The 514,206-nt window shown below is 40.9% G+C and overlaps 2 protein-coding genes across 4 annotated transcripts; one reads left to right on the forward strand and one right to left on the reverse strand.

The window, feature by feature from the left end:
• The first annotated feature begins 11,855 nt into the window (after positions 1–11,855).
• NAV2 (neuron navigator 2) lies at positions 11,856–447,190 on the forward strand. 3 transcript variants are annotated; one of them, XM_072865147.1, is made up of 36 exons: positions 11,856–12,455; positions 276,921–277,038; positions 284,607–284,659; positions 300,710–300,782; positions 308,230–308,497; positions 313,339–313,496; positions 332,169–333,267; positions 336,020–336,132; positions 339,660–339,768; positions 341,718–342,107; positions 356,084–356,206; positions 390,003–390,141; positions 395,401–395,692; positions 396,586–397,288; positions 401,157–401,624; positions 406,220–406,380; positions 408,503–408,691; positions 414,113–414,165; positions 416,256–416,279; positions 416,399–416,473; positions 420,966–421,049; positions 421,664–421,775; positions 422,334–422,479; positions 425,097–425,269; positions 428,024–428,177; positions 428,723–428,882; positions 429,378–429,478; positions 431,273–431,368; positions 431,527–431,695; positions 433,732–433,967; positions 435,215–435,369; positions 435,857–435,928; positions 436,399–436,595; positions 437,029–437,147; positions 442,155–442,358; positions 443,463–447,190. In XM_072865147.1, exons 1-36 carry the CDS (start codon positions 12,381–12,383, stop codon positions 443,586–443,588), a joined length of 6,987 nt encoding a protein of 2,328 aa, XP_072721248.1. In that variant the 5' UTR covers positions 11,856–12,380; the 3' UTR covers positions 443,589–447,190. The 3 variants fall into 3 exon arrangements, with proteins under 3 accessions (XP_072721248.1, XP_072721246.1, XP_072721247.1); XM_072865145.1 differs by lacking the exon at positions 11,856–12,455 and adding an exon at positions 208,420–208,768; XM_072865146.1 differs by lacking the exon at positions 11,856–12,455 and adding an exon at positions 208,420–208,768 and having other exon boundaries at positions 442,155–442,331.
• Positions 447,191–457,568: 10,378 nt separating this feature from the next.
• On the reverse strand, positions 457,569–461,140 carry DBX1 (developing brain homeobox 1). Its single transcript, XM_072866007.1, has 4 exons — positions 460,786–461,140; positions 460,213–460,314; positions 458,331–458,533; positions 457,569–457,946 (listed from the first exon to the last, which is right to left on the reverse strand). Exons 1-4 carry the CDS (start codon positions 461,138–461,140, stop codon positions 457,569–457,571), a joined length of 1,038 nt encoding a protein of 345 aa, XP_072722108.1.
• Positions 461,141–514,206: the final 53,066 nt, after the last annotated feature.

The raw sequence follows: 514,206 nt of genomic DNA on the forward strand, positions 1-514,206 counted from the left end.
GTTGTCATTGTATCCAAACTGTCTGCATGTAAGCAGCTGTAAACACTTCTTAACAATTTTTCCAGTACTGTGAATTGCCTTGAAGGCACATAGGATATAAATGAAGAGGAAAATAGCGGATTTTCCATATGGTCTAAGTACTATATGAAATTTTAGGAATGCTATTTCCCATTTATATCCATTCGTCTCTTTGAATTTCAATCTTTAAATCATTACCTTTTCTCTCAGGACTGCTGTGAGGCTTAATTCATTAATGTCCGTAGAGTGCTTTGAAATCCTTAGATGAAAGAGATTATAGAAGTGCAAAATAGTAATATTAAAACAAAAATGTGAACCCACAACCCCTCTCCTTCTCTCCCTTAGCTCACCTGTTTATAAAGATCTTTGTAATCATATAAACTTGCCTTAGAATCGAGGCAAATACTTTTTCCTTTGATGTACAGAGGCTGCAAATGCCCATTTTTTTAAGAATCTTTTTCATATTGACAAAGTGAATGTAAAAACTTTTTAGCAATGTTTCTTATCTTCTATTCACAGTCTTTGTGCTTCCCCAATTAAAATGTGGTCCTGGTTAAATCCAGCTGAATCTTGTAGGACTGCATCAGTGTTGAAAGATTCATACTGCTCTCTCCATAGGCTTATATTAGGGAAACAGAAGTTCCTCTATCAGGTGTACGTAACTTCAGACTGTAAAATAACTGGCATAACGCAATCTTTTCAAAATGCATCATTTGTTTTCTAGATGGGAACAGTCGTCTTTGTCCTAATATCTGCATTGGTTTCTGTAAAGTATATTCTCTATTTTCATAGGATGATAGGATAATTCAGGTTAGAATTACCTCAGGAGATCTCTAGTCCAACCTTCTGCTCAAAGCAAGGTCAGCGATGAGATCAGACCAGGTTTCTTAGGGCTTTATCCAGTTGGAGTTTATCTTAGCCTACCAACTTCTATCTGGAGCTGCTAGATCATCCGTGAACCCAGCTGCTTCTGTTGCCATTACAATCTAAAACCTATGGAAGCCTTTAGTAATATTACTGAAATTAATACCCCAAAATCCAACACCCTAGAATAACATTCACAAAAACTGATGCAGATGTTACTATTGGGACACAAGGAATTTTTTTTTTTCCATCTTAACAATTTATCTCTGGAGCTGCAAGAGTGTCCATGGACCTTCCCAGTAACTTCTTTTTTGCCTGCAAAGAAAATCAGAGAGAGGGTAAGAACTGTTAGTGAGCCTGTGGGAAATAAGCCGACAGCCTTTTCAAGACATTGGAGTACTGCATATTTAAGGACAGAGTTAGAGTCAGGAAATAAGGGCTGCCTTCTCAGCTTCTTGGTTTGGATATTGGAATTACCATTCTTCTGGCCTGCTAAGATGAGAAATTCCTTCTCTGCTGTAACCACTAATTAAAATCTGCAGAAAGTTGCTTTTCTCAGGCATTCGTGATCACCCTCTTAATCCATACTGGGCATCCCATACTGTCTTTCACTGTTTCCAAGAGGAAAGGCTCAGTTTCCTGTCTTCTGAGTCAGTGTGAAAAGACTGACCTTCTGCAGAAGGTTTCAGTTTTCTCTCCAGTGCTGGTCTTATGGCTCCCAGCTGGGTAATGCTTTGTGTTATTGCAATCTGACAAGTAGGATGGAGAACTCTTATCAGCAGGGAAAAACCCCCACCAAACCTGTATTCAAAGCTCAGTTACAGCATTCATGATGTTCAGACCGTCCAAGACAGAGCAGCTAGTCATGTTTTTAAAAAGATACCATTGTAGTGTCTCTCATCATCCCACTGGAGTTCATATGAACCTTTCTGACAACAGCCGATTTATTTCAAAATTAGTCCTTTCTGCTCTTGCTGTGCCATTATCCTGCTCTTCCAGTTCAGTTGAAGTCAGTAGAAAACTCTAGTGATCTCTTTATTTGCAGGCAGAGCAGATATCTCCAAGCCAATTGTGGAGAGTAGCTAGTTTGAATCTGTATTTAAATACTCAAATAAGCATGTTTATTCAGATTTCTCTTTAAAGTTTAGGCTCTGAAAGTTTTTCCTATAGTACATATGCATGTGTTGATACAATCTGGAATTTTGAGTTGATTGTGGTATTGCTACTAGATATTAGACTAGAGTTGTTTTACCACCACTTCTTCCTCAAAGGAGAATTAATCATTGACTTAACTAGAATGCTAATATGAATGATTGTGGTGTTATGCATATTTTGATTTATTTCATTTTTTCAGCCTTCTAGGTCCCTTTTGAAAACAGGCTTAGCCAACCAAACTTAACAAGCTTTTACTTGAGTGTGTATAAATATTAAGTAAACAAAATATTTTTGCTGCTTATGCTTGCAGTATTCAGCTTCATTAAGCATGTTTATATGCAGTCTATAACCTTTTACAGTATACATGACTAACTCGTAAGACAGATTCCGTTCAGATAAAAGAAGATATGGAAAATGTGTTTTGGAGAACTTGTTTGAATGTAGATCTCCTGAGACACTCTCAAGGTGTCCTGTTCAAGCAAAACAACGATCTCAAATTTTGAAAATGGTGAGGTGTGTAACAGGTCATGTTGGCTTCTCTTAGACGGACTTTGCACCGAATAATGATTAATAACCGTTTTGCACTGTGAAGTTGTCCATGGTTAACAGTGTCCCTACTGCCAAGTAGGAATCCTCCGGTTACACAGCAGTTGCAGGCTGAGGCGAGCATGGTGTGAGGGTTAGTACGTTCCACTTCCTCTGGCAGCCTGAGAACGGGTTTGTTTCCAATTAGGCGGCCAGGCTTCAGAGGCCAAGGAGACACTAACAGCGGAGAGAATTTTAGGAATGCCACCACATCTGTCAGATGTTCAGGGAAGACCTTGGGAATGCAGACAAACAACTGAGGTCTGCTCTTAGCCTCACCTGCCAAAGCAAGGATTCAACAAATGTGATCAAATTGCTTCTTCCTACCTCTGTTTTATCTTAAAGCACATAAGCCAATACCAAGATTTTGATGCCATAATGCAAGGTAAGTACTTGCTTGTTCTGAGGATAACGCCATTGATAGCGATGGAATCATAGTGTAGCAAGATGCCACTTACTAAAAAATTCTGATATCCCGAGAGAACATACATACTAGTTAAAGGAAGAGAGCAGGTTGTTTTGGCAGTATGGAGTACTGGTAAAATCTCGAGGCAATGGCTCACTGCAATCCTAACCCTTGCAAAGGTTTTTTATTGTAATAATGAGTGACCGTGGAAGATGCTGGCTGTCCATGGATACAAGCCATGGATGAAGCTAGCTGCTTTGAGGAGACGTGTATTCTAGCCACGGAAATACACAGAGTGACAACCCTGAGGATGAAAGAGATGCTAGCCAACAACAACAATAGTTGATAGAGGGTTGTCTTAGAATATTTACACTGTGAAGCAAATTCTCAGTTCAGGTAAACTGCTGTAGAGAGATGGTTTTGTGACATTTTACTCCGTCTCAGCAGCCGTCCTTATGAGCCATGAGTGAGGGATCTATGTATTTCTTACCAAAGAGGTAGGGGTACCCCTTTTAACAAGTACAGGGTGGACATAATTCTTAGAGGACAGCTGTCCCTTTTCTTTCGGAACTGTCATTTCAATTTAGCTTTCTCTTTAGCTTTCAGTTGAACTTTCTCTTTAGTCTAATGGTTTTCAGATCACAGGAGAGGTAAATGGGTGAAGCAGCTTCTAAGAGATTATATATGTGTCTTGTTCCATTGATTAAATGAGCAGTAGATGTCATCTTCCAAAACCAAATTTTATTTAAACTCTTCAATATTTAAAAAACAAAACAATCCCCCCCCCAATAATACAACAAAGAATGACAGCATCTGGCTGTCCTAGAGGAAACCTATTAGCTATCGCAAGAGTTAATCTTTCAAAGATTATATTGGATTTCATAGAGGTAAATAGATTCTCAAGATGCATTCTATCCCCAAAAGCAACAACTATTCTTAATGTACATGCATTACACAATAACATCTTAAAAATGCAAAATAAGACATTTTTAAGAATTCATTGCCTTAAGTCAGAACTTATATGAACATTCAATTTGATTAGCTACAGCCAAAAGCTAAAAGGTACGTAACAGAGCCTGAAAAATTAATGAAAGCTTTGCTATTTTAGTTTAACATCCCTGTTTTTCTGCTCTCTAAACACTCCTACCATTGCAGCCATCAGTTTCATAACTGAATATTTTACCAGGCCCTGCAGCAGACACACAGACAAATGAACTCAAGATTGTCCTGAAAAGTCTGTGAAAACACCTCAGGAAATGTTGACTCTTACAGTCCAAGGATCAAAGCTGAATTATCTGAAGCTAAATGATTTCAATTCTTTAGATGACGAATTGCATGCAGCTGTTTATGAATGTTTTGTTTTCTAATTATGAAACTGATTTTTCACTTACTATAAAATCTAGTTCTTTAAGAATATGAATAATATTCAGTATTTTTAGGCATCTTTTACTGTTTCAGACCTGAACTTTCTGTGACATTTTGTAGTGTCATAAAACAGGCACTTGCAAAGGAAGCCTCATATTTTCAAATGCCTATGGCGAAGAGTGTGATTATGGCATCGCGGCTTTCACAGCACTTAAGTAGCCTTGTATTGCAGTGGTAATTAAAATGCATCGGGCCAGATTCTGCTGTCCTTGCTGAGATCACATCTCCAAAACGCGTTCAGTATTAGTGTGCACTTAATTATCGTGGACTTGGTACCTAGAACTTCCAGCTAAGATCAAGGGCTCATTTTGTTATAATTTCTATGGAATTTGTGGTAAAAGGCAATCTTTGATTTAAAGCATTTACAGCGCATGGCTGGCATTTAGATTTTATCTTGTGGGAACCCAGTGTGCTTCCACAGTACCCGGCGGCGGCTTAGACGACAGACAGCTGACAGATTCAGGAGTCCTGAGTCCCAGGCTGGTGCTCATACCCCAGCATCGTTTCATTTCTCTGAACATATTAAATGGCTTTTTCATAGGAATTTTGTTGGGATTTGAATGACATTATCCTTAGACTAAAGGTGTGCATTTAAAGTGTTTTGTTACTGATTTTTATAGGACAATGACTGTTACCTGTTGTTCCGTAAGGACTCTTAAATAGGAGAATTATTACTGTGTTAATGTCCAATGAAGTCATCAAATGGCTCCTGGTGTCAGTTCTCATCCCTGAGATGAGAACTTGGGCTCTGATAGTTACCTTTTTAGAGTCCAAGCCTGTAACTTAACACACGATTACTTTTACCTATCTAACAGGCTGGAACACATTAAAAGGATAAGAACCCACAAGAAGGGGAAGAGCTTGTGGTTAAGATGCTGGTGCTAGTTGGGAGACCTGATTTTAGCAAATTCCTCTCATCAGCTCTGTGCCATAGCTTTCTGTTTCTAAAGTAGAGGTGAAAACGTTGGGTTTTTTCCTCTTGCCTTCTATCTGTCTAGACTGTAAGCACTGGCGAGGGTACCTAAGTGCAACACCTCGTACGTTAGTGCTTCTTGCTACAACCGTAACATTTAATCAATAAAAATATGCCTTATGCTTCTTTGATTCATAAAATGCTGAATGTCTCGCTAATCTGAACTAGAGAGGAACAGGTATTTGCAGATGACCTTTAACTGGAAAGAGTAGAGGATCACTGTTCTTGCCTTTCAGGTGAGGAGTGTGAAACCAGTAATGCAAATTTTCAGGCTCTCGGCATGCAAATTAACAAAAGAGGTGGCAGTACACCTGGCTTTTCAAAGCTCGAAGCATCACACATGCACAGGAAAAAAATAAAAAAGGTTACACTTCTGTAGTTCTCTACAGTCAAGCATTCTTTCAAAGGGAAAATCCATCACTTTGAAGAACTTACAGAAGAAAACCTCCACAGCAACCGAAGCCGCGGGCAAGCGAGTGAAAGGCAAAATGCAACTGCTGAGAAAAATAAATAAGGGCCTTTACAGCAGTCCCATTGAATTGAGATTTTCCTTTATCACAGACTAGGCTATTATAATCTTCTTTTCTACCTCTAGCCGCACCTTTTAAAAGAAGATTTTCTAAATATAAAAATGTTACCATAGAAGCAGAGTTTCTTACTAATGTCTTATAAACCATCTCCTTCTGTACTAAAATGCCACCTGAATTTGCCAAAGAACCAATTTGGCTTAATTTCTCATTCCTGTTGTCTGCATGTGAAACATTGATCAGATACGAAAAATGACAGTTGAGTTACGGAGCGACAGAAATATGATTTTCTGCAGGAGCCAGCATTCAGCGAGCGCACCGAATGCTTGCAAAGGCCTTCGAGCACAGGCGAGACTGAGCGTCACAGCGAAGCCTTCTGCAAGCCACGACGTCCTTAAAGGTCCCAAGAGCCACAGCAGCCCAGGCGTTCGTGGCATCTTCTTTTTCCAGATAAGTTTAAACAAAACCTCAGGCAACCTAAGTTCATAGGCTTCTTTTTACAGAGACCACATACTTTAACAGTTAAATTAAAGAAATGGTCTAAATGAGATGTAAATTTTATTCACTGGTGTTCCATGTTAGCAGATGTCCTGAACACCGGGCTGAAAGCTGTAGCTCTGCTGAATCAACAACCTTGAGGATAAAGCTAAAAGCAAGGTGAGACTGTAGTCATAATTTTATCTGGGGGGACACAATTTTCTTTCCCCAAGAATGATGTGCCAAAGAAAGAGTCACATACAGGACTCGCTAAAGTTTAGACACAAAATGAAGAAAACGCCTTGAAATCCTCGGCTGGTGCCGGGACAGGAAGGGTAAAGGCTGATGCTGCTCCTGGATATATCCTCCCAAGGAACAGGGACCATTTCTCTTCACGCTGGCCTCTCTTGAAAGGTGGTAGGCAGCAGCCATCCTGGGTTTCTTGAGCAGGCAGTGAGCCATGACCAGCTGATTGCCTTCAGAAATCCACAGTCCCTCGACACTACCTACTTCTGTGGCCTCCAGCCAGCCTTGACTTCGATGGTGATGTTCTGCTCTAAGCAGAGTGTGTTACAGCACTGTCTCTCACTATAAAAAGCATATTTCAGTTTGAGGCTAAATCTTTCAATGTAAACCCCACATATTTTGCATCTGTGGTGATATTTGGTGGAGTTTTCTTTTGCTTCCCCACAGAAGTTGTGTGGGTCAGGCAGGGCTGGCTCAGATACAGGATGACCAAGGGAATACCTTGCTGCTTGAGGTCTGCTGGGGCCCAGGCGCCTGCTAGCACGACTACTGGCACAGGCCACTAAGTCGCGTTGGACCGGAGCTGGCTTCTGCCGAGCCGTCTGGAGCGTATCCACACTTCCATTTCCAGAACCGGTGCTGAGCTGCCTAAGTGGCTCTGCAAGGAGTGAGCTTACATCCAGCCTGCCTTATTAGTGCTGACTTGTTAAAGCTTGCGAGGCTCCGGAGCAGGCTGGCTCTGCTCCAAGTAATTCAAGCATCTGCACTAATAAGAAGCTGACACCATGTTTATATAGTTTTTTTGGAATACGTACCTCATCGAGATGTGTTTGGTACCAACGATATATTGCATTAATAGTGCTGTACGAGCAACGCTGCCTTGTGGCATCTCTTGAGCGGCATCCCCCGGACCGGTGTGCCCGTTTCCCTTTACCGGTCCTGCACCACCAAGGCGGGACCACCCCAAGGCACGCTCTGCCCCGACGGGCTGGGCAGGGCGGGTACGTGACACGCTCTGTCCGAACACCTACCGCTATCGCTCCACCGCCGACTTTGTGGCCTCGGAGGGTTTCGTAGGGTGGGCGATGCGGGACAGCCGAAGGGTGCCGGTGGCGGCTTGTCTGGGGATCACCCGCCTTGGCGGGCAGCCCGGGCCGGAGCCCAGCGCTTGGCCTGGCCTGGCCTGGCCTGGCCGCCGCGCACCGTCCCGCCGCAGGCAGGTGGCCGGGGGCCGCCCAGCGCCATCTTCCGCCGCGGGGCCGTGAGCCGGGCGGGGCGGGGCGCTGCCCGGCCGCCGCCTCCCCGCTGAGGGCCGCTTCCCGCCGGGGCGGGGCGGGGCGGGGCGGGACCGCCGGGGAGCGGCCGCGCCCCCGGGCCGCGCCCTCCCGCCGCCCCTCCCGCCCCGCTCCCGCCTGGAGAGCGGCTCCTCATTGCCTTCGCCGGCCGCAGCCCCCGCCTGCCATTGGCCTCCCGGCCCCACGTGGGCACGGCGGGCGCCCTCGTGGTTGGCCGGCGAGGGCGGTGTTGTGAGAAGGGAGGGGGCAAGGCGAGGGGGCGGGAGGCAGTTGCCCGGGCAACGGGAGAGTGAGTAGTGGCGGCGGCGGCGGCAGCGCGGAGCGGCGGAGCCGGAGCCGGGCGTGCAGGGCGGCCCCTCGCCCTGCCCCGGGCGCATGGGCCGCCGGCCCGCGGGAGGAGCAGCGCGCCCAGCCGCCCGCCCCGCCGCCGCAGCAGCAGCAGCAGCAGCACCAGGTACCGGCGGGGACCTGCCGCCGCGCGGGGAGCCCGCCCGGCTCGCGGGGGGGATGCGAAAGTTTGTCCCGGCGGGCTGCTCCGGCGGCGGGAGAGCCGCGGCCCCCGGGCGGGCGGGGCGGGCGGGGAGGGGCGGCGGGACCCCGCGCCCTGCCGGCGGTGAGGGGCCGGCAGCGAGCCGTGGGGAGCGGCTCACTGCCGCCGGGCGAGGGGCGGGGGGCGTCCCGGCGGGGCCGTGCCCCATCCGCACCGCGGCTCGGCGGGGCCGGCGCCGCCCGCCTTACCGCTGCCCGCCGCGCCGCGCTGCGCTGAGGCGGGAGCGGCTCCTCCGCGCGCTCCCTCACCGGTCGCCGGCGCGGGCGGGCGAGGAGCCGGGGCGGGCGGCGGGGGGCGGCCGGTGGCGGGGCCGCAACTTCTGCGGGGGCCGCGGCGGTGTGGAGCCGGGGAGCGGAGGGGATGTGTGCGTGTGTGGGGTGCGGGGCGTGTGCGTGGGGCCGCGGGTCTCCAGCCCCTCGCCCCCAGCGGCGGGGCTGGGCGGTCTGGCGGGCTGCGCCCCCGGCGGGAGCGGGAGAGGGAGCGGGAGCGGGAGCCTCCCCGTGCTCCGAGCGTGCGGCATGCCGCCGGGTGGGGGGTGCTGCTGCCGGTATTATTATTATTATTATTATTAATTTTTTATTGTCTGCTGGAGTAGAGGGGTGCTCGCCCCTCCCGGGGAGCCCACGCCAGCCGCGGGTGGAGGTGTCCCCGCAGGGTTTTGTCTTGCAGCTGCGGCTGTTTTACAGACCGGGGAAACTTGCTGCTGCTGTGATTTTATTTTCCGTGTGAAAAAAAAAAAACAACCAAAAACTTGTGGAGAAAGACCCGCGAGTATATTTTGGTTTGCTTGTTCTGAAACGTAGTCAATTGCGGGAATGAAAAATTTCTGATGCTGTGTGCGGTTCCTTATTTTTTTTTAGGAAAAAAAAAAAGTTGTGTTTATCTGTTTTGCTTTTACTGGAAGAATAGCAACCAGGAGGCGTTGTTGGGGATCTGGTTATGTAGCGAGATTATTTCAGAATGACTCTTGGTGCAGGTGTGGGTCCTTTCGGGGCTGCGTGTGGGGAGGGACCCTGGTAGGACACCTCCAGTTACAGCCCTTAAGGCTTAAAGCTAAGAATATGAATTTGTCTGAGGTTCCTTGAGATCGGTCATATGCTTCAGCCATGGTCAGGTTGAGGCTCTGAGCTCTGAAAGCTGTTTTCTCCTGGAGGTTTTTCAGTATGTAGCCCAGCGGGGTCCAGAGCCTGGCTGGGGCCTCTGGATGGTGCAGTGGTAGGAAAATGAGAGAACAGAGATTTCTGGTCACTTGGCATTTTGTTGGTTTTAGTGTCTCTGATGGCTATGTGGTGATTTCCCCAGCAAACCTTAGGTTTTTTTCTTCTTATCGTTTCTATTTTGTTTTTAATGGTAATTTACTGTTAACAAATCTATCTCTGCAATTAGGAATGCACAGAGGTAAAAAGTGGAACTTCTTTTTGTTGGAGGGAATAAGAATAAATTCCATCTAGACACTTAAAATGTTTTGTTTTGTGGCTGATTTGAATTAAATGGTTCTTCAAGCTTCAGGATAAATTTTTTTTCTTGTTAATTTTTTTTATATGAAGCTTAACATAGCTAACTCATGCAGTGGCACTAAATATCCAGTAATGCATGTGTGCTCTAAGGTTAGAGGCATATACTAAGTACTAGATACAAATAGGAATTTGCATGTTTCCCCAGAGAGTCTGTCTGGTTCCAGGGTGGTTAAAGCCATAACATTGAATACATAGGAACTTCCAGAGAGATTGCACTTCTTAGTCTTTTTTTTTTTTTTTTTTTTCCCTGGTTCAGGGGACCTTTCGTGCAGAGAGACGTTGTCCTTAGTTGCACTGGTTATGTCATGCTATTCCAGCACGGCATTACACGATGTGACTGATGCAGTCTCATGTGTCACATCACAGTGAAATCACTGGAGGGAAAAAGTTTTCGTCAGTAGGACTTAAGAATATTTATAAAAGTTGGGGTTTTTTTTTTGCGTGATATTTGTTGCTAAGGTCAAAGGCCCTTTGCTGCCTTCAAGCTACCTGTATGATTTCCGTGGATAGCGGCAGGTGTGAAAGTACAGATCAGGAGGAGATTGTGGTTCAAAACAAAATTTGAAACCTCTTGTTTCTCTATAAAATGGGTTAGAAGTGTTTTTTAGATTATTTTCAAATGGCAAAGCGTAGCAGCATCACTGCAGTCAGTCATATTCCTTCCTGTACTCGGCAGAAGAAAGAACTGGATTAATGACCTACTGCTTCATGGTGAAGAGCAATGAAAGAGCATTTGAAGTGATAGGCAAAAGCAGTATTTCTATCTGTTCTCTTGTGATTTTTGCCTTGGAATAACAACGGACCTCAGCACATAGAACAAACCTGTTCATGCATTTGACCAAAAATCTGCCTTATATTGAACTTGGGTATTTGATTCAGGTGTTCAGTTCAGGTAGTGCTGAAGCTTTGTAGAAAAATGCGAGTTTCTACTATGTCTATGGAAAATCTATTTTTCATGCTACCCATCCTTTAGTGATGGGAGAATATCTGATTACTAGGATGATTTTCTTTTGTTTACATAGGACACTTAAGTTTGGATTTTTTTGGTGCTTGTCTCATGACCAGAGCTTGTATAAGACAACATATTTAGCTGCATGTTGTTGATACTATGCTCAGCTAAGGCCGCTAAAATTAATTTAATATTTAGCCTTTTTAGATATGGAATCCAGCTTAATAAAAGTGCTTTTCCTGGTGCCTGCGTATTGAAGCCTGCTGATATTGATCCCCCCTTACAAATTAACTCAGGAAGCGGTTTGTTTCTGTTGTAGTAAACCTGTGCTTCTCAGTACAAAAATAACAATATTATAAGGTGGTTGAGTTGCTAACCTGTGGTTTCAGGTGCCACTTAATCTCCCAAGTAATAATGTAACCTGTTCATTCACATGTTCTTGTGTCCAGGATTTTGGGAGGTGGCACACAACAACCTTATAAACTGTGGAGAAAGATCCCTGGGTAAGAGACCCCAGAGGAATAATGATTTTGGCTTTAGATCCAGAACTTGAACCCTGGAAGACTGAATTTTGAGTTGATCCTTGCAGGCTTCAGTCGGCATAGCAGTAGGCTCGACTGTGATGTACAGTGCTGTCATTCTGGGGAGTTTTTATGCAAGAAGCCCCAAATACAAGGTAACACGCTAAATAGGCATCGAAGCATTTTGAGAGGCTTGGATGAAGAGTGTAGTATGTACAAAATATGTAATTATTGTACTGGTTTTGGCTTGCGGCTCCTGGTGGTGGGCGAAGAATATCAGCAGCTAAGTTTTCTTTCAAGCTGGTAAAAACTGCTTTTTTTTCCCCCCCTTTTAGGTGTTTGTCTGAATACATAGAAGAAGATGACAAGCGTGCATGGATGATTTTACGTAATTAACACCTGCTAGATTTGCAAAAGGCAATTATCGCTGTGAAGTGTTTACATTGATTTATGGGAGGAAGGTGGCCCAAGAGAGGGATGCTGATAATATCAACACAGCGGATTAAATGCACATTTACACCTTTATTGACATATAAATTATCCGTGCCAGGAATGCACTGAAAAGGCTGCTGATGGAGCAATAATGTGGCACAAACTACTGGGTTTGGATTCAGTTCTGTCATCCTTCTGTAAGGCACGTAAATGGAAACCTTCATCTGAGCTAAAATAGGATATAGACGCTCACAGAATGGCTTCTTGTTAAGATAATGAGCCGTGATGGCAAACCAGAATTTAGAAGGATGATAAAAAACATGGACGAGGTTTGAAGGAATTATCTTGCCTTTTTTAAATTATTTTTAGATTTTTGTTGTGCGTACTATGGATTTTTAGGGAAAGCTTAAAGAGTCCGGAACAGTCTTTGTAGCTGGGAAATGGAACCTGGCTCTGAATCTAGCCAACATCAGAAAAGAAAGCCTGTGACACATGGACTGGAAGATCAAAAAAGGGTAAGTGACAAAAGGTGGAAGCACTTTCTGCTTAAATTGCTGCATGAGATACAAGTGGCAGAAGAGCTCTTTAACTCTTTTATCAATTGCAGTTGCTGCTTGCTACGCTTGGCTAGCTGTAGATCTCTTCACCTGATTATATATTTAAAAAAAATGTTTGTCTTTCTCTTCAGGCTTGTTCCAATGTATGGAGCAAAGAGCTAAGGGAAGGGAAAATTGTAATATGAGTGAAATAAGGGAAGAATCTCCAGAGTTCTGGGTAGTTGTTGATGAAGAGGCTTACAGTGTAAATGAGGTATACTGACCGTTACTAAGTCCAGTCAGATTATTGATTTATTGTAACTTTAACTTTTTTCATTGATATCATTAGAGAGGTTAAAAAATTGCTTTCTTGAGATTTGGTGATTAAATTTGCTGAAGTTGTTGTACACTTGTCAGTATCCTCATTGTCCTGATGGTAGCATTCCCATTTTACTGTAGTTTCCAGATGTGACTTTGACTTGAAACAAAACAAAATGCACAGTGGAACGTGCTTAATGTCAGCTGGTGGACCTTATTTTGCACAAGTGCTTTGTGGAAGCTCTGTGTGTCAAGGTAGTATTGTATTATTTAATACTAATGCATTGGCGCGTTAAGTTGACCTAAATGAAGATGCTGTCTCAGACGAACTGTAGCTTGTGAACAATTGGGACTTTAAAGTTGTTTTCTTGGCACCAGTCAAGGAAACTGTGAAACTTGACATGTTTCTACTGTATAAATCATTTATATCGTTTTCCACGCAGATTTGATGGGTGATAGAAAACACTCTGTGTTCAGCTTTGTGTGGAGAGCCCCTTTTTCCTGTAGCTTTTACATATGAATTTTTTTTCAGTTGAAAAGTGAGTTGGAAAAAAAATTGTCCATCACCTATTGCTTTGGTGTTCAACAGCGCTGTCTGATTTCGGAGAGAGGGAGGTTTGTGTCAAAATTTCATCAAGTTTCCTGAAGAATAAAAGTGGTTTCCCTGTTACACCATTAGAAATCTAAGCAGCCTGGAAAACTTTCAGAAATTGGATAAAATGCAGCTGTTTCGTTAGAGAGAAATGACATTTAGGGAACATTTATTTGGGGAACCACATAGAAGTCCTAAATGTCTTTTAATTGCACTGAGCATGATCTATTAACTGATAAGCTGCCAAGGTCTTCCTTTTACTTTTTTCAAGGAAGCATTTTGGGACTGAAGTAAATCAATAAGGGTTGAAACAAAATCCTTCCATTGACTTAATTTCTGGAGGCTGCTAGTACACTTTTTTCCTCCTTAAGTATACAACATTATACTGCATCTCGGGTATGATGGGAAAAACATTTGGGACCTACGACACCCAAGTATACTATAATTGTTCTGGTGGGCCAAAATTCATATGCAATTATGTTTGTCTCTCCTTGCTGATAGGTATAGAAGCCTACATCTCCCATCTGCTCCTGGCTCTGGGTATTTGGTGCACATGTAGTATGGGGCCTCTGAAGGTATAATATAACCCCAAGTGAGGCTCAGTGGCAGCTGGGATAACATCAATTGGTCATGCTTTGCTGACATTCATTTTAACTTGAACTCTAGCCGTCATGGAGATTATTAAATTTATAATGATATATGTAAGATCCATTTTAATGACTCTGCATGCTTGGGTGATCTCTCTCACTTCTGTTTGCAAAACAAGTCTTAATAGAGTATTACATTTCACTTCCTATTGAATTTTCCAGGGAAAGGTTCCTGACGAGAGCTTTGCTTAGGCTTATGTTTACTGGGAAAAATTAGTTTGGAATAAAAATGTTGATGCAACTCGGTTATTGTGGACTTTAGTGTTCTTAAGCTTAACATTCTGAGATTTTTGATTGGGAAAAGTGGATATGTGATCAAGGGCCATTAAAATTAATCATCAGTAGACACTTTTGTTATTGGAAATGAGGCTTGTGCTGGAAGAAATAAGACCAAGCTCATTTTAAATCGGGCAAGTGCATTCTCCTTTTTATAACGATATATTTTATGGACATAAAATCAACTGTTGTTTAGTGTTTCGAAAGCAATAAGAAATCAGTGTGTATATGGACATCAATCAATGATGCACCTGGCATGTCTTGCCCAAGTAAAATAATAGAAAGCTAGGTTTTTGCATTTGTGGTGTAGAAATCTTAATTTGCCTTTTTTTTTTTTCCTTTGGTAAGTGTATTTCTAGGTATCTACTTAGTAGCTATATTGATTAAAGCAAGACAAGATTTAGTATTTGTGCTTGTTTTTTTAGCGGTATGAGGTTTTGCTTTTTGTATTTTGGCTGATCTTCAAGAACTAGAAACTAGGCTGCATCTGACATTGCTGAAATCAGTAGAAGTGGGTTCTTTTTACTCATCGCTGTGTTAGCTTTCCAGGCTGAATTTAAGAGGAGTCTAATATTAGTGTTCGGGATAGCATCGCATCTATCTATGTAACTTTTATGTTGTCTCTAGTGGGAATTACATAGCCAAATTCCATGCAACTTGTAATATACGAGTGAAGAATTTGATGGGGTTTAACAACCATGTAAGTAGACCAGCTGAAGGTAGTAGGATTGCTAACATGAATACTAATGTGAATGAAGTGAGCAAGCTTTATGCCAATATATGACCTTGGCAATCAATTCCTTAAATAAGAGTAAGATAAGTGAAACTATAGACTTGTTGAGTTTGTGTGTAGGTTATTGTTTTGATACCAAAAATGGATGATTGCTCATGACTCATAAATTAACAGATTTTTCTTGAAGAGGAGACTTGAGGGAATCACTGTAAAGCAGGTAAAAACTGCTGCTAAAATAATCTAGTTGGGTATATTTCAGTTGTCCTGTGGCATGAAAAATTTAATACTGCCCTGTGTTCAGGTTAAATGCATTTTCTGTTGAGTGGGTGAAATGCAGTATTTTTTCAACTGGTTTCCATCCTTCATTCCCATTCTTCCTGATTTCTCATTTAGAGTAGTAGCTCTAAGTTAGTGCGACATGGTAAGGAACTGTGTAATAGTGACAGAAGCGTCTTCTGCTGTGCCTGAATGAGCCATCTTTGATTGAACGACGAGTAAAATGTAATTGTGAAATTAATTTAGACTTTGGAAGGATGTCTGTAAATGGCTCTTTTATATGCTTATATGTGCTCTGTTGTCCAACTAAACTTTTGGCTCTAAAAATGGAAAATCACAAGATAAGCAGTGATTTATTTCTGCCTACCTAGCATATTAGGCTAGTCGGTTTTAGGAAGGACTGTCTTTGTCGGCGCCGCAGAAAGCAGCATGCTAATATTGCACCTCATAGGCTTATAGGTGGTTGGTTGCTTTTGTGTGGGGGTTTTTGGGTTTTTTGGACTGCAGAAAAATTGTCATCCTGGACTTTGAAGTGTCAGTTCAAGCTACCTGGACATGCTACCGCAGATGCATAGTGGATCTGACACTGGACCTTGTAAAGCCGAACTGGTGGTGGTCTTCCAGTAGTGGGGGTTTTTTTTTTGGTTTATTTTTTTCCCTCTTTCTACTTGATAGAAAACTTCCTTGTTCCTTTTTTTGAATGAAGAATGTGCGAGTTGCAGTTTTATGGTGTTAAAAGCAGACTAACGCTTTTTCGTGGGGCATCTTCTCTCTTGACTTGTTTTTATTGAAACAGTCGTCATGATACACGTGACTGAAGCCATATGCTATAGCTTTCCCTTTGGTTTGTGTTATGTTTTTCCTGGGTTGTTATTGATACACTTCAGATTTGCTTGAGGATACTTTGCTGCTACCTCTCTATCAAAGTCAGTTTAAAGAGCATAAGTGGTCTCGCATGTATTGACCTTCTCATATTGAGAACTTGTTTAAAGTGGGGTAACGTTGGCTGAGTACCATATTTATTAGTAGGTTTTTGTGCTGAGACATTAATGCAGTTGATGGGTGCTGTGCTGTTGAGCCAGTGTGAAAGCACTCGAGTATAACCACTTATAAATTGCAGCAAGGCTTACCTTATGAAATTACAGCAAGCTGCTATGTGGTGTTTTGATAATGTAACTAACTGGGCTTTTATAGAAAAAGAAATGCAATAAAAAATCCACTGAGCAAGAGAGCTGAGAAAATGACATAACCTCTCCTTCATTTTACAAATATCTAAAACCTTCTGTAAGCATAGCAATCTCTGTAAGATTTTAGTTCCTGGCTATGTGGTTTATGTTTTTGATTCTTGTAATTAAGATTGTTAATAAATCTACTTGAAACCTGACTTTCACAGAATCAGATTTGGGAGACTTAGTTACATGGATGGGCCTTGGTGATCTGTCCAAAGCTTGGCTTCTGCTTTGAGGTCGTAAGTTTTCTGCTTTTAGGATGCTTCTGGAACCCATTTTGTAGGTGTGCTGACTGTGACTATTTTAAACCACTCTTTGTTAAGAAATTGGCTCAAAGAAGCAGGTAGTTATCTTCATTTCAGTGATGCAGATTTGAACCTGGATGATTGTTTCAAGGTATTCTGTTCTTATTTTTCTTCTATTTTCTGTTAAAAGTTCTTTCTGTAATGGTTTTAATGAGAGACTTGTATGATGAGAGAGTGTGATTTCATTATTGCCAGTCCTCTCCCAGTCAGGCTCTGATCTTAAAGAACTTTCCTGGATGAAGAAGCAGGGCTAGCTAGGGTTGTCCAAAATATTTATGTAAGGTAAACAGTGAATCTTGCCTGTTGAGCTGATATCTGTTGTTAAATTTGTCTAGTTAAAGGAGTTTTGCAAGCTTTTAAAAAATTAGGGGTTGATTCCCCCCCCCAACTTGTGTAAGTTTTCATTAGGATGTGATACAAAGGGTCTGTGGTGACATAGACCAATTGAAGATTAGACTGTGAGCAGTGAACTTCATGCGCTTGAGGTCTCCGTGGTATAGTCTGATCTAGAAATCACTCGAGTGTGATACTGAATTTTTAATCTTTTTGCCCTGTCCTTTTTCCCCAAGTCTGTGTTACTGTAGAATGAAAAAAGCTCATGTGTGATTTCTTGAGGTCTTATACTTGCACAAATTGTTGGGTTTTACTTCTGTTTTGCTGCATGGAAGTGAGTAAATGGTATACAGCATATGTACATGTGCTATGACTTGTTAAGCATTTATATATATGGCTCCGAAAACAAACAGATGGAATATGTGTGGATGGGATTTGTAAGGGAGGTGTCCTGGATTATTTCTGTTCCTAGTGGTGGTCAGCTTAACATTAAGACTTCTAAGTTGAGCGCTTCTGTGGCTGTGCAGGTAGCTTTTTGTATCTGGTGTTCAGTGATCCAAGTGAAAAATGAAAAGCAAACTTCACTTCAAGTTGAACTGAAGCAGATCTGTTCATGTTTCTGGGATTAGGAGTGTTGGCATACAAAGCCTGAAAATAAGACTAAGTTTACAACACTACTTCAGAACTGAAGGGGACAGCAGCGACTTCCACTTGTGTCTTAGTGATGTAGGTGTCTGCGTGGGATATGTGAAGTATAACCTTGATTTAAATAAAGTTTTGATCTGCATTCTCCCGTCTCATAGAGGAGTATCCAGATTGGACTAATCCCTGCATATTTTGTCCTAGTCACTGCTTGTGAACCTGATTAATTTAAAAATATATATTTTTTTCTTTATCTGTGATTTGGAATTAAGCTTCCTGGTAAATATTTGATATGAAACTGTTTTTTTTTCTCCCAGTGAGTGAGGCTACTTTTGCAACAATGTCAGAACCTATTCAATCTTCTATACTGGGTATGTTTTTTTTTTTTCCCAGTTGTTCATGTTTTGGAGCCTCCTTCCAAGCGATTGTTCCTGAAGGAGTCCATCCCAAGGTATCCTAGATGATGTTAATTATGTGATATAATTGGAAGGGGAGACCTCGGTGTAGATAACGAAGTTCAAATCCAGATTTTTGCCTGGTCAGGAATGGCTATTGTATCGGTCAGTTGTTCATGTTGCTAGGTTATGCGGTTTCTGTTGAATGACATGTAAATCAGAGTAAATCTAGCTTTAAAAAGTTTCTCCAGGTTGGATTATTCCAGAGTAGTTGTACTGGCACATTTCTATCCTCTCTTGGACTGAGAATGTTAAATTCAAATCTAAGTCATTTTGGTTGATCCAACACAACACTTTTTTTTTTTTTCATTGGGCAAGAATAAAATAATGAACAAAAAGTCCTGTAGTCACTGAGTCACCTATATCTTTTCCTCCTCTCAAGTGAAGTTGGTTATCTTGGAAATAAACTCTATAGTCAAGACAGTTATCTGCAGTTCTGAGGATGCGAAAAATACCCATGGATAAGCACAGTGGCATTGCAAGACAATGTAGCATACCTTTCTAAATCACTTGGGTGTGCTTTGAAAAGTCTGATCTTACAGATGGGTTAGGTGATGAAGGACAATACTGGCTTTCCTCATGAACAGCAATTTAAAGCCTCTGTTAGAGGGAAGAAGTAAAGTTGATCAGGAGATGCAGCCAAGTAGGTGATAAGATTCATAAACAGCTGCTACTTGTGTCATGGCTATGTATTAATGGAATAATTATGAGTGAAGCATTACATTGTAAAGGATAGGACTCTGGAATTCCTTGTAAAAAATGTTTATAACACCTTTTACAAACTTGCAGATGGCACTGTTTTAGCAGAGTGCACCGTTCTGGATCTTTATCTTAACCAAAAATAGAGCATGGGGATGAATTACATCATGTTCAAAAGAGCCTGACACCACCCCCCACTCCCCAACACACACGCAAAAAAGCAGAAAAATTCTTCTTAATTATTCTTCTAGGTTTATTCTAGAATCCTGGAAAGCATGCCTCTGAAAATGCTTGTATGGAAGAGTATTTACCCAGTAGATAAGCACAGATGTAATTTAAAATGGAACTGTACAAAACCAGGCAGAAATGGTTTCTGTATGCTGAAACTGTGTTGAACAATATGGAAGAGTTGATTATTTCCAGTCCCAAGGGGGTGAGGGTTAATACTGATGAGTACTTCATATAAGATGCCCCTAATGCTGCTCTTGCCTGCAAGAGCTTCCCTGCTTGCATATGTGTGTGTCTACATAGCTTCTAGTTGTAAACTGATTTTATTCCCCCCCCCCCCTTCTCTGATGGTAGATTAAGAATACATTGGTGTGATCCGCTTGGACAAATCCTACAACAGTCTGTCTGGTATGCTGTACTGCCTGTGGCACTGATCAATATCTGATGTTTCAGAGCTGGAGAGAAACCCAACAATATGATGCATCAGCTGGTTGCCTTGTGTTTAGGGAAGAAATCCAGCCCTTCCGCTGCTGCTGACGATGGGCTTTAAACCCTAAGGCATTAGATATGATGGTCATTCTTATCTTGGATGGCTACAAGTATTAATGGTCATAAATTAGCTGGGATATTTTAAGATTCAGCCAGGCACCTTGATTCTGTGGAAAATCTTCAGTCAGCAGGGGATTGTACGGAGAGGTGGTATTCTGCAGTGAATGCTGTCTTCTCTAGTTGGCTTTGGGGTTCCTTGTTTGGGGCTGGTGAGCGTGGGCTGAAGAGTGAAAGCTCCCGGACTGGACTCGGTGCTGCAGCTGTGTCTCAGGGCATTAGTGAGCCTGTTACTCGAGTTTTGCACATCCTGTGGTATAAATGAGGATTTGATAGCTAAGATTCTAACAGCTTCATCAATCTAATTTCAAAGGTAATGAAACCAAAAGGCTCAAGCAGTAAATACAGGTAAGTGCTATGTAGTTTAGTATGTCTTCCTTATAGTATGTTCCAAAATAAAGTGAATTTCTAATGTTGCAAAGGAAAAGCCTGCTACATTTGTATCAAACATAGGCTATAGGATGCTACAGAGACACCCTGCCTAATAAGAAATTTTATTCTGTTACTGGTTAGATTGTAAAAAAATTTACTTTTGACTTGTCAGATTCCAACGTGTTCTTGGAAATGTTTCTCCAGCTGTGAAATGCACCTCATCTATCCTTCCCTTCTTTTACGGTGAGAAATGTAAAGCAGAAATGGCTGTGTTTCCCTCGTTCTTTCTGTGACTGAGATGTAGCAAACCTGTGTTTCTGTGCCATAGGATGCGTTTGCCCTGATGCACAGCTTCAGAAGCCAGCCCCCTCCTGCAGTCCTTATACATGTGAACAGTCCAATGTAAATTACTGAATTTCTTCAAGTGACTCAGTATTGCAAAAATTAGTCCTGTGTGCTTTTGTTCATTTAATAGGACAGGTGTTTCTCACAGTCTGTTACATAAAATGTACAAGTAGGTAAACATTAGAGGTTGGGTTTTTCATTATTTTTATAAAGCAAGTGTGACTTTCAGATAATATACACTAGAACTCATTAGCATGTAGTTTCCTGTACACCTCTTTAGAAAAATGTTCATTATTATGCAAATGGCTAGCCTCTGGCTTTGGAGTAATTGTCATATGGAATAAAGTGTGGGCCATGATATTAAATTCTTCAAAACCTAAATAGCTGGGAAATTCATATTGGACAGTCAGATACTGCCTCTCATGATGTCTGTGCCTGGAAGCAAATTTGATATCCCTGAGGTCCGCTATCTATTTTGATATTCCTGGTGAAAGGAGTGGTAGGGAAAGGAAAGGGAAAAAGGGGGAAGGAGTGTAAAGGAAATAGTCTCTGTGATAATTCTGACTTATTTCCTAATTTTTAGGGCATATTGCAAAGCTAAGAGTACCTCAAGGGTCTTTCAGGAAGGGAGGCATTAGGGACAGACAGACGTGCATTTGTCAGTACTTATTTTTAGGCACTGAGCGTTAGGGTTTTTCCTGGTTGATTATAGTCTAGTTTGACAGATGTGGTATAGATTTATTTATGCTTGCATACTATAATAGGTTTCAGTGCAGATGAAGGAGCTTTTAGTGAGTGTGAGAAATGTGTGTGTTTCCTAGCTACGTATTTCTCTTTGAAAAGCATCGTATGTCTGTGTATGCTTTCAAGTTCATATATTATTTTCAAAGGATTGCTAAAAGGAATATTTATAATGTAACAGAACCTGGTAGCAAAACAGATGTGTTACAGATGAAAGCTGATAATTTCTTTCTTCTAAAATTGTTCAAGGTTACATTGGTCTAACTCTAAAATAAGTGGTAGGAGACTGCTGGACTAAGTTATCTTAACTTATTCTCCCAACCTGAAATCCCCTTGTAGTGCAGTATCTTACTATTCTTTATGTTTTCCAGACAGAGTCATAATTTCCCTTTTCTTTGCAGACAAAAACTGGAAGGGATATTACATCTATGAGTTTCTTGCCTGTTCTTGCACTGAGCTTTTTGCCCCTTGGACAGTTCACTCTATTTCTGCTCTTTTTCTGGCACTGCCAAGTAACCCAGAGGTAGGATATGACAAAGAACCATAGCCTGAGGTGGAAATGGCATGTGTGTAGCATTACAAGGGAGACGGAGCCAGTGTAGATACCTAGACCCTTCTGCTGTTCCTCAGGAGCTTACTGCAGCTTCTGACGGGAAGCAGACCTGTCTCTAGGAGTCTACCGAGAGGCTCCTGCAACATTCACGTGTCAGTAAAAGTTGCGGAGAGGATGGTCTTTGGTTTTTTCCTTTACAGAAGACTGTCATTCATTCTTTAGAGAGGAACGATCTGGCTTACAAATTAGCTTGTCCTTGCAGCATTAGGAAAAAATAGCACGGTATTGAAGACTGTGATTCCTTTTCTTGCTAACAGAATATGATGCGTGGATGTCTCTTGAGGCATCGCGCACTGATCGTAATAAATATGTACTCAGGCTTGTGTAGCTATTTTTCAAGTGTTCTGCACTAAAAAGGAGTTGTATTCAAGGGAGCTGAGGGGTGGGGGAGTAGCCTCTGAGATCTGATAATAGAGTAAGTTGAGAAATCGATAGAGACAAGGTAAGCTTGTTATGAAAAAACCTCATTTATAGGTGGAAAATTAGAACTCTGCATGCTGCAAGCATTCAGCTTGCAGTTTATTTTCTAAAGTCTTTCAGTTCTTCATTGTGATGACAGCAGTGACTATCAGATCTTCAGTAACTTGGAGGATTTGTTTTGGATAAACAACATGCATCTGATATGATTACTCCAAAAATGTAACAAGGCAGATGGAATTGCCTATGTTACTTGAGTGTCTCTCTTTGAATTTTTCTAATTTGAATGACTCGCTTTCTTAATTGTTTTTTTTTTGCTGTATCATGTCAAACAAGGCAATGAATTTTTAAAATGTCTTGAATGTAGTACTGTGATATTGAAAATTTCCCAGCAAATCCTGTGAACACAGTAGAAATAAGAGAGGTTAGAAACTAGACAGATCACAGAATTGCTAGACTTTGGGTAAGAAAAGTTGGATGGCTGTTAAATTTTCTGTGAGATGGGAAGGAACTGGGCTTCAGTTCTGTTGTTGTTCCATTGGTCCACCACATGAATGTTAAAACAAACAAACAAAACCTAGACAGTGCTAGTTCAGTTATCGAAAGAACAGTGTCCTTTCCCTATCAGCCTTGATGAAAATCAATATATTAGAAATGACTGAAAGTTGCATCGGCTATCTGTTAGTTGCATAAAATAGTGCTTTAATGTTATTTAGGCTGATAGCTCACATCCGAGTGGATGGGAAAACCATCACCAAACACCAGAAGAGATCTTCCTTTCAAACATTTAATTTTTGCAGGTTTTAAGTACCTACTGCACTGCATTGTTGAGAAATTCATGTTAATCTCGTGTGCTGGGTTTTTTTGTTGTTGTTGGTTGGCTTTTTTAACTTGCCTTCCAAACCTGCATCATTTCACTTAATACGCTGACTTCTGGAGCTCAAGCTCAGCAGTAGGAGTAGCCTGTCTTCAAACTCCTTTTCCTTTAAGATGCTTGACTAAATAAAAGGAAGATTAGTTATACTATGTAAGTGTTAGGACTGGAATAAAACCTTCATAAATATTTATTAGTTGGGAAAAATAAATACATGGATGCATCCTTTTAAAACTCAATTGATATGACAAAATAGACCAGTTGGCAGAGGTTGAAAGTTGAGTATGGGGGAGATTTTTCACCTTGTATAAACTACATACAAACTTCGAGTGCACTACAGCACATTGAAGCGCTAAAATAGATGGAAGCATGTACAGACAAGGATGTTCCTAGATAGGCAGATGATGGCTTTTGTAAGAGGCTGGAACTTTAAATCTTGATGGTGGGTGGTCTAATGTCATTCATTGTATTTACAGTTGTATACAACTGTATAGAGTTGTATATTGTTGTCAGTAGCTGAATCTGAAGTGAAGGTGTTTAATGCTTTGACAGAATCAAAATGAGCCACAAGATACGTACTGCATAATGATAGTCATAACTGTTGCTTCTGTAATTGGGGAGGCAATACTGTTGAAAATAAGGTGTCAAATACAAATCTACATAGTTCTCCTCACTCTCCTAGCCCGCAACATGTTTTTGTGGGGGGAGTTCATAAGATAATGCGAGAGACTTCTGCCTCTGGGTCTTTCCTATCTATAACACGGGGTAAATGTCCGCTTTACAAAGCATTTTGGGACCTCCAAATGACAGAGTTGAGTGATGTTAGCAGAAAATCCAGGTTTCTTAAGGTACATCGTAATCGATAATGGCATGAAGACAATGTCTTGTTGATAGTCTTCTGTACTTATCTGCCTTTTATCTGACTTGCAGGTAATATATTTTCAGCTTGTAGATGTAGCTATTAGATTCTTCTGTGTGTGTAAGCATATCTCTATAGAGTAGAATATTAGTTTCTGGTATTCGGAAATAATAGGAGGAAAGACGTAACTCTGGTTCAGGAGCAGTATGTAAAGTGCAGAGGCGTAAAAGCAAAACCTAGCTCCCTTGTTCACTGTGGTGTTATTGCAGGATCTGAATTTCAAGCGCTGCAGTCAGATAGTAGTAATTGGCCCAACCCATGTATGTTCCAATAGCAAGAGGCATCTCTGGAGCCTTACTAAAAATTTCAAACAGACCAAAAAACCCTGTAAGAATTTGAGTGTGTGTAACATGGGTTGGACTGCTCAGTCTGCTGCTGCCTTGCTGCTACAGATTTGCATTTCAAGGGCTAGCATGTCCTTTGGATGACTCCTTTGGTGTTGCCCTACATGGATGAGAGTCTGACACGCACACCCCCCAGTACTGGATTCCCCTTGGTTTAAGATAATTTTTTTTTTTGGAGGGGAGCATTATTTTGAAATGATTCCACCTTGCAGCGTGGCCCCTTGGGGCTTTTAGGGCTCCAAGGTCCTCAGTTGATCTCGGGATCAGGGAGAATGGGAAGGTGATGGAGGATGGGAAGGTGGAGGAGAACTGTGGCTTGTTCTTGCTTTTCCTCTTGTTTCTGCAAATTCTTGCAGTGCTGGTTTTGGTTTTTGTTTGTGTGTTTTGTTGCTATAAGTAAAATAGAAGTTAGAAATGGATAATCTTTATGAATGATGAGAAATACTTGTTCTAATCTTGCAGACTAGAACACAAGGTAAGCAACACAAAAGCAAATATAATGCAAGCATTCACCTCATATGAGGAAATCTGCTTAAAAATTGAAGTATATGCTTGTCCTTTTTTCTAAAAAATACCCCAAATACTCTCTATATAGTCTGTAAATGACTGTTACTTTTCCACAGGTGGCTTTTCATTTGTGTATGGAAGTACAGATAGTTCCCGTCTGTACAAAGTTTTGATGCGTTCTGAAAATATTGACTGGGCGATGGATGTGTTGAGAGAAATGTCACGCGGAACCAGAGGTCTGTGCAGAAACGGAGGCGAGCCGGCTCTCGCGCTGCCCTGTGCTCTTGGGGAGCAAGGACAGCCGAATAGCTTTCTCATCTGCATCAGTTGTATGTGTTGCCAAAGATGATTAAACAGTAACTGCTCTTCCTCCCTCCTCCTCTCTTCCCTTTAATTTCTTCCGCCTTAAGGTGATGTATCATTACTAATAACACTTGCTGTGGGATAAAAGCTAGTGACTATGAAGTGCAGAAGGACTTCTTTATGATCAAGGCTTTGGCCTGAGATGTTTTGAATGTCTCTTCAGAGGTGCATGTATAAACCAATTAAACATGCTAATTAGCTTATCTTACTAGGTGTCTTCAAAGTTAACCTCTAATTTATTTCATAATTTCATGTTTTTTGATGGGGGAGTAGTGTAAAGGTCTCTTGTGTCCTGCTTCGATGAACTACAGTAGCGGTTACAATTGCAACTTCTATAGGAGGCCTTTTCACTAGGTGTACTTCAAATATTCAGAATCTTGTCTGAGTGGGAGAGCATTTCTTTTCCCCTTGAGCCGGTCGAAGGTCTTTTCCACCCCCTCAGCAAACCTCTCGCTCCATCCCTGTCGGTGTTGGCGAGGCCCCAACATCCGTCGAGGAGCCGCTTCGCTCTCCAAGGGCTTTTCGTAGCCGTGGGAGACAAAACCGGGCGTCCCCACGCGCCCGCGGTCTGTACAAATCCCTTCAAGAAACACAGTTTCCAAGCTAGGGAATGGTTAGAGGAGGGCAGAGCTTATTCTTTCTCAGCCCTGGCAAGTACTGTGTCTGCCACAGTTAATGCCGGTAGATGTGTTACTTCACTTACCTAGCAGTTTACCAGGCTTGCATCTGCTTCTGGGGTCCTGGGAAACCAGTCAAGACTTGGCAACTTCCCTAAACAGAGGACAAGGGAAATAGTCCCTTTGTCCTTGCCACAATGCATGCCGAATTCAGGAAGACGACCCCCCCATCCCTGATGAAGCTCAATATATACTATTAACAACCTCCTGCTGCGTGCAGTACTCCAGAGTGTATTGTAACTGCTGCCCTAGCTGACCAGTTGGGATGTGCCTTTTGAAGAGAGGTAATGCAAAGACTGTTAGCCTGGTCCTTGGAGGATATAACAGGATGTAGTTATGTTTCCTTAAAGCTTGCATGTGTTTTTAGCAAACTTAAAGGGTTTCCAAATTCTTTCGGGAGTTTGGAATGACTGATTTTCTTCTGAAAGAGAATAGTATGCTGGAGTTATTCTATTGCAAGTCAATTCCTAAAATGAACTTTAATGATGTCTTTTGTTGCCAACTAAGATTACGAATCTAGAGTGCTTTTTACATTATTACAGTTAACTTCTATTCTTGTATCCTTTCTTACTAGACTAGAATATGGATTCCAATTTAGGATTTTTGCGGCATCGAAATAATGAAAACAGTCGATCTTGATTTTCATTGAATGGCTGGATGAAGACTGCTTGTTTGGTTTTATTTGTAATATAGTGTCTTCTCCTTTGCAGATAATGTCAAAGATAATGTAAAACATCATCATCGTGACTGTTTAATAGCTTAGTTTCATCCTTAACACCTGAGAGGAAAATGTGACCGTGCACCTCAGCAAATTGTTCAAAATCAGGTCTTAGACTCCAATATCTTAACTATTGTGTGTCTACAATCCAAGCACGTTGTCAGTCATAATGCATTGCCAAATATGCTCTGTTAACGGAGAACATCGTACAGCGAAACCCTTTTGAAACCAAGGCTTTCATGATCTAGGCAGTATGTCAGATGTTTGAGTGTTGAACTTAGGAAGCCAACAACTATTCATAACCATTGATGATAACTTAATATCCATGGGTTTTTTCTTTTTGGCCACCTGCCCAGATTCTATAATGATGAGTAGTTATCTTTGCAACCTTTCACATTGTTGACAGTGATTAATAATGTGTTGTGCACACTTCCATTGCATCAAATACCAATTTTTGGGTAATGGGAAAAGAATATCTAATTAGGGAACCAATGTAATTCACTTCACACGTTATAATTTGAGTATTGCTTTTGGAAAAGCAAGGACATGAGTAGTAGTTTACAGTATGATTTTATGTAGTTATGGGAGTAGAGTATTAGATAGTTAGGTTCATTTCTATCAGTTTCCCAGTGTATAGTGACTGAAACATGATAATATGAACATAGAAGCATATTTTTAAAAGATTTTACTGTGAGGAAGAAAATCTTTTAAATCGCCAGATGCCTCATATACCCTTTTTAATGTTAAATCATAAAGTGATAAAGATGCCAAATGCTTGTAAAAACAAGATGACTACAGTTCTGAAATCTTGTTTTTGTAGGTAAAACTGCTTGAAATTGCCAGCGTGTGCCCTGATAAGCACCCAATACTAGATACTGATCTCTCAGGCATTGTGTAAAAAGTGTAAAACTGATGATTGGAAGTTAAAGGATGGGTACTATTCTCATACTTGGGTACCTTTCATGTCATTACACTTCCTTCAGTTGCTGTTATTTTTTTTTTATTGATGGCAGTTAACCTGAAGCTTAACTCTTTTTCTTTCTGATAGTACTGAAGTAGATTGCACCTCAGCATATCTACTCAACATCAAGTGAATGGCAAGGTAGGTCACCTATGCCGATTTTCCACACCAGTTTTTTTCCTGAACTGAAGTTAACAGTAGCTGTTCTACTGCTTGTGTAATTGTCTGCTACACTTCTTTACCTTTCAGGATCCAAGGTTTTTTATGTGTTGTTACAGCTGCACTATTTACTAATGCAGAGCCTGTAGTTGTTTCATGATTTTGATAATATCTGTGTGTATATATTAATTTCTATTCATGTGGCTAAGGCCTGACATATTTAACTGGTATTCTTTCTGGTTTGTGTCACGGTTACTTCATTAACCACGTTGAATTATGCTATAAATGTTTGCAGGAGCCCAGTCTTTGTAGTCATTCTCTGTGGGGAATTTGCATTGAAATTGATGGGGGATCTGAGCGTAGAAAAGCTGCTTGAGTGGGCATCATCTGCTCTTTCAGGCAGGAAAGCTTAAGTGGTAGAATATATATATTTTTAACTGCTAATGTACTGTTAGGGCAATCAAGGGGATGATTCCTTCGGTGATGTAAGTGGTTAGGTGGGAGGGGGATATCTGTTCATTGAGGAACAGCGGAGATTTTTATCCAGAAAAGCTCTCGATAAAAGCAGGGGCCAACAGAGAAAATGTAGGAATATTTTAGTAAAACAAAATAACGTGGGATGATGATGGCAGGTATGCAAATGCAATGAAACAGGATTGTGGCTGCGTAAAAACCTTTCATTTGCTCCTTTCTCTTAAATTTTTTGAGCCTATTATGAAAATGGTACTGAAGTCGACACGTTCTAAAAGTTTGCTCTAGAGTCGCTGTATGCTGGGATATATGCTTAAGTAGAGCTACAGGAACAGTGGAAATGATTTTTGAAAACGATTTTAAACAAAATTCACACCACAGCGAAAACCTGTATACAAAGAAATGCAGACAAGGAAGAATGATGTGAATTTTCTCCCTTTTCTCACTGTGCCTAGGAAAGGAAAGCTTGTTAAATCACAAATCTTGTGCCATGTGGAGAGAAAATGCAGTTGGAGCAAATCAGTTTTGCAGATACACAGTAACAGCAGAGAAATAATACAGCGGTCTCATAAAAAAGGATACAAATCGTTATTTACTCTGACTATTTGGCTCTGACCTGTGTTTCAAAAGTATACACACAAGGAGAATGAAAACCTGTATGCAGTTGTTGAACAGTCAACCTAACAGCTTGCGTCTTTGCATTTTGTTACATCCCACAACCTTCATCCTTACTTTTGTCTACAGAGATGGTAACATCTCTGGGACAGGAGTTCCATTACTTCTTTGTGGAAAGGTACATAGCAAACTTAAACCATAAATAAAAGGCGGTGGTTTTGCCTGGATCTTTCTGTCCATAAAGATGCAGTAACTTTTTTTTATGACGGTAATTGTTTCAGTTCCTTTGCCATTGAGGCTATGAAAATGGAGAAGCAAGAAGCTTGGCACAGAACAGCTTTGTGATGGCTTATTGTATTTGTGGGTCTACTCTTTCCAGTTTTTGGATGAGGTAGATGAGCTGTGTTTATACTGCGCTACCTCAGTGGTCCATCCAAGACTGAACAATGAAGCATAGTAACTAGTGAAATAAATGGAAAAAGCTGAGGCATTGTTTTAGTTGGTTTTCAGTGGAGGGAAGGGGTTTGTAGTATATTCCCACCCCCCAATCTAGTTTGCATTTTACTGGAGACTGCCAGTGGTGATATTAAGGCCCGTGTTATTTTCCTGGCCACTTGGAATTCATATGTCCAAGTTGGACTCTTCCTGTTCTGCCGTGAGTTTCCCTGTGTAAGCAATAGAAGAATTTTCTGATTAACAAAAGTAAGGTCATGTGATTATGGTAATACACTCTAAAGAAAAATGGATTTTCTCATTTGAGGCCTTGCATAAGGGGCTTTATTTTGCTCTTTGTTCCTTTTAAACTTGTACTTGAAGTATCCTTGCCACTTTAGACCCAGGGTAAGATCCTAAAATATATGTAGAGAATACTGAGGAAGGCGATGCACAGTAATCTGTGCACATGCTTGTTGAAGACCAGCTAGTATGCAAATAGGAAAAATATTTTCCATAAAACACTAGGGTTTTCCAGTCTTGTATTTCCAGAGATGTACTTTCCCCAGCAGTACTGTCATTTGCAATTAAGAGCTTGGAGGCAAGGAATGAAATGCAGAATAACATGAGAAGTCCTATCAATATCGGCCACAAAACTGTGCACGTATTTTCAATCAGAAATACTCAGATTTTCATTAAAGTGCTTAGAGATGAGGACTGTTGTGCACGGGAACAAGTCTGAAAGTGATTTGGAAACCAGAACTGGCCTATTGCACTGTATTAGCAGATTGCACGATGGTCACATTGCTTTGAATGCGATACCAGGAGGCTTGATATTCTTAGCCTTTTCAAGTTAATAGCTTAGTCTGAAATACTCGTACTCGGCTGAAAAGATTCCCTATCAGATAGACAGGGAATTGCAAATTTGTGATATTGATTCTGACAGGGTTTTTTTAAATAAATCTTTGATTTCTTAGTGAATTTAAGGAGTGGTGTGAGGCCACTGGAAAATGAGCAGTGTCTATTGCCAATTTGAGCATTCAAATGGTTGTGCTAGAGGCAACTTTCCTAGTAGAGAAACTTATGTGCATTATTGTTCATATTATTTAACTGCATAAAGGAATCCCTTTTAGTACTATGAGTTAATTTAAAATATACACTGGTGAGAGAGTAATGGAAAACCCAGTAGATGGAGAGAAAGAAGTGTGGTTTTTTCTCCTTGCTTAACCTGTATGATTGGTAGCTGAAATACCTGTCTTGGGCAAGAACAACCTGTATGACTTGTCCTTGAACATGCATTTTGAAAGTTAGCCTAAAAGTTTAATCAATTAATGTATGTTTTGATCATGTACTGTCATCAGGTTCCCCATCAGATTCTTGCGGCTAATCTCTCCTGCTTTAACACGCAGTCCTTACACCCTTGTTGTTGAGTGATAAGGTCTAGTGTAGGCATAGGGCCAGGGGTTGTGGGCTGCTAGGAGAATGCCAGAAAAAGTAGTTTCTGGGCCATCTGCTTTACTGCTTGATGCAAACATTGGATATTTTGAGATAAGATTAAAACCTTTACCCCTGAAATTCTTTCTTAATTGTATTTTGGTTTTATTGGATCCTCGTTCTAGACCTTTGAGTGATGAGAGAGAGTATTTGACGAAGTAGCATTGAAAATACTGGGATGATGTACATAAACATATAGGACCATATCTAGAATCGCTTCATCTGTGATTGTTGCTACTCAGGTTCACAGTGTAACCATTACTACAAGGTTTGAGCCTGTAAATAGTCTGAAATAAGGCTTTTTGAGGTACCTCTGAATTCCATGGCTCAGTTGATAACTGTAATTCCATGGCTAGGTAATGGCAAGGAGGAACAACATCAGACCTCAAATAGTGCTCGTCTTTCTATATCCTTTCATTTAAGCCGGGTAGATGATTTGTATTTGTCAGGGTCCTGTGTTCAAGAGGACAGGCTTGTAAGTGCATTTAGCCTGGTTTCACAGTGAAAGTAAGGTTTGTGCATTTGTGGACTGATGGACAGCATTCCCTTAATCTTTGCATCAAGTAATTTCAGCAGAATTTGAAAGTGTTCACAGATAAGTTGTCTTCTAGATAGAAAGAAAAAGTACCTTGCCTATGCAGAAGCCTTCAGCTAGAGGTGTACCTTTTAAACACTAAAAATGTCAACCACAAAATATGAATGAGTGGGAAACTGTATGACTGTAGTGCCTCTGCTCATGAATGTTAATAAAAAGAAAGTTTCAGTACGTTGTGAAAACATTGAGGCCTAAGGCTCAGCTTCTGAGAACGAGGGGGTGGGGTTGGAAGCAGCTCTCCTGACCAGCATTTTGTGCCAATCTAAGTCTTCTCTGACCTTCAGTCTGATCTGAACCCAGCTTGGCATAATTTAGTGCCACCTGAAGGAAAGTCCTGGCCTCCTCAAGAAACATCTGTAAAGCTATTTGGAGTGCTATAATGGGAGTCATTATTTTCAGAGATGACTTAGTGCTTCCAGCTGAAGTGAAAATGGTTGGCTTGTTTGGACGAGTTAATGTCAGGTCAAGTTCAAAGTTCTGAAGATGAATTTACTTAAAATAGGTCATAACCCACTTAACATTTTTGTCTTTGAAATGCTTCTTTTCAAAACTGGATGTTTGCAGGGAATTATTTATTTTCCATCTAAGTAGGGGTAAGAATTATTTGGACTTTGGGGAGAGAGATATCTTTTATCGGTAAGGTTGTTAATCTCCATTTTCTCCAGTTTTGCTATTTACAGAAAGCGGGGGCAAAAAACTGAATGAGTAGAGAAGCGGCGCAAGTGAAGGAGGGAACCCAACTAACTGTTCCAAAATCTTGTGTTGTAAGACCAAGTTGAAAAACAGAGCAGTACTTCAGAAAAGAAAGTGCAACAGTCAGCTTTTGAGCTCTTGGGAATGTACTCAACATCTTCAGCTTGTCAGGTTTCATCAGAAACACCAATACTTACAAAAACAAGAGATCCTTGTCTTGTGAGCAGCAGTACTTGGAGAGGCTGTGTGCTTTTCATGGCCTATCCTACTGTCCCCCAGCTCTTTTCCACGTCCTGTAACAATGTGAGCTCTGTTCTGGACAATCTCTGGGATGACTGGCCAAGCAGCACAAACTGCTACTGCCTTCTGTTGGGATCTTTCCTAGGTCTTTGTTGTGGTAGTGAAACTCAAGGCTGTTGTCTTTTGAGATATTTGTTCTTCTTTTTAGTTAAAATTGAACTGAATGGCTTAGGAACTTATTAAGGGAAGGAAAGGGTAACAAGCTAGGCTGAGTACATGGTTACAGAAGTAATCTTTCCGCAAGAAATAATCTGAAAAGTTTTGTTCAGTGGTGCATCCACGCCAGTCAAACTTTTTTAATGCTCATCTGAACTAATGAGACAAGACTGGGAGCTCCAAAATGAACATTGTGTCATTAGGAATACTGTGTTTTCCTTGACTGGTGTGACAAGGATGTATTCCTGGAGAGAATGTTGTTGAAGAAATATCTTTTTCAATGGACTTCTAAGAGTACGAAAACGTTTTACTTGTAACCTTCCACTGAAGTATGAGTTGATTCACAGTCTAGTGATGTTCATTCAGGTACAAGTAGAAGCCTAAAATTTTGTTGTTGAAAGTTTGGATAAATTTGCAATAGTGCAGAAAAAAGAAAACCTTAGCAACAAATGTCAAATGTCTCTTGGGCTGGAACACCTCATTCTCAGTGGAAGATCTGGCCCCTTGTCTATCCTGGTTGAAAGTGATTGAAAAGATTGTCCTGAGACAACTTTGCCAATAACTTCAGGCTTCCCAGGCTCCTTGCAGTGTGTTTGATGCCAGGTGTCGCTCAGGAGCCGAAATGGTGGCTGTCGTGGCAATGGCCTAATGCAAAACAGGGTGGTGCCGAAGTGACTAAACTCAGTTTTCCCATCTGAATGCTCAGAGCGTCTTGCCAAGCAGCTGTAGTTGATGTTCTCCTTACACTGGGTCCTGCAAGGGTCTCTGTCAGTAATGCAAATGATACTTACCTCCAAGTACCCCACTTTGTCTGTGTTTGCTAGTGCAGTTGAATGAAGAGCGCGTCCAGGCGTTGCAGTAATTCCTCCTATGTGTGGTTTCAACTCTATCTTCCAAAGTGGTTAATGACTTCGGGTGAAACTTCTATCATGTTTTCCCTCTTATTACAAAGCAGTGTATTGTCCCTGTGCACCATAAATCGTTTGGCCTGTGTAAACTGATTTCCCAGACGAAATTAAAATGGTGGCTTTCTAGGAGGAAAAAAATGCTGAATTTTCACTTGATTTACATGACTTTATGAAGTGTTTCAAACAATAAAACCAGGTCTTGAAAGCTGTCCATATCTGCATGGACATAGGAGCATAACAATCGCATTGGGTGGTACATGTGGTGTGTACATCAGGGCTTTCTCAAACAAATATAGAAGATCAATGTGTTACTCGCTGAGGAGATCTGGGTGGTAGGTAATGTGTGGTTTACTGACACAGAGAATAACGAGCAACTAATTTGGATATTATACAGAACTGTATTGTGTGTCCTGGGCATTTCAGTTCATATCTAAGGCATAACTGTAATATGCCTCCGCAGCAGGGTTGGTGCTGGTCTGGGTGGGAGTTTGGAGTTGAGAGACTGTAGAACGGTGCGGGGAGTGCGGGTACCTGCAGACGTGGCTGGCAGGCTGTACGCTGAAAGGCAGCTTTGCCTGGGCGCGACAGTGGAAACATGCACGGGTCATGAAGATGGATCATAGGATCATAGAATGGTTTGGGTTGGAAGGGACCTTTACAAGTCATCTAGTCCAACCCCCTGCAATGAGCAGGGACATCTTCAACTAGATCAGGTTGCTCAGAGGTAAATAGTGGAGTGAAGGGGATATGTTTACAGCACACTGAACTGGTGTGTGTGTGTGTGTATACATAAATACATATTTATTGCACAATTTGGAAGTATAAAACCCGCTGTTCTTTTATAAATATTTGTATGTTTCAGCCTTTCATTTTGGTTTAAAGGATGTAATCTACCATAGCAAATACTCTTATTTATTTTTTTAGCCCTTGACAGACCTTGCCAAATGATTACTTTTACCAGCTGTTCCAAATACTGGAAGAAATAATGAGCTTTAAAAAAAAAAAAATAAATAAAATCATAGCCTGTTGCTTCCTCATTCAAGTGTCACTAGGAGATTTGGACAGTTGCTCTGTAATTAAGTACCTACTTATTTCAAAGGTTATAGTTGCAGTGAAAATAACACATTTGCCATTTAAGTTTGTACTTCAAAATCTCTTGCATTTCTCTTTTGAGGGAAGACAGTCATCTCCAGTCATGTAAACCAGTTAAGAGACAAATATTATGTCTTAAAAATAGAAAAAGGCTCAAATGGCTCCCATTCCCCCAAGACTTTAAGAAAATCTAGTATCCCTAATTCTAGTTTTCATAGGTTTCTGCTGTGCAGTTGGTTTCTTGAGGCTTTGTTTCCATTAATTTTATTTAAGATCTAAGGATCGATCCTAAAAGCATATGTGCAATAGAGCCCACTGAAGAAAAGCAGTGATGTTGGGCCATGACCTTTTCTTGGCTTGTACTTGTAATATAGAGACTATGGTGGGGTGTTTGGCTTGTGGCTTCGCAAAAGTCTGTGGCTTTTTGAAACTTTTTTCCATACTAAATTAACCCCTTATTTTAAATATTAACACCAGGTGTATTAGTGTTAATTGAGAACATGACTGAGTGTAATTGGAAGCTTAGGGTTAATAGTCACTTTTCTAAGCTTCAAATTAAGCTCAGTCATGTTCTCAATGATGAAGAGTTAACCCAAAGTTGAAAAGGTTAAAATAAGTCTTATTATAGTGGTCATAGACATTTAATAAAAATGGGAAGTTTGTTTATATAAATGCACTTAGTTGAAGTGACTAAGTTGGAGAAGTCTCTCTAGAGCAGGTCTTTCGTGCTATAGGCAGTTCCAGGTAAAGAATATTATTTCAGTAAGTATTTCTTATTTTCAAGCAGTTAAATCTAGTCCTGCTGATACTGGGTTTTTTTTTGAGGTTGTTCAGGGTTTGCCGGGTGCTTCTTTTCCCGAGTGTTGTCCTTGCTTGTATTGGCAAAAGCATAAAGGCTGGCTGCATTACTTGGTCGTCTGCTTTCGGTGTTAGCCTGTGGTCTGAGCACAAGATCATTAGCTGTCGAAGCAAACTAACAGTGTCATTGATAGTTTTGCTAACGGGGTGTATGTGTGCTCTTCCTGTAAATGGAAAAGTATGTGGATGCCCATTTGAAGACATGGGACAACCTGGAAGATAACAGCAATGATCACTATTTAATAGAAGTCTAGGCGACTTGTTTTGGCATGCGTTCTCCTCTGAAGTTTCTTGTGCTGTACCATTGATTTACTGTTTATATAAGGGTTTGTCTGATACTTAAGGGAGGTCCAGAGGCTGTTTGGATTTTTTTTGTTGGTCTGCATGAGTAATTTATTTGGCTACCACAATGTATGTTTTCTGGTTGCAGTTACATGCATGCGTTTGCAGTGTCTTTATTTGTAGTTCCTTTTTTTATGGTTTATGTCTTAAATACCTGTAGTAGCTTACACTTATTTCAGCCCCCAGCGAGGAGTAAGACTTCGTCTTGCCCCTTCTGTGAAGAATTTCCTGTTCCTAGAGGAAAATAAGACATGTATTCCTGCCTGGATGTCTCTCAAATGAAACTGGTACTCTTTTGATAACTAACCGTATAATTGGGATTGTGGAACAGGGACTGGCCTTGAAGATAACTAAAAGATTCAAGTCTTATCTAAAATGTTTCTTCTGAGAGAGAGACTCCTAGTCAGAACAGGACTGGTAAACTTGTGCATTTTTTCTTCTCTTTCCAATATGGGCTGAATTATGAATTTGGAGCAGCTTTAGTATTCCTCTTTGCAGAACAGTGATGTAAAGCAGGGTAAGTGCCCTACTTTTCTCTTTTTATACTTACTTAAGATAAATTGTGCTTCTGTCTGGCATAACTGTGGACTCGAAGATCAAATGCACAGATTCAAGAAACCTCTGCAACTGCTCTTAAACTTTGTAACTGTAGTCATTCCAACTGTCAAGCTAAAATAGTTATTTCTCCTCACAGGAGTTAAAATAGCTTTGCTGGTGAAAAAACTACGAGTAAGAGCAATATAATTGGTTTGGCACCCTGAGGTCTTCTATTTAGTGAGCTTTTCCAGTTATGCCTCTGCAGTAAGGCTTATCTGCATGTTAGATCCTGAATGTGAAATGAATAGTCCTTTGTGTAAACACAAATAGATAAAATTTTATCATGGAGTACAGCTGTTTTCATGTAGCGAGTTGCATCTGAAATCCAGAACGACTGATTAAGGACAAGATAATTTTGAGGATGTTAGCAATAGCTTATGAGTAAAAATGTTAGCAGAGCACTGTAGTAGTCAAGGAAGGACTGTAAATAATAAGGGTATTCAGAGCTAAAGATTAAGGTAAAAAGAAATGGGGGGAAAAAAGGGACCTGGCAATAATATTGGAAACACGTAGTCCTGCTGCATTCTGTTATGTTTTGGCCTGGCCCTCTTCCTGACTGATTCTTTGCTTGTGTGTGTAATAGGACCCTGGTAGTCCTGGTTTTCCCATCCAATGTACACCTTGTGTGAAGTTGCTGTCCTTGACTTTCTTTTCATGGAGTTTGAACCTATCACACTTGCAATTTTAAGATGTGGTCTCCACGTTTGACTTGTCTCCCCTCTGTTGTGGAGTGGTAATGTACTTTTAAGAGGGAAGTGGTGTGATCTCCTCCACTGTGGAGAGGCTTGTATGGTTTACCATCGTTAGAAGATCCTGCCTGTTGGTATGAAGGACAGAGTATGATCAATCACAGTATAGCCCTGGATCACTATGATTCTGCTGGCAGCCAGTGGAAGATGTATGTCCTGGGGGAAGAGGCAGCATGAGGTGGGACTATCAATGTTCTTTGAATATCTAACTATTTACCCCAGGACAGAAATGCACTGCTGCTGATACTGATGCTAGGGGGTAGATGGTCACTGCTGTGAGATGATGTTCAAGGGCATGTGGTGCTGATAGTTCACAAAACTGGATGAAGGGACCCCTTTCTCACCATGGAACAACTTCTCCCAGTCTTTTTTCTAGCCTTCCCCCCAATCACCCACAAATAACCTTAAAGCACAGGCATTTTAGTAAAAGTGTAAATAAGCATTAGTTTGAGAAACACATTTCTTAAAGCTATTTCATGCTTTTTTGGTTCTGTCTTGGCTGTGATGAGGCAGGTAGATGGACGAGTGCAGGTCCTCCAAATGCTGGTACTTTTCCTTGGCCTTTACCGTGGTCCTTCCTAACCTGGCCCCTCATTCTTGACTGGCTGCTGAGAAAGGAAGAATCCTAGAACGTCTCAGCATTTAAAAAAACTCAAGTGTTTCGAGGCATTTTGAAGCTGGTGCCAAGTTGTTGATGAGGATATGTGACCAGAAGCTGGACTTGGCATTGGGGATACTCTATATGAATTAAGTTAGTGCTAGTGCCTAGTAGTATCTACTACCTAGTTGTGCAAAGTAGATGCATAATGGACACCTGAGCTAGCATTTGAGCCAGAGGCACTTCTGGGTAACACAGGTAGCTTTTTCTCCTATGTACTGCTGTGTTAGCTTCTGTATTTCAGATGTGTACATAGGTATTCCCCACTGAACTGGGTATTTACAGCCCTGCAGAAATATTTATAAAGCACTTGAATTCACTGCTCTCTTAACAGCTTGGCACAAGCTCTAGGGAAGCACTGCTGCTTGGAGCAGTAGGCTGCCTCCTTTCTCAGATTTAAAGTGATTCACTAAATGTCTCAAACTTGTCAATTATATTAATAGAAATGGAAATAGCAATACTACCTGGCTTCAAAATTGTTTTTTCCTCTCCTGTTGGCTTCATAAATACCACGCCCTGCTTCCTGTGGGTCAAGCAAAGAAATGGCCTGGCTCTGTACAAGAAATTCTCAAACTCGTCTGTCTTGTTTCTGTCTAGATGCTTACTGATTTATTGGAAAGTCTGTGGGTCTTCCTAATCTTTTAGACAAAAAACGCCTGATTTTTTTTTTCCTTAGAAAACAATGCTTTGCACTTTCAGAGCATTTAAAAGTTTGAAGGTGACAGTTTTACCCAATATTTCAGATGTCCCAAGCTTCCCTATTATACACTAGTGTAAAACCAGCACCTTGTCCTTCTGAAGGAAGAAATTAATAAAGAGCTGGGTAAGTCCAATGGTACTAATTATATCTGAGGCTGCATGAGAATGGAGGTTAGACCAGTGATGAATTTGTCTCTGGTTTCTGAGCTCTGATTGCTTAATTGAATTGTACGTGTGTGTGTGTATATATATAAATAATAATATATATATAATTCTCAATTATAATCAACAAGGATATACATGCTTTTAAAAACTAAACCCCAGACTTGTCTCTTTCCTCCCAGATGGTACTTGTGGATGACTTCTCCCTCTGCAGAGGAAGAGGGCCTCAAGCCTATTTATCTCTCCAGACTTTCTCTACCTGACCTTTCCTTCCCTGTTGCGTGCCGTCTCTCCACTTCACGCTGACCTTGCTTTGAAGGAAAAGCCCTGTCTGAGTAGCTTTGCAGCAGTATTAGAGCAACTGATTTGACTTGTGTTTTCCTGATAGCTTGGATAATTCAATACGCTCCTCAGGAAGACACAGAAACCTCTTGGTTTGAGTTGCAAAGGTTAGAACAACAGACCTGTCACTTTTAACCACTGGCACTACTTAAGCTGAAATTCAGTCCTACTCTGAGGTCTTGCTGTAGGTGGAAGTGTACTCATGGTTAGATTTCTGCCTTGTTTAATGAGAAGGGGACATAATCTCTGAAGAGAAATAGTGGAGTCTTAGTAAGAAAAACATCTTGCAAGACACGGAGCTTTGAAGTGATGGATATGCCTTATGCTAAATTATTTGAAGGCAGGACTTGATAAGGGTAGCTTAATGGAAACGTTTTAGCCTAAACTTGGGATGAGGAGGCAGGAATGTGTTCAACTTCTGGGCTGTAGTGATGCAACAAAAAAAATGCTTGTCTGTACATCTTATGCGTGTGTGTTTTGTGTTAAAAGTCCCTACAGTGTGGCTCTACTGCAGATGTGGAGCATGAAGTCTTAGAATGACTTAGAGCGAGATGTTTTGAGGTTTGCGTAGTGCTTATGGGTCATAGATTGGGTAGTTGTACTCTGGCAGATAAACTGATAGTCAGCGCTATTCCAAGCTGCTCAGACCTGGGAGATTGAAAATGTTATCAATATAGTTGTTAACAGTTCTTTTTAGAGGGTTGTTTTTTCTTTATTTTCCTAAAAATCTCTTTTCCCTCAATTTACCTTGGTACACTTGCATGAGGACAGAATCCTTTTGCCTTGTACCTTGTATTGCCACTGAAGCCCTGATGTTTGAGTAGCTCTGTGTCAGTCACATTCCTGGTAGCTGGTTATAGTATTGCAAATATAGTTTTTGAGAGAAGCAAAACCAGATGAAATGATGCCCACTAGTAATCTGGAGATCTCCCATACAGAATACAAGAAAATGTACAGATTTTCAGTGCCTGATACACTTTTTCTTTGACTTTGTGATCACAAAAGCTTATGAGAGTTTTCAATGTGATGGATGGCTTCTGCTTTGCAAAGGGAGGCTTTCTTCAGCAGCATTTGGTAATTTAATAGTGTAGGAAGTGTCATAACTGAAGGAGAATGAAATGGCGGAGGGAGGCTTTTCCACCTCTAGGCCAAGAGATCGCTCTTGGAGCAGCGCAGCAGGAAGGCTTTCTCTGCTGTAGGTGAAGAGCAGCGGTTACACTGCAAACCATCTTTAACAAGTTGTTATAACTTCTTTGACTCGCGTAGAGGGCGGGGGAAAAAAGCTTCATTCTCATAGGAACGGTAATGCTTATGTCTGCACTGTATGTCCACTATGTGTTTCCTACAGGGGAGTCAAAAGAGAACAAGCAACGGAGGGTCAAAGAATGCAGCTTTATATGAGCCTGGAAATCCCATCTCCATCAGGGTGCCTAAACAGTGCAGTAAAACCAAAATGTAGTAAAAACCAAGCTTATGCACCTGGATACAGATGCCTTTCATTGTAACTCAACACAAATGCAATTCGAATGCCTGAAAAGTTTGAAAATAAATGTTTAGAGCAGCTAGTGTAATTATCTTGAAATCATGGGCTTCAGTGCTTTGTGCAGTACTTTATGGGCTTTCAGAATTGGACAACTCTGATTATGCGGGAAATGAGTATTTTGAAAAGGAGCAATTTAAAAAGGAGTAAACTGGGTTGACACTGGATTTTGGTAATGTGATTGCATGACACGTTCCCTATTTCTAACTCATGACTAACTGTAGATCTGCTGTTAAAGCATGTTATAGTAGTCACCAGTGACAACATAAAGATAATCTCTGGATTACTTGGTAATTACTTGCAGTGTTGAATCAAAGTCACATTTCTTAGGTACTTCACTTTAAGCAGGTGGTTAGATTTCATTAAAGTTAAGTGTGAGCTTAACTACCTGAGCAGATCTATTTTTCTGGTTAGAGATCTCAAGAGAAGGCGTTTTGAGGCACACAAAGCTTTTGTGTAATGATGGGCATCATCCTCTATGCTTTTTGTAAGCAGAGTCAGTTTCTTGATTAATATTTCTGCCCTTTCCATAAAAACTGGGAATGAATGTTGGCAGTCAAATAACAGTGTAGACAAGGTGAAAGCCTAGGTAGCAATCTCATTAGCAGTTACTATAGTCTTTTTCATCTTTCTCAGTACTACGCACGACTCTATAAATTCTGGGTGCATTAAATGCAATTGGGCTTCCTATGTCACCTTCTCAAAGTGATTTCTCAAGACGGCTTTTTTTTTTTTTTCAACATTTTTATATGGACTAGTAGCTCAATTTGTTCTTGTTTGTTTGTTTGTTTCCCTGTCAAACACTCCTGACTTGGAGCAGATGGGCTTGTGTTGGGATTTCTTCTGAGCCAGCCGGTCCTGTTAAAATGTCGAAAGGGGAAACCGATGGCAGTGCAGCGCTGGGACTCCGGTGCTGCCATTGACCTAGGGTGGAGTGAAGATCATCTTGCTAGGCAGGACTCTGAAAGAGATGAGCATTAGGAGCTGAAGTCTAACCACACCTTTTAGGCACTTAAAGAAATGATTGTATATCATAGGAGAGCACTACAGAATCACAGAATTGTATAGGTTGGAAAAGACCTTTAAGATCGAGTCCAACTGTAAACCTAACACTACGAAGCCCACCACTACACCATGTCCCTAAGCACCTCATCCAAACGTCTTTCAAATACTTCCAGGGATGGCGACTCAACCACTTCCCTGGGCAGCCTGTTCCAATGCTGGACAACCCTTTCAGTGAAGTAAAATTTCCTAATATCCAGTCTAAACCTCCCCTCGCGCAACTTGAGGCCATTTCCTCTTGTCCTGTCACTTGTTACATGGGAGAAGGCCAACCCCCACCTCTCTACACCCTCCTTTCAGGTAGTTGTAGAGAGGGATAAGGTCTCCCCTCAGCCTCCTTTTCTCCAGGCTAAACAACCCCAGTTCCCTCAGCCGCTCCCCATCAGCCTTGTGCTCCAGACCCTTCCCCAGCTTCGTTGCCCTTCTCTGGACACGCTCCAGCCCCTCAATGTCTCTCTTGTAGTGAGGGGCCCAAAACTGAACACAGTATTCGAGGTGGGGCCTCACCAGTGCCGAGTACAGGGGCACGATCGCTGCCCTAGTCCTGCTGGCCACAAATTTCTGATACAAGCTGGGATGCTATTGGCTTTCTTGGCCACCTGGGCACACTGCTGGCTCATACTGAGCCGGCTGTCAACCAACACTCCCAGGTCCTTCTCTGCCAGGCAGCTTTCCAGCCACTCTTCCCCAAGCCTGTAGCGTTGCATGGGGTTGCTGTGGCCCAAGTGCAGGACCTGGCACTTGGCCTTGTTGAACCTCATACAATTGGCCCCGGCCCATGGATCCAGCCTGTCCAGATCCCTCTGCAGAGCCTTCCTCCCCTTGAGCAGATCAACACTCCCTCCCAATGTGGTGTCATCTGCAAACTTACTGAGGGTGCACTTGATCCCTTTGTCCAGATCATTGATAAAGATATTAAACAGAACTGGCCCCAACACTGAGCCCTGGGGAACACTGCTTGTGACCAGCTGCCAACTGGATTTAACTCCATTCACCACCACTCTTTGGGCCCGGCCATCCAGCCAGTTCTTTACCCAGCGAAGAGTACGCCCATCCAAGCCATGAGCAGGCAGTTTCTCCAGGAGAATGCTGTGGGGAACAGTGTCAAAGGCTTTACTGAAGTCTAGATAGACAACATCCACAGCCTTTCCCTCATCCACTAGGCGGGTCACCTTGTTGTAGAAGGAGATTGGGTTGGTCAAGCAGGACCTGCCTTTCATGAATGCATGCTGGCTGGGCCTGATCCCTTGGTTATCCTATAGATTATTAAATAGAAACCTTCTGTGTTGAGCAGCTGCAGTTAAGATGTAGCGGATAGCATTTTCAACAGATTCTGTGTTTAAAAATTTATTAAACCTACTTGGTGTCAACTCAATGTTTTTACTCCACCTTAAGGCTAGCAAAAAAATCCCCTTTCATGTCCTTGTTTCTAACCTTATAAACAATATTTTTCCTGGGGCTTAGTGGGTATTTTATTTTGCATTAGATAACTCAATTTTTAATAAGTCCTAAGCAAAAGGAGACTCCGAGTCATTGTCAGCCTCACAGTACAGCGCAATCATTGAGGTTAATCAGCTGTGAGCAGGACACGTGCAAACAGGTGTTCTGAAAGGTAATTTTGAAGCAAAAATTGAGACTCTTTTATGTGTACAGATGCAACAGGTGAAAGTAGTGCTGTGTTAATATTTTCCCTGTAGAATCTGAGACAGCTCAAAGCTGGGTGAGGAAAAAGAAAAATGCAACTGCTCCTTGTTATGGAGGCAACTGCTAGACCTCTAGGGTTTTTTGGCTAGTAAGCATATTATCTGCTTTTTGGGTTGAAGGTTTTGAAGTTCGTATTGTTTGCAATACGTACACTTTGCAAATGTGTTTGGAATATATATTGTGCTGTGATTAAACCAATCCTCAACTCTGGAGGGACAAATCAAGGCATTTTTGTAACCTGGTATGGAAGTAGGTGATGTTAGACTTATTTTGCTATGGTAATACACTGCTTTTTCTTGCTTTACTGTGATAAAGGGTGACTATGAATTTAAAGTAACTTGTTTCGATACCTCTTGGATATTAATCTTATAAAGATATCTACTGCTTACTATCAGTTCACTGTATTGCATAAAACAAACCAAATCTAGTTGTACCAGATTGTCTTATGGGTAATTTGGAGCAAGCAATTTTGTCTGTGGCTTTGAGTTTTTTTGGTTTTGTGTGGGGTTGTTCTTGTTGTGCATGTGCTTTGGTTTGGTTTTTTTTTAATGGTGGTGTGAGGTTAGCATCCTCTCCTTGCACTGTGTTGCAGAGTTCTCCTCTGCCTTTCAGTGAGACAAACTGAGCAACTGTAGGCGAGATCCTTCACATCAAAGTATTTCTAACCCATTTTTTGTGTTTTGGGTTTTTTGCAATCCTAGACTGATTTCATTAATAATGACTTCTTCAGGCTGTCTTTTTTGTAGGGAAATCGCTCATTCCTGTTTCCCATGTTTGTGATTGCAGGTCCTCATTCGTAGGGACCAGTAATCAATTAGCTATAGATCAGATACATAGCAATAAGGGCACACAGACTGCACTGCTCAAAGTAATGCAAGTTAATTTTTTTTCCTAGTTACTTTGTAGTAGTCCTTTACCTTCAGAATAATTCTTGTCTCTGGAAGAAAGGTGTGGGGTTTTTTCTTTGTGGTTTGGGTTTTTATTTGTGTGGGTTTTTTTTCCTTACTTCAATATATTTTCACTCAGATTATTTTTTTTTTTTGCCTTCAGAAGACTATTTTGGGACGTACACCCTCTTGATTTAATTCCATGTACAATATACAATCTTCTACGGCTAAGAAAAAAGGCTGTATAGAGAAAAAAATCTAGCTCCTCAGGTACATGTGCTTACCTTAATGTTTTATAAAGAGAAATAAGGGAAGGACTTCAACAGAATTATTGTTACAGAGATGCTCGACTGCACTGAAGGTTTGAGGGAACGAAACACTGATGACTTCATGTGGCTCCCAATAAGGCAGGTTGCAAACTTTCTGTTCTTTTAGTTAGTTTTAGTTTGCACCCCTGGCTTGTTTCTTATATCATGTTTTTAAAAAACCAAACCACAGAACCCCAAACAAACAAAAAACCCCAGACCACCAAATCTGTGTTAATATCTCTTTGCTCTTCAAGCACTTTGTTTTGGCCATGCAAAAAGAGGGGTTTTTCATATATTATCTGTAGGACTAAATACTTACCAGGTCAAAGCACGGATAACAATTGCTGCCTTCATTTTCTCCAAGGCATAGAACAAAAGTTATTTTGCATTCAGAGTATTTCAAAGAACAAGTTTCATGCATATACCATATCTTCTCCTGAATTGAAGGTTGGAGTGAATATGAAAGTGTCCGTGTAAATTGCACATCTTCAGTGTATTCTTTGAATTAATGCTATTTTAATTTTTTCGAAAAAGTTTGGTGTTGATGATTCTTTGTTCACTAGGTGGAAATGGAGTAATTGTTTCCTCCTATTAAAAGTAAATATTGGAGAATTGGTAGACAAAATATAGTTAGTGAGCTACTGCCTCTTTCTTGATCCCAGCTGTGCTATGATCTGGTTTTGCTGCTGGAAGCAAACTTTACGTCCGATCTTCAGCAGCATTTGAAAGAAAGTAAGCAGAAATGTGTCAGTAAGAAAACTCATGCCATAAACTTCATGGTCGTCTTTTGGTCTGTACTCCTGGTAAGAACTGGTCTCAAACATGTTTAAATCAGAAAAAAAGGAAATACAAGATAAACCACAATCTTCTGGATAAAACTGCCCTAGCAGCTATTGTTTCCTGATCAGCAGCTTCTAAAATGCAAACTTCTTTATCGGTAACGATAACTGCTGAAAATTGCTTGCTCTCAAAATAACTTCGCTTAGCTTGAATCTCTTTGCAGATATCTTTAGCTATTTAAGCTCAAAATAGCACTTAATGGGTTTAAGTAATCAATAGTCCCAAAGACTTCTGAAGATCTTGGCACATAAAATATTAATAGTTTATATTTGTCTTTTAAGAACCTACTCAGCATTGTTAACACATTACAAAGTGCTAAGATTGCAAAGTGCTTCTATTGAATGATGTTAAAATGCTTACGACAAGCACAAGTTGCTTGTTTTATGTATCGATGTAAATAAATGCTATTTCCTTTCTGTTGAAGTACACAGTTACTTTGAAGTTCAGCGTTGAGTTTGATTTTCCGACAGGTTCGTTTTACTACAGGATGGAAAGGTACCTCTTCAAAACTGTCATTTTTCTGCAGTCCTTATATTTGAAACTACATAACATTTCTCACCTAAAAGAAATTCTTTACACTTTGTGGACAAGTTTACAGAACAATATCTGTTCAACTCAATTTTATTTAATCTGGGAGCATGAGTAAGGCATATGGTTAAAACCCATAGGTGGTTAAGGCACTATGAGCCGAGCAGGAGGAGAAGTGTTAACTGGACTGCAGGTTGATGGATATCAGGGTATGCTTCTGAAATCCCACACAACTCAGAACTAATAACCTGTTCCAGCTATCAAACATTTTAATAGAAATCGGAATTCTAAGTGGAATTTAGAAAAGGAGACTATGGTAGATATTCAGTGGTGATGTGTCTGCCCCTGCATCGTAGGACCGTGGTGCCCATCGTAGGACCGTGGTGCCCATCGTAGGACCGTGGTGCCCATCGTAGGACCGTGGTGCCCGTGCAGTAACTTAACTGCTGGCAGACAGGGATGCAGAGACAACTTCTTAGAGTTATTTGGAATGGTTAACAGTCTGCTGTTCCCGCTTCTTTTGCTGTATTCTGTTGTTATTTAACTTAAGCTGAAAGATATGTGCCTGGCATGTAAGTTAACAGAAGTAAGAAACAAATAGTTCTGAAATTTCGTGTCTCTCTGTATGAAAAGAAAACCGATGAGATGTATAGAATTTCTACAGAAGAACGGGCAAAAGTTAACAACAGCAAGGAGATTTTTAAGAAACAAATGTAGATTGGCGTGTGTTACAGTTCAAGTGTATTTGTTAGTTTTCATTTGGAAAGGTAGATCCCCAAATGTATTTAAGGGGAGAAAAAAGAAACTAAGGACTTGAGCTTCCAAGGAATATGCGTGGGTCTCGACCTAACTGTGTTATGGAGTCAAGGTGACTGGTCTTCTCAGATCTTACTACAACAAACTCAAACACTTTCCAGTTCCCTTGTAGCATCCCATGTCTAGTAAATGAGACTGTTTACACCCTACTGAAATGGAGTGGTCTGTTTTCTCTACTGGAGACTGAGCATCTCAAAGGAGGTTTTTTTTCTTTAAAAACATGCGTGCATAAACATTCAAGGGGAAATTGCTATTGATCAAAAGAGAAAGATGTTTCTATCTGGTCGGCTTTCTGCATTAGTGTAACAGCTATTTTAGTCACATTGGCAATTTTTATTTAGTGGCCTCTCAATCTTCACGCTATGTACAGTAAACAAAAGCGATAATGATATATTTTTTTCATTGATGTTCAACTGCTTTCAAGGTGGAAGTAAGGATGGAGGGGAAAAAAAAAAAAGAAAATTCACAGCTCCTGCCAGACATGTCTTGACTGCGGGAGTATTTGAAGACCTTTACTTGGAACATATGGTATGAAATTGCTGCTGATCTGGATGTCTTGGGTTTAAGTATAGAAACAATCAGATACCATCAGTCAGTACCTGCCAAAAATTGAAATGTAACGAAGTGAGCTTTAACTTGCATACCTAGTGAATACCTGTCTCTGAAATGTCACCTGCATACAAGATGAAAGATTTTTGTTCTAGTGGCAGATGTGTACTGAAATCCAACAGACCCTTTAAGCTTTACCTTTTTTTCCTCTTAAGCAATTGCATAATATTATTTATATTGAATTGCATTTGGATGGGAAGAATAGGAGAGGGGAGCTGAGAGACTGTCCCATGCATCTTTCGAGGGTAGTAAATTTTGAAAGGCAGTCTGATGTTTTAAAACATCGCTTGGTTATGCAGCAGTCATGATGCCGAGTTGCTTCTGAACAGCTGTTTCTAGGAAACTTTAAGGGCACCAGACAATTTTTGTTTTATCTGTTCTCTCTCCCCACCCCTTAATAAGGCAAAAAAAGCAGTTACAGTCTGCCAGCTGAATTTCTCTCTGCCGTAACGCTTCCCTCGCTGCTCTGGATTGTAAGCACCAGGGTTCTTGTTATCTCCCTCCTGCTGGCAGTGCCATTAGAGAGGTTTTAAATAGTACCAGCGCGATGCTGGCTGCTGTCGAGATTCAGAATCCTGTTATGACTGTAAACTGTGAACCGTGAAATATTGGAGGACAGAGGTTGAGAGAGTATTCTGCTTATCTACCTTAGATCTGGCTTTACTTTTGCTTTGGAAGAAAAAGGCTGGCTCTCTTAGTTTAAAAAGAAAAAAAAAAAAGAAAAGGTAGAGGAAAAGCCCTGCATGTGTGTGATACAGAAGTGGATTAAATAAAGCCTCCAATACGTTTCCTTTCTTGTGTATTAGCTTATTTCTGACTGATGTGTAGAGAAAACATCACTTTTGGAGTGTAGTAGTAAGCACTGCAATCTGTTCTCTTGGTGTCCAAAAGCAGTACTTGTATAAACCAGTTACAAAATATAAACTCCCCCATCTTCCTGTTTTATGTTATCACAGGAGGTCCCTTCCTTCCTAGCTGTTGTAGTTTGCCTATCTGTACCTGTAAGGAGATATTAAATAACGCTTGGTGAAGGCCTTAGCTCTTACTTCTGCTGAGAATCCTCTGTTCTCTTTTAGGAGGGTCTGTGCAAAAGGCTTGGGTTTGTCTTACTAAATATTTTTATTTTTAAACTCTGTGGTTTAGCTGGATAACTGTACATCCCCAATTGTGTAAATTGTTAAAAAAATGCTTGAGCTTTTCTTGATAGTGCTGTGTATTTCACTTCTGCTGCTTTTCTTGTGTTTCCTAATGCAGATATATAAGCAGTCGCTTGAGCCTCTGCTCTGCTGTCAAGTCTTTCTGCCAACCTGTCTGGCTGATGACAATCTCCTTCGGACCAGTTTAGTGTTTGTAAATAGGCTTGATGTAAGTCATGTCACAGTAAAAATAATGAAAAACCCTGTATTAAGTGTTATGCTAGTCCAACGATCCTGATAAGATCGCTTCATCCCTACATCAATGCAATTTAGAGAAATAGCTGTGGTGTGAATGGAATTTAAACAAGAAGTCCCCACGGAAAAAGGGTAGTTAAATTAAAATGATGTTTAAATCAGAATAGCTGATACTGAATATAAATCAACTACATTAGTGGAAACAAAGCTAATTTTGGGAAGCATGGTGTAAGTGAGAAGGTCCTGCTTTGGTTTTGTTTGTACCTATGCATTTATAATATGTTGATATTTTAATTTTTTCCCCATATGCACTTGATGTCAAGATGAATAACAGCACATAGTTTTAAATGTCAAAAGTCAGTTTAACCACAAAACTTAAACTTAAGAACTACTATAGTGCAGACAGAGGAGGGAAAAAATCTCTATACAAAGAATTAGGCATTAATAAACTATGGAATCTTTAATTCTGTAATATTTTTATTTCTTGTTTTTTCTTATTTTTATTCAGATATTCTTATCTGAGCAGAGAGGTGGCATGAATTGTTTGGGTTGTGAAATAAGCTGGGGCTGTTGAGGATAATATGATTCCCCCTCTGCCCTGATAAGAAATAGGGGACACAGATTTGTCTTGGTGGTTCTGAAGCCAAGTGAGACAGAGGGACTGTGAAAGATACGTGGAAAATATCTGCAGCAAGAGGAAGTGTCCCTCATGTCTGCTGGGATAGACAGCTTGCAGCTGGTCGTCGTATACACGAGCTATCTGCACATCACTGGTGAAGAAGGATGTGACTAAGGACCGCTTTGATAGTGCGTACCCTTCTGCTTGTCCCTCTGCAGTCCTGGTCATAGCTGCTAATTTTATCTGAGACTCTCACTGTCACCACACATCAATTCCTGCCTCTGCTACTTTCATGGAAAGCTTCCTTTCCACTCGCTGGTTGAAATGGCTTGAGCCAAACAACATACGTTAACCAGCAAAACTCGACATTGACATTTTTGGCCTGGTTGTTTTAAGCACAATGTTCAAGCCAAGCAGTTGGAGCTCCAGCTCATTCCTGATCAAGTCTTGTCTTGGAAGAGTCTAGAAATGCTGGGCTGCTGCTCCTGTTGTGTTGGAGAAAGGAGACTGCTTGTGCACAGCTGGGGGGGGTCTCTGGGGTGCCACAGGAGGTTCTCAACTTGTCTTATGAGCCTTTACTATGCTGACTTGCAAAAAAAAGTCATTAGGACTAGTCTTTAGACTTCATCTTGCAAGTAATAGAGGATCAACACCTCTATCAACACTTAGGATAGAAGACATGACAGATTGTACACTGAGGGAACAGGGTGTTTTGTTCCTTTATTCTTTCCCCTGCATATTTCTTGCTCAATGGCACGAGTTATTAGATTTACAATATCTTATTGACCAGGGGGAGGAAGGGAAAGTACTATCACGATGTAGGTATAATTACAAATGGTAAAATTAATAATCTACGTGTAATCAATACCTAACTCTCCCATGGTTGATTAGATATCCAAATGCCGAGTTGGAATTTTACACATACTTTATCTACTATAGAAATGCGACGCAATTGGCTCCAAAATAGGAATGAACTGTAATTGCAGCTGAAGAGCTCTGAACTTGGAGACTGAATTTACCATCTTGAGTCCTTTCTCACAAGGTGAGAGTTGGAGGTTTCTTTGTTTACCAGTCGGGTGACATTTTGCTTTGTAAACCGTGCTCTAGACTTGGTATGCTCAAGCATCTAGGTTTAATAGTGCATCAAGTTAATATTTTGTACTGTGACCGATCAGAAGCATAACTTCTCAGCTGGATATCAGTATTTCAGTGAATAACAGTTTAAGACACCCCAGGAATCTTTTGGTATCCTGTTGGCTCAAAAGGTTTTCTATCTAGTCTGCTTTAACAGAAGCTTTTTTTTTTCGTAATGAGTTTTTGGTAGAAAGTTTAGTTAGAAATATTTGTGCCTTTAAAAATTAAAATCTTAAAAGCAAACAACTGTCGGGGGACTCTCTTCAGTGTCCTTCAAGCCTGTTGCCAATTTCTGTATATCAGTGCATTCGCTGCTTTTTTGTCCTTGCTTCCTTGTCACTTGTTTCTGTGCTCCTGTCTTCTCCTGGCTTCATATGGTCATCAGTACCTTCCTGTAAGGAGAACTTGCTCTGTTGGTGCCAGCCTCTAGCTGGTCAGAGGTGCTGCTAAGTACTGTTGAAAAACACCTTCCCAGGGACTCCAGTTCTACTTCTGCTTGAACCTCTGCGTGCAGAAGGCTTTACCGTGAGGTTACATCTGAAAGTCTGTGGAAAGTTTTGATGCTATTAGGGGAGAAATTAAGGAATAAATACTTGTCAAATACACCTTTTTGCAAATTTAATCTGAAACTTGTGCATGATGAGTAGCATAGTAGCTACAGGAAAGACTGTGTGATATGGGACAAGGCAGCAGAATGACCTGAACTACCAGTAGGAGGCTCTGATGGATTTCACTACTCTTCCTTCAGTACAGCATTTAAATTGAACGCAATTTAAGAATCCGAATCTGCCTCATCTGAGTGGGAAGGATCCTAAAAGCCTTAATTGCCAAGGGCGAGAGTGGGCACTGTGGCTGACAAGCTGATGGCAACCGACAATTTTTAGAAGGGCATTGGCAGCTTGTAGTATCTGTCTCTTCATTTCTCTTTGGACACTTTCCCGGTTTCTCTGGTGAAGGAGAGATGTGGCTGCAGAGGATATTTATAATCATCAGCCTGTCAGAGTTCTTCATGCCACCCTGCACAGAGGTTAAAATCTGTCTGCTAGCAGCTTGCTGCCCTGAGAACAAATAAGTAATGAAATAGCTGGTCCTGCATTTCTGTTTAGGTGTCTTGTTCATTCATGAAGACTTCATTTCTTGCTTCAAACTGCATCTAGGGAATGAATCCCAAATGCCCAGTCTCTGGTGAAACAGCTAAGGTGGCCCTGTTCTGGGTGAGGAGAGATTTCTGTACCAGTCTTTGGATGTTTAGTCCACTTTAGTTTAAATGAAATCTAGTGACATCTTCCCTAGCGTGCCTCGTGGTGCACTCCTGAGCCTAAATATACGAGTTTCTGGGGAAAGTGTACTATATTTTGCTGGGCATTCCTCTATGATGTATTCCCCATGGATATGCTCTTTCAGGTAGCAACATATGGGAATATTTTTTGGTTATCTTAACCATTTGCAAGACTGAAAATATTATGGATATCAATACCATTCATTATTCACTCAAACTGTAAAAGTCACTGCAGTAAGTTTGAATGCTTGCTCTTGGACCTTCATTTATTCCTTTTTGGAGCTCTCTACAATTTTTCTGATGCTAACTTTGAATTTTTAAAGCCTTACCAGCATCTTTTATGTTCTTGAATACTTACTTGACTATGGTTTTCAATGGATCCAATCTATGGATTTTTTTTTTTAAGGTAAGAGAATGCTTAAATTCATTAAAGCTATTAAGACAAGAAAAAATTGCAAAAGTGGTAAAAACATAAACAAAAAGCACCTTATGCAATCCAGGATCCCAGGATGTTCTTCACTGAGGCTGTGGTGTGGCTGGTGTTCAAAATCCCACAAGTAGCTTTTTTAAGGAGCAATCGCTGGAGTTCGGCCTTGCCGTGATATACATGATTTCTAGAAGCTAGTGTTGAATAAGCTTTTCCTGATCATTTTTATGCATAGTGGAACATATATTTGAAAAAATGAGTAGTGTAACTCTCTAGAGCTGTCACACAAACTTGCTGTCCCGAATAAGCTGATAAAGTAGTACGAGAGGTGGGAAACTAAATAGGGGAGTTGTGTGAGTATTTGCGCTCATGTTTTGTAGCCCTTACTGCAACTCCTCCTTTTTCATTTTTGGGAATTCACTGTTGTTTATAAACAGTCTGGTGGGGTGTGCTGCCTTTTTTTTTTTCCCTCCAGGCACTGGGGAGTAGGGACTATATCGTGGCAGAAATTGTCAGGACCTGTTGTTGGACATCGGAGTTAGGCTTTAAACTCCTTTCTGGCTGCAAAGATATCTGCTCTTGGTGTGGACACTGTTTTGAGCCTACATATTCCTGAAAAGCTCTAACCAAGCTTTCCCAAAGTAATGCAGCAGGATTTTCACTTTATCTCCGCAATGCGTGCTAAAGGAGCACTTGGGAGTGGAATTTAGGGAGAAATAAAATGTATTAAATTTACTAAATGTGCTTCAGTTTAGACTTTATTTAATCACAGTTGCTTCTGCCTTTTTCTTCCATTTAATTTCTGAAAGTTTGGAGGAGAAAAGGTCAAGTAGTCAAGAATATGACTCAATCATTGAATGTTCCAAGGCTTTTAAACTTAGGTGTATTGAATTTGGGATGTTTGAGCCTGGGTCAAATATTCTCTTCCTCAGACTATGACAGCATGAAAACCTTCCTTATATTGCTTTGTTCTACTTTAAGGGAGATTTTAAATTTCTGTTATAGTCACGAGAGTTTAGAGACAGGGATTTTAAGAGAAAAGTCAAATAATTCCTTAAACAAAACCCTGAGATTTGGGGAGAAACTGGGTGCACTAAATTTCATAAAAATCTTTCTCAGGTGACTACAATACAGGTGCAATTGAATACTATCCTGATGTTAATTTGAAGCTTTTCTTTTGGATTATTTATCATTTTCTTTGGCAAAATTCCTGGCTTAGGAGTAAGACAAGTTCTGGTACAGCAGCAGCGAGAGCTTATGCTGGCTGACAGAGCAGTGTGGGAGAGGATGCAGGCAGCTAACATAACTTATGCCAATCTAGATTCTCAGGGGATAAATCCTCAGCTGGTATGAATTATCATAGCTTCATTAGTGCAAGTGAGGGATGTCAGGCAGTACCCAGCTGACGATCCAGCCCTGTGGCTGTAAAACCTCTGGCGGACAATATGGCTCCGTGTTTGTGTGCGCGCTCACGCGTATGCATGTGTAAGGTATTAAACATGGGAGTTTAGTCTTTGCGTGATTGTACCATCGCAGGAGGGCAGTCCAAGGGTTTTTGTGAGCGGGGCATTAAGGCAGAGCAGAAAGGATGCTGCATGTGCCTTTTTTTTTTTGAAGCTCTAGGCTGGCTGGTGCACTTCTGCTCTTCCCTCTTGCAGCGCTGGACCTTTTGAAGAAGAGCCTAACGTTATAGTGCTTCCTGAAGCCTACATTTCAGGCTGAACGCTATAGGAATTGTTATGTATGCCTACTCTCTGACAGGACCCTGTGCATACTTTTTACTTGCTGTTGTAGTGAACTGCTAATGGCTTTGACTATCACCTCAAAAATTCAAAGTTAGGCTGTGGGGTGGCTTCAGCTGTCCCAAATGGGACGTGCCTTCCGTGGTCTTGCTACATGCCGGTGGATACTGCTGAAGGAGAAGCAGGCTGAGATCTAATCTGTCTGGAGCTGAACTGCTTTGATGAACCATTTCCCTAGAGATGACAAGCTAATGGTTTGTCCACAAAGCCACGCAGCTTTTCCCATTTCTTTTGGAAATGAATAGAGCTGGAACAGAATCATATGCTGCATTGTGATAGCCTAATGCTCTTACAGAGCTGTGTGTTACTGCCCAAGCTGCTTTAGTGGACAAATTAGACATGCAGCACTTCCAGATTTTACCTTATTCAGATTTTAATTAACTCGGTGTAATAAGCTGTAAGCACATTAATATCAACAAAATACTTTATACTATATCTGTTAATATTCAGATAATAAAGCCAGCAGTATTGTTTTCATACAAAGACCAGTGAAGCTAGAAATAATGGGGATCTTTTTTAGGAACTTGGAACATGTTTTTGAAATCCTGCATTTTCAATGGTAGATCTCAAATAACAGCTGTGCAGCGGAAGGTGCTTGTATGGGACTTTTAATATCACATGCATAATTTTTTAAGTTTATATTTTAAAAATTGATAGATTCATTTGCATTCACAAGCTTGGACAGATGGCGTGATCCGTAGCAAAATACTCAACAGCATACTAAAAAGGATCATTTCAGCACCTATCCCCTGCAAGCGGCTTTCGTTCAAATAATGAGGGAAAGCTTTCAGAATACAACATCCTCACAGAAGCCTTTCTAAGGTCAAAGCGTTACCTGAGCACCCGCAGGTGGACATTTGCAGCAGTTCTGCATCAGCTGGAGTTCAGGCTGCAGCCACCCACCCCTGTCCCTGCCCTCCGCCATCAGCAGATGCATATTTGCAACTGCTTGGGCATCTATAGTGGGAAAGGGTAGAAAATACTAGCTGAAAAAAAGCTGGCTCCTGCGTTCGTTTAACAATCTTTTCTTGGGAATAGGCAGTTCCTCACCTGCTGCCAAGATTATTTCCAGATGTGGTTAACCCTGTGGCAGGAGATGCTCCAGTGCACCGCTCTGCACAGAAATGAGTAACCGAGAGGGATCAGGGCTTCCTAAACTGCTTCAAGGCACTGGGTACAAATGTGGGTAGTTATGCTCTGCCTTGTATCCCGACAGGAATGTGGCCATCCTTTGATTAGCTATTTTGGCTGTGTGTACAAAACTAATTCTATGGAAATGTTATAAAAGTCCAGCTTATTTTTTATTTGAAAAAAACCCCTACCTTTATTTTCTGATCAAAAGATAAACCAAAAAAAAGTAGTTATTACATTTTCCACCATCTATTTACTCTAGCATGGTTTAGTGGTTTTTGCCATCTGGAGACCTTGGAATGACTATACATTTGGAACTGGTCTCAGTAACCTCAGTTCTGTGTCACTTGTATTGTGTCTTCATCTTACATGGAGACCAGGAAAAGCCTGATCATCAGAGGACTTTGGAAGAAAATTCTTTGGAGGGACAATTATTTTAGTAATAATTGGGACTTAATTTAGTAAAAATACCACTGGAATTCTACTAAAGGGGACATCTGTGGTTGCAAATCAGGGAAAAAAAAATGTTTCAGATACTGCCAATTGAGCAAAGCTGCAATATGTTCTGAAAGTCAAGCTGTGTTTTCTCATTTTTGCACATCATAACCAGTAATAAAAGTCTTTGGGGCTAAATTAGGTTCTCTGTTTCACTGCTGAAACCTCAATTGCTTTTCTATTGTCAGCAGCAGCAGCACCAGTGCAAACCACGCTAGAGAAAATAAGATTTCATCAAGGTTCAGTGCAGGGATAATTACAGAATCACTTGGAAAAGTCCCAACTGGTACAGCAGCATTTCTTAAGGGTAATTTTACTCCCCCCAAAATGCTTCTCAGTACATTGCAAGCAGTAAAGAAAAGACCCTTAAAGTCTCAAAGTGTTGTCTTAAAGAAATGGGTTGTTATTTTCAAGGTGTGTACCACCCCTGGAAAACTGCATGCTCACACAAATGTTTATTTTAGCATTAGTCTCTTTTTTAGTTTTATTTTTTGTGAGGACCAGTGGGTTAATCCCCAAATATTTATTTTGTGCCACTATTTGAGGAGAATTGGAAGCTGTTGCTCATCTTCCAGTTCAGCCTGGTGTTTATGCTGCTAAACAAAGCATGTTATAACATACATCCTGAAGTTTTGTATGGTGCTAGATCCATATGCAGCGAGGGTTATATAGGTGAGCTGCCCAATTCAGCTGGAGCAGCCTACGGTGCATGTGTTTGAATGGAGAGATAATGGCCAGGTTGCTGCTGCTAGGGCTTGGGTGGGTTTTTTTGGACTACAGGATTCTAAAAATAATGGTGAGTTCTGTGTTTTCCAGATAAGCAACACTAAGCAAAGATGAAGGCTGCCGTTGCACAGATCCTGGGGGGCCTTTCCTATTGTAAAATTACAGGATCATTAAATAGGGTGGTTGTTTAAGTTCCGTAGTTACCAGAACCAGGATTTCTTACTGGTAGGTTGAGATCAGAAATGTTTTACTTCATTAGAAAGGAATTGCCTTGGTGCAGGAATAAATACTGGATAGTTAATAACAGTAGTTATTAACCCACCAATTTAGCTTGCGTGGATAACTGCTAATGGGGATGTAACTGCCTGAAGTTTTGAGCGGAAATGTTTAGGGTTGGGAAACAATTGTTCTACAGATGTACGGTTCTGGAATAAACCAAAGCATTTATGTTTAGGAGGAAAATCTGGAGACATAGATTTTTTATTTGCAGGAATGGGGGTGCAAATACTGAGGAAGAAGCTGTCTGTTACATTGAGCAGTGATTTGGGATTGTATTTGAAAAGTAGTTCTGCATGCACGGAGGTATGACACTTAACGATTGGTTTGAATGATATAATTTTGGAGTTTTAATTCTGGTTCTGAAATGGATTCTGTCTGTAGCATGGGCATTTCATAGATCTGAGAACTTAATGGGATTGTATCCTAACAAGGACATGATGATTTCTGCCATTCTGCAGGCTTGTGCTCTATATCTGTCTTGCTTTCTCCAATTGTAAGTTGGAGATTGAGCCACTCGACTGATCCCCAGGTTCCTGCTTGTATGCTTTGATTTTAATGAAGTCCTTTGGCAACTGAAACACTTAAGTCAGTGCTAGGTACTAATTTATTATACAGATGTCATCAGCTTGCTGTATGTGCAAATATAAAAATTAATCTTGCCCTTGCTGTGCAAAGACCAAAATCCACGAATTGTCCCATAGCAGCCACACAGCATTGAATATCCTGGGACTTGTTGATGCTTCCCGAATATAGACCAAAAGCCAGTCTTGATCGCAGTAGTCTAGATTCAGATTAACACCACCAAAACACTTTTGTAACTATTCTAAATCTTTATCCAGAGAAGTCAGATCTTCTTAACATCTCTTTCAAATACCTGTGAAAAACTCATCTTGAGAGTGGCATTGGCTCGTATTTCTTGTCGCGAGATGTCAGTGTTGACAGTGAAGGGCTGATGAGAGGGTCACACTACCGCTGTACTGCAGGTGGCTTCATGCTCATCACCTGGCCATTCTTGAGCCTGTTAAATGTAGTTGGAATTTCTTCATTTGTGACATGGTGTTCATAAACTGTTACAATGCTAGTAGGGATTCTCCTTTCTCCAATTTTTTTTTTTTTACAAGAAAGGATGTTTTTGTAAATGAGAATGATAAAAGTTATCTCTTGAGTCTCCACTGGCTGGCCCTGGTATGTAGGGACCACTGAAGTCTCATGCACTTATGGATTTGTTTATAGGGTTCCTATACTTTGTCAAATTGCCTTTTATATAGGAAAAATACACTTTTGTGACATTCTCACATTGAAGTATCATTATAATAAGTTACAGAATATGAAGTGATGCAGTTTTTGCTGAGTTCTGAGTCTTCAGCTTCAGTTCAGCTGAAGCAGTTTCTGTAAACACGCACTACTTTCACGTCTGATGCCAAGCACTGCTCTTCAGGCTTTTAGACTGCGACCAAAACTCGGAGTAGAAATTGCACCTAAAAATAAACTTTTTTAGAAACGTGTAACCTTGAATTAAAGATTACAGCTATATTAATGATATTCCATGAAGATGAAAAATGGACATCAGTCATGCTCTTTAAACTAGATTGTATTAAGCATTTGGACGGTTCAGTTCATTAATCCTTTGGTCAATGAATCCTTTGATTTAATCCCTCAATTGCTGACTTCAGTTGAGTTGCCTAAGCTATAAGGATGTTTGTTTTAAATGAAAATATCTAATTTTTCCTTTCCAAATCTTATACTTGTTTCCAGTTCGATGTAAGAAACTGGAGAACTCCACATCTGTCCCAGTGTTTTTTCAGTGTTAGGGTTTGGCCCGTGGACACGGGTTCAGGGTATCTGGGTGCATTTCTTCCTTCTGTCGTAGACTTGTTCTGTGACTGAATAAAGTGCTTTACCCTTCTGCACTTCAGTTCTCAGTAAGCAAGCTACATACCATAACACTGACTTCCCTGTGCTTCTATGTACTGTGACATATTGAGAGATGTTTAGCTGGGGTATATTTTGTCACCGTTTGATTATCAGTGCCTGATCCCTTCTGGCCCCAATCTGGATTGGCTTTGCTCCCGGCCTTTAATGTGGCCGGTAGTAGGAAACAAACATGAAAAAACAGTAATCTGCAATCTTCCTGTCTAGAGTGCTTGGGCATTGGCTATTCCTGGTGCTTACATACCCTGTCCGTGGGGAAGTACATAGCTTTTCTTTTTCTTTTTTTTTTTTCTTTCTCAGAAGTTGCATTTTTCACTGTTGCTTTTACCTGTTTGATGTTGCTGATACACTCTTTCTTTGTGTTTGACACAATTCTGGCTCACAATGTAGACCAGCCTATTGAATATTGCTTTTTCAGAGTATCCTCTTGGTAATAGATTTGATAATCATTTGGTGGTACGTTTCTGGATGAACATATTGAACAGCCCTTAATTTGAAAGCCCATCTAGGTCATCTGTCATCTACTGCTGACACCCACATCAATCTTTTTTGTTTGGTCCTTTTGATAGCGGCAACTGCAGCTCCTGAGAAGCAGGAGGACTGAAGTGGACTGAAGGTTTTAGTGTTTCCTCATGCCACCCAAGAGAAATAATTTCAGATTGGTACAGCAAGCCATAGAAGAGCCTCCCTGCTAGGGAAGCAGAGGCTTAAAATTGAACTTAGTCTAATATAAAGGCAGAACAACTTAGAATCATAGAATGCTTTGGATTGGAAGGGACCTTTACAGGTCATCTAGTCCAACCCCCCTGCAAGAGCAGGGACATCTTTAACTAGATCAGGTTGCTCAGAGCCTCAGAAAAGCTGAGAAAAACTTCTCAGCTTTTGAAACAACGCATCTACCGATGAAAGGATAAAAGTATGGACCATAACTTTGTTCTTTAGTAGTTGAGCTGGCTTTACGTTGAAGTGGTAGATGCTTTATATATTCCTGAGTGGGTTGGTGAATGTCGGATGTGGCGATCTCCTGCTGGTTATCATCCTGGCTCTGCCCTGGAGAGGCAGGCAGCTCAGCCCTGCCTGCTCCCAAGTTGGTGGCAAGGCTACCGCTGAGCCATAATTTCATTTACTGTGCCTGACTGTGACTAAGGTGACACCAGCTTATTACTGTAGTGTATTATTAAAGGAATAATAACCTCACGATTCTGCCATTGAACGTTGTGGGATTAGTACTTTCTGTGAAGAGGGGCTATCATGTTAACATAGTATTATAAAGTCATGATTAGGCTTACAGTTTTCTCTCCTGAAGGGAAGGAGGCAACTGTCCTGTAGCCTGGAAGCATGTGAAAACCTGTAACTCCCACCCAAGTACATGTAGATTAATTATGCTGTCCTATTACGATTTGGAAATAAGAATCCTGTATGCATTGACTAAGCAACATGTCAAAGATGGGACTGGCTTCTTGCCTTTTCACACTGTAAGTCACTGATTTTCCCTGGTTTCTGTGTTAAATGCCCATTATTTCCTGCTTTCTGTGTTAAATTTCTTGTCCGCGAGCACTCTGCAAGGTAGTCTGTCATGTATGTTGACTTTATTCCTGGCTTCTCTACGAAATGCATTGTGAGAAGTAAGAGATGCTCAGTGCCCCAGAAAGCATGCCAGGGTCAAAAATCGATGTTAATAAATTATCAATTGATTTAACGGATCTACCGGTCAGGCAAATTGGGATCTTTAACTTTTAATTAGTGACCTTGATCCGAAAGAGAAGGCTTAGGTTAAAAAAAACACAAAACATTTGTGTCTCAACCAGACGGAGGCTGTGCTTTTCCTTTCGTAAGGTAGGCAGAGCTTGTTCCTGCCCTCGTTCAGCGATACAGAAAATGTACATGTCAGGCTGAAATGCCTTCAAAGGAGCTGGGATGAATACAGTATTATACTTGCTAGTAGCAGCAGAGCATAAAGACTGATTCAAGGTGGATTCATATTATTAAGTAATATACGGAACAAACATCAACAAAAATAAGATGAATACCTATAGGAATGTCTTGACAGTGATTTATTAGACCTTCAAGTGTAGTAGACTGCTAATAATCTCCCACGGGGTAGTGGACTGATCCCCCTCTAGAACATTTACAGGTGGTTCAGTGACAGTGTCAGTAAATGTGCTGGAGACCTCATGGGCCTTATGTCTGCTTGCCACCAGTCCTTAACTCTTAAGTATCATCTTGATGCTAAATGGGGTAATAATAAAGAATATTTTAACTATTTTTTCCATAAATGTTGTCATCAACATGACAGTAGCCCTGCAGATGGCACAGGTGATACAACCACAGTACTTAGTTTGTTTCTCGAAGAGATCTAAAAGATGCTTAAAACATAATCTCTGAACCTTGCAGTAAAAATTAAGCATAACTTCAATAACTTTAACATTTAAACAGTGCGTTCACTTTAATTCTCACTGGCCTTTTATTTAAGACTTTAAAAATTATAGTTGAAAATGATGATTTTTATTGAAATCTTCAAAGAGAGCGAGACCTCCCGGTTTGGATTGTAGTAATGCTTCTGAATTGTAACCACAGCAGGGATTTTTGTTTTGTTTTTAAATATTTACTTTTACAATTTTTTTAAAGAAAAGACTTAAAACATGAAAGGTGTTTTCACTGTGGTCTGTATCGTAAGTATCGCTGTCTGTGCAAGCATAAGAGTATCCTGTGTTGTTTCTCCATGGTAGTTAACTCTTTGTGGACTAAACCTTTCAAGATCTTGGTGTTTGTGGAATGCAGCATTTGGGTTGTCAGAAGAAAAGTAAGAAATACATCCTGTTCTTGAAGAAACAACAATATATTCTCCGAATCCTAAGCTCTTCTTGATATCGGTGAGGCCCTTCTGTAGTTTGAAGCCTAGTAACTAGTGTTGGTGTTCCTTCTATAGAGGATGTTTTGGGAATCTAAAAGCACCTGCTTAAAAAGAACAAAACCCCTTCTAAACCTCCCTCACTCCCACATGTATTAGCAAGGAATAAAGCGGGGAGATGGACTAATAAATGGATATTCAAAGTTGGGCATAAGTCTTACTTGTGAATTAGTCATTCTTGTGATACTGTAGAAGGTGTTTTTAGCAAGCTTTGGGCTGTCCGTGGGTTTAGGAAAGCTGAAGTATCTCTAAACTGGAGCATTGGGTGCATGAGCTAGTCTGTGTGTGGGTACCACAGCCTGCTGGTGGGAGGTTTTGAAGATATTAGCATGTGAGAGACCTCTGTCATGACTGACCCTGAGGAGATGGTCTCAAGAGGCTGATAGGCTTCACGTTCAGCTCTGTTTTGGAAGGCATGGTTGACCTTGTCTCATCAGTGCTCACGGTAAGCTCTGTTCATCAAACTCGGACGCAGCCATGGGTGCTACAGCCGCAAAGTGTTGGGTTGTTTTTTTCCCAGGAGAAGGTTTGTGGTTTCAGGCTGGGGTTGTTGCAAAAAAGAATTAGTGAAATCAAGCTTTAACAAATGCTGAATCTTGGAATATAATACAGTTTTTCTTGTGCTGCTGCTTGTCTGTCAGGGACCTTCTAGTAGTGAGTATGGTATTTGGTTTTGCGGGGTTTTTTGCCTGCAATGCATGTGTCAATTAGGGAGAATTTTCCTATCTAGCCCTTACTTTCCCAAGTGCCCCATTTGAACCTACTTTCATTGGACTCTGCTGTAGTCTTGAGGCCTCAAAGTCCTCTGTAGCTACTAGTGAGAGAAATGCCATTGCTTTCAGTAACGCGGTGTTTTACATGTAGTTTTGCTGACTCGTAACAATTTCTGTAAACTAGATTATAGCTAGTTATTGTATTTAATATACGTCTCAGCTTTCAGTAATTAAAAAACCAAAACAAACAAAACCAAGAAACCAAACCAAATCCAAACACAAAAGACTTATTATGTTTTCGTTCATGAAACGTTGTGGCCTAATTCAGAGGCAGATACTTGCTGTGTTGCATGCTGTATTTATTGCTAATTCAACCCATCCAGGAAACCAACATGAGGTGCAGGGTCCGATTCCAGTTATCTTAATTTTAATGTCACCGTTGGGTATGTGGTTACTTCTGTGGCTAAATATAACCCCTCGGAAGACAGAACGTCCATGTTTTCTGATGGCCCCGTGTGGGCGAATGGCGAAAGCTGTGCTTTAGTGTTGCTGTAATTAGTTGGGGGTGAGTGAATTCCTGAAGTGAATCATTTTTCAGAGGGAGAAAAGCAAAATAAGTCATCTGTCTTGTACAGAAGAGTATGGCCCATCTACCCACAGGGCTGCCTAGAGCTGGGGAGGAACCTGGACCTGCCAAAGTTCTCTATTACCAATACCAGAAGTTGACAGCCTCTAACCTGTAATTCCCCCCCCGTCTCCTGTAATGTGCTTTTACTCTCTTCCTGCTGGCAATGTAGATTTTTTTATTTTTTAGCTAAATCTTTCTTGCAAAACATGATGGTTGGGTAAGATGCAATTTTGCTTTAATTATGATTAAATTACTTTATGAATTAACCAGAGGATCTCATGAGACTGGAATCTTTTGACACATGAGAAAATTGCCTTTCTTTAACAAGCTGCTTCAAGCATGCAAGGTAGTATTAGCATTTTTCAGTTATAGCTTCAGGGGATTAAATAATAAGGGGAAGTATTGTACCTACAATTATATGGTGTGCATGTGTGTGTAAAAGTCTTAAAACCAAGTAGACACTGAAGAAATCAGTTGAACTGCTGAACCTGTGACATTTTGCAGTGCGAGTGTGAGTAGAGAGGTTTTTTTCTTTATGAAATGGCTTTTTAAGATGGATTTTTAAGAAAACCTGCACGTGTCTGAAGAATTTAATTTCATAGACTTGCAAAGGTTGGTTGTCATTTGAATACATTTGGCAAAAAAGCATCCGAAGCTTGATACACCTGTTTAACCTTAAGGATAATGACCTGAATGCAACTTTAAAGGGAGGGAATGGTAATTTTTGTATGTATTACTTTGTTTTACTTAGTAGAGGTAGCAATTGTAGTAAAACCAGTAATTTGATGTTAAAAGATGTATTGCATGATTAAGCGTCTTGTGAAGTACATGCTATCCCTCCAGGTCTATAAACATATATGATGCATGTGATATAGTCTCCAAGCTGTGATATTCTTACGTTTTAATGCCTCTAAATGCATGCTTAGCCAAGCATTTTTTTAGATATGCTATGTCTGATGAGTTGAAATTGTTCAAGACTCTGCAGAAAATGAAGGTGTCAATTTTTTAAAAAATAGGGGCAAGAAATAGTACAACAGCTTGTGTCAAATGGAGAAGGAATGGGACAAGTTAAGTTGTATGACCTCTGCATATGTTGTATTCAGTCGGGGCTTGCACCTGCATGACCCTGTCTGGTTTCAGAGGGTTGCCACTGGCTTGTGGTATCAAATCCAATGAAGTGGAAAGTTGACAATAAGGGATTTAAGCTATTGTTGTCATTGCCCCAGCTGCTTGGTGGTTGTTTTGATGACAGGATTCATTCATGTTCTACGCAAATCCATAAGGTAACAGTAATTAGTGGGACCCATAGAAGTTGGAGGGGAATATAAAATGATATGAAACCATGTAACAAACAAATCGCTTAAGTGTTGCAGCAGTCCTGTTCTAAAAGGAAGGTATATGCATAATAAATACTTTATAGATTAATAAATGTACACTAGAAAAGGCAAAGCATTTGACTTAAAAACTGTCAATGACAGAAACCCAACACCTTCATCTCTAGATTTATTTGAGACAAAGCTGCGCCTGTGCAATAACAACCAAAAGTAATGCCTGTGTGCAAATGCTCTCAGGGCAGAAATTTTTCTCACATATATTTGTCATGCCTTATTTTAATCTGAGATTAAACGCACACTAGCCATTACAACTATTGTACCATAATATAACTGGTCTCTCTACGTTCACTGTCCAAAGACTAAATGAGGTGGGTAATTTTAAACCCAAACCTATTCTGTGCTGGCAGACTAGTACAGTAGGTAATGCTCACAAGATAAACAGCATAAATTACAACCTTATGCAGGCAAGGTCAGTTCAGTATTGATAGTCTCCGGATTTCATGTGGCTGGACTTTATCAGAAAATTTGAGAAATTGTTTAGAAGAAAGGCATGTTGTCTGATTCTTTTAATTTTTTTATGATAACTGTAGAGATTACTGAGAGAATTCATATGGAGGAAGAACAAAGCCCTGTACTACGGTTGTGCTGTAAAACGATTATTTCACTTTCTTGTTCAGTTCTTTTCTTTATAGTTCTGAATTTCCTTCCATTTGTTGGTTGCCACCAAAGATTTGCTTGATGCTAAAGGGAGCTTTATGCTATGTACAGATTCAACCCAGGGCTCCAGAAGCTTGCAATCAACAAAGTAAATCATCTGTTACCTTGAATAAATATTAGCTCTGACAAATTAAAAATGCATTTTTCTGGTATGCATTACACTCCATCTCACAAAATGGTAATTGTTACTGTTATTGCTCTTGCTTGTAGTGAGGCATCTGTTTCTTGTCTAATTGCTATCATTCAAATCCCAGTTTAAAATAACTTTTCAGGACTTTAAGATAGCGTATCCAAAACATCACAGGCATTCCTGATTCATACCTTTGCAGTTTTCTTTTTCGATGCATTTGCATCAAAAAAAAAAAAAAAAGGCAGCGGTCAGGTTGAGATTGGTTGTGTCTTGTGCTGTAGTCAAAGGCAGTACTCCCCAGAAACAAGAAATATGCCAAGGTGGTTCAGCCGCATTTCACCATCAGTTGACTATTCAACCTCCGAGCCTGGCTATAGATTATGGAGCCTGGAATCCACCACTGCCTCTTGCATAGTCACTTGAAGCTAGAAATGTGTTAAATGACTTTGTACACTCTGACAGGGCCTTGCATGAGTTACAAGTGACAAACTATTTTTTTTCCTCTTTGACAGTTAATCTTTATTTTTTTCAAGCTGGAATAATCATCTTCTTTGGTACTTGTCCCCTGCAGCTGGTCCTGCTGCTTGCTTCTCCATGTCCCTTGGCTGTTGTTTTCAAAATCCTCTTTAGGGTGTCAGGATTCTGTACAACCAGTTGGGAGCTTTATCTTTTCTCAGTCCTCCTTGAAGAGCAAATTCTCACACCTACTGAGAGTATAATGATGATACAAACACCAAGGCGCCAATTTTCCTGGATTCTCTGGAGTCAGCGTGGGGATTTTTAAACTTCCATTACTGCCGTCTCCTTTCCCCTCATCTCCCATCAATAAAACAAGAAAATGCAAACCATAAATAATAATAAATAATTCCCCATTAGAAGGGATGAAAGCATTTCTAATACCCAGATGAGAAACGCTGGGGAGCTGTTGCGGGGGGCTGGGAGAGGCCTGTCCAGAATGAAGGGTTTGTGTCTTTGTTTAGAAATTTCCCAGCGATACTGTACTGACTGTAGTGAAACTGCTCCTCAGTCTTATCTCCAGGGGATGGAGGATCACGTTTAGAGGTGGTCCCTACATAGCTTCTGGAGGACATCCTGTGGTCTCTGCCGTTCTGGCTTGAATCTGCAGCTTGACTGCTGGGCAGTTGCCTTGCTTGCTGTGAACCCTTGGGGTTGCCTGTCACCAGCAGCAGTCCTGATGCTCTGACTTTATTCTCATGCTGCCATGTGCTCTTGTTCACATTCGCCTGCTTCTTTTGCATGAGTACAAGGCCAGTTATAATCCCTTATACTCGTGTGTTTATTCATTAAGTACTTCACATGAGTTCTGGTCCAGCTCTGGCTGTTTCCTTGGGAGGGGCAGGCATGGCCGCATGGTCTCGCTTAAAAGAAAAATGCTTTCAAAATGCCACATCGAGCATAGGTTCTCTTAATATGCACTCCTCTGAGTAGTATGCACTCTTGTGCAGCAGAACAGTCTTCTGGTTGGCAGGTTATTGCGATGATTCCTTGAGCAGTTTTCTGTAGTAATTGCTTGAGCTGTATGTTGTTATGGCTTTAGGATGAGTTTTTTCTTAGAGATACAATAAGAACTCTTACATGACCTAACGGGAAAACTTTTAGACGTATTCAAATTTATATGGAAAATATGACTATCTTAGAGCATGTGTGTGCAGGAAGGCATGCGTACATGTGCATTTGTTTTTGTTGATGATGCGTTGTGAGAGAGAAAGAATAGCAGTGGATTGCCAGGCCTTGAGAGCAAGGGTTTCTGCGGTAGCTGGCTTTTCAGTGCTGGTGAAAGCCTGTTAGTGTGAGCGTACGTACATCGTGACTCGGTGCGAGTTTTCTTTAACAGGTGGAAAGTAATGTGCTCTCTCTAAATGTGTATTCCTTGTCCACTGCAGTAAGGCTGCCCACCAGGATGCTGGAGAAAAATAAAGATTAACTCTTTGGTAATGACTGCTCTGAAAGCACGCACCCACATCACTCATGTTTACCCTACAGAACTTTTAGCTATTGCAAAACCTTTTCCCTCCTTGAACAGTCCTTTGTTAACATTTTTGTGCTACTGCTGACTTAATTGGAACTATTAACACAAAACATTTCATTAAGTTTTCAGTAGGAATTTTACAGTTAGGGGAAAAACCAAAGGAATTAAGGGTTAAGACTTCACTTCTAGTTCATGCTGAGAACTTCTGAACCTCTTTTGTTTGGAGTTACGTAGGAAATCTGAAACAGCTCTTAGCGTCTTCATATGCAACATCCAGCAACACGTGGAGTATATCGAATGGGGGTCTCTGCAAGTGTCAGGACCAGCTGTAATGGCCAACGTAATCCTTCAATAGATCTTGTTCCTCCCTTCCCTCGATACCGCTTTGAGCAGCAGGGATTATGCACCTCAGCAGAGAAGTTTTAAGGATTTGGTAAGCACATTCCTGAGTTAATAGTTGATAAAAATGTAAGCAGTGATTTATTTCATAACAGGAGTAAAAATTGGTTTTGATCTGAATAAAATGGGGACTGTTCTCTCCTTAGCTGCATGCTGTATGATGGTAGCTTATTGAAGAGTTTTAACATTTACATCTCCCCTAGTGGAAGCTAAGAAATAAAAATGAAATGTGCTGTATATTAGCTCTCTGAATATGAAACAGAAGATGGCTTGTCTATCAGCACTAAGACATTAGCCAGTGATAGCTGTAAATACTCATCCAAAGTTCGCTGGATGCTGCAGCTGAGCTCTGTTGGCTTTAGATCAGGTCAGAGGGGATAAATCACTTCTTCTGCAGCAATTATTTTCCTGGCTGTGAAGTGTACAGGCAGGATGGTAAATCTATGTATGGAGTGACACATTGCCAGGAAGTACTAGGAACCTTTTACTAGCCAATGTGTGTTTCCAATGTGATGGAAATTGGCTTACTTGGCAAACAGCCGCTTGAAATCAGGGCTGGACAACTCTCAGATGTCAGATGTAACATGACTTAGTTTCTTCTTCCATCAGTTTCTTATGCTTCTGGAAGGAACCGTGAAATTTCATATATACTCTAAACTCACATAAACATAGAACTAACCTTCCTTACCCTCAAAATGTTTTTACCCTGGGTGAATTCACCCATCCAATTCACTGTTCAGCCATGTAACCCAGAAAAAGATGAGGTGTGAGGGTAGCAACGAACACACCACGGTATTTGCAAGGGTAGGCTGCTTCCTTTGACAGCTACGCTAGCTTTTGCTGCCTTAAATTTAAAGGAATGTATGGCAATACTCACACGGCTTGTTGTTTGTGTTGGACCATATTCTATAAGATGCAGCTTTGAAGACTGGGCATCAGACAAAATGTAAAGTAAAATGGGTCCTGGCACTGTGGAAGCTGTCTTTTGTATGGATATTGAGCATTTTTATGGTAATTCCGTGGGGGATCAAGGATAAAAAAGGCTCGAAAGGTAGCATGATGTATACAACTGTCTGCAAAGAGCCCTTGCCATCAGTATTTGCAACAAAACTGGCCTAGGTCAGAGCAGTGTTTGGTGTACAGTTGTGACTCGGGTGTTGTGTCCACTTTCTAGTGTTTGACAAATTAACAGATGGTTTTAGTGACAGTAGAGCCTTGGTTTCTGGTGGTCAGAGAAAGACTGCCTAGAGCTGCTGTCCTAGCATGTAATAATTTGTGTGTTTCTATTTTAGACTTAGTCCAAACCTTCCAACAAACCACAACTTGCATTTTCAAACTAATCACCGTCACTGCCAAGTAGTGACTCATGTGCTATTTTACCTGTGCCTAAAGGAGCTCTTCCCTCCTTGGGTTAATCATCAAATTAGATTAATTATGGTGATTAGACACCAACCCTGACTCATGTAACTCATCACTTCCATCATAACTGTCCAGAATGGGATGATTAAACCCTTTCCAAATTCAGCTGGAACGAGTTGTGGTAGTGACTGGTGCTGCAAGACCTCACTTTAGAACTGCCTGGAACAGTAAACTTTCGATGTAGAAAAACATAATACACGTAAGCCTTGTGTATTTCTTTTCCAAATTATGTCTCTCCTACTGCCACTTTTCTCTATTAAACCAGCTTAATCAAATTGCTTTCTTCCTACCTGGTTGTGGATATGGTGGTCGGTCCTGGTCAGGCTTTGATGTTTCTGGCCCGACGTTGACTTTGAATCCCTATTCAAGACAGACACCTGCAAGCCCACTTGGACAAACAGGATGTTCTTTTGCCCAGCCTATGCACGGAAGTATTTTTCAGTATGACTCTGTGTAAATGGAGGCTGTACAAGATGGCTCTTGAAAACCGATGCCTGAATTTCCAAGTAGGAATCCCCAAGATACGGTGAAACATGTGCTGTTGTTGCGGCTGGCACTGGTGGAGGTGCTTCTGCTCTGTCCTGCTGCTGGGCTCTTCGTGGCTGATGCTGGGCTGGCTGCCATCTCCCTTGCGCGGGCACAAGCCACCCTTTGGGGACATATGGAGAACTGGTCTTTGTTCGCAGCCTGTCTGCGTGAACATTGGTGTTCAAAGGATGGGAGGAGCAGGAATGAGCAGCTGAGGGCTTCTGTAGCTCCCTGTGGCTTTTGCACCCTCGGTGGACTTTGTGCCAAAAAAGGTATTGCTGATGCCAGGTTTTTGAAAACGACTGTTCATAGCATGCGGTATATCTCACTATTTTCAAGACTACCACATGATACTGTAATGTTATTTAAAAAAACCATCACCAACAACAACAAAAAAACCAAAAAACACTGAAGCATCCAGAGCTCTTTCTGTTTGCCTTCTGAATTGTGAATCACAGGAGTCCTGTGTGTGCCTTCAGGGTCTGAACTGATGCCAGAAGGCCTGTGAGCCTGGCTCCTAGCTCTGCCCCTGGGTGAAATCTGCTGTGTTCTCAGGATTTCTGCTTTAAAAATAAAAAACTAAATAATAAAAAAAAGAAGGGATTTTGTGAAACCTCTAAATATGACAAGACTTGCACCTAAAATCAGGAGACTCAATGCTAAAGTAACCAAATAGGAAATCGGGCATATTCCTTACATCTTTCTGTGGATTTTCTTCCTTTCCATAGACACATTTCTTCTACAACTAAAAATCCTTGGCTAAAAAGGAAAACCAATATATGTTTCAAAAATCAGGTCTTTACATATATCAAGCTTTACATATGTAATATCTAAACTGGATTCAGGTTGTATTATAAAGCTTTCATATCTAAATCACTTTAGGAAGAAAACAAGGAGTAACTGTGAAATAGCCATACTTTCACAGATGAATAGATTTCCGAAGTGCAGTTTGGTGTCTGTTTTGTTTTGGTTTTCTTTAGCTTGTGTGGAGACTTTATTTATTCCAATTCGTACCCGATCATCTGTTTCAGCCTCTTGCCGAATTAGGTTTTGATAGTCTTGTATCTTGTCATCTTACTCTCGTTTTAAAAGTCTGGAGGAATGGGACCCTAATAAAAGCTACCTTGGAATAACAGAGTTCTGTGTGTTTGTCCTAATTATTCACAGTAAAACATATGCCAGATTTCTCTTGGTAAATGTGCCAGACAGGCACAGACTGTTGTTATTTGCGCACAGGATAGTATCGGGGTGTAGCAGGCTGCGTGACTGCTGATCTGTTCCTTGTCCAAAAAAGGTTACTCTTCCCTTTGTGTCTGTGCCTGGCTGCCCTGGGAAGCGTAATTAATCCAACTTGAATTATCTGCCTTGCTGTAAGCTAATATTCCTTAAAGTCAAGTAACGAACGGTAGCCGTTCATCTAATGGATGCAGTAGATCTGGGGGAATGGTTTAAGCTTGGAGTGCGCGCATAAATAAGGAGTAGTGGGAAGAAGTGGGAGATGTTTCTGCTCAGAAAATGTCACCTGCTTATGGGGACCACCTTAGGAACTGCTGATAAGACAGATGTCGCAGCTTTTCTCAGAGGTTTTGGATAGTAATTCCCCACCTCCCATAAGAGATGCTAAAACCACAAGCCCCTCACTCTGTTCCACAAATGTGAGGCATAAGTAATATTTATATTCTTCAAAATGATGCAGCAGTGTGTGTCTTCATTTACTTCAAGTGCGTGTATTGGATTCAAGTTAGATTTATTGCTCTAGACTAGTTTTACTTTTTGATTTCCTGCTAGATTATTCTTTTTTTTCCACTCATGTTCCGCTTTCTAAAATCTCTAATTTCTAATCTGTGGTGGTTTTACTGCTGTGTGGCAGACCGATGTTTATTTCTTCAGTAGCTAACGGTATTGTGTTTTTACAGTTCGTAGTCTTTTGCTATTCGAGTCCATGAAGCAGAGGAACAGCAGAAAGCATCCATCTAGCCTGATGCCAAAGGCTGGTGTCCAAAGATTGGCATCCTCGCTTGGGAACACATGGAATAAGAGCACGTTTGCTCCACAGCCTTGGAAAACGCTGCCAAGAGAGCAGCGGTAATGTGGCTGGCAAAATCTGATTTACCAGTTGAGGGCAGCTACACGGGCTGGAGCAGTGGTATCGCTGGGAATCGAGTATCAGTATCGGCATATACCATATGCTGTAGTTCAGCTGCAAGGGGAAGGAGTGTAGGAAAGGTATTGCTTGCAAGGGAGTGGAACAGTTTAAGCAGATAAGCCTTGTTTCCTTTGGCGATGCTTATGTGACTGACTACATAAGAATGTGTCGTTTAAGTTGTGGAAGGACTTTTGTGTCAAGTTTGGTACAACATGAAACAGCACATAAACTTGAATTCTCATCCTGCCTCTTGCTCTTTTACTCCATGCTGTAGGGTGTGATTTTTGGTTTTGGTCTGGTTTAGATTAGGAGGCCTTACCTAAAGTAAGGATAACCTTAGATGCTGTAGACACTGTTGCTCTATAGCACTTGATGAGTGACGGATGCAAAATATATTTTCTTTTTCTTAAAAAAAAAAAGAAAAAAAAATGGAACAAAAAGCCAGCAATGAGGTTTTTTCCTTCTCGGCGTTTCTTTCAGTACAAGCATGGCTTCAAGGCTGTAAGCTTCCCTTAATATCTGTGGGGAAATTATCACCTGACAACTAGATATCACACTGGTCAAATATAATAAATTCTTACTTTCAGATGGTTTATCTATTAAGGGGAAAAGAGTGAGGGGAAATGGTTAGCTGTGGTCCTTCAAAAAACAAACCAACCACCAACTCTGTAGCACTTGTAACTAATGTCCTATAACCCCACCGTTCAGTAATCCATAGCATCCTATTTAAACATTCACTGCTGGTACTCAGAGTATCTATTTTGAGCCCTTGCTTGGTAGGTAGTGAGGTAGGTGCTCACTGCCATGTGTTAATGGCATAGACCTTGGAACTGCAGTGATCCAAAGTAGGTTGTTTGGGGTTTTTTCTCCCCTATTTTGGGGCTGGTACGGTATTCTGTATTGAGTTGTTTTGTTTTGTGATCAAGATGCTTTCAGTAAAGTCCAAAAGGTAGAGACAGATGACTAATCGCTAAACATGTATGTACAAGAATCATCAATCAAGACTCAGCCGTGTAGAAGAGCACAAAGAATGGGTGTTACTATTATATTGAAATATTGTAACAAAAGGAAGGGCAAATAAGATGGTTGCTGTGAACTGTAAACACAGTTTCTGCATACTCATTACATCCTTCTTTTTGCCTTCTGCAGTGCTTCACAGCCTTCTGCTGCTGTGTACGTGGATCCTACCTAATTCTGTGATAGCCGGTCCTGGTAGCTTGATATTAATCCAAGAATTGAACATGTTTGTTTATAAAACACTAAAACATGTTTTTCTTTATGGAAAATAGTTATTTTAGATTCCTAAGAAAAGAAATTATCTTTTAGGGCCACTGCTCGTAGGTCTGAAAGGCAGTCCTGCAGCTCAAGGACTGAGTATTTCTGGTATTTCCCCCTCCATCATTGTTTTGCTTTTTGTCTTTGGTTCTTAACTGCCTGGTCCTCTCATTTACTTTGGTATAAATCAAGAGCAAGTCTTTTGAAATTGGCAGACTGAGGCTGGTGTAAGACTTGGGTAGGAAACGTTTTAATCAGGGTAGGATATGTTGCCTCTAATGGGAGCCCTGATAGTAATAGGGGAGGAGCAGTTGGGACCTCAGGGAATCTGGTGGCCTGCTCTTCTGCCAGCTGAGCCATTAATCTGGCAGCTCAAAATCTGTCTATTGGAAATGTCTGTGAAAGAGGGTAAAGGAGGGTGATGAGCAAGCCAGATATGTTTCCAAAGGTCTGCATTGAATTTTTCGTGTCAAATTATTCCTTTCTCCTTTAACATCTAAAATATTTGGATTTTGCATAGGAATAGTACTGGACCCATACTTAAGAGATGGACAATAACTGATGAAGACGATTTGGAATAAGGATCGGTAGTAAGGGCTGAGGTTTCTAGGATAGTTGTAGCTGGAGACTGAGTGACGCTACTGTGCCTGGTCAGGAAGAGAAGCGCTGCCCTGACTGAAGCCGCTTGTAGACACGACAGGGACCAGCTCCTCTTTCCTGTTTGCGGCACAAGAGCCAGAGGAGAAATATTCTGTAAGATTCAGCTTAACTTCCTCCACCACCTCTCTAACTCAAGCTCTAAACCCCACCTGTGCACATATTCCTGCTGCTTCAGCACCTGATTTCATACATGGATAATTCTGTGCTTTCTCCTTTCTCTTCCACTCCATTTCTGCACTGGCTGGATGTCTGTCCTACAGCACATCTTACCCTTACTCCTGCACTGCCCTTATATTCTCATCCTTACACCCCCGGCTCCTACAGTCATAGCTCCTTTTCCCATGTACGTCTCCTTGCTCCTCCCTGTCGTGTGCTCTCCTGCATCCCTTCTGCCCTTTGGCAGAAGTGGCATCTCTTATCCCTGTAGTCTCAGGGAAGATATGAGAAGGCTGTTCTGGGAATGACACTTCTGTCTTCATTGTAGTGTAGTCTGGAAGGCGAGAATGCAAACTTCCACTTTAGTCACCGAAGAAACCACTTCTAGTCCTTTTGCCTGGAGTGGTGGAGCAGAAGGCTTGTGTCAACAGCCAGGAGCAGACGAGGGGCTGGATGAAGCCCTGGCTGGCTGTGTCACCTGTCTTGGGTCCTCCAGCCCTGACATATGAGATCTGCTACCTTGATCAAGAGCAGTGTGATGCTGCAATTGCTCCTTTCAATCTCAGTCTTTAGAGCTGTAGGCCAAATAATTAAGGACACTTTTTGTGTGCTTTTTTGGCCTTAAAAAAAAGAAAGAAGCAACTGATCTCCTTCTTGTGTGAGTTCTTCTTGCTGTGTTATGTTGCAGTGATCTTGTGTTCAAGACACATGGGCTCTGAACTTCCAAAATGTGAGCAAAGTATGGATATTGCCTTTGGCTTTCTAAGTGCATACTTTAGAGACATGCTTCCTGTATGTGGAGTGTTTGGTCTTACATGTTTGAATGTTGAGACCCAAAGCCATTTCTACAGGCTTTCGAAAATAGTTCAGCCTCTTTTAAAAAAACCCTTCATAATAGCTTAGTTATACCTTTTCTTCTAATCCCCCTTGAGTGGCCTTTGTGGGCTTTGTTCAGAGTTTGCCGCTCTGGTGATGTGACATCAGCTTATCCAGGAGGTCCCAAACCCAGCTGGTCTTTAGATGAAGCAGTAGCAATACCACATGGATACGGAGGACATAGTAAAACCGGTCATTCTTACCTGCTTTCCTTTGCTTTTAAGTCAGCTTGACTTTCTGACTTTGAAGACTGAAGATAAAGCCCCACAGAGAACTCTTCTGCTGGGGTAGTGGCTCAGATGAGGTTTGGCAGAGCGCTGGTCCTCACATGAGAGAGGGAGTGGGAGTGTGCAGCTGCGAAGTGGGGAGGCAGTGGGACCTGACCCTTTTGATGGCAGCAAGATAGTGGATCTAAGACCACTCGTAATACCAAAGAGGGCAGTTGAGCCTTCTCCTCTTCAACTACATTATCCCATGGTCTTCCTTGTGCCACAGCTAGAACCTATGTGCTGTTAAAATCCATGTGGGATCTTAGAGTGACTTCAGGTGCTTAAGAATCAACTCTTAGCTTTGTTTTTAAAGTACAGCTGAATTGACCTAGTGGCAGGCTGCTGCCAAAAATGCTGGTATTGATCTATTCCCCCTGGCTAGTGACTCCTCATGAGGTTTTTTTGCCCCTGAGTAAAAATCTGAAGCCTTGGGCTGGTTTAGTTTCTTACGCGTGGCTCCCATAAGGGTGAGGTGAGTGCCTGTGCTGGCACAGGGGAGGATGTGAAGCTGTGGCCGGGGTTATGGGAACAGGACCACCTCTTCTGGCAGCACCCACCTGTTTGTTGATATAAGAATTTGATTTCCTACCCCGTTAGCCAGGTGCCTTAATTTGACTTGGTGGGACAGTTTCATCAAAAGTGGTTGGCTTGTCTCTTTTTCCCTTTCAGATCTGGCTCCTGCCAGGGAGTTGCCTTGCGAGAGCATTAAGGTTAGGGGCCTTTGTCCTGTAGCCTTCCTTGCACACAGAGTAGGGGATAGATGGGGAGGTTTTTCATTCTGTGGTTGCCTTGCTGCTCTTCGAGGCATTTGTGATAGAGCATGTGCGTGAAATTAGGAAGAATTCAGAAACTGTACATATGCAAATTCCCTCAATCACTTATCTGTGATTTTATTGTTTTAGTGTTGTGATCTCGGGGCTGAAAATCCATTTTCGCCCGTCAGTATCATTTGTTTCCTCCATGTCAAATGCCACTTATGTGTGGCAGAAGGCCACTAATGCATGTTAGATGTACTGAACCTGCGAAGAGATAGTATTTCAGGCAAAGCAGCTTACAATTGATTGGCTTTGTTCTTTTTAGAAACCTTACTATTATTTTTCTCTAGAGCTGTCGAAGAGAAGGTGAAAGATTCTGCGCAGCTTCCACGAGTGCGGTCATGCTGAGAGCAGATGGTCCCTTCTTGGAACCGGTCCCAAACGATGGATTACTCATCTGATGCAGAATGATGCACCAGAAAATTGCAGATTCATTGGGACCACTCTTTGACTCCTTTAAAGCTTTGATTCTTTTAACGTTTTGGTTTTACTTGTCTGCCTGTTCCGTTGCTCAAAAAAAAGTCAATAAAATAAGCTCAGCCAGAGCCAGAAAGGCATTTATAATTTAAAAGGAAAACTAGTACGATGCATCTGAATTGAGGGGAGGGAAGACTTTGCAAGTACAGTTTCTTGTATTGTGCGGTTTAAAACAAACAAACAAACCCCAACAATTTTCATTAGAGTTGCCAGTGGAAAAGAAGCAGTGCACAAGTATAATAAACTTCCTTTGCATTCGTCAGTAGTATCATTTACTGATATTTCACTTACTCAAACCTACCATCGGGATCATTTCTTCTGTATGCATTATGTCATGTTTGCATGTGATCCTCACTTCAAAGCCATGTTAACAGAAAAACATGTGTTTGATGAATTCTGATACAGGATTAAGGAATAAAAAAAAAGTCATAAGAAGCTGAGAAGTTGATTATTATTCGTTGTAAATGTATTCAGCCAATTGTTTTGGAAGCTGGTGGCTCAGGGCGTTGCAGAAACTAATCTGGCAGGAGCGTTTCTAGCTAAGTCCCTGGCTGATGGTGAAGGATATATATTATTTTTTTTCCTTCCTGTCTATTGCTCTGATTTGTCACATTGTTTCGCAGTATTTCCTTCTCTGGAGACAGCCCTGTACCTACACACCTACTGTGCAGCTGCCAGTAAAATGTCCCCTGATCCATCTCGGAGAGCGAAGAGCTCCCTTTGTCAGCTGCTCTGGTGTCACAAAGCCATGTAAATGGGTGTTTTCAGCCAGGTAGAATTATTCCTCCAGAATATATTGAGTTTCCACTGGCCTAGAAGGGCAGGAATCGGGAGCAGGTTTTTATGAAAATCTGATGAAATCACCTAGGCGGTGGAAGAAGCAGACGTGTAACTTCATATTCTCTAAAGTCCAGCCCTTGCTGTCCTGTGGTTTGATTGTGCTACTAATAGCACTGTGGAGTTCTTAAACAAAGGTGGTGTTCTCCTTCATGTGCTTAGCCGTGGATGGGAATAGGGTCCTGCGCCCTGCTTAAACGCCCTCCGTGCAAGAGGGGTCTCGGCTGTCGTCCGGGGGTCCCCGCAGGGGACCATGGTGTGAGCGGAACAAGAGTTGGTGAGGTTTTGGTCCCACCTTCTTCATACCTGTCTGCTGACAACATTTTCATTTTACAGATCAAAGGTATGAAAAGAGTAATGGCGATCTAGAATTGTTCAGTGTTGGTTTTCTTTTTCTTCTTTCCCCATTCACTTAATGGCTCTCACCTTCATCTTTGGAGACTGATTTACAAGAGAGATGTCACTGGCTTTCCTGAAAACATCTAATTTTCCCAGGAGCAAGGCCCTTGAATAGTTTCTGTTAGTGTTGGGGTGACGTAGGCTTTGTTGTGCCTGCACAAACACAAGCAAATGGGCTTCATTTTGCTTTCATTTACCCCAATTTAGCTCCATTAACTACAAGAGAAGTGACTCTTTCTTCCCTCTAGTTTGTCAGAAGCAGATTTAACTACTTTTTTTAATCTAGTGAGAATTTAACTCTTTGGGGCAATGTATTAATATTGTTCTTAAAAATAAGACCCAAGAGCAGAATTGGTTGAAATGAGTTAATTATCTTTAGCTATAAATTTTCACAAACACTTTTTTTGTCAGCTATATGATGAGCTATAATGCTATTTGAAGCTGTAGCTTCATGTTAATCTGCACCGTTCTTTTTAATATACTACAGGAGAGGTTGAGGCATGTGTGTTCATATGTTGTATGCATATATTTTAAAATTCTATATATGAAGGAAAGAGATTTTCCAGTCTCTTATGGGTTCTTGCTGTTAGTATCTTGGTTGGCTGTGGCATAGAAGGGGATTACTCTCATTTAATTGAGTTCCCAAATGTTTATGTAGTGCAAATTTTATAAATGGCTTTGAAGTCTTAAAGTTGATTTCTCGAAAGAGCACAGTTTCCAGCTAACAGACTAGTCACAGGAAAGAGCTGTGACAACTAAGCGTCCTGCAAACCATGAGGTTTGTATTGCAGTGCCTCCACTCATTTATTCTAAAATAATTCTTGTTATTATTATCTAACTCTTGTTAATTCACAGGAGGTAGGGTGTTGGGGAAGTTATCTGGGCTGTATCTTAATAGCCACTCTACTTAGAATCATCAGTTTAAATGTCACGAACAGAAGTGGGCATATATGTGAAAAAACATTATAATAATTTTGATTTTTTTATTAGGTTTTTATGAGAATTTTTTCCTCTATTTGAGTTTTTGCTATATGCATTCTTAATTACACATCCAGAAATCGTCCTATTATAATGAAGCACGTGCTTATGCCCTTGGCAAGAATGAAGGATGGTGAAGGCAAGAATATTTTTCAGGAGTAGAGTATGAACAAATTTCATCATTAATGTTTGAATCTGTACTGTATGAGATGATGCATATTGCATGAGGTTATATTATACTCTGTTCATACCATGTTAGATGCAGAATAAAAAACCTATAGGACTATCAGAGGAAGGTAAAGCTGTGCTGATACCCGCCAGTGCAGTTTACTCATCGGCGTGACTTACTAAAACCATGGCTCGCCATCTCCCAGACCAGCCCTGCCCCCTTTGCAAACCTGATCAAATATTTTTACCTTTTTCTCTTTCACCTTTAGTAACTTTAAGGTAAGTCAGATCCACTATATAGCCGTTGTTCTTCAGTTAATTTTCAGTTTCTTAATTAGTTGGATGAGGAAGCTGACCTGACTTGGGGACTTGGGTGCATATGAGCACTATAGAGGGAAGGGTAATGGTGTAGCTGACTTGGAGGAAAGGCCAAACTTTTTTTTTTTGTGGCAGCACAGTATTAATTGTCTTAAAATAAAAAATGATTATGTACTCTAAAGGTTTAAGTCATCCAACCAGGGAGGGGGGGGCAACTGTGCAATGTTCCAATTGAAATAACAAACTTGGTTGAATTTTTGTTACTCTTAATAATCAGTATTTGAAATTTAGAAAATGATAATAGTTCAGATAAGATCTGTAGTGGTGTTATCTACAAACTGTGGATCAACTAAAATCCATTCCTGGTAACTTTGAAATTTATCCTATAAATTATTCATCCCACATTATTAATCCAGCTTCTCTGAACAAAAAAAGTCATCTCTATATTTAATTCCTTTTGTTCAGATGGATTTACTCATCCCCATATTTTAATGAAATTAGAAATGTTGTTTTTCATTTATTGTAGCCAATATAAGTGCAAATAAAATGAGTAGTATTTCATGTTTCCTCTTACGGCCTTGTAATTGTTTGGTTGAGACGTAGTGGGATGCTTCTCTCCTGTACCATCCACCTCAGTGCTGGGACCTGCCGGGCTCTTTTATCTAAAAAAGAAAAAGTGAATAAGCAAGATCACCAAAGCAGAAGGATCTGAATTTATGAAACGTGTATTCCAAGCTGCTTTTGAATCAGTTGAAACACAGGGCGACATAGTTATGTTAGCACATTACCCAAATTTTAGGCCTTGTATTTATGGAATTTTTGTTTATTTAAAACAAACAAACAAGATAAAATCTTTGTATGTTACCACCCAGTTTTCTGAGGGATAATTTAGTGAAGGTTTATTTCTGCACAGGCACTATTAAAAGCGAAGTGGTAAAGCACAGTCCTTTTTGTTCAGAACCATCTCATGCCTGGACTCTTTGATCCATAAACTGGGCTCAGTGCCCTGCTACTGACACTGGTTTGTTCTTGGGGCTTTTTGCCTCCTCATTGTTAAACCCAGAAGATTTGTTTCCTTTCACACTAGAGCAAGAGAGATTGTGACAGCTGAATGCTGTAAAGAAATGAGATGGCAAAACATGATAGGATATTTATAAATGTATAATTTCACTTCAGGGAGCAAATGTCACTTACATCTCTACGAGTTGGTTACAAAAACTAATGTATTAATATTAATGTAAGTCTGCTGCCCGTTGAAGGAAATGTGATAGGTCAGGTTTGGACATGGACAGGTTTTAGAGCAGATATAAGGAAAAAATGTTTCACGATGAGGGTGGTGAAACACTGGCACAGGTTGCTCAGAGAGGTGGTAGATGCCCCATCCCTGGAAACATTCAAGGTCGGGTTGGACGGGGCTCTGAGCAACCTGATCGAGTTGAAGATGTCCCTTCTCACTGCAGAGGGGTTGGACTAGATGACCTGTAAAGGTCCCTTCTATGATTGAAGTGGTTCTTCTTTATAGAACCATTCTATGATTCTATGTCTGTGTCTGGGATCTGTAGTATATGCATGGCAGGTAGTAAACGGAAGCGTTTTTCAGGGCAGATTTCGGAGGATGTGCGAGGACAGGGTGGTACCTGCCCGTTCCCCTCGATGACTGTAAGGCAAGAGAGGGATGCTGCTCCTCTGCAAACACAACTGAGAGCGCCCCGTCTTCTCCAGCTTCCCTCCAGCACCCTTTAGGACATCCTCAAAACCAGGAGCATCAAGGGTCTGCCTTTCTTTGCACGCTGTGGAGGCAGATTGCTATCTTTTTGAGTCCAAGGACAACACTGGTGTATAGACCAGTGGAAGTGTTTAGTATTCAAGGAGGCACCAGGTGAAGCTTCTGGCTCTTCTGTGTATTGCAGGGAAATCTATGTGTTGAAAGTGGGACTGAGGGGTTCTCTTTCAGCTGGTAACAAAGTCAAAAGATTTGGCATTGCCAAGATTCAGATGTGTTTACTATCCAGTTCTAGTGCTGTGCAGAACAAGATTCAGTGACATAAGCAATATTGGCTGAGTTTTTCTTTAGTCTTTGTCCCTAATATGCATGATGACACGCACTGTAGTTAAAAAAAAAAAAAACCCACAAAAAATGCATTTAAAGGGTGGGGTTTTTTTAACTTGAAAATAATTATTTATTGTAGCAAATTCCTTTGTTAAAAGTAACATGGACGTTTTGGCACCCCTAACTTGGTGGGTTTTTTTCTTTACAATTACCTTTTGCTTAGATGCAGGCAGCAACATCACTGGTAGGTACTTTTTTTTTCATGTGCTGGATGTACTTCCCTTGTCAGACCAGTAATTCTCATTTAGCTGTAATATCGTCTTTGAAAATGAGATTATTAAATCAGATAATGACACTGGTGACCGAGGAAGGGGAGGAGGATTTTGTTTGAGTTAAAAAGAATTGTTTTTAATTGGAGACAAATGTCCGTTCTCAGAAAATTTTCATATTAAACCCAGTAGAGATTGTGAGGGTTATTAAATTCAACGGCAAGTCAACATTGACAGTCAAATCTCTAAATAAGTGGGAAGGAAGTCAGAGATATAATGTTAGCTGATTATTTTAAACTAAGCCATAAATAAAACCTAATACTTCCTTTCAGCTATACTATTTACTTCTCTCCTGATGGGTATAAATTAAAGTCTCTGAATGCCTGCCTGAGCCCAAGCGAGCGTGCTTCTTTGTAACATGCTAAAATGGCTAGTCCTAATATTTTCTAGGGCTGTTACTCCTAATGTATGTGGACTTAATGTTGTTTTCTTCCACGGCGAAGTACGTTTCCATTTGTGTAAGACAACTGCATCTTCATATGGCTCAGTTGTTTCCACGTCCTAAGTGGAAGGGGAAGAATAATAATAATAATAATAAAAAAAGTGTCAGTTTTAATCACTATCATCAGACATTATGGGAATTGAATTCTACCTTGCTGCTAATATATTAGGTATATTTTGCTTTATCTTCTCTTGCAGAATTGATTTGCCACTATTCAGTTCGCTTGGCTGTTGTCATGCAAATTGTGGCATTTCTCCCCCATTGACTGCACAAACCAAGATTAGATTTGAAAATCGAGTCTCACTGACCAGCTGCTGTGTTATTTTTCATTTAATTTCTCCCTCCTTCCCTTCCCAGTCCCATTCCCTTGTTTTCACCTTCTCGGCTGGCAAGGCGCTGATAATGCAGTCTCCGGGGAGCGGGGTGGGAATTGGCTGTGTGCAGCTGGGGCTGAAGCCCGAGAGCAAGCCTGGGCGGATGCCGGGATGCGCTGCTCTTTTGAAGTAACTCTTGCTCATGGCCCTCCAAAGTTTGAGGGGAGAGGAGAGGAGAAAGTATAAATCATTCTTCATATTGCAGTGGGGTGTAGAGGATATTCAGGATGATAGGCTGGGCGGTGAGCGGTGGGTTTTATTTTGTCTCTGTCCATGGAGGTAGAGCGAGGACTTGGGGAAGAGCTTGCTGTCTTCCCTGTGTGACCTGGCATGTCAAGCAAATAATTTTAAATTGGGTATATATTAAGTTGTGGATGTCCCCTCCCTGGAAGTCTTTGAGGCCACATTGGATGAGGCTTTGAGCAACCTGATCTAGTGGAAGGTGTCCCTGCCCATGGCAAGGCGGGGTGGACTAGATGATCTTTAAGGTGCCTTCCAACCCAAACCATTCTATGATTCTGAATTAAGACAGGGATAGCTGAATGCAAAACAAGCATCAGAACAGGGTTCTTGCTTATAAGCTTTATTGTATATTGACTGCTTTTTCAGAGTGCTGATGGCAGTGTTTACTATCAGTGTTCTCATGTAGAGGTTACCAGCGTTCAGGGCAGAAGGTAGATAAAATACTTGGCCTAGGAGCAACAATTACCACAGACTGAGTGTGCCATGATCTAAGCTTTCATCAGCCCTAAAAAGCAGAGGTCAGTGGTTTGGTGGCACGTGATGGTAGATCTTGTTTCCCATACTTGAGGCCAGGGAAGGGAGGGAAACCAGGTGGGTTTCTTTAATTATATTCATATTATTGAGCCTGTTGCATCAAGAAAAATGTTAAAATAAAGTAACTTGAGGGAAGGAGCAGGGAGGAAGAGAGTTTTAAAAAGAAAGAGGAAAAAAAAGGGCAGACAAGAAGAGCGAGCCGGACAGAACTTCTCGTTGTGCTGGTGAATTCTTCCTTTTCACCTTAGCTCTGCTTGGTCACTTACTGTAACATCTGAACACTGCAGAACCCTTCGTATATTTTATCCTCGGTGTTTCTGCAAGACAGGGAAAGAAATACTTTTTTTTTTTTTTAACAGAGGGACACTAAGATCTGTGCGAACTGGGGCCAAAGTATTTGCTTTTCCCAAAAATTAATACAAATATTGTAGGTCTGTCATGATTCTAGACCTCATGATACTTATTTTAATATCAAATCCTAGTGGAGACAACGCATGAATGGTTTGTGCTTGAATTGTAGCTAGTATAGTCATAGCTGCTTGTAATATTATCGTTGGGCAACTTAGTAAAAGTATAATATATCTTGTATCCTCGTGGGTTTTAGTGCAAAGTAGCAAAGTCAAATCAGTTGTTTCTGTGCAGTGTGCTTTCTGGCATTGAAGGTACGAGTGTACCTTCTAAATAACTTCTAAATGACTTGACTAAAGCCTGAAGGCAAGAATAGCAGGCAGAAGCATATCGGCATCTCGGGGTGCTCCCCGTTGCTGGCACAGCCTTCAGGCAAGGCTGGCTGGGGACACCCACTTCACGTAGAAGAGCTGGATGCAGCGATAGCTGCAACAGCCCTTTGCTCCCCTTTTTGTAGCTCCCTTTCTGCTTCCCAGGTGAACTGGGACTCCTGTGGCAATGTATTGACTCAAATCTGATGGAGGAGGACAGTAAGACCTGGTCCTTACTCTGGCGATTGCCTGACCCCACCAATTTCAGCAATAGCTGCTTGAGGAGTTAGGGTCTTGCCTTGAACACTCTTCATCAGCATGGGTCTTTGCCTTGGTATTTCACTGTCTTGCACTACTTGTTCTTTGCCTGTAATATTGTAGTCTCAAAATTCAGCTAATATTCAAACCACTATTTTTTTTACTTCTTTATGGCATAGCTGTCAGCATGACCAATATGTAAGATATGATTAACTTTATAGGAATACCTTGAAGATTTTGCTTTCACTGGTGAAAACATTTCACGTGGGAACAGATTTGAGATCTAATACTGAATTTCATAGAAGACTTTTCCTAAAATGCTGTTAATCATGAGTTTCTTTATAAATTAAAAGAAAACATACTCACTACCTACATGGTAAATGCTGTAATTTAGACTAGAGGAGAGTATATATTTTTTCTTATATAAAAAATAGATTGGATCTCTGCATAAAGTACAGTGTAATTCATTCTTACTGAGGGCAGAGCAACCCATGCTTTTTGTAAGGTGAATAATACCGTATGTAATGTGTTACTACTGTATATCCACTTTCAAAGAAGTCGTGTCCCTTGGCTCATTCTTGGATTCCCTTCCAGCAAGTAGGTACCTGCGGTGCCACACAGGAATTAAATGCATGAACAAGTCTTTGTGGGTGCGGGCTGTGCGAACCCCCGTGACCCAGTAGGAAGGAGTCGTCTTGACCTGGAGAGGCTGATGCCCTGCTTGCAGCATCTGCAACTACTTGGCTTAAAAAAACCTGGACTCCAGTCAGTCTTAAACCAGTGTTTGTTTACCCTTCGTTCTCCCCAGGAAAGGGTCACCCTTTAGATGTTGAAGGCAAAGTGACTGGCACCATCCTCTCGCCTGGACTCTCTGCTCCTGAATTAACAGTCCAGAAGTTGCTTTTCACTTAAAAGATGCTCATTCAGGTTTCTAGGCAACCGAGCCCATTTTCACTTCCCCCCACTGAGAGATAAGAGCTGACTCCTCATGCAGGGAGGCAAGACCATGATGGATTTCAGCAGCCTTTAATTTGAGCTGAAAATAAAATGTAGCCCTTAACTGTCAGGGCAAGTCAGCTTTTTTTTTTAAAAAAAAAACCCAACCAAACAAAAAACCAACCTAAAAAACAAAAACCAAAAAAACCCCCAAACCAAACAACAACAAAACCCAACCCAACAGTGCACTGGGAATGATAAGGAGCAAATTGCTGCTGCTAATGAAGCAGTGGTAAGGGGCGTCTGCAGGACTGGTGCCTGCGAGCAGGAGCCACGTGCTCCTCAGCCCTGCTGAGAAGGGCTGTTGTGTCTTAGCCCAGGTGTCCAAGGGAGGTCGGAAGAGAGTAATTTCTTTCCAGTTGGACTCTTCTCAGCTGATGCTTGGATCAAACAAAGGTGACTTTCCTTCTCATTGCTGCAGTCTGGTGGCGAGCTGCTGGCGCTCCCTCATTTCCCATCCACCCATGCAGAAGATGCTAAGATCCGGCCCGCCACGGCATTGCAGATCAAATGGGGGATGCTTTATAAACGCAACAAAAACTTGCTTACGGCAGGATGAAAGAGGGGTTTGAGAAGACCTGGACATCTCTCAGCAGTGTTTGGGCAGTGGCGTGATAGATGTTTAACTAGCTTCTAATAGTCATGTTTGGAAGAAGAGATTTGGCAGTGTCCCTTCCTCAGGGAGTTTTGCAGGCCAAATGGTTAGTATAATGGATGTTGGAGGTGTTAGCAATTTTACTCTTGGGGATGTTAAGGCAATTCAAAACTTAACTGAACTTTTCCCTGTTCTGGACTCGGTTCCGTGTACTGATGCTTCACCCTTAATTCCCGTCAACCTGAGAATTTCCTTCTAATATTGTGGTCTTTGTACTTGTTCCAAATTGCGCAAATTCTGCTGTGTCTCCGTTGACAAAGCGAAGGGAAATGGGACTGATTCTCTGGCCTGCCTTCTACCCAGCAATTGTTTCTAGGTAAATGAATTTATAATCTCAAGCTAGTAGCCGCGTATGTTCAGTTAATGTCCTGCATATTTTATAAATCCTTCCTTAACAAGGAATTTATTTTATCCGTGACAACCGCTGTGTAATACAGCTGCAGCGGTGACAGATATTGGCTTGGTGCTAGCAGACAGATTTTATTTTATTTTTTTTAAAGTGCAGTGACCTGCAGGGCTGCTGCGTAGGGAGAGCGGATGAGCTGCTGCTGCAGGTGCAGGTGGCTCTGCCTGCTTTAACTCTTCCCCGGCAGCTTTCGCCTGCGGCTTAAAGACTTCTGATTCTGTGGCTTCTCCTGTAATCGGGAAGACAAAGAGGGATGGATGCTGTTAGGGGCAGGGGTTTTGTTGTTCGGTCTGGGCTTGTGTTTGTCCTGGTTTATTGACATATTGGTATTCATTTAATGTCTTAGAGAGTCTAAATTGAGGGCAGAGGGTTAAATGTTATCACAAATTGTAGCTGTGTTCCAGTATTCATCACCCTTCTGAGGTCCTCCTCCACCCTCCCTCTTCAGCTCCTGCCGTTGCGTGCATCCCTTCGGTAGTATTCCTCTGGATGCGTCTTGTTTTATTTGTCTGGGCTCAATGTTCTTCCCTCCAATTGGAAAACTGTATTTTGGATGATGTCCAAAATACACAGTTTAAATTCACTTTGGCAGTGCAAGAAGCAAGACACAAATAGCTGTAAATAGTGTTAATGTTAACTTAGTGTATTTGTAAGTCTTGCACTCCCTTGTACCTGCAGTCGAAGGAATAGCTGATATTCTCGTGTAATTGAATTTTTATTGACAAGTGTTTTAGTTATTGTAGCTTTGGAATTAAGTCCGCTACCTTTTCATTGTATATCCTCATATATTTATGGTTTTGGTGCTGTGTTGCCAGTGTAATTGGCAAAACATTCTCAGGAACATAAGCTATCTTTGTTAAAGTTGTTTTTCCTGTGATGTCTCTTCTTGGCTTTAATGTGAACTATATAATAGTTTTCGAAGCTAAACAAAGCCACTCTTTTTCCCCTCTATCAGTCAGTATTTCATTATGTCTCAGTTTAAAAAATACTTTCCTGTTATAGCCTTCGCCCTAACTTTTATTAACTTGAAATGTACTTCCTACATAACTTTGTTTTTCGAAGGATACATTGAATAACTGAGTGAAAAGCATTGCATCCGATACAGTAATTGTATCTTAAATAAGATCTTAAAAATAAAATTCTCTTGTTAGCAGAGATAGAGAAGCCTATTAGTTTATTTGAATTTTCACAGCAGGAACGCAAATGGAGTTAGGAAGTAGATTGTGTAGAAAGACTAGTAGACAAAATCGGGCAATTAAACACTATGTGTGGGAATTGCTTTTTACTTACCTGTTTTGTAGGTAAAGTTTTGTTCGTATCACTGTGAAACTGGAAAAAAGTAATGCAGAGGGAACCAGTGTGAGATAGCTCAATGATATTTTAAATTACACCATTTGATATGCAAGATCAGACTCTATGAACAAATAATTTTTCTTTTATTTCAGTACTGTTTTATAACTGTTGTCAGTGGTTTTGGTATTAGATATTGAATGAACTTGAAATCGTGTGTTTGGTGGCAGTTGGAGTGACTTTCAGACCTGTATTTCAGATTGGTGGGTTTAATTATTTATACTTACATCTCCGGTATGTATACTAAATCATTATGATGGCTGAGCTCTTGCTTTCCAGTATTATTTTATTAATCTTACAGGAAGAATGCATGAAGTAAGACTTACTGAGATGCAAAACTTAAGAAATAGCCCTAACATCTTGCATTTGGAGTTGTGGGCAGATGTCAGCCCAAGATGCTCCACCAAATGCAACGTTTGCAGAAAAAGACAGACTGCTGGGTTTTGTGACAGATATGTGGCAAGGAAGATTAAAAAAATATCCACCCATAACTCATTATGACAGAAATTGTTGATTTCTCAGAATTGCAGGGTTCTTGTTGAAGCTGTTTGATTGCAGTAAAGATCTGATGACACCCCGGCACAAGGCTGAAAAGGTCTCAGCTGCCTGCCTGGTACCTGTTGGCTTCTCAGATTCCCGACCCTGGCGTTTAAGTTGCTCCCAGGTTTTTTTTCTTAGTTGCAAAATAGGGCAAGTAGTCACGTGGAAGACTTCGGAGTCCTTTTGGGCGGCATCCCAGGGGGACTGCACTGAAGCCGCAGCTCCACTGACTTTTACAGGAATACTCAAGTTTTGCAGTTGTGCAGGTTGAGCAAGCTCAAATAGTTGTGCTACAATATGTCTATGAAATAGAATTAGAATTTTCTGCCAGTCTAACATGCATATACAATCACGGTGAAAACTGCTTGTTCTTTCAGTTTCTCTCTTCTGCAACAGATGCAGCTCTCCCAGTGCTTGTGTTTTGTCGCCTAACTTAAGCATCGGTCAAGTTACTGCCCACGCTGTTGATGCTGTGCGTATATATAGGCGTTTTGCTTGTTCATATGTACATATGATAAACATATGAACACGTATACATATAAATACCAATTTAATATCATTTCATACTGTATGTGTGGGTATATAAAAACCATAGACACCGATGTTGCACTGGTGATGTGATCATAGGCCTTTATGAGAAAGACTGAGATGCCATTTGATCCAACAGAGTACGCAGTACTGAATGTGATAGGCAGTTCTGTTTTATCAGGCGTGCAAACTATATTAGTATTTTAAAATTCTGTTGGTGTTCACACTTTCTACAGTTTGTACCTTCTATCAGTACCTTTTCCCATTCCCTGGTCACAGCTATGAAATGATGGGAATTGGAGGTAATATATCAATATCCTAGAATTGCTTCCTTACTCCTCCCCTCTTCAAGTAAACAGAGTGGAATAATACTGAGACAGGGTTTCTTGTGTTCTATCCCCTTCCTTAAGGTTTTTTTTCTCTCCAGGAGTGGTAAACATACACTGGTGCTTTGCTGTTTTAGATCTCAGACCTACTTTTCAAAACGTTGCCTGAAGGTAAGCACCAAGTCCAATTTTCATACACTTGCTGCTGCTAGTGACAAGATTGGCAACAAGACTCCTGCAAATTATCCATTTTTATTTACAGGTACAAATACCTATCGTTGTGGTGAAAAATTTTATGCTGTGTTTCTTTCATGTGGGATTCGAGTCACGTTCACGAGAGCACAATTTCAAAGGCAGTGGCCGAAAAATGAGTGGGTGGAAGTTTGTACTTTCTCCTGCCATTATATTAGTGTTGGGGAAAATTTGCTTTCGGCATCTATTATGCTTCAATTTTCCCTGGCTTTATTAGGTAGGGGGTGATAATTTAAGGCTTTTCTTCTTTCAACGAAAAGCTGGAGTATATTCTCTGCTTACATGATGCAAATGCCTTTTTTTTTTTTTTTTTCTCTGGGCAGAGAACAGCGAGTGGGTTGGTAACACAACGCATTCAGCAAAGACTGCAAATCCTATCTGCACACAATGATAAAACATATCCCTAAAAATGTAAATTAGCCCTCTTAGTCTCTAAGCTAATTTTCATGTGTATAGTGGAAACAAAAACATAATAAGGAAAGATGTAGCTGTTTAACCAGATTATCTTTAAAAAGTGACAGAGATATATGCTGGCTAATAGCCAGCTCCTGGTGAAATGTCTGCCTTACAAAGCACATTAAGGCCTTTGGTTCTCAGAACAGCGCTGTGCTTTGTAATCAGGGAAAGACAAAGAGTTTAATTCTGTTTTGTTATGCTGTGGTAAACTGGACTGCCTGATTTAGCCACCCTGTTTTTCAGATGCCTCCAGGGGCCATTTGGCTGCTTGAATAGGAGCTAGAAGAGGTCTTACTGTGTCAGGACCTCCACTTACAGTCGTGTTAACAAAGGTTATGATTGACTGCTCTTCTTTTTGGACAACAATTTCCCTTCATTCCCTGTTAATCAAGGTATTTCTAGACTTTTGAAATTTAAAAAGGAACTAAGAGTTCACCTTGGCTGTGGGCTTTATTGACTGGAAAGATCACTTAATATTTTTTTTGTTAATGAGGCTGAGACAACTTCGAAGGCAATTTTGCTTGGATAGATATAGTTATATTGCTTCTGGTGGAGACCATGGAGGGATGCTCTGTTGACGAGAAGGAAGGAGTCTCCTCCTTGTTGTAGTGCCTTCTGCTTACAGCTAAAGCTTCATGCTCCGAAATGGTACTGGGGATAGGTCCTATCTAGTCCAGACTGACTCCAGCAAGCAGTTGTGCACCACTGTGGTGGGGAACAGCTTTCCTCTGACTTGGTTGCTTTCTGACAGAGACATCGCTGTACGGAGTGAACACGGAGCGAATAAGCTCAATTGACTGATAATTCGGTACGTGCGTTGCCTTACGCATGTGTCCTGGTTTCGGCTGGGATAGAGTTAATTTTCTTCCTAGTAGCTGGTATAGTGCAGTGCTTTGGATTTTAGTATGAGAATGATATTGATAACATGCTGATGTTTTGGCTGTCGCTAAGCGGTATTTACATTGGTCAAGGACCTTTTTTTTTTTTCCCAGCTTCTCATGCTCTGCCAGGTGCCCAAGAAATGGGAGGGGGCACATCCAGGATAGTTGATCCAAACTGACCAAAGGGCTATTCCATACCATATGATGTCATGCCCAGTATATAAACTGGGGGAGTTGGCCGGGGGGTTGCGATCGCCGCTCGGGGACTGGCTGGGCGTCGGTCGGCGGGTGGTGAACGGTTGTATAATTTTATTTTATTTTATTATTTTTTTTTCCCTTTCCCTTTTCTTTCCCTCCCTTGGGTTTTGTTCCTCTTTCTCTCTCATTGTATTCCTTCTCATTATAATTCATTATTATTATTATTATTATTATTTTGTTCCAATTATTAAACTGTTCTTGTCTCAACCCACGAGTTTTCTTACTTTTGCTCTTCCGATTCTCTCCCCCATCCCACTGGGGGGGGAGTGAGAGAGCGGCTGTGTGGTGCTTAGTTGCCAGCTGGGGCTAAACCACGACAGCATGCCATGTGCTATTTAAGTATAGCATGCAGGTATTTGTAATTAACTTATGCTAATCAGACTTATCTAAGAGTAAGTGTGTAGGGGTATTTTGTCCCACCAGAAGACAGTCTTTACTTAGAGATGCCGTTATCATGGCGCTTGCTTACAGCCAGCTACATGTATTGGCTAGTGTCTGCTCCAGAACATTAGTGGTCACCCTACAGCTATTTTATGTAAGGGGAGGCAGATCCTGATTTACGTTATGCAGAGTATATGCAGAGTAGGGACCGGGACCAGATTCTGCCTGTTATAGTTGTTAGCTGTGAGGCTCTGACCAAGAGTATTTAATTGCTCTGGCAGGTGGATAATGTATTTTGGATCATGTACATTTTAATGAGGCTGGAATGGGAAAAGTACAGGTATGGAAAACAGTTGATATGAAGAGACAGTGATGGAAATAATTAACACCTAGTAGAGGTTTGGTCCAAACTGTAGGGAATTACATGAAATCACTTGTATCTGAAGATGTCTACTTCTGTCAGGCTTTGCTGCTACTGGTATTAATGCGCTGCTGGTTATCTTTCCTCCACATCTTTCCTACCCATCTTACAGAGGGTAGAGGACTGAGCTATCAGGATCCTAATGCCTTAATTGCACACAACTGTCAGAAGTGTGCTAGATGGGGAAAAGCTCAGTTTCACATTTTATCTCCCTTTATTTGTTACTTTTCAACACAACCAATGCTTTACCTAGTTTTTTTTTTTAGCAAATCAGATTGGTTAAAATGTATTTTTGGTATCGTGTTTGTTCAGATGAATTGTTAGTTGGTTTGGTAGTTTCTGGATATTTGTGGGCTGGTTTCATTTTGGTAACTCCTAGTTTGGGTGTCTTCATGTAGTACGGCATGCCAGAATGACAAACCTAGTTAAATTGAAGAGGGGCTGGAAAGCCCCCAAAGACTTCATACTCTCAGTCCTCTGAATCTGACGTATCTGTATCTTGCTTATTTTGACTTGAGCGCCCTTACATTGATTTCTGTGTTTCCAAATCAAACTGACCGCACTTTAGATGTATTTTTCGAACTTTGTTATTGTAGATGATTTTTGAACTAAAAGTGGAAGAAAGGTGTTGGAAGAGTATTCAGAAGAATGTTGATCCACAACAGTGAGAAAGTACTATTAATGCTAACTTATATAGAAAGTATTTCAAATGCTTGTTACATTTTGCAGATTTTGCACTGTCTGCAAATTCTGCTCCTTTGAAGGTATCCATAATACCTTTCTTGCAAAGCAGACCCTACCTGACTCTAATCGTCTCTGTAGATCATGAATTAGTGACTTGACACTGCTTAAAAAAAAGGTCTAAGCTATTAATGTGCATGTAGATTACCCACATTTATAAACTGGGAAGTGTAATTCTTTTAGCATTTGATAGGTTCTGCTTATAGGTTTGCGTAAAAATAGAAAAATTAATGTACTGGAACAATTTTGAAAGGCCCATAAATAATGAGCTGAGGACCAAAAGCTTGAAACATATCTAAGGTTATGTTAATTATGATAAATTGCTGTGAGAGGTTTGTTAGAAGCCTTTTAGCAACTATGAACCATAATTATTGCACATCAGTGAAAGCACAGATACTACAACCGATATATCTCTTCCTGGCTGAAGGTTTATCCTTCCAACTTTCGTTGTAAAGTGTCTTAAATACAGTACATATAAGCTTAGTTCCTGGCTGTATTGCGTGATTGGGCTTACAAACTCTAATGGGAAAGCTTTCATAATTGACTATGTGAAGGGGATCCAGCTGTGTCTTACATGTAGTGGTAGACGTACATGACAGCTGATAGTCAAAGACCTTGCAGCCCAAAGACCAAATCCAGCCTGGTGATGTTTCACTCTGATCTGTTGTTGTCTTCTCAGAGTAAACTGAAAGTAGTTTGTTTTTTTTTTTAAAGCAATTACTGTGCATCTTTCATGTGTATGTGGTTAAACAGGATGCAGAACCTGTGACCCCAGGGGAAAGCTACAGAATATCAAAACCTAGACTGGGTCCCCATGATTATGGATGTTAGGGTGGTCTTGAATAGGAGAGGAAGAATAATCTGTTTTTTTCCTGAGTTGTGTGCCAGCACACCCTGCAGCCGTTGGAGCGACCGGGCTCATGTTCAGGCAGCTCGGGTTGAGGAAAGCCAGCTTTTCATAGCCGGCTTCATCTTTGCAGAGACTTCCCTTCCCCAAGCTGTGCTATTCTCTTCTTAACTAAAGACAAGGCACTGTGCCAGAGACCATCAGGAAGAAATACAAGAAAAAAGATTCAGAGCTGTCATTCATTATGTAAATAGCGGTAATGCCAATCTACATGTATGAAGAGCAAGAGGTGTTGGGTTTTTTTCCCTTTTACACCAGTATTGTTTAATCTGGATCTTCACCAGGGAGTTGTTCTCACTTAACTGAATTGGTTCTTTTAAACCTATGGAGTTAAATTGGTGCAAACCTGTTTATTGTTAAGTCCTCTTTACATCGCTGAAGAAACAGAAAGGAGCCTTATAGAAACTGATAAGAAGGGAGATTAGATTGCATGTAATTTACAGTGGTGCAGGAATTGTGTAGTGTAAAAATGCTAAATTGTACCTGAAAAGCAGATTACCGGAGTCTTAAAATTCACCGCCACTAAAAATGTAATTTCTGCACGTAAAACGTTCAGCTAGGGATTCAAGTAATCCCACTACCAGCCCATGAAATGCTGTCTCCACTGTGCCAGTGCACCTTTCAGGGATGAGCCTGCAGATGGTATCAAGGAATCGGAGAAGTTCGGCTCGGAGCACGGACCTGCAAACACCTTCTGCTCTCCCAGCTGAGGGGTGGTGAACTATGTGATCTGGTGGAGGAAAAAGGGGTGGATGAAGGTGGCTCAGATATACTGGTATTACTGCTAAGCTCTTTGTGATGTGAACCTGTGGCTTAACATGCAGTTTTGGGTGTAGTTTTACTGTAACTGAGTTCAAAATAAATGCTGCTATTGCATACTTGGCACAAACAAGATGGTTATAAATCAGCCCTATGGTGAAATTATATTAAACCCTATTTCTGCTCAAAGAAAAGCACGAATATTATTATGTCTTGTTGCATTAAAGCTTCTGTTTAGAGGTACCTATAATGAAATAAGCAAATAAGATGTGAAGTTGCGGGAGGTGGAATAGTGCAGTTAGTGTTTCATGGGCTGTTGTGTGGATGGGTGGTGAAGCGTCGTCTGAAGTTGGATGCCAGTTATTGCACATCTCTTGGAAAACAGCTAGAAGGAGTAAAGAAAAGTTGAAGACAATAATCAAAGACATGGAAAAATCTTTTCAAGAGGACACTGGTGAAGGCTGGGATGCTTCTGTTTGCAAAGCTGGAAATGAGAGGGTCTGGGAAAGGTCTGTGAGGCACTGAAGCCTATAGAGAAAGTAAATTATAGCAACTCTGGTTCTCCCTCTCACAACACAGGTCCAAAGAAGGAGATGATGAAATAAAATGGTCGGATCTTCAAAACAAATACAGAGGGGAAGTTCTTTTTTTGCAGCCAGTTATGAGGTTTGAGGAATTCATTGTGAAGCTCAGAAAATAACACTACAAGAGATGATCTGCCCCGGGAGGTTTTTCTATCGGGCACGTTGCCCTGAGTAATTCAGAATGGCCATTCAATTCCAGTTCAGACAATAAAATACTCCTAGGCTGCTGCTTTCTGTGTCCAGATAGAGGGACTTTGGTCTCTTTCTCTTTCTAGAAAGATGGGGAAAACTAATATAGAAGAACGATATAGAATATCAGAAAACATTTTCACATTCTTTTTATCAGGCTAATATTAGGGCATCTACTATAGCATTTTCTTCTTTAGTTTGAACAGGATTGTATACTCAAATATTTGAACAGTATTTGAGCATACTATATTCTGTTCATGTTAAACCGCTGGTGAAGGTAGTGAATTTGATTAAAAGTGACTTACAACAGAATTTAGAAAATGATGAAACTAAAAATTGTTTATTTTTCTTAAGAATGTCATACTGTAGGATTTTTTTGACACTATGAAAAAAAGGCTAAAAAAAGTCAGAAAATGTGACTTCATAAATGAGAAATAATGGAAAGCTTAAACTTCTCAAAGTACACTGTTGCAGACTCCTGGTCTGTTATCGGAAATGTCGTGCATAGATATTAATGTTTTCCCTCAGTCTAGTGGGGTAATGGGGGGCAGGAAGGAAAACAAGCTTCCATTTAAGCTTGGCTGTGTATTTAAACACTGGACTGAATGCAAAATAAAGTATACAGCATAGATCAGAAGGGGAAAAAAAGAAACTGCTAAAGGAGATTTTCAACCACAGCTGTTGTGCTTTTCGTGAGGTGGCCCAGAAATTGTCTCTTGGTGACTGTGGCAAAATTCCGCTTGTCCACAAGCGAGTTGGGATGCCTGGATTCATTAGTGTTGTGAGGACTAATAAACTAGTATTTATAAAATACTTTGACCTGTTCCAGAGAAATAGATCATAGCAGAAAAAAGGAGGAAAAGAAAAAAAGGCAGTATTTTCTGTTGAGAAGTAAAGACTAAGATGCCAGATATTCAATTTTCAGAATTAACCTTTTGAGCTTTTGTTTCTATAAAAATAGATTAGTGTATTTAACTGAGTTGGGATCCAACCTTTTTTCCACTCAAAATAATGGCAAACTTTTAATTTTTGCTTCCGACGGTGGATTCGCTCTTACAAGCTTGTTTCACTCCGACGTCTTTGTGCTCTGCGCGTAATTCCCATTAACGTTAATGGGACTTAAATGGGCGAATCCCTTGGGAACCGATGCGGTTACAGCGTGCGACTAGATCACCTATTTGCTAGCCTGTGATATGACGGCGTTTCTGGCAGTATTTGGCAGTCTCTTTAAATTAGTGCACCAAATGATGACTACATCCCTGTTTGACAAGGTGCCTTCTCGCCTGTGGACAAGCAGAAAGCAGAGGTGGCTAGCGGTGGCCCGTGCCGCCTTCGCAGCTTGGCTTGGCAAGGGCTGCTCTGCCAGACACCCGGCAGCAGTGGCTTTACGTGACAGCAGAAGCCTCTAGGCAACACATCTGAGTCCGGGGAGGGGGGGGAAATCCCCTAAAACTTGCTTTTGTTGGCACCATGAGAGAGAATGTGATATTTTTCAATACCGTGAGGTTAGGAGATTGCTGGGTGAAGGAGGCTATGGAGGAGATCATCTGCAGCGTTATCCACTGCCGCTCCGGGATGTGCTAAGCTTAAACTGGGTTCGTTTGGCAAAAGGAGGAGGAAGCTCATTGTCGTCAAAATGAAAATTCCTTGAACTATGTTACGAGTAATTTATTATCATCGCCTCTGCGTGTGTGTGTGTATGTGTGTGTACATATATATATATATATTCTCCTGTTGAACCAAATCCGGTGTAGTTACAGTAGTGTTGCTATGGTGACCCGAAGTGACAGCTGTTATTTTGTGCTTCTCAGAGGACTGCGTGATAATGATGGTCATTTTCCCAAGGGGAACGGGTTGGTATTAAAAATACATCCAAAAAGAAATGAACAGGTAGTATGTAAAAATCCAGTCTCATTAGCAGTAATTAAACAAGCCCTATGGGATTCTAATGGGGGAAAAAAAGCCAATTTTAGAGGAAAATATCTTGTACTCCATGACTCTAAATGAGCATTGTATTTGTGGCGAGGAGGATGCAAAAACCTTCATGTTTCATTATGGTAATTTTCTGCTTACACTTGACTGCCCAGTCCCAGTGTAGGGAATGTTTCTCCCTGGGCTGAATCCTGAGGCATTCAAAAGAAAACATTGTCCTCCTTTCCGATGAGGTTGATTGAAAGAAAGATATTTTTTTTTTAACATACCTACCATTTTTGAGCCATAAATGCTCATTTGAGCCAAATGAGCCATACTTGCAAACTTCTCTCTGCTTCTCAGATATTGCTGAAACTGGAATTTAAGCGTAGAAAATCCTCAAACATCACAAGATCGATGACTGAAAGCGCTGTCACTAGTTGCTGTGATTGTCTGATGTCCTTCTGAAGGAAACCTAAGTATTCCTGTTGGCTGGTTCTTGGTCTTCCTGCTTTTGATTAAGCATGTACGAACTTTTGAGTTGAGAAGAATCTCTTAACTGGTGTCGGTAGCAAGGGAACGTTTGATGCTGTAAGTAGCTGTAATTTCAACAGAAAACCCCGTCGTGTTGCCTGCCTGTGCTGTCATCTCATCACGCGCTGTTGTTCTGCAGCATTTGCTTGTGGGTTGTCTTGCCTTGTACTACTGCTGCATCCCCCAGGTAGCACAAGCACAGTTACAGAAGTACCTGGTTTGCTGGCTCTGCCTTAATTTTGCGGCTATATCCAGCTCTAGCCTTGCCTACAGGCTTTAACTTTTTCCTTGCTGCATGATTCAGGCAATAGGATTGTCCCTTCTTTATTTCTCTTGGCAAAATAAACTCCTGCAGGCCAGAGGCCACCCTGGCTAATCTGGCCCTCCTCTCCCTTCCTTGGTGGTCACCATTCGACTTGGGGAGGGGATGTAAATGAAAGGTGTGTAGGAGCTGAAAATAGCTTTTCATAGAATCATAGAATGGTTTGGAAGGGACCTTAAAGATCATCTAGTTCCAACCCCCCTGCCATGGGAGGGGACACCTTCCACTAGACCAGGTTACCCAAAGCCCTGTCCAACCTGGCCTTGAGCACTTCCAGGGATGGGGCATCCACAGCTTCTCTGGGCAACCCGTTCCAGTGCCTCACCACCCTCACAGTAAAGAATTTCTTCCTAATATCGAATCTAAACCTAAATTTTCCTTCCCTACTGATACTTGTAGAAGAGTCAACGGGGTTGGGGAAGGAGGTAAGTGACCGAGATCTGCAGGTGGACATTTCATTGCACTTTTGCAATGCGAGTTGGTTTATTGTCCCCTGTTGTTTTTTTCCTTGCTGCAGTTTCAGGCAAGTAATTTATATGGTGTTTCAGTTTTCCTTGTGTTTTGGAGCTTTTCTGCCCATAGGTCAGCTACTTTGGGTGTGTTTTGCTGTATCAGAGAACTTTAATTACCTGTAACTGAAGCCTGCACTGTGAATTGGCTTATTATAAAAAGCTGCCATGCAAATGTGGCTGTAATTGAATTACCTGTTGAAAGCTTGCAACCAAAGCTTTGAGGAAACATTTGAAACTGCCTGGCAGCTGCTGTATATAGATACAAACTGAACAAAACAGTTACAGCTAAACAAAACCAAAGAGATCTTTTGGAAGGAGAGTAAATGGAGGAATTATGCCTTTACCTTGCAAGAATTAAACTCCTGTTACACGCAGAGTTAAAATTCAATTTGCAGTTAGTTCTCAATGACTATCAGCACATTTTTTTGTATTAAAGTGCTAACAGATTTTTGAATTCTCGTTATAAAAGGTATAAAACTAATTTAGCTGTAATGCAGGTGCCACATAAGCACCTTTATGTATCCTAAAGCAGAACTGGTTTGTCATGGTCGTAGCTTGCATCCAGGGAAAGTTTTGTCCCCGTCAGGTGAGATTAGGGTCAACTAGGCAGGATTTAAGCATTATACCTTATTCTGTCAGTGACTCTTCTGAATCACCTAGGTGGTAAGGCAATTCTCACTCTTCATAGTGTTCAGGTAAGGAAAAGATTCAATTTGGTCCACGTTGCGACTCTCTGCGTAGATACGCTACTGTTTTATAGAGGTGGGCTGACGTCCTATTTTGTGTAAGCCATAACAATGTTGCTGTAGCTCTCGCTTCAGTGTTTCTGGATGCAGAGATTGCCACTAAGATACCTGTCTATCAGATATCCTCAGTGCTACCGACTAAAGCGCTAAAATCTGCCGACTAAAGCCCTGGGGACTCGGGACTCGAGTGTAACCCAGAGATCTGTGGTGGTGCTTATTGATAAGTTTTGGTCATCACTGTCCCATCAACAGAAACACCAGATCCCTACTCCTATCTTGCCTGTGCTTTAATTCATGAACAGCATCATCTAAGGGTGAGAGGAGCAGTTAAGCTTTCCTGTCCCAGCCAGCATTTAATGTTTAAAGTGATTAGTTCATTTATGAAATCTAGACTTGCAGGACAGGCTAAACCAATAAACAGATTACTGTCATATCTACTTGTCATCTCAGCAGTATTTCTTTCTAGCTGTTTAGTTTCTGTTTTATGAAGTTTGTTATGTATTGTGGCATGGCTTCTTGGCTATTACAGTGCGTGGAAGTCCTGAGTGACTTCTTAGCCAAGTGCTGCTTAGCAAGTACAGCCAAGTACATAGCAGTACTATGGCTGCTTAGGCTTCAGGATAAAATAAGGTCATGTACCTTGTTTGATGTGTTAAGAGGCATCCAGAAGCAGTGCCGCAAGAGGTAGATCGGTTACTTTGTGTGATTAATGAGGGAGGTGAACAGCTAATAGATGTTCCTCTGGGACTCCCTGGGTGAGGAGTTCACCCGTGGAATGGGGGCCTTACATGTCATGATTTCCTACATAACCTGTGTTAGTGAGGCTGCTGACCAGGAGAGGAGGTCAATGGGATCATAGAATGGTTTGAGTTGGACGGGACTTTTAGAGGTCACGTAGTCCAACCCCCCTGCAATGAGCAGGGACATCTTCAACTCGATCAGGTTGCTCAGAGCCCCGTCCAGCCTGACCTTGAATGTTTCCAGGGATGGGGCATCTACCACCTCTCTGGGCAACCTGTGCCAGTGTCTCACCACTTTCACCTTAAAAAAATGTCTTCCTTATATCTAGTCTGAATCTACCCTCTTTCAGTTTAAAACCATTTCCTTGTGTCCTATCGGTACAGTCACTATTAAAAAGTCTGCCCCCATCTTTCTTACAAGCCCCCTTTAAGTATTGACAGGCTGCTATAAGGTCTCCCCGGAGCCCTCTCTTCTTCAGGCTGACCAACCCCAACTCTCTCAGCCTGTCCTCACAGGAGAGGTGTTCCATCCCTCTGATCATCTTCGTGACCCTCCTCTGGACCCGCTCCAAGAGGTCCATGTCTGTCTGGTACTGATCTCGTCACCTTTGCACATTATCCTGATGTTAGGTGGCTTGGTGCAATTTTAGTCTCCTACCCTGCTGTGTGAGTGGAAGCATTGCTTGGAGCTGCTGTCGTGCTGTGATCCCACCAGCAGCATTGCCATTGCTCTCCCAGGGTTTTCCCACCCGTGCCTGGGATGAAGAAATGTTCCCACGAATGTGGTCTTGGTAGCTCCATCCGACTCCTTGGAGTCTGAGACATTTGATATGTCACCTTGTATAAATGGGCAATAAAAAGACAAAGATCTATATTTATATTTATCCTAACTGGAGCCAGGAAGCTTACAGGTTTAATAAAATATTACTGTTCCCAGTTCTTGTCCCATACAGCTTGCGTTCCTGTGCAGTCCAAGGTGTGAATGAACACTTATACCATCGTGATCCATTTACCCTTCATTACCATTATGAGTATTGTTAAATATTTTATGTAAACAGCAATATCAGAGATACTGGTTTACAAAGGAGGTGGTAAAAACTTCACTGTGATGACAGTAAAAAAGGAAAAGTGAATTTTAGGCCAAAATATTTAGACCTTCAGATTTGAGGTATGCAAATAACACGGAGGTTATCTCTGTTGTGTGAGAGAAGATAAAAATCTATTCTTCCCTGTCTAACCTATGAAGTTTTCAATCAATGCTGGGGGTGAACTGATGGTTGTAGATTGTTTTGTCAGATAGATTTGATGTTCTGCCTATCAAAAGGAATAAATAAAGGTGGCTTGATTACAATATATTAATAACTTCACTGTGAGAAAATACTGAATAGCAGAAAAGCTGTAACAAAAATCAACCCCTGGAAGCTGAAGCCAGGTAATCTGAGTGTGAAATTAAGAATATTTTCAAAAATGAGTGTTAAACCTTTGCAAAAGTTTTATCAAGACTTGCAGCACTTCTCTTGGTGCTTTTAATTCAATACTTGGATGGTTTTGAGAGTGTTAGCTTTAATCAATTACAAGTTACTGGTCTCAGCTTGAAACTTAATGGCCAACATTTGAGAGAGAAAACAGAAGGGCCAGCGATCCCTTCTGTCTTTTAACTCAGAGAAGCCCCCTCTCCTCACTTTGATTTTATGCCCTGTACTGAGAGTCATAGCGTGTTTTTGAGCTTTAGGTTTTTGTTCAGTACTGTGGACATGCTTTCTACTAGAAATTCATGCTTTCTGCATCTGCTGGCATCCTGTTCCTAAACGATGGAGGGAAACTGTGCTGAGCTTGGTTCTGTTCAGAAAGGGGAGCAACTACTCACGGGAGGTTGTGGCTCAACTGATATGCTGTAACGACAGTGTTCACTACCCGCTTGTGAAATGGGAAGTACTTTGTGCTATTTAAAAAGAAAAAACAAACAAAGCCCCAAACCCCTCTATTCAAGCCTATGAAAAGGAGCAAAATAATCATGCTACGAATGTTCAGGCGAAAATCCGATGGGAGGAGTTACTGTCATCTCATGGGGTGCAACTGCTTGCAGTTGGTGATGCTCTTGATAATGTATTTACACCCTGACTTGTGTTTATTAGGCTGGAGTGGGGTTTTTTTTGCCTCAAAAAGTACATTTGTTTGAGGTTGTAACTTCTTGATATCTGTTATGGCACTAAAGGAATTTTGAGGTAACACAACTGTTCATGAAACATATGTTTGAGACACAAGCTGTAACGCAGAGTTCTAACTTTATTTTGGTAAGGGAGAAGAAAAGCTAAAATAACTGATTTTTTGTTGTTGTTGTTTTTTTGCTATTCTTTCGTGGATTAATTTTGTTGGGACCACTCAACAAGTTTCAGTATTAAATGCCTTCTATTGAGATAGGGAATAATGTTTCAATAAAATAAAAATCACAATCAGCTGTCAAGTCTGTAAATTAATGTAGCTTCATCAGTGTATAGCACTGTCTTAAATTTTTTGTGATGGATGACTGACACCACCATAGAGTGTTTTCTTTTGAGTATAACCCAGAGCTCACAGAGAAAATGGGGGTTCCTTATGGCTGAGGAGCAAGCCCGTTTGATCGCAGGTGGGGTTCCTGCAGCAGCAGTCTGTTTATGTGGCATTCTCATCAACTCGAATTTCTGAACAAGAAGTTGACAAATGCCTTGCTTAACTACTTACCAGCACCTCTGTAAAACGCTTTGCTCAGGATTTTTTTTAATACCATGAATAATGTCAAACCACAACCAAAAAATCATTCATTTGGTATTTTAGAAGCAATAAAACATTGTCATAATACTTCTTAAGGAGAAATGCTTCTGCTTGGCAGTGTGTGTGTTTTCAGGTTTGGTTCCATGTATTACAGCCTTTTGACTTTGGAGAATTTTCATCCCTTTACAGCGTTTGCAGTTCCACTGTAATCTTAATTAGATGTTGTCCCTGTTGATTTTTCAGTTACCCGGGGGCACCAGTTTCTCCAGCTGAGAGACAATTTACCCAGGCAGCCAAAAACCTTTTTAAACATGTGGAATTTGCCTGTTATGCAGCAGCTGCCTGCGAGTAGCTATCCTGAAATCTGTAGGTGGCAACTTTACAAGTAACCATTTTATGCTTTATTACAATTCAACTTTATTGAGCAATTTAAACTACCTATTTGGTGTTTTGTTTGGTTTCACACTGAAGGGTTTGCATCTAATGGGCAGAGTTAAAATATAAAGTAAAAAATAAAATTTCACCCTTGTCTCAATGTCCAGAATCAGTCACTGGAAACATAAGAGAGTTTCCTTCACCGAGGATGGATGGTTAATTCATATATGAATTTAAAAAAGCCTTTGTGATTTTTTTTTTTAAATAATGACTAATTAGGCACTTTGGGAATGAATATGTACAAAATTTTCTTTAAGATGAAATAAACAGAGTTTAAAAAGGCTGACTTGCAGTGAATAGCTTTTGATTTAAGAACTAAATGGTTCCTCAGTGCCAAAGAGGGTTTTTGTATATTTTATTTGTATAGAAAAAAGGAAATTAACTGCAATGTACACTGGTGGAAAAACTTAACATGAAAATACCAAGAACTGCAAAGCTCATGAGATACAAGGGCTCCTCTAGCAAGTGTTATCACTGGCTAGGTTGCATACACATTCAGGAATTTATGGGAATATTCAAAGTTGCATGCTACATCGCATGAGATGTAATATAGGCATGATTAAAGTTCCTCTAGGAGCTTCACAGTTCTAATGTTTTAACTTCTCTGTGCCTAATTTCTTCATGCTAATGTTGACTAATGTACATTTTTTGTAAATATCTGTGACTAGAGGTTTTTATCAATCATCTTTCTCTTCAAGTAATATGCTCAGTAAAGCCTGCGTGGTAAATGCTGAAATTGTTTATAATGCTTTACTGATTTACAGTTATTAAGTTATATTGCCACAGGAGGAAAAGGTTTTTATTCTTCCTAGCATCTGACTTTAGTAAATGTGTAATTGTGTATGGAGCGGAGCACTTCATCCTTTGCCCAGGGAATACCTTGAATTTTCAGAGATTTAAAGGGACTGTGCAGCATTTAGGATGCTGAGAATATTTCAGAATGCATTGCATGAGTAAAAGTATTTTCTGGAAAAACACAAAATAACTGTTACTGCTAGTTTTCCCAGATATAATTTGATGTGTTATTTTTTTGAAGAGTAGCTAAACCTCCTTCTACATCAGTCTTAATTGAAGATTCTGTCAAAATGTTTTGGCTCTTTCTGCTTGGCCATGGATAGTATGAAAATATTTTTTTTTAATGTGCCAGCTTTTCATGGTTAAATAAACACATATCTTCAAACAGTGAATAACGATCTAATTTTTTGAGAATTGTAATATATGGTAGTCATACCTCCCCTATCTCTTAGTATTGGCAGAATTAAGCCCTAAAGTTGTCCAGCTGCGCTCTGCTTATGAAGATAAGGCAATTCTTTAAGAGAAAAAAGCCAGTTGACCAAGATAGGTACAGTGTTCCCGGTCAGTCACGGACTACGTCTGGCTGCTCACTACAGGGGTGGGTGGCTGAACTGGCAGCGGCTGCGGTCTCTCTCTTTCATTGCTCATCTGTTAATTGTGGTAAATGACAATTTCATAGATCCCAGGGCACCTGCTCTATGAAGTGCCAGCACTTAGAGGAAAAATAGAAGATCTGAAGAAATGTCTTGCGTGTTGGGAGAGAGGAATAGGTACGCCCCAACTTTTTAGGAAAAACCCTACTCCTTTCTTTGAGTCACAAATGCTGTTGAGCATGACGGTGATCGCTGCCTACTCTTTGACTGGATGGCTGGCAGATAGCACGAGGACGGGGCTCACATGCAAAGCCAAGCCATGCTGTATTCCTGTATTCATCTCAGAAGAGAGAGAAGGCAAGGGCTGCAAGCTACTGCACTGATTTAAAATGAACATGGGATTTTTCTTTTCAAGTAGTGTTGAGACAATATTGTGGAGAGAGCAAACAAGGCTCAGTTTTTTGTGGTGTGGGGTTTTTTGGGTTTTGTTTTTTTTTTTTTTTTTTTTTTTTTTAAATAGAAGAGGCAGAAAATGTCCACAGGAACATCCATGTTTCTATGGTTACAGGATTGTGTCCTCTTGTGGACTGTAAGGATGATGATAAATGAATATGATGATCCTGTACTACACCTGAAATGCCATAAGGGAAGCAGGAACATGTCACGGGTTTACAAAATCCTTGGTGTCTTGGACCAGGGAGTGCCTTTAGACCTCCCTGCTGTTCCTGGACTACATTAAAGGAGGAGCTTTTTCTAAAGAATATTAATAACTCGAAAAAGTAGCACATAAATATAAAAAGCTAATAAATGCATTCTTTTTTAAAAGGTCACATTTTTAGTAACTAAAAAAGTTGAAGTTATTTTGTTTGCTATTATCTTAAGTGAAATGAAGAAAAATCATTAGAAGAAATTATGAAAACTTGATCAAAACCTTGGAAAACTTAAGTTTACCTCTTTCATAGATCTTGTAGTGGTTTATTAGCCCTTCAAAGATGAATGTATTAGTTACAGTCTACTTAATGACTTTTTTTCTTCTTAGTCTGACAGTGGCAGAAGGAATTAGCAGTTAAAGCTTTTTTTTTTTTTTAATTTCTGTTTGGTGGCTGCGATGTTTCAGGGCTTGGGAATACACTGTTGGCTGTTCCAATCAGGTACAGTCCATCAATTAGCTCTGCATAATACATTAGTTAATTTATCATGCCTGAAATTCGAAAGTTATTTGTTAAGTTTCCAGTTAATGAAGTCTGGCAGACAAGAGAGTTCACTGCTTGAATATATTGTTTTTCCATTTGGCTTGAAACAACAGGATTAGAGCTGGGACACTTAGGTGTTATAAGACAGAGCCACAAAGGGCGTACCGCTGTGTGTGGGTACCCGGTCCTGTAATGCTCTCAGGGAAGGCTGGTTGGATGGCAGCCCGGTGCAGATGAAAATGTTAGTCATGTAACCTAGTTCAGGAGGGTTTGGGTAGTTGCTGTGTCCACGTAGCAGAAATGCAAAGAATCTGGTGTCGTGCCTGCTTAAAGCTGTGCCTTGCCCTGCCCAAGCGTGTTTCAGGTGAAGACGACAACCTCAGCAGCACAAATCGATAGATTACCTCCTTCAGAACAGCCAGGAGTATACACAAACAGTAGTAATACGTAATCAGCTGTGTAGCCCCCAAAATGTACATGGGGTGCTTGCTTTATGGGCTATTTACTACTTCCATAAAAATAGGAGGTGGAGGAGGAGGAAAAAGAAAAATAGCTATGAAAAGGAACCCAATTGCAGGACTCTGGCCTCTGGGCAGTATCTTTACAGTTTACTCCATGATAACCCAACTGAATTTTATTTTTCCAGCTAAATTAGAGGTGTAGACCAAACCAAATTACTGTCTGAATTATGCTAGGTATACTATTTTCTTAGAAATAGCGGGAGAAGTTTAATTTTTCTTTTTACCCCATGTAAGATGAAGATATGCGGAAGATACGGTTGGTCTTTCTAATGTGGTTACGGCAATTGAAGATGAATCCGGAACAAAGCTGGGTCAAGGGTAGGAATTAAAATGTTTCTGGAAATGGGAAGTAGAGCCGCTCTTTCCCAGAATGAAATATTACAGGGTTACAGTGTTGACAGAGGGAGCTGACATGATGCTGCCGAGGTTGATTGGATTATAAAGGGATTAAGTAGTAATGGGATTGGAAGATACTTCTTGAATGAAAAGACAGCTGTAGAGGATTTTGAAAGGAAGATTTATAGGGTTGAGCCAGTTCAGCCTTGTGGTCATAGCCTTGCCTTGAATCAGGGGGCTGTACGGAGGCAGGCAGCTCAAAGCTTGTGAAGCCTGAGAAGTAGAAATACAGGCAAAATCAGAACCTGAGCCCTTCATTCAGGGGGTCACATTGACCTTAACAGAAACATTTTCATATAAATGCTTAATTAAAAAAAAAATCAGCGTGCTCCATGATGTTTTGTTTTCTAAGCAAGGGTGAGAATGTGAAATGTCATACAGTAACATGTTGGAGAAGGTCTGTGTTAATGATGTATTATCCCGCTTTCACCTTTATCATTGCTAAACGTTTGTAGTAATATTAAAAAAAAAAGTTTATTCCTGCAACTAGACCATAACTAAAAGGAGTTAACAGAGAAACATTTAAACAGTGAAATACACGCACCATGTACCTGCTCTTTCTCTCTGGAAAGACTTGTGTGGGGCAGAAATATCCTTGAAAGTCAGAGGTAAAACTCTTTGTAATCTTACCCTGTACTTGCAGTCATCCCAAATGTGTTTGACTGGATTGAATTTTAAGAGAAAAGGAGAAAATGGTGTAGGGGCTAGGTGTATGGGGCAAGCGCCATAAGGGATTAAAAAGCTCATGGTTTCCGAACACGGTCCAGATGGTGGGATGTGGAAGAAGCAGTGGACTTTTGATAGTCTGGATAGACACCTTTAATTGTGCCTGGAACTGAACAGCATCAGCCAGGTGATAAAACACGTGTGAGACGATACGTCTTAACCCAGGGGAAAGATGGACAACTGCAGCATGGAAGAGACCTTGTGAAGGGACGTAGCTGTCTCCTTCTGCACTTCGCAATGATCAACTTTATGGCCAGGAGGAGGAAAAAGAAAGTATTTTTGAATATTTTTAGCTGTTTGAGGCCTCAGAGGCCAATGAAAATGTGAACACTTAGCAGATATGTGGATGCGTGCCTTTATTTCTGTTAACAGCTGGTAACTTTCCTCATTCCTTTCTATTTTCTTCTTCAGACCATCTTGCATGGACTGAGTTTGTAACTGGCCAGTACCCTTGTTGGTCGGTACTGTAAGCTTAGCAGATACTAAAATACCAGGGATATTCTCATTCAGGGAGGTGCATACATGGTTTTGAAGGAACCTGGCACTGTCAGTTCTCTTTTGGTAACCAGTGATGTGAGGTTCATTTCTTCAAGTCATTTATGGCATTCAAGTCGAATCATAGCTTGAAATCATGTGCGATGTTGTCCACCAGAGACAAGATATCTGCTTTCCAAGGTTTTTAAAATTTAAAATTTAATTTAAAAATTTTAAAATTGCTCTTTTTAAAATTGCTCCAGATTGGACTGATTTCTCAATATCAAATAGGAGATCACACCAGAATGGGAAAAGTGCTCATCTTCCACATCAGTTGGAGACTGTGGTAACCAAAGTAGCATTCTGTAAAGAAAACTCTGCTGAACAGGCACCTAGATTACTGCATGATAAATCTCTGAAAACCTGTGTTTCCGCTGCTTATGTACTTTCTTACACCGGTGTTACCAGAACTTGATAATCCAAAATACTTGACGATCCTAATTTTCAGTGGTAAATGACCTACTAAGCACAATTCAAGGAATTTTGTCCTATAGTATTCCTACTAGTTCAAGTTAGCTAATTAATTATTGGCCATAAATGTTTTTGTTTTTTGGTTTTTTTTTCTTAGTAGAGGTAAAGCCTATAGCTGGGAGATGATCAAATTTAGCACTGTATATCAAGTTTTTGATCTCAGTGACCCCCTGTGGAGATGACTACTATAGGTGGAATCTGTTGTTTAAAATCTCAGGTCAGTTTTGAATTTTACAGTCTTTGAACTTTACTAAATGTCCCTCTGTATATTATAAGAGGGTGAATGGTGGCACTATGTTCTGTACACAAGCTGCTGTGTGTGTTCTCATTGTTCCCTTTATTTTCTGTTTTGCATTAAGAAGTTCACTCTTTCAGAAACATTTTTTGAAAATTGACTTTACACGTACAATGCTATGATAAGTTAGAGAAAACATCGTATCAGGAGTAGGCACCCAAATGGGATGTATAACCAGGGTTTTGGAGTGATCAGGACTGGAATTCCTACCACTGAACCACAGCTATAGCTCGGAAATCGTTGCCCACATACTCCGGGACTTATTTTTGGCTTTGATGTGCCGACATTTTGAAAAATAAAAATACTTTGACCACATCCATTAGTAATTCTTCAGTGATATGTCCTTATATTACAGAAGAAAAGGTTGCGGGGGTGTGATTTAGGATTACCTAACCATAGCAGAGGAGGTGTCTGTACCTGGCAGTCATTGCTGCTGTTATTTTGAGGAACCAAAACAATATAATGTCCTGTGGTTATTTAATTGACAGTTGAATCTTTGCCAGTGCTGGCAAAATGGCGATGAAACAAAAGGAGAGAATTGCTAAAGCTCCCTGGTAAATGCAAGATTTAAGTAATAGAATTGGTAAATCAAATACAGTTTTATCAGTGTTTCTGTTCCCTTTTAATCTGAATTATATCCTTCTCTGAATATATCCTTCACCTCATTAGTGTGTGGGGTTTTTTTGGGGTTTTTTTTGTTTTTTTTTTTTAAAAAGGCCGTAGCCTTATACAAAATGACATTTAAGAATCTTTTGCGTATACTCCCCCTGCTCCCCATGCGTGCGTTGTGGGTTTTTTTTTATTTTAACAAATATATTCAATATTTGGAACAGAGGGTTGCAGGCTAATTATGATTTAATGGAGGGCTTCGAAATGATGATTATTCTTGTACAAATACAGAATGTGCGGATAGAAAAGGGATGAAAAAATGTTTGCCACCTTTCTGACAGATTGATGCATGTCTCAGGTAACCTTTAGGCCAGACAGCTTGGAAGCCTAATGAACCTGAATTATTCAGAAGCCAGTGAAGATTAGTTTGATAGTGGGAGTATGTATTGATCTGCCAGCATTCTTTCAGCAGTGTTGAGCTTCCAAAATATTTAATAACTTCAAAAATAGGTTTTTATTTTGACAAAAAAAATATTGGCTAGCATTTTTGTAGAAAAATTGCAGTTTTTCATAAATCTTTGCTAGATGCTAATCTAAAAAAACCCAAACAAACAACCCCCCCCAAACAAAAAAAACCAGCCCCCCCCCAAAAAAAAAAAAAACCAAAAACAACCAACCCCAAAAAACAACCCAACAAAACCACCACCAAAAAACCACAAAAGCATCAGTTATCAGAGTGGCTAACAATACATCTGCCACTGTCTTATATCCTTCCGCAACGAGATCCATTTCTTTCAGGCAATTACCGGCTTCTCTTTCAGATAAGATATAGGTTTATTGAGTTTCCCACTGTGCAATTACAGTTCTCAAGAACAGATTACTACGTACAAGCAGCCTGCGTGATGGAGTTCATTGCAGTGGAAAGCAGGAGAAAGATGCTGCAGTGTGGTGGGGTTTTTTTGGGTGGTGATCTGGAATATATAGGGAGAAACTTAAGTGTTGTTACTGATCGATTTTGCTTCACGGCCAGACAGAGCCAACCTAATTGTTGCACAAACTAGTGATGTGTGGAGCTGCAAAATGAATTTCTCTCTTTAATATGGAAAATACTAAGACCCACCATTAGCTTAAAATACATTTTCAAATTTCCAGTCTGTAATGAGAAAGACAAATAATACTCATTTTTACAGTGCTTTTTGCAGTATAAATTTTTGTTGTTTAAACTGCTGACGCTTGAGAAAACATGTTTCAGATTTCAGCAGCGTTGGATAAAATGCTTCTGCTCATTGCATTTATCAAAGATTATTAAATGTTAGGGACCCAAAGAGGGGCTCATTCATATGCAGACACTGTGCTTCCAGGATTAGCATTCCATTCCCAACACCAACTGCACTGGGATTGCCTTGTGGGATTGTTGCTTTTGGAAGGTGAAGACTATTATTTTAAAACATGTAGCAGGCGTATGCATTTTTTTAAACTATATCAGCTTAAATGACTTCTCAGGACATGTATCTTCTTTTTACAATTAATAGGTAGCTTTGTGTTTTAGAATAACTGTGTCTCGGTGAAAACTGCTTTGTATTCCCATGCTTCACCCATATTATGCTTGCTCAAGTTACACGCTTATGCAAATATTTTTCATTCTGTCATTACTTTGCAAGGCTGAAGATTCAGGCAGGCTTTGGAAGCCCAGCTTAGCTGTTTGTGCGGGAGGTATGCCTCTGCTGTGGGTAACTGTGCAAATTCCAGGGCACAACACATTTTTATAGACAACTTTTTTTGTAATTGCAGTTTATGCTCCTTATTTACTTGATGGAGTGTAGTTCTAAGTGCTATCTTCATAGCAAGAAAGAAAAAGGTGTCTCTCCCTGCAAAAGGGTGCTGCAAAAGGAGTCTAATGCCATTACGTTATCTAAGATGAATCTGTTAGAGCCAAGTGGCCTTAAATTAATGGGCATTTTTGCTGGTAAAATAAGCAAGTCTGGACAGTCGCGGAAGATGGATATTGTTCCACAGAAGTCATCCGTACTGTGATTTAATTAAAAATAAGGCAGTTGAACAATTTTATCGTATGTTGGCACACTTAGTATTTCTCTGTTGTTGAAGCGTTAAATATGTACAAAATCGCTGCTTACCTCTACTACAGGGTAGGCAATAGTGCCAATAACGTTGTAAACGTGACTCTAGTCAATTATAAATGTCAAATATAATGACATTTATGATATTTCAGGCATTTTAAAAATGAAGCATAAATGTTAAATTTATATAGCTTGTTCAATATTAATAAAGCAGGGTTTTTTTTCCGTTGATTATGTTTTGATGTCTGCAGTTCTAGTTGAGTCCAGTGGGATGTTGATGCCTACGAAAACAAGCATGCTGTACTGCCTGTGGTGGGTTTGACCCCGGCTGGATGCCAGGCGCCCACCAAAGCTGCTCTATCGCTCCCCTCCTCTGCTGGACAGGAGAGAAAATATAACAAAAGGCTCGTGGGTCGAGATAAGGGCAGGGAGAGATCACTCACCAGTTACCCTCACGGGCAAAACAGACTCGACTTGGGGAAATTAGTTCAATTGATTACCAATCACAACAGAGTAAGGTAATGAGAAAATAAAAACTAAATCGTAGAACATCTTCCCCCCCACCCCTCCCTTCTTTCCAGCCTTAACTTCACTCCCAAATTCTCTACCTCCTCTCCCACCAGCAGCACAGGGGGACAGGAATGGGGGTTGTGGTCAGTTCATCACACGTTGTCTCTGCCGCTCCTTCCTCCTCAGGGGGAGGACTCCTCACGCTCCTCCCCTGCTCCAGTGTGGGGTCCCTCCCATGGAGACAGTCCTCCACGAACTGCTCCAACGTGAGTCCTTCCCATGGGCGGCAGTTCTTCACGAACTGCTCCAGCGTGGGTCCCTTCCACGGGGTGCAGTCCTTCAGGAGCGGACTGCTCCAGCGTGGGTCCCCCACGGGGTCACAAGTCCTGCCAGCAAACCTGCTCCAGCCTGGGCTCCTCTCTCCATGGGTCCACAGGTCCTGCCAGGAGCCTGCTCCAGCGCAGGCTTCCCACAGGGTCACAGCCTCCTTCGGGCATCCCCCTGCTCCGGCGTGGGGTCCTCCATGGGCTGCAGGTGGAGATCTGCTCCACCGTGGACCTCCGTGGGCTGCAGGGGGACAGCCTGCCTCACCATGGTCTTCACCACAGGCTCCTGCTCCAGCGCCTGGAGCACCTCCTCCCCCTCCTTCACTAACCTTGGTGTCTGCAGAATTGTTTCTCATATTCTCACTCCTCTCTTCTGACTGCTCCTGGTGTTGTGCAGGTTTTTTTCTCCCTTCTTAAATATGTTACCCTAGAGGTGTTACCACCATTGCTGATGGGCTCAGCCTTGGCCAGCGGTGGGTCCGTCTTGCAGCCCGCTGGCATTGGCTCTGTCAGACATAGGGGAAGCTTCTAGCAGCTTCTCACAGAAGCCACCCCTGTACCCCCCCCCGCTACCAAAACCTTGCCACGCAAACCCAATACATGTCTTAAAGTAACTTTTCTCTGCAAGGCAAAACTTATAGACATGGACATGACATGTCATGATTATTGCAGCTGTATGTAGTAACTGGGTACGGTGTCGCCAGTCTTGGCTTTCTCATCTTATTTGAAAAAAAGTCTTGTTTTCCATCATTTCCAAATCTTGCGCTGTCATGAGGTCCTGGCGATCAGCGGTGGTCGCAGTGCAGGTCTCTTCCACTTCCAGCCGCATCTTACAGCTACCCCACGGGCATGGCCACACCTCCCATTAGCCTGTCGGATCCTTGCCAAGCATAATGGTATGTTTCCCGTCCATCACCCATTGGACTCCCTTTATTTTGCCCCTCAGTAGCGTTGTTGTGTGTCCCTCACCTCTGTCCCTCACCTCCTCCCTACTGTTGTCCATTGGTTTGAAGAGGAAAACTCTTTCAAGTGGTTTGCACAGCTGATTCCATGTCAGCCACATGAAAAATGTGAGTGGCAAGTTTCTTTTCTTGAAAATGAAGCCTATACATGTCGCTGGTATTTGGTTGAGTATGAAGTCAGTGTTGAAATGTGGTCGTAACCTCACGTATTACTGCATTTTTCACAGAAGAGAATAAATTCTCTCAAGTACGGGAGGTTACCCTTATCTCTCCTCACTCTCCGGCCCAATTGCTCTACTCAATAGTAAGAGAACTGATAAAAACTGTAAGTCTGAATCTTGGTATAATTCAGTTCAACTTGAATACTACTTAAACACTAATCAGTCAATTTATCATCTTGTTGATGTCAGGGCTGGCACTTCTATAGAGACAGCTGTTGTGTGTTGTAACCCTGAAGATCCCCATCATCATTTTGTAAATAATAATTCAGTGAACAGTTTTAAAAGCTAGTAAATACTGTTTGTGTTTCCACTAAAAATCCGTTTGAAGATTTTTTTTTTACATGTATCCTTTGTATACAGTCTAATACTTGCAGTCTGGCAAATGATTCTGTGCCCCTCGGCTAAGAAATAGTAGCATCTATATAAGCCGTAGCGCTTTCAGTATGTGCTGCGAAGAGGTGCAGCAGTCAAGGCAAAGCCTCTTGGGGAGCTAGTGTTTTTGCTAAAAGCAAAGGGAATTTCTGAATTTTGGGTTCTGATCTTTTGTTGTGTATTGATCATTTTTTCCCCATCTTTGTTCTGTACTGTTGGGTCCAGTAGTAATACCTTAGCATGAGAGGAACGTACAAGATGCCCATCTTTGTTTCTGTAGATATGTGCTAAGCCTGACCGGATGAGGAATTGGCTTTATGAAATAGTATAGTGCTTAAAATTAGACGCAGGCCTTAATATCTCATTCAGTCAATACCTGGTTGGTGGAATTCAAATCAATAAAAATATTTTTTCCTGAATTAGGCAGTATATGTGGTTGAACTTGTTTTCCCTCACAGTACTATGCTTCAGTGAATGTTGAGAGAGATCTGCTGCTGCTCTGAATGCACGTAGTGCCTTTGTTAATCACTGACAAACGCTGCTGAAATTGGAGGGATTTATTCTGTAAAACTAGGCGCCTAACTACAACCTGTACTGAACTGGCACTCTGGATGCCACAAAAATGGAGAGAAGACTTCAGTGGGTCTTAGCAGGTTTGCAGCAGTTAAAGAGCTGGCTCAGTGAACCTTTCTACTTAAAGATGGAAAAATTAGAGTTGTGGAAATCTCTAACGTAAATCACTTCTACATTGCCCCTTGTAGGTAAACCTTTCTCCTACGCGTAGACAACACAGCGACGTGGTCTTCTGACCATTTAGCACTGCTGGCATTCTCTAAGTGTGCAGTTCATCGACTTGTGAGAAATGTTTCCATTTTCTGTAATGATAAAACATAATTATTTGAAATAATTTTGCTGCTTCTCGAAGCAGATTCTTTCATGAATTCGTGAACTTTTGATCATAAGTAGAAGATGTGAGTGCAGAGAAAATAATTATCTAATCTATCAAGAAGGATAGAAGTGATACAGCTGAAAAATGGACTTGAGGCACCATCGTGTGGGATCCACGCAGAACCCGCGGGAAAGAACTTTGTGCGTGTGCAAGGGCAGCGTGTCAAATGGGCTCTGTTAGTATCCTCCATGGATAGTATGGAATTGTCTAAACTGCTTTAGATGCTTTGTATTTTTAGGCTCAGCACATGCCACCTGACTCCCGTGCTGCTGAGAAATGAAGCATGCGGGAGGTCTGTATTTTAAATGTTAACTGCACTGAAGTTGGCTATCAGGCCATTTGTATTTGGCTATGTGTTCCTAATTATATGGATAATCATTTGAACATTGCTTAAAGTTTTACTTGGGGAATTTGCCTCTTACAAGCCCCATTTTATAATTAGTTTATTTGCATTCTCTTTATTCCTTATTAATAAATTATGGTTCAGCAGTTTCAGCCGACTACTTTGATCGCAGTGTCTGGTGATTCACAAACAGTTTCATTCCCTCTTGGCATTTAAAATGCAGCGTTGTGGCAATGCAAACAAGCACGCATGGCTACAGTTTGAAGAATTAGCAATTCTGCGTATCGTAACATCCTAATGAATGACTCGCTCCTGTTCATATGTGGTTGTTCATTAAGTGAGCGAGGTGAGGTCATTAGCTGGAGAATCCCTCGTGGCATGACCTCATGGTGGAACTCCTGGCAGTGGGTATCAGTGCTTTATGGCATCTGTTACCATTGATTTTTTTTTTTAATTATTTCTTTAATTATTTATTTTTTAAACTCCAGGAAAGATGTTTCAAGCAAGGAAGGAGGAAACAAACATTTTGCTTCCAGGAAACTGCAATCTGGGAAACATTCTTCTAATGAGGGAAAAATAAAAAGAACAAATAAACAGAATTCATGGGAATCGAAGAACTTAATGAGAAACACTGATTGCTGTTGACTAATTTGACATTTGCTTTGACTTGTTCTAGGTAGGTATGTATCGGAGCACTGAAATTTCAGCCTCCTCTTTTGGACCCATCTTCTTTCCTTAAGGTTAGCTAGTCTGAGGTGCTTCTCATTGCCTGCAATATGTAGGATTGAAATCTCCTCCGAAGAAAACTGGTTGTAGTGGAAATAGAATGCCATATACTGCTGGAAGATTCTTTGCTATCCCTTTTGGTCCCACGGTACGTGATTGAAACATCCCTCCCTTTTGCTGTAGACAGAGGGGCCCATCTTCTCAGTACGCATTGTACGATAATAGAAGTAGAAATCAGTTCTGTTCTTTTCCTTAGATTCAAATACCACCACTTCTAGTGAAAGAAATCACTCCAGTCAAAAGGTCTCTGTAGCTTGAAATAGCTTAAGGCCTGTAAATCCTTTAGACATCAGGCTCGTTTACCTGAATATACTCCATACTTAATAGGAATTGCTTCATAAGACTTCTTGCACTTGAGGCAAGAGGAACACGTAGGACTTTTTCAGCTACATCAATGAACTTCTGTCTGACCTTTGATGTAATCTTTCTTTGCTATAGGTTCATTGTATATGGAATGGGGAAAAATATCAAATGCTGCATCTCATTCACAGAAGCACTTTGAAGTTAAATTCCCCATTATAAAACATTTTTAGGTCCCTGGAGGGAAGACAGTAGAACTGCAGGCTGCTAGTCACTTATATATTGCATATATGAAGGAGAAGGAAAGTTACATATACATCATAATATACTTTATCCAATGGACTGAGTCTAAATAAAATAGCTGAAGAAAAATGTGTTAGCTTATTATGGTTCAATGGTATAAAACTGGGTTGGACGTAGGTATTTTTCTGAAAGAGTTTGAAATAAAAATACTTCTGAAAGAGATGCTGATCAAAGAAAAGACCTGAAACAAATGCAGGATGGTTTGCCTGTGTGGACACAAAGGACATGCCTTTCTTCCTACGTGTTCTATGTTAAACTTATTTTCTGCAAAGAAGTTTACAAACACTGTAGCTGTATCCAGGTGCCTAGAACCCTAGGTACAAATAGTCTCAACGTGCGGGGGCTACATTTCACATTTTCCATGTGACAGTTAAGGTTTATCAAGGGATTAGGACAGTAAGCAGTCATGAAGGCTGCCTCTTCCTTATTCTGCATCTGTGCTGTCTGATTTTTGGGAAAATTGGGTAACCTGAAAGCCAAGAGAATTATCTGTATAGTAGTGTCTCCCATACAGTTATTGCAAGGCACCGTTGCCTGACTTCTGCAGTAGAATGTAGGCAGTTGTGCTTACCATCCGTCTTAACGTCTGCATCCCCCTTAGCCAATCGTAGCCATAACTGGAAGGGTAGGAGAAACTTCAAAATTCTATTAAGTTTATGCAAGTTCTGTACATCAGTGGCTTGGTAGAAGAAATAGACCCAAATCAGCCCCTTTGTTGAAGAAAGGCAGGGAGCTGCCATTCATTTTGTCTGTTCCGACAGAGCAGAAATCAAGGGTACGGGCTCGCCTGTAATGACGTGTGTGTCCGTGGCTACAGATGATGGTGCCTGTTCGAGGACACAAGGAAGACGAGGAGAAAAGGCAAGGGCACGTATAGCACAAATCCATACGCAAGCAGGTACTGCTATTTGTACAGTTCATCAAATTCACATTTCAGATCATTGAATAGCACATTCTGTGCAAGGAGCAGGTTTTGTAATATCTGTAGCTAAGCAGGAAGAAAAGAAATAGTGCAGCCTTGTTGTAATCCCCTTGCCTCATTGCTGCGTGTGTTTTAATGGCTTTGAGCAGCTTCATATGTTAATGCTAAAATGAGCAACGGAACACTATGCCCAACTTAAATTTAAATCACTTAAATGATTAATGTTTAATTTGTTCTTGCAATTAACTCATTCCCAGTGGCTGTGGCAATGGTTCTGAGATAAGACTTGTTTGTATCATTGAACTGTTGGTGTTCGTTGCCTTAAAGTGCAGTAAGAACACATAAATGTGTTCTTGAGTAAAAAAAGATTAGCTTGACTCTGCATACTGAGCAAGTTCAGTATAATTGCAGTATTGCTTTCTAAACAGGAACTGGTTCACAGAACTGTTAGCTATTTAATGGATTTATTTATTGTCGGGGAATAAAAAACCTGAAGTACTGACAAATGTGCAATCACCGAATAATGATTTTTATTTTTAAATAGCAATTGATTCTGTTTTTTTTTTTCTCAGTCTGATTTCACTGGGACTACTTAGGAATCAAATTATCTAGTGATAGAAATTTCCCCTTTGGAGACAGTGTGAGTCCCTGGTAGAACTAAGATACTGAAATTTGCTACAAACCAGGCTTTGCTGCCCTGCCAGGTACCAAGAGGAATCTCTTTCTGTACTGATTTAATGATTGTTTTAACTTAAGGAGTGGGACTGCTTTTTTTCATCTTTATATCGAATTCTAGATCTGTTCTTTCCAGTCTGTATAGGGGAAATCTAACTAGTGCCAGTGGCCATTAGCTACGCCAGTGATGAGCTGAGTTGACACAAAGGTGTGGGTGTGGTACCCTGATCCTTAGCTCTGATTCTTTCCTCACCTGATTTTCAATCAACTTCTACCAAACCTTAAAATTTCTGCTAAGGCCTTTTAAGGCCCTTTCCATTTAGTTTATTTGTGCTGCACCTTGGCATGAATTCTTCAATTTGTAGATAAGCATGAAATTTTTCGGGCTATTTGAGCAACTGCCCATCCCTTTATAGCATAGACACATAAAACTTTGAAGCATTTCATATTATGTGTCTGCAGCAAACAGGGATTTCATAGCCGCAGAAGCAAGAGAGAACCACATTATTGAAGGATCATCTACTTTCCTGGAAAGTAAGAGGGACAAACTGTGAAATGTGCCTGTACCATTTAACTATCTTGGGAATTTAAGCACCTGATGTATATATTGTATCACCAAGAATTTCAGCAGATACAGAGAAATGCAGGGGAGTTGTCAGTTTTTTTCATATTTGTAAATGACATTAAAAAGCAGACATGCTGTAATAGTAAAAGTAATATATTAAACCTCTAATTTGGTCATTTGTTTGGAGGTGGTGAAAAGAAATCATAACGAATATGCATAATATGCTTACTCACGAATTTGTAGGTGCTTTCAGCAGATGAGTATCATCTGTTCTGGTGCAGGCACAGGATGGCAGGTTCATAGTAACATTTATAGGGACTTAAAATGCAGAACATGCCAGAAGAAAACATGTCCCTCTGATTTGTGGTGCCCATGGGAGCCATTTTCTTCAGTGGGTCATTTTATTTTGTCATAATTGGATGCTATCATTGATTTGAGCTGCAAGCCACCTGGTATCTTACTTAAGGACCATGTTTACTGTCTTAGATGACACAATCTTTCCCATTTGGGCTGACTCCTGAAAATCAGCTGGCTAGCTTATACGAGAAAGCACTGCTTATATAAAATGCCTATGCAGCTTAGTCTTCTCCTAAGAAAACTGTCTTTATATAAAAAATATAAATTGTATGGCTTTAGTAATTCTCGGAATGTTTTCCCTCTACACAGAAATACTACTCTTGTTCTAATATAATATTAAAAAAAAATATGTCCATCTTGAAGATCCATGAGAAATTATATGTTTTACCTTGGTTAAACAGTTTCTCCACTGACATCAGGCCTCTTCAGTTTGTCCTTGCCCTTTTCTGAAAAAGGGTAGCAATAAAGAATTTAAAGAAATGCTGAAATCAGTGGACTTTGTCATGGAATCAAATGTATATTGCCTGACTGGATTTGGTCTGTAGACCAATAAATGACTTGCTCTTTGAAACTATGATGATAGATGTGGAAGATGATTAGCCAGGTAATTAACAAGCCATCTTACTTATTAATCACAGAAAGACTTAGTAAGTCACCAAAAGGTTGGCTTCATGCTGCTTATGAAAAACGGCATGATACATTTTTTTAAAACATTTTTTTAATTGATGAAGAGTAGGATTAATGTATGCAGGCTGAAGCAGCGGACAGCCACAGATATCTCTCTCTCTCTCTCACACAGCTGAGTAGTTAGATAGCTGTAGTGGCAATCAAGTCCCCAGATTTATGTGGATCTAAACAATTTCAGATATGGCCAAATGAAAACTTAATAATAAAAGGGAATTCAGCTGTGAAATGAACTTCCAGAAATGAGCTAAGCCACAGTTTCCCTGCCTTCAGTCCATGCTGCAGCAACCGCTGCTTTCTCTTTGTCTTATAAATCCTTATTTATGGATTTAAAAGATAGAGGCAAGCATAGATGACCGAAACGTGCACATGGATTAGAGGATTTTCTCTTTTATTTCCGCTCTTGCAATAATTTCAGGAAATACAAAGAAATAATTTTTAAAAGGCAATAAACAGACATACATTCCTTTTACAGGTATTCTCTCCTAATGCGTGTATGGCACGAAGCAGCATTCAGTCATTGAAGTAGAAACCCCTGTGAGTAAAACTAGAAGGAATTACTGGTTTTGTCTTATGTAGCACAAACCAAAAGCTTTGTCACTTCTGGTGTGCTACAAAGTAAAAGAAATAGAATTATAAAATTGCCTAGGTGTTTTGCTGAGCTGAGACATAGCATTTACCCAATCTTATACTTAAAGTGACTCTTTTGTGTGGCTCCTGCAGGCTCTCAAGGTCAGCTGCATTCATTTGATGTTAATGGACTTTGGAAACCAATGCAATCAATATTAGTTCACATGTTTATCTCCTGCCAAGGAGTTCCCTATGCAATTTCCATTGCATTTTACTTTTCTTGAGCTGGTTGAATGCGAAAACAATGCATCTTGTGGGAAAACGGATGCGTAAAGAAACAATGACTGACTAATTTTGTAATTATCTGTCTATTATTTCCCATTCTGATAGTAATCATCTGTTTAACAATATACACAGCACCACTCTATACCAGGAACAAAACCAGGCAGTTGATACTGCCAGACTAATTTATATTGGTAATGTTAATTTTTCAAGTTACCTGGAAACTGCTGAAGACAGGCTTAATTAAAAGTACCTTCCATCTCTTTAAAAATACATATTTAATGACCTCAAATACTCAATGCCAAGATCATTCTCTTGGCCTGATACTCAGCTGACAGGAAAGGACTAATGAATTTAAAACCTCCAAGGGAGTGTTTTACCTGGTTCCTTAGAGAGGGAGGCCCTTCAGGACAAGTCAGGCCTGAATATTTTGCAGGGAGACTGAAGATCCAGAGTCTGGCTAGTAAAATGCCTGAGAGACTGGCCAACTCAGAGTAAGGCTTTCCCGGTAGGTGTGTCCTGCTATGGTCAGGAAGATGCAGTTCCCACCGGAGGGTTTTTGGGTTTTGTCTGCATACAGAATTTCCTAACTCTTTGTGGTCCTTTGCAAAGGGAAGGATGAAGTGACACCAGCAGCGGGTGCTTATCTCTGCCCACCCCTGCCTCCTCTGCTTGGGGCAAATGTGGGTGTCCTTGATTGGGATGCTCACCAGACTGAGTCAGGGGACTAAAGAGCTGCTTACCACTCTTAGGTCCTTGTGCAGATTACCTTCATAAAGATCTCCATCCTCAGCCTGTCTGTTTTGCTATCCACAGCAGAGTGAATTAATTATCCATGCTGAAGAGTCAAGTTGGACTGGGTTCCTTATAAAAGGAACAAAAAATGATCAGGGGGCTGGAACACCTCTCCTACGAGGACAGGCTGAGAGAGCTGGGGTTGTTCAACCTGGAGAAGAGAAGGCTCCGGGGACATCTTATTGCGGCCTTTCAATACTTAAAGGGGGCCTATAAGAAAGTTGGGGAGAGACTTTTTAATAGTGACGGTAGTGATAGGACACGAGGAAATGGTTTTAAACTGAAAGAGGGTAGATTCAGACTAGATATAAGGAAGACATTTTTTAAGGTGAGGGTGGTGAGACACTGGCACAGGTTGCCCAGAGAGGTGGTAGATGCCCCATCCCTGGAAACATTCAAGGTCAGGCTGGACGGGGCTCTGAGCAACCTGATCGAGTTGAAGATGTCCCTGCTCATTGCAGGGGGGTTGGACTAGATGACCTTTAAAGGTTCCTTCCAACCCAAACCACTCTATGGTTCTATTAAAAGCTGTGTGACCAAAGGCTGACAGTGGATGTGTCTGGCATGAATCCCTTGGCTGGAGAAGGTAATGTGTGAAATCTGGTACTGCTACCAAAGGTATTTTAGATCTATATACTGTGGATGTTTTATTGCAGTACAATTTTTAAATCCTAAATCCGTTAAAATCCTGAAGGGCAAGTGTTGACTACTTGACTGATTGGAGGGTGTTGTGAGGAACATCTCGTTGCAGTACCATGCTGACTGTCTTGTCTGTCTTCCAACATGGGCTATTTCAGAAAGCTGTCTAACCTCTCGAAAGACCTAGGTAGTAAGGAATCTGAAAGAATATCTGTTTCCATCCGTGCCATCCGTAAAGAGGCGTTTTCGAGGATATTACATTCCTACATGGTAGGGACAGATTTTGGCTTCATCAAATAAAATCTAACTGAGTATACGTTTGGTTGTCTGTCAGTTTTACGCAACGTTGCTCTTTTGCAGCAAGCCATTTCCTATGGAAAACTGCTTCTGGACCAAATTAGTTTTATCTGCAAGAGCTGAAAGATCTGCCTGCTGTGGAGGTTAGAGGATAATTTCCGCTTGAAGGACTTGCTGGTATGTCTGTATGAATAGACTACTGTAAAAACTTCCTTATAGCTCTTCGTAATTTGTGTCTTGAAGGTGTTTGACTCAAGGATGCAACACTTACTAACATCATGTGTGGACATTTGGTCACTGCTCGGAGGGAAATGTGCCATCTGCTGAAGCAAAAACAATCCCTCCAGGTTTCCTTGATGGTCTCTCATGCACGTAATAGTTGAGTCCAACTCTACTTAGTACAGCAGATCTAATGGGATCTGCCTGTAGCAATCTTCCAAACCCATGTAATTAAAAACTAAACATTTGTGTTGTCTGTAGTTTCTAGTTGGAACTGAGGTGTCACATTTTCCCTTTCCCTGGTCTGTCATCTCTGGCAGTTTGTAAGAACCTCCTAGCCAGCCTAATTAAATAATCAAAACTGCTGCTTTCCTCTCCATGGCTTCTTCTCATTTCTTTTTCCAGTGTTTTCCAGAACTTAACAAAGCAGTAAAAACAGTAATTAGTGCTCTAATTGGTTATAAATAATAATATAACAGACTTACTGTCAAAATAACAACCACAAAGCAATCTGCTCTTTGTGAATCTTTCAAATTCCCAGCACTAAGGTATTCGAAGTGGTAAATTATATTACAGTCATTTGCTTAAAAAAAAAATACACCCTGTAAATTTATTTTATCCTGACAGCTGTGACAAGCTGCACTCCTAAGTACGTATCTGTTTCAGGTCTGGTTGCTCATCTCTGTTCTCCTGATCTATAGTGCCGATTAAATGATTGTGTCAACTCTTAATTTTGTATTTTTATGATTTGCTATGTACTGAATTCATAAGCTCTGTGGTTTTTGGGTTGGTGGTTTTGTTTTTTTTTTTTTTTTCTCGGCTTCGCAATCCTGGCAAATGTCAGCCCCAACGTAGTGTTACTAGACTGTTTTCTTTGTCTCTTGCAGCTGGTAAATTATTAATGAAGCCGCTAAAGGGGAGCGGGGTGGTCAGGCGGAGCGGGTGGGGTTGCTGGTAGGAGAAGATGGGCAGGGGGAAGGTGGGGGAGCCCCAGGCAGCTGAGGGGGTGCAGATGGTAGGGACGCACAGTTCGGTGACCGCCAGGTTTCCCCACGTTGATTTTTTTTCTGCCTGAGGGCAGGACAAAAGGGTACTTTCCAACAGCAATGACAGAAAGAAAACAGATGGATGGAGTATGTGAGAAGAGCTTGTGGCAGTGAGAATTCACACTTTATAGATATTGATAGTTTAGCATTCTTAATCTTTTTATTCTTACTCAAGCTCCTGAAAATTGATTAAAATGTAATTTGAAATCTCCCCTTACAAAATGAATAAAAAAAGCAGCGGGGAAACACATCTAATGTTTAATACTTACATGCTGGTTTAGATGCTGTGTAGTGCTAATGTCTTTTATTGACATACAGCATTCTCTGTGATTCATGAGTAATGATGAGGTAATCTAGAGACGGGTCTCTTTCCACCCACACAAAAGTGATAAATACAACCTTTGGCAGAATCCTCAGCTTGCTCATTTGCCATAAAACCCTCTAGAAATCTCTCATGTATGAGAGACACAGCTGCAACAAACAGCAATATTCACTGCATTTTTTTAATTTTCTTTTTTTTTAGAGAAAGGGTGATAGTGCTTACTGAATTATTTAATGCTATAGGGATCTTATAAATGTATAGACCTTTTTGGTAAGCTGATAAGAGTTGATAATATGTTTGAAGGGTGGTGTTAGTCTAAAAGTATTATAGTTTATTGCGCAGTCTACTAGGAAAGGGGAGGGAGGCTTTTTTCCCCCCTCATCACTCTTCTAGGTGCTAGCACTGAATCTGTAGTCATTTTGGCGATTACATGGGGAAGGGAATAAAAAGTCATCAGTAAGTCATAGCTAAAAGGCATAGTCTCAGGTTAGAGCTGTTTCTTTTTCTGAAATATGCTGATTCAGGAGGAAATGTGCCCAGGAAGGTTGACTCAGCTCTTCTTTCTTCCAAGGCAAGACAGCCCAGAGGGTATCCCACCACAATAGGATTTTATTCTCAGTATTGAAACTAAGATTTTTGTTGCTCAACATAATTATTGCGACTTTCTTGGCATGCTTCCCAAGGCTTCTCGAAGCCGGAGTCAAAATGTTCTGACTTGTCTGCTGAAGCGTGTGCTATCGCTTTCTCCCCCAGCCCTGGTAGTGGCTGTGTTTCAGTAATGCTGCAGGTATTTGCAGATACTTTGGCACCTGTTTTTTTTTTTTTTAATAGAAGTTATTTCTTTTTGGAATTTCTATGCAAAGACTTGTCTGAGTGTTTTTACAAAACTTTTTTGTCAAACTAAAGATGAGATGATTGCATTTGAAATTACAGAAGAAATATTAACTCAAGAAGAGACTACTTGCTGCAGGGTACTGATTCTGGGAGAATGCTCCCAGCACCCAAAAAAGAAAGATCTGGAGTGGTAATTTTGATCCAGTACATTTATAAAACATCTTTGTATTTTCTGTAGAATGCTTTTGCTCGATAACACTGTTCTCAAGACATTCAGTGCTTTAAACATGCACAAATGGGTTAATAAAGGCAAAGCGTAGTGAGCAGTGTGTGCCGAGGGAAGGTATAGCTCAGGTAACTTGAACAAGCTGGATGAAGTTGTCCCTTTTGGTGTATTCGCTTTCCTCGTGTCATAGTATATAGATCGTAGCGTACAAGGCATTGCCGAGCCAGGTAAATGCCTCCTTAGATGGATGGACTCCCCAAAGGTGGCTGTGAGGAGAGGAGCAGAGCCCTTCAAAGCATTCATTCTCTTTGCCCTCACCACGTACCCATCCTATGCGTATCTAACCGGAGGTTGTCTTTCCTTATAAAATACATTAGTTACCTAATAAAAATGATTTAACTGTGATTGTACAGGTCAAAGATGATCCCTTCTTACCAAAGGTTACGGGGCAGGGAAGTGTGTATATTCTCCATCCTCTCCCCCTCCAACATTCTTGTTGAAAAGGCTAATATGCGAATGTATTTATAATTAGTATTTGGATGTATAATTTGTCCGCGTATCAGAGCTAAATCATACGCTTAACTGCGTTTGTAGCTCTTGCTTGGTTTGACTCACAAGCCCATTGCAGTGGGTCTAAGATAAGCAGTTTGTCTTGTAAATTGGTTAGAACGTAGCTCCGGGTGGATATTGAGCTCTAAAAGGAAATTTTAAATGGCTAGCTTTTTTCCAGTGCCTGTCGAGGTGGGTGTATGCTGATCTGGTTGGTGAGGACATTTTCTGTCGGAATCGCAAGAGAGAAGGTTTGGTCGCTGTTTGAAGGGCAGAACCTGCCCTCTGCTGGGTTCTGCAAGTATTAAGAAACGGATGATTTACAGAGCTTCACATAAGGCCAGTAAATCGCATATGGAGCTTTAATCCACTTTTGCTAGTCTGTCCCAAAGCTACCGAGTTGTTCTTCTGTGTTTCAGCACGCCGACTCTGTAAAAATGCATTAAAATAACTCACTGAAAATGAGCAGGCAAAAAAAAGGCACCATGTGCCTCGAAGGTGGCTTCCAACAGTTATAAATTGAAGATTAAATCTGGATATTTGAGCTTTAACTAGAATGTGTTGGTGGCAACTTGAGACAGCAGTCAGTGGTGAGTTTTTAATGTGGTTTTGGATTGAAAGGTGTTGTATAAAGCTGGAGTTAAGAGTCTCTTAAAAATTTATACAGACCAAAACCAACCCAAAGGAGTGGATATGCAGAGCCTGACACAAACGAAGCGTTAGGAGCAAAGAGCCTGTTGGAAACAGATCTGGGCTGGTCATTGTCCCATCCTGCAGCGTTATCTCTCTGGTAAGTCGTTTGGTGAGCAGGCTTGTATTTATTACATGAAAAGTTGGGTTAGACTCATTGCTGAGAGCGATAGAGGCTGTTGAAAACTGGAAAGGGGTTAAAAGGGGAAGACTCTGACCAAAGGCTTGAATAGCAAATATTCTTTATGGGAAGGAGGTTTTCCCTTCAGGAAGGAACCTGTGGTGGATGGCTCCCCTGTCTCTTTGAGGTGCTCCTTTTCCGGAGGTGGCTGAATCACATCGCTCGCTTGATTTCTAACCAGAAATCACCTTTTTAAGTCAAAACCAAGAAACAGATCTCAGCGGCTAAATCCAGGCTGGTTTGATATTTAAGGATCATTACTGAACTTTGGGTTTGGTAGTGGAAGATGTTATTGTCATAGAAAAACCGTATCCATTTATCATCCATTAAAACTGGGGAGTGAAGCCTGTGCTGGCCCTCAGTGTGGGAAAAAAAAATTGCCATTGTGAGGAGGGGGTTGATGATTTGTAAAAGGAAGGGGACAAGTTGGGGACGCTAATCAGTATTGCATGGCTCTCGAGGCACACGACTTGGCAGAGGGACATAGTGCTTGAATATTTCTCCTCTGCTGCATCCTAAATGAAAACTTTAACTCAAATCCCAGCTGCCAAGATAAATTTGCAGTGAGGATATTATTAGCTTTATACTAGGCTTGTTACATACGACCTAATAGCAAAAGAAATTTGATTTAATAAAACCTAGACCCATACAAGGTAGCCTAGCTCTTCAGTTTTCCATCTGCTTCAACAGTTGTATAGCAGAGAGAAGCCCCCATCGAGTAGGTTTGAGGAGACAGCTGTGGCAGCAATTGAAGTTAAACAGCTATTTCAGTTCCTCATTTACTAGAGTCAATAAAATCATTTTTAAATGGCTTCTATAAACTCATACACAATATTGTCCTCCTTGGCATTTCACAAATGAGCTCGATAGTGCTGGTTCAACAGAAATCCTGGGAAGCAACCCGGGGCTCGATCCTAAACACGAGTGCTCCGGCTGCGGTCTGGCCAAACCTGAGGATGGCGAAGGTTAAGCGTGTCCTTGCGTGATCTCCTTGACAGGGTTTGGAAGATGTGGCACCTTAGAGAAGAAAGCTTCAGTTGTGAAATGTGGTAAGTTTAAGCTCCTGAAGAGATACAAAAGGATATGAGTGGCCGAAGGATTGTGGTGGAAGGCAGGTGACTGGTCAGGGATGCCAGGACCTAGTGGCTTTCCTCAACGATTTAGTTGCATGTGACCGGTCACGTCACGTCTGAGGTGATGTTCAAATTCAACCATAGATCTTTACAATGACTTGAAATCCTAGTGGTGCTAGATGCTAAAAATATTCTGCACACCCCCCCTCCCCGCCCCCCATTACTAGAGGAAAAACAACCAAGGAAATGGTACAAAGCAACCAGTCTGTGGCTAGCCATGTGATTTATGGTTTTACATATTAAGACTTGGTTTTACATAGAAGATGGGAAGAATTAGGGGCTTTCCTGCATGGATCGTACTTTTTTCTGCTCCCCGAACAGCGTCGTTTGTATTTAGTTTTAGTTCAGTTGATCTCGGAAGAGATCTTTTAACCAACTCATTAAATCAGGGTCTCTTTACAACACCATTATAATTACTTTAAATTTATGTGCACTGTTTATGTACGTCTGCCCCTGCGTCTATAGGGTTAGATGCCTCAATCTTTGCAGCGGTCCACGCAGACGTTCGACTGGCGATACCTCTTTAGGATGAATGCTCGTCTCTGCAGGACCGAGACAGTATTTGCTAATAGCAGCACAAATGTTTCTTCTATCTAGCTGTGGGGAGGGATAATAAAGAGGCAGTCATTTCCTCCGCTTGCTTCTGTGTTATTCCCAGGACAGAAGTTAATGACTAGCAAACAGCATCGCAGGGGAAAGGGAATGTAGAAGTCCTGCCTGTGTGTATCTGTTGGGAATCCCATATAAAGCTATTCTGTTGAGTTAATTTGATAAGTACTTTAGGAAGTTACAATTAGGAACTTACAGTATGTTTAATGCCTCTGTGCAACACACAATGAGCTGGGTTTGACTCTTCGTCTGCCTTTGGTGGCTATGGGAATAAAAATGTGCCCTCGGTCCGGCTTTCCTTTCCATTTACTGAAGTGGCTCAGAAATGAGATTGAAGGGCCTGTCGGGCAAGCTGGTGTTAGAAATATTTAAAAAGAGTATCAAAGTATAGATGAAAACATTGAGGGAAGATTTTGAACAAGTAAATGAATTAATATATTGGGTTAAAATGCGTCTAATCAAAAACAACCCTGGAAATAGCTGAAAAATGGAAATACCTGAATTTTAGATTTCTGAAATGGTTTATAATTTGTCCTGGACTCACAGGATTACTGGAGTGGTAGCCGTAGGTGTCAAAGTGTAATAACAGGAGGTTTGGAACCAGCATTAAAATCTATTTTAATTTTATTTTAGATTATGGTTCTTGTATGTTCCCCATCCTGGAAGCTGTAACGTGTGCTTTGCTTTCCTACAGTGAATTTGAGTGAAACCCATGGTGAGTCAACGTAACTGCTAATGAAACCAGGCGCAAGCATCCATTATAGCTCTGGGGCCTTTCCTTTGCAAGGGAATACGGGTCCTTCATGACTGAGCAACCCTCATCGCTAGCCTCGAAGGAAATGGTAACTCTTCGCCCATCCGCACGCTCCTTGTAGAGGCACTTTTCCTTGTCCAAGCCGGTGTAGGAAGTTAAACTGGCAGAAAATGAACCGCAAAATGCAGCTGCGGGAGCAGGAGCACGAGGCTGGGCCAGAGGCAGCCGCTGGGCCAGTCCCGCCGCTGGAAACTGTTCACTCGGCTTAGTTGTGTTGTAAAACTGCTGCCGAAGCGTTAAAATGCCACTTTTTTGGCTTTAGCTGATGCGGAAACTCTCCTGGTTTCAAAACCAGGACAGGAAACATACAGATTTCTTGAAGTCCTGATTTGCATGTTTTAGCAGTAGTGTGTTAAACTAAGTTAAAGGAGTGGTAGCGGTGGTCTTAATATCAGTGTATGTGAGATATAAGACAATACATGAGAAGCCTTATAGCAACCAGCCACACAATTTTAAAACTCAATTTTTCCTCTGAAGGTGCGCAAATCAATGTGGCCAACTAATTGGTTTACAGCAACAGCAACAAAATGAGAGGTGTCTCTTTCTCATTCCCTACTTAACGGTGGTGGTGTTCAAGTTTTCAGTCCGAGTGTTTGAAAAAAGAAAACCCAGCCAGGGACTTGTGTGAATGCTTTCTTGCCAGATTCATAACGCAGATTTTAGGGCAATACAGATTTTATGGCAATTCAGATGTTTTGCAATTAAAGGTAGGGATTGCATGTTATCAGGGATATCTGCTAAATCATCCTCCTTCATAAACCCCCCTCTTCCTCTGCAGGAGCTTCCTAAAGTTAAGTTTATAGGGAAAGACTAATGTTTGTTACGGGTATCAGGCACAGTTTGCTATATGCATATTTTATAACAGGCAAATGAGCGGTGCAAGAGCGGAGGATTATAGAGGAGCTCTTGCCTGCTACGCTGAGGATGTCTTCTAAATGTGCACTTGAAAAGAGTGTATTAGCTAAAAAACATGCAGAGGAGAAAAATCCTCAGTTCTTATTCAAAGAGTGGACTCGAACATTAATATATGTATCCCATCTCCACTCTGTTTTCTAGTCAGTGAACTAGAAGGTGGTTGGCCTCTGTCTTCTGCCAGGGTTTATTCGGGATGGGGAAATAAACACCACAACTGCTACTGAGTTCCAGATGTTTAGAAGGGAAAAATGATATGCCAGGCTTAGAGCAATAGTTTTCGTATTTAGGAACACTTTAATACAACAGGCAAAGCCAAAATATGCTTCTAGATGATACTTTAGATTCCTCCTGTTCTCACGTGAGAAAACATTCAAACCCAGAATAAGTTGTTTAAATGCAGATATTCATAGAAGAATAGAAAGTAGGTATTGGTGACTTCTCCAAGGTGACTTCATTTTGTTTTATTTTCCAGGATTGTGGTGTTTCTTTTTTTGCTAGGTACAATTTCACAAGCAAAATAGGACTGATCAAAAGTCACTGGCCAAAGGGCAACTAGTGAGGATGCTTGTAAATAAATACATGGAGATATTATTCCTGCTCTTGAGCACACGCATGATTTCACAGCAAGCAATTCCAGTGGCTTTGAAATAATACATCAGTAAAATTTAGAAGTGCTTGCTGAGAATGGAGGCTGAATAATGAACGTAAAATAACTTACAACCGCTTCCAAGGTGGAGGAATGGTAGCTGAGGGGAAAAAAAACCCACCTGGAAAATAGATTCTGGGGCAACAGACAAACCTTGATTTTTAGGATAGATGTAACTGATTTCTCAAGCAGGCTACAAAGTCTCTCTTTCCGTTGGCGCCATCTGAAAGGCACAGCTATCCCTGAACCGCATAGTGTAAGCTGCTTGCAATTCATCTGCTCTGTCCTGGAAAGGAGAAGAGCAAATTGACCCCACTGGCATTTAAACCTGTGGATTTAAGGAATATTTTACTCGAGATTAGACCACTAAGCCATTCCTTCTGGCTATTTAAACAATTTTATTCTAAGAAGGACACAGGAGTGCAAATATTATTGTTAAGTGTACTTGGAGGTAGGAACTGTGTATTTCTATCGCTGGCGAGTTTGTTTTATCACCTGTTTTATTTTTGAAGGGGTAGCAACGTGTTGGTTAGGAATGCCTTAAGGTTGCTGTGAACTAAGATTTTTGGTTATTCCTTTTCCGTTGGATCATTTTTCATCACCAAAAAGTTTTCTTGCCCCCTTGGTTATCATCTTCTCCCGCAGGTGCCGGGGAAGGTCGAAGTAGCTCAGAAGCTCCACAGGCAAGAGAAGTCTGGGAAGCTTCCCGGGTTGTACTGGTGGGTGCGGATCTCTCTCTCTTTAATCTCCTCACCACGAGTTGGCTACAGCAAATTTGCATGATTTTGTGATGGGGAAAAATGTCCGTGACAAATGGTTGCGTTCATTTCGCTTATCGAAACTGGGATATAAACTTGCATTATAGCTAAGAAGCTAAATGGCTGAACTCCCGGCATCGATCTTTGCCTTATTCGGTATAAGCATTCAGAGGTAAAGGTAAAGGAAAAGAAAAGGCTTCTAAACCTTTATAAAACTCGTCTTTCATTCCTTCAAACATTTTATTCCCCCCCCCCCTCCCCCCCCCCCTTCCTAGAGCAGCGAGCAGCTAGTCTTTTTTTAATATCCAAAACACTGCCCATTTGTATACATTTGGTTTCATATGCATGGTAATATTTTCCAATAATAATAATATACCGAGCAGAGAAAATAAACTGCCTCAAGCATGCAGATAATGATTCAGGAACATCTTTCACCACGCTGCAACATATTCCTAAAATACCTTTGCGGCATGCTGCCTTTTGTTTTAAATAATTCTCGATATTTCAGTCATTCGGATCCTGCTGTTTGCCTGTTGCTGCAGGGTACGATTGGTAATTTGCTGACAACAGGGGGCAGAGTGAGTTTATGTTTTAAAGGAAGAGAAATCACTGTCAGAGGAGTCAGTGATTATTTTTTTTCGAATGTAAGCCTCATCTTATTGAAAGAGATAATAGCAAGTACTTCTCTGTTCAAATCTGCTGTGCAGAACTTGTGGATGTCTAAGCATTTCAAGGGCTCGGTTGCTATCTTAGATCCTCTTTTATAAAGCAGATAAGGCAGTTAATCTATAAGTTTGTATTTATTTAGGTTGATTCAAAATCTTTTTATTAACAGTTTATTTAATTTTAGCCACCCAATATGGCTCTGGCAAGCTCTCAGCATACTTCTGGCTGCCTTGACTGTCTAAAGAGACTTTTGGCAGGGTCCTAGGTCTGGGATTTGCACGCTTTTTCCATCCTAACAAGCATGCTTGAGGCGCCTAACCATACTTAGAAAATAAAAAAGGAACAAACTTCACTTAACCATGAAAGGAGTAGGAAGGGAATCTGTTGCTGCCGTTATTACCTCCGCATGCCTTGATCTAATTTGGACTTTGATGCTGAAGAAGTGGCAACCTGGTTTCTGTTGCGCTTAAATAAAGGCACAAAAGCATCCTAAACTGTCTCTGTAATTATTGTTTGCTTTTATTTAAAGGAGTAAAGCATAGCTTTGAGGGTATAGTTGTTGTAGTTGAATATTTTTCAAATATTTGTAGTTATCTGATAAGGTAACACGTTGCTTCTGGAACAGACTGCATTCCTAACTTCATATTTTAAGACTTTTTCTAAAATTATTAGTTGTTTACTGCGGATTCAGTGCTACTGACCTGAGTTTCATATTAATGCGTATACAAACTATCACCTATGGAAAATATTTGCAGGTCCCATCAGAGCTGTGAATAACAGCTCACGGATAACTCGGTACTTAATGATGCATAGTCCTGAATTTTCTTTCTCTTAATGTTGGATTGGGTATCTCGATACATCTGATGTCTAGTCAGAACATAGACGACTTTGTTTTTAGCTGACCCCAACTGAATTATTAGGGGCATTGTTAAGCCAATGGCTAAGGTCAGTCTTCATTTAGAATAAGACACTGGAAATTCCATGTACGTTCTTTATATGGAAATGTTTATACGATGTAAACTTCTGCTTAGTAAAGCAACTCTTTCATCTGGACAGTCTCTCCATACAATGCATCATGCCAGACAATAGACGAAGTGTTTTAATGGTGGTAAGCAGTGTGTGTGTGTATGTATATACATATTAAAAAAATATATTATAGATATTCAGCCACATGTGAAATGTCCTTTCATTTCCTGCCTTTTAAGGGGAGATTGTATCGCATGGCTGCATACCCCCCGTAGGATGGCTAGCTCCCACGTTTGAATGCCTCAGAGCTCATTTTTTTGAAATTACCTACATGTTATGAATGGACCAATCTATCCCTTAGAAATTGTAATTAAAATTTGCAGCTTTTGCTATATATTGCAAAAAATACAGGGAAATCACTTTGAAATGGTGATAGCATGTGTAGTAGCTGTTGAAAATACTGCTACTAATAATAAATTCCTGAAGACAATATTCGTCTAATGTATAAACTTTTGCATGGTCTCTGTGTAGCAGTGGAGACACAGTGTTTCCCAAAATAAGTTTTCCTGTTTCAACTGACTGCAAATAAAAATTGCAAACATCTTTGTTGTTTGTGCTTACAGACGTGATAAAAAAAAACCTTATTCTAAACCAGTTCCTTGTACAGTTGCTTTTAGGGATGAAAAGAAGGTGAAGGCAGCACAACAGAATGCTCTCTCTGTAATATTTATAATTGTGATGTAAATAATTTAGTCTAGATTATATTCCAATATTTCCTTCTCGCTTTAAAGGAGAAGTGGAAACAGCCTATCCCCTTTACCTACCGCATGCACTGTCCAAATGTGGATTCTCTTTATTTAACCGTCAAGTACCCAGCTCTCCGTTTCCCATATTATGAGATGCCTTTCTGCATTTCACATCACCGATGTCCCCAGGTACTTCAGGTGCCACACGAACCTTCGTTAAATCGGTGCAACGTGCGTTGACTTGAGCAGTTGCACCAGCTCCTGCAGCTCAGATACGAAAAAAACCCCATTGAAGTATTTGAAATAAATCTATGCTGCAGTATCGCTGACTTTGGGGTGAATTAATACGTGCTTAAGGATTTCCCTGGATAGGAATGCTTCTCTAAAGTAGGTCAAGTTATCATGTAAGGGACAGCAATATCTATGCTATAGCTGAAATGGTTACAGACAAGCAAAACCACGCTGGCTATTTCATGCCTGGTAAAAGCTGCTCATTCCACAGCTCACATTAAGCTTTCACTCCAATATTAATTTTGTCCAGGAAATGCTTTCCCGTTTTATACTGTTTTATTGATGCATTGACACACTGAAAATTCAAATGTGGCTTAAAGATATGTACTGTAAGTATTACACTGTAAGTGTAAATTGTCAGAATTGGTTCTATAGAGCCATGGCCATTAACTTGTATCCTTGATGGCTGTACATTCAGCCCTGATCATTTTTAATTCGAAGACTGCTACATTAAAAGGTTTCTTATTAATTTGTCACTAAATGTTAACAGATTTAGCTGTGAATTTTGAACGTATGCCATTGCAAACAATTTCAAAATGCAATGTGTATTTTTACTTTTGAAATAGAAATGCCAAATGCAACTAGAGGAAATGGGTGGTTTTATTTTTAGATGCACAGCGCTGCTTCTCACAAGCTTCCTTCTGAGGAAGACTAGAAAAGTTCTCAGCAAGTTTTAGTAGGACTGGGTGAGAATAGCTTTTGTTTCTGCTGTTGCTCTCGTAATTGTTATAGTCATAGATTTGGTTGCCTGTATCATAACCTCATGTTGGGGTAATTTGAAAAAATGAAGTGCCAGTGGAGTCACAGGTGAAGTCAGTTACCCACGGTTTTGGTAAGACCTGGTCACGTATTTGTGAGTTTTAGGTGGACCCACAACTTGCTACGCTGGTCTTTGTGCACGGCTGGTAAATGAGTAAAACTCTGGGCTTCATTTGCAGTTTGTTATTGCGTTGTCTTGTGAAGCTGCGGCTGAATCAGGATAATATCGACTTGAAAATAAGCAAGCAAGATGGCACTGTTGTATCATGGTGTTTGAGCGGCCATTGGGCCATCACCCCCCTGAACAGAAAGGAGCAGATGCCTTGCAGTGACACGCACACAAAAGGACTGTCGCTATGCGTAACGGCGAAAAATTGATCTCATCATTATTGAAATCTTCACTGAAATTCAGCCTGGGCTTTCTTCTTACCGATTTTCCTCCTGCATACTCTTTAAGTTAAACAATTTTTACCTTCCTCATGACTTGGGTGCCATTTTGTTAGTTATTTCCTTGGTCTTTCTGTAGTGGCGTGTTGGAACATGTGGCTATCTGCACCTAGGATTTTATCAGAAAAATATGTTGAGGTTTAGGAATAACTTAGTAGGGTTGATCTTGCTCTGTGGGAAAACTGGAGAGGCTGAAAGGGTTGGGGGCATGTTTCCACGGCTTCATTTAGTGGCTTCTGATGAGTTGGCACAGTCCTTTCTCGAAAGGACTAACTATCTTCATCTGGGATGGAAAACCAGCGAAGACCAGTTGTGTGTCTTACCAGAGCGCGTGGCGTACATTGTATAATGCAGAATGTCTCATTCATAACGCTGGGCCTTTCTAAAAATATATTTTATTTCAGACAGTGTTTATTGATGCAGATGTAAGTGAAACTCATAGAAGCTGTTTTCACAGAATCTCAAAACAAATACTCAGAATGACTGACTCTGGCTTTAATGTGTAGGTCTATAAAATAACAGAAAAAAATCAACCCTTACAGTATTACCTATTTTCTTGTGTGTGTCTGCGTACAACGCTTTCACAGTCAGTAGGTGGTATATTTTACGTGCTTAATTTTCTCTCGCAATACGAAGGCACCTTGCCATTTCTCTTCTGCAGAAGTAATGGATCTTGCTGTTGCTCGTGGAAGGTACTGAATTCATCATTTTCATTTTTACCTTTAAAAAGTCAATATTCAAAAAACGAGGCAAAAATAATCTGTTTTGGTTGCCTAATATGGGCATGGATATTATTTAATCAGCAAAATCGGTGATTTAATTTCAGAGAAAGTAAGCACCTGTTTCTCTGTCCCTGTACTGCTGGGGTGGTTTATTTTTTTTCTGTTTCTATTCTTTCCCCACAGAGGGCCTGACTGCCAGCAAAAATAGCCTAAAAGGGTATTAATGTTCTTCTCCATAAGCTATCAGAGCCACGAATGTGTTTTATTTGAAATGCGTAAGATTCCCTGATGAAGCTCTTGGGCTGTAATAGAGACCAGAGCACATACATGGGTCTTATTGTGCATCTCAAAGGTAGGTGTAGGTGTAGTTTATTTTGACCTACTGGTTCCGGGAGTGAAGTGAATGGGAGAGCTATGTAAGGCAAAGTCTTAGCAATAGGCCTTCTGTCAAAGGGAATTCGCTTGCTTTGGAGCTGGACCAGCCATCAGTGTAAACTGCAGTATGCGAGTGCAGCAGAGGAAAAAATGCATCGCCTCTGCCAGATCTCCTGCTGCAACGAAAGGAATATTTCCCCCTTTCTGTGCCTTGCTCCATGTTCTATCTTTTTAACAGCTTCATTTCCTTTCTTTTCAACATATCTATCAACGAAATGCTTTCCATCATTTCAGGCTATTTTTATCCTCTTATCATAGTTCTTTCCTTGGGTAAATAGTTTCCTGGCGTTGCTGCTGGAGTGTGCTGCTGGGAGCTGGAACGCGCGTTGTGGTACAGTAGGTACGGGCTGTGTGGGAGGTGAGAGGCAGTGCTACAGCAATCCTTTTCTTTTTTTTGCCTGCTTCAAATAAAACAGCTCCCACGTCAGCAGGATGGTGCCTTGAAGGAAGACAAAAAGGGAAAAAAAAAAGGGGGAAAAAAAAAAGGAAAAAAAAAAAAAAAAACAAACCAAAAAACCCTAACTCAAACCCAGAAGACCTACTAAATTTTATGGATGTAAAATAAATTCAAGGAGTCAAAAGGCAGAATAACTGATATTTCCAGTTTGCCTAGTTGTGCAATCAACTGCGTGCTCTTTGCTGTTTTTTAAATATATTTATCCCCCCCCAGCTGATTTAGAGCGACAGTGCCTCTTATCTAAGTACCTGGAGGGAGATGGTTGCAGGGCATGGGTGGAGGCTGTAGCATGGTCCTTTGATTACTGTATTTAGAGATGCTGATAATTCGTCTAAAAAAACATCAGTGTAAACAAGTGGGGACCAAAAATCTCCACTATGCCCAGCAGGAGGATGGAAACTATGGTACCTGTTGTTCAAGCTCTTACAAGCATGTGATCTGTAAGTGCCTGTTTATGTGCTATTTGTTATGAGTGTATTCTCACTTGGTCTTTTCAGTTCAGTTATTTTGAGGGTTTTCGCATGCTGTTCCATCCATGAGAAAAGTAATTGTTTCCCCGCATACCTTTTTATGGGGGATTTTTGGGAGCATTTGTTCTGCTTTCTCACTGAGGTTTACTGAATTTATAATCCCTCAAAATTTAATAGGGATGTGGAGGAGGGTATTACATAGATGTCTCTGCACATCGCTGGAATGAGCAGTTCTCTAAGCCTTGAAAGCTTTTTCTAGAAAAATGCCATCATTTTCCGTAGGTTTTATACAAACTCATACATTAAGTAGTAGCAGAGCAGGTACTGATTTATAAGAATGCATATCATAAGTCAAACCCCAAGGTAAAGAGCAGAAAAATATATAAGTGCTTTTTTAGTCTCTTAAAAAAACCCCTCACTTTGTTAGGGCTTAAGTTAACATTGAAATGCATTAGCTGTATGACTTCTTAGCATTAAATTGGAGTAAATGCATTTCACTCATTTCTGTTACTGGGTCATTTCTTGTGCACGCTATATTAAAATTTTTAGACTTAAAATATTAAAAATACTCTTGACTTCCTTAAACACACTGAAGATGACCCGGAGAAATGCTAACTGATAAGCTTCCTTAAGACAGAAGCAAGTTTGTTAGGTCCTCTGTTGTTGAAAAGGATTGCCTTGAAGTGAATATAGACTCCTATGTAATACAACCTTTAAAACTGTTGAATTAGAAATCCAACCTTTGCTGTGTTTTAAATCAGTCTCGTGGTTATTCAGCCAATCTTGATCCTTCTTTTTTTCACCCCCTGTGTTTCTAGCCAAACAAATGTCCTGGGCCAAATGAAAAATAGATGGGTCAAATGCTTTTCAGAACTTGTCTGGTAACTTCCATGGAGCTGCAAGATACATCATATTTGATATTAAATGCTGCTTGTGAAAAATGAGTTTCCAACCTAAAAAGCGTGAGTCCAAGTGAGATCACAGGAGCTAGGAGTAGAGTTGTGAATCTGACAGAAATCAATTTGATTGTGGTGGTATTTGAAGGCCATTTGAAATAATTTGGCTGCAGATGAAGTTACTCTCGAGGAAAAATTAAAAATTAGATCTCTAACGTCTGTTAACTTCAATGCAAATTTTGTTATTCAGCAAAACGTGGTCGCATTGGTGGTGTACTGAGATACTGCTTCTCCATGATGATAGTCAACTGTATCCATCTTTAAACTGCAACTTCCCTTTTATTACTACCTTAATTTGTAACTTGATGTTAACTTTGGAAATGTTACGTCATTACCTAAGGAGCTGGTGTGATGTCACTGCAGTTCCCGTGTTTTCAGGGTTCACCCTGATCTATTCCCACAGTGCGGAGAACTCCGTTGCTGCTTGTTTTTTGTTTCTTCCCCTCGATTCATGCCTTTAAGTCATGCTGTGCTCTTAGTATTCAAAATTAAGGCTTAAAACTCACCTTTATCTTTGATCACGGCATTCTCATATCCATTTTGTGCTTTTTAAATTGGATTTTTAACAATAGGTTTCACTTATTAATTTTGTCGTCTATTCTTCTAGATATAATAGCATGTATTACCTGGCTTGACTTAATGAAATAATGATCATTACCTAAAAATAACTCTTCAGTGGAAATGTCTGCATATCACTTCTCTGCCTTTAGGCTCACTAGCGTTTGGTCTTTTTTTTTTTTTTTTCTTTTTTTTGCATGCCAGTAAGTTAAATGTATTAATATGTTAGAAATACAAGCCATAGCATTGTCCTTGCATGGCATTGATTGCAATAGGATTATGGCTTTGAAGGATTATTACTTGTAAAATTATGCTGCTGTAATTGGCAGTTGCTATTAATTCATAGTGAGTAAGAGGAGTAATTAATTCATAGGAGTAAGAGGATCCTTGGTCTGTACCGTCGTGTTCGGTTCACAAAATCTCTGCAGGTAGGTTAGGGTCAAATCTCTCTTTCCTATTGATCTCTTTCTAGTGCAAGTCCCGTTAAGGAAAAGGAAGGCGTCCTTGTCTCTTGCTGCCTCTTAAGGCTTCAGTAGCACCTAACTGCTTTGGGAACTCAAAGCTTTTATTTTAAAGCCTTAAGCAGGTACTGCTATACTTTTCTTAGATCAAGCCTGTAGGATATTATAGATCTTTAAAGAAAATGTGTGATACTCTATGGCAAGAAACCAATGGCTTTAAATTCCTTTTAATTAAGAGTTTTCCCTTCTCTCTTTTAAGCAGGACAGATCAATTTTAGGCAAATTTGAACCAACTGCTCAGTGAGCTTCTATCTATAGCAAGAATTTTGGATATTATAGAGCTTCTCATTGCATTGAGCAGCAGATTGCCACCCACGTCCTAGCCCTGGGAGAACTCAAAGATGATTTTGAAATGCTGTTGTGTAAGCTGCATCTGAAGGTCTGCCCCTTGCTCAATTTGGCTAGCCTTCAAGTATCAGTGGGATTTCTTCTGTCAGGTGACTAAAAGCTTTGCTTTTGTTTTTACCTTTTTACTGATACTCGGGTGCTTTGTTTGTAGACTAGTTTGTATTTCATACCACAAAGAATTCTCTCTATCTGATATTTAACCTTAAAGTGTTACTAAAGGGAGCTGTTAAACTTATAAATCTACTTCCCAAATGCATCCTACAACTCACAGCGGTCACTCGCATTTTCACATCATGAAACATGCCAAGCTACAAAAGGGTGGTGAGAATCAAATTAGCAAAACTACGGGGAATCTGGATATTTATTTTTCTTTTTGTTTTAATTTTGGCATTAATCCCACTCTAAAACTCTAATTATGCCAGTGCTTGTAACAAATGGAGGCTAACTTACCAACTTTATCACTGTTTTGCACTAGTGCGTGTCTCCTATCTAGAGCATGAAAAACAAATGACACTTGTTTGGAAGAAAGCGGACATTATTTGTACCATGGGGTATCAATTACAGCAGACTCTTTTAAATCTGCTTTGTCAAGTGGGGGAGGGCAGGGGCTGAAGAGAAGACAAGATTCAGCTTTCTCTTTGTTAAATACATTGCCTTAATTCCACCTCAGAAATCTAAACGAATGATGGTACAACCACCATTTTTCATAAAAAACCCAGTGAGGCGGAACAGGAGATTGCCAGTCACTGCTCTAGCGGTTAAGGTGCTTACCCAACATGCGAGAGAACCTGGTTTGGATCCCCATCCTCAAGTGACGAGGTATGAACCCACATCTCTTACTGGAGTGGTCCAAGAGCATTCAGATGCAGTATTCAGGATGGGGCTACCTCAGCCTCTTCTTGTCTACAGCCTTGTAAAACAAACAAAAATCCTAGGTGCTCCTTGACACGAGAACTTACCTCCTCGCCTCCAGGTGAATGCCGTAGCCAGCAGACATTCGAGTCACTCGCTACCTTCTGCCCAAAGCCTGGGTAGGAATTTTATGCAAAATGAAATACTGTCAACAGAAGAGGAGCCACCTTGGCATGCCATAAGAGCTCGCGGTTGCAACATTCAGCAGGCTTGTGCAAGGATTCGGTTTGAATATCAGCTTGGGATGGGGCCAGCAGAGAGTTTAACCATGATGCTGCTGTGGAGTCCAAAACCACCACTGCCTCATTTTTCATCGTCTAGATTTGCCCGTCAAAAAACATGGTTTTTAATTTATGCTGTTTAGTATATTCAATTCAAACTCATTACCACGGATGGCTTAACCAAAATTGGGTTTTAATGGATAATTTATTTGCTGAAAAAATCATGCAGCTTTGATAATTGGAATTTTCCAGTGATCATTAGGTAACATGTTTGTGGCAATGCGAAGGTCTGTGAAATGAGTGAATGATCCAGTTTGTCTTGCTGGCACTGATACTGGCTAATGTTTTCCTAGTTATCAGAAAATCTGCATGTTTCACAGCTGGGGGGTGAAAGAGCATCACTATGTACGAGGTTTGTAACTTGATTCTTTCTATTAAAAAATCGTCAAGAAATCATGGATAAATAGAAAATCCTATTGTAAATGGAGCATCTTGGTGCATCAGGTGTTCCCAACTTCTTAGCGCTACAGGAAACACTACAGAAATAATATCAGTGTTTAGTAGAAGAATGTCTGCCAGTACCTGAATTGGTATATTTACTGTTTGACATTACTAAGAGCCGAAGTTTTGTGGTTCAAGACCAAACTTCTGATTTGTAAGCAACAATTATCTGTACGTCCTATTGACTGCCTTTGTAGCAAAATGAGTGATATTGTTATTAAGCTACTACATTAGCACTGAGTAGGGTTTTTTGCCTTTGTTTATTAGCAGCAAGTTGTGGAAAACCAAATTAGCAACACTTCTGCTTCTGGATAAGAAACTAATTTCGAAGGAAGTAGGTAAGGAATAGTAACTTGAGCCAAGTTATCACGAGTGATTTCAACCTCCCGTGTGAATTCCAAGCAAAATACTGTGTAAAGGAAGCATTACAGTTACCGGGTAGAGATTCCTAAGGTTCCTTATCAGACCAAAGGGAGGAATAGAGGACTTACAGAAATGTACTGTAATATTAAAAAAGTAAATGGTGATCCTCCAGTATGTGTTTGCAACACTTTTAATTGACAACTCTCACTTAATTTGGCAATATATTTAGCCGTGTTTAATCCCAGCTACAATTGAACAAGACAGATGCCAACCAGAGAGGCTGGGCAAACAAGTTGTTAATGTTCCTGGTTGCCATCAGTGTATTTGTTTTCAAACTAGGTCTCTTAGTCTGTTTCCCATCACAGTGTCCTGAGAAGACCTTGCCCTAGGTTTGTTTTTTTTTTTTTTTTTTAAAAAGCTTTGGTATATGTTCTTCCCACGATACGTACAAGTATTTCCATTAGAGTTAATCAATCAACACTAAATAACAAATGCTTTTATCATTAATGGGAGCAATGGGCGTGCAAGGAGGACAGAACCGTGCGCGTAAAGGCAGCATAAAGAACAGGAGGAAGCGCTGTGGGGTGTTTGCTGTTTGATAATATCCCAGGCAGGTCTCGTGTTGCATTTGTATGGTTGCCTTTTGAGTTAGAGCCGGATTACGGGGTCATAAAATGTGCAGCTTGTTTTCCAGTTATGGACTTTGCCAGATAATGGAAGTGGGAACAGGGTACTGCTTAAAATATATAGGGATGGGAGGAAGAGAAAAGAATAATTCATTTAAGAAACATCCCATCTTTTTCCATTTATCAATATAACATACCAGATGCATGTTTTCAGCACATTCCACCTGGAGGTATTCTGCAGTACTTGGTAGTTTAAATAGCAATTTCTGCTTTTCATGTCGCAGCGGTCAGGTCTAGTGTATTTGCATATCTCTAATTTAAGCATAAGGAGATGTGTAATTAGCTGGTAACGCTGCCTGACTTTTTATGTGAACCTGTCATTGATAAAAGGCCGTGACACACAGAGACCAACAAATGCCTGTCTATAAGCGATGCTCAAGGCTGAGGGAACCTGACCTGTCATGTTTTTAAGTTGCTCTGTCTTTTAGCTTTTGAGCTCAGCTAGCTGGAGAGTTCAAGACGAGTGGCAGAGATGGTTGTGTATTTCTTGCGTTGCTCTGGCACGCAGCTCACCGCTAAAAGACGTGGGCGTTTGCCATAGCTGCCGCCTCGGCAGCAGCTGTATCAGGAGGTGTTTACCGTTCATTGCATGTGGCCCTCTGCTTTGGTTTGCTTCCTTCGTGGTGGGGGAAAGAGGTGATGGGTAGAGCCAAATAACTGCTATGTACAGTATTCTACTAAAACCAGTGTGAGTAAACCATATACCCAGCATGCTGTCCGATATGCCCGGCTTGACACGTGGAGACCAGCGTATGGGAGATGTTTGCTGTATACTTGGCAGACCTGATGGGTGCATGAAGTCATGCAGAGCTCCTGTTGCCACCTCCATCTAACTCTTGCTGTGCTCTGTTTAGTGCTGTAAACACACGTGGGTCTTGCTGCAGTAAGAGATGGCTTAAAATATGTGAGTTACGAATCTGTGGACATCTGCACGAGTAGGTACTGTAAACTGGTGACTTGTGTGTTGACAGCTCTGAGCGATGGCCCGTTTCATCTGCTGCTTTGTACCCGTGCCGCCTTCCATCAAAGCCCCTGCAGCTGGGCCATGACAGAGTAGGTGTGGGAGAGGACCAGCCCCGTGAGGAGGGCAATGCGTACGCTGCTATACCTTGCATACGGTTGGTTATTTTTCCAGTCATGTAATTTTCTTCTATTTTCTTTTAGCTGAGAGACTCCCTTAGATATGTTTTGAATTAGTGGGCGCTTCAGCTTGCCTTTGACAGCAGTGAGGTGCAAGCTTAAAAGTAGCTAATTATATGTCCTTGGGATTAGAGGACTTGTATAGAAAATTAAATGGCCATTTAGTTCCCTCAGAGTTTGGCCTGGTTCCTTTAGTTATGATTCCTAAATGGACATCCCTGACAAAGTGTATGTGCAATTATCTTTGCCTAATTTATAGTCGGTTGTTCAGCATCTTTGGTGCTGAACCTTCTTGTACCAGAAATTAATCTCTCCATAGTCAGCTGTGGGCTAGGGAGGCAAGAGCATAAGTGCACAAAGGAAAAATTGGTGTCTGAATCCGTGTTCAGACAGTGAATGTTTTGTTTTTTGCAATCCTTATTGCAGCATTCAAACAAGTCCCTGTCGTTTTGGTTATACCCAAGTGTTTTGTTTTACTAAGTATTCTTTCAAAGAGGTAATAAACCTAGTGATAAAGACTATGTATATTTTTTACATTATCTGAGGCTAATGTTTTGTGGTTTGGTTTGGTTTTTTTTGGTTTTTTTTGTTCTTTTTTTTTTCAAGTATGTGATCTTAAAAAATTTCATGTGTGTTAAGAAGTTTTGGGGTTTTTTCCTGAGTTTCAGTAAATAATACTTTGTCTTGGGGAAGAAAGCTTTGCAGGATTAGACCAGATCTTTTAACTATATCACCTCCAATTTTAAAAAGTTACAGCAAGTATAGTGGGGTTTTTTTTAAAGGAAGTACTGTTTTCCATTAAAATGAGGGTAATTTTATTAATATATTTCTCTTCACTGTGAAATTTTATGAATTAATTCAATCGATCAGGTGAATAAGAGTCTTTTCTTAGTTATTAAGTTATCTAACTCTGGTCTCAAGTGAGGGAGAGATTTCCCGTGGAGCTCTTTTTGATTCATGTTAAGCTGAAACTTCATCTGAATTTCAGGTCCTTTTCTATTAAACAAACACTTGTGCATTGTTTTACTGGTATAGTTTTATCGTGAACCTCCCTTGAACTACGCGTGGATGACTTGACCAGAAATCTCACACATGCCAAATATCTGCTAAAGACTGTAAGGAAGTCCTGTGTAATCTTAAATAGCAAATTCTTAGAATGGGATATACAGTATGAGTAAAAAGTCACTGGTTGAGGCTAAGGATGACAGTGTTGCCACTAATATTTTAACTAAATTCACAAAAGAGAGTTCTTATAGCCCTTTCCGATTTAGTTTGTTAGTTTAGAATTAGTGACAGATATTGACATTTTGTGCAGATCACAGCAAATGAAACATTGCACCAGAAAGGTTTTTCACTTGGTAGAAAAGCAAATGTTTAGAAAAATGAATTGCATTTTAAAAATCCCAACCAACCAACTACCCCCCCCCCCCCCCCAACTGGGAGTATCTTATTAAGCACAAAAATCTGATTTCTGCTGAAAGCCTTTTTCGGTAAGCTTAAATTATGTAGATTCAAAAGATCCTGTGGGCTCTGATGAATGTTTTGTAAATTTATCACAAGTTAGAATTTCATGAGTAGTTCAGATTTACTTGCTTTTTTTGTTGTTGTTCTCAGGACAATAATGCCGTATGGGATAAAGCAGCATTATTAATATCTTTGAAGGCATATGTTGGCTTTACCAGGCTTTCAGGTGGAATGAGGGAAGAAGGGATAAAAATATCTTCTTTTTTCCTGTTTTCTTCCTTTGTCTTGCTTAATGGGCCACATACATTTCAAATCAATTTTGCAGATGTAAGTTTAAAGAAAAATACACATTCAGAGTATTCTTCAACTATAATTAATAACAAGCATCATGAGTCATTTGTTGTTTGCAAAGGCATTGAGACATTTATTAATGTCACATTTTACTAACGATTTAAGAAAGGATAAGCTAATAGCTCTGAGTTATGACCCATATACTATTGACTCATTTAGTATTTTGTAACGTTGACTTGAGTGTACTTATGTAGTGTTAAATGCTCTGGCCTGGATCAGATATAATATTCACACACATGCTTAATTTGGGAAGTTACGGAGAGGCTTAATCCTATTCACACATTTGTGATTGCTGCATTTGCTATGGGACATCACGCAGTCATAATTGGAAGGATGTTCATTAAGCATATTTCAATAATATATAATGAGCACCATAAATACAGTGACCTTTGAGATAATAGTCATTTACATGTTTTGATTCATTACTGCATTTTCCTCTTGTTTATTCAGCAGGCATGAAAATGTATGGAGTTCTTAGCTTCCCGATGCCTAGCAATATATCATGTGTTTTATGATAACTTGTAAGGGATTTTCTAGAAAATCTTCTGCTATCTCTGATTTAAATACAAGAAGCGACAGAAAGATGGAATTAAGCACTTCAATTAGCATAGCAGTGACTATCCATCACTACTTCTTTATGAATTTAAAAGGAAATATGTAAACAGACTTCATATTCCTTGCAGACATGTAGATTCATGTAGATGTATCCCAGCCTAACCAGATGCTCTGCAGCTTTCCCACTGATTCAAGAAGAGCACCATCAGCAGAAGGCTCACAGCATCTCTGCTGCTGCTGGGGTGAATATTACACTTAAGCCTACGCTTAGGTCTGTGCTTCTGATCACTATCACGCTGGTTTAAAGCCAGTTTGGGCATGTCTACATGAGCTGCAGGCACAGCTGATTGCCAAGGCAGACGTTGTACGTAATTCCCAGATTCCTGTTTAACTTGGCAGATGTGTATATTGTTGTGTATACTGAAAAAAAAAAAAGGCCAATCAAGACTGTTTCTAATACTTAAATTTATAAAATAATAGCTGAGGTGTGATCCTTTCAATTGAAATCATCCTCAAGCCATTTGCAAAGCTGGTTCAATTTCCTTTAGCTTTCTTTTCACATGATGCACTAAATGCAGAGTCTTCTGAAGATTTTGAGGTCAAGTGTAATTTTACTGTCTGAAAATTAAGGATAATGTTAACATTTTGTTTGTTTGTTTTCTGATGAGGGTTAGAGATGACATAGAATAGCTGAAGAACAAGGCCTGTCGTTTACCTGAGGCATGTACATAGTTCCTTTAGAGTAAACATTCAGTTGTGATAAGAGTGTTTCTATCCATAAGCAAGACTCAATTGCTTCCTCTTAAAAATCAAATTATGATGAAACAAACCTAAAGGGCGTATTTTTCAATTTGCTATTGTAATGGCCTGAGTTATAAAATGAAGCTTCCATTTTCTTTCTCAGACCTTTTTGTATTAAGCTAACATGTACCCAAAGCAGGGAAATGTTTTCATCAGAAGACCAAGAGGCCTTTTCATTTCCACTACCCCAATGATTTGAATCGTTTCCAAACTATTGACTGATAGTAGATCTCAGTTTGTTAAATCACCATGTTGACTTTTTCTAATGGAGAAATTACCCTCCTGATGCTCTGATTCAGCAGCCGCTTCTAACGCACACACGTTCCTTTGATTCAATTTCTCCGAAATAAAAGGGCAGCTCTGTTGGTGAAGGTCTTACGTCTGTCGCTGTGGTCTTGTATCGATGAGCTCTATGAGCAATTACAGCTCGCAGAGTCCTTTGAAATAATCCCTGGAAGTTGTGCTTCCCTCTTTACATGAAGTGCTTTGGTGAGCAACGAAGTGGTGTATGATCTATTTTTATCTGTAATGCACCCGTAAAACTCATCTAGAGGAGCAGTATCAAGTTGTTAAGGACACCTTCAGTCTGTTCTCTGCTTGTTTCTGGCTGAGCAGAGCCCTATTGCTTTATATGCATAGAGCTTCTGGAAAGGTTCTTCAGCCTTTTGGAGATCTCGTGGAGTTCAACTTATTACACCAAGGAGGCAATCACAGGAACAAGAATCAAGAGGATGTTGCTGCTTATCATTTTTTTTTTTTAAATAGAGTATATGGCTAAAATGTTAAGAGACAGCATATTAAATTCTGATGTACCATGAATGAGAAAAGCCCAGGATGAGAAAAAAGGGATGCAGAGAGACAGAATCCACAAAAGAGTTGGATACCTTCATGGAGTTTCACAAGTCTCCAGTCTTACTTTTAACTACATTTGTACCTGAAGTAAGTTCTTGTGGTCTTAATAACTTCCCTTTCCCTCTGTTACCCTCCCCCCCCCCCAAAAAAAAAAAAAAAACAAAAAAAAAAACAAACCAAAAAAACCCACACCCAAAAAACAAACCACAGAGCTTTCTTGCTTTTAGTTCCCCCAGTATAGCAGCCTTGCCCTTCGCTCATTATTGTTTCTTGCGAGTCTTAATCTGAAAATCCGTCACATTGAGCCCTTGGAGGCTTCTTTCAGAGAAGAAGAGTAATTATCAAGTTTATGATAATCTGTTCCAATGTTAATAACTTGCATTGCAAGAAATGAAGATGAAAGTTTGACTCGTAGGATCAAATCCTGACAGGCAAATGGGTTCAGATTGGCCTTTAATCTGAATACAGTTGTCTGCATTGTCTGGCCCCTTCGGTCTGTCCCTAGGTTGGTGACTAAGACAGTGATTCTGCTTGTAGTGGAAATGACAAACTTTTCTCAACAGCAATGACTTCAGAGATATTCCAAGAATACTGTTTTTGTGTTGTGTTTTTTTTTTCCCCCCCCCTGCATGTCATTGTATCTACGAGAAGGTCTGAATTTTCAGCAAATAATCATTAAAATGATGTTCATTCTGTGCCTTCCTCAAAATGCTGATTCATACCCAGACTTAATGAGAGCCTGGATGCAATAAATGGACAGAAAACTGCTGGAAGCTGTAAGTGACTGAGATGGACTAGCCTAGCCTAGAGTTTCTTGCAGTAAGAAGAGCATTTTCCATCTGAAACAAGGAGGAAGAGAAATACGAGTGAGATGATATGTTGCGTCCTTTATAGAGGAAGACTTGGAAGCAAATCCCATTTTAAAAGATCAATTTGCTACACGGTGTCAGGCTATACCATATTCTTTCTAGGATTTTGCATCTTGTGAAGGTAAATGTTGACTTTTTCTTTGTTTTTGGAAGTCCATATTCTTGGATGAACTTTATCGTGTGTTCTTGCACAATAGCAGGTTTCAGTGTCTCAGAACAAAGCCTTATGGTATCTTTTTACTGCTGGTGATAGTATTTACCAGATGGAAGTGATTTAGAAGTCTAGAGCAGATATTAATTGTTTTGAATTTGAATATCTTTCCATCAGAAATTTTTATCCCTTAAACCTATTCCTATGCTAATATATGATCTATTGGTACACAAATAATATGGGGTTTTTTCATGCCATCATTATTAAAGTTTCTGTCAGTGTTTTATGGTTGATGGAAAACTGGCAGAGCTAGATCTGGCATAGCTAGACCAGTTCAAACGATTATCAGTTTGCATGTTTGGCATTCTTGGCCTGTTAAGTGTTGTATATTACACGTAATGCTTCAAGATTAGCATGATAGATTAGCGTGCTTAGTCAAATGTTTTTACAATTTATGCTCTTATTAACTGTTCTGTTGATCCTAGGAAATGTGTCTTTTTTGTCTTGACGGATGTCACGTCACAGTAATACCTCAGCTTGTAAATCAGGCGTTGCTTTATGCTGAGGTGATGCTGGGTTAGAATCAATTTCAGATGAAAAGTACTGAGGGAGATACAAGAAAACATCAGGAAGGGCAAAAAATCCTCTGCGGACTTGTGATATAAATTCACAAACCACTGTCATCTGTCTTGCAAGCTTTGTTACCGTAGTGTTATCCATAGACATGATTAAATTTAAAATGAAGGAGCTTGGCAAGTCCCAAGAGGCATCGGAGTTCAAGAGACACCAAGAGCTTATGCATCCTTAGGCTTAACACCAGGATGTTTGAAACTCGAGATCATGAGCAAGCAGGGCTGTAGAAGGGTACAAAGCTTCTGTTTAACTCTCGACCTAAAGGCTGTACGTGATCTCGTGCGTATGTGTTTGTGTACGTGTGTACGTATAGTATCTGAGAGTCTGGATGCTATCTATGATATTGTATACAAGAACAAATTCTGAGGTATGTATACGTAGACACTATGCAACATCTATGTTTCTTTTTCAATCCAGATTCTGGAATATAGTGTCCCTTGGAAAGCAGCTGGAGACAGAGAATTTTGGATGGTATTTCCTTCAGATTTTTTTCCTGGATGCTCTGGATTCCTTGGTTTTTTCTCATGCCAACGGTCTCTCTCATTACTGCTAGTCAAGTTATAGAACCATAGAATCATAGAATGGAGATAAATATATATATATATAAAAATAAAATAAAATTTCCTCATGGATGTATTTGTGTAGTTCAGAAAACTAAAGGCTGTGCTCTACCTTGGTCTTTTAATATGGTCACTAAAATTTCAATTTTCTTCCAATGAAAAACATTGTCAAATCTTCATTGCCAACTGCCTGTATAAATAACTTGGTTATGTATTTCATGATTTTTCAGAGATAACCTTTGGCTTGTTTTGCCCCAGTTCTGAGCTGATTAAGCATGAGGCAGATGCAACCCAAAACTTATATACAGCTGCATTCGCATATTATTGTACCTGAGCTAGTAAGCCAAGGCTCTTAGCTTTGAACTTCAGCTGGCTCAGGCAGATAATGGCTCTAAACATAAGCTGAATATGAAACGCAAACACTGATAGCATAAATCTCACCCTGAGGGGCCTCGGATCATTCTGTACTCTTTTAAGTGCCAAACACATAAAAATTTTATGTCCTTCAAAAAATCTTTTTAACCAGGCCTGATTCCGACTTCCACCTCAAAAAGAATATTACTATATACAAGTTAAATAGCAATTCTGAGTGTGAAATAGAATGGGAAACATTGGTTGCTGTGCATGTCTTTCAAAACGGAATTATTGAATGATTGAGTAATTACTGTTCTGCACTAATAATTACTGAATTATTAATACCTTTAGCAGAAGACAACTCTACAGATACCAGCTTTTTCATGTGAAAATCTCTAGCAAGTAGCTTATAGTTAGAAGATCGTGGTAGGAGTCTGTGGATCTTCTTGTTCTACACGTTCGACGCCATGTCGTTAGTCTAGAAGCTGTCACTAGCACCTGAAGAGGCTACATTAGAACCTCATTGATACCTAGGCTAATTTAAATTATTCTCTATTGTGTAGAAACAAATGTTAGTTTAGATTAATACTAGGCCTCTCCGAGACGCTTTTCAAAATAACCCAGGCAAACAGTTCCCATAAACATACATATATTTTCTTTTAGCAGTGATTTTTTTTTTTGCTTTTTTTTGGGTTAACTATAAATAGATTTTGATGTCAATATCTTCCTCAGACTGAGGAACTAAAGATCTTAGTTACAAGGTTAGGTCCTTAAAAGGAGCAGATAAATCCTCTCATAAGCGTTGTGTGGGTAGGTATTTGTAAGCTACTTTTTCAAATATCACAGTGAGGGGTTTTGTGGAATTGTATACTGTTGTTTTCTTTGCTCTCTCCATTCTGTTTGCCCTCCTCCTTTCCATTCTCTTCAACAGTAATTAATGCCTAGGATCAGCATGGTTGCTGCTGCCATGAGAATATACCGCAGGAGGAACAAAAGAATGACGTACGCTTTGGAAAGGAGCCAGGTAGTGAAAAATGATTACAGCCTTCTTAATTACGGGCTTTTCAGAGCAGCAGGTTTAGTTTTGCATCACTTCAAAAACTAATCGCTTCATGGCTTTTTAAAAACAAGATAGCGAAAAGAAATCTGATGTACATTATGAAAAGAATGGCGATTATTTTTTTTTTTTAGTGTAATATCTGGAAAAGTTGAGGCTGTAGAATGGCTTTAAATAAATCATTTCATAAAAAAGAAACAAATATCACTCAAAAACACAGAAAATGTGATTCACTGTTTCCACTCAGCTAGAGGTGTTTGTTCAAGAGCGGGTCCCCTGCTGCTGTCGCAGTGGCCACCTTTGATTTCAGAGGGAGCAGTAGCAGGCTGGTTGGGGCAGCAGCGTTTACCTGCGCCTGTGGTCTTCGGTCCTCAGCACCTTATTTAGCAAAGGGGCGATACCAGTGCTTGGGAAGGGAGGTTCTCTGGCCTCTTCTGAGGTCTGTGCCTGCTCCTCAGTCAGTGCACGAGGTGACTGCTCACCGCCATCCCTCTTGTGCTCAGGCCTACGTAGGGTTTGCACGGTTTCCGTTTCTATTAGAGCACGGCTGCCAGAGGGCTGCTAGGGCATCCAGGCCAGCCCCTATGAGTTAGAGCAGCTTGCCCATCTTCCCCTCCTTTTGGGCGATGCTCAGCTGCCCTGTGGCTTGTGCGCAGAGAGCCTGTCCGGAGTGCAACCAGCATGAGCTCCAGGAGAGCCCGCTCAGGCTTCCTGCTCCTCTCCTGGCCATGCCCGTGTTAGGAGCAGCTGCTGTCCCTCCCCTGCTGCCGGTGCCTCTCGGCTCGCGCTGCCTCGTCCTTCCAGAAATAACCTTTCCTTCAGACTTGCAGGTGGAGCAGGAGATGACTTCTCAGTTGTCTATCAGATACTCTTCTTTTCCTAAGTGCTTGGGTGTCATCCCACCCAACAGACAGGCCAGCATGTGTATTAAACTGGCTAGGAGAACTGCTTTCCAGGTTGGAAATGCAAAAGAGGAAAAAAGAAAAGTGCAATTCTTCAAATATAATGGTTCCCAGGTAGAGCTATGCTGTTCAGCCAGATTAGAGATTGTAGCTGGTGGTTGTTGAACTTGTCTAACCTAATCTTCTTGAGGTGGGCTCTTAGGCATTCATACGTAACCCCTTGTTCTGAGTCCACCATCAAAGCCATGAGCTGGCAATTTTTGTGTTTCCCTAATGGAGCAGATGTCAGCACGGTAACGCTGAACACGCATACACACATACTATGCACACACAAAACTCCAGTGGGTCCGTATTTGGTATATGATGGATTTGGCACAGCTGATCAACCTAAACATGCCTCTGTGTGTTATATGCGCCTTTCAGAAATACCCTGTTTCTTATTTTTAAAACCATTTATTAACATGGAACATCTTCAGTTATCCTCTCTGTCCTCTTCACAAGAAATGTTACGCCTTGTCATTATCTGAAGATGGGTTTTAACAAGTCTTGCGTTGGCTAATATCTGAATCCTAAGGTAGCATTCGTCTTCTATTAAAAAAAAGAGATTAATGGAACACTCTCACTGTCATCAAAAACTGAAATTTTGCTGTGTTGTTTCACACAACTTGCTTGGAGCTATGCAGGCAAGCATCATATCAAGTATGAAACTACTGATTTTTCTTTTAATAATACCATTTAAATATTGATTACCTGATCAGACTGATTGTGTGCACCATGACCTAAACCAAATGGGATATATTTCAGATACAAGTCGGTTCCAAATTTGTTCTAAAAATGATGGAAATTAAATTATCTGAGAGTTGATAGGGTCTTTATTTTGATAGCTGTTTTAATTGAGGGATTTTCTCCTATTTAGTATTAGCATCTGAAGAACACTTTGCTAAAGGTTGGATGAGTATGGAGGCAGTTCAATTTGTATTTGATAACTTCTCTCGAGGCTTTTCAGGAAAGGTTTCTGTTAAGAAGGTTTCTAGGGAAAAAGTAGGTAGGCTAGACTTACAGTTTCTGATATTTCGATGGTAAAGGATGAGAGGGGGATAAACCTAACCAAGTATCTCAGCATTACTCTTTAAACATCATGAGGAGAATAATAAAATTGCAGCATTTGTCCTGTGCCTCTGATGCCTTTTTTTTTAAATTTAAACATTGGTTTTAAGAGGTCTACATCTTGTTTCCTACTTTTGTCAGCGTCATGCATGTTTTCAGGTATAGGGAAGCCCATATTTCCCTGATACTGAATGTGGAAAATCTCTTATGTACCCTGAGCTTACGTTAGGTGAATGTCATGATAGTACTAAGGCACTTTCTCACTAGTTCTAAAATGGCAGGTTGATTTACATGTTTATTTTTATAATATTGAGAGAAAAAGTAGTTAAATACCACTATTTTATATGCAAGAAGAGAATACTTTGTATGCTTTGCTTCTGCCACGTGAAAGTCCCTAAATTGCTTTTGGCAAGTAGATAACTTAAAAAGAAATTGCTTTAGTGACAGAAGTGTTTTGAAAATAAACCCTGCAAGGGAGAATATGAAACCTGTAATTATCTAATGGAAGACCGAAAAGGTTTTTAAAAGCAAACCAAAACATAAACACCAGGGTTGCTGCAGTTATTTGACCTCTTCACATGCTGTGCCATATCTATATATTGTGGATATGTAGGGCATAATTTTCCAGATTCCCATTAGCCACAAAATGTTTTGGGTGAGGCACTGGGATCACAAAAACAGTGGAGAGCACTCGCACAGAAAACATGTTTGCTTCGCAGGTAGCACAGTTTGTGGAGGCAGAGAATTTCTTGAAGAATTTAGTCATTTCTTCCTGAATTTCTTTATTGCTTCTGTAATTTTCAGTTTTTTGGCCTCCCCGTTGCCGTTCTGCCAGGGATTGAGGCATGTATTTCACGTGAGAGCCCGGTGCGTTATTGTACACAAGGGTTTTACTGTGGCTAGATGTCCGCTGAATGCTCGGCCTTGGACTGGGACAAGCTACGGCTGCTGGTAGTGCTTGGTACGCTGGTGTCAAACCCATGCTCTTCACAAGGGCTTGCTGACGGTAGAGCTTCAGTCTTGTTAAAAGTAGGCCGCAAAAGATCTTTCTAACGAGAACAGTTTGGGTCACAAGTAAAGGAAGGTAAAGATCACTGAGATCTCTAGGGCTTTGGTGTCAGAAGAGATCTCCCACAGCCCGCCCATCCTCTTCTTTGTCAATTTGGCTGCAAAATTATAGTCCTTTCTTGTTTTTCATGACTGTGGCCCACCAGTATGAAGCATTATCAGTGCAAGAGATGAGCATTTGCCTCTTTATTCATGAGAAACTCTTGTTATTCTGTACAAATAACTTGTAACCTTTGACTTGAATCCTTGGAAAACTTTGGTAAGAAAAGGAGTTAGAAAGGGAAAAGGTTTGGTGGCTCCTGTTCTTGTCCATGTCCACTGTAATTTGGGATTTTTTGAAGCCACTAATGGCATCTTGACTGTGATTGAGACGAGGTGATGACTTCACCTCCCTGTTACTGCCACCTAAAAAGCCTACGTCGATCTGAGGAAACAAAATACACGTCTTCGCTGTTGCAGCACGAGGTTTACACTTGTTGCTGTGGCAGTTCAGCAAACGTGCCTATTTCTGTGAGCATCTAGCTAGGTCATGACAAGTGTAGATCACGGCGTCTGTATTGGTGCAGGGGAATGGCTCTTGCGTGTCTGCGTAGGAAATATTAGTGTCAGGAAGCTGAGTAAATCCTTATTCAAACTGATATATAGCTTTAAAAATGACTCTGTAACGTATTATGTCCTTGAGTAAAATTGGTTTTGGCCTGTGAAAGACATGAATTTCTTTACTTCCAAAACGCAACTGCTCCAGCTAGAGGTAGGTGGCTCCCAGTGATTGCAATGATAGAGTATGGCAACACCCAGAATAAAATGTAGATGAGACAGAAAGGTTATCAAGAACCTTGTTAATCTGTTTTGTAGTCCCATCCAGGATAAGGCTGGGATTGGTTTCTGCCACTACTCTGATGCCAAGTTAATCATTTTGACCAGTTACGGTTAACAGCTCAGAGATGCTGCTTTCATGCTTAAGACGGTATGAAGGGTCCCTTTCAGTGTTGGAATTTATAATTTAATTATTATTAATAATATTAATAATTTAAAAAGTGGCTGGGAAGATTTGCTGTTCATCCTCAAGGAAGCTGTATGGGACATAAGATTGAAGATGATGGCTGAAAGAGCATGTCTGATTTTAGGAGTAACTCAAGGGAGAAGAATTCCAATGGATTATTTTTTATTAAACTTAGACTTTTATATTCTTTTGACTAAAATAAAAGTAGGAAACCAATCAAACACATAACAAAAAATACTTCAACTTGCAATTATTGTGGCCCTAAATAATAGTTGCTTTTAACTGGCATAAACTGGCCTTGTTGCCAAGAGAAACAGTCCCACCTTCCCCTGGCAGCTTGTTCACATTCCTCCACCGTTGCCTCCTCCACTGTGCCAGCGCGAGGGTATGTGCAGCTGTGCGTTGACATGGGCTGAGGAACCGACGCAAGGTAACATTAATCCAAGAGAAACTGCTGGATTTTTGTATTTTGGTTTTCTCTCGGATGAGTTAGCTGCTCCAGCTTGCAGCCTGGCTCTACGTGTGCGGGTGCGATGGGAGGAACAACGCAGGGCAGGAGCAAAGGACTGAGGAGAGCAAGTTCTGCTCTTCGGGTGACAGTGTGGCACCGAAGGAGAGTTGTGCTGGCCTAAGTGAGGGGAGAATAAAGAATTAAAAGGTCAAATTCCTGGATTTGTCACCTTTTAAGTGTCATTGTTTTGCAGGACAGCGAAGGGTACTAGCGATCAATGTGCAAACTGCTGTGGTGCAAGGGCGTGAAGCATTATTATTTTTCTGTATTTGAGTCATCAGCTCTCAGTGACTTTGTAATGCTCCACAAAGGTCTTGCAAATTATCATCGTATGAAATAGCCTTTAGTGTTGCTGGGTAGGTGGTGTACATGGGATCCTATTATACTGTGGACACAGTGAAATTTCTCTGGTTTATAGAGGTTTTTTTTTCAATAGACTTCCTCTGTTGGTGTTTTAGTGTATAATTGTCTGTGAAAGTACTTCGTTTAATGCTTCTGCAACGGAGTTGATGCGCTAGTTTTACCTGCAAGTATGTATAGAGGTCATCTAAAGATCTTGAATTAGCCAGGCAAAGATTAATACTGTCTCTGAATCTGTTTTCTCCTTGGTTAAAAAGAAAACAAAGTGAATTGCATGTGAGTGGGTGTAAAGAAGCTAAGGAAAATTTTCTGATAGGCCTCTGTATGTGTGTTGGATGATGTTTGCTTCCTTGTGCAACTCTATTGACTCTTGTCCAATATTTTTTTATCATGAAGTGAACTTGTACAGGCATATATTTATTTATCATAAACAACTTACAAGCTTTAAAATTTCTTTTCTATCTGTCATCCATTTGAATTAAGTATTCTTTTCATAAACAACTGTGTGGTCTTCGATACACTGTGTCATAATTTGCTTATGTAGCTGAATTGAGGACAAAGATGTCTTTTAACACATTTGGGATGAATGGAAAATGCAGCTTTATTGTCCTTGTGAACCCGCCCTCTGCTTTTTCTCAACAGCATTAAAAAAAAATGCAGTTGGTAAAATATTAATTAGTAGAGGTGCTCCTGTACAAGACTTCTTCAGTTACCACTGTTGATGATGACAGCAGCTTCTGCCTTGCTCCTGGACATCCCACGTGTGCAGAAGGATGCTTCTCTTCATCCTTTTTCTTTCTTTTCCTCCTTCTCATGTCCTGGGCACAGCCTCTCTACAGCGGCCAGTGCAACCTCCTTTTCCATCTTCAGGCAAAACGTTGCGGGGTCCCCTGCAGCCCCTCTCATGATAGCTCTGGGGTCTCTCGGCAGCAGCCCCGGGCTCCCTGTACCTCCAGGGAGCGTGGTCCTTCCTCGCTGCTGCTCTCGTGATCCCCTACCTCTGCCAGAGCTGCTTTCCAGCAGCAAGAAGAAGGAAAGCCGGGAAATAGCATTGGAGGGATGTTTTGTGAGGCGTGGAGGAGGAGTTTCTTAATAGGAAAAAAGAAAAAAAATCATCCTTCTCTCACACACTGGGAACCCAGTCTCACCCGTTGGGTCCTCCAACACAAGCTGCTGCGTTACCAGCTTTGATCTCCTTATCTCCAAAGGACTTTATTTCATTTCTCTGACCAGTGTTGGAAGTGTCAGTCCAGCCGTTACCTAGTTTTGGCAGACACTTTGGAAAACGACGAGGGAACCTTGGAGCTGGGAATTCTGCTTATTTGCAGGAACAAGCTACTGCTGGTCAACTCTTAAAGCCTGTTTTAACCTCACTGCCCAGGTGAGAGTCAGGGGCCGCTACAGCTTCCACCCAGCACAAGCAGAGCACTTTGTGCGAGCGTTACAGCTTGGGAACTGTGGTTTGTAAAGGTATTGGGAAAAGAGAATGCCAGGTTGGGTTATGGGGGGGCTAAAGAGATGCTGATGGCCTCTTCCCAGCCATAATCTTCTCTGGAATGGAGGTAACTTCCAGTGCCTGCTCCTGCATCTGCAGAACTGCCTACATGTACAATAAATTTTCAAAACAGTTATGAGGATAAATGCAACAAAAATCAAAACACAGAATGAGTCTTAGTCTGTAACTTAAGAAAAATTGAGGTTTTAGATCTTTTGTGGTTTATATCCATTTAATTAAAAATTAACTTTGAAAAATTGATCTTAATTGCGCTGGAAGCATCTTCTCTTGCAGCAGATGTTCAATAAAATATAAGCTGGGCTTTCAACATCTACATTTCTAGTTGTGATGTCTTTGTTGTGAAAAGTTGTCATCTGTCTGAATACATCCTTTGGCGAGCCACCTGCCTTTCCTCTTCTCTTCTCTTCTCTTACCCACTTGTTTCCTTTTGAGGCTGATACTGAAAAGCATAAACCTGAAGAAGGCCTCCTTTCTAAAAATTTGCTTCTCACATTGTGTTCTCCTGCTAATGCTTATTTTATTAGCCCCCTTCTTACTCTGGCAGCGAATGCAATGACGTAGCATTCAGGGCACTTTTCCAAACTCTGAAATTTTACAAGCAGTACACAGTGGAAACATTTACAAATCTGTTCCAAGATACATATACACTGGGTGTATATATCCAAATGTAAATATTCAGATCTGTTTGTTAAGTTTTCAGTTTGCTAACTAGTTAAAGGTTTATATTCACGTCTCAGTGGAGAATCTTCTCTTTTGTGGTCAAAATGACAGCAGGTTTCCTAGGGAGAAAAACAGCCGTTTTCTTATCTTGATGTTCCCCACGGCCTATCTGGACTCCTCGAGCATGCCCGTACTGGATGTTGACAAGGAGAGAACTGGCAGCTCCACCAGGTCTGCATTGCTGACTAGTCCTTGATGCCTAGTAGTCTATTTGAAGTGATGGGCTGCCATGGGTTTGAGGTGCTGACTTGGGTGTTGAGCCTTTTTCATCTCTGAATTGAGACTGTATCCTGTCGTTTTGGTAAATGATGACTTTTTTTGAAGAGTTGCGGTTCTCCTGAAGTCCATTGCTTGCTGGATGAAAGCTGTAGATCTTAGGTTCTTCAGAACAGGAGACAGAGAGGCAGTGGCAGTTGTTACGATAACTAATGCTCTGTCCTCCACAAGGGAAAAAGGATACTGTTTTTCTCTCTGTAAGGCTAGAGAAATCTTAATAGTTTAAAATTCAGTTTTTATTGCTTGCTGTAATTGAACTATTTTTTTCTAAATTGCAAGTAAGGTGTTGACTTGTAGGCAAAATCCACTAATGATGGTTAATAGGTGGCCAGATTGTCTTGAAAAATGTCATCTTCCAGGATGTAAATTCCATGGCTGATCAAAGACAGTGATCAAAACCTGCGTCTGAAGAAAACCCAAACTTTGAGAAACTTCAACATTAATGATTTGCATCTAGATTTGAATTAAATGGATTTTTATAAAAGCAAACCCCTCTTTCAAAACCTGTAACCAAAGTTTCATAGTTTTGCAAATTTCTGCTTGTGATTTTTATTCTTAGGTTTATTCCCATTCCTAGGACTTAGTATGGGATAAATTCTTAACCTTGAGTATCTGGTACAAATCCCTTAGATTTTAATCATCTGCTAGGGAACGTCCCATCAAATGACAGTGAAGATGGAAGTACAATCTTTGAGGCAAATGCCTTGGTTTAATGATTTTTTTTTTTTTTAAATTACCAATCACTTAATTTGAATCCATCAGTGATAAGGACATAAATCTTGCAGCATCTAAATAAATGTTTCTTGTCAGAAACCCCTAACCTATGTTGACTTGCTTTTCTGCTTAAGGTCATTACCCATTTTGTGCCAGTAAGTCTGTGCTTTAACATTACAGCAAATTCAAAATCAGATAAACTTTGAAAGAATCAGAAGTTATATTAACAATGCTTGGCATGTTTGCAGTAACAGTTTATCAATTTCTGTTTTATATGCCGAATTTAATTTGGTAATGCATTTCAAACATGCTGCAAAATGTTTGGGAGAGGGGTTCGATCGCGGGATGCTACGTGATGTTGTCTGCTTGTAAAGAGGAAAACCTTGTCCATCCAGTGTCAGGCACTAGGTCTGTGGTTTCATGGTGGGGGTAAGCCAGTCTAAGTGTGTGGGCTACCTTTGAAAAAGGTTGTCTGGTCCCTGGTGAGATGTTTGTGCTATCTCTGGTGATAGTGTGAGCAAACTGAAGAATAACCTCCCCTTGCTAGGCTGCATTTCAGCTGGAGTTAGTGCCCTTATCTAGCTCATTGCATGAGATGTACAATTGCTGGTAAGAGCCCTAAAGAGGGGCTGGGATCACAGGATTTGTCTTTCTATGACAACCTGCACTGACATTGACTTAAAATGCTTGTGAAACCTGAGAACCGTTGGGTTTAAAGCTCCCTGAGGACAGGATTATCCTCCCATGTTCTGGGGTGATGCAGTGCCTGTTGTGGCAGGGCTCTGCTTACACCCCCCTGTGCTACCGGCATACGTTCCATGCGTCTTAATAATACTAATGTTATTTTTCAGATTACTATATCTGAAATATTACAACATCTGCAATTACAATAGCAATGGCACCTTACAGAAGTTTGCAGATATGCTAAGTTTGTATTCCAGCTCTTCACCTTACAAAATTGTTAAATGCAATTGCCTGAAAAAACATTTGGTATCAGTGTAGCAAAAAAAGCATGAAAAGGGCCAAACCTGACCTTTGTCAGGTCGGCTGAGCCTGGGAAGGAAATATTACCCATGCCTGATGAAGCACGTGTCTGTGCCCTTTGCTTCCTCTTGACTGAACTGGTATTTGAGTATCTACTTAAAAGTAAACATGTGCTCAAATACATTCCTAAATCGTGGCCTCATCTCTGCCTCAGAAAGAGGAGAGGGTTCTCTTCTTGCCCATCGACCTTTCTAACCATCACAGAAACGCGACACCTAACTCTGCAGAAGCAATAGTTGGCTTTCCTGCCTGGCAGACAGGTGGATCTTGAAAGCGTTTCTTGGAGAAACTGTTTTGGAGAAGAGTGGGATGAGGCGGAGACCGGAGCCTGTATGTTTGGCCAGACATCCCATTGGACACACTCTTCTTGAGACGTGGCTGTGTTGCAAAATGTTTGTGTAATTTATCCAGCTGTAAGCAAGATCTACTTTTCCTTACTCTTTTCCTGAAGTTACGTGCTGGTATTGGTCACGTATTAACTCATACTGCAAGTACAGCTGGTGGAGGACACTATTAGAAGGATATGATGGAGAAACTACAAATGAGTAGGAACAGATCAAATCACAGTAAATAAATACGAGGCAGTATTTTTTTCATCAAAGACAAGTTATGTAGAAACGTAGCAGTGTGGTAAACCAAGTAGCCCAGCTACCTCAGCTTCAGTTTTCCTATGTGATTGCTATTTGAACTGCATGATAGTTTGTAGTAAGCTTTGGAAATCTTAATAAATTGTTTGCAGATGGATAGGAATAATACATCATTAGGTTAGAAGGATCAAGTTGAGTCTTCCCAATTAAGTATGAAACACAGTAAATAATTAAATTCTCTCTCTGGATTACTGTCCCTTTACCTGAATAATAACAGTTGCAGTTTGTTTCATTTGAACAAGTAAAACAAGCAGAAAAGTACTGGATTTTGCAGAGTGAATGGCCGTAGTTGCCACAGAAATAAGGAGATACTAGGATTTTGACGAGCAACCGAGAAACAATTTCTATTGAATTCATCTATATATGCGTAGCATACAGTCATGGCAAAGAACATGAATGTACCATGTTTTTAAATAACATTTCTCATCTATAACTTCGGTAGTTTTATACAAAGGAGTAGAATATTTTGGCTTTTACCAGACTCAATTCTCAATACAATCTTTTTTCCTAGCTGGCTTCTGTTCCTCTTAAATGGCTGTAGCGCCTAACTCTAAAATTGCTGCTTGTGATGGGCAAATCAATAAAGTCTTATTAGTGTGCTCTGCTGCCTCTCATTGCCATTCCCGCTGCAGTGCCCTTCCTTCAGTGAAGGGATGCTGGGACATCGTGTTCCTGACGTCCTCTGATTTGTGGCTATTGAGGTAGGAAGGTCAGAAGGGATACAGGATCTGAATAGATCAAATATCCATTAAAAACAAGCCCTTCTGTGAGCAGCAGAGCAATGAAAGCCTGCTTCCCCCTGCATTTGCCCCGCGTTTGGATTTTCTGGTGCCAAATAAGACATCGGTTTCAGCTTTGCTGTTCTTGAAGCCTTCATGACTGAATTCTGGTGCCTGGTAGCGGTGGCTCTGCCTGCAGCCCTGTCCTTGGTGGGAGCGTTACCCTTGTCCATGAACCCTGTTGGAACTGGATATGTTTGAGACTTGGCTAATACAGCAGCTAAACCTAGCTGATGGCATTCAAAATTGTTAGGGAAGAAACAAATGCACAAAGTGAGTGATAAGACTCGCTGCGAGTGATAAGATTCACTTTTTTTTTCTTTTAATTGAGGCAAACATTCAGGAGCTGGTGAACTGCTGTGTGTATTAGGGAAGGCTGGTCCCAGGCAGTAACGGCTGCCGGTGCTAACACAGCTGTTTTCAAAAGTTATAGCAAGTTTTGCTTTTGTATAAATCAAAAAAAAAATGTTGAATTTTAGATAGAGATCACTTGGGGTCAGGCTATCATAACAAACAGCAGAGTACGCTATCACATAGTGACCGATAACAGAAGATAGGTCTACTGGAAACACTAACAAAAAATATGCCTAATAAAACCAGAAACCATAATCCTTTCTGATAATCCTCATGATCCTAAAGCTCATCTGTTCAAAAGAAAAACACAGTACCACTTGTAAATAAAGTGAGTCTTAAAATGTCTTTATCAGACCTTCACCTTTTAATAAATGGCTTCTAAATACAGCATCAAATCAAATAGTCGAGCAGAGCATTTGTGTTTCCACAGCGGTGTTGCAAACTTCAGTCTCCTGTTCTTTTATACAACCTGTCTTTGGTCTGTGCAAAACGTGTTACTAATAAAAATGCTTTTTATTTACGAAATATTCTTCTGGCTGGTCATTTGGCTCTGGTGGTATCAAATTATAATCTCATTTTTCCAAAGATGTGGCTCATGGTGTTTCGCAGGCTTTGCAGATAAACTACCATTAGTCTTAATAGTTGGCAAATTGTTTAAACCGCCCTCCAGGTACAGCATCGTTGGGACAGTCTGTGGACATTAGTACCAAAACAGGGATAACGGGGTGGGGAGATGTACCAGAACGCGGAGGCTGATGTTTAAAACCAGAATTTTCTGCATGGGATTGTACATTTTAATAGCTTTTGTCTCAGAACCCTCTAGTTTCATAGAGGTGCAAATGTTTCTAAATGCAAACAAAAATGCTAATGTATTAAGTTATTTAAAAGGAAAATGGTAAAAAAAAAATAAATCTAGGGGATATGAAATAATGAAGTCAGCAGATAAGAGCTCTAAAATAACGAGGAGGAGATGATTTTTAGCCACAATATGTGGTTAAACTCAGGAACTCCTTGCCAGACGATGCAGCAGCAATCTCTTCAGGCTTACTAAATGAGTAGTAAATACCTGTAGCTCGGGAGGGTCCATGAGCTACAAATCCTGGTAAGCTGGGGAGGTGTGATGGTGTGCTTGTCCTGCTCTTGGCGCCTTCTCGGGGCAACTGCTCTTGGCACCATTGGGGACAGGAGATGGGACTAAACTGACCTGTGCTCTAACCTGGTACGTCAGCTCCTACGTGCCTAAGCTGAAATTCTCACTTTATAGAAAGAGAAACGAAGGGGACATGTCTTTTCAGCTGCTAACTGCCTGAAGACTAATTACAGAATGGAAACAGAGCCTTTGTGGTCAGCCCTGGGCTACTGGCAGAGGTTTCTACCTCGTGTAGAAGATAGAGGTGAGTGTAGCCCACCAGCAATATTACTACAGTATGAGCTCTGCACATTTACCTTAAATTTCTCCTCCGTCAGTCATCTTCCCTTATGACTGAGGCAGCTGGCATCCAGAAAAGGTACCTAAAAAGGATCTTGTTAGTAGTGCTGTTTCAAGGGGCATTGAATTCTTTAGGGGATTTTTAATGTATTCAAAAGACAGGCTGAATTATGCTTTAGCCTCTCTTAAAACTCCTGAGATTTTGTTTTCCCCTCTCTCAGATGATGAGTCATCATGTTTATCAAAATCGTACATCACTACCTAGAAATCATATAGTTTATTTAGAAATGCTGACTTCCACATTTTATCTGCTAAACTAAGCAAGTACTAAACTGGCCTTGATCAATGTGCTTCAGTCAAGGGTGCTGGCAATTTACTGGCTCTGACCTTCTGTGCATGTTTGAGAGCCTAAAAGACAGGGAAGGTCAATGGCAATTATGCCATTTAAGAAATGCATGGAGAGTTAGGCAGCTAAACAACTCCAAGGATTTAGACCAAAGCTTGATTAATTTCTTTTTTTCTTCTTTTAATATCAATATCATCACTTAGCAGTCAAAGGTTCACTCGTGGTGAATGAATAAGGTAGATCTAGCAGTAGTGAGTTCAAATAAACAAACTCTGCCTTTGCACTTCTGAAAAATAGACTTTTAGGCCCTCTAGAGAATGTAAATAATTACCTAGTCACTCTGAAACTCTTAAAAGACCCACATAACACTAATACAGGCTGCGATACTAGTCCTCATGTATTGGACCAGCCTAATAAAATTTAATCGTACTTTGTCAATCCAAACCTCTTAATTTTGGCTGACAGATGATGTTTAAATATGCAGTACATTGTAAGTGCCTACGTGCCTGTAAAACATTTTCGCAATTTCTAATAATGTTGGATGTTTTCATTTCTCAGCATCTAATCTGAGATGCTTTTAAAAGTCCTAATGATCAAGAGTGCGCTCTATGTATGGCCTGGAACTGCATTTTCAAGGTATTTCAAGCTGAAAAATTAGAACCAGAAGGAACCAAACCTCATTAATTATGCTGTCTCCTAAGGTACGTGAGATGCTCTTAGAATTCAAAGGGTGGTTGGTTTTCAACGTGAAGTGAAGTAATCCTTCCAAACGCTTTGCTCATCCGTGGGTGTTGTTCTGAGGGGTTCCTCAAGACAAAGGACACGATATGGAGAAGAGTTGACGGGACAAAATTGTTCCCAATTTTGTAAGTGATACCTTCAAAGAATCGAAGCCAAACTATCCTGGGCAAGCTTTTTGAGTTTTAACCTTGTGATATGAACACTTCCAAGCCATTTAATCTAGTGCAGCATGACAGAAATAAAATTAAATCCTATTTCAGCAGCTAGAATAATTTTTTTCCTAAGCCTATTAGTAAAAGATCACGTTCTACTTTTTCCTTACCTGCACTGTGTATCTCCCGTGTACTCGGTGCTTAGGTGTAAATGTTGTGTATAACTGTATGTCATGAAGAATTTCAGTATCTCAAGTCAGATTTTTGTTTAAAAAACATTTTTGTGCAGTCAAGCAGAAACTGAAAAGTATGTATGAAGCTGTATTTGGAAATACTTGTACAGGAGTTCCTGCTTAAAATTATTATTTTGCCATCAGGACGTGTGAACTAGCATTAGCGTTCGCTGCCTTGTAGGGGTAACATCAGGATGGTCGCTACTTTTGCTGCGTCACTATGATATTAGCTAAAAATTGTCATTTTTCATCGCAAGTCCCCAGTTAAATGCACATCTTTGTGTGTGGCTGGCACTGTCGCACATGACTGATGCAGTGGTGTTTAATATAATGGCATTTTGAACTGTAAGGCATTATTTTTGCCCTGGGGTAGCCGCTGGCATGGGCGTTGTGTTGTCTCTAGCCTTCTCCGTGCTCCCCAGCAATGACAAACTGAAAAAGACAGTCATTATCTTCCACTCTCCAGTTCACAGAATGGAGCAGGATTTGCAGCCTGGTATTTCTCTAAGATGCTTTTGTTCACTTAAAGGACTTCCATCATCTGAATATTCATTTATGCACCAAATTGCACATTTCTTGAGAAAGATGAGGGCTGAAGCTTTTCAGTGCTGTAGATTGAGATGCAAAAATGAATCATAAATCACGTGAAGAATGCTGCCTTTAAGTTCCCATATTGCAGTTGCTATAAGAACATGTATTTAAACAACCATCATCAGTGTTTTCTAACGTAGGCTACGCTTACTACAGTGAAACTGTGACCACCTGAATGAAGGAGACGTACAAGAAAAAAACATTTAACATAATTGGAGATTTCTCTCAAAGCGCTGCCCTTCTACTTTGTCATTTCCTTCGGGTTTACATTTGCAGTGGGATTTTCAGGAGGGAGGAGACCTTGGGTTTATGTTTGTTATTAGGAACTGTAATGTGGGCATCACCTTCAAATACCTTCTAAGAAAGTGGTTTGATTCCCCCTCCCCTTGTTATGTGGTTCAAGACTTTCTGTATCTAGTCAGGCTTATAGAGTTAGTCCTATAGTTAGTCTTACAGAGATATATAAATGGATCTTTGCATGCCAAATACTGGCTTTATTTGTATAAACAGCGACATTCTCATGCCACCGTCTAGCTTTTCCTTCAAGCACTAGATACCTTAGGGAAACTCAAGATAAATTCAGTGAGTGTGTTTTTCCTCCTGAAACACGGAGCACTGTAACTTCTAGGTCACGGGGCCGGTAGTGCTTAGCCTCTTCTGTGGCCCTCAAGGTCTGCACCCAGGTTTTGGGGGTGTCAGCGTTGGTACCAGAGGTGAGGCCCTTTGGGCAGGGTCATACGGTGGTAGCTCAGAGGCAGAGTTCGGGAACCGCCCTGTGGTGGAGGTTACGCAGATGGTGTCATTCTCTCTATTTTTCTGGAATAAACTTTCCATTTTTCTCATAGCAAATGAAGAATATTAGCATCTGGTCCGGATGTCTGGGACTACAGTTTTGTTGTGCATGTGTTTCATTTAACTAAGCTATGAACACTATTTAAATTTCTATAGAAATAATTTTATTGTGGAAATAATTAACTGTAGTCTGGAATAAGTGTGCATATGTATGAAGAATGTGCCATTACTGGAAAGACACATTCTTTGTATGCGGAATCCTATAGTTTTTTGAAAGGTATGATGAAGATGAGGCAGAATTATTCTGCTCTTCTTTGCTTCTCCTATTAGTGCCACAAATGCATCTTTCTTATACTGAAATGCTAATAGTGAGTTTTAATAAATCAATTTCATGGATGCAGAATACTGTCTAGAGGACGCTGGTTAATGTATCGAAATGAATGCACTTCAGTATACGTGTCCTTTGGAAAATTAGGTCTGGAGAGAGGTGCAGAAGTAAAATCAACTTGCGCAGCTACCTGTGAATGTCAAAAACATCTCAGTGAACTGAGGAAATAACTTAGATGGAGCTTTGAACCCAACAATTTTATTCTGATTGGAAATACCTGCAAGGCAGTTAATTTCAGGTGATAGTTAAAGTTACTGAAGAACTGGGTGTGCCTGGCAAATACTTGATTGGCATCTTTTCTGGTAGCCATAGTGGAAGACTGTGCATAGACAGTTTTGTCTCAAGTCTGTGAGGTTCCAAGTAATTCATGGACTACGGTTGGTGAGTTGTTACAGTGATTTCAGGTGGGGGAGAGCAGTGGAAGCAGGAACCTACTGGAGAAAGGAGATGCTTTGCAGGAAATCAATAATGTAGTGCATATAAAGTGCATATAAATTTTATTTTCCATGAGAATCACCTAACTTTATCCCAAAGATATTTTCTTCCATTCGTTTCCAGATGCCAGTTGTCCTCTGGCCTGCTGGCTGTGTTGAGCTGGCTGGTATTTTGGGTCCTTTGGTATTTCTTAAGTAGTGTGTTTATTGCCTTTCATATTACACTTGAAATGTTAGCAAGGGCATAAACATTTAGGTCAGGTTCAGGCTGAGGTCTTCGATTTCTTCATAATATTCTGCCTCGAGCAGTTGTATTCGGCTTTTGTGTGGTGCCTCAGAGGAACCTCGTGTTGGTGGGAACGAAAATGAAGCAAAGCCAACAGGTTTTTTAAAGGAGGTTGATTAGACTTAGACAAGAAAACTGCTTTGGGAACTCTAGAGAGAAAGGATTTAACTTTTGTTGCCTTATACTGGAAGTCAGTAGCAAAGCCATAGGAGTATTGAATCCTCTTCAGTTCTTGTAGCCACGTGAAAGAAATCTTTACAACTCAAAGCTGGGAGGATAATATTTAATATGCTGCTCTGTTGAGTGACGTCCCAGTTCCAAAAAGTAGTATTCCAACTGACAAATTTTGAGAGAGAAATTAGTTTAGCCTATTAATAATCACAAGTTAGAAAACATTTTTCTGTACTCATTATGGATTGTAGTCATCAGTTACATGTGTTATGATGTGTCTCCTTTAGCTTTCTCCAGGATAGGCTTTTTTCCCTTCCAGAGCCATGCATTTTAATCTAGGAAAGTGGGACTTGCACGATTTATTTCACTCTGGTGGTCTTTTCCCCTGCTTGCCTGCCCTTTCCAGCCTCATTGCCCCAGTCCTCTTCACAGCTTCTGAATCTTCTGACCTATCTTAACCATTATCTCAGTGGTGGGCTGTAAGGTTCTTGCAAGTTTTGTGAATATTGCCACCCAGATGGAAGAGATAAATCGGATTAGTTTCACCAACAAAAGATTTGCAGTGGGAGCCCATGCTCTCTTAAACCTGCAAAGGGAGAAATGCTGTCAATGCATCTACCACATAAAAACAAAAAAAAGTCAAAGGAAGCTCGTGTTTTACTAAACTCCGGCAATTCCAAGCACTAGACAAAAATCCGTAGGAAACCAGCTTCATTAGTGCTTCATTAGCTTTTCTTAACAGACTCAAAGGGAAATGAGCACTATACACAAGAGCTGAATACTGTTCCAAATGCTCCAGATGATTTTCTAACTTGTATTTCTCATGAGCTGTTTAAATTGGCCAACATCTGCGAAGATATTAAAAAATGTTTCTGCTACTGGAAAATTAGAATATTCCCCTTCCGCAACCTGCTTCATTGCTTCTCCTCTCTTCTACCCTGCTGAGCCTGCTTCCGTCTGCTTTTAGGTGACGTTAGCACAATTCAAACTCTCCTAAACTGCTGAACTTTGTCATACATGGTAATTTGTATAGGCAAGACATTCTTTTGAGTCTAAAGTATTTTTTAGATATATATTTTTATATATATCTGTTTATACATACATATTCCTTATACCAGAACTGTTGGATAGACGCATAACATGCCCTTTTTTTTTTTTTCTGCTGAGACCCTTCCATATTTATGGTTGTTCTTAGCTATATTTAGTTTGCATGATTGAGTTCTTTCAATTTAAACAAGAAGTGTTTAGAAAGAAAATGTTCTGAAGTGGGCCACATGCTTTCCTCTTGTATGGCATTTTTGTTCGATTATACAGCAGCCAGTGTCAGTGGAACTGAGGTATTTAAAGAAAATACACGTTATAAACTCCAGTGGGTATTGACTTAGGCAGCAATGCTAATACTTAACAAATGACTTTCCTGATCACAAGTAAATAGGGCTCAGGAATTTTGGAGATCTGTGTGTAGTTTCTTTACAACTGCAGAAGACATGAGAGAGTGCCTCTTTCTTTGTCCTACACTGAATTTTTATAAAGAAAGGAGCTGTGGCTTTCTCAAGGAGAGACATAATGAATTCTGGTACAACTTCATTTTATATTTTTAGGTCACAAGGGATAATTTACTTGCCCTTTTCTTACAGCTCTTGTCAGAATTCATGTTGCTTAATCTCCTTGCTCTGCTATTAAAACTCACCTTTATATTTTCCACAGGCTAGGAGAGACTAATCTTCGCTCCCGGTAATTAGTGCTAATTTAGTTCTTTGTGCTCCATGAGTGGCCAACAAAGGCCTAATATGGAATGTGCATATTTTATCTTCACAGTAAGCTAACAATCCAATCACTGAAAAGACTTTTTCTTTTTTCTCCATAATTCCTATCTTGCCTCTTTTTTTGCCCTCTCTCATCATATACACCTGTGGATGTATTGAGATAATAATGCTAAGAATCAATTTAACCATGCTACCATAGTAATAGCAACAAGCAAGACTCAATAGCAAGAATACTTCTGCAGAGGCTGAGCAGAAGGTTGACAAAAATGTGTTTCGAAGGAGCAGTGTCTTCATCTGTTGCCAGAATGTAGCTCTTTCCAGGGCTGTATTTAGCAGCCGCTAATGCAACAGAGAAAGCCGCCTCCCAGGATAGCAGCTGACGAGTGCATCTGAATGAAGATATAGCTTGGACTCTTGCCTTTGACACCCCTCTCCCCCACAGCCCCAGCCACATCAACAGCCTTCTTGCTTTTCAGAAGTTAGCGTTTCAGAAACTCATCCTACAGAAACCATCTATTCTTCCTTTAGGTTAGCGTGGTAAACTGGTGATACCTCCTGGATGAAGGCAGCAGTTTCACAGCCTGTGATACTTCTGTGCTCACAGAAGTCTCCCGTCTATTCTGGCTGATGATTGTTCAACGATCAGAGAAAAAAAAATAGCTTGGTATAGTCTGCCTAGCAAAACAAGCTGCTGTTGGGGAACTTGTGGTGCTAGAGAAGGGATATATATGGGCCACAGGCTAATAACCAAATTCAGTGCACCCTAAAGGTAGAGCGTGTCATGTGAATGCCTCTATTATATAAGTCAATACAGTGGGATCATTTTTACCTACATAGATTCTTAATTTAAGAGACTGTCCTGGGGATCAAAGACAGGGAGAAGTAAACAGTCAGCTGATGCAATTTGGGTGTACATTTAAAGTAGTAAGTTTATTGCGTTTTAACGTGTGATTTTCAAACTTCATAGGAAGGCTTGCTGCTGAAGACTGTGTTAGATGTAGGTCTAAAACACAGGTAGTTAGTTTTAAGAAAGATGTGCAGGACCCCAGCTTTAATCCCAGACGGCAGTTATCAAACATCGGTAACGGCTTCCTGCCATTAACAGGGAAGAATTTCTGCTGTGGTTTTCTGCCTTGGAGTTCAAAGCGTGAACGTCTGTGCTCTGAAGTCAAATAGACGGGGAAAGCGGCGAGCGCTCCAGTAGAAGCTCTGCTTAATTTTTGGATTTCATTTCCCTTTCCTGTACTGCTGTGAACACCCAAAAATGTTCCCATTGTTTTCCTGGGTTTCGATTTGCAGTGCCAGCAAAGGCTGAATTGTTTCCTGAGGTGACTCCAGTACTGCCTTTGGATTGCACAACGGAGGTGTCTGCTAGTACACAGAATGATACAGACCGATAAGTAGCAGATAAGCCTTTGTATTTTACTTGCCAGTAAGCAAAGAATGGAAATGCTTCTTTCACCCTTCTCTTATTGGCAATTGCATTTGGTGACGTGAAACAGGTTCGAGAGCTCGACTTCCTACTCATACTGCGCCTTGACAAAGATGTCCGGGACTGCCAAGTAGTGGGATGTCACAAGCCCTCTCCACGGGTAAAAATCCTCTCCTCAATTGATAGGCGTAATTGCAAAGATTAAAAAAAGATATAAGATAGGCACAGTCCACTGTTGCAGAACAGATAAGCTTGAATGACAAAAAAGTGGCAGAACAAGCGGAATATTTCATGGTAAAAGTAGAAAAAAACTGCCAAGTTAGTCATTGCAAATACTCAGATTGAGTGTTTCTGGTTTTTGCATGCATGGAAGTACAGCAACACATTGCTAAATCTGGTGGAATAAGGTAGGAGCTGTGCTCTTTAGGGCAGTGGATTTGAAATCACAGAAAATATTGTTTCTGAGATGATCTGAGTTCTTCCTAGCCTTGTGCTCAGGGAGTCTCCCTTCTCCTGATGTGTTTTGGTTTTACTGGGACGTGTTGTGTTATGGGTTTGCTCTCCCTTCACCTCCCTTTGTGTATTTAAGCTACTTTCCTAAGGAACGGAAATGCTTTTGATAATCCTGTTTCTCCTTTTGTCTCCTAGGTCATCTTTTCTCCTCTGCCTCCTTCCAGTACCTTTTGAACCCATTTACCAATTTCAAATACATCTGAAGGAACAGTAGATGCATTGAATCTCTATAAATAGCTCGGTGAGGTTAATGAAAATCACTAGCTGTCTAGAGGGAAGGCGTTCAAACTGACCTTCTCATGGAGGGAAATGCAACCTCAGGCTGTGGTGAGGACACCGGAGGTTGTTCAAGAACATATGGAAGAAACTCTGGGTAGTTGAGGGGAAATAAAGGTGCTGCCAGGGATAGGGATGGCAAGAGGGGTGGTAAGGTAGTAGTGAAGTGGTAAGTCTTCAGGGACTTGGGGGAAACGGGGATGTGGTGGTGCGAGTGATGACTGGGAATATGTCGTTGAGAAGAGCAAAGAGCAAGGACTGTTAATGATGGATGGAGGTACGTGTATGGGATGTAGGGCACAAATCCACAGGAGATGCTTTCTTGTTCCAGTGTGGGCAGGAGAACTTCTTTCTGGTGGCACCCAATTAATTGTGGGTCTGTTTGATAAATGCTAATATATTCCTATCTCATAAAACTGCTGTGTTAGCATGTGTCTGGCTGCCATTTGTGAATTCAAACCAGCAGTTCTGCTGTGTAAGTAGGTCTGCTTTTCAAAAGATGGTAAGTGAACTCGTGCTGACTTTTTGACTTTAGGTCAGCCTGCGGCTTCATTGGTACAGAAGCATTACGTCGGCAAATCAAGAAATGATTTCTCTCTCTAAACAGTTTACTGCTACAAAGAAAAAAGTGTTTGGACGTAGCTGGTTTTAGGTTGTAAAATTTCTAAAAATATTTTTTTCCCTGGAATTATTTCAGGTACTGCATCATCCTCGTGGGTTGTACAAATCCATTTTTATATGTTTTCATGACAGTGGCTGCTTTAGCTGCTAAATATTGATTAAAGCATTTTGATATAAAGATGAGCTGCCAGCAAATCTTCTGTATGCAAAAATTAAGTAAAATTGAGCTTAACTGTATTAAAGTCACGATGGCTGTGCTCAGTCAATTTACATTTACAGAATAACTGTGCTGCAGTATGTATTTCTAGAATGTGCTAAGACTTTACGTGTTTCATAGTCCAGAAGAAAAAGTATCATTTGGTGGTGACTTAAATAATTTAATTTTGCAGATTTGATAAATCTTTATTAATGCTATTATTTTGAAGCTTCTTTCATTGACTGTGTCAGTCAAAACTAAAAATAGGGCAAACAGGACTTGCAGATTTCAAGCTGCAAGTCATTAAGTAGTTAATGCACATAATTGATGAACAAATGGGAAAAGCATACATCTGATAAATAATATAGGCATAGAAATTGTAGCCAGCCTACAAAGAACCATGAAACAGAACTGAATAAGCAACAAAATTGGAAATACATTCAGCGCTACTTGAATTATTTTTGCAAGCATCCAAGACCAATAAGGGTATCAACTAGAGATTACAGCATTACATTAGTATTAATAGAATGCCCTTCACTTCATATTTAAAAGTAGTTACCATGTGGTTACTTCTGAGTCCTGCTGTGAATCTGGTTTTGATGAAGCATATGTTTCTGCTTCCGATCTCCTTTGGTGTAAGTGTGCAGCAAACCGTACTCGTTTCCTAGCAGCTGGATGTGTCTCACTGGTATCTCAGCAGGGTGTGCTACCCAAGGAGTCATTATATTGCTTGATGGAAACTTCGTAGCTGTTTGCAGTTTTCTTTGGTGTGAGCACTCTTTTGAATATCTGAGTGTTTCTGCATCAGGTAGGGAGACCACAAATATGTTCTCGGCTTGGATGTGTTACTCAGTTTGCAGTTCTCGTGCCCCTCGTATGCCTTTCCATTTAGTGACCTTTTTCCAGCTAGCCTGGCCAAGAGATAGGTGAACACAGCTCGTTCCAGAGCTCATTAGCGTTGCTCCAAGCACCAATTAGTAGTGAAATAGGAACACGGTAGTAGTAGCGGGATAGCGGTACTTGTGCAAAAGGAATCATTTTCATCCACGCTCAGGGACGTGACGAATTGGCTCCAAAATGCTTCCATTATAAACTCAGGGAGATGAAATCGCACATCTCCGCCATACCAGCATGTTCTGCAGTAAGTCATCACCTGCTCAGTCTAGGCTCTTGTTTCTGTACCAGTTACTCAAGAGTATGCTGCCGAGGCCCCGAGTACTATTGTAAAACAAAACAACAACAACAAAACCCTCTGACAAACCTAGCCTCAAAATAAAGAACACAGACACAGAGCTGCAGCCTTATTTTCCAAATGAAAGTGAAGAGCCCTGTAGTTAAATTTCTGCATTTGAAGTAGTATTGGATGTGAAAGCTTGTGCAGCTGAGTACAGGAGGAGTTTGACTGACTGTCAGCTTTCGTTTATCATTCAAAGGGTATTTCTCTATTCATGTAGTATAGATCAGAGTGGCTGCAACCCAGGGGGCCCGCTTTAAATCAGGCTGGGTATTCATGGCAGTACGAGAGAGTGCTGTGGAGGAATGCTTTTGCTCAGCACGCCATGTGGGTTGGTGCCAGCCACTGAAATGGGGCGAGTCTCCCTGAGCCTCCTCTCACTAACAGCACGGTAAAAGTATTCAGAGGAAGGACTTGGCGTGTAAATATCTGAAAGTTACAGTACTGTACATGTGAAGTGCAAGTTCTTGTCGATGATGCTTTGGGTCATGCTTGCTTTCTGGCAAACAAGAGCATGAATGGTTGGTTCTGCCACTGCGATGAACCTTTCAAGGTGAATGGTGTTCAGATGGCTTTTCCGCACGTCTCGAGTCACTGTATTTCTCATTGTCTCCCTTCCTTGTCTGTGTAATGGGGACGTATACTTTGCTCTTCCATCCCTTGTCTCTTGTGTCTGTCTATACTGCATGCTGTTTGTTGCAGATACAATCTGTTACGAGCGTGTACAAAACCTACCTGGATCTCCCGGTTTGGCTGGGGCTGCTGAATACTAATAAAAGGGCTGATCAAAACTGTTTCTATGTATACAGTCGAGGCTGTGATCACGTGAATTTTTCCTTTGAGAGTCTGTTTTCTATGAAGAAACTGTCTTAGTAAGAACAGGGAACAGGCAAACAAACTCCTGCAAAAAGATGATGCTCAAAAATGTAAATGTGGTTATTTTACCAATTCTGGTTCTTTTTCAGCAGACCTTGTAGAGAGTTCCCAATAGCTGTCAACACAAATATGGTTATGGACCAACAGCCAACTCCAATTCCCCCCAAACCAATAGCATAAATGAATTCTTTCAGTCCTTCTGGAACACTGTGAGGTGGCGAACAGAAGGAAACTGAATCCAATTTGCTACTTTGTGGGGTTTTGTTTGGTTGGTTTTGTTCTTTTTTTCAAAAAAGATACATCCTAGTTGTATGTACTAACAAATTTTTTTTAAAAAGTTATCCCCAATGTACTTCAATTAGATATGAGACTGGGGATGAAGAGGGGCTTTAGTCTCAGCTCATTAATTGTGCAGTCTAAGCATCTACCAGCAGTGGTTTCGTATCTTACCTTCCCCATCCTGTGGACTGAAAGAGCCCCAAGCTACAATATGTAGCAGATGTTGCAGGCATTCTTTAATGTTGGTAACATACATGGAAATCTTGGGTGAATTGTGCCTCAGAAATGCCAAGTATCTTACAATATTTTGATGAAAATTTAAATCTGTTGGAATTGTTCCTGTGGTTTGGAAGGTGATGGTCTTGATCATAAGGAGAGATAGGTACAGTACTTGTAGAGAGGAGGTTACTAAACTACTACAGTCCTTTGTTTCTTGCCAAGAATTAAGAATTGTATGTGAGCATATTTAAAAATGAAAAATCCATCAATTAATCAGAAGTGATAAAATATTTAACAAGTGTACTGCAGAGTGCAGATCGTTCAGACTAATGCAATAAATGTGTTCAGAATTTTTCAGTTTTCATACCCTGCTGAGGACATCGGGAAGACCTCCGTGCCAGGCTAGTCCTGCCTCAGCACCTTGGGCGGGGAAGGAGTTCAAGCTGGGCTTTGGCTGTGGGCCATTTCTCTGCTCCCATGTGTAAAGAGCAACCCCTGCTCCCTTCCTTGTTCGAGTAATGCTCTTTCCCTTTTCACAGTAGAAAAAGCAGCTCAGCACAATAAACCTCATCCCCATCCCAGTAAGGCAGTGGCCCCCGGTGACCTCCCTTCCCTGGATCCGCTGCGGAGAAGCGGGATGGTTGCAGTGGTGAGGTGTGGGAGGAAGAGACAGCCTGAGCCAGAGAAGTGGGTTAATGCAGCTTTCCCGGGGAACAGCCGAGACGGTCGGCATGCTCCAGGTGCTCTGGTCACGGCAGCAACACCGTGCCCGAAGGCTGCCCCTGGTCTTTCTCCTACCACTTGCTTTTACAGTGAAGAATCATGTTCCGCTGCAAACCAGCATGTAATTATTTCATCTACAAAAAGAAGAAAATGATCTTGTTAATACAAGGTGTAGAGCAATAAAATAGTAAATCCTATGTGTAGAAAAAACTACAGTAAATAAAAATTATAACAACATAATAATAACGTATTCTTGTGTAGCATTAGGAATTTTTTGAAATTACTAACCTGTTTTGTGACTGGTCAGGAAAATTAAATATCTGATCTCTCTAACTGCCGAGTAATTAAATGCCTAATTATCAATTGCAGGATAGTTTTTGGCAGGTCACATTCAAAAAAATCTTTTGTGTTTTGCCAGTCATGGTGCAAGTGAGCTTTTAATACCACGAGCATGTCAGTCCTAACAAGTTCCCTGGAAAGCGTTAGCCTTTCTGTAAGACTGAGCTTTGCCTTATAAGCTCTCCGTGAGTTGTAGTGCAGCTGGTTGGCGGTAGCTGTCAGGGTGCCCCAGTTTACTTGTCTATCAGTTGGCTATATCCAAGCACCATCTGCTTGAAACCTTCTGCTGCAAGTGGAAGTTTGCAGTTGAAACGGCCCTAGATCAGATCAACCCATTGCTGTGCACCTTGATCGCTAAGTACTTAGGAAGCAGAAGGAAAAATAGTAGGGTGTTTTATCTTTGGATACAGATTTGCAGGTAGATTAATATTAGTCTTCTGGAAAAAAAAAAAAAGGTTTTTTGCATATACAGGTTAAAATACTATGTCTCTTTTTCTCAGCACCCTAAAATATTTGCCTTTTATTATATACTATAATAATTTTTAACTAAGAAATATCTGAGATTTTAAAACTATATTCTAGGATATGCTGACTGTGCATTAACCAAAACCAGGGAGATGAATCGTGCAGCAAACCCAATTAATCTTCTTTACTTTTTGCTGCAGTGGTTTAAAATAAAAACCCCAAACTTTCCCATGATCTTTAAGAAAAATGCTTCCACATCAGGGACTTCAGAAGGAAAACTCTTATTGTTAGCTCACAGCGGGGGATCAACTCCCAGCAAGCCAGGAGGATAATACTATCGGTAAATTGAGCAAATGTCCTTGCCTCTCCAATCAGCTAGTATTTGAAGGGTATTATCCTTGCTAAACTTGTCATCCACTTTAAATGGAAGTTGGACTGCAAATGTCCATACTCGACTTAGCATGACTTTTGAAGAGTTGCCTCTGCAGTTTAGGGGTTGGATTTAATTCTTAAAGACATAACTCTGCTGCAGCTTTATTTAATCTCTGTTTATTTGCTTTACCATTCTCCAGTTTATAATCTAGTCAGTGCGTAAGGCAACTACTAATGAATAAGCAAAGTAAACAAGAAACATCTTGGAGAAAAGAAGCTGAAAAGCTGAATATCAATCAGATTCAGTAAATTTCTTTCTTGAAGTAATCAGAAAATAACTGCCGCTGCTGTATGTTGAGGAGCAGAAATAACCTTTTTGACATGGAATAGAAAGAGTGACATGCTAGAATATTTAGTGAAATTGTGGGTCGTCCTCTCTAGCCAGTGCATTCCACATAATTAGAGCCTGAATTGTGAAAGCTTCTGTTTGTTGTTGCTGTCAGTTGCCCATTCGACTCCTCTATTTTGTCCTATTATAGTCATTTTAAAGCCAGATAAACCCAAATATTTGTTAGTCTCATAAATACGACTGCTTCCTCATCCAAGGACTTAACTCTCCAAATCTCTTGCAACCATTAAATAGGAACTGCCGTCTTCAACAGCTTTAGCCAAGTCGACTGATACAGCAGAAGAGGCACATTTTCCCCTTTTAACATGTATATAATAAATCTATCTCTAAATATGTAAATATATACGTTATATATATATATATATATATATATAATTTGAGTGGAGGGAGAATGTGTGGTGTGTATGTATGCACATGCATGCTGAAACAATCTGACACTTTGATGTAGTTGCTGTAACAGACCAGAAAATTATTTCTTCATTAAGTCTTTTATTTTGCCAGTCTATTGACATTTCCCTGCGACGCAGGTGGAGACATCTTCTAAAGATCAAAACCACGAAGCAGAGGCTGCCGTTGGCGTACTGCACGGTGCAAGGGCAGTGACTTAGATTTGACTGCGGTTCCTTATTGCTTATTTTGCATCTCTAGGATATCAGCTCTCTTTCTCTTCTAGCAAAACACATGCATATTTGATCAGTTCGCATTAGGAATTCATCCTTTCTACTTCAGTATGTGTGAAAGACTGGCAGCTGGGGATTTCCACCTATGGCATATCTTCCCGCCTCACTGTGCATTACAGATCAGCAGTTGATCACATCAGTGAGGTATTGCAATATAAAACTGCGGCTTTATGAACCAGAAAACACTGTACATCTGAACCACAGGTGATTTAGTAAATCAGACAGTACATAGTGCTCCTCAGTTTCCAGGTAAAAATGAGATTCAGCGAACGAACTGACTGAAACTGAGCTAAAGAAGTTGAGCTGTTTAATAACTCAACTGCATACCTACAAACATGTCACTCTGGCTTTTAATGTGTTGCCTTTAGCAAGCTGAACAGGGTGAAAGCCCAAAGCTTTCAGAGGCTGCGGGAAGTGGAGCAAGCGGTTAACCACGGTCTGTTCTCCTCGAGATACACGGGGAACCAATATCACAGCTCGGAATAGAGATAGTGACATTTTGCCTTCCTACAGCATCAGTTTTGAGCAGGTACAGTATTTCTCTTTACTTTGTGTTCCAAGTCATGGAACCCTCAAGAAAGACGTGGGTTGTTACACAGCTGTTGAACTTCATTCTGGAAATGGTCCCGTATTACTTTGGGAATTTCCAGGAGTGAATGGAGAGCTAAGGAGAGACAAAGGAAACCAAACAATTGTTAGAATTTCTTCTCTAAAATCTCACGTGCCAGTTCTGTAGGACTAAGATACTGACAAAATGTCTTTGCCTAGACTTTTTAATCAGAAAGTAAAATGAATTTTTAAAAAATCATTATTTTCTCCCTAGTAGAATGTGACTGACTTAGTCTCCTACTGAAAGATCTTTGGCAGTGCTCATGTGTTAGTGAGTATTTTTGTCACTCTTTGTACGTGAGATAATTAATAATTCTGATGTTTCCAAACAGAAGCCTGACTAAAATCAACCCTGACATGAATTACTGTCTGGACTCTCCCTGTCAAGAGATCAGCTTCCCTTGAAACTGTGATATTTAACTCTAACGAGGTTGTCTCTGGCGATCCAGATGATCATAATGATCCTAACCTCCAAATATATTTTCACATTAAACTCCACTAAAGGAAGACGTGATTTTTCAGCATTTTCAAATCTTTGGACTTATGGAGGTGAGAAGTAATAATGGACAGAAAGAACTTAAGGGAAACACTTGAGAAATGTCCTAGCTTTTGAGAAACAATCTCCTAATATTTCCAGGTGGCCCAGCAAGAGACATGAAATGTTAATTTTCTTCTTTGGGATTTGGGAATTTGTGCTTTGTGCAGATCTTGAAAGATGATCTAAACTGACTGGAGTCCAGTCCCATGCATTGATTATGATAAATTAATGAAGTAGCTAAAAGGGAAGGCCAATTTTAAAAATGTACTAACGGTGAACAGAGGAATAATCTCTAAATCCTGCAATCACAATGTGTGGGGTTTTTCTCTTTAAAGAGGAAGAGTCCGATGCTACTGTGGGAATCACATTATTAGGCATGACACCTATAATGACGGCTTTTGCCCATTAGTTTAATCTACTTTAAAGGGAAGAGAACGGAAAACAAAAATTATGGCAATATCATAAATACGACATGCTTCTCATCTGTCATGCTGTCAACTCAGCCGTAAGGATAGATATAGAGTCTGTTGAAGGCAGTGCTGAGGAACAGGATTTTCACCTTGTTCGACACCAACACTGTTGCTTTGGTGGTCTATCAGTCTGGCTCGCTTGCGTGACGACAGTGTCAAGCAGATGCTATAGCACGGGCCACTGATTTCTTCGTTTCTCATTGTCAGAGCGAGGGAGATGCAGTTCAGATCATGAACGATCATTTACAGACCCATTTAGAATGTCTAAATCAATGTAAGGTTTTATTAAAAAAAAAAATAATAATCTATCAATGTCTTTTAATAAAAGTAGTCATATTTTTATGTGAAACCAATGGTTCCCTAAAGCAACAGGAGAGATTTACTGTGGGAATGTCTGACATGTTAATGGTATTAAGTCTTGTGAAAAGATACCCAAGGGGCAATACTGGAGACCTAGTGACCTAGAAATTGTAGCGGCTATCCTTTGACAAAGTCAGAAAGTACAGCACTGTACAGCAAAGGGCTTTGGGGTTTTAAAATAAAAAGTAATTGAAACAGACTTGCCCTCAGATGACCCAGGTAACCATGTGTTTAGAAGTCCCTGTTGCTGTCTGAGAAAAGACTTCCAGTTTCTGACTCTGCGGATGGGGAGAGCGAAGCGTGCAGCTGAGGCGGCATGCCCGGTCCCTAGGAAACATTTTCAATTGCTCTGCTGTTCACGCCTGTGGCAAAGTGAGGTATTAATTGGGCGACAAAATTTCACACCTAGTACCGACCAAAACAGGGTCAGCTGAATACAATTGCTGACATTCAGACAATCTGAAGAACTTTGTGAAGATATCTATTTCAGCTGTTGTATGCACTGGCTGAAATAAAGGTGGAGCCTTCTAGGAGGATACCTCAACCTGCACGTGTGAACTACAGAGGAGGAGAGGAGGGGGTGGCATTATGAACCCCCAAGAGAGAGGGATGGATACCTCACGTGGCCTGGATAAGTGTGTGTTTGCCTGGTCTTTTTCTCACTTACAGGATGGATCATGATTTTCTCATATTCTGTGGGAAAAATGGCAATCAAATCCACAAGGAAAAAAAACAAAGACAGTCTAATAACCCAAATAATTACTTCCAAACAATTTTAGCAACGTGCACCTTGCAAGTGTGCTTTAGATAGAATGGAGTCCCTCAGACTGTTTTCTTAACCAGGTCTATATAGCTATTACGTATAGCTGTTGTTATAGCTATAGCTGTTGTGTTTATGATCTCCCAACAAAGAGCAGAAACACGCAGTACGGTGTGGAAAATGAGTTCTTAACATGAAGTGGATTTTGGAAAATATCCCTTGAAGAGTTTGGTCTTTGGAACAAGAGTGTTAAAAAGATACTTTCCAGGTAAAGTGTTGGCACTGGATGGCTTACCATGAAGTTAAAAGTTACCTACCTGATCAGGAGTGGACCAACGAGAAGAGGCTTATTGGAGAGAATATTGTGTGAGGCACTCTCACTGTCACAGTGCTAAAGCAGTTGAACTGCAAGATACGAGATGCCCCGTTACAGACCTCATAGTCCAGTGCAGAGATTTGAGGTGGGCTTTGTGGTTGGGCTTTTACAGTTGGCAAAATTATGCTCACTCCTTTATAAAAATCTCTGAATCTATAAAAGTCGATGCTATACTGTAGGAAGTGTAAAACTTACAGGTGGCTGAGGCAATATCTATTTTTCACCATTTCTTGCAGGAACATGGAAGCTCAAGCCTAATGAAATTTGTGTTTCTTTTGGATCATCCTTGAGTTTTTTTGACATGAAGTGACCTTACTTAAATCCATCTAATCTGAATACATGATCACTCCAAACACTCTGGATGACATCCCAGAACATTTTATCTTTTAGTATTGCAAGAAAAGACTTTCACATTTCTTTCATTGCAGACAATACTTGTACTGCAACAGTTTGGGAGTATTTTATTTGATGGAGCCCATGTTTAGATGAGAAAACTTTGTTAATTTAGTTCACAGCAGATATAACAGTGAGCTCCTTCTGCTGAATGTGTACTGCTTCCACTTGTGAAAGCACTGTGATCCAGAAGCAACGCTTGGTTTATACAGGCAGTACCTATCTTCTGAGCATCTCAAGTGCCCAATGTGGCTGTTGGCCACCATGCATTCTAGGGTAGTTTTCAGGAACAAGTTAACTTCTATGCATCTGTGTAATTGCAGTAAACTCCCATCACAAATAGGTCCCCGTGACATTTAAGCAAGGTTGTTTCCCTGCATAGTTAGGTGCTTGGCTGAGAGTGAATAATTCACTATGTTACCACGTGATCTCTTGCTTCTAGAGTGGGTGGATTTAAACTCATGTTAAAAAAGAGAGGAATCAATTAGTATTCAAAATTATTGTGTCAGCCTCTTTGCAGTAGAGTGATGGCTGATCAAAGTACAGCCTTGACAGTCTTAGGTCTGAGTTTGAAAACTTGCAAGTGTTCCTGGGGAGGAAGTTGTTATTGCTGGAGGCTTTTTTTTATATATCTCTACTGTTCTGGTTGCGGGTCAACTCCATTCTCTGTTTGAAGTCCCAAGATTGAATGCTGAGCTGAAAAAAAACCAGTTTGCATACCACCTTGGGATCGTTGAAAGGAAGCGCTCTTGTTCTCTGACAGTTGTATTTTATAAATATTGCACTGAGGTCAAACGTAGGCAAGCACATTGTAAAAATATATGGCAAAGATTTAGAGATTTCCTCACAATAATTTTAACATGTCCTGTTTTATTAGTTCTCATGTAGATGTTTCTCAAGAGATTGCTTCATTCATGCAGTACTAGTTTTCTACGGATACAGAATTAACTAGGCGAGGGCCGTGTAGGAAAGTTGTGTGCGACTTGCTCTTAGGAATTCGTTTTCCTCCAAAATCCCATTATAATCCTGTTTTCCTGCCCTGAAGCTTTACATACTCCATTTAGTCTGCATAAAAAGACTTAGTGATGTGGATGGTTAGGAGAATGCATCAGCAGGTTTTTTCTTTCTCTTTCAGTTCATGTTCATTGAAACCTAGGAGTTAAGCAAAAACACAGTTTGCCCTTCTGGATTTATTTGAAATAGGAATAAACTACTCGGCTTCAGAACAGGAGGAAATACAGTCCGTATTTTTTCCCTTTTATCATATGAAAACTGATTCAGATAATTATTTCTTGCAGGCAGGGGTTGTTGTCGCCTCAAGTTTTTGAGATTGTTCTTGATGTGTCTTTAAGCAGCTGATGGGACCCTGTCACTCAAATTGAACTGAGGCATCGGATCAGGCTGTCTCTACAATGGGAGCTACTTAACCCAATAAGCAAAAGTGACTTTGGGGTTTGGAGCGCGAGGTGTTGATTCAGAAGGCAGGCTTTCATCGCTGACCATCACCGTCTCGCTTGTGGGACTTTGCGTCCCCACATCCATCAGCTCTTCCCTTCAGATTTAGTACTCAGGGGAGATGGTCTGTTGTTTTGCGCTCGTACAGGCTACGTTTATACTGCTAAGTAAGATTCAGGGAGTGAACTCAGCCGTGGTACTGCTGATTGTCCATCCCCCCTTTTAGCAGGTCCTGGGGCAGTTTATCCCTCCCATGTGCTGGGACAACGTACGCCAGGGACCGTTCTTCCTTGGCTCCCTTCGTCCTGCACTGTCCTCTAGCATCACCTCAACGCCTTTTGAAACCTCAGGCACCCCTTGATGCCCTTTACGCCGCAGCCCAGGGCACGAAACACACATCCCAAAATTCCCTGCCATAAAACTTACTGGCTGCAATGCAGTCATCGCGTTATTTCAGGCACTTAACGGCCGGCAAATGATTCCTGGCCCTGTTTTATTTAGCTGTAGTCAAGGAGACTAGAAAGATTGGTCCGTGATTCATGAGCAGAGATAAAGCTGGCAGAGTCTGGTTTCTCCTCGTCCCCAGGGAAACAGAAAGCAGCTTTAAGTGAATGGGCAATTTCTGCTCAAGATGGAAGTTCATCGGTACTTGAAAATGCAGCATCGCCAAGTGCTGGTCACTAATGCTGTGTACTGACCCTCGATTCCTGCGTTGCAGTCAGGGCTTCCACTGTGGCCCTTTGCAGAGCAGCCGTAGTCACGGCTTTTCCCAAATCATCCTCTACCGTGACAGAGATTCACACAGTTTTGGGTGGCTGGCAGTGATCTCTACAAGCAGCCCACGGCAAGCTGCGCTTGGAAGAGCTCAAAATAGAAATAGGAGCTTATTGCTTTGCAGCTCGTGCAAACGATGTCAGGGAAATCTCACCTCTGTTTTCTTGCCTAGTGTCGGTGTGCTCTCCTGCCAGCCGCTGCCTGGGAATTCCTGGGAATAAGGATTCTGCATGATGTGACTGAACTTGGCAGAGGCTCCCCAACTCCTGACTGCCCGGTGCAGCAAAATGTCCCTGCCTCTGCTCTGTCAGACTCTGAAACGAGAGAGCTAGACTCCCCGTTTGTCTGTGTGACATAATTTTTAACTCGGGTAAAATAGAAGATATTCTGGTAGGTTCGCAGTCTATTGTTTTGAGGGAATGAAAGCCTCTTCCACCCTTTCCTTCCTCTCCCAAGTTAGGAAAAGCATAAAGCAAACTGCTTAAGGTGAGACAGGTCCTTAGAAGGGAAAAGTCCTTGCTCATGGTAGAGATTTGAGCAGATCCCGGGGCTGAGCTTAGTTAGTAAGCCTGACTTGATATCTGTAGGCTGACTGACTTGTCAGAAGGCTGCTGGTGGCCGTTCATCATTTCAAGGTTAATGCTTTTGATCTGCAGAGGCCGGATGCTTTTCCCTCGTGCAGCACGACAAGTCCTGTGCATTTTATGAAAATGAAAGCATGGGCTGCCTGTCGGCGCGGTGACTCCTCCGATGAGTCAGAGGATTTGCTGGGTAACTGGCAAACCGAGTGCGTGCTTCTCAGATGTTTCCAGTTCAATTTCTGTCTGAATAGCCTTCCTGAATAATTGTTTACTTTTGAATTACAGGAATATGCTTTAGCATCCAAAAAGTAATAGAGAGAGGCAGAGTTGCTGGGAATTAACCAAGCATGTGCCATCAATTCAGTGTATTTTTTTTTGTCCTAGTAGTATTTTTTAATTACGCTAGTACTTAGGAAATTTAATGCTTGTGAGAGTTACCAGGCTTGGAAACTCTGGAAACTGGATTGAGACATGCAGCAGCAATGTTCTCTTCATGTTCATTGACCTCACTGTAGAGCTAAGTGCTTCAAGTTGGGTGCTGTTCAATTCTTACCCTTTAATGAGTCTGTATTTATTGTGAGGTGGACAGCTTTGCATTAAGAACTGAATTTATCTTGAAGAAATAGTCGATAGCTTTCTAGAATGTCGTTTTATTTTCTCCTTTAAGACTCCTGTTTGTTATTTATTTTGGAAGAGTGGAAATGGTAACTTCACTGTGAGAACTTCCCTTTAGTAGAATCAAGTCATCCAGTTCCTTGCATATTGGCAATTGCCTTTTTTGTACAGTAATACTGTGATAACTTAATTTTTTTTAAACATGGGGGAGGGGTTGGATAGCTATTTGTATTATCAGAACAGTGGACCCCGTTTCCAGTCTCAGGGTAGTAATTTCCTCAGATATCTCACCACTGTGTAATTCTAAGGAACTTTCTGTGATTCTGCAGAGAATCTCTTTTAATGAGAAATTAATTCATCTTTCTTCAGACCTTTGCAGTGTAGACATATAAGTTTGAACTGATTGCCTTAGGCTCCTTTTATAGTTAAAGAACAGAAGTAAGCATTTTCAGGATGTGATTCACCTGAACTATTTTAGGTACACACTGTGGGATGAGCTCAAGTATGTTGTAGCAGTGCCGTTTCTCCCCTTGGATGGCAAAGGGAGTTCTAGCTGGCCTTGGCTTTCAGCACATCGTAATCGTTCTTTCTGTGTACACCCTGTGTCCTATATGGATTTTTGTTACGTGCAAGGTGATCTTTTGTCAAGCTAACTTCTCAACTAATATGGCCTTCGAACATCTTGGGCATCTATTGTTGTGCTTGCAAGTACAGTAAGACTAGTACTATTTTTCTTCTTTTATACTTTTTAATACTTTTCTCCTTTTCACGCTTGCATACTCCTTCAGGAACAGGATTATAGACCAGCTCAGTCTGCCTTGTATGACTGAACCCTGCAAGTTCCTTCCAACCACTGAAACTCTAGTGTGGGGTTGCCTTGGAAATAGCAAATCGAGAATGATGTGTAGAAACTGCAGAAAAAATGTAAAGAGAAAATGTCTTGTGCGGTTGAAAGAAGTAGTCATGTCAATCAAAAATACAGGAAGATATTAAGCTTGTATGGTGCTTTTTTATTTTTAGTGTCAGTTTTGCCTAGTAACAGCTGATGGTAGGTGAGATGAAATCATGTGTGTGCCTGGGCTGTTGCGGTTTTCCTGTCTTAATTAACCTGTTAGGTTCTCCTCAAGTAAACCATATATTTTTAAAGAGGGCCGCCCAGCTGCTTGCCTGTAGGCTGGGCCATCAGACTCTCTCTGATTCCCTTCTAAGTAGACCTGAAGATCTTATCGTGCTCGTACAAGTCTGAAAAACACTGTCATTGGTATGAAGAGGTGGCCCAATAACACTGGTTAGATTGTCTTGCAAAGCTTAGATTTATTTTTTTTTTAATCCATGTCTCATGCAGCTCTCCATTTGTTTCTTTGTAGACTTGAATAGCAGCAGAGCTAGAAACGATAGGCAGGCTTCTAACTCTGCCCAGGAAAGACGAGTGAAGAGGATATGTGGTCTGAGAATAACTGAAGTATTTGGTTTGGCTTTAATAATCTGCACATCTAAATGATGATGATATAAAATGGCAAGAATGATGATAAGAAAACGTCTTCTGTGCATGAATGCACAAGCAAAAAATTTTGCTTTTAATCTGTTGTTTTCCTAGCTCGACTGACAGCTGGCTGAGAATTATTGGATGTGCTGCATTGCCACTCTTCCATTTCCTTCCTCTGGAACACGCAGACTGGTCTATACAGGAACATATTTCTTCTTCCAACACAGTGGACATCAGTGTTTCTTCTCCATAGGGGGACAGTTCATTGTTATATCCCAAAGGCTATAAATATGCTACAGTCTACAGCGTATTGGCTTAAGCCTTGATGTAGTTGCTGGTGAGCAAGTCAGCCATAATGTCCACGTAAGACGCTGGATAACTGAAGGAGTAAGCCCGTGGCCCGTATTCTGAAATTGGAAAGGAAATTAAATTGTGATACTAATAATGCATTGGCTCAGGTCTGGGCTCAGCTCCCTTTGGTGGAGCAAGGCAACACTGTACCTTACCTCATACCCGCCAGGTGACCGCGCGAGAGTGTATCTCACCCCTTCGACATACCTGCTTCACCCGGGGGTGAAACTGCCAAGGAGCTACTGTTAGTTTTGCCTGAGATTTGATCCTTATCTTTTGTTTGGAATGTCCTTTGCTATTGTTTATTATGAATAGGATTAGTTTTAGTCCGGCTGCATCCACTGAGGGCAAAAGCAGAACTCCCATCAGCCTGTAATCACACTTACACGCTAGTCCGTTGCTTCAGATACCCCTCTGCATTTTAACATATAGGTAAGGTTATGGAGCTCAGTGGATGTAGCGAAGATGTGAATCCTAAACTCAGAAAACTTGTATTTTTTTTTTCCTGGCTCAGACACAAACCTCAGTGACTTTTGGGGGGTGCGGGCTCGTATCCATTCTCTCTTCTGCTCTCTATTTAAAATTAATAGCTCCATGCTGACGGCTTAATATAGCTCAGTTTTTATCACTGCACAATCCCAGAATGTCTTCGGTTATTGTCAGCCACGAACACAGGAAATAATCCCTCATTAGGCTGAATTATCTAGACACAGCACAGGCTAGCTAGGCTAGTGCTTAAACAGTATTGTATTGACAAGGGCTTCCTGTTTAGTGCAGGAAAGTCAAGACAGCCGAGATTAAACCGCAGCAGCAGATCCAAATTTCCTCTCCATGGGTGTAAGGAGCCGATGTAAAACTCCCAATCCAACAAAAATAAAATACCAGCTTTTGGCCACTGGCAAGAGTTTCCCTTAAGAAAGGTATCCAGCGAGTTGCTCTTTACATGCCATGTAGTATTTTCAGCCTATTGGGGTTTTTGAGAGGGAAAATGATAGGCTTAATGATTTCTGCTGCTTTTACTTAACACAGGCTGGGCATTTTGCGTTCAGATGAGAGAGTAGCACTCTGTTAGCGAGAAGGTTGTGCCCGATGCGGATGCCGAGCTCTGCCCTCTCCTTTACGCCTGTGGGGCGGCTTCGCGTGGCGCTGGGTCCCTGCACCCCGGGGCGGTGGCTGTGGCGAGCCAGGCCAGAAGTCATCGCTGAGGAGATGAAGAGCGGGCAGAGTCGAGGCTGACGGGTAGGGTTTAGCACGTCTGAGGGATATGGCTTTTCCTAGAGGGAACGCGCTTCGCACGACTCCGTGTATTGCTTCTGACGCTACCGCTGCGGACTTCACATCTGGTGTTCAATTAGTAGCACAATATTTCCACCGAATAAATCAAATACGGAGCATAATGTTTAAATGTGGCTGATCCTGCGCAGCAGTAACAAGGTCGAGATGTTCTGTATCCCAGGATGTGTGGCACTTCAGTCTGGAAAATTGGAAGGAAAAATTAAGATCGTTTCTTGAAGAAATGAGCGTTCCGGAGCGCTCCCAACTCCCTGTAGTAACCTGAGAAGAGAAGAGAAGAAAATATTCCTTACTGATGCTAAACATAAACCCTATGCATAAGCAAAATTATCATGTTTAAGCATCTAATCCCATGCATATCCATAGATAACACTGGTATCCAAGCAATCTGTTTTTATTTTCTTGGCTCTTGCATTATTTATATGCTACAGAGGTCTCCTGGACAATTAATTCCATATGGGTAGGTAGCAGCCCACTTGAGATAAATCACCACGGTTTTGTTTAATATAAATTACTTCTATTTTAAAGCTTCGGATTGTCCACATGTTTTTCTGTGGCTGCTTAGCTCAAATTTATCCATCCCCCAGATCCTTGTGATCCCCCTTAAGGTACTTATGCAGTGCAAGAAGATCCCCCCTGTAGCCTTCTCATCTTCAAATACATACGCTTAAGCGCCTCATCCTGTCATCTTAGCAAAGGCCCTCCCTACTTTTGGCCAGACTCGTATCTCTCTTACAGATTTTTTTCTAGAATGTATATGTTGCTTATGAAGATAAGATGTGCCCAACTCCAGCTTATGCCCCAAAATGGCTATTTATAATGGCACAGTCTTTTTTTTTTTTTAAGGTTTAGAAATCATCCTTTCCTAAGTTGTAGAAACTAGCACGTTGCTCTTCCCCTGGAAGGAGCAATCGACTGACATAGCGACTGCTGTAACACGGACACAAGATCAGCTAGCTTCTCAGCAGAGGCTGAGTTAGGGTGTAGAAGATACCTGCTGAGAGCAACGTAAATATCTGGCTAGGTCCAAAATGCATGGTTTGCAGTGAGGGTGGTGGAGAGAAGACACACTTTTTGCAAGACTCTAGCAATAAGTGTTTTTCATGCTGTTTCTTTCAGCTTGGGTGCAAAAATTACCGGTATTGAAACATTTCCTTACAGTATTCGCAGCCTGATGTTTGAATCACTTCACTATTCACGTCTGCCAGGAAGGGAAACTGGGAAGCCTGTTTCCTTTGGGCAAGCCTGGCTAAAATGCATTGAGAAATAAATGGACAAACGGTGGTGGAGTCTGTAGAGGTGTAATTTGTATTATTGCAGGCCAGAAAAGAAAAGAAATGTTAACCCAGCCTCATGCCATTCGTTAATGCCAGCATGGCATGAGGATCAGAGAGTTATCTGGGGATTAAGTAGTAAGAGCAAAGGGACTAGAGGTAAGATTAGACAAACCTGTGTGCTCTGGTACAGAACTGTGGGGTTGAGCTGAATGTATGAAAGGGAGATCTGCGTATATTTATCAGTTTTGCCATTTTCAGTCATTTCAGTGCCGTGAGACTAGTCCTCAGCGTAACATTTGGTTTAAAAGCGTAAATTTTTTTTTAAAAAAGGTTATATCTTGGATTTTTTGTCCTTTGGTTCTTGAGCCTTTTTTAAAATATCTTTTGCCCTTGAGGGAGGGAAGAACTGGTCCTGTACAATATCTCATCTCCTTTGCTACCTCTCGTGTTGATCCTGCACTTACCTGATGTTATAGCTAGATGTCAGCCTCAGATGTGAATCAGGGGCTTGTCAGTCAGAATCAGATTTATTTGTGCTCCTCATCTCTCAGTCCCATGAGACTGCTGAGATAGCATGATAACTGTGACTTGCCTCCTTCCCAAAAGCCTGCCTTAGGGGTTTAATTATTAAATTTAACAGAGCCATTAGTAAGGATTTGCTTTTAACAGGCTCAGAGGAGTATCTGTGCTCATAGTAAAGTATGGCTTTCTGTTGACTTTTCTTCGGAGTCTGGTAGACTTCTGAGTTTGCAGGTGATGCCCCCTGCCCATAAAGCTCCGCTCACAACCCTTTCTCTGAATGCCTTGCCTCAGTAACGTAGCCTTAATGGGTGCCAGAAGCTTCAACACCGGCTCTGCACAGGCTGAGGTGCTGAGACGCCGAGGCAAGGACAGTTTCAGAGCTGGGACAACAGCAGCAGCGAGTGTGCTGGAAAACGGGTGATTCAGCTATTCCAGTAACTCGGCACGGTGACTCGGCAGGCTCATAAAACAGCAGGTCACGTTTCGGCAGATTTGGGGATGTACCAGCTAACGGAGGGTGGTGACTCAGGGGGTGACTTATGCCGGGAGCAGCAGAAGGTCAGGGCTGGCAGCGCAGGAGCTGAGGTGGAGAGGCAGAGGCTGGACCGCTGCAGTTCAGAGCAGGCTGCTTCAGTTTGGAGCGGGGCTGATTTTTGCTTTGCCTGTACGTGGCTTGCTGTGAACTGCAGCAGCTCAAGGCCTGGCTTATGGGAAGCTGGAGTCAGACGTGGGTTAGGGACGGGGCACGCAGCAGGTCCTAGTGACTTGGTCACTCTTTCCAGTGTGTCAGTCCTGCCTGTGAGTCAGCGTCACGAGATGGGATGGACATGCAGATTGTTACTAAATTTTCTTGTAAAAGAACTTGATAAGAAAATTGTAAATTATAGAATATAAGGATCGTATATCCATTATTTAAAGCAAGCAGGCAAACAAAAAAGCCCTTGTCTTTCTGTGGTGGGCTTCAGAAATGACTATTTAATGTCCATGTTGCTGGGAGCTTACTAGTCGCTACAGACATTTAAATGCAAGTGGTTACCTGAGGGCTTACTAAGCTCTGGTCCCTGTCTCTAACACAGTTCAATGTATCCGATGATCTTTTTGCCCAATCTTCTCTTTCCAGGAAGGGCAGAAACTGAGAGAATTCTCTGCTGGAAGCCACTGTGTTTCTTCCCTCACTTCAGTAGGTTTGAAGGGAAAACAATTAGCTCCACACTGCATAGATTTGCAGGGTAGATATGGTGATGTACCCTAAAATTAGTATCTTGGAAAGAAAACGTCCTGAACGATAGGTTCTCAAGTTTAACGGAACTCGTCACTAAACTGGATTGAAGCTCTGTAGCTGCCTTTCCCCCTCCTCTGAATTACTGGAGTCCCAGTGCCATCTTCCAAATCGTAAGCAAACAACAAAATACAAATCCCAACATGCGAGCTTGTTGTCCGATGAGCTGGAAACGTTAGCTCTTCATTTACCCATGACATTGCCCGTGCCTTTCCTTGCACTGCTGCTTCTCTCGTTCCCGTTAATTTCCGCTGCTTGTCTGCTCACGGATGATTTCCATTCCTGCTTTTGTTGCCTGCCAAACTCGGGGCGAGGAAAAGCAGCAGGTGTAAGCACGGAGCTGTCAGCAGAACAAACTCATGGGTGGTATTTGGAATGCTGAGGTGACTTGCTGTAGGAACAGGAATATTTTATTATGATTATTTTTGCTTTGGGAGGGATGGTTTTCTTTCTTTTTTTTTTTTTTTCTCTGCCTTTTACAAGAAGACGGGGAGTTGCACTCCTGACTGGGAGGCAAAGGGTTGGCTTAATTACTAATATCCTAAAATAATTTATGTTGGAAGGGACGTTTGGAGGCCATCTGGGCGCAGGAGTGTGCGTGGGAGTGGGTTTGCCCAGTGCCAGGGCCATCCCCTGGAAGGGTACAGCCTTCCAGCCCCGCTCTGCACGGGTGGCTGGGCCACGGGCATGCAATCTGGTCATGGCGTTGCCGCCTCCTTCCCTTTCGCCATGACCTTGGGCTACTTGGTGCTGCTCAAGGGTGGCAGCAGCTAGACCTCTCTAGTCATTGTAATTCAGGAATCTCAGCAGAGCTCAACCCTTTCATAACAGGTACAAAGAATGTAAGACTTCTGTCACTCCGTCACTCGGTACTCGCTATATTGCATGAAGGACGTCTCTGAGAAGAACAATTACTTTGCAGATACCGAGTCATCCTTGTGAAGTGCTTCCAGAGACTGAGCTAAAAGAACTATTGGAAGCACAAAGGTCTTGGTTTAGGTTTTCTGTACGTCCTCAGTCAAATCTGGGAGTTACTACCCAAGGATTTTGTCTCCTGTTACCTATATTTTAAAATACTTTATCCCAGGGGAAGCACATGATCTCTAGCTCTTGAGAGTGCCCAGCCTAATTTGGACTGTGAGGTGAGCTAGCATGCCGACGTTTTCTGTTTTTCTTTAAGTAAGTAGACCATACTTGGCCCGTCAGTAGCTTTATGGCTAGCAGTCACATTCTGCAGTGTGTCCTTACGCGACTCTTGCATATTGTAGCAGCTCCTTTATGGCTGGCACCAGTTTTGGATCTTCATTCATGGCTAAGGCAACTACACACAGTATAAATAAAAATAACCACTGGGTTATCTGGGAAATAACCATATCAAATGTCCAAACCCAGAGTAATGTAAAAAATGGTTATTTCTCTCCCACTCAGTGGCTTCTTACTTACTGGAAGTAGTGAACTCACACAATTATCTTACAGAATGCTTAGGATTATTAATAATATGTAATAGGGCAGGAGTTAACATTGACAAGTGACTACATTTAATTTTCAGTGGAAATGCTTCAAACATCTAGCTTCGAGTTAACGTTGCTACTGATTAACATTTGCTGCAATGTCGTAGAGTTAAACTAGGACAGCAGACAAGCTATCCTGTTCTGCATCGGTTTGCAAATACTGGAGGGATGCTTGATTGTATATCTGATAGCAAAAGTGAAGTCAGGTGAGGATGAGGGCCGTCCTTGGGTAACAGAAGTGGACGGGAAACGCACAGAAGTAGGAGGTTTGGCAATGTCACTCGCTTCTGAGTCACTAGTGAGCTAAAAATCTGGGCAGAGTGTGAGGGGGTGTATTGACAGGGAAAGCTAATTGCTGTCACAACAGTTGCCTCTAATCTTATTTTCATGTATTTATAGTGCGTAAGATAACATTTTCTCTCGAGTGAGCCCTCTTGCCGGCCCCTTGGCAAAAAGGGACCATTTCCTATCAGCATCTTATGAAGCAATACTCTGATTACTCAAAAGGGGTCATTATTGTTGCCTTGCCAGGTTTTGCTGAGTATGTCTTCAGGTTGAATTCAAGAGCTCTAACGGCCTTGATTACAGACTAGTAATGAGCTTTGGTGCCATGCTTAAACCCTGAGTGGGAAGAACAGCAAGCAAAGAGGGAGCTGAAATATGGGACCATTGGGACAGTTTCCAGCTTCGATTTGTGATCTTTCTTTGTGCTCCCAGGCTCTACCCTGTCCGTGACTCAATTACTTATTTTATACAAGTATGAAAGATTGCTCTAATGTGGCTGGTTCTTTGTTTCCAAGGACTGTTTTCAGCCAATGTCCTTAGCAATTGAACTTGCTTCCACATTGTTATATTCAGAGATGCCTTTTATTTGCCGTAATCATCTGCTCCTAGCACAGCTCTGCCACACAAAGGTCCGTGTGTGTGTGCCTGTATACACACACACATTTTGGAAACCGCTGCCCTTTGTGCTCTGACTCTAGGTGGTAAAGCGTGATACGGAAAGGAGGATGAACATTTTGTGGGTTTTTTGGATCCGGCAAACAGAACTAAGTTTCCAAAGTTGCAAATAGCAGTAGAGTTCCCTCACCCTCCTGTTTATGGGGCAGGGAATCAAAATACTGAGAGTAAAAGGAAAGATAAACAGTACCTTCCTTTATTTCTTCCTTCCCTCAACAACGTTATCTGCATAACCCTCTCCACTTTTCATCTGATTTGTTTGGGACTCGGTAGTGCCCTAAATGTGAAATCAAAACAGATACTCACATCAAAAGAGAAAGCTGTTATTTTAGATTGCTTTATATATATTTTTAATATATAATCTATTTATTGTACTTTATTTGTTTATTTCTACTCTTCATTAGCTTGCTTACACATCCCAAAGTTTTTTTCTGATGGTTTTGTCTTTTCCATTTGTCAAACTTTGGCTCTCTATCCCCAATTCCAGCTGCTCCCCTGTTGTGATTTATACAGGTTTGGAAATATTTACGGCTGTTTTGTTTAACTGCTGCTGCATCCATGTGTGTAAGTCCCTAGATATGTCAAAGAACCCCTGTTTGTAGACTAGCCTAGAGAACTGGTGTTAGCTGTACCCTTCAGGAAATACAAAATCAACTGTGGTGCTCTGGGTTTTTGAGTTTTGTCTTGCTAAGGAGCCCAACACATGACCAGTTTAAACTTTTTGTGTTTGTTTCCTAATTCCAGTTGAGGCTGGTAAAAGATGACACATTTAATAGTCTCTGTTCTTTACTAGGAGAATAGTTGCTGCCTTTGCCTTCCTTTTGGCTTTGCCCACATGTCAGTAAAGGCATCTCTACGTCCCCTTTAATGCAGAGGAGCCTGGCTTTAGGTGTGTTACACAAATGTAGATCAGCATTAACTGCACAGTGGAGATTACTTCCATGTTTAAATGAAATCTCTATCTGGTAACATCTCAATATCTGAGAGCCTCCTGTTAAAATAGCTGTCACATTTCCCTGGACAGTGTGAAGACATTTTCCTCTGGTTTTACAGTTCATAAAAAGAAAATGAAGAAATACGTTTCTAAAGCAGCAACTAATTTTACTTGTTTCTATTCTGGGAAGCCCGGTTTGAGGCGTTTGCCAAGCTGTCAGGCCAGCTTGCCTACGTTTGCAGGGGAGCTCGGCGGCAGCGCCGGGCGCTCATCCCACGCTCTTGACTTCGTGTCACAACTCTCCTGCAATATAAAGTGCTTTTCCTTCTTCCTGAACTGGTCAGGTCTGTCTTGCTCTGTTCTCATTTTGAAGTTCAAGTTGAGTAAGTGTAGCTCGTGTCCTGGCTGCAGGCCCTTAAAACACTCCTTGAGCGCTGCAGCCTGGCCGGTCGGAAGGGCTGCCCTTGGAAAAGAGCAGCTCGCTCACCTTGAAGCGCGGCTGGCGAGGCGCTGTAGATGGCACGGAGCACGTCAGTGTCGTCAAGACCGCTGCGATTAAATTGTTGTGGAGATAGGGAAAGCCATCTGCTATTTGTTCCCCCTGCCTGCTCGCTATTCCGAAAGCCGGTGCCAGACGTGACTGCCAAGGCTGGCTGACTAGATGCCAGGCTGTCATGTGGAGCAGGCCTGGCTGCTGCTGAGACTGGGTCAGAGGTTTGGTGACCCATTTGCAGGTGACATTGTACGTACGTGTGGAAAAGGCTTGGCTGTCAGTTGATGGAGGGAAGTTGCGGCGAAGGGCGTGATGGTCTGCGGAGCGCGCCTTTTACAGCTGGGGTCTTTGCACCGCTGGTGGTGATCCTGGCTGAGCTGATAATATGTTCTCGCTCTCTTCAGATATATGGCGGTGAGAGCTGGTCTTGTGCCTGCTCCTTCCCCGGAGAAAGAGAGGGGCGTGGGACTTATCCCAGCATCGCTGTAGGATGTCGACCTTAGAGAAAGAGTGGCATACGTGTGGGACTTATCCCGGCATTGCTGAGAGATGATGACCTTAGGGTTGGTGGTGTGCCTATGGTGGGATGATTATCAGAGGGGTGTGCATCCCGTCTGTGCTGAGAGGGTTGTGTGGGGCACAGGGAGGGGGCGTGTGGGCTGTGAGCAGTTCTGATGACCTCCCAGGTAACAAACAGTCCCTGTGAATCTTCTCTGCAAGCGTCTGAAGTTCTTTGATGTACTATCTAATATACATTGGGAAACGATATCAGATTCCTTAAACAAACAAACAAACAGAAGCGTTAAAAGAATATTAGGATTGCTGAAATAGTAAGGTTAAGGATCCAAAGTTCAGGAAATGCCAGAAGCAAGATGTCCTAGGTGGCTGCTTTTTGCATTTTGTGACATGAAGTCTTTTTGTCATGATGATACAGTTTTTAAGGGCATGATCATATACTGTTTCTTCCTGTGTTGGCCTTATACAGCAGTGAGTTAGCAAGCACTTATTTAATAGTACGTTTTATTAAAAAAGAACAGTATGTGAGACTCTAAGCTTTCTTTATGGTACGTAACTAAATTCTTCTCTAAATACTAAGTTCTTATTTTTCTCTCCCTCCTCATGCCCCTATGGATTTTTCCTCTTGGGATGTTGACAGTGAATAGTGCTGATCAGTAGAATACCTGAATACTGTATTGGCAGTAAAGTACCTTCACTTCATCTCTGGATGAGATTGGGTGGATGATGGGGATGGTATAATCTCTTATTATGTAGATAAGGGACTGAAACTCTGGGAAAGTGAAAAACGAATATTTTACTAACTTTGTGCATAAAATATGAACCTGATTTTGGGGCATACACCATGTGGTATTTTATAGGTTCAGAACTTCCATGTCCTAATGGTATCTCTTTTTTATACCTTGGTGTACACCCCAGTCCTGTTCCCACTGTTGGCTCCACTCTTCAGACCTTCCTCTTTGGAATCAGTTTCTGTCTCCATGTTCTTCCAGTATAGTCCACGCTCTCAGCCCCACTTATTTCCTCCATTACCTTCCCCTCTCGTTAGATTCCTCCTTTTGCTCTAGTTCGCTCATTCTGCTGTGGTCCAACTCAGCTTTTGAGTTAGACACAGGTAGTGTTGCCTTTCCTAGCACTTGCGAACCAACAGGAGTATCGCTGGCACTACTGGAAGGAGAGGTTTTGTTACACACAACTACTCAAAATACCAGTTACAGAGAAGCGTGTTTCTTCTGGTCGCTCTGGGCTGGAGAGTGCTCGGTCCAGCTGTGGGTCGGGTACCTGAGCAGCACCCTCACTTGTGGGAGCAGAGAGGGATGGATGGACTTGGCTGATCTCAGCTGCTGAATTTAAATGTTCTTGTGGAGCATGTGTAGAATGAAATGCCCTTTAAATTGGCTGTGTCATGCGCGTTTTCAGAGAAACCATGTTAAACTTATTCTGGCACAAACGGCACTATCTTGCCCAATTGCGAGTTCCTTGTTCAAAGCTCGGGAGTGCCAGGGCTTGCTAAAGCAAAGGTCACCGGTGCTTTTGTACGTGGTTGAGTAATGGTGTATTGTTCTACCTTGGTTCTGGCATTTTGGCTAAAACATTCCAAAATTTTCAGCCTGAGATGGGCTCTGGCACTGTACGCTTCATACCAGATTATTAAAGTTTGACAAAACGATCAGCAGCTGAGAACGAGGTATTAGAGTGGGAGATCTCAGTCAGCTGTATAAAATGATGATGAAGTTTATAAAAATTATACCTGATACTTAATTATTCCCTGATGGGGTTTGAAGCTTCCTATGAGCGACGCAAGTGGGGTAGGCACAGCCCTGCCTATCCCAGCGCTCCCAGTGTGTTTGAGCAGCAAGTGCTCATGGTGGGCTTACAGTGATGAATTCTCATTGATCTTTGCTAATGCAAGGTTAAAGCTTCGGTATTTGCTTGTGCTCTAATTTTTATACTGCATGCTAATTACTCTTTTGAATTGGAAATGCTTGCTCAGCACAGTGTAAGAGAAATTGGAATTGGCTTCATGATGCTGTGTTGCAAATAGTGTCGAACCTTTTCCTGTTTATGGAGAAATGCTGTTCAGGTTTGCGCAGGCCAAATTAGACATCACCACGTTTTTATTCAGCTTACAATACATGTGCACGCATGCATATGCATACACAGTTGTAATTTTTTATTGTTGTGCTAGCAGTGATACTGTCCAGAAGAATTTTTTTTCCTAACATCATGGTGGAAACATGATGATGATTTTGGAAGCGGGTGCAGCTGTCTGAAAATAAAAAAGAAAAGACAAAATAGAAACACAAATATTTTGTGTCTGTGCAGAGGGACTAAAAGGTAATTAGCCAAGGATAAAGAAATGAGTTTCTTTTGAAAGACCCAAAATGGTGACCCAAAATGTTTTCAAAGGTTTTCTGTATGATGGCATTTCTGTGTTCAAAGTTTCAGTCCAGGAATCCTCAGATGAAATTGATAACTGTTGGCAGGGGAGAGCAATGGAAAGTTATGCCTGAGATAGGAAATCATCTCACTTTTAAAGGTGAACATTGCTATTTCTGTTTTAATTCTGATAATTAGCAGTAGCAGCTCATCCTCAAATTGCTCTTCTAACATTAGGTGGTCCAGAATTGCATGAGATACCTTAATATGCCATTTTATCCTGAGTCTGTAATTGGAAAAAGACAGGAACAGCTAACTGCTATTAATTGCACAAGCTATTTACAGCAAAGAAAATTTTGTTTCTCATTTATATACATATAGAACAGCGTTAGTGCTGCTGCAAAGTGATGCACTTCAAAGGTTTTGCTTTAATACTGTGTATCAAATGCTCATTTCTGTTACTGAAAGTCTGTCTCGGCCTACACTTCATGTGTGCCTAGCCAGAGCACCTCTCTCGCATGTTCTCCTCGGCTCTCAAGTGGCTATGGCAGACCCCTTGGGTGCGATCTCCAGTATCTCACGGCATTCTTGCCAGCCTTTCTGGTGGCCACGGATCTGTGGAAGCTACTTCTATGTTTCCTGTCTTATGTTATGCCAGCTCTCTACCTGCACTCTGCAGATGAAATCAGGATACCTTAAGAATATTACTGAGAGTGCCGTGGGCAGCGAAGGAACTTATTGAGATGTCCTGGTGCTGCAGTTTACACATACATTATACCCTAGGGTGGAAAAAATGCATTGTGGTTTGCATTTTGTGTCGAAATCGCTGTTAATGCAGGCTAGGTTAATGTAAATTGCAAATGTAAGCATCTGTTCACATAATTCAAAGTGATAACACGTTTGTGTTTGTGAGAGATGTGGGAGAAGAACTGAAAGAAAAATCACACTTAAACATGTGCTGCAGTTTTCTTCCGAAAATTTGGTCGGCTGGTATCTTCTGCTGGACATCCTGCCTAAGCATTTTCTTGTGATGGACCGGATTATTTTTTATAGCTGGTTTCCACTTTAGGTTCTTCCAATGGATCCTGATGGATTGTTCTTTATTATTATTCTATCTTTTATTTTACCTTTTATTTTATTCAGGAATCGTTGGGGTAATTCAGATTGGAAGGGCCCTCAGGAGCCCTCCAGTCTAACCTTCTGCTCAAAGCAGGGTCAGCTGTGAGACCAGACCGTGTTACTCAAGGCTTTATCCATCGGGATCTTGAAATCATCCACGGACAGAGACTGCACAACCTCTCTGGGCAACCTGTGCCACTGCCTGACTGTCCCTGCAGCGACAGGTTCTCCTTGTACCCAGTCTGAACCTCTCGTTGCAATTTATGCCTGTCGTCCCTTGTCCTCCCGTCGGGCACTGCTGTGTAAAGCCTGGTTCTGCGTTCTCGATAACCTGCCCATAGTTAGCAGGGGCTGCTGTTACGTGCCCCCAAAGCCATCTCTTCTCCAGGCTGGACGAGCCCGTTCCTCAGCCTCTCCTCCCAGGGTCCTGCTGGCCTTCGCTGAGCTCACTCCAGTTTGTATGGTGAGAGTGGAATAGAGCAGTTTCTCCTCAATTAAAAGCAACGTTGTTTCACTTCTTAGAAATACAGTTGTCATCTCCTGTACTTGACTGGCTCGTTAACAACTCCTTGGCACCATGCTGCTAGCGGGGGGTGTCCGTCTGAAGTCCTTCTGTTAACAGACGGACTTGGTGTATGGCTCCATACTGGATCGTGTTTGAGAGTCAGGCGTAGGAAATGCTCTTTCGGGGGGTGACAAGGTTGAACAGATGGATGCCCAGTGATGTTTTCCTAAACAAGCTCTAACAGTGAGATAAGGAGATATAGAGCTGGTTACGACTAAGGTCAGGGCTTGCCTCAATTCTTCAGGAAGCCAGAGGTGCAAAGCCTCGAGGTATAACTGAAGGTGGAACAGATGTTACACGTGTATTGAAACTTCGTTGTGGATCGCTATCTGAAAAGGTTTATAATTTGCCAGTTATTTTCCAGATGATATTTTAATGTGCTGAGGTAGCAGATGTGTTTGTTGTATCCGACTCTTCAGAGTCATTTTAGAAAGTTAAACAGATGGATGCATTTTGAAATTCAGCAGCACCTCTTTCAGCATCTGTAACGTCGTCGTTTCATGTGCCAACCGGGATGGAAGGAAACAGAGCATCTGATAAGTACTTTGCCTATGACAAGCTGACCCATTTGCCAACAGCCAATAATACACTAATGTTGTGACAGGAATGATTGACTACTACTGCTTTTACAGCGGAGTGATTTGAGTTTCCAGGTAGTTGTCTTTTTATTATTATTTTTTTTTAATCTTGGACTAGCTTGAATACAGGTTTTTTTACTGCTGGAATAAACAAAGCTCATGTTAATTCTCATACAGGAGGTGATTGTGTCTCAGAATGCAGAAAATCATTCCATCGATTGAATTCCATCTATCTAAAAAAAAGGTTGTATATTACAATGATCTTACTACTAAAATGGCAAGAGGAAATATGAAATACAGAAAAATTATCTCTCAGTGCTACACCTTCTGTTTGTTGTTGGGGGTGATACAGCATATTAGGGCTGTGTGTGGTGTTTTGACACTGACACCTTCCCAAAATATCCCGAACACTGAGAGTAGCATTATTAAAAATCGTATGATGGGGTGTGTAAGGTAAATGCAATGCTGTCAGGTCTTTATACTGTAGCTTTAAACAGTGTGAGTTCAATACAGCATCATGGGTTAAATTCACGGTGGCAGGAAACCTTAGGATAGAATAATATCCTGTCACCTTAAAAAATTAAAATGGATTAAATGTTGAAATATCAAAGCTGTTTAAAGCAACAAACACGTCAATAATCATTACACTGGGAATCTCCTTTGTTTTCGTATGAAACAAAATATTAGGACAACATTCAGTTATCTTTTAATGTCATTTTTGGGCGGCTGATATTACAAAAGCTTGACAAAATCAGTATTAAAACAGTAGGAGGGTGAGTTACCAGTTTGCTAATGGGAGAAGGAAAGAACAAAGGAAACATAAGGAAATTCGAGAAGGGAACCTTGATACTGCCATGCATGAGGCTGCTCAGTGGCCCTGCAGCACTTTAGTTGTGAGTATTCTGTGTTAGATAAATAGGGAGATTAAAGAATAACTGTTTCCTTCAAAGATAGGGATCTTTGAAGCTTTCTGGTTTAAAACTGAGCGTGATGTTTGGCAGGTGCAAGTAAACCTCTCCCTCCCATATTTAAAAATGTACACGTGATTTTTAAGTATAAAATGAATCAGTACTTTCTGTTGGTTTTCCCCAGGTTATGGGGTAATCCTCCTCAAATTGCCTTGTGACGGGTCATCACATTGGAGATGGAGGTGGCAAATTGGTTTTTTTGGACGTTGACTTTCAACAATGGTCACGGCTGTTGGGCTGAAGGTTGACTTGAGTTATGTCTGTGTAAATCTGAAGGAGTTTCACTGAAAATTTTGACTTAAGAGTTTCAGGAGGACCATTAGCGTACCCCACATTTTAGTGTCTGAGTGTGTGCTTTTATTTTCCGTAAACATCAAATCAGGACTAATCTTTCTTTGAAGGAGCTGTGGAAGTAGGCAACATCCACATCGGGGCATTGTCTTAAGCACTTCGTGTTTCCTTTTATACCATTGTGAACAATCTAGGTTTATATATACAGGTTTTTTTCCTGCTAACACATTCAGAAATAGCTGGTGTTTGTAACATTGCAATTAATCATTGTGACATTATGTGGTGCATTGCAGGTGACCTCCAGCAGCGAACTGCTCCTGAATGGTTGCCCTGTGGGAATGGTCTCTTTTTTTGGCTTCTAGGGAAGAGCGGCTGCCTGCAGACTTTGGTTGTGAAGTGTACTTGGCAGAGCCTCCAAGTGTGGGACGATATTTGTTGTTCTCTGATATCTAGTTGGCAGTTGGTGAGCACCACAAGCACCGCTTCCATGGCTGCAGAACTGCACTGTGCATCATCAACCAAACTGGATGCGTGGGCTCAGGATGCAAGAGGATTTTTTAATATAAATTGACTGGTAATGTGTACTGATGGGAAGGGAGATAATGTGAGTATAGGATGGGATTGGAATAGTTATCTAAAGAAGATTGTGATAAAAACTTCTAATTTGGAAGTCAAATTCTGATGTTGGCTGTAGAGAAACTACATTGATTTAGAGCAGGTGAAAAATCTGACTTTCACCATTTAGTTTGAATAGCGTTGCTTTGCTCTTTACAAAGTAGCTGAAGTTGCTTAATGATAATTTGGCCAATTCGTGTTTGTTCAAAACTGCTGATGTGGGCGAGATTGATGGCAGCTGAGGCTGGGTTGGAATGCTTAAGCAGATCCAGTTGAAATAAAGACTTTGAAATATAGCCTTTTCTTCTGATCCGCTTCTCAGATGGCTTCTACCTTTAGGCTCCGACAGCTCTTTCAGATGATGGAGCAGGTGTCTTTGAAATGTGCCAGTAAGGGACAGCAAGGTTACAGAAGGTGACTACCTGATGATGTGAGATAGCTTCTAAGTAATGGATTTTTTTTCCCTGCTGCTTCTTGAGAAGGTAGGGAGAATAGCAGCACAGGGAAGAGAGCTTTTTTTTAGGTTCTCCTCTTCATATTTCATCTTAGCTTGATGGTTCTTAGAGTCAAGAGTAGTTTGTGGTATTTGTATTGTCATCACCTTCCTTCTGAGATATTCCCGTTAGTGTGATTCTAGTCCCAGATGTTTTCTTAGCTTTTCCAAATACATGACACCATAGGCGATGTCAAATCAGGCATAAAATAATATAGAAGCTAGTACTATTAACCTTGTGGAAACAAAGGACACATGAATAGATTAAGAATACCCAGATGCACATCTCTGTTGGGAAGGCGCAATTTGCAAGGATCGCTCTAAAATGATATTGAAATATTTATTCCAGGTGCTGTTAGTGGTATGAAAAGATGATGTGTCTTCTTACGATCACAGACGTTAAGAGATAAATGAGGTGAGCTATAGGTTGGCGTGACAAAGCTAGTCTTTTAGGATCGTAAAGATTATTCATGCGTATATGTATTACACAGTGGGCACTGCTGTGACTACAGTATAGACATACAATATGCATCTAAATCTTACAACACTGCAGAAAGCATTAATTGAAATAAGCTCTTGCATTCCTCATCCCTTTCACTCCTGCTCCTGATGAGTTTAAGTCTGAGGAATGAACTTTACAGGCAAAGTCAGAGAGATGGACCAAAGTCAGTCACAGAACCCCTCTCGGTATGTCTGTGTCCAGCCAGCTGAGCACCATTTTTATTAGATTCTGAGAAACTGATATGGCTACAGATCCAAAAGCGACGGAAACATAATGAAATCAAAGACGTGGATGTTGATCAAAACGCATTTGCTATGACAATAGAAACTTATGTAGCTTTTGAGTGAAGCACTCAAAACCTAACCAGAGTTAGATTTATGTAAAATGGCCACGTAGTCCAATGATAAATGCATCACGAAATAAAAAAAATACCAGTCTGGAATGAGGTGGGCAAATTATTTCAGTGCAGTCGTGATGCCAGCTCCTATTGTTCATGCTTACATTACAAAACCATGAAACGTTCTGGTACAGAAACAGGATTAAATACGAGCATTGTTCAGAAGATGCTCATTTAAAATGGTGCCGGTTTGTGTCACCATGCAAAAGGCTCTGCCTGTATCACTAGTGTGGCTGGTGAAACTTTCTCTGTGTCTTCTGAAAATGAGTGTGATGGGTGTTCTTGTCCAGGAGGAACTTAGCTTGTGTATTTGTTAAAACACGACACTGTTATAAAATGAGGTGGTATTAAACCCAGCATGAATTAGAAACATGTCGGGGGATTACAAAAGGGATTTTAGATCAGAATTAGTGTAATGCAGACAAGATTTCTGTGAAAAGAACTGGGAACAGAACCAAGGTTTCCTCCTTTTCTCTCTGCTCTATATAAAGAACTCACATGTACAGATTATAATTGCTGTGGTGAGAGGATGCCAAATTATATAACACTTCTACCCACATTCCTCTGTTCTAACCTCTACCATTCCTCTTGTGGGAATACAACCAAAAAATTAGGAGCTTGATCCCATTTACACCTTTATGGGTTCTTTCATGGAATGGTAACCTAAATCTGCAGACAGGATCAGGCTTTTACATATTTGATACTCTGATCAGGGACAAAAGATGGATGTGGATGTGCCAAGTGTCTGTAGTACCAAAAATAGGTCCATATTTATTCCTGTCCTAACTTCACTTAAGTTGATGGAGTTGTGCCAAGGCTGAATATGCCCACAGTCTATAGGACAGCTGGCTGCCTGGCAGTAGTGAAGTTTGATGAGAATGCTTTTGTAAGAACAATTAAGCCTTCCAATATTGACAGTACATGGTGACATTTTAAGAATATTCACCTAGGCTTAAAATTATTTTCTGGGAGATTTCAGATACATCAGTAATGCCTAAAAGACAAGGATAGTATTGATCAAGGTATTTTCAAGCCTTGATTTTAGTTCCATCAGCAGTTCTGAATCACCAGACCAGTTAACAAGGTGTTCTAATTGATATAATAATTCTACATAGTTTTTCCACTTACACTAATGTAACATTTGGCTTCATTGAGGATGGATATTAACCACAAGTTGAAAGGAAGGTCTGATTCTCTGATCCTTTGCTACGTTTCATAAAGCTTGCAATACCCGCATGCGATCCATATAGGCATTTTCTTTCCACTTGGGTTTAGAGACCCTGTTCAGTTGTTAATTGATAACGTATGAGCAACGAAGGCAGCTTCAATAGTTTTACTCTTCCAGAAACACTCATCTCATTCATAAAGATCATCTGTTCAAGAGCAGTCGACCCTGGTTTTTGTTCTGTTTACCGGCTTTGTTTTGGGCAATGTGCTGACTTGCCTACAAGCTCTTCAGCTACAGAGTATTCAAATAGTTTGCACTGATGTGTTAAGGTCTCCGGTTCACATGAGTCCGCTCACTAACATTTTGAGAATATTAAGCCAGTTCTTGACACCAGAGTCTTGGCACTTGAGATGACGCTACATGGTGCTAAGTAGCCACAGCTTGAATCCTGAGCAATGGCATCTCCTGAGCTTAAAAATCAGTCCTATAAGCCAAGTCACTAGGGTTTTGTGTGTGTGTTTGTTTTTCTAACAGGGAAGTAAAGTGCTTGTTTATAGCATTTTTCCCTCCATATTCCCCCAGTCGGGGAGTGGGTGGATGCTTGCTGGACTACAGGCAGATACGGGGGGGATGTTGTGATTATTCAGGCAAAGATACTCGTCAAACTTAAAGCTGCAAGGGAATGCTCCCCTAGTTAGTGGCTCATCTGACATTTGTGGCAGGAAGGAATGAAGCTCTTGCTTTTTGTTTAGATAACTTGCATGCTTTTTAATGTTACTTACTCATCTTATAGCTCAGATACAGAAATTTGGTTGATTCAAAACAGGAGGGGAAAACTGGTTGGGCTTTTCAAGGAAGATAAGGAAGATGGATTCCCAGATCCCATTGACTGTCCAGGAGAAGTAGTTTCTTTTAAAAATCCTAGCCTTAAAACCAGGTAAAATCAATTATATTTAAAAAAAAAAACCAACCAAAAAAACCAACAAACACCAAAAAGACCCCACCTCGTCACTTCCAAAGATAGACCAAAATTGATGTTGGCCAGCTTTGCAGATACAGCCTGTAATGTGACGTGTTAACAATTTATGGCCTCATGGTATGGCTGCACTGCCACTGGATACAGTATGTTACATTTCAGTGGCATTATGCTATAGTGTTTGGTTATATAAAGCAAAATATGCATAACATAGAAAAACCCAGGTATTAGATGACAAGGGATCATTAATGCAAACTTTTCTCTTAAATAGCTGGTTTTTACTGAACCCGTAAGAGAAGCAGTAATTCCAGGCCACTCTTCAAATGTGTTGTCAGGAATTCACATTAAGCTTTGGTAAAGAAGGGGTCTGTGTTATTGATTCGACAAAATAACTGGCAGGAGATTGAGAGTATTCAGAAGACATCATCTTCACTTCAGTAGGCAGGACTGCACACCAAGAAATAAAGTAGTTTCCGCTAGCTGTGGAATATTCAATCCACCATCATCAAAGGATCAGATTCAATAATTGTTAAAGGAGCAATGAAAGGAATCCTTTTCTTTTGCTCAAATTAACTTTGTGTCTGTTTTGGTATCCTGTAACCTAGCCAGTTTTCCAAGATGAAAACAGAACAACAAAACCTGGCAAGATCTGTGCATCTGGGATTGGTGGCCTGAACCTCATAAAAAGTGTAAGTGAAGAACAGACCATAAAGCTGTCAATTAGATATTCTAATAGCTTTTAAACATGACTATATTTTATTACGGACCTAAAATTAGCCTTGTTTTCAGACTTGGATCTTTTTCAAGTTTTTCATACTTCAGCCTAACCTTCTTTTAGCTAGCAAGGCTGAGTTTTCAGCACTGAACAATGGAAATGGTATCGCAGCATTTGACACATTTCTGCTCCCATAACTACCAGTCCTTTCATATGGTAAATCTGACTTTCTTCATGGAGTTGTTGGGCTTTGAAACGTTCTATATAGTTGTGTTTCAGCTGACACTGTGCATGGTGTTATGACAAGGGAGTAAATGTTAGAAGATCCATCTCAGCGAGATGGATGAACAGAGATGTGCAGTTTCCAATCTGAGACTAGTGGGAAAAGAGACTAGGGTGAAAGCAGTTACTCATAAAAACAACAACAAAAAAATTTACCCTCTTCGAGTTAATACAAAGCAGCCTGCAGAGCTGGTGTATGTGAAAGCAGACGTGCTGAAAAATCCCAGCAACAACCAAAACTCTAGTTAGCACGTGAGCTTCACGTGTACTGTGGGAACTTGAATTACGCAATCAGAGGGCAGCGCTAAGCGGGAGAGATGGCAGACTGCAGTGGGAGCGTGTCCAGGCTTTGCTTTTGGTTTTAAATAATCTAGTTAATGTGAGATATCTTAAAAAAAAAAGGCAAATAAAAAAACCCCAAACCAGCCACAACAACAAAAAAACCCGCATGGTACAGCTAATGTCTTCTGAAACTGTGTTCTGTTAATGGAGACAGGCCGTTTCTCATTGCGATGTTGAGGAAGAATAGTACTTTATAACGAGTAGAACACAAGTTCTGACGTTAATTTCCAGTTCTGTCACTTACTATGTAACCCTGGATAAGTCATTTAAGATGACATCCACAGAAGGATCCAGCATGCAGGTCTCATCTGATTTCCATTTCCTAAAACGCTATCCTAATCCTGCTGCCTAATCCTGGAGACACCTACGATCCAGAAATGCCTCATTTTTCTCTCTGAAAGAGTCTCAGGCATAAAACCTGGGTTTTGCACACGTAAAACTTCCCCCAAAGTCAGGGTATCAAATAGGCAGGACCCAGCTCCCCTTGAAATGAGTCGCAGAGCATGCTTTGGCCTTTCTTCTCCGAGCCCTCCTCGCAGCCGAGACGGGGCAGGGCGGTGGGGCTGTGCTTCCTCTGTCCTGCCAGGTAGCTCCGTGCGTTGGAGTCTCACCCAGCATGTATTTCAAATATTTCAAGGGTAGGTTCATTGCTTCTCTCTGCTTGCTGGGATCGCTCTTGTCCTTGCCACCCAGGCGGTGGTGTAGGGATTCAGTCGTCAGGCGGCGGGCGAGGTGAGAATAAGGAGCTGAAGGAAGTGCACCTACTTGGGAAATAATGCGATACCTGGGGCTGTGATGAGGATGTGATTTAAAAGGCACCTTTCTCTTCCATGTCTCCTGTTGGCTTTGTGAATGTTATTCTGAGGCGCCCTCCCCTCCCTGTATATAATGTAAGAAGCCTATGTGGGAACTCGGAACCTTTGGCTGTCTGAAGATCAGGTGTTGTGGCACTGTATATCCCGGTGCTAAGACCCCCTCGCGAGGCCTAAGGCATCTCTTGGTGCCTTGAGTTGCCATGCTGATGATCCTCCGCGGCCCAGGATGGTGCGCTCTGGTCAGAAAGAGGGGTACGTGCAGCTCTGCAATGTGCAATGCTTAGCAGGACTGAGGGATCTGGGGCTGTAACGGATCGTGGTATCTGCAGAGCAGCACGGGGGGGAACCTGTGACACTGAGAGAAAACCTCCGAAAAGCAAAGTGCCAAGTGTTGCTATAATAGGGCTGGATTACTCACTGTGCTTATTCAAATTCCTGTTGATGCTGGCAGCGGGAGTTTTCCCGAATAGCAACGAACAATGAGTCATCTCCAGGTGTTTTTATTTGAAAGCGCTTTTTTTTTTTTTTTTTTAAATTTCAAAAAGAAACCGGTACAAAACTCCCTCCGTGCAGCAGCCCCTACAGCATCTCTCCTCTGCCGGAGCCTCCGGGCGGGCGCAGCCCCCGCCGGCTCGCTTGGCCGCGGAGTTCCCTGCCCGCCGCCGGAGTTGAAGCCGCTCCTCCCCCTGCGGAGAGGCAGAGAGAGAGAAAGGGGTGGTTTCTTTTTCTTTTTTCTTTTCTTTTTTATTTTTTTTTTTTTTGCTGTTTTTTGTTCCTGCTTCGAGCAGGCAGGGCGGCCCCCGGATTGGCCCTGCCTGCACCGTGCCGCCGAGGCAGCCGCCGCCCCCCGCCCGGGCCGCTCCCCGGCCCCGGCCCCGCCCCGCCCCGCCGGGAGAGGCGCGGGGTGCGCTGGGCAGCGCGGGCGGGAGCCCGCTCCGCTGCGGGAGGGGACGATGAGGTGGCGGCTGCTTTCCCTTCCGTCTGACAGCTGAATGATTTTTTTCCTTTTTTCTTTTTTTTTTTTCCCTTTCTTCCTCCAGGTTTTCATGAGCAGCACTGGGGGAGCCGGGGAATTTTGTGGCCACTGGCGTATTTTTATTTAAAATTGCTGTCAGTGGACGTTTCTCCTTCTGCTCCAGCATCGTTGTCCTGTTCACAGCTATTAAGGCTTAAGAAGCTTGATTCTCTAAGGCTCGTATCCAAGGGCATCAGTCATTAACACACTGAGCTACATCTGCTTCTTGGCTAAGACTGAAGAAAGACATCTTAAGCTGGAAATCCTGCTTGCTCGCTCACTCTCTGGTGCATACGGAAGGGGAAGCATATGCAGCAGCAGGTTCCTTTTTTTTTTTTTATTCCAAAAGGCTGCCTCACTTTGGAGATGCGGTGACAAGATAATGGAGTGAAAGTCTCCCATTTCCAGGGAAGAAAATTACAGGAGTCAGCCAGAAAAAAGGAAGGAGCAAGTTAAATAACAGCAGAAATAGGAAGGAGGACAGTGGAGAAGAACTGAAAATAAAATTAGAGGAAACAGGTGGAAGGCTGGCATAAAGCTGGGAGGTATTTTAGGCTGAAAGTGGTTTGGTTTTGGTTTTTTTCTTTTTTTCTGTCTTTTTTTTTTTTTTGGGGGGGGGGGTTGGTTTTAAATTCTAAGCTGGTTTTGGAGATCCCTGCAGTAAACCAGGCTGCTTTAGTGTAGAGCAGCTTCCCCAACGTGTCCTTGTCTCTCTCCGTGCTTGCTGTCTCTGCTGGTGCTGCTGCTGACAGAAACGTGTTAGGAAAGCAGAAAGAGAAAATGCCAGCCATCCTGGTAGCCTCCAAAATGAAATCGGGACTACCTAAACCCGTACACAGCGCTGCTCCAATCCTGCATGTCCCAACAGCCAGGACCATCCCACAGCCCTGTTACCTGAAGTTTGGGAACAAGGTGGAGGTGACGAAGCCATTGTATTCCAGCCAGATTCCTCTCAAATCTCCTAATGGGCAAGAAAACACAGGAGATGGACTCCCACCAAGGAAGAGTAGCTCGGTAGAAAATGGATTTGACACACAGGTTAGAAGGCACTGAATGTTGGGGAGGTGTATGCGAGAATTTATTCCAATGTTGAATGCGTGCAGCAGGTTTTCTGAGGTAGACAGTGGTGTGAACAGCAGTGAGAGAAGGGGTGTATGTGTGCGTGTGTAATAACATCTGTCTGCGGTGGTGGGATGTTTTATATTCCGCGTAGTGGCATGTGTTACCAAGGGGTGGCTTTGTAATTTTGTCAGCATGGTGGAGGTGATGGTGGGGTGGTGAGGGATGGTGCTGTGTGTGCTGTTTGCCTGTGTTGCCTTCTCTATTGCCTTTGCTTGAACTTGTGGGATTTACAGAAGGGAGATGGTAGAGATGTTGTTCATGGGGTGCGTTCTTTGTGTTCTGTCTGTAGGTGCTAATTGTAATGGCTGGGTTGCGTGCCTGGGATGGGGAAAGATTGCTGGTTGTCATGAATGTGTTTTGTGTTTGGTCATGTACTGTACTGGAGCATTAGTTGTGTGAACATTTTGTATTTGTAGTTGTGCGGGGAGCGAATGGGAGGCAGTGCTGGATGTTAAATTACAATGTGCATGTCATTCTCAGTGCAGCTAAATTAAATAGATTATGTAGGAAACGAATACTCAAGAGGAATTGTCTGTTTTAATGCTATATGTGCATGACATCATAGATGCAGCACATTATCAATATGCATTTTTTAGATTTCCCTTTAATGTGTATCAGTTTTCTAACGTATTTTTATATATGCTGCTTCCTGTACAGGAAGGAGAAAGGTATGTTCTTCAGCTCGTTTGATTTTTGTCAGCATAGTAACGTTTTCAGCGTGGCTCGGATTGCCTTGTACTGCTGATGCCCCAGCGTGCTCAACAGCACTGTAAGCAGATAGTACGTGTTAGCGTACTACGGTGTGAGCAAAGCAGATGGTCTGCTGCAGCAAGCAGAATTGATTAACGTTATATAGAGATTGCTGTATTGCAGCGTGATGTATTTTGGCAACAGCCATATACATTACAAGCTGCTTCCACTGATATCTGAGCCCAGTACAAGGTGATACCATTATACTGGGATAGGGAAATGATGACAGGTACTTGTCTTTTTTTTTTCTTTTCCTTCCTCAAGGAATAATGGGTCATCCCTACCATCTAGCCTTTGAAATCTATGGCCTCGTAACCCTATGCTCTTAAGACAAGTGCGACTACTGATTGGGCGTGTTTGGCCCCGTGCCCTGAATTTTAGGATGTGCTGCACTTTCATTGCTGGTAGACAGGGTGACGTATCGGGCTGCTCAGGCCAGATGAATATGACTGTAGCAGTTCCTGAGGGACTGAGAGCAGGAAAAGGAGACAGACGAGTATTGGTGGCAGGGTGGTGGCAGCAGACAGACCGACCTGCGCATCGCATCTTGTTCTTGAGAAAGAAAGAAGTACTTTTTTTTTTTCCTTGTGCTAGAATTTGTCCTTGTGATTGTGAAATGTCAGCAAAATCTCATTACATGCTGCTCTTTCTCTCGCCTCGGTTTCTGCATAGAAATTTACATTCCTGCAAAAGTGATTGTTATTCATCAATACTTTCTCATCTTACAATAGATTCTAATCAGAGAGATCCTGCCAGTGGTAGCTGTTTGCAGCAGGAAGGGCAATACTATGGTGGTTTTAACCCTTATACAGAAGTGGAACAAAACCTGGTTTTTTATATCCTGATGATGAAAGGGTCTTCATGCTAACTTGTTACATTTAAACGGGAAGTGATTTTGGCCAAAGGAATTTCAGATAATTTTGAGCTTTGAATAACTTCAGCAGTGGGAGAAATGCTAAGCTTTGTCATTCTCAGTAACCTATTTGGGTAGCAGTCTTAGCAGATGACCAGCCCCTTTTAAGGTGTGAACCAGTGAGATTTGTTTTACTATCCATTATCTTGGATAAACACAGTCCTTTTTTGTTATTCTTATTGATCCAGCTTTGATCCCTCTGCCCACATAAGCATGCAGGTTTTTGCCATTCAAGGTAGTAATTTGGAACGTCAGTCTATATCTAAAGGGAGATTTTTCCAGATCGGTTGTATCAAGGACAATGTTCTTTTCTTTTTCTCCTGTCCCTCCCTCCCAAGGGAGGAGGAACGGGATGGATGGACACCTGCCAGACGGTATGTGCGCAGCTGAAGCATTTTTATCTTGGAAAAGCTTCAGCTACACTCAGGTATAGAAGCGCTTTCTGATAATAAGCCTAGTAAGGTTTAGTCTTAAACGCTGCACTAGGTAGGACTAAATATCTCAAGAATCATAGACATGTCCTATGAGGGTGCTCACTTGCTTCTCTGGATATTTTAAGCACCAATGTGGCCATCACCATTTTAGCGTGCAGGCACCTGGCATCCCCTGTGAGGGAGGAAAGTTATATTCTTGTCGTGGCATTTAGAGTTTAGATCCACAAGTAGGACTGATACCAAATGCTTTGGCACCTATCCATTGTAGATCTTGGTCCCCGCATGGAGTTTGCAGCCCACGGGGAAGGACATAATATCCCCCTGTGTGGGTGGAGAGAGAATTAAAAAGAGATTGTGACACTTGGATCCAAAATCAAAGAGAAGAAATAAAAATGACCAAAATCTATTTAACTTGTGCTGTGTTCCTTGTGCTGTAACTTGTGCTGAGGCTGAAGCTGGAATTAGCAGCCCCAGGCTCTCTCTTGGAGTTAGAGGCATAAGGTGTTTCCATCGAAACCCAAGGTGATATCAGGCGACTTTCAGCACAAGTGGCAGAGAAGCATTGCTTTTGTACAACTGCTTAGCGGTTAGAGCGTTCACTCAGAAGGCGGGATACCTGACTTCAGTCTCTATTTCAACATGAGGGAATTCAAACTCCTATCGTATCTCTGGAGGGTTTCATAATCAACAAGCCACAGGATGTTCTGGGGAGTATTTTGGGGAGTTGCTCTTAATCCTGTTGAAGTTGGTCTTCTCTGCACTACATAATACAGAATTCAGTTGGATGTACGGAATAAGGACAGAGAGCAACCTGACCTCATGTTTAGGGCATCTGCTTACAGGGAAAGAGATGATGGGAGGAATGAAACAGATAGATGGGACGCCTTTAACTATTTGTGCATATGAATTTTTCTCTCTCATCATGCTGTAGGTATACTTCCACTTTGAATTTCTATATGCCTTTTTCCCTGCACTTAGTTTACTGACTATTCTGGAGAAGAGGCTGTGTCTAGTGCACAGACCAGAAGTCACAATGTGAAGATACTAGACCATGTTCTAATGCTGTTGTAGTGTGTTTCAAGCCACTTGCACACCAGTACTAGGTTCATGAGCTTTTTTTGGTTCCAGGTGCTACCTATCTTGAGCCTGATTCTTCAGAGAATGTAGACACTGCAGGTGGTATTCATTAAAGTACTCATTTAAAAAAAAATGCTGAAAATCAAGGTGTCCCACTTGAGAAATGTGGTATCCGTGAAAACTTTTCAATATTTTTATTTCTTTTTTTTTGTTCTTCTTGATATGGTTTTACATGTGTGAGCTGGATTTTATAGTGACTGGAAGTTTTGTGCCTTAAGGCCATATAAGGGCAACGTGTTATTTAAAATGCTGTGCAATTTATAAAAAGCATTCTTCAGAGTATTTGAGAGGCACTTTCCAAAGAAAGGTCTGAGGGTTTTAGCATCAAGCCCTTTGTAAATGCTAGTCGGAAGTCTTCAGTCGATGAATCATGGCAGTATCATTCCTATTTTATTGTTACTGATATACACACTCCATTTTTCCATACTAAATTCCCCGTGTTGTGCACAACAGTATCCTACTGCTGCACTGGTGCTTATTTTGTCTAATTTGAAAACACCGCCAATAAATTGTACCCATATTTAGACAGCATTGTTTTGGAAATATTTAACTTTGTTACCAGAGAAACTTCCGTCAAATAGATAGCAAGATAGTTATCTCTCATATACAAAATGATACTTACTAGTTATTCTGAAAAAGTTGTATGTATTTGGCTACTAAATTTGCGTTAGTTGTTTAAGACAGAAGTCATTGCCAATTAGAAGTCCATAGGCACAGTAAAATTGTTCATATAGGGTGCAAGAAGAAAGATACTGTTCCAGGAATACAGTCTGTTGCCATGTTATAGTGAAAGCCACGGAAGGAGATAATGGATTTAATTACTATGTTTATTGCTGCTGTGTTGTATTCTCTGGCTTCTTGATTTTTATTCTCTGGAGAACCGAAAAAATAATTACTGTTTGTATCTTGAGTAACTGTAGCAGTCCTAAAAGCACTGGGACCTTCCTAAGTCGTTGGTCCCACCCTTCCACTAAAACACTTCAAGTTGACCGGCATCCATGTAACCTGGTATTAAGTATGTGTATTCAGCAATTACCTATAACTGTCCTTAATGTTTGGCAGGGAGGGGTGGGGATGGAAGTGTTATTTCTTTGCACCTGCCTTTGCAATATTCATTTGCTGAAAGTTAGGCAGTTATCCTCTCTTGATGGACGTGGAAGGCAGATGGTCACCGGGTGTTATCATGGTCTCCCTCGGTTTTCTCTTTCTCTACTCTAGGCAAACCTAATTCTTTTAACCTTTTCTCTCAGGATTTCTAGAACTCTTACAACTCTTTGTGCTGTCTACTGCAGTCTTTTCAGTTTGCCTAGACCTTGTTTTAAGAATTCAGTTCAAAACTGGATAGATATCATTGTCTGCAATAAAACCACCTTGTTCGGCTAGATTCTTCTTCACATTGCTTTCCCAATTTGTGAAGATCATGTTGAGTTGGGCGTTCTAGATCCGGGACGTTCTAGATCTCCCTGTCTTCTAGTCTTACACTAGATTTTCCTTCTAGTGATTTTGTTGTTCTTTCCTAGTTTGTGAAGATCATCTACATCTGGGGTGTTCTGTATCTGGGGTGTGCTCCAAAAACATTTGCAATACCCATCGAGATTAGAAACGTCCCTGGGTTTTTCTCAGTAGCCATTCTGTAGTCCAAGTCAATGACAATAGTATGGAATGGAATTGGTAGAGAAGCTCCATTACAGATCCCTGCAAAAAATCTATTTTATAGCCATTCCTAGATTGAGAGCACACTACTGAAAAAGTTTCAGGGAGTTTTTCAGTCAGTTGTGTGCTGCCTTGCAGTACTCTAGCTGCTCACAAATTGATTACTTAATAGGTTGCTCCAGTATTTTTCCACACTTCAAATTTAGGCTCGCATCAACTGTTTCATGAGCCACGTGTGACTTGCAATCTGCAGGCTTTTGGTTAGCCTTCTCTGCCTCACTTCGCCCGTTCCCTTGCCATTAGCAATCCAAATGAAGCCATATCGTTCAGATATTAGTAATTACTTTTCTATATTTTAATTAACTTTATCAGAAGCTGTTTATACCTCCGTATCACTGTCTTGCTAATGTGAAGCTTCATAGAGAGAAAGATTAATAAAGCATATTGCAGAGAAATTATGCCTTCCTTTCTCACATGTATTAGCCATTTTTATGCATGATACTGGGCTTCACAGTTTTACTACAGAGCCGTCTTGCAGAAGGGATAGGAATCAAGCAAATGGTTATCTGGACCCAATTTAAAGTCAGATGTACATTGACTGGTTTCAATGCCATTATGCGCGCTGCCTCAGTTCTGTAAAATTTGGTCTCACTACCACTGCTGAGATAATTATAAAAGAAATTATGAGAAATGTAGTCAGTAATACTGATAACTTCACCATAAAAGATATCTTTTTGCAATGTTGGAAGAAACCAAATGAGGTCACGTTTAGGATGTGTACAAAGGAGAAATTTTACTGAAGAGTTGAGAAGATCTAAGAAGAACTGTAGATTCAGGCTATCAAAATATAGAACCACAAAAATAATTTAAAAATAGTATTAATTTTAATGAGCTTGCTTATGTAATTATAGTTATGTACTTAAGTACATTCCTACCAAAAAAACCCTTGCTGTATCTTGCTTTCTGATGTTTGGGGTTGGTTGTTTTTTTTTTGACACACTGTAAGCAATCTGAGGCTATTAAGTAGCCAAATTCTATTTATGATTACAATGGTTTTGATAAATATATTTATAGATACATATGGGTAAATATTAAATTGTTAGGAGGTTGTTCCAAATGAAATGCTGCCAGATAGAAAACAATTCATAAATTATTTTATTGTGATTATTAACATGGAGTTTGCAGTGATCTGTCTTTTAATATAAAAAGCTACCCTGTTTTAATGCCCCGCATTTGAACAAAAGACGTAAGATTGCACTGTAAACTCAGCAGGCTCTCTCATTGTTGGGTTTTCATTTAGGATGTGCAAAGGATCACTTGGAATTCAAACTTCCATCAGTTTTTAATTGTACTGGATAATGAGTGAAAATGGTTTTGGCTCTCATTTCAGTTTAATTGTGACAGTTCTTGAGTAAAAGAGCATTTGTTCATCATGTAATGTTCCTTCCCAAGTTCAGTACCTTCACTGTCAAATTGCCCAAGGTGGGATTTCCAAAGATATTTATTGTTGAGCTAATAATGCTGCTGTTGAATTCGCTCAAGTTTTTACGTTCCATGGTTAGTGTTTTTGAAACACTCATTTAATATGACCTTTTTTCCTGCTTCCAATTTATTTTATTTTTTTATGCTATTTCTCTGATCTCTGCTAATAGGTAATATCTGAAGGGCTTCCAAAATTTAATATAGTTAACCTAAGAGCACTCCTTAGAGGTAGGGATATTGTTCTTATTTTACAAATGAATGGCTAAGGCACAAAGAGACTTACCCAAGGTCATAAAGTCTGCAGTGCTATAGAAAATTACTTGCTGGTCCCCTGACTATTAGATTATCTTTCTCCTTTGCTGCTACTTGTTAATCAGTTCAAAATGCTTATGCATATGGTGTCCATGTGTTCTCCCTCTGTCCTTGAAACTGTTAGCTTACTTTATAAAATCATATTTCTTCAGTGAACACTCTCACTTGCTTTGTCCCTGTTCTAGCAAGTAATTTTTATCACCTTCTGCTCTGACACATGATGTACAGCAGCACCCAAGCAGAACACTTTGGTTCAGCTGTCCTCTAACCAGAAATGGGTTCATTATTAATTTTTTTTCTTGCTTTCTCCCTGCCTGCCTTTGCCACCCTGGCTGCACTGGTGAATTTCTTTGACAGCTTTTAGAGTTTTGCTTCTTACTTTTCCTAGATTGTTTGTCCATTGTGTGTTCCACAGAACTTCTCTTTCTTGATGTATGTGTTGTATTTCAGTCCTGTTAGACACTCCCTCTCTGCTGGAGGCTTGTCTGAACTGCAGTTGACTTCAACAGAGAAGCATTAAGACTTTCTACCTATCCAACTGCTAGCTGATAGAATCATAGAACAATTTAGGTTGGAAAAGACCTTTAAGATCATCGAGTCCAACTGTTAACCAAACACTGCCAAGTCCACCACTAACCATGTCCCTAAGCACCACATCTACACGTCTTTTAAATACCCCCAGGGACGGTGACTCAACCACTTCAGGGACAGTGACTCAACCACTTTACTGGGCAGCCTGGTCCAATGCTGGACAACCCTTTCGGTGAAGAATTTTTTCCTAATAGCCAATTTAAACCTCCCCTGGTGCAACTTGAGGCCATGTCCTCTCGTCCTAGCACTTGTTACCTGGGAGAAGAGACCGACCCCCACCTCTCTACAACCTCCTTTCAGGTAGCTGTAGAGAGCGACAAGGTCTCCCCTCAGCCTCCTTTTCTCCAGACTAAACAACCCCAGCTCCCTCAGCCGCTCCTCATCAGCCTTGTGCTCCAGACCCTTCCCCAGCTTCGTTGCCCTTCTCTGGACACGCTCCAGCCCCTCAATGTCTCTCTTGTAGTGGGGGCCCAAAACTGAACACAGTATTCGAGGTGCGGCCTCACCAGTGCCGAGTACAGGGGCACGATCACTTCCCTACTCCTGCAGGCCACACTATTCCTGATACAAGCCGGGATGCCGTTGGCTTTCTTGGCCACCTGGGCACACTGCCGGCTCATGTTCATCTGGCTGTCAACCAGCACCCCCAGGTCCTTTTCCGCCAGGCAGCTTTCCAGCTGCTCTTCCCCAAGCCTGTAGTGTTACCTGGAGTTGTTGTGACCCAAGTGCAGGAGCCGACTCTTAGCCTTGTTGAACCTCATACAATTGGTGCCAACCCATGGATCCAGCCTGTCCAGGTCCCTCTGCAGAGCCTTCCTACCCTCGAGCAGATCAACACTCCTGCACAACTTGGTGTCATCTGCAAATTTACTGAGGGTGCATGCTGGCATGCTTTATGGAGCTCATCATAAAGTAACATTCTCTAGACTTCTGCAAAATACTCTCATAAAAAATCAGGCAGTATGAAATATCAAACCTGTCCTAAAGGAATCTACTGGAGATGCAGAGAGGTACAAGCATATTAGTAGAGGAGAACAACAGATACTGCTTTTTGAAACTCCTGGCATTAAACCTGAGCTTTACCTCTCAAACAGAAAAAAAGAAAAAAAAAATCAAATTATAAAGAAGGGGTCTGGTAAACAAAACATGAACCTTTCCCAAGTTTCAAGTACCTGAGAAGTACCAAGAGGAAAGAAAATTATGAGACCAACACCACCTGTGCTCTTTTTTCTGTCCAGAGGGTATCAGAAAAGAAAGCCTTTATTTTATTGAGATAGGAAGGGTGGATTCAGTTCTTGGTTTTGGAAATTCAGGGCTGGTTTTGGCTATTTTTGATTTCCTTTGAAGAGTCCTTTGAGAAACATTGTCTACTCTGTAATTTCAGTTTCCAGATTATCTCATCACTAGATTTAAATCTCTGTTTAATTTGTAGAGTATTTTAGTGCTTTTAGCCTACAAATCCCTTTTTCCTACCAAGGTGGAAGAAATTAAGGAGTGATTTAAATCAGTAATTATTTTGTTTGAACTTCCCAAACTTGCAACACAGAATAAATATTATTAGTGCTGTTTAAGAAGATACAGTTTTGAATAAAGTGATAGCTGGGCCTTTAATGGAAGGATGTGTTTTCTGTTCTTCCATTTTTTCTCCTTTGCTTTCTGATTATTTAAGCTTTGGGGCTAAACTGTCTACTTTTATTCTGGTATAAATCAAGAGATGCTCTTAAAATTTAACCCATTCATTTATTTTCTCTTGCAGCAAACTGTAGAATCTCAACCAAACTCAGATTCATTCTCCTGAGAAGTTTACCTGGCTAAAAATACCCTACTTGAATATTATTTTTAGAAACATCTATATCTGAAGTATATAAATGGTCAGATTTTATGTGTATTATTAGACATGAACTGTTGGTACATTTTGTAACAGGAAGCTGCTGGTTTTCCATTCACCAAGAACTGGAATTCAGTCAAAAACTTGGCACTTACTTGTATGCCTCTAATTTTATCTGTAAATTGTTCTTTCTGAAATAGTTTGTGGAAACATTCTCAGTTTCTTCAGTTTTGCAAAGCATAGGCATGGAAATAACTGCTAAAACTTAAAACAAATAAACTCTTTATTAACACAAATAATTCAGAAAACAGGTCACTTCTTATTTTACAACAGGCTGAGATCTGAAATTTTACTCTGAGTCCACCGTTTTTTTTTTTCCTCTTGAAAGTATTTTTAGGTGTGTTATCCTTGGATTATTTTTCACTTTACTTTGGGGTTATTTTAGAATTGGAAGCAATGTGTGGGAAAACAATACATGAAAGGAAAAAATATCTAACTTTTGGATTTCAAAATACACTTTTACCAGGACTTTTGCCCCTATGCCTGTTCAGTTTTGGACTGTAATGTCATCATATTTTGACAATGTCTTGTTTACTCTCCGTGGCCTCTTCTTAAGTTTTACCCTGTGTCCATCCCTTGTCTTGAATGTTTCCTTAAGTCCTCTCCCTATTCTCAGCTTGTGCGGGTTTTTTCTCTACAGCTGCGGCTAGAAGTTGCCATATCCTCTCTCCCATAGTTGGAAAGAGTCCCTATATTTCCCTGGTTTACCTTTCCTGTCACTAATATTGGTCCATTTCTTCTGTCTTGTCCTTTACGTAATGACCACCGTGGTATAATCCAAAAGTGTGTAGTGGTGAGTTCATGTTTACGGTGTAGACTTCAGAATTGCCTGTAGGTAGCAGACAGTAGCAAGGCTGTATCGGAGGAACCAGCACCTGTAAAGAGAGTCCATGGGCTACTTTCTGATAGTAGTTCTTGAGGTTTTATTTTATACAAGCAAGAAGGAAAACTTATGGGCTGTAGAGACCAAGGAACTAGGGATTGGCGGTATTGATTTGGTAGAGGTAGTGCTATGCTTGACAAGAAAACATGGTCAGGTCTCTGAAACGTGAATTCTTGGGCCATAAGTTGATGGATTCATAGGCTTTTTCTTTGAAAGTGGAAGTTGGTCTATTCATAAAAGTACTAAATAGTACTAGTCCTTCCTTCAAGCTCTGGGAGCTCACAGGAGTGGAGGCCAAGGTACTTGACTTGCTGTTCCCTCCATGCCTTGGGTGGGGGAAGGATGGGTTCTTAGACATGATGGTCCCAGAGGCATAGGGGACTGGGCCGTAAAGCCTTCTTGGAGAAACCCAGGCATGTTTGTCTCACCTGCCTGACAATAAAGTTATCTAATATACACATCCAGGTTTTCTCATGTTATATAAACAAAAACCAAACAAAAAACCCAAAACAACCCTTGACAGGTTGACTGACTTACATGGCTGCAGAAGTAGCTGTTCTCAGTGCTGGGATCTTGTTGATTTGGTTATGCTTTCTCCAAACAGAAGCACTCAACTGACTTCCTTGGTCATTTCCATGTTCCTCCTCCTCTCCCTAATAACGCTGTAGAAGCTGACAAGGCCTTTTTGCTAATAGGCAACTACGTTTTTCAGAGTTGTAGAGGAAGAAAATCTTCTAGGATGGCTGCCTCAGGACACCCGTACTTTGTTTTTGAGAGAAGTGGAAGAGGTGTATGATAGGCTGGAATTATAATTCCTTTTGCATCCAGCACTTTCCAATGTATTTTAAGTCTGTGACAGAGACTGTTCTTCACACGAAAAGGATTTTGAGTGTGGTGGTCTTACTGCCACAACATGCAAGGATCTGTAATATTTCCTAGCGTCTCAGCCTCCTTGTAATCCATGGGATGGATCTGCCATTTGGACAACTGAGAGACATTCTCAGTTGTAAAGATTGTTGTAGTAATACCTTTTTGTTTCACGTAATGAGGTGAATCTTCCTTGTTAGGATCACCTATCTTCTACTGAAAGTGCTGACCACACAGTATTTTTATATTGTATTTTTCTACCATCTATTAATTCTATGTACTTGCCCATTGGTAGAACAAAATGAATACCCTGGCAGGATTTCATGTTGTTGATCTAGCTTGTGTGCCGACATTTTATGGTGAACATGGATACTGGGACTTTGTTACACTTGTATATCTTGAAAGAAATATTTAGAAGCGGATTCCTTTTTCTTTAGCCATGTCCACTTGAACCATGTCCACTGTTAGAAACTACAGGTAACTTTAGTACCGATAAGCTAAATACCGGTTTTATACAAGTATTTTAAAAAGACTGTAACAGCAGTCTTTCCAAGTCATATCTATTTTGGCTGTTTTTCAGATTATGACATTAATTACCAGGCAGTCATTTCTAATCAACTTGTACAAGGGGTCTAGCAAATTTTCTACCTCTGGCAGACAGACAACTAGCAGGCATAGTATTGTAAGATCAAGCAGATATAAAGATTCATGTCATGTCTTTTGGAGTCAGAAATCCTCCTTAGCCAATGTAGCGTGATGCAAAGTTAGATTTTATTAGAGAAATGTAATGGGAGAACAGTATCTGTACACGTGTGTTGGAGGTTAAAGGCCCGGAACAGATGTAGAGGACACATTTGCATCCACAAAGATCAGTGTGCAACTTTGAATGTAGCTGGTGGAAACAATAATTAATGGATTGGTCTGGTAAGACAAATTTGATTCAGTTATAAATTATTCTTCATTTCAAAGAGTCTTTATGGATATTTCAGTCTTCAAAACTAATTTTAAAAATGTCACGTGTGTTTCAAGATCAAATGTGTATTGGCCATTTGAAGCAATAGCTTAGAAACGGGTTTCTCTATTCTTGCTCGATAACCATGGGTCGGTCTGCTTCTCAGGACGGCCATAGGTATTCCAGACTTGTCTGTGGCTTAACTGGGACGGATTATTTTGGGAAGGAATATTTTCAGCATTGCTACGTCTTACTCCTCCGAGATGGGCTCTGGAGCACCCAGGGGTCTGATCCTCCAGGGTGATGTGCCAGACGAGCGCTGCCAAGGAGAGCTGGCAAAAAGGTGCCTGTCCTCTAGCGTGGAGCTGGGAAGGGGAGGCAGCCGCGTCCTATTTATCCCTACACAACCTCGCCAGGGGAATTCTAATGAATTTGCTTTCATTTACAAAACAAAACCACTTTCTGCTTTTCAAGAGGGAAGGGCAGCGGTTGCCTAGGATCCTGTTTCCAAGCAGTGGGATACAAACTTCCCTTGCTGCAGCAATGGAGATTTTCCTTTCGGTTGCCTGTAAGAGTTAGCCTTTCAGCCTTTTACCTGGTAAAAGGGTTTGGACCACGTCGAGTGATTTGTTTTATAGGATTTAATACTTAGACTCCAAACTGCTGAAAGGAAATCTAGTTGTCATAAGGAGCAGAAATATTTGGAACAGGATCTGTTTGTGAATAAGAGGATCTGTTTGTGAATGGAAATGTCATGCACTTAAAATTGAATGATGGAAGCATCTTCTGCAAGTGAGACTTACCCAGGATTTCCTCCTTTCCCTGTGGTCGCTTCTCACTGTGGTGCCAGGCAATGGGAAACACTGTGAATATTGGGACAAATCTGGAGGCGCAGTGCCTTTCTGTGAGGTGTTTGCCTTTGGGATCTGCTGGCCGAGCTGTGGTAGGTGCCTGCAGCAGAGGGAAGCACAGAGAGACCCCAGGCTCTGTGGGGACCCCAGGCCACGAAGGGACCCCCAGCCAGCCCCGTGTGCCGCTGCCTTTGGATGGAGGAGCAGGTACCGAAGGGCAAGGTGAGGGGAGCCAGGCCTGCCTGCTGTGTCCCGTCCTTGCCACCAGCTCCCCAAGCCTCGGATGTTGGAGGTCAGTGAGGGTGCTGTGGTGGGCTTTCAGCTGCCTCTGCCACAGGTTGCTTTTGGGATCCTGGAGAAGATGCTCCTCCTGTGGGTGTATCTTGGCTTAAAGGCCTTATGGTGGTGAGACTTGGAAGACCAGCCCTGTTGGAGGTGAAGTGAGTTGTGGTGCATGCGCAGTATTGGGCACTGGGATGTAATGCCCGTGGGCCATACCCACCGGTGGTTTGGTTTGGTTTATCAGGTTGGATAGCAAGGCAGCTGTACCTTATTTTTAACACAAGAATCAATTCCAGCTTCCCCTTGTTGAGCAGGTTACTTGCTGCAGTAGGCACTTGAAAAAGGAGAAAAAAAGAAAGAAGGGAAAAGGCAAAAAAAGGCATATGAAAGAACCTGAAATCAAAAAAACAGTCTACAAAGCTCCTAGACTACTTAATAGCAGATCTTTCACTCTCCTATGCAGTTTCAGATTTGTGCTGAAACTTAATCTCTTGGCCACAACAGCGTGAACTAGATAAGATTTAGTCCTCTTCATTGCCTCCTGAGCTTTCTGAGATGCAGCAGAAAAGGGGTTTGCATTGAACAAACACAAATTTTTATCTATTATCTTCATAGCCTGAGAAATGTCTGTTCGTTTGAGACATTTTGGTGGGGACTGATGCCACCCTCAGCTCCCCAAGGGCTGCTGTGTCAGCATTTCTGAGCCGATGGCCCGTCAGATCCACTCAGCGTTTATTATGCAGCATTAAGCAAAGAGAGATTTGAAAGTTCAGTGTTCCACTGGCAAATAATTTAATTTTAGATAATTTTGCAGTGGTTCTTAGCAGCTTATATAAATGGATTTTCAACAAATAAAAGCCTTGGGCTTTCCATGCACATGTGCATGTTTCGGTCATGTGAACAATACCTGTGGTGGAAGGAGTCTCTTGTAAACCATCTTGTGAATAGCTGCAGCATCGCTCAGTGCCAGTGCCAGTGCCATTACCCTCCCTCCCTCCTTTCTTCTCTGACAGCAGCTGAAATGGGAGGGCTTGGTTTGGCCAGTACTTTGCATCATTTATAGCAATGCTGTTAAATGCTGGGCTGAAAAGGATGGTAGCTCGGCTAATTTGCATGATTTAAAATGCCAGCTCGGTTTAATGTAGAGCAGCTGGTATATACTTAACTCCTTCAGGAGAAAACTTAATACCAGCAGATCGCATTATCCCGGGCTACACTACATTTATTTATTTACTTATTCTGTCTCTTCGCTTCTTCCCAGAACATTTGTAGAGATCATTTATGCGTCGCTGGGGAAGGGCTTTGCTCTCTGTTGATATTTCTGTATCTCGCAGAGTTCACAATGGAAATAATTGGTCCTGCTGCGTGGCAAATACTTGTTGCGACTTCCTGAGCATCCACTTACACTGACCTTAGCAGATAGGACTCTAAATTAAGATGTGACATGATGAAGGATGGTGAGATTAGTTGGAAGAGGGACAGGTGTAGAGGACTGGATTACGTGGATTACTGCATACTCAATTTCTTAGGGTTAAATTTCAAGGTTGAAAATGGCTAATTCCACAATTATGGAATTAGGCCGTGCCGTGCCATTCCTCTGGGTGCTGTGCCAGCAGCCAGAGTCACCTTGCGAGGGAAGGAAGAGTGGGAGGATCAAATAATTCCTTCGCTCCCCTGAAATAATTAGCACAGCCTCAGTGAGAGGATGGAGGGACCATAATCTTTTAATACCAACCCTTCTCAAAATTGACCTTGTCACAGGCAGATTCAGCTGCTCGCAGAGGAACAGATGTGTGATAGAGTCACTCTTACTGTGTCAGAAATGCTGGCACAGGATTTCATCCTCTGCCAAAATTCTCTTGCCTTTCCATAGGCGACGGGCCTCTCGTGCTAAAGAGCTCCGAATGTGCCTTTGGACAAATTGCAAGATATTGTGCGATGAAGATGGACTTTACAAAGTCAGGGCTTTCTTAAGGCAGTTACGATGGAGCTTTCTCTTCCTCTGGAAATTTTTTATCCTCTTGAGTCACAACTTGAGCTGAGGTTTCTCATGGAACAGCAGTTTCAAATAGTCAGTTCTGAAGACCCTTATTAGTTTCAAGCACAAGTCATTAAGCTAGGGAGAAAACATATCTGCTAGGTTCTTTTGACATGCGTAAATCCTTCAATATTGCATCTGAAGTTTAAGCATTTCTATTACCCTTTTTAAACCTTTGTGTTAGAAGATACCATGTAGTTATTCAATTGACATCAGTGCTGTATTTGGTGTATAGGACATGAAAGTCATGTCGGTACAAAAGGAAGGACAAGTCTTCCCTAATGAAAACTGATTATTGTCATCTTTGTTGTGAAGGGAAACCACTAAGAAGATGACGTCCTGTAATCATCTTCCATGAATGCAGACAAGATAAATTGCCCTCAGCGATTAAATACTTCATTATTTCATCTTGTGTTGTCCATGTGTAAGATCATTAGCATGCCGGCATGCTGTGGAAGATTATAGCCCTGTATTATATAGTCAAATTATTTATGTTGTAGCATATGTATACCATAACACAGTTGAACATCTGAATGTTTTTGGTGTATAATATGCAAGTAATTTCAGCCATTTGAGGAAAAGGCTTGCTAATGGTTACTCTTAAAGGCAGTGAATTTAGTTAAGCAACATGTATCCATCCTTTAAATAGATAGAAGCCATGTTGTGAGACAGTTTAGAAAGAGCCGTTATAGCTGAGGTAGAATAGTGTGGGTTAGTAATTGGTTGTCAGGCACCAGGTCAAAACTTCAAACAAATAATGCTATTTGTGTTATCAAGTCTGACTCTAGGCTTCTGGAATGGGAGCAAATTAGCCAACTTTTCATTTACGCTGCGTGTGAGAGCTGACTGCGAGTTAGTAAATCCTCATCAAGCGTGTCACTTGGGTGTTTTAAGTATTGTTTGTTTTCTTTTTATAACTAAGGGATAAGTTTGTTTCTTTTAATGCTTTTCCATTGATTAATACAAACTTTTCAGGGATCCAGGCTTGACCTCTAATGCTATTTCATTCCTTACTATTTTCCACCACAGATATTTTTATCTCACTGTTTTTAGGACTTTTCCGACTGGTCAAAAGGTTGGGAAAGCCAGTCCCACCAGACTGGACATGCTGTGAAAAAGCTTGAAAGAATGATAAGACTAGTTTTTATGGCACCTTCATTTTGAGCTGTGCCTTCCTGCCAGGAAGGGTTTCGGTCCCTAAAGGGCAGGGAGGATGGAGCGGTGAGCGTGCGAGCCCTGAAGACCCACAGGCCGTCAGCGTAGCTTCAGACGAGTCACTTCCCTTCTCTCACAGGTGTTCTGCGGAGATAAATCCATTGTAAGTCCAAGCAGCTCAGGTAAAGTGATACCTGGAGCCATGAGATTACCTTAAATAGCTAACTGTGTGACTCTGAAGCCTTTATGCTTCGGTGTGATCTGCTTTTCCCTTATCATTGCTTTTTTTTCCTTCAGGTAACACTTGAATCAAAGCACGAGACACTTGATTTAAAATCCTTTCCACTAATGATTTATGGATTTTAATAAAACTTGTGAAGATACAAGGCACACCATTACCTCTTTGTTAGGAGAAGGTTCTCAACTCTAAACAGATATCATTACTTTTGGCTGTGTTTTCTGAAAACAACAATTTATCCTTTAATGCTGAAAATAATTGAAAGAGAAGATAAGAATCGAAGAGCTGCATACACTATTTCAAATTCTAATGAGGAGTTTGTGGGCTGTGGGTTACCATCTGCACTCCACTTCGATGCCATCTGCCCACAAGGAGAAAATCACCAGCGGAGAAAATAGTAGGATGTCCTGCAATTACGAAGCCACATAACCACCAGTTACACATGAAGACCTTGTGAGATTTGTAATGAAACCCAAGCCTTTGATAGTACTGCTCTGAAAAGGAAAAGAGGAGTGTAAAAAAGGCCATTGAGATTTTGGAGGACTGAAAAAGGGGATTTTAAGCCCCATGAATTGCATGATTGACCGCGTTAGTAGAAGCAAGGAATCTGCAGAGTGTTAATTCGTAGCATGTAACACAGTCAACTGAGAACTATCTGTGAAGGCTGAAATTATGCTAATTTATGCAGTTCACATTGCTACTGCAGTTTAAAAATAGCTTCTTTTCTAGAGAACTAGAGCTACCGTATTGCTGTGTGCAGCAGGTTGACTTTGTGTTTAGCTTTGCAAATTTTACCAGTTTGAACACAAGAGCAAAACCCTACCTATGTGGTCTTTTTATGTGGAGGTCCGGCCGGTTATACCGCATTGCATCGCTTCCATTCAAGAGACTGAAAGGAAAACGTTCGTCCTCTGGCTTAGAAATGGCACAGAGGTGTTAGTGAATGCTGTGAATAGCTGGAGTGTTAGGCCTGAGGCTGAATGCCCAGAAGAATGGTTCAGATTAAAGTGTGGTTTAGGTTTCTTGGTATCTGGTTTTGTGTTGCTTGACACCTGTCGCTCAGATGTGCGGTGCATTGGAGTACCTTCCGGAGGTATTTGACTCGCCTTCTGCCACTCTACACATCATCGTTTTCGGTGCTTATGGGATGTAAGGAACAAAAAGAGTGGGGGAAAAAACCTCCATGTATTACTTGCAGTTAAAACCAATTTTCAAGTTGTCATACTGGAACTGAATTTCCAATGAGTGTGGGTGAAAGTGTGAAATAACAAGCATATCGCAGCTGGAGTCAGTGGGTAATTTCATATTCTGATTTCTTATTTTAAATTCTGAAGGAGCTAGAATATATTTTGCAGTTAAAGTCATAATTTAGCTTTATGAATAAAATTGCAGACTATACTGGAAATGGTTTTAAAGACCAAAGCAACTGGGGACAAAAAGTCCTGGTGCACAACTTGCACTTGAAGAGCTGTTCCTCTGACAAGAAGGTGGCAATGGGTTTTGCCTACCAGAAGATAATCTTTCCAGTGGCTTTACGTCTGCATAGATAAATCCTTTGCGTCCTAAGGATGAATGCGCTCAGTTTTAGAAGTCTACAGTGATGGGTGGAAGCCAAGAAAATACAATTCCTTTTCCTCCTTTTCTTCCACCACCTTCTGCTGTCTTCAGTAACCCTTCCTTTCCCAGTCTTGGGATAAGACTTTTGATAGAGTGTTAATGCTTCAAGCCCTCCCCCAGTTAGTGAACGTGCCGTAACGTTTTGCAGCTGGCTGCTTCTCTGTCCCTCCCAGGCAGCTAACTCAGCTGCCTGATGAAGCTGGGCAGGACTGGCTGCTGGTGCTAATCAGCCTTAAGAAGCTGCATGTATGAGCTGGGTGCCTCCCTTCTGCTTCCCAGGGCATCTCCGCAGCAGGGAAAGTCAGGGTAGAGCATGGGCTTGTGCTGGAAGAAGCGGGAGGCTTCAGGTAGGTGTTCCTTCCAGAGGGGGACCAAGGTCTGAGTTCTCTTCTAGAGTCTTCTAGAGCATTGTGCTGTATAGAACTGGCAGGGTTTTATGGTTCATCGTGTGCATCTAAATTGGTTAATATCTTGTAGGTGAAACAACACATGGGAGAGAGGTTGTCTATGTCAGATAGCCAGTTTGAAATGATCAGTTGTTCATGTTTTGTTAAGACCCTTTCTCTAATTCAGCTCAGGAATGACTGCTAATCTCTAATGGAGACCCATAGCTGGTGTGGAAAGATACGGGTGTTAATCCAGCTCATTTAACAGAAGAATCTTAGTAGAGAACAGTAGTAACAAAGCACATTATTCAGGGTCTGCTTTAGGATTGTATAAAATGTCTTTTGACTCGGTCAGCGAGTTGACCCACGCAGGCCAGAAGCGTGGCTGCTAGGGAGAGAGTGCACTGCTGATCTTTGTGGTGCTGGAGTTGAGAGCTACTGGCGGTCTGAACTTGTCCAGCACTCAGAATCAGCCCGAAAGTAAGCCTGAAAAGCAGGCATAGATCAAAGACCATGCTTTTTGCCTACCTTATTGTAACTCCAAATGGAATATTAGTGAGGTCAGATCAGAGATGTAACTTTATATATGAATTTACCTAGAAATATATTCTTCCCACAACTCAGTTAAAAAAACAAAACAAAACACAGATTTGTTTACTAAACTGCCCAAGAAGTTTAGAAACTGTAGTCCTGGGATACTGGATGAGGCCAGATTGCTTTTTGCTTTACAGCATCATAATCCAGTGTGATGCCCGCAACTATACTTGTGTTTGCAATGGGAATTAATTTCCATACAGCAAGCCACCTCTGCCTCCTGATCAAACTTAAACAAAACAATTGGTAAAATAAGACCATCAGGGCCTAACTCCCTCACGTAGAAAACTCACTGAAAGCTGAGGAATATGAGCACCCTTTCTGATCTAGCTTTCTGTCCAAACACAGGCCTGGTGTATTTCTGTTGCTCTCAGGTCATCAAAAAGCATCATCTTTTTCTGCTTTTCCAGATGCCGTGTGTTTTTTGGGCATATATGCGGTGTTTGGATAGTGAATTAGTAGTGTGTTGCATGCTATTAGGTGAGAGTATATAGCATCGTTTCATAAGGAAGTTCCATGAAGTTACAAGACAGAAGTAATGGTGTCCTGTGGTAGCAGAAAATAATTAAGTGGCCTACAGGTAATGGGAGATTCCGGGCCACGTCGTTCCCTCTTTGAACCAAAATCCACCCAAGGGGGTCGATTTGCAGAAGTAAGTGAATGTAACAGAGAGCCTGCATGAGGCAGCTATGCCTTTTGCACAGAAAGAGCAGCATTTGCAAGGTTGGAAGTGATCATCCGTGGATTCTTGGGAGCTACTTAGGTTTGCCCCAATCTTTGGACGTTGTCATTAAATAGGAATAGCTGTGAGGGTTCTTTTTATTCTATATGGTTAGTCTGACACTGAGTTTAACTGCTAGCAAATTAAAAAAAGCTCGGGAGAGGGCTGAGTGAAAGGAAAAAGGGCAATAAGCAGTCGCTACAGCTGGCTTGCTGTTGGATGGGTTAGCTGGGCTGCTATTGCCACCTGGTGGTGTTGAGCAAAACCAGACAGGACCTCATTTCCCTTCGCTGTCCTCAGATGAGTTGCACGGGATTAAGTAGCTATTGGGTATCAACTGCAATTATTATAGATACACACAGATAATTCTGTCAGTGAATAAAAAAAATTTCACTGTATTTTATGGCCATCTTTTATTTTGGGCATGGACAATGTTGTAAAATAAAAATAATGGAACCTTTCTGTGAGCATCATCAGATTCTGAATAGCGGCAAGTGTTGGGGGAGCGGGTTGCAATGTGTGAGAGGCGGTTTGTGCGGGCAGCCCCTTGGGGAAGGATTAAAAAGAGCAGGTGGAAGTATCTGCTCCTGGTAGGACCTGAGCTGCCCAAGCTGGGGTTTGGCGGGGGAAGCTCTGCCTCGTTTGTGCGGAGACGCTTTGCTCCGAGTGGGGTGGGCAGTAGCTACAAGCCCACAGGTTTTCACGTGGGTTGGGTAGCGTACGGCGTGTATAGCTGCCATCGCTCTGGTGCGGCTGAGGCAGCGATAGGCCGGTGGTTAGTGTTTTAATTGCTCTTAACTGATCCTCAAACTTAATTGGACCAGGCTCAGTACTGGTGGTTAGCTTCAGCAAGCACCTGATTTCCTTTGGATTGCCAGATACAAGTACTTGTCTGGCTGGAAACGGGTAAAATAAGTATGGTTTGTGAATCCAGAATCCGCCTTTCCTGGTACAGGGTGACGTGGCAGAAATCGAACAGGAGATAACGTGATGTCCTCCCAGCCGCAGAGCGTCTCTGATAGAAACACGCTGTGATTTGGTGGCATATGGAAGCAGAGTTAATGAATGTCTCCGAATTGCTTCAGAGTGGTCCAGTTGCTGCATTACCAGTGCAAATTTGATTTCCGTAAGTGATTAGCGTCTTATCTTGCTGAAATTAGTGGATCATTATCAAATTATCACTTTTTGCACTTAACGTTAAGTGACTTAATTGTCCTTTCATTATATAGAGTTTTATTGCAGTCCTTTTAGTAGGGGAATACAGATTAAGTTGTAGTTACAAAGAAAAAAGGAGATCCCTGTTCAACCCCTCCTGTTCAGTGACAAAGCCACGCTCTGTAGCTTAATCTGTAGATTCTCTGTCCCTACAAAACATCTGCATCTGCTGGAGTATTTCAGAGCTTCGTAATGTTTTCCAGTGAAGCACTGGCGTAGGTTATTTGCTATGAATCTTTCAGGCAGCACTTAAGAGCTAAGGTCATCTTTGTTGCGTATGGAAATTTGCTCTGACCTGTGGTAGGGGTCTGACCTAAATGTCTGTTTCCCTCTGTTGTAGCTGCCATGTACTATGCTACAAAATCTCTATTTCAGGGAAAAATGTAAATCCATTGAAGTCGCAAGCATTTCCTCAGGATTTTGGCTGAGAAATCCGATGTGGTGTTAGATCTTTTGGAATGAAAGAAAATAATTTTAATGGGGGGGGGGGAAATGTTTTTGAAGCAGCTATGCTGTCTTTATATCATCTTTGGGTTTCCAGAGAAGCATCCCAGGACTCTCCGTGTTTCAGAGGCATCAGGCCCCATAACGCTATCAGAATCGAGAGTACCAGCCGAACGGCCCGTGGCACCCCAGCAGAGTGCTGCCCAGTAGCGACGGAGCAAATCTGCACTGCCAGCAGACCAGATATAAGCAATTGGACTTAATGTATAGACTCCGAAGACGGTTATATGGGCCACTTGTAGTAATTTTGACTCTTCTTCTCCCATTAGCAAAGTCCTTTCTCCTTGTGTTTTTACCAATACAGTTAATAAGGCAGAGTGAGCGGATTTTACAGGACCTGAAATACGTCTAAATGGTTCGCCTCGTGTACGAAGTCACTTGCCTCACAAATGTCAAATGCAGGTTTCACTCTGGTCTTTCAGGCAGCCTTCCCACTGTATTTTCAGCTGCAGGAGACCATTCTGACTGGAAAGCGTAGTTATTTTGTAACTTGCTGCTCTGCATTGTTACTAAGGCTTATTTGATTTCTAGGCTTATTAGCAGTAATCATAGTTTCGCCTAGAAGTGGTTAAACCAGCAGGAAGCAGAACAGTCTTTTTGGCCGTCAGTCGTTAACAATTTCGGTTATTAATATTCCCTGAAACGGAAGCCAGACCTTATTTCTTATCTGTGATGGTTGGGGTTTTTTGTTGTTGTTTTGGGTGTTTTTTGTTTTTGTTTTTTTCTTTCTGGTTCATATGTTGCCTGATCCGTGCAGTACTTGGAAAATGAATTGGATCGCAGCGGTACAACACATGCTGCTTACAGTGATCCTAGATTGTAACGTGCAGTAAAAATGGACGAAAGCAAATATATTGAATTTGAGGTGTCTTTTCTTTAGCACAGATTTTATTTGTAACTGAACATTTGTAGGCTTTTTTGTGGCTCTGCTAGCACACCAGAGGGCCTCTGAAGAGCATGGTCCTTGCCAACCCTCCTGTGAACGCCACCTCGCTCTCCTTCATCCCAGGTTCTGCTCCCGCCGGATGCAGCAGGCAAAAGGTGGAGGCATGAAGGTGGCCGCTGGAGCTGGGTGCAGCGTGGGTTTTTAGGTGGCTGTTACCACCTCTGAGTGCGTGGCTTCTCAGTTGAAAGGCAGGCAGTGAGTGGAGTATGGGTACCCCGAGGGCAAGTAAAAGTTGTCCTGGTGCTCTTTGGCCATGCTCGGAGGATGCTGAAAGCCCAAGATGAAGTGTTTAGCTGAGCTGTCTGTCAGTAACAGGTAAAAGTAGATTGAAATGAACTTATTTAAAGATACTTTCGTTGTGCTTGCCTTTTAGATTTAAAACCATTTGATGAAACCTCCTTAAGGGAACAATATCTGACCTGAATGTTTCAAACACAGACTGGAAGTAGCATGATGACAAAGCCTCAATTCCCGAGCCCGTGTAATCTTACCTGCATGTTTCAGTTTGGTCAAAGAGGACCCAAACTTTTTATTGTCCAGGAATGCTCTATGTCTATGAGAGAAGTACAACGCATTTCCAAACCATAAGAGTAGAACGTAGAATTTCTGGAAGGCATCCTGAGGCAGATGTCCCTTTTTTCCTAGCTCTCTTCCCTACTCCTCTCCTGCCAGTTCTTGGCCTTTGATGAACCAAAACTCAAGGTTTCCAAAACCTTGGTAGTGCTGCAGTACAGTTTGCAAGAATGCTTCCCACATAGCTGTGGGTTTGGTAGAGCTGTGCTGTGTCCTGCCGGAGAAGGTCTCTACGCTGGTGGTTTGTTTCGGAGCAAGGATCGGTGGAACGCTGCTTCTTTTGGGCTAAGTACTTGGGGAGTAAACCAAGCAATGTTAACAATATTTATCTGTAGAAGAAAACTAATAAGAGCTCATTCTCAGGTTTGTTTATTTCTACTGGTCACACTAGTGAAGTGCTGTAACAGTAGCAGCAGCAAGTCTTCCTATTTTTTTGTTGGTCCATGATTTGAACTCTGTGTAGCTAGACTAAGGGTTGGAAACTAATCTTGTTTTCAGAGACTGGTTGCCTAGCTTGTGCAAAGGAAGCATGCTAGCTTTCAGCATGATGAAAGGCACACGTTAATATGGTTTATCTCACTTCTGCGAGATGTTAATGCACAACTAGGAATTACTTCTGCTCAGTTTGGTAACGAACTCGCTGTGTCTTGTGAGTGGGCTACTTGGCACCTTCCCACCAGACCTTTCGGGGTGAGACGTCTGTTGTCTCGCCAGCCTCTAGCCTTTGTCCCAAGCACAGAAGATATTCCTGTTGCTTTGGTGGGAGGAAATACAGAGGAAAAACCTTTTCTCAAGCATAAGCAGGATAAAGGATGAGGGATAAAGCAGGCACAAAATACGTATTTCAAACCTCACTCTTAAAATCAGACTGATGACTAGCTTAGTATTTTCTAATCTTTTAAGTATTGTTATACAGTACTGGAAGACTCATCAGCTCCATTTTATTTCTGCCTTGTTACATGGTCACTTATAAAAATCTGGTCACTGTGAATCGCAGGCTCAAGGTCACGGGCAGACAGTGCTTTGTGAAGCTCTTTCTGGGCAGGTTGATATTCCCCTCTGAAGTAAACCTGAAAGGAAAACAGGTTTCCAGCCCTTCTGGTAATAAAGATAGCTTTCAGTGTCAACTGCTGCACTTGTATTTTTACTGGAATGAGGAATGTACGAATCGGGACATACCCCACGGGACTGAGTATAATATTTGCTTTATTTTATTTCTGCAGGTGACCTTTTCAAAGAGAGAGATACAAAATGTAAATGCTGACTTGGCCTTCATGAAGGGACAAGGGAGTTTAAAAAGTTAACTAAACAGACAATTAGTCTGTTTTATACCTCATTAGTAGCCTGATTCTGTACCATCATATAATGGGTTTATTGACAAGAAGTGTAGCAGAGAAGAGGAATGTGTCTTGAGTGCTTTATGAAGGTATTATTCTTATCAGCAACATTGGGTAAATGATGAGTGACACCACTAAAATCGAGGTAAACCCTGTCTTAATAATGTCAGACTCAGACAACTGATTTCAGAGGGAATCCTCCTGTTAGGCAGTCAGGTTTCATCTGGGTTATTTTCATTTAGACAATTGTGTTGAGACCCCTCAGTGTTCTCGGGTGTGACCTCAACTGAAAAAAAATTGGAGCGCAAAGATAATGTTGAGACCCCTCCAAAAAGCTACGTGTTGCCTTCAATTTGGGAGCTAAAGCTTTTTATTTATTTTCAATATAGGAACAGCGAGCTAGCCTATTAAAAGTGAATTTATCAATCACATGAAGCCACCTCCTGTTGGAAATATAAAACACTGCTAATGAAGCATTAGATTTTTGTCTTTGCAGGAGCAAATTTCATTCCATGATTTGTATTCTGCTTACTGGGCTCCTTGCATACAATTTCATCCTTGTTCCTGGCTATTCAAGAGTGCCCGACAGTAAAAGCAGGCTTGAGGAGTGGAGAACCTGAGCTCATCTCATGATTTCTACATATAGTTTATACGTATCTCTGCTTAGTCTTTTGGGAAGGTGAAGGATTCACGTCGTATGGAAAACAAAGCTTTGTTGGATGAAAAATTCGGGGAAAAAACACCGAGTCAGAGAAATGTTCTCTAACTGAAGCAGAGATGGCTACAGAAATTAGGTCCGACTTGGTGTTTGAATCTGCGGGCACTGCCCTTGTTGTTTTGCCGAGTCTTTTGCTGGCATAAAGCAGTGTATTTTGGATAGACACATTGCTCAGTATAAACCTTGAGATCTGTTTCTTGCTTCCTCTCACAATAAATGCCACTGTAGCATACAAGGCTTACCAGGGAATGAGCCTAAGGTTTATTATTTATCTGACTTGAAAAATAACTTAAAAACCAATGTGGACACAACTAGCACATTTTAGGATATTCAAAGCACAGTTTGACACTGTTTTAAAATCTGTTAAATAGCTTAAAAGTAGTATTAGAATCTCCTCCTTAGGGCATGGCCTGATATCAGTGGAAGAATATTTAATAAAAATAAGAAATGTTTAATTTTATGTAACAAAACAGGTCTGATTCTTTTCTGCCTTGCAGCTTATGTCATTGCTGGTTACACAAGTTGAATATGAAGGTCAAATGTTAAGTTACATGGTCAAACTTCAAGGCAAAGAAGAGTCAGATCCCATATATCTTAATTGGATTTTTTCTTTTTTTTTTAATCATCATATTAAGGTCCATTCAGAACAGACCTGTAATAATTTTGGTACGAAGGTATATAGCTAATTAGACACGCAAGCAATGTGAAATGGTGCAATTAGGGAGGGGAAAAATTGCCTTGTATTCTAATATGACTTTATAACTAGAAACCTGTTAACTGTTTAAGTGAACCCCAGACAAAATGCTGACGTTATGTTCTCGGAGAGGCATCTCAATTTGGTGTTGATAAATAAGTTATCTTAGTAAATGCTAATTACTTCGCTCAAATCAGACTAGGCTGCAAATCATGATCTAGATTTGGCCAACGTGGGGAGCGGATTAAAGTAATTTGCACTTTCTTTGCCGCTGCCACGTCAATATAAACCAACTCATTTTAGAGTGATTTGAAGTAAGCTGAAAACGGTAACAAGACTCCTTTTGACATTCCTGGGGTCAGGATGTGCTCTCTTCACTAGTGCAATACAAAGGGAACTCAGCAAAATGCTTTGGTTATTTACAATGGGGCGTGCTGTAGATTCTTTGTATTTATTTGCTTTATCATATTTTGAGATACAGAAGAATAACAATGCCAGTAAGCTGTGGGAGTAATCCTTAATGATGGGAAAATAAGATTATATTTAAAACCTATATTCATAGCTCTGTGCTGTTTCGATAATCCACCAAAAACATAAAGCAAGTTGATTAACTTTTACAGTAGAATTTTTGTGTTTATTTTCAAGCAAGTGATAATCCCTTTAGAATACTAGAAGCATTATTCAGCATCACCTTCAGTGACTAGAAAAGCTTGGCTTAGATAAAAGTTGTTTTTAGGACTCCTACCTAGGCAGCTCATCATTTTTTTTACCCTTTAGAGAAATCTCCCCCTTTTGAAGCAGTAGGAACATGTTGAGATTTGGATGTTTGTATCCAGCATCATGAAGTAGAATTTGCATTTCTATTTGATATAGCCTAGAGCACTCTTTCATGATAAATATCATAATCTTAATTTCTTTCTTTGCCATTAGCATTTCTGCTTCTGTCCTCAATACCGTTCCTTGCACGTACGCAATTCAGCCTGCAGAGACAGAGCAGTGAAGTGACGTGTTTAGTTGATTTGTAGTCTGCTGCAAACTCTTCTGAGCTTGCAGCTATCTCGATGTTTTCTTAATTGACAAGATTGAGCATATGGCAGTATGCGCGCAGGATGAAAATTGAGACCGAAGTTGAAAGCAAGTGGCAAGGATGAATTTCAAATATTCTCAAAAAAAGAGAGAGGTGTGGAAACCGTTAAGCAAAATTTGTTTTCCAGTCATTGGACTTAATCTATGACATCTAAAAAAAAAAAAAAATCTCCAGAAATGAAGTTGAGGAGTAGGGAAATCATGTGGTAAGTACTAATCCCTTGTTACTTCTACTGTTATCAAACTGCCCCTCTGTGTGAGCAGTAGTACAGCGAGGAAAATTCCAGCTACCCAGAAGTGCGGCAAGCCAAGGGGAGGCTGGCAGAGGAGGTGAGAGAAAAACAGCTGGAAGGGAGACATGAAAGAGCAGAAGTAGCCCAGACAACTAAAGAGAGGAGTTTTTGCTTTAACAGGCTAATCTTTTAAGATGTTGAAATACTATGGAACTATAATGTGTTTTACGGCACTTCGAAACTTTCAGTTACTGCACATCTTGTATGCAGGTTTCAGCACCGCTTTTATCTTTAGAGTTCAAGAGATTGTGAAAGGAGACATGCATTGTGCTCTGTCATCAAGGCTCTAATTAAATAATTCCTTGTATCTTTGTTTTGTAACGTCAAATTAGCGCTCTTCTGACTGCAGCCTGCCATACCGCTGTGACGTGCACAACTAGTATTTCTCTGTGTAAAGAGAAAGAATCGGTGCATTCAACTCTGAATACTCTGCGTATGCAGAGGAAGAAGAAATCCTTCCTGCTATGTATGATCATATCAAGTAATTGTGTTTTTCACAACAGTATTCCCTGTATTTAAAAAACCAAGAGTTTCTCACTATAGTCTAGTTTCTTACCTCAGGTAAAAGGTTCACTGAGGGTACAGAAAGCTTATGGGAACTTTTAAAAATCCTTTTTGGTCGGGCTACTGGATGAAGTGTGAATTTATTGAGGAGAGAGAGGAGGGCCATGGCATCCTTGTTGCCAATTAAAGCATCCCTAGCACAGGACCAGGGTTCTTCCTCTGTTTCCATGTGTCCAGTTATTTATGATGTGTGGGCTTTCAAAACCAAATGTTGTTGTGCAGCAGCTGGGAATGTGCCTTTCTCGAGTTACAAGCCTGCACCAAGAGCTTTCCCTCATCATGTGCCTTGACATGTTGGGTAAGAGATGAGATCTACCCCAGCTCTGCTGTCCTTGGCAGTGTTGATCCTTGACCAGCGCTTTTCCAGAGTAAGAAGTAGTATTTTTCATGAAAATATAGACTGCTTTTCATAGCCTATGCTTATATCTCCAAAATATTGCCTTCAGGGGACTGATTATGGCTAATGACTGAAACAGAGATGATGCGGCCCGGCAGACATGTCATCTGTGCCTTAGAGGCAGGGGAAGGGGGTGGACGGAGAGCAGTTTGTGGGGCTAGCAGCAGCTCTGCCCCATCTCTTGGTTGACCAGGGGAGGCAAGGGGAACTGTCCAAGGCTGCCCATGCTGATGGCAGCCGCTGCCTCTGAGCCGCACAGTGAGGAAAGCAGGGCAATGCTGAAAGCTTTCGAAGATAATGCTCTAATAAACAACCAAAAATTAATGGGATGACCCTATTCATCCATTAACGTTGTTCCATGCCATCTTCAACAAGCTTGGAACAAGCCTGGGCATTGTACGTACTTGTTTAGTGTTGAAGATGCAGGTTCAGAAGGCAGCGATGGAAACGTGTGAGGAGCACAGCCCCACCCAGAAGCTTCTGTGGATGCTGGGAATACTTCTTTGAAATCAAATTAGTTGGAAAGACTGATTAGGGCACTTTCATCAATAGTAAATTGGCTACAACTTTTACAGGCAAACTGCTCTATGGATTCAACTCTAAATGCAGCCTTTTAGTTAGTACAAGTCACAAGTCACTAGTACAAGTCACAAGTCACGATATACTTCTGTATATGTATGCTTACATAATTTAGAATATACATTTCTGCTCAAATCTACCATATAGGCCATTTTGTTCTCATAATTTTGTGCTCTTGAGTTGGCAGCTGCTTCCTTTAAGTTAATGGAGAGTGTAAAGGTAAAGATTTTGGCAAGAGGAACTGGTGGATGCCTGTTATTAGGAAGTGTTCTAGGTAGCTAACCAAGGCTTGGAGTAACAGCTATTTTTAAATTAAATCTTAGGGTGCATTCTTTCATGGGACAGGTTTCAGAAGTTTTGGTGAGGGATCCTTTGTCAGTACTGAGCAGCTTTATCTACAGACTGTAATCTAAGCACTTTTTCATGCTGTTGTGCATCTGCTTAAGAAGGATTGCTTAGTTGATTTTTAATTATTGTTGGTGTTAAGGGCACTTGGCAAAAACTCAGCAGAAACAGAGCAAATAGCCCTTTTCTGGCTGTATTTTAATCTTTCTATTAAAATAAGCTGAATCAAGAATTAGTCTCAAATATAGTAAGCCAATCTATTTTTGTTTGATATAATTATTAAGTTTTTTTCTACAGAAATGTTTACCAATAGCTTTTAGACTTTAAAAGGGGATGCTTTCACGCAAGTTTTATTCAGTGTAATCTCCTGGGGAAAAAACAAAGCTGGATTGAAGAAAGCGCTTAGTAACTAAATGACTTTCTGTGCACTGTAGCACTCGATGGTATGTATAGCTTTTGATTGTATATAGAATGATCTACTATGGATGTGACTGTGCCTAAAGCAGATGGTAGCTCTGTCTATGCAGCTGGACAAGGTTCTCTTCACAAATGCTATCAGTATCTTTAAGAATATCAACTTATTCTTTTCCTCTGCCCTCACTGATCTGAGAAGGAAAGCAGAGGCTTCATTGCATTTGTGAAACAGCAAAAAGCTTAAACAACATTGTGCTTCACTAGCACTCTGATTTCTCACTTGTCTTTTTTAGAGTACATTATAGTTATGTCTTTCTATCTTCTTTCATAAATACAGTTTCACTAATGAATTTTAGTTCTGTATCTCTCTTAGTTCAAGTGGCCGCACAAAATATTTGAAGTTTTTTAATTCTGTGTAAGCAATCCATCCTTTTATAGCCAGGTCTCTGGCCTTTGGAGGCGACCACAGAGAGTTGCCAAAGGAGGAGGAGAGCTCCTCGGCCTCCTTCTTTCGGCCAGTAGAATAGGGCTGTATGGATGGATGTATGGTGTATATGGCTCATGAAAAGACATGGAAATTATGAGATCTAAACATCTTTGGTGCATTATATCGCCTGTAGAGCAATGTCTTTGGGAGGAGCTGCATGTTGATACCATTCCTCAGCATCCTATTCCTTCAATTGTTGAAACCTCACCAAGTCTCTAAAACTTGGTAATTATTCTGTGCTTTTACATGTTGGGAAACTGGGTACAGGGCATATCAGGTCACAGAGCTGGGAGTATGAGCTGGGATTACATTCAGAAAGTCATAATCTAAAGATAACACTGCCCGAAGAGATGGTTGGAGTAGAATCCGTAGAAGGTTTCCTTGGCAAAGCTGACCCCGGGATTATTGTCCTCTTCAGACCATTCTGAGATCAGCTTCTAATGATTTTATTTTTCAGTTGCGATGCTTCTCTAGCAGTGTTGTACTATGGCAAAAGCTAGCAAGAAAGCTGCCCCTTTTCACTTCTCACTTTTTTGTTTTTCTTCTTTGGCTGTAGTGAGGAAACAAATACCTCCCTTGATTAAAGGGAATAAACCGTAAAGGTTGAATAGGGAGTGGCCTTGGGGATTTGTTAACGTTTGTAGAACAGCATAATGTGTTTGGTGATATTAGGGCCCGAGTAAGAGGTTTTCTCCTTTGCTCTCGTATACCTGACCAGGGTGGGTAAAACTGAATTGCTTATTTATCTCTCTAGCTCAGGGGCTGGGTCCCGCTGGATGCTCACTGAGATTTCATTCCATGAGTGATACTGCAGACAGAGAGTGTATCCTGCGAACAAAATATCCCGTCTGGAAACTCCTACAAGTAGACAAATGCTGTTGTAAACCACGTCTTCACCTGTGCTCTTGGGTGGTGAGCAGAAGGGAGGGGAAGGGGAGAGCCAGGGCCGTGAGGCGAGGTTGGCTGGAAGAGGCTCCGTTCTGTGGTGGCTGCGGCACTCGGCTCCCTCAGACCGCACGGGAATTTACTGCTCTCCATCGCTGGGCAGCCTAGTTAATCATGTCAGCATTGCTCAACCAGGGGTTATTCAGTGTACTGTTGTTTTTGTTACTTTATTTAGCAGCTTTTTCCATCATATTGTGTACTGAATCAAGAAATTAATATAAAAAAAACCACAAAACCCACCTATTTCTTGGTGCGCTGGTGAGCTGTTGAGCACAACCAGGCTGGAACTTGGGATGGAGGATGAGAAGCTTTCTACTACTTTAATGTTCCTTCTAATTCTTGAAGGCTGCTGGATGTTGCATTGGGTTGCTGGCAGGAGCCAGGTGATAGTATGGATTCTAGCAGCATTTATGCTGCTTTAACTTGTGTTGGTACATACATGGGAGGAAGAGAGGCCAAAGTGCGTTAAAAACATTTAGTGATCTGGCCCTAATAGTGTAGAATTATCAAGTAGACATCAAAAGCTAACTAAATTGGTGATGCCTAATTTTTAAAATATTTTTCTTTGTATGGGGGGCCGGTCTGATTTATTCCAGAGTTTGTTAAAGGAGTACAGAGGAGTGCGTCCTTTTGTCTGGCTTCCCTTCTCAGTGAGAGTTATGGTTGTAGCAGTGCTTTCTTTATAAGCCTCCTATTCCTCAAGAGGCTTAAAATTTATATTGAAACATTTTCTCATATCAGAGATTGGGCTGCAAGGTAGGTTACTGCATTGTGTGCTCCCTCTCAGAAGCGATCTCAGTCTTAACCGATCATGGGGTCAGTGGTTTCTTCTGCCAGTAAGGCTTACTGCTGGTAGCACCATTTTTGCTTACACCTCCTTGAGTCTTTCTGAAACGGGTGAGCTACAAATATGTGTAAAGGTTGGCAGGAACAGCTCAGTAGCTAACTGATGCACTTCCATGGGGAATTTAGAACTAGCCTTTGATGATAAAGTAAGATGACAATAAATGTGATAATTCACTCTGACTTCCTCCATAAAACAGTCCACGTGACTTCTCCTGAATTACTTTCATTTTTTAATTAGTTCATGTTATGATCTCATTTTTGCCCCTACTATTCTCTGAGCTTTTTGAATCTTGTCCTGTGATACACATTGTCCAGTCCGTAAGTCATTCTTGTGGCTCTTCTCTGAAGCCTCTCCAAAGGTTAATAAACCTGTTGAACCATTGCACACAAACCAGCATTAAAACCAGCAGGGGATAAAGCCTATTCTTATTTGATAACCACCTGTTCTTATGTACAAGAATTGAATTACCCCTATAACCACAGCACAAACCCCGGCATCGTGATAGCGCATCATGTCAATGATGCTCTTTCCAGATCCTCAAGTCTTCCAGATTGACCGAATTCATAGAGAGTCCTTTGCTCTGGGACATTCTTAGTTTCTCGTTGTTACAAGATTATATTTGCTGGATTGAAACACCTTTTGATGGCTCTAGTCAGCATATATGAGCTGCTTTAACTCTGATCTTATTCTTTTCTTATCATTTACTTCTCCCGCTACTGATGTGCCACCTGCAAATTTCATAACTGTTTCAGGCCCCCTTCTAGGGACACGTTTCTGAGCATGTTTCGTGCTCAGAAAAGCAGGGCTGAAAATGATTCCTGTGAAACACAGTCAAGCTGCTTATTTTCTTAATGATCATTTCCCATTTAGCATGTATTTTTAAACCAGTTAGCTCATTTTCAGTCCAGCTGACGTATGCCAGGTTGATGTATTATTATTATGGTTTTCAACATGTCAGGAGACATGAAGGCAAGAGCCTCCTCGCAAAATCACATCTGCGTTATCGCTTTCGTAAGCTTCTGTAAAGTCAGCAGAAAATACCAGTTTAACAAGACACGTTTTCCACAGAGGGATGCTCTCTCGCCAGTAATAATACTGTCTGTTGATTAATTGAGTTTCTGTCCCTCATTTTGTACTTCTGTCTGGGACTGGTGGGAGGCTGATAGGCCTGTGACTATCAAGGCCATCTCATTCTCACTCTTTGAACGCTGGTACCCAGCACGAGCTGTCTCTCTGTCCTCCAGAACCTCCCAACAACTGCTGAAAATCAAGATTAACCCTTTGGGTTGCTCCTTCGTTGGGTCCCCTAACACTACTCAATATAAGGTATCTTGTCTGCTGGTTTAGAAAATGTTTAATTCGGAGGCTGCTGTTCAACATCATTTCGAGAGCTTTTTTTGAATGAAAATTATTGTTTAGCATCTGTTATGATTCTGTGAGCCAGTCTCCCCTTCTCTCCCACATTATGCATAGCAAAATAGTGTTATTGACAACTTAAGGATTTTTAATCAGTATTTGAATTTTGTAGATATTTCCAGTTTGTAAAGCATGAAAGGAAAAACGTAAGCGGTTATTGGCATTTAGTAAAAATAAAAAAAAATCCAGCTTTCAGTGAACAGAAAATTTTAGTATTTTTGACCAAAATGCATTGAAGAGCAGTTATAAAATATTCTAATAACATGCTCCCTTTTCCAAATAAAAACCATAACATAGTGTTATGTGATTAAAAAGCAAAAGTAATGGGTAAGTACAAGAGTGTGACTTTGTTTAATGATTGCGGAGCAAGCTGTTAGCACACATATTTTTCATAGGCAAACAATGGATTATTAGTGAACGGATTTCCCCAAGCTTTCTTTATAGTAAATGTTGCACAGACAATGACTGTATGCACTGAGTTCATTCATAATGTCTCCGACACCTGTTTCCTCCTGTTTTTCCAACAGTTTTATTTGGAAAGTGTTTGGAACTGGAATGATGTCTCATTAGAGTGTGGGGTATGCTGGGGACACGCGTGTTTCTCTGTCATTGAAGACTCGCTAGTGAATAACAAGCGTATTGTTTAGCACTTTAATAGGGATGTTTAGATGCCCATTTAGAGCTGTAAATAACGTCCTTTTCTGAAGGTTCAACTTAATATCGTCTCCATGTCATCATGTACATGTTGTCAAAGTTCATAATAAAGCTTTCTAGAGAGCTCTAATGCTTTATGGTTAAAGAATTCAGATACATGCAAACATCCCGTCCTTGTCTCTTTTGGAATTGGGCATTGTACGTGAAAGGCATCTCCCAGAGCTGTCAGCAAAGCCGGGGCGCAGCAATCAGGGAAGAACTCCCGCCGCGATGCTGCCGGGGGGCAAGAGGTCACGCATGGATTTTGCCAACTTCAATCCCAATCTTATCTCTTTCACTCTGTCAAGGGAGCCTAAAAGAGAGATAGGAGGATGAAAGGCAGCTCCAAAGTCTTGCTTTTTAATGGAAGAAATACATTCCGGTTACACCTGGCAACCCTATCGGAACTCTGGGGATCTTCATCCCAAATCAAGGCTGGCTTAGGGGAATCCATTAAATAAAAGCTTCTAAAAGCAAGACAGATTTTTAATTAAGGATATTAATTAATTTTAAAAGTGATTGGGAGGCGCAAAACTTACACTTTAACCTCAGGAGCTTTGCTTCATTAATATTTCAGACTGATTACGTGCGAGCATCTCTGTCCGTGTTCAGCACGCTCCGTTGGCCTGTAAGGGATAAAATGAGAAAATACTCCAAATCTGAGCCACACTTCAGTTAACGTAAAGACAGACGGCAACCTGTATTCAAAGAAACAAGACTGGTCGGCTGAAGAGTAATTAAAGCCTATGTCCTTCCATCCGTATTTGGTCTTGTAACCTGCCCGTTTGTAGCTGGCTTCTCTTTGAGGGCAGGTTTGGCTCTACCCTGTTCCCTGGGCACTAAAGCAGCATGCAAAGGTCCCAAAGACGGAGCCTTCCCCTGCCATGGTAGACAAGAACCTGCCATTTTCTGAGACCTCTCCTTTGCTTCTCGCAATCCCTTGTTTCGGCGCCAGGTTGAGGGTTGAATGAAAACATTTGGCTGCTGAGACTGGCAGGGCAGATCATCAACAACCTGTTAAGAGGCTTAGGAGATGTCTGAGGCTACCCCGACTTGTGCTGTGGGTTGTCTTGGCCCTTTGTACGGGCCGTAATCCCGCAAGTGTAAAGCTCCTTGTGCCTCAGCTCCCTTGTTTTTTTGTCTGAAGCTGGTGTGTTTTTTGGAAGCGGAGCGCAATCTTTGACTCACGATATTTAGCCAGGTGCCAGCACATTGATGGGAAGGCCTTGTGATGTTTCCACTGTGTCAGCAGCGGGGAAGGGACGCATTTGAGCTCAGTGAGGAGCGTGCACTGCAGGCACTGGCAGCTCTGAGGTGCTGGTAAGATGCTCTTACAAAACCCTTTTGGCGTCACACCCAGGCTTCTCCCTCCGAGAGCATTCATTCATTCATTCATGGGTCTGTCAGCAGGTTATTGTCTCTGCCTGTGACCCTCCTGAAGACCATACATCTTATGTTCAAGCCCTCAAATGAGCTATGACCTTCTCCTCTTTTGAATGTGTAGGAATGACCTTTCAGCAGGGTACTTGCTTATGTAGAGGGCTGACTGGGAAGATTTGGCTGTGCTAGGGCTTTGGTCCACGTTGGCCTGAAGTGAAAGAACAAGAGTTCTTTATTCTCAGGAAGGGATTCAAATTTTATTTCTATGGTTCAAATGTAACCTGTATGTATAAAGTCTTTAAATGCTTTCAACATGCAGCTCTTTCTCTATGTGTAGCTATTCAAGCTACCAAAATTGGTAGGGGAATTCTTTTTACAGCGAAGGAAAATTTTGATTGTTGGTTTCGATAATCATTCCTGCTTCATTATCACTTAAAAAATAAAAGAATTAGAACAGGTAGGAAATTACAGGGGGATTTTTAGCTAAGAAAGTGATCAGTTTGGGTACAATTTGGTCTTTTTTTTTTTAATGTCTTGACTGTACTGTGAGAATAAATTTGTTATATTTACTCCTTTTGGCCCCTGAAGCCAGCTGTGGGCCTGAAGAAGGGCCTTTACAAGTACGGCACCATGGATTCAAGTTTTGCAGGCATAAACTGCATCCTGAAAAAGAGACTCAAGCGCTTTAGCTAAGAAGCAGCCAGTTTAAGGCTGACACCTCCAATGCTTCAGCGGCAGAAGGAGCGCTGGGTGCTTTTTTATACGGATTGTGTCTTTTTACAGGAATATTGAAGTGTTTAACACTTAGAAAACGAAGGCAGGCCGACAGGAGCTGCCCACGGGCTCCCAGTCTGTTAGCCATGGGTTGTGTCTGCAGTCCTTTATTGCCTCCCCTCCTGCAGCCAGCAAAGTTATCTTTATGTGACTCACAATTTATATTTGGAGAGAGGGCAGGAAAAGGGCAGCTTGGGGAATTGCTTCAAACACGGGGGTTTTTTTTCCATAGTTCCCTATCATTCATTTGTGGCCTGGCAAAACCAAAGCCACCAAAGAAACCGCTCCCCAAACCCAGGCTTGGAGAGCGTGGGACGGGGACGCACCTGTGCCTGGAGCTGCTGCTGGAGCCGCTGTGGTCTCCTGTCCCCTCGCAGACCCCTCTTTATCAGGTATAGCACCTTCTCCAGAGCAGAAGGGTGAGGAGGAACAGCCAAGTGCGTGGCGTGAGGCTCCTTTCCCACTGGTGATTTCACAGGGCTGTGGGCAAGATCAGACATGAATCTTGCTACGGTTGAGTGTCTTGTCTGTTCCCCTGAAGCATCTTGCCCTGCGTAGCAGTCCAGACAAGAGATTTGCGAAGGATACAAGAGAGAAGCTGTGGAATAGTCTGGCATTTACATAGATCTTTAATAGCTGTACCTTAAATACAGACAACGTGGCAAACTAATATTTGTTGCCATTCAATACAGCCGTTCTGGATATTCTAAAGACTCCTTCTAGTCTCTTAAAATGCAAAGTTTATGTTCTTGAGGCTGATCTGTGATGTTCCAGATGTTGAATCATTTTTGAGGCAGTATATTCTTCTCTGTTTTCCCCTTTCCATTTTACTATGGGCAAGTCTAGTCCTTTCCCATCCGGCAGACTGAAGTATAACGAAAGCCTAAGTGGAAGCAGCCTAGATTGCACTAAATGCTGAGAAAACAAGCCAGCTTTAGTTCTTAACAGCCTCAGGTTGTCAAACTCGGGAGAAACCCCCTGTAATTTACTGGTTTGCTCTCAAATGTGGCCGGTACCCTTAGGCATCTTCCTAAACCACAGCTCAGGTGGAGCTCTATTCCAATAGATAAATTCCAGTGTTTCTTTGCAAAATAACACTATTGGTTTGTATTTTTCCAATAGTTCTTTGCAAAATGCTCCCTTTCACCTCTACTGTGTGCTTAGTTCCCTATCCCCCCCCCCCCCTTTTTAAAACAAACAAACAAAAAACCCCCCAACAACAACAAAAAACCAAACCAAAACCAGAAAACCAGCTCTGTTTTCTTGCTCGGTCCAGCCGGAGGGAGGGAACCCCCTCCTGGAAGGGGTTAAAGGCGAGCCTCCTGCAGGAGCTGCTGGCTGCCGTGGGAGGAGAGACCGCCCGGCCGCCCGCTGCCTCCCGGCTCCTGCCCTCCCGGCGCTGGCGGGCTGGGGCCGAGGCGGGCGATCCCGCCGTGTCCTCTCCCTGCCCGTGGGCCGAGCAGCTCGTCCGAGGAGGGCAGCCCGAGGATGGCCGGCCAGCAGCGAGGGCAGGAGAGCCGGGCTGCCGAGGCGGGGGCAGCGCTGGGTTCGTAGCGGCGGCGGGGGGCGGCTCCCGCGGCAGGTGCTCGGCGGGGACCATGAGCCTGATGCTGTGGCGGTGGGCGCAGAACAACACCACCATGAAGCTGGTAAGGGTTTCGGAACCAAACCTGGGCAAGCTCGTAGTGACGGAGGAAACAAGCCCTTTGCACGGCACTCTCCTTTTGCCTGCGCGTTCCTCGTTAGCGAGCGGGAGGGTTTGGGCGCATGAGGGGAAGAAATTGCTAAGACGAGTGAAATAGGGGGCTGGAGGGGCTGGTGCTGAGAGGACGCTCTCTGCAAGTGGAATGCTGTTTTGCAATAGAGTTGCAGCCGGATCTGTTACTCATTAGTTCATCTTTTGGACTGCTGTAGGTTGTTTTGCGTCTTGTTTCATCCCTCTAGTTAAGCTCATTTAAAAGTGAGCCTAGAAACCCGGATTATGTGTATAGCTCTCCCCTCGCCTTCCTTTATTTATTGTCTCTCTCACTTTTTCTTCTTGGAAACAGTCTTCTCTCTTTCAGTCTTGCTAGAATAATTTTGTCAGCTGGGAGCATTTGGGGGTTTTGTTTGCTCAACAGTTTGGTTTTAGATTCCCCCTTTTTTTTTTCCTTCCCAGGAAAGTTAAAAAAAAAACAACAAAAAACCCCAACCAAACAAACAAAAAAAACCCCAAACCAAACCTACCAAACCAAAACCACTGTGCCCTGTAAGTAGAAAGTGTGCGGCTGCTTCATTCCTCCAGCATAAATGAGATCAGGAAACCCACGTATCTGCCTGTCTGTTTGAATTACTATCTGTACCAAGATTTAAACTCTGGTCAAAACTTAGAGAGACTTCCCGTGAGCAGCTTGCCTTTTTTTTTTTTTTAAAAAAAAAAGCTATTTGATGTAAAGAATATCAAGGCAGTGGCTGTCTGAGATAGCTTTAAATTTGTTTCTCTGTCTCTCTGGCAGATCAGTTAAACAAAGAAAATTACATTTCTATGCAGTTTTTATACGAAAGATTTATTTTCCTGAGAAGTTTATAATCAAACCCAAGGATTTGTTACAGGTCTAATCCTTTAGCCTTTACGTGTGAAAACTCTGTTGAAATCCATGTGGGAGTCAAAGGTACCCCGCACCTCTTCATATCAGGCTCTGTGATCACAGAAATTTATAGTGGGTCAAGCACTTTAACAATCTCTGTTTTTACATACTTTCCTTGCAAGGAATGAGGTGATAAACACGTGTTCTTTAAGGAGTATTCTGTTCTAGATAGATAAAGCAGCTCTTCACGTGGGATCAGATAGTTTCGGATATTTCATGCATGAGTAGCCACTGGAATAATGAATTTGTGAGCTGGCAGTGAAAATGTGCGGCTTAGTGTGGGGGTTGCCCAAGCTTGGTTCCAGCTGAAGCCAAGTATTTTGGAAAGGGAGGTTAAAGTGAGCCCTCTCTCCCTTTTCACATGCAAAGACCTCTTTAGGAAGCAGGAAGACCTATGTACACAGGTGTATTAAGAAGTCTTTGCATATACATTGGCTTTTAAGCCAGACACAGCTGGACTTTACAAACGGAATAAGCACCTGTAAGAACTGAGCATATTAAATCAAGCGGAGAAAAGGAGATGGGAGCTGAGAAATGAAATAGCTGCTGGTATTCAAGGCACCACAAAATCTAACCAAGTAATGCTCAGACTGCTAGAAAAGTGCTGGATTTACCAGCTCGTTTGGTAGGAGGAGAAAAGTACAAAGACCGTCACCCTGTGCTTTAGTCCCGACTCCCTCTCCCTGTAAACCGGCGGGCGTTTATTGCCCCCTGTAATTAGGGAATTGCAGAGATTGCTCTTGTGGGGCTGCCTCCTGCGCGGCGGTGGTTTGCTGGGTGCTGGGGCAGGGAGGGCCGTGGGTGCTCCTCGGTCGTGGGGGGCCTGGCAAGGCTCTGCCTGAGGCACTCGGATGAGCTGAGCTTGGTGCAGAGCTCTTTCATAGGCCTTGGCTGGTCTGTAGTGATAAAGTGGATCAAAGAAAGCCAGCTTAATAATAATAATTTTTTTAAAAAAAAAGAATCCTCAGCTAAGTGAGTATCAGAGTAAATCGACCAGATGATGCCCAATGAAAATGTCTTAAGCATCTGAAAATACAAAAAAAAAAAAAAAAAGGTTTTTAATTGGCAACAACTAAAAAGAGGAACTGAAGACCAGAACAAAATCTTTAAAATAAATAACACATAAAATAAATAACCGCATGTCTTGGAGGAAATAAGATGGAATGAGACGTCCTCAGCTGTTTGTCACACTACTTAGCTGCAAATGAAAATTTGACTTTTACAACAGTCAGTGAAGCTGTACTTTTCTGTTCTTTCTCTGGCCATGAAGTTTTACATGACATAAATTTATTGAATACAGAATTTCTTACAGTTGTCCCTGCTTCTTTGGCATAACTTTTCAAAGGGTTTCAAAGTACTTCACCAGCAGTTCAGAGAGTCCTTCCACTGGATCCCTGAGAAAGATGTAATGTCTCCTTACCTTACTACGGAAAGACAGACCTTACCTTACTACAGGAAGACAAGCATAAGCTCTGTCAACATTTAGGAGTGGGCAGCAGGGCTTTTGCAATAGCTGAGGGCAGGAACTGAATCAACGTTGTGCTGGGTTGGAGTCGGAGATGGAGGGTGTTGGTGTTATCAGGGAAGCTGGTGAGGACTTCCCACAGGATGCCCACAGAGTACCATGTTCTACTGATTCCCTCCCTCTTCTCCCCAACGCTTTCCCCCCTTCCTTCTCCCTCTGGTCCAGTGAAGTTTTTGTGGAAGAAAGAAAGAGAAAATGCTTGTCAGCATTTGCTTAGGGTGAGTTGATTAGGGCTAGTATACCAAAAATAACCACATATATAGCGTTGAGAGTTTTGGGTGATGACAGCAAGAATCACTTTGTGGTTGAAAGTGTAAGATTGAGTGTGGAAGCTTAGGTTTTTTCTAACTTGTAATATAGGGCTTTTTAGGTGGCCAGGGATAGAATCATTAAGGTTGGGAAGGACCTCTAGGATCATCTAGTCCAACCGTCAACCCAGCACCTCCATGCCTACTAAACCATGTCCCGAAGTGCCACGTCTACATGTTTTTTGAACTCCTCTGGGGATGGTGACTCCACCACCTCTCTGGGCAGCCTGTTCCAATGCTTGATAACCCTTTCAGTGAAGAAATTTTTCCTAATATCCTATCTAAACCTCCCTTGGCGCAACTTGAGGCCATTTCCTCTTGTCCTATCGCTTGTTACCTGGGAGAAGAGACCGACCCCCACCTCTCTACGACCTCCTTTCAGGTAGTTGTAGAGAGCGATAAGGTCTCCCCTCAGCCTCCGCTTCTCCAGACTAAACAACCCCAGTTCCCTCAGCCGCTCCTTATAAGACTTGTGCTCTAGACGCTTCACCAGCTTCCTTCCCTAGTCCTGCTGGCCACGCTATTTCTGATACAAGCCAGGATGCTCTTGGCTGTCTTGGCCACCTGGGCACACTGCTGGCTCATATTCAGCCAGCTGTCAACCAACACCCCCAGGTCCTTCTCTGCCGGGCAGCTTTCCAGCCACTCTTCCCCAAGCCTGTAGCGTTGCATGGGGTTGTTGGGACCCAAGTGCACGACCTGACACTTAACCTTGTTGAACCTCATACAATTGGCCTCGGCCCATGGATCCAGCCTGTCCAGGTCTCTCTGCAGAGCCTTCCTCCCCTCCAGCAGATCAACGCTCCTGCCCAATTTGGTGTTGTCTGCAAACTTACTGAGGGCACACTCAATCCCCTCGTCCAGATCATTGATAAAGATATTAGACAAGACTGGCCCCAAAACTGAGCCCTGGGGGACACCACTTGTGACCGGCTGCCAACTGGATTTAACTCCATTCACCACAGGTCTCTGGGCCTGGCCATCCAGCCAGTGTTTTACCCAGTGAAGAGTACGCCCATCCAAGCCATGAGCCACCAGCTTCTCCAGGAGAATGCTGTGGGAGACAGTGTCAAAGGCTTTGTTAAAGTCTAGATAGACAACATCCACAGCCTTTCCCTCATCCACTGGCGGGTCACCTTGTTGTAGAAGGAGATCAGGTTGGTCAACCAGGACCTGCCTTTCATGAACCCATGCTGGCTGGGCCTGATCCCCTGGTTGGCCTGCACATGCCTGTTGAGCACACTCAAGGATAAAGGGGTAAATCCCTTTGCCTGCTGTTGTCACAGAGTCCTCAAATATCAGATACTGCAAGACTTAATCAGTCAAGTTTGTAAAAACTGGGATGTTGTTGTAAGAGTGCAATGCAAAAATAGGGGTCTAATTTTGTGTGCAACTCAGGGTTGGTAGCTCCTCCTCCAGAATATTGTCCTTGAATAATTTTGGGGGATGGTAGCCCAATTTCTATCACATACCGCTATACAATCCGTTTAGCACCCATTTTATTTGTGTGTTTGCTTTTGCTTTGTGAAAAATATGTCGGGGATTCTGATGTTAAAGGCACATCTTCATTACTTGCAGCCAAGGGGACTTACCATAAACTACTTGGGAATACAGTTGTAGAGGATTAGCAAGGCTACTACAGCTCCAACTCTTATGAGGTTATTGAAAAATTGGGCTTGCTACTTCTGTGGGTATAGAAATAGATTCTAAACATAGCAGCATAAAAAATAGAGTGTGAAGAGGGTATGGGTGACTTCTGCAAGAGTCCTTTCTTGACCTACTGCCATAAGCCTTTGACCCTTTTTATTTTTGGGGGGGGTCAGTTTGCATAATACGAAACTGTACGGCAGCATCTATGTGAGTGTTTTTCAGCCTTACTCTAGAGCGATGCCGTTTGTTTCGTACACTTGTCTTGAGAGTTGATGGTTTGGTTGTTGATGCTTGTGTTAGACTTTCCACCATTTCACTGCTTTTCTGTTAGGTACTTATCATGCCACTCTTTAACACTGAAGAAAATAATTTTAAATATTTGGAAACAATTTGTTTCAGAAACACTTGAAAATCATTGCTATATTGGATATAGTGTTGTATGCTATTGAGTTGAGGGTAAACCAACCAGACATAAGGCCATATGTGAATCGTGTCACCTTCACAGCCAGCATTTCATTTTAGACATTTTATCTGTTAATTTAACTTGGGAATTAAGTTGATGACATCTTCTGAAAGACAGACATAGAATGCAAATAGTGTTTTTGTTAAGGAAAGGAAGTGTAACCAAGATCTGGAGATTACTGTCTGACCCCCACAGAGGCCTTAAGAGTAACTTTAACTATCCCAACTATTTTTTTTTAAATAACATCACAAAATAATTTAGGTTGGAAGAGACCTTTGGAAGTGACTTAGGCCAACCCCTTGCTCGAAGTAGACCTTACTTCAAAGAAACATCAGGTTGCTATGGGCCAATTGATTTTGCCAAGCTCCAGAAATGCGCGGCTTCTGTCCCAGTGTTTCACTGCTTCCACGGGGAGAATTTTTGCCTTAAATCTACCCAGAATTTCCCTTGATGCAACCTGTCGTGCTTGTTTGTCTCTTGCTGTGCAACTGTCTTCTCCACCCACCCTCCCTAGATGTTTGAAGACAGGGACCAGAGGCCCCCACCTTAGCCTCTTGCGTTTCAGAGGCTGAACAAACTCGGCTCCCTCTCCTCCTAGCAGTTCTTCGTGCTTGCATTGCTTGTAACCTAGCGAGAACTAGCATGTAGTTCCTGAAACGTTCCAGACTTGATTATGGAAAACTTTAAAAATCTTTGGGTTTATGTTAATCATCTGTTTGGGAGGGTGGGAAAAACCCTGACAAAATGTTTGTACAAATCTGTCATCTTGAATTACCTGCGTAATACAAGGTTGCTTTTATTGCTGGATATGTTTCCCGGGCAACCATGATGGGCTGCTTGATATTGCCTGTCTTGACAGGCGTATTGATGTTATTCCTGGACATTCAGAGAGTGGCCAGACTGTAACTGAGGTACCTTTTTGCTGAATAGGCTGTGCCCACTTTCTGAAGTACTGCCGACTCTCAGGAGAAGAAGAAGTGCTTAATTCTGATTTTCTTTCTGTTCTACATTTGAGACCAGCAGAACAAAACGTCAACATAAAGTGTAAAACCTTCCTCTTTTCTTTTGTTTTGTTTGTTTTGTTTAACCGTTATGAGTCAGCTACACACCTTACGCAAACACCTTTTTTTTTAATGTAATCCAAACAAGGACCTTTCCCACTCACTGTTTTATGGCTTTGGGAATTTGCAAGGGGTAATAGATTGTTTTTGTGATGATTGAAGGTGGTTGTAAACCCTATGTGATCCTTTTTCTTTATGCAAGGTTTAAATTGTCCTGGTTTTGAGCAGCCGTGAGCCTTGTAGCATCTATGTGAAACTGGAATCTGAGAATGTTCCAGCCTTTTACAAAATTTTTCCCTGCTATTGTATCAGTAGAAACATGGTAGCTAACCGATCTGGATATAACTAGCAGTAGATAAGCTTTTCAGGGTTTTTTTTTGTGTGTGTGTTTGGGGTTGGGGTTTTTTTAAGCCTGCAAGCAACTAATGAATGAAAATGGTATGTATGTCTTCTCAAGAAGAAATCCTCTGGGTCTGACATGGAATAATAAATGACTCCAGGATAAGCCCACCTTAAAAGTTTTGTTTCTTTAGATGGAATAAAAGAAACTCGATTCAAGAGCCTCGTTAGTGTCAGCAGGAGCTAGCATTTTATTGTGAAATGTACCGCAAACAACAGTGTTTCAAAAACAGTTTTCAAGATGCACAAACATTTGAGCTTGTTAGGATTTTATTTAATGTAGTTTATTTGTAACTTGTTGGTTTTGGGGTTTTTTTGGTTGGTTTGGTGGTTATTTTTGGTTTTGGGTTTGGTTTTTTTTTTGGAAGGGAGTAGCTTTTGTCTTTTCTTGATTGGGATTAGGCTTATGGAGAGAAAACAGCTGGAGAAAACTGAACGGAAGGCTGCCTAGCTTTCCCTGTTCACCTCTCTGCTTTAATGGTACTTACTGTTAAGCATATAGAATTCTGTTTTGATTTTTCTCTCCCCGTAATTCTTTTCTGTTTAGATTTTTACATGTTGAATAACATGAGAAAAAAGAAATGTGCTTGCCTTTGCATAAATGCTTTATATACAGACACCTGTAACTTATGAATAGGACCAGATTCTCAGTTTCACAGCAGCAAACAGACTCTTGGTGTAGGTGTACCTTAGTGTACATCCAGCCAGAATCTCATCCCCATTGCAAAGATAATGTCGCAAGGACGACTTGCGCTTGCGTTTGCTCAAGCATGAGGGCTGAGCAGGGGGGAGGTTTCAAGCAAGGATGGTTTTCCCATCCTTGCCTTTGTACCATAAAAGACCCTGAACTGCAGGGAGTGGGAGACTTGCTCCTGCTGAGGGTCAGGAGATGCAGAAAGGAGCTGGGCCATGTCTCCACCCCGTACCCCTGTGGCTGGTGGAAAATGCTGCTCCACATGGGCTAGGTAAGAGGGAATGATGTCTCCTGCTCATACAACGTAGCTCAGCACCACCCTGAACGTGTGCCAGGAGGTGGGAGGTGCCAACGAGACCAGTACCTGCGTTTTGCAGAAGTTAATGAACCGTAAGTTGGGTAAACCACTAGATTTAAAAAAAAATGTTCTTATTAAAAAAAAAAAAAGTTGTTCTTGAAAAATTGTGAGTTAATTCAGAATTTTCCCTGTGAAGAGAGTGTTAAAAGATTTATCACTAGGTATAGAATTTCTGTCCTGGTTTACACATGGCTTCTCCTTCTAGTAAACGCTTCCCTTTAATGGTCTTATCTCAATGGGCCTTCCGGACTAATGTGTAGCATACAGCAAAGAAAACATACTTATTTGGAAGAAACACTTCATTCTGGAAGAGATTTTCAAGTGCTTAACTTAAAAACTGCAACAGAAGAATTGACTGGGATGATAAGAGGTTTGAAAAGTTATGGTTTGATAGACCTATTTTTGCTAGCTGACTTAGCTATCCTTTTCATTAAGTAAGGGAAAGAATCACTGCAGTTCCCTAAGCTTTTGCCATCTATATTAGTGACTTCTAAGCAGTTTATTTGAATTGTCATAGCATTATCTTGCAGCTGATAATTGACTTGATGTTGGAATCGGATCACAGCCTATTACAGAGCTTTTCCAGGCTGAAAAGTTTGGAACCTCAGCCAGTTGTTAGATGTCTAGATCGAAGGCTTAGTCGCTGGCACTCTACAAAGATTAAAATAAATAGCAAAGTAGAATTCTGTGTTTCATAGGTTAGGATATTTCGCTATATAATCATACATTCCCCATTCTTCTTTTTAATCACAGTTGAGGAAATGTTCTTTTGACACAGAAGCCTGTGAGCATACAGTGTGTTAAAAGGATGCACGCCTCTCTTCCCTGAGGAGGATCAGTCAAGGGAGGACAACCCAACCATGAACTGCAGCGTCATGAGGCTGTGAAAAAGGCAAATTTGTCCCTAAGAGGTATCAGGAAAGGTACTTTCAGTAGAGATAAGGAGGTATGAATGCAGTGAAACTGTCAGGAGGCAGTACAGAATATTATACACAGTTGTGGTATCGTTTATGAAAGATCAGTTCAAAGGAAACAAGGGCTGTTGTGTTGACCAAGAGAAAGAAAAACCTCTTTCCTTGACACTCCTAACCAGGAAAACAAGGATAATGTGGGCATATGAGTATTCTCTGTAAAGACATCACAATACAGCAGTGTTTCTAATCAAGGCAGGCAGGTACTGAAACAGGCTCTCTTTCAAAGAGGTAAACTTCAGCGTACCTTTTAGGAGAGACTCGGATCAATTTATGACAGCAGTTGTCTCATATAGTTAGTTAAATTGCTGGGTTCAGGTACTTTCCAGGCCGTGTTCCTGTTGAACTCCAGGAGCTCTGGATTCGGTAACTGGAATGTGTGCGTGTACTGGGACTGTGTGTGCGTGTACTGGGACTGCCCGGGATGGAGTTAACTTTGTTCATAGCAACCCATGTGCTGAGCTGCTGGCCAGGGTCAACCAACCACAGAGTGTATTTGTTCTATACAAAATATAGATATTTAAATATTATATAAATGTTAAATATCGAAAAATTGTATTAAGCAATGTTCTTTGTTTTAAGTAAGGAGTTGATGACATTACAGAAATCAAAGAAACTAGAAAACGATTTTAATAACCTGTAAACGCTTTAACGTGCGTATTCAGTTGTTCATATCTCAATGTAAGCAAACACCATATTATAACTGTTTTATTACAAGCTGTATGTGTCACAGTGCAGATAACATTAAAAATATCTATAACTTCTTGTATAAGGAACTTCAGAAATGCAAATCTAAAAATGTACATAAGTGCTATACGTTGCCTGTTTTAGGCTTTCTGAAATATTCCAGATTAATCTGTTTGTCTGCCTTAATTTTGAATTCAGGTGCAGAGATTTGAGCCTCATTTAATTCTGTTCTGTGATTATGGCAGTAAATGGAGACTTGAGGTAGGCTATCCGTGAAGAAACCTTCGTGTTCTGGTACAGGATGCCTTTTGGGAGTGCAACTTGATTTTTAGTTTATTTACTTCTGTCCCTCCCAGGACACCGAGGGAAGATTAAAAATTATATACACTGTTCTAAAAACCTTATTATTTCTTTTACTCCCAATGGCATGGGGTTTTGTGCTAACTCTTCTTTATTGTAGAGCACGGAGAGATAGATGCAGGTGGTGGGTATTTAATAGCATGTGAGATAGAGGGTTTTTTTTTTTTAAATCAATGTCAGACTTTACTGTTACAATATACTGATTGACGTAACGATCTCACCATGTTCGTGGATATAAAATCTTAAAACTAATTGGTTTGCATTCTTTTACTCTTCGTGGAAGGCTGCCCCCAATTTTTCCTCCAGCCTCCTCTGCTTTGACATGCACATAGCCTATTCATATGCATTTGGGGAGTTTTTGCCAGCAGGTCTGTTAGCTGTTCCGCTCCTCTTCCCCAGTGTTCCTAGGCAAAGACCATCTTAAATAAACCAAATTCTTACAGTCTTCTTTCGCAAGACAGTTTCTTAATTTCCCGAGTCCTTTTCCGTACTGTTTCTGTCTGAATTCCTCCTCTATGAACACAGGTGACGAGAACTGTACGAGGTTTTTTTCAGGTGAAATCTTACTAGGGCATTGTACACGGCCTTTAATAGGTCTTAATTTTCATTAAAAATTTACATGTGAGTAAGCATTCAGTCTCTCTGCCAACCAATACTTGCATTTTTTATTAGCAGATAGTTCTGTGATTAGGGTCATTATGGTGAGGCTGTGACTGCTCAGATGTTTTCTGTGCTGCCTTTCTGTCTGAAAAGTCTTACTTCAAATATTCACCACTCCCTTTTGATAAGCTTATTTATTCTCATAATGGATCTGCTTTTTCATTTTGAAATGTGCACAGTTTTATTTGACAAACCTAAATTCCTTATAGATTATCTGGGCAGTTACTAGATTTTATTATAATGATCCTAATCTTGTTGTCCAAGGAAAATGACTCTACATAACTTTTGTTAAATATTTCTTCAGGGTAATTACTGTGAAAGTGAAGGAGGGAAGATGATGTTGGTGCGGAAGGGCACTGTACTTCAAAGAGGCTTCTGAACTAAGAAGTAGTTGTGTATCTTTTTTCATCAGTATCTTTTTGAAGGAAGTACTAGAGAACTTCAGGAGCACTCCTGAGTATCCGATTTCAATTAGCTGGGTGCGTGTCGATGTTCTAGCTTCTTACACCAGCTTGCCTACGTTGTAACGTGTTCGACAGTCACCTGTGAAATAGCTAGGCGTTACAAAGCAGGTTGGTTTTCTGCTCTGTGCTTCACATGGCAGCCATTCAGAGATTTGCCAAACTCTTTTTAAGGGCTGTTTCCTTCTTAAAAAAAAATCTTTAGAAATCTTTTTTTTAATGACCAAAGTGCACGTAAATAATCTGGGCTCAGAATTAGACTACCACTGGATTCAATATGGGGTATATGAAAGGATCAGCATTTTCAAAGAATTACTTGAATTCTTGCTCGGTTTTGGCAGAGGTTTCCAAAACCACGCAGGTGCTACCTTGTTCTCCTGAGCTCTGTGGTATGTGTTTTAGATTTTAGAAGGTAGAAATATTTGTTGTTTGATTTTTTTAAATTTTTTTTTTTGTTTAAGACATTCTAGTGGAAAATTTACATGAGGAGAGGATCCACAATATGGGATACCAGGATTTCTAAGGATGACATGTCTGGGGAATTAGTCTGTTCTGGCCTTCTGTAAAAGCACTTTATTTTCATAACTAAGTGTGGATTTAGGAGGCAAATTTTTGGCCTTTTGAAAAACATGATTTAAATCTTGAGATTGCCTAGATTCATTTACTGAGATCACAACCGTGTTGTATGAGATGCTACTGAAACACGAAGTGGCAGCTCTTGTCCTGCAGGCATGTAGTATAAATATGTCTAAGAAGTATTATCTAAATAAGACAGACAAGGGCTGGGAGGGGTGACAGGCATATAGAGAAGTAAAAAGGTTTACTCAGGGCTGAAAACTTTATTTTCAAGGAATAAGAAGCAGAAATACACCTGCCATTCTGGGCACCTGAGTCTCATGCAGATACAGTTCTTCTCCTGTCATTTCAACAACCTATGTTGAAAATATTGAAAATATTGCCTGGTTGGCTTTTTCCTTTGTTGAGAGAGAATGAATGTATGTAACTAGGTACCCTGCCCCACATCAACATGCAACTATATCTCTTTGTCCCCAGATAAACCCTTGTTAACTGATTAACAGCTACAGCACTGGCAGCCAGGAGAGAAAGCCATCAGGCTTCTTGCTTTCTTTAATGCATTTATATTGCATGGTACTTGATTTTTCTGCTCTGGAGTCATCAGTTGCTGGGCTCAGTCCTGTTTCCACTGAGGTCCACGGCAAGGCTGAAGAATGCATGTGCTCTGGCGGGGGCGGATGTGTTGATGGGACAATCTGAAATCTTTGTTTTGGGAGAAGCAAGCTTAAAGATGCTTTTAAGCCTGGCATCATTAGGTCATTTTGGGACCCACCTGTACTGCTAAGCCCAGCTAATTTCCACCTGGGAGTTGTGGAACCTTAGGAGAGTTGTTGTTATCTTGCACCTGCGATCACAGCCTCCCCTGGGCTCTCCAGGGTATAGGATGTGTGGGTTGTGGCTCTCAGCCATTGGGTGATTTTGAGCTGTAGCTCTTCGGATGAGGAACGATGGCCACTTCAACATTAGAAGATCTGTTTAAGATGGTACCTTCAATTGTTGTTTCTTAAACGTGTATATGAATAACCTATTTTGAAGAGTGGAATTAATGAGGGGATAACACTGTACCCCTGTACATATAACTTATTTCCTCATCGAGGGAACCAACCTGACTACGAAGCAAGCAGGAAACTTAATACAGACTTGAGTGGGTGTTGGGGAGGCCTTCCTGCAAGGTTATACATTTTGTACGCAAATAGAAGTATATAGAAATATATTCAGGGTTACTTTGAGCTACAGAGAAAATGCTTAATAAATTTAGTTTGTACTCGGAGGTAAAACAGTACCTTGAATCCAAACTACATAAAAGCAATAGCTTATTTTTTATGATGGTGCTTAATATTAGGCTTACTATCCATTCTCAAGCAAATTTTTTTGTTTTATAAAATAAAGATCCTTTAATGTAATTTTGAAGGTAGAGCGATTGGGGGATTGGCTACATGTGTTCAACAATAATGTGAATGGGGCCATGTGTTGGGTTCAGCTTGGTGTCAGCTGTTCATTGCTGATCTTCGACTGGTTAATTTAATGTTCTCTGACATTTGCTCAACAAGCTTTTTTGTTGTGGGGGTTTTTTTTTGCTGACAAGTGATTGCTGATGAATTGACTGATTAGAGAATAAGGGAGTCTTGAGGAAGCATAAAGCAATATGCAACACATTTGGGGGCCCATGGATCATTTGCTAAATATTAGAAAGGAGAGGGTTCTTTTTAACCCCATGTAAAAGTTATAGGTTTATTAGTTTGTTAGACATCTGCTTTACTGGTTAGACACAACTGATGCTAATTGTGTTTAATCCTTCTGTGGGGGTGGAGGCTGGTCCCAGGGCTAGTAAGTACTTTTATGAGGTCTGTCAGTCTTAGCTGCACCCATGGAAATACCAGTCTGCTAATCTGATCTTTGGGTTATTTGCTTTTTGAGACAAGCATCTGCAGAGAATTGGAAAAATAAAATGTCAGCAGCACGAAGCAGGTGTCCCTGAAGCATTTGCAAAGCCCTCGCTTATCCTTATCCCTTACCCGAGCGTTGTCACATCGTAGTTTATAAAGTGTAAAGGATCATACTGAAGAGACATGAGTGTTAAAAACACTACAAAGACTAAATCGTATAGATTGTCGGAATACTTTAATGTACTCTTTACTACTAGTTATACCAACAAAGGAAAAACTGGTAATGTAGAAATACAGAAACAGATGTGCTAAAGGCAATTATATCATACCTAAATGTTTCATTCAGAATTGCATTGATAAGTGCTTATTTTCTGTACTATCGGTTTGCAAAACACTGGACAAATGTCAGCATATAAAACTGCGCAGACCTTGCCCCTTATACAGCAGGCAAGTGCTAACAACTTCTCCTTCAGACCGTGGCTCGGCTTTACTAGCTAATGAGTTGACGGAGACGGTTTAAGTCTGGTTTAGGGTACCAAGCATCAGCATTATTCCATGCCCTGTTTTATACCACATACACTCGGGTTTTTTCATTTTCTGGCTACAATCTCAACATTGCTTGGTTTTAAGGTAATCCCAATTCTTACCAGTTATTGCCTAAGATAGTTCATATTCAATAATTATTTCTTAGGTCAACTGTGTTTGTAGTAGTAGTAAATTTTTGCCTTATGCATTAATAAAATGAGGTTTGAGGACTTACGCCTTATACCAAAACATGTATCCATCCTTCAAAACCTCTAGGAACTTCTGAACAGTGCCCATATCACCGTAATAGAGAGATCCGTTTCTTTTGTAGGCACTGTTGTACCAGCTTATCAGTATTCTTTACAGCGTACGTTGGGAAATGTTAGTTTCCGCTGTTGCTGCATGCTCTTCAGAACTACATCTGCATGCCTGGTCTGAATTTGTCTATGGGCTTAAACATGAACATATTTTTTTAAGTGCAGAAAAATAGTCCTTTGGGGGTAGTGTCTGGCATGGCCATCATTACTGCAAATGAGCTACTGAGTGTACCTTTTAAATCGGAATGGCAGAGCCCAATTTTCCTAGTCAACCTGTAGAAGATGATGGTTTCACCAGCCTACTAGAACATCTGCTGAGCATGAAGTTGCGCTTCAGCCACTCCTGGCATTACGGCGTGTCCTGCTTTCGGCTGGGATAGAGTTAATTTTCTTCCTAGTAGCTGGTATAGTGCTGTGTTTTGGATTTTAGTATGAGAATAATATTGGTAACACACTGATGTTTTGGCTGTTGCTAAGCGGTGTTTACACTGGTCAAGGACTTTTCAGCTTCCCATGCTCTGCCAGGTGCAGAAGAAAATGGGAGGGGGCACAGCCAGGACAGTTGTTCCAAACTGGCCCAAGGGCTATTCCATACCATACGGCGTCATGCCCAGTATAGAAACTGGGGGGAGTTGGCGGGGGAGTAGCGGTCGCTGCTCGGGGACTGGCTGGGCGTCAGTCAGCGGGTGGTGAGCCGTTGTATCACTTTTTTTTTCCTCCCTTGGGTTTTGTTCCTCTCTCTCTCTTGTTGTTGTCCTTCTCATTACAATTCATTATTATTATTACTATTGTTTTGTTCCAATTATTAAACTGTTCTTATCTCAACCCATGAGTTTTCTTCCTTTTGCTCTTCCGATCCTCTCCCCCATCCCACCTGGGGGGAGTGAGCAAGCGGCTGCGTGGTGCTTAGTTGCCGGCTGGGGCTAAACCACGACACGGCGCTAAACTGAAAGGTTGGAGGTTTCATGAAAGTTTTGAGAGCGCTTAACATAAGACCTATATTGATTTGCTGCTTTATATCTTAAATGGAATTATTGCTAAAGCTGATAATATGTTGATGTGTTTTGAGTTACTTTCTTAATGAAATCTGATTTTTTTTCTTTTCACGGCCGTGGTCACTTCATGATGACCTCGTGGTCTGAAGCTTGAAGATTCCTTATAATGTAACTTTAAAAAAAAGTTTGGCCAATCTGTTTTTCAGGGCATTATATAAAATAAATTAGTGAGAATGCTGTTGAATTTAGATGCTTCTCACGTTTTAAAAATGAGATTGTGCTCTGATTTACTTACAGTTTCTTCTGGAATCTTTGGGTCTCCTAGATAGCGTTGGGGCCAGAGTGGATGAACAGAAACTAATTTCTGTAAGGATCCATTTTCCCCAACTCCTACTCTAAATATAAATTTGCCCTGTGGAGCAGAGCAGCTGCTGCCTTTGTCAGCTCTTGTATAGTTCAGTGGGATATTTTTTTTATTGGTCTTTGTGTCAGAATCGCTCTGCTAGGGACAAGCACGCGCTCCTTTAATGCATGCCTATAAATGTCACTCACCTCGATGAGGTCCTTAAAATGATGTCCGTGTTTGAGCTGCAACGGGTCTGGCCCAGAACCACACACTAATTGTCGGTTGCCTGAATCTCTCCTTCTGATTCTCACAGGGGGTCACCAGCTTATATTTGAAATGTATTTGTCATTTTGCTGAGGCTGCCGTATGCGTTATAGGGATAAATGCAAGCACGAGTGAAAGTTTAATGCCGAGCAGTCTTGCTCTTCAAGAATCCAGCAGTGATGGCTCAGGAGAGAACCTGCAAGAGATATCTGGGAAGTTATTTGTAGAGATAAAAATGGATAATCCATAGCATCCTAGTGATTAAGCGATTGCACAAAAAAACACCTTGGTACAAAAGTGTTGCCAAAGGTGTTAAAAACGACACTGTAAAAATGATAGCACTAGGGAGATCTGCGGTAGAATCGCCACTGTTTTTTAAAAGAACAAAAAACAACAAAAGACCCCAATGAGCTGCCTTTTAGGTTGTTTTAATAGTAATTTTAGATTTCATTCACAACTCAACCATCTGCCCATGGTTTAATTCATTTGCTACAATTCCAAGCTTGAGACAGTGCTCTTAGCCTGCCTTTTGGAAAAGATGGCCTGTAACCTAAAATCTCAATATTGTGCTACAACAACTATTGCAACTCGCTGTTGTGTGGGTTTTTTTGTTTGTTTGTTTGTTTTGGGAGGGGGTGTGTGCTATTGCTAAAGCTTTAAGATTATGCAGATCAAACTGTAGTTGACAAAGAACTGGGGAAAGTAATGCTGTAAATATTAGTCGTGTCTGAGCAGGAAAATAGACAACCAGTCCTGATAGCATGGTTTGGTTTTTTTTCCCTCCTAGTATTCTAGTATTGGTATCTCTGGTTAATTTCTGAATTAAGATTTTAGGATATACATATGCATACACCCTTCTTTTCTTTTCTTTTTTTTTTTTTTTAAATTAGCAGTGTGCTCTTTGTTCTACATTCCTCCAACCCTTGCTCCAGGCAAAAAAGAATAACTGATTTTGCTGATGTCCATAAGCCTTGTTTCTGTGCCAGTAGGCTCTGTCCTCCCGAATGATTACCAGTAAATTGCTCTGATTTTATCTGCAGCTGAGCCAGGATTCTTATCTGATGTTACTTTAAACCATACTCGGTTTCATACATAGAGGTGCTTTCACCTACATCTGGTGTGACATTTGACCACATCTATAGCACGGATCAAACTGAATGTTCTTGTCTGAAGGAAAAATAAGAGTTTACAAGCTTTTAAAATTAAAAAAAAAAAAAAAAAGTAGTCAAATCTTTAAGATCTGGGCACCCCAGTAAAATGACCACAATGGATTAGTTACAGGGGTTTATTCCCTGTAAGCTCCACGTTATTTTTCTTGTCATTAAACCTGTCGGTCAGCTATTTTTAAGAACGTACGTTTGCTGGAGTAACACTTTCCTAGGTGTAGGTGTTCAGGCAGAAGCAGGATTTGACGTGGGAAACTAAATGCAGGATCTCAAACTGAGCAAGGGATTATGTAGGTGTGCATAAAATTACACAGGAATTTGAGTGATGGAAGCCCCTGCCAGCATGGTCATTGCGTTGTGCTTCCTGAATTTTCCAGAGCTTGCAGGTCTTTTGATCAAGCTCCTTGCTGCCATATAATTGTTACAAGAGTATTAATAATAATAGAAATATTTCAACCATCCGCATTTTAAAAAGGTATGTATCAGCAGAGATCGCAAGGAACTAAAATAATAAAGTCTTAGCCTGGTAGGTCATACTGTTCAAGACTTAGCAATTCCCATTAAATATCTTTATGTTAAAACCCTTTGTGCTGAAAACAGATGAAATCTACAATTGATCTGCCTCGTGACAGTACTGTTAAAGGACTGTTCTATATATATTTCTGAATAAAGCTTCAGGAGCAGTGCAAAAATTATTTCCTTTGCTTGAATGATTTTTTCAGGAAGGTGCAGAAGGCCTTTAAGTGGCCGCTAGCTATGCAAGGAAGCTCTCAAGAGGAGATGCCTGAACCTCCTATGCTTGTGGGAATTGTGCCTGTACTTTTATTTCTTGATCAACCATAAAATATTGTTTTAAATTATTAATCACTAGGCTGCTATAAATTTTACTTTACTGGAATTTTTTTTTTTTTGTGTAGAAGGCTGTGTTAGAGGTTCAGTATCAGAAATTTCAGTAAACCCTACAGCATTGCTTTTGATCGCCAGATCAGTGACAGCGTAGGCTGGTGTCACTTTAGTCAACCTCTCTAATTAGGGGCATAGGATTTGCCATCGCAGATCAGGCCAATGGGCTACCGAGTCTATGAGTCCGGGAGGCACCCTGCCTCCAGCAGCGCCCACGCTGCCTGGCTTTGGTGGCAGTCAGCCTCCCCCCTCCCTCCTTCCCCAGTAACGCATAAGGTCAGCGGGGAATGAAGAAGCAGAATTTTCCTCTTATATCGTGCAGAGGATCATTCTTCATCCCAAAGACAGCGAATTGGTAACTGGGGTCTTGGCCAGCATGTCTGTAAATGGCCTTTGGGGGAAAAAATACTCATCCTTTTATATAGCCATAAACTCTAATTACTTACAGAGGCTAGCTGTTTCCTGTTAGGAGGGGTATTTCTTAAATTCTTCATAAATATACAAACACATATGACTGAAAAGGTCTCTGTTTTTGTGACACAGAAGATAGTGGAGAAAGGGGAACTGTGGAGAGTTTTCACTCTAAACTCTGTACTTTAGTACTTGTTTTTGCTATATTCCCTTAGTCTGCATCATAGATGGGGACACTGCCCTTCTCTGCACGTTTCAGTTTGATCTGGTGCCAAATGCGCAGCTTTAACCCTTACCAATTGTCTTCTAACTATATAATTGGCATATAGATCATTATATAGAAAACACTCCAAGTCCTGTAAATGGAAGCAGGAGGAACCAAGCCGAAAGCAGGGTCAGCATAGGCAATTTAATTTAGAAAGTTATCAGTCAGTAGAAGATTCAGTTAGATTCGTATCTGTGAAACAGATGGCCAGCCGCAAGGTGATTACATTAGGTTTGTTATGTTTCTGGAAATTAATTCAGCACTTTATTTTATTTTTTTTATTTTGGGGAAAAAAAAAAACCCATAACTTGGATGATTTGGTAACCCCCTTAGCAGGAACAATTTATGAAGACCACCTTATTATTTTCTGTAAAATGTGGCAAAACCCTGGTGATCCCTGGGTATGCAGAAAGCTTTTTGCTGTAGCCTGATTTCTAGGATGTGTAGCAGTATAGTAAACGACATAACAAAACCAGAAATGCTGCCACCTATGGATAAAAGGTTGTTGGTATCTTCAAATGCAAGAATTTTATCTCAAGATCTCATTAGCAAAACATTTAGGGCCAGACACCTGGCTCTCTGTCAATGGAAATATATACACGTATATATTCCTTTTTTCCTCTCTTCCTCATCGAAAAGTGAAGATCAGATTTTAATCTGGAATTTAAGTGCTGGAAATCTAGCGCTTTTTTAGGTTTTTAAAAAGTGTCTGAAAATGTGTCTGTTTATTTTGATGGCTACGTGCAAGTTGAGCTCTTGTGATAATCTGCCTCTAATTGGGATGCTGAACCCTTCTGAGATTCTTAGTCTTTTTGTGTGTCTTTGGGATCGAGTCTTTGCCACGCAAATTAATGCTCAGCTGTCAGAAAGTATTTTTCGCTATCTTAAAAATGCAGCTTAAAATAAAAATAGGTCTTTCAAAAGTAGGTCACACCTAAGATTTGTCTAGCCAACTGTCCCACTTCTGACAGTGCCCAAGAGCAGGAGGAGCATTAGAAGAGCATTAGAAATAGAAGCATGGGTACAATATACAACAAACTTTTTAGAAAGACACTTGGCCCCTTGTCATTCTTACTCTTACCATCAATAATCTTTAGAAATAATGGAATTAATACGTAATTGTCTCATGACCAACTTCAGTACGGCTTTCCTCTTCAGAAGAGTTAAATGTGTGCTAAGTAATTGAGACTTGAGTACATGCTTGAAGCAAGTGTGTTGTTAAGTGCTTCCTCAAGTTTGGGTCTTGTTTCCTCCTCCTTTTGTTCCTTCCGTCTCCAGATTTTGCATCTTGCTTGGCAGATAAAGCGATGAATAGGTTGTTGGCCTTCATAACTCAGTTGCACTGCTTTTTCATCCGTGTCTTGGTTACATCTTGCTTTATGTCCTTCCAAGCGTTAGAGCGTGCTACCTCTCGCCAACTTTTGGCAACTTTAGAAGCATTGCTTCTTGTGAAAAATCTTGGACAGTGGACTAAATTACATTTGACAGAGTGAGAAAGGCAGTGCAGATGATTCATTGTTTTTTTGAGTGGCTTTAGACATCCTGTTCACGGGAGCAGAGGATAGTTTGCTGGTGACTTCAGAGTGTTGGTATGGACTGAACCTACCCAGCCCCTGGTTTTGAAGACTCATTTTTTTCAATCAAGCACTAAGCAGACCCAAAAGGGAATGCTGTCTTGTCCTTCTTGGCTAAAAGAGGGCTAGGATTTGGTCTCTTGGGCAAGACAAAGGCCAATTTCTGTAATTCCCTAATCCCCACAGCAAATTGCTTTTGTTAAAAATTAAGAAAAGCCTTTGTAATGTTTCTGGCCTCACTATTTGGATCTGATAACTTCAATCTTCACACATTGCTACGAGTTGAAATGGTTGAGAGTCATGTGCCTTTGAGACCAATTTTACTTTCATTTGGACTTGCTTCACAGATGTGAACGTTGTTTTGGCAAATTAATCCTCTAAGCAATCAAGAAAAAAAGGAATAGAGGAATGAGTTTTGCTTAAGATGCTACATGGCATGTCAGGTTTCATTTCCAGCCCTCCTCAGATTGTTATTATCTCTTGGAGTGTTTTCCTTACCCTTTCTTTCTCAGAGTCCAGTAGAGCAGCGATACTTGTCTGTTTTGATCCTGCCTGTGGCCATGGCTGGCTGCCCAGAGGAGATGATACTGAAGCCGTACAGATTTGTGACCCCAGGTGAAAAATACCTATGAAATTATAACAGCTGTTTGGAACAGGCTGTTACACCTTTCCCAAACAGAGAAGAGTCTGTCTTAATTAGAAACATTCAGAAGACTTATTTGCTGTCACAGGCCAAGCGTGCCAAAATTGGGTTTTGGGAACTGACCACGTTGAGTGTTGTAGCATTGGATGCTTAAAGCAGAAAGCTGTATTTGAGACTGTAGCTGCCTGAAATTAGCTCTCCCTTCCTTCCTCAATGGTCAGGGTTTTCTGGGGGGAACATGTGCAAATCTCCCCCTTCTCACACCTAATCCGGTGCCTGCCTTTGCATGGGCAGAGCGGTTGCTCGTAGCGCAGTCGAGTGTTCCCGGGCTCGTCAGAGGCACGTGTAGGTAAATGCTATGTGCTGTGTAGGTGAAGCATGTGCGATGTAGGTGAAGCAGCGACTTCATGGCTTTGATAGTCAGGGTACATTGTGTTCTCTTCAAAGTCCATCAAAGCCCTGTTGGGTGCCCACCTCCCCAAAACAAACACACACCTCGGCTGGCGGTAAGTGGCCTTTGCTGGAGGGGAGAGCTGATGTGGAGACAGAGTGGCTACCAAGTTATTTACTTTTCATGGAGCACTTAAAAGACCCGTGTAGTTTTGGGTTTTTCTTCTGGCAGAAGTGTGCCTTTTGAAAAATAAACAGTTAAAATGTCAGACATCTATCCTTCAACTTTGCAAGAGGGGAGGTGAAGCAGTCATCGCTTCTCACCTTGTCAACATTGGCAACGTTATTTTTTGTAATGTAATAAAAATTCAAGCAAAGCACAGCTTACAAGGGCCAATTCTCTGTATTTTAAGGAATGCCAGCGACATGGTCAGACCGTGGGATTTGGGGTGGCTTGCCTGCGGTGGGGTCCTGCCGGAGGACGGGCGGCCCTTGCCGTCTGTACCTTGCTCAGGAAAATAGGCAGGTTGTGCAGGTGTCCCCTTGAGGTCTAGTTCAGCCTGATACTTCTTAGCTTGCATCTGGGATAGAGACAACCTTCAGGCGTTTGATCAATATTGTGAATGCTCCGAATTTTGAAAAAGGATATATCTGGCTTTTTGTTTGGCCTGTTACAAGTATAGGGGCAGCATGCAAAATTTTAGATTTCCGTTCAGAGCATAAATTTCCACAGACATTGGGAGCATTTAGATGCAGGGGGTTGCTTCTATAGCGGGTAGAAAGTCTTCCAATTGTGTAAAAAACCCAAAACAACAACAAACAAAAAAACCCACAATTTTTTTAGTAATTGTCTTTTAATGCCCACAGCGTCTAACACAAAAGACCTGCCAAACTTTACGCTTGCTGCGAATAGCTTAATTATTTAAGAGTGTGTCTCAGAATATATTGATCCTGTTTGAAGTTGATGTCAGACACTGAAACTCTGGGTTAGAGACAGTAGTAAGAGAAGGGAGCAGTGGGGGTGGAAGTGAAGAGCTGCAGGAGGAGTGGGAGTTGTAAAATGTGACAGTGTAAGAAATCTGAGCACCGTGCATGTGTGACTTCAGCTAAAATTAACTGTCCGAGCTTCACATGCCAGTGTATATATCACCATTTAACTGTAGATGCCTTGAGAAGGAAGAGCAAGCTGGACTCAAGCAGTATACGTTCATGTTAAATATGCCAATAAGTAGTATGACCTTTCAGGTCCCTGCTCGTGGGAGAAGTAAATTTTCCTGTGACCATTATAAAACAGTAAGCGGCTCTTGGCTCCTTGATAATGGCAGCGGTGCTGTTGAACACAGCCTCAGAAGTGATTTTTTTTTTTTCTTTTTTTCCCTTTCTTCTGCAGCTTGCAGCTTCTTAAGATTTTCTGTGGTTTCTCTTCGGAGTAGAAATGTATCACCTTTTCAGATAAGCCCTTTTCTGTTGCTATTCATGTATGATAGTAGATGTAAATGGGTTTATTTCATGTATGAGAACTAAAAATTATTATTTGAAAATAATTTGGCGCGGGCTTTAGGTAAGTTTTTAGAAAACGCTGAAAAAAAACATAGTATATGTGCTTCTCTTGTTCTCTGAGGTCAATTATATTTTGTTGGTGTTAGATCAAATCAGTTGATTCACCGTGGCCAAATATGACTTGGAATGGGTTTTGCTGATCAGCTCCGCAAACTAAACTCTATTTCACTTTTGGATATGCAAAGAAATTGATGCAAGCGTGAATGTAATCTCATTTCTATTCAGGACTTAAAGTGTTTTGCAAGGGGGAATAAGAGAGTGGCCACCTGCTTGGCTTAGTGTGTGGTTCCAGCTTGAAGGGGATTTGTATATGGCAAACGTGTATAATGGGAGCATTGAGAGCAGAGCTAGCCGGATACCAGCACAATTGCTGGCCTTGCTTCACCTTCTAGCTGGTGCGCAGGAAAATGTTGCTTTGGTATGAAATATTTACCCCTCTGTATAGGCAGCGCCTGTCAGTAACGGGGTTCAGAAACTGTGCAATTGGGGGGGAAAAAGAAAATATCTCTTTTCTCCTCTTCTGTATTAAATATAGTAAAATATGCAGTAGCGTAAGAGTACGAAAGGTGCCAGCTAGGCAATTGAAAGCGTATTACTTGTTTAGCATCCACCACAGATTTGCTTTACACAAACTCAGGGGCAGCATTGCCGACCCTGAAGCGTGGACAGTCTAAGGCTCTATTACTGGAAAGGCTTGCGATCATGCTAAAATTTACACACATGCTTGGCTGTATGTGCTGTGAGTCAGCCCATTGCTTTTGAATAGCAGTCATATGCATGAGAATAGCTCTCCCCAGTCGGGAATAAAGATGGAGAAATAAATAGTCCCGGGTGGTGTTTGTTTAAATTACCCATTTCTCTATTTAACTTCCAAAGGGTAGTTAATGTACGTAAGTGTCCAGTCAAATGTAATATTCAGCGGAATACCTCCCACCAACTGACTAATAATTTAAAGCTGTTCCAACAAACATTTGCACATGTGCATAGAATAAATCATTTAGTTTAGTTGCACTTAATAAATAATTAAAAAAACATAGTTACCTTTGTCTCCCCAGAGAAGGGGGAACCAAAACCTCAGTTGGTTACAGCTGCATTCCAATAGTTGATGATAACTGGAAAGTTCCAGCACTTGAGATAATTGATGGTATTTTACTGGCATTTAGTAGCTAATTATTGTGACAACTATTTTTAGGGGATTGCAAATGTATGGATTCCTTTCAGGAAGGTCATTTTACCGTCTCACCTGCCTATCAGAAGGAGTCCACCTGCAACCCGGCCCATCGACACCTCAGACTTGGAGTTTCTGGTGGTTTCCTCCCTTTTTCCTAGTACCGGTGCCAAGGTGCTGGCCGGATGGAGCGAACAAGTCCCCAGGCTCCCACCCTCGCTTTCAGGGTGCTTCCAGTATCTCTGAGCAGAGAGGAGACAGACGCAACCTAAGGCTGACGTGCCCGCGCTGGCTTAACCGTTCCCTGCCTGCCCCGTATGTCCACCTCTCCCTCTGAACTGGGGATCACCGGGCACTCGTGGGCATCCCCAAGAAGAGTGTATTTTTGCTTCGCATGCTACTCTCTATACCTTTAGCTGTATCCTTAAAGAAAAGGAGCAGGCAGAACTCTTTCTTCAAAGCCCACTAATACCTTTTATTTAACACGGAGAAATGTGGGCACACATTATCTATTCCGTGCGCTGCTTTTTCAGCATCTTTTTTTCTCTTGCAAGAACTTACATTGGGAAAAAACCCCCAAACAGTCTTTTGGATAGCAGTGCAAAGCTTTACTCCTTCTAGAAGAGCCAGTACTGTCCTTTTAGTAGGATTTGTGTCATGGTACAGATGTAGAGATGCAGGATTTAAGAAGCGTGTGGGGGCAAGTAAGGCCACAAATTGCAAGAAATCTCTGAAAAAAGGTCTGTGACAAATGCTGTTAAACTTGGTTGTTTTTTTTGTTTTGGTTTGGTTTTTTGTTTGGTGGTTTGTTTTTTACCATGTGCTTCTTAGCTGTCCTCGTGCCAGTAACTCGGCAAAACCCTCAGGGTTAGGGTTACCGTCAACATATTATTGTCAGGGCCATGATCTCTATGCACTTTCAAAATAGCTGTTCCCCTTAGCGTGCTTCCTTGGAGCCAGAGATGCTTCTGAGGGATGAGTTTTTCAGCTAAACCTTTGGCTTTAGCTATTTAACCTCTGGGCTTTGCAGATCTATTAATAAGAGCATTGTGTTGGAGCGTAGCGTGGATCAGCATGAGGCTGCAATTAATGTTACCAGTCAAAAATTGTGATTTGATGACTCTGCATGTGTTACCATTGGGCAGCAATGAGTATCTGGTGGGCTTTTCTCCCCCCATAGCATTGTAACAACTGCAGGCGTTCCCGTTAGGATCCTCTCAGTATGTTGTGTCTATTTTTAGGTTTCGGGGTTTGTTTTTCCCCCCCTGTGAACTTCAGTAGGCAGTGTGGTTGGGTTAGCAGCAACATAGGCATTGCATTGTAATGGGCGTTCTGGTGGAGTGCATCGGCGTGACTAACCCTGCTATTCAATCATGAAAGAAGCCTTGCTCTGCTCTAATTATGCTATATGATGTCAAAAAGATACTCTTCAGCTGTTACCAAATTCATGAGAGCCTGATTCACGATAATTATTGGAAGAAAACAATCCGAGTCTGATTAGTTAGGAACTGACATAGTGAGGGAGGGAAAGAAAGGCTTGAAAATGTACTTGAGCATTTATTGTAAGTAGATATGGGGGGTTTTTTTTGGTGGAAATGAGTAACAAGGAAGAGGTTCAGGCATATTTTCTACTTACTTGCATAGAACAGGGAAATTCTTTTCAAGTAGTTTTGTGTGAACCCTTTCCTTTTCATAATGAGTGTATTTCAGAATACCAATGGGGAGGCAAAAAACATTGGGTAGTTCTTGTGTTCCCATTTGGGACTGAATTCCATTTAAGGGAGACCTTGGAGTACATGATAATACCTGGCACCTTAATCTAATTGCAGCTCCATGGATATACTGGGTCTCCTTTATGGTCTCTAAAGAGTCTTCCTGGATTCATTGCTCTCATGACTTTATCCACGCTGTTTCCTGGGTTTGACTGGCTCTGGGAACAGAGGAATATAGTCCTACAGATGCTGTGTTTGGCCCTATCTGCCAGCAGATCAAGAAGATCCTGCCCATCAGCATTTTGGAGCCCATTGCCTCCAAAATGGTATCTGTAGAAAGGCATCCTGTGGTTTGAGATGCCAGCTTCAGACTGTTATGGCTAGCTAGGCAAGCTTTTTGGTTGATTTTTTCCAAGGTTAAAAAGACTGTATGAATTACTTTTAAATGGACAGAAGCTTTGGGGTTTCTGCTTTTTACTCATCAGTACGTTCCCCAGCCTTCCCCAAGTGCTTCGTGGTGGCTGTGGGGTCTTGAAGAAACGACCCATTCTGCGAAAGGCGCCTTTTCTGCTGATTCCGTATTCAGCTGTGGTGCAAGGTGGTCTGAGCTGTGCTCTGGGTGTGACAGATGTGGTCTCTTAGCAGGGTCAGAAATGTTACTCGAGACTCCAAGTGTCAAGAAAGTGCAGAAGTCTCCTAGCTGGGAAGCAAGATTTCTCTCTCTCATCTGAAGCGGGCTTTAAATAAGCAGGTATAATGCTAGGGAAAGGGGAGAGGGGAGGAACCCCAGTGAATTTCAAAATGCAGTGTTCTTGCTGATTGAAGACTTACTGATCTTCAGGCCTCTTTCTTTACAGATGACTTTCAAAAGCTTTAGAATTTGGCGGGTTTTGCTCAAAACCTTGCTACTTGGAGCAATAGTGTTTTAGCTATGACTCACGGTGTACTGAATATTTCCAAAATCAATATTTACCTGTAATGCCCTTAATTCAAACCTGATGCAATCGGTCTTTACCTCCAACACTCTTAATTCAAACCTGATGGATTGAGGGGAGGGGGGGAAAGAGAGAAGGAAAAAAAATCTTTCACATTTGTTTTTAATTTGTTCCCAGATAATTGGATTCCTAAGATCATAGACTACAGAGAAAAAAAGCTACCAAACAGCTGAGTCCACCTTTAACAAAAGCCAGAACTTAGACCCGAGTTAAACATTAAACTGACTGGTCTCGGGCACAAAGACCTGCTTATGGTGATAACGCCCAAATCATGTTGTTCGCTTGATTTTGTTAACTAAAATAATGAAGCTGCCTCCAGTGCTTTTCATACTGTCTGAGACTGAAAAGTTTTGAAAGCCCATACTGGTGTATGTAATAAGGCAGTATCTGTTTGGTTGTAGTGGGTCAAATATTTCATATTGCAAGATTTAGTACTTTTTAATTAGGTGACTATTCAGCTCATTTTCATGTGGATATTCAAACATGTGAGTTTGTAACCTTGCTGAAAATACCTGAGGAACACTCAAAATTTATGTGCATATATGAATGGAATATTCATAGGCATATATGAATGGAAAGTTTTTCAGAAGTGTTTTCCTAGTTCTTTTAGTATTGTTTTCCCAATTATTTGCCTGTTTTTGAACATTTGAAAACACTGTGTGCTTTGAAACGTTTTTCATGTGTCTAGAAATAGCAACCATTGTACACTTATATTTTTTCACTTGTTTGTATGGAAAAGGAAAAGAAACATTAGGAATCGTTATTTGTGTAGTACATTACAAAGACTTGCAACAAACAGGTTTTGAAAACATCTTGGCAAGTTTCCATAATTAGCTTAATATATGCCATAAAAATGAGCAGTGACCATAAAGAGCTACTACGACATGCTTGGGTAATACCGCAGCCGTAACAATGCTTCAGAGCTTGTAAATAGACAGCCCAGTCAGTTAAAAAAAAAATAAAAATTGCACATTATGCATATTGCAAAATAATGTGGTATTAAAGTTTTTAAGAGAGAAGCACAGGCTTATTGTAAGTATATCTGTATTTTCCTGCAAAAGGCTTTCCTAATCAACTATTTGAATGAAATAATATTTCACACCGTGAAATAACCCAGAAACAGATATTTTTCTCCATACTGGTATGCATTATTGATGCATTTAATGGAATATTTTATAATGAGCATAAAAGCTCTGCTTGCAATTCAGATACCAAACACAGATGTTGACTTCAGCACACAAAGCAGGAGTTACAAGAACAATTTGCCAACAGAGGGAGTTTCTTTATGTGTTATTGGAGACAGTGAATCAGGCAGCAGGTATTTGGGGGTGTTTCAAGTTGTCTCCTTTACCAGAAGGATTTGTTATGGGAGTTAGGAATTTCTTTGATGCAGTTGTTTATTTACAGGTTATGAATATAAAGTCTAGCGTTCCTGGATGCAGCCCGAATTAGTGCAGTAGGAAACAGCTATGAAATTGCAGTTTTGCAATGCCAGCCGTGCATTCCCATACTGTTATTTGACTTAAAAATCAATCCTAACTAGCTCTCAAGGTCTTGCCAATGCTGTAATTTCAGGCTTTGCCAGGAGGGGTCTGCTCTGCCTACCTCTCTTCTGTGTTGCCTTAACTCTAGGGCTGATCCAAGCATTTGTTTGATCGCATGATGATCTGCATCATGGAAATGAGCTAGGCTTGGAACTAGGCATCAAAGTATAATCTTTTATTTGCTGAAAGTTCTTCTGTGATAAACTAGGACATTCATCACAGCCTTCCCATTAAAAAGAAACTTAGTTATTGTGCTTGGTAAGTTGCTTGTCAGCTGAATCGCACTATGTAGGGGTGTAGGGGTGCGTGTGGACCCTTGCGCTTGGGAAGTAAGTAGTTTCCAACCTGTTTCCTGATATGTCTTTACTTGTAAATAAGCAAGCTAGAACTGTGTGGCAGAAAAATAGGTGAACTCAATCCTAGTTCCTGGAAGTCGTTGGATCTTTAAAAATATCTTCCTGTTATGGAAAATGTTTTCTTGTAAAAGGAGCTAAGGAACACAATGTCTGGTTTGTGCAAAGAGTGTTGGTTTTTTTTTTTTCCCTTTTCTTTTTTCGGTCAGCTAGGGAAATCACTCGTGTACTCAGCGTTTATTTCATTGAGATGTTTTTCATTGAGATGTTTTTCATCTCTTGTTTTTTTCATGGAGGTGTTCCAGCGTGTTTTTCTGTTCAAGTCCATGACGCTGTTGGTGCAGGAAATGCACGTCCCGCTGATCTGAAGATGGAAGTAGAGGATAAACGCTGGAAAATAGGGACATGTGTTTCAGATATTGAGTGGTTTGTTCATTGCTGCTACCAGTAGTGTTTTATGGGTTTAAAAAAAGATACAAGTGAAGACTTTATAAGCAAAATAACTCTAGTCAAAATATCTGTTCTTCATTTTATCATACTAATGTTGAATCAGCAAGTGCAAGAGGAGCGTGAAATTACAGTCCTTGTATTATTTCCAGGTTCCTCCATCCCGTGTGGCAAATACTTGACTCTTAGACTTGGGAGCTGGCTTTTGACTCCTGTGAAAGAGAAGGACGTAAGCCTCGCATTTTCAATGCGATGCTGAAGACGCTTCTGAAATTAGTAGCCGTGGCTATGCTTGGTGGTATTAGTCAGTAATTCAAAGGATCTGCGTTGATATGCGATGATATGGGGGTTGCATAGCTCAGGAGCAGGGTGGTGGAGGGGGAATGGCTCTAAACCCAAGTTTTGTTTCAACAATGTTTTCCCAGCAGACAGAATCCGATTTTAGTGGCCATCATTTACATCTGCTTCCTTAAGGCTGGGGATAGGAATCTTCATAGCCCAGTGATCACAGCCCTGAGGGCTAGGGCCCCTCTCCTTGTCCTCTTTTCTTTCTCACTATCAGTAGGTGTGAAGGAAAACAGTAGTTCCTGGGCAATGCACAGGGAGAGCTTTCCCTGGGCTTCTGGGGACTGAATACTGTTGTGCAGACATTTCCCTCCAGGTCAGTGATTCACCTGCTTGTGTGAGGCATTTGTCACCAGCATAGTGCTTTAATTTAGAAAAAAAAAAAGCAACCAACAACCAAACCAGTACATGGTGGTTTGTAGGACTGTGGAGGATTGGCATGGGTTGTGCTCTAGAAAGTACATTGAATGTCCTCCTGCTTACTGATAGACTGAATTGGGATGAATGTCTCTAATATGCTGGATGCTCTTGAGAGTAGGGGTGAATCTTAATATTTGTCTGGGTATTTAAAAGGTAAAATCCTGATATTAAGTTGGTTTTACTTTATTTCATTGGAATATAAATAGATCGTATTTAAAAGTCCTCCCTTAAATTTTGTCCTGTATGAAGAACAAGAAACGTTATTTAATTCATACGCGGAAATTCCTAATCAAGTATTTTTCCTTCTTTTTGATAACCTAGCATGAAAAGATTTTATAAGTTTTCTGGTGATCTTGGATAAGTTGTGCTAGCATGTGGTGAGCAGTGCTTAATGCAAATTAAAGAGAGATTTTCACTGCTTGGTTTGCTTAGTTTTCAGATAATAAATTTTAAAATAATTTAAAATAATTTTTAAAATTTAAAAATCCTGACAGTCAGAAGTTTGCATGAGAGATTACAATCAGTTTAATAGGCCTATTTAATCTGTCAGATGGAATTTATTAGAATTGGTAGATTTTTAAGACCTTTAAAGGCTTGTTGGGTAAGGAAAGGAGGGTAAGGAAATAACAAAGGAGTTTCCTCAAAATGAAATTGCTGTATGGCTAGTATCTACCAGAAATGGTTCTTGGAAAAGAATCTTTCAAATTTCTCAATAACAGATATAGAGAAGGAATGTCAAAGGGAAAATGCAAAAAAATACTTGGGTGGAAATTGAAATCTCTTCTACACACTTGTTACTGCTGTTGAACATTTGGTTGACCGTCTGATGATCCATTCAAGCTGTAACATGTTCAGGAGTTTACTATTGTCTTCTACGAGCTTTGATGTCAGATGTCTGAATAGGAAAAGCCATACTATCGTAAACTGAATATTTGATCTGCACAATGCCTTGAATTTTAATGTTGTTGACTCGTTTCAAAGAGCGAAACCACAGTGATCAGCCTCTCAAATACTGAGAGAAACAACTCCCATTTTTAAGGTTGATACTAGAACTGACGATTTCTTTTTGTTTATCTTTCTCCTAACAGATTTATACGGATTGGGCTAATCACTACCTAGCAAAATCTGGTCACAAGAGGTTGATAAAGGATCTACAGCAAGATGTGACTGATGGAGTCTTATTAGCTGAAATAATCCAGGTTGTAGGTGAGTGACTTTCTCTTTTTGTACCAGGTATCCACCAACTCACTCAGAAATTCACTGTCTTTTTCTACGTAAACACAGGGGAGGAAATCCATCAAACCGCATGGAATTATGTAGATAATTTTCCTTCAGAGACTTTGCTAATTAATTCGATAAAGCCTTGTCTTAAAGCATAGTGGAAAAATATTTGATGTTGCCGATAAGATCTCCTGACACAGCAATATTACTCCACACAGCTGAATTTTAAAAAAATCCACAGGGATTTTTTCCTACTAGTATGCTGTTAGCCTTCACTGTCTCTGTTTCTGATACCTTTTGGGGATTGGCCTGAACATGATTCACAGTGATACTTGGCCTACTGCGTTGAACCTCCTGCATTCAGTTGGATTTGGAAGATCCATCTATGCAACTAGGAAAGGAGAAGGGGTATAACTTCTGTGTGGCAGAAGAAAGAAATCTTTCGTAATGAGTTTTCAAATGAGGAAAATCATTTATCATTAGGACAAGTCTCAAATATAGGCTCAGTTCTACAAAGCCTTTAGTTCCCTCAGTTTGCACTAACATTCATAGATAATGAAGGTTCTAAACAATTTTCTCCACTCGCCTCATGTAAAGCTACATATTCTCCCTCTTCCCTTGGGCCTGGATCCTTCATTAGTTCCTTCAGAGGCTCATCCATCTGGTACTTGGGATGCCACAAAACACATGCATGGGCCAATGGAGATTAATGGAATCGGAAAGCCTGCTAATGGGAATTAGGACAACTATTGTTAGAAGCAAACTGACAGATTTGAGATGCAAATTAAGAAGACAGCAGTGAAGTAACAAGACATTGGTGCATGCATATTTATATGTGTTCGAGATGCTGTAAATGAGCTAGTTCCTTGATTTAAGGTACAAATCTGCAAGCCCTGTTCTCGGATGAAATTGCGAGGCATCGTTCCAATGGCTCCGCTAGGGCTGCACTGGAATACATCAAAAAGGTTTTGTCTCTGTATTGTAGAGCAACATTATATCTCAGTAGCGTTCTACAGACCTGCCATGCAGCTACAGATGTATAAAAAAAAACAGGCCATGAATCGATTGTGTGTTGACAGGTATTTGCTGTGAATAACGCTTCATCCTATATCTGTTTCCTTTAATAGGGAGAATTTTTGGAAACCGGGGAACAGTTGGGTGTCGATTCCTTTCATATATAGCTAGCTACCCTGCGTTAACACTGTTGTAGAAAACTTATGCGTGAGAAGACGTGTAAGAATACCACCATCAAAATGTGAACCCGATTGTAACCAAATATTTAAATGTAGCTGGTTGAGCATTGACTTGTGAAAACTCTTATGAAATTCAAATTACTCCCTCTAAAATACACAGAAATAATATTGCTTACTGTATTTTGCTCTGATTCACCTTTGCGGTTTCTTCAGCCATTCTTAGAGCTGCCTTTTGGCTAATATTTAAGATTAGGTCTGCAAGCTTTCAAAAGTTAAAGTACAAGGTGAAGGACTTCATTTTCAGAGAATGTTTTCCATGTGAAAGAAAGATCATATTTCAACATTCTCAGTTTAATCCTGCAAATTAACAGTGAAGAAAAAGTCGTTTGTATCTGCTGTGTATGGCCTTAGGCACGCTGCATCTCATTGTCACGAAGATGGTGATAACTTTCACACCTAGAAGCAGCTTTGAACTGTAGCCTGCAAAATACAAGCTTTTTTCTTAGCAAACAAGACTGCGTACTAAGAAAGCTTCTATCTGCAGTGTAGGAGAGGTTTTTCTTTTTTATGTTATGGTGTGCTATGTGTACATGCAGCCATGAAGATCCTTCCTCCTTTTTGTCATGTGCCTGGAGTATCTGGAGATTACCCAAAGTCATCAAAATTGATTCAGGTTTAGTTATTAGTGATACAGTTTTTCTTGTGTTCACCATCTGAGATTTATATCACAGATGTCGAATCTTGAAATACTACTTAATATCCAAAGCTGGAAAAAGAATGAATGTGATTTTTTAAAAAAATTTTTTTTTGATGAACACTCCATAGAGTTAACGATTATACAGAGACAAGTGAGTGCAATCCTTTCTGCTTACCTCTCTTAAGTGAAATAGCTCCATATTTAGGAAAAGAAAACTTTAAAATTAGTAATAACTAGGTAGTTCTTTTACCTTAGCATCTAAACAAGGAGCAAATCTAAAAAGACATGAAACCAAACATCACTGCGTTTGACTTAAGAGGATATAATCTTCAGACTTCAAAAGTGCTAATGATAATATAGAAGCATTACATGATGACAGTTTTTTCCATTTGCAAGTTAATTAAAATGCATTAATAGCATTCCGGTTTATTTCATTTCGAAATTTATGAGTCTATAAAAGTAAGTAATATATGCCTTAGTAATGCCATATAAACATAGTAGCTATATTCAAAATGCAGATATCCTGGGTCTGTGCACACTTTGAAATTGGTAATATATCAAATTGTCATTTGGTTCCCTGTGAGAACCTTCAATGTTCAAGACTTAGGATCGATGCTAAAATAAAACTGTAACCTAGTCCGATAGGACTTTTCCTACTGATGCCTACGATATTTTGTGGAACATTTTAATTGATCGGATACAACCAAAGTCAGATCAGATACAACCAAAGTCAGATCAGATACAAAAGCTGTGGCTTTATAAATAGGGAGGCAGACATTGCGTTAATATTAAATACTTATTCAGCTAAATAAAAGTAGTTTCAGTAAGAAGTAAAATGGACACATCAGGGTTGTGCTGGGCACCATTATAGGAGGTGACGGGCACATTGTAGATGCTTTGGATGTGCCAAGACAGCCTTTCTTCCAGGTATAGCTAGAATATTCTGGGTAACTTGTGTTCTGATTGAAATTAATTGCACTGACTTAAACAGAATAGATCTTTGCTCTGATTTTAAAAGTAATTTGCAATTACTCCAGATAACTGTCCCAGTTCAAATTCGTACTGTGACTTATCTCAGTATAGCTTTTGTCTGCTGTCATGAAAATTGTACTATTACATTTGCAGGGGAAGGTTATGGGTTTATATTTCAAACCAGAATCTTGGGATCAAGCCTAGCAGTACTGCCTAGTGATAACTCCTATGATATTTTGGGTGGGACATTACACAAAGGTTCATTTTACTAATATTTGAGTGGCTGCTCAATTAAAAGCTGCAGATAACAATTCCTATGCAAGTATGGGAATTATACTGAGCAATATTCGTTCATATGTTCAGGAAAAAGTAATCTAATGTCCAAGGTTATACCTAAAGTACTGAACAATGCAGAATAGCTGCTAAGGTTTTAACAGAAGTCTTAATTATTATGAAGTGCGTGGGCTTATTTTTTGTGTGGATGGTTTAACCGTCCATACATAGCCAATTTTGTTCTGTATAATGCTTATTGAAACACTTTTGATTTGTTCTCATTTTAATTTTTCATGCACTCAATGGAATGTCATTTGCTGAAGATTTTTTTTCACCAGGAGTGTGTATCTGTACCTATATAAACGGGATGCTGACAGCTGACTGGCCGATAGATTGAAAGAATTCTTTGCAACCTGTGATGCTAGAGTTTCCTTTTCACTTGTGTTTTCAGATAATTTTGGCTTGCAGTTTCATAATATGTCTCCTGTCAAAATACATAAACCCAAATATTCTTTCAGGTACCATTTTCCAAGCTTTGATTGGGATCCAGCTAATGAAAGCCAAATGCCACTCGTTGCTACTTTCACTATAGAGCACAGCTGTTTTCTTCTGTCTGCCTTAGTACACCTCAATCTGTGTATAAATGGGAAAAGTTTGCAAACACTTAAGAGCGTTTGAACCAAATTCACTGTATTCGCAGTGAAGAAAAAAAAAAAGATGATGGCAGGAAACTCTTCGGCCTTGCAGTCAGTTTGGGAAAAATCCTCTGCATTTCACGTTTGTGGTTGTGAATTTACATCTTGCTCAAGGCTGAGACAGAATTGAAAGCCTTTATGATTGCCTGTGACTTCCAGATTATGCTAACTGATGTAGTATTCCTACGTGGCAAATGGAAACAGTAGCTGTGAGTTGCCCGATTATCTCAGCCAGAAAGCTGTGCTTTCGCAGCTGTGAAATTGGACACATTTCCAAGATCCCCTAGCATTTGGTGACTTGTGCTATGAACTGTACCATATCGCTGCCCGTGGGCACACCGCATTTCTACCTCATTGACTGCTACCTCTTTCTTTCCAATCATCTCCACAAGACAGGCAACTTACCTCATACCTGTTCAAGCAGTGTTCCTTGGAGCTAGGTGGAAGGGTTAAAGTAGGGTCCAGCTTATGGCCAAGGAATGGGAGCATCAAAACACTTGCCTGGTGAATTAGGCAGATTCCTGCAAAGTGCCAAATGTGCCTGTGGGCCACTGATGCATCTCCCCAGCCTAGGCTGAATCTCTGAGGTCTTGCCCTGCTGGGTTCAATAGAGAGGTATGAGTTAAAGTTCAACCCAGCTGCCGGTTTGCCCCACCACCAGCTTTTCTGGTTGCTCTCTATTCCACCTGCTTTTCATAGCACTGGCACCAGCAGGGAAGGGATGATAATTGCATTAATGTAGTGAAAGGAGTAACCAAGAGCCCGAGGTGAGTTGGGAGTGGATTAGAAGGTGAAAAGGTAGGGCATAAACCTGCCCAGGGAAAGGTGATTGCCCAGGGGTAAGCAGAGATAGCACCTGATGGACTAGGAACTCCAGTTTTTCTTACTCTTCTGATTCCCACCAGCTATTTCTAGTCATCTACATCCTAAATCACCTGTGGTAGAGAAGGCCAGCAGCATAAGAGGAAGTGATGAGTAACTGGGAACTGATGAAGGATCATCAACTGGTGCACAAAAACCTGCAGGTTCACAAGTGGGAGGGAGAGTTGCCTTGGTTTAACATAGCTTTTGAGAGGAAGTAAAGGCAACTCTTTAAAAAAACAAAAAGAAGAAGAAAAAGTAGGGCACAAGAAAATGCAGGAAACTGATAGTAATGAAATAAAGAAGATACAAATCAGTTGAAGTTGATCAGAAGAGCACAACGACAGCTGATGACATCTTGCAAGCTGATAGAAAGGTACCAAGACAAAAGGAAGGATTTCTAGGTGAGAATGGTAACATCACCACAGTGTAAGAATGGAAGGCGGTAAAGAGGTAACATCCCAAATAGTTGGTGTGTTGGATGTTGTCCTGGTTTCAGCTGAGAGAGAGTTAATTTTCTTTATAGTGGCTGGTATGGGGCTATGTTTCGGATTTGTGATGAAAACAGTGTTGATAATACAGAGATGTTTTAGTTGTTGCTGCACTGGTCAAGGACTTTTCAGCTTCCCCTGCTCTGCCAGGTGCAGAAGAAGCTGGGAGAGGGCACAGCCAGGACAGTTGATCCAGACTGGCCAAAGGGCTGTTCCATACCATATGGCGTCATGCTCAGTATAGAAAGCTGGGGAAGAAGAAGGAAGGGGGGGACGTTCGGAGTGATGGCGTTTGTCTTCCCAAGTAACCATTACATGTGATGGAGCCCTGCTTTCCTGGAGATGGCTGAACACCTGCCTGCCCATGGGAAGGAGTGGATGAATTCCTTGCTTTGCTTTGCTTGTGTACACGGCTTTTGCTTCCCCTATTAAACTGTCCTTATCTCAACCCACGAGTTTTCTCACTTTTACCCTTCCGATTCTCTCCCCATCCCACTGTGGGGGGCTTAGTTGCGGCTGCGTGGGGCTTAGTTGCCGACTTGAGCTAAACCATGACAGATGTAAATTTCTCCTGACAGAAAAATTTAAGGTGGCTTACATCTTCATTTGCCATTAATTTTCCCATGTTACAGAACGGTGTATTTGTTAGTTTATAGGGTTTACGGGGTTAACCTTTAGTGTACAGCTCTAGAACAAAGCTTGTACTCCAAGCCTGTAGCAATACCCACAAAGTGTAGAAGTCTTGAGTAAATATTTTGGTCTTACATTTGCATAGTAAAAAAAGCTCAGAAAAAGGCAAATGCTATATTGCAGCAGAATCTTGGAAACAAGTTACTAACAGTTTAGGCAGTTTCAAGTAGGTGAGTCCAGGTAGTTTGTGTACAAGAGCTTAAAAAGAGCCAGGTAATAAGCTTTACGGTTGGCTAACGTTGGTTTTAAATACACTGGGTAACATTTTGGAAGTTCTAGAGGACTAGGGAAAAACCTACTGTTTTTTAAGGAAGATAAACAAAATTACCTGGGTTATTAGAGATATCTCTGTGCACGTGTCCCACACAAGAGAAAGCTCATTCAGGAGTTCATTAGTCTCCTTTCAAGTAATACTTATGAACAGTGCAAATTTATAAGAATATAGCTATCAGTTTTGTAAAGTATTATAAATTTAGTTGATAAAGATATTGCATGATACTAAACCGAGAGATAGTAAATATTACAAGGTGGATGCACTGGATTTGTAAATGGGATTTAAAGAAATAATTTTTGCTTCTGTATGACCAAATCTGAGATTGCATTTCTGAAAGAAATGTATGCGCGTTGTGTGTAGGGGCTGATGGAGCACTCTGGGGAACAGTACAGTGGATTTAGCTGCAATCTTTTTTCAGATGAGCATCAATTCTTAAAGGCATTACTGTGGCGTAAAGGTGTACTGTGACACTTTGTGTAAAAAGGGGAATACCAGGCAAGAGTGAAGTTACGTTACTTTGTTTGTCGTCGTTATGACTCCTGTTGGAACATTGTGCCAAATTTGATACTCCAAACTGAAGACAGACGTGAAATGAGATGGAGTTCTGACTGATGTCCTGAGAATATGGGACTGGTAGAAAACACAGCTTTTCATATAAGAATCAATGGGAGGCGAATCTGTTTGATTCATCAAATGGGATGTGAACACCTACCTTTATTACAGTGAAAAACTGTGGGAAACTGAACTTTGATTGTAACTGTTTCTTGAGTCTAGCACACAAGTCATTTCAGGGTCCAAGACTGAAATGTGAAACTGAGTAAGCTAAGACTCTAACGCAATCATTTAACCACCTGAACAACTTTATTCTTTCACTTGGGACTTTAAAGATTGAAACGGTATCTTTTTCTGCACCTTACGTTGCCTGTGAGCCATGGACAAGAAGCTTGAAAAGTAGTCTTGTGGTTTGTGCTTTAAGAAAAAAATAATTTAAAAAATTAGAGTTATTGATCATAAATTTCCCATCTAGATTTAAAATATATATCTACTTTACAAGGAAATCAGCTGACGAGCAACCTTGTATACATAGGTAGTGTTCACTTTTCCACCCAGCAGTGATTCAGTTTCCAGAGTTTAAATCTCTTTTGTAGTTTGAAGGAGTTACCCGTCACCGTACAAGATGTTGTCAGACCGGTTGTTTTCTGTCCCCAGCTGTCTCTGGAGGCATGGCCCACTAGAAAACTCCAGCTGCTTTTTTTTGATGGGTCTCAGTGTTTCCCACATTCACTTTGACTGGACAACTACGGTCTGAAACCCCTTCATTTAGCTAGCAGCAAGTGCTCTGGAAATAAGTGGAATAAACATCCTTGGTATAGTTTTTTGCTTTATCTCCTCTTTTTTGCTTTTCAGCAAATGAAAAGATTGAAGACATCAATGGCTGCCCAAAAAATAGGTCTCAAATGGTAAGTACTAAAGCGATCTGTTGTTTGTGCGTACGTGGGTGAGTATCGAGTGAGAGTGTGCGACTTCAGTGTCTGAGACTTTTAATAACAATTTTTATTTAGTTTTTCACAGTACTGAAAGCAAAGGTATAACATGAAGAATATTAATATTATGGTTCTTGCCCCATTGTACTCCATAAGTAGTTGAATTAGGCCTTATCATTTGTCACATACTTCCAATCAATATTATGCTTACATTGGTATTTTATATTTCTGAAATATCACATAGTTAAACAAGAAAGTATAAAAAGAAAATTTTGTTCCTCCATGTAGACAGTAGTATTGCAAGTGCAGAATTAGGTATTTATTTTAAAGTTGGATTAGAAGTTGGATTTGAAAAGAAACTAAATTAGTAAAACACATTAAATGAAAAAAATTCAAATTGCAAACTTCAAGATGTTTTATGGATGCAACTTCATTTTGACTGATAATTTTTAATTTGTAAAAGAAGTTGTATTGTATCTTGCTATAGTATTTAAAACTGAGAACCAAAAAGTTAGTGCAGTAAAATTAAAAGCATATAGTACCTCAAGAGTATGTCTGTATGAGTATTGGTGAAGCTAAAATTATAGGCTGAACTCTACTGAGAAAGCAAATAATAAGAAACTGATTTTTAAAATGCATCTTAGGAGTGTTTAAAATTTATGATCTTTTAAAGAAGGTTATTTCCTTCTGTATCTTGAGAAAAAACTCATTTTACAATATAAATTCTAAAATCTCCCCTTTGCGTTGCAAATGCTCACTGTGGGATACGTGAATATCTGTTGTGTGTGTGAAGGTATTTTAATGTTTTTCATTGTTATGACTCTGTTCCCAACTGCCCCTACCCCCATGACTGCAACTTGGGCACAAGCACTCACGTAGTTAAAGGAAAGATTAAAGATTTGATGAGAGTTTGCCGTCTTAAGTCAGCAACCACACTGCGTTTTGCTATTCTGTTTTGGCTTTTTGTTGTTTCTTGGAAGTTAGCAATCTCGCTTAAACCCATGGAGCAAGCGCTCCGTAAAAAGAAAGCCATCTAAAAGATTTATCATTGCTACTTTTTACTGCTTTGAAGAGGTTGGTTGCTAATCTTGCTGTAGCCACAGCAGCTGTCTAGAGTATAAATAATTGAGGAAATTTTGACAATTACTATAATTTAATGTTCCACAAGTGTATCGTAAGAACTGAATTTCATTCAGGACTGGAGTGCATAACAAATTCAAGGACATGGTAGCTAAAAGTCACTTTAAGTTGTTATTCTCAAGGAAGGATCAGCGTTGTTCTGTTGGATAGTCGGATGCACGCTGTAGGTTCCTTTATAGAAGTCAGATCTGGTTATAACCAGAGGCATGCAGAGGGAATGTGCTGGGTCAGGAATTGTGAAGAGTGTTGGAAAGAAATGTTTGCTCTGCTCTGCCTCCTCTGAGGCTCTCGTGTTACTCCCGTTGCTCATTCAGGAGGATGGAGTGAGTGGGACTGTGTCCCCTGCTCATGAGACGTAGTGCATCAGTCAGAGCTAGGCATCCCCAGTGGTTTTCCTCACACGAGAAAAAATTAGGATTATGCCTATGGCTTGCTTTTATTAAGTGTGCATGCTTACAGAGCTCTTTATCATCTTACAGTAAAGATACTAAGGCAAGAACATAAGTATCTTCACAGAGGTTGTGTTCACACAATTCCTTGGAGTGTTTAAGACGACAACCTTTCTCCAGGTCTCCTGCATTCGAGGAAAAATGCATATTAGCATATGGAGTTAATAACAGTGGGGTTTTTTTTGTTTTTTAAGATACATCAGTCTTCATCCTTTGCATTTTAATGCACTTTCCCCTTAATATAGCTTACAGCCATTCTCCAGAGTGTGGGAACTGGTGTTTGTGTCTGGTACTTCTGGTTCAGAGAGGTGGCAGAGGCAAGGCTATCCAGTCAGTTCAAACACTCAACCAGGTGATGTCTAGTCTTATTTTTTCAAATGAATCTTTCAGTTACAGGTGTCCATCTCGATATTGTAGTGTCAGTAAGGTGGGCATCACAGATGAGGAGATTTGGGGTGGGGAGGGGAGTGGGAAGGCACCATAAATGAAGATTTCACTTTGCTCGTTAAATAGAAATACAATAGAGTTTAGAGGGAAGCCTTCTACCATCGTCTTTGCCCCTGTGGCAGTTACCTCATTTGCAGACTCACGATGACATGCGCAGAGACACATGTGAGCTGAATTGTGAAGAGCCAGCTCGCATCCAGCCAGATGTTATCAGCTTAGAAAGCTGGAACAAATCTGTGTCTTCCAAGCCTATTAAAGGGGGTGTGAAAGCAAGTATATTTGCTTCCACGTGGCACAGTCCTAAGCCAGTAAAGCCCGCCAAACCTTAGAGAGCTCAACACAGAGCCAGATCAGGTCTCTCTGCATTGTTGTTCCCATACTGCAGCGTTGGAGAGCATCATACACATTTGCCCAAACTGAGCATTAGAGACAGCTTGGGTCTGTCAGGCTCAAAGCCAGTGCTAATAAGCCTTGTCAAATTAAGTTTAGTACTGCAGAACCATTTGGGACCATCAGTGCTTATCAACCTAGTCCCAATGCCAGAAATGACATGGCAAGGACCCCCACTGGGTCCATGAAAAATCACTTAGGTGAGAACCTATCCCCCCTCGTCATCGTCTCTGGCTTTCTCTGCTGTGGGGAGTATCCCTGTCTTCCTTTGCTCCAGATAAGAGTTGGCTGGCTTTCATATAATCTCTTATAGACTATTTTATATCTTGTCCTCCGCATAAGACCTGTTTCAGGGTTTTTTTCCCAAACCTCTATGTTTTTGTACTGTAGATATTCCTCCAAAGAAAAGCCTGTAATTGCGATGATTAGTTCCAGCTGGCATGCAGAAAATCCTGTGGTTAATAAAGGATGTAGTCGTACGGAGCACAGGTTCTGGGACCAAGAAGATTTGGAGACTGTCACCACAACTGCATTTAGGTTTTTACAATGAAGCACAAGAAAATACTGGTACGGTTCTTAAGAACAGGGCAAAGGAGAGTAAAACAAGACCGGTTGCCTCTTCTACACGCTCCTGAAAAAAAGATGGAGGCCAATAAACCTGTCGTTCAGACCGTCGGTCAGTCCTGCAGTTGGTCATTCTGGCCCAACAGGCCGTCGGTCGGTCCTGCCGTCGTGCCATTGTGCCGTCCTTCCGTTGTTCCTTCTCGCCTCTTGTTTTGGGGATGATACTAGAGCATTTGGCATCCTGCAGAATCTGGGCTGCACAGGAGGTTCTGTTTAGTCCATTCCCTTCTAGGTAGTGTAGATTATTCTTATTGATGTGGGTACCTTTGCAAGTGCTGAATGTTACCTATCATAAAAGGGTTCATATCGCTTATATTTGTAAAATGATAAAGTAAACAAACAAAAACCAGAGTACCTAAGTGAGTTGTTATATGTTATATATCAAGTCTGACTGCTAATGGCAGTCTGTAGAAATCTTGCTCTGTGGGGCTGCGTTCTGTCTGTGAGGAAATATGTTGTGTAAAACACGCACAGTTTTTGAAGGAAGTTTCACAGCACTGCTTTAGTGCGAGAGCTGAGCATTTTATTATCTTGTACTTTAATGTACATTTTTGCATAGCACTGCAAGAAGGGAGGAAGAGGGAGGTTGTTGTGTTACCTATTACATGTAAGTGATAAATCATAACAGATGAGATAATGGTAAAGATTATGTGATATAAGAAGGCGGCAAAGGACAAGATGTTTGAAAGATTAGAGCATTAGAGTGGAGAGTGAGGTGAAGGAAAGAGAAGATCCATATCAGCTAGAATAGAAGCGACTGAGGAGAAAGCCGAGTAAAGAAAGTTAATTTTTAAAACGTGGACTTGAAGACAAAGAAGAGAGGAGATACTTGCAGAAGGGATATACTGGCAGACACAGGCAACAGTTGAAACACAACTGAAGATGGGACTGGAAGAAGGGGTAGAAGAAGTAGCAGCAAGGGGTCTTATAGGAGAGGTAGAGGTTTTTTCCCACCTTGAATGTAAAGGTAAGAAATGCCGAACGTGGCAGTGGAAAGAGATAAGACATATCTCTATATATATTTAAGAAAAAAGTATGAGAAAAGACTAGTGAGAAAATAAATCTAATTTTTTCCAAGGTTCAACATTTAAAAAAAAAATAAAATCGGAGATTATGATACTTTAGAAAGAACTTAAATGTTAGGTGTGAAAGTCTGAGACGTGATAGTGCGTTACCCTTGTTACCGAAGTCTGAGGGAGTGGAGCGGTAGCAAAGCTGTCAGTGCTGAAGGGGAGAGGGGGGGAGAATCTGTGGGTGGATAAAGCAGACTCTCATCTTTCCATGCTAAGCCTGGGGAAGTTGTGGGACATCTAAGACCAGAATTTGGAGCAACAGAAAGGAATGTAGGCTGAACCAACACCACAGTTCCCTCCTATAAATAGAGTAGGAAGTAACTGTGGTTCTCATGTGGGTTTGTGGTTGGGTTTTATTATTTTTGAGGGCGATTGCTTTGTGTATATAAGTATCTGTGTTATCAAATAACAAAGAAGGAGGTATTTATTTTTGTCATGTGTTGACCAGAAGTTTTTTAAGAATCATCCCTTTGTGATGCAGATACCGAGCTGTACTAGTAAAATAATACCGTTCGGTCTTTCTACTACTGTTTGTCTTGCAAACGTAAAGAATCTTGTAGTGCGACATGGGTCAGAGCCTGCATTTCTTCCCAGGGACTTTATAAAAGTCAAGATGAAGACCATGTTTTCAATATGTTCACTTCAATATATTCACTGGAGTAAGGAAACCTTACTCCAGTGAATGCAATTTGACTATTATTTTAGTATTTGACTGATTTCCTGTATTCTGAAAACAAGCTGTTCTGTAATGTACATGACACCCAAAGTCAAAGAACAGTTTGTATGAAAATTCGCCAGCTGAAGTGAGCAGCGCTGGGGGAGTTTTAATTCAGTTGTTAGAGCCGGGTGTCTGCTTCCCTCCTCAGCGTGACCCTTGCCAGCCCCATCCCCTGCTTTATGAATTTTTTTTAATTGGAGAAAAGAGCATGAGGTGTTGAAATCTTCATTACTGTTTGTGTGTATGGCACATGCTATACCTATTTCCGTGTTCTTTTTCTCAAAGAATTGAGATAAACATGAATGCTGGTGTGATATGGCCCATACTTAGAGGGTATAGCTGGGTACACGTCAATGAGTTGGTTGGCAGGAATAATATGAACCGAAACCATCTGTATCACCTGAGCAGCTAACTATCTGTGTGTAATAGCCACTAAGTGGGCGAGCTGATGTCTTTTGTATGACTGCTGTTTAAAAAAATATATATATATTCTTAGTTACTTGTATTTTTCTCATGGAAAAGAATTCGATCTTTGCTCTTCAAGAGGAGGCATCGACTTTAACCTGCTGCTCTAAACATTTTGAGCATTTTTAGACACCCGGTGTTGTCTAAACGTTGCCGTAGCTAGCTGCAATAAATTTGCAAGGCTGTTGCTCCAAACCCCTCCGGGTTGGTGGGGCTGAAGCCTGGTTGATTGGCTGCCCATTCCCCAAAACTCTGCTGCCTGGGCATGTGCTGCTAATGCAGGGGAGCAGCTCTGCCAGGAAGATCAAAAGCATCGCAGGCATTTATTTATTTATTTATTTATTTATTTATTTTTCCCTGTGCAAATTCCTGGCGTAGGATTTTTGGAAACATATCCCAGTGGTTAAATATAGCCATATATTTTCAAGTTATCCTACCCTGAGGTTGTTCTGAGAAATGTAGTAAAGGCAACTTTTCTGTCTTCTGGTAAGCTTCTTCCCCTTGCTTTGCTTGGGGAGTTTGTATCTTACTCTCAGTATATGTTCAGAAATTTAATCTCTTTTAATGTTACTGCAGTAACAAATGGGTATCTTTTGGCCTTAACCCGTGGTATGTTTCCGCACAGCTGAAGGTTAGCTGGAGGGGGAGACGTTACCCGGAGCCGTGCCAGACTGTCCAGTGGTAGGCACTAGCTTAGCTCCTTCAACTGCCTGTGCAGGCACTTGGCCAAATATTGAGTTCAGGAATGTTTAAAGCATTTTCTCTAAGCGTCCTGTGTTTCTGTTGATCATGTATGAACCCATGTTGTCATGTAGACAAGAACGATTTACTATCGGTGATTTGCCAGGTTGCTTGTAGATGCCCTTCTTCCTCACTTTATAATGACTGTTGCACCTAGAAAGGATTCGTTTTACTGTCTCTCTTTTTTTCCAGAGATCCAGGCTGCTGTTATGCTATTATGCTTACCATTTGTCTAGTGTTATCAGTGAGACAGGCGTGGTTGGAGCGTAGGTTTCTGTGTTGCAGAGCTTTCAGTCTAAATAAAACCACAAGCTGCCCCCTCACCCCCACCATCACCCTCCATGGAAAATAACAAGATAAATAGAGCTAGACTGGATTGGGAAAGGCCAATATATACATCTCCCTGCCATAAGGCACGATAAAGTGTCACAAAACAGATATTTCTTTAATTTCTGGAGAGAAAGGCTTCCAAAACTCTTCCGCGTGCAGGGATGGGAGATAAGGCAGTACGTGCATGGTGTGCTGTCCATGGGGTGGCTGTATGTGGCACCTTTGGAGACGTGGCTGGTGACAGTCTGTCATTCCCATAAGGGATCGTCTTTGTGGTCCCTGCGGGTGTGCTCTAATTCTTTGCCCTATACAGTGATGCAAGAACTTGGACATCATCTGTCTCTGAAACAGTCTGAGGTTGGATAAAGAGCAACAGAGAACTGACTTAAAAAGTAATTTTTGTGGAAAAACTGGAAGATGTGAGCTCAACTATAAAGACAGAATTAGATTCTATTTGATAATTTATGTCATTGTTAATTTAAGTTGCATTAACACTTTTTGAATACCTATGGTTCTACGCCCTGTGTGGACTAAATACATGAAACAGCAAATGCATTAAGGGACCAGGGTCATTCCGCAGACGTATGTGGAGATCTCCGTATCTTTCACTTCTGTATTTACACCTGCACCAAAGTCTAGAAGAAGAATTCTTTTTTGCCATGCCTATTATTTGTATAAAATTATTACATAAATATACCTTCTGTGCAATACTCTGCAAACACATAGCTTCTTGCTGTGTTTTGCATAAATGGGGAAAAATGGGAAATTATGGATGACAGTCTTCTAACTTCCCACGCCTGCACGTTGGGGCACATGCCACGAATGAAACTGCATTCCTGATGAGGCCGTATTAGGTGCAGCAGATTGTATTAACTTCACCGAGACTCTGTTGGTGTTGAATTTGGTACCATGAGCAAAAATTGTGCTCAGACTAAATTTTGTGTGGAGTCTGTCAGGGCTAAATTATGGGTCTTATTCAAGGTTAACTTCATCTGAGCCTTTTGTAACTAAAGGAAAAAGGTTAAGTTGATTTGAGAACAGGTGGAAGTAAAAATTCAATTATTCTTCCCCTTTCTGGGAAATTAATGAATTCGTTTTCTGAACCCTGGCTGTGAAGAAGACTTTGTAGTCTTCCAAAACAGCAACAAAATCACAGTAACCCCAGTTTAAAACTTATATTGATAACAAAAGGTACCTGCTCATGTTTACCCAGTTTAATTCTGGTTTCTGAGTTGTGCACAGAAACCCCACTGTCTGCTGCACTGCTTAAAAACAGTACAGTGAAACTTCATATTAAACAAGAATGTTTTAAATTTCTCTGTCAGGTTTGTGATGGAAGAATTAAATGACAGTTTCTTCTGGTGCCTAGGTCTTTGTTTCTTTTCATAGCATATCTAGTACTAAGCTCTTCACTCTTGAGTATCTGAAACAGATCATAGCTTTTACAAAGGATTAGACAGTCCAGAGAAATAAACTTTTTGTCTATGTGTCTTGCCATAAATCTTTGATTTCCAGCCGTTGCTTATACACTGGACCTGTGTGATAAAGGTTATTTTAATTCATTAAGTCTGTGATTAAGTCTGTGTCACAAGTCTGTGAAGGTAATACATATCCAGAAAAGTTTATTCTTTTGCTTTTTATGTAGGATTATTTTTATATACTTAATGTCTGAGCTAAACAGTACCATTGTGCTTGTTCTAAGCAATTATGCAGGAGAATTTCAGTAGGAGATGTTATCCAGGATCCAGGTGCAAGGAAGGAGGGCGCACATATGTGTTGGTGTCCCTCCAGCCACCAGAATAAATCAGTTGGGAACAGGTGAAGCTGTGACCCGCGGACCTCGAGACATAAGTATGCGGCCGAGACGGAGAGGGTACGCTGTGCCTGGGAACGGGCTGCGGCGGTAGCTCCCTTCCCGGGGATCTTTTTTAGAAACGAACAACTGTCGGTGACTGTATTGCAAGAGGTCCTTCACGTGACACAGCCGTGAGATGACCGTTACTACTTTCTTGAGTTGAGTGTATTTGAATAAATGAAACCAGATCATTTGCTGGTGTGCTTCCATGCCACTCACAATAATTGAGAATCTGTATTTTACTTGCGTTGCTGAAAATTTTTGGTTGGTAGGTTATTTTTATAATTAATCATTTAATAGAGTGCAGCAGTATTAATACGAAACTTTTTTCTGAGTTAAAAGCTCTGTTTGTGATAAAATGTCATGTAGAAAGAACTACACAGAAATGTCATTAAATTCTGGATTACTGCTGCAAATTCAAGTTAATGCTATACAGAGCCTTCAACACTTGAGCTAGTATTTGAGGAAATACAACCATGTACAAGAGCCAGTGCTTACTGCATTGAGGGGGTCTAGTGTCAGTCCTTCCTTTTAAGCATTTATGCTCTTTTAAAAACACTGGTTTATGTAGAATTCGAGGATGTTTTGGGAAGAAGTCCGGGTTCACTAGATACTGATCATATTTTACATTTAATCCCAACAGCACAGCACTAGCAACATAACTTTTGGTCTGGGAGCCCCAGATAGAAAAGGGTCTCCTGCACGCGGCCAGGGAAGGTGGAAATGAAGCGTTCATGGGACCTGCTACCTCCCTCGTAATGTGTTTACTGAGCACAGCCATGGTTTCTCCCCATCTGTTCCTGCCTTTAGTTATACACAAGCAGAGATTTAGTGCCCATAACGTACAGTTAGTGTGGTATGTGCTAAAATCTAGTCAAGTGTCTATTGAGACCAGCAAAGGGTTTCATCTATATCCTAAATTAATGATTCTCCAGAGGCAGGATACACTGTTGATATTTGTTTTCCAAAGTTGAACTTGTTGCTGAAAAAATTGTAATTTAGGACGTCTCAAGATTTCAAATTATGCACAAATTATCCACTTCAACTTTTCAAATATATTTAAGGCCTGATCGTGAAAAGCTGATCCAAAAATAATATTTCCAGGATTATTTTTCAAAGACATTACCCTTTACTTTTTTTTCTTCACATGAAAGTTTCAGTTTTGAATAAATAAACCTGAAAAAAAAAAACCATGAAAAGCTGAATTTCAAAAGAAACTAGGAAAATTTCTACAACCCTTCCATCTGCCTCTCCCAGACCAGATTAGCTTTGGCAAGCCTTGCCAGTCACGCGGGATTGCCTGAAACCATTCACGATACAAGAACGCCCTTTGGATGCTCTTTGGTGTGATTAGAAATCTTGGCCATCATGAACCGCAGCTTTCTCTGTGGTGCTTACTGCCCCCATTTCTATTTATATTAGGCATGTTGTGAGTGAAATTTGTCCCATTATTTCCAGAGGAGGAGCCGAGGCACAGGAAAGCTAAGGTTTTACCCAGGGTCACAGAGAAGGGGATGCAAGAGATGAGGCTTAGGCTAGTTCTCTAGCCTTAGGTTGGTGCCCAAACAGTCCTTTTCATTAAAAACCCAAAATAATGCAATTGTAACAGAGTCCACTCTTCACATACATGTGAAAACAGTGTACCCATGATAATACATTTTTGTTTCTGCAGCTAGATCTGTTACAACCTGGCTTCAGAATATGGATTAGCTTCATTTGCCCTTATGTTACATCTGTTATTTCATTTCTAAGATATCCACCAAGTTCTGTCAAAATCTTGAAACTTAATTTTGAGAGACATTTTTATCCAAATACTCAGGAGCAGCATATGAACCCTTGGAGCAATGTATTATTTTCTTTTAAAAAAGATACATTTTCATTGGGATAACGACTAATTAAGATTTATTTTAAACAAAGCAATAATAGTATTGATATCCTTCTGGGGAAACTGGAATCTGCAATTTTGCCTTGGTATTTCTTATATATAATTGTGTTTAGGAAATAATACAAATGAGACATTATTTGAAGGGAGAACCCTCCCTCCCCCAAAACGCCAGGGTTTTAAGGATTGTCAATGTAATGACTTCAGATTTTAAGGCTCTTCCTAAACTTTATGATATAAAAATATTGAGTGTAAAATCTTGATCTGAAAATATAGACAAGGAATAGATTTTGCTTTAAGAAACAGCTTGCTGAAAACAGCTTGTGTTAGGCTCTTGTTTCTACATTGTATGTGAAGTCTGCTGGAATATTGCATAAAGGTTTGTGAAACTTTAAAAACTTTCACATGAAATCAATCTTCTTTTTCTCCTTTGAAAACTAATATACTGGACATAACATGGAGCCTCAAGTTAAGTGGAAAGCACTGGTTTCAATATAAGTAGTGAGTTTTCTGGATAAGCTCATAAAAACTCCACATCTATCACTGTAAAAGTTGGGAGCAGCGGTCTTGCATCATAACGTGAGAAACTTCCCATGGTTTCTAAGTGAAGGAACCTACAGTAAGTTTAATTCTGATTTTTGTTTGAGAAAAACATCCGAATCTGTCACTAGTTATAGTTTACGCTGTGTATTTGGCTTGGCAGAGTTGGATGGACAGCTTTGGCTGTAGACAGTTTCTGTATTCAAGTCTTTGTCTGATAGAGTCAACGTTCAACATATGTTGGTGCCCACCTATGGGTCTCCATTTACAGGCTACAGGATGGGGATATTTGTTTGGGTTTTTTTTGTTTCTGACATGCCCTATTCTGCTCATACAGGCCAGGGCACGTTTCCTGACTCCTTTTCTTTCTAGCACTGACAAGAATAGAGATTGAAATTGCTGTTATATGACAAGTGCAGAAACTTGTGTGGGTGTGGTGGCCAGTGTTGTCGGAAATGCATAATTACTGGAGGGTACTTCTGAGAATAGAGGGAAATATGAGTAATACACCTGGGAAAGTAATAGTGGAATAAGAATTGAATAAACGTATTCTGATCCACACACAGGAATTCAGAGAGGCTGTTAAATTTGTGTGTACTTGAGTTTCATGCGTGTAGAAGCTAGGAAGGAACGAGGAGTGTGCAGGTCCGGTGGGAATGAAAACAATGATGTGCAATGATGTCCTCTACAAAAGTACTTACAAATTAATAAATAGGTGTGACCACTAGCTTTTAGTCCTGCTTTTCCAGCAAGAGGCTGATGGTCTTACTGGTGTAACAAAGCAACTGCTGCTTCCGCAGGCTGGTCCGGTGTTTGAAAGTTATGCGTGTGCGATACTTCTTAGCCATGATGCCTTCTGCTCCCATCTTGCCAGGTAGCAAATGCCACCCAGAGATTCATGTTAAGAGGAAGTTTTCACGCAGCTGACTGAAACGTGTATTTTGCTACTGTGAATATGAGAATGGGAGCTGTGACAGTTGATATGTTATGTCTGAACAGAAATTTAATTCTATGGGGTTTTATTTCTTCATATCATCTCCTAATTATAAGAAAGGAGGAGGAGCCCGCGGAGGTGGGCAGCCCCTCGGGTGTGGGCTCAGCCGTCCTCAGTTGGTGTTTAGGGATGTTTCAGAATAAATACCTGTCGTACAGGGTGTGGGTCTGATAATGCACTTTCATAGGTGACTGTACCTGAAACAGTTTATATGCGACAGTCAAAATTGCAAATTCATTTGATGCTTTTGGCCAGGAGGCGTAACAAGGCGAGGCTCAGTTTTGGACACTGCCAGTAACGTGTCCGAGTGAGATAATCATTGTGGATGTCTGTCCTTGGTTTTCCTTCTCGTTTTGCACAGCTTTCCTCTATTTTGGGTAGGTGGGAAATGAGAGTATCCAACTGCCATCATTCCTGCTTTGTTTCTGCTGTGTTAAATGTTGCTGGCAAAGCAAATGAGAAATCAGAATTGTCAGCCAAAGAGCAATTGTAGCTCACAGTGAAAAAGAAAATATACGCTCCCCTTTGGCAAATCCAGTCTTTTCACATCTGCTTAAAGGATTTAAGTAATACATGGACTTGGCCAAGAAAGGGCCTGTAGAGTCTCAGTGACGACTTGCTGCTGAATACTGTAATGTCAAGGAGGCAGCTGTACTTTGTGTCGGAAGTCACCACGACGCAGGGTCATTAGGTCTTTCCTTAGCTGAGATCTATCCAGGAACTTCACTTCTATCCTAGGTACAGACATCTAAATGGTCTAACTACCATGCTACTACTTCAGAATAGCTTGTTATCTCCAACCCTGTATGCACTGGGGGATCTTTCTCCATAAAACAATATTTGCAGATTACAAATAGTTAGTTCCTATGTTAATACAGCAGGGGCTAGAGACAGAATCCTTCCTTGCAGCTTTTATAGGTGACATTCATTAAGTGTTACACTGTTGGAAACGTTTGTCTTTAAACAAGCAACATGATTTCTGATGCATTAGACTAATTCAACCAAGTTTAGGGTTCCTCACTCAGGCCAGTGGCCACAAAATAGTATTCACACCTTAAGCTATTTGACATATGAAGATTTCAGTAGCTTTCTTATCTTTGGTTTTTACAATAGGAAAAACCAGTGATTGCATCTCTCGCACATCCCAGCATCACTGTTTTCATTCTCGGCACCTCGGGCACGGGGTAGAAGACGGCTCCCTGGTCGAGCATTCAGGGCTTTTGCCCCCTATGAGACTCCAGAGTGCCAAGTGAGTGCGAGCCCTTTCCACTGGGGCTGGATAGCAGTCACAAATCACTTCTATGTGGGCCACCGGCCAGTCATTGTGTGGGAAGCACCCTGAATTTCTATCAACACTAAGTTTTAATTATTTCAGCTGTAGACCTGCATTCTGCATTCCACTTTCTTGTTGAATTTCCGCAGGTTTCTTTACGTTTTCCTTTTTCCTTCAAAATCAACTAATTGCTCACATTCCTGCCATGTAACATAGTTAGTATCACAGATGATACTGCGTAAATGTTAACAGAATCATCGATGCTTTTTTTGTCCTTCAGTTGTATTTTTTTAGTGAATTCCTTCTATGTGCGATGCCCTACATCCCTGTAGGATCTTATTGTAGTCCTTTATTTTCTGAATGTAAGAGGTTTGCTTTTGCAATCCTCTGTTATTACCTCTTTATTTCATCATGCCTGGTTTTAAGTACTGAAATAGGATATTATCCTGTTTCTGTAATGTTTTGATTCTTACGAGTTCTTGACTATAAAATCATATGTAAAATAATTCTATGTAATCATATGTAAATCTATGTAAAATCATAGATTTTCGGTAGTCCACTTCCTGCAATCTTTTTTCTGCATTTTATATTACTGTATATTTTTTCCCCCTCATTCTTTTTCTGTATCAATGCAGCACCAAAAAGCCCCTGCTTCTTACAGCCTTTAGCCAGGCGTTACAACTGATGCGGCAAGGTGGCCCGTCTGTCCAAGGCAGCGAGGTCCAGGTCCCTCAACCTGCGTTCCAGATACACACCTCAAGCGTTAGCGCTCTGCGGGCAGTTGTCCACCAGTTTGGGCATGGGAGCCATATATCTTAATTAGGTGGCTAAAATGCTCAGTAAAAACTCTGGCTTTGTCCCAGGGAAGAGGAGATAGTCACTTTACAGGGGGCTCCTTGAATCTGGATCGGCTCTGCGATGAGCATGAGATTAGGAAGTCAGCAAGGACTACTATGTAGCACCAAGAATGGAGGCACGGGTGAGGAACTTGCTACCCAGAAGTAAATCTTAATCCTGTGGTTGCTCTGTGCTAAAGGAGAGTTTGAGCAAAGATGAGGGACCTGGGAAGAGAAGCAAAGCAGGACTGGAAGAGCTACTTTGAGTTTCTACAGCTGCAGATCTGGAGTTGAGATGAGATATTGCTTGTCTTCACTCGCTAACCTAAGTAATCCTCCTTATTAGGAGAGGAGAAATCTACCCACAGCTGTGGAAGACTGGAATTGTTCTTGGAATGGTGAAGACTTGTTAAGTGCAGGTGGTAGAAATGGATTAATGCTTTTGTGTGGTGTTTATTCTTGAAGAGGTAAACTTTGGCTTTCTGGCAAAGTCCCAAATCACCTCAATAAAAGAGCTGTCTTGAAAACTTGAAAGGGTTGTTGAGCACTGAGGAAGGAAATGAGTAGATATTGACTGTCGTATCATAGTGAACCGTGGATAAATGAACCTTTGAACTGCACCCTGCTACAAGCTTTAAGGTCTAAACATTACAGGAAATGTATTCTTTGGTATCTATCTGGGTTTGGAAGTAGTATACAATATACTTCGTATACTTTGATATAGTATACAAAGTATAATGAGGTTGATAAAAGTTTTGAGTATATCAGTGTTTATAATGGTTGAAATCACAGTTAGGTAATGCCAATAACTTTTTTCCCCCCCTGATAGAAGGGAGTGTTAGACAATAAATGAAAGTACCTTGAGAGCAATCCATGCTGAAGATTTTCTGGCAGCTTCCCTTGTACTTTTTTAGTACTTTGAGAAGGATGGGAAGCGCAGGTCAGGTGCTGGGAGCTCAGCCTCCAGAATGCTACACAGCTCTCGCTTGTATATTTTTTTGAGGGCAGGCAGGAGCTTTCACGTTCCCTTTTGATGGCTCCAAACTTCACAGAAGAAGGGTAGTTATGTGACAGCAAGTGTGGGGCTTGGTGCGTCTCTTCTTTCTTATCTATAAAGTGAAAGCAGTGTTTGGTTGTGATGTTGTGGGAGTCGATAAACTAATGTTTGCAAGGTGTTCAAACACGGAGACCCTATTTTATCACTTACTGATTACCACAATAAAAGCAAAAATTGCTCCGTGGTATTATTCAGAAGTCTTCTGTGTAACCACACGTGGAACACATGGAACACGAAACACATGAAACTGTGTAACTACACATAACACACATGAAACAACATTCCTAAAATGCTGTTCCTTGCAGCTTCTCGAGGTGTCTAAGCGTGGACTTCTGCATAGAAGTGCTGTGGTCTCGAGGGGCTGGCATCTCTGCATCTTCTGAATATGACAGCAGAGCTTTGGTGGTAGCTTGATGGGAAGCTAAGTGTGAAGCTACTGCAAGATCTCTATTGTGTTGTTGAGAAGCAGGGGAAAAAATGCCTAACTCGTCCAAGCTTTCTGGAGTTCGCTTTGTTAGGTAGGATTTGAATGCAGGCTGTATATAGCAGCTGTAGTCACTAACAGTCAGACTTGCTGTGCAGAAGACCCTACCTGGTCAAAATTCATTTTATCCCGTGCAATTTAATGCTGTTGTACCATCTCCCTGAAGGGCAGGATTTGCCCCACGGTGAGCGACCAGAGTTGCCTGTCATTTCTGACATGTGGAGGGTGTCACGAGTGACCATTTTTGGGATTCCAGCTGAGGTTTCCAGTTACAATTTTTATATTTGACAGCTTTTGTGGCTGGAAACTTTTGCCAGCTGTCAACTTAAGAGCAAGTGGCAATCTGCCTTCTCAAGCAAATGTGGCCTCCGTGTTTATTTTCGGTTTCATGTTTGTTATACTTATTGCAGGTTAAAAATCCTGGCATAACATCCTTGACCCTTTAGTAAGATATTAGTGATCCGCTTTCGTGGTTAGAGTATTAAATAACTTGCTGCATGCAAGTACAAATAACAGAAGGTTTTTACAAGTCCTACATAATACTCGATCAATTTAGGACCTTAGTAACTGAGGAGGTTTCGTATTATGGTTTCCATGTAACGAGCAAAGGGACTTTTTATGTGACACAAAGACTGAGTGCAATAAAAGGTGGCAGGAGATGAAAGTAAACGATTATTACAATGCATTTTCTTTTTGTGTCTCTCTCTTGTTTGTTTGTTCTTGAACAGATTGAAAACATAGATGCATGCCTGAGTTTCTTGGCTGCTAAGGGAATTAACATACAGGGGCTGTCAGCAGAAGGTGAGTCAATCGGTGGTTTAAAATTTCATTTTAAATGAGGAGCCTGAATTACTGCTTGCGATTGTAACCAGCACATGGAGTGTAATGGAAGACTAATACGGATAATGAAACTTTTGACAGTCTTGACTCCTTTTTTCCCCACCTCGGTATGAAAGGTAGGTAAAAATATATATCTAACCTCCACACAGATGACTTGTAAAAATAATCAATGAGACCAAATTAGAATTCAGTCACTTCTTTGTTTCTTTCTGTTAAAAACCAGAATTTTCTCATCTAAGTTCTATAATTGGCACATTGGTCAATGTGGATTTTACGGATATTTAAAGTGACCTGCTGGTGGTTGTTTGCCTTTTGAGAGATAAATTTATTTCCTTATTTTTCAATTTTTCTCTTGCCTGAAGAAGTATCCGGCTTTCTTTTCTTTTTTTAAAGAAAGGTTGTTTTTTTTAAAGTTTGTTTCCAAAGGCACAAAACAATAAAATCCAAATGTTTTAAACCAAAACAAAAAGAAAAAGACATTTTGATGTCTAATTAATCACTCTGCTTTTGAAGAGCACCAGAATTTTTCTGAAACCCAAACATGACTCGGCGTACTATATTCCTTTATGCCAGTGCATGATCTATGCCAGGGTATGTGGTACCTTTTGGCTCAGAAGCTGTTTAACTCCTGTCTTATTGAGAGATCAAACAGGTTTCTGTCATCCTCAGCACCAGCTTTCACTTATACTTTCATTTAAATGTGCTGGAAAAGCAATGGGGTTCGGTAGCTGCTAAGGCAAACTTTGAATATGTTATATGACATCTCCTTCAGAGCTTCACAGAACAAATAATTGGATGGGTGGCATCAGGTGAGACTTTAAGTTAGATTTGGTGACCAAGTCTTTTTGCAAACTTAGTCTGGGGGAGGAAGTTATATCATCAAATCATGCATGTACGTTTACTTGTGTGTGAATAACTTAATTGCCTGTATGTTTAAAGCTGTGTTTTCTTCCTCTGAAGGAATCCTATAGCTTAAACAAGGAAGGCAAGAAAGGATGTGTAGGTGTGCTGGGCTGACCCCGGCCGGCAGCTGAGCGCTGGAGAGAATAGGAAGAGCAAAAATGCACGGGTCAAGATAAAGATAGTTTAATGAGTGAAGGAAAGAGGAAGAGAAAAACAAAACAAGCGGTGCAAAGGCAATCGCTCACCGCCTCCCACAAGCAGACAGATGCCCAGCTGGTTTCCGAGCACTGGCTATGTCCCCACCACCCTCCCGCCGCCCACCTGAGTTTTTCTTACTGAGCACGATGTCGTATGGCGTGGGCTATCCCTTCGGTCGGTTGGGGCCAGCGGTCCAGGCTGTGTCCCCTTCCAGCTTCTTGCTCACTCCCAGCCTGCGTGCTGGGGGAAGGCAGTGTGGGGGAAAGAGAAAGCCTTGACCCTCTGCAAGCATTGCTCAGCAATAGCCAAAACCCTGGCGCCTTAGCAACTCTGTTTGAGTCGCAAATCCAAAACCCAGCGCTATGCGCTTTGTGATCGTGATTTGAAATCTTAGCTGAAACACACTTTCCCTTATTGATGGTAAATGATGTTTATGAAATGTATTCCAGCTAACCACTGTGGATGAACTTTATGGTGAAACCATCGTGTACACAAGTTTTATGTATGTACATTACATTTAAAAAATATTACAAAAAAATAAAAACTTTCATAAAATTACTATAAAATTAAAGCCATTATTTTTAAAACCCTGTTATTAAAAATTACAATTTAAAATTACATTTTGACAATTTGGAAAATAGCTTAAAGAATTCCTTGCTGTCCTTGAAAGGAAGCCCGCTACCTCATCCAAGTCTATGAGATCTTACAAGCCACTTGAAAATGTGTACTTGAAATGTAATTTCACTAAGTTTGAGGCGGTTTGTAAGCGTGGAAAGCAAAGTAGCAGATATTTAGTACGCGTTCTAATCTGCTGTTACCACAACTAGTAGGAGACGAAGGGGCTGAAGGTTAGCTGTCTTTTTCTGTGGTGTATCCTCAAGCTGGGTTAGAACACCAATAACAATATTTTCCTCCAAAGAGAAGCTTTAATATGGTCGGCCCAAGTACTGCCTGCATTATATGCCTTGATAGCTCAGTTATAATCAGAAAGATTCTCCTGTCAAGTAAAGAAAGTATGAGCTAAAACTTCTAACAGCAGAAAGTTTGTTTACCAGGAAACGGTTAAAAAGAAAATGCAACCAAGTCCCTAGTAAAAGCCTGACCTTGGCATGATATGTAAATATTGTAAAAATGTAATAGATTTCACATTATTTACCTGTCTTGATACAATGCAAAATCTAAGAAAAATAGCAGATTAGTTGATGGGAAGACTGTCTCGGTGTGCAAAGTTGGCAGTGTGGTGGTGTTCACGCTGGGGAAGGGACAATATGATTAATGTTCCTTGCTCTCCCGTCAAATCACAAGTCGGACTCAGCAGCGTATAGGTTATGCCATGGCTTCTGCTGATTTTGTATTTCTTCCTTTCTTTTATACTGTCTAGGAATTAACATTAAATCATACAGAAGCCAAGGAGAGACCAGTAATGTTTGCTGCCAACATATGAATGAGAACATTTACTGGCTCCTGAAGGAAAAGTGTGACAGCTAGAGAGGGGGAGGGAAGGAACTTTTTTTTTTTTAATATATAAAATTAAGTTAAAAGACTTGGATTGGACAATAAATTCAATTTCTGTTTTTAGTCTCTCCTTAACTGTGCTGAGGAAGGAGGCTGAACAAGAGAGAACGCAGAATCACTTAAAATGAAGAGTGCCGTAACCAAACAAGCCAGTGTTTCTATGCAAGTTGCCAAGACCTGCTAGGTCAACTGCGAATAACTTTGTTTACTTCACTGGCAGATCCTCATCTAGGAGGAAGTAGAAGATTGTTACTGCTTCCAAATGGGAATAAACATTGAAGTCTCTCCTGGGTTGCTTGAGAACGCGTCTTTTTCAATAGCGCAGTTTTAGTGTGGAGGGAAGTTAATGATTCCAAACTGGAATTTGGATGACTCCTAAATGTGGAAATAATTTGGGACTTCAGGTATCATATCCTTCCAGTGTTAAAGAAGCCTGCTTTGATATGTGCGTGCCACTTAGACATAGTCTGTTTTTATGGCTTTAGATAGTGAAGATGCTAAGGATCTGCAATCGCTGATGATGACCATGCTATGCTAGAGACAAGCCCCCTTCCCCAGCAACGTGGAGCCAGAGGGGCATTCCCTTAAAGATTCTTAAATCCTAAAATCTCCATTTGTAGTTACTAAAGAAAACTAAGGGGGATGCTGAAAAATTCTCTTCCCTTCTTGCTGCAATTTTTTACTGTCCATTGCTTTGAGCTGTCTCTCCACGCCCACACTTTTAAACTTGTTTCCACACTGAGCTGGGTTTTAGAGTCCTGGAATTGCAGCTGCCCAGCCAAGCTTGCCCTCCTTCACACTGTATCTCCTCTCTACCAAGATTTTGAAGATTATGGAGAACATAAATGTGGAGCAGAAACTCAGATTGATGTAACAGATCGCAGCTGCACCTCTTCTGGGTAACAGGTTGGCAGGATAACGAATAGCTGAGCAAATCACGAAACCGTAAGGCGATGAAAGTGAATGTCTCACTAGACTTTGGAACCACCACAATTCGGCTTAGACTTTTGCCTCTGAAATGGCATCCGCGCTTCTGTAGGTACACAAATTTCAGTCTGCGCGCTCTGCAGTACTGCAGTTCATCCCCTTTAGGTCCTTTAGTTCCTTTCCAGTGTCAAGGTGGAATTTTTATTTCCACGGGACAAATATCCCACCGCGCTATTTTAAGCATACCTGAGCAGGGCACTTACCATGCTGCCAAATTTTGATGAAACCACACTGAGTACAGTTATGTACAGTCTTCAAAAAAATTACTCTTTAATTATAAAAAAAAGCCTGCAGATCTAGTGTGTGTGGTGGGAATTGATTCCTTCTTGCATTTCCCTTCCTTGTTTCTATGGAATTCCCAGTATTGTTCATATGCAGCTCACATTCCTCATACAAAGTTCTATCCCAGAGCTGGTTTTGGTAGCTTTGGATCCCTAAAGCCAGCTTAGAGGCCAGCCAGCCTAGAGCACGCGCTGACTGAGGTTGAGTCTGTCTGTCTGTACTTCACGATGTGTCCTGGATCAACTGTGAAGTATATCTACTTCTCGACATCTTGTCTTAAATTCAAACCTGCTTGTAGTTACTTTGGCCCTTTCTCTCCTTTCCCATCATTCGCTGTGGACAGAATTTCCTGATTTTTTTCATTTTGTTCTGTTCAGCAGACCATCTTGCCTCGCCTCTTAAATGAACTAAGAAGGGTTGATGCAGAATCCTTCAGTGATCAACCATAAGAGGCTGGTGCAAAGCGACAGAAGCAGACACCCGCTGTCTTTAGGGGTGAATAGTACAGATGTATAACAGCCCTGTTTTCTGGCAGGATAGATGCAAGCTAAGGAATGTGCAGTGATTCTGAATTTGTACTTTGTACTCCTGCTAGCCAGTTTGGCTAACCAGTCTAGGCCATGTAAACTAGTTCTGTTTTTTCTAGTCCCACGTGCTTTACAGAACCAGATACGAAATAAGCTTTGCAGATGCAGACAAGCTTGACTAAATAAGTGATAGACCATTTTTCTTGTTCTTTTTCATTGGTTTGCTTTGATCTGTGTTTTGTACATAATAAGTAATTTATGATTTGAAATTTAAAATTTCATTCTTTACCTGTTCTTTGTCCTGAACTTTTTTTTCCCCCAATTTCCACTGAGTCCAGTGTGTTTTTGTGAAGACAGAGAAGGATGATTGGCAAGCTACGGTGGTGGAAGTTCCAGCTGTAGGTGAAACAAGCAGCAACGGAGATATTCCAGTATGGGAATTTCCAAAGGGTAGATTTGTGTGGATTCTCTGAAAACCAAATTCCAGTTTCCTCTCAAATGTCTAGAGTGTTTGTTTCAAATATACAAGATGAGTCATTTTGGGCTCCAGATTTAAAATGGGTAGGTGGCATGCCTGGCCTTATTTAAGTTAATATGCGTTTTTAAGCTGACGCATGGACTGGAGGGGACTTAAAGCAGGAAGCAGTTGCGACCGCACTGGTGGGCAGAGCGCAGTGAGGTTGAAGTACTCTTTGAAACGCTCTTTTTGTACAAAGTGCAGGGGCAAACTGCCAGGCGAATTACCTCAGTCTGTCTTGAAGATAAGGGAAACAGAACTACCTCTGAAAGTCCCGTTTGAAATATTTTGTTTAAAATCCAGATGGAAAAAGACTGCTTCTTTTGAAACTCAGTAAAGGTGTTTTTCTTTTGATTTTTTTTTTTTTTTGGTCACCTTAGCAAAATGTCAAAAGCAGGTTTCTCTTCTGATAAACACAGCAGAAGGCAGCTATAGAAAGCAACAGGTTTTAGGTGGGTTATTGTTATAATTGCCTCTCACTTCACGTTGAAGTCAAGTCCTCGTTTCCAATTGCATATAGCTTTGCTAAGTTCAAACATGCAGACCCGTGGTAATTTCTTTTATCTTCTGGCCCGTATTTGTGCAGTTAAGCTTCCCAGTGCCTCTGGCTCTGTTTAGTTATGCTTCGGCCTGTGATTAAGTGCTACTTTCCTTACAATTCCCATGAGTAATTTGAGTTCTTTACTGAAGATAAGGAGATCCTTTTTACTGTGCTTTGCTGTCTTTTCCGTCTGTTTTACTTTATTGTCTGCTTCTTTCCGTGTCCTCCCTAGCTAAACACGGGCAGATTAGAGTAGGAACCTGCAGATGCCGATGGAGCGGGAGGAAGCTGGGTTTGTGGCATGATGCTGCATAGGAGCCGGAGCGGACTGGGAAAAGGGGAAACAGGCAGGATTCATTAGGACCCCACTGTCCAGGAAGAGACTAAAATTGGCCAAGAAAACAAAGGCAGGCAGAAAATGGCTGCTCAAGGGCCCTGGGATTGATAATCATTTACACAGGGGAACAGGGGCAGGGATGGGAAGGAGCACTGGTGGAGGGGCCAGACTGCAGGGAGGAAAAAATCGGTAAGGCAGTTTAGTCAAGAAGTAGGAGAGGAAAGGAAAGGCATGTCCTGGGTCTGGGTGGTGACCAGGACCACTTAGATAAGGTCTAGGGGCTGCCGAGGAGGTGGGCATGGGCCAGAACAAAATTAAGGAAGAAAATAAATTAGATTAGTGGCTAGGAAGAAAAGGTAGATTGAGGCACAGGTAGACAAGGAGACCAAAGCTGGGAGCTGCGATAGAATGGGGAGCCAAATTTTTAAGCCGTGAGCCTGAGATTTGCTGGGTAAAGGGCTTGGGGTTAAGAACAGAAGCTTGTTACACAGCACAGATGAGCAACGTGAGCAGAAATGTGGCTGGGAGGGCATAAAGGGTAGAGCAGGGCCCATTACAAAGTCAGAGCAACCTTTCAGCCAGAACTGGGGACAGAAGTTAAAATTCTGAGTCTCACTTTTGTGCTCGGCCGCTGTCTTGCCGCATGTCCTTTTCTTCCCTTCTTGCACTAATCTGTGTAGAGGGATTTAAAAGCAGAGGGTAACAGTAAGTTTTATTAGTTCATGTGGTCTATATAGCGCATGCAAACCTTTGGCTGTTTGATGTCGCTTTTTTAATTCACTTTTTTAATTTAGGAAATTAAACATGCTAAATAATTAAGTCATGGCACATTATTAAGGTTGTCTGCAAGACTGAATCGGTGCTCTTGCATATTAATTAGGATACAGCTGTTAACTGCATGTTCTGGTACATGTCTTTATCTTTGTATTTCTGTTTGGTTTTACACTTTTGCATTTGACATTGCATAGAAGAACAGGATGACTTTTAGGAATTGAAATGTTTATTCGTTCGCTGTCAAGCTATCTTTAGGTACCTTGGGTATCCATTCTTTATTGGCTTGTGATAGTATCAAACTGGTAATTATTTGTTTGAATACAGCTATTTCACCCAACAATCATATTTTCTAGTGCAAAACTTGCATTTTCTTAGTGGAAACAATTAGTTTGATATTCCAGAAATGATACAATACTGTGTGATAACCGAGTAGTTTCTCCTCCTCGTGCAAATGTAGGACTGAGAAATCATTTACAGTGTGCTGTTGTTATAATACACTTGTTGTGGAGTTTTTGTTTTGGTTACTTTAGTTTAAAGGAACTATTTAAAGGAACTATCTTTTTAAGCACGCTGGCATTAACATACAGGCTATAGCAGAACTGGAAGACATCGTGCAGTCACCGCAGGGGAGAAATTAGTTATTTATTTGTAGTTGGTGCTCACTGGTAATCAGCTGTAATGCCAATTAGATATGCAGAAAGCCCGTCATATCCTAAAGGAACGGGGTTCAGACCACGTTATGAAGCGTGCCGTGGCTGACCCGCTCTACTGTCAGAGGCAAACGACGACTGGTGGCTGACGAGTGACTTCTGAACGTTGCCTTACAGAAATCAGGAATGGGAATCTAAAGGCCATCTTGGGCCTTTTCTTCAGTTTATCTCGATACAAGCAACAGCAACAGCAGCCACAGAAACAGCAACCGCAACACCATCCGTCCCAGCAACCTCCCCCAGTGTCCCAGCAAGCAGGACCTCCATCCCAGTGCCAGGTCGGGGTCCCACCGCAGCAGGTGCCAGCTTCGCTCCAGACTCCGTGCCAACAGCCCCCGCCACCCGCGCAGCATCAGTTCAAAGCACAACCAGAAATGCAGTCAAGGTGGGGAAATTTCATTTAAGGTTGTTTTTTTTTTTTTTCATTGTTTCTTTCTTTTCTTCTTGTTCAAGGTCTTCAAAAGCCAAAGAAGCTTCTTTCTTTAGTTCTACTTTAGAATAAAGAGTGTGTTGGAAATTGTGTGCTGGGCAGCAATTGACTTCACGCCTTTGGAAATCAAAACAGATGGGCTTAAGTATGTTCTCTGTGCTGGAAATATGCAGCTCAATGGGTGTAAAATACCTGCTAGACCAAGTAACCACAGTATTTTATAGGGACACTTTTCTCAGTATTCCTTTTGCTTCTTTCTACTCGCAAAGCACGTATGTCGTTGCCATTGCAGAATATATACTTTGGGCATGTGAAAACCAACTTCAGTTCTCAGTTTACAAGAATTTCAGTCCTAAGAAGTGGAAGGCTTTTGCAGTGGTAAAAGAAATAGAGCTCATCACGCCTGGTGACAGTCAAAATCAAATCTAGGCTTATTGGCCAAAAATAAGAAGCTGCTGGCTTACACAAAAAATAATTTTCACAATTGGTTTTTGGCACTCCTAGATCAGAATTACAGACAAGTAGAGGGGTTCTTTGTCCCTTGAATGTCTTTAGTTCTATGGGTGCTCTTTCCAGGGTAGAATAAAAGCAATTTATGAAGGCGGTACTGCCGTGAATGCATGTGCAGCCTTCTGCTTCTCTGACCCTTCCACTGCTAAGAGAGTGAGGGTTTGAGTGGGAATAAGTGGGCAGGATTAAAGGCTGAAACCATATTTGCACAATTACTGAAGTATGGAGGCGCCTTTTTTTTTTTTTAATATCTCAAATTAACTTAAAGGTTTATTTGTGTTAAAATAACACATACTAAGTTGAACCCTAGCTTAAGTGCTGCTTTATGAGGAATATAAACAGTTTAAATGAGGCCTTCCAAGTGAGACTACTGAAAGCTTACTTGGTTTTTGCTTATGTCTTTCTTCATGAATCATGCTCATTTTGGGTGTAAACAATATTTTTGTATAATTGAAAAACATAGTGTTGCTACAGCATGTATAAACTTGTACAGGAAATAATTACTGTAAAACAAAGATGTATTTGAACGTATTTCTGCGACTTTTCTCTCAAAACCATGAAGAGATGCATGGGACCATTTGAATATTGCTTTGATATTTGCAGTCCATTGTGTGGATTGTGCTGGGTTTCAAATAATTTAAAAATACCTAACCTGAAGGTCTTAAATGTCATGTTTTCTTAGTATATACTAAAATGAAATTGCTCAGATTCTGCAGAAAAATACATATAATAAAAGATTGAAAAAGAAGAGAGTAATAAAGTTGGGGTTTGCATGCAGAATTGCACGTTCATTACTTTTTATAAAGTAATTCGTTTCAGATTTTAGGAGTTTTGACATAAAGTTCTATTTAGGCAAGAAGCTTTTTTTCCCTACGAAATTCATAAAAACTCTTTCCTCCCTAAAACTACTTACTAAGTTCAGTGGCTTAAAAAAAAAAAAGTTTCTTTGTTCAATGTTATTTTCCGCTTTTTCTTTCCTGTCATACAGTGCATCTCCCAGGGACTCATCTCAAAGCAAAATCATCCGATTCACTCTTGGTCAGAAAAAGTCTTCTAGGTTAGCATTTCTTCATCTTCTGCAAAGCATGAATAATCCTTTTGCAGTATTTCTGGATGCATGTTTAGGGTTCCTGTTGAAAATAGTTTGTAACTAGGCATTGTGCAAACAGCTGAACTGTGGAAGTATTAGATGAATTTTAATTTTTTTCTTTTTTTCAAGGTGTGGAATGCATTTTGGCCCGCAAGCAAATAATTTGTCCTTATGAGCTTTTGCTTTTGAGAACAAAACATGGTTCTGGGAGTTCTCTCCCCACTGTACACATCTGTATTAGTCGTGTTTAGATCTGCATTATTGGAACTAGCATCAGGCTAGTGTCTTAGCTAGTGAGGAGAGCATCACGTGCACCACGTGAGCCCGAACGGCACCGTGTGGGTCTGTCTCCTCAGAGCTCCTGCGCTCCCCAGTGCTCTGAAGCTGAGCGCATCTAATCTCCCTGAAAAGGATTAATAGGTATTTCAGGCAATTTTTGTCCTGAATCCCAGCGTGACTTGCATGCCAGCTCGTATGACCATCTCATCTCGGTGATCATAAGGGTTGCTGTGTTATTAAAGTGGTGATTAATCATGTTTACTTTTACTACTATTATATATTAAAATGCTTTACTAGGGATTTTTATATAGTCGGTAAACTATACTATACCATTTTTGCTAAGCTTGTGAACCGAACCATTACTTACGATTTTTATTCAGCTTGGCAAGTTTGTATAGATTGTTAGTTCCGCTGTATAATTTGGATTTATTTCCCCTATCTTATTTCTTTCATGACAACAGCAAAGGTCTGCAGTGTAACCCCTATTAAAATGTCCCGAGTTTCCTTTTCATGTTCTCTCTTGATCATAATTATGGCTTGACAGTTTGTATTCGCCTAGAAGAGGTGCTGAAGTGCAGTAACGGGAGAGTATTCTCCAAGCTCAGTACCTTGTCTCTAATAGCAAGAAGCTAGAAACGTCTCCCTGACCCTATTTTTTTTTCCCCTAGATTTCACAGGCACTGCTGTGAAATATCTTGGATCAATACCAAAAGCAGGGGCTTAAAATCAGTCAGTTAAATTACAAGGGGAAAAAAAAAAGCCTAAGAAAAATGATATCTTCTTCAAGAGTGTTTTTTAGCATGCATGTTTTTTATTCTCGGTATGTTTTTATTGGCAGTCACAATACTGACTTGAATCGAAAACTTGTCACTTCTTGAGTGGTCACATGGTTTGAGTAGCTTTATTTACTTTAAAATGTGACAGATTTGCAAAACCTTTGTGGGAATGTGTGGGGAGCCTTTGCGTACCCACCGGTACAAGAACATTATCCCTTCCCTCCTGCCAAGCCCTGCTAGAAACTCCCCTCCCAGTACTGGGGGCTCTAGTAGCCTTCCTGCGGTGGTTGGCCCGTACTTGCAATGTTTTATCACTGGGTAGAAACTTTCAGCTGAGGTATCTTGTGTGTCCTTCCTGCCTGTAGGAAACCTAGCTCGTTTCCTATTAAGCAAAACAAACTCTTAATGAACTTTCTTGTCTTGGTGACGACCAAGTTCTCAAGAACAGCCTTTGTCCCTGGTTTGCCTCTGCTTCTTCCCATGTAATCTCCTCTACAGTGGATGAAGCATCTCTGGGGTGTTCTCATTTACACCTTGCTGCAATGATGAGTATGTCCAACTTTCTAGCACCCCCCAGTGTTGAAAAAGGCTGGATAAATTGAAGGGCTCATCTAAAAGGCTTCAGCAAAGTCAACCTCAGAACCATGATGTGCTGCGCCAGATATGTGGTGGTTTGAGTTTTTAAATTAATTTTTGGTTTTGTATTTGAATGATGCCCTTACGTCTTATCCTCTTTTGAGCTTTGAAAGCATGTGCATGCAGCTGCTGACATTTTTGCTCTTTTCCTTCATGTTTCTTTTCATATTCACTATTTCTTCGCTAGTCTTGGAGAAGTCAGTTTATTTAGGAAGCCCTGCCAGACTCCTTCCTGGCTTCTCTTCCTTCCCAGAGGCACAACGGTGATTTGGTCGGTTCCATCCCCATTCTCTCTGACAACTGGGACTTCGTCATTTTAGCCTAGTATTGGCACAAGTTATGTAAGACAATTAGATTTTTGTGGTTTGTATAAAGAAGTTTTAAACATTCTGCTACAGAGGAAGATTCTACCATACAGAAAATACAAAGATGGCAAAGAGTGGTGCCTGTCATTGTTACTGTAGGTGACGTGAACTGGTTCTATCTTTTAGTCTTTAATGTGATATCCTTGCTTTTCACAACAGCGAGCTGTTTCACTAACTCTTTGGTATGCATTTTGAGCAACTACCAAATCTTCCAGTTTTTAATATTTCATCTATTTGGAATGTAGAAATATGTGCTCATTAGTGCACAAAATGCAATGCAAACATGAAAACGTTATGTATGAACTTTGAGTTTGAAGGACTCAAACACACACGTCGTTCTGAGATGTGATGCTAGTGGCTTTCCTAATTCTGTTGGGCTTTGTAGAAAAGTCTTCCCCCTCCCCTTTTGCCTGAAAAGCATGAAAGTAGTATCCCTCTCTGTATACTTACTCCAGAATCCTAACTACATTTTTTTTTCTAGGTAAACAGCTAAATCTTGTAAATACAGGCTACGGTAAGGAGATGCCGGATGAGATTGACCCAATTTAAACCAGAGGCTTATACCAGCTCACTGATAATGTGGTTGCCCTAAGAGGGGGAACTTAAGCTTTGTGTGATTTTTTTTATAGGCTCAAATAATTAAACCAAGTTGAAGTTTTGCTGAGCTTGGCTGATAGGCTTTGTAGCTTTCAGAGCAGAGATGCGATGTGCTTCTCTACAAGGGAAAAGGCAGTCATCTTCTGTCTCATTGATATTTCCAAAATAAGGATAGCCCTTATGTGTCCAGCAATCTGGTTTAAGAACAGTAGTGTCTCACTTAGTCTTAACCTTGTACCAGTAGTATTGCTCCACTGGATTTACTTGCAACTAATTCTGATTCACAAGATTTATGGCAAGTGACCATTAATTTTGGTTCAGGGTTTTTTTTTCTGCTGTAAAACAATTCAGACTGTAGCTTGTTTGCCATATATTTTTAATCTAGGATGATGTTTTGATTGGTTCTTATAAAAGAACAAAGACTTTTATGAGTATACATTGTGGTATTGATCCTTTTCTTTTCAGCTTATGCATGGTATTCCATAGTTTCTTTCCCAGAGTGCTTTTTAAATATATTTAATTGTATTGTAATTCTTTCATCAGACTTCCAGGCCCCACCACGAGGGTGTCCGCTGCAGGCAGTGAGGCCAAAGCTCGTGGTTCTATTAGTGCCAACAATCGACGCAGCCAGAGCTTTAACAATTACGACAAATCTAAGCCTGGACTTCCCCCTCCAACACCAACAAGTAGCAATGACAAAGGTAAGCAACTGACATTTTGGCATCCTCAGATTTTTCTTAACAGTGGCTTTTTTGGGGGGAAATAGAATTTTCCATTAAGCTCCAGAAGTTGTAAGACTTATGTCAAAGCTGTATGTTGTAAACATGACATTTACAATCCAAAAACCAGCTGGCTTTTCTTGAAAAAGGTGCAGTCCTTCTTCACTGTAACTGAAGTTGTGACTTACTGTCCTGAAGGTACTTGCAAAAAATAGCTTCAAGAAAAACTGGCACTGGTAAAACATGTTTGTTCGTTTTGCTTCAAGCACAGATAAGGGGGAGTGAATTAATCAAAAAATAAGACATTTTGATGAGCAGTTTGACAGGAATGGAAAATGACCACTAAAGAGTTCTTCCATGTCTTTATCTGAGAAATAGTACCATTTGCTTTCTTTTCCTCCACTATTACGGAAGATCCTTTAAGTTACGAAAGTACATGATGTAAATCTACCTTCAAGAATCATGTAGCGTAGGGTTTGAAGGCAGGAACATGTTATAGTTTTATAGATGTTGCAGTGACACTGTGTCTATGGCAGTGCATCAGAAATGCTAAGTACCCTCTTCTGTCTGAAGAGCTGCTTTTTTGAATGACATTGACTGACTTTGTGTCCATTCACTAAGCTAGTGATCTGACAGCATTCATTAGCTTGAGTTTGTAGCTCTGAGCTCTATAACGCAGCATTTACCAGTGGAGTTTTGGGGGATGTGACTGGTGAGAACTGAGCGAATCACTCTAGTCTGATACGGTCAAATTGTTGGCGTAGGCTGGCAGCTAATTCTGTATCCTTAATAAAGTCATTGCGCTTACGAAGATAGATCAGCATTGGATTTCAGTGCGACCTTCTTGCGGTGACTTGGCAGTCGCGTCCTTTAGGCTCAAGTCTCCTTGTTGTATGTGCATAACTTCTATTAACAGTAATGAGGATTTTGCTTGGGGGAAAAATACTGGTCTGGTTCAACTTGCCTGTGGTTCTCATGCTTGTTTCTTTTCAGGAAATTGTGTTTTTTCCTTCTCTAGAAACTGTTGTCCTATGACTGCATGTCATTAGATTTTGGAATATTACGCCATCTAGCCATTACAGCCCAAAACCTCATCTTGTGATGATGGCAATGGAGGGTCCTCAGCATCCTCCAGGGACATTCTGAATCACCCTGATCAGACCTTGTATAAGAAGAAAATTACATTCACAGCTGAATAATATAATTATTATAATTATAATATAATATATGAGCATAATATGCTAATAAATTAGCAACTTACTACCTTGGTAAATCCATGCTTACTATTTTAGAAGGTACCTGATGTAAACAGTGACAATTTAACCGTAACATCAGCATGTAAGAGTCATCTGTAAATCTGAATTAGATCTGGCTTTCGGTTAAAAGAACAAGCTGACAAGTTATGGCATGAGCGGTAGAACCGATGAAACCTTGTTTCCCTGTGGTATGTCTCCCCAGTCTCCCTCTGTCTCCTCCTTGTCAATACTCTCCTCTTTTGCTCATGTCCCCTAACTACTGGACTGGGGAGACGCAGCGTGGGATGCGTCCCGTCCTGACGTGCGTGTTGGTTGGCTAGATGATCCTCGCGTGCGTGCGGATGGTATGCTGTTAGGCTGCATTGAAGAGAGAACTTGAACTGTCTTGGCTTTTTCTCAGTTTACCAAGATTACTAAATAAGGAAAAAAAGAAAAAAAGAAGAAAGAAAAAGAAAAGTCTTCACACATACAGAGATATAACAATAACTTGTCAACTGAGTACCTTAAATATCAACTGCTTTTAGGCAGACAGTTCTATGAACCCTCATTCCTCATTGTAACCCATCTCTTCGGAAAGATAAACTAGTTGCTGAAGAAGCATACAAGATCATCTGCTTCCTATGAATGTTACAGATGACTGAAAGAAAAAAAGGTTGTTTCTTAGGTTGACAGCCTACATAAGTTGCATTAAATACTCAGAATTTTGCTCTGGTCAAAATTTCCAGTCATAAATTATTGTCTTCAAAAAAAAAAACAACAAACCATGAGGGCTTATGTAAGTTGAACTTTACTTAAAAATATAATCATGACACAAAGTTGGTCTGCATCCATGAGAAACAAAAGCAGTTGGTCTGACAAATTTTTGGCTTATTTTAAGTTAATTGTAACGTTGCCAGACAAAGTTTATTGTCAAAGTGTGAAGACAATTCAAGTTTTCTGACCCATATCCTGTATTTTGCCTAAGGAAATGAGACTTACATGACCATGTTGTGTGCCAGTCTTGGTAAGTTTTCATCTCCTTACCCAGTACTAGTCCCATTGAGTGTTTTTTGGAGAAGGAAATGGGAGAAAGAGAAATCTGCCTGTTTTGGCAGACTGTTTTGGTGCGAGTGCTTGCTTTGTGCTAGAAGGTAGCCTTCAGTGTATTACATTTGAATCATTTCTTACAAAGTAGGTTGTAATTTTCAGGTTTTGTTAATCTGTGGCCTTTCCCTCCAAATGTGAATTGTCTTGTTAGTCAATCGTCTGTGTCTCGTGGCAATGAAAGTGCATTAATTGAAACAGAATACATCAGAAATGAAAAGGACAGTAAATGGAGCATGGAGGAACAGCTAGCTACTGGAAAATAAATAACCTAGGTTTTTTTGAAAGATTCCATTAGTCAATTAATGATGAGGCCACTGGTTTTCTAGAAATCTTGGGGAAAGGATTTATGCAACATCGAAAACGATTACAGTGTTGTGTAAAACTAAGAGATTCTTGGATGCACGCAGATGTTTGCTGTGCGATGCCTATGTACTCTTAGCAAAGGAGCACACATAAAGACATGCGAGTCTCGCTTCCCCACAGCTTACGTTGCCTCTTCAGTATTTTATTTTGCTTTCTCAGTCTTCGCATGCTGTCTGACACCAGTTGCAAGATGTGGAGAAAGGGATAGGTTTTCTCTAGTAAGGATGACTTGGACACCTAGTTCAGTCCTATGGACACCTTCTCTGAGGTTAGGGCATGATAGGTTTAACTTGCTTTGGGGAGTTAGCCCCACAGTTTATATGCGAAATTCCCTTCAAACTCACAGGAATTTCAGTGCCCTCATTTCTCAAGTCATAAAATGGTAACATGGTATGGTACTTTTTAAATTTATTGTCACAGTGATTAGCCCTTTATAATTGCAGTAGCATTCTAGGCAGGGTATTTTAACGTGTGTAATTGCTGTTACAGGCTTTTTTTCTTAAGAAAAATGCAATTAAAGTCTAATTGCATTTTTGGATTGTGGGGACATAATGAGGCACTCGGGCTTGTGCGTTTTTGATGTCATCATAATCCCTTCATACAACTGGAGCCTTTTAATTCCCTTCTGAATTGTCAGAGTTATTTAGCCCATGCATATGTAAGTATACCTTTGGTTTACTTTCTTTTCCTTTAATATCCTTTAACACCACAAGCGTACTATAGCATGAAAAGCATCAGCCGCCTCCCAGGGTCACTACTGAACTCATCTAAATTATTAAAAACATTTCTAAGGAATGTAAAGAGGCAAATAAGCATTGCATTTCTATGCCTGTATGTAAATTATTAGTTACTAGTTATCTTGAGGCTCCACGTTACCATGTCCTTCTAATTGTCTAGTATGATCACCAAGTCAAAAATAGCCAAAATTTTATCTGTGTAATTTAGAATAAAGAAATCTATTTTTTGTCAATGACAAGAAGGAGCAGAACTGTGTCCTAGGAAGTATCAAGAATGAAACTTAAATATTGAAGCATACAACTTCAGTAAAGCCTTTGATACAGTAGAATTTCTCGTGAATTTTTTTCAGTGTTTTGCTTAGCTACACGCTGAGAGTCTTTGGAGACGTGCTTTGAAAGCAGTCTGCAGTTCTGAAAAATGGTGGGTATTTTTGACTGCTTCTGTACACCCGCATATATCCCCTGTCTTCACTGATCTTCAGGCGCTCCATTTTCATTCTGCAGTCTCAGAAATCTGGTGACATTGTATGGGAATATTCTGTTTATTACTTCCTGATTTGTATCCACAGTCTATAAAATCCCTAAACTTATGATGCTATAGGAAACGCCAACTTAATATGCCATCTCCAGTATGTTTATGAGGTGATATAGTAATGTGACAGGCTTACATGCTTTCTTTTTAGCTTTTTCTTCTACTTTGTTCCTAATATTTTAAATAAAATAATCCTACAGAGGGCAGTAGAAGTCTGTGGGAAAAATTACACTTTTCCTTTGGATTGAATGTTAGGTGAAATGTCAGTAGAAAAAACCACCACCAGACTTTGACAGTTTCCACATGAGATCAAAGGAAATGTTTAGTATTCTGATTTATGAAGAAGGCAGGGCTAATAATGTCAGTTTTTTCTTAAATAGGTAGTATTAGGGAAAAAAATAATATATGCATACAGAGTCATGCATTCGGATGAAATAAATAACTGGTTTAATAGCAGTGTTCTTGCAACCTTACTTGATACAAGTCTCATGAGAGGGTTCTGAAACCAGATCCTGCTGACTCAGCTATAATCTTAGCTCCGCCTGTCTCGATTTCCAGGTATGGATATACCATACAGGCAGGAGAGTAAGAAAAGCGTGTGCTCCTCTGGTTGATGCTCCTTTTCTTTTATTTCTTTCAAATTTTGGGTAATCCCTTTTAACTTGGAACACAGTATATATTTAATCACTGTCTTTTTAATATGTAAAGGGTAGTCACTGTATTCACAAGGATGGATGGTGCCAGGACAAGAGGCAATGGGCAGAAGTTCCTGTAGGGGAATTTCTGTCTGGCAATAGGAATGAAATTCTTCACTATAAGAAGAATTAAACATTGGAGAAGTTTGCCCAGAGAAGTGGTGGAATCTCCCTTGCTGGAGGTATTCAGGACTTGCCTTGACAGAGCCCCGGATAACCTCATTTAAGGCCCTGCTTTCAAGTGAAGGTTGGAAGGAATGATCTTCAGAGGTTTCTTCCTAGACAGTTCTATGATTTCTACATTTTAAATATAAGGTTAGTTTCTTAGAGTGTTAAAAGTATACTGGACATTGACTAAACAGTTATTAGTGATTTATTTAAGGGACTGAGGGGTGAGGGGGGGAAGGCAAAGCAAAATTGAAGTGTGCTTCAGGTCTGATAGCTCTATCTGTTAAGAAAAATCTCTAATGTTTTGTAAGTGTCCTACATGCCTGCCTTATTTAAATGTTCCGTGTTTTCCCTTCTTCTGTGTTGATGCTCAGTTCTGGTCTGTTGTTGTGCAAAGCTGTGTGCACTGTGATGTGACGCAGTGATACTCAAACCAGTCCGCATTATACCCGTTACAGGCATATTTACTCTGCTGACACAGCTAAAATACTTCCAGTACGGAGGGTGGCATAGAGGCAGAGGGAAGTACGGGGACCTGCAGATCCCAAAGAGACAGGGTCTCATTGCAAGGACAGTTTTGCAAGAATCAGATTTGTATGGAGCCAGCAGTAAGGGGCTAATATTACGTGAGTCCAGCTCTGAGCTCTGGCAGGTATAAAATTACCACACTTTGATACCTTTAAATATTATTTCCTTTTAAAATTTTTATTAAGTATAGACTAGTTAAATAGGAAGAGATATTAAGGTATTTCAAAGGGCAGTTAGGGAATTTCTTTCCTATAACTTTTAAACTTTTGTGTTATCGAAATAGGAATGACGACCAAGTAAGTAAAATATTAGGAAGGAAATGTAACCTCCACTCTGCTGAGCAAATCAGTCTTACTGGTGTATGGTTACATATGCCAAATATGTGCTAAAAATGTGTGCACTTTATATGTAGGCAGTTATATTTATCGCTACAGTTCAAGAGGGCATGGCATATCTTGTCATAGCTTTAGTAGGAACGGCTCCTCAAAGTTAAATCTATATAGCTGCAATGAGATTTTCACAACTGGACGTGTGAGAGTCCACATGGTACTGATTCCTGGAGGTGCACTGCTCAGAAGGCCACTGGGGGATTCTCTAGGGGGCTTGTATGTTCCTACTGTCTGAATCAGACAGCAGACATCAATTTAAAAAAAAAAAAAAAGACACTATTTGTCCAGAGTTAGTTTACAAGGTAATCTTTATTTTACTGAAGTTGATGCAAACCATAGTTTTTCATGTCAACTTTACTGTGAAATCCGTATTTCTTTATTTAAACATCCTCTTATGTGAAGAGTAGAAAATCCTAAATCTGGAATGGAACCACTTGAAATTTCTCCTCCTAATGACTCAAATGTTTCATACTGTATCCTGCATTGATATAAAAGTACATGGGAATACACTCTTATAGCTTGGTTCTATGTGATACTGAGCTTGTCTTGAGCTCAGCATCGCTTAAGGTCATTTAAAAGTGGCAGATTTGGATTATGTCAAACCCTTGGATTCAATTTAAAAATACTACTTTAGAAATAGAGACAAAAACTCTCGTCCTTATGAGAAGCAAGGTGAGAAATGTGCATAGTGAGATCAAAATTCGGAGTTCTTGTGGAGCACAGACTTATCGGAATATCTTGAAGGCTAAAATTTTCAGCAGTATTCAAATGGGCTTTGAAAAAGAGATGCTGGTAAAACATAGAGAAGAGCACTGCATAATTAGAGGTTTGGAAAAACTCCTTTGTAGTTAGGTATCTAAAAGGTTAATTTATGTTCTTTGTCTAAAAGAAAGGTTGGTTACTTGTTATATACAAGATACCTGTAGGTAGTGACATTGATAGTAATAGGTATTCTTTATTACCTCAATAGATGGCATACAAGTATCCATTTGTTTGGAGTTTGAAATTAGCCCAGTTCAGACCACAAACTGGATAGAAATTTTAAGAATGAGGATGAGTAGCCACTGAAAAAGATTAAATCGGATGTAATGAGTCAAAATTTAATATTTGCCCAGAGCTGATGTTCAGACAGAGGTTACAGTTTTGGCTCAGAAATGACTGAGTGAAATTCTTTGAACCATGTTATCTTTAAGATCAACTCAGATGATCCTAGTAGTTTTCTTGAATGAAAAATCTTTCATTTAAGCACAGGAAAATGGAGGACAAGCCCTCTTCTGTAGCTGCACATCAAATCAGATGAAATATTTGATGTTCTGAATGACTGAGTTTGGCTCCTGTACCAAGTACAGGATGGCGAAGTGGCGTTGCACAGGCTTCCTCACTGGAACCCTTATGTTCTGTTTGACTTCATGCAGTTTTTCCACTCCAAATAAATTAATAATAATAAACAGAGACAAAACCCAGGCTTTTGCCTTTGTGCCAAATAATAGTATAAGAATTAAAAAAAAAAAAGTGGTGAAAAAAGAGTTCTGAGACTTGTCAAGCATGATAGAAATTCCTGTTAGAGAGTTAACATTTTCTTTTTTTTTTTTTTTACTCGTTTATAGTAGCGTTCAGAGTAGAAGCCTGAATGTGAAAGCGAAGGCTTTTTCTGGCTGCAGGTACAGGGATCGTTATCGTGACAGCTATGGCCGGGGAGCTGAGACCTTGGATTCAATTCCTGTGGCGTTGAGCCAGCTTGACTCAGGGCTGGCAGAAGGTTACTGGGATGGCTGAACGGTCAGTCTCTTCCAAGTGGAAGCTATATATATGGCCAGCCTATTCCAGTGCTCAGTGCCGCCTGGTCTTCCCCTTTTCCTGGCCAAAGAAAAAGCCATTCCTTTCTGTATTTAATGGTTGAGATTATCAGGATAACAAGTGTTATATTTAAACCAAACAAAACCACTAGCTGTTTCTATTTGGTGATGATCAAGTTGTCAGCTATGGTGTGAATGTTTCAGTGCTGGGCGTGTTAATGACCAACCTGGGCCGATGTGAACTCATGTCAAATGACTATTGTCTTCCGGAATAAAAAACTTTAAATAAACTAATTTTATTGTCCCCAACTCATACCAGCTTGATTTGTATCTACAGCCCATAACCACCTTATAAAATTTTCATCCAACTGTAGGAGAAAATAATAACACTCCAGTGTTGGTAAGTCAATCTCTTTAAGCCTAAAACAGCAGTTGCCCTCTGGTTTTGTCTATTTTAGTAATCAGGCAAGAGGAATTATTAGGCAGGATTAACCTAATAAGCTGGCTGAATAAGAAGAGTTAAAACAAAGGCAGGACCTCTAGATTTGGTCTTGCAGGTGGCTTACTGCAGAGCCTGTGCTGTTCAACTTCTTGGTTTCTAAGCATTGAGGAAAGTTCTTTTATTGGCGTCGTACTGAGTAACTCCAGTTCTTGAGGTTCATTAGGGTCTGTGGTCGATTACTCTCACGTTCAGGAACTATCTTGAAGTAACAAAGGGCTCCTTTTGGAGAGCCCAGTGGGGACGCTTTCTGTAAACCGATCTGAAAACCACTTATGATGTCCTCCTGGTCTGTTGAAAAAGTAATCGTAAGGTTGGTAGCTCACAGAAGCTACCAACAACAAAACGACATTTTATAACAGTTGTACATATAAAATAATTATTATTTTAAAATTAATTATTATTGTTATGATAAGTCTTAGCATTTTGAGTGACATCTTTTACTAATCAAAGACTAAATAGTCCTGAAGTAGTCAGGTACATGGTATCTTATAGAAGAGAGAGTTAATACAAACCCATAAAGTTAATTTGCGGCGGGGAGGACTCCCTGTTTTTACAGTGCTCCCTGTTGAGTCGGTCACTGCAACATCTGGTGGCACACAGGCGTGTTGCCAAATAAGACAGAAATGTGAAATTAAGCCTGGTATCTTGCCCAATGTCCTTTATAGATTGTGTGCTGCTGTGACTTCTGACTGAGGACTCTGATATATACTTCAGCTGATACTGAAAAGGCATTGCCCCTTTTAGTACAAGCTGCCAGATCATCACTGAAATTGGTTTTAACTGTGCCAATGGGCCAGCACTGAGCCCAGCTCTGCGAGGCTGCTGAGGGAGGGTGAGGGAGAGCTGGAATGAGGAAGGCTTATGAAACCAGGAGCCGGAGAAAGATTTAACAGTTCCCTAGAGACTGGCATAATAGCAGAGCTCCTGGAATTGCAAGATTCCTCTCCTTATCGATGAACGGTGTGTGGATGTCAGAAAGCTGGGAAGTGATTTTATAGAATGAAACAGTTGGCTCATGCAACAGAAAGCAGTAAGTTAAAGATCGGGGGGGGGGGGAGTTATAACTTTCCTCATGACTAAAAATTGTGTCCAATATAGATTTTAAAAAGATTTCCTTCATTTGATATTTTAGAGCAGTTACTTTCACTCCTGTTCTAAATCTATCTTGGTTTTAGTTTTCTTTTTAGGTTTCTCTTTCTTTAGAAAACTGAATTATTCTAATGTTTACTTTCAAAGTGTTGACTTGATAAGACTGTGCAAAAGTCATTAAGATTAAGAGGAGTGCAAAAGTGGAAAAGGTTTTATTCTTTTAAGGGGGAGTTAAGTCCATAAAGTTTGAAACCAATTTACCCACACTTTCAGATTTTCACTGGGAAATAAATGTGATTGGCTCAACAAAGTGAGAGTCGGATAATTTCATAAATTTCAGTTGTTCCACCCTTTGAAAATGTACAAGTGTTTCATCTAGGTCAGGTATGAAGCAAACAGCATGTTCTGCTTAGTGTTTAGGACGCTGCCTCTGTGCTCACCTGTGCTGGCAGTCGAGAGGTGCTCCCTGTTTTTACTGACTGACCATTTTCCCTGTAAGTCAGACTGATGGTAAAATAAGTTTACATAATTTGTCTCACCGAATCCATAACTAGAATAGTTGGTATTTTCTATCATTCTGCTGTATGCACTACCAAAAAGCAGATGCTGGAATAACCCTGTCCAGTTTTCCAAATATAACTTGCGTTGACAGTATTTACCAAGTATATGTTCAGTATGATTTATTTTGCCTTGAATATAATACAGTGATCATGAATTTGATGTGGCAAGAGAAAGAATAAAAACAGAGAGAGAAACGAAGGAGTGTGGGGTAATCAAAGATACCCTGAGAACCTGGTGGTTTGGTTTGTATTTTCTTCCTGGGAGAATCTCTAGGTTTTTGTTTGTCCCTTAGTCTAAAACTGCTTCTGATATCCTTACACAAATTTGAGAGATAACTTTGCAGTGTAGATATGCCTTCTAGTCTTAACTCCGTTTAAAGAACTGTGTTCAAAATTATGATGTTTACAGCATACATTATATATTTATAGAATTGCATCTGTAAATAACCAGGGGAGTCTGTGCTCCAGCTCTGAAGCAAGATCAACTGTACCTATACCTGAGAGGTGTTTGCTAGTCCGTTCTGAAATGTCTCATGACAGGGACTTGACGATCTCCTTAAGTGTATCCCTTCCAGTGTCCATTTGGTCTTAAAGCCAGCTTTTTTAAAAAAAATATGAAACCAAGATTCTGCTTGGCTAAAAATTAAGCACGTTGTTACTCTTCCTTGATCTCTGTCCTGTTTATAACGGTCTTTGTATGTTTGAAGGCTTACAATGTCTCGCCTCAGTTTTCTCTCTTCCAGACTAAACAATCTCTGCTATTTCAACCTTCTTCTCGCAGGTTCTTTGTGATAAATCTCTTGTATGTCTTGATGATCTCTTCTGGCCTCTTTCCAGTCTGTCAGTCTCTATTGGAGGGGTGCTGGGGCTGGACACAGCGCTCCACCTGATGCCTTACTCTAGCGCGGAGTAGGACGCAATAATTACGTTCTCTGTCTTATACGCGATACTCATAATGTATTTCTGAATGACGTTAGTTTTTCCTTAGTGTCACATTAGAGGTGTGCAATTGTGGTCTACTGTAACTCCTCTTTCTTTTCTGCAGGACTGCTCATAGCTGATTGTTTGACGTTTTAGATTTAGGCATCTAATTTCTCCTTTCTAAGCACAGAACTTTTCAGTCAACTTCAATGAATGTAATCTTATTGACTCAGTCTATTTCTCCAATTTACCAAATGTATTAATGCCTCTGTATTCCCCAAACAGAAGATTACTGGCTTATGTCATAAGGTGACCCTCATGAGAGTCATTAGTGTCAAACAAAATACGCATCTTCGGGAAATTGAGATACATATATATGTATGTATGTATATCTCCTGGGGTATTGCTTGCGTCCTTTCACTTTTCTAATCAAATATATTTTTTTTAAAGGTTGGCTCATCTTAGTGAATCTTGAGCGACATATTTCTGTTGGGTGTGTGCCCATAAAACAGCTTAAAAACTGTCAGAATATAACAAGCAGTATGGCACGTTCACAGGACGAGATACGAGTATGCAATAAATCATATTTGTGCTTAATTTTACAACTGTTCAACTGGCTGAATTTGGCATTAAAAAATATGTCCTCTTTTGCCTAAACAAAGGCTGGCTGAAGGCTTAATCGTAGCTGAAGTGGAGCTTTACAAGACCACAGAACTTTGCCATAGTTGGTATAAGCTTTAAGAATATCTAAAACAAGCCAAAAAAGTATTTAAATAAAATTTTTGAAAAAAAACTCTGAAAAAATTAGCCAATGTTCTTAACTGTATAGTTCATGAGGATAAAAATCCTGAGCTTTGAAGTAAAATGTAACCTTGAGAAGAAGCTTCTTGCCCAGCGTACATCTGCATAGCTGCATTGGAGACAGTGGAACCACGTTAATTTATACCAGCTGAAGAGCTGGCCCAGCATTTCATGGCCTTACAGTTCCTAGATGTTTCCTTTTAAAATAAATATTTACAATTTCTTCTAAATTTATTGCTGGGTGAATTGTGCCAGAAGGACAGCCATGGAAACAAAAGTTCACTATTAAATCACAGGAAAGCAAACAGCAGTGGTGCTATGTCCCAGCCTTCTCTAAGTGCCAGCATGTTTCTACCACACCTGTAGAAGCCTCCTCTCCCTGGGTAAAAGCATCGTCCAGCCTCTCTGGTCCCTTCCATTTGTGGCTTCTCTACTGAGCCTGTTGCCTGTTCCTCATCCATAGCCAAATACACCTAAAGAATCTGTGACTGGTGCCAGAGAACTGCCACCACCTCTGAAGTGGCTGATAAGCATAAAGCCGTGGCCCAGCCCTTTATTACTGTCATGAGTAGTAGATCGTTACCAGCACGTTGGCCTGGTTTGAAAGATCTGCTGCTACAGATTAGAGTAGTTTCATTGACCAGAGAGAGGAAATGAAGACCCTGGTATAAAGAGTAATATGTGTCTGTCAGCTGGTTTTGATATAAAAATGTAATAGATTTCTGCATGTTTATGTATGTTTGTATATAGGTGTAAATATAGATGATGGTAAAGTATTGGTATTTCTGTATGGTTTGGTTCAACTCCTCTGTTTAAACATAGATTATCTATGTTTGAGAATGCATTGGTATTCACCACTTTACTGCTTACAGCTGAGCAGTTGTATGAATTCTCGCTGAGCAGAGTAAGACATTTCTGAGTTAAAAAGTAGTTCAGCTTGGCATATTGACTGATCAGTGGGAGTTTTCTCAGGTATTTTCTCCTGTCCCTTCTCTTAAAAATCTGCCTCCGTTTCTACCTCCATGGTCATTCCAAGCCCAGATTACAGCCACTAATAAGCAAAATAGACCAATGGACAATATTCCCGAAGTGCAGTTCTCAGACCACTAACGTGTATATGGCGTATTTCATATAAGCTACCTGTAGGAGAGATGTGTTAGATCAAGGCTGCTGAGTGTACGTATTGTCCACTCCAGCTATGTTTAAAATCTAATGAAAGACTCCGTAACAGTTCCCTGCCTGGAATTCATTAGTGCTTTTGAATAACCCTGTTATGAGAAATCTTGGGGGATTTGATTGTACAAATAATGAGAAGAAAATGGAGAGTAATGAACAAGAATGGTATTTGTCTAGTATTAAATGGAGAGTGCGACTTGTTTTGAATGGCACAGTAAACTTGGTTTCATTATTTTTATGTGGTCGATAGAGGTCCCTCCAGCCCCTTTCTTAGGCAGTCATGTGGACAGCATTTTGAATTTTACAGTAACTAAACAAAAACAACAAGGAATTCAAGTGTCTTAGTCAGTTATATCAAGACAATGAGAAAAGCATCGCCTGTGCTCCAGTTTTATTTCCCTTCACCTCGGCAAAAACGCTGAGTCTTGGCGATGTAAACCAGTCAACAGCAGAACTGTTGTTTCGTATACTGGAGCTCTGTGTGAACGAAGGGGACTTTACAGAAATGTGGAAGTTGAGTTACTGACGTATCCACGGGCTTCGGTACGGGTTTTCAGAGGTACAGCACATTTCTGTGGATACACGGAACTGCTATTGAAACTACAGAGCTTACAACACTGCGACTGAAGAAGTAGATACAATGGAAGGAAAGGAAAATATCAAGGAGTAAAGGTAACTTTTGTCTCATGTTACAGTAAATTAAATCACCCCTAAAGGGAAAGCCAGCGGACAGAAGTTGAAGGAACCAGTTCTGCTCAGCTTGGTGAAGTTTTTGTCCTCAGCAAAGGAGAATGTTTCCTATCCAGACTTTTCTCAGGTTATGCAGAATTTCCCTATCTGGCAACCTCTGCTTTAAGAATACGTTTTTGTTGCTTTCTGTTGTGGTCCAGAGTAGAAGAGACAACACAAAGCTTCAGTCATCTTGTGGGTGGAGGCCATGCCTCTTGCCCACCCGGAGCCGGTAAATCAGCCAGTCCCTTCCGCCCAGCTGTAGTTCTCTCCGGTCAACAGCGTTACAGTCGAAATAGAACCTTCTGTGGGCCAGAAGAGTTGTGCTTATTTTGAGGAAGGGCTGTGTGCCAGGTTGCTCTTGTTGGGAACGTTCTGCTCTACCTGCTTGTGGTTTGGATTATGGAAAGATTGTGATTTTTATAGTCAGCTCCTGGCAGAAATGCAGGCATTTCCATACTTCAGGGGTTTGCTGAGCACGATAAATCATTACTGAAGAAGAGAATAGCTCGGCTAAAAAGCTTTTCTCTGTAGGACTCTTATTTGTAGTACTTTGAAGGAGAGTCTTCTGGTGGGTAGATGGAAGGGGTCAAGACTCACCAGTTATTCCTCTAGATGGGAAATGATGAAACTGCCACAGTGCTTTCTGCAGTTCTGACACTATAATGTCATAGAGCAGATCTGCTTTTACTTCCTAAATTAGAATTTGGTTGTGGATTTGCTTTTAACTTGGTTATCTAATCTATGGGCTGGACTAAAAGATATTTCTCTTCATGAGAACTTCTTATTTTTCCCATAGCTGTGAAATAAAAAATGACAGCTTGTTCATTCTAAAATGAATAAAAATGCTGTTAAGTTCTTGACCCTCCTAAGGAGAAGTAACTATGAGAATATCCTTTGTCTTTGTGTTGCCTTTCATGCTTATAATGATTGTTTTTGAAAGTTTTCAGTTACAGCAAATCAAAGTCCACTTGCTTAGAGTGAGCATGACAAATGATGGGAAATTGCATATATTTTCTCCTGACCTTATTATAACGTAAGCTCTCAAAGACTTCAGTGGAAGAATTAAATCATAAGCCTTCAGACTTTTTTTTTTTTCCCCACATCACAAATGGATAGGTTTGCAGATGCAGTTAAGACTTTGCAGGAGCAGCTGAAATCAGATTTACCCATGCTACAGTGCGTATTGGCATTGCAACTAGACCACCAACATCTTTTTTAACAGGAACGCTAGGAACAAAATAGATTTTAGGCCAAGATTTGACTTTGAAAAGAGGAAAGCGATCATTATTTATTGTAGTCTGTAGCTTGGGTTTGAAAACATTTCTTTTATGGTCAGTTTTAGTTAATGCAGGTTGCCGAAGAAAGAAAATATCTCCCTCACAAAGGAACACATGGGAAATAATAAGCTTATTAATCGAATGCATGAAATATGCTCTCCTTTTCGTGAAAGAAGGGCCTATGCTATGCTGAATAAAACTTTCCCCTTTGCATGCTGATGTGTTATCCATGTATTGATGTTACTGCTTCATTAGGAAACCTAGCATTTGAATCTACATTCTGGCAGCAGAACCTTTTTCGTTTACCAAGATTGGTCTGAGGAGTAAAAGAGCCAGCAGACTTGTTTCTGAGAAAGAAACAGCGAATCTTAAAAAGACAGAAGTTTTCTTAAGCTGAGGCCATTTTTCTTGAGTGTGTTTTATGGTGAACTTTTTATTTTTTGCATTAACTTTGCATGGGGCAATGTAACAAAAACTTGAGGCCTTTGAATTTCCGGTTTCACTGTATTTGACCTAAGTATGAATCAAAATCCCACTGTACTTGTGTAAGAAAATATCTTTCTTTTCCCAAAGCTTAACAAGTATATTTAAGAGTTTCTAAATATTTTTCATTGATATCAGATGTGTAGCATCCAACGTTCATAGAATTTACTTCCTGGAAAATGCTAGGTAGAGACTCTGAAAATTACATTAATGTCCCCATATATTCTTTTTTTTTTAATGTTACAGTCATAGTATTGTCCTAATTCTGATTTCTCTGACATGTCTGTAAAGGAGGAGCAACTCTGTCAATGGAGTTACATTGTACTCATCCTATGCCCCTGGCAACAGAAGCACAATTAAGTTCCAAATAGGAGGGCGTATGTGGGGGAGTTGGGGACAAAGCGAAAGCTGTGTTAAAAGCAAACAATAAAAAAAAAAAAAAGTGTATTTTGGTCAGTGACCAAACAGAATTAAAAAAAAAAAGAAATTAAAAAGTTCTGGATTTTGTTGGGTAATAAATTTCAAGAAATGCTTTTGGTATTTGATAAAAAAGCCATTTCACTTGATCCAAGCAAAGCCTTTTCCCCAAAAGGCCGTGGACTGGAGCACTCACCTGGGCTGTTAGGATGAAGTTGACGTCCCAGATGAACCGACACCTTCCATTCACTTCCAGGAAAACATTGTAGAGCTCGTAGGAAGCCTGTTTTGATGGGGGTTGCCTCCGGTTTCTGCTCCCACAGCTGATCGGCAGCGTGTTAACAGCTAGCTCAGCGTTTGAGATGGACAGACTTGACAGCTAGGTTACGGACCGCAGCCGGGTACGTGGGTAACTCTTATCTCAGGCACGTGCCTCAGCCTGCGGGTCGCGGCTCACGCGAGGACTCTGCGCGGGCTCCGGGTTCTGGTGAATGCAGGATGGCTTTGTTCGTACCGATACACGCGTTGCCTGTATTATTTTTAAACTGTTGTTCAGAACCTTGTTGGGAAGAACACAGATTTCTTTTCCAAGTCTGTTCAGGTGGCTGCGTGCTCCGACTGAACGCCGTTTCACCCCGAGCTGGGTTTGTGTTGCTGCATATGTTGTACTACCTGAGTGTGCAACCAGCTCTTCCCCCACTTCATGCCGCCTTCTCTATATGTATGTAAAGCAATAAGCACTACTTTGCAGATGGATCCCTTACCAGCAATTTTCAATTTGTCATCCTTATATTGTCCCAGTCCACTGCAAAACTGCAACTCAGTTTTTCTGAGAAAGTAAAAGGTTCCCTTCCCTTATCAATTAGTACATTAGGTTCATCCCTGCACCCAGTTGTAAATTTGGCCTAGGCATGTTCATGAATCGCAGACAGCTCTGATGATTTATGGGCATGGGTATGCTTTGTGCTGAGACTATTTTTTTTTTTGGCATGATTAGGCCAGAATGCATTTAGATTAGGAACTTAGTGTTGGAAGTACTGTGAATCTCCAGTTTCTGTAGAAGTATTCTGATACTGAGGTGGGTAATTATTATATTTTTAAAAGAAGCTAAACAAATTAATTGTAAATGATGCACAAGTGGGAGTTTTGTGAAGCTTTCATTACATTGCTTGGGCGTCTTCTGTGGAAGGCAAGCTAAGACAAAGGCTTGCTTGTTCTGAGTTTACAAAACGAGCATGGTGTGGTGTTGCAATGGGGAGTAGATTTTGATGGGTGGGAGGACTTCAGGAAATAAAAGTAATAACAAAGCATCGGTGTGCGGCAAGAGGCATGAAGGCAAAAGCAATGTTGCACAGCTTTCGAAAGCAGAGGGAGTAACGTTTCCATCAGCTTCTGAAGTAGCTGTGACCTTCCTTCCTCGCTCCTGTCTGCGGGCAGGGTGCTGGGATGGTGGGTCACTGCTCTCCCTTGCACTGCGGGTCACTGCGACTCCTACACTATCACTTCTTAGTTCTCCTTAACCCATCGGATTGAATTTAGCAGGCTTGAGCAGAGCAACTAGAGGACGAGGTGGCATTGCTGTTTGGGACGTTTGGAGGCTTGATTTTCCTTCTGTACTAGAGTAAAACAGTAGTAATACCCTGGAATTCAGCATGCTGGTACTAGCTTAAAAGAGGTACGATTCCTTTCTGTGTCTGTAATCCGGCTCTTGCTTCCTTCCGTCTCCATGTGGGTAGTTTGCCATAGGAAAAGGACAAGGAAAACTGGCCAATATAATAGTTACTGGTTAATAACAGAGTCCTGGAAATCTTCTGACTTCAGTAATATTTTTAAAAGTATCATTAATTCCTGCTATCCCACTTTGTCTGTAACCACGTGAAATGACTGAGTTTATTATTAAGGAGCCTCTAATACTCTTAGAAACCTGATTCTATGCTAAGTCAGGAAGATGTATGTGCTTTAAATCTTTAGTAGACCTGGTTTGGATCAGAGGAGGGAGGTTAACAGAGCCGTATCTTCGCTGAGCAGCTGAAAGTGAAGTAAAGCAGTCCCTGTGTGGTTGCAGCGGCTCATGATTTACAGGGCTGAATTCACAGGGCTGCTCCTGCTGCTGAAAAAGCACGCTCTCAACTGCTGTTGATTTTTGAATTAAAAAAATGCAGCTCTATACACAGTTTACTTTATTGCTAGAGGGCAGGGAAATATAGGTAAGAGCCGTTAATCCCCAGCAGGCTGCTGGGCAGGCGAACAGACATAGATGACAAAAGTTAATTGGAAACATGAGCAGTTTAACAGAAAACATATTTGTGATAATTGAGAGAGTAACGTCTCCAGAAAGGAAACTCTGCAAAGAGGAACTTCAGAGGAGAAGTGGCCACTGGTAGGTGAGTGTGATTTTTCAAGCTCTCTTTAAGCTCTCAACTAATTTCTTAACAAGAACAAATAACATTAAAAGCAACTAACTAAATAAAAGATTTGCTTTTTCTGAGGGAGGAGGGCTGTACAGTTACTGCCACTGGTTTCTCTTACAGCTGGATTAAGATATGTGGTAATACTTAATTTAGGTTCATTGCATAAGGACACAATTGGTTTTATTTTTGTACACGGAGTTTTCTTCTACCTTTTGCATATGAGGATCTCATCCCCCCCACCCCTCCCCAGTAAATGAAAGGACTTCAGTTTTAATTTTTTCCTTACTCTTGCATTTTTTTAATATGTTTGAGGTTTTTCTAAGAATCGAACTTGGCCAGCAAATATTTTGCCAAAAGCAGAGGGAACCCTTAGTTAGAAAATAATGCTGTGTTTTTGCTAATGAAAAAGTATTATGAACTTAATAAGGGAGAACACATTGCAAAACACGCTTTGGTTTGAATTGGAGGAGATTCTTTTTTTTTTTTTTTCTTGAAACAGCAAGTAAATGTAAATTATGTAGTAGGAGCTCGTTGCTGTTCTGCTGGGTAGGACAAGAAAACTGGCTTTTATTTTCTTTAAGTGATACTGATGTTGAAAATAGTGATATGTGTCCATCTTTTTAATGTTATTAGTGTAAAGTTCCTCATGTTTCATTACAGAAAGACTCTCAGACTAGCTATAATATCAGGTACTACTGTGTTGGTTTTTTGGGTTGTTTTTTGGGTTTTTTCCAGAGCCTGCAGACAGTACAGCCTCCCAGCCCACAGGAATGAATGAAAATGTCTCATCCTCAGTTCAAAGCTGCAGCAGTGCTGTTAGTTGCAATAACTCATCAGCCATCCCTCAGCCCAGCTCTGCTATTAAACCTTGGCGCAGCAAGTCCCTTAGTGCTAAGCACACAGCTACGTCTTCCATGTTATCCGTAAAGCAGCCCGTATCGGAGCCTCCAAAGCCACCGTCGGAAATCGCCAAAACAACTCCCAACGGTCAAAAATCCATGCTTGAAAAATTAAAACTCTTCAATAGCAAAGGAGGCTCAAAAGCGGGAGGGACAACGGTCGAGAGTCCGGGGTCTCGGGACAACAGTTGTGAAAAGCTGGAGATGCTTCTCAGCTTTGAGGAGAGCGAAGAAATTGATGCCACGAATCAGAATGTGAACAATCCGGGATCGGTGTCCAGTAGTCCCAAAATTGCACTCAAGGGAATTGCACAAAGGACTTTTAGCCGGGCGCTAACTAATAAGAAAAGTTCTCCAAAGGGTAATGAGAAGGATAAGGAGAAACAGAAAGAGAAAGAAAAGGATAAAAGCAAAGACATTGCAAAGAGAACATCTGTCACTGAAAAGCTGGACGTGAAAGAGGAACCAAAAGAAGAACAGACAGCACTAGCAACAACAGAGATGTCGAAAAAGTCCTCCAAGATCGCAAGCTTTATCCCTAAAGGAGGAAAGCTGAATAGTGCCAAGAAGGAGGCCTCTGCCCCTTCGCACAGTGGAATACCAAAACCAGGAATGAAAACCACCACAGGGAAATCCTCAAGTGCCCCCGTTCCTGCAAAGGAAGGCGAGAGAAGCCGCAGCGGGAAAGCCGGCTCGGGGCTCTCTCATCAGAAGTCTCAGCTGGACAGCAGGCATTCCAGCTCCTCGTCCAGCCTAGCTTCTTCAGAAGGAAAAGGCGTAGGAGGCCTCAACAGCAGCAGCAGCAGCCAAGCTGTCAACGGACCCGCCGCGACGACACACACCACAGGGAGCAATACTGTGAGTGTTCAGCTACCTCATCCCCAACAGCAATACAGCCACCCGAACACTGCCACGGTAGCTCCCTTCATGTACAGGTATGGTGGGCTTCTCCAATGGACTGTTATGAACGTGACTCTTAGATAGGAAGATTCATTGTGGACACTCTTTCAGGGGGGTGAGGCAGCAAGACGAATGCCACATCATGTAAAAGTTTATTGTTTTAAGAGAGTAGACGATTTATACATTTACACAAAAACTGTTGGTGAAGGCCGTCAGACTAAGAGGTATAAGAAGTTGTGATAGGGTGGGTGAATAATTATTGTATCCGACCCTACTAACAGTTAAGATGAGAATGCTAAGATCTTCTTGACCAGGTGCTGCTCTTACCTGGTTTTGTACCATGTGGATTAGGTTTGTTTTATGCATCATAGCTTTAAAAGTTGTAGCAACGCCAATTTGACATAGATACACTCATTCTCTTCAGTGTGGCTAACAGTGGTGGAGCTACCTCACTCTAAGCAGTAATGGAAAATCTTAAAAAATAAAATAATAAGAAAAATCCCTTAGTATAGGTAAGGCCAGGCACAAAGTCTGCTATTCTGTGCATTAACCCTGAATGAGATAAGCCAAAGAGCAGCCATATGGGGTCACAACTAACCTCCATCTAGTCCAGCATCTTCTGTTTGACAATGGCAGTAGAGGATACGTAGGGAAGACTAACAAGAGGGAAATCGATAGCAAAGCTTCCTAAGGACATGCTCCACAGCCCGACTGTGATGCAAGAAATTTCTCAGTCACATGGTGGGATTTTTGGTTTTGACAGCCATCTCCTAGTTTTCTTTGACACCGCTTAATTCTTTCATAGGAAGAGAATGCAAGCGGTTGTTCTGTCTTCATCATCGTCTTGCTGCTCATGATTTGAGGGACGTCTATCATGTCCTTCCCACCCTTAAGATGTGTCTTTTCTAGGCTAAGGCGTCCTAGCCTGTTTAGTTTTTACTTGTAGAGATGCTGTTCATAACCTTTGGTCATCTTTGTTGCCCTTTCCCATCATTTTTTCAGTTCTACTCTATGCATTTTTGCCTTTGATCTCTTGGCAGATGTAGCATAAGAAATGGTGGGCCACATTTTTTAAATAAAAGTGAATGTAAATGGAATTTACCTGGAGGAGAGGGATGCCAAAGACCTACGTAGGAATGCAAAATGGGAAGAAGAACCCTTGAGTCTTCTGACCCCTTGAGTGTTCTCCCTCTGTATATGGAATAAAATGCCAGGTGTCCTTCTGAGAAGTGGTCGCACGAAAATGAATCAGTTGGGAAAAATTATTCTGACTAAAACTTGTATTAATAGTACATGTTCTGGATTTCCCTTGCTCTTGCATTCATCTACGTACATCAGCATTATGGTTGCATCTTTGGCTGAAGGTGGGATCTACTACTAGTAATTTTGGAGATTGATTTTGAGTTAAAAATTGCCAGTGCAATTTGTACTATTTTAATCCATAATTTTGTAGAAAATTGTGATTGCAAACTGATTGCTTTATTGTTTATCCCTCATAACCTGCAAAAATGTGTTCATGATGCTTTGGGTTGTTAAGTTTATCACTATAATGTCCTATCAAAAGATAAAGTAAAAAGCACTCTTATTTGGTGCTCATCTTAGTTTGAACATAGATATCATCATCTAAAGTGTAAAAGCAGATGCAATCCATATGTTTTCTGTAATCCAAACATACTGATAAACTCTAGGCAGTATTTATTTCACTTTTTACAAAAAACAGTAATGAAACTACCTATTGGCTGCTGGAGAAAATGCTGAGAAATTGAAAAAATAGTCTTGTCTTTTCAGCACTGGAGGAAAAAAGGCTGAACTGTATAATCTTGCTGGCTTTAAAAGGAAAGAGGAAAGTCAAATTGTATTGATTTGCAAGGCAAACATATAGCATTATTATAAATTTACTATCCAGGTACTTTTTCGAATCCGCAAAATGCGCTTGCTAATGCATTGCAGTAGTAGTCTCAAGCTTTTTCTGCCGTCAGTTAAGGTTACTTTAATCTAAACTTTTCAGCTGCCTATAGACTTACTTTTTGTTTGGGGTTTTTTTGTTTTGAAGTAAAAGACGTGAGAAATTTTTCTATGTTTAATATAGGGTCAACTGAAATTAAGAATATTGCAGTAGTAATTCCCTGCTGTGTCTTCCCTTTTGTACAGCACTTACCCTTTGGACAGGAGAACCTCCACCTGCTTGTTGATGTGGCTCTACAAGCAAAACACAGTGCAACTAGTAAAATGAAATGAGTCAAGATATATTACTCAAATCTGACAGTAGATTCTTATGGCATCACCTTTCATTACCTGGCAGGCACAATGTCAGACAATTAATTGGAGTTTGAAGTTGGTTTTGCCCAGTCATTTATTTTAGAATACAAATGAGTGACATTGCTAGTTATTGAAGGGAAATTAGCAGGGGTGTAACGTGCCATCGCACCCTACCTGCTTTATATTTATGCAATACAGGCTTTATTAGAGAGGATCAGATTAGCCACCACAACTGATGTTATTGATAATTAAAATTTAGCTGGAAATCCAGGTGTCTTAAGACCCTGACTGAAGAGCCGTGAAGCCTATCTTTGACTATGAATTTTTTATTTTTTACAGCTGAGTGCTTGTTTCCATTTCTAGGACATAGTTCAACATGGGACTAATGAATTATGTAAAATCAGTCTGCTGGTCTATTCTGGAGAGAGGGACAGAGCGGCTGATGGCGGGTGCAATTGTCTAGCTGTTATACTTGAGATACTTTTGATGGAGAGTGACTGCACATCTCTGTTTTGTTTTGCCTTCCAGATCGCAGACAGACAATGAAGGGAACGTAACAGCCGAGGCCAGCACAGGAGGGGTCAGCATGGATTCTGCTCTTTATGTCAAAACTGGACAGCCTGCTCTCGAAGACCTCTCAGGTACATCTTGTAATACGACTTACTGACTCTGGTCTGGTTAAATAAGAATGGGCTAAAGCAAGTTTGAAGTCAGGAGCTCCCTCTTTAGGGGGGATTTAATTTGGTTTTCTTCCTAATGCTTTATTTCTTATTAGTTACGATATTTCTTTCAGCTCTTCAGCAATGCAAACTGGGTGTCAGTAATCTGAATACTAGGTGCTCAAGTTCTACACAGTCGTGTGCCCCCCAAATTTATTGAAATCGTTAGGAATTCTGGCTACTTCATGTTTTTCTAGGAGATGTGCAGCACCTTTTAGGATTAAGCTATTATAAGGATCCTAAGTATTCCCAAACATTTGGTATTTCTTTTTTACTTCTTAAAACTTTGCTTCAGAGCTTACAGAGGAGATTAAGTTAATTTCCTTGATGTTTTGGTTCATTTATACATTTGGAGGAATCTCACTATTCACTCACATGAATCTGATCAATTTGAGAGGTGGTCTTTGCAGCAATAAGAGACCAAAATCGAACTTCAGTTTACTGTGTCCAGCATACAGAAGCTGAAACAGATTGTAATTTTGAATTTAGACTGCTAGTATTCTAAAGTATTTCATCTGTTTACCTAGAATTCCTGCGACTGTAAGAAGTATATGATGATTAGCAATAATTTTTAAGCTTATCGCTATAACAAAGCAATTTTTAGCAACCATATTCTACTAAAGATATAAAATGTGCTTTTAAAGTCCCAGCCAAGTCTCCTCCTATTCCAATTTCTCTTTGCTTATTGCATACTATTGCAGTGTATCTCATCAGTAGAATATCTCCATTTTTTTATCTGCTTAGTCTTGGTGTCCTCCAGTTTAATGTGAGTTTTGAAACTGATTGTCCTGCTTGGAAAAATCATGTGGCTAAAAGTTTCAGAATTGGATTAATTTCATACTGCATTACATATTCTGTCAATGCTGCATTTATACCTGTGCACGTATGCTGATGGCAAAGGCAAGAGGCAGAGTTACTGGTGAGGAAAAGGGCTGCAGGAATGCATACAATACAGAGCGTATCTGTGTGTATGATTTATAGATAGGTGGATTAAATATTTAAAAGGCGAATAAATGGCACAAGGGATAAAATCCTTGAGAACATTTTGGGGTTCATATTTAAATATGAGAGCCAGTTCAACGTAAGAAACGCAGAGTGTCCAGCTGCTTAAACTTTTTCAGTATTACCTCTTAATCATCATTGCCTACCCTAGGTGTATTTCAGCCTATAAACTGACAAGTCTTTATAGATCACAAAAGGTCTTTAGTCTTTAATGGCAGATGTTATGTAAATACAAACTGTTATTCAAGCAAAATATGTAAGTTTTGGGATCCAAAAATGGAAGACAGCTGACAGCCTCAAACAATGGAGATGCAAAACCCAGCTGTGTGCAGCCAAACCCCACAGGCAGCAGCAGTCCATAAAGAGGTCTTAGGGGAACAGGAGCAAACAAAACAAAATAGTCCCTCAACCCAAATAAATCAGAAAACATAAGGGACAGATTTCTTCTCTCCCTACGTAGCAGCTATTCATGCTTTTAATTTAAAAGCACGTAGAAAACAAAAGAGAGTACAGGTAGGGAAAACTGGAAGCTGAATAGTTTAATGATACTGCCTGTTCATGAAGAGCTAAGTGATTTAATAATTAAGTTCTAGTGGCACTATCCAATGTCTTTCTTTTAAGTATACTTATAATTTAAGCAATTGAACGTCATTTAAGTAAACATTTTGTATCAGTTTAGGCATCGGAGTGATCTCGATAGAAATTGGTTTACCTAGTCTCATGTGTGTTCTCTTAAGAAGTTGTCTACTGTTTGCCTTCATATCTATAAGAGAAATGATCTGTAAAAGAGCACCGTGACCTTTGTTAGGCTAAAGGCCTATAAATATTTTATGTTTTTTACTGCAAAAATTTGTAGATCCGTGAGTGTAGAAAATATTTTCTGTCCCGGAGACCCACTGACTCAAGGAATTGGTCTTGTTAGGCGGCTATTTCCAATCCAGCCAGATGATAATTGTTGGACCATTTGGCCTAAGTGAATTGTATCTCAGGGAGATTCTTTCCCGGGGAGTAGAGACCCATTAAAAAAAAATTGCTAACGTGGACACTACCTGAGCCATTGTTGTTTGTCTCAGAAAGGCTAATGATTCTATAAGCATTAAATTCTATCTTCCCCTCCCTAGATAGTTCCCTGTAGTCGGGGCTCCAGCACTTTGGTGAGTGCTTTGTGCTACTGCTGCTTTGCAGGCAAGAGCCTGTGACTTGGTTTTTCTGGGCCACCAACCTGGCATCTTTCGGAAACATGAGGTTTAAAGCAAAGTATGTGGAAAGTTCCAACAACAGGAAATTTATGGCTTACTTATCTGTTCCTTAACACTTCTGATTTATGTAATATGGAGATAGCCATCTAAACTAGCAATCGCATGGATGACCAGCATCCTGGCAGCTGAAGAATGCACCACTTGTGCAGAGAAGGCGGATACAAAATTTGAAAAGTTTTAAATATGCTGTAGTATTTTCTTTACTCATGAGTTGTAAACCCTCTAGAATGAAATCATTTCCTTCTGTGCCCAACAGAAGTTTTGTGACGGCTTTTTGGAGGTTTTCAGTTTCAGCATTCAGCTTACAAAGAGTATGTTGGCACTACTAGAAATTCACTTCTCTTCAACCTCTGAGAAGGTTTAACTATATAAAGCTCAGCTGGGTTAGCAACCAAAGCATTTCTTAATTGACAGCTGAGAGCAAATAAATAAATTATGCTGAGGCACTAATTAAATTATTAATTTTATAAAAATAAATTATGCTAAGGCACCAGTTTAATGTATATAAACTCTGCTTTTAGAGTTAAAGAACAGGACATAAATGTGTTTTAGAACAGTGTATTTAAAGAACAGGATTTCTAAATGCCAGGGAAAGTAGAAGTCATCCCCCAGCTTCGTGTCATGTAGCGCATTTAAGTAACGATAACTGTGTTGTGCGGTGGACAAGCAAAAACTTTTGCTATTTTACCTAAAACGTGACTCAGCGTGGAGCACCCAGTCAACACAATTTAGTTTACTGGAAGGCTGCTGTTGTAGAATGAGATCTAGTTAAAATGGGAAAAAGGCGGCCTAGTGAAATAGCATTGGAGAAATTGGCTGTGTCGGGTTGATGTTAATGGTGTCAATATATGAGACGGAAAGGGTGGTATTGATGGAGTATCTCTTCTAATGAGGTTGAAAGTTAACCAGGATTTAAACTGGGTCATATGGGGAAATGACAATACAGAAACATCTGGTGCAAAGGCAGCCTGTGAAATAAAGTTAACAGTGCAGAGCTCGTTCTCAATCCGGCTGCGGCAGTGGCAGGTGCCTGCCGTAGAGGAATGGTATCTGCATCGTAATCAGTTTAGAGCGTTAAATAACAGAAAGTCAGAAAAAATGCGTTCGAGAGAAATTCAGGCAGAGGTAACGGCTCAGTTCTGTGGCGTTTCCTGCCTTATCCTTTCTAATGGTTTCTTTTCCCTGTAGGAGAGGATCCAGAAACTCGGCGGTTACGAACCGTGAAAAACATTGCCGATCTTCGACAGAACTTGGAGGAAACGATGTCCAGTTTACGGGGCACCCAGGTCACTCACAGGTAATGGCATGACTTTGTTTATAAGAAATTGGAAATCATTGTGCTCTTACTTTACATCTCTTAGAACTGGCTGGGCTGCATCCTTGAAAAATGATTAACACTGACAGTGGAAGATACTGATCTTGTACTTTTTGTCTTTAAAGCACAGATTCTGAACTATGCTCAGTGTTTATTGAGATGTACAATGAGTAATTGGTGGTGGCGGGTTGTATATAGAATCAAAGGTGGAGAATAATCAGTGCTTGTTAAATGTGTTAGGTGATGTTTGAATATAGGTTACAGTTTAAAATGTTTCTTCATCTTACTCCTGAACAACTTCAGTGCATTACACCCCTCTCCCCCTATGTGTAATATTTTGTTTAAATAAGCAGGTGAACTGTGCTTGACCCACTTGATAAAGTGCATAACTTGAATTCCTGACCAATCTTTGGACAAACACATTTTTCTAATATTATTAGTCATCCATGTATATAACTGCTTTTTCTTTGTAAAGCAGCGTTTATAAATCTTCAGCAATATTTAAAATATGCTCTAAATAAACAAAGACTGTTGCTACATTTAAACATTCTGTGACTTGGATCTTTTCAGTGTTGAACGGGAGGCTTGGGAGAGTAAGCTGTTTGGCCCCTAATGAGGTCGGGGTCCTACTTAGTGCTCAGTGCCTTATGGATTGCAGCCCTAAATGAGTTCATTGGGGGAACACTTTGTGTTTTGGCTTTGTATCTAACACTGAGGCAGAGCTTGCAAAGATGAACTCCCAATGCTGTTTTTTTCGGATTTCAATTAATGCGACAGCTTATTATGATTTAATTACTATAACCGCAGGGTGCGTAGGTTTTTGCGGCGTGTACGTAACGTTGTATTGCGAATAGTACAATGCTGCTTATTTTAACAAATGTCCGCAATAAAAAAAGAAATAACGCTATGTTAGTTGAGCAGGAAAGGAAAAGGGGAGTTCATGTGGGTAGGAGAAGTCGCAGCTATGGATTAGCTGCAACTAAGCTGCAAGTGTTCGGAGTGTAGTCCTGCAATCTATACGCATCACCTGAAATCTCATGGTGTCGGAGTCCCATTTTTGAGGTTCCATATGGCAGTCTACATTTAATCACATGCATTTATTTTTTTAAGCACATTGGAAACGACTTTTGACAGGAATGTCACTACGGAGATAAGTGGTCGCAGCATTCTCAGAGCATACTGGCATTACTGTTGGAAGGGATGCAACAATATTCACATGCTCAGACGCAGAGAATGGAAGATTTAATATAGCTGATGCTTAAAAACTGTATTTATAGGCTGTGACTTAACATGCTTTTGTAACCAGAGCTCTGTATAAATATTATCAATATTTTGAAAAATATATTCAATTCATGAATATATAAAATAGATTTTGGAAAATAAATTTGTTTTGCCTTTCTTCTTATTTTTTCATTTAATCCTTTCCTCAGTGTAAAAATAGCTACCGTCTTGGTGCTGGACTCATCTCCAGAGTATTGGGACTTTCATGAATGCAGCCAAAAAAAGAAAATATATCAGGAAAAATAGTACTTCAGCTGGTTTTCCTTTAGTCAGCTTAATATCCTGCTCCCTTGCCTAGAGTGGCAAAACCATGGTATAATAGAGTTATATGTGGTTGAAGATGAAAAAGTTATGCTTTGATGCTGTGGATAATCCATTACAAAGTTCCTGCTGAAGTCTTCTCACATGTATGTTGAACACTTGGTGGTCTGGGTGCAAGAGTATCATTAGTTAAGAACAGTGCTGGAGAAACAGAGCTAACTCTCTCAAGGCGTTGTAGCAGGTAAACTCTCTTAATGCTGTTACTTACAATCTGTAGCTTGGTGAGTGTTCGGGGTGTAGGGTCTTGCGATCACCTGAAATCTCAGGCCACATTTAATCAAATCATGTACAGCAGGCCACATTTAATCAAATGCATTTAATTTTTTAAGCACGTTGGAAACAACGTTTGACACCAACGTCACTACCGAGATAAGTGGCCGCAGCATCCTCAGCTTGACGGGACGACCGACCCCCTTATCGTGGAGACTGGGGCAGTCCAGCCCCCGCCTGCAGGCAGGCGACGCTCCGTCGATGGGAAATGGGTATCCTCCGCGAGGGAACGCCAGCCGCTTCATCAACACGGAGTCCGGACGTTACATGTATTCGGCACCTTTGCGGAGGCAACTAGCCTCCCGCGGTAGCAGCGTCTGCCACGTCGACATCTCGGACAAGGGAAGCGAGGAAATCGATCTGGAAGGCATCACGATGGATGCTACCGGCTATATGAGCGACGGGGATGTGCTGGGGAAGAATATCAGAGCTGATGACATCACGAGTGGGTAGGTGCCTTTGCTTTTCTTCTTAAATACTCTACTTTATGTGATTGTTGCATTGTGTTTAATGACGCTGTATTCCTGTGATTATTTGGAGAAAGAAAGTAAAAAAAAAAAAACAAACCAAAACAAAAACCACAAAGATATTCTACTAGTTTTAATAAGCATTTGGAGGGATAATTATTGATAATTAGCATTATCACAGCTAATTTAGTCAGTGGGATTTAAGCACATGATTTAAGTTTTAAGTGCTTGTTAAGAAAATATTCCAATATATGAAGATACTCTTGCACACGATTCAATGTTCTCCTGAGTCAGGGTTCATTGTGGTCAAGTCAAAGATGTGCTGCAACATTCATTTATGCCCACAAGATGGAGAGAGTGAGGCACTTCTGTACTTTCACCGAACCCTTTTGCTGTCTGAACTTTTAGGGGACAGTTCACTGGAAGGAAATGAGTTGCCATCTCTGTGTAGGGTAAAATAGTTGTACACGCAAAACAAAGTCTAAAGAACAAGTTAGTGTGCAGAAATATGACCTGATAGACAATTATGAATGAGGTTTTACATCAACATTTTACCTCTGCATTGACTGGAAAAAGCATTTGTTCTTTGCTCCAAAGTCAGTATTCACTTCAATATGTCTGTTTTCAATTCCTTCTAGCAAGTACAGGCATTTTTTCTTAGCTCAAGTACATCAGCATTAGACTGATGTTAAAACTGATCTTTGAGATGTAAACGGCATATTTATTTTTGTGGCAGCCTTTTACCTGTCTGGCCATCTTACATCCTTTGCTTTTCTGTAATTGTTTTATAAGTGACATTTCTTGTAGCATTGGCTTATTTGGAAGATTTAGTGTCTTTTACTGAAATAGAAAGCTGGAACCCATCTGCGGCTTTGTCACTGACTTAACTAGTTAAGTTACTTAATCTGGAACACAATCTCCATTAATTCTGTCCGTTGTGAATATTTGGATGTTTTCACACTGACCTTTTTGAAAAGTCAGACGCTTTATTTTTAGTTTTCCTTTAGGGAAGCCTATAGTAAAGAAGCTGATGCAAAAATCAGTATAAAATTCTATTTCAGATAAAGCACCAGTAGCTGTTGCTGCATTAATAATGCATCGTCTCAGTAAAGCGCCTTGTGTTTTCCTCAAATAAATCAACTTACACCTGAGTTTTGCAATGTTTATTGTAGTAACAGTTATTGCTTTTCCTCTGGACTGTGACTTTTATTCAAACTCATGGCTGTAATTTTGGTCTAGAAGTGAGGAAAATAAACTCTGAGTAGCGCCATGGTTTCTATAAAACACCTAGAGTATGAGCTGAGAAGTGTCCCTGGCAGAATTGTGTCAGTTCAGGCTTCTGCTGCTCATATCCTAGAGCAGCCCTGGTCTTTGCAGATCTTTACTTAGTGTGTAAAGTTCAGATTCCAGGTTGAGGAAAAGGAAAGAATGAGAAAGCTGTAGAGTCTAGGAATGATATTTCCAGAGAAATCTGTGCCTTCACTTATCGCTGTGTATCATTTCCTTTTGTGTGTCTATCTGGTCATCCTGTAGGGTAAAAAATGGAAGTCTCCAGAGTCTGAAAATACACAAGTGGTCTTTAGATTCTGCGTCTAAGGGACTACTAATATAATAAAATGTTTTTGCCAGTTGGTACCTCTGTCACCGAAGCAGTGAGTTATATACCAAGAATAATACCAAAAATGGTGAATATAACATTTAGCAGAAGAGTCCTATACTCTGCAACACCTCACTCCTAGCCTTGAGTGTTAGCACATCTTTAACTGAGTACCTGACCTTTATTTCCCACTAGTTTTTAAAGGAGGGAGAAAACTTTCAGTTTTTACTCATGTAACCAACCACAGATTGATAAATGAGATCTCAGTTTCAAGTTCTTAGGACAAGAAGAGTTATCCCCTATTCCACATCTTGCCTTTAGCTACAAAAGCCTATTTTGCTAAATAATGTGAGCTGGTTTATTGATTTATATAGCACTGTTGTAGTCATTGACTTAAGTTCCAAGGGCAGAATCTATATTGTAGGTCAATCCATCGTCAGAAAGATCCAGCTCTGTTTCCAGGTTGTGGGCAGGGTTTGGAGGTTGGGCGGTTTGGAGGTCCTCTTGTTGCTGCACCGGTGGGCATTTGGAGGGAGCGTTCCTGGAAGCAGCCCCACAACATTGGGGTTACATAGTCCGTGGAGAGTAATCATGTGTGCGGATTCCCTGAGAAGAGAGTATTGCAGTATTGAACTGCAATAACAGCATTGGATATAATCCCAGTATCAACGGAGAGAGATAAAAAAATGAGGGTCTTACCTTTGGTGGATCTCACTGACACCTAATAATGCTGAATTAGCATGTCCAGTATGAACAGATGTTTTGGTAGCCTGTTTCATAAGTTATCTTCCCCAATGTCAGTTTATTCTCAATAATAACAAAATAGGATAGCGTTATGTCTTTGTGGGAGAGGAATAATACACCGCTTAGAAATCGGAGAGGTTGCTTGTAAAGAAAGCATCCGTGTGACTTGCTGCAGAACAAATCTCTGAGATCAGTGTTAGGGCAAACAGGCCCAATATTTCCAGAAGCTGAGTTAGAATATGTGGAAAGCAGCACAAGAGGGCATTTATAGCATGAATAGCTCTTTATTAGCTGGTATGTGTTTCACTTTGTCATTTTTCAGAATTGCTACAATCCTGCAGTCTGAAAACCTTGGATCTGTGTTTTCATTGGCAAACTGATAGGGAAGGAAGCCAAAATATTTGTTACAGCCAAAATAAATCCAATAGCCAAGATAAACTATTTTAGCCCTGTGATCCTGATGCTTTCTCTGAAATGTACTGGGTCATGGGAAGTCTCGTTTGGCCTCCTTTAGTAGGTCTGCTCAAGCAGAGCTCTGACAGACACCAGGATTCCTTTCATAGGGTTAGAAAGAGTATCTTTTCCAAATGGGCAGAAAATATCTCTTAAACCGAGAAAGTCTCCAGGGGGCGGATCAAAGGTAAGAAGTTGTCTTATTGTGGGAGCTAAAACATCAAGCGGACGGCAAAGCAACAGGACTAGGATTTGTGTGAGGTGGGGAGTAAGCACCCACCCCACCTCCTCCGGTGGCTGGCTGAGCTTGAGGCTTCAGAGCCTCCTCAGAAAGTGGCACCTCAAAGCCCAGAATTCTCTCACCTGTCTACCCCAAAGATTGTCGCAGGTGGGGACGTTAACTTTCATGGCTTTTGGGGGTTTGTTCAGAAGGTTTTGTCCACTTCGCTCTCCCTCTAGCTACTACCATGCACATTCCTACCTCTTTTTGTGTGTCGTCCCCTGTCCCCCCCAGTTCTCTCTAACGAGATGTAGAGTTAATTTCCTTTTTATCTGTCCTTGGAATGGAGCAACAGAGCTGTTGGTCAGAAAAGCCTTTTAAAATTCTTTTCTTTTAATTTAATTAATCCTCTGCCCCTGTTTTCATTACCCTAGCGTGCAGCTTTCTATGCAGAATTAACAGCATGGATATACCGATTAGTGCTGGTCACAAATTTTCTCGGGAAATGGCTTTGGGTCTACAAACGCAGCTTGTCAAAACAATTTTTTGCAAAAGCATGGCTGTTCCAGCTATGTTGCAACAAAATGTAGATTTGATGATTTGACAGCTCAGCCGCCCTAGAGCGTGAACTTCGAGGCAGGGCAGATGTGAGCGGCCCCGAGCGTGGACCGTGGGTCTGCTGCATGCCAGGCTGGGCTTTGGGGCATGCCTAGCCCACTCTTGAGTATATCTCATTAAGAAACGTTACCTAGTGACTCTCTCATACCTCACTTAGCCAGCCTAGCAGTGAACTGCTCCCTCAGCCATTAGATGAGGACAGAAGGGCTCAGCCTGCGTAGGATGTTCAGGGGCCCTATGTTAAAATTCTCCTTGCAGCGACCTCCCGTGGGTGCAGCGGCTGTTGGGGGGGAGGGAGGCTTTTTACCACTTCGTTAACCTCCCCATTTATTCGATGCTTTGCGGCCGATATATTCCCATTTCAGATCTCTATTTCCACAACCTCTTAATGCGTTTGTGTGTGTGATGCTCATGGGATTATGATTCCTCGTTGTTTATTCAAGCCTTTATGCTCCCTGGGAATCTTCCTACAAGCAGGTGAATTGGGAACATGGATGAAAGGATGCTAAAAGGGAGAGCAGGCCACTCTGGGCTGGGGAATCAGGCTTTACTCCCTACTTCTGCTCAGGTCAATCAAACCCCCACAAAAGCATTGTTCCCTAGGTAGAAATCATTTTTGCGGTGCAGAGGCCTGTCTACCTTGAGTAACATGGACCAAAACCATCATTGACATAGAGTTCTGTTGTAGGCTGAAATTTAGGAGCTGTATCTATTAGGAGGCAAAGAAGAGTTTGATATGAAGAGCTGAAATTGAGGACTGATTCCATTGAACGTTGAAGTGTAACTGATATTTGCAGGATTCTTGCGGCTCAGTTGCTTGATTTTGGTTCGATTTATCAGTCAGACAGTGACACATCTTTTTCAGATGTCAGGCTCATATGTGGCATAACAGACCTTCACTTGAGCTAAGGTTTTAGCGAAAGAAAAGAAGGACTATGCAGTTTGCTGTTAATGAGAATTTGTTCTTGGTAACAGGAGTTAAGAGAAACCATTTCCTTCTAAGCTGTCTGTAACAGGAATGGTTGCTGCTCTAGGTAACGCACGGCTAACTAGAAATCAAGAGTGGTTGAACTAATCATGGTCTGAATGAGAACCTGTTCACGCCGTATATTGATTCAATGCTAGCTATAGTCTTTTCTAACCTATTTTTTGCCATGGTGATTACCACTGTATTGTTTCTGTACCTTTGCGTTACAGTGGGTTAGTCATTTTTCTGGACATTGCTCTTCAAATGGTATTATTTTAGTGATACGGTTTCATCTCAATACAGTGGATGAGTAAAACTGCATTCCTTATATGGCTATAACACTTCAACATGACTAAGAATCATTAGGAGATTTATTTTATTTTTCTTCTGTGTTTGAGCAGAGTGTTTATTTGAACTTCCTTCTGTCTTGCTGGGACTGGCTTCTTACATTTTGATCTTTTCAACATTGCAGAATAGTAGCTATATATGGTAAATGGATAATTAACAAAAATAATGAAGGGGTCAGGCAAGCAAACTCAAAATTTTGACTTTCATGAAAAGGTATTAGGAAACCTTGTCTTCTGACTTCTTGGTAAACTGTGTTGAAACTTGTTCAGAACTAGCTTTTGGATTTAAAGTCATAGATGTTCTGGTGCTGTGAGAATGAAAAGAAAAAATTATGGCAGTGTTTAAATCAAAATAATATTCTTATTCCAAGAACTGTACTTAAAGATTTTTACAGGAGACATGACTAGAGTATTACATAAGCATTTTCAGTATTATTAATGTTGTATATTATTTTAAATATTCTTAAATATTGCACTCAGTTCAGGAATAGTTCTGGTGTCAGTTTCATCAATAAAAGTGTTTGATCATTTATCACAAGTGCTATCTCAGATAACATGCTCTCGTAGAACTTTGCTTGCAGTGTAGGATTCGGCATAGGAAGACATTGTGGGCCTGTTAAGTCACAACCTTAGAGATCAGGTGGAATCAAGCTTTTTATTCAGTATACTGCAAAAAAGGGCCATGTTAGCTCATAGGTAGTGTTTGTCAGTAAACCGAACTCACAAGTTGTGGTGCATTGTATTTTTTGCTTACTTGGACATACTGTCCTGTTGTCCCTTACTGCCAAAATACCGTTTAATAGCCGTTATCCCACTCTGGGCTTGTTTCTGTAATAAACACCTCAACAGTGTTTGAACTGCTGCTTCCGTGCCGACAGGTTTTTGTAATTCAAGCAAAAGGACAACTTCTGAAGGACAAAATACGGTCCCACTCTGGAGCCAGCCAGTAGAGGGAGATGCAATCATACACACTTCATCGATGTGGATCATCTGCAGGAAAGGAGTAGGCATGAGGGAGAAGAAGGTCGCTGTGGAGTAACTCTTCCTCCGCTGCTGACCCTGCTGAGAACCTGTGGAGAAGCAGCACTCCCTCGTTACTTCTCTTTGGCCACACATCGTTCCTTTCCCTAATAAAATTAAAGAGGACAATGCAAAATGGATCGCTTATTCTGTAGCTTATTTCTGTGATTTTCATTGATATAGATTCTGAGAAAGAATTTAGGCATTTAGATCGGACTTGGCATATGCAAAACCCCATTGAACAGCTGCCTGATTCTGGTGGGTCTTCAGCTTGCTCCAGGCTGGCAGCCTGTGCTTGTGGGTGTGATCGTTGTCCTCTCTTAAGTAATGAGTTTGCACCCATGTTTCACTGGGGTCTAGCGTGGCGTTTGCACACCTGAAAGGATTGACCTCTTGGGTGTTTTCCGGTCTTGTCTACCTCATTTTGTCAGGTTACCATTTCTGGTCTCCTCTCCCAGGGTGGGGTCATGCATTTTATGTTAGCGAATGACTGGGTAACTTTCAGAAACCATCTAGGAATTGGAACCCTAGGGCTTAGTCCTTCCTCCTTCTAAATGCCGTAATGTCTGTGCTGTGATTTACTCTCCTTCGTACGGGTGAACCTTCCAGCGTGGTGAACCATTTGGGCTTCGCTGGCCCAGCTCCAGTAAGGTGGATGGGTGATGCCTTTTTCCATCCTCTGGAGAGCGTTTAGTCTGGCATTAGTGTTAGGTTAGTCTGGTTGTCAGATGAATTCTTCTGTGAGATGAGTAATACAGATTTTAATCCCCTCTGACAGAGAAGGAAGCAATTTTTTTTAATTACCCTTTTGAGCTGCTCACCTTTAATCTGGGTATGCTGGACATAGATTTGGGCTAGAGAGGCTTTGCCATAGACCCCAGACTTAAGATCTGCTATGACCTAACTCCTGCATACAGGCAATGCTCACAGCTCTGAGCCAAGGCCTCTAAGTCACACAATTTAGGATTAACTCGATGGTCTCACCGGATTGAACTAAACCTGCTCAGAATTAAAGATACAATTTGGGAAAAATGTGGGAAACGGCAATAAATATAGTTAAGCAAGATTGCATCTTAAAAATAATTAAGCTTTTACTGGTCATTTGGTTACAAAGGGAAAAAATTCTTCTAATCCTAATGAAGTCCTAATGCTGTAATGAAGCCCTCGTGTCTCCTAGCAATGTCATTGAAGAGTCACTGCCCAAATTCCTTTGTGAAATCTGGGGAGATCTGTCCTAGTCTCTTCCCATGAGTTTTCTCAGGTCTTGCTATCTTCTTGTACATGTGTTAATCACCTGGCTTCTTTGAAGCCTGCTTTGGGGGCTGTTAATAGTTATTATTGACATTTGAAGTCTCATTGCCGTAGCTAGAGTTCTCCTTCAAGATACAGTGCTCCATTCATTTCTGAAGGGCCAAGATAGACGAAGAGGAATAAGTAAAGCTTTAACCTGTCCTTTCTTCTCATAAACAGCCTAAAGAAAGGGGGAGAAATTGAGGAAAGCGAGGAGAACATAAAATAATATTAATATTTAACATAAAGATATCAATATAATCTCATTCTACTAACTCTAGCTTTTGAAAGTCCAGTACCTTAAATGGATGCTTTTCAGTGCCTAATCCGTGTCATCGTCTTGGACGGGCCAACTCTATTTGTAAAAGAGTTTTAAAAATGATGGTGGAACAAGCCTCTTCCTTGAGAGGAAGGTGAATTTAAGCCTAAGGTGCATTTGGCAGACAGGTTGAGTGACTGTTGGAAAGAGGATCGTATACTGGAAAAGTCTCCTTTGAAACAGGAATGGATGCAGTGAGGTGAGATGCTTTCTTTCAGTCTAATACTCTTCTCTTACATACTGGCAGTTTCTTTTAAACTACATTTATCTAAGACTGCTAATTCCACAGAATACTGGTTTCTTCAGAAGCGCGATGAGAAGCCGGTGCCCTGGAGGGAACAGATGTGCGGGCACGTATGAAATTTGACCTATAGTGGCAGCAGCCACCCAAGTCCCTTACAGGCTATACTGTCCCTGGAATTCCTTTCCTTAGCAAATATAAGGTTTATAAGTAACAAGCCTGCAGACTTCTTGAAAGGGAGACCCAGCTGAGAACACATGTAGAAATAAAGTTAGCCCTGGGCAGCAGTGACCAAAAATTGTTATCTGATGGCTGCTGAATGACTTATGTGGCAGGCAGTTTTAAAACATCTCCAAAGAGAAAGGTATTGATTTCACAGAAGCCACTTCTTTCTGTAGATTTCTTCTTTTTTTTTTCTCTCTTTTTTTTTTTTTTTTTTTCTTTTTTTCCCCAGAAAAAGGTCTGAGGATTAAGTAGCTGACGGGGGTGAACTTGTTTTGCTTCTAGACTGGTTTGGACAGTGAATAAGCAGCTACCGTTCATGTTGTTAGTGATTTACAGGTGAGAGGTTTCTCCAAGTAAACTATGACACTAAAACATACTTACTAAGTTTTGCATAATCTCATTTTTCCTGTCTTACCCATTAGTGGAACAGTTATCTCCTCCTTTCCAGCAGTGATGAGGATTTTTGAGACTGCAAGTCATTTACTGTTTTTTCTGGGTTTACTCCATGTTTGGGTTTGAGCATCTTCAAAACAATTCACAGTTCATTCATTAGTTTGTTAATTGCAAATAGTTACTGATTATTAGTAAAAGTCTATTGATTTCTAAATTATAGACTGCCTTAAATATAAAACTAAATTTTACATGAAATGAGCAATAGGTTTGTGCTTCTATGAACCTGAAAGGTAACATTTGGTCTAATGTTAGGATTTGGGCATTGCATTAGCAGTCCCAACCTGAAAGCTCAGGACCTAATCCTGTTCCTGAATACCTTTAGTTGAAATTCACGTGGATCAAAGAATGGAATTTAAACCAGACATAGGCTTATAGACGAGGGTATATGTTCAACCCTTTGGTTAAAGAGGTGAAGTACTGTGCTGATGATGTGGTGGGCATTATAACGGAGGGTGGTCAGGCAAGAATAATGGATGGAAGGACTTGGGGGGAATCATGGGGAAAGATCATATGGTCCAATTCCAGTGTCATGACGGAAAATGCAGACCAAATTCATACTAACCTGAGAAGTTTGGGGTTGTCATCATCCTGCTGTTAGGCTAACATTTCTTTTTAAGTCAGAATTAGGACAAATTCCTGGTTGCAATAACAGGATCACTTTGATCACATGTATCATATTTCAGAAACAGCAGGGGAGAATTTTCTGCTCTTGGTGGTTTTTAGTGACTGGCAAAGTTAGACTCCTTCTTTGATACTCAAAGCTTGTTAAGTCTCTTGATCTCGTTTAACTGACTGTAACGTCAAGGCAGATGAAGCCTAGGGAAAATAAACATTTGAAGGAAAACATTAAGGATAATAGCGTTATTGCTGCGGCTAAAAGAGAACACTTCTGAGTGTCAAAGCGGACGTTGACACACGGAATAATCCAAAAGCTGTAATTCCTGCAAGCTTTTTGTTTTTTCAAGTTTCAAGCACTTGGGTTGCTGGGCAAGTCTTCTGCCAGGAAGCACCTGGGCAGCTATTTCCAAACTAACCTTGAATCAGAAGCACCAAGAAGAAGGCAGGAGCACCAGGGCTGCTAGAGGCAGCTCCAGTTTTGGGGCACATTGCTGCTCTCCTGCTTGTGGGTTTGGGATGACGGAGCCATGCGATGCTGAGCAGATCAGGGTAGGCTTGCCCGGTCTGTTGTGCGCTGCTGACTTACCTGCTGCTCCTTCTCTTCCTAGTACTTAAGTAAAGAATGCCTGTCCCTTGGCTATCTATTTTCAAAATTGGAAAATTCGTATTCATACATTAAGGAGTGAAATGAATATATATGAAGTGGTAGAGTTGTCAGACCATAAAAGGAGGTGTGCTGTTGGCTGTGTACATGGGTAAGCAGGGAGTGCGGAGAGAAGTCAAGTGACTCAGACCGCTGGATTTTACTGATCCCTGGCATAAGCCATTCCTGTTTCCTCTGTGTGCCTTTCAGGAAAGGGAAATAAATCACTTCAGCATCAGAAATACCCTAAAAATATTGCACTTGGAAGGACTTATTACAGCATTCAACATTTCAGAGGCACAGAAAGGGTGTATTTGGCTAAAAAAAAGAGGAGTTTAAAGGTCCAGGTTGTCCAGGGAACTCCAAAGCAAATTACTTTATGCCTGTAATACAGGGCAGGGAGCCATTTTCTTATAGAAAAAAAAGTGTCACCTAGAAAGTGGGCTGTAAGTTCCAGTTGTGTGTTAGTAATGCTGCTCTTGTTTAGCCTGAGTCTTTTCATTCAAAGAAGTTTGGTTAATTTTGTTTCCTTGCTGATGAAGAGTGAAACTATGGAGATGAGTAGTAAGCATTAATTCGTGAAAAGATTAGAAAATTCTGTTAACCAACGTCATCGCTGTCTCACTGTCTGTTCATTAAGTATTACTATATTTGACTTCATTAGAGGCAGTCATTCCCCATTGGCTGTTGGTACCATCCCTAAATCTTTTGAAATTTACCCATTTGTATAAAAGTCACAGAGTCTGGATACTACGCTTTTCCTCAGATAGCGTATTTAAACTTTTTCTTATTTTGGGGCAGGTAGAAAAATACTTCGAAGCGCTTGTTTTTGCACTGAACGTGCTTGCAGAGTTCTTACGATTCATTAATCTAGCAAGGCATCTAGTACAAATTTGTCCTGTTTTTTAATAAGAAAAGTCAAAGAAATTACCCCTAATCGATAACTGGCCTAATACAACTGTTTGGACTGCAAAGGATCGTTGTAGAGCGAGAGGCTAGTATACTGGCATTCCATATTCTGTAGGGGTATGACAGGGCAATAAATTCAGATGGCGTTGAGTACTGTTAGAATTATATGCATGCAGGAGAATATTTCCTGGTTTTATTTCTCCCTGAGTAAAACCTCATAAGATTGTCTTTAGAAAAATATACCTTCATTATGTTCTCCTTTCTCATAAAGCAAAGATCTGCTGCAATAAGAGTGTTATATTCATAAAGGCAAGGCAGTTTCTGAGAGCCAAGACAGTGTTAAGTTTGAAGGGATGGAGAGGAAGGAAAAGAAAGCGACGGCTGGAGGTTTGTGGCACCAGTAACATTTAATCTCCTCCACACTAACCAATGGATAGTAGCGACTTTATTTTTTTATTTATTTTAAAGTGTATTTATTGTAAATGCATTTTTCTCCACAGAATTTAGAAGCTGGTACCTTCCCTTCTTCTTTTACCTCACTGTTGCATGCAGAACTTTAGGCATCGTTAGTTTTGGCATCTTTTTGGAATTAAACATTCCCGGGTAGAGGACATTGCGTGTAATAAAAATAAGATATAAAGCTTTCAATCTGTGATTACACAAACCTGTTTCAAAATACAAAAATCTATCTTGTGTTGTTCTGGCATGTAAGAAACTTGTCCTATTGGTATAGTTGGTAGAAGTTGTTGTCTACATCTGCGCTTTTTGACAGGGTCTTGGTTAGAAAAACTCACGATCTAGTTGTCAAAGCTGCTAAAGGCATCCAGCTTCCATTGACTTACGTAAGATTTATGAGTGCTTAAAACCACTGAAAATTGGACTGTTAGTTTTCAGTTTGATGCAATTACAGAATTATTCTAATCTGTCAGATTGCTGAGCTTCTACGTAGAGGATGAAATCTGTTGATGCTAGTGAAAAGGCTTTCCATTGATTTCAGTGTGGCTAACTCTTAAGAGGAATATGTTTCATTTCACGTGTTCTGGGTAATGAATACGGAGAACAGTCTATTTCAGCTGTAGTTGATCTTTTTTATCAAAGGACTAGTCATATGCCAGAAATCTGACAGCAAAGCCAAAAGCTGCATTTTCCAGGACGTGTACAACGGGTATTCATACAGAAACGTGTTTCATGTGCAGGCAGGTATCTGCAATAAACCAATTAGCATATGTACATTAGATGTTTTTGCAAAATGCTGTTAGCGTAACAATATGATCTTAAGCTCCACTTCTCTGTTCTTTCCCTTTCTTTTCTTTTAGTAGCTTAAGGAAAAAAAATATTCCTCTGCAATAAAATATTTGTAAACTATGTCAAACACAAGTTAGAATGCAAGACCTAAGGCGAATTCCACACGAGTTACAGTGCAACTGCTCCTCTTGCTTTTTAATGTCTTTGTTTATGAGTTCGGAGAATTGTGTCCCCGCAGATGTGCTGAACGGAGAATACTCTTGTGTCTGACTTGACGGGCTTAGCAACCTCTTTGTTAGATTCCCCAGAGAGACTCCTCGGTTGTTCTGGGAAGGCCCCACACAGATTTATACATCCAACTGAAATGCCAACCAGCAGGTTGTGCAAGGCTTATTGACTCTTTACCATCCCATTTTTATAAATGTAGTAATCGAATTTGACTTGGTTAAGTGAACCTGTTGCAGCACCATCTCGCCAGCAGAGGCATTGCTGGCTGCAGCCAGGAGCATCTGTCCTTTCTTGCTGCAGATGGGGGTGTCTCGCTGCTAGGGAAAAAGCTCTATGCCTTGTTAAGCAAGAGGAAGGTGTCCTGTGTATCTGGATATTATTCTGTGGGCTGCCATCGTTTCGCTAAGAGTGGCTAAAGGATTAAGCGGATACGATCCCGTCAAACTCCTAACTCGGTGAGGTATGTTCCATGTCCAGTGGTATGCCAGAGACAGCGGCCGTATTGCTAGAGTTGTTAGAGTTATTTCAGTCTCAAGTGTGTGAAAACCTTTACGGTGTGTTTACGCAACTGTCAGTGCTGCTCCTGGGCTGACGGACTGATTGTGGTAGCACAGGGCTCACTCTGTGCCAGTGTCTTGAGAGGCGAATGGAACTTCCCTCGCATACATCCATAGTCAGAAATACTTTTAGAAATTAAGCTAAACCAAGAGAAAAATCGCCCTGTTTTATTTTGACACTTTGAACTTGTTTACCTCCTGCTGTTGTAAAAGGCCACAAAATATTTTAAAACACTATTGAGATATTGATGTAGGGCAGCTCATTGAGAAGCTACTAAAGAGAAGACTGGAGTAACTTCTTAATTTCAGTATTTAATATATTAAAATATTTTATTCATAAACTGAACCAAAGTGGTAGGTGGTGGTACAGTTTTTAAAACTTCCCTTTTTTTGTTACCACAACATCCTGAAGTTACATTACGTGATGGCTGTTGCTGTCTGCATCAGTAGACTTCAGCAAAAATGCTGGATAACACAACCTGCATTATTGTGAGGAATTGTTCCTGGTGATCAACAACATCTATCTATTCTTGTCCACCAAGTGTCATCACTGTTCACTTTAACATTTATTTTTCATTTGTCTAAACTAGAAAGTAAGAAATGCGCTATCTTAGCAGTTTGTGAAGTATCATATGTACACCTGCCACTTCTTAATACCTAAGAATAGTAACACTTTTTAAATGCAGATGTCTCTAGGTCACAGTTGCAGACAGAGTACAATGTAGGAGCCAAAACAAGGTTGAAAAAACCTTTTCATTCATTCTGCAACTTTGATTTCTCACAATAAACCTTGGGATATTCATTGTTCATGGACCACTGACAAAATCCAGGATGAATTCAATGTGATTTTTGCAGTTAACTTGTAAAAGCATTGAGATTTCCATCGTGCTGTTTTAGCCCACACAGGAGAGTTCAGGATGGTATAAACCATGGTTTTTTGGACAGGAAGGGATAATTAATGCCAGCATTCACAAATATTAAATGACTTCCATTTAGGCATCCTTAATGAAAGTTAAGTATTCTTCCTTCATACAGTTATGTTGAAATCCAATTCTTATCGAGGAGAGAGTGCAAGATGTAATGGAGAACAACGAGAGGCAAAAAAATAAAGTTTTCCTTGCTTCATATTCCGAGTAATATTCTTAACTCAAAAGTGGGGAAATTGCAATATGCAGTTAAAAACATGCAGAAGATACGAGCTATAGTAATATCTAGAGGTTCCATTGTTTTACTAAACGTGACATTTTGTTTTGCTGCTTTAAAGGTATATGACCGATGGTGGTCTGGGCCTCTATACTCGAAGGCTAAACCGGCTGCCTGATGGCATGGCTGCAGTGCGGGAGACGATGCAGCGTAATACTTCGCTGGGACTCGGAGATGCCGACAGGTAAGGTCTCATCCAGCAAATGCTCGCGTATAATGGCGCATCTGATTCACGCTGTATCTAATGCATGTGGGATCTCTAAGATTAAATAGCTTTGGGAATTCAGATACTGACTACGTGGATATAAGCTTCTTCAGAGTATTTTAGGTTATATCTTCACAGAGGTGCCCAGGATAAACGCTGACTTTGTCTTCTGATTGCTTTGCTGAAATCTCATCTGGGCTTTTGTGCGTAGGATGCAACACAAGAAAATGTAAAACTTCTTTTTTTAGTTGTGCTTGAAATAAAAAAGACCTAATTCTCTTCTCCCTTCCACTGATTCTTCCAAGTCCAGTGGTTCAGTGTAAATGGTCAAGGCCAAAGATCAAGAACTGGGGGACTAAAAATCCATAATTTATGGGAGTGCAATCATAAGGGAAGCCAGGGAGATGGACAGGAATGAGACCTATATTCTGTTAGAGTTGAGATAAATGGGTTAAATACTTTTGCTTTTAATGGCGTCAGCTGCTTCTTTCCCTTCCAAACCCAAAGCCTGATGAGTGTTACTGTTGATGTAATAAGTGAACCCATATCCTTTTTCTTCTGGGAGGGGCCCCTAAGTATAAAACATGGATTTTGAGTTACAGTTTGAACCAATTTCTGAACTAAAAGTTTCTTCTCTTTTTGTTTTGTTATCGATAAGTCTTTCCTGGGACATAATGCAGTTGACTGAGTTTGATATGGCTGATACTTTCTTGATAGTGATGCATGGATTACTAAGGAAATACAAGTGACGCAGAATCTAGCCTTGTTTTCAAAGCAAGCCACACTAAATTTGCTTTGGTGTTCTCTTCTTATTAGTAAAGAGCAGGATGGTAAATCTAAACAAAAGAACTAAAAGTTCTCAGAGAATCTCAGCTCAGTTTCAATCACTGAGTCAACATATGCTTGCCAGTTGTAAAATATACCTGGATTTTTCAGGAGCTCCTATCTCCTTCTGAAATTTGCAACTTGAAACCCGTACTCGGCCGACAGCACTCGCTCCTGGTTGACTGTGGGTGAAGGCATTGCCACCTGGTGATGCAACTGAAGACTAATCAAGTATCATCTTCGTCTGTTGCTATGGCTTCTCAACATTGCCACATCAACAGAAGCTATCTGTTTACAACTCAGCGTTGGTCTAATATAAATTATATTTTGTTTAAGTAACGGTCAGCCTTCTGGAGAGCTAGTGATACATTCCTCGTCATTGATTCCTTCCCCCGTCCAATATTTTCTGTGCTTGCAACACTTTTTCTTGGCATGTAAATTATTCTCACATTTTATTTGCTAAGCTCCTTACTGGAAGACACCGCACATCAGGACCAATTACGTACGTTCGACAAGAGAGGATTATTTGTGTGTTTAAATATATTCCACTTCGAATGGGATTTGTGACACACTGAAATGCAATCCCTAGTTTATGTCAATTGTTTGAGCTTTGAAAATCATTCTTTCAGTTCACATGGAGGGGACGGACTTTACACACAATAAAGACCCTGTATGGCTGGCAATTTAGCTGCAGCACGGGATCACAGAAAAATTACCCTTGGTCCCAGAGTTGGTGACATTATTATGTGTTTTTTTGTTTTAGTCTTTTCTATTTAAATGTAAGCCTACTCACCTTATGCAGGAGATCAGGGTTTTTTGACAATAGGGCAGTGATTTAAAAACAGCTCCTCTTTGGTTGCTGGGTGACCATGATGGGCAGTTTAAACAAAAAATTAATCTTGGTTTGAGCAGCAGTTTTCCACGGTGAAAATTGGCATAAGGAAAAGGAGTTGAATAAAACGGTACAGTAATGAATTGCTTTCTTCATTCTGTGAATGGAGGCGGCAAGCAGGAGTGCTGAGTTGCTTTATTGGTACACCTAGAAAACATAGGAAGATTACATTTAACTTGTCCAAAGCAGATGTTAATTGAATGCATGGGAGAACGAGTGTGAAAGGCTATGAACCTTTGAGTATACGGTTAATCATTAGAAAGTTATCAGAGGAATTTTTGCAACATGCTTACTTGTTTAGTTTCTTGTGTTATTAATTGTAGAAGTTTAGTTGTGAAGCTCTTACTCGTTGGCTCTGGTAACGTAAAGCACAGACCATAGAAGGTACATTTTCCCCTGCAGCAGGGAAATCCAAACAAGGCAATTTAATTTAATGCTTGATTGCAAGGTTAATGGAATGATTGCACAACACAGCTGAGCTTATTTATTCACTTCAAGACAATTTGTGTTTGCATAGAACAAAGGCATTTTTAATGAAAAAATGCCTTTTTATTTAGTTTGTGATTTTTTTTTTTTTTTTTAAAAAGGTTGCAAATTAACCACCTATGGTTTTGTCTCTTCTATGTATATGGACTTGGTGTGAACCATCTGGTTATTTAAGTTGATTTCACTTTGTCAGGCGCAGCTGCTTGATCTGAGACTAAATTCTGCCCTTACTTTCATATATGTAACTTGCATTTATGAATACATATAGATAAGAGGGAAGAAATTTGAAACTTAGATTTGAGTAAATCTTTCTGTAACTGCTTATTTGTATAACCTATTATTTAGAGAAGATAATTCAGACCTGTGCTGATTTATCATATCCTTGTGAATAGGACAGAAGACTATATTTATGAATGTGAGCTTGTCAAGAGTGACTTTAATGCTGTTATTAGGGAAATGTCTATATGACTTTTTTTAAAATCCTCAGTGATGAAGTGCTTAAATAAGTACTTCTGAGCATGATTAACTTGAATTGTTTCACTTTTACAATTTAATTTGAGGTTGTGTGAATTACGTGTCTTTGCATAAGAGTGTAAGGCATAGAAAGGTCTTCCCAGCTTCTGACTGTAAGGACCTGTCTCATCAGATAGCAGATTACATTGTCTTGGTCCTTCCAACAGCTACGGCATTGGTGGACTGTAGGTAAAACACGGCGCAGGTGTTGAGCATGCTATTCAAGAGTGTTTCTGTATCATGGTTCAGATCTATGACGACTACAATGACAGTCTTGTCACGCTCTTAGTTAAAAACAAGACCATATTCAGTTCAGCTCTCAGAAGGACTTATGACTGAAGCCGGCTCCTGGCAGTCAGTAGCATTTCCTGCTTTTGGCAAGATTTTTGGATAATCCCCGAGGAGACTGTAGAACCAGGAGAGGAGATGGAGAGGAAAGAAGAATTGGAAGTGAAGCAGAAACCGAGCAGAAAGCCGGAGGACATTCCGTGCAGAGCACAGATATATCACTATTAATAAGAATGTCATTGACTGCAGATTTTTTCAGATGCTACGATTTATAGTACTTTCTACAAATGTTAAAAATTACAGCTTTCAAAAATAGCTGAAGAGTAGTATTTTGCATTTTATAAAAACAGGTTAAGGTTATTTATATGTCTCGTGGCTCAGGTAGTAGACAACGCTTCACATTCATTCGTGGAATAAAACCCTTTGACTGGAGTATGTTTAAATTCACTAACTGCAATTTAATTTCTTTGATCCTGTTACAGTGATGAGATTACTAAAAAGATGGGTTAGTGTTCAGTGCTGGAGGGAGATTGCTGGACTGCCTTCATAACCATGGGAACTTGGATCACACTTCACAAGAACTGAAAAGCAGGTTGAAGCAAGTCATCAAATTGGGGGCAATATTGGCCTGTTCTGAAAAGTGGGGAGAGAAGGAGATGTCCCTGTTTTTGGAAGGAGGCAAATTCCACTGAAAGCAGAATTACAGATATGGTGCTGAAGGGTATCGCATAAGGAGCTGCATCAAATTTTCGTCTTTTTAGGTGCTACTTTATTGTAGGCAATGGAAAAATGTTACAATATAAGGGAAAAAAAAAAGGGGGGAATTTTTTGTTAAGGTATTCTTTGGGTAGTTTTATAGTAGGATAAGACAGCTTTAAGTCCTGAGCGTGTATTTTCAGTTTTTCTTCTTAACTGAGACAATGCAGCTAAAATTAAATGAAGATGTCTGCAATTCCTGGCTTTGCAGATGAGGAGTTAAGTCCTCCATTCACAGAGAATATCCATTAGCAATACTACCCCATTACTACCCATCTCATCATTACTGTAGTTTTGCTACTCTAGCAGTGGTAGCATGATCCATAAGAAAAGGGGAAAAATGGAGAAAATGTGCCCGGAATAGACACATATAGACACATAGACTGGACAGTCTTTGTCTTAAAGTGTTAAGACATGACTAGGTGATATCTTAAACTTCGGATGGACCCAACTGTTGTAAAAATACATGGAAATAGATACTCCTGCGTTGTAATGGCAGTGGAATTCCCATCATCTCCTTCCCCCACAGCACCTCCTGCTCCTGCAGTGCTCCCTCAGGAGCGTTGACATAAGTGTTTGTGGAGTTTCACAGTAAATGAACTTGCAGGGAGATTCATCTGGTATTTTATGTGAATGGGTTTGTGGAGGGGAGGATGTCCTTTCTGTCAGGAGACGGAGTAACTATATCCATTGAAATCACCTATGGACCTCAGGAGATCTCAGCTAAGAAAGTTGCTGCCAAGCTGTTACCACTCTGCCAGGAAGATTTCATGCCATCAGTTCACAGTTCCTTCACTTCCAGAAAGCTCTGGCAATTGTACTTGCATTCAGTTGTTACTATTAAAATAATTTGTAAATCCTACTTTTCCCATTTTTTTCTTTGCTAGGACAGTGGAACACCCCTATATCCTAAATAAACATATACTAAAGCAGATCCTCAATAAACATATACTAAAGCAGATCCTATATACTAAATAAGCATAGCTTTCTAGAAAATAATTTAAAAGTCTCTAAATTGTTTTAAGATAATATAGATCAAAAAGTAAGTGCCAACACCCGAGCACTCGTTGCTCGCTGTGCCTGTGCTGGGAGTCACTGCAATTTGTAAATATATGCCCATGTATAGTTGCTTAACAGCAAAGTGACAGGACTGGTGACATTATTCATGCCTAAGAAATCTTCTGCTCTGCTTGACCATCTGTTTGGATTTTATCGCTAAGTTAGAAAAAATACTACTGCTTCTAAGTATGCAAGTTGTACCTTGGTACCTATAGATACCTATCTCTCTGTCTTTGAAAGATCCCACGTTTATCTTGAAAACTGACTCGCAGAAACAGGGAAATTCACATTGCAAAGATTCTTTGAAGTTTATGGCCTTGGGATCTGCTGATTAGAATCACAATACCTTATACTTTTATTTTCCAAGGAATCTTTTTACAAGCTGTAATCCAAAGTGGTTTTAAGTTACATAAAGTAATTGCAAAGTTAAGCAACAAATAGTAGTTGAAAGCAAAGGTATGGTAGCTATACCCGAGGGCTGAAATTAGCAGTATCAAAAGGAAAAAAAAGACATTCTACTTTCAAACAAGGCAAGGTTAGTCAAGGGAAGCAATGTCTTCTGGCAGATCCGTTTCAGTGGGCTAAAAATTACAAACTTCTGGGCATGTAAGCTTTTCTTCAGGTCTAAAACAGAAGCAAGAATTTTCGTTACTAAATACAAGTTGAAGAACAACGGCTCTAAATTGACCTGGATGTATTAGTAGTTTAGACTAACTCTTAAAGACAGACAATGCCTAAGAAGCAGAGGAAGATTTAGCAAGGAAAGGCATGGCACGATGTTTGTGTGCTGTAGAAAAGAGAGAGATGGATGATTTTATCACCTGTGTAACACAGAGGGATTAACTGGGGAGAGGGAGCAAATTATTACAGGCTGTAAAGGCTGTTTCTCTATTGAATCTATGGTTTTTAATATCCACCAGAGTTACTTTAATACTCTGGTTTAATCTTTGAAGATGCTTTATGGAACTCCCTTGAAGATGAGAAGGAAGAGGTCAGAGATGAAGTGGCTGTGTGAGAATTGCCCCCCTTGGGTAACCAGGTTCTTCTCAGTTTTGTGGCTTGCATGTGAATTCTTCAGTGAGCACAGTAATACTTTTTTTTTTCTTTTTTCCACACACATACTTTTGGGGATACATATGGTACGCTGGATGAAGTATACTACATTCTGGGAAGCACTTCTGTAGGATTTGGTGATAGTGTCAATTCTGTTTAGAGAGGCATGATGGAATGGGGATATGTTGGAAAGTATTATTTGTTTCTCAGGCTTGGTCTAATTTTACTCATTGCACAACGGTCAGCAAAGAGTTTGCTTCCAGCAGTTAGCTTGGTGAGGTTGGGAGCTGTTTGAAGGCTAGAAAGAGTTTTGAGGAGGGGATGACTGAAGTTGACCGTTTTTCAGCAGAGGTTGTATTTGTTTAAAAATTTCTATCCAGGCTCTAGATTATCACGTCATGTAGCAATAGCAGATGTATGATTGACGTGGGGGGGGGGGTTGGTACTTGAAGCAGTTTTGTGCCTGTTAACTGACTTTCTGTAAAAACGCAATTTGTTTTCCTATGGGAGAGTCCCTTTTCCGTGTATGCATGGCCACAAAAAAAAAAAGCAGATTTTACTGTAGTTAGGACCTATGTGCATCCAAGAAGCCAAGAATTATCCTATTCTTCTTTTAACTAATACCTGTTTTAGTAGCTCCACAGGCTGACGAGGCAATTGAGAGCAGTTCTTCTCTTTTTCAAGAACTTTCTTCCAATGAGGAGGTACAGTTCTACCACTTGGCACTAAAACCAAACCAACCAACCAAAAAAACCACCCCGCAATTGCAAGCTGTTCCCTCCAAAATTAGTAGATTAGGCAATCATTACGTGCTTGACCGTCACTGTAGTTTTAAACCCCTTCTTCAGAATTGCTTCTTTGCTTACATGTAAACACTGAAGAGATAGGCTGGATCTAGGCTTTAGGAACTGCATTTCTTGTTGAAACTTTTTTTTCCTCATGTCATGCCCCTTGCTTTTGTTCTTGTGATTCTGATTCTGCATTCCTTTATGTTTGAGAGGGTATTTCCACCTCTGCTCTAGCATCTAATTAAAATGCTTAAGCCAGGAGCTGAAGTTCACTACAAAGCTAATGGAAAGTGGCAGGTGCCCTCAAGGGAGGAACTCATCACGGCTAAGTCAGGACTTTCTTTTTGCCCATATATTCCACTGTGGACAGTTTGTCACTTCTCCTAGAAGGTTGCACTGCTGCATGTGTACAGGTGAAGGGACCTTACCTTTTTCAGAATTGGGGATACTGATTCTGTAGAAATCAGAAAAACTGCCTGATTTAAGCAGCTGAATAATTTGCATCTAGGGATGGCAAAATCATGATCCTACACCACTAAACTAGATTTTCCTGAAGTGACGTTTCCTTTCGTGCACACCCACGTTATGTGTATAAGTATGAAGTTGATCTAACTGCTGATTTGGAGGCTCTTCTGAAACCCTCAATATTTCTGGTTCCATTGCCAGAGATTAGCGCTGTCTTTTCTGTTGTATGGAGGGGCTTTTAAAACACTTTAGGCATGTGGGAAATTAAGCTTGTATTCCAAGGGTAAACAAGATTGTAGATACAAAGACCATTTTGAACTGTATCAGGGTCTTTGTGCTTTGCATGACAAACCGAAGAATGTGAAATGCTTGCTGACATAGTGCAGACTTTGTTATTTGGTTTTCCATGTCGAATGGCAAGAGAGTCAACATAGTCTCACAACTGACCTATACCAGTAACCTCGGAGTTTGGGATTTGGAGATTGAATAGATAAAACTAATAGCAGACAGCTGTCAGACTCCAAAAGAAGAATCCCAGTTTGGGGCTGTTTGACGAGCGTGGAAGCTCATTGTGGCTGTAAAGCAAATTTCAAGACAGATGTTTTTTTCAAATATTGTGTGCTTTTCTAAATGTTTTATTACCAGAAAACCTAAAGATTCTCCCTTTGGTCTTTGTTTGCCCTTCTTAGGTACTTTGTTGGTGCTTTGGAGTTGTCCATGATTGTACATTTCATTACAATTTTTCATTAGTTTTCTTTGCTTCTGTTCTACAGCTATGTGTTCTCTTGTGAGTATAATATTCTGTTAGCATTAGCTTACATGGTAATAGAAATATTAATGTTAATAGCCAGGATCTAAGCTTTTGGTTTCAAGGCTGAATGTTTCCTGTAATTGTATGGTTTGGAAAATGGTATCAAAATTCTGATCCCAAATGTGAGATGCACATGTCTTCCTGCATGCTCTTATGAGCTTTGCTGGGGTTTTTTGTTTCTTTTCCTTTACTTTATTTATTATGTTTATTGAATATTCAGTATTTATTCCCAGTCTTGTCCCCTCCAGTGAAGAGCTTTCAAACATGGTACTGCAGATGGGGTGAGGGGACACCCTCCTTATCATCAGTGAGAAGCCTCCAAGGAATTCAGGATATCCAGATGCTTTGAAGGATCCATTTCCTATACAGGGAAATGACACTCCTAATTTGGACAGCTAACTAATATGTTTAAAGCTGGATGGTACTCATAGCCCTGTATATCCAATATGCATCCACATCTGCAGCATAGCAGGAGAAGCTGTAAGGTATCCACAGCTCTGAGCTCATATTTAAAATGCTATGTATTTCATAAGCAGTCATCTCCTTCAGCTGTCCTGAATGGCAACTCCTGTGTTAAGAAGGTAATGAAGTAAGGGGGATACTTTTGGGCTGACTGATGTCAAAAGAAACGAAAGCGTCCCCGACCTAGTATTCACCGAGGCAGAAGATACGTCCAGCTAAAATGAAGGCTCACTCCCTATTTCCGTGGCACTTCAGAAAGAGGTGCACTCGCTTCCCTCCTCTCACACACCTTACCTACCGACGATATCTGGGTCTTCATAAAGAAGGGAATGTCTCCTTTCCCATGTATGTCTGTACAGCGTTTGCCGCCCCACAGGTACAGAGTGACTCCTGAAAGCCGGAGGGCAGACAGCAGTGCAGAAGTCGGGGCGTATGGACTGTGTAGAATGCACGTCTGTCCCCACTGGAAGGGCTTTCCAGCTCTGGAGAGCAGCTGTGCTGTGTTTTGCAGTAGGAGTGCTGAGGGAGTGGCAGGGACAGAAGTGCATAATTATATTTTTGCTGCCCCGGGATTCTTGGAGCTAGTGCATTTATATCAGGCCGTTCCCTGATGTCATGGTAACTTCCTTGGTGGCCAGCAAGCTACTCCATATTGGGGGTCAGTACCCTTCTTATCTGTAAGTCCTATTCTGCTCTTCTCCATTCCTCAGCTTCCTCATGGTATAGGGATTTTCCAGCAGTATGATAAGGTGACTTTGTGACCTTTTTATGACAGCTAATAGGATTCACAGTGAAGTTGAGACTCCACAGAACAAGTAGTCACTTTGCTCCTGATCTTTCTGAGATGAGCCCCAGCATCCTGAGGCTTAAACGGCCCAGTGTTAACGCAGCTGCATGGGGCTTAAAAATGCTCTGCTATTATATAAACAGGCAGTAAGGCTTTCACGTGAGAGTCTTATGTTGCTTAAGTGTATACAGTTAAATATACATTTGGCGAGGACAAATAATTGCATACTCTACAGTGGAAACACTTGGAGCTACATTGTGCTGTTACAGCAGTATTATGAGAATGTGTGTAATTTGTTTTTATTAATAATTGTTTTTTATATTCTCACTAAAAATAAAACACTTTATTAACACTGATTGCTGCAATTTGAGACTAATTAATTTGACGTGAGTGGCATTGGAACAGTGCGAAACCTGTGTGCAAGAGTTAGCACAGGGAGCCTGAGTAACTACCACGTTGCTAGAGGCTATGTTTATGTGTGTCCAGGTATATGTGGTCAATAAGTAGCCAGAGGATCAGCACTAAACGCTGGATGTCTGATTAGTGCCTGAGCAAAGTCCAAGGGCTGAGAGCAGCTCTTTTTAACTATATGATTTTTTTGTGGTGGTGTTTCTTAACTGACAAAGGCTCAGCTCAGCAGTTACTGTGGAGTTACCATGTGCTCTCATCAGCCCCAAGTAATATTTTTATCTTTTTAATCTAATTTTAACTTTAAAGTTTATCTTTTCTGATTATGTTGTTAGTTTAAGTTAATTTTCATATATATCAACTAATTCATTCGTTTTGGTTTGGGGGAAATGAGCAAACCACCTTGAGTGTTCAAAAAGGTTTTATTCCCTCTTTCATGTTCATAGTCAAGATTGATTTATTCTTGTTATGAAACTTGCAGCTAGAAATACGCTTTGTAACATGACTTAATGCCTTAAACATTTCTTTGAAACTATTGATGTTATTTGATACTATCTGATATATGCGTGCATAGTTTTCTGTTCCATTTGCATTTTTATGCAAAGATTTCATTTTTATTTTCAGAGATGACTGAAACATAATGTTGCATTTGCAAAACTAGAACTGTTTTGAATGCAGAAGGGAAGAATGGAATATTGTCAGGAAATAGCTAGAATGTATTCATAGACAACTGTATGTCTCTATGGAAAGAGAGGAGAGGGAAAAGGAGAAGGAAGAATCACCAACATGAGCCTCCAGGAAAGAGATATGTTGGCACATATCACAGAGTATCCTGTGCCAACTGAAGTTCACAGAGGTTATGTTCATCCAGGAAAGCCTTATACTCCACTTAATCCGTATTTTGGGACTATGTGTAATCTCTGTCTACTCCTAGATAGAGAATTTATCCATCTGTGCTTTGAGAGCATTTCTAAACCAAAGGACTCATGAGATGGATCAGGTGGTGGCAAGAAATCTGCATTTATACATCTCTGATGTCTCAAATGTGCATGCAAAAGAAAGACGCAAATTTTCTGAAATCAGAAGATTGTGACTTTGCACTGAAGTCAGGGTATGAGTTCTGTGCTCTAATTTCTGTTGAAATTCTTTGTTGGCTTCTAACGATAACCACTAAGCCATTTTTTTGGTTAATCTATATTGAAAGCAAATATGCCATATGGCAACATGAAGTTGCTTGTCATGGCTTTTGGTCGAAGCACGCTGGTGACTTGGCCTCCAACACCAACATCCAGAGGGTAGAATCAGAGGTGTCTTCCACGCTGTGGCTTAGAGCTTGGGCCCCTTTCTGCAATAGCTTCTGACTGATTCTCAGTTTTAGTGACATTCTGCTTCTCTCTCTCACCATGTTTTTATGGGCTGACCTTATGTTAGCTGTAATGAGCTAAACATGTGACTGATAAAATAATCATTCCTTCCTGTGAGTCATACCATATGTTTTCCCCTCTCCACCACCACAATTCCAGTCGTACTTGACCCAGCTATCTTACCTTTCCTACATCGTCCTGTCTATGCTACCAGTTTGTTTTCTCTTGCAGCCATTTCTCTCTTTCCAAGCAATGCGTTGTGCTTTCAATGGTGGGCTTTCATCACATCTGCCTTTGTCCTCAACGGATTACTGAAACCCAACTTCATCCATGAAACGTGTTTGAATCTTAAAGTCGCTCCCCACTTCGGATACATTCTCCTCTTATTTAATGGCACCAGTCTCTGATTTCACTTTCAGATTTTAACACCATTAGAATGAGGGAGCTTGCAATACATGGCGATGTGGTTAAGTTTATTGTGGCAATGTATATGTTATCAAATCATTTAGGAACAAGGGATTATTTTAGGAAGAAAAAAATGAGAGCCAAAGGTAACTTATGACTTGGCTAAGCAAGGCTGGGTGGGATCATGGGAAGAGAACAAAACTTTCTTTGGACATTTTCAGGAATAGTAGTGAATTGTAGCTATAACGTGAGTAGAATGGATTCAAGGGAGACAAAGAAAACAGAGTAATTATAAGGAAAACTTCTCTGGCACTTAACTGACTTGTAAACTAGTCTCTGGGAAGTCTGTCCTTTGGGTCTTTAAAAATCCGTACGAACCAAAGCACAACCACACGTTAGAGGGAAAGTGGTGTGAATAACCAAAGAGGGGGTTTCCAGATGAATCTTTGTTTATTTCATTATTAATACTGAAGGCAAGGACTTTCCTCGTAGTTTGTTAGGTGTGCCTGTTATGATGCAAAATATGAATGCTTGCATTAATCCAACTAATAATCTGGGGTGGGGTTTTTTCTTTTCTTTTGGGGTGCACATCTAGTGATTTTTATCCTTTCATCTTACTATCCCTTGTGCAGTTCACTTCATTAAAGTCTCTAAACAAAGATATCCAATGACCACTCCTTAATTCTAGAGGAATTCACTGACCTAGAGCTGTCTTTATCAGTACTAGTCTATGTTAAGTCTCTGATAGCAAAGTGAGACACCATTTCACAGCTCGGCTTTAACAAGATGGCCACATTCTGCCGATGTTGAAATAGGACAGAGAGATGAGAGGCTGGTTTAAAATTATTTCCATTCCATTATTGCACTGGGATAAAACAGAAAATAAGGGTTTGTTTTTTGTTCTTGTTTTTCCCTTACAGAGTAGTGATGCAGTGATTAAGGTTCTAATGTAAATAGTCAAGTTGAGGTCTCTGCTGTGCCTGACTGGAGCAGGGATCTCAGTTTTGGCCTCCTCTATTTGGGTTGTTTCTTTAAGAATATTTCTCTCTGTCTCTACTGCCAAATTATTTGCTGGAAATAATGTCAGCACAAGATATTGAAAGGTGTTAATTGGACTCTTGGCTATTGTGGAGCTATCAGGTCACGGAAGTGGGATGGAAAGAATTAAGGTTGAAGTCCTTGAACTCCCACATCCCCCCTGGATGATTTAACTATGCAAATTAGCAGAGGGTCCAAGGGATTCTTCTCAGTGTTGGGAAGAGTTACATTTTTTTATAAACCAACAGGATATTTAATGATATTTAATCAAAAAATTCCAAACCATCTCCAAAACATTGCTGTAGCAGTAGCAGAACTGGCAGTTTGAGAGTTTTATCTAAAGCTTGCCAAAGTAGAGGTGGGGAGAGAGTGCCTTAAAACCTCTTTTAAACAAAATCAATTTCTGACTGGATTCCAGTTACTGCTTCGAAGCTGCTTTTGTGTTACCACTGTGGTGTAAAGGTGTTGTGTTTGGTTAGAAGGTAGACCTACAAAGTTCTCAGGATCTCAAAGAAAGAATGAGTGGTAGGGAAAAATTTGGGCCTATGTATGTATTGCATATGAAAAATGGCATTAACAGAAAACTGAGGTTGTGCACAGTCCATCTGCTGCAACAAGCAGGCAGGCGTTCCCCAGGTACAGCCGTCATCATGGTAGAAGAGTGATCTAGCTCTGCAGCAGATCTGTCTCCTGCAGTCAAATAGGAGTCATAAAAAGAGAAAAAGAAGAAAAAAAAAAATCCCATCATGAAAGGATATACCAAAATGTGTATTTACAGACAATTTCAGTTTCATATTTCCCTTCCAATTTGTCCCACACCTATTTTTTCCTTCTCCAAGCCCACTTGAGGCTTCTTGTCCCGGTTCTGTTGCTTTTGTGTAGCAGGTCCCAGCCTTCGACTTCCGAGTTTCCATCTGAATTTGTTTTCCCTTTCCTTCTCTTTTTTCGACTTACTCTCCATACACAGTCTCAGCTTCCCTTCTGGACTCATTGTCTCTGTTCTCCAGGGCCTTCCAGAACCAAATAAAACATTTATATTGCGAGACAAGGTTTCTCAGGGAAGATCGATGTAACTTAATAGTAAAATCGTGTATATTTTCTAACAGTACTCAGGAATTGTTGTGCTATTCTTAACTGAGACCGAAGTCCATCCTTAGGTTGGCATGCAGCTTGGAAAACTTCAGGCCAAACAGCTCAATTTTGGCAAAATGATAAATAATTGAACTCATTCCCCCTGCTAATTATTTCATTATTGTAACACAGCCATCTCTGAAGCAGAGGGTGTAGCCTCAGAGAGAACAAACACGCGGCGTAAAACCCAGCAGGGCTGGGGCTGGGGAAGGAATTACTGGGCAAGGAACAGTTTTGCAAGTTTTTGCTCTTACAGAAATGCTAGGAAAGGTTAGAGAGTCCTGCAGAGACCCTGGGACCTCAGGACTTCTGCAGGGTAGGGAGTGGAGGGAGGAAACAGTGCCAGCATCAGTGATGCAGACCTCTCAGCAGAGAGGGCTATAGCAGAAATGATCCGGCGAGAAAGCTTTGCTCCGACCTACCGAAAAAAGTAAAATTGTGCTTTTCTGTTACATTTTATGGCTGGAACGATTAAAAGGTTAAATTCACCTGAAGTACAATATGAGAAGGGTGGCACGACATTAAAAAGGTTTATGACTTTGCACAGTTGAGCTTTTGTTTTGTCCCACTTTCTCATTTTCTCCCTTTAAAAAAAAAAAAAAGGACAGAAGTAGAAGCCTAACTGCTTTTAACTTGTTATCAGTTACGAATTAGAGAGAGATAACGTAGGTGAAGTTGCGTGTATGAACGGATCATTTGAACAGCCTGCAGTTCAGTGATGGTGGGGGTGGCAGGGGAATGTAGCACCACAGGAGAGGCTCCGCTCAGCTTTGGACTGGATCAGATGCTTGAGGACAATTAGACACACAAGATTTCCCCCTTTAAACAAAGGCACAGAAGGGAGTCTCCCTGTTTTCTCTGCTGTTAATCATCAAGAGGAGAGAAGAATGTGTAAAGGAAGAAAGAAAAGATGGTGCTGTTTAAAGGAAGGATGTTGGACCCCAGCAGGATGCCTGCTTGAGTTGCATCTCAATAAATAATAAGCGCTTGTTATGCTAATAGTCACTATTTTCAATAACATGATTTGCATACAGATCATATGCATGTTAATTACACTGTGCACATAGCCAATAATGCACATCTTAGGTTTGGTCCTTAGCATTTTCATTTGTAAAATGATGCATCACGTTAATGAATATTGCAAAGCTTTCGAGTGCAAATAGCTGATACAATGAACAGCAGCATACCGAGCTAGATATGCCCTGAAGATAACCACGCATACCAGAGGCGTTTATGGAAGAAGCCCAGGATTAGTGTCACTTCTGGCACTGACAACATCTGTCGTTGCACCTGATTATAATGGAAATAAAATGAAACAAAAGGCTGCATGAATGCATGATAATGCAATGATGCATGATAATAATTAACCCCCTGTTGGCTAATTACTGGGTGCATGCTTGTGTATATTGCTGTGCCTTTATACCAGAGCATAAGGTTTAGTAGTTTTATGCTGACTTTATGCCACCTGGGGGAGGATAGGTGAGACCTGGCTCTGTGGAGAGCTAGAAGGCTGTGGGCAGTTACTCCTTGAAAGATTTTTGAACACATGAATCAGAGCCGTGTTTATATTAGATCAGTGCTTTGCACCTTGTGACCATAGTATTTCTGACCGTTAGGAAGACTGGACTTCTGGTGAGCTGGGCCTGAAGGGCAGCTCCACGTATTCTTTCTTTACTTCCCTCCTTTCCCACGCATCTTCTGGATACCTAGCGTTTCTCATTTCATTATGTCTAATTGAGAGTTCCCACTTGTCCTCCTGACCTGCTAACTTAAATGAATAAGGTGAGTAGAAATTGCCCCATAGGACGAGAGCGCCTAGCAGTAGAAATAAATGACACCCTATAAAACGTAATGATGTGACAGCTGAGGTTGCGTCGTGCTGACTCTGCATTGCATCCAGACCCTCTTTAGTATCTTCAGATGCGCATCTGTAAAGCATAATGCAGCATCAGTTCAGGAATCTCTGAACCATGTTTCATAACACCAGGTAGCTATGCCTTCTGTATTTATAGCTGTACGGATTTTTTCTGACAGTATTTTGACACCACAGAGCTCTGCTTTCAGCTTATTACTGACAATGAAATAAGAAAAAACCCCCAAATCCATAATATCTTGGGAAAAGATCTAAGAGTTATTATCTGGCATTCCAGACTAAATATTTAACATAGTTTATAAGGTGTATAATAGAAATATTTACTTGTTAGGAAACTGTAAGAATATAATTTACAAGTTATTACCAGATTAATTTTTCAGGTATCAGATAACGATATAGGGTATCAGATAATCTGGGCCCTATAAGGCACAGATGTTTGGAATTAGTAGTTCAGTTTCAAAAGAAAATAACTGTTAAATGCAATAGCTCACCACATCAATATTCAGTTGTTATTGCCATTGGTGTTCCCACGTCCCATTGTAGCTCACTCTGCGTGTTTTATAGTTATTGTAGTATCCATAGCAATTAAAAGGGTTTGCTTTTCCAGAGAAAAATTAATGGGTTTAATAATGTTGAAGAGGTGCCGCTCGCTCAAGTTCACTCGGCATAGGCAGAACTATTGAGCAGCTCCTGGTTCCCTCACCAGCCAGCTGCCTCCAGGGAGCAGCCAGAAGGTGATGCACCCATCCGCAGAAGCTTGGGTGGAGTTGCATGCAGGCAGCCTGTGGATAGTTGCGTGCAGTCCTTACGCCGTGCTGTCACTGCCGCGGCTGAGCACTCAGGTAGGATCAGAAGGAAGTGGTGTTACTCCAGGCTGGTTATGCACCCATTAAACTTTGCTGTTCCTTCTGCAGATCCTTTGCTTCCCAAGCCCCCCGCTCTTCTGCACTGTAATTGCAGTAACCCACTGTGTCTACGTTGAACTTCATCCCTGGCACGGAGACCACGAACTGAATTTGGTCAGTGGTGTACTAGTTGTAATCTCTGCTCCGAGTAGCTTGCTGTGGGGAGGAAACCTGATGTCCCTCACCAGTAGGCTCACGGTCACTACCGTTATTCTGAGGTAGCTTCTGCTGAGCATCTGTGAAAGGACAGAGATTTAGGTAGCATTGAGCTAGCAGAGTCATCGTCGTTCAGGAGCACATGCAGCCACGGCAAAGCCAATTGGTGTACACTGCGGAGCCTAAACAATGTGTCGACTGTCGTCTTGTCCTTCTGGTGGAATAAAAGCAGGACACTTCACCCGTAGAGGCTTTCTGTGTTTGCAAGGAGAAGAGTGTTTTCTCTCCAAGTGAATAATTTTTGAGCATTAAGTAAAAAGTAAGTTTTCAGTTTACTGATGCTGCAGCTAAAATGTTGACCTTTTGATAAGAGCAAGCCTACCAGCTGAAATTTCCTCCAGTCAAGCTTCCATAAAGCTGATATGTTAGCTACCTGAAATGCGTGCTGCAATACTCTAATGTGTAGGACCATTAGTCTTCCCAGGTGATCTACAGCTACGATTTTATTAGGGCTTAGTGAAGGTCAGAAGTTCATGTGGGCAAGTTGTGATTGCCACAGGTGTTTATGAGATCATTAAGGAGTTTCATGGAAGGCGTACTTCTCATCAGCTGCAATTTTCAAACATTAGTTTAAATTCAGTGTTTTATCTGACAGGCTTGGGGTTTTCTTAATGCGTAATAAGAATTTCTATCTCCAAATAAGAAAAATATTGAGTCGTAAGAGTTGCCGGCATTATTCACAAAACCATAAAACGTAGAGCTAGAAAAGGCTTTTGTTCAAAAGTACGCACTAGTTAGAGCTGCTGTCCTCAAGGTAAGTGGTTTGATTCAGTTACCTTTTAGCATTAGGAAGATTATAAATTTAAAGAAAACTTAGTGGTTTTCTTAACCAGGCATAGATAACAGTGGCAGGGAGGAGAAATGTCTGAAATTCTGTATTGCATTAATAGTCTACTGTGAATTTGGAAATGGCAAGTTAGTCTATTTGACAGACAGTACCAGTAAGAATAAGAAAAAAGCAATTCACATGGGAAAGCATGTTCAAAAGAGTGGAAAGATTTTTGCAAGGTAATCTGAGAAAGAGGCATGTCTTTTGGCTGAGATACAATCTTTGGAACATCCTTGTGTTGTACGGGGGAAGTAGATCCCTTTGTTTTATTAGAAAAATGCAGATGGACTCTCAAAATAAAGGAAAATTAATTTTTTGTTTAAGTTGAAAGTTTGCATCTTTGTTCTTTGCTCATTACTCAGTTGAAGTGTTTATGTGGTTTGAAAGTTTATAGACTCAGTAATACAGAGGATTTGCAAACACTACAGATCAAGCTATAATGATGCTAACTTGATTTAATAGTTCTACTTTAATTAGGATAAATGAGTTTACTTTTCTAGTGGGACGTATTAGCTTTTTAACAGCCACAGCAACAATAAACAAGTGTAAATGCAGAGATATATCTAATTAGCAGGAGGCCAAAGCAATTAAGATGGGCAAACTCTATTGATCATAACTGCACTGGATTTGACTTAGATACATACAGTTGACAGCAGTGCTTTTACAGTGGACGCCGTGAGATGGTTAATGACTGCAGTGAGATGGTTAATGACAGCTATCGATTAAGCAGTAATAATTTTAGTATTTTGTTGGAGGTGTGTGGGAGGGAGGGTAAATCAAGTTTTATAGGACTTTTTAAAACCATGCTACAACTACTTGGAGAGCTGCTTATTCAACCAGAAGTATCTAAGTGTAGTTCTGCAGATATTACACTTGGCATATCCTTCTTGGGCCTGAATGCGTCCTCTGACGTAGTCCCCTGGTCCTGCTGGCTGAAACCGAACCTGTAATTCAAATTGTCTCTCTTTCTGAGCAGTATTGTACCTCATTGGCCGTAAAGAACTTTGCTCCTAGATTATGGATTTTTATAGCTTCTTTCATATCTGATGTTTCTGTTCTCTACTATATTGCTTGTTGACAAAGACATTATGTTAGAAAGCTCAGAAAACAAACTGTAAATCATATATTGACATCTGTCATATATTCATCCCAAAGTATTTTTCAGAGTCCTGAGAAGAAAACAATCATGCCAGCTGCACTATTTTTATAACTTTGTATGTGAGAGATCAAGCTTAAAATCTTAATGGTCGCAGAAGACAAGGAAGTCTTATAGCAACGTAGAAGTAAACTGTTATTCTATTCTATTCAGCAGATTAGATTGGAAAAAATGTTTTTTTTCTCCTTGGTCAATGGCATGTGTGTTAAAATCTGTGATAGGCAGTGTTATGTTCTTTGGAAAGAGGACTGATTTTTATGGTTTGGAGAAGGACGCAAAGAAAGCTGCATTTAAAACAATGGGAATGATATCTCATTCTTGTGTTTCACTACGTTAACTGTTTGCATTTTAAGGTGAGATTTTTTTCCATTTTATATAGACTGTTCTTACTAATGAGCTATTTGCCCTGTTGTATATATTTTTGTTAGCTTTGATTATTTGACATAGGTGGAAAAAATTACATAGCATAGAAAACATAGATACAAAAGCATATACGTGTGTAGGTAGTAAATACATTGATAACATTTCTCACTCAAGGAGTTTGAGACTTGTTAATGTGCTTGAATTTAGAAACAAATGTTTGGATCATCCGAGTATAACCCCTGGATTCAGCGTTCATTTGGAATTCCTCTTGGATAATAGCGTGCAAGCTGCATCGCTGCTCAGCATCCTCCGTTTTTGTTGGATTATCTCCAGTTGCCTGCCTTTCTCTTTCTCCACTGCCACTAGAAAGTAGCCATTTGTGTTTATTCACTCTGATGTGCTTACTCATTTGAAGTGGGTATAGTGAAAAGTATGCCTCACACTTGTGTCAACACAAGTGCTCCATGCTCTGGCATTTTTTAAACAATCTTTTAAGGAAATATGAAATGTTGTAAACCCATTTTTTTAAATCATATATTACGCATACATAAATAGTCTTTTCTTCTCCATCAGGCACGCATGTCACCTTGTCGGAGGAAGCTGTGGGTTTCTTTAACGGTTGGTCAGTGAAAAGAAATTCCTAGGAGTCAGATGCTAAGTCTATCTCATACTATTTTCATGACGCATTATCAATGCAATAATCGTTAATCTTATTCCAAATCATTAATCTTATCCCATATTTGGCTTTTCTGTGTATGCAGAGCCTTTTCAGAGCCAAAATCCCTGCTCTTCAAGTCAAGTGAAGTTTTGCCATTGACGTAAGGGGCAAAGGACTTGCCTTGGGACTAGAAAAATCTCACCATCTTTCCCTAAATGTATGACTGGTCGGTTCCTGTGCGTTGCATACGTACCCACGCAGTAGCGGACGCCGATGATTCCTTTTTACTTTCTTCCGTACAATACTACTTATATGAGTAATTTTAACAAAATCCTTAAGTATTCTACACTTCATGTGTTCACTTCTAAAAATAAATACATCCAGACAGCACCACCATAATATAATTGTCTGCTCTCCGGGAACTCTCTAAGGCAAGAGATGACTCTTACCCTTGGGGTTTAGGAAGGTGAAGAAGAGTATTTCATAGCATATATCCCTCATCAGTCTGCAAACTTAGTGCCTCTTTCACTCGGCAGAATGAGGGGAATTAAAAAATGGATCTTCATTTTTCCAGACCCGCTTCTCCTGGCTCCCAAGCTCCCTTTGGAACCGTAATGAAGAGCCACAACTTCACAGGGTTGTAGCAGCTAGGATCTATTTGCTACTGTTTCTCTTATTGTGGGTTTATGTTGCTTCCAGTGTTCCTCTGGATTTAACTAGAAATACTTTCCCAGGATTGACAATTACATGAGTACGACAAGTTGTGTTTTTTGAATTTACTTTAACACAAAACATCGTTTGTTTTGGTTGATACGTAGACTTTTAGCACTATAGTGTGATGCATAATAGTTGTAATGGTGCAGCAGTGTTGCTGTGTTCCTGCTTTTATTTTCTCATGCATATATTTAATCAATGGAAGTACTTTAATGTGCTTAAGTTAAAAGGATAGAAATGTGTTCAAAAGCATGTTTGAGTCTGTTCAGAATATGTTTTGGCTTTACAAATACCTTTCTCCTCATTTAAATAACCTTAGTGTTCTTTAGGAGGAAAGAAAGAAAAAGAAGGCTTAAAAAGTTACTGTCGAGATTATTTTAAGACATCAGTTTACCCAGTTGTAACGGAGTCTCTTCCAGGCTGAAATGTGGCAGACACCCCATACCACACGTTATAAAGCAGCTTACAAAGACTGTGAAGCGCAATGTCTTTACAGTCTATGCTGCTTGCATTACTTCTATAATCATTGCAGTCATCAAATGCAGACATTTATAAGCTCCTAACTGATATATCTCAGCTAATGAGAAAAAAATATAAAGGAAATTAACACATTGCAGTAAAACCCCAATTTTCAGGCATTATGGTGCTCTCTAAGGGAGAGTTAGAAATGCAGCAAGATGCGTGCTGCTTTAACCTAGAACGCAAACCTGTAATTATGGTTTTGGGCCTTTTCAAATAAGAATCAAACCACACATTTCTTTGATAAGTCTTTTTTTGTTGCCTACAGTTTTAGCTCAGTTCAGACCACGAACACAATTCTTACTAAGGTTAATGGGAATAGCACACGAGTGTGGGGAGAAAGAACAAGCAATTGGAGGTGCAATGATTTTATTACACTGAGTATTAGGACACTTTGCAGCCTTTTCTAAGCAGCTGTTCTTTAGGTAAATTAATACCTGGGGTCTCTTTACTTCTCCCCAACTTTAACTACCATAAAAGAACTTAATGTAAAGCCGTTCACAGCTTATCTCACCCGATTGCTATGCGAAACTTCTAACACAAACGCTTTTATAAACTGCAGCCATAACACACTAATCTTCTGAACTTCCTGACCCATAAAACTATGGTTATTGCTACATGTAAAATTCATCTGGAAATATCCCTCTGTATTTAGTGTTGTGGGTATTATGTTGCAAAATCCCTCCTCCTTTGCAGTGTAAGGGCTGCCAGGAAAGCGATGGACAATGGGGCTGTAGATTGGTGTACAGAGAGTAACGCTGTACCTTAATCTGGTGATTTGGGTTTTACTTGGAGCTGGTGATTCAACAGATGGGATGTCCTGATTCTTTTTTTCCCTAGGTTACAATTTCAGATTTGATTGGGTTTGGAATTAGAATCTTTCTGGCTGTTCTTATTTACTCTTAGCCACAGGTCAGTCACTAATTTCCTATACAACTCTGTGAGCAGATAATTAAGATGCATCACGTTTGTGGGAGCTATTTTGATGAAGACAGGAAGGATGTCAGAGATGAGAAGGACGCTTTGCTGTTCCAGTTGTTTTTCTTTTAAGTATCTGTAATATCTGAGAGTTATCTGTAGTAACTATTTTGTGATTAAAGAAATGAGTGAGGAGCGGTTTACAGGATCTGTTAATAAAGAATACCAGTTAAGCTCAGCAGAGGCAAGAAAGGATTAATAAGAGTCCATGAGGATCTTTACCCGCACTTTCATTATGGATAATACATACTTTTGTTTTAAAAAAGCTACGTGATTCTTGTTTAATCTTCAACAGAGGTAACGACATCTGCAGCTTTGTATTTATACACACACATCGCGAAGGGGGTGGGTTGACTGCAGTCTAGGGTGCAGACATACCAAAAAGCAGAGGAGTCACGTTTCTATCTTTTATTCACCACCAGACTAACTTAATATAGATAATGGTCCAGCTGCAAAAAAAAAAAAAAAAAAAAATTAAATGAGCAGCCTTTTTTCATTTTAAAACACAAACATGTGTGTTAAATGATGCTTTTCCCAAGCCGCTTTTATTATTAGTATTGTTCTAAATTGCAAGTTGTCACATCCACCAGCCTCTAAATTACCAGTCCTCTGTGTTGCTATAGTAACACCGTGGCCACTAAAATATAGACTCCGGCGTAGAAAGGCAAGCTCAGACTGCGACTCATTTATTTGAAGGTTTTGGCAGCAGAGTATCTCCACAAAGTCTTTATTTTATAGCCTTTGAATACTTGCTTTTTAACTCTTTCAACCAAAAATACAGCATTGTGCTAAAAGAAGTGTTTAATTAAGATAGGGTACCTGAGCTGAACAGAGTTAATAAATACATGGGAATAGTTGACTTCTGACTACTCTTTCCCTCTCTTCTCCTTGGCTTCGGGCCGGATGATTGATGGTTTTCTTGAGGTGAGGCTAAGAGGACGGCACGGTATTGTCTTCTCCACTTCCACCATCTGAAAGGTTGCCCATCTCCTTTTCATGACGCGATCTCTCATCAGTAACCTGGACAACGGAAACCTACCCTGGTTGGATTAGAAATGTGGTTTCTTGCTTAGTGAACAAGGCTTTCTGTAACAATGGGAATGGACTTGTGTATTCCTGCTTGGTTGGAAGTCAGTGCGTTGGTCAATGCTATTAACTGTATAAATTACAGCAAGAGTCAGTGTTTTGTGTGTGTCCCCATTTAAATAACAAAATATGATAAAAACTATAGGCTCTATCTTGAATTTAATCCCTTCTCCTTGTGCATATTACTGTAATATGCTCTTAATTTCATGAACTCAGACTTTTTTTTCCTAATCTGTTTTCTCTATTTTGCAGTCCAGTTTCCTGACTTTCAACTGTTTGTCAAGTTCGTCTTGTGTCCTCACCGTGGCTTTACATCTGATAGATGTCTCTTTTCAGCCTCAGACCACCTTCCCAGACCTCACCCCTAACCTCGGTTTCCCTATTCCAACTTCTTGTCCCCAGTCTCTTCACACATCTACCTGTAGCGTTTCTCTCACCAACCCCCTGCTGCTCACAGTGACCTTGAAGCAGTCCCTTGGTTCTTCGTCCACCCGTGGACTCCCTGACCTCTCATAATACATCTTCTCCTCCAAGCGCCAGGGCTGCCTTCCATGCCCAACTAGTGACGGCTATCCAACTCCACTGTGTTTTAGAATCATAGAGTGGTTTGGGTTGGAAGGGACCTTTAGAGGTCATGTAGTCCAACCCCCCTGCAATGAGCAGGGACATCTTCAACTCGATCAGGTTGCTCAGAGCCCCGTCCAGCCTGACCTTGAATGTTTCCAGGGATGGGGCATCTACCACCTCTCTGGGCAACCTGTGCCAGTGTCTCACCACCCTCATTGTAAAAAATTTCTTTTGCATCATCTATGTTCCTCTTGTATTTCTACTATTTCTCTTTTTTGGGGGGTACATGTATCATTTCCTGCTCTGTGCCTGAAGATGCTCCCCCCTGCACTGAGCCCATTAGCACACAGGAGACTCCGGGAGTGATGAGTCCACATGGGCTATAAGTGACCAGCTTTCCAGTTCTCGCTGTCTTACAGGTTTTCTAACGTTTACGGGTTATGTTCGTGCAGCATCTAGCATAAGGGTAATTAGTGCCTCTGAGCACTACTACCCATGGTAAATAGAGCCAGTGTAATTTCCCATATTAGAATAAAAAAATCCCACATGTACGGCACACTGCAGAGATCTGGGAAGAATCTTGTCAGAAAGTGTTTATATTAGACTAAAATAAGAGTTTTGAATGCTAACGACCATAAATTTTTATCAACCAAATATGTATAAATACCCATCTCTATTCTCCTTGAAATAAAGGGAAGTAATAAGCCCCTTACTTTACAACTGTAAATAAGGATTAGTGTGTTTAATCCCTGCTCAGATAAATCTTACGTATCTTGTCCCAGTTTCATAAGGTCTTTATTGGGGATACCAGTGGATAAATTGGTATTTTCGGTACCATTTGTAATGAAAATGTTTTTCTACCCCCCAAAAAAAGAATTTTGTATTTTACCGGTATTCCAAATATTTTATGTTAAAACATTTGGGGTATGTCTCCTGCTACATTCTCATAAAACTCTAGTTGTTTCAGCAGTCACGTTGTTGAATCCCTCTATAAAAGCAGAGTGGGAAATACGCTTTTAGAGATTGTAGTCTTTTAGCTGAGATCAAATACTGTCATTCAGTACCTTCAAGTACAGGGTTGCTGACGTGAGCTTTTACTTCATACGATACGGTACGTGATCTGGAGGCACCCGCTCTGCCTGCTTTACTGCCATCAGGTTACAGCTTTTCACAGATGACCTAGTCCCAGCAGAAAGTCTTGACCCCTCACTTTTTCAGCACTTCAGAGGTTAATTTTGTTGAGGGATCAGATTTCTTTCTAGGGGAAGTTTCTGATGATCACCTTCTAGCTAGGCTTTACTTTCCAGTGTCTTTCAGAGCTGCTGAATGGTGAGGGCTCTGTTGGAAAACAACCTTGCTCCAACTTTTTTTCAAGTCTCTGCCTAGGTAATCGAGTTACGAGCTGTTTTATTTAGGGGGGTGTTGGATGGTAGCCTAATGAAGGTATCAACCTGCAAAATAAATCTAAGCCCCTTTTCTGGAATTCTTCATGGGCAGCAAGGTGGAGAAGTGCATTGGCCTGGGAATATTGCAAGGTAAGAGATTTTCTGCACTTTTGAAAGCAGGGAAGTGTGTTGTGTTACACCTTTGTGTAAATAGGTTTAGCTTTGTAAATGCTGGCAGCAATGGAAAGACATTGGATGATGGAGTAAATCTGAGAAGTTTTCTCCCTGCACTATTTCATTTGAATCGCTGTATGCTACGTGAAACCAATACGTTTTTACTAGATTACAAATATTTGAATAACATAGTAGGAAATTCCCCATGTGAGAACTGACAGCTGTTACTATATTTGGGGTTTTTTTCTGGCTTTACTTCAGGATTCTCTGAGGTTTATCGAAAATTATTAGCGTCTCGTAGGTCGCAACCTAACCGGCTATCTTTCCACTAGTGTTAGAGGCTTTTCGCCTCGGAAAACTACGGGGCTTTGTTATATTTTAGCACTGGAAGTTTGCTTTCTGTGCAAAGGAGGAACCTCTGTGGGAATGAGCTCGCTGCGGGGAAACAAAGGCGGGGGGGGCTCCTTCAGGCCGTATCACAGCCCAGCGTGCACTTGCTTTTTAGCACATAATATGCAGTTCTCATTCTCACTCTTGTGCAAATTTCTGTCGGCTTCCTGATTTGTCTGAGTAAGGTTAGAAGATCTTTTTCCTTTTTACAGTTTCTTTCAAATCAACCTAATTTTAAAGGCCAGCATAAACCAGGATTTACTGGTCCTACTTAGGATGGTGCAGTTCTGCTAGGAAAAAAACTGCTTTCAGAATTGGTAGTAGCTGACATCCTCCACACATCTCCATGTTACAGCGAATAAAGTATTGCACTTGATTATGTGTCTGTCCTGTAAATCACTGGTGTGATAATGACGGCTGGTTTTCCGTGGTTTAGCTTCCTGAGGGACAGTGCTGTGCCCTGTGATCAAATTAACACCTCTTATTGCCAAGTTCAGCTTTATTTTAAGACAGGCTGTAATGCGTTCAGAAGGAAAATTTTGTGGGTTTCTCCTTTTTTCTGATGGGGGACGAGTGTGCAAGCGTACGCATGATCTTTGTCTCCTGGTGCTTAGCTGCAGCTGATATGCCGTGTGAGAGACGAGCAGTTCTCATGTGTGAAATCTGTGTTTTGCTGTGCACAGGTTTTTGCCTTGATCAATTTATGTAGAAGCTTTCCAGTGTATTCTGAATAATGCAGAACTTCAACAGTGACTGTGAATTGCTTCAAGTCTTCATGCATGTATATCACTTCTTCATTTTGTGCCTGCGTGTTTCTTGCTTGGGATTACAGCCTGCAGACCTTAGAAGATTTGCATTGGTGTCACTAGTGGAGTTACAGCGTCAGGAGGGTTTAAAACAAGAGTGGGAAGCGAAGGAGCCGTATTCTACCTGCCAGCTGCTGGAGGTTTTGGCTCTGTGGGTGTGTTTAGTAGCCGCCTTTCCCTGGGGGAGGCTGCCCAGTGGTCCCAGTTGGCCATTTGTGCTGGGGGAGCGGGTGGGCGAGTGACCCTGGCTGGGGGGCAAGTGGCTGCAGGGACAGGTGGGACCAGCCCCCTGAGTCTTTGGAAAGCCCACTCAGCAGCAGGGAATTGAAATGCCTTTTGCATAATTTTGTTTCCATACTACCCTTCATTCCTTTCCTTCCACGTTTTAGTTACGTCAGTCCTGTAAGAATTTAGCTAATCTATTCTTTTTCTTCTTGGTGTTTAAGCCCGTTGTTTTTTGTGTTTTGGAGCCTTTGGTGAAGCAGGCTGCCAGGTACCAGTAACTGCTGGTGAGCTGCTGAGCTCTCACCAGCTCAGTCCAGTGCTGGGGAGCGTGCGGGTGGGAGATGGGTGTCAGAAACCATGTCGGTGTTTTCAGTAAGTGCCGCCCCCTCTTTAAGTCGTAACTTAAATAGTGCCTTTGTACGAGGAGGTGATGTGACCCCGAAAGTACCTGCTTTGGGGGGAGAAGAAAGTATAAACTCTTAAGTAAGGCCGGGGAAAGAAACGGGCACAATCTGGAGCTGGGTGATCACCGCTCGCCAGCCCCTGGGCAGGGCACCTTCTCCGCCTGCCTGGAGGAGGGAGGTGTTAGGGCTAGGGCCTGGCCAAGAGGGAGGAGAAGGCATGTTGCAGTGGGGATCCACACCTAGATCTTTGCCAGGGACCTCCTCCTGCTCCCTCACTCCCAGGGGAGTGCAGGGAGCCGGGGCTGGCCGTCGCAGCATCCCCAGCAGCTTTGGCTTGACCTCTGGGGATTTGTTCAGTCCATCGCTGTCGCACACAGGCTGTACGCTTCACAGGGATTTGTTTTCTTGGAGAGCACCAGAAGCTTTGTACGTAAACAAGGATTTCTGACTTTCATTAGAAGACTTTTCTCAGCACTTCTTACTGTCTTGGAAACAAAGCATGTTTTTTTTAGATAATAACAACTAAAATTTAGCACCGATCTTATTGTGATAGGAAGACACTGATTTTTCTTTCCAGCTTTCACTGGTGCAAATCAGTTGGAGTCCCTGGAGTCGCACAGAAGTGATCAGGGATGAGTATCAGTCCCATGGCCTTCAAAGCAGGGAGGTGAGGGTGCCAGTGGCCGCAGGGGTGCACCCAGTGGAGGGCTGGTCTGTAAACTGGTTTATAAACACAGTAAGTCTTCAGACAGAACAGTAAATGGGGAACACCACCAATACGGTTTATAGGTCGTGAGTCCAGGAAAAAGGGGTTGGTAGCTGGTTGGAGCATTTTACGCTCAATTTTTCAGACGGACCTGGGAGTTTGTGTTCCTCCAGCACTTGGGTCAAAGGCAGTGCCTTCCTCTGGTTTCTCGCCTTCCCCCGAGGCTGTGCAATGCCAGAGGAACCATTGTTGTGAACAATGGCCAAGAAAACGAGTTCCACCAGTCCAGCATTTTGCAACTGAATACAGTTGTGCTGGCCGCTGTATTTAGTGACTCCAGGCAGCCAACGACTGAAGGGTCTCTGCGCAAAATGTGTGCAGGTGAAGAAGGTGCCGTTGGAATTTCTGCTTTAGAGCAGGAGATGATGAGTTTCGGGAGAAAGTCAGATTGCTTTCATGAAGCTTTAGGGTGTTTTAAATGGTAAAGTCCCTGAGATTAGCCGGCTTTAGCAGCTCCTATGTGTGTGCGCTCAGCTGTGTTCACTTCAAGTTTGACAGTGGCTTGGTCAAATTCCTGGTCAGATTTTAAGGGACAAAAATAAAATCCAGTGTTATTTTTATGAGGTTATTAGCACTGATATAAAAAGATTAAATGAAAAGAGCATGTGCAGTTTTCTAGCTTCTACAAATCTGTTCTTACCCAACCTTTTTCGACACTAATTGATACTTTTCTTCTGTGAGTTATTCTCTTTTACAAATAGGTATTTTAAATGTAAATCCTGAAACGCTATCTTGGATGAATTCTAAACAGAGCTGGAGAGAGAGCTGCGTTTCAGCTTGTTGGCGGTAAACTGAACAGTCACTAAACGTGAAATCGGACAGTCACTGAACATGAAAACGGTCTGAATAGCTCACAGCACACTTACAGCAGTTTAACTCTGCACCAAAAAATGTCATTAAAAGGATTAGATTCTGCTCCAGAAAGAACAGCTGGAAATGGTCTCTATTCATTTTGCCTGGTTTGCTTTTCATTCTCATGGTCTGGCTTTAGAAAGTGTTTCAAGGTAACAGTGCTGTCCCTGGACTCCACCTTCGGTTAGAAACAAGGGGTTTATTTTAAAATACCTACCAGGAGAAGTAATAAGAAGAGAGTAACTGAAGGCATGGAGAAGGTGGGTGATGGATAACCATGTAAAATACATTAATTAAATTCACTTCTCTTGGAGTAGATTTCCACCCGTTCTTTTGCAAACAGTTATTTGTCACCTTTCATAACAAATTGAAAGGAAAACCGTGCAAGGGTCTGTATATGGTTTTTGGATTTCTGACAGAGTGATGTCAGTATTGTAGAAAGTCCCAGAAGAAAACAGTGGAAACTGTAGTATTTAGTATCTCATGTTATAGCACATTTACATTTACCTTGCTTGTTTATTTTTCCTTTTAATTCTTTGAAGGTACTGTGAAGTTTCAATCATTTTGCACCTTGACCTTTTTTTGTTGTTGTTGTTCTCCTATCAACTCATAAATAGTTAAATTTTTAGGTAGAAGAGGATAATTACCATGCTTCCACTTGAAATATTGTAAAGCCCCAAGGCCCTGTCTTGGACAAATGTATTTTTCAGCAGCTCATTGTAATTTTGGTTTTGACTGAAGATCCAGCAAAGTTAAAATCCACACCCATCCGTAGAGAAGGCTGCATTTTCAGCCTTTAACAATAGCTTTATTTAGTAGGATTTTAATGACTCCTTTGCTTTGGACTTGCAAAGGGGGAAGATTTCTGCAGTGAGGGGGGCTGTCCTGAGGATCACAGGGTGGTTTCATGTGCCGTCCAAGTTGACAAAGAAGAGCCAATTCCGTGGATGATGATTATGCAAGATGGAAAAGTGCTGATAGACTGTGGAAAAATACAAGCCTGAGCCTAACCGCCTTGCAAACCTGTTTCAAAAAGCAGCTTTGAGTAGTTGACCTGTGCTGTATGTGGGCGATCTCTAGTAGCAACGTTGTTAGTCGCATTAGGGTGAGCAGGCTGCGATGGGGAGGGACAGGAGGGTGCTTAGGGTGCTTGGTTTCATAGAGAGCAGGAGGCAGCTTTGTGGGAGTTTTTAAGTGATGGCGATGATGGTTTTTAAGTGGGTGGTTGTATGATTTTCATATATATAATACACTTTTAAGATTATTTTTTTTTGTAATTTTCAGTAATCAAAGTAAAGTTTCAGGTGATTGATCAAATAGAGAAAGGAAAGCCCAAACATTTCAGCTTCAGGTTATGGTTGAGTAGACTTTTGCTGACATCAGAAATTATTAATTGCACCAGCTAAATTACAAAGATGTTATCTTGGCTCTGGGAGCCAAGAACACCGTAATTAGGGCTGTTAGATTCCCCATTCTGCTTCCTTGCTTTTGACTTTAACCATCAAGGCACTGGATCAAGGTAAAAGTGAACTAATTTATGTGGAGGGCTTGGGGTTGTTTGAAGAACCATGTGAAACAGAGATACCTCAATTTGGTAACAGATGCTGTCCTCTCGAGAAGCTGCAGTCTTCACCCGCGTGCAGACAGAGACACGCAGCGGTGTGTCCTATACGGTTGTATATTACACCAAACGCGGTGCGTTGAGCTTCCTGGGGAGAAGAGCTTTTGGTGTAATGGATGATTGACAGCAGGTTAAACAGTATATGTGCTTTAATTGCATTACTTGTTGGCAGTATGGCAGTATATGTTGTATGCTCATAAAGTTGCTTGCCTTGGCATCTAATTTACAGAGTTCAGTGAGTTCTACACGCATCTCACTTGCATTAAAACTGTCTCTAGTGTTAATCCAAAGGACAGCATCAGTAATTGTTTCCGTAGGTTTTCAAAATGATTTTAAATTTCTTAAGATGTTGTGTTCTCTTGTTCTCTTATATCCTATTGTTCTTCTAGCTAGAGACTGACCCCTCCCACACCCGTACTGAAGTGATTCTTTTAAATAAAGCGAAACCTGGGATGTCTGGGTTTAGCTGACACGGCATCTTACTTTGTCAGAACAGCCGTGTGCATCAGTATCATCACTTGGTGTCATCAGAATGCCTACGAGAGCTGTGTTGCTTAGCTTCTGGCAGCCAAAATGCTAGACATCTATCCTTGGACCTCAGAATGGCTAATCTGTTTTAATTTAGTAACAGATTAGTAAACTTGAAAATACAGAGTTTGAGTCGTTCATAGTTTCCATCAGAACATAAAAGACTTAAAGCCCAGGATAGACTTCAGGGGAAGCCACAACCATCAATGTATTCAGGTGCATGTTTCTACCTTTGCCCTCAGGCACATGTCCCAGTTCAGAAGGGCACTCAAACAGTTCCATAATGCCTTAGATTGCCCAACTGAGGTCAACCCGACTGGTTGATGCCAGTAAAAGTGCTTATGGTTAACATTAGACACATTCTTTAGATACTGATGAACTGGGGCCTGTGATAGTTTAAGAATGCTGAATGGTTGAAAATGTAATGTTTCTCTCCATTCAGGATGGAACTAGGAGTCACACAGAAGTCCGTTATTGGGGTTTTTTTGAGGGGGCATTGCCGTATCTCCGTAAGAAGGAAATTGGACTGTTAAACATGGAATACATTGGCATTGCTGATATTATTCTTAGGATTTTATTATAGGTTCAGAAATCAAAAAGAAGATGTTAGTTGCTACACAAAACTTTGGAAAATGAGGAGCATATTCTTTTATGTAGTTATTTTAATAACTGGTTTGTAACCTTATTTACAGAGTTATAAAATCTAGGAATTGTAATTGCCTTATGTTATAGATTTTGAAATAGAAGTAAATATCAGTTGTAGGGCCTGTTTTTAAAAACTGAAATTTAGAAGTAATGTGACTTGCAATATTTTGCATTATAATATTTAATTGCCTACTTTAAAAAAATAGGTGCTTCAAAGAAGTCTTTCAGTTCTTTTCCAAGTTTTCAATTTTTCCATACTGGGCACTGGGGGGGGAAATATGATTCCCCCCCCTTTACATTCCATGGATTTCTTTGTAGGGTCAGCACACCTTTCATTCAGTTATACTGAGGAAGATTTTGGAAAATAGCAAATAAACTGTTGTGTTGAATCTGGCTGGCTGGCTTTCTCCAACTCAAGGGGTCTCATGCTGTGTGTGGAGTTTTATTTTAACATGTACTTCTATTTTGTATTACAGTGGATTCCTCTTTAAAAATATCCAGGTGAAGGCAAATCTAGAAAAAAAATTGGTATCTTTCCTTTAAATTGTAGCATCACCAACACTGTAGACTACAGCGTTTCTTTCCGATCAGGAGGGCTGGAGTGCCTGTGGGTTTATCAAATAGCGTTTGGAAAATCTTTCTGCAAAGCCAGAGCCTTTCCTGTAACTGGGACACTCCTGGAAGTCAATCAGAACTGGCAGGAGGGTGTTTTTATAAGTTGGAGGACACCAGATGAAGGGCTACCTCAAGGCCGCGTGAAACAGAGCCTGCAGCAGGGGTCAGCGGTTGGTCCCGGTGTCTGTCCCTGTCCATCCCTGTCCCTCCCCATCCCTGTCCTCGGCCAGCAGAGCGGTGTGGCTGAACGCTCCCAAATTTCCTGAAGGCAAAATCAATCCGGCTTGCTGAAACTGTTGATCTGAGCTTCCCAGCTGGCCTTGTCTGCAGTGATACGGGGAGAACTGGCACGAATGACTGTGCTGGCAGATTGATGAGGACCGTAACTGGGAACAAAGCGGTAGCAAAGAGCAGCTGCGAGCAATAACACTTTCTGCAGGCATACAGGGGAACGTGTCCCCATGGCCACTGCCGTTCATGTGGTTCAGCAAACTGTGCTGCTGGTTAAGCTGTCCTCAATTCCCTGAAAGGCCTCACATAGGTACGGGTGAACAAAATATTCCCAAGTAAGCAAAAAGCAATTAAAAATTATTGAAGCGTCGTTAAAACCCATACGGGTAGCTGCTTTGTAACACTAAGTGAGAGAGATGAAATGCTTTTCATTTCAAAGTTGCTAAAGGTTATCTAGTAAGGCTCTATGGTAAGTCAGCGGTGAAGCTATGAATAAAATTCAAGAAAGCAGACATAGATTGCCTTTGTTTTCATAGTTTAATTACATAACACACAATACAATTTTAAACGCACATATTAAATATCCAATATATCAATTTGTGAATGGCTTCCACTCTGTGGTCAAAAAGCTCACTGCCATCTCTTTGTTACAAGTTTGTAAAGCAAACAGAAATGCAATGGGGAAGAGAGTCTGGAGCTCCCAAAATGCAAGGCTAGAGAACTGCCAGGAGATGAGCTCTTACCGCTAGATTTTGCAACTGATCTATGAAATACGTATTTATACATTTCCAGCAGTAGTTACCCACCAGTGAACTGAAACGTCTTCGCAGAGCTACTTACAGGATGGTGTGTCAATCCTAGCTTTATTGTTCTTGGAGATGGAGCACTTGCAAGCCGGTTTATAAATCTCTTCCTTAAGCAGCTTATTTTTAAGGGCATTTTAGGAGTGGAGCATCTGGCTTGACTTTTAGATCATTTGGATTCTGTCTGTTCTAATGCTCAAATCGCTTTGGGCATCGACGTTTTTTCTTGGTGCTGTTGGTGCTTTCTGTGTCCTAAACTTCTAGGTAGGCATTTCTCATTTACTAGAAAATGTTGAAGCTGTCACACGCTGGAAGAAGGTAGTCCTGAATAGTGAGCTGTTAATGTCTCCTTGAAAAGGATGTGTTGTATGGCTCGGGAGTGTTATGTGCCATCTGAACAACTAGACTTTCAATTACTAAAAATTCCTGAGACCGGTGATGCTGTTGATGGTAGATGCAGGTTGTTGCCCAGGTCTAGGTAAAAAACCATGTACAAAAGATTGCTTCAGGATGAATTTTTTCCTTACATTTAAGTTCCATCTCCGCCTTACAGCTTAGCAAGTCAGTGCTACGCCTACCTGGAGACGCCTTCTTACCACCACCTTCCCCTGCTCTGGGACTGCAGGCATAAATTTCGAGGGTCACTGTAAAGTTTGTTTATTCATACAGACTTTCAATCGAGTCAGTTAAGAGTTGCATCATTGTTGCTACCGGCTTAATGATGGTATGCATTAGGCTTCGTGGCAACCATATAGTCAATGAGCTGTATGCATTTAGACTTGGAAGTGCAATGAAGGTAAGTTAGGAAAATGAGCATACCATTTTCATTTGGCAACCGCAAGTAGGATAAGGCTTGTAGAAATAATACTTTTCCTTTTGAATGATGTTTTGTCTTTTGACCTTTGTTTTCTACCTTTGTTGTGCTTTTTCTCCAGCTGGGATGACAGCAGCTCTGTCAGCAGTGGGATCAGTGACACTATAGATAATCTCAGTACGGATGACATTAACACTAGCTCCTCTATAAGCTCCTATGCCAACACACCTGCCTCCTCCCGCAAAAACTTAGATGCACAGGTAAGATTTCAGGTTTAGACAAGTAACACTGATATTTATTATTTTCTCTGTGCAATAGGTGTAATTGTTTTAAGTTGGATGAACTTGAACACACAGACAGCCTTCAGTACGGATGGTATCACTGAAAATGCAATGTCAAGCAATAGTAACCACTTTATCACACGTGGCATTTACGAATATTTCCTCTATGCGTGGAATCCGTGGCATCTCTGCTGCGGTGGTGTGGCAGCAAATGGCTTCTGGCTTCCTAGCAGCACTGCTGTACAGAAAACATGCATCAGGAGATGGGATTTTTATTTTTTTTTTTTAGCTCTAGAAAAGGTATTATGTTTTTTCTTGAGGACTAGAATTTAATTAAGACAACATGAAAGTTTAAAGATTATCTACGCTTCCATTGGAAACGTAAGCATGCTAGGCAAATGAAATAGATTATTTTAAACTTCCAGGGCTGTGCGTTACTGCAGCCTTTCTATTTTTGGCAGCATTTCATAGGAGGATAAGTTTTACGTCCATCGGCAGCATATGTGTACATTTTGTGCTCAGACGCCACACACCCAAAGAGGGTAAAACAAATGAAGGTTTTTCATTCATCAATTAGACTGCATAATACAGAGATTTGCAGTAATATAAACTGTTTTTTTCCCCAGTTGTATAGAATTTTGTTTGGAAAAGTGTAGGACTAAGCAGTCCAGCTTTGGTCTTTGTACACCCACCTGCTAGGGACCGGGGTGTTGTGTGTCAAAGCAACCGGGATGCAGTGACTTGGCATTGCAGCAGCTAGAGGAGAGGGATGTAGGTATGACCTTCTCCTCTGTTTCTTTCCTCTGTTATTCTTCTACAGTCCTTTTCATGACTGGACCCTAAATCTGATTTTAATATCAATTTTAATGTAGACATGTGGTTGCTGTGAAGTGTTACTCTGCCTAAAGGACTGTGGTGCAAGCATATATTACTCTCTGTTCCCTTGCCACGAAGTGCATATTTGAGCCTACATTAAAGATTTCCAGTTAGCCTCTGGTTGTGTATCAGCGATTGCATGTGTGCTCGAAACTGCTAATACAAGTCCCATACAAGTTGAGAGGAGTTAAGATCTATGAAGTGTGTTTTTCAGTACGTAACAGGAGAGGGTAACACAGACAACTAGAAGTACTTTTTTGACAATTGTTACTGTCTCAACATTGTAATACTGTTGGGAAAAAAAGGAAGAAAAAGGGAGACGTGACTAAACATTAACCTAAGGAAAAAAAATAGAAACTCATTTGGTTTCTATCTTCTGATGGTTCAGATTCTTGGAAACACCTCTGAGAGATCAAAATCTGTGTTGACGAACTCCTCTTCCTCCTCCACAACTCTTACAGCCTCCAAGAGAGCGCAGACGTACACCAGAAGAAAAGCAGCTGAAGCTTGTACAGACAGTAGAGCATAGTCATTAGAAGAGGAAGCTGGGAGCTAAGATGTACAAGTTGTGTTTGTAGTTTTTTGATTTGTGCCTGTGACCTGCTTCTCTCCTCAGTTTTCATGGCTGACAGTATTTATTCTAGGTATTACTGTTATCTGCAAATTATTACCCATAAAATACTTTGGTTTGATTTGAAGAGAATATCCTCATCTTAACCAAAAGAATGAAAATAGCTTGGAGTGATGGAACTACACGTAGCTTGCAGGGCTGATTTTTTTTGCTGTCCAAAGTGGTCCTCAGAGCTCACGAAACAGCGAATGCTACATGTATGCCTTTTCTGTCTTACCTGGAGTGCTGTATGATGGCCTGTGCCCAGGTTTGCATTCCCCTTTGTGGTGAGCCACAAAGGGCTGGCAGACGTCTGCATAGGGATGTGGACTTTTCTTCGCAGGGTATCCACTGCTTTGGTTCTCCTAAATAGTAGGCACTTAACTTTTAAGCTGCTGTGATTCTGCTACATCTTTTTGAGGTGGTACAGAAGTTGGATTTCAGGCAATAAAGGAGGTAGCTTGAAGCTAATACATGTGCAACTGGGAGTCCAGACAAATAATACAGCAACATCAAAGGGAGAGAGCGCTTACTTGTCAGTATCTGCTGATAAAATCAGTAACTTATGCAGAATCATCTCTGCAAAGGTAGAAGACATGGTTGGAGTAGAAAAAAAAGTTTCTGCTAAGAAATTGATATTCAGAGCTGCTGAGTACCCCATCCTCCAGAAGCTGTAGTTTCTCCATCTTTGAAAAGCAGGACTTAAATATGGTATTAACTCCATCTTCATAGACTCCGTCTTCATAACTCCATCTTCATAGTTGTAGCCCCTTTTTGTAACCATGCTATGAAGATGTTCGCAAGACAGTTCTGAACAAGTTAGTGATTGGAACCAGAATTTGCCTTACCGGGTTCCCAAGGCACCCTTACCGGTGTCTTGCTCTGATTATGCCAAGTACCAAACCACTTAATGTAGCTATACCACTTTTGGGGCCCTAATGTTTTGCCCTTATATTGCACAGACTTAGATAAGTTACCTTTTAACACAGCACTGCGTGTAGTATGCCTCTGAAGTCATGTCATGCACATATTTTAAGGAGAAATTAAGACCTGGTAGACATTTGAAAATAACTTATTTAACGGAAATAAGATGGAAGAGAGGAAGAGATCAAGTAATAAATTTGTTCGTGTCATGCTAAAAAGATCAGAAGGCAGAAAGGAAACAATTCCTTTACAAAGAAAACAGCAGCATCTTTAAGCTGTTGGGTCAAGACAGCTTCTCAGCTTCATTGGAGCAAAGATGGGTTTGGTGTGTTCACAGCTTCATGAATAGATTTACAAAACTGTAGGAATAAGTTGAGAAATCCTGGTGGTTACCACTAGTCCCAGCTCAGTCGGATGGCAGGCTTTGCTCCCAGCTCGTGCTCGCTATGTCTTGCCGTGACCTCCAGCAAACACTATTTCCACTTTCACCCACTCCAGGCAGTGGAGTTTCAGCTGCAATCCCGAAGCCAGGTTTCACCGTGTTTTGGTTTTGATTCCTTACTCATGTTTCTGTGCTGTTCTCAGTGTTTACCATTAAACAGAAACATCTCTGGCCAGAGGGCTCCAAGGGTAGATGTTCAGCATTTCAAAGGCTACAGAAAAAGTTGGGCCGTGGGTGTAGTAGTGGAATGAAATGGAAAAGAGCAAAGATAGAGGACTTCTTGTAATGCCGTTCTCTGTGTTGAGACTGTGCTATTCTTACAGATGTAAAGGGAGGAAATAGAAGGTACAGGAACATTTCATAGTCAACCAAAACTAGAATAAGCCCTTTACCAGCAAGTAGGTATATTTCTGGCTCTCAAATGCTAATGGTGTAAATAAGCAATTCCAGAGAAGGTACTTGAAGCAAGATACTAATGAGAACATGTGAGGGATGATGTTGAGGTGGATTTGTTGGTCAATTATTTGTTACTTCTTGCCTGTGCTCTCTTCCAAGATCTGTAAACTTAGGAGATGTTTGCATGAAATGATGATTTTAGAGAAACACAGAACATAGAAACAGTCACACTGTGAATTTATTGCACACCTACCGATGGTCATAAATAGAAAGACAACCATCCCCAAGCCTTGCAGCCATACAAAAGAAGGAAGTTAGAAAGCAGTGTTTCATTCAAGCCTGTGCTGAGTTGCTCTATTTGAATGGAGAGGCAGGGAAATGACATTTACATAGCACGAGGAAAATACAACAAGAAAATAATATCTAAATTAATAATTCAGCAAGTGCTTGTTAGCTCAATATACAGACAAATAACCCAGGCCCTAACTATTTCACGTGACTGAAGAAAGACCGTTATGATGTGTGGTGTCAGCTTTCACATACTGATCGCTTAGACTAGTTTTTCAGGCTTTTAAGAAAAAAGTAATTGCAGTAAAAAGCAGAGGAAATTAAACCACAACCCCCCTAGATTCTTTAATATTAATGGTGTGATCTGGTAAGAAAAGAAAAGTCATAAACTCGAAACATGCTTTAGGAACTTAAAAATAAAATACAGCATTTTGCTGAAAGCATGGTAAATGATCATGCGTCCTTTCCTTTCCTGTGCTGTGCTTTTCTGATTATCCAAAGGGAGTAAAAGGTTGTGGGCTTTATAATGCTTTGGGGTATTTAAAATCATTTTCTTTTAAGTGATATTACTGTTTAACTACTGCACAGTGCTGAGCACGTTCATCTTCTGCTGAGGCAGCAAGGAAGAGATGGCACTCAACATCTTACCAAAATTCACCAGCTCTTACTTGGGAGCTTCATGATCAAGTGTTGAATTAGCAGAATCTGTGATGGTTGGAGAACACTGCAACTATGAATTTTTTATCCAGATCAGGATCAAATGTGGACATTTGTCGTTTGTGCCTGATCACAAAATAGTTGATTGTGGTGTTACAAAATTTGCCCAAATTAATCAGCAGGATTTGACAGGAGAAGTAGAATTGTGCGAGAGTAATCATTAGCAATAGAAAATGCTAATATATGGGGAATATATTATATATGTAGGGTAATAGATTTAATTTAAGCATTTCTGAGAATTTGGTGCAAAGGCTTGCTAATAAGAAAATTCTATATTTGATGTTGATCTTTGCAAAATTCTCCATAAATGACTGGCAGCACAGTGAGTCTGTGCAAAGAGTAAGGAAAAAACAGTTTGTAAGAGTTGAATATGAAGTAAAAACTGATGTAATTTGTATATTTAAGTCAGACTTGAGTATTGTTAGAAAGTTGTTGGGGATTCATTTTTCTTCAGTTCTTGGGTGTCCTTCTAATATGTTAGCTTAGAATGAACAGCATTCCACATCTTCAAATCTGTTCAAAAAGCTGCCTCCTCATGCTCTGGAGATCAGATTGCCAGACAAGAGATAGGAAAGCAGCAAGAACAAAGGAAAGCTGGCTGCACAGGTTTGAAACGTTTTTTTGGCATTGCAGTAAAAGGGTTCGTCAGAAATTCGAGATGGAGGATTATAAATGTCATGAAGCTGAATATGTCCTTTATGAATCAAGTGCTTTTCTTGCCGTTTTTTTCTTTCTTTCTTTCTTCATTCTAAGGGGCATGACTGTTATGTTTTTTGTATTTTTTTCCCCTAGTGTATTAAAAAAATATGTCATTGCTGGGGTTCATTTCTTGCTGTGACATTTCTTTATCAAAGGCACGTTATGTTTGTTGGTACTTAGAGATGACTGCTGAGTTGATTAATCAGTTTGACGGTTCTCATTTATGAAGCTTCTTAAAAGAAAGACTTTCTCTGAAGATTGTATTACAATTCCTTATCTGTCCTAGACTGATGCAGAAAAGCATTCCCAGGTTGAGCGGAATTCCTTGTGGTCCAGTGATGAAGTCAAGAAATCAGACGGAGGATCCGATAGCGGCATAAAAATGGAGCCAGGATCTAAATGGAGGCGGAATCCCTCTGATGTGTCGGATGAATCTGATAAAAGCACTTCTGGTAGGAAGAACACTGTTATTTCGCAGACGGGCTCCTGGCGACGGGGCATGTCAGCTCAGGTTGGCATTACCACACCAAGGACTAAACCTTCAACCACCTCAGGCACATTAAAGACACCTGGAACAGGTGAGAAAAGGTGTAAGATATAAACAAGCCAAAAAGTGTGTTCGGTATGAAAACAGTTTAAAATACTTTCCAGAGGCAGAACCTGAACTTCAGGTAATCCTGTCTTTATTTTTAGGTATTGTTTTAACCTATGCAGCATCTCGTATGTCCACATTTCTATTTCTGCTCATTTGAAAATGCATATTTTGGATTAGTCGACTGTGAAAGTTGTTTTCATGACAACTCTAGGCTTAAGCCAAGCTATTTATTGGGCACAGTATTGCTGTATGAAGAACAAATAATTTAATTTCAGCTTTTGAAGTCACGGTTAACTTTAAGAACGTACAGTATGTGTGGTTGAGGAGATTTTTTTTTTCCCCCCCATACTAAACCAGCATGTTAATTTATACTAAACACTATTTAGTTCTGGATTTTCTTATGAATGTATTAGTGACTTTAGCACTTACAGATGTGTGGACGAAAATTGATTGAATTTGTATAATCAAGTAATATAAGTTAATACCTCTCCTCTTATTTGACTGTGCACGCAATTTCTTGAACAATGCCTTTTAGGAAAATTATACTAATGGCCTAACACTACTTCTGTCTAATGATAAAAAAGGATCAATCTGTGGCAGCTACAGAGGGAAACATTTTTTTTCTTATCTGTCACTGTTACATAAGACTGTTCTGCTTTTCATATTCTCGAGGGCAAACACACCACATACTTTCTCTGGCAAGTCTGCATCTATAACTCACTAGAGTGGCATGTAAGTTCAGTGCAGACGAGATCATAACTTTTAACCACACTCTGGTGGCTAACACGCTTTTGCTTTTCATGCTGCTTTGAGTTTCATCATTTGCTTGATGTTTTCAAGTCATTAAATATTAGAATTCTTTTTCTATTTTTGTAGGGAAAACTGATGACGCCAAGGTATCAGAAAAGGGTAGACTATCTCCTAAAGCTGGACATGTTAAACGTTCCCCATCAGATGCAGGACGCAGCAGTGGTGATGAATCCAAAAAGCTTCCCACAAGTAACTCTAGAACAACTGCTGCTAATGCTAATACATTTGGATTTAAGAAACAGAGCGGGTCAGCCATAGGCATGACTATAATCACTGCCAGTGGGGCAACTATCACCAGTAGATCGGCTACCCTGGGAAAAATCCCAAAGTCATCTGGACTCATGGGTAGGACCACTGGTCGGAAGACTAGTGTTGATGGCTCACAGAACCAGGATGATGGCTACTTAGCACTTAGCGCCCGAACTAATCTTCAATATCGTAGTTTACCCCGGCCCAGTAAATCCAGTAGCAGAAGTGGAGCTGGGAATAGATCTAGCACAAGTAGCATAGACTCCAACATAAGCAGCAAGTCAGCCGGGTTGCCTGTCCCTAAAATGAGAGAGCCTGCCAAGGTAATCCTTGGAAACTCTCTGCCAGGATTAGTCAATCAGACTGATAAAGAGAAAGGGATTTCGTCTGACAACGAAAGCGTGGCCTCATGTAATTCTGTTAAAGTGAACCCTGCATCACAGACTGCTTCTAGCGGAGCTCAAAGTTCTCACCAGCAAGGAGCCAAGTACCCCGATGTGGCCTCTCCCACTTTGCGCAGGTAGGCAATAAATTCGTTGATTGTGCAATGGTGTTAGTCGGAGCTGAATGATCAGGACTCTTCGAGCCAGGCCTGGCTGTGTTTTGTCCTACATGAAGGTCTTTGTATTTACATTTCATTTCACGTAAACAGGTTGGCCAGTGTTGTAAATACCCAGTACATCACGCGACAGCAGCAAAAATTTAACATTTGGAAAAAAAAAAACCTGTCTGGCAGAAAGTTTAGCAATTGTGATACGAGTCTCTCTGTTACAAAAATCATACCTGAAGGATTTATCCATGCAGATATCGCAGGAATAAGAGTTTTCTTACCTGAAGGATACTGAAGAGTTCTTGCACCAATGTATATGTAACAAACCTGGAAATGCTCCAGTGGTGGATCGAATTATAAATTGACATCAGGAGAGTTATTTCAGGTTTTCGTTGTGACAGGATGCATAACGTGACCTGCCATACGTAGATTCACATGCCTAACCCAAACTGATCTTTCAGTTGTGTGGATTAGGCCAGTGCGTTGCGAGACTCATAACATCAGGTTATTCGACTGTGTAGAAGAACCCTAAGTAAAGTTACCATCTAAGCTGGGTTGAATTTTCTTATTTTAATTATATTTTTTTAAACAAAAATCTTTATCTGTCTTCTATTTCTCCACCACTGCCCCACACATGCTTTTAACATTAATATTGAGTTGGTCAGGAATTAATTTGTTGATGCACTGTGCATCGAAGCCTGATATTGGTGAAAGGTTCCCTTAATATTATTTTTCAATTTAATTTGACATTGAGTAGCTTGTCTGTTTCAAGTTGCGGTGTTTTGCATTTCATTTTGTCTTGACGCCCATAATACCCATACAGTTATGCTACATCATCCTGCTTCCAGTGATGTGAGAAAGCCACATTCCATCTGAAGCACCAGCGCAAGCATAATGGCTGTGATGGCAGCTTAGGCTAACGCTGTAAAGAGTTGTAAACTGTTTCTTTTTAGATGGGTGGTTTTATTTGAAGAACCTATGTGAGGATAATTCAAGACACTTCCTTTATTTTATTCCTGGTTATCATTAGATAAGCCATGTCCTTTAGAACATTTAATTTTCATCAATGGCTACTTAAAAACTCCAGTAGACCTTTCGTTTCTATAGTATACCCCATGAGAAATGCAGATTTTCAGTGTTGCAAGCCTCAGGCACATCAATCTTGAAATTTGATTGGAAATTTTTTTTTTATTACTAGAAAGCCACGTTGCTAGCTATGTAATTGAAGTACTACATTAGAAATACATGCAAGTTCAAAGAGATGACACTAAGGCTCAATTTAACTATTCCCTCATTTGATTTACAATTTCAGTCTTGAATTTTCACCAGACTGTCTAAATAGTCATGTATTGAAATGCGTCAGAGTTGAATTTGGCCTCGTCTGCTTATTACTGATTTCTAGAATGATAATTAAGAAGATCTTGAGCTTAATTGTCAGTTGAGATAAGTCAGTTGAGATAAGTTGCACACATTGTTTTTTGCATGTTTCCTCTCAGCCCTGTAATTTTTTAATATTATACAATAAATTAGAATCCATGCCTTTGTAATGATATAGATTTACCTGCAAGTCTGCGAACATATGTAACTTCTATGCTGCCGTAAACAGTGAAATTCTAGAATTCAGCAATGAGGGCCGTCCCTGTCTCTGTTCTCTCAGTATTCCCTTTAGCTCCAGTATTATGTATCTGGTATGTCCCTTAAGTGAAACCATCGTTTATCTTGATACATTTTATTATTAAATTGGGCCTTCATGCTTTGCAGTATATAATACACTGCCTTTCTGTTAATGGGAGACATGCATGACCCGAGAGCCAGCTCAGATATGTCAGTCTCGTGTCAATAGTAGTGGATAGGAGTAAACATATGTCCTTCCTTGTCGGGCATGTCCTTCCAGAGTTAATCTTTGTATTGCTGTGACTGTCTTGCTGGGCTGGACTTTCTCTGGACTGAAAGGAATGCTCTCCAGACCACATCCTCTTCTGAAGGCGTTTGTTACGAGGTTGTGGTTCGACCAGACGCTGCCTTTGGCAGCAACGTGTTTCTGTTTGTGCCACAGGGCAGCATCCTTTCAGTTGTAGTAGAGTTTGGGGAAGATCGTGTAGCTTAAAAACAGCTTGTAAAACTGTTGTGTGGGTGATTGGGGTGGTTTTTTAAGGTCTAGGATCCTATCTCTAAGAGTACAGTTCCCCCAGTACAACTGAAGAGGTGGTAGGCAATGTCATAGGAGCAGGAATACCCTAAGCTGGTATTGCTGCTGAAGGCCATGTGTCATTGCAGTATGGTTTGACATTTTTCGTCATACTTGCTCTAATAACATTATCTCTAAATAAAACCTAAAATCTCTCTAAATCCCCCTAGGAATGGGTTTTATCATTTGAAGCCTTTTGCTTGTCTAAGTCAGTGTCTCCTAATCAGTGAGGTGTGATGTGGAGTCCAGGTGAACGAAGTTTGCCACATCTCTGCTGGTTTGTGGATGTCTGCATTGCTCTCTCTACATCAGGTGCTGAGGGGAACACGGCACAGATGTTAAAGCAATGCTGGATTATGAGAGAGATGTAGATTAGCCTGATCCAGCAGTGTTGTCCAGGTGCTTTGTGGCAAGTATGCAACAGCGGCCATCCAGCTGAGATGAGTTCCAGGCATCTTGCACAGGTACAGTGGAGCTGCAGGTAGCACCCGTGCAGTAAGGACAGTGCTTCTGGGCATCGCTGCACTTACTGCACGTCTGCTGTAGGGTGCCTGGCTATATTAGACAGCTTGTGTTTCTGGGAAGTGTTGGACAAAGTGACTTAGTATGCCCAGACAACCTGGGCGTACTCAAAAGCAGAGAAAGTTCTGCTCGGTGCATACTCACCCATAAGTCTTGTATAGAAGTGCTGTAGTCCTCTATTCTGAGGACTACAGTCTGGTAGATAGCCGCTTTGAAAGATTTCATCCCCAATACTCCACACTGTTGATAAGAAAAAAGCAAATCCATATAGGTATGTGTGAGGAAAACTAAGGTTCCAAAGGCAGTTACAGGAGCTCAGTGGCGGAAACAGAAGCAATGTTTTGGGGTGGATGTTTGAAGCTGGAGTCAAAAGCTACAATTCCTTCATAATTTTGAAGATGAGTTTTAGGATGATTGATAATCTGGTCTTAAGCATGTTTTTACTTCTAAGACACTTCTGCACTTTTGGCAAAAGTGGTGCAAATTGGGGAAGCTGCAGTCATCCTCCTCCAACCGTGCTTTTAGGTCCCCTCCCTTGCACTAGTTCTGGCGCTCAGCTAGTCAAAAGACTACTACTGAGCCAGTTCCAGGTGCCAAACCAGGTAAAATCTCATTCTCTACTCCAAAAAAATAGTTTCCAGCTAGCTTGGCTCCTGAAATGAGACAAACCTACACTTGATACCAGGAAACATTTTTCCTGTTACATCCCAGCAAATGCTGCTTCTGTGCAGAGCATTCGGTGATTTGCACAGAATTTACCTGGACAACAAGATTTCAACTTCTAATATTCCATGCTTCGGGTTAATCAATGCAGTGTTTCTCTGGTACCCTTTTTCCTTAAGGAGCAGAAGACAACATGGCTGTCTTTTAGCTTTGTGCAAGTATTATTTGATGATTCAGAGAAGAAACACCTAAGATAGGTTTGAAGCTATTGTAATTGTCTCTGGACTTTACTGAAGGCAGCGTAAACACAAGGAGATTCGTAAATTTATAGTTGTGTATGTCCAGTCTAGGATCATTTACTTAATGTTGGTTTTCTGAAGCTAAGATGATATGTGGTCTAGATATAAAATATCCTTACGTTTAATATTCCATTTTATGTATTTTTCATGTTGTCTTTTTTTACAGACTTTTTGGTGGCAAGCCTAGTAAACAAGTTCCCATCACAACAGCTGAAAATATGAAAAATTCGGTAGTCATCTCCAATCCTCACGCTACTATGAACCAGCAGGGTAATCTTGATTCACCATCTGGCAGTGGTGTGCTGAGCAGTGGGGGCAGCAGCCCTCTGTATAGTAAAAACACAGATATGAACCAATCTCCGCTAGCTTCTAGTCCCAGTTCAGCACATTCAGCTCCTTCCAACAGTTTAACATGGGGTACCAACGCAAGTAGCTCTTCTGCTGTCAGCAAGGATGGCATTGGATATCAGTCTGTCAGCAGTCTTCATACCAGCTGTGAATCCATTGATATCTCTCTGAGCAGTGGAGGTGGGCTGAGCCATAACTCCTCCAGTGGCTTGATTCCAGCCTCTAAAGACGATTCTCTGACTCCCTTTGTCCGAACCAACAGTGTTAAGACTACGTTGTCTGAAAGGTTAGTAGGTTTTTCTCTCGTTTCCATTAAGCTTGTATGTATCTCACATGTGAATGAAGTCCTGGCAGCAGTAGCCAACACTGCAGATGCAAATCAAGTTGTGCTTCTTACAAGGTAATGCTGAATGGTATTACTAGAACATACAAAGAAGCCATTCCAGGCAAGGAGCCCAGTTCAGAGAAGAGGATGGGTTCAGGTGAGGTTTTTAATTTGCTGTGGTAGCCAATGCAACAACTTTCCTTGCTACCATATTACACCTAATATTTGAATTTTGCATCGTATATTGTCCTTCCAAAGATCTCCTGTTAGCTGATCTGATAGTGATATTCAAAAAAACCTCCATCGTTGTTATCATTTTGATTTGAGAAGCCAACTGTTTCTTGTTAAACCTCTTGTTTATAACATTTGACAAGCTTTTAAACCGGAGGTCATGCTGAAAAGAGACGTCCCTGTCTCTGTAGTCACTTGATCCCTCCTCGGCCTCTCCCTGCTGCCCTGCCCCATCTCCAGCTGCTCCCTACAGTGTTTCGGTACAGGCATTCATGTGAATGCTTAGTGAACCTGACCGGGAGATGGATCCAGCTGAAAAATGATCGCCTGAATTGTATTTCAGACTGATCAGTTCCCCAGCTCCTTACATGATCAGGTTCACCAGTATCTGTGTGGATGCAGAGTAGGAGCTGGGAACAGACTGAGCAGGGAGGAGGGAATGGGACTGCGTTTTCAGCATCGGAGCTGTATTAACAGCACATTGAGCTAACATCGGGATAAATCAGACAATGACTTGCAGTGCATGCTCTGTGAGTGACCTTTTGTAGAAGGCAGTAGCACCCCTGCAAGCATTGAAAATCAGCTGTATCCTGATGTGTAATTATGTAGTCAGGTAGCAAAATTTTTGTAGGTGCATCTCAATGGAGAAAATTACCGCTGAATACAATGTTCTGACAGTTTGGGTTTCTGTTTGTGTTTTATTATAACTCCTTTCTGTTCTCTCCTCTTTTCATTCTAATATTCCTTCTCTTGTTTTCTGTCTTGTTGGACTGATTCTTCTAGCCCTCTTTCTTCCCCTGCTGCTAGCCCCAAATTCTGCCGAAATACTTTGCCCAGGAGACAGGACAGGTAATGCTGTCTCAGGACAGGAGTACGCACAAGGCTGTAGGTTTTGTTGCCCATCTCGGTGAAGCAAATTGTTTTGTGCTCAGTTGAGTCCTCTGCTGTGTTCATCGTTCAGGTGTGAACTGACACAAAGACATGCCAGTGAGAGTCCCCTCAAACACCCCATCTATCTACCTAAATCGATCTGGAGAATGGCATCCAGCAGAGTGGGCATGTTTTTGGTGTTGCTCTTGTTACTGGGAACATCTTTCAGTTTGTGGGGGTATTTTTTTTTTTCCTCATTTCTTTGCCAAAGGCAATTTGAAAACTTATTCTACCAATCTAAACTCTCACTAGCATTTCAGCATTCCTCTGGCATGCTGCTTTTCCCACTGCCTTTCAGGCCTGTCCTTTTTGTCGTGAAGTCCCCGTGTCATTCAGTGTCGTCAGTCTTTTATTGCAGTTTGGCTCGTGAGTGTTTTGCAGGGACTTGGGTACATCCATCCTTGTAAAGACGAATGCTAAAGTTAGGAAAAGATGACCCGAATCGAAACATTCTAGCTCACTTTTGCTCACTGCTGTAATTTTAATCACTCCACACTGTAATTTAGCTATAAGGATTGTCATTAAATTAATTCATTTAAGCACGTGGATATTTTCTTTAAAAACAAATTAACAGACTCTGCTCAGTTACAAGTTCATCAGTTGTTAAAAACGTCACCTTAAATATTTGGGGTTTCGACGACTAGTAGCTTCATTTTAGTTTGCTAATGGAATTTAGCTAAGATCTGAAAATTTAAACACTCTGGGCTCAATTCTTTTATTGCTATACATTGCAGCTGCATAACAGTAATTAGCTGCATTCCCTAAATGGTGTCTGCTGAAAGAAATGATGGGAAGGTGGTTGACAACTGAAGATTCTGATCAGTTTTCACAAATAGTCTGCCTCACGCCTGCTGAAAAGCATATTTTTAAACACCCATTTGATGTTTAAAGAGACATTTTTGTTCATTGTGGGTAGGAGAAATAGCAAAACCACGTTGTGAACAGATGAGATTCATTGGCATGGTACCAGATGCATGCTTGTGCAAATCCACACCTGGGTAAGGAGGTTTTTGCATGTTTCTGTAGGAAGGCCCCAGCACCTTTTCCTCTGAAAAGGTGATGCAGATGTTTGTACATCCTTTGTCCTGATCTTATTCCTTCCCTTTTGTTCTTCTCTGAAGTTCTTTTCTTTTAACTTTTCTGCAGCGACCCACATCTTGATAGGAACACTTTGCCTAAGAAGGGACTCAGGTATTGGTGTTTCCACACGGTTTAACAGCTTTTGTTGTGGCTTTGGAGTTTGCTTTGTGTTTCTGTTGTGGCTGGTGGTGATGGTCGCAGTTTGCAAGAGGTGGCAACAATATTGTTTCTTCCTTTCTTCCTCTCTTTCTTTCTTTCTTTCTTTCGTCCTCAAAGAAGGCCATTGACCACTGTGCTTTTTTTCATCCAGTGGCTTCTCCGCTTGAGCAAGAACTGTGGCTTTTGCTGGCTGAATTGCTGAAAAGCATCTCATAGACCATCACTGGGCTTGACTTGAAAACAATAATTTTGCAGCTTCTATGGCTATTACATGGAATGACTCGAGATAATTTTCACCCCGGGAACTTTGGTGTTGATATACAAATAGAAAAGATTTTCAATATCATGCCAAACCTTTTAGGATGAGGTTGGACATATTAATTTAAAAAAATATTTGCTTCGGAATACCTAACTATATAGGGCTCTTAGAGATAACTTCTACTCTTCTAGAAAAGAACAAAAAAAAATCCCCAAACAAACTTTTGGCAATTGTCGTCTTACACATTTTGTATATATGTAGGGTTGTGACTTTTAGAGCATTAAAAAACTGCACCGAAAAATATTTTTTTCATTGATACGAGCAGTTCTAGCAAGATAATCAACATTAGGTGTATTAATTAAATGCTTTAAGTGTTACAGAATTTACAGAAGATATCTTAGACAATTTAGAAAATTGCACCTTCAGAATTGCTTCATGCAGCTTCTAGGATCACTGAGTTGATGCCTTGAAATTGCAGCTGCAATTTCTTCTGTGCTATACACGTTGTTCTTCACAGCAGCTTTGTCCCATGAAGCCAAGTGCTAAAAGCCTTTCTTAAAATGGCATTTTGTTTAAAATGTTTCTGTGGCTCTCAAGTATGTCTCTAATAAATAAAGACTCTCTTTTAAGACCGAAACATTTGCGTGCTGAAGAGGTAGGTATTAATGCTGGGGGAAAAAAAAATCCTTAGTGTGTTAAAGTAAAATGACTATTTAAAGCCCCTTTCTTAGTAAACTGATATATGTGCAAAGTTGAAGAGATGCAGATAGTCAGGGACTGTTGCTTAAGTGTTGAGGCCTAAGCAGAAGAATTAATGTATTTTTTGCAAGTAGTTTGAGTTTTTGCAATGTTAATTATTGTAGTGCTCACACTGATTTAAAATAGTCTTAATAAGTGGTATCTTACTGCAGAGTATTTAGTTGGAGGGAATCTAATTAATTAAATAGATAATATCGACTAATAATAGGCTCCAAGTGTTTAGTTTTTTGGAAGGAGAGCTAATAACTCATAAATATTTCTCAAAAGCAGATGGGCATAGCATAAGACAGGCGCTGAAATCCCTCAGCAGACAAGTGTTTCCATGATGCTCTTTCTGTTGATACCTGTACCCTTTCATGTATTTCACGTAACACCTGTGGTAACGTACGTATTTTTCAGGCATATACAGAAGCAGATTTAAAACTTTGCTTAAGCTGAAGCCAGCGGGTGTTTTGCCGTTGATGTTGGCATAGCCAACGTTTCCGCTATTTTCTTTGCCTTCAGAGAAGGCTAAACATGGTCTCCTTTATGATGATTTAATGCTATTAGTTTTGAACTAAATGGGATACACCTCCACAGGGCTTTATGTTAATGTCTCTGGAATATGAATTTTTGGGTCACAACTTGTTTAAAAATCTGATAATGGCTTTGTTGACTTGAATTTGGTTGTAATATGACAAAAAGCCAGCTAAGCTTAGCGATGCACCAAAATATTAGAATACTGATAGAATTTTGGCATAACTTTAAGAAAGGAAAGGATTTCCAAATTATGGTTTTATTTTTGAATCATACATACGTAACACATGCTATATTTTATTCTACAGTACAAAACTTCTATCTGTAGCTTTTTGTTTACTACTAGTTTGGTTACTACTGAAGCCATAGGAAAGGAGGTTTGGGGTTTTTTTTCCCCAAACAGAAGTGGAGTGAATTAGGAACAGCTTGGAACAGCTCCTTAAATCAGAGTTGTATTGGGTTTATATCATTCTAATCCTTAAATTTCATATGAGAGTTCTTCCATCTTTCTTTCCCTCTCTCCCTCCCCAAGTCTTGTGACATTTCATGGTTGGTGTTTTGTTTTTTTTTAATTTTAAATAAATGTTGAAGTTCATTTTGGAAAAACTGTCTGCTTTTGCAGGTATACTCCATCCTCCCAACTCCGTAATCAAGAAGATGCAAAAGAATGGCTACGGTCCCACTCAGCAGGAGGACTTCAGGATACTGCTGGCAATTCTCCATTTTCATCTGGATCCAGCATAACATCACCCTCTGGAACTAGATTTAACTTCTCACAGCTTGGTGAATAATTATCTGTTTGGATAATCATAGCAATACATTGTGTGTCTTGAAAATAGCATATTACACAATATCATTTTCTTTCAGCAGCTCTGAGTCCCAGGTTCAACTTCAGGAAGCACTTTCATTGAAATGAGTGTGACTAATTAGCATTATTATCTCATATGCCCAAAGGTGACATACGTGCAGTAACTCTGTGAAAATACTTCGCTGGGAATAATCAGATGCCTTAATATAAGTTGTGAGCTATTGAGTAGAGCTATTTGTTAATATCACACGCTGGTGTGTTTAAAGGACCTAAGACATTGCCTACCTGTTTATTAATATTGCTTTAAAATCCAATATGTGCCAGTCTCATCAGTCTAGGATATTTTTTTTTTTATGTATTTTTCAAGTGGTTTGTTGGAAAATTGCCCAAAGCTTAGTCTGAAATGATATATAAAAGTCAGAAGAATTTTAAGTCAGAAAAAATGCCATTCCTTCACTTAATTACATTGATAAAAGTAAACACTTTTTAAATGAAGGAAACAATAAAAGTTGATTGACGGGATCCATAAAGCATTGCAGATTTTAGTTGACCATATCAGCAGTTGAAATAAACTAATTTGAAGTGCAAGTAGTGCTCATCTCTGGTGTGAAGATTAAATATTACTTAGTGGCCTTCGCAATTTGTTTAGGTGTGTAAATCAATCCTAACAGTATAGATATTGTCTTTACGTTAAGTGACATTTGGAAAGTACTATGTCGAACAGACATTTTCTGTTTCTTTTTGACTTTCAGAAGCCCCTCCATCTTTTCTAGAACGATAAAGAAATAATAGGCAAAATAGTTAAGCCTATACTTGTGAACTTCTTGTGCTGTGTGAATTTGCAGGAGCTTACACGGTCACTTACTTCTAGCGCAGTTTTGAGTTGCGGCAGTGACGTTTTAGAGCCTTTCTTTGAGTGCGCTGAAAAGAAACATTAAATAAACAGCTTTAAATAAACCGACACTTAACAAAATTTCAGCTGAATATACACACAGTGTAATTACATTGCCAACAGCTAACAAACTGTCATGGAAGTTCATGAAAGTACCTTAACGGTCAAAAGAAAAAAAAAAAAAGTGTAGTCTTAGGCCCAGAAAGTTAACTCTTTATGGAGAATATTGAAGATTATTTGCATTAATAAGCTTCAAAATCTATTTGGCCACAAGCAATTAACAAAAAAAAAAAAAGAAGATTTTTTCTGCGTTCTTAAGAAAAGAGCTTGGAGATATTGGAGTCAAGAGAGGTCACTGCGTTTTATGTAATCGCAAATGTTCATATGAAAGTTGAGCACCTTTGAGCTGGATTATTGTATCTTCTACAGTAGTCTGTATCAGTTGACAGTGTATAGAGAAATAGGCAATGACAGCACACCAAGAGGAACCTGCCGGTTGAACAGCAATTTTGTTGTTCTCTTTTTTCCACAAATCAAGTAGTTCTTAGTAAATAGCAGGTATAATTTTAGCACAAAAGTTCTTTAAAAAGATGTGAAACTGGAGCAGACGTTTTGTACTCTAAACGCTGGCTGGGAGACTGTTGGCTTTTGAGGCAAAATTGATATTTTATAATTCTTAGGACCTCGTAGTGAAAAGAAACAATTCTGAAATATACAACTATTAGGAAACTAAAGCTGTTAAAATTTGTGACTTAAATACATAGAAAAATGCCATTTTCTGAGAACCTGAAGGCTTTGAAGGAGGTGGTTCATAAGGCCTGTTTTATGTAGGCAAAGTACTAGTTTACATTCCTTCAGGGGTTTTAGTCCTTTTTGAGGAAGGACTGCTCCAAATTAAACGAGGGTTAATTAGTTCATGCCTACAAGGTGTTAGTGAGTTGACTGAGCTTGCCTGTAGAAGCGTAGACATATCACCCAGTATTTAAAATGACCTTATTTACGTGAGTTTTCTTATTCACTAGCTTGATTTGCATACCTCTTATTTGAATTCATTGAATTTAGAAAAATAAGGAAGCCTGGAGAGGATGACATAAAAAATTTGTGTCTTAGAAAGAAAAAAAATTTTTTGGGGGTAGTTGCACAAAAATTAGGTATGAAAATTTGTGGTCGTGCAAATAAATTGGTGTTTATTCTTCACTCTATAGCAAGCCCAACCACTGCAGCCCAGATGAGCTTGTCAAATCCAACCATGCTACGGACCCACAGCCTTTCCAATGCGGATGGTCCTTACGACCCCTATAGTGATACGCGCTTCAGGAACAGCTCGATGTCCCTGGACGAGAAAAGCAGAACAATGAGCCGGTCTGGCTCTTTCCGCGATGGCTTTGAAGAAGGTCAGTGGCTTTGAAGTATGTGATGGTGTTGGAAGTGATCAGAAGATGGCATTCTCGCATAAACCAAGTATAAATTTGCTGCTTTTCAGGGCAGCATAGGGGTCATTTCAGACCACAGGTCTCTCTGTGTGGAGCTCTCAGTGTTAGATAAAACTTTAGTCCTAATCATCATTGTTCTGTTGATGTTCATTCAGTGATCCTTCTGACCAGACATAGGAAGGCATGTAAGTGTTGTACCTAGACCATCGCTGTTTGAGAAATGATTTAAACGCATCCTGTGCTTCATTTTTAGTGATCTCAAAATGACTCTAATTCCTGCTTGGAGTTAGCGTATTAAAGTGTTTCCTTGAATAGGACTATTGTCCTGAACCTGGGCCTCCTCACTTCTGTTTGTAGTATAAATAATTGATATCAGCCAGACTGTTGTTTCTATCTCAGTTAATTTTTCCAGTATTTAATCTGTATTAAAATTGTCTTTACTTTTTACTTCTGCTCAATGTCCTGGGTTGCTATCACACAGCTTCCACAGAAGGGACCTGAGTAGTACTTCAAAACATCTAGACTCTTCTTTTTAATTCCTCGTCGTCTTTTCAAATATGTAATCATACCTGATAAAAAAAGCCCATGTAAATATAAGAAGAAAAAGTCATTTACCTATAAATAAATATTTAGTTTGATTGCCACTGATCAAGCAACCTTATGGCTGTAGCAGGAGTAGCTACGAGCAGACGTTAAAACCCTCAAGTGCTGCACTTTGAGAAGTCAAGCATGGGGTGAGCTCTGGGAGTGGTTCATAGGAAGGTCATAGGAAACTCTTTCAGCATTAGCTCTTTGAGTCTCAAATCTCCTTTCTGGCAAGGATTGGGAACTTGGTTGGCTATGAAGTACTCGCTACAGGTCACACAAGCCTTTGCTGACTTCCTTCACTGCTAAAGACCTGCACTTGCTCAGCGGTGTTAATACCAGTGCCCCGTTGTTGCTGCTCCCCTAGAGCCAGGCATGCATGGGAGCCACACTTAAGCGCTTGTAGGGGCCTTTAGGAGCCACAAGGTGCCTTCCTGGAGATACTGGTTGTCCCATCTGTTTTCTGCCATTGGAAGGAGTGGACAATGCACATTGGCTATAGCTCTGGAAAGATTCAGGGCTAATTCGTTATTGAATTTAGCCAGTCTAACTCCATTATATTTGATTGTATTTTAGAGGCCCATGGCTGAGGATCTTCATTACGGATTGAAAATTATTAGAATAATGCTATAGGGCTGAAAACTGTGTCATTGCAGGAATTAACCTTTGTTTGTGCCATGCTCTCAGAAAGCTTAGATGATCATGAACAGTCAAAGACGGCCTGATACGTGGTCAGTTGAATTCCATTCTGGGAAGAGCAGTCCTGCTCTTACTAAAGAGTTCCGTAATATAGTCTGTGAAGGAATTTATATCACTGCCTCTGTGTTATACTTAGATTTACTGAAAGAGCTACTAAGCAAAACTTACTCGGGTTTTATTGAAGACATCTTCAAAAAAATTCTCACCTTGGTCTTTTAAGTGTGCTTCAGATTGCAGCAAATCCATTTTGGCATGTTTGAGGTTAAACTCTCTCTTATAATTCAGAAATTCTTGTCCAGGCGAGAGGCTCGTTTGGAAGAATATTTAATAAAATATTACATGTTTGAGGACGAACCATTTAAAAAAAAGAAAAGGAAAGGGGAAGAGTTAGGTGAAATGTTCTACAAAGCGCTTTTCACTCATGTAAAAAAAGTAATTAAAATGATGTCTAAGAAAACTCCACCAGGTTATGGACTTGAAAGCAGTGGAAAAAGATCACTTTTGTATATGAGGAGGGAATTTGACCCTACAGTGGACATGCTGAAAAAGTCTCTTTCAGATTTGCCTACATTTTTGGCACCGAAAAGGATAATAATATTTTACCAGATGGGATGAATGCTTAGGTGCAGTCTCTGTATTTTTGTCTTCAGGGTAGAGGTCTTCTGTCACTTCTCTAGCCGTGCAGAAGGCAGGGACAGCCTGCTTATTAGCTCCTGCTTATTTCTGAGGGAATCACAAGTTATAAGTGAGCAAGTGGTTCTGAATATGGCATGTATGTTGTCCTGTGCTTTCAAACCTAATTCACCCAATTCGGGTCTAATTCACCTTCACAGAATGAGAGAATAAATCAAAAAGTATGAATACATCATTCACCTTCACCTTGACAGAATAGATCAAAAAGTATTACGGAAATTAAATTTGTGGTTAATGAACAAATTGATTTTATACAATCAGCCAGTGTCAATGAAGCATAAATCCAGGTCTTCGATAAAGCTTACTAATCTAATTCTTAATTATTTATAAGCACGTAAGAAGACATTTTATTTTTATTAACTTCAGCAGGGCCAGGATTTATTCTTAAAAGCCTTTTTTTCTTTTTTCTCCATAGTGTGACGTATAGTCATGTTCTCTCACAGCACAGCACGTAGGTCGAAATGTTAGTCAGCCTTGCAGTACATAACTCTCTTGATAGGAAGGGTTTCAGGACGAGAGATGCCAGCAGGAACAGCCTCCAAACTACCCAGAACTTCAGGGGAAAAAAGACGGCCTAGAACTTAAGTGGCCTCTTGGCTATCCAGTTCCCCGCTTCCGTGGCCATCAGTCTTCCCCAGGAACTATGCTGCTGCTGGTTCCACCCTGATACTTCAACCTCCTAGAGAGAAAGGAATTAAATTAATTGTCGTTGGGATATAAAGTTTTACTGCCTTTTTGTGCTACTGACTGCAATACCTGTTGTTCGTTCTACTCTTTGGACAGTTGATCATGGCTAGACTGTTTCTTTTCTAACATTAAAAATGATATGTGCTTGCATATGCATTTATAGTGCTTTGAAATAATAGCTCCAAAACAATTTGGGTTTGTAGCCTGCGTGCAGATGCACGTTAACTGCAAAAAACAGGGATCACATCAAGAGCGTAACTGCCTTCAGGCTCCTAATTAAATAGCCTTAAAGTAGCCATCTGCAGATAGTTTAAAAAGAAATTGTGCAAAAATATTAACTCCTTAGTTGTCCTTGAAACTAGAAATCTCAAATTAAACACACATTCAAATGATGCAATAGCGGTGTTTTACAAGGCAGGAGTATGATTCCCAGAGTTATGTGTTCTTTCCCTTTTTTCATTTTGAGTCTTCTTTCCTCCTGTAAAGTCCCGATGTGATCTTAAAAATCCCCGCTGATGCTAACTCAAACTGCCCGTGTCCCAGTCCATTGTAAGGAGATCTGTTTCTTCTCTGGCCAGTTGGTATGGTTGCTTTCTTGAATACTTCTCTATTAGTAAAAACTGCACAAAGGAAGAATATAGAGAGGCAAACCAGAAAATAATATTATATTCTGTGTATGAGTCCATTGGTGGTCTTGAGCAATATGGCCTGCACTTTGGGCTTTCCATCTGAAAAATGGTGATCCTAAGGGTAAAAATGCAGGTAAAAAGAAAAGTGACAAGGAGGTCTTAAGTGTATAATATCTATGGTATGAAGGGAGTTAAAATAGATTAGGAATCTTCAGCTTGGAAAAATGATGTCTGAAGGGAGGTGATAATATATAATTTAGTGCATTATAAAGATGATGGTTATCCACTACTTCTCATATCACAGGGGTGTGGAGACACTCAAGGAATTTACTGACTGATTCGGCAGCAGGTCTAGAACAATGGCAAAGAATCCTGTTTCTAAACACAAGAAGAGTGTTTTGTTACAGACAAAATGTGTCAGTGGATTCAGAAGTAGTTAAGCAAGTTAATGGTAGATAGGTCACAGCAACTATGAAAAATAATGGTCTGATAGCAGCTTCCATCTCAGGAATTTCCATCTCTGCCGATTCCCAGAAGATGCAAAGGTGTACCTGGGGAAAAATCACGGGGTATCTGCCTCCTCCTTGCATTCTTTTCCCTAAACATGTGCTGCGGTTGCAGCCAGAGATGGAGCACGCGATTAGACAGACCCCGGGTCTGACTCACAATAGTTATTTTTATGTTCTTAATGCAGTACAGTCCTTAACTTCTAACTATAAAGATCATTTTAATTGAAAATATGATTAACCAGAAAAAGCAAATGGGTGTGAGGTTTTTTTACTTTCTTGTGGGTTTTTTAAATTGTCTTAAATTCCTCCAGAAGCCAACTTAGACTTTGTTTACTTCTCTTTCCAGCCTCGCCTTAGGATATAGTGTCAATGGGAAAGCAGAGCGCGTTTATTATGAATGTAGGAGAATTGCACTAGGTAATTAGAGCAAAATGGCAGCTTTTCTAAATTTTTTTTTGGCTGGAGGATTTAGATGAAAGAAAAAGTGATTTAACACGATTTCATGTGATTTGTATGAAGTTACCTGAAGTTTGAATGAAAGTTTCAGTTAAATGTATTTTGTTTCTAAAAACAAAAATAAAGGAAAGGTAATTTAGCATGTTTCAGTGACAGAAAGAATAGCTTCAGGAAGTTTTTTTAACAGCATAATCAAAAATAAAATTATGCTATATGTAAATCCTAACGTCGGGGTGATGGTAACAACCTTGAGAATCAATGTATATGTATATCTTTTACTGAAGGTATATTTAAATGCAAAAACTGCTTAAAACGGATTCTTTTACAGAGATGGTTTTGTAGCTGTGTTTTTCACTCCGGTAATTTTTCTGTGAGAGAACGAACTGTGCCTTGTTAAAGAAATGTCATTGCTTTAAAGAAAGACCAAAAACCCCTGCAGGGATAGGGAATGTTCAGCTCATCGATGCCCGTGACACAGCTCTCTCGTAGTCAGCAGAAGGAAAATAGAGCTGCATTCAGAGGACAGTTCAGAGCCCCAAAATTAGACAATGGTTTCTGCCCTGGGTGTTCCACATCTTTTCCCGGAGCATCTGGTTACATCCCGGAGCTGGGTATCATGGTCTTCTCAGGACATCTCCGTCTCGGTCTGCTGCTGAAAGAAAACACCACCACCCCTCCCCAATCTCATCTAAAACTGAAGACGAAGCAGTTAGATTTACTGCTGTAATCTCTCCTGCATTTCAGTTAAGTTGTTGCTTTTTTTATCCTGAGTAAGCCCTTTCGCAAGAGTCTTAAGCTCCCCAGACAAATATTTATTTCTGAACAAATCTTTATCAAAACTTTTCTTTTTAATCTGCTTGACCACACCTCATTCCCCCCAAAAAAAGTATTATTAAATTGTTAAAATAGCTTTACCAAATTAAAGTCTATGGATTGTATTACCTGGCCATGCATTCTTCAAACTGTACGTTATTGGTGCAATAATATAGTTAAGTTCGTGATGGATGATGAAATTTGTGAAGGTATTTCCTCAGTAGGCTGGTAGTTGGCAGTAGATGATCTGTAATGATTCCACTATGTGGTTACTGTACTTATATTCAGTCTGTTTATTTTCTTCCCTTTAGTGCATGGTTCATCTCTCTCTTTGGTGTCCAGTACGTCATCTATTTATTCGACAGTGAGTATAATGACATGAACAATTTGGGTTTACTAATCAAAATTATTGAATTGACTAGTCTTATTTTGCTAATTATTTTTGCCATTCGAGGAGAGGGAAAAAAGCGCTTTTAATTTGATTGTGTTCTGAATGCTAGCTACGAAAGAAATATTTACGCTCATAAAGATGACTCTGGATATTTAGCAGTATCCTCATTAAACACAGACGTTAATGGCCTAAAAGCAGCAATTTATTCTTTGAGTCAGTATTTTACAACTACGCTAAATAAGTTTTGCTACAAAGGACCTCACTAGCTCTGGGGAGATTTGAACTTCGTTACCTAAAGCACCCCAAAATTTGCTGAATAAAGTCATTCCAGCCTTGTATTAATGATTTGCTACTAAAGAAGTTTGAGTAAGTTTTTAATGCGTAGATTTTATTAATTCTAAAGAAACCACTTGTTCACTATGCCAGTAATATTTTCTCCAAAAGTATTCATTTAGGTTATCTGGTCCTCAGATAAGGCTTACTGGAGTTTGAAAATACAGGTTTTTTTAAATGCGTGTTGCACTTGCTTATTTTCTTCTAATAGTCTCACGAAGGATTTTCCATTTAAAACACACACTGTGGAAGACCTTGTAAGTTAAGACTATACCTGTGCTGTAATGGGGAGGTGAGGCTGCAACATGCAGACCTTTCTTGCCTAGCCTTTCTCTAGCTAGTTGGGGTGTTGACTGCGGCAACCCAGGGCACAGCAGGTTCCAGCCCACACAAGACTGCACAGAAGTGTTTGGCACTGATGGTGAAATCCCAGTGCTTTCACTGCTGTTAATATCCTAGCTAGCCAGATTAAAGGTGGGTCATGTATTCCTGGCATGCTATGATCACGGTTTTGGGGGTTTCTTAAAGCACAACCCTTTTAAAAAACAGTGGATAATAATTACTTCTGAAATACGTGCTAACAGAGGAGGATCTTTAATTTCAAATTGTTATGCACGTATGATGCAGCTTCACGCTTACCACACATCCGTGGTTGAAACAAGCATACGTGACCCAAGAGTACATGGAAGAACTTGCTCTTGGCAGATCATGTATAACTGTCTATGAAGTCTGTCAAGCCAGGATAGTGTTATTTAGTATTATTTCACATACTTGTTTCACTGTTAGGAAGCTACGTGTGTAACACAGCCTTAAGACCTTGATAATAAACTGAAAATACCGCCTTTCATTATTGACCTTGCCTCAAGCAAGGTCCATATGAAGCCAAAACAGATAACATATTGGAAGGATGGAAAACAGACCTTTTCCTCTGGGCTGCAAGGAGAGTACTCAGCAGCTGCTGTCTAAGCTTCTGGTTTATGTGCTTGCTGCCCAAGCACCAGTGGCTCTTAATAGTGTGGTTTGATGGGTATAATTTTCATGGTGGCTGGTAGTGGACATGTTTACATAAGGACGGTGGAGTGTGTAACTTCCTACCATGTACTTCTCTTTAGCTGATAACTGCAGTTAGAAACAAGCCATAGTAGCCACAATTTTATCATGCAGACCACAACGGATGGTCAGTACATCCACTTTGCCTCCTCACATAACTAGTTGTGTGTCCTCAGTTTTTTATCACCACAGTGCCTAGGCAGCACTCAAGTGGGAGTAATTTTTTATTTTTTTTTTACATCACTTTGGAATGCAAAAACGTAATCTCCGTCCCATGGAGAGCTGAGTACAGGAGGAAGGGAATTGCCTAGGATCAGCCATGTTCTGTGACAGTCCTGGCTCTCTTCAGAGCCTCATGCAGGCCCTTATGCACGGAGCCAGGACTTCACCTTTCCACACTTCAGGCTCAGAGGTGTGCTCACTGGTTGGCAGGCTGGGAAGTGGAGCCCAAATTCCTTCCTGCAGGAAGTAGTACTGTACAAGCAGCCTGTTTTCTTTTTCCTGAAGAGTAAATAAATTAGGAGATTATCTTAGATTGAATATGGATGTGGGAATCCAAAATAAGGAATTCCCATTAGAGTTTTTGAAATGCAAAAAAAAAAATTGAAAAATTTGATAGATTTGTCAGGCTGGTTATGTTGTAGCATCCTCATGTATTTTCCTCTGTTTTTATTTTATAGCCTGAAGAGAAGTGCCAGTCAGAGGTAAGAGCACATCGTGTTTGACAGGCATAAATGTTCTGTCAAGACACTCTGCATTTCGTGTCTTGCTATTTTATTTCTCCATATTATGGTGCAGTAAAGCGCTCTCTTAAAATATATAGATTCGCAAGCTACGAAGAGAGTTGGATGCATCCCAAGAAAAAGTGTCAGCTCTGACAACTCAGTTGACTGCCAATGTGAGTACAACTTGGAGAACAAACACTAACAGGGAATGCATTTCATGCACCAGCTACCACCTCAGTTTTTCTAAGTGACCAAAAGTTTTCGTGTGTCTAACATTTGGTTCACATTACCTATGTGTTTAAAAAAATAACTACATGCATGTGTGACCTTTCCAAAAATAACATCCTCTGTCCTACTGAATTGTCTTATGCCTTTCTTTAAATAGTGAATTATAATATTCATTTGGCTTTATATATATATGTACACCACCTTCAGATCTTGAGAAAATCATTGAAGATGGTGTCTTTTTTTATAAATAGTATCTTGTTTTGTCATGTGGGTGGGATGAGATACAGATGAAGGTTATAATTGGTAGGAATAAAAATTGGTGGAAACGTGGATTGAAATGCATTATACTTTGCTATTGCATAAAGATGAGGGCTAATGGCATGATAGGTAACAGTGGCATAAGGGGCTCTGAGAACTGATTTACAGTTACAGAGTGGACATACCTGATTTTTACCAGTGTGGACAATACTTCTGCTTGTTTCCTCTAAGGAATTTGATGAGTAAGTCATGTAAAGCACTTGGAAAAAAATGATTGGGAAACCAGGCGGTGTTGAGGCAAGACTATGAATGACCCTGAGCAAGTTTATTTGTGTGTTCTGTGCTGTAGTCACAGATAGCAGAAATCTGCAAAACAGAAGCTTGCTAGAAAAATAAGCAATTCTAGACTAAATAAGCTACAGACGAATAGTCATCCAGTTGGATCATACTGACATCCTAGTTTGTGGGAATGAATAAACATCAGAACACATGCTACTGGAGAGGACATTCCTGTCCATCAGCTCGCTGAAGAGGTAGAATACGAAACTTGGCACAGTAAAGGACAGCTTTCATCTGAGCACTAACACCTATCACAAGAAAGGGTTCAAGGGGAAATCTACTGGCGTGTTCACTGCAGGCATTGCAGTGCTGCATCCAGCCTGCAAAATGGAAAAGGAAAACCCAGAACACAGTTAACAGAGAAGTCAAATAAAAGGGCTTTGCATGCAACCACTCAGTCACTTTCCCAAGAGGAAAAGAAAAAGTTTTAAAAATCTTCCAAAAATTAAATCTTATGTTTGCCTTCCAAATACAAAGGGAACTGGATGCACGAGTTGGTTTTCATCCAGAAGCTTCTTCTACATCTGAGAAAACAAGAACCAGATTCTCTTGCATACATTTTTTTATCATGTTGTTAAATAACCCAGCTTGTGTCCTTCAAACAAAGAACTTGTCAGCCATGCAACTCATCTAGCTCTGCCATAGTTTTGTGGCGTTCTTCTTTATACGGTGTTCGGATTCAGTAGGCTCTTACTCAACACAGGAGTTAGTAGCCTGTCTCCAAGAGCAGTGAGTAGCGCAGGCTACTGTGTGCCTGCCCCAGCAACTATCTTTGCGGAGATTAGTTTTTAACATATGCTGCTGCTCTGCGTTTTTGTTTGGTTTGGGGTCATTTGTTTTGTTGTTGTTGTTTGGGGGGGATTTCCCCCCAAAAAAAGTTAGCATCATTTATTTTGATAATATTCCATTTTTTTGCTTCTATCACTTTGCTGAAATTTGGGGGTTTTTTTTATTCATGCTATTTATAAACTTCTTAGACTTCAGCCTGCCCCTTATTTGTCCATAAATCAGCTACAGTCTGCTGCAGAAATGTTGCTATAACTGTCTTAGTAATAAATGTCACTTTCTAGCCACCTCTTTTCAGAGAACATACTCTTATTCCATATAAAAGGCCAGGTCTGTTCCCAAAAAAGTTAAGGCTAATAAATGCTGTTTGTTAAGACACTGGTTTATGGACAGTTCCTTTACATACAATTAAAAAAAAAAATGCTTTTAACTTAGGCAATTTGAATTCATCTGTTTATTTAATTTATTAATTTTTTCCTGAATTTTCCTGTATACACACTGCAGCTTTTGATGCTTCTCAGGCCGTCAGGGGCAAGAATTTTGGAAAGGTTTTGCTCCAGCTAGGAAGTGAAGATAACTATTTTCCATAGCTCACTGAACAGTTTCCAGAGAGGAATAATTTAAAGGTGCCTGATCTGGTTTTGAAAGAGCAACTTTCTCTTAAGGTTCAGGTCAGAGCATTAAGGGTTTGTGTCCCATTATTAATCCATGCAGTCCCACTTTCCCATTTATTTTTTGCTTTTGCAAAGTATTGCTGAGGATTCCTAAATATCAGTTTTGTTATTCCCTGTTCATCCTCCCCAGCAGAAACTTTGCAGTCTGTGTTTTTAAAATAAATATTTAGATTTTCAAACATGCGTAGTGTGAGGGTTTAAATTACTTTTTGCTATTTTCTCACAGTCTCAGGTCTGCTTATTTTCATAGGGGCTGATGGGAATGAGGGATGCACATCCCCGTGTTATTGTACTGCTCGTGTTTGTTTTCATTGCGAATGTGAGAACAGTTATTTAGGATAAGTCAGCTGTGTGCTGCTGATGAATAAGTCTGGAACAGCTCTGTGAAAGGTTTTGCTATTCTGTATGTATTTAGGTGAGGGACTGTCCTTTTCCGCTTGGAAAGATTTTGCATAATTTTACTTGTCGTTGTGTGTATAGAATTATTTCTAATAGAGAAATAACATATTATTTGCTATAGTTAGTGTAGATTATTATGGCTAATGAGACAAATATCTATTGAACTATGCCTGTGTTCAGTTGCATATGCAACTGCATGTAGATGTATATGTATAGAGATATACATGTATAAAACAATGCCATATCATGGCACTAGAAACATAGTACCCTTTTATCAAGTTCCTCTCCATCTTTTCAATCTACTTTTCCTTCCTTTTACTTCTCAGTCATTTTCAATTCTTAGCTGATGTCCTTAGTATAATCGACATCGGGTTCTCAGAGCTTCGTGGGAAAAGAAGAAAGGGTAATTGGCCAAGCACCAGGAAGCTTTGGATGGTATTTAGCACGTGGACCTTGGTTGCAAGCAAGGTGCACTCAAATGCTGGAGAAGTCTTTGAGTTAGATGCAGGTCTGTCAGCTGATAAAGCATCTGGCAGACTGGCCACAGTGCTGTGGTAGTCCTGTCTCCATCCTTATGCCTCTCTGTGGAGAAGGCATCTCTGGACTGAACCGACGTGGCTTTCAGAGTTCTCCCGTCGGGTAGCACAGTGCAAATGTCCGCCTCTGTGACTTCCAGTGTCTTTTTGCCTTAAATATCCACAAGGAAAATAGTCATCTAGTTGGAGGGAAGTTTCTGCCTGGCCTTCCTCTGTCTAAAAACTTGCTCTATATTTTATTTACTATTTTCTATTTTATTTTACTTTTTAGGGTATCCTCCTAAAACTTAGGAATGACGTTTTGGCTTTTTTGGTACTCTCTGGAAAAAGATTTAAACTTTTTGTGAAAAGCTTGGTGGCAAGAGTTAACTACTTAACTACTTGAGGGTACCTGAAAACTATCACTAAGTAACCTTTTACATGTTAATAATGGCCCACGTAAAAAGTCAAAGGTTAGGTCTCATTTCAAAAATAAACAGCAGGAAATGTTTAGAATCTCTCTACATTTTGTGATAGGAGGTCTTTACGTGTCATTGCTTGCAATAGGTTGGGGACATGGCTAGATAACCAAGGACACCCTTCCATGCCTTTTTGGTATCAGGAATACTTTCAGGTGACAAGGTGTATTCCCTGAAGTGTCCCTTAAAAGCCTCAGTCACTTAATCTGTGAGATGTTTCAAAAAAAATGGAATCTGTCTTTCCTTTTCAATAAAGTGGCAAAATGTGTTTTCCATTTATCACAAAATCTAAGCAGCTTTAAACAACTGAGAAAGGTACATGAACTGGATTATTTTGAGATATGGCTCTTCTAAGGACCTTAACTCGTAGGGACCCAGAAGGTAGTTTTGTTCTCAGATGTATTCTGGATGTAGGATTGCACATTTTACGGCATAAATGAGAATTCCAAACTGGAAAAAAACCCCGCTGTGCTGCTGTGGTAGAGTATGTCTGAGATAACTGTCCTGGCTATTGAAATCACAGTGTCAAAGAAGTGGATGTAGCGGCTGACTGAGGAGCCACCTTCAGGAAATCTCCTACTGATGTCCCAGGTCACAGCGGTACTCCTACGTCTGTGTTTTCTAAAGCGCTTGGTAGCAGCTGCTGCCGAGCAGGGCATGGTTTATTGCCTAAAACTGCATCATTTCATAGTGCGCTGCTAGGAATAGGTGTACGTGAAAGAGCCGTCATTTTCTAAAATTCTGAAATTGGTCTGTTACCTTTGGCATTTCTAATTTTCCACAATTAAATTGTTCCTGGTAATTTGTTTGCAAACATTTTCACAACATATGCTCTACTCATTTGACCTTTTCTAATCAGTGTTATTTTCTCCGTATCATTTACACAACAAACAATGCAATGCAGGAGGTGGTCCCTTTAAATACCTGCAGAAATATTCTTGTTTTGGGGGGAGAGAACAAACTACTTCTGTATGGTTTAACTTCCAGGCTCACCTGGTGGCAGCGTTTGAGCAGAGCCTGGGGAACATGACGATCAGACTGCAGAGCTTGACAATGACAGCGGAACAAAAGGCAAGCTCGAAAAGTATTTGGGGAAGTCTTAACTTCTGTTTCCAGCGTTGTTGCTCGTGCTCCTTCTGTAGTTGTGGGGGGAGGGAAAAAAATCACATACACCGTTTGCCTTAGTTTCCTCAATTGTGGTGATGGCGTAAAATGTAATAAAAATGTTCTATAAAATACTCATTTTCCTCACTGCAATGTTGTGACAGTTGATCAGGGTATTCCTGTAAATTGCTGCTTTGGACACAAGTCTTCAGTATTGCATATTTTTGTAATAAATTTCTTCCCAATGCATCCACACATGTGTATGTTCAAGAGAAACACCAAGAAAAATCCTTGCAAGACAGGCAACATTGGGTTTTTGGACAGTATACTTGAATATACATTATTTCTGTATGTACCGAGCATGTACTTTTTTTTTTAATCGTAATAACCAATCTATTTTGCAGCCTATTGAGGGTGTGCTTCTCCAGGTATACCAAACCTCTTTTTCATGTCCTTGTACATATATATTCCATGAACTCTCTATCAACTACCAACGCTCAGATTGAAATGTGGCTTCTTTGGAGCAGTTAGACACTATCTGCATTTTCCAATGCATCACTGTTTTTTTTTTCTTATTCAAGGACTCGGAGCTGAATGAGTTAAGGAAGACTATTGAACTACTGAAGAAGCAAAATGCTGCTGCCCAGGCGGCCATCAATGGAGTCATCAACACACCTGAGCTCACCTGCAAAGGTGAGAAGCGAGCACTACATTTAGCGACTGTGCGGTGCTCATGGGACCGTAGACCTCTTGGTAATTATCTGATGTAACCATCAGAGATCAGCCTGGTCTCATGACCATGTTCCAGTTATTTGTTTTGGTATCATGTGGGCATTTGAAATGGGTATCTGTGTAAATAGTGAGGTCAATTCTACAGAAGTAAGTGGATGTGTTAGACACATGAGAAGGCGTTTTAACAAAGCTTTTGCATCTTCAGTGTGAGCTCACTGAATTTACTACTTTTACTACTTTTTTACTTTACTATTAAATAGTAAAGTAAAAATTTACTATTTACTACGAGGAATTTTGTAATTCACCCATCTAGACACTGATGTGAAGCAGCAGGGAGCAGAGATCGCCATTTCAGAGCTGTCAGGCACTTGGCTTTATTTTCTTTGGTGTTTTCAGTAATTTCCAATATGAAGTCTGAATGCAGTCCTGTCTTATCTCACTTCCCTTACTTATCCTAGTAATTTACACTTATATCAAATTTCTTACATTAATTTTGGCGCCGCCTCCATTCATACGCAGGACCTGGAGCTGCTCAACCCACAGACCTGCGGATCCGAAGGCAGCACTCTTCGGATAGCGTCTCCAGTATTAACAGTGCTACCAGTCACTCCAGTGTGGGAAGCAACATAGAGAGTGATTCAAAGAAAAAGAAGAGGAAGAACTGGGTGAGTGTATTTTAACAGATTGCGTGAGGTTTATATAAAATTGTCAGAACATGCATGGTGAAATCTAGCCGCTCAGCTCCTCCTTCCTCCCCTCGTGCAACAGGTCAGCACAAGGACTATGCACTGTTTAAATCCTGTGTAAACTCTCTTTTGAAGGCTTAATTGAGTTGTAAGTGATGTATATGCTTGTGTTGACTCTGCCTAGGATTGAATTTTAGTTTAACAGCCAAAAGGCCAGTCTTAAATTAGAAATAGCTGTCAAAGATCAATTCTGGCTAAAAGTAATATGATGTCCAGCCCCTTAGGGAAAACTCGATGTCTGTCATTAAAGTAAAACAAATCCACAATGAGAGATCATTCTACCTTTTTTTTTTTTTCTTTTTGGCTCGTAGGGCTTTCTTTCAAATGAACATGTTAAACACTTTAAGAACTCTGTTTTGAACATTACCGTGGAGTTCTACACAAAAAAAACCCCAATTTTTAAAAATTTATTGTGATGGACATTTATTTTGCAAGATTTTGCAATACTTACCTGTCATTTCCCATTTTTCCTTCTTTGCTCATCACGTACTGTGTACAAGGTACCCTGTACTGGAGGAAAGGTACATTATGTTAAACTCCGTTTTCAATTAGACCATAACTGCCTTAGTGACTTAGTCTGATTGTAGTTAGGACTAAAGTCCCTAGATCCTTTATTGTAGCCAGTAAAGCAATCCACCCCTTCCTTCCCGCTGAATTTAAATCTCCCTGGATCTTTTGGGTGTACAGATAAATCTGTATAGATACAAAATGTGGTTTGAGCTGGTAAACGCTTGATTTGTATTTGCACAATATCCTCTCAGAAATGTTTATGAAACTCCTGAACTGTAAGAAACAGCTTCCTGAGCAGGTTCTTTTTTTTATTTCGCTCTTATCCTGATGGTTTCATTTTGATATCTTGCCAGCTCCTTCATAACAGCAGTATTTCCACTCTGCCCATTAAATAATTGGTTGAACGGAAACAATGGCATCTCCGAATCCTTCTTGTGCTGGTTTATACGTTAGTTATAGACAGCGTAAATTGCTGGAACTTTTAAATTGCTAGCAACTCTTAATTTGTGATACAAACCTTTTGTAATCATTAAGCCTTAGTTAAGATAAACGCTTTTTAAATTTTTGCTTTAGCTTCTGTTCTTTGTTATTGTAACCTAGTAGATATCCTACATCAGCCTACACTTCTCCTTCCTCAGATGACTATTTTTAAAGAAGGTTAAGGAAACATCTCCTTATTATAAAGAGATATAAATAAAGTTTTCATGAAGTAGAAGAAACAGGACAGTATTTTTATGTTGTTATTAAAAATGAGTACATCATTGCTGTAAAATGAAGACTGGAAATTAAATCAGTAATTTACTGAGAAAAATATATAAGTTGAGTCTGATTCACATTGTTTATTCCACAAATACTGAGGAAGTTCTCAGCCAAGATCCTTTTGTTATATATAGAAACAACGCAGCTGTCCATTTGAGCTGAAACACCAGCTTTTCAGCATTTCTCACTGCAGGAGTCTTTCAGCTCATATTAAGCCAGCCTGTTTACAACTTGTAATTTGTGATAGTGTTAAACGGTGTTCATAGAGTATCCTGAGTTGGAAGGGACCCATGAGGATCATCAAGTGCAAACCCTGACTCCACAGAGGGCAACCTAAAAGTTAAACCATGTATCTAAGAGCGTTGCCCAAACGCTTCTTGAACACTAACTGTTGAACTGTAACTTTGGGATGACATCAGTTTAATCACATGAATATTCATTCTTTTTGTTGTTTGGAAAATGGCAGTCACATTAAAAAAGGTTATTTTGGTTGCAGGTAGGTAGAGAAGATTCAGTCTTTTCACCTGGTGAAATACCTGTTCCTGCAAGGAAAAACACAATGTTAACTTGGCTGTTAGCCAAAACATTCTGTCTGAGCTAAGGAGAAAATATAATTTAAATAGATAAGAGATTTGGGTCTGGTGTCCCCCTCAAGTAATGCAAAAAATGACCGTATGTTGTTTGAAACACCTGGTTTTGGAAAACACAGGGTTCCAGTTTTAAAGTAACTGTTCGTCTTTGTTGACTATTGGTCATGTTTGTCTTAGAAATCCAAAGCTTTCCTTATCACTGGCTTTATCTGTTAAAACATGTCTTTTTTCCTTCCCCCACTTCCTTTTGCTTGCGCTTCTTCCGGCAGGTCAATGAGGTAAGGAAGACCTACTTTAAACTATGAGATACAAAGCTAACCCATCCATTTACATCACTAACCATTTCAGCATCATTAACCTTGTCTGAGCCACGTTACATTATAGCTGCAAGTTGTTACAACATCGCTGTAAGGCTTGTTGCACTGAACAGAATTTGCTATGAAATTGTTATCTTAAAAATACAAAGCGTTGATATCCAGTCCTATTGACCCTTATTAATCTCATAAAATAGTTAAGGAAAAAAAGCTTTTTTATTTTTTTTCTACCTGTATTAAAATATATGTGAGTATGGCTGTATCGTTTGGAGTATTTGCATGTTCGAGTTTTTACTCTGTGGCTTTTTTTGTCTGGTTTTATTCTTAATGATGTGCCTACTGTTGTGGTCTTGTTTTTTTCAGCTACGCAGCTCCTTCAAGCAAGCTTTTGGTAAAAAGAAATCTCCCAAGTCAGCGTCTTCTCATTCAGATATTGAGGAGATGACTGATTCTTCATTACCTTCTTCACCAAAGCTACCACACCATAACTCCACTGTTTCAACACCATTGTTGAGAGCTTCCCATTCCAATTCTCTGTAAGTGATTTTTTAAATTTTTAAATAGAAAATGGAGAGGAAGGCATCTTGCTGCATTGGTAGAGGCAAAGAGAAATACCGTGCTTTGGAGAGATCCAATGTTTTCCATGCTAGCTTTACAGGACACCTCTAGGCCACTTTACAGAAACAAGCAGAGGCAAAACGTCCCCTACAGCATCCTGTCCCCTTTGGTTCCTCTGTCTAAGAATCCGCACATCTGTATAAGCTCTGCAAGAGTCTGACAGCTGTTCAGTTACATGCACTGCTAAAACCAGCTCTTCACCATGGGGCCCCAGCAGAAGACACAGTGGGCCAGACAGGATTGTCCTGTAGGTCAGGGCTGGTCTGTTGCCACGGATCAGTCCCACTCCCAAGCATCCCTTGCATTATCTCCCAGAGCGGGGCTGTGTTGTGCTAAGTGTTTTGGGTAGAACCCTTAACCCTGTCATACGGGCAAAAGAAAGAGCAAAGATCCCACTTTCAACTACTGCCTGTTTTGAATGTTCTGTAGTCAAAGGAGATTACAGGCAGAGGACAGAAAAGTTGGATTTATATATTCAGGGAATTAAAGATATGTAAGCTGACTCCCAACCCAGTACCTTTGCATCAGTGTCCAGAAGCCAAAATCATAGCGTTGTTACTGGGTATAATTTAATATTTCATTGGGGTGCTCTCTCAGCAGAACATACTGAGTATGAAGAGTATTTATAACCAGGGTGACCTTGGAGTGCAGAATTAATTGGATCGCTTGCTGTTAATGAAACAAGCCAGGCCAAGTCTGGGATTTTGTTTTCTCTGTTGGCTAAAGACAGCACATATTGTACTAATCTGCAATGATGAGTTCCCAATTAAGTTGACAAATTCAGATAAAGGTAAGGATTTACTGGAAATGAAACAGCATGGTTTAGTGGTGATACAGCTGAACTCATCTAATGGCTTGTGCCTGATGAATGGAGATGATCCGCTCCTCGTTTCTGCTGTACCTCCCCAGCCGCCTGTGCCTGGTCCTTCCCTTGCACTGGCTCTGCTACTTCTCAGGCAACTCCACTGAGCCGAAGCAACGTGCTAAATTACGTGAAAAATAATTTGACAGAAACGTGAACAGGTTTTTTTCCCCCAGGTTGCTGGGTTGGCTCAGCTCAGGGGTCTGATCAGACTCTGATGAGTGCTGGAGCTGGCGTAAGCATGGGGCACGACAGCAGCACAGCCGGGAGCAGGCTGGGGAAGAGGAGTGAGAAACAAATGTGTCCTTTGGGTAGTAGCAAGCTATTGTATAGGCTCATCTGTAGGACCAAACCGTACCCTTCTACTTGTGTGTGTATGAGAATGCGATGTAGACTTTAAAGTCAGGACTTCTGCTCTGCTGCTTAACTCATTTTATGTTCATGGGAAGGTCACAGGCAATCTTGATGCTTCATTTTGGCCACCTGTGAAATAAAGTTAAATAATTGCGTTACCGCACTGTTTTGAGTCTAAACTCACATTTTAGAGTGTGCTTGGAAAACTTTGTAAAACAGATATTCTGTTAATTCTATGAGTAGCTTCGTCACTTGAGTAGGATAAATAAATACAGAAAGTTGTAAGAGGTAGTATTGTGAAACATGTAATTACCAGACAGCCTTACGACCTTGTAGATGTCACGGAAAGCTTCCAGCCTGATTTCAGATCAAACGCATTTGAGTAAGTACCCGAACTTGAAGTTTTGCCCATCACTTGTTTTCACATGAAGAGGTGAAAACAATAGCAATAGTTTCCAGCCGTATAATAATGATGAAATGTTAGTAGCAGAATATAATCCCCTGTGTATTTTTTTTAAAGCTTCTCCAGTCTCTTGAGCCTAACTTGGTGAGTTTCTGGTGACTACAGCAAATTGTGCTTTAAAAATCTAAGGCCAGAAAATTGTCAAATGATGATCTCGTCTATCGTCAGTGAAAATGCTATGTGCACACATCTCATCTTGACACGAAAGCCAAAAGGCTAAACATGAGAAAAGAGTAAATATGCGAACTGAGGGAAGGCTAGAGCACAAGTAAAACTTGTGTATTTTGGCTTATTGGCTTTTTGGTGGGGAAAACATCTCTCATTAACCTGATTTAGGGAGAAACATTTTAAATGAAATCTCCCTCAAAGCATGCAGCTGTGTAGTTGATCTTTATATAGATATACTTACGAATGTGCTGAAATGTTATTCACCCAGAATCTTTTTTTGTGGGAGGAGGGCAGAAAAACGCCACCAAAAATTTTTGAAGCATGAGTGCTTTAAAGCAAGCAGGAATTTATCACGCTTCAATAGGTGTAGAGTTCTAAAGCCCTCCAGAACAGTTCAGGGAAACCCAGCTGTGCACACCTGGTGAGCTTTAAATCTGTCTGTAAACTCATCAATCTCCAACCAACTGCTGTTATTGCCTGCACCCTCTTAATTTATTTAGATTTTGGCTTTAGAAGTTTTCCTTTATGGCAACTACCATGAAAAAAATTAAGACTATCCAATAGTAGGTGACTTCCAGAATTCTGTTTCAGATGCTGATTAAAGAAAAATAACCCTCAGACGTATTTATTTCACTCGTCTCTGATGTTTCCATGACCTATTTAATATCTGATTTATGGTATCACTAGTCCAATAAGCCAAAACTGTTGCCTGCTTCCTGCAGAATAAAAGGGTTTTTTTCCTCCTTTACTTATAAATGATGGAGTAGCACTATCTAAAAAGTAACAAATGGTCTTGTTCGATGTCTGTTTTTCAATCTTCTCCAGTATTTCTGAATGCACGGACAGTGAAGCTGAAACAGTCATGCAGTTACGAAATGAGCTAAGAGACAAGGAGATGAAGTTGACTGATATTCGTCTAGAAGCCCTTAGCTCCGCTCATCAGCTTGACCAGCTTCGGGAGGCGATGAACAGAATGCAGGTAAGAAATAACCCCCCCAAATGTTGCAGTCTATGTTGATGTGTTAAAGATTGGCCAACCTGCCACGCAGTAAAGATCTGAAAGAAGGTAAATTTGAAGTTTTTGAATGCTTACTAAAAGTTATGTCTAGCTTTGTGCCAGTGTTAAACCTTGTAGCTTCATTAAAAGTCAGCTTGACCACATGAATTCTGCTGCCCTTAACTCTGCAGCTGTAACTGTTTCAACCCTAGAAACCTACAGGGAGATCATTTTGTTGACTGTCAGCAACCTCTTAAAATGTTCCAATGCTCTCTGCCTTAACGTCGCTGCGTTTCAGGGTTTAGCGAATTCCCACATATTTATGTTTTCTAGGATACTTTGAAAAGTTTCATGGAAGGGACATTGTAATAATTAAAATCATTAATTTATTAAAATAAATTAAGATGATATGAAAATGGCATTTCTGCTAAACTAGTATTTATTCTTAAGTTACTCGTTACTTGTGTTGCTCTCTTTTAAGTGTACGTTTTAATTGTGCCTTCTAACTCCTGACTTGTCTTTTCAAGAGTGAGATTGAAAAATTAAAAGCAGAAAATGATCGACTGAAATCTGAAAACCACGGCAGCTGTAGCAGGGCTCAGTCTCAGGTTTCCATTTCATCCTCTCCAAGACATTCAGTGGGTCTCTCTCAACACAGTTTGAACCTCACGGAGTCAACCAGTCTCGGTGAGTTTAATGAGAAAGGCAGTGGGCAGGTTTTATCCTGCACTTGGAAGATTTGGTTTGGTTAGCCATGGAAAAATGAAAGCATGAAAATTATTAACAGTTGAGGTGTGGAAATATGTCAGGAGCTGGCATAAAGCCTTCTTTTAAAATGTCGTCATAGGTCTGCTACACCCTAGATCGGAGTTGTCCAATTATGACCTCAGCTGCGAAGAGTCATGTTTAAAGCCATTTAATGGTGTACATTTGCCAGGGGATATGTCATAGGAAGGAAAATACAGAGTAACTGACTAATAATTTTCAATGACCTTCGCTTTTTAAGAGTGATACTGATATTTGGTAGGGAAGTCAGTAAACCTGGTTCTTACATTTTACCTCTGGGCATGTGAAGCCCAGATGTGTTGTGTTTGACTACACTAGACGTGTTGGCGTAAACCAGAATAGTCATCAGTGTTATTAGGATACAGCTGTGAAGCTGTTGATGTTTTCTGTTCACAGACATGCTGTTAGATGACACTGGAGATGGCTCTGCCCGGAAAGAAGGAGGCAGGCACGTCAAAATAGTTGTCAACTTTCAGGATGAGATGAAATGGAAGGAGGTGAGTTGTCTTTCATCCCCAGCTTTGAAATGTAAGTGACTTTGGAATGGGGCAAAGAATTCAAATCCAATCTGTTTTGGAGGCTTTTATTTGCAAAATATTTTTTAAAATTTTCTCTGCAAAATAGTTCATTGGTGTATCACTAGTGATAGCCAAAGCACTAAGCCCCCACTTCCTTGGAACTGCTGAGAGCCAATACTGCCAGTTTAGGTTGTCTCATGGACTCACCTGTAATAGCTTTCTCTCTTACAGTTTCTTGTTGGTGCCATCAGCACTGGCCATGAAGCATGTCGATAACACAGGATTGCTAAACTAGACCATGTGCCAGCGGCGTAGGTGATAACGTTACAATTTAAGCCTTTCAGTAGTATCTCTGAAAAGCAGGCCACTCTTACAGCGTCAAGGAGGTTAGCGGACTAGTCTGCAGCTTGAGATAGCATCTGTTTAAGACTGATACGGTCTTTTAACAAAAGCTGCACAAAGCTCTTGGGCCTTCCTGTTAAACTTCAATAAAATTTTAACTAACAATGGAAGCAATCCAGTGCGTGGGTAGGAGGTGCACCAAAATGCTATAAGCACTGATATTCTGCAAGAACTTAATGGATCCAAACTGGGAGATCTTATCGTTCTAGTTCAAGTTGTCCTCTCTGGTACAAGTTTCCCATTCTGAATGACATCTTTCAGATGTTCTCCGTTCTCAAGTAATTGAAAGAATCCTAAATACCCAAATAAATTTCAGATATTGTAAAATTGCAGCCCACCTCATGTGTGTAATGCGTGCATGAATGTACTACACAATCTTTACCAAGCACTGACCTTGCTATCTCACAGTATGAGTACCTGTAAAAGTGTATTTAAGAAATAATTTGATGTCTTTTGTAATGGGGGGACAAAAATTTGAATAATCAGAAATAAAATTGACTCAGCAGATCTTTCCGTTAAATACCAATTGTGCATTAATAAATTACAGCCCTGAATAAGCAAATTAACAGTAAAACTATATTGCTAATGCTGTTGGACTCCACTGTGCTCACAGTCAGTAATGTTACCACGTGGAAATGATTCCTTACGTTTTAGTTGAACTTGAAGTCTTCTGATAGAAATTAGTTTTTCTTCAATGAATGTTTCACAGTGAGCGCAGCTATAGAAGAATAGAAAAATGAGGTGCGTTCTGTTGTTTTAATCTGCCTTAGAAATCAGAAACAAAATTATCAACTAAAGCGCTGTGATATACCAAACATAACACACAAGTTGTTATATATACATATATAAAAAACTATCTCTATATATTACTACAGATACATATAACCATGTATAATTTCTATATATATATATTTAGATTTCTGTATCCATAGCAGCATTTCTAGAAGTAAATAGGATAAACCTTACAAATGCAACATATTTGATTGTGAAGTCATGGAAAAATGAACATGCCATGAACTTTTTGGCCTAGAATTTTCCTAAGAGTCTTTTTGCTAAGCTGTTCATGCTAATTGTTCAATGCTACTTGTTCATGGATTGATTAATAAATGCCTCTTGCTTAAAATCAGTACCACTTCAGTGTCCTTTAGATTTGTGACTCCAACGCTGTAGAAAATGCTTAGTAGAAAAGAAGGATTTCATATAGCGTTCAGAATTCACCATATAGAGTGGTAGAGATGCACCCTAATTTAAAAAAAAAAAAAGAATAAAAAGGGGGGGGAAAAAACCCAGCGTTTTAATTACATTAAACAGACTTGTCTGATACAGTTAGGATTTATTTATTAACTTAAATTCACATTTCTATGCCTTTAGGATTCGAGGCCTCGCACCTTCCTCATAGGCTGCATCGGAGTCAGTGGCAAGACCAAATGGGATGTTCTGGATGGGGTTGTAAGACGGTTGTTTAAGGTTAGTGAGTACAATTTGCTGTGTGCTTGAATTCTCCCATTAGATTTTGATGGTACCAAGTGATATTTAACTTGCTGTGATTATTGCTATTATAGCATAGAACAAAGTCTGAGTGATTTCAGTGCTGCTTAACTTTTCGTGTCCCTTTTTCACCCTAGGAGTATATCATTCACGTGGATCCCGTGAGCCAGCTGGGGCTGAATTCAGACAGTGTTCTGGGCTACAGCATTGGAGAAATCAAACGCACTAATAGTGCAGAGACACCTGAGCTGTTGCCCTGTGGCTATCTAGTTGGAGAAAACAACACTATTTCAGTTACCATCAAAGGTAATTACGCTTGACCTGTCTGTTGTAGTTCTCACTAATTACAGTTTTATCAAAGCTTGCTGTGTCAAGAAACTCAGAGGAGTAGAAACTTTTTATTGTGTTTCTTTTTCCCGTCCCTGCCTTTTATTTACAGGGCCTTCTGTTTTCATTTGATAAACACAGCACTTAAGAGTATGTTAAGTCTATAAATTCAGCAAATTTTCAACCTGTAACAGTAGGACTAATTACACACACAGCATTTTTTTCTCCACGTATCTTGAACTGATGCCTGGAGTTGTCCTGGAGAAGACCTCACACCGCAGGGGACGTAGTGGAGTTGTTTGAGCAGCAAAGTAGCTGCCAAATGAATAAAGCCTCAGAATTTCATTACATCTTTGTAACAGCTATAGTTGTTATTTCCTTCATGCAGAGTAAAAAAAATTCTTGATTTAACTTGCTTGACTGGTCACGCTGAAGAGTCCCTCCTTAGGCACCAGTAAGGAGGGATCGCAGAATTCATGGGACACCTTAAAATCTGGATTTTTTCAAAATGTATGGTTTTCAGAATTCTCATCGATTTCATTATATCATACTGATAAGAATTTAATGCTTATATTTCTCATATGGTTTCTCATTTTGTTCCTCAGGGAACCATTTTTATATGAAAACTATGCTATGAAACTAGATTTGAGGGGAAAAAATCCTCAACCACTGCATTTTGAATGTACATCAGTTTGCTCGAAGTTACACCGGTGAAATCTCACATAGATCTGCATACAGACAGTAGAGTATTTGAGAGCATTGCCAAACACTCTGCAGCTCAAGCTTGAAATTTGACTGTGGCATTGAACTGAAAGTAGTTTGATTTTTGAATATTGGTGTAAAAAAATCAATTACCTTGGGCAGCAAATCAGTGGGCAGGAAGACAAGCCATGAAATATCTCAATTTACTGAGGCTTGATGTGAGCCCAGCGTATTCTGCTTACTTAGAATACATTGTCCAATAGTAAATCCCAACTGAAATATTGCTTAAGGTCTAGCCATATCTGCAAAGCTGCAGTCTGATTTTATATTTAATTTGCATTGGCTTGACTTGTACTTTGAAGGTTCATGTGTGATAACAGTTTTCAATAAAACAGAAATGTATTTAATCAATTTATGGAAAATCACTTTACACATACCTTTGAGAGATAAAGCTGCCTATATAAATATTTAATATTCCAAATAACTATCGAGGTGCAAACATTTCTGTGTGTGATCTGCCAGCTTTCCTTTCTGCTGTTTATTTTGAAGCACTGTGTATTTTCCCTGAGCCAATTCTGCATAAAGTGACTGCTGACATTGCGTAAGTGCTTATCAGTAGGAGTTTTATGTTAGAAGAGATAACTATCAGCATACAGAGAAGGAGTTTAATTACAAGTGTTTGGGAAAGCAGGGGGAGTTGATGATAGCTGGGGGTTTTTTGTCTAGTGATTCAAAAGTAAACAGGTAAATTCTGGATGAACGTGTACTGTACATGGGGAAATACTGCAAAACGGATGGTTTGTGTGTGAAAAATGTGGCCTGGAATCATTTGCACAACAGCTTTCATAGAGCCTTAGACACTGTAGGATGCAGCTGAGGACGCTGAAAACTGGGAGAGCTGACGGAGGATCCAGGCTAAGCCCATTAGGTCACTTCTGTACTTGTTTTACCAGCTTTATATGTGCTCCTCTCGACCTCGGGGGATACCAGAGTGGGGAAGGGATTTATCTCTGAAGTGACAGCTTGGTCAGGTCAGATCTAAATCTGTTGTTTCTAAGTGTTATTTTGGGGGTTTCTCCTACTATTACTGGGCCCAGGTACATTCACAAAATCACATTCTTAAGTTCTCCGGTTTGACTATCTAGTCATTTCAACTAATCTGGATTTGTTCAAACTCCACTAATGGGATTGCTTTGCAGCATTGCAGCTACTTAGTAAAAAAAAAAAAAAAAAAAAAAAAACCTTTTAAAAATGCAGGTAATTTGGATAAAAATTTGGAATCCCACTAAATGAGGAATCTTTTTCTGTTGCAGGTATCTGTGAGAACAGTTTGGACGGTCTGGTGTTTGAATCACTGATCCCAAAGCCTATACTGCAGCGTTATGTCTCTCTCCTGATGGAACATAGGCGGATTATCTTATCTGGTCCCAGTGGCACTGGTAAAACATACCTAGCAAACCGTCTGTCTGAGTATATGGTCCTTAGAGAGGGCAGGGAGTTGGCCGATGGCATTATCGCAACGTTCAATGTGGACCATAAATCCAGTAAGGTGAGGAAACGGAAATCATCCCTGCACAATTAATGCTAATGTATATAAAAAATGAGAGACTGCTCTCTTATTAATCCATCACAAGCTGATTTTAAACTTACCTTTCTTTTTAAAGTGTTATGTTAATCCTGAAGGGAATAATATTTGAGATTTTCAGAACCGCAGATTCACCTGATTGTGGGCTTGAACTAGCAGGCTTCCAGGTGTATATTTAAACACCTAAAGGTGTCATGATTTTCAAGTGGTTAGAAGCCTGAGAATTGCTGAGGAAGTTAAACACCTGCATAAAATTCCCAGCAACTTAAGCAATCCCTATTGCATGTGGGCGTTTTTCCAAAAACCCTCAAATGCATCTCTAGGCTGTCAAGAGTTTCTGCAGCTGCAAGTATCAGCAGCTGTAATCTGCATACACTGGGTTTGGGGTGACTGTTGTCCAGACACATTCCTGCACCAGCAAGGCATGTCTCTGCTTTTTTATGTGCTGCTGGTTTTGCTGAATATACCTCCAGTGAACATCTAGATTAAAGGAAAAAAAAAAAAAAAAAGCTCCATATTTGATGGCCTTAGGTACATTTTCCTCTGGAGGATAGGGACGGTTGAAATTGTGGTTGTACACCACTGGTATAATTTGAGCCGTGCTATGGAATAGATGCTTTAAAGCTGCTGAGAGCATTTCAACCACACCCAGTCACCCAGCAGCAGCCCCACAAGCTCATTCTTCTTCCACGGCGTTACTGAAGGCATCCGAATTTGGCCTCTGCTGAGGGATGCTTTATTCCAGATTAATTTTATCGGCCGTATTTTGATAGAAACACAGTTGCAAGAAGATGTAACAAACCTAGCTGGAATGCAAAGTTTGATTTGGTATATAGAGAGTTGGAACAAGTTCCTGAAAAGAAGGAAAAATATGTTTCAGACCTCTGAGTGTCAGATTAGGACAGCACGAATGAAAAAACACAAACCAAACGACAAAATCTTACCCCCCCTTTAAGCCCTTTTCTCACACAGGATTTCTGATACAGTCTTTGAATTTTCAGCATAACCTACAAAAGAGAAAAGAAACCCATATTCTTCTGTTTTCTCATGGAAAAATGTGTGCGTTTGTAAGATGGCATGCTCTTTTGCTTTAGATTTCATGACAAAGCCGGTAGCTTATTTGTCTTAACTGGATTTTCAAGGAGCATGATGAAAACTCTCTTTATTTTTTTTCTTATTCTTTTTATTTTCTTTATATATGTGCTTTGCAGGAACTCCGCCAATACCTGTCCAACCTAGCAGACCAGTGTAATAGTGAAAATAACGCTGTGGATATGCCTCTTGTAATCATTTTGGATAATTTGCATCATGTTAGCTCCCTAGGAGAGATCTTTAATGGACTTCTAAACTGCAAGTACCACAAATGGTAAAGAAATAATTTCAGAACGCATTCCAAATTTCAATACTGCAGTCAGACCACCGCTGTTGCAAAATGTGATCACAAAACTGAACTCTAGATTAATTTGGTAAAATGGACTGAGATGGCCAGACCGTCCATATTATGGACAGCTCTTCAGAGGTGTTTTTCTTCATAAAATGATCAATTCCTCTGAAATCAGTAATAAAAAAGTAGTAGAGGGTAATTTGCATTCAATTCATGCAGTAGATCTTCAATGCTAAAACCCCATTTTTAGTGAAAGTTCCTGCTTTGAGTTTTCTGTTTTGCTTTCAGAATTTGATGTTCTCAGAAGTCAGATTCTGAGTAGAGAGTTTGGTTATAAGTAACTACAAAAACCTTCTTTGACAAAAGAGGTTTGAATAACCTTTTTTTATGTTGAGATCTTACTAAGAAGTTTTTTCAAAATTTACAAGTATGATTTGCTTGATTTTTTTTTTTTATTTTTTTTTAATAGTCCATATATTATTGGCACAATGAACCAAGCCACCTCCTCAACGCCTAATCTTCAACTTCACCACAATTTCAGGTACTGTTTATTCATGTTTCTTATTTATGTTTGTGGGCTGGCAAAGGAGTAATGGCTACTGAGTCATCTGAAATTGTTCTTATCAGCTGAAACAGCAAACTGAGAAAGAAATACCATTTGCTACTAGCTGCTGCCCTAACATGTGCAACTCTGTTGTTAAAGTAACTGTGGTTCATAAAACTTTTCCTTTTCAGAGGGTTAAGATATTTGATCCTCTAACAAATTTGAAATAAGATTATAGGCAAAGCAGATACTGAATGAGAAATAAGCTGAAACAATGCACAATACAAATTGTTACATCTAGTGAACTCATCATTCCAAAATAATTTTTGCTAAGAAACATATGTGACTGCGATAACCCATTTTGATCATGATAATAATCTAAAAGTAATAAAAGAAATTTAGCCCAGAATAGGTATGTTCAGTAGCATGAAAGAGAAATAATGGACGTGTCTGCTGTTCTGCCGTAGATGGGTGCTATGTGCTAACCACACTGAGCCGGTCAAAGGCTTTCTTGGCCGTTTCTTGAGAAGAAAACTAATTGAAACAGAGATCAGTGGCAGGATGAGAAATGCAGAGCTGGTTAAAATTATTGATTGGATTCCCAAGGTCTGGCACCATCTGAACAAATTCTTGGAGGCTCACAGCTCCTCTGATGTTACTATTGGTAAGTGCTGTGCTCTGCCCATATGCCCAGGCATATGTAAATGTATGTATTTTATTTCCTTGTACATCCAGTGCATTCCTGTACATTTCCTTGTGCTATATTGGGTAAAAAGCGTTCCTTTAAAACCCTACTTTTAGATGGCAGTGTACTCTGAGACAAACTATACTTTTTCTAAGAAAAAAGGACTTCTTTCTAAGTCCTGGATACAGACTGTGTTATGAAATCTGGTTCATTTTTCACCTTGAAGGCTATTGTTTTTCAAGTTGATTCAGAGGACTTTTTGAGCTCTCGGGAAGAGCAGTTCACAAGATAGCTACTTATGATCGCTCATCCTTGGCTTCTTTCTCCAGAGAACTGGAAGTTGTTGTTTGATCCTATTTTGAGGCATGTCATGATCATGATTTGAGTGTAATACCTGAATTTCCCTTTCCAGGTCCACGGCTCTTCCTCTCCTGTCCAATAGATGTAGATGGTTCTAGAGTTTGGTTTACTGACTTGTGGAACTACTCCATCATCCCATACCTTCTGGAGGCAGTTAGAGAAGGGCTACAGGTGAGCAGGCAAAAGTGAAAAATCATAGGTCTTGAATGGTATCTATTCAAAAGGCAACACAGCACCGGACAAAACTGAATAATGGCAACCTTTTCTGTAGATACAACTTTGCACACTGAATACCTGCATGTCTGTGAAAATGTAGCCTAAATTGTCGTTAATTTCAGGCAGAATTATTCTCTTCAAGTGATTTTGAAATATGAAGTGGAAGCACTAAAAATCCAGATTAGATTTTTTTTTTAAAGGTGTTTAGGTGCCAAACCACTGATGTTTTCAGTGGGGGGAGTTAGACACCCAGGTATCTTTCAATAATCTGTTCCAGAAGCACACCTTAAAATGGTAGTGTGCATCTGAAAAACGTTTGTGGTCATTAACTTAGTTATGCAGGATTTTCCTTTGTAAATCAAATCTTTCAACAGAGGAGGAACAAAGCTGTGTATGGAGAGAAACATACTAATGAGTGACAGGATCAGTATCAGTGACATTTTGATTACTTCTCAGTCTACAGGATGAATTTTTTAGTAGATTCCTTCATAATTCTTTCAGAGGCCGTAGTGAAATAATCACTGATCGCCTGTACTTAGTGACTGATTCATACTCTAGTAATTTGGATAGTTTTAAGCATTACCACACAATTCTTAGCGTCTCTATGACAATAAAGCATGTTGGAATCAGGAGCAGGGTTCAGCAGAGGATTGCTGTTGACTTGCCATGCAGCTATGGAAAAAATGACCTTTTTTTATTCTTCGGTCCTCTGTTCACAGAATAAGCATGGCAGCACAACATTTAAAAGACAGTGTTGGAGATGGCATAATCAAATATTAGTAAATTCTGGGCAATGCATGCATGAAAGCTAAACGCAAGATCACACATACAGAAATAAAAAGGTGGAGCACAGTGAGAGTCTAGAAGATTGAAAAAGGGCTAAAGGTAGATGGAGAATAGGAAATTAGGGCAATGCATTGGGAGCTTGTGTTTTGGTAAGAGGACAAATGCCATTTTGAGGGCATAAGCTGTAATTATATCTGATAGAGGTAGGAAGAGAATAGTACTTCTGTATGTAAAGAGACTTACTAGAAATAAAGTGGAAAGGATTCAGAAAAGAGCAGTGGGTATCACTGAGATACAGGCAGCATTATTCAATGAGAGAGATGAGAAGCTCAAACTATTCAGTTTATTCAAGAGGAAGCTAAAATATTACTTGGTCTATGGGAGTCTTCTGTTTTAGTCTTGCAGGGAAAAAAGGTCTAGTGGATGTTTGACAAGTTTGGACTAGAAAAATTCAAACTGTAAGCATGACGTGGCTTGTTACTAGTAAGAATAATTAACAGTTATGAAATTTTACTTACAGAAGTAATAGGTTCTCCATCACATATGTGTCTGTGTCTGAAGTCTTTCTGAAACACGAAATAACTCCAAGTGCAAGCTCCATGGAGAACCAGTCGTGTTGCAGAATGGTTCCTTCGTGTTTGTGACAAATATTTCTCTCCCTTCTGCTACTGCTTAGGGCTTACCATTGCAGTGTCTGTCAGGATGCCTTGCCATTAAGTGATGTAAAAAAAAGTGTGAAAGATTTCTTTTGGAAAACACTGGGATTTTGTTTTGATTTGCTTGTTTGTTACATTTCTTTTCTATGCAATACCCTTTCTGTATTAGAGGTTCAGCTCTCGTCCGCATGGGGGTACTCTGCAGAGAATGGAGAAATCGTGAAGATGCACCAGTCTGAGTACTTGAAGATGTACTAAGAAAAAAATAATAATGGGATTTTACATTGTCCAGTTAACAACTACCTTGGGTTTCATTTGCTATCTATACAGCAGAGATTTATAGTTATTAACAGAGAGAGAGAGAAGACAACCCTGTCGTAGAAAACAGCTTTTACTAACGCCTCCTCACAATTCAATGAAATACATGAATTCTTCAACAAGTTTGGTCAGAATTTGTGCAAACTGTGTTTGCCATTTGAAATTTGTCAGCACCTGGAGACCTCATTTTCTTTGAGACCATTGTGTTAAGCTCTTAGACGTGAGGAACATGATAGGTCCTAAGGTACAATACACACGGAGGAACTTTTCTAGAAATAGAACAGGAGAACCATTTTACATAAAACTTCCTATAAAGGAAGGTAATGGGAGCCAATAATCTTTTTGACCTAAAACAAGTGACAGGAGAGCGTGTGACGCTATTTCCTCCTTGGAAAGGAGAAAACTGATACTCACAGGGGCGCTTGGGCTCTTTCTACTGTGTTTTGAAGGTCTCCTATCAGCTGATCAGTAGGTGTGGAAAGGATTGAAAAGTTAGTAACAGAAATGAAGAGAAAGAACAACAATTAATACAAGCATCTTTTTGCTTGCTTGTTTTGCCTGATATCTGCATCTTTCCTTAGGTTATTTGAATAACTTGCGTTCCAGGTGTAAGGATTTCAGTTTCTCACTTTGTGCTGTAGATTCTGTATCCATTTCAGTCCCGTTTCCCCAAATTCTGCTAATCCATTTCCATTTAAATAATTTCTCAATGTAGTCTAGAATTTCTCTTTTGTTGAGTCTGTGGATAAGAATAAGACTTCAGTACTTGAAGAGTAGCCAGAGTTGTGCTAATTAACATGCTAATGCTAGAAAAGTGTGTTTCATTTTGGGATATTTTCTGTCCTCCACACCCACAAAGGCTCCTCTGAGAACACATCATCTCTCATGAAATTGCCTGCCAGAAAGGAAGGGTGGACTGCTGATTTCACTCTGATCTCTGTGGATCTAAACTGAGCTATTTTTATATATCTGTTTCTCATCTAGATAACTATTTTTGGTCAAAGACAAACAAGCCAAATGGATCCTTACAATAATTGCTCCCATTGGAGCTGAGTTTTTCTGTTCTTCAAAACAGGGATGTGAAAATTAGAGGGTGATATAAAACCCCAGTTCTTCCTGCTTGGTGTATTAATACAGAATGCAGCACCAGCAAAAAGAGGACCCAAAATCCCTGCGGCTTCCTGCCACCGTCACTCGTACTCCAGTCATTTCTCTGAGGTGCTTTGTGAAGCAACCTGTTAGATTCTTGCCCCCTTAATTGCTCTCTGGAAGACATGCATGTGAAAGGGACGGGCAGAACTGGTTGCTGTGGAAGGGAATAGTGAGTTAGTCATTCAGTCTCTCATCTGCTGAAGATATGTGATGATTTCATATATTGAAGTGGGAATTTTACTTATTAGCTAATTTTCAGAAATGAGCTAGGGTCCACGCAGACCTTCTAGGTAGCAAGGACATGTGAAAAATATACAGTCCTCTCCACTTAGCGACTGACACGTATTGCTGTAAATTCGAGAACAGGATTAAAACAGGAGATCCGGATACCGCAGCTTGAAGACATTATGCTGGGAAAATAATATAGTACAGCTCACGGATGAAGAGTATTTGGGTTGTGGAAGAGGCTGTGTTTAAGATTGCCTAGCACCATCTGCTGGGCACCTCTGCTCTGGGCTGGGACTCGCTCAGTTCTGCTTCAGAATAAAGCAGATATTGGTATTTAGAGCAATTTAATACTTTGCGATTTGTGCACGCCATTTGGCTGCCATCTATGACAAAGCTTGCATTCACATCTATCATCTACATTTCACTTAAATTTAAGTTTATTGTAACCGTTACAGGGAGGCTCTAGTAGAATCAAGGACTTCATTCGACGTGTCTAAATTAACACAGCCAAATTTTCAAAGAAAGGGTTAGGCTGTGAACTACACGACATCATTTAGAATGAAAGCCGTCATTATTCCGTAATATCGCCTAGGAATCTCTGGCAAAGTGCCATTCTGACAGCACTTGCCTGATGGATGCCTGCAGAAACACTCAGCTGCCATGCAGGAAGATCAGATTTGGGTTCATTAACCATGCATCTAGATGAAATCAGTCTCTTGCATTCTGTTTGGACGGAGCATTTTAGGGACCCGGTTGCACTGGAGGCTTCTGTGGTGCAAGAATGTTCCAGGGATTTCTGGCAAAGTGAAGAACAGCACTTAAAAGCTCAAAGGTTTGCTCTAACTGTTGCTGTTTGGCAGCGGGGAGGATAACAAAATAGGTGTCTGCAAAAAATAAAACCACAAAAAAACCCAAGAAGAAGTAGTGATGAGGAAAGTGAGATAGTCTTAGATCTGTCAGAGAGTTGATTAATTTCTTTGTTAACCACTGCTTTTCCCCCTGTGTGTTGTGCAGAAAAGGGACAGTTCTCTGAATTCAAGTGGCAAAATACCAGTGACAAACTCCAGTTGCTGTTGAAGGATGTTTAGGCTGAAATGTATTAAGCAAAAGAAAACAAAGTCACCTGAGGCTGTATTTTTGCTTTCGAAAGTCACGCGGCATTAAAATGAATTTATTATCTAATTAAAGCAAACGTAACCAAATATAACAAAAAGAATATGTTGGGGTTCAGTAACACAGTCTGTTCAAAACAGAAAAAGTTTTGGAAATAAATTTGCTTACTTGAAATAGGAACGTGAACATAGCCAAATCCTGCTGGTGTTTTTTCTTGATTGAATACAAAGAAATTCCCTTGACTTGACAGCCTTTTGCTATGGCATTCGTTGTTATTGCCTGATGACAGGGCTCACGTTTCCTCCTACGCGTTCCACTGGCAGCGGTTTCCTGACGACAGCAAACGTAGACCCGGCAGCTGCCGGTACGGCCTAGATATCAACATTGATGGCCTCCTTTGTGTATTGACTTTATTTAAGTTAACCTTTCTGAAGTGAGGTTGTTTTCAGGTCTCCCTTTCTTCAACCGGTGCCAACAGAAGGGCACTGCAGTCTCAAAGGAGGTGGTCAGCCACTTCCAAATCAGTTGCCATTAAAAACAGCTAAAACTTTGTACGTCATTAGGGTAAGGAAAATCTCACTTGTGTTCAGCCCTTCTTGCAAGTGTTTTATGCAATCAAAGACTCACGGCACATTCGTTTTGGTTAGGTAGGCACTGAATGAAATGGTAGGCTAATAGGAATGTTTTACGTGTTTTTATGCTTTTCCAGTTGTACGGGAGGCGAGCGCCCTGGGAGGATCCTGCCAAATGGGTAATGGACACCTACCCCTGGGCGGCCACCCCACAGCACCATGAGTGGCCTCCTCTGCTACAGCTGCGGCCCGAAGATGTGGGCTTTGACGGCTACTCAATGTCACGGGAAGGCTCGACCAGCAAACAAGTTCCAGTGAGTGATGCTGAAGGAGATCCTTTGGTAAGCTCTCATTCTTGAAATGGCAGAACCGCTTCGTTTCTACAGATTAGAAACGGGCATAAAAAAGTAAAGGACAGCTGAGGAGTGATTAAAAGTTTTAGAATGAGAAGGCAATGTTTCTGGGGAAGTCATCAAGTCAGCTCAGGGAATGCATTCACACGGAAAGCCCGCACGGTTTTGCAAGAAACAGTGACAGAAGCTTTTCAGGTTCATTTGTTGAAGATATTTTGAGGATTCATTTTTTGAGGAGTGACTGGGGAAGTGTGTAATAAACTTAATTTCTACACTGTGGAATTAAATATGTGATCTTGTTAAACATACCTGAGTAACACAGGGGAACCATTTCATTCAGCCTGATTTGCCACAATCACAAAATAGGCTTGTTGCTTTACTTCACATGGCTTTTAGAGCTGTGTTCTTGACACCAAATGAAAAATGAGATTTTCAAAGAATATACGAACTAATAGTCTCCATGACTGGTGTCTAATTTATGAATCAGACATACCATACAAGCATATAGGGAAATGTTAACATGTCTTTGTATAGAATGTATAAATTGAGCTTGACGGTAGCACTAAATACAGATTTTCGTCCAATGGGAAACGGTTATTGAAACTGCTGTGGGAACTATGAATGCCCTGAAGCTGTTCTGTTGAGGTCTACATTTTTCTGGACAGTTGGGAGTATAGAATGTGTGTTACAGTTTTTACTAGTTCATATATACATATACAAATACCAAGCTAGATATTAGGACATTCGGATTTGCCTCTTTTGACTGATCTGTCCGTATTTCCGTGGGTCAGAGGAAGAGAAGGGTAGGATGCTTGTAGAACCCTGTCAAGTACCACTTGTGGACTAATTCCTTCAATCTTCTGATTTTCACCTTTACTGGAAAAGCATACTTTTCATGACTAACTTGCATGCTGCTTTAACATGTTCTACAGTAAATATCCCTTTTCAGAGACTCAGGATTAATTATCTTGGTTGTCTCTTCCTTTCCTTTGTTACCCACTGGCAAAGCGAATGCCGCTGTAGCTTTCATATGGAGTTGATATTCTTTTTACCTCAGAATACAAATAATGGTGAACTCCTGTGCCTTTGCAGATGAACATGCTAATGAGACTGCAAGAAGCAGCCAACTACTCAAGTCCCCAGAGTTACGACAGTGACTCTAACAGCAACAGCCATCATGATGACATCCTTGATTCATCTCTGGAGTCGACGCTGTGATCTTCCTCAGATAGAAACAGGTTGTTTCCATTATTCCTCTCCCACTTGGCAAGAACCCTGGTCACAGACTCATGAAGAGAACACGTTCCTGGGCTGGGCTGGGATCTCAGTATTAGAGCTGCAAGAACAAGACACTTGGAGTCAGTCTTGAACCTGGGTGCGGGCAACCCAAGCAACCTTTGTATTGTTTTTCTTTTGAGGATGATGAGAACTGCACTATTCCTTTGTTTTCTTCTGTTTAGTTGCTGTAAGCTCTCATGCCTAAGATACTGAAGATGTTAAAAATAATCATCATTACTAAAGGTTTGAAGGGGCGGGGGGGGGAACTTCACAGCTATGAAGCAAACAGCTTTGTGCCATGTACTGTCTGGAAGGAGAGGGGAGAGGAAATTTTTGCCTATGCTGCTTCTGACCAAACCCATATAGGTGAGGGCTGGACTTTTACCAATCAGCTTTGCGGATTAAACTCAGCTTCATATAGTTCTGGTGCTATAACAATATCGCTTGCCTTGGTAATAATACTCAGTAAAGGCAAAGCTGCAAAACAGGGAAGTTTGAATAAATATTAAAAAAGAGAAAACAAAAAAAAAAAAAAGAAAAAAGAAAAAGCGCTGCTCTCCTTGCCAGTCTGAGACCTTGGCTTTCTTTCATTGTGTGTTTATAAAGATATATATATAAATAGGAATATATAAAAATATATATACAGTCTGAACAAATCAGGTTTTTTCAAGCACTGTGTAACAATCAATCCTACTACAAGTGAAAGATCAGGTAGCCCTTTGCTAGTCAGGGCCTGATTCTCTTCCCACTTACATCCACGTAACCAACTCGGTTGACTTCAGTGGCGTTACACTCGATTTATTTACATTGAGGAGAGCAAGTTTCCCTCCTCCGCAGAAGTCAGCGAAAGGGCCATGCCCCGTGAAGTCCTACAGCTCCAAAGGACCTTCGGCAGTGCACAGGCGTTGTGAGCCCTGTACGCGGAGGTGAGCTACACCCCTGAAAAGGGATTAGTCGGAGTTTCCGTTTCTAATTCTTGCCATGAAATGTTACAGCTGTTTTCTAAAAAGTTTGGGTTTTGTTCAGAGTTTTTGTTCCAATCAGCACAACCATAAATGGGTTAGTTAAAACTCAGCTCTGTGACAGTTCCAGTGCTACTCTGGTGACAACATTTACTTCCATGACTTTTCTTTTTAATAGCAAAAAAAAATAATAATAATAGCATTTTAGCAGTATTCAGGTCTGGAAAAAAAAGGAGGGAAGGTATTGCGTCTTTTAAGTTTAGCTGGGCCATGCTTTTGAGTTTTGGCAGAGCTGTGAACCTGGTTTTATTTCTCCTCCTCTCTGAACGCACACACCTACACTACCAGTGTTAAGGCTTGTACTTCTGTTGGGGAACAAGAACACCTCCCAAAGAATTGCACTTTCCTTTTTACGGAAGCAAATGCTTACACCACCATCACCACAACGTCAGCTGTACCTCAGCAAACACGTCACTCCTCAATATTGATTTGTACTAGCCTTTCCAGCTATCTTTTGGTGCTGACTTTTAAAGCGATGCCTTATTTTGTACTAATTGTGTTTGATTAAATTAGTGCTGTATATTATGGGATTTTATTTAAAAAAAACAGGGCTAAAGTCATCTCTTGGAATATCATAAGTTGCTGTGAATATTGTTTGTATGAGATACTAGAATTTGTTTAAATGTGACAAAAAAGGAGGGAAATGAGATAACTTTTCAGGTTCATATCAGTCCGCAGCTAATAAATCACTGAAGAGCTGTTTTATCCATGCAGGAAGAAAAAAAAAAAAAAAGCTTTTCAACTATAAGAAATGCTGTCATTAATAAATTACAGGAATATGCTGGTTTTTCAATGTACAGAAGCAGCTTACTACAAACACTTTTTTAAGAGCTTGTGGGTTTAAAGTAATTTAACAGACAAGTTCATGCTTCTGTGACTCAGCTTGAGAGGATCGTTTTATTATACCTCATGACTTTCTGTAACATAACTGTACTTTGTCTTACTGAGCTGGTCTTGAATCTGCTCCTGTTACAACTTTTAAGTGCTGATGACTTTTTTTTTTTTAAGAAAAATATTGTAAAAGAAAAATTTAAATATTTTAATGATGGGGGGGAAGAGCTTGGTGTTGTAACTGTTTTAACCTTATGAACTCTATTTCATTATTTCACTGAATGAAATACCAAGGGTTACTCAGCCAATGTTCCTAATCCAGTTCTTGGTACTGTAAAAATGGGATAAATCTGTATGGAATCAAATACTACATAGCATGCTGATGATGACTTTGAGAGAGGTTAATTTTTGCAGTAGTCTTGAGAATTCTGCTTCCCAGCACTGACTTTACCTGCTACTACTGTGAATTTTGGTACCTAATCCCCCAACTGAATCCATGCAGATAGAGCATGTGCCTGTAAAAAAATCCAGTTGCAGGGCTAGGGCTTTAAACGGACTTAATATCCTAGAAAATTTCTCAGTTAACCTTTAACTGAGTGCTATAAGACATGATTAAAATGGTGTTTTATTTGTGGGGAACGGGGTATTTTTTTTTTTTCCTCATTTTTAATCCTGTGCTTAAGCTCAGGAAGAAATTTCTGTTACCTATTATTTTTTATTGACACTAGCTTGGATTACAGCGAGAGAGGCAATTTTGAGTAGGCTAGTCATTCTGAGCATCACAATATTCAGTGTCTTTTCTGAAACTTCGGGAAGCAGGGTTACCTGTTGTGCACACGTCTTAGTTTTTATCAAGACTTTTCATAGATTAAGTCTTTCTTTAAGTGACTTTGTTCTCGTTTAAGGCTTTTTCAAAACGCTTCCTCTTTTTTTTTTTTTTTTGCCTTTTTTTTCCTTACAAAGTTGGCTTGTTTAAAGAAAAAAAAAATCAACAAGAAAGAAATGCAAGATTCTATGCAACATTCATGTTGAGTTATAAATTGAAAGTATAAACCATTTTCTTTCCTTCAGAACTGCCAAGAATGATGCAGGCCATAAATGAGGTGTGGTTTATTTGGGGAAGGGGAGGGAGGGAGAGGGTTGGTTAGCCTTTTTGTACATTTTGGAAGAAGCAAACTGATATTTCATTGTTGATGCTTAACTTCGATATTATGTGTATGAAATCTTGTCTAAATGTGGCAATTTTCTTTCAAGAAAAAATACAAAAACAAAGCAAAAAAATCTTTCTTTGTCAATATTAAATGGAAGGTTGCTGTTTTGATCTAGTCGTTTCCAGTGGAACAGTTTATGAAATATGTTCTATAAGATGTACATTTTTTCATTGTAACATAGAAATGTAAATATTTGATTAAAAGTGCTGCATTTTGATGAATTTTTTCTAGCCATTTTTAAAGAGAAAAACTAGGAATTGAGTATTTTGTGTACGTTTATGATGTTTTCCATTTGCTCCTCTCCCTATTTAATTTTCAGTTCTCATTTAGGATTGGAATTTGTGAATGGTCTGTTTGAGATCATGCCTCCCCTTTCTCACCCTCCCCGTTTCTCCCCCTTCCCCGGCCCCTGTGTCATGGAGAATAAAGCTGATGATTGTACCAGTCTTAAATTATTCATGATTCAATAAAATTGATGCTTATTTATTCAGATTTGTGGCTTCACAGAACTTTTTGTCCCTTCTTAATCAACATTTTCTTTTTTTTTTTTTTTTTTATTTTAAGATTGTGGGGTTCAGTTCTTGCTTTTATTGGCTTCTCATAAGTACTTGTGAAAAGGTGCCAACTGCCTTTACCCACATCCAGGAGGGACTACACCAATACGATTTGCTCCCATAGCTAATGTTTGCACACTGTATCCATCAAGATCTGCTCAAGACAAGACTGGTCTATCCGTTTAGAGTCTCTCTGTATAAAGCTGACAGTCAGTCGTACGTGGCCAGCACGCTGGATGTATGCTGATACCAGCTGGTGCCAGCTTATTTTTCAAGAGAAACAGTCCCTGTTGGTCACAAGGGCTGCATGTGGCAATGTGTGTTAGGCTTATTCTGAACGTGTGCTTTGCAGAATGAACTTCATAGAATCATAGAGTGGTTTGCGTTGAAAGGGACCTTTAGAGGTCATCTAGGCCAACCCCCCCCCCTGCAATGAGCAGGGACATCTTCAATGAGATCAGGTTGCTCAGAGCCCCGTCCAACCCGACCTTGAATGTTTCCAGGGATGGGGAAATTCTAGGAGTATTTAACTTGGTGATCCTGGGCAGATCAGGTTGCTCACTTATAATAAAACCATGACATATTTTTCATTTGCAGAAAAAACATGACAGAATTTTTCTGGTAACTTTGCAAAGGCAGAGTATTGTTGGCACCACTTTGATTTCCAAGGCAGGCTCTAGATTATGTGTGTGCCCCAGCATAAGTATGAGGCCATCTACAGGTCTTTACTTGCTCTGGTAGGTCTCAAACTATTTTCATTCTCATCTCCAGGGAATTGATTTAAAGGAAGGAAACTTCAGAGCATTAAGCAATTCGGTTCCACACATTGTTACAATTTCCTCTTCACCCATTTGATAGAGACACTGTGATTATACAGTAATAAATTTGTGTTGGTCAGTAAGAACATGTAGGGATCTATTCTTTCTTTCAAATAAATGCTCAGAAAAAAAGTCCTCTCTTTTCAGAAAGGATAAATCCAAAAACCTCTGCACTTAAAGTGTAAGCGATAATTCTCACCAGTAGTAATTTTTTTCCTGGAGACTATTTTCTATTCATATTTCTGCTTTTTTGACAGTTCCTTGTAGTTATCTTGTCCTCTACTCAGTCATTTGAACTATTAATGTTGGTAGGACAGATTCACCTATATCAAAGAAAAAGTTTTGAAAGAGAAGAAATTCTGTTGAAAATTGATGATCTGCATTCAAGTTAGTTTAATCTAAAAATAGTCTTCACTTTTCTTTTAATAACGCAGCAGTGCAAACTGTAACTCAGAGCTGAACTTCCGTAATGTGGTCTTCATCTGTCCCTCCACAGCAATTTTCCAGAGACAGAATAGTTTTGGACATGCTCGAGCAGATTTTTCTGTGTTCTGTAAACTTCCTTTGATTCACAGAATTGCATGTTTTAGAATTGGCCCTGGAAAATGCTCCAGCCCTGATCTTGGACAGTGTTTGAATCAATGCTGGACTGGCACCAAAATGCTTAATATCTCTCAGGAGCTGCTCTTCCCTTTCTTCCCTTTTTTGGCTGCCCCATCCCTTCCCCATGTTCTTGTTCTTCTCTGCTCTGTGCGCTCTGTCTCGTACACTCATCTTCACTTTTTTTTTTCCTTTACCTCATCTTCTCTTTAACCTTTATTGCCCTGCTTTTCCGTTTCCAACATCCTATTTCATTCTTACATTATATCCTTCCTGGATCCACCTCATCATTTCTCAGTGCTATAGGATCAGTGCTGACTTCCTTTCTGCAATGGAAAGGGAAATTCCCTGGAGCCATTTTACGAACTCAGTCCACAGCCTGTGACGTACTTACACCCTTCACTTTCCACTGGCCTTTTCCACTAGTGTCTTGAAGTAGTCACTCATGGTGTGGAGACATCTATTCTTCATTGGACTTTAGCTTTTAATGTGGACAATCAGTCCAGTTCTCTCTGCTCCACAGTTTATAGTCCCCACTTGGCACAGGGAGGACCCATATGAGGTTGCTTTTCATAGGACACATTTGCAGTATGTTGGCAGGAGGGGAGCAGCTGCCCATGGACCCTATAAGCCCACAGTCATTCTCACCCCCTCCTTGTTTATCAGGAGAAGGCCTTTGGGGGTTAGAGCGGAGCACAGCAGCTGAGGGCAACTCCTCTCTCTGCCAATGGCAACAGACTGACTGTAGGCAAATACTTCCCCATCGACATCTCCGTGTGCTTAGCCACACAAAGAAATCCGTGTTTCTCTCTCCTTCCTTGATCATAGAATGGTTTGGGTTAGAAGGGACCTTTAAAGGTCATCTAGTCCAAATCCCCTTTAATGAGCAGGGACATCTTCAACTAGACCAGGTTGCTCAGATAAACAGATACTTTTGATTTGCTCCTTTGCTGGAGACTCCAAGGAGACTGAGCCAGTTACAGGGGATGGAGACCATGCTCTGGCTAAGCTTGGGTAATTCCTCCCCCTGCTCCTGTAAGAAGTTCACCCGTGTGGGGCTGGGCAATTAGGAGGTCTGAAGGACCTTGACATAAGATGGGATCCACAGGCAGATGGGAGGAGGTTGTGCTTCCAGTGAGATCTTGTAGTAATCCTGACTGAAAGACCATTGTACATCAAGGAGTTGGTGGTGATCCACGTAACGGTTAACCTGAGTGTGTCCAGGCCTGTGCTGTGCTGCCCTATGCTGTGAGACTTGCCTGGTCTTCAGGCCTGTGTTGTGCTGGACAAATCCCTTGTCCACAGGATAAACTCAGCCAGCTCATTCTAACAGAGGAGCCTGCAGGCAGCTCCTGCTGGGTACCGGGGAGTAAGCCACCTGGGTGTTCTTGCCTTTATCTAACTGTGCAGCAAGATGCTCTCATGAGTACATCCTTTCTGTTTGACAGCAGAAATGATGAATAGAGTTGTTTTCTTGTAAGAAAAAAATCCTGTAATAGCTCGAATGACCACACCTATGGATGGGGTGTGACCAGCATGCTGTGTGTGGATTGGAGGCCCCTTCGATGCTACACCACTTGGGGTTCCCACCATCTCAAGGGACATACGATTACCTATGCTATTCTCATCTTTCAGTGTTAGCTCTAATACATAGCACTTTGATACCTCACTGAATCCGAGTGCCTTTCTTACTGGGATCATGATGAACCAGCACCACCCAGTGCAAAATAGATGTTGGGACGCAAAGCCCAAGCCCTGGGAGGGAGGATCAACCTCGTAAGCTCAGGTCTGTGTGAGCCACTTAGCCTCCTCCACAACAGTATTTCTGGCAATGTTATTCCACTGTTTTCAGCTTCCCGCTCTCTGCCTGCTCCCCCCATCAGTCGTGACTGTTAAATCAATCTATTTCTGCACAGCGGTGCAACAAGACCAAAGGCAAATCATGCCAGACTTACACGATCACCTTCTACAACAAAATAACGTACTCTGTCTACATGGGGAGCACAGTAGCTGCTGTTTACCTGGACTTTAGCAAAGCGTTTGACACTGTTTCCCACAGCCCTCTCCTGGACAAACTGGCAAAATACAGATTGGTTGGGTGATCAGTTAGGAAATTGGCTAACAAGCGACACTCAGAGGGTGGTAGTCCATAGGTTTTACTCAGGCTGGCAGCCTGTCACAAGTGGAGTCCTCCAGGGATCGATACTGGGTCCCATGGTGTTCAACATCTTCTGGATGATGGGATTGAACGCACCCTCACCAAGTGATGACACTAAACTGGGTGGTGAGGTGGACACATCAGAAAAGAGAGCCGTCTTACAGAGAGACCTGGGCAGGCTGGAAGAGCGGGCTAGCAGAAGGGATGGGGAGGTCCTGGACAACAAGCTGAACATGAGTCAGCAGCGCAATGAAGGCAAATCGGACCCTGGGCTGCATCCCCAGGGGCATTACTAACAGAGATAAGAGATGCGAGCATCCCACTCTACTCAGCACTTGTCAGGCCACACCTGGAGTACTGTGTCCAGGTCTGGTCCCCACGATCAAAAAATGATGTGAACAGACTGGAAAGGGTCCAAAGGAGGGCCACAAAGATGGTCAAAGGGCTGGGGCACCTGCCCTGTGAGGAAAGACTGGAGCAGTTTGGTCTCTTCTTACGGACAAGAGAAGGCTCGGGGAGGATCTCATCACAGTATTCCAGGGGCAGCTACAAAGGGCAGCTACAAAGAGGATGGAGGCTGTCTTTTCACAGGGAGCCACACGGCAAGACAAGGGGCAATGGGTACAAGTTGCACCAGGAGAGGTTTTTATCTCAATATAAGAAATACATTTTTTTTTTTTTTTTTTTTTACAATGAGAACAATTGTTCACTGGAACAACCTCTCCAGGGACGTGGTAGAATCCCCATCGCTGGAGGTTTATCAAGATGTGATTGAACAGGGTAATAGTTCTCATCTAGGCTCCCTTTCCCACAAAAGGTTGGACCAGAGGATCTCTCCAGATCCCTTCCAACCTGGGCTGTTCTAAGGTTCTATGAAGTATTTTAACCCTTTGCTGATTACAAGGGAGGTAAAACTAAGTGAAAGCAGCACACCTAGTGCTTGTGCATGTTCAGTAAAGGCACTCCTGTCAGGTCCTGGCTACTCTGCTGGGCTTTCCCTGGTGTTATATCCCTGTCATGTGAGTTGGGAAAGTGATGCTGATATGTTTTTTGGAGTTTGAAGGATTTTCTTTATTTAGATCAGGTTCAATCCTGGTTGAAAAATACAACAGCCCTAAAGATGTACATTTAAGATCATTTAATAACAAGGGCTGGCAGAAAGGTTGATCTTCTGCACCTCTTTCCCATCCTTGCTTGAGCATTTCTGCCACATGCACTTCTGACGCAGTGGTAAGCAGTTCCAGGTGCTAGAGCAGCTGAAATCAAAGCAAATCAAGCAAACTGATCACTTTTGTGCTCTTCAAACGGATCACTTTGGGCCCAGCTATGTGCCAACGCATGTGCGTGGGTTGGGGGGGAGAAGAGGAAGCACAACCAGCAGTGCGACCCTGCCTTGTTCCTCTTGGCAATAGTAGGGCCCATAGCTGTTGTGTCAAACTCTACCTTAAACTTCCTGGGCAAAGATTTTTAAGTGCCATTTGTGTTTTTGAGGACTGAGCTTGGGTCTCTTCAAAGAAGTCTGGTTTTCCTTAGGATGGGGGTTTAGCACTGGTGGTTGCCTGCCTTCCATGAGCCTCAGCCTGCACTAGTGGCTTCTGGAAGCTATGGCCTTGCATCCTGGGCTCAGTTTCTTTAAGATGATTGTAATGTTCAAACTTTCCTGGAGGACAGGTGTTCTTCAAAAGAGGCAATTCAATTTTTTTTTCCATTTCTTTTTTTTGGCTCAACTGTGACGTTCTCAAGCTCTGCGGTACTGAAACGCGGGGTGGCTGGTGAGGATTTTTTTGCTTACTGCCGTTAGGAAAGACAGCGTTTCATACAGATGGGATAAACATGCTTTCCTGCATATAGCGTTACCATCCGTGGCTTATTAGATGATTTCTAGACATATGGATAAGTGTTTTTCCAATGGGCATACAGCAGTATTGGTGCAGTGCTCCCACTACGGGGCTGTGCAGGACGCTGCCTTCCTTGTCTGCCCTGGCTGTGGCACAGGTGAAAACGCTTCCAGCTCCCCCAGGTTGTGTGGGGTGCTGAGTGAGCAGCCTTTCAGCTGGGGAGGAGGACCAGAGGGGTGCCACTGCAGGGCCCCATGCATCCCGGGTGCGCTCCGGGGCTGCCGGCGGAGGATGCTGCTGTACAGCTCTGCAGGTAACAACAGCACAGACTCCCTAAGAAAGTGATTTATTTTCCTTTCTTCCTCTGTCCAAAAGCCGCTCTCCCACGCTGGGGGAGATCAGAGTTACATCAGGCACAGATGTTGAACCAGCTGGTTTCTTAAGGGATAAAATAACTGAGAATTTGCTGCCTTGAGCTCACAGTCGCCAAAGATAAATCCCCCTCTCTGCCTTTCCCGTTCCCCAGTGTCAGATATTTTCATCCTGGCTGTGAGAAGGAAGACTAGCCATACAAGACCTCTCTGGGCCACTAGGTCTTTAAAAAGAGCACTTTAATAGCATAAAGCAGCAGTTGTTATGGGAGTGCATGACATACAGAATTACTTTGTTCCAGAGTTGCAAAAACTGTGGATGCTACTAGTCAATATGGAAATCTTTCCATCTCCATGGAGGCAGGAAGGGCTTCTTAACACCTTTCCTCCTTTTCCAAAGCATACAGAGAGCTGCATAAATAAATAACGAAATAGATAAATAAAATCCAGGGCCAGCAGTTTTGTATTAGCCTCACCAAGATTAGCTAGCTTCAAGGAACAGGGGGAGGTGGCCTTTGACACTCCTTATGTTAACGGCAAATTATGAAACATTTTGCTCCTAGAAACACACCCAAGCTGAACCCCCAGTGTCCTGCACACCAGGAACAAACCCAAGTGTCATCAGGTCCTCCTAAAGCAACTGGAATCTCTCCACGTTTGAGGTAAGCGAATAAGTTTCTGCCTCTGACATGAGACCTCAGAAAGGGTAGCTGCTTCTGCAGGACTTCCCTTGGCACAGCTGTTCAGCATGAGCTTCACATGGTAGCTGTGAACTCTGGCTTCAGCATCCAGAGTATAAAATGGAAGCCTTTGAGAGGGAGACTCCTTTCCTGCAAGCTACAGATGCAGTCTGGCAGCTGTTGGTAAGTTAAAAAAAAAAAAAAAAAAAAAAAGCCCTTTAATTTCATATTAAGGTATCCCTGAATCTCAAATAGTTGTGCTTGGTGGTCATACAGTGTTCTTTTTGCCATAAGAAAAGACCTTGAAAGGAGGAAAGGAAATTTTAAAAAAATAGTGAGATTGATAAATGTCACATTTCAGGTAAGGGTTTTCCCCTGTTAAATGGCAATTCCAGGTTCTTTTTCCTTTAGTCAGTCTATTGTATAGCAGAATAAGATGTAATAGCACTCATGCTGAAATAAATAGTCTGAAATAATTATTTTTTGGTAACACTCCAAATGCAGGCAAGTGGGAAAGAGCAGAGGGTGTAAGATGACTAATAGCTTCTGTTGAATACGGAATCGAGAGAGATTATGTATCAATGATACCTGTTCTGGTTTTGAACATGCTCCTTTCTTGAGTATTGTGGTACATGCAATGGTACCTGTAGTAGAGTAGCCTATAAATTTATAAACAAAATACATGTTTTGAATTAGATCTGTCTTTATGGGTTACTTAACTGTGGTCTTATGCTTCCTGGACTAGTAAAATTTGAGTGATGAATAATTGTCATGGGGTGCTCTACCACGTAAAGAGTCAATAGATGGATAACAATACATGCTGCAGTATATACACTGGTGATAATGCCCGTAAGAGCTCTTTTATTTGAGCCTGGATGAGCACTCAGGTAGATTGTGCCAGTTGCTGTTTAACGCACATTGGTGTGACCTTTTAGGTATGCCTGGGAGATGTGCTGCTTTTCTTTTGGAAAAGCTTTTTTTTTTTTTTGAAAAAAAAAGAAAAACAACACCAAACCCAACAAACCTTCATGCTGTTTCACTTTCTTTTGTGTTTTGTGGGATAAATACAGTATGTGCCTTATCCTTTCTCTGCCCTGTCTCAGGTGTATGTTATCAATTGCTAATGGCTGTAAGGTGTTAGAGGGGCAGAAGATGATTAAAGTGATAATGTGTCCCAGCTTAGGTGTGTCCAATTACCTAATTGGAAAGTAGCTGAGACCTGAAACAAGCTTCCTAGAGGGGTGGTCGATGCCCCATGCCTGGCAGTGTTTAGAGGGCTTTTGGACAATGTCCTTTAATAATAAGTTTTAATTTTTGGTCAGCCTTGAAGTAGTCAGGCAGGTGGGCTAAATGATCGTTGTAGGTCCCTTCCAGCTGGAATCATTCTCTTCTCCCTTCCATGCCTTTCCTCGTGGCTGTGGCAGCGTAGTGAAGTGGAGCATGCAGGGATAGTTGTGTTCAGGTGATGTCTGCCCCATTTATTTCTTTTGTTTTGGCATGTTGTGAGTGGTGGGCATTAGTCAGAGTCTGTGGAGTAGAAAATAAGCTAATTTTGTAATGAAATCTCTGTTTCAGCAGAGCTCTGCTACCTGTGTGCAAGGAGGAAAACATTGACATTTCTGTAGTGTGTGTTTGTATCTAAAAATATATGCAGGTAGTTATGGATGTGCCTTTGTGCTGATTTTGGCTGGGATAGAGTTAATTTTCTTTATAGTAGCTAGTATGGGGCTGTTTTGGATTTGTGCTGAAAACAGTGTCGATAACACAGAGATGTTTTAGTTGTTGCTAAGTAATGTTTGCACTGGTCAAGGGCTTTTCAGCTTCCCCTGCTCTGCCAGGTGCAGAAGAAGCTGGGAGGGGGCACAGCCAGGACAGTTGATCCAAACCGCCTAAAGGGCTGTTCCATACCATATGGCGTCATGCTCAGTATATAAAGCTGGGGAAGAAGAAAGAAGGGGGGGATATTCGGAGTGATGGCGTTTGTCTTCCCAAGTAACCATTACGTGTGATGGAGCCCTGCTTTTCTGGAGATGGCTGAACACCTGCCTGCCCATGGGAAGGAGTGGATTAATTTCCTTGCTCTGCTTTGCCTGCGTACACGGCTTTTGCTTTTCCTTTTAAACTATCTTTATCTCAACCCATGAGTTTTCTCTCTTTTACTCCTCTGATTCTCTCCCCCATCCCACTGTGGGGGAGTGAGTGAGCGGCTGCCTGGGGCTTAGTCGCTGGCTGGGGCTAAACCCCAACAGCCTTGCATTGTATAAGTGATCCTGGCCTGGACTTAAGGCTGAAGAGTTGTCTTAAGTTTCTCTCTTCCGTTCTGTTTCTCTACCCTATAAGAATATTCTAATTACATGTCCCCAGTCTACAAACTGTAGTATCCTAGCAGGATAATGCAGGGTAAGTGTCCACCCCCTGACCTACCTGGGCAATAACTGGAAGGAAGGAGGAGAGTCAGAAGGGCTTTAGAGGGGAGCACAGGGTAACATCAGCAGAAATTAAGTTGCAGTTAAATGCAAGGAGGGAGAACCTGTATTCACTTTAACTGCAAAAAATCTTTAATCCTTTGGTTGAGTTGCTCCCTAGTTAAAAGGCAGGTAGATACTCCCATAAGGTTATTTAATTTGAAGCTGATAAATTCTTACTGAATCACCATACTGTTGATAAAAGGTAGTTTTCTTTTATTTCCCTGTTTGGCCCCAGACACAACCTACATCAACCTATAAACCAGAGCCAGGTATTACTGAATGATCAAACTTGAAAATCTACTTTTTTTTTATTTGGCAATCATTCACTTTATTATATATACATATTTAAAGTCTGTACATAGTAAAATACAAAATAAAAGTGTTTCTTTATAAGTTACACAATTAAACAGCTACATTTTTCTGTAGTTTAGCCATCATTTAATTAAAAAAAGGAGAGAAATCTTGTTGAGCCATCGTTATATTCATTCACAATAACCTTGGTATAAAACATCCATACAGAGTAAGTGTACAAAATAGCGTACAGTTCATATAAGCTGTGCAAAGACAGCAAAGTTCAGTCAAAAATCAAAGAGGCGTATCCACTTTCCTCTGTCCACATCATGGATAGCAGAAGCAAAGTGGAAAATAAGCGCAGGCCTGTGGGCAAAAAAGTGGGTTAGACAGTGCTTCCAATATAATATTGATGCATAAATTAAAATGAAAAACATAAATATAGAAGGTCTCCATTACACAAGGCACACTTACGTTATACCTCAGAAGTCATTCCAGGGATTTCAATGGGTCTGTTGCACAACTATCATGCTATTCGGGGTGAGGAAGGAGACAGTGTTTGGTCTGTGTTCCTCAATAAAGTTATTTATTTTTGGAAGAAAGGGTTGCTGGATCAGACTAGTCTTCAGGGTTTTGAAATCTTAATAGTAGCTGGAAATTCACTTGAAAGGTAGTGAAAATGGCCACAGCATATATATTGTATTTTTTTGTTGTTTCTTATCTAGGGGACAAAAGTTTCCCTCTCAACAGGATATACTTTTCTCCCTGCTATAAAGCAAGGAGCTGCCTGTTGCATGCTTTCAGGAGAAGGTAGTTAATTGAGCAAATGTTGATTGTTAAGCAGAGAGAGTTATGAAGAGGTTAGCAGATGCTATGAATATGAAAACCTCCACGTGGGGGGAGGGGGGGAAATAAGGAATATCTATAAGTAGAAACTCTTGCAGCTATGTGATAAAGAACCTGCACTGGAGAAGCATGTGGACATCTGGGTGGGACATCACCTCTTCAATTTATAGCACTCTGTTTTATTTACATCTTTGCAATGTCCCCATGTGATGGAAGGGGCAGGCAGGGTGATCTAAGAGACTGTTATCTCCTCCTCTTCCTCTTCCCCTTCATCATCCTCTTCCTCTGAGTCTGAGAAGTCTGAAGGTTTGCTGGGGCTGCTAGAATGGGATGGAGAAGGAGACATCTGGGAGTCCAGTCTGTCCCTCAAGTGTAGATGTTCTGGGGACTGGTGGTAGGCTAAGGGATGCTGGGGGCTGGGTGGGCACACGGGGGGAACTTCCTCCTCCTCCTCCTCCTCTCCTGAACATTTCTTGCCTACGTCACTGAGGTCTGGGTGAGGGTTGAACTTGGTGGGTAGGGTCTGTTCTCTGCAGCCACCAGAAGAGAGGAGCTCTCTTTCTTTGGAGTTCCTCCACTTCATCCTCCTGTTCTGGAACCAGATCTTCACCTGAGGTGGGGGGAAGCAACACAGAAATGAAACAGCTTGGTAAAAGAGGGACCAGGAAAGGCCTTTTGGTTGCACCCTCAAAACGGTAGCCGTACCGAAGCTAACAGGATCCACAGAACCTGACCTTTGGGGACCCTAGGAGAGGGGTTGGGGGGCAATAAGGCCATGGTCCATCCTGTCCTACTCACCCAGCTGGGAGTTGCGCCGCTCTCTTGCCTCCGTTGATGCTCATAGCCCTGTAGCTTGCCTGGGGCTTTCTCCAGGTCGTGAGCAGTTCTCCCTGCTCCCATCCCCTTTTCCTCCCCTACCCTCAAGCTGCCCCTGGGGGCGGGGGACCCAGCTCCCCACACCCCTCTGCCCTCCCCACCCTGCGCCCCTTCTCACCTGTGAGTCCTTGAGGCCCAGCTTGGCCGCCAACTTCTTCCGATCGGGTTTGCTGATGTACTTCTGCTTCTGGAACATCTTCTCCAGCGCCTTGCGCTGCACGTCAGAGAAAACGGCGCGGCGCAGCATGCCACGGCGGGGCTTGCCACGGGCGGCCAGTGGCCAGGAGAAGGTGCCGGGGATGGGGACCACGGCGGAGGTGGCTGCAGGGGGACACACAGTGCTGAGCAGAGTGGGACAGGCCCCCACCGCCCCCCTCCCTGCCCTTCGGGTGGGCACCCATCAACCTGGGGCCGTGAAAAGGAGCTTTAGGCTTAACTAAGCGCCCGCCTTTCAGCCCGTGATCACTGGGATTAGATCTATCAACTCAAACGTGTAAAATGGATCAATAGTGGCCGGTTTTGTTGGGAGATTCAAAGGTCTCCGGCCTGAAAAGGCAAAGCGAGGCGTACCGGCTAAGATAGAGGTATAATAAAAAAGCTTTCCGTGCCGCTCAGAAGCATTTGATTTTTTTCAGGCGCTTTTATCATTTCAGATGCTTTATTATGCTCGAGATGAAAATGAGGACTTTTCTGATTCCGAACAAAACCGCTCCTCTTCAGATGCAGTTTTGATCAATCAGTATTCATCTTTTTATATTAATCTCTTCTCTCCCCCCCTCCAAAGTTGGAGAATTCAATCCGAAGACATGAAAAGTAACAGCTAATTAGCACATTGCCTGGTTCCCAATGGCATTGGTATGATAAAAAGGGCAGAGTTTCGCCTTAAAAAAAAAAAAAGGGGGGGGGGGGGAACCTCCCCAAGAGAGACAGAGATGCTAATGAAGCGTGAATGGTAATTGTGTAGTAATGAACTAACAGAAAAAGACTGAGGACAAGCAGCTAACGCCATATATTACTGGAACAAAAGAGATTTACACTTTCAAACTAAACACAACGGCATGCCAGGCTCCTCGGGAGAATACTGATGGCACAATCGTCTCTTTCCCCAAATCATTTTCATTAAATGGACATGAAAAGCTATTTATAAAGCTCAAGTTGTTTTTGTTAGGCTATTCACATGCTGGAGAAAGGAAGCAAATTCCATTATCCGGAGGATGAATGGAAGAGCTTGGGTTATTTTTTTTTCCTCTCTCCCTTTCCCTGTTTTCTTTTTAAATTAATAGCTTGTTTGTGTAATTAGATTTCTGTTTTGTTTTTTTTTTTTTTAATTGTTCTCTCCGCATCATAACACTTCAGCGCTGTAAGAATCATATCCCCGTAGCCTGCTTTCTCGCCGAGACCGTGTCGTTTGAATACCGCCGACGGTCTAAAGGAGAAGCCATGAAGTGGGAGACCCGAGGTGAAGGAGGGGCGGGTTAGTACGCGGGGAAGGTGGAGGAGGGAAGTCCCGGCCGTGCCCGCGGGACGCTCGATCCGCCTGTAAACGCCAGAGACTGGGGGGGGACGGGACGGGGCGGGGAGCGGCTGCCTCCCTCCGCCTGCGCGCAGCGTGTCCCGGGGCTGCGCGGGCGCGGAGCGCGGGCGGCGGCGGGAGCTGACCGCTCCCCTCGTGGTGCTGAAAGCGGCGGCGCGGCCCCGGGGGAAGGCGCCGGGCGGGACGGGCTGCCTGGGAGGAGGGGGGACCCGCCTGGCCTGGGGACCGTGACAATCCCGGCTAATTTGCCGATCAGCGGGGGGAGCGGGCAGGGAACGTCAGGCGGTCACTGCCTGTGCTAAATCGGGCATCAAATTGGCGCGACCGATGCTTGAATGTGGTACTCCCTCCAACTTCTGAACCGGAGCGTAAGCCCCGGGGCACGGAGGAGTGTTACCGGGCTGCGCCGGGAGCGGGGCGGGAGGGGAGGGGTCCGCCGGGGAGAGGGGGACTTTTAAAGACCTACCTGGGAAATAGGAAGATCTGATAAAGGGCTGGAAGGATCCTTCAAAGTACGGAAAGGAGAAAGTCTTTGGAGGGACGCTCTGAAGCAAGGCAGGGGAGGTTTCTAGTAAATAAATAAAACGAAATGAAGCAAAGGGTTACCACCGCTCGGACTCGACCGGTGGCCCGGCCGGGTCTGTCACTTGGTCCGGGGACCAAGGCGGTACTTCGTTCCCCAAAAAAGAGCCAAGCCGAGCTCGGGACCTATTATAGGAAAAGCGGGACTTTGCTGCGGTGGTTTTGCCAGCAAAGCGGCACCCCGGAGGCCGGGGTCAGCCCGGAGCCCCGCCGGCGGGAGCCCCTGCCCCCCTGCTCCTCTCGGCCGCTCCGCGGGCGGCGGAGCGGGACCGGCAGCCTGCCAGCGCTCCCCCTCGCCCCGAAATCGGAGCGCTGCCGGAGGGCTCTGCGGCTCGGTGCTCGGTCCTCCCCCCGTTCCTAAAGCGTCTCCCTCCTCTCCCCCCACCCCCGCCGCCCCCCTCCTGCGGGCGGCGGGCTGCGGAGCCGTGGGGCGGGGGGCCGGGAGCGGGCCGCTTACCGGCGCGGGGGGCGGAGGAGAGGATGGCGTTGACCCCAAACTTCAGGAAAGTGGAGTCGGTGCTGGAAGCCTGCGGCGAACGGATCCTCCTGGAGCCGGCGGCGGCGGTGGAGCTGGTGAGCTCCGGCGTCCCCGAGTCCGTCCTGGCCGCCGAGGCTGGGGGGGACATGCTGGGCGGGGGGGCAGTCCTGGGCAGGTAACTGGTGGGCCTGCTGATCCGGATCAAATCTTCCACCAGGAAGCTGGAATGGCTGGAAAAAGCCGACTGCAGCGACTGAGGCAAGGTGAGGGTGGGAGTCGGGCGCAGGAGGCTGGGGTAGACGGCCGGCGGAGCGATGAGGCTGGGGAACATCATCGCAGGGGCCGTCGGCGGAGCGGGGCTGGGGCCGCTGGCTTGTTTGTTTGTTTGTTTGCTTTTGTTTTCTGCTTTGCCACCCTCGTTTCGTAAAGATCCAGCTAGCAAGCCTGGCGGGGTTCTCTCTGCCCCTTCCTCCTGGACGATGGGTTTTATAGTGGTCAGCCCCGCTGAGGCTCTTTCACAAGTGACAGCCCCAACAATGGGGTTCAACAAAGTTCTCCACTTGAGCTTCATTCAGGGCGAGCTCCGGGCTTCTCCATTGGTCCGGGGCTGCAATTTATGATTGGATTAGACTTCATAAGCAACCGGGGCACAATGGCCCCGCCACAAAGAAAGTGTAGTCATCAATTTTGCATATTGACCGCCTCTTTGGAATACAGCCCTCCAAAGGCTCCCAGCAGGGTTTTGTTCAGAGGCAACACACACAGGCTAATTAAATGCCTATTTAAAAGTTTCGAATGACATCTTGCCTCGTAGAAAGGGAATTATTTAAAGCAAGCACTAAATTTATTTGCCGCTCCCCTGCTGAGTTTAGGAAATAAATCAATAAATATTCATATAAACTTATCTGCGGGCTCTCGGAAAAGCACGGGGTTTGTGGAATGGAAAATACAAATTAGAAAACGTGGAGCCAAGCTCCGTTGAGGGGGAAAAGGATATTCGGAGAGCGGATCCCATCGCGGTTTGAGCGCGTTCTGCCCCCTGCTATTAGCGTGCGGCAAAATTCGTGCGTGTAGTTGGGGTTATTTTGTTATCTGCACGTCAAAGGTCCGGTATAAAGCGAATTTGCGGTGTTAACCTCTACTCTCAGGATCCGAGCTTCGCAAGAGCCTCGAGTACGGGTGCTCAGGCGAGAGGCTTGCCCACACCGGACCGAAATGTAAGCCTTACTGCAGCCGGGAAGAACTCTGCTCCGAGCAAATCTGAACGCTGAACATAGAAAAGATCTGAACGGCTTTGTGGGACCAGAGCGGCCCCCTCAGGTTCTCAATCTGTTGGTCCTCTTAAGCTCACCTACACTAAAAACAGTGGAAATAGCTACCCTCCGACCGTGAAAATGAAGGCAATGGTGTAGCATTTTGACCCTTTTGGCTAAAGCAGTCTGAGCTGGTCTCGGTTTTATCGGTGTCGGTGGCTCGGAGCCCTCCCGACGCCCCCAAATTCACCTGAACTCGCTTTGTACCTGGTTGCCTGCACAGAATCTCTGGAGGTGTATCCAGCTCGGTGCCGCAGAGCCGAAAGTCCCTCGACTTTGGTGTGAGGGACAAAGGACATCGCCTGACGGAAAAGTAGAAAACAGGGATTTTTCTGGCAGAGAGGTTTTGTTTGTGGTGGCAAATATGGAAATAGGCACAAGTGTAGTTAATTTCCTTTGGAGCTGGGTGGTGAAAGCAACTCTTGAGAGTGGTTTTACCTGATTTCTCTGTTAAAGACTATAACAGATGTGTTAAATGTCCTATGTTTTAAAAGCACCCTATTCAGTCCTTTGGTGTGGCTGAACCTTTGCAAGCAGAAGTGTGCAGCTCAACCATGCAGCCTTTATCCTATTAACCATGAACTAACTGTCACCTTCAGCTGTTTTCCCTTTTTACTTTTTAACACAAAGCTTTCTCAAAAATCTTATTAACCAGCTTTATTTCTCTCGATGGTTTTTGTCCGGACGTTTTGTCTTGATTATCTCCATGTCGATGCTTTAACCATTCAATAAAAGTGCATCTGCGATTTATATCACATTAGGGAAGAAAGAAAGTCTGTTAAACCTCTCCCTTGATTCAAATCAAAAAGTTATTTATTAGAGAGGACGGAATCAGCCTTCGAAATTGTATGATCCTGACAAGCTTTCCCGGTGCTGGACGCTGGCCTCCAGCAGACGAGCATCTGCAGAAGGCTGACTTGGAAGATGCGCTGTCTGAAAGCATCACTTTGAAATGAAGCCTCGCTGGAGTTGGTGTGGGTGTCGTGTCCCCCCCCCAAGTTTTGTAACCTTGATGCTTAGCAGGTAAAGAAAAAAGGCAAGGAAGGCGCGGGCAGACCCCACAGAGCTCTTGGGGTGCTGGCGGGCAGCGAGTGGGTCCCCGGCACCTGCCCCCCGCCCCCGGCGGGCACCGCTCGGGCACCGGGGGGGGGAGAAGCGGGGGGCTGCCCCCTCCTGCCCCGGGTTCCGCTCTCCTCTCGCCCCCACCCGGAGCGCCCCGGGGTTATCTCAAGCCCGTTTATACGCACGGCTGCTCTCAAGGTGGTGTTTAGCGAGCCAGCGGAACGGTAGCGAATGGAAAAAGCAACCGGGGCTTTCCCAATGAAAAAATTGATTGGCACCCCCCTACGCCTCCCCCCCCCCCCCGGCATTTCCCAACACGGCTCCGGCGTCTCGGAGCAGCCCGGGCGGATCCGAGAACACTTAGGTTGGGTTTTTCTTTTTTACAGTCATTATACGTTTCCTTTGAGATGATTTACTCCTTTCTTTACATATACATTGGGGGCATTTTGCCTCACTATAGACCAACTGCTGCTAATTTCTCTGGTTTAAAAAAGAGGGTCTGACATTTTCTGGAAGGTTGGGTCAAACGCATGCTGGGGCACACGTGGACCCGGTTCCTTGTGATGCGTCTGAGCACACTCATAAAGAATTCCTTAAGCACCAAGGCAAAAGGGACTAGACATCTATTGAAAGGGAAGAGAGACCGTAAGAAACCAAGAAATCGGACGAAAGGATCTTATTTTAAGTGATCTCCTTTGGAAGTTTCTTTTCAAAGGCAGTGATCGTTTAAGAGAAAGGGAATTCTAATGTCTCAGGATAAAACCTGTGACTAATGCCGTTTGACCTATGCTCATGCCGTTTTGTGCTTCCTGCCATTCATTTTAATGTCGTTATCTTCAAATTTATTTCTTAAAAGTCACTCGCTTGCTTTGTCGCTTAAAAAAAAAAAACCCAAACCCCACCAAAACCCAAAAAACCCCAGACCCCAAACCGCGGGGCGGGGGGTAGGGCTCGAAGCCTGCGTGTGTCCCGGTCCGAGGCTGGTAATCCGCATGAAATCGGGAGAGCCAGCACTTCAAATCCGGAGACCAGGGAGCTCTCGGGGCCGGGAGGCGCGGAGCCGCGCCGGGGAGCGCCGTCCCTCGCCCCGCCGGCCCCGGCAGACGGACGTCTCAATCACGGCCGCGGCTCGGCCCCGCGCGGGACGCTCCCCCGCGCCTTTCCGGGCGGGGGGAGCCGGGCCGGTGCCAGGTGAAAGCCAGACTTCTCCCCCTCTTCCCGAGCCGGGAGCCGGGCGAGCCCCCGCTCCGCCGCCGCCTCCATCCGCGCCCCTGCGCGGGTAGCGGCTGCCCGGCCCGCCGCGGCTTCTCCTTCTGCAGAGCTACGGAGGAAGCGTGTGTGTGTACGCCTTTTCTTTTCTTTATCTTTTTTTTTTTTTTTCCTTTTTCTTTTCTTTTCTTTTCTTTCCTGCCGGGGAGGGGGCGGCGGCGGCGGGAGGGATGCTCCGTCCCCGGCGTGTCCAAGCTCCCTAACGATGCTTATCGACCTCGTCGGGAGCTTGAATGGAGGCTGCGGGGGCGAAGCTATATTAAGACACCTAAGGCTTCACCTTTAGAATTCAAGCACAAGGAACAGTAACTGTTGGTTCGTTCAAAGCTCTTCTCGATCCCCCCCTTTTCTTGAAAATCCTTCTATTGTGCCAATCAAGCAGATGGTTTGCAGGAAATATAGCTTGGCCCCAGTGACCGAAACTAATTTTAACTAGCTTTCCAAGCCTGGCACGTTTGTTTTGCTCTTACAAAATAGCTAAAAAAACAGCTGGCAAGGGTGAATTAAACCCATTAAAGACACATTTATAAGAAATTATATTCACATAGGTTGCTTGAAACCCCCCTAAGAGGGGAGAGATGAGCGTATTGAAATGAAAATGTCCCCGAACACACTACCCTCCTTAACATCGCCTGAGAGTCTCAAAACATTTTACTAAATAGATTAACTTGACTATTGTTTCGCATCACATTTATCAGCTTCATTAAGTGAATAGCTGAACAAATATATTACGCATGCATGAAAAGCTCTTTTGGGGGCTGCCTTATTGTGTCCTCAGCCCTGACAGGTGGTTAACTGTGTTTCTCTCTCCTCTCCCCCTCTCTCTCTCTGCGCAAAGAAAGAGGGATCTCGGAGAGAGCGCGCAGCCCAGACTTGGCAAAGGGACCTAGAGGGGAGAGTTACTTTCTTTTCCCTCGCCATTCATGCTGGCCGGCCTAGAGCGCACGCAGCCTGAAATGCAACCAGATGATCTGATCATGTCAAAAGTAATTAACTTTAGTTTAGTCTCTGTGTCTTGCTTGCGCTTTACTAACTCCTTCCAAGCCTGTTTAATTTGCATCCTTTCTTCCACATTTGATTATTTTTGTCCACTTCATCCTTTTCTCCTTTCCCCAACCTCCACCTTTGTTTTTTTTAAAAAAATCTGGGGTCGAACAATCCCTCTTCTTTCTTCTCCACTGATCTGTCTAATAAACAAACAACCACACAACCTCCCTAAAAACAACTCCTTTCATGAGCTAAGATGTGCACATTTTGGAGAGCTAGGATTTGCAAAATGCAGTACGGTGTTTTATTCGTTGCCTTAATTTAATGATTATTTAACACGGTGGAAACCAGCTGGGAATTGGGCAGCTGCTGTTGGGATTCTCAGATGATGGAGGCCAAGGTCCTGCTTGCTTCAGTTGTGGTCTCTGCCCCAAGAGTCTCCAAGTTAGACTGCGCAGATGAAGCGTGGAGGATGAGAGAATGCGATACTTTCCTGTTTATTTTCTCCAATGCGTATTGCTCTCATCCCACTCCAGTAAGTAAGAAGAATTAAAAATCCTTTTGTCTTTCAAATCAGGTCTTAAATCTACTCCTACTAGCTCACCGCAAACCAAAGTGGTGATACTTTACTTACGACGGTGGCAAATTTCTCTGCTCACTGATTCACTGAAATCTCTAGGCAGTGGGTGATTTTTAAGTGCTAGGAGTTGAGGATCCCATTACTTTTCCACTCATAAAGCCCCCGGTTCTGTTCCCCATTCTCCAGGCTACCACAGGAAGGACAAGCTTCTTTGGAGGAAAGGGATCTGTCAGGGCAATTCAACAGGAGAATAAAAGTGTCCTGGGGTGGATTTCAGCAAACCTCACAGTTTGCTGTCACCTTAAACTGAGGGTCCCTGAGCCTACGCTTGCCTCGATGCCTTTTGCAAGAGTGGACGCCATCTTTTAGAGGCTGCTCTCCATCCCTCTGCCTGCTGGAGCAGTGCGTAGGGACCTCTGTCTCTCAGAGAAAGAGGAACAGAATTAGTATGTAACTACCTGTAGGGTTAAACCAGGACCTTCTCTTATTTCTACATCTTTTCTTAAAAGGGCCAGACAATTAGCCCTCAATCCCTCAACTTCTACCATGCCAACCAACTGCACTTCCTTGGGGCTTAAGCCTCTCTGGAAAGGTTTAAGAGAGAGGCTCAGAAGAGCCCATAGGATGCTGATGAGAGCCCGGGTACTTGGAAACACTGTCCCCAGTGGAAAGTCTTCCCTGATGTATGTGCTGGTGGAGAGCAGCCAGAAAGATGGTGATAGGCTGGGAGGCTCACTTTGCTCCTTCTAGGTGAAAATACCTTCAGATGCTGTGATCTGGTGGGGGAAACAGCCGTCGTGGGGGTTTCCAGGTAGGCGGCAGAGAGGTTTTAACGAATCAGTCACCTGCTCTGTGGTGTAGCACCCTGTCTGGAAAGTCATACTGTCCCTCCTAGTGCAAATGCTTTGACCATGCAGGTATCAACTTCTTGGCACAAACTCATTGTTGCAAGAATACTCCTGATTTGAAGGTGTGGAGGTATCTTCTTCAAAACTCAGCGTTTTTCTCTCTTTGAGCCCTGTGCAAAGGTGCTGAAAGTTCTGTTGACAGGGATTAACCTATACACCTTTTGGCGGGACCAAAAGCCATGTGATAAGGAGAAAAGAGAAACTCAAATATTCTAACAGTTACTTAGCAAGAAAAAAAGTGCAAAAATTCCTTGCTGGGATACTGCAATGCTCTTACAATTGAAACAGGAGAATCTCTTAAAAAAAAAAATTTTTTTTAATAAAGTAATTTGTGAGTTCTGGGGTTTTTTTGCTCATCCAGTTCCCTGGGCAGGTAGTGATTTCATCCTGGAAGCATTACACTGGTGAACTTGTCCATTGAGGCAATGGATTCGCACTTAAATGGTTCTGTTCCAGACCATGCCCTAACCATAGCTATATTTGTGTCTATAGGTCGCTGGCAAACTGTGCTGCATCCATAGAGAAAGAGACTATATGTGCAGGCCCCTTTGGAGAAGATGCAATATTTGGTGTTTCCAGAAATACAAAGCTATTCTTGTGGATGTTGACGTGGAGTATGTTTGATTTCTGGAGCTCTGACAAGAAGACAGCTGACAAACTTGGTCCCTCAGGGTTTACCTTTATAGAGACAGTGAGAAATGAGTGAGCAAGCACTGCTCCATGTGCTCTGTTCCCAGTTGCTTTGTGTAAATTGGAAAGTCAGATGAAAGAAGATACTTGTATTTCTGTTGTCCTTTGGGGATGCTTTTTATCAAGGGTAGTGCTTCAGGTAGAGAAAACCAAGGAGAATGGAGCAATAATGACTGAGGAATGAATAGCTTCATAGTCTTATGCATCATGGATATCTCATCAGGTTTCTCGAGTGTAGGTCTCTGAATTCAGGATGACTGGCTCCCTGCAGAGCCAATAGGTTTTGCACTGGCTCTCCACTTGTGAGAGAAAGTTGTTCTCTTTAGAAAACATTTGACCCATTGTGGAGACTAGAACAGGAATGCCCTTCTTCCGGGCTTTCCTTTGCAAGCAGCACAGCTTCATGGTGTTCAGAGATGAAGGGCTCTTCCATTTTATCACTGGGAAAAGCTGATGAGGTTCCAATTTCATTTGCACTTGTAAAACTTGCTTGAAATAGCAAAGACCAGAACCTTTCTGATGGGAGCTTACCCAACCTGTAGAAAGTACATCCCTTCTCAGAGAATTGCGTTTCTTTCTGGAAAATGGTAAAAAATACCTTCCTTGTTTTCCACCAGCCATGAGGTTGGATAGCACATGGTGTGGAATGCATAGTCCATTTGTGCCTTCAGCTTTCTGAAAGCAAACGGAAATCTCTAGGACTAAGGAGAGTGCAAGCGTGTAAAGACAGTTGTAGAAAAGCTTTGCCCCATGCCTTTGGCCTGAGAATGTTGCTCGTTCTGTCAGGGCTGAAGTCAGGGGCAAAACTCATACTAATTTCAATGCGGTGGGGTTAAGCCCTAGAAGAATTTGTGTGTACTTGTCTCTTTTCAGTACTTTGTCAGGAGTGTTTTGATACTGCAGGGGAAATATCAAAGACGACTGAAGTTTAGAATTAGACAGCCAGGATGTTTGAACGGGATCTTCATAGTCTGAAACAGGTTTTCTCAGGTTTCTTGTCATGCCTGTAGAAATGAGAACTACTTAACGAAAATCATGTTTTAGTGGTTGCGTTCACATTTTTGGCTCTCTTAATGACATGAATTTTGTCTTTTTTTGGTCTCTGTTTTTCCTTTTCCATTAAAAATGTAAGAGGGTGGAGAGCACCAAATCTTGTGTCTCTAGAAAGGTTTTTAGGGGCGTTGGATGGGATTTAGCAGATGTAAAATTTGACTTGAGGAAATCTGGTAAGGTCAGGTTGTCCTGGCACAGGACATGGCTCTTTTTGAGGAGCCATATGCTGGCTGCTACTCGTCAAACCCAGAAAGGTCAGGAGAGAGGAGGTTAATGTAGTTTTAAGCTACGTTTGCATCCTCCAGATTCGTGGATGTCCTGGGATAAGGGCTAGTTCTCCAGAGTCTTTTAAATAGTTCTGGCTTAGGTCTTAAATGGAAGTCTATTCCCTTACCTTTATCAAACTTTCGCTAATGGTATCACACTAAAAAACAGTCTATCCTCCCTTTTTGCTGAAAGTTTACTGCTCCTACAGAGAGGAAAAAAAAAGCAACAGAGGGGAATGCGTAGAGACAGGACTAAAGTGCTGCCTTGGGTCAGACCCTCTCTCGAGTGGCAGTTTGGGCAAGGAGGCTGGACTTCTGCACTGGGGCAGTTAATGTCTAGGCCTTTTCCCTGCTACTGCACTGATAGCAGAAGCAGGAGGGGGTAGGACAGTTACTGAAGCATGGAAAAGTTTTCATTCACTGCTGTCTGTGACAGCTGTGTGTAAGGCAAGTGTCTCCTGACTTGTGAGAGGAAGAATGGAGGATGTCCTCTTGTTATCTTCTGCTATTTCTACAGTGTCCTTTAGCCAAAGAGAAAGCTTTTTGATCTCAGTTCTGATGCTCCAGCCCTAATATTTAAAAGACTGTTTTGAGAAGGATGAAATAACCATGGGATTTACGAGGTGTACTGATCTGAGCAGAAGGATCCAGTGCTTGGATATCTTTCTTTGGAAAAACAGATTCATACAAGGGTTTGCATCTGGTTTCAGGCCCCACAGTACAAAATGGGACTGACCCTCGTCTGGACTGGGCTGAGATCAAAATTCAAAACTGGGGTATTTGCACTCTGGGCAGATGGAGCAGGACTGTGAAACAGTCTCACTGTTTCCAAGAAAAATATATAGGCTTTGTATGAAAGCTTTAGGAAGAACCTTGTCTTGGCTTATTTTCCATTTGCCATCATATCTATGTGAGTGTAAGCCTTTCCCTTGAAGGAGCAGGTAGGCATGATGTGCTCTAACATACTGCAGCTCCTTTTCACCCTGCTTTTAGTGTCTCCAGAAAGCCAGTACATTTCAAACTTGCTCTTTATGTTGGGAAACTGACTCCAGTACACAACTAGACTGTCTGGCTTGTGGAAAAATCCACAAAGACAGACAACTGAAGTCATCCTCCTGGGCTGGGGACTTCTCAGTTCTCATGTCAGGGTTCCGGGATGTCCCCTGGAGCTGGGGCCATGTGGCCAAGAGGACTGTCCTCCTCCTTCTCCACCAGCCTGTTCACTGTGAGGTATGTCCTTAAGGCAAAAATTACATCTTTAACTCTCTAGCTTAGATGTGTTTTAAGTGGCAGTCTCCTGAAGAGCTGCCGTTAAATCATAGGGTTTGTTTTATGACTTATATTTTCAAATAAAGCTTTGTTTAAGCAAGACAGCCAAGTAATTACTTATCGCTTTTTAAGAATGTGCACTTTGTTTTCTTTTCCTCTTCATTTAAATTCCAGAGTGCACAGGACTCCCATTTTTAAGTAGATTTTAACCATGACTAGAGAAGCTTAGTTATCAGTTATGCACTATAAACAATATGGGGGGGGGAGGGGGATGTTTTGATCAGAACTATTCAGTCCTTGCTTGCTAATCTAATTACAAAGTGTAGGTTTCCTGACACAGAGCTGCTTGCATAGAAAAGGCTTTTCTCACACCTGGTGGATTGTTTAGCCAAGCTTTTTAAATGCTTACAGTTTTAAAGAAAAAAAAAAATCTTTTTAAAAAACAAGTTCCTGTGCAGGGCAATAGAAAGAATTTAGTGGTTGTCAACACGAGTTTAGTATAAGGGTGCTGTGTAAAATGTGGGTTCACTTTACATTGACCTTTGGACATAGTAGCCCAAAACATTGTTTTACTTTTTTTTTAAGGGTTAAGGAGAGTATGAAAGATAACAGATGTCGGTCACTGTATTAAATGAAATGTGTGCATGCGCATATATATATATCTCTATATATGGATGGATGGACATGATGCTCCTACTTTTTTGGATGTTTATTGTTAGTGCCTCAAGTGCTCTGAAAGGGCAGCTTTGCATTGCAGCCCCAGCAAAACAGTATTTTTGTGCTGTTTAGTCCCCTGATTCCTACAAACAAAATAAAGTACCTTGTCGAATAAGGGCCATTGAGCAGGGATGATGGGTTAAGAGCGGGGGTCCGAGGTGGTGGCGTGGGTGCTTGTTTATCAGGGAGGAGTTGTCAGTTGTTGGCTGTGCTGGTGAAAGGAGGGACGCTAGAGTCTGTTGGCTGGGAGAGCATTGATGTGAGGTAACGGGGTAATCGGATTGAAAGTTAGCCATGGTATTTATGTCAGTTCACATTTCGTCAAATGAATAATATGAGGTTGCTACCTAGCCCAGGCCTTGGCCCGGGGGTTGGGTTATAAAGAATCTAAGGCCTCATTTGATTCAAATATAAATTAATTCTCACTGGAGCGTTGGCTGATTAATCTATTTGCATAATAGTAGAAAAACTGCAGTGTGGTTACTTTTGCGGGGATTTGGACAAGAAAAGCTTTAAATTCATTTGAAAGAATAGTGTGTGAGAAGTCAGGGAAGCAAAAGCACCTCTATAGGACTCCCGAAGCCATTTCTTTTTCCCCCGACCCTGATGTGCAAAACTGAAGGCTAAATTTGTTCACACGGAAGTCTGACACCCTCCTGAAAGAAAATTGTGTTCTGACATCTAGTAACACTTACATTTTTGTATTTGATGTAGTGTTGCTTTCGGTAGTTAGAACAATGGCATCCTTCGTCACTTTTGATATTTAATAAAAATGAAGCCCAAATAAAAAAGGCATACTGTGTACGTGGAGTAAATGTTGAACTGCAGCGAAGCTATGTGGGGAGATAAAGAATGAGGAGAGCCAAATTCACTTGAAATGTAAACGCTGTTTGTGTGCAAGCCTGCGTATCGTTTGCTATAGGGGAATGAAAGGTCGTGGTTCTGCTGGCCACTCGCATCTTAACGGTGCAGTGAGGGAAGGAGAGCGAGTGGGTCTCGGTGCTGTCACTGAGCAGAGGCTCGAAGAGGAAAAAGGGCTTTTTTCCTCCCTCCGCCAACAAGTCTCTCCAGCATTTTACTTTTGGAGATGACACCTGAAGCACACCCTTATAGAGGACAATGTATGGGGGGGGTGTGCACCCGCACGCATCCACGGTCACACAAACATGTTATTCTGTCGCATCCCTTTTTTGCCTAACCTTTCAGGTGAAATACTGTGCATCTCTATTGCCTGTATAAAATGTTATGTGGGGTTTGGTTTTGGTTTTGTTTTTTTTTCTCACTATCCACATGACTGTAGTGTTTGACTGTTTGGCAAAGTATTTTATGTTTGCACACAGATATTGAGACTGTTTTGTGGATCACGTTTTGTGAATCCACTGAGCGGACAGAATTCTGTAAAATTCACAAAACCCAGCAGGGAGCAGTTTAAAAGAAAATAATCCAAATCCTGCTGTCATTGAAGTCTGTAGCCATTTTGCCAGTGAGAAAAAAAAGTGCTCTAATTAAGCAAAACGTAAACCGTCCAGCAAGGATGTTAGGGTGCAGTTCTAGCAGATCGGTGTGCATATGTATACTGGGAACCTCCAGGCCCATATTCTCTAGAGTTAGTTGAGTGCTTGCAGAAAAGTTGGGCTGTTACTTGGACTCACTTGAGTTTTAAAGTATCCACTAGGATTAAAGATGTCAGGGTTTTGTAGTGAACATGCCCTTACCGCAGACTACAAAAGTTTTCACCCCGAGTTCGGTTGCTTCTGCTAATACCCAATGACTTCAAACACAGACAGTGGGGATAGGAGATGTCCCAGCTACCCTCTTCAGCTAAGGGCTGAGAAAGCTCACAATAGCTATTCCCAATAAAACCGTTGAATCCAGATACTTGGGAAGAATCAAATTGATGTTGCAATTTGTAGTTACGCTAAAGCAAATGACGGTCTAAAAATTGTTCATGTCTTAGGCAGGAATATTGTAATTCGTAGATCATCTGTAAGTATGTCCACACATGGGAAATGGGGTTTTGTAGGAGTGCTGCCAGCTGCACTTGAACTTTAGTATTTGTGGATGTCTCGGGCAGGCACAATTCAGACCGGATCTTGTGCTGAGGTGTCCTTGATGCCAGTGGTATTGTACTGACGTACAGGGACGTTTCCCATCAGGGCTCTGCAGCCAGTTTGGCAGCTGGCTGTTGCTGGACGGAGAAGGTCTGGTTCCTTCTGCCTCATCCCCTTCTTGTTCCTGGCTGCGTAAGCCCATGGTCCTCTGTGTCAGCTCTGGTGCTTAACGGATCCTGTGCCAACCTGTCTCAGTGTCCTGGCAGAAAACTAACCTGAGAAACAAAAATAAGTCGTTTTCAGCTAGTGCAGCAAGCTGTGGCCGAGTGCAGGGTGCCGTGAGAGGGCTAAAGCCCATGCAGTGGAGAAGGAAGGACTGCAAGGCCAGCACTGGTGGCAGGGATGTGGCAGGTTCACCAGCTTTTGCTGTGTGCAAGACATGCAATGGGCTCAGGCTGGAATGTGTAACTTCATATTTATTTCTTAAATTCTTTGGTTACTGCTTCTGACTTTTCAGTTTTGTTTTGCCTCTTTTCTTTTTTTTTTTCTTTCTTTTTTTTCCCTTTCTTTTCTTTCCTTAGTTTAGCCCACCAATACTATGCTTCTAGTGTAATTATTATTTTGACCTGGCTTTCACCCTGTTGATTGCTTTTCAGAGCAATTTGGGAAGGATGTGCTGTTCCTTAGTTGAATGCTGTCTTTTTTCTGAGCTGGGAATTAGGCAAAAGATCTTGACAAACTGCCATTGAAAAAGGAAAGATGGTGGTCAAAACCCCTTATTTATGTAAAAAAAAGTGCTATAGTGTCTGTATGTTCACTGTTGCAAGATCAGTGTTTGAAAGCACAAAACAAATTGATCCTAGCCATGGTCATAAAGCAGCTACACTGCAGTATTTTTGTGGTTAATTCTTGTGGAAGGGGAATGTCTGGGATCTGCAGAAGGTTGGGCCATACAAGCAAATGACATGCCTGATTAACAGAACGTTGTTACGAGATAATAGTGACTCTGCTGTCTTGCTCTGGTATTTATGAAGAATAAACAAGACCAAGAAAAAGCCAAGACATCTGCTTTCTGAACAGAAGCCCTCAGTCTGTTGACAACCTTCTAGTCCAATTACTCCACGTCTTTTACACCCAATGATTGATGTAGGTCTGATCGTTTAATCTGGGGGAAGTTGAAGGCAAATGAAATGGAGCCTCTGTGCTTGTCTGACTGACCTGGATAACATACCCATTTGAATTAGCTGGGAGTACTTAAGACAAATACAAGACTTTATTTCCATTTACCTTGACGCAGTGGAAGGAAGAGCTGCCTAATGCACCAAAGACAGTACGAGGCACCAAGGCTCCTGGGTTCTTTTTGTGGTCCTATCTGCAGAGTAAAATGATGTAAATTGATTAACTTCACTGAGCCTCTCTATTGCCAGACCTGACGGATGGAATAAGTGTTCACAGTGCTTACTTCAAGAAGTTTTTTTGAGAGTTAATTAAGGCATTGATCTACTTCTTTTTTCCATGCTTTACCAGAAACAGACATTAAATTACTTATGCTTACAGCTTAAAGGCAAGCTTTATCTTTGAATGTTTCTTGTTTCTCCATTGTACCTTTGGCACTTGCTATATAATTTTTGCAGTTTAGGTATTAACTGGTTTTACTTCCAGTAACTCAGACTGCATGAAGGGGGAATAGCAGAAAGGAAAAAAGGCATCTTTTTCTTTCTTTCCCTGCTATCATGTCAACACTGTGAATTAATATCACGTGACAATAATAAGGACTAAAAAAAAAGCTATTGGATGGGCACTGCTGATTTGTCAAAGCTGTTTCATGTGTTTACGATAAACCTACCTGTCCAGGTTGCCCAACTGAAGTTGAAAGTGATGCTTAGAGGGTGCTGTTAGACAAAGAGGCCGAGCTCTGTCTAGCAGCTTGTGGGTGCTGGAAGGTAGAGTCGCTCCCCTATCTGTGTTGCCCACATGAGTCTATGGTTTCACTTGTGGCAGTTCTGGCACTCATTTGACCTCTTTGTGAGCCAGTTTATTTCACTAACTCAACAGGAAGTTAATCAAGAAAAAACCCCCAATTTTTTTAAATTGGGGTTTATGGTTGAACAAAAGTAATTAGTCCAGCTAGGGACATATATATTTTTAATTTGATTCCTCTTTTCAGTTTAAATTACGGTGTGAGAGAGGTGCATGTCAGGAAATTAAAAGAAAGAATCCCTCTCCAAACTTGGAAGGGGGTGCATCTGACCTTCTTCAACCAGACTTATCAGTCAGAAATATTTGGTTCAGGGTAAGTTTGAAAGCGGTGAGTTTTGCATGCTTTTTTCTGTTTTTCTCATCCTTTATTCTTCTCTTCATGTCTTTCTTTCCCAGGCCTGTCTGAGAGAGAGAGAGTGAGGCTAAGGTGAGTGCAATAAATCCAGAATGAAGGGCCAGGTGGGCATTTCTGGACTGGAAAGCCATGGGTACAGTCTGCATGAAAATCCCCTTTGTACGCCATACAAGCTGTTTGCTTGCAGTTGCCTTCAGTAAGGGCTTAGGTTGGGTAAGCAGGCAGGTCAGCTTATGAAACTGCAGAAGAAAAGGTGTCAGGTAGGTCTTCATGCTCCCTTCTGGATGCTCCCTTTTTGAATGTAGAACCACCATTACAAGCTGTTTCAGCGCCAGTGACAAAGCCAAGCTTGTAGCCAGGCTTCCTCGCCGGTCTCTGTCCACCCATACTTTGATGTTTCACATTGTTGGTCGGGGTTGAACAAACCTGTGTTTGACATTTCTAGCACAGCTCATTACTGGTAAAAAGGAAACAAGGAGCTTTTCGTGTCTGCTGGGTAAGTCAGATATATGACACGGAGAGAAATGATCTTCCTCTCAGAGCTGTAGAAAGTTGAACGGCAGAAGTAAATAACCAACAATGGGATATGCTCAACAATATTTATGTGAGCTTTGTGTTCTCAGATACACTTGGATGGCGGTGAATTGTCAGTTACTATATCAATCTGCCAAGTATGAATAGCTCTCAAAGAGCTTGAACGTTCTCAGGTTAAGGCATCTGTAAAGCTGATAGAGATCACGCATGATATTGATATGACCTCATTCTGAGGGCATATAAATTAAATCATTCCTAAGCAGGGGCATTGGCTCACTCAGCAATGTTCACATGGAAACATGAGGCATTTTGCAAATAGGCAGATACCCTGGTACTTGCCTGTCAGATCAGGCGTGGTTCAATTTGTCTTTATCTATCGTTTTTATACTGTGCTCATCACCATGGCTGACACAGAGACTTTTTGATTTTTCACTAAATTGTCTTTATTTGACAGAGGATCTTTTTGGGAGGGAGTGGAATTTGTATCATACCTGTGGCATGATCTTATCTAAAATATTTTGTGTGCACAAAATAGAAAAGTGTCATTCACCACTTAAGGATGTAGAAACTAGAAAAGTTTAAGGGCTGTACTGATCACATCCAAAGAGGAGGTTTTGGCAGTGATTTCTAAATTGTGGCTAAATGGCAGTCTAAAGCCATAGCATAGATTACAGATTATTTACTTAGTTACAGATAATTATTTGACTTCTGGGTGGATTATAGGCTTCTCAGTTGAACCATACAGTATTAATACGTGCTACTAATACTTTCCATCTTTTCTAGTTGCCTTCTATGGCAGGTTGACAGCTATTCCATATACTCATTTCAGAATCTTAGGTAGCTCTGCTCAAGTCACAGGTGCTCTTGATTCTTTGCCTGCCTTCACTAAAATAGCCACAGCGGATCAAACTCACTTCTGAGAGAAGATCATGCAGTAGTTCAGGGAACAGCGTGCAAACCTTTCTCTTCAAAGGACCATACCCCATCTGAGTTGTTTTTCAGTGTTTCTCTTTTCGCTGACAAAAAGAAGATCCTCGTTATCATCTAGATATCTTCCATGCTGTACCTTCTGACAAGTAGCATACTTGTGTTGCTAACACATTCTGTGTTATCATCCTGGTAAACATCTATTGGCAATTATTTGAATCTATTTAAGAAAATGCTAGAGATGCAGCTCTCAGTTTGCATCTTTGTAGCACATCAGAGCTTTGCACCAGAGCAATTAAGCACGTACTTTGTTTTTTTCCAGTAGTCTTCATGCTCACAAACATGAAGATAGATGATATGCATGAAGATATGTTATATGCATAAACTAACTGTGTGGTATGCTCATGGCTTGTGAGCTGGATGGGGCCCATCCATCTGGGATGGTGTATTTAAGGTAACAGGTCTGCAGTTCCTTTCTCTGAGCCCTGCCCTACTATTCTGTTGCGCTGTGGACCCAGGCCATTCGCCTTATACAGAAGAGAGTGCGTACCTTCTTGTGCTACCAGAAATTCACACGGATATCTGGATTTGCTGCCACATGGCATCATCTCCCCAGGACTCTGGGACCTCTCTGTTGACTTTTAGACACAAACTTCTGAAATTTGTGGGTTTGACCCCACATGAGAAACTTCTTATCCTGTGCAGACAGATGCTCAAAAGCTTTAGAAAACAGAACTTACAAGAGCAATATTTAGAATACTACTGCCAAATCTAATCTTTGTACCATGTTAGTTGACTAATGTCAGTTTTCTGTCGGCCAAAACTAATTGGGCAAATCTGTGATAAAATTATATTAGTGTGTAACTTTGTCACTGAGATCAAAATCACCTATTTAAATCAGGTAAAAGTATTCATGTAGAGATATCCTGTGAGGTTTTTTTCTTGGCAGGATGAAAGGTCTGTTTTTAATTTAAGAGATCTCTTAAAAACCTACTATAGGGTGAGGCGAGTTGTAATTTTAGCTATCACAGCTCCTTTGCTTAGGGCACATCTCAACCAATCCAACCCTGTTGAAACTATACCTTTCCTCCTATGGTATCCACGACCTGTATGGAGGTCTAGGTTTTGACTTAGCTGTAGTGACCAGTGACCCATTACAATTGTGTTTCCATCAAAACTCCCAAATCCATTAATTAGCAACTTCTTTGTCAAACCAAGACCTGCAAAACCCTTGTGAATAAACACAGGCCTTGGAGGATATTTTTTATATTCAGGTTAATGAATCTATGTTACACAATTAGAAACTTGCTGACATAGGACAGCAAATGGAAACAAACAGGATCACAATACACAACTTCGTAGCCTGGGACTACTTATATCAGCTATTAAAGATAATTGTGGAATAGTTGCTGGAGGTGACTTAGAAATTAAACTGTTATTCACACTTTTAGGTAAGGCACAGCATTGAAGAAGCTTCCTGGGTGGAGTGTGGCTGACATGCCAGGAATCCATTCCACGGAAGTTCCCTAGGCCTGCAACCTTAGATGTCAGTAACGCCAGGGGAACCTGGTGTGTGGGCTCTAAGAGGAACTGTTCGGAGGGTGGAGTGGCGTGGAGACACCGCGGCCAGGCTCTGTGATAATATGGGAACTTGAAGGTACCACGGAACCAATAAGCTGCATATTTGCTACTCTGGGCCAACAGCCTGTCATGTTTTTGACAAAATGCTGTCCTTTTGGTGAACTTTGCTCATTATAACATCATTATAATACCAAAACACACCTCCATCCCAAAAGCTACCCGCCTCCAAGGTGCGACCACCCCTCACTGAGCTTGTGCTTTGAATTTTCCTAGTTTATACCTTTAAAAGCAAAGCAAGAAAATTTTATACCAATCCTAACACAGGTATGTATGACTAGAGTCACTCAAGCTCCACCCAAAAGGTAAAAAATAGTATAAAATAGCTTAAGAGAGAGACAATGTTAGGGAAGATACCATCACGTACCACTCTGACTTCTGGGATCAGTCGATGGGCTGAGCCTCTCTTCCCCCCATCGGGACGCCTTTGAGTAAGATTCAAACACTTGGTTATACCAAGTGCCTCCCCGGGAAACTTAGAAATCTCTATAGAGTCGCTTTATATCTTTTAGCGTGTTTGTAGCCGGCGGTGTTACTCATATTCTTGGTATTTGCACATGCTTTGCAGACAGTGAATTTATCACTGGTAATCCAAAAGCACCTGTGTATCTGTTGCTTTAATAAACTGCACTCTTCATTAATCTAGCCATGATAGTTCTCCTTGAATGCAACCAGACTCTTTAAGTGTGGCCGTGGTAGTTCATGCAACACGACTAAACTGGAGGTGTATCGTGTTATTTGTGAATCCGTAATTGTGATAGTTCAGTACACTGAACACGACCGCACTTATAACGCTGTCAAATTACTTCAACGCTGTTGCCTTAATCAACTTTGCAAAGCTGTTTCAGTGAAAGCCCTGAGAGGGCTCTGACAGGCAAGCATCGACTCTGATGGGTAGCTACATATACTGTCCTTAGAAAATAAACCGTTGACCAAGTCTGAGACTAAGACTGGACTTAGCCGCACCTAGACTCCTCTCTGAGAAGGAGTTTAGAAAGCAAGGGGGTCCTGTCTGAACCTCGGGACCCAATGGGAGGGTTTCCCTCCCAGCCGCTCCTCGGACTCCTACGTGACAGTAACTTTTAATGCAACAATAATTGCTGATTCTTGATGGTGTCTGATAAATTCAGGATCTAGAAAAGAGATAGGATGGAAAGAGAAGCTGAAGTCGTACCTCCAAACTTAATAGAGAAACTTTCTGCTTGGTTCTTACAGACTTATACAAGATATGAAGAAAGAGAAAGCAAAAGAGGCTTTCTCCCTCTGTGTCGCTCTTTGACATACACAAGACGTACCACCATACTGGGGGTATTCTGTCCACCACCTCAGTTAGCCCACCGGTCATGACCATCAAGGCAAATGCGGTGCTTATGCTTGTTCTGCATCCTCAATGCTCATGTCTTAATATTGCAGTCTCCTCTGCTATGCAAAGAGCATGTCAGAGGCCACGCTGTAGGCTGTGTGGCACTCAGCTGTGGGCTTTAGATGCTGTTAAAATACTCCAGTTTCAATAGGAGTACACTTGGCCATGATTGACAAGGACATTGTAAGAAAACATGCTGTAGGAGGAGGGTAGGTGAGAGAACAATCTTGACCAAGTGTAAATGATCAAATAAAAATGGACGAGGGTCCCCATTCAGCAGTATGCATAAACCAATTTGAACTTATCCCGCGCACCAGTTCTTCCAGTGAACAAACACTCCACTAAATGCATTCTTGAAGAGTACTGCACTGAAATCGATTGTTTTAATTTGCAAGAGCAAGGACTATTCATGGGACTAAAATGAATGAGGCCAGGTCCTGCACTGACTTTATACCACATCGAGTCCCACTCATTAGAGCTGCCATTCACAGGATAATTTTCAAACCAGAATTATTTTGGTATGGTTGCAAGGTATTAAACCAGTAACTGTGGCTCAGGCAAAGGGAAGGATGGCTCTGAGTCAACAGTATAACTGCAGGAGGAAGGAACCCACTGTTAACACAAGCCTGGAGAGTGGCCCGTTTCATAGTACGCTGAAAACCGTACTATTTGCCAGAATACACTTACCTCCCTGGCTCAAAATCCTTCTGATTTGTCTGTCCAGTATAGTTCATTGCCAAGCACAAGTTAATTGATTTGCAGTTCCCGTGGCTCCGTGGCTATTCCTTTAGCATTTGCGGGGAGTCCAGGCTCCCATGTGCAATTAAGTCATCATTGAAGAACTCCCCCAACTCCCATTTGCTCTATATTTATCCAGCACCTGACACAGTGAACCATTATCTAATTGAGGCCTCCAGACTCCTCTTTCTTTCCTTTTTTCCCCATTTGTCTGTGCGATGGGAGTGAAAGGAGTTTTTTAACTCCTTTGGTTTCTGTGGTCTGGTGTTTACTGAATGTTTGACAGTTACTCTTGAGTGGCGGTGATATTTCTGATTCCCATCCAGTCCTAACCAGGCCAAGGCTGCGCAGCTTTCCAAATCAGCTAGAAGCAGCTGCCTTTAGTTACCCTTATTTTTAGGATTAAATAGTAAAATATTTTGTTACTATGCAAAATAACATGACAAAATGATTACCTGTAGTAATTAATTTTCATGTTACTAAAAAGGGTATTTTTATTTTTATTAAAGGTATTGTTATTATTTCATTATATTTTAATTATTATTTTAATATTATTAAAGGCAAAGGAAAGATGAAAAAGACTTTGCTATCATATAGAACATAACTGAATTTGCTGTTGACCAATTTTCTAGTAAAATTATTTGGTGGTGATTGTATCTGGTATAAAGCACATTGCCTTGCCCACCAGGAGAAAATGACTGCAACATGGTAGATATTTGCATTAAATGATCCTATCTTATTGGATTCATTACAGTATGTAATGAATAGCTGTGCTATTTCAGTGTCTTAACACAATAGACGTCTCTCAAGCTAAATCAAAAAATGAAAATCATCCATGGTGTTCATTTTAATTTTCCACTGGTGATGGTAATCTTTACATTACTTTTGCATTTTCCTAAAAACGAATCATAGATTATCACTAACAATGCAATAAAACCAATTCATTGATCTTAGCAGTTGGCTTGCCAGAAACAAACCACACTGTTTATCCCATTCTTATATCATCCTGCTCACTGAAGCAAACATTAAAATTAAAACTTTCTAGCGAAAGGTGGCCCATGCGATATTGGGGGGTGGGGGGTGTTTGATGCATAGCTATTATAAATAAAGTGTGATGATAAAATGCAATTGAAAATCTAATGGCTTTGCATTAACAACAAATAAAACAGGAGACAGGAAGATGGGTGAAGCTGTGAGAGGGTTTAGTTAATCTTTTTTTTTTTTTTTATTTCCCCCCCGCCCCCCCTTTCTTTTTCATAGACTTTAATGTGTAAAGGGCCATACTGCTGCTTTGGAATTTGATCCTGGTCGGTATGGTACAAATCTCTGGGCAAAAATGTTGGTAAGAGCCCGTTAGGACCTTTTGAACTCTGTCTGCTCTGCAAAAACATCCTCTGACAAGAGGTGAGCCACTGTCTGAAATAGGGCAATACTAAATTAAAACACTCCTAGAGTCTTGCTTTGCTAGTGATCCCTCTGCTAGCGGTGGCTCCTATTGCTTCTGGGTGAATAGGAGGTGCTATTTCCAAACCCTTAGTTGCCCTCTCACATAAAAGCAAAAGCCCAGGGACATATTAATTAATTAAACTTCATTTCCTTTTTCCTCCCCAAGGAAGATGGGTGCTTTTCTATCCTTCCAGGGCAATCAGCTAGTATAATTTAGCTACAAACAAACCAACAAAAAAAGAATGAACTGTGAAGAGAGACAAAACTCTGAGACTTTTTCTCTCCTTTTTCCATCTTTCATTAATTGCTTGGATCTGTGAGGGAAAGGACTCCAAGCCCAAGCTTTGCACAAAACTCATCCAAGAGTGAAGAGGGCAAGCCGAACACTGAGCCCCTCCAGCTGCCTTGAAGTGAATGGCTTTCTGAGGGGTATGAATGCTCGCTGTCTCTCCCCATACAATGTAGGTGTTACTGCTCACGAGGAGAAAAAAACAAAACAATAATCACTTGAAGGGGAGAGAAGGCTGTCCTGGGCAGCGGGGGGAAGCACTCTCTCTCCTAAGGGTATAAAATCGTGCTGCCTTCATTTCGGTAAGAGGGACTGGGCACAAAAGGTGAGGCAGGGTGGTGCTTTCGGAGGTTGGGGGCACTTGGAAAGAAACGCTCTGTTCCGAATAAAAGGGGATAAAAAGTGTGTTTTGCAGTGGAATAGCAAAAAACCTTCCAAACCCAAAAAGATGGAGTAGCACATCTGAAACTGCATATTCTTCTGGGCACATTTTCATAACCAGTTTCTTCTGGCTTTCTGCACCTACCCACACCATTAATGTCTTTGCACGTGGCCTCGCAATTAGTTAATGAAATCATAGGCTCTGCCATTTTCCTTCATTCATAAAATTGAATGAGAAATTCAATTCTTAGCGACTTTTTTGTAAGCGACTTCTGCTTACACGGAGAGGAAAACAGCTAGTGATCACCGGGATAGCAATGCTTCTGTGCTTTCTAATAGCACTTGTGTACGTGTATATGCACCTGTACGTATGAGAGAGTTCTTGTTTGATCTGGAGAGAGGTGGAGACGCAGAGGATGTGGTGTAACGGGGTTTTTCTGTCTTCTTCTTCCAGCGTTATTACATCTGGTCTCTTTTTTTTTTTTTTGAATGTTTGCTTTGCCCCACTCATCTTCGTATTTAACGTGCACCTTTGGGAACAAGAGAAGAGAGCAAGCAAGGCAAGTTGGGCGAGATCAGATGCCTGCACTTTTAACTCTGATCTTGTTCAGTTTGTATTTAGACCTTCTGAAGGCCTTTTGCATTAGTTACTTTTGGTCCGAGCAGACCTTTACTCTTATGTCAGCACAAAGGGGTTAGGTGCAGCGCTTTCTATGGCAAAAAGCCCTCGCTGGGGCTGAGCAAAATCTCAGCTTTTTCAGGAGCAGAGCAACACAAAAGATTTAAGGGGGGAAATTGTTAAAAGGGAAGCCCTTTTCTCTTTGGATTGAATGCAGTGGGGAGATTAAAACTTTCATTTGAGATTTTGCTGTATTCATAGTAGTGAGGCCATGAATAGGTCTAAGTCAGAGCCCACAGTGGTTGTGGTGTGCCCTTTTATTCTCTGGCACATCTTCAGACACAGGTTGTTTTGCACTTGAAAGAGGTGAAAGAGGGGAATGTGGGATTTTGACAGCTGATATTGGCCTCTGAGCTCTTGATGGGGATTTTCTAATTAACCCCAAGGGCCCATCAGGTGGTCAAAATAGAATGATTTCTGTCAGAAAGGGCAAAAATTTGGAATTTTCTATTTTTTTTATTTCAGACAAATACACTGGGGATGATTTTTAATGTCATATAGATGATGAAACCAATTATGAAGAGGATTTTGAAAGTTTTTAGGGCCTGAATACCCCTAAAGCTCAACATTTCAAGGAAGACTTCCTTGCTTTTGAAGACTTCTTGGACTTTATATAATAATACTAATGCTAATTTAAGCAAATGCCTTTTGGTCTCAGTGTATTTCCCCCAAATCTGTAACACTGAGACAGTCTGAGGTGGCACACTCCCACCCTGTCCTCTCCAGCTTTGGGGACTGGGAGCAGTGAGTACTAAGAAATCAGCTATGGGATCCTTACTGCATGTATGCAACTGGCAAAGCTTATTAGGAAAGCAGTTGTAACACAAAAAGACTGGACTAAAGTGTGATATTTTGTCTACTGCATAAAGCTTGCAAAACTTACTCCTGAAGTTTTAAAAGGCAAAACGTGAGCAAACCTGCATGTATGTGTGCAATGTCTTTACAGTATTGCGGGTCATGACATGGAAGCACATGAAACTTAAAGGCAGCTGCCCTTGTTATCTACTCTCCTTCTGAATCTGACATGCAGGACGGAGGATTAAGATCCTAGGGAAAAAAAAGTCTTGAGAGTTGTGATACCTGTGAGTTGGGGAAGCTAACAGAAAGGCATTTGATATTAATTTTGTATGCTAGTGGTGCTGAAAGAAGAATGGAATTAAAGCTTCATAAAACATTACTTTGTACAGACATTTATATGGGACGGATAGATAGATTAGGTCTAAGAACTAGCGTAGAAACTTGAGTGACTTGTCCAAGACAATACGGATTTACTTTTTTCTGTTTGGGGTATTTGAGAGTTGTAAAGGAAAAACTGTATAGCAAAGGAAAGGAGAAAAAGGCAGAAGGTACATGAAGGAGGGTGAAAAAATCCTACTGAATTAATTAATCTAGAAGTAATAACAAACCTAGTTGGAACAGGTGTCTCTCTATTCCTCTGCTTGTCCAAGGCAAGCCACAAATTCCTTCTGCACCTCAGAGCCAAGGGCAAGAATTTGCAATGGTTTCTCCTTCAAGTCGTGGCAAAGGTCATATGGGACATCTCTGCTTTGTCTGTTATCTCTTCAGACTCGATGTATGCCTCATCCAGTTCTCCATATCAGTCAAATCCAAATTTCAAATGATTTGAAACTCAGTTGAAAGTAGCACCCTGGACCAATCTTAGGTTTGTGCTGGACAGGAACATAGATGGATCAAGGAAAGGAGTAAGATAATGAAGCTGAATATACATAAATACTAAATTTATCAGAATATTGCTAGCAAAGGGTAGTCATTAGGGGGAGAAAACAGAGAACTTAAGGATTGCAGAACCAGACCAAATGTTTCAAAACAAAACTTAAAACCAAGCAAGACTTGTTTTCGCCATTTGGCCACAAGATGTTTGGTACAGGTCCAAAAACATTTTTCTGGAATTCAGTGAGTGTGTTTCGAGTGAACAGAGCCAAAAGCTGTAGAAATCGAGCTGTTTCTAGTCTTATCTAATGCTTGGAGGCAAATAGAGGTATACGTTAACTTCCATAAAGTAAAAGATATGCCCTGTCTTCTGCTTTTACAGAACCATAGTTACTTTAGCACGACGGATGAAATTTTTACTTAAAAGCCTGCTACACAAGGATAATACACAGGATGAGAACAATCTAATTTGGCCAGTGAGACCCAGGATCAGTTTGTAAAACTATACAGGGCTAGTACTTAGCAACTGAAATAGATGCTAAATAACTGCAAGAAAATAAATATGGAATCCAAAACTACAGAGCGTGAGCCCTTTGGAGAGTCCAGTTCCTCTAATCATTTATGTTAGAAAGAGGAAGCCACCCCAATGGAGACTTTGGATGTTTGGATAATGCCTGCCTAAGTATTACTTAATGGTCTTGAGAATATGAATGAATAGACTTGACTTGGGTCAGGAGTTTTATGGTCCACTTAGCCAGGGATTATTCTAAGAAACCTGATGAGAGACAGACATTTATCCATCTTCACTGAAGTTAAACTACTAGTATTTCTTCTTGCCTAACACATGCTGGAAATGGACTGATTTTTTTTCTCCAGTCCCGGTCAGCATTGCAGTGTGGATGAACAAGACATTCATCTTGCTGACCCATCTTGTTTCAGCTGTTGCTGTGACAAATTGTTTTTGCTATAGTTCAGCTGAAGTGCTGCAGAGTTGCTGGGAGTCACTACTGTATTCCAGGGGTTGTTCATAGTGGATTTTAAATTGTTTTTTGAGGACAGCTTTAAATCAAAATCAAAGCGAGTGTTACCAAGCACAGATCTGTCAACCACAGATGACTTTACGTAGAGAGAGCTACTGCTAGAGGGTCAAAAAAGTGCAAGGTGGTTCTCGGTCCTCATGAACCTACAAAATTTGCCCAGTTTCTCAGCAGTGTTACGCACAGTAATTTTTGCCAGAACGTGTAAGAAAGGAATGTTTCCTCTTGTGGGGAGGATTTGGCTCCTGAAACAAAATCCCACCTCCAGTGCCTATCAATAAAATGCATTGTTTGGGAACCGGCCTATATGTTTTATGAACACTACAGTGCTTTTCCAGCAGTGATTGCTTCAGATTATGAGATCAAATTTCATAAGTTTTGGCAGGAGTGGAGAAAATAATTCTACCATGATGATGACAATGCTATGTGATATTAAAGACATCCACATGCTCACTCTCAACTCACCAATTTTCTTCTCACGCTTAAGAAGAGTGGAAAGATCATACCTCTACTTTGAATGATTTATTACGATCGGGTTATCATCTTGAACCTACAAAAGCTCGCCAAGGCACTCCACGTTTATGGTTGCTTTCTTGCTCCTGGTGACCCTTGGTTCTGCAATGTGGTCCTCCTCCAACTGAATTGTCTTGTCACTCTTGGTAGACTTAATTCAGATTTTAATTAGTAATCCATGAGGAAAAAGATCCATCGGCTCACAGAATAACAGCACAGTATCAAAAAGGAAAGCTTGTTTTCTAGGGAGCGGTTGTTACAAGTTCTCTTTCATGTCCCAGTGAATTTGGATAAAGCCACAGACTCTTGTGATCCTGAACATTTGAATATGTCACGGCCTGCCAATTAACAAGTTTAATTTCCCCCACAAAAATTTATCAACTGCTCTTGAAACAAACTGGGAAGATTTGAGACACTTTCTAATTCCTCTTCCATCCTTCTAGACCAGAGAGACGTCATCCAGTTTACTGTCCACAGGCATCTGTTGTGTGTTTTCTCATGCATTTGCAGAAGTGGGAGCTCTAGGAAATGACAAACTTTACAGGGAGAAATGTTTAAAAGGGAATTTTGAAGTGGGAACTCTTCCAATTAACTTTCTATGTCTTTCAAGTTTTAAGTGATGGTGGAATCGAAATGTAAATGATGTCTACCTACTGGCTTAAGAAGTAGAAGCTGTAAAGCAACTATATGAAGCTTTTCTTTGTTATGCATTAGTTTTGTGTGGGGATATAAATTAATGCGCTTTCATACCTGTTTTCTATGTGCATTTTTTTTTCTTGGTAAGTGTCACATAGCACAGGAGGATTGTGTGCTTATTTGTGAACAGTGTTTACTTATTTTCTTTCTTTGTGTGTACAGGGAGAAATGCAGCAGCATCTGCTCTAGAAACAGTGGGGGGAAAATAGTTTCAATATATTCTCAGGTCATAAGACAGATGGAGAGTGTTTTTTGTCTAGTTCTGACAATGTTATGTTTTTTTGGCTGCTCCTTTTTCGGGCACTCCGACAGTTTATAGCACTTATCAGTCTTCCTGAGTTAACTTAAATAGCTTTTAATAAGAACTAAAAACCCTCACAAATGAAACTGCATTTTTTTTTTTCTGAGCACTACATCCTGATGCTTTTTGTTGCTGAAACTAAGTTCATTTTATTCTTGAATACAGTATCTATGCCTCATGTATATTAAGTGTTCTTCCTTACAACACCTTCTGGTTATAAGAGCTTATCCACACTTTCCAGCTTAATCACTGAATCACCAGGAGATTAAGGCTCATCTCTAGAGTATTTAGTAAGCCAGCTAATTGCGGGTGAAATCAGCAGGCGTTAGAGAAAGCTATATGTCTTTGAGGGCTTGGGCTTGAATGGCTTGGAACAAGGGAGAGTGGCAGTCACTGCCTGACTATACGTCCTGGGGCCCCCGTCTGCTACGGGCAGTCATCGTTTACTGGTCGTACCCTTACAGATCAGAAGAAGTTCTTCTGACTTCGGCAGGGTCTCCAATCTGACTGTACTTTCAAGGGCTTCACACTTGTACAGCAAAGAGGAACTTCAGTTGAGAATTTGTGGGTCTTCCCGTGCTTGGACTTGATCTAAGGAAACTCAATGACACCTGTAAGAGAAGCCTTTAAATTCTCCTGCTGAGATTGAAGCAAAACATATACAAATGTCTTTAACGTGCTATATAATGTAAGAATGATAATGCGGTGTATATGCATGTACGGAAGCAGATGAGGGCTGGGATGGGGAGACGTGCTCAGAAAGCACTCAGCGCGGGGAAGGAAACCCTCCCTTGCTGCGAGCAGAGCAGGCAAGTCGTGCTTTGGTGGTGCTTGGTCTGTGCTGGGGAGACGGCGTCTGGCGAGGACTGTGACGGCCTGAACAATTAATCTGGCCTTCAGCTTCCCCTCCTCCTCCTCCTCTTTCCCCCACCAGAAAAGGGGGGCAGGCAGCAGAGCAAGGTTCCAATGTCACACAGGAGCCTGCAGGCTGTAAGCTGGACATGGCTGCTTGAGGCAGGGAGCTTGCTTGTCACCGCCTCCTTCTGTGTCATTGGACTTTATGGTGATTAGGACTTTAAAGTTAAATATGTAAAGATGCTGGTAGAATTATCAGAATAAAACCTCTTGCTGTAATGGATCATTCTTAGGGATACAACTCTGGTCTTAAACTTCCAAAAATACATTTGTAATCACAGATCAGTCCTGAGTTGGTTGAGGTAGGTCCTGCTTTTTCATCAAAGCAGCCACGAGAGGGCAACATGAGCATGAGAACAACAAAGAGGTGATGTTAAGGAAGAAATCGGTGATGTAAAATATAACTTGCGATTCCTGCAGCGTTTGTGCAGATCGCCTTGCCTTTAGCTTGTGTGCTGGGAGGCCAGGCCAGGACTTCTCCCTGTTCAGCATTTGCCTTGCACTTTGTGGAGCTACCTAATGCCTGGGGGAGGTAACGCACGACTGCGTTACATGGCAAAGTTTCACTCCTATTTTTCCCAAGTGCAAAGATTGCGTAAGACTTTGGGATCTGGAGTGGTGTTGCTGCTTCTCCCACGTTTATGGCAGACCTTGAGACGTGAAGTACATCTGCTTCTGGAGCCATGTGAATATATATGAATCTCAGCTTTTAAGAAAACAGCCCTGGTCCTCAGACCTGTGGAGAAAATGGTTAAGAGGTGACTTTTAACTAAAAAGCGAACAAAAAGTTTTTATGATTTTAAAAGAGTGGTAGTATGATGGCAGCTGCCAGAAAATGAGTGCTATGTTTGCTTGGCTAGGAAGTTCAGGAAAATATCTGCAGCGAGGAAAACTTGGGATGTGTCAGACTTGGGTGGCTGATTCTGGAGAGCGGATGAAAGGCAGCCCAGGAAAGAGCAGCTTTTGTTGCAGGGCCCATGCCCACAGACTGAACGAGAAGCACACTTGTGGCGAACTAGGTGCTGCCTTAAAACAAAACTGAATCTTAGGTTTGTGTCAGCCTGTAGCAGCCAAACCCATAGGGAAATTCAGTCATGCATTTACTTTCATATTAATGAATATGGTCTTGAGTTCCAGTGACAGAAAGTCTTGCTTTCAAATCCCAAAGACAAGCCAAATGGTGGCAGGTTTGCCTTTGGTTGTGTTTTTGTTAGCTGCAGCTGAGCTTTCTAGGGTCTGGGAGAGAGGCCTGTTACTGCGCTGCTCCTTCCTAAATACTTGTATACATACTGCATGGATAGGACACAGAAGAGTGTGTTCTGTCTATCTGGGAAAAAGAGACCTTTGTAGAAGATCTGAAAGCTTGAAATTCATGTAAGATTGAAAAATTATGTATAAGCAACTACAAATTATTACCAGGATTTCAAAGAAATTGAAAGTTCAAAGTATTTCCTGCCCTGATAAATTGGACTTAGAAGATAGTTTGGAAATTGCAAAGCAATCCCATCCTTGAAGGGGTAGTATTTCTATTTATGACCAAGTGCTCTAGATCACTGGTCCATGCTGAAAGCTAGGTGCAGGCCAGAAGGTGACAGAGCTGTGGGCTTTGCTCTTTATCAGAGAAATACCTGCTCCCAGGGAGAGTATGCTGCAATGTCGGGAGCTAACGCACGTACTCGCACACAAATGAAGTCTACGCTCCTTCATTCGCGTGGGGCAGAGCTCCTGTCGATAGAAGAGCTGGGTCTGGGGACTTAACCAAGTGCTTTCCCTGATCCGAGATGATGCTGATGGGCTTTTATACTAGGGTGTTCACCTGTATTCATTCTCTCCAGTTTGCTTTCTTATTTCATTTAACGTTTTATTTTTTCTTAGTTTTCCAGTTTTAATTTTAGCTCTCCCTTTTACTGATTAAATTCTTAAGATAATTTCCTCTACTGAGGAAAATGGTGGCTGCATTTTTCAAGCAATTCTTGACTCTTTCAGGAATTGCCTAAGGGGATGTAACGTACGACCTTTGAGCTTTGTGCATTTATTTATTTATTCACCTGGCCGCTACGTGGGAGCACGGTGTGGGAAGACTCTATTGTAGCTGCAGGACCAAAGCTGGGACCCACCAGGAGTGCCCAGGAGATGGGGAACATGGGTTGGGAGGCTTCCAGATGGCCCCTGCTAAGTCGTGGGGAGCTCTGGAAGAGGGCTACCCTCTTATCCATACCCTGCCTTTCCTCTTTTTTTGGCAATAAGAAGCCCAGCTCAGTCATCTTCCATTTTCATAGAGCTTTGCATACAGTATCTTGTGTCGAGTTGAAAGGTGCACCTCAACAAACAAGACAGTGGAAAGCATTAATGAACTTAACACATGGTCTCTTCATATCTTAATTATTTGCATGACTATTTCCCTTTGACCTTTCTCCCTGGGCATCTATTTGATGTATTCATGCAAAGAGATGTTTTGCACAGAGGGAGGAAAAAATGTTCACCTGTTCAAAAAGCTGCCACCAGGACGCAGATACAAGCAGAGATTCTTTCTCTCATCACCGTATTATTTTCCTGAACACACTGTAATTTCATCAATTTTCCATGCTTATGGTCATGAATGCTTGACATTACCATGTCTTTGCGTTAACAAAAAAGAAATTTCATGGCTTAAGTTTTCACTAGAAGAATAGAGAAAGCGTGAAAAGCCAGCCAAATTACGGAGCGCTACAGTGTCCTTTGTTCCACAGCAAGATTTTCTTGTGGAGAAATTTGTATTATATGTTTTGGGTTGTTTACTAGTTACATATTTATAACAAATTAGAACTCATGCAGGTTTCTTCTGTTTTAAACTGTTTACTGGTTTGCATCTGAGTGGCGGTTTATTAGATTTCAGGGTATTAATGGAATGAAATGTAAATTGAATGCAATGTTTAAGGTTTTGGGTCTTTGGAAGGCACATAAATATTTTCAGGGCTAGATCTTCAGCCATTTTTGAATGAATATAGTGCTGTGTTGGTTAGTACTAGACAGAGATGTAACTCCAAATATTTCCATTTTTTTCCAGTACATTACCTGGACTGTTTGCAAATACAATCCTAACAAACAGGCAGGCGGGTTAGGGTGGATATGACATCCTTTACCTTAAAACGTTGATTTCATGCGCTAGGCAGATGTGGCCATGATCTGAAGCCAGAATAAGTAACAGGATGTTTCTGAGCGACCCTAGAAAACTTCTGACTTATTGTAACCAAAGTTACACATTTTCTTCTTTGCTGATCGCTGACGCAGAGGTGATGATGATTCTATCACAGTTGCCACTGGACTTCCCCATGGCTCTGTGAGGGGAGCACATTACTTTGCATTTGTACTTAATGAAATACATATCCTGGCTGGCTGACACGTTGAGTAAACTGAGCCATGCTTGAAGAGCTTTCCTGTCTATTTATACAGAGAATGTGGAAGCCACAGTAGAGCCTATGGAGCCTTGTTTGCCAGTGGGGATGTGATAATACAAAGTTGCTTTCCCAAGCCACCAGACTTTTTTTGTGTCAAAGGATGGCCAAGCCAAGTTAAGACCTCAAGAAATCCTTTTTAGAATGTGTGACGCATTTTCTTTGCTAAATACCAGTTTGTTCTACACATTTCATGTTTGATAAGTCTTTCAGCTATGAGAAACGTCAGTTAAAGTAACGCAGACAGGTTTAGACTGGGGAGTCTGTAGAGGCAATGGTTATGTTTTCAAGTTCCAGCTGATGCTGTAACTGCTGCACAAGTGTCCTCACTTGCACCGTCCCGTCAACTCAATGGGCTGAACAACAAACACGTGAGGATGTTGGGTGTTCCTAGCAGAAATGTTATTTAGTTAATGAGTTCAAGGTTGAACTGTGAAATTCTTTTAGCTGTTGATCAAAAGGATGGACTCCTCCTAGCAAGAGAGGAAGAAATAGCATCTGGCTTTTCTGAGGCAACAACATATGCCCGGCAAGTATGAGACAGAGACTGCTACTCTGTTTGCTGGTAGATAGCCACATATTTCTTCCCATGGAGCACTTTCAGTTGAGACTGGAACAAATAGAGTTGGCTGGCTATGCAGCTACGCTAGTGTGCATCAGGAGTAACTTCACTCAAGTCAGCAGTAACTAAAGCATAAAGCTGGCATAAGCGAAAGCATTGCAGGACCTAACAGATGTCTCCTAAGGGAAGACTTGAGCTACCAAATTACATAGCAGTTTTACTCTCCATGAAAATGAAATTAAATCAGACTCCCATATTCATTCCTCTAGTCTGACAGCCAGGCCTTGATTCATGTACTGTTTCTTCCCTTTCCATAATCTTCCAGCACACTGCAAAAATGCTAATGGAAAACATAAACTGCCCAGACAGCTAGTCTTGTGCTTTGCTAATAATAATGTCACCAAAATACTATTAGGCACAGTAGGAATAGCAAACTGTTACAGATTATTGTACATACCTCCACTAGCTGTTTCCGTCTTTTGCTTCAAAGTGTGCAGATACGACAGGAAAGGTTTAATACCATCTCTTTAGACTTAATGATTGCTATTTCTGTTTAGGATAATATAACCAGATTTACCTTTGTCTTCTACATTTGCTTGGAATTGCTTCTTATTGGACTTACCGGATACAAAGGAAGATGTCTAAGACCAGCAGGTGGGAACATTTCTAGAAGCGCTTTGTAAATGTTTGCTGTAAAGCCATGACTGTTTGTTATCAGCCAGGTTTGATATGAGTATGAGGTATACTTGGTGCTTGGGAATGTTGTGTTTGCGGCCTTTGAGAATGAAATGTGTTGGCCTACAGCAGCTCCAGGCACTGTGTGGTGTGAATGGAGGATGACCCACCACCTTTCCCCTGCTCATCCTCCCCACTTCAGTGAGAGCAGCAAGGCAGGCGTTCGCCCTGTGCTGGGTTTTGGGCTGTAGAAACTAGATGACATGAAACTAGGCTGAGATAGGACTCTTCACAAAGACAATGAACAGGAGGTAACAAAAGGTTTGTTCAGTCATTTCTAAAACAGGGTAGCTTGAATTGATAAGACATGGGTTAAAAGCCCCCCACCTTATGTCTGCCTAAACAAGGCAGTGTCCCAGTAATTAAGATTTTTATTAAACTTTCTCAGCTCTCAGGTAACATATATGGAAATATGCAAGGTGCTGCTCAAAAGTCATTGTAATGTAGTAAAGTACATAAAAAATATGCAATTAGACTATGTTGGATGACAGTGTGACACGACTACAAGGATATAAAAGTATTTTTTTAAAGTAGTTGACTCATAATTCTCTTGTGAGTTATGGTTAGTAAGCACTATGTGCTTGCTGTACAAGCCGACACATAAAGAGATGTAAGCAACACAATCATATTCTAAATCGGCATGCGTGTGAAGAGATGCTGCCAGCAAAACACAACCAAATCAAAAATATATCCTTCAAGAAAAGTCCCTGGATTTTACATGTTAGACAGAAAAATGGAAATTTTCTGGGAAAACTTATTCCATCCATTAGGAAGTTGTATCAGTCAAATCTTTGGCATATTCTGCTCAGCGGGGAATCACAGCACTGGCAAATTGCTCTTTACTAGTGTAAATGTCTGTTCCACTTCGCACATTCAAAGCAGAAGCCTTTTTAATCCAAATATTTCTGTCGGGTGAATTCTGCCTCATTTTTATTGTCATGTAATAGAAGACTAAAGACATAACTGTATGTTTAGAAATTTCTTTTAATTATGAAGTTCACTCTGTTTCCTATTTTATTTAGAAACTTCCCTTCTGTTTCTTTCTTTTTGTAGCAAGGACTGAATGTATCTTATACCATGTTTTTCTGGATGTTCTATTATGGAAAGATATTGGTTTATTATTTTTAAGGGCATTTACAATTTCCGCAGCTAAAACATCAGGTGAATTGCTTATCTTTACATGTATTATTTGCACACTCGTATTTTGTGACCTTCATTTGAATTTCACAGCTCACATGGACCTGATGGTCCACATGGTATTGATTTTTTTTTTTTTTTTTTAATTGCTGGTTATAATTATTCCTTACGTTACTTATTTCAGCAATTTAAATTAAGAACTGGATTTAAAATAAACTTTACATGTTGACAATTTCACATTCTATTGCATAGAATTAGAGACCTGTTGCTGATTATCAGCTATCAGCTCTGTCGTCTTTGTTTCCTTTTCCTTTCTTTTTGTGTATTATCCCTGTAGTTCATAAAAGTCCAAAACATCACAGCTGCAAAGAAGATGGCTCACTGCTGCCAGGTGACTTGGTCAGTCCCTCATCTCCTGATAGGCTGAATTACATCAGCAGTGTTTAAGAAACATGAAGTTGTGCGAGTTTATTTTTTTTTTTTTTTTTTTTTAAATAGCTATGTGAGGTCTATTAATTTCGGAGGTATAAAAAGTCCCCTAGAAAGTATTAAAAACCCTCAAACCTAGAATCATCAAACCTGGAGATTTTTATTAGGCTCTTCAGGTTCTCAGATCCTGTGACTTTTAGTGTAAGACAGTTTTGTGGGGGTTTTTTTGTTTAATAAATTTAATAAGTTTAATTTAATTTACTTTCATGAATTTAATTAGCTTAATTTGAAACAAAAATTGTAAACCTCAATGCTACAAAAAAAGGCTAAAGCCCACAAACAAAAAAGACCACAGAGGTTAATCATACCACGATATAAATGAAGGGAACTCTGTCCTAATTGCTTGGAAAAGATGTAATTATTTTATGTTGGTATTGTGATCTGGGGGGAAGGGAGAAGAACTAGCGGAATTGTCTGAAATTCATTGTATTGCCTGGACAGAGGGCTCTGAAGGGATGGTAACTATTCTGCTTACGCTGCATTTTGTGGCGACTCAGCCTTCAAATGTTGAGCCAACTTACTGCTGCCTCCGCAACGGTAAAGACAGAATGGGGCGCTTGCTATGGGAAATCGTCCCTTGGTTTTCTAGCACTGCTGTGCCCCGATCTGAAGGCTGTTCTTGCCATAAACAAGCACTATATCAAGACTTTCCAGAAGTAAATGTTTGCAGAATCAACAATTACATATAGTCTTTCAGACCATATAATTTCAAAGCAGGCTCCCATCATACCAACAGCCCCAGTAAGTACTACAGCATGCTCATCTGAGTAGGAGTTTTCAGGCTATGGCCATTGTTTTACTTACTTGTAAAGGCTGTAGCATATTGTAGATGCTATCATAATGCATTTATTCTTCCTTTGATCACTGCAGAATACCCTGGATCGTATGAGTAACGCTATAATAATAGTTTGCATACCGATGATGCTATTCTTTTGCTCTCAATTATAATAAGACCAGATGCTGAGACGCAAAACCTGCGTCATTTTTAAAGAGTATTGAAATACACTCTAAGAAAGTAGAAGATAGGTAGAAATAGAGCTAGATGCTGGTTCTCTGCTATACTCTAAATAGTGTCTTGTTATTTTATTTATCCCAAAGCGTTGTCATCTAGGTTGCAGTGGTCTTGCTTTTGTGAAATATTAGACAGAACAATGACAGGTTTCTTAAATTTCGATGTGGTAGCATCTCTCTGCATTTACACGTACAGCCAGCACAAAGGACAATGGGCTATGTTGTGACACTGGTAGGGAAAAGCAAAACATATTCGCACTCATCTGCTGGCACTTCCTAATGATTCATTAGCAGTTGACAATTATCGTGGCCTGATATGCTTGTTGTACTAGCAGAAATCAAATCGACACGACTGAGCCGTCTGTAATCGTAGCTGCAAGGCTGAGAAGTTCAATTGCGTATGTTGGCATGAAATTAGCTCCGTCTATGGCTAGAAAATGACGGGACCGACATGGAGGTTTATTGCATAATTAGTTAAACAATATTTCATCCGTGGGTCTTATCAAGCTGTAAGACAGGCATATCTGTTGTAATTATATTTTACATTGGTAATGTGACACATTAATGAAATGTGTCACTACACTAGTGTTAGGATACATTTCATTAATGCAAAACACTTTTGTTGTATGCTTTACATTTGGAAACAGATTTAAGTATTAAGTGGCTAATGTCTGCAGCCAGGGAATCCTTTCCGAATTTGTAACACTGACCGCATTACACTCTCCAAATGGTGCATTTTTGCATTTGAATGTCTGAATTATCCTGGTTTCTTAGAGACGACCACAACACCAACATCTTAAATCCTCAAAATATTGTCCGCTTCATTGAATGCTCGTGATCTAAGCATATGTGTAATTATTCTGTAATTCTCCCCAAAATGTGAGTCCTTGGAAATGCATACTAGATTTCCCCTATTGTAGCTGCAATGACTATTTCTTTGTGCCCGCTTCTTTAAATACGGTCACAAGGAAGTCTGTGTGCCTTGGTGCACCGCATGTGTAATGATGATTTTTTTTTTTCCTCCCCCCGACTCCTAGTACGCCCATCAAGAGAAAAAAAAACCAACCCAAAAACCTGCTTCATTTGTTTCAGGGTACTGAGCGAGGTCACAAAAAGACCATTTAAGATAGTATACATACAACAGTAATCTTTCTGACAAGAAATGGGCCTAATACCACACACAATGGGCTTAGAGTTAGGCAAGTATACAAAATTAGAATTTGCAAGAGTTACCAAACCTGGCTCCCATAACATATGCATGTGCACACTTTGGAAGAGGGCAAAGGGGAATCCCGTGTACCTTAAGGAGATTCAGCAGACGTCATGCAACAGTGAAGATGATTTTTCAGAAATTGCTGCTAGCACAAAATATAGATAGTCTTAAAAAAAACAAATCGTATTTGTGGGGAAAATTCAGTTTTGTTCAGTTAAAAAATTACAGTTTATTCAGTAATGCAAAGAAAATGCATATGTGCTTTTTCACTGAACTTTTACTTGCTTTTCAGTCGCAGGAAGAAAGTTCTTTGGCAACATGAGTATTGCCGACACCAGGGGTGCAGCGGTTGAGCCCTCATCTTATTAATGGTTCTAGTTCACAGGTGTCTTTATCAGCCCAGTTATAAGGGAGCTGTAGGGAAGATTTGACTTTTAAGACTTTTGTAGTAGTTTCTCTTAACATCTGCCATTTAAAAAAAAAGTTATCTGGAACTTTAGTACTTATTTGATAAAACGTGATAGTTAATTCTTTCATTTTACAGAAGCAAAATTCAATCAGAATTAGAAATATGTGAAAGAAATGCATTATTAAATAAAATTAAATAGTTACAAAATCTGCTGCAAGTGTTGAGCCTGTATTTATATAGAAATATTCCTTGATAAATATATTTCTCCACACTTTTAGTTATAAAAACACTTTAAAGGTGTAAAGACATTTTACGGAATGAAATTAAAGGATTTTTCTGATGAGGATTTATAAAACTATGCTTGCTAGATTTTCAAAACGGAGAGATTTTTTGGGATAAATACTGTGCAAAATCTTCCACAGTAAGAAAGGTACAGACTTGCAATTTATTTTTTCCTTTTATGCCAATAAACCACAAAGGTCTGAGTTGGGGAAAACAGGTTTAGCTGGAGAAATAAAATAAGCACCGATACATGCAAAGAAATTCATATGTGCTGAGGAAATTAAGCCTGTGTAAAATAGTTACCGCATTAGTTCAGTGTAATAACTCTTAGCGAGTGTTGCCGTGTTTGGTCCCTTGCACCATTTCATCTTATATTAGTATAATATTTGAGCGTGTTAATCCATTTTTCGCTTCTCACTGTTAGATTTTCAGAACTAGAATTGAAATACAAAATACACTTCTAAGGTTCAACCAGGAAAAAAATCATAAGATTGTGGAGCTGCAACAAATGATTTAGTATTGCTCTGGTTTTTAGTCTTTAATTAAAAAACCCTGATATTTACTGTTTAGCTCAAGTTGTACAGAATTTGGATGAAGTAGTCTGTTACAGTTCAATAATTGTCTAAGGCCCAAAAATAGGTGCTAGACCCAGAGGGTTGAGTTCCCTGTGGTTGTATCCTCAACCCCCGCCAAAGAGAGGTAGGTTTCCACGTGTGCTTTCCTCCTGGTGGCAGTCATCATTGTCGTCCTTCAGGTTTCCACCAGAGTGGACAAGGTATGAATTTGTACAAGGCATGTGTGGAATTCGTAGCCCCAGTGCAGGTCTCTCAAACGCCATCGACTCATTAGGCATGGGCACAAACCCCTTTTCTGCTAAAACAGGCATCTCTCCTGTATGTGTCGGTGATGTGGCACCTGAGTTGGCAGAAGTCAACCAAGAAACTGTCTCCGAGCAAGTCATCCCCCGCCGCACCTCCTTCCTCTGCCTAAGTGCAGGGAGAAAGTTCCCAGTGCAAGCACATAACGGATTTCAACCATGCAAATTTTGTTTCAGAGCTGTGAGGTAAAATCCTGACCTAGTGAAGTGGACGGCAAAATGCTGAGTGATTTGAGCGTTGTTTGGATTTCACTTGTAAAACTGCTCCCTGCTGAATTAAAACGGTTGGGACTGAGAGCTCTGTGTGTGTTACAGGTCTGCAGTATACAAATGGGAACATGTATCTCACACTTTCAGAGATACAAATATTGAAATAAATATGTGAAGTGCTGGAGTGCAAATTAATTTTTAGATGGGGTCTAGATCTGCTTTTATTATGAAATGAAGTAGTGTCTGAGAAGTGGCTTTCATTTTAATAGAGCACTTTTTCGTTGCTGCAACTATGTTCATCCTCTCGCACTTTCCCCTCTATCGTTATTTGCAATATTTTTTTTTTTCTAAAACCCTGAAATGTCATCTGAATGAAAATGATCTAGACAACCAGGGAAAGTACCTATAAATAAACATTTGGCAGAGAATCTTTGATACTGTGTGAATGTTGATTGCAAACATTTTAATGAGGCCAGGCTTGGTTTGTTGGTTTGGTTTTGTGTTTTTTTTTTTTTTTTTAAAGTTGATTGTAAATCAGTAAAATGCGCTGGGCTTTCTAAGCTCCGAGTTGGCAACAGCTTGTTGAGAGTAAATCCTCTCATGGAAGGTTTTGCTAATCTGAATAAATTCAATTTCAAAATCCTTCCTTGATCTAAGCTTGCTTAAGCTCTCACCAAGGCCTAAGGACCCTGAGGGTCAATTCCAATAACAAAAGATAAGAAAAATCTGCCCTTTCTCATATCTCTTTGCAATACACTATAAGCTGTTACCTCACTGCAAAAAATCTTTAGGTTTAATGAAGTCGCCTTTTGATACTTTTTGAGGATGAAGTTCAATGTTTCCCACCCTGGTGCACGTCTGCTCTGCGTGCCACCCAGGACCGATGTCAGAGGACCTGGCTGGCTCCTTCCCTGAGGTGTGGCTGCGCCTGGAAAAGGAGAAGTCCTTGAAATCACTGAGCTGAACTACATAGCGCTAAGATAATATAATAAATAGAGCTTTACAAATTAGATTTTTTCCCTTTTTTTTTGGGGGGGGGGGGTGTAATTGATATCAGGTTAGGCAGCCTACACTTTTTAGACAAGCTTGATTAAAAAGTCATAAAGGAGAAAGTTTAGCTCAAAACCTGAACAAATTCTGGGGCTGGGCTGTGATTCTGCAACTCTCCTGCTGCTGCTGTGCAGGTGTACTGCACTTCAGACACCGTTACTTCTGAATGCTGCATGCATGATCTGAAAGTGAGAGATGCAAATAGCATTTGTGTTATTTTTCTTCCCAATAGTCCTCCGTTCCATTTTCTTTATAGTTGAGGCTTTTTGTGTTGAGCAGTAGTTTATGCGAAGACTGTGAGACTTCATCTTGTTGCACTAATTGGATAAGTAATGCAAAAATCACCAAAACTGGAGCTTTTGAACAGCATCAGATACTGGGCAGATGTAACTTGATTGTAATCTGGCTATGCTGTTTGTACCTGTTGAGTTTCTTGGGCAAGCATGCTTCCAAAAATCAATTCTGTTACGATATTTAAACTTATATAAAAGGAAGTACCAGAAGGATTTGGTTTCTTGCTCAGATATTCCATCACAAAATGTAACTTCAGATAGTAGGGAAGGAAATGATCACAGACAACGGCAGACAAAAGGAAGTTTTATGGGCAAAGCAAAGAGAGTTTTCAGATGGCCGTGACCTATCTATGGGGCAGAGGGACCTCATGAAAGTTACAAGTCTGTTCTGTCTCCCACTGAAGCTGTTGGAAAACTGAGCTCGCTCCATCTACGGTTAGCTGAAGAAAATAGATTTAAAAGCCTAACAATTTCTGGTAATAGGAAATAAAATTTTCTGCCATTTTGTTTGGCTGGGTGTTGGAGGAAGGGCCGTGTAGAATCAAGGTGGAGCTGTGTGTTCCTGGGGATGAGTTTATTATTATTCTGAAATAATTTCCTCCATATTATTAGGAGGCTGGGTTGTTTTAGTTGGGTTTGATGAGACCATCGTTGTGTTCATTATTGCTGTGTGATGAGCCCAACTGTGAGACTCTTCCTATGGGTTGTGCTCAACATTGGCACTGCCACAGCACCTGAGTGCTCGTAGTGCCTCTAGCTCATGCTGTGACTTTAGGACAGGCCCTTAGACATTCCTTGCCTACCTAACTGGTAGAAGGTAGCAATAAATCTATGTAATAATGTCAAAGGATTAGTAGGAGAATTCATTATTTATCTTGTGTGAAAGAGTAGAAGGTCTTCAGTGGAAGCTCTGGAAAATTGAGGTCTGGCAAGTGAAGAGAAATGGGGAGGCATGGGGCCTAAGGAGAGAACCAACCCCATTTAATGGGCTCCCAAAAGCCATTTAATGGGCTCCCGTTAGGCTCCAGTGGGGATTTCTCTGAGGAGGAGACATGTAAACACTTTTTTCATGAAGTTATTGCTTTATTGGAATTTGGGTTTTCTCCCAAACTTACTGTCTACCTATAAGCTCCACCCTGAGCATCTCTGCTGCTCTGCTAGTTCTGCCCTTCACCCTGTTTGTTCCAACTCCAGAAATCAACTCTGTTTTCCATGGCCTGAGATGAACAAGTGGTATTTGACTTAACGTGGTGCTCCCCAGAGGGCTTCTGCACTGTGCTTAGACAAAGAAAACGGGGGACTTTTGCTGCAATTCATGCTCCTTCCAGGAGCAGTGGCAAATACTCATGTGGGCAAAGCTAGATGCACAAGATGGGACCATAATGCCAACGTTCATTGCTGGGAATGTTTTCATAAATTTACCGACAGCATTGCAGTATTACAACAAAGGTTAGGATTATTTGGTGGTTTTTTGGTTGTTTTTAAAGAATTGCATGGTTATGTGTGATTTCTTTCTGCCTACAAGATTTACGGAGGAAAGTCATTTACATAGAAAAGGAAAAATTGATAGCACCGAGATAAAACAGTCTGCTTGGAAAGAATCCCATATGTCAAATATGCAAACACAGTACTTCTTAATAGCAAATGGCATGCGGATGTGTCATATAGGCTGTTGTGCTGACCTAGATAGCAACTCGGTATATAACACCTATTTACTAATTTGGCAAAGTGGCAACCTGACAGCAGTTTCACAAAATCCAGATTTTAATTTTAGCACTATGGATGTTTTTCTTACATCTTTATTATTTTTATTATTTCCTTCATTAAATTTCCTGTATTAAACTGGTTTCTGCCTCTGCAGATGTCAACTCTAAACTTCCATTTAGGTTTTAAAGCAGTCCCTTGGAGCTTACAAATACTTGTGTTTAAAGTTAAGCAGTGAGACAGATAGTGTTACCAGTTATTACACCGTATAACCAGCTATTCTCATGGTCTGGATAATTTGTTGTAAGTGGTGGTTTCTGTCAGAGCCACAGCTCCTGGAGTCATATCATTACATAAGAATATCAGATTTCTTTTTTTTTTAAAAAAAGGAAGGAATCAGTCTCCCTGGAAGCCAGGAGAAAAGATGAAAAATGGCTTAAATGCACTAGAAAGATTTAATTTTGAAAGTCAAAAAAAAGATCAATTGTAGGGTTTAAAGCAGATTGAAAAAAAATGATTGGCATATGATATTTGAAAGCTTTGTAGTTAGTAATACAATTAATTCATGCTTCTACTTCATCCAGCATATGTTTTTCCAAGTTCCCAAATTTATCTTGAATAACTTGTCATATGTAACAAAAATAAAGCTTTAAACAGGAAGGACATTGGCAATGGCGTTGACTGATCATGGAACACGTGCGTAATGCAGCTAATATTCCTACATCTCATTTCAGTCACTGTTTCCACTTCCTTGGATTTTAGCACTATTTGTTTTGAGATCCTTAAATCGGCTGTGCTTGCCCTATAGAGGATGCACTTGCCTCCACATTTTTTTTGTAGATCAGCAGTCTGAGTGACAAATAGGGTTTTTTAAACAAACTTAATTTGGGATTTTTAGATTAAACTTTTTTGATAGGATAATTATTCCCATAGTGTCTGGTGCATGTACATTAATGTCTTTATTTAAGAGCTTTCTTTGTGCCTCAGAATGTCTTTATGTCAGATATACAGCACCGTTATTAGTGCAAAGCTATCAAATTCAAACTGTAACGTTCCTACAGTGCCAGTTTTGTTTTCCAATTTTGAGCTGAATATGACTAATGAAGAAAATTATTTTGTCTTGATGTTTAACAGTTCAGGGAGTGTCCTGGAGCTTGGTTTATAGCAAAAATAGAGCTGTAGCTGAATCTGCTGATTTTTGTAAATTACCTTTATTTACAAATCTTTTTGGATTGAACCAATTTCTTAAAAAAAAAAAAAAAGAAAGAAAAAATAAAAGAATTGGAGTATTAATGCAGACAAACACAGATGTAGAGCTGTTCCTTGTCAGGGATGTTCGTAGTGTTTCCTACAGGCATGAAGATGAGATGCAAGAAGTTCCTGAGATGGTCAGTGCAAAAAGACTGCTAAGTAATTCAGAATGCTAAGATTATAAGCCTAAATCCGAGCATGGGAACACCCCAGCAGATTTTTGTAATTATCTGTGTGTCACAGATAATACTTCTGTACTGCGACTATTTGCGACTTTCAAAAAATGAGATAATTACCAATGAAAAGTGAAGAATTCACTTTCTGGTTTCTCCTTCTAGGTGGATAAGCATATATGTTTCTATTTCTAAAACTTCTGACCTGGAGAATTAGTTGTTAAAGTAAGACATTGGTGAATAGAAAAATCTTTCCTATTGCAGGTTTGGCAGTATCGTGCAAAGAGCTGTATGATTTTATCTCCTTCCATTAGTTGCTGTATTGAGCTTTGAGGGAAGGGAATGGACTAATTGACCTTTCAAGCTCCCTAGTGTCAGCTCAGAAATCTGTATTTTTATTATTGTTTTTCTGGTCCCCAGCTCTTGGAGTCATATAGTTACAAAGAAGTTGCAGCCTTCTTTCTTTTTTCATTTAAATGTACGCTTTTGGCTCTCTTGAATGTGAAATAAATCTTGAAAAGATTTATTGAAGGTGTCTTTTAAGGGTAAAGATCAAAAGGAAAATAATAAGAACCCCTACATTATTTTGTTTTAAATCTTTTAATTTTCAGTCTCTAATTTTCATAATTGTTGAGTGTACAGAGTAGATGACATAGTAATGTTTTCAAATAGATTTTTCTTAGGATTTTACCAGTTCTGTTTTCAGATAAAGGTAGCACAGGATAGTAGAAGAGTTTTGGCAGTTAATTAAAAATCATCTTTTCTTCTGCGGTGAGGACTGGACAAAGATTTGATGCAAACTGAATAGTGAACGGAAGCCAAGCAGTGACTCGCACCTTGGGAGCTAGGCCATGTTCAGTACTCACCTTCTGATACAGAGAAATAACCAAACATTAGAAAAGCCCTGCAGTATTCATTGTAACATTCAGTTGCTAAAGAATTGGGGTTTTTTCCCTTTTTTTTTTTACTGTGTATTTACTTCTAGAAAATAATAGAAATAGTTTTCACTGTGATGGAAGAAAGCCTTTGGGATGTGCAAATACCAAATACAGGGGGGGGATCAACGGGTGGTGGGTGGAAGTGCTGGCGTTAGAAGTATTTATCTGGCTAAAAGCAACACACATGCGATGGAAAGCTGTTTCATTTAACAGGTTACCAGAAGAGCCAGAGGGAATAAGGATTTCCTGTAAGTTGCCCTGTTTCTCCATACAGTTTATAATGGCTCTTTGGCCTCTACTCAGCACACCATTGTGTGTGAACCACACATAGCAGCTCTTCCTGGAGACTACCCAAGACAAAATGCTGTCAGACAAAATTCAGGATAACTAACTAACAATTTTTTTTCAGACTCGTTAGATAGATTAGGTGAATTAAAATGTCTTTGCACCAGACATTTGAATTGAGAGAGAAGGGGCACAGTGAAGGCTTCTCTGATCAATTAGGACTTATAATTTGCTGGGTTGGTTTTCCAGGTCCTTGCGTAGCTCCATCCCCTCTGTGATAAGTGAGGCTATCAACCTTCATTCGTCTTCAGCCTCACTGACACAGAGCCGGTGTGATTTCCACATACATAGTATTTACCAGCAAACTGATTATTGACTGCAGGTCTTCCACTTCCAGGATGGGGATCTGCATACATGTACAGGCACATATTTATTTACGTATTTGGCATATTGTGCATCTCCATAGCAGATTGGGGCATGTCAAGCAAGGTAGCAGGAAGAGCGACAAGGCTTCATTAGCGCAGTTTTTCAGCCCAGCTTGTGTAAATACTCTTCACACATTACTCTACGTACATATTTAAAGACTCAGAAGTCTTTAGAGGTGATCACAGTCTGCTGACAACAACCTCCTACAGAAATCTCACCCAAAGCTTTGTCCAAGGTCTAGCTGGAGATGGAAAAACAAGTTTTGTTGCCTACAATAGTGCTGCTGTTTTCCGAAGACTACGTTATGCTCAGAGTCGCATATTAAGAAAAAGAGTCTGTAAACATACTGGGCTCTCTGGTGAGTGCTGCTGTCACAGTATAACATATGGTTACAAACGAGATTTATTACCAGCTTGAACCTTCATGTTTTCTCTTTTTCTTTCCCTATGAACTTCCCTTCAGGACCTCTTCCCCAGCATTGTAAATCCATCAATTTTTCTTTCAGACCCAAAGTACTGGCATTTTTCTTACATCTTCCTACAAAGTGTTGCTATTTGGAAAAATCAACTGTCATGAATACTCAAAAAAAATCAAACTTGACATTAACCATAGCTTTCAGTGAATCTTAGATGCTGGTTATTCTTTGCAGCCTTCTTGGACATATGATATCACTTTTGTCATAACTTCCCTCTCACTGTCCTTCAGTAGCTGTGGGGTTTTTACGGTTCTTCTGTTCTTCCGAGATCTTGGGAAATCACACAAAGGCCTGATCTTCCCTAGAGGTCTCTTAATTATGCATAGCTCCCTTATTCCTGAAAATCCACCTTCTCTTCCATCTCTAAGGAAATGTAATTCCTTCTCTGTGACATCATCTCTCTGTGGAAATTCATGTCCCATTTCTATGTCATGGCAAATTCATTTTGCTTTTCCCTTATCCTGTGCAAAAAGGGAAGCAACAGTGTTTCCCAGCTGATAAACTAAAAGCCTGGTACGTGCCAGGCAGCACCCAGAACCCGACCTAATTAACTCTGCCAGACCCATGCTTGTAGCCCAGTATGATTTTCATGGCAAGGAAGAGAGGTAGATACCAGGAAGCTATTTTAACTGTATTATTAAAGAGGCCTTTCTGTGTTAAGTAGAAAATTTGTACTGTTAGACCCTTAAAACATTAGTTTGACTGTCAGTAATGCAAGATGTTAAGTGTAACATCAGAGCGAATGTGAGTATCTCTACACCAAGTTTCTAGAGCCAGAAGTGCTGGGGAGCAATGTCAAAGCTTGTTCATTGATGGTATTTACAGCAAATGAAAGGCTGGATTCATCAGTCTAAACAACAACAGGGTAGGTGTCCGAGCTACCTGTCTCAACTGCCTTTATAGTTGTTGAAGAGAAATAAACACATCTAAGGTGTGTGACTCATCGTCTCTTCCCGAGGCTGACATTTAAAACAGATCAGATGAGTAATACCCTAGAAGAGCATATTTCTTTCCACAAACTAGGCTAGTTCAGATGTAGCTGTCTGTCCTACAGACCTCTAAAGTTAGATGAGGTGAATCTCATCCTAAATTCTTTGCTGATGAAGGTACGTAGAGAGACTATATTTTAAGCAGAGACTATATGCATGAAAAGACACATGCATTTTTGAGCGTTTTGCAATTAACTCTGCAACTTTGATGTGTTTTGTTACATATAGGTTTAACAAGTAGTTTTCCTGTGAAAATAGTAGGAAAGCATATAGGCACATAAGGATTATTTCAGTTTCTTGTTGACAATACACGTAAACTCAATGCTTGTTTATTTTAAAAAAAATCATAGCCTGAATTAGTCATAAACTTGTATGACTGAGTCTTGACTGTGAGGCTGAGAGATCTTTGCTGTTGAGCCTCCGGCACATCATAAGAGGAATCAGGAACGCTACTTTTTTTTTTAAAAAAAAAAAAGGGAAAAAAGAGAGAGCAGCGCTGAAGTTCATCCCATTGCCTTTATTACTTTACCACCATTCAAGTACGATGAGAAAGGCCAAAAAGCTTGCATGACAACCAGAGTGGGTAATACATGAATAGGAAGTCTAGTTTCTTTACTTCTCTATGACAGAGCTGAACAGTAGGCTAGGGAGATTTGGAGCTTTTTTTCTGTTGTGTTTTTTTTTTCTTTTTCCTGATTCTATTCTTCTATATAACCTCTGTCAGAGAAATCACCCATGAGAACAAAGGTTTGCTACAAGTGTCACTCTTTTTGTGCTAACATTTACCAAGAAGTCAAGATTCTACCAGATGTATACATTCTATACAATAAATATTTGAGAAATAGCATGAGTGTGTGCAGCATGCAACTCTGGTCCTCTTTAGATGCACAACAAATTCCATAATAATACCAGTAATGCTTTTTCCCCTGCAATTGGTATTTTGTTTTCAGTCTAGGAAATGTTTTTAGTGGTTACACTTTATTCTAAAAGTCATTTTAGAATAGATAGCATTACGCTTTTCTTTTTTCTTTTTTTTTTTCTTTTAGAGAATCAGTCTTGTGTAAAGACTTTGGTGTGTGGATGTACCAGAAATGAATAATGAATGATGAAAATTATATTATTATTTTCTTGTGTCACAATAACAAATTGCTTGGGTAGGAAACTTCCCTTTGTATTTCCCTGGATACCTCAGAAATGACTTCTTGGGCTTCTCTTAGTTTTGTTGGATGTAATATACAGGTTTGCAGCAGTATCTGAGCAGGACCATAAAGAACATTTATTCCCCTGAGTTTAAAGTTAACTTAATTGCCAATATTAACTTTGTGTGCAGGCAACAGATTATTTACCAGTCATTCTTAAGATAAATACTAACTGTGCTGACATTGTTAGTGGAATAGTTTCTGACCTGTGCAAGATGAATTTTAAAGAGCAAATTAACTGAGAGCATCAAACTGTTAAGAGTTTTCAGATTTTTTTTCTAAGTGTGTATGCATTTTCAAATTGCATATCAAATAGGATATGATAATCTTAAATATCTGAAGTTGGCTTGAATAGCCATTTATGAGTAGTAATCTTCCAAAATCTTAAAAGCACTTTTTGGTAATGATCTTACACCTTCTTCAAGGCAACCATTTGTCTCAGTCTTTAAAATAGGGAGGTTTGCACATGCACATTGGAGCACCCAAGTCAGCTACCTGATGACCTCCCCTTAAAGAACCATTTTGAATCTTTTCTGAAGTGATGCTGTGAGATTTACTGGCATGTTCATAAAAAATAATTAGTAAGATTTGAAGTAGTTTCTGATAATTTTTTTTAAATTATAATTGTTATAAGGAAATGTAGACACAGATGTCGTGAGAGTTTCAAAAAAAAAAAAAAAGAGGGAGGCAAAAAAAGCCCTTGCGTAGCTGACAGCCCGACAACTTTGCATATGTGTGTTAACAGGAGAATGCGCTGTGTTTAGGATGAATGGAGAAACGGGCCTAAATGACTTTCAGATTAGCTGGAACAGATGGAAGGGTCACAGTTGAACAACTTTACACAGGAACATAAAGGCAATGTTCAAGTGGAGTTCATTGCCTCTGACAGATACTGTCAATCAAACAGGGGACTCTCAGTTAACCAGCAGCCTGTCCTTTTAAAGATTAAATTAAAAAAAAAGTATTGTGAGGCGATGACTGGAGTTTATCTGGTCTATGTCAGGCATAAACTCCACCCCGAGTGACTAGCATTTTCAAATCAAGCACAATAGGTTGTGGATATTTTGAAGACAAGTGAGTTACAGGCTACATTGAGAGGCAGGACTATGATATCATTTCTGCAAGTGTGCAATCTGGGTCATACCTTTCTAAGGGCGTATATCAGGTTTTGGTAGCTAAGAATCTCTTGCTGATATCCTGTGTGTCAAAAATGAAAAGATCCCAGACAGTGTAAAGCAGATTAGCGCACCGAGAGGCAGATGAGTTCAGTGGGGAGGATGGAGGTGGGTGTGGATGTGGAAGATGGAAAGAAGAACTTCTTTTCTTAGGCTAAAAACAGGCACCTGAAAATGCTTTACATGTGGAGTCTCTCAGACTCGGACGCTGACACACACACTCCTTCCTCCTTTCCAAATAAATGGAGACAAACAGAGCAATGAAGGTCCTTTGAATATACGTGAGGATGTATTCAGAAGCATAACCTGTTTATACGGCTCCCTCCAGCTCGGTGAAAAAGAAAAGTTATGAAAGCAACAGCAGATGAAACGTAGCAAGAATAATTACTAGCAGATGAAGATAAGAGCTGCACAGTTCACATCTTTGCCTGCGAAGGCCCTTCCAGACATCGAGTCTTTTTTCTGCGTCATCTTTCTTGGTATTTCACTTCTTCGGATGAGTCTGTAGACTCAAGCCAGGAAACCAGGACTTGATGAGATGGGATGTATTATTTCTGTGATCCCTGATTGTAGCCCTAAGTGTTTGTGAAGGAAGTATTCAGCTCTGCGAGACACCTGATCCTAGCTTTATCCTCGGCAGCTGGCTCACTCACAAAAACTATATTAAAGCAGAGATCCAGACCTTACTGATCCTTAGACAAATAAGCTGCACTTTCTTCATTGATCATTGTATTCCGTAAAATGGATAGTTGAGAAGCAAATTCTTGGTGGTTTACTACAGAGCGAGGTCAAAATAACATTTCTTATTACCAATCCCATAAATACTCCTTGTTGGATCTCAATAGCATACAGAATCAAGGACAGAAGCTTATTTGGTTTCCTCACTAGGATCACTGCCAGAATGACAGATTTGTTCACCAAATCTGAAATTTCAAAAAAGTTCTTAGAAGTTAAGAGTTTTATGGAGCTAAATTACTAGTCAATAGCCCGTGTCAGCAACCGCTTCAGCTCTTCCTGCATTTCTTGGCTATTTCTTTTGAATTGTCTTGTCTCTAGCAGATGGTGGCGTGTTTGCTGGCTGTTTGCTTTGTTTTGCACTGAAGATGGTGCCGTGCTTTCAATCTCTATTTTGATGGAAACTTGTCATCTGCTCTCCATCAATGTGATTCTACAAGAAGTGCAATTATTTTGAAAATTGCAGGAGTTAAAAATAGGAGAATGCTAGAGGTTGCATTGCTAGAATTGCAATGCTAGAGAATTGCATTCTCCCGAAGGCACCCGCTCTTTGCTACTGTTAGAGACCAGATATGGGATTGGTTAGACTGGGGTAATCCACCCAGTCGTGCACTCTTATAGCAAGGCAGGGGCCTGAGAAGTGCTTCAATAAAAAAAACCCAGAACACTGAAGTGGTGTTGCATCAAGAAGATACCTTACTTCATTTCACTAAGACAATACACCTGTAAACCCCAGTATCACATACCTTACCAGCACATTAGGCATTTCCCACTGACTAATTACAGCTTAGAGTGCCAGTGGATAACTAGCTGTTAAGAGCACCTTGTTTGCTACTATCCTGCAGGGACTGGCTGGAAAACTTTGTCAAATTTTTTTCAAGGGAAAATTGAGTTTTCTCCATTTTTCAGGTGGAAAACAAATTTTCATTAAAGAAAAATCAATGTTTTATTTGCATGGTGTATTTTTAGTTCTCAAATTTTTTATGATTTGAGACTTAAGTATATTGACTCACAGCTCTGCCATATATGCAACTTTCTTGTAAATTTTCTTTTTAAAAAAGATGAAAGTCTTCCATAAATGAACTACTGATCTTTGGTAACAATGCTGAAGAACTATTATTCTGTAGCAGACAACATGCCATTCATTTATGCTCCTGTAAATTATTCTTATAATTTATCTAATGATCACTGTTTGGCCTTTGGCCTATTAATGAAATCAAGAGTTATAGTTTACAGGTAGTATGTGTCATTTATTAAGGCAGGTATGATGGCTGATTAAAAAAACCCCAAACCTAAAATCACACTGCAGTATATTTCACAACAGTTGGCGATTACCATGCTATTAGAATTGTAATATACTGCAGGAGATGTATTATTTAATTGTGGAAGCCAGGAAAGATGTTTTTTTCTCCTCTGTGTATAGCACTGAAAAAGGCATATTAGTCTTTCATCTTCCTTTGACTGCTAAAGCACTTCAGAAGATACCAGCAATGTGGAAAATGGTTTGAGTAATTAGGTCAAATTTGACACACAGAAATTTTGCAGCATGGCTGTGTCTGGAAGAAGAGGGAACTCCAGGAGCAATATGCCTTCTCTTGTTCTATGGAGTTGAACTTCTTACTTGGCAAGACATAATTCTTCCCATTTGCCACCACTGCCATATTGATACACAAAGCCCCTTTTTTTAGGTCTAAAAAAGTTGAGTGTCATGATTCAGAAAGATACTGAAATTGGACAATTAGTTTTTTTCACCATTGGCTACACAGTGTCCCCATGAATTTGATGTCTGCCCATTTATAGTGATAACTATGGCTTCTCAGAGTCTGAGCTTGTCGGTGAAATTCAGGGCCCACTGATTTCATCAGTGAAGGTTTCCACTGATTTTAATGAAGTTGTGGTCAGACTCCTTGAGTGGAGGAGAGTCTAGAAAAATTTTCATCTAGAAAAATTCCATGCATTCGTTACATCCTACACACCCATTTGTCCCCCTAATTTATTCTGGTGTAAACATATTGACTTGAATTATTCCTGGTTTATATGCTTAAATAGAGCAAAGAATCAGATTGTACATGGCTTTTGAGCTTGTTCAAATGGGAATCGACTTTTTTTTCCCCCTATAGATCACATGGAAGTAACATAAATTAGAAAATGATTGCTGAAATAGAGAAGTAGTCACTGAGCCAGGAGGACATTTAACTGTGCGAAGAACTAATGTGACACATCCCTCTTTTATTCTGCATGACACTGGCCTTATTAACCAGACAAGCAAGCTTTGAAAACAAACAAACATCCAAACAAAGAATTGCAGAGATAAAGCAAAGCACCCGTTTTCCATTTAGATTCCCTGACACAGCATGAAAACAAACCGGGCATGGATTAATAAATGATCCCCAGATACGTCATTTAAGAGCCTTGTGTCAACTGCAAATAAAACCAGCCATGTCATGCATCCCTTTAGATGTTCATTAATGGATCACAGTTCTGCTTTTTTGATATAATCGTGACAACTGGGCAAGATGCTTAACAAATCAACTTTTGTTTGGTCAAAGTTTTAAACCTCACTCTTTTGTATGGCTGCCTGTTTTGCGGTTGTTGGTTTGTTTTTTTTTTTAACAAACTAGGTATTGGCTTGAACTGGAGAAGAGCTACTAGATAAGCTATATTAGCTGAAGACTTCTTATATTCAATCTTTCTTTATGGCTAATGTTTTCCATTCTTTTCTTCTCTTTGCTTTGGGTTAGTGCCTGTCAGAACACCAGTTCTGTTGTGGACTGCAGTGTTAATGCAAGTTGCCTCGCATAATGCTGACCATTGTCTAGCAAGTTGCCACACCAACTCAGCAGATCAAGGAGACATGCAAATGGGTCAGGAACACACACAGAGGTTTTCTCCTCACCTAAGAGGATAAGAGCTACAGAGAACTAAGGCAGTACATTCATCATTAGTGGCTATGTACTACAGAAAGTTATTTACATTTAAACTTTGCTAGAAAGCAAACTTCCTTAATCAGTAGAGGGCCGCTGATTGAACACCACAACTTAACAGCTCTGTATAGGTGCTCCAGAGAAATTATTAGTATCCTTGAAGCTGAAGGAGGGGGGCTGGAAATCTTTGGGCTAGGAGGCAAAACTCCCTGGGACGAGCTTTGCTGTATGGCTTTAACTTTCGGTGTTATGAGCTCCCCAACCGTGAAAAGGTATATTTCAGCCCTTGCTGTAAGGGTTGTTGTCATTTTTAACTAGCTAGTGTAAGCCACTTTGAGATACCAGAGTAAAGAGTGACATGGAATGCAAAATACTATTAAATAATTAATTTAAAACGCAATGTAAATCTGCCTGAAAATATGACCTTAACTGCACTAGCAGTAGATGTTAAAAGAACTTAGCCTGTCCTTGTGCTACCTTTTGGGCTGGAAATAAGGGACTTGGATTTTATTGTCTGCTCTGCCACAAGCTGCCATATGACCTAGGGAAGATTACTCTTCCTCCCTGCTCTCTGTTTTGCCCCCATTCGTACAGGTGATGTCTAGGCTCTTTGGAGAGCAGGTCAGAGAGAACCTAATAAGACAGGACTCACGTTATCTGCTTCTTAGTGCTGCAAACAGCAGCGAGAATTGTGCCAATGTTGATGATTAGAAGAGGAAGGGTAATTAGAAACCAAGTTGCCCCTGCGGGTGTAAAATAGACATCTCTAAATTTCTAGAGACTTTGACTTTTTGAATGGGATTTGATTTAGGTTTGACTCCTACACAAGCCATATGGCTTGCTCCTTACCCCAGCTGGGACACTGTCAAAACTGTGGTTGTCTCCAAATGGAGGAAGTCCAGACCGTATTTTTCAAAGTCCCTCCAGAGGTTCAAGGGAGCAAATGACTTTACGGCCAGTGAGAGACCCTGGAGGGGTTAAACCCCTCCCAGGGAGCATAATGCATGTCTGAGGGCATGATGTAATGCTGCAGGGAGGGTTTCGGTGACCCCACCATCCTTCTCCGGGGCTAGCAAACTTTCCCTATGAATTTACTAGGTAGATTTAATCAGCAAAACATTAGACTGTATTAGGCACTTACAGCCTCCTGCAAGATGAAGAGAATGGTTTCCAGAAAGCATGTTCTCGGGAGTCTGATTGTGCTTGACCGTGTTTTTGAAGCACCCCTCCCCAGGAAAGGATTTCCTTACAGTTCAGTCTCCAACCATCAATTTTATTTAGTGCCACTGTCTGCTCAGAGTGTTCCAGCAACAGAGCTGGGAGTTTGTGATGCCGAGATATCGATTCTGAAAACAGTGGCTAAAATGATGCTTTGTCCGCTAGTTCTGTAGCTGACCTGCAATTAATATTAATTTGTTGAGGACCAGCGTTCTTTTCAACACCATAGGACACAAAAGAAAATATAGCTCCTGCCCCTGTTGTTAAGAAGAGTTGAGTGTTTTGAGTAGCTGAATGCCAGCCAAAAGAAGTGGAAAAAGGAATTACAAGATTGATCTCATGGCAAACTAGCAATACCCATTACACGTGAAACGTAGGTGACCAGAAAACAGATTAAATTATGCAGACATCTCTTTTTTGTTGGTGACCAACACTGACTGTGATGGCAGATGCACAAATCTTGACTTGTCTGTTGTGCCACTAATCCCTTTTGTTGAACTTTTTTTACGTGTTAACTGTGGTTAACTGGTGGCTTGGTGTCAGGATTTTGAAATATTATTGATACACCATTGGAAATG

The sequence above is a fragment of the Ciconia boyciana genome, chromosome 6 (assembly GCF_034638445.1).
Source record: "Ciconia boyciana chromosome 6, ASM3463844v1, whole genome shotgun sequence".
In the NCBI taxonomy this organism is placed as follows: domain Eukaryota; kingdom Metazoa; phylum Chordata; class Aves; order Ciconiiformes; family Ciconiidae; genus Ciconia; species Ciconia boyciana.

Excerpts from the sequence above, each read along its gene's own strand:
- NAV2 (XM_072865145.1), top strand. The coding sequence starts at position 208,511 with ATGCCAGCCATCCTGGTAGCCTCCAAAATGAAATCGGGACTACCTAAA. Across the intron at positions 339,769-341,717 it reads GGCACCCAGGTCACTCACAG|CACGTTGGAAACAACGTTTG; the intron begins GTAATGGCATGA and ends TAATTTTTTAAG. Across the intron at positions 425,270-428,023 it reads GCTTCCCATTCCAATTCTCT|TATTTCTGAATGCACGGACA; the intron begins GTAAGTGATTTT and ends AATCTTCTCCAG.
- DBX1 (XM_072866007.1), bottom strand. The coding sequence starts at position 461,140 with ATGATGTTCCCCAGCCTCATCGCTCCGCCGGCCGTCTACCCCAGCCTC. Across the intron at positions 460,315-460,785 it reads CTCCTCCGCCCCCCGCGCCG|AAACCTCCCCTGCCTTGCTT; the intron begins GTAAGCGGCCCG and ends TTTATTTACTAG. Across the intron at positions 457,947-458,330 it reads TGGGCCTCAAGGACTCACAG|GTGAAGATCTGGTTCCAGAA; the intron begins GTGAGAAGGGGC and ends CCCCCACCTCAG.